The sequence below is a fragment of the Xiphophorus couchianus genome, chromosome 10, assembly GCF_001444195.1.
Source record: "Xiphophorus couchianus chromosome 10, X_couchianus-1.0, whole genome shotgun sequence".
Classification (NCBI taxonomy): Eukaryota; Metazoa; Chordata; class Actinopteri; order Cyprinodontiformes; family Poeciliidae; genus Xiphophorus; species Xiphophorus couchianus.
Window position 1 is genome coordinate 8,503,894 of NC_040237.1, and position 550,335 is coordinate 9,054,228.

At 37.9% G+C, this 550,335-nt stretch overlaps 4 protein-coding genes and 1 long non-coding RNA gene across 12 annotated transcripts; all 5 read left to right on the top strand.

Moving 5' to 3' along the window:
- Nucleotides 1-23,112: 23,112 nt before the first annotated feature.
- Nucleotides 23,113-369,481, top strand: sdk2b (sidekick cell adhesion molecule 2b). Of its 6 annotated transcripts, none has more exons than XM_028029735.1 (46): nucleotides 23,113-24,439; nucleotides 243,439-243,598; nucleotides 260,513-260,619; nucleotides 262,617-262,764; nucleotides 281,581-281,714; nucleotides 286,418-286,529; nucleotides 286,925-287,115; nucleotides 288,562-288,645; nucleotides 288,784-288,978; nucleotides 290,584-290,700; nucleotides 292,050-292,217; nucleotides 292,537-292,639; nucleotides 296,565-296,741; nucleotides 297,572-297,708; nucleotides 299,058-299,205; nucleotides 300,574-300,714; nucleotides 301,582-301,763; nucleotides 302,607-302,722; nucleotides 303,647-303,842; nucleotides 304,190-304,288; nucleotides 308,225-308,416; nucleotides 310,658-310,779; nucleotides 312,281-312,390; nucleotides 314,803-314,953; nucleotides 315,328-315,565; nucleotides 316,150-316,265; nucleotides 316,462-316,651; nucleotides 317,605-317,703; nucleotides 318,209-318,403; nucleotides 319,699-319,900; nucleotides 320,246-320,349; nucleotides 321,518-321,588; nucleotides 322,137-322,266; nucleotides 324,755-324,811; nucleotides 325,267-325,368; nucleotides 325,659-325,774; nucleotides 326,425-326,611; nucleotides 328,570-328,707; nucleotides 329,019-329,228; nucleotides 330,032-330,157; nucleotides 331,461-331,625; nucleotides 331,793-331,933; nucleotides 334,713-334,872; nucleotides 357,633-357,762; nucleotides 365,988-366,044; nucleotides 367,327-369,481. In XM_028029735.1, exons 1-46 carry the CDS (start codon nucleotides 24,352-24,354, stop codon nucleotides 367,747-367,749), a joined length of 6,735 nt encoding a protein of 2,244 aa, XP_027885536.1. In that variant the 5' UTR covers nucleotides 23,113-24,351; the 3' UTR covers nucleotides 367,750-369,481. The 6 variants fall into 6 exon arrangements, with proteins under 6 accessions (XP_027885536.1, XP_027885537.1, XP_027885538.1 ...); XM_028029736.1 differs by having other exon boundaries at nucleotides 334,734-334,872; XM_028029737.1 differs by having other exon boundaries at nucleotides 329,067-329,228.
- Nucleotides 66,235-66,942, top strand: LOC114152057 (uncharacterized). Its single transcript, XR_003597057.1, has 2 exons — nucleotides 66,235-66,468; nucleotides 66,714-66,942. It is a non-coding gene; the product is annotated as an uncharacterized LOC114152057 (long non-coding RNA).
- A 3,885-nt stretch (nucleotides 369,482-373,366) lies between the features above and the next one.
- cdc42ep4b (CDC42 effector protein (Rho GTPase binding) 4b) lies at nucleotides 373,367-402,725 on the top strand. Of its 2 annotated transcripts, none has more exons than XM_028029733.1 (2): nucleotides 373,367-373,593; nucleotides 397,401-402,725. In XM_028029733.1, exon 2 carries the CDS (start codon nucleotides 397,559-397,561, stop codon nucleotides 398,525-398,527), a length of 969 nt encoding a protein of 322 aa, XP_027885534.1. In that variant the 5' UTR covers nucleotides 373,367-373,593; nucleotides 397,401-397,558; the 3' UTR covers nucleotides 398,528-402,725. The 2 variants fall into 2 exon arrangements, with proteins under 2 accessions (XP_027885534.1, XP_027885535.1); XM_028029734.1 differs by lacking the exon at nucleotides 373,367-373,593 and adding an exon at nucleotides 393,737-393,757.
- Nucleotides 402,726-420,386: 17,661 nt separating this feature from the next.
- On the top strand, nucleotides 420,387-425,966 carry tekt3 (tektin 3). The gene is made up of 8 exons (XM_028029171.1): nucleotides 420,387-420,570; nucleotides 421,307-421,889; nucleotides 422,510-422,593; nucleotides 422,681-422,751; nucleotides 422,851-422,994; nucleotides 423,526-423,748; nucleotides 424,489-424,643; nucleotides 424,931-425,966. Exons 2-8 carry the CDS (start codon nucleotides 421,320-421,322, stop codon nucleotides 425,145-425,147), a joined length of 1,464 nt encoding a protein of 487 aa, XP_027884972.1. The 5' UTR covers nucleotides 420,387-420,570; nucleotides 421,307-421,319; the 3' UTR covers nucleotides 425,148-425,966.
- An 8,012-nt stretch (nucleotides 425,967-433,978) lies between these two features.
- On the top strand, nucleotides 433,979-442,002 carry pmp22b (peripheral myelin protein 22b). Of its 2 annotated transcripts, none has more exons than XM_028030058.1 (5): nucleotides 433,979-434,141; nucleotides 434,740-434,830; nucleotides 435,586-435,673; nucleotides 438,684-438,824; nucleotides 440,034-442,002. In XM_028030058.1, the coding sequence occupies exons 2-5, from the start codon at nucleotides 434,753-434,755 to the stop codon at nucleotides 440,192-440,194; spliced, it is 468 nt and encodes a 155-aa protein (XP_027885859.1). In that variant the 5' UTR covers nucleotides 433,979-434,141; nucleotides 434,740-434,752; the 3' UTR covers nucleotides 440,195-442,002. The 2 variants fall into 2 exon arrangements, with proteins under 2 accessions (XP_027885859.1, XP_027885858.1); XM_028030057.1 differs by having other exon boundaries at nucleotides 433,982-434,145.
- The last annotated feature ends 108,333 nt before the right edge of the window (nucleotides 442,003-550,335 follow it).

The window sequence follows — 550,335 nt, forward strand, 5'->3', positions numbered from 1 at the left end:
TTGTCTAGCACTGTTGCTTAATTTATTTTTCACTTAAGTCCATGTGAACATGCCTCATGTACGTATGCATCAGAATATTTTCTCATTTGACATATCAATATTTTAAGTTTGATCATTTGTGTCAAAAACTAGATTTTAAATCCATACTTGTATTTGTATGTAAGTCTGATGCTTATCCCCAATCAAAATTTTCATTTACTGCTGAGCAATTTTTGAAGATATGACAACTCTCTTCTTTCTTGGTTTCACTGGTTATGCCATTGAGGTAACTGTCTATTTCAAAGTTTCCTCTAGGCTTTCTCCCAGACTCTTTCTCATTAGCTCACAGTGTAATTTTCCCAAGCATGATACAACTTTTTAAAACTTAACAACTTGAAAAGCACATTTTCTAAAATAAACAATAGAAATTTTCCACACTAATGTCTTATACTGCCATGACAAAGTATTCATACTGTGTAAACGTTTTGCATTTTGTCACAGTAAAACTAGATTTTAAATCCATACTTGTATTTGTATGTAAGTCTGATGCTTATCCATCCATCCATCCATCCATTTTCTGTTCACCCTTGTCCCTAATGGGGTCGGGAGGGTTGCTGGTGCCCATCTCCAGCTACGTTCCGGGCGAGAGGCGGGGTACACCCCGGACAGGTCGCCAGTCTGTCACAGGGCAACACAGAGACATACAGGACAAACAACCAGTCACACACACACTCACACCTAGGGAGAATTTAGAGAAACCAATTGACCTGACAGTCATGTTTTTGGACTGTGGGAGGAAGCCGGAGTACCCGGAGAGAACCCACGCATGCACAGGGAGAACATGCAAACTCCACGCAGAAAGACCCCGGCCGGGAATCGAACCCAGGACCTTCTTGCTGCAAGGCAACAGTGCTACCAACTGCGCCACTGTGCAGCCCCTGATGCTTATCCCCAATCAAAATTTTTTTCAATCAAATGTATTTTCTTGAGGTCTTTGTGTGTTTGCCAACACAGATAACTGTGAAGCAGAAGAAAACAAAATGTTGTTTTTTTTCCCCTTAATTTCCAAAGAAACATCTGAAAAGCACGGCCTGTATTGTAGCCCAGAGGTAAACCTTGGTAGAACTGGCTTTCACTAAAATTACAGCTGCAGGTCTTTTGGTGTATGTCTCAAAAACAGAATCAGTCATAAAAAAAAATTAAAACAAGGTTAAATATGAGATACAGAAGGTAGGAATGTCTAAAGCTAACACGGACCATCTGACAACTGAATGATGGAGAGCTATATATGTATAAAAAGGAAATGCCTGAGAGAAAAAGTTGAAGCAGGTGATCTGATTGGGGAACTCAGAGCAGGTGAAGAGGTATGACAGATATTCAAGCTGACACAGAGAGGGACACAGACCCCTTATCTCATTACCTAGTGTGCTCATTCTCGGTTTCTCTGCTACACTTCTCTCCTTTTCCTTTTAGCCCAGGGAGTCTCAACTCTCGTGTTTAAAGGCCCAAAACTGATTTCTAATTTGGGTCAAAAGTAAAAAAAAAAAAAAAGAAAGAAAATGTTTTTATACAAATGTGCTAACAATCAAGAAAGACGCCACTTTATTTAAAAGAAAATGTGTGCAGTGTAGTAACCTACAAGTTAAGAAACATTCCTTTTTGTGATTTTTTTTCACATTTGAATTTAAAACAAAACACTGAATTGAACGCACATCTACAATAATTGTGAATATATTGTCACTCATTATCCAATAATGTTTGTTTTAATAGCAATCAATTATTTGTTCTCCAGAGTTAATGGAGAGTCTTTTCTGCTGCAACATTGGGTTAAATGGGTTTTACAAGTCTGTTGCAACAAGAATTTACAGTATTCTCACAGAACTTCATCATTTATTTCGGAACAAGCTCAGCACATGACGTTGCAAATACTCTCCAGTGAATGCACATCTTGTCCTGCTGAAGATCTTTGCACCTCAGAGACTCTTAGATTGTTGGAAAAACAGCAGATTAGTTTCATCAATAATTAAATAATTTTGCAATTCTGTTACTTTTTTTCAAGCCAGCAGAGTCCGTACAATATGTTTGGTTCAGATCTGGACCTTTGTCCAGTCTCTGAAAATGGGAGTTTTAGTCAATCCAAGAGTAAATACAGAGGAGGAAAGATGGGGGTTAGGGGCTGCCAGACCAGTTCTTGTGGAACATTAATATCCAATTTGATATGTTACAGGATAGTCTGAAAATTTGGAGGAAAATATTAAGCAATATATAGAAAGAAGGTCGGCAGGGGTGCTGGTGCCCATCTCCACCCTGGACAGGTCGCCAGTCTGTCACAGGGCAGCCTAAATAACCAAAATCAGAAATATGTGCATAGACATTAAATATATTCAGATGCATTTCAGTACTCCTTTATGTCCTGCAATATCCTTGAACACAACCAGAAAGGAAATGAGGTGACCCAGAGACTCAATTTTCAACCACCATCAGTGACACAGCTACATTTAGTTATGTTTCAGAATGCTTCTGTATGTTAAATTCTTCTTTCTGTAAGAAGAAATTTGCATTGGTGTACGGTTTATTGGTGAATAACTCTTTATAAAGTGCCAACCAAACAAGAAAGAGAGACAAGAACATTTAGTTAAGGAAAATCTTTGTGAAAGTATTTTTTTTGCTTTAGTTGTACAAAAAAGTTACAAGAAATATGTGTAAATCAGCATCTGCCAGTGTCCAGATGATGACCTGTGTGTAGGTGTGTGTTTTTCACCTAAGGTTTTTACACTTCAGTTCGAAACTCCTCAGGGATGTTAATTAATTCACTTGCTGGCAATTTTATGAGCCCATCTCAACATTCTCTCCCACTAGAACAAAACCTTACAAACTGACTTAAATTGGTTGGTGATTTTCCCTGCGAAGTGTAATTAGAACTATCGATGGAGAAAGCAGATGAAAAATCCATATGTTCCTCTGACCTTTGAAATGCACAGAATGTTTATATATATATTTGTTATTTTGAGAAATTTCGACTTGCTTTCACTGAAGCTTTTTTCAAATGTGACTTATGAGCACGCTGCAGGTGGCAACACAACACCCCATGCTAAAATGTTATTGGCACTCACACATCGCATATGCATAGCATCCTCTAACTTTAGGTTTGTCACATCTCTTGAGAGCCCTTTATGTTGTTAAAGTGTTCTATCTAAAAATTACTGATGAATATTGAGGTGTAAATTAAAGGGGGACATTTCCTTCATCATATTTACAATTAAGACTATCTGCTGTCATTCTGTTTGATGCCACAGCTTCACTGCCACAAGCTGAACTGTGAGTGTCAGTTGGATTAGAGTGATTGTGTGAAACAGGAAACCACAAAATGCAAACATTGAAGCTGTGCTGGAAGTCAAAGAAACATGGCTAATAAGGCAATCAAAGCTACTTCAACATTTCCGGTATTCTGAATTTGAAGCACACGCCAGGTGAAATCAATGCACAGTGACTGGATGGTGTTCTCTAAGGGCTGTAATCATGATTACATTGTGCAGAAAATCTAATCTTCAGCCTAAATCAATAAAAGTCTTAAAGGGTTAGCTCAGAAATTCTGGAGCAAGGCTCTATGCAGTTATTAATGGTAATAGTTTTTTGATCTGTAGGGGAAAGACTTAACACAAATTAAATAATGGCTTGACATTGGTTCCCCCAAAATGCAAGTTCCAAAATTGCCTCACACAAATAAGCTTGTTTAATCCATATTTATTTTTGACAAATTAAAAATTCTGAACTAAATTCATGTCTGGAGTGAGATGTTGAACTGGTTGCTTTTCCACCTACTGGTGTTGATCGTTCTAAGTTATTAAAACAGTTCTTAAAATATTAAAGTAACATCTCCAGACATCAGCCAAGAAAATGACTTGGACTTGACTGAGGCACTTACAGTATTTGGCTTTACTGTTTTTGATATCAGGCTAATGCATCCAGATTACACTAAATTTTCTTTAACCCAAAGTAGTCATTGTTTTTGTTTGAGTCTCTAGCCTCTTCTTTCAAATAAGGCATGATTTCTGTGTACTGGACACTCACACGAAGGACAATTGAGATGTTGTCTGTGATAGTTGTTACCATCTGTTTTACTCAGTCGAGAAGCAAAGGAGTGTGTTGGTTCACAGCAAAAGAACTGCCCACAATAATGACTTTGTTCCCACATTTTGGAATAAGGCGCCACTCAGTGGTTTTTGTTTGGTCCCAAATGTCACAAATTGGAAGATCATTCACAGTTAATGTTAAGAGAGCCTGTCTGAGGTTGAGCAAACGTGTGAGATTTGAGCATGCCATGGTTGCAGATTGAGCCGCCATTGCACAGATCGATTGGAAGTCTGTGAGAGGTAAGTGTACACACCAAAAGCTATTCCTTGCCCAGAATTAAATGATCAAACACTTTTGTCTCACTGAGTTCTCGACAAGATAGAGCAAATAATTACACAGTATGAGTAAGACGTTTGTGTAACCCAAAGCACACCTTATTGTTTAAAATAGCTCTTCTAAAATAAGCTGAGTATTTCAAGACATCTATTTGTAGGAATAATCAGACCAATATTTGTGCCTATAAACTTATCTTTTTCAAAAATTGAAAATATAATGAGGTGACATTGAGCCTGATCTCAATCCAAACCAAATCTGGATATTTTTAATGTTTTAAAGAGGCAGCTAAGGCTGAACAGATGGATTAGTAATTCGAAGGTTTACTATCGAGTAGATTTTACTTGCTAATTAAAGAGATTGGTTACTTTGAATATTATTCATCTTACTGCATTTTATTGAATTTCATTTTTATATTTGCTGCCAGACAAAAACCTTGCATGTCTAAAAATTTAAATTTTCAGAAGAAGAAGAAAAAAAAATTTTCTTCATAATTTAAATCCTGTTAAAAGTATTAAAAACATGCTGTTTTTAATACTTTTCGATGAAACAGTGGCCAGAAGTGAAGCATGATCAATACGGAGAGAAGATGTCTTTGCCTGTCAGTAGTGATTTATAAAATGTGTTACATGGTATATCATAACTGAGCTTTTTGCAGACAATTTTGTCTCGAATAAAGGTGAAAAATAGCTGACAGTGAAACTGCTTGGGTATTTTCAGCTTGTGTCTGCTGATGCTAAATAACCGGAAATAAAATATGAGTGAACTGAGGGTGAAGGTGATCTGTCACTGTTATTAAAAACAAAAACATTTCGTATTTACTCTGAATGCTGTCATCCTCCCACACGCATACACCTGACAATCTGGGAGAAAAAAAAAGGCTTCACACCCACACACAACGCAAAGATGATCAAACTTGTTCAAGGATATTTGATCCACATGAAAACAGTTTTATTATTAAAGTTAATTGAAAATTTATTGGCAGAAGAAAATTAATCTGAAAAATTTTCTTCAGTTTGAGCAGTGAATGGACAATGGGATAAAAGAAGAAATCCCATTTAAGGGAACTAAAATGTACATAAACAGCGGTGACTTGTCATGAGTTTTGCTCCAAGATTGTTTTCATTTTAGTGCCATTTTAAAGAACCATTCTCAGAATAGCTTTGCTGGAGGGAGAGTGCATATTTATTCTAATTATTTCACACAAAAGTATTGTATTGGGAGTATCCAACAGTTTTCTACTTTAGTTCTATTATCTTAAGGAAACCTTTAATGGACAGTATTTTTTTTACTCTCTACTTGCTCCTCTGCCATGCAAACTGTTCTTTGTCCCTCTAATGGCTGAAACAATAATTAGCCTTGGACAGAAAAGCTTGTTTCTTAAATTTTTCAGTCCGTTTGGACTTCTTTGGAATGTTTTTTTTAAATATATATATATTTATTAAACCGAGATTAGTGAATAACATCCCCAAAATTGACTTTATTCCAAATGAGATACAGACAAAATAGGATTTGGTAATTGTTGAGTGTAGTGATCCAACTTAAGTAATAAAGGACAATTTATTTCACGCCTGCAAACACTGTTGCAACATGTACATAAATATCTAATTTATCTAATTTATCAAAGATCTAATTTGGTGTGAATTATTATATGAGATAGAACTCTAAAGAAACAGCTTATTAATGAGGCTATTGAGGCTGTTCATGTCTTTTTTGTGCAAATGTTAATTACAGTAATTTTCTTAATTGGGAAAGAGCAGTTGTTTATATACTCGCCATTTCTTTAATGGTAGAATATTAAACTCAGATTTTCAAAATGATTAATTTGGAGGTAAAACTTTTGAAGTATTTTTGTTTTGTTTTGTTCTTTTTTTCTGAAAGAAAAAAAACCATATCTAAACATTTAAGACCTAAATATTGTACGGCTTATACTTTTCCTAACAATTTCTGACTGCAGTTTTAGATTTTTGTTAAACTACTACATCTCCACCCACTTTGTATGCCCTTCTAGTGCAAAGTTGAATTTCATTCAGCCTTTGCAACTGCTTTAATTCTTAATGTCATAGATTTAACAACTTGCATAAAACATTTTCCAGAAAATGTTAAGTGTTGGATTAGAAAGCTTCTAGACTTCTTGTTTTTTGAAGCTGTTTGACCTCTAGTCCAAAAGGCTTCTCTGGTTCGGATAATGGGTTAATATTATCATAGTATCAGTCTGATAAATTGTGGTTGTATACAGTGATTTCACAAATAGAGGCATTGAGATCTCATGAGTCACTGACCTAGCCCTCCATCTTGATCAGGGCATTGCCACAAACTGTTTGTCAGCTGTGCATCTATGATTCAAATGTCTTAATCTGTCACGTCCCGAAGTGATTTATTGGATTGAGATCATGGTGGAGGTCTAGAAGTACAGTGAACTCATTTTCAAATTCATAAAACTTGTGAAATGGTGCCTTACTTGGGAATACAATGTCACTGAGACCAGGAGGGGGCATTTACAGCAACAATGCTCATATTGTTTATGGCACAGTAATCTTGCAAAATTACTAATGAACAACAGAATGTCATGGCAAGGGTGGTACCCTCTGTGTTGTGCTACTGTAGCCTGTGTACCTTAAGGTTTGTCATGCTGACAATTCAGGCATGCTATTTGGAAAACCTTGGTCATAACAAGTACATTTTTAATTGTTGATTTTCTATTTGTTTTTTGGTCACCAATTAGAGTTTTTCGTATTGTCAAGCAGAGAGCTGGATTCAGTGAGTTGATGCAGTTAGATTGCCTACTTTGCCAATTGTGTAAACATGCATTTGAAGAGGTTCAGATGATAAACTGGCCAGTAAATATATGTTTATAGATATGAATTAAGTCTGTTTTTCTTATGATGTGACTTGAATATGTATGTGTTGTGAAATAACATTATTATTTAAAAAAACAAAATAAAAGAACTGAAACTGAAAGCCAATTTTGACTTGAATCCTAGATTACCATTTACCTTAGAATATACTGTACCTTTCTGTGCTAAAAATAAAATCTAAACCTTTGTCACACAACTTTCAGTTTTTCATATGATGTGCATTTCTTTATATTTTAATGGGGTTCTCAGCATCTCCTCCTCTTTATCTTTTTCAACACATGACATCTGCAAAATTGCAGACTGAGTCTCTAATTAATGTCTGTTTCAAGATGAAACAGAGACATTTTGTTGACACTTGTTTCCAGAAGGTGCACTTTGCTGTCAATAACTGCTTGGCACTCCTCTTTAATTGAGAAGCTCTTTCCCTGAAATGATTTCAGCAAAATTCATGAATTATTGAAAAGACTGAAAGGATACGGGATTGGTGCGGGTCATCATGTTGGATCTTTGATGCTAACAAAAAAGAGAGGGGAAAGAAAAAACACTTTGCAGCACATTTTATCTAAATGCTTTCCCCATTTTGTACTATTGAGAGGTGTCAAAATACCGTTTTTAATTAGTAGGACCAAATGTGAGACGAACGGAAAGCCTTTCTAAAGATTCTAATCAAACTTGTCTGCCACCTAGACCACAGAAAAGATTCAATGTGCTGAGATGGATTTTCTTCAAGGGTCAGGGAGTTGTATTTTATAAAATGCTTCTTCCTATTACAGCTTTTTAATTTCACCCTGATGGTTCAGATGGAACACTTTTAACCTTTAGCTTCATCACCTGAATAGGTCCTTCAAAACAAATTTAAAATAAGAATTCTACAGTTATAAAGTGTGATTTGTCTTTACTCTGTCCTGTGGGCAACATTTCAGTTCACAGCCTGTGCACACCATACAAAAGGTTCTGTGTTGGTGAGAATTCACCAACTCTTCAGATACTGAACATCATACAGATTTAGGTTCACTCATCCATCCCTTTCCTATATTTGCAGAGCGCTAAGGTGGTTCGTATCTCCAGTGGTCATTGGGCGAGAACCAGATTACACTCTAAAGGTTGCCATACCAAGCTAAAGGAATGAATGCAAAAGGTAAGTTCAATTTACTTTTTTTGTCATTCATACAACTTAAACTTTTCAATGTTTTGCAACAGTACAACCACAAATTTCAATGCATTTTATTGGACTTCTATGTGATAGACTAACACAAGGTAGTGAAAGAAAAAAAATAGACAGAGACCACCTGATAGATGAATAAATACAACTGCTCAGTGAAAGCTAAAAACAATATCTCAAGCTTTGAAAGTCTCATGAAACATCATTCACCCATCATCCAAAAATTTAACTTGTACAACAAAACAATCAAACCAAGACATGATTGTCTACCTAAACTTGGACAAGGCACTAATAAGAGAATAATGTGTCACTTCAGAGCTCCATAACTCCTGTGGGAGAAAATCTTAACAAAACTATTAGTAGGACACCTCATACCTCTTCTCTTCTGTGTAAGAGTTGGAAGAAGAACGCTAATAGTAAAAGAACGGTATAGAAAGTTCAGTTTGTGGCTTGTCATGTAATGCACACAGAAAGGTCATGACACTTTGGTCAGATGAGACCAACATTGACTTTTTAGCCTACATTCAAAATGCTATTGTGGCATAAAAATACGTATATGCATATGCATTTTTTAAACAAGGGATTGGAAGACGGTCAACTTTAGTATGGGTGGAGCTAAATACAGTGGAAATCCAGGATTAGATGTTGCAAAAGACTTAAAACCGGAACAGAGGTTCACTTTCTGGCAGGAAAACAACCCAAAAACATACAGCAAAAAAATAAAACTGAATGGTAAAATTGTTGGTATATAATAACCCTGTTCCCCAAGGCCAAATTTCCCTGGATGTTTTAGATGTTTCTCACTTGTCACTTAAACAAATGACAGCTTAATTGATTTTGCAGAATTTGATGCGATACTGAGTTGATAACTCAATAGTTTGAAAGGGATGGAATTTAGCAAGGACCAATGTAAGTCCTGCATGACAGTGATATACAGTTCAGTTCAATGCATTCTTTTTTAATTAAACTGGAATAAATTAGACTTTATGACATACTTGTTTTTTTTTTTTTTGGCCTTCTGGATTACTTGATTATAAAGAAGGTGATTTTAACACAACTGAATTCATGCATAGCTTGCACAATGCTTGCTCTGGATCTAAGAAGAATTTAAGTACAGATATACCACTGATTTTATGGGACTGTTTCATCAAAGCAAGAGAGTTGAATAAGAAAACGAGAAAGCACATTTAGCTTAAATTGATTAACAAAGCTGATGTGTTGTCAGATGGACTCATGACCTGGTTAAGATCAGAATGGAGAGTAAGAAAAGAGACAAAGTAAGAGGGAGGGAAAGTGTGCAGTTCTGTCATGCATGGCACGGAGGCTTTCTTCTCCTGTTGTCAATTAAAACAGGCAGAACTGCACCTGCATGTGTATGCCAGGCCAGCTCTGCTGACCAGCGTTCACCTTGGCACCAGGCCTGCTGTCCAACCAGCTCTTAATGAGGGGCTTTGTGCGAATAAAAAAAGAGCCAGGTGTATACATGGCAATTAGGTTTAGGCAGTCCTAGAGAGATCAAGGAATCCTGCTTCTGTTTCTGGCTCGTTACTCCTCAGAGTCCTTATTTATTTGTGAATCATGCTTATGTAACATTGATAGGAAGACATTTCAGGATGGGATTGTTAGATTATACATTTATTAGGGATTATGGTCCATTCTAAACCCTCACATTTGGAAATTTGTCATTGTGAAAGGGTAAAGAGACCATTTCTTTATTTATACATTTTTATCATGAATATTTGTGGCCTATGTAGGTGAAAATGCATCACTGAAAAAGGAAAATATTTTTTGTAAATATAACTTGACAGCCATTTTTTGCATAGTCTGTTGTAGGCTGAGGACTCAGACATTTAGATCCACATTTATCTTCCACAACGTATGCCTTCTGTAAGATCAGAAATCCTCAAAATGTCTGAAACATGAGACTGAATAAGGAATGAAAGTGCAACGCATCACCAAATCAGTCAGAAGATCATTGAGTATCCCATTAGCTAACAATAAAGCCTTGACCCATCAGGACAAGCAGAAACACATCTAGTGGTTTTAAATAGGTTCTAAAAGCAAGTAAATAATCTGTGTCCTGAAATCCAAGACGAGAGTTGTTAGACACAGAATTTGATGAGACAAACATTTTCCCTTCATCAGTTATGAATTCTCCAGCACTTGGATCTGTCACTTATGTGTTTTTTTATAAAAACAAAACACTAAATAAGTCAATCAAATGGCAGCAACCTAATGAATGTATGCATTAAAATCTAATAAATATGAGTTACTGACATTCAAATCGAGCATCTCATTAGGGCAAAAAAAGGGATTTAAGTGACTATTAGTATGGCCTTATTGTGGTTCTGGTCATTACAGGCATGCCTAAAATGCAAAGCTATAGTCCAAGAGCAGTCAGGTAGAAACTGTTGTACAGAATGTGATATACTGAAATAAACAAAGAAAAACATACCATATACATAAGACAAGACAAAACGGATAAAACAAAGCTTGGTCAGGTGACGACTAAACTCTGCATATTAGAAAACAGTTAGTGCATCCATCCCCGTTTTGTCCCTGCAGTCAATGCATTCCCCAATACATTTTCACGTCGGTATGCAGCGTTTCTAAAGTTTTTGCAATCATTTTCTTCAGTTTATAAATCCACAGTGGTTTACAATCTGTTCATTGAATCGGTAAACATTGCACAGCTTTAAAAATTGTGCCTGTATACTTATGGTATGAAATGCCTCAAAATTGTTATGGTATGGTGCTCCTACTTCACATTTAATCAAACAGCCGGTGCTCTGTTTTTTTCTCAAATGTTTTCTCTCAGGTTTTCTTAAGTGGAAACCAGATACCTGTTGCTCATTGTTTCCTCAATCTCACAACTAAAGGTATTTTTGTTGTACTGTTTATCCTGAACAATTTGTCCTGTTGGTATTTTAAAGCCCTGTGCTTCAGTACACTTTGCAGCTGACTGTAAAGGGGTTGGAATAAGAGTCTATGATTCTCAACGAGAACAAATATAAAATGCCCCCTTTGAGGTGAAGGTTGAATCTGTACTTTAAAGAGTTCGAATGGACAGATTTTTGTTCAAGAGAGGTGATGGAAAAGGAGATAAAGAGATTGACTGGGGCTTTGTCTGTGGTGTGTCTGTTTTTTTTTGTTGTTGTTTTTTAACAGAGGACTAGTTCAAAGGCAAATATTTCCATTTACAAATCCATCTACAATCTGGCTCTCACATATGGTCAAGTTATATGGTTCAAAGTACATTTTCTCATTTCTAAATATTGCAGCCTTAAACCTTTGCATATTTATTATTGGGATTTCAGCCTCAGAGATAAGGTAATGAACTACCTAAATCCGAGGAAAGCCTGAAGTAGATCTGAAAGAAGTCAGCTGAGGCGGTTCAGATATCTGATTAGTATGCATCCTGGACTCCTGCCTTTAGAGGTTTCACCAAACCAATTCTGCTTGGAAGACACCCTGATGCAGACTGAGGACTGGCCCTTTAAACACAGTAGCCTCCATGAAGACAGAGTGAGCGGTGCTCTCTTGAGTCATGTCGTGGTTTTCCTCAATCTTGGACATGTGGAAAACAGGTGGAACTGGACTTCCAAATCCACCTAGACTTGGGGAAACAGAAGAAAGCGTATGTCACTTTCCATTGCTCATCAGTATACTTTAAATTTTAGAATAAGACAAGCCTTGGCAAGTTGCAGATGTATAAACTTACCTTATATCACAAAGTATCAGGGTGGGTAGATGCACTTTGCACAAATGTGATTATCTGGTTGACAAAATATATGTTGGTGATATTTGGAGTGAAGAACTTAACACATTTGTATTTGAATATACTGTATTTTAAAATGTCTTTTTGGCAAAACAAAAATGCATATATTTGGATCTCGTGGGCAAAACATTGGAGCTGATCAAATAAGTTGCCTAAAATCAAGTTGGCTGTCAGATTCAAACTTTAGAAACATTAGATAAATGGTTTAAGATTTTATCAACATTGTTGCAAATGGGAATACACACATGCACACACACATTGTCACAGACTCCAGTAGTAAAATGTTGATTTAGATTTAAGTGCATATTTTAACTTCAAATGGTACGCAACCCACAAAGAGGTTTTTTTTGTTTCCTCTGAGACTGCCTTTTAATTTCACAAATGTTGATGTTGTTATCAACATCAGTAAGTAATAAAACTGTAGGTAGAGGAGGAAGGCATGTTTAATGTGTCATAAAATGAGACATTCAAGTTGACACCTTTAAAAATTTCACCTTTTATTTGTCAAAGTTGACATTTAGATGTGATAATGGTTGACAGGTGCAATGACTGTGAGGAAAAGATTAGACCTCCTACTGTCACAAGATTTCCTTTGAGCCACAAGGTTTCCTGCTCATCTGTTTCTGTAATCATTATCATAAAAGTGCTTCATGCAGCACACTGAAACAAGAAAGTTTGGATACATTAGGAAGTAGCTCTCTAAGCCTCTGATGTTTCTCTGAAATGGGTCTAAGGAGAATGCATAGTGAGCTCTCTAACTAGAACAAACTATCACTTCACAGTGAGTAAAGGAGCAGAAATAAAGCTAAAGGAAAGTCTGACATGGAGCTCTGAAAGAAATGATTGCTCATCTATCACACGTACTTCCTGTGCCACAAGTAATTGGTATCAGATCACAGAGACTGGAGATAATTAGTTGTCTCCTTTGATAAAATCTAAATGCGTTTTTCATAGTCAGTGTCGTAAATCGACATGGGGTGGTTGGACTATGATCCAGTTACAGGGGGAAAGTATTGAGCATGCTATTTTTTTTTTTGCTGTAAATGTACTTCCTGTGAGACTATTGACATAAAATTCACACCGCATTTTGGTAACAGCCCAAGAATCATGCATATGAACACATGAGATAAATTAACTAATGTGTAAGGAGTTAGAATGGCACTGATCAAGAACTGAACATATGAAGAAAAGAAGCTTCAAAAAGACTAAGAAAATTAAGGAACTAGCTAAAATCTGTCATTTCTTTTTAAATTATAAAATTACAAAGACTTGTGCAAGACCTCCAGAGAGTTGCCCAAATTTTCCATAAAAGCCAAATAATGCATATAACTACTTCTTTGCAAAATCATATTCTCTGTGACTCATACTTTTATACCTCTGCAACATTGCTTGAATTGCATTTGTGATGAACTCCTCCTTCCTGGGTGCTGTTATGGAAATGGACTAATCTGGTTAAAATCATTAGTACATATGGATTACTTGGGTTTTCACACATTTTGTGTGAATTCCACCTCAATAGCCTATTTAGAAATGCATTATCTAAGGAAAGAAATATGGAGTTTAATACTTAATGTGGTGTAAAATTATACTCCCTTAAAGACTCCTTTAAATGTTTCAGATCATGAAAGAATTTTGTTTATCTCTGTCAACAACCTGGGAAAATATATTGAAATACATTTCAGTAATTTTATTTACTAAGGGAAAACATAATCCAAACCAGCCTTGCTTCCCTTTTATAATCCTAAACCATATTTTTTAGGGTTAAGTTTTACCAGTCACCCCCAGGGCTAATTCATAGTCAGTGCAACCGCTGTATAATATGTAAATAACTTTGATATAAATGTCTGACAGAAAGTTGTTTTAAAGAGTTCAAAATGACCAGGTCCAAAGAAACACATAAGTCTGGAGATGGCTGCAAAGCCATTTGTAAGACTCCACGACTCCAGTTAACTATACTGAGAGCTATTGTCAATAAATTGTGAAAAAAGGGACAGGCAAATCTTTTGGAGAGTAGGCAGCCTACAAAAACCATTTGAAGGCCATGTGGATTACTCAACCAGGAGGTCACAAAACACCAACACTCTGGTGTGCTGTTACACCATTGTTTTTACCAAGTGTAAAGTAAACTTTAAGCTAAGACTTGTGGGTGAACCCACTCCGTGCTATTGCAAGCTATGGTTAAATGAGTTCAGATTTTGTTTTTCACCACAAAAGTATCTTCACTTGCCTGGTATAATCCATCTCTTTTTCTACGCTTTGCATTGATCAAAGACTTTGGACCCTCAGCAGAATTGTGTAGGAAGGCAGTGGTCAGTCTAATGTCACTGCCTTAGATCAAGATGTTTTATTAAATTTTCAGTAATCAAAGTTCTTATTGGAATACAGTATGCAGGTTAATTGACATTTCCTTACGCTTAATGCATCTTTGCAGTGAAAACAGTGTTTTTCAGATGAAAAATTAAATGAAATGACATGTTTCAGTTTCGGGCATTTATAGAGTTCAAGACTGAATGTGTTATGGAATGAATTAGAAAAAAATAAATACATATTTGATGCAAGGACGCATTACACTACGGCAGGTACAAAAGAGGTCCCATACAGAGTCTGTCATGTCCGCTTGTTCGTCTATGTCTTGATGTTCTGTGCTCCACTGTGGAGAGTAAACAGAAGGTCAACACAAGTTGGATTGCATAAGGCTTTTTGACCCTGCTGCACTGCTTCTCAAAGAAGTGCACTTAATTTTCAAATGCACCATGAAGTTCTTGTGGGAAGTTACTTTTCAAAATATGAAATGCCTAAAAGGTAACTTCGTCCAGAAGTATTTGCACAAATGATGAAAACTTGAATAAAGGGAGTCTTTACTGAAAACTTCACAGGTAAATTAATAAATGAAGGACAGTACCACTAAACAATGCAAGTATGGAGGAGGAAGCACTGTGGGGGTTTGTTGGTTCAGAGTCCATCAGAAAGATGACCGCGGCAAACGGCCACTGTTTTCTCCAAGCTAAGCACTAAATGCCTTTTCTCAGAGCTTTAGGCTTGGAGTCACAAGCTCTGACCTGAACACATATCAGTGGGTGGAGGAACATCAATGTCTCATCTAATGTAGGTGCCCAAGGTCTTTTGGTTGCACCAATTACAACTTTGTATTGACTGATGTTTGATCTGGAGTGTTGCAAGGAAATAAGATCATAGGAGGCTGAATTTAGTGGTGATGTTATTTATACTTGTTATGTTGCAGTCTGTTTCTTTGTATGGCCGCGGGTGTTTTCATATACAGCCAGTTCATAGTTTCATATTATATAAAGGTTTATCTTTTATGGGTGCAGCATTAAGCATTTGGATAGAATTTGACATCTTTTCAACAAAGAGCCGCTTCCCAGGCCGGTTATCTGGATGATGCAGAGCGACAGTACAGATACAGCACCAAGATATTTTACATAAACCGTAAAATGACGGTCTATACAAGTGAAGACGCATTGTCATTTTTAAGAAAACATGCACAAGCTGTATATTCGATGTGCCTCTATGGATTTCGTAATCTCTCAGATGCAGTGCTGGTTTTATTTGACTATTTCTGTGCAGACCTTTGTAATGTGTGCATGCTCAGCTGGGTCATCCTTTAAATGTACTTGAATCAAACCTCAGTTAATTAAACAAGGAACAGTATATGAATCCATAACCAGGGTTCACTTGTATGTTTTAGTTATATTTATAACTTAATAAGTTGTAGGGAGAAATTTATGAAGTAAATAAAAAATCTCTCCTATTTTGGTTAGCACATGGACCACTGACCTTATTATTATTATGAGAGCTTCGGAACAGTGCTATATTATTATGTATGCATAATCCTAGCCAATTTTACTTTGTGGGAAATGTGACTAATTAGGCTTTTCAATATCAATAAAATGGAGAAAATGATTGACATTAGGAACATTTCAAAACTGTTTTAAATAGGTTATTCTTTAGACCAGCTTGTGTTGCATGACTCATTATGTAAAGCCAGCAATTTTAAGTTCTCAATCATTCATTAACTTTTTTTAATTGACATAAGACATGATAAAACTCAAAATGTTTCAATACGTTCCTCACTTTGTTTAAAAAAAAAAAAGACAAAATGAAGTGAGTGTGAGAAACTAGGCTCACCAATCCTTCAGTAGCTTAGTGACACACATTTAGCAGCAATGATGTGAAACGTCACGTTTCTATATGACTGTGTTAGTATAGCACATTGTAGTAGAGACATTTCAGCTCAGTGTTCTTTAAAACATTACGTTGTTGCTTGGCCAATTTCAACCAACCTTTTTTTTACGACAATATCATATTTGACTCTTGATTACACTACTTAGAGGAGTTCATAGTTCAAACAGTAATGTAATGTACCCATAGCCATTGCTGAAAAACAAGCAAACTTTCCTCCACCACCATATTTTACAGTGGGTTTAAAGTGTTTGTGATCATGTTGTGCTTTTTTACATTGATCTGCTCAATATCAAAATGCATTAGTCTTGTGGTTCATTCAGATGACAAAGTTATATGTTTTTTTTTTTCTTCAAGTAGTCTCTATAAACATATAATGAAGTATTGTGTCCCCAAACATTTTCATAGAAAAAAAACAAAAATGAACTTCACTCTACCTACTTCTTTAGTTTCACCACAGTCTTTGTTTTTATGAGGTTGCAGAATTCTAAAAAAGAAAACACAGGTCACAGTGTCTGTGATTAGAAATTGTGAGTAATAACCTTACAGGAAATTTGTGTAATAGTACAAGATTTAGAAGAGAGAGAAACAGATAGAAAGACAGAAAAAAAGAGAAATCAGTTTGTATGAATCCATGACGAATGCCACCAGCACCAGTTTCCTCATAGGTGCTGAATGTAAATTAATAATAAAAAAAAAACTCAAGTAAAAACATCTTGGGAATTTTAAAAGATGTGGGAGGATGTTGAGCTGAGCCAACTCGATATCAGAATTTAAAGTGACAAAAGAAGCATAGCTGGTTGATGTTTCTTTGTTATTTTTGTTTATTTCATGCATTTCTTCACTTCTATGTTCTGTCATGCTGTCTGACACAGTTTCATCTTTTTTATCAGTAAAATCTACACCTACCTTTCTTTTTTTTGCAAAGGTTGTCATGGCTCCACTTAGCATATTTATTTTCCATTTCGGCCATCTGTCTCTGAAAAAACAGTTCCACTCCCATGTCTCTGCTTTTTCAATGATTTCTCACCATCTCTCTGACTAATGACCAAGACTTGATTTTTCTTTTACTCGTCTCCATCTGTGAAGATGCGTATGATTAAAGATCTTACACAAATTACACTGTCGATCCCTTTTCTACCTCAAATGTCACAGTCTTTATATTTCACAAATTCAGTTCAGTTGCTTTTTGTTTCATTCTTTTGTCCTGTTCCCCCAATGAAAAAAATCATTGCCCCACCCTGGATCCCCTACAACCACCACTGTGTCTGTCCCTCCAGATTTATACACAAACATAAATACCAAGCATATTATAGGGTGAAAATGTATGAGAACAAATAAATAATTTGTGTTAGGTTGTCCACTTGCAACCAGAATATCCACCCCAACTCTCTTTACTTTAAAATCCACACATTCCAACTACTGAACAGAGGAAAAAAGTATAGTTTTTGGTGAGCATGTGGTTGGAGGTACTTAACCTTTAAAGTTTCCTCAAAAGAGTGAAGTATAACCTCAAGACATTTTTGCCCAACAACTGTGTTCATAGCATATTATGGTTAGCACAGGAGGGTTGTCTTAAATAATGCTATCTCTGAACCTACACTGTTTCTAGTAGCACATCTCTTTACCACCAGACTATTCCCTTAAGTTCCATTTACTTGATATTTGACAAACCTTTGAGATTTGCCAAACTTTTAAATTTCTTCAAGGCCTACTCCAACAGCTATCAGGATAAATGTAAGGAAACTTGATCATGTGATTCAGATATCTAGGAACCTGGTAACGAATTGTTCATTTGATCCAGGTGTGTTGGAGAAGGTATACAGCTCTAAGTTGCAGGACTGTATTTTTGAATACTGGGCTTGGTGACCCCAGCCATAGATGGAGTATCAAAGTGGCGTTATATGAAAAGCTGTGACATACTGTAAGTACATGACCTTTATAAAGGCAAATTCTTTATTCACAAAAGTCAGGCATCTTGTTCTGTTTTTCTACTTAATGTTATTTATTTATTATTTTTTTCAGAAACTGCATTGAAGGTTGATGCATCAAGTTTATCCTGGAACATCAGGTTAGCAGAGGATATATATATATTTATATATATATATATATACAGTATATGGGGGGAGGGGGAGTGTTTGAGTCAAGGAGGTGGACTTAAACTTCTCTAAAGGTCTCTTTGAAGTACTCCCTCTGGCCTGTCTTCTTTGCACAACTCTGACCTCTGTTTTTTTCTCGATGGACATAGTCTTATGTTTTATTTCTTTTTGGGGGGGTGCTATGTTTTTAGACTTGTATGTGTGCTTGCTATTTCATTCTAACTGGAGCAAAATCCTTAGCAAATTCAGGCAAAAGTCTGAGCTCCTGTTCGGAGTTTTGGCCTGAGCATATTTCATGTTTAAAATACAACTGCATCTGATTGATCAAAGACACCCAATCCCTTGACTCTTTTCTTCCTTGCTGTATGTTTCTTTTCTTAAGGCATCAAAACATTGGGGAATGTCAGCTTTGACTCTTTTTTTTCAGTGTAAGTTCTGCACAGTTGAAGATTCAGTAAAACAATTGTTAGTTTGTGCCTCTGCTAAGTATAAGGACATTTTTGTCTTTCCATTTGGAAAGCTTTTTATTTTACTTGATTTATGGCAAATTATGCTGTTGCAGTTAAGTGCTTTGTAAAATGTATTAAATATTTTCTACCAGTATGATGTATTTGGATGTCCAAAGTATAACTGAATAAAATATAACTGAAAACTTTAAATTGAGAAGGAGTACTGGACTAGACGACACCTGCAAATTAGACTAAGAGAATTAAAAGTCATTGATAGGAGCACAGTTAGCTGTCCTACTTCTTTTAACTTTCAGGTGATGAAAATTCTAATTTCAGTATAAATCCATGTAGGATTTCCAGAATTGGATGTTAACAATATATTTTTCCAGCAATAAATGACAATTGACTCTCACAATGAATGGTGACACATTTGAAATCCACATTTTACATTTAATTTTGTGAAGGTTGAAATACAAAATGGGTGTTAGAAAATGCAAATACAGGTGTCATAGAAAGTAAATTGTCAAGACGCATTGCTACAACAAGGAAGAAAAATGTCAAAAATGTCATAATATTTTGTAGTAAGTGCACATTAGCATGAAAAGCAACTATGTATATTTTGCTTAAATTTAAACTCTTCCTTGCTAATTTCTTTGTTGCACAAAAATAAGTAGCCTATTTTTTTTTTTTTTTTTTGCTTTAATACAGTGTTAAATATGGATGCCACGGATAAAAGCCAGAATTACTCAAATTAATTATAACCCAATAATTTTTAACCATCATTACTGATATTACTTTTGGGGACTGGTAAAAAAAGAAAAAAATACAGCGTGTAGTAATCTGTTTTAGCACCTGTGATCACAGTCAGTTTACGCTCAAAAGCACCAGGAGCTAACACCTGGTGGTGTCTGCATCTGCATGAGAGCAAGGAAAGCAACCCGAACAGCTCTGCTTCATTTGTGCAGGGCTGTGGCTTAAAATACTCTGACCAAGGTTTCTTCTAAGATTTCTTTCTTGCTGAGTTCGGTCACAGCAGGAAGGTTACTTTGAAAAATCATAATCGGGTCCCTGGGCAGCCCTGAGGGTGGTAGACGAGATATTCCATCATGGTTCTCCTGATGTTAACTCTCCCATTATTAACTTTTGTGCAAGGTATTACCTTCTTTTAAAAAAGGAGGAGGGTGGAATAGAAGTAGTTTTTAAAAAATCCTGCTGTGGAGAAACAGACGGCATTACCATGGTGCATTATTTTGCCCATGGTAGCTTAGATGGGCCTCTAGGTTTGTAGGAACATCAACAACATGCTTTCTTCTGCCAAAAATTCTGCCATTTTCAAGACTGCCATGTCTTCCTCAGCCATGCTTTCTTTTGCTTTTCCTTTGTCTCCACTTTGTTCCCACTGTTATCCTGGAAACAGCATTTGCTCAGTCACTCTCTATCTTCTCATTTCCAACTTCTGTCCTCCACTCATATATTTTTCTCACCCTCTCCTCCAACCTATATTCCTGAAAGAAGAAAAGATAACATGCAGCCCTTCTGATTCCAGCCTGTGGTTGTACTTACAGCACAGCCCATTTGTGACTTTTTCTATTCATGTCATGTGCCTCCTATATTCTGGGGAATTACTTTGCATTTCATAGCCTTAGCTAAAAAGGAAAGAAACATTACAAGCTTGGCTAGAAAATTACCACAAAAGCATCCAGGATCTCAGGTACAGCAGGCATCAAACTGAAGCCAAACTTTAAAATACTGCATGCTGAAAGCGACGGAGCTGCTTTGTTACCCTTAATGAAGAGTTCGAGCTGCTTGGTCATAGCTTTGAGATAGAGATATGCCACATAAAATCACTTGCCAATAGTACCCATTTTGACACCAATTTGCTTTCCTCCTTTGTGACTTTGATTTATAAAACTTTTGAAACATTCCTTTGTGAATTAGGCCAGGTTAATATGTTAGGATCAAATAAATCACATAGACTAGCGTGAAGAATTGGCTATCGGTGAGGCGACAGTTAATCAATAAATTACTTACTTCAAAATTGGTCAAACTGACCCTCCCAAATGGAACCAGCGCTCCCGGGGTTCTGGACAGTGGGGTGGAACTGGGCCATAAGGGCTAATGCGAAGACATCAAACTCTGCAGTTACATAATCTATAACTGACATAAGAGTCAACAAACTGTCCATCAAGTCAATTACTAAGTTTGATTCCTTCCAAAAAGTGGAGCTCGCACCTGGGATTGTTGTCACATCCAGATTGAGAGCATTTCTGTAAATTGAAAAACCAATGTGATTAACTAAATTAAGTTGTTGAGTTTAGAGTGCTTTGAGCAGGACAACACTGCATTTTATCCCACCCCAACATTTTGATTTCTTGCATTTTGATTGGACTAGGTTGACAGTAGGAGGGTCTTACCCATGGCACAAATCATGCAATAACTGCAAGTGGTCCAAGGCAACAGTGCTAACAACTGTGCCATTGTGCTGCACCCAGGGCCTGCACCACGTTGCACCTAATAAGCTAAATCTGTTTGTATGGGAAATATAGTCTGTCTAGTCAGTATGTATTTTAAAAGCCATTTTAAAATAGTGAATTTAACTATTTTAAAACTGCAACTGTAAACTGTATTTTTTTTTAATCTGAGGGGTTTTTTTACTCAAGAAAAATGCAGATTGAATTGATTATCAATAATATTTCATTTTAACAATGTAGGCATGAACTGTTTCTGAATCTATACAGCTGACTGCTATTGCAGCACTTACAGACAGTTTTTTTTTTTTTTTTTTGCATCAGTGTTTTTAGGTCAGTACAAGCTGTGATTGTGTTTTTTATTTTTCATTGTTTGAGGCTGAGAACATGAATAGACCAAATAGGCACAGCAGACAGGTCAGATATAACTGTGGAGACATTTAAAACAGGATTAGAAACAAAATCCGGCGCTTTCAACTTCTCAGACACCGCTGTTCAGTCCATAATTAAGAAATGGAAGAAGCATGGCACAACGGTAAGCCTCCCTAAAAAAATTACCCTTTCACATGAAGCAGCCAAGAGGCCCATGTTAGTTCAAGAGGAGCTGCAGAGGTTCACAACCTGGTTGGACAATCTGTTGAAAAGACAAGTGGTCTGGATTCAAGTCTAGTGTGCCTTAAAGAAAACTATTGTTGAAAGAATGTTATATTTCATATTTACAATCTGCAAAGAGCATTATATATATATATATGAAAGAGTGTGCTCTGGTTAGAGAAGTACCATGTCACCTTTACACAAAATGTGTGAAAAACCGGTACTGTACATAAATCTGACACAGCATGCCTACTGTGAACAATGGTGGTGGCAACATCATGCTGTAGTAATCCCTTTCTTTAGCAAGGACAGGAAAGCTGGTCAGTTTATGGAAAGATGGAAGGAGTCAGCTCATAGCATAAGCCACAGAGGCAGTTGTCTAGGGCAACATTTTCAGGAGGTGTTGCTGGGACAAAATAAATAGACAAAAAAAAGTAAATGAATAATACCAACAATATGCACCTCGACTGGTGTAATTTTTCTTGTGCTCTGTATCAAAAAGATATTACAGAAAATGTACCCAGTGTCTTTGCCACCTGTTCTGTTTCTAATGGACCTCCAACTGCTCATCAAATGTGCTGAAACATTTGATGGGATAATGAATACTGAATATCCCTACCAATGAGCCACAATTAGCTCCCCCAGCATATTTATTCTTTAAGTTGCTCTTTAAACAACTTAAAGAACTATTTAAGTTGTTTTGTGCTTTAATGGATTTGCAGTGTTTGAGAGTGACTAACAAGTTCCTTAAGTTACAGTTCATCTAATTAAAGTAATCAGGTGGATAAAGGCCACACTAGATTGAAAATACATTAAATATTGTTTTAAAAAAGCTTAACGCTTTTTTGGGGGGCGTGCTGTGGTGGCGCAGCGGGTTAGCACGCCCCACGTTTGGAGGCCTTAGACCTGCAGACGTTGCGGGTTCGACTCCCAGTCCCGACGACCTCTGCCGCATGTCCTCCTTCAAAAAATGGCGCTGGCTCAGCTGGCTGCCTGCAGACACAGCTCCTGTCATGTGCTGTAACCCTGGGATGAATAAAGTAAATATTATTATTATAATAACAAAAATTAACTAAAGATTAATTAATTTTCTCAGGCCCATTGTTGTTTATAGGTAAATCGTACTTATATTTATGTTAGAATGGCCTAGTCAAAGTGCAAACCAAAATTCAATGGAAAATATGTGGCCTAAAGATTGATGATTTGTTGAAGCTCTGCATCCAATTAGACTGAAAAGCAGCTGGTTTTTTTCTTTCAGATAATCAATGACTGAATTACTGTTTTAAACATTTCACTTTCAATTAATGATCCAGTTACACGCAGAATCATCATGGAATAAGTCATAAGTATCGGGTTTACTACACTATACCATTTGCATGTTAAATCCACCAGCTGTGATTATGGCAACACAAACAGGAAACAAGTTCTTTAAACATTTTCTTTGTTCCACCTTTTCTGTGATGTGAAAAGCCTCAAAATGTCCTGCACATGTTCGAGTTGTCCGGTGGGGTGTGCTTTTGCGCTTAACCGCATGGTGGCATCATGCGCTGCGATGCCAGTTCGTTGGATCCAACTGTTACCTCATGAAGAACCCAGGACTCGTCTTCCTCAGTCTCCGACACACACAGACGAACCGGCAGCCGGGCACAGACCACAATACTGTGACTATGCGGAAGTGCCCCCCGCCTCCCTCTTCCACCTCCTGCAGCAGCAGCCGCCCTCGTCCTTCACTCCTAGAGCTGCGGAACTTCTCGTCAGCGTTGTTGTCAAACTGAACTGGCGACCTTGACAGCGTGCCTTGAAGAGGAACTTTGTAGGAGTGTGACCCTTGCTTCCTCTCCGCAGCTTCTCAGAGAACACGAGAAGCTGGGCTGGAGAAGCACTGGAAGTAAAAGTCTGTTCTTTGCTCTGGAGTTACTGTGAGCCGGCGAAGTTTGGCGTGCAAAGGAAAAGGGAAGGAAGAAGCTGGAAGATGTAAAGAGGGGGGAAGTGTGCGATCCATCAGTCATTACAGGTGCAGAGAGAGAGAGAGAGAGAGAGAGATTCAAACTTGGACCCTCAGAGAATGCTCAGTAGGAAACGTTATCCTGAGTATCACACCTAGTCTGTGGAAGTGGAGCGAACTCGAACTGTCCAAAGGAAGAAAAATAAGAAAAAAAACACAGACTGTCTGACCGAATTTGAACAGCAGCTTGTCTCCGCGTTCTGTGCGCTCTGCTTGGTGCGCTCCGACGGACAGCGAGACAGAGAGGGACCCACAGAGCTGCAGCAGGAGATCCGCGCCGGGGTTTCCAGCACCGGGGGATCAGACTTCAGTCCGCCTGGCACTTGTTGGCCACTCCGGCCGGCTTGGAACAATGTTGGCGGAGCGCTGGAGCGGATCGATGTGGCGCGCCACATGGATTTTATTTCTTCCTTTTCTCATCCACTCCACGCCAGCTCAAGGTAAGAAGCGGCGCCGATCAGGCCCCGTGTGGTGTAGCCCGACTGCTCTGCTGGATGTCTATGTGGAAGCTTTTCCGTTGAGGAGACGCAGTTGCTCCGACGTTGTCATTGTTCTTTTTTTGTTGTACTCACGCTTTAATTCCCTCGCCACATACATGCACTCCTCTTAAAATAAAAATCTGACTTTTTCCCGTATCATTCATAACCTGGACTTCAAATATATCCAAACTTCTTTAAGGTCAAATCATACCTTCTGAAAGGTTTATACCCACTTTTCCAAGAATCATCAACTCTTCTTAGTTTTAAATAGATTTCATAATACGTCTTGTTAAAAGACCAAGCGGATTAATGAGTGCTAAGTAATTAATCACTCCTCTGCGCTGGATTCCAAACTTTACGCAGTTTACAAAAAGGCTCTGTCAACTGATGAACAGCGATCGGGGCTTAAACGCTGGAGATAAGAAAAAAAAAAAAATCAGAGAAAGATTGAGCTGCTAAGTGTAAATTGTAAATGATTTTCTTATGTTCTCGATATTAACAATGCTTGTTTGTATAATGACAGAGTTAGATCAAAATCCCCCCTAAAATCCTTGTAATATTCCAGTGGAGAGACTGGGAATACAGGGCGAGATGGGAGTCTGCTGCCAACATTTTCTCTAAAGCAGCTGTCACATCCCTGTAAGGTGTTAGTTTCTAGGGTATATTTATTTATTTATTTTTATTTTTTATTTTTATCCACTGGCAAATTGCTTTTTTTACATATAAGAAAAACTTGTTTTTGTTGATATATGATTGTAAGGTTAGAAGTTTAACATAGAGAATATCTTAAACACTATCATTTGCTCTCTTGTGGTTACTCCATAGAGCCATCCACTTTCTTTACCTGGTGGTGTCTATGTCAGGGTCATTGAGCAAGAGGAGAGGTACACCCTAGACAGATTGCTGCTCCACCACAGGACAACACAGAGACACACCCATACATTATGACAATTTAGAGAAGCCAACTTGACCTAACAGTAATGTTTTTGGATTGCATAAGGACGTCAGAGTACCCAGAGAAAACCTACATATGGTGGAATTCAAAACCAGAACATTCTTTCTGCAAAACAAAAGTTCTATCAATTGTCCCAGCAATTTATTTGAGTTTATTTGATAGGGACAGACACACATCGACATAGACAAACTGAACAAAACAGCAGTCCCATGTTTGCGTCATAGTGCAATAGCAACAGCTAGTTCGCAGCACTTGTCACTAGATGGGCTTTTTAAAACGTACATCTAAAATGTACTAAAATGTTTTTTATTTCTAAAAAATCAATTGCCAATTTCTAATAGAGTAATGTACATCCTAAATCAGGGATGGATGAGTATTTGAGTGCCAGAAACGTTCCTCGGACATCGTGATCCATATGGACATGATGGCATCACGCGGTCGCTGAAAATTGGTCAGCCACACATCTGTGTCAGAAATCTTCTGTTCCACCACGTCCCAAAACTACTGTATTTGATTACAATCTGCTGACTTCGGAGTACACTGTAATATACAGAAAATAATCTTTAGGTTTATGACATGGTCCATTATGTTGCTGGAAATATAGCCATCAGTAGATTGATCCACTGGTCACAAAGGAGTCAACATATGGCCAGCAATAATAGTCAGGTAAATTGAGGTGCTTAAACAATGCTTAGTGATTGGTGAATGGTCCAGAGTGTTCCAAGAAAACATTCATCATTTAACCACCGTCACCATTCAAAACTGAATACTGACTTAAAGGCGAGATTTATCCATGCTTTCATTACTTTTATGTTGAATTCTGAACCTACAATCTAAATGTTGCAGTTAATATTGAGACCCACCGGACCAGGAAAAGTTTTCCTGGTACCAGTCTGTTGTAGTTTGGATTGTGGCCTAAGTTTCCTGTTTATAGGTGGCATGAGTGGTACATGGTGTGGTTCAACATGTTGCTCATTTAAATATGGTATTCTGCATACCCTGGATGTAATAAGTAGTTATTTGAGCTACTGTTGCATTCCTGTCATCGTAAACAGGTCTGCCCATCAAAGATTTCCAGTGACACAGGTGCAATTCAATGAATTTTTTTTTTCATTTTCTAATCTTTCTCTGTAAATCTCAGAGATGCTGTGGATAAAATTCCCATTAGATCAGTAATTTCTCAAACACTCAGACCAGTTTGTCTTAGACCAATCCATGTTCAAACTGTTATTGAACCTTTCTTCTCCATTCTGATGCTCGATTTGGCAAGACATACTCACCACATACCACTTACATTAAGTAAACCACAATACGTCTGCACAGCCTTGCTTTCACTTAATTAATAGGTCTGTACTCTGTACATAAAACCCACTTTCAATGTTTGCAATATCACAATTGCAGAGGACTGCTTGAATGGCAATGTTTTGATGGGGGAAAATATTGCATGTGCCATGCATACAACTCCAATCAATGTTTTGTCACCTTAAAGATCTTTCTCTACTTTTTATGCCCTACCCTGATCTATGACCAATAAGGTAAAACTGAGGAAGATTGGTCAGGTCATGATGATTGAAAAGAAGAGTCTGAGGTGTGAGATGATTCCTCTTTTATATTGTCGTTTCACATCTGTGTTGCATTGTCATTTTTTTTTCAGATGTTGTGATCCCTAATTTTTGAAAGTTTTTGGGTGACAAAGACACGTCACCATTGAGATTAAAATTAAGTTGTTTTTTTTTTGGTTTTCTGTGCTTCTAAGTCTCTTTGTTAGTTGGAATTCAAGTGTTGCTTCGACTGCAAGGAGAGAGTATTACCTTTCAAGATAGAGTTTGAGCTCTGGCTGCGGTTCACTCAATAATACAATGTAGAAAAAGATGAGAAAAAAATGACACAGAAGATATCCATCATTCATGAGGCCATATCCCGGTGCCTGACATTTACAGGAGATTGATAACTAGTGTGTCCCAGGGATTAAGAGTCCTGACATTATTGTTTTTTTCTCACTCTGTAACTATATCTCTACTTGCTGCCTGGCTCCTGGATGGATATCTTCTGCCCTCTTTCCTTATGAATGCTTGTTTAACCAAGCAACCTGAGTAAGAACATGTTATGCACAGCTTCAGCCTGGGTAGAAGGCTTTTACTGTATGCTTTTTTTTTTTTTTTGGTGGCTGGGCAGGGGCGTGGAAAGACACATGTGACTGATCGCGTCAGGGATGAAGTGCTGCCAATCACTCTCACTTTCCTTCTGCTTGGACCATCGAGCCGTGGCCCTCAGATCCCATTACATAGTCGCTCCTGGGTCAGAAAATGTAGGATTTAATTGGACTCTCTTCAGACCGTTCAGAGTGTGGCTCGTTGAAAGTGACCCCGGTGTGGGCTGCTCTCTTTCCGCTATGATTAAAGAACATGATGAGGCGAGTAGCATGCCTCTGGATGGACGTGTCGGCTGCTACCCGGCACATTTTAATGACTAGTCCACTGAAACAGCTTTTTTACAACGGGAGAATAGCCTTTATCAGACCAAAGGGCTATGAAGACTTCCTTTAGGGCTTGTTGAGCAGAGAGAGATGAACTTCTGTGCCTTAACATTGGATGTTGGATCTTGTCACTCATCATAATTGTGCACAGCAGGGAAGAGGAAAAAAAGTCTTTGCTCTGATAAATATGTTTCAGAACCTGTCTCGTGGCTGGAAAATGTACAGTTGAAACTGTCAGCAGTTTTGATGTTCAAATCAACATTTGTAAAGTACTTTGTGCTTCAAACAAAGTCTCTTTAATACCTAAACTTTCTGTCTGATTTTTGACACAAGTGCAACCTTTAGCTTTCCTTAAATTGTGCATCGTCTAAATTTACTCCAGATGTGTTGTTTAAAGTGACGACTATAGATCTGTTTAATGTCTGTTCATTTGATGAGTTGAAGCCAAGACAATGCTGGGCTTCCCAGCTGGTTTTGTTTTTACAAACAAACCTATTTTAGATCTTAGAGCAGCAGCAGAAGAGGTCCATATTGAACTGTCAAGTTGGGAAAACACAGTCATATTGAAAATAAAGTGCACCCGCTTTCAGTTCTAGTACATAACAGAAAGACAATGCAGTGGTCTTTAGCAGGTTACGCAGTGATTTAATTCTACAAGTGTACAAAAACATAAACCTCCAAACGATATTGATTTATAACACACAATTAAAGGCTAAAAATGCCTGAAACAAAAATCATATTATTATATGCTTAAAAAAGCACCTTTACCAGCTACAATAATCAGCATCACATGCATTGCAGAGTAATTTTGACCAGTTCTTTACAAAATACCGCTGATGTATGTAATAGCACCACTGCTCCTAATGTATATAATTACATCACTCATGGCTGAAAGGCAAAAAAACCCAAATATGGCTTAAATTATTTTATTATGTTGGTCATATTTCCTAAAGAGAAACTGGAATTAGCCAGAAATAGGTATAAGTACCTCAGATCCCTTCTGCGTATGCAGCAACAAATAGTTTTCGAAGATTATTGTTGGTAGTTGTCCTTTTGACATTGTGGCCAGAGCAGAAAAAGCAAAAACCTTGGCTTTTAATAGAGGTGGTTATCAGCATTTATCATCAGTCTACAAATTGCTGGAAGCCGCAAGGTGTACTTAGTTTTTCACATAGCGTTTATGTTTTGGCCTCCTCATTTTTCCAGTGAATCATCACAGTGATGATTCTGTTGTGTGCTTTTTGTACACATGAACATATAGCATAACGTGATTGTTCTTTGACATTTATGTCACTCAAAGCCCGCCGATCTAGATGGAGATGTTGTAGCTCAACCTTAACTTTTATTTGAACTTTATTCCTGTCAGATGTGTGACACTCAGAATGAGTCCCTTTCATCTTAGGAGGTTGGCCAAATGTTCAAATAAATGGTCTGTTTTTAGCTTTGGTATTAAAAAACAAGCTAATTAAAAAAGAACTAGAAGTCAAGAATGACATCTCAAATTTGAATCTCTTTGGAGATTGGTTTGAAAATGCTTTGCTGGAATGAAATGCATGCAGTCTGGTTGAAGCGCTTCACTAGAGGAATGCAAAATTGAATACATTTTTATCACAAAAAACGTAAGGCACACAATCAAAGATATTTGTGACTATTTCCTGTGGGGCACTTTCAGAGAAACAGATTTCCAAGAGAAGCAATCTTTGTGACATTTTGTCCTTTCACAATGTGATTAATCAAAACAGAGTATAGTCAATAAAGAGAACCACTCAAAAAACTTTAGCTTATTCTAATGTCTGATCATGCTTTTAGAAAAAAACAATAAATTTGAATCTCTACAGATTAAGTTAACACCTTTATAAAAGTTCTTTATTCCGCAGTCATATTGGTTTCGATTGTATACTTCAGCTATATTTGATTTTCAGGATGAACTTAAAGCAGCAAAGGAGCACATTTATATGCTGGTTGCAGAAATACCGAGTCCCATTGTGGAGGAGGTACTGGTGTCACTTCCTCACTGTATGGTGGCTCAGTGCTACATTGTTCTGGAAATCTTAGTTGTATCATAAAGCTGGAGTCATAGCATGACCTGAAATGTACTTTTATTAATATTAATTTATTTTTTGTATCAGGACAATTGTTCAGTATTATCAAATGTCATACATACAGGTAATAATTGTAGGTCAAGCCAATTTTCAATTTCTGTCACTAAATGGGTAAGATAAAACTAAAAACACACCAATTAACTGGAGAAAAAAAACACATTTTTCTTGATTAGCTGTGATCAGTCATCGGCTATTCAGATGCTGATAAAGAAGTTTTTATCTTCTTCCCATTCAAGAATGTAATCCAAACTAAAAACTCATACCAGTTTCCCAGTATAAACACAACAACCTACAAATCTGTACTCTGCCACACTTGAGTTTTTGAGTTTAATTTTAAAAAAAGAGGTGAGAGATGGATTCTTGCTGCATAAATGGGGATCATATTGTAATTCCTTCATCGTGTTGTATTCGAAACTATTCAATGTATTGAAAAACTTGCCGCAATTTTTTTTTTGGCATGTGTCACAGCACTTAGAAAAACATACTGAAAACATACTGATTTATGGGATTGGCAGGTTATACCTGATAGAGAGCTAGAAGTTGATATTGCATTAAAAGATCACAAATTTTTATCTACAGTAGCTACTCATCAAGAAATCATGGTGGCTAGATGGCGGTCTTAGACAATCTAGGCAGGAGAAGATCTCCTCAAGCACTACTACTCTGACACACTTCCTACTGTTGGCAAACACTTTTCACTCTCATTTAAAGCATAAACTCTCGCTTTGCTCATCTTTAGCACTTCTAGCTATATAACCGGGTGATCCTTGGAAAGACCACCGAGTTACTCATCTCACCCACTCTAAATTGCAACATTCAGTACATAAAGACAATAAATAAATTATAAATCATTGTGATATCATGGTTTCAACAACTGATATTGAGTATTGATTGATTAGCTGTATACAGACGTTAAAGCTAGTCTCTTAATTCACTTAGGTTACATCTGAACTACTTTGTTTGCTTTCTGTGGAATGCTAAACACAAATTATTGATTTGTAATATGAGTGGAAATGGGCAAAGTAAAAATAAGAGAAGCCTCTAAAAATGATTCCATTGATGTTAGACGATGAATGATTTGTGAAGACAGAGGGGTGAGTGGATGTCTCTAGACTACAAATCTCCTGATTTGTCACTCATTCTAATTGACAGACTTGGGATCTCATTTCCTTGTAGCAGCTGTCTGCTACCGGAATGATTTTTAGAAATAAGAGAGAGGGAGAGTGTGGGGGGTGGTTTGGGTGTCCTAGATCCTTGCAGCCAGCGCTTTGGCAAAAGGTCACATCGTATAATTTTTAGTATTCAGGGCTGGCAGAAAAACTCATGGTCAAAGTCCAGGGATAGATTTCTCAGAGGGTTGTCCACAGTTTCACTGTTCTGCATTCAATGGGAGAAATCTTTCCACCCAAGGCCTGTATAATAGCAAATCCAAAGAAATGTCTTTATTATTTTTTGTCACTGGAAAGCAATTCAGCAGCTCTTTGAAGTGGTACTGATTTTATATTGACCTCAGTTCCCAATATGATTGAGTGAAGGTAGCTATAGGTACTTCCAGTTGAGACCTTGTCGCTGTTCGTACCTTTTAATGCATGCTCTGAGCTCAATTTTAATTGGAGTCCATGTTTTGAAATTGCATCCAAAACCAGAAAGGCTCAATAATATTATCTGTCAATTTTCTGCTTAACTGGCCCTGACCACTGACTGGCTGTTTGAGGAAAAAACAAACTGATTTATTATTTAATTTTTTTTCCAATTAGTGAGGGTTCAAAATACAAGTGCCACAAGGTCGTGCTGACAACAACACTCGGTGGTGTAAAAGCTTTCATTGAGTTAAGAAGACTTAAAGTTAACTATTCTGTGTATCAGTAAGGATGTTAAAAAAAAACTTCAATTGAACCATGCAGATGTAATGTTATCTGTGAAGAAACTATTTGCGCTACAAATCATTCAGGTTGCAAGAGGATGTGTGAAACTCAAAGAGGATAACAGGAAGGCTGAGCAGACAGAGCAAAGCTGTCTTATTCATATCTGTTTTGTGGTTTTAGCTTCTTTCGGTTATGGATCACGCTGCATTTGAAAATGTTGAAGGATTCAAGGATGTTTCATTGTCATACCACCTTTGCTTATTGTGGTACAAAATTCAGACCAAGATTAAGAAATTTAATATGCAAATAAATAAAACTAAATGAATAATATTTTTTGATATAGAGATGTATATATATATTAAAAAAGTGTGTGTGCGGGGCTGTGTGTATGTAAATAATTTATGAGATTAAGCTGAATTAGGTGGAGCTTGAGTTCAGCAGTCTGACGGCTGAAGAGAAGAAACTGTTTCTCAGCCTGATGCTCTTGCTCTGGATGCTCCTCAGCCTCCTGCCTGTTCAACATATGTTCAACATATGTTCAACATATGTCAATTTTGAAAATATTGTAGGTGTAGATCTACAAAGATTGCTGTAATGCTAGTCAGCAGTATAAGATGCTATAGGCATTTTGGTAGCTAATAATCATTATTTCTTTCTTTACATGAGTAAAGCTTTGGGGTTTTTTCACATAGTCAACTTGAACCATATATTTCCTCCCTACAAAATTAAAGTTGCAGTATGTAACTTATTAAAAAAAGTACCTATTTTACACATTGGTTAAAACTGTCACCATGTCGTTATAGTATGTTAAGACACAAATAACCTGTAGAAAGACTGATCGACCACCAAAAAATGATCACAAATTTCTGATCAATTCATCTGTTTTCATAACACTTGACAGAAATGCAAAGACACTTATGGAATGTGTTTTTGACTAATAAGAATTAAAAATGCCTTCAAACTGGAAGCACTTCCTGCTGAGACATAAAATGAGCTAGAAGGTCTTTGTAGAGTGGGTCGTGTTGCTTTTTGTTATTGTGGCAGCATACGGTATGTAGGCTCTTACCAGTGAATCCATGACCTGGGACTTGTGAAGTCTCTTGGCTTTGTTGTTTAGAATTTGAAGCAGGGTTAGATGTGTTCAAGTTGGAGCTGATAGATTTTGTAGGATGTTGAAAAGAGTAGTTGTTTATCCTCTGTGAAGGCATTCTATAAATGAACAGCCTATTTCTTGGCACACCAGTGTTGGCAAAATTGTGTCAAGAAATACACCTCCTAATATTTACTTTGAAAATAAAAGAACAACTCTGTCTGCGTCTGGTTAGTGGTTGGAATTGTGAGGTGCCCAGTGAGCCTCTTAAAACTAGCTCTATTCAGAAGGATGTAAACTTGTGATAAGGCTATTCTCAGCTGAAGTCCGGTGATCTGTTCAGTTTCGGTCCACTTCAGCAGGATGTGTTCAGTTCGTGTTATCGGTGCCAACTGACACAGAGGAATTGATGTGACACGTACAATGTGCCCTGTGTATGGATAAAATGTGGTGTACTTTTGCCACCACATTGAAGATTAATTACAAGAAATCCAACAGAAAAAAGGTGAACACTCATGTGAAAGATTGATTTTAACTACAGATGTGCCAGAGTAAGAAGTGCCACTTACAAAAGTGTGATTATGTGACAGAGTGAAGGAAGAGCAGGAGGTGGAAGGTGTCACCAAATTGACAGATTCTCAGCGACATCCTCATCTTAATTTAAAAATATACATGCTTTTGATCTGACACATTCCCTATGTTTGTTCTCTAATCACTTGACTGGTGTCTATTCCCTGCTTAGTTTGGCACAGACCAGAGGCAAAGCCCCAGGATAAAAGAATCTGAAGACCACATAAGTAAACTTCCAACTACTGATTGCTGTTAACACTGTTTAAATCCTCTTTCACATTTTCCGATATGAAAGAAACGGTTCATAATCAACCTGCTTTTTTAGTACTACATGTATTCCCCACTGCTATTCATGTGGCTGCAAAAAGGGTCCTTTAAATATGTGCCTCATTGTGTATGTGCATAAACCTGGTTCTCATCAATTATTTGAATGCGTGTGGCAAAAGCGTGTTAAGCTCATCTTGCCTCTGTTTTCCTTTTTTCCCCCTGTTTTTTCCTGTGTGAAGATGTTACGTCAGCTGTGTAAATGTCTAAGATGAGAACAGATGCAAGAATAGAAGTGTGTGAATTTGTGTAAAGCGTCTCTGTCTTAAACCTAATTAACGTTTAATCTATGCCCAAACACACCGCCAAATAGGAGCTTAGGTAATTTGTTATGCCATTTTACATTATCTAATTCAGATGAGAGTCCACTTTGTGTTTAAGGTGAAATATAATAATGTCTCATCTAGCTGCTTGTTGAGTTTGTTCTCTAAATAGCTATCTGTAAATGTAAACAGTAAATCACATATACATAGACCAGGGTATTATGAGATTTTGATATCCTTGGAAGAAACAGTGCTGAACCTTCCCAGAAAAGACCGACCTTCCAAAGTTACTCCAAGAGTGAATCAACAGCTCATCCAGGAGGTAGAGTATACCTCTAGGATGAGGTCACAAAGATCCCAGAACAGTGAGCAAAAATGGCCAAAGACAGAAGAATAGCTAAAGCAGTCCGAAAGAACCATCTCATATTTGCCACAAAACACCTGGATGGACTCACATGGCAGGAGTGAAACTTATTAGAAATAACCTCTCCAATGAAATTACAACACAACATCTCCTTTGCTTTAGACAACACACAGCTGAGTAACATTTCACAAAAGCAGACAGAAGAGATGCACTGTTACTCTACAATTCAGTAATTTTTTGAAAATGACTTTTTAAATACCTGCGTAGCCTTGGAATGGGAGACTAGTCCTGTCTCCTAACTAGAACAAGTAAACCTAGAGCTAAACTTGCAGAAAAAGGCAGGGTGGCGTCAGTGCTCCAATTCAGATTACAGTATTCTAATTTTATTGTGATAATTTGGTCCATTTTGGCTGATAGTATTACCAACTGAATTATTTAGTGACCGCATCATTTTCCCAAGGTTAAGTTAATTTTGTGTATTTTAGTTTTGAGCATGGTGACAAAATAAATCTGGTCACCACATCTGACATCCTTTTAAATAAATGCCTCTGTGGGTGGACTAATTGTATTGTATTGCATGTTTCACTGGGACCTGAAGCAGCATGTCTACATAACCCCCACCAACCACCAATCAATGCCAAGCTGATCTCGATCTCAGCAGCTGCTCCATCACCCTGCTCTAAAACAGTCTGCCAGTGGGATTTGTGTTTAGTGCATTGACAAGCTGATTATAGGTATGACTTAGGACCCAAATCAACTAGAATGAAAATAACATGCCATGACCTCATGTTCATGATATGAACTGCAAAAATGTGTGAAAAAACAAGATTTACCTCGTGTAAAGTAGCTGCTCTTTGGGGTACTAAGGTTTTTTAATTTGTAACTTTCAAACAAAAGTATGCCATCGTGTCTCACATACTTTACTGCATCAAATTAAGATGAGGTCACTTTAACTTAGTCATAAAATACAATTGGTGCCACAAGAAGCTATTGGCTCCTCAGAGGTTACGGCAAGGTAACAACGGTGAGATATAATCATTACCATTCAATCTGTATCTGCTCGATGACTGCATTTGCTTCCAAACTTTTTGCTTTGCCAGCCAGTATGTTTTTTTTTCTTTTTTCATTCAGCCCATGGTACATTTTGTACACTTTGATTTTAACATTTTCAACCAGTCCAGCTCACAGAAGTGCCGCGTTCATAACTTCAAAACGGCAGTCTGATCTAAAAGGAACAGATTTAGACTGCTCCATTTTATCATTAATTTTTCTCCCCTAAAAGTTCTGCAGCCCGGGGAGTTTGACCAGAGTAAGAACTTAAGTACTTAGGCAAACTTGGCCATGAACAGTCTCTTTAAACTCCACTCATTTTTATGCTTGGCTGCCTGGAACATGACACAAAGAGGTCTGGTTAGTGTTTGCCAGAGCTGCCCTGTTTGTCTTTGCATGGATATTAATGTGGTCTCTGAGGCTGAGAAAAGAGGTCAGTATAGCTTCCTGGGAATTGTCACTGTACTCTAAAATCGACCAGGGTCAGAGTTGGTGAATGACCTGCTGGACTGAAAACAATCTGGGCTACATGTCAGTACATAAAAACAAAATCAACAATAACAATAAAAATACACATAACATCCCCTTGGTTCTCTTTGGACATTTGTAGTGAAAGCAGATTTCGCTGTTCTGCCATACATCCTAATTAGGACCCTGACCCAAATAGATTGGATTGCTGATTCTTTTCCTTTTTCCTGTCATGTGCTTAGACAGCCTGTTTGATCATTTGTGGGGTTATTGCTTAATTTTCTTGGACAAGCTGGATCACCTGCTCTGTGATTACGATGCCATTTGTAGCTTGCATCTGTGTACATCCATTAAATTTTTTGTGGGGTAAGAAAAGCATCTTTTTCTGTTTGAAGAATCCTCTTCTAAAGACGATGCTTCACTCTTTGTATACATTTATTTACAGCTCTCAGTTTTGATAGGAGAATCCCACATTTTTACTGTTAGGCTTTCATCAGTAGAAAGACAATGGCATTTGCGTGTTGCTTTATGCTAACTAGGTCTGATATTGTTTTTTTTTTTTTTTTTTATGAAAGGTGAGCTAAGTATTTCTAATGGAACATTTCACTTTTACTGTCACATTACTGTGGTTAATATATATATACTGCTGAGGTAAGCCAAACCAATGTCCTTCATGCTACCAAATCTTAATGTAATACATATGGAGCCTTTCTGAATCCTTTTTACAGAACATCAGTAGCACTGAGTCAACTAAGGACATAACCATGATAATTGGTTGCGTTTGGCAGGTAAAATATATTGAAGCCAGCTTGTCTATTGCAGTGTTTAATTGTCAGCATATTCATTAGGCATTAGACATTCTAACGGTGCATAATTTTTAAATATTATTCTTAAATTTTTTATTTTTATCTTTTAAAAGCGTGGTACGCATTTGTATCCAACTCTCCCCCTCTACACTTTGTCAAACTGTGCACATATGCAGTCTAAAATTCATTTTTTGGAAAATATAGATAAAACTCAGACAGAATTGATAACAACTGTTAAAGCACAAAGAATTGCATGTCTTGCCATAATTGTTTTATTTTTTATTTTTAGAGATTTGTTTTGGCACTGGTGCTTTTAATTGAACCTTTATTGGATATTATAGCCCTTGGACATGGTTCACCTACTCCCCAAACTGAACCACCCAGCTCCCAAATTCTCAATTGAGTTTAGATCTTGAAGTTTGACTGGGCCATTCTAAGTTATTATGCTTTGATTAAAACCTTTTCTATGTTGCTTTACCTGTATGTTTATCAATGTTGCCCTGCTTCAATGTTTTTTTGTTTTTTTTTTTCAGGATTGCTCTGCGTTTTGCTCCCTTCATCCTTCCTTTCAATGTGAGCAGTTTCTTTTCACCTTCTGATTAGGGATGTGCGATATGGCATGCATTTTATATCACAATATCCATTGTGAGGGGTGGCAGTTACTTTTGTAAGACATAGTGCATAAGGAGTTTAAGAAAACAGCTTTCACTGTTTCATATCTGACACTGATCTTTAGTACAATATGACATTTCTAATTCAATCTAAAGTTTTGATTTACAAAGTTCTTCAACTGTACAATAATGAGGACAGTTTAAAATATTTTTTCCCCCAAAATCATAGAAGACCTAAGCAAATATATGAAGAAAATAAGTTGCAAATTGTTCAAATGCAAAAACAATATTTATTGTTCTCAGTATTAACCTTTCTGCTCAGTATTGACTTGTCCTTAAACTAAGACAGAACCTTTAAATTGATATTAGCTGTATATTCACCCAGTATGTCTTCAAGAATAAGAAGTCTATTTATTTTAATAACAGATATAATAATTTTGTAGGTTGTAGCCAAATGTGTGTCTGGATGACCTAAAAAGGAATGAAAGATCGCTTAACGGTCTCACCCTAGTATCAAGTATTGTGTTTTATTTCAGAAAGAGTCCCTAAGAACTGAATTTATATATTTAAAGGCAGGGAAAAATTCTGAGTTACTGCAATTTTTTTCCACGATAGACAGCTGACTGACAACAAACACGAAGGGCGATACATTTTGCTACAACTATATGCAAAATTTATAGCTGTATAAATTTTGCTTATCAGTTTTTTTTAGATGAATTTCAACCCGAGGAACAAATTGTCCACTGGTATCCAGTGGTCATGTGCCAGTTTGTAACATCGTTACTCCAAATCTACTGTGCAGTTGTGCTTCAGTGTCTCCACACCTACCTCTCTGCATTACTCAGAATGCAAGTGCATACTTCAACCCTTTCGGTGGAATATTAAGCATACTAAAGCACGCAAATGGGAAGCATCACTCAAGGGTTGTTTACCATCATGATCCCTCATTTGGTGAGATGGAAATGAGAGTAAGCCTTAGATTGCCAGGCATTTTGTGCTGAGAATGACCGGTGGCTTTTAGAACTACCTCTGAACTCTGTAATTGTCCCTTTTGGGAGGTTTTTAGTGTGACAGAGTGCTGTATAATTGTAGCTGTGTAGAGAAATGCTGGTCAGTTTAAGCCAACAGAGCAGTAAGCAGTCTCAACACTCACACCTTTGACATATTACAACACAGTGGGCTTTGCTTGAGCTTTAAGTTGCTCTGGAGTGACATGAGCAGAACATGTCAACTCAAATTGCAAAGGAACATGGATTTCTACATTTCCAGAACCATTAGTTTTGTGACTGAAGAGAAATTCATGTTAAACTGGTAGTATTTTCTGCATAGTTTGGTAATAGATTGCCATGGATCCATCTTGGAGAACCTGGATGACAACCAGATCAGTTTTAATGGCTTATAAGGAGATGGTAGAGAGCCTGATCGATTCTGACGATCTGTAACAGACATCTCATCAAAGGCCCATTCCCTTTCTCACCATCCCATTACACTTCTATCCAACACTTGGTTCTGCTGCCTATTTACCCATCCCATCTAGGAATAATGGGGCCTTCACCCCCAGTAGGATTAATCAGCCATAACCATATGCTACTGTGTGCAATTATGCTGCAGTTTTGACCAAAGGAAACAGCTGTTGCCATTTGAAAGGATGGAATAAGATTGTAATTGCTTTAACTTTGATTTGTGTGATGCTTTGGTTTGATGAGAGAAGACTTTTTTTTTTTTGCTCTGCATAACAATAACACAGAATGAAGAGAACTATTAGAATGTGAGACTTTTTCTGCTTCCAGCATACAGATGCATTTGGTGGATAACCTATTACTCAGACATTATGGAAGAAATTACTATGTTTATTCATTTGGGTTTGAAATTGTTTTCTATTTTCAGACGCGATGTCTCAGACCCAGTCGTTTGCTGAGATCTGAATATGTTCATGCCTTCTAGCGCTTTCACATTTTGATTCAGGAGGTTCCCTAATCCCCCACATAAGACAGCTGCATCTAAAGTAATCTCAGCTGAATTTCTTTTCAAAGCGCCAACCATATATTTTTATCTGCTAACCTTCTTGTTTACTCACTTTAATGCCAACAGTTAATGAAAAAAATGAACCAGCTGTCCAAAGTTTAAGGTGTTAGACAGTGTGAAGGGGAGATTTGCCATTTGATGGAAGGATATCCATGGGGAAGGTTTGCATTCGTAGAACAAGCGTGTCAAATGTCTCATTCCTCACTGCAAGGAACCAGTCAGACTTGGAAATGTCACACAGCAATTATTGAGATAGATATAGTGACATGTACAATTTTCATAGCCTTTCACCTTTTCTTGTCAACTTAGAACCAAAAACTTCAACATATATTTAATTGAGATTCTATGTGACAAACAATCCATTTCATACTTATGAAGATGAAGCTTTCAAAAGTAATTATAAATAAAGATCTGGAAGGTTTGTTGTGCATTTTTGGTATATGTGCATTTCTCATTTAAAGAAAAAACAGCACTTGTGAAATTTATAGATATTTTTTACGTTAGTGAAATATTGACAAAGTTTTGTGTACATTTGTAATGGAAATGCAGCTTATAATATTTCTTTGGCTCATTGGCATCTTAAATTGTATAGTCCAAACACCACCCTGTTCTGCTGGCTGCAGCATTTGCAGCAACAAATTTAGTCTTCCCACATGGTATACTTTAACCAGTATATGCATTTTGCGTACCCACTTAACAGAGAGAGGCTTGTCTAATTTATAGAAATGTTTACCATAACTGGCGATGAAGACATCCGCTTAAAAGCCTGGAAACTTTGAAATAGTTTCAGAAATAATAACACTGTATGACTTATTTTCCCAAATTCAATTCTGTAATACTCAAATGATAATTGGTGACTATAGAATTATTTAAAGACTAAAAGTTTAACTTCAGTGCAACATCAGGTTACGTTGACTTATGTTTTGTGTTATATAAAATTCATATTTTATTTTCAGTTTAATAGGACTCTGACCCTGCTTTGAAAATGGTTCCGAGAAAATATTGTTGCTTCCTTCCACGTTTCCTCCGTCTTTGAAGCCAAATCTCAAGAGATTTAAGGCATCATTCCTTCACCAGAAGAAAGGTGTCTTACATTTCTAAGAGGAATGTTCTTAACTGATATTTGTGGATAGATCACGAACATGTATGATAGTGCTTCTGAAGAGCTCCGTCTGACTCCTGTCAAGCTTCATGTAAACACTAACCTCTGTGAGATGATCTTGTCAGATGATGTGCTTCACAAATGTCAGAGAAAAGACTGATGGAGTTATGCAGGAGAAACAAAGGAAAGGCAATATTAGCATTACCAATTAATTGCAGGCTAATCAAAGGATTTTGTCTGACACTTCCATCTCTCATTTCCTTCCTCGGCAGAATTTTCACAACCTTTCTTACACCTATAACATTCAAACAGATCCCCACATGTAGATTAGTTGCATTAACATCTTGATTATCATTTGCATGGATGCACTTCACACATGACCAAATCACTTAACACTCTTAGCAGTTGATTTAATGGGAATAACCCGGAGATAATGGAAGGTGACGCCGTGAGATGGTGGTCCGGATGGTGGGCTATGACCCGTAGCATCACTTGTGCTTGACTTCAACTCAAGGACACTTATGCTTTAGGTAGCACACCCAGACACAAATATGTGCACACTCGCACGTGAATCACTCCCACAAAGCCGAGCAGAACAGCCAAGAAGTGCTCCATCCATCTTGATTTGTCAATAGCTACAATTTTAATTACACCTGAGAGCTGTCAGCCTGCCAAGCTGGGCGGAGAGTATTGATTCACTGCGACTAATAGATTAATTGCTGTGTTCAAGAGCCACAGTTTTTCCCTCTGACTCTATTTTTATGCCATTCTCTTCATTTTCTCTCCTGGTTTATCGCGTTTGCAGGAGCACCGTGTGAAGTAAAGCAAGGTGCTTATAAAGAGGGCCCAACATATTTTTACACTCGTCAGAGTGGCATATTAAGGAGGAGGGCCCTAGTTGTTAGTGTTTAACAATAGACGACACATGAATGTAGGGCAGGCATTGCAGTACATCACTGCAGCTATTGCGTGACAGTTAAAGTAGGCAAAAGATTTGGAGGCGCAGCTGCCAGGACCATTTAGAGAGAGAGAAAAAAGAAATATATGTGGCATTTTTCACAGTGTTCAGCTGTTGTCATTTTCAGAAGACACTTCTTGTTGGTGATCAAAGTAGGGTGGACCATGAGTGTGGCTAATGCCACTATCATCTGTAAATTTACCTTCCCTTCCAGTCTTAAAGACTCTCATAAATTGACAGGATTCTAGAGCGGCTGTGTATCACAGTCAAGCAGACTGCCAAACTCCCCCAGCTGGAGTCTACTCAAATGGGCATTTTAACCATTAAATGCAATCATATTCTGTTGTTCTCACTGACCGTAAAGGAGGAAAATCCAGTTTTTAAATGATTTAAAACTTGCCGATTTTGAAGCTTGTGAAAAGATGTTCTCTCCAATGACTTCAAATAATCTTGTGGTGTTCATGTGGTCATTTGCGAATTCCAGTTCAGGGTTTTTAAATATTTATGCTCAGTGTGGGGGCTATATTTAAACAAAAGAAAGAAAGAGTGGTCTGTTGTTTGTGTTTTTTGTCTTGTGAGGGAGACAGTTAGGGGCTTTACAGCGGAATGACAAATGGAAAAACTGAGACAGAGTGGAAACACCAGATGCTAACTGTGCCTCATCCATAGCAAAGGTTCTTTGGCACCTGAGAAAGACGACAAGCAAAGACAAAACGGTGTTCACACATTTATGGCTAAATCACTGGGCTCTGACTGAATATTCAGTTTCTGGAAAGTCTGAGCGTTATTGCTTATATTTGTTTGAAGTAAACCTAATTGGCTGACTCCCACCAGTTTTTGCGCTGGTTTGCAGGTTGCCTCCCTGCCTGCAATCTCAGCATGGGTTGCTGAAACAGAATCTCAGAGAAGTGTGTTCAAGTGTGCTTAGACTTCTGTAGAAAGTTTTGCTTCTTGAAGTTAGATTCCCCATGCATGAATACAAAATTTGTTCCAAAAGATATAACCATTTGATTTTTTTTTTTTTTTTAGTTTTGCTTTGTGTTTTGAACCATTTATGCTATTTATGTTAACTCCATTGAGACAAAAAATCAGTTTATGATGCAAATAAGAACCCTTGGTAAAAATGAGACCTTTGCACCCACAGCAATCTTTTTAGTGATTCACATGTAGAGGTAAGGTCTCTACCCATATAGAACACAATAGATTTACGTAGAACTTTATTGGTACTATTATTGTTAAAAAAATTATCTTTGTTTACCAACAAGCAAAACAAAGGAACTAAAATACACAAAGAATAAAAAACAAAACAAACAGAAAATGTGTAAAAATGTAGCAAAAACATAGTCTTACACAACTTTGAGTAAATATGATACAATATCACCAAAATAATTATAAATAACAATAAAATAATAATCAGTAACAAAATGACACAATTAGAAAAAAAAGTGCATGGATACTTTTGAATGGCAATAATATCCTATAAATGACAAAGTCATCAGGCTAGATATTTCTGAGAAGTAACAGAAATTGTTATTTAGCTAGAAATGCTTTGTGAGAAGTGATTTCTGGCTCAGTCTTCCCTTTGGAAACTTGCAGATCACATTAACAACCATGCAGAAGGTTGTCTGTTTCTCACCCCCATGTGGCTCTTACCCTCACACACATGCACATTCATATTCATGAGACAAACATAAAAAAATGAACTTTATGCTGTGACTCATATTCTTGTAAGTGCAATGTTAAGGGAACAAAAGAGAACCATGCACAGCAGTGCAGACTTGAGGCTCTCCTGACACTGCACACATACATGACCTCCCTATATCCCTATGGAACTGAGCAAGCATCACTGATGAATACAGAAAACAGATGAATAAAGATTTAGGGGTCTCGGCAGACCATGTAAAAAGTTACACACTTAAAATTTGGAACACATGAAAACCTATTACTTTCAGCTGGTTGCAGAAGTTGAAATGTGTTTTAACAGCTGCTGCTGCTATACCTTTAAAAATATATATACATTTTTTTTCCTTTATTTTTTAACTGTGACAATTTGCTTTTTTGTCATTTTTCATTTTGCCATTTTACTCACAGATAGAAGAACAAATGAATCTAGTTGTAGAGCTTCTTACAAATTCAATAACATTCTATATTGAGTACAACTTTTTAAATATTTACCCAATGTCTTCATAAAATTGCAGTGCAAAGTAAAATAGTTTCCTTCTGTGAAAAAAGGTCATTCTCCTAATTGGTTTTAGTACACTGAGGAATTCAAATGTTACACAGGAGTAATGTGTGGCTAATGACAGCTGATAAAAACTGCAACAATCTTGTGCACCTGACATTTAGTGATTATTTCATTCACTGCAGCTAAAAATTCCACCAAATAAAAAGTAAATATTGCAGATAATAAATATTAAAGATAATAATATCTTTAATATTATAAATTGCATATAAACTAGAGGATGCATTCTGATAAGGCTAATTTCTCAGATTAAAAGTACATTTCATAACCTTTAAGCAGAACCCACACTTTTGCATAGAACATGTTTCTTTCAGTGATCTAAATGTCATATTTTCATTAGCTTTATGAAAATAATCATATTTAAGGAATGGCGTTTGTGTAATTTATATGATGTGTTTCACTTAGTGAATTGAGTTACTGAAAGAAATCAGCTCTTGAATAATATTCTAATTTATTGAATTGGTCCTTTAAATTTTTTCCATGAGATTTAAAGACCCTCGCAAAAGCTATCATGCCCCTTGTCTTTTTTCACAATTTTTATGTTACAACATAAACCTTTAATATTCTATTGTACGATTTAAAAAGGTAATTGTGACGTGAAAGTAAAACAATTCATAGTTAACAAACCTTTTTACAAGCAAGTGTGACAATTGTTTTAGAGTGTACCTTCACCAGTTATGCACATGTAGAGACTGAAAATGTCGTTTGTATATATCCTAGTTTGCGTTAATTGAAAGATACAAATACCTTCTCAAAGCACTGTTCATGGCAGAATTATCATGACCAATCTCAACACCTTGGGAAGGCTTCTGCGTTTTTATGTTTAACTGGAAATCATAAATCAATCAACATGTGGTTCATTCTTAAACATCAACAAAATATATGTTGCAACTTTTTCTGTTTTACTAATGAAACTCTTAAATGTTCCCTCCATGATGGTTTCACATAAGTACTTCCAGATAGTATGACATTCTGTTAACTGATGCGCTTGACAGTCTGGTTGTCTCTTTATGCTTACACCCGCAAAATATAAAACACTTGCTATCACCACTCAAAGAAGACATGTTTTGACAGTTTTATCACAGCTGCAAAGAAATTACCCCTGTGTCTGGAATAATTGCTTCTGTAGTTGACACCGGATTGCTAGGTTTTATTGTGTTAAAACAACTTCTACAGTTTTATAGAATAACAACAGATTCGGAGCTGGAAGTTATTCTATTTTACAGGTTTAATAGTGGAAAAGTAAACCTGTTCCTTTTGTTTGCCTTTTTTTGTCCAAGCCACACAACAAGATAATGGGGGATGCAATCTCTATGTAGCTCTAATGGCTAATTTATTGAAAAAATACTGCATTTCATTTATAATAGACTATTGATACACTGATCAGGTTTTTATAGGGCTTTAGTTTCCAGTTTCGTTTGAGGTTTGATTTAAAAAAAACAAAAAAAACAATGATCTGCAAACATTTACAAATCTGGGATGTTAAATAACTGATAATGGTAAATAGCTCAAAAAATATATAAATAATCAACATTTATGCAATTGATTTAGCTTCCCTGGTTTCTGCCAAAGTCCCTCTGGGTTCCAAGTTAGCAGAACTTTTAACGTAATCTGCTTAAGTGGCTGGTGGAGGGTTGATGTATCTCTATAGAAGTTAGGCAGCATCTTGTAACATCACATGTTTTCCCCCCCCCCCTTCATTTGGGTTAATATTTAATACCTTCATAATATTAATTACAAATAAAAATTTGTTTCCTTCATTAAGAACTTACGCACGGAAGGAGGCATGGGATAGTTGCTTGTATTACATTATACCAAATATTTGTTTTCAAATGATTTAAAAAGTAATAAAAGTGATTAATGGCAAGCAATTATGATAATCAATTAAGTTAAACTATAAAAAGTAATGGGCAGGCTCAGTTTGGATCAGTGTTTTAAAAGTAGCTGTTTTGATAACGACAGAAATTATCTATAATTTCAACGTGATAATGACGAAGAAAGGCTGCAAATTTTTGTGCCATCGGTCCTTCTGACTAACACCAGCAGCATTTACTTACATATCACCTAAAAGGTGAACACATCTGGTCTCCAGTTGAATATTGTTTTATCCCTAACCTAAATTGTTAACCTCACTCATGTGTTCATATTTTAGAGTGTCAAGTTGAAAACGTAAAAATTATCTTGAGCCGTTTTTTTTTTTTTGTGAATTGCATGACTTATTTGCTCTTTGACGTTCTTGCTGACAAACTTTAGTGGTACAGGCAAAGTAAGATCCTGTTTGTAAACATAAACTGAAAATTATTAGCTGAAGGTCTTGAAGGGGAGGTGTGAGGATTCAGGTGCAGAGTTTTACCGCCTTCCTTCTTCCTTTACAGCTGACTGGGGTTGAAAAACATTTCATGATTTGAGTGTTTCATATTAGTCAATTTTGATTCATTATTTATTAGTCATGGTTTCCCCCAGAAAACCTGCTAAGCCCAGTGGTCTTGGTGTCATCAATGTGTCAACTATAAATTTGGCTTAATCCATCTTTACTGTCATTGTTACTAGTGTATTTAAAAAAAAAAAAAACATATATATATATATTCTTTTGTTTAAAATAAACAAAAGACGCTTAGCCTGGTGGGATGGCAAGTAAAGCCTGGTGACCCGCCAGGCTTATAATACACTGGAGGAAACCCTTCGTTTTCAGATCTAGCCAATCTATCCGATCTATCTCTTTCAGGTCTATCACTATCTAACTGTTAGATTGTTAGATTCTAACAGATCTATCATTATATGTCACATCGGTCACAATCAGATCTATCACTATCTATCACATCGGTCACTATCAGATCTATCACTATCTGTGCCCATGATCCTTCAGTCACATGTTCTTATAAGACCACAACACACCCTCAGCTAACAGGAAAATCTAGTCCATTAATATAATGTTTCAGCCACAAATGAGCCTTTTTTTATCTTGTTCTGACAGAACTCCAATGGGATCCCTCCATGCTCTCTTAGACTGACTGACACTTTTCCTCTGTTATCAGTGAGACAAGAGGCTGTAGAATGTGATTGACAGCCATGATCAGAAACTACCCCACACAGTAAGTTATGGGAGGAGGCGCTGAGCAGGAGGTGCTTGACTAATGCTGTCAGTGTTCAGCTGGACTGATAGAGCAGACAGACATGCTGTGTTTGTCTTTGGCTGCTATGAAAGAGAATCTGTCGGACCTCAACAGTGTCAGCCAGCCCGGGTGTTCACTCAGGACTACAAGATAGCTCTAAGTGAGGCCGGCTCTCAGTTGTCCATTACCTCCTTTGTGGTGGACAGTCACGAAAAATAAAAAGGTTTTCTTTTCTTTTGGCCTTAAGATCCTTGTTTTTAATGTTTTTAATGGAAACTGGTAATATTTGCACTTCTTCCAACTCTCTTTTTTTACTTGTTCATCAAGTGGCTATGCATTGAGCTTTTCAAAAAGAAAAGAGAATGAAGGAAGATAAAATAGCTCACACATCTTACTCTACAACATCATCCAACTGTATCTATGAATTTAAAGTATGCTTCTTCTGCCATGCCCTTTTTCAGTTATTTCACCTCCATTCTTTTGTTTACCATTGCTAAAATGTAACTTTGTGTCCACATCTCACTCATGTTTGTTCATGTTTGGATGGCCTATAGGTACTTCAAGCATGTACTTTCCCTGTCATGTGGCTAAATGCTCTGGTGCATCAACAACAAATACCTGGAGTACAAAAAGGCCAAATAACATTGTATTTTAGGCTCGGGAAAAAATAATAATAAAAAGAAATCCATTATTTTCTGACACAGTGTACATTTCTAACACAGTGTTCTTGACAACTGAATTTCTAACAAAAAGTCAACAAGAACAAAAGAATGGAGTGAAAACTTACTTTCTTCAAAGATGATCTAGACAGATGAGTGAACTCTGTAGAAACTATACAGATATAGAAGTAGTTGTAGTAGAAGCAGAAGTGACTTACCTAACTCACCTAAAGGAGTCTCTGTTGGAAACACAGGTTGCCCAAGGCTCCATGTAACAATTGGAAACCTGGCTTCAAGGGAAACGACAACCCTTAGCTGACAGACAAGGACACAACACAGTTATGATGAATAGCTACAACGGTGAGTCAACAGTCAGACCATCAAGGTCACTGTGGTTTTTCTTTGTGTACGTAACATTTGTGAGCAAGAAAAAAAAATGTCTGTAGATTCCTTTATTAAAAGAAAAAGCCTCCTACCACTGTTTCCAAACATGCTTAAAGATAATTAACTGCAACAATATCTGTCTGTTTCTGAGCCAAACGAAGGAGAGAACATTTGGCTGAAGATGCGTGTGTCTTCTTAGGACCAAGCAACAGATTTTGTAAGAAAACAAACTAACAGAGGTTATGTGACCTGGCAGTTTGTGTCAGGAGTAGTTTGACAGCTGCATAGCAAAACCCTCACAAGTGAAACATGGGCTGAATATGTGAAGAAAAGAGACACACAATCGTCATGTCCCTCAACCCAGAGTGTCCTGGTGACATATTTGTTAGAAGAAATGGGAATGCTGAAATTTATGGGATTCAGAGTACCTCTGCGCATCAGAACCAAAATCTTGGTCATTGGATAAATTATCTAAATGATACACAGTTTGACTTTATGAATTGAAATGGGAACTGGGGACTTGGCAATCCCTACTTTTTCTCTGGATGGAAATTGTATTATATGCATCAATGTCCAAGTCCGGAATTCCAAAAGTAACACCATTCCAATGGTAGCTTTTATTTGCTGATGTTCTTGGCTACCATGTGCTTTCTTTTTGTCTTTCATACCTTTTTTATATAGGTCTCAATTTTGGACATGGAAATTACATATAGTGATGAAAAAGCCCGAGCATGTCTGAAAAGGAATAAGTTGTAAAAATGATGGTACATGACCTTTAAAGGTTCCCACCAAATTGCATTTCTTCACATTTTTATGCCCCTGATTTCAAACACCTTCCTGCCAGAGATCTAACTCTGACATGGCTGCATGTGAAATAGTGTGTTGATTGACTTGTCCAAAAGAAGTATGACCTTTGGAATGCATGGTAGTTATTTTCAAAGATCATGTCATGACTCGGGCTGTCTTTATTACAACTTCCAGTATCAAGTTGTATCTAGCAGAGACCTTTCAGACCTACGCACCTCAGAGTGTGTTGTCTCCAGGTTGTGGAGGGTAAGTGTTAGGAGGAACAATTGAAAAAAGTTGAGTGGAAACCTTGCAAGGCAAGCAAATAGTATGTGTCAGCGGGGCTATTAGTTCACACCTGTATGTTTGAGTATCTGTCAGAGGAGCATTTCCCTGCAACCCCAAGGTCCCTACTGTGTGTTTCCTTGCCATTCAGTTCTTCATACATGGCCTGTTCTGTTGCTCATTTGGCCCGCAGTGGACCTCGGCTGAGCGGAGACTCATGTGAGCTGTGTGCAATTTCTCCTGTTTACGTGTGCGTTCCCTCGTCTCTACTGGCGCCCTGCAAGTGCCGCCAGGCTTCAGTGAATGAGGAGGTGCAAGCAAGCATGCAAGATGGAGGGATTGAGGGATTCAGACAGGCACAAGCAGGAGGAGGAGGAAAGGAGGCAGAAGGAGTGGGAGTCTGCACAGCTACTGAATCCATAAAGGATGAAAAGGGCCTTGGCAGGAGTCTTAAGGGGCTAATAGAGTAAAGTTCTTTCAGATTAGTTAGCTAATAGAGCTGTAACAAAGTGTTGCGTCTTAACACTGAGGGGAGCATAGGCCTCCTGTGTGCTCGCTGTGATGTGGGTGGAGTGATGAGGCTAGAGTGTGTGGGTGAGTGTTGGGGAGGTGAGAGGGGAAAGCACCTGCTGTGAAGGAGCCCTGTGGGTCTTTTTATTTAGTCAGGGATGAACGACAAGACAAGATGAGGAGAGGGAGCCTACCTTGCATAAAATTACATCTCCCTAGCAGCTTCGGTATTTACTGGATGAAATCCATGCACAGATTAGCTGGTAGCTACATGAGTTGTTTTTTTTCCGGCAAGATTCAGAAAATGTGTGTTTTTATTTTTTTTTTGTAAAGTACAGGGTTTTCTGTTGTTCTCTGCTGATACACATGTTGTAAAGTGGCAGAGCCAAACTGCAAGTAGAAGTTTTAGTGGCTGTAGGGTACAGTGAAAAACACTGGGATTAGAGCGATGGAATTGCAAAAGAATGTGCCCTACTTTCAATATTTGAGCAAAATTTTACCTGTAAACACCATGTTTATTTTTAGAACTTGTACCAGACCACAATCATTGGGTAAACCTGCTTTCCAAACTCTTAAGAACCAAACCAAGGAAGCAATTGACGTCTTCCTTTTTACTCCCCTGACATTGCTTCTATAAGGCAGGAATTATTGACCTTACATTTTTTACACTCAACATTTACTTGGCTGGACAGAAAATAAAATGAACAAAGTGAGAATGTGCCTGGCTTAATAAAGTGGTTAGACTAATTTTGCTTTGAGGATTGCACTGTATTTTTCAAGTATGCGAGTTTCTCTTTTTGCATGAAAAAAGCTGTCTTTTGATGATATGCCTAATAACATTGGAAGAAGGAAACACCAACTATTCAAGCCTAAAGGCCTAACAGAAAGGAAAAAGTGAACTGAGTATTGGTGTTGGAAAGAATGCTCAGATTCATTAAGAGCAACTTGGATTTCATCCTGGCCATGAAACAGTGGCACAGTTCCTTACCCCTGTGGAGATGCTGAGAGGATATTTAAAGTTTGCATGTCCAGCCCACATGTGTTTTTCAGATTTGTAGAAGACTCTAGACCGTGTTCTCTGCAGCGTTCTTTGGGGGAGTTTTGGGCTATTCAGTCCTTGGGCCACATCGTATTCAGTCCCCAAAGCAAGATGTGACAGGATCTCCACCCAGAATAGTGGAGAGGACTGTGTGGGGTCTGGGAACTTCAAGGTATCACCTTTGCTGTTTCAAAACAATGTGGTTCTGTTGGTGCCCTCAATTCATGGGCATAATGACGAGTTTTGAAGGAGAGTGTAAAGTGACCTTGAATGGGTGTCAGCTTCTAAAGTTAGAGGCCATGTTTCTTAAATGGAAAAAGGTATACTACTCCATTCAGTTCTGTCATGAGTCTCTACCAGAGAAGAAGAAGTCAAAGTGCATTAGTGTTTTGTGCACAGATGATTGTAGGATTAAGAAGTATGGCTTGGCTGCTCATTTGAAATAAGGTGGGTGCTGCTCTGGTCATTATTGGTGAAGAAAGTGTTGAGATCAAAAGCAAGGTATCAATCTTGGTATCAGTCAGTTGTTTGCATTCTGACCCCCTACATTGATCTAGATCATAACCAAAAGAATCAGATCTTGGATAAAATTACTGAAATTAGGAGATCCCTTGTGCAGACCCGAAAGATGTATCTGGGACTAAATTTGCTTTTTTTGCGGAGAGACATAGTGATACCATAAAACGACTCAGAATAAGCGGAAAACAATGAATAGATGAGACAGATGATAGAAAAACAGAGTAGAAAATGAAATTTGTTTCAGAAACCAAACTGAGAGAAAGAAAATATATGGAAGTCCATGTCTCTAATAGCAGAAGGAGATGAGTTTTTTTTTTCTGCTGATGTTATCAAAGGAATGGTTAAAGGGAGACGTCTCGTAGTTGAGACTGTTAGAGAATTTCTTTTCTTTTTCTTCAGCTTTTAGGCATTTTAGACTGATCCTCTTCTTCCTCACATGTCACGCTGTGTGTTTCCTTGAGGAAGTTAGTGGCCCCATTGATCTGTGAAGCCTCACCACAGGCTGTAGGCCTTACACCTTAGTTTAAATCAGTGTTAGACTTCTTTAAAGAAAATAATAAAGCCTTCAGTTCACTTATGTATGTTTGTAATTAAAATATACATCTTTTAGTTGTCACAGTAAAGTATGAACACAAACATGGATGTCTGCTTTGCAAAATACTTGTTGGCAATTTTGAGAATGAGGTTAATGTTGGCGCCAACATTTCAGCCTTTACTTGGCATGGAATGTTCACCAATTCAGACTTGGACAGATTCACATCCAGTATTTCCAAACTGAAGAAACTAATTAGGATTTAGACGTAGGATTGGAACTTTGCTCTGGTATCGTGGGCAAAATAGGAACAACATCTCTAACATTCTAATAGTTATAAAGGTCCTATTTCCACCTTTAGCATAGATTTAGCTTTTTTCACAGCCAAAAATCTGAATAAATTTTGAAGTATTTTTATTAGCAGATCAGGAAAGAAGAAAACGATATGCATGTCAAGAACCCTGCTTGTCTCCAAACTTTAAGGAAAATGAATTTCTAAAACTTTTAGGTAAGAAAGTGACAGTTTTTTTATGTGGTGTTTGGAAACACACCCCTACATGCAATGTGTGTAACACAAGCAATTTCTGCTCTACACTGAAATAACTCTGTAATCACTCTGCTTAAGGCCACTCTGGCTTTTCTATTTTCCACCTTCCAATTGTTTTCCGCTCATACAAACCTGCCCGAGTTGACTCTATTGCAAAATGTGATAAATGCTGCCCTTTTGTTGAATTATACAACACAAAGCACCATTTAGGAGTGGTTTGATGTAACAGAAGGTTGACTTGCAGGCATGAATGAAGGTGAGCAGGTGCACAATCGCCCTTCGAGGCAAAGACCTATTGGGGTTGGTTTGAAATGTTTCAGCTTGAACAAAGAAATATGCTGTAATCTTCACCTTAAGAAGACAAATATGATGCCTGGGGAAAAATAACCATCCCATGTGATTTACAAAAACACTTTACAGAAGCTAAAATGACTTTTAAGAATGGTTTAAATGTCAGCCATTTTTGTTATCCCTAAATTAATTAATTCATAACCAATACAATTTTTAATTATGGGAATAATTTCCAGTTCCCAAGCGAAACGTGATTAAAGGACAAAACATTGTATAAAAGATCCCAATTTGCTGACAGGGATGTATTCTATGCTCTGAATCATGGCCTGGAAATATAAATTACTACTATTTTCATTATGAAGTTGTTTCAAAACTTAATTACTCTTGTTGGATATATTAGTTCCATGGATTTAATTTGCATTTTTCATCTTATTCCTGGGGATCACTTTGTTGCTCTCAGTGGCATTTTAGGTTTTGATCTATGCCTCCTGCAGCACTGCATCTTGACCAGAAACAGAGGGAGTCTAAGAGGTCTACCATTAATAAAGACTAAAGCCATACCCTGGTGTTGTAGCTGATGCTGTAATGATTAATGAAGACCATCATTTAGCCTCTGTGGTTGGATCTCTGTTGAATAGGCTCTGATTATTCTTGGCTGGGTCACACATAACTAATAGCTCCTGGGTTTAATTAATCCTTCCTTTAGCCACGCCATGTGGGATGAACCACTGAATTTATTTTTATGTTTGATCCAACTCCAGTGTAACAGTGTAAAATCATTCATACATACATACATATACACATACATATACATATACCATCTTTACCCCAGACTAATTAAGATTTTACCAAAAGAAGGATTGGAATGACTCCTATGTAATTGTAACATAATTATGCTTTCCTGAAGGCTGTTTTTCATTAGGACTCCAATAAATGGCTTTTTGTTTACTTATTTTTTTTTTTTTTTTTTTACTGAGCTGTAATTTATTTCTCCAAGTAGGAGGCACAAGGCAAAAGCTTCTGGTGTGACATTGTGTGGGAAATTCTGAGTATGGTCTCAAACCTTAAAGAAAATTGCATTATGATAAGCATGCAGGCAACAAGCAAATGAGCTCAATATTTTAATAAAGAAAATGCTAAGTAATTTTTCTCTAAGTAAGATGGTGTGAGTTGGACATGCCAGTTCCCTGCATCAAGGTATACTGAGGCATTATTGTCGGTTAGTCTCATAAAATATCCCAAGAAAATGCATGACGCACCTGCTTCAGCTACGGTCTACTGAAGCTTGCGATTAGTTTTCTGAAGGCATAAATTGTATCTGTGACCCTTCAAACGTCTAAACATATGCAGCAGTGAAATAAATTCTATGCACATTGCTGCTGTGAAAGTGTACATTAGTAACTGTTTCAATAAAAATGTGAGGACCACTACAAGTTCATCCTTAAAGAAGCGTCCGGTTCAAACGATATACTCTACTATGCCTGTTTTTCTGAGAGCAAGTTAAACTGTATTTCCTGTTAAACTTCAAAACTGACAGAAAATATTAGTTTCATTATGCAGCAATCGCCCACTCTCAGGCCTGTTGACTTGTCATTTTGGCTCCACTAGTCACCATTCTGCTTCATATCCTAAGCGGCAATCACACTGTCAGTATTTGAGATGGTGTTAAGCTTTGGCTCATTGCACCATAGCTGTTCCTGCTGGGCTCGAGCCATGTGGAAGCAATGGGTGTGCTCCTCTGGCCAGAAGGGCAGTTTGAGAGCGGAGGGGATACAGGAAGTAGCACAGAGAGCGGTGGCAGCTCCTTACAGTGTATTTTTCCACTCAGGTGAGCGTCTTGTTTACTACGCAGCAGTGACTCCACGGCTCTCTGTCGGGCTAATTTGTCACCCCATAAAAAAAAACAGGACAGCACTGGTGCAGATGGAGTGGGAGTCAGTGAGCTTGTTATGTTCTAGCAAAGATGGGAAAAATGAGAGGGTAACAAGACTGAGAAACCAGGTTTTTGAAAGAAAAAAGGGAAATGTACTTTTTGTCAAAGAGAGAGACAGAAATTTAACATTTGTTTGTGGCAATGTTTGTCTCATCGTTGGATGACGGTAAGATTCTTCTTTCATCTGTTTCCCTATTTAAGTAGGAGCCTGTTTGGGATTTGGAAAGTCTGCCACTCATTAGAGAATCCTACAATGTCCTCTAACAGGGCACACTGACCTGACCTGGGAACAGTATGTATGACAATGCAATGCAAAATATGCTGCTGTCACAGTGTTGATGAAATTGCCTTAACAATGACATGCTACCATACAAGAATACCAAATCCAAAAGACATTTCTCTTTATCCGCTGTCCATCTCTTCTTTCCTTTCTTAAAGAATCTCTGCAACTTTTTATTTTTCTCCATCTTCTTCTCCCATTGCTTGGGTCAGTAATGAGCTGGTTTGGTTCCTTTCTTTCCGCTGCAGGCATGCTTTTCCTTCCATTTCCATCATCCCTTTGCATCCCCCTTCCTCATCTAAAATCTTGTTATATCTTCTCGGTGCTTCTTCTCCCCCCACAAGAGCTCTCCTGCTTTCTTTTATGATTTTTTTTGTTTGTTTCTTTTTTGTTTTGTTTTTTACAGTCGAAGGAACTTTAATTCTTTTCTGGCAGTAAAGGTATGAATCCAGCATACTACGCTACCTGCACTGTCTGGAGAAATTGCTCACACTCGGCCCATGTGGTCCTCATCTGTCTTCCAGGTGTGAAAAATGTATGAGCTCATGTATTGCCCTCAGGCTAGACATAGACAGAATCACCCAAGGCACTATGGTAGAATGTTTAAATTAGAAGCATTCTTTCACTCTCTGAAATTAGCCGGTAAAGAGGGAAACATCCATTCCTAACAGCAATAACCATTCAACCTATATCTGAATAAATGCATTACAGTAATAATGTTCTTTCTGCCAAGGAGAGAAAAAAATGCATAACTAAACTGAATGGATATCTTCTCCAGATTTAAAAAAAAAATTTGACTGAAATGTCAGATAGATTTATGACTTAACATGTCCCATTTTTAAAATAAATTGACCATTGTTCATGTACACTCATCTCAGTGCATGGTAGTAGTGATAGTGAGAAATTACTATGGAACAGTAGGCTAATGTTAATGCCATACACAAATTTTAATGGCATATAATTTTGTTATATAAACAAGAGAGGCTGCAATTACCCCTAGAGCTGCTGTAACATGGCTTATTAATGCCATATAAGTGTATATTTATCTGATGCTGTTTAGTGGGAGTCATGGGTTGATATAATTTTATTGTTTATATTTGCAAATGGAAGTATTTCTTCTATGAAATGGAAAATGTGAAGGGCTTGTCTTTAACAACACATCAAAGCAACATTTGCTGGTTTGTCAATAAAAGGACATTCATCCCTGGCCATCATGATGGAAAGATAGCCCCTTCAGTAAATTACCTCTATGAATGCAAGTCTTTGGCATTTACCCACCTTCCCAACTCATCAGAAGTCTACAAAAGGGTGTGTAATTTCATTTAACACATGTAGGCATAGAATAGTTTCCACTTTCAAGTAGGAATGTGTATTTCAACCAAAATCTAGTTTTCAGTTCAATCGCAGTTTTCAATGTACAGTATTTCCACACTATAAAGCACACCTAAAACCCTTTAATTTTCTCAAAAGCTGACAGTGCTCCTTATATATGGACCAATATTGAGCCACAACAAGTCTCACAACTACGGTAAGCAGCCGCTGACTTCATTTTCCCCCGTAGAAGAAGAAGCGCGCGGTGCATGCTGGGATATATGACTGCGTGAAGCGTGCCGTTTCATTTCCATTTGTGTGTCTGTGTAAAGACCCCAAAATGGCTCCTATTAAGAGACACGCTTACGACGCAAAGTTTAAACTCAAGGTGATCAGTCACACAGTAATAGAGGAATAGAGCAGCAGCAAGAGAATTTAACATTAACGAATCAATGGTGCGGAAGTGGAGGAAGCAACAGCTGTTTATTCATTTTGGGAATGAACGGAGTTGTCGGAACGCTGGTTTGTAATCTATTAATAAAGTTTGACTGACCTATCTGACTGTTTTGTTGACATTCCCTTTAGCGCAGCTCCATCTAATGGATGCATAAAGTAACCCCAGTCTCACTGTAGCGTCTATTCTATGCGCTTTATAATGAGGTGCGCCTTATATATGAAATAAGTTTTAAAATAGGCCATTCATTGAAGGTGCGCCTTATAATGTGGTGCGCCTTACAGTGCGGAAAATATGGTAAGTAAACCAGAGAAGCGAATAACCGTAAAAATATTTTATTATTTATTCTTTGTATTTTTCATCAGAATGGGAGGTAGACAAAAGCCAGTAATTGACAACTATTTAAAGCCATATCACTGCACAAGTCAGTTAGTGTATTTCTTGGCCTCAAAGTTTCCCAGTATATTTCATGGTTCCAAAAAGGTAGAAGACGGATCTCAAACAAATCTTCTCTGCACAGACACAACCTCCTAATGTGACCCTTTATCATAAACGGCGGAGCCAGTCAGGTGAACCAATGAGTTGGGCAGCGGCCGCTCTTGGTCTAGTGTTTGCAGTGGGGTGTTGCCAAGTACATGTGCACTCATTCAGCACATAGACGTCACAGGGATACCAGCTGTGAGGAACTCCCTGCTTCCTGGGAGCTGTCAGAAAATGGGTTGAATACTGTGCATTCTGAGATTCAAAGGTTTTTACCAGTCTCCTTTGTTCACTGTGTGCAATTCAGTCCTTGTTCTCCATTCAGCTGGGGTGGACCCCCAACATGGAAAACTCCCATGGTGGTGTTCACAATGCAATGCATATTAAACATGATCATCAAAGTTGCATACATTGACAAGAAGGAGAAATGAAAAATCATACTCGGTTTCAAGCTGTATCAACATTTATAAAGATCATTGTACAATGGCAAGATTGTCATGATTCTTAGCTGCTTGCAAGCCCTCTAAGACAAACTTGCTTCTGTATTTATTAGCTTGTCTGGGACCAGGTCCATTTGCTGTCATCTGCTGTCCATCTGCTGTCAACGGAAATGAGACTGCCGTTTTAACCACAGACTAGGTCAGTTTTCACAACTAAAGCAAAATGGTATGTTTTTTAAAATTACAAGTTAATTTCAGACATAAATATGGGCTATTAATTGCTGATCTCAGGACAATCGAAACATAGAAGAACCTATTACAGGTACCTTGTTGCTTACGTTGATCCTGCCAGTTTAAATGAAAAATGTGACGTGTATAGGATGACTATAGATGAAAATCTACTGTGGTATTTTGTATTTTTTTCCCTCCAATCCAATTTAGGCGTTTTTCTCACTACCATTCTTTAAAGAAAACCTTTGCAAATCCTCTTTTACCCAGTTCACTTTGGAATTGACAATTTGATGCTTCTGTCTGAGCGTGGCATTAGTTGAGACAAATTAATCCTTTGGTACTCTGGAGGTAAGATCAACTAATTGTTGACTTTATTTCTTAAACGTTTGCCCATGGTTGAGGAACTATTGACAATACAATCATTCCTGTGACAATGCTTCCATATGTGGGTTGTACTTAACCCCTGTGCCATCACAGTACCCCCGTGAACTATATTTTTGTCATGTAGTGCGGTTTGCTTTTACATTGTACTTTTTTGCAAGTAAACTATACCTTGCAAACAAAGCCACATGAGTAACGATCATTCCTCCCAATGGACAGAAATGATGGGGATGAGACAAATAGACCCAGAGAGAAAACAGACATTGCAAAGTTTTTTCACTTTGTTTTCTCACAAAACAGGCTAAACATGACCGCATTTTTGTGTGTTTTTTGTAGCAGTTGGTTAAATATCAACTGATGTGTAATGTTGCTAAACTCCACAATGATTATTTAAAAATGTATTCGAAAAATATAGCAAAAATCTGTTTTATGTTGCCTCACCCCTTAGTATGAATATTTAATGACTGCTCATTGCAGAAAAGAAAAAAATAAAGCACCATCATAGAAATGTTTAAACCCCATAAAATGAGTATATGAGCTACTATCTAAATTAGATATTTCAAATCAATAAAATTATTTCCTTAAAAACAAGCAAACAAAGGTCTGTAGGGACATTATATGGAGGTCACTAAACGCCTCTCTTGGTTCCTTTATAATAATAATTAGCTCTTACATGACTATATGAGTATATTAATTATCTGAGTCAAAAATGTGAAGGATTTTCACTTTGTAGGTCACGTAGCCGCCTGGCCTTGTTTGCCTTTAGAATCCAAACAAACTTCTCCAAACAATTCTTCTGACACCCTGTTTTGTCTGCTCCTCTGGATTTGAATAAACACTCAATAATAGACGGTCACTGTGCCCTTGGACAGCGAACGTTGTTTGTAGCCAGGCGGGAAATATGCACACCCGTCCCGTTTCGTTTGAATGAGGCCAGTATGATCCATTCAAAAGCTTTTAACTTCTGATAAGGGAATACTGCTTGTATAGTTTAGGTTTTAATTGTAAAGTCATAAATGTGTGATGCAGTGTAACCTGTAGCAATAAATGTGATACAAGCTAGCCTTGAACTTTTCCACATATTAGGACTTCATTTGGTGACCCATCAAGCTCATAATGATGGCGAATGTAACCTGAGGCTTAATTGAAGTTGGATATTACCCCACTGGGTCAATCAGATCCTCTTCCAAGTATTCTATATTTGCAGGGCTTGGCACCTATCCTGTCTGAATTTGCTTGGCACTGCAGCCGCCCTAGTCAGCCCTTCTTATTGAAAGCCGAGAAACAACAGAAACAGATGGAATTGCCTGTGGGATTGGGGGAAGACTCAGGAAAGGAAGGGACGGTGGTTTGGGAGGAAGCTAGTGCCATGTGGTGGTATGCCTACTCTGCCCTCTGGTCATCTCTGCTAGTCCCACTTGGTGGTCATCCAGGCGCACACTGGCCTGCCAATTAAAGATGGGCCCACAGTCAACCCTGAGGGTCTCTCCAAGTCTACAGGCCTCTCTTCTCTCCATTTTCCCCTCCTCTTTCTTCATATCACTCTCCAACCAAACACCCTGCTGAGAGTTCTCCTTTGTTCTCATTTTCCAACTTGGGGAGCTCACTGGGCAGAGTTTATTAGACGTTTTTCCTTCTCACCCAGATCACTACTCCACTGAGGTGGCAGCTGCCAGTGTCATGATCTGTTTAACCAAGTAATATGGGAATAAAGAAATCTTCTCCAGCTCTGCGCACTCACTTTACTGCATTAAAAGCAGAATTAGGATGCAGATGAGGATGAGCTAAAATGAACTCAGCTGCTGCTCTGCGTTAGAATCCAGCATGCATGAGACCTTCACTTGGAAAAAGAGTTTACACAGAGGCCTGCACCCTGAGGTTTAAGTATGCAGTGCAAGAGGTCAGAGGTGCTTCGGCTGTTTTTTTTTTTTTTGTAACTTGATAACTTGTAGAAAGGACTTGACTTAAAGAGAATAGAGATAAATCAGGGCAGTCCTGTCAGCAGAGCTGTGAAAAGAGCTGACTGGTTAAAAAAAAAAGGTGTGTACAAAAGGTTGTGGTTGACTTGTTAGTCATAGCTGCAAATCTTATATGTTTGGAAGGATTCTATATGTTCGGAAGAATTCTTTGCACATTTTACATAATGTAGAAGGGTAGAAATGCAGGTGTAGCTTGTTGGCCAGTTTTATGGTAATTCTGTTCCTTTTATAATGTGCTTAGATCTTAGATGTTACAGAAATGTGACCAAATATCACTAGTTACAAATAGTCATAGTTACGGACAGGAAATACATATGGCGATAAAGGCCACCATATGTTTATTGCTTGAACAGATTAAACAATAACTTCACAAAGGACTAACCTAAAAAAGGCCTTTGATATTGTGAACCATAATTTACTAATCTCAAAGCTTTCATTCTTTGATTTTCAGATTGATTACTGTCTTGGAGTCAGTCATATTCAAAAGACTGTGTGTCGACAATGTGTTGTCATCAGTAAGAGTAAGTCTTATTTTCTCAAAATCTAAACAACTGATCCCTCTAGAAACTATTGTATGTCTCTTCCTTTTTAGCCTCGATATTAATAGTAGTTCTGAAATTTGTTCTTAAGCTAGTCTGCAAATATATGCTGATGACGCTCTCATTCACGTGTCAGGTAAAAGCAGTGTTGTAGTCAGTGAAAAACTGAACAATAGCTTACTAAAAATGTCAACATTGCTAAATGACTCCAGCTTAACCCTTAATACAAAAAAAGCTAAGTCTATTTGCTATTCAATAGTATATTCAATAATATATTCATATTAACAGGAATAATATAGAACAAGTATCACAGGAAAATTATTTAGGAATAAATTTGGATATTTGGTTAAATTTTAAGAACCATTTTAATAAAGTCTGCAAAACTGTCAGATCAAGCATAAATTGTTTTAAAATTATTAGAAAATGTTTGACACTATAGTGCAGAAATGTTCTTCAACAAAGGTTTAAACAGTGAGCCCTCCTCACCCATCTTCTGAAAGGAGAAAATAAAAAAAAAACACCCACTACACAGCTATATGAAATGCAATAACTTACATTTTGCTCACAACACAAAATGAGAAGCTGTGGTGCAATTTTTTATCCTATCTGACAAGAATGAACCTTTTAGGAATGAGACCTCAAACATAAAAGGCAGCGGTACATTGCAAAATGGGCATTAACAGACAAATGGTGTGCTATGCAAATAATGAAACTATAAAGCTTCTTTTAGTTGCCCTCAAAAATAAAATTTTATAACCTGGGTGATTGTAAAATATGAGATGAATGGCATGGCAATAACCCCTAAACTCTCTTTGAAGTCAACACAAAAGGAAATTGAGAATCTTGATTTTCAACATCAGAAAGTAGACTTCATAACAGCTGTCAGTTCCATCACCAGGCTGTGAAGGCTTTTGATATAACATAAAGTCATGCACTGTGAAGTTGAAAACTGATGAGGCACTGACTTCTCTGGAGTCAGATGTACAGATATATAAACCCAACATAGATGTTTATGTTTAAATTTTGATTTTAATTTGTTGTTTTAGAAGATTTTCATTATACCTTAATCAATCTCATTTACAACAGCAAAAAAAACCAAAAGGATATTTAATAAAAGGTCAGATTAGATGTTTATTTTTAATTAAAAATTTCCATGCATGACTTTTGTTTTTAAGTTCATGGTCCTACTCTGCTCTGTTGTAAAAACCCTCCTTGTTTGCTTCAATGGAGATGATCACCATGGTAAAGAGTTGTCCTGGAGCAGTCCTATTCTGACTGTATTTCCGATATGAAGAAGAGCACACAGTGACACACACTTGTTGCATGTTGTTCCGAAGGAGCTCAGTGGATGTTACAAAGAACATAAGATAGTCATCGTTGTTGCTGTTTATGCTGCCCTCACGATGTGTTGCTCTTACAAAGCTAGACAGCTAGCTAACACTTGAGTTGAAAATAATCCAGTCCTTGATAGTTTTCTTGTTTTATTTTGCAACTCTTTGCTGGTTTGTTTTTCTTTTCTTTTCCTTTATTTTATTTTAGTTTTGTAAAAAGACAAATAGTGTCCAAGGAACAAAAGTGTCTGAAGGTCAGACGAAGACACCAACCGTACAGCTGGACGAGTTCTGCTTGACTGACCAAATTAAATATGTAAACAATGTCCACTAGGTGTCAGTAAGGGTCCATAGTTTAACTTAAAATTGACCAACCAAATACTTAACAAAACATAATGGAGTCAGCACACTGTTGTTAATTTTATTGCCGAGTGCGCCGTCCTGTTAAACTGTAAATAAAGTAAGAAAAAAAACCAAAACATCAATAATTAGTATTGCAGAATTCAATCAACACAAACTTAAACATAGATTCATTAGCTAGGCTTGACTAACCAGTTATAAGGCAGTTTATTCTTAGAACACTTCGTCACACAATAAACATCGGCATTCAACTATCACAGTGCAGCAAACACAGCTAGCATCGGGCTAATTAGCACTAGCAAATTCAGCAAGCTCACGCTTAGAACAGATAACAAAAAGCTAATCTCCCCACAGCTTACAGCATTAATAACTCACCACGTTGGGCAACACTCATGAACGCCAGTAGAATATGATTTTAATGTAGCTTCAGCTTGTTAGCTTCAGCTTGTTAGCTTCAGCTAACGGCAGTCTCGGTGTATTACTGGCCTGCCGTAAGTTTCTTCTCTTGTTTCACCTCCCCGCCACTACCAATGCAAAACAACTACAGAGCCCCCTAGCGGAATGGGAGGAGTGAATCCAACAGTGGATGACTGTCTTGAATCTCTGAACGTGTCAGTTAAAAAAGAATAAAAAAGCTGCCATTGTTGCTCAGTAAAGCACTTTAAAGACTGAAAAAGTGTAGCTTTGTCTGACAGATTGTCTGTCTTTTGTGTAAAAGGTAATAGAGCTACAACTGTCAGAGATACAAAAATGTGCTGGTGGATTTTTAAACTATATATAGAGATGCTTGCTTGGAATGCTGCATTAAATTCAATTCAGCATTTTAAGTACATGAGCCTACATTTTAACTTCACTTGGGAACAGCACTTAGAAGTAGAAGCTCTGAGATATGAAAGACACTGCTCTCTGGAGATTATCTTAGTACCAAGCTGTTGATCTCCTCCACTGGTGCTTTGGGCTCATGAAGTTCTTCTTTGCAAAGCAAACAAGTATCTTAAATTGCAGTGTGTATTTGTTTAAGGATAAATGGGGCGCACTGACTTTCATAGAGGATCCTGTTACCCAGTTGGAATACTGTATGGCTTTCCTTCTGTGTGAAGAAGTTCTTGTTATCATCATACGGTGCAAGGTTTTCTCTTGTAGCGCTGTTATTTTGGTTAGAATAACTGTTTCCGTTCTGTTGTTTGAGAAAATGACTGATAGATATTATAACGCATAAAACATAGAAGAAATTCAAGACAAAAGCAGTCCAAATGTTTCCAATTTAGACATTTGACAAAAGCTTAAAGCTAGCATCGCTTGGAAATGAAAGAGGGTTTTTGGCCTTACTTATATATATTTATCATATATCACACATGGACTGTTTCTATCCTACTGACAGTCCACATTCACTGAGGTGTTTCGTCAACAAAATACAGAAAGCTATTGCAACATAGTTTGCACTAAGACTTTTTGCTTAATCACAAAAGACATGCTGCTCTTTAATCCAATTGAAAAGCAAGCGTTTCGAAAAATGCTGCAAATATTTGACACCCAGTACACAGTACGTTTACACTTTTTTTTTTTTTTTTTTTACTCACAAAAGTCTTAGCTGGCTGTATTGCCTGCTTGAGCCCAATGATGAATAATTTATTTATGCCTTGTTTATATATTTTGAATATTTTCCAATTCCAGTATTAAATGTTTTTTATTTATTTATTTCTTTTTAGAAATTAGCTTATTGATCTTCTAGAGGGAGTATTTGCATTATTATGCCATTTTCTCATAACGACAATATTATCCTTCATCGCAATAATTTCTGGGACTATTATTCGACCAGTAACATTTGACGTGACAGGCCTACTGACAGCAATTTATTTATTAATTTAAATTAGCATTCCTTGTTTTTGGCCTTTAATGCTACTATATTAAACCACCTGAGTTTTTGTTATGTAAGTGCTTGAATAAATGTATTTTCAAACTGAGATTATTAATAAAAATCCTGGGGAAGATGAAGATTTTCTTTTAATCCTAGCTTCATTTCAAGTTAGCCTCACACCTATCTAAAACTTTCCAAATTCATGATATTGAACTAGTTCATGAAAAAAAAACCCTGCTCATAATGATAGCAGTAATTGTTTTTCTTTGAACTTGTTTTAAATAACTTTCTTCATAATCACAACAGTATTGAGACTTAATTTCAGTTTGTATGTGCAGTAGCAAATGTCTTGTTGATTTTGCTCAAACCATCAGTGTTGTTTTTTTGACATAAAGTGTATTGTGCAGAGGAGGTATGCGTCCCCCGAGTGTCAAACCCGGCAGCATCAGGCACTAACTTTAAATTCGTACCTCTGTCACACATCGAATGTAGTAGGGACTGCTTCATAGATCAGCCGCTGCAATGATGGGAGCTCAACCACACAGATTACACAGATACTGTGTACCATGTTTCCATGCACGTAGAAGGTGTGAAATGTTTATCATTCTGTGTTCAGCTGTGTGGGTGGTGCTGTCTTTTTGTGGTGTGGGAGGGACGGTCAGTTGAAGAACAAAAAAGTGAGAGGTCGAGGGAGAAATGGAGTGAGACCAAGTGTGTCTTACTCAATCACATGCTAAATGGCTCTATTGATCATAGATCTTCATCAAGTTGGTTTTATTGAGTCGCAGGAGGAAAGAAGAGTCCTTTTTCTCTGGATCCCTCTGCACGGATCAGTAGTATTTCCTCGTAAAAGCTAAATTTAAAGGCTAAACAAACTTTGCAGTAAAACTTGTCCTTTAACTATGAGTGTTTATTATGTATTTTTGTTTCTATTAGTGGTAGAAATCATAAGACTGCAGTGTCTTGTAAAAGGATTCATACCTATTGAACATTTTACATATTTTCAAGTTACAAATGTTATGTTATATACTGACATAAAGCATATACTGACATAAAGCAGGGCATAGTTGTGAAGTTGAATGAAAATAATCCTTTTCATTTTTTCAAGAACTACAACTGTAAAATGTGGCATACATCTGTATTCAGTTTCCTTCACTCCCATACCCCTAAATAAATAGTTGGGATCTTTAACATAGCCTAAATACAACTGATCTGTAAAGGCTTCAGAGGTTTGTTTATATTTCTCATGTACATCACAATCCTGGTGTTTTTTGGAAAAGTGACTAGAATAAATCTGTTGTTGGAAGAAAATAAGAAATCCTGTTTGCACTCTGGCACCGGCTGTGTAGGGAACCTAACAAATATGTGGCAGAAGGTAACCAGATCAACGCTGAACCCACACCATACCCCCTTTCAATGAAGCTAGTTAGAGTTAAATCCAAATTCAGCAAAGCTATACTAATGGTCCAGTCAAAGTACAGGCATAAATCCAGTAGAAAATTTCTGTCAAGACCCAAACATTTCTATTTACAAAGTTTGCTACTAAGGAAACAAAGTAGATTTGGTTACAATTTGTAATGGCTAATTGCTTCAATATGTCCTACATGCTGATTAAAATAAATATATTACACAGTTGCAGAGTAAATATGATAAAGTATGGGTATTGACTCATACTTTCAATATGTGTCAATATTTGTTAAATTAAACTGCAGTTGCAATACAATAAATTCAGTCTTATACAAAATAGTTAAAACAATGAAACACCTTTTTATTGAAAAATATTACATTGAAACAGAAAAAGAGAAAACAATTTGCATAAAGAATGTAGCTTTTAGTTTCTCTGAAAACATCTTACAGTAAGCAAGTCTTTCAATCGAAAAATATCTATATTATTATACTTCTAAGAAAAATAAGAGATCTGCAAAAAATAAAAAAAATAAAATGAAAAAAAAATACGTGTGATGAACATTAACCAAGCATGGTCTGATAAATATTTTAAAAGCTTGTCAGTTGTGGTTTTATGTACCAGTTAACCAGTTTTTAGTATTCAAGGGTGAAAGAGCAGAGGAGTGAGCAGGACAGTCCATTACATTGGCACATCTTGGCCTTTGTTGGTCTCCATGTAGTTCTCACAAAGCTTTGAGATGGGTTTTGGCTCATTATCTTGCACCAGAGTGGTTTCCTCGACATTAAAGTAAAAACCTAGGGCATAGTGCGTCTCTGAAGAATGTGCTGCTGTAACAGAGTTACAAATGTGTTTCTTTGTTAAATTATTATTTCTTATTCATTTTATATTGAGAATTTGTGAATTTTATCTTATTCAGTTATTTTTATTTATTTTGTTGTTTTTGCCTGCGGGGGTCGCCCTTCTGCTCTCCGCCTCGTTTGTGTTTCCTGGGCTTCCGTAGTTTACTCCAGCCCTCGTAGCTCTTCTGCCCCCCCTTTTTCCCTCAGAGCGGTGTTCTGTGCTGCTGTGGGTAAGTCAGAGGAAAGTTTGCTGCTGAGATATGTTTGTTTTTCTGTATGCATGTTGTTCTTGTTGAGGTCTTTACCATATGTTGTTTATTATTGTTTGTTAGTGTGTTATTTTGCAGTTTTGACCATCATTGTGGGTTTTTTTTATAAACAGTTTTATTATAATTTCCTTTTTATTTTGGCGCGAACGACCGGTGCTAGACCAGCACAGCTCGGTTGAACATTGTTTTTATTTCCACATTTTTAGAGTCGGAGTGCAGGGAGAAGGAGTTGAGGAGGTTGTTCATTTGTTTTCCCTTCTTCCCCCAGGTATGTGTTTGTATTTTTAATTTATACTTTTTATCTCTGTTTATTTAACTCTGTCCCACTGTATTGTGTTGTTGTGGCCACCAGGTGGCGTTTTTCTCCTCTTGTTTTTAGTTTACGATTTTTGTGAGAAGATTTCTTTTTTTGTTAACTTTTGTTAAGTCTGAGAGCGGTGTTCTGTGCTGCTGTGGAGTCGGAGTGCAGGGAGAAGGAGTTGAGGAGGTTGTTCATTTGTTTTCCCTTCTTCCCCCAGAATAAAAAAATAAAATATCTGGTTGAGACCCACCTGAACGACTTGTGAGACTCATTGATACCACCTGTTACACTGCTGTTTCGCCTTACTGTGAGTTCAGTTCAGAGCAAGTGTCAAGCTAAAAAAAAAAAAAACTAAGCAAAGCATGAATATTCCCTTAATTGTATAACTTTTTTGTTGCAGCTGAATATTTCAAACTTTAATGTACTCACTGGAAACTGGACTTGGATTTAACTTGGATCCAAGTTAAATACCTAAGTGGAATAGTGTGAAGTAGATAAGTACACTTGAAGTGATTGATTTGTAAATGGTCTGATTTTCTAGGAGCATGGTTAGCATATGTGCTGGAATCACAAGTGGAGGCATGCCTGCAGATGGATTTGAGAGAAATATGGGTGGGATTTTGTAGGTGTCCCTTTTAATTAATGCAAAAAATAAAAGCGTTTCTTTACCCTGTTTGGTCTAGCCCACACAGTTCTGCTTTTTTCATTAATTTTAACAAACCTCTGAGGCTCTCAAAGAACAACTGAATTTATACTGACATTAAATTATACACAGTTACTGAACAGGTGAGTTTTGAAGTTTTGCAATTGGTTGCATATTATTTTACTTTGGGGGGTCAGACTGCAAAGAGTAGAAAAAATGCGTGGCATATTTTTTTCAGATTTTTTTAGGAAAATATTTAAAAAACATTTCTTCTTTCCACATTACAATTACGGACTACTTTATAACATTCCAAACAAAAAAAATCGATATTTATTATTGTACGGTATCAAAATGTAGAAAAAAAGTTTCAGAAGTTAGATGGCTACAGGGTGGTCACAGTGACATCTACAGTGCACTGTCCTATTCTTATTTGTCATTGTGTGGTTTAGCTCATCCACAAAGCAGGATGGGACAAGTCCAAACTGCAATGAACAACCGAGTTTTACAGAGAGGATCATCAGGGTTGACCTTCAGGAAAAAGGATCAGGAAAAAGCACCTAACTTCCCTGCAGACCCCACACATCCTGAACATAAACTGCTTGTGCTTTTCCCTTCAGGTTGGGAGCACTGTTTGCAGAAACATGAAGATTTCTCCAATCTTATCTCTCTGAACACCAACACCATATAGCCTGAGTAGTCAGCCACTCTGCTGTTAAACAAAAAGGAAATTTATTTTCTTTTCCGTATGTACAAGTATATACAGCATACTTGTACATACTGCTCCTTTTAATCCTTATCATATTTTATTTGACGTTTATATATTTATCCCTAACATCTGTACTCTGTGAAAACATAAAAGCCAAAATCAAATGTCTTGCTTGTGCATACAATCTTGGCCAATGAAGCTGATTCTATGTTTCTAACTACTGCAACACCACCAGCAACTTTCTGGAAACTCAAAGCCGAGACATATTGTATAAAACAAGTCAGAAAGAAATTCGAAAAATTTCACTCAATTTGCTGGCTTTTTATCACTCAAATTAGTCTCCGAGGAATCAGAATCAATATGAGACTCCAAACAATATTGTGATTCATGTGAGCACAATTGCAGCATGCATAGCGGAACCAAATTAATGTTCCCTCTCCCCAGCAGAAGTCCAATAGTTTATGAATATGTTGAACCATTTGTTTCCAGTTGCATATTAAACTGAATGAGCTTGTAGGTTTGGTGCTGACAACAGATCCTCCATCTCACCGTGCCAGTATGCTATTGTAGAACGACGTGAGAGCCCATTACTCAAATTGGAGGCACAGACAAAGCCCCACTGCCACTGGTCCAGATGTCAAAGGCTTTTATGAAAATCCCCGATGTGATTCAAACTGATCCAACCAACAAAGAGCTCTTGTGTTCTGCGCAAACACAATAAGAGGCAGTGTGATTGCAGCTGCGAAGCCCCTCATTACTGACAGATAAACAGCGCAGACAAACAGCTGACTACAGCACGGTGAGAACAAAATGTCAGTTGATAAGTATCCGAAACCCTGCTTTAAAATCTGCAGGACAAGCTAAGGGTTCAGTAAGGTTGATTGGCTGTTATTTGCATAGGAAGCCTATTCTTAACGGCTGTAGAGCTGTTTTCATTGCCAGATTTCTTTGTCTAATAAAGGCAACCTTTAGATTGAAACTGCTTTGAGGGCAGTAAAGTTCTGTTTGGTGGTGGGTTCTTCAGGGTGTTCCTGTTCTTGTGTCTTTTGTTGCCAAACCCCAATTTGGTTCAAAGTTTGTTTACTTATTTTTTAACATCTCCTTTTCACCATGACTAACTACCATTTCTCAGCCTTTCCTGCTCATCTTCCAGTCTTTGAGCTGAAACTTTTGTTTTTTAGAACAAAAAAAACAAAAACTTTGGTTTTTTGGGGTTTTTTCTGTTGAGCTCCGGTTTTCCCTATAACTTCAACTCCAACTGCAGAAACTGAAACAAATAAAAACACTGGGACAGCACTCAGCAATAAGACCAGCTGTGTGGCTAAATGAGGCCCATTCATCATTGTAAAGTGATTTAAGGAATTGAATGTATATGCTGACTCTGCTGATCCACACTGATTAGCTTAATAATACCCAGCATTGCTGAAGCCCCTTCACAAAAAACCTCCTTTGTAGATATAACTTTTAAGGTATTAAATTAGAATTCATGTCTTCAAAGAGTAAACATTTTTAATACATGCTGTAAATTATAGGACAAATGTGTCAGTGGCTAAAAACAGCAGAAACATCCCTCCCTCATTCCTTGGTTTTCATTCTTCTTGCATTGTTGCATTGTTCTGGACTATAATAATCTCAACTGTGAGGAAGTGGCTTTTTACAAGCTGTTATAAGGTTTCGACTGGTTTTGAGGCCTCTGCCCCTTATGGCCTTACAAGGGGTTGAAGGCTGAACTCTGCAATTTTCATCTCCTTATATAGCCAAACAGCTCCACCACAATGTTAGGGCAGACTGCCTGTCTGGCTCTGGACTGGGGTGTGGCCCTTTCTGCTGGCCTGCTTTGGGCAAAGAAAGTGATGTCAAAACCTCCTGAGCTTTTCTGAACTCTTCCTGCTGCTTATTTTTTAAAATACAGTTAAAACCAGAACTTTAGATGTGGTGTAAAAAATGATAAATTATCATTTTTATTTTTCACTGTCTGACCGTAAGTCAGGCTAACCCTTTTTATGTTTTAGGTCAGTAGAGATTATCCACATTATTTAATTTTGCAAAATGTGTCATCATCTAGGGATGTTTGGGTTTTGGCTTGTGTTTCCACTTTTGATCATTTCCTTGTTCATGTTTTTATTCTTGCCTTTCCTTTAACTCTGTGTTTTTCCCTAGGTTACTGTTTATTTCTCCCATTGCTTCCTTCATGTTCACTTACCTGCTTTCCTCAGGCCGCCTGCCTTGTCTCTCCTCTCAGATGAACCCTGATTCCAAATAGCCATTTGTTCTTTGTCTTCTGATCAAGTTCCTCACTTTATAAAATAATAAAGATCATTTTTGTTATATTTCTTTAAATTCTGAATTTTACGTACATCCTGGTTGATACATCTTTACATTTTATGAATTGATTCATATGTTGCTTCCACAAACTCTCAGAATAGTTCACTAGAATTGTATTTCCTTGAAATAACTGGTTTTGTTTTATAGGTCACCTTGCTCAAACGTATGGAAGCCCTTTTTTTAAAAAAGAAAAAATGCTATAGTATCTTATACTGTCATTGTATTGAGCTACTATCTGACTATATTGGGGTAGTATCTCATAATGAGATATTTTTATTTAAGAGTGGTGAAAACAGGCTTCCATAGATACATAACTCTTTTCTCTCTGACATTTTTTTCTAGTTAATTAATGCTTTAATTGTTCTGCTCAAAGGGATTCTAATGTGTTTCTGGTTACTGATGGTATTCTAATGTCTCCCTGAATGTAATATCACAAACTCATTCATCATAGATGACGTGTAATTGTTTTTCCAATAAGTTTTAAGGACAAAATCACAAAACTCTGCAATTTGTTTCCTTTACAAGTATTCATGTCCCATACCACATAAAATGTGGTATCTTATATGGTATGTGTCCCATACCACATAAAATGTGGTATGGGACACATAGGGAAAGTTTCCACCAAATATTAACACAGACATTTTTTTTTTTTCACTTTGAAAGTTCTAAGCTTAAGAAATATGTTTTAAATGTATAGTTAGTATACAATTTAATATAAACTTATTGTCAATACAGACATCTAGATACTTGAAGTCTCTTACAACCTCACATTGACTTTCTCTAACCTTAATCAAGACTGGCTGTTCAGTAAAAATTGTTAAATATGAGGAATTTCATCAAGGAAAATTGGAAATATATATTTTTTAGAAGTGGAGTTGGAGTGAAAACTATGTTTTCCAGGTACAGAAACTCTTTCACGAAATAACAGGCTTCCACCTCTATATATGTACCCACTCTGCTAAAAGAGAGAGGATATATGTCATAGATATATGTCAAATTCTCTCAGGCAGGCTAGATGTTCTAACATGTTTATTGTAGGTGTGCAAATGTAGACACTTTTTTTAAAATACATCCTGATGTCAAGTAAGCCCTATTCTTGTGGGAATACTGCATAAAGACAGATGAAAATAAAATACAAAGAGTGTGAATTGACAGATGCAAGGAAAAACTGTTCCATAAAAAAGAAGCCACAGAGATTGATAATTCATAAAGAGATATGTAGGGTCTCTCCCAGTATTTTTGTTAGTGTGTAGGGTTAGTGCTTGGCAATGAAAGCTGTATGACGACAGTCATGCATACAGCACCTGACAGGAAAGAAGGATTTTCTGAACCATGTAGGATTGGAATGTTAAGTTTATGTGTGCTGGCACTGATAAGTCCCATAACTGTACTTGTACATGCCATCATGGTTTAAAAACAGATTTAAAAAATGCTGTCTTCTAGAGCTCTGCAGGAGAAGGAATAGGCAATAAGGATTTGCAGAAATGCCCTATTATGTGTCTCTGTGATGTGCAAAGATGGACAATTTCTGTCAAAGTGTTGACTCACTTTGAGTCCACTGCAAGTTTGTTAGGTACCCAGACGTACTGTCCAGAGGGTCCCAGGATGAAAGATTTTTTAATCTCAGTCAGTTTTACCTCCTTAAAAAAAGGTTAACAAGAAAAAGTAATAGTTTAGTCAGTCATGTTTATATTTTAGAAGAAAATTACTTAATAATCATAAATATTTCCATTCATGAAAACAGAATGTACTTGAATGTACATCTACATTGAAATGTTAGAAGTTAAATATTTGTTGTTAAAACTTCACTTCTCCTTTTTCAGCAGATAAAGGAGCAACCCTCCTTTTTCTGCTAAGTTATTGTTTCCTTACTCTGTCTAAATTTGGAAGCGCACATGAGGTACACTACGAATTTATTTGCTTCAGGGAACCAAATGAGCTTCCATCAACAGGAATTTACACAAGACCAAAGTCACTTATTCTCAGTGAGCTATATTTTATAGTTTTTGGTCTTCAACGCCACCCAGCTCCTCTCCCCCCGTGTAATTATCTCCCCGGACCCATATTTTGTGTCAGTTTGATCACACATTTGAGTGATTTCACTGTAGCCCCAATTTGTTGAGAATTCACTTTTCCCATGCTGCCCTTTTCCTAGGTAGGTCGCTTGGCTAACAATGTGACAAGCAAGCTGTAACAGCTTTCTATTTAAATACCAGTGTCCGCACTTCAAAAGACGGCATTCAGAGGAAAAGGTGTCCAGGATGCGTAAATCGGTTTGAACACTGGATCTCTTGGGACCCTTCTGGCCTACTTCATGGGAGTCAACATCGGGTCTCATGTGGTGTTTATTTCCATCTGGGTATTGAAATGGGATGGATGGACTGCATGTATATGATAGCATTCAGTTAGAGACACTGTGGAGATTTACCTCAATGCGTCCCTGGCATGTTTTCAGGGCCATATTGAGCAGCCTGCGCTTGTCATCCACGGCCTATTCCTGTCGCAACAGCTGGGGCATTATTGTGACTCCTGTGTGTCTGATGTGCTGCCCCTCACGCAATCCTATAATCGCATTCTCAAAGGCCCTCTCATTTGACTTACAGTCTGCCTGAGTTCTTTTACAGGCTCAAAATTCCAGACTCAGTCATCATCTGCGGGATGCGTGTCATTCCCTTATACCCACAACCCATATTCCAGCAAAACCCAATCATCCATTCCTCTGTAGCTTCCCTCCTTGTTCTTCTCTTCCCACCTTCATTCCCTCACACTTCAGTCACCTGATACCCCTGACAAAGTTTTTTTTTTTTCCCCACTTAACTCCAAGGCCACACTGTTGTTCTCATGAGCTGAAGGAAAACCTGAAAAGCTTGGCTGCACTGCTGAGCTGGAGCTCATAACGTTAAGCAGGGGTGGCCGGATGCTCTGACATAGATCTTTCCTTTTGGTATTCTTGTTTCCCTTTTCAAATAGTACAACACTCTTATAACAACTTCTCCTCAGGCAATGTTGTGTTTTTTGTGTAGTTTTTTTTTTCAAATACTTGCCCTCTTAGTTTGATCAGAATGCAGCTGAAATCTTTAATAAATCGGGTGTTTGAAAACATGCGTCTTTGAAGAACAAATTCTTGCCTGACAAGAAGAGCAGTGATCTCAAGTCTTGGTTGTCTCGAGTGGAGATAGTAATCAACTGACTCTCTGCTGGTTGTCTTAATTGTTTCATTAAACTCACAAATTGCATTTCCATTGGACAGAAAATCCTTCTGAGTTTCAGTCAGAGCAAGAAAGGCACAATTGAGTTTTGAAGATATTAAGACATCTTTCTTTCCTTCAATTGAAACCTCTTGTGGCTTTCTTTGGTAGTTACTCTAGTGTGACAACAATAAAACCCTGAAACATCAATTGCAGTCACCGAGGCACTTGTGCAAACACAACATGTCACTTATAAAATATGAATTCCCTAATGTGCACGGCATGAGTAATGTGAACACTAGAAAGCAACTACTAATTATGCCTAAGTACTTCTGAAAGTTTATGCCCATAAATAAGCATATTTATTTATATAAAGTTTGATTTCATTCTTCAGTGTTTATGGCACATTGTTAATGTGTTTGTTTTGCCTCTGCTGCATATGCGGTAATTATATTTCTCATCAACATTTCAATGGTGCTCACTTTTATTTTTTTATTTTTCTCAGGTTACAGGCTTTCCATAATTGATGTGCTTAAGCCTGGATGATGAATCTATTAATATCCTCATGTAAATTACTCTTGTGTGGAGCAAGTCACATATATTTATCACCCTGATGTTCTTCTAATGAGTGAAGTTTAATTAAATCAGAATATATATAAAAAAAGTGACATTATTGTTTTTTTATTATTATTTTTTTATTTTATTTTATTTCTTCTGAGAAGTCTCTATTTAAGCTGTGGTACCAGACAAAGTTTTAAAATATAAAGCAAATAATGTAAAGAGAATAGCATAATCACTTTAAAACTAAAAAAAGGTGTCAATGTTTAGCAATGGGTGATAGCATGCTAGCGATGATGAACTCAGTCTGCTCTGGATTATTCTCTATTTTGGCTAATCTAGTATTAAGTGTATATGGAATACCTATGCTTTGGTAATTAATAAAAATTGCTGTGAAATGGGTGTGGACATGATAATGTTGACAAGTCTTCCAAGAGGTCACCAAAGAATCCAAAGCCAGACAATAAAAACTAAAAAAAAAAAAAAAAAACTGGGCAAAAAGATATTAATGGGAGACTTACATGACCAAAACAGCTGCTGCCCATAAGATGTAAAATTGAAATTTCCAAATCTACATCTTTATTATCCACCAGTTATTTTTTTTACAAAATATTCTTAGGAGTTATGAATTAAAACCCTTTTTCAAACAAGAGCCAAAACATTTGATTTGAAAACTGCTTTTTATGTTTTCCTCAGCCATTTTGCCGCATAATAAACTTTGCTTTATAATTTTCTAGAAGTCTGATAATAATAATGAAAAACTGCAAAAGTGAACAATTTATTGTTAGTTATGTCTATAGGCCTACATATTATGGTCTATTTTTTCAAACGTAGTGCACAACCTCTGTATACTCTTTTGAGACGTGGAAGTAATTGTTATTCTTCAACATTTCCAGCAAAACAAAAATCATATAAACTCTGGACAAGTAATCTATTAATATCATAATGGAACTCAGTCTTGCTGGAAGAAAGCCACTTTTACTACCCCGTGCTCATATAATGAGTGAAGTTAAATTAAATTGTATTATCAGACAAAAAACTGGAACATTGTTTTCCTTGTGCGCCGTCACGTGCTTTCTCTTTGCTTAGGCTCTCATTTTAAATGCAGTTTAAAATGATAAAGCAAGGAATACAGAGCAAAAGACAAAAAAAAAAAAAACATTCTTTAATCATTTAAAGACTCAGAGAAGTGAAATGAAATATCTGGGACAAATGAAAAGTCAATCAACAACAAAAAAGGGAAAACGAATGTCTTGGGGACTGTTTGAGTGTTTGCACAGCAGTTTAAAGACTTCGTTATCCACTTCAAAGAAAAGACTCTCATCCATGGAGAGGGGTTGGAAACACATTTTTGATCCATTTGGCTAATTTCTACATAATGCAGTTGGTAAAAAGAAGCTTTTTGGAACGCAAACACAAATACAACACCATTCTGCAGCTAAGGTTCACTGTTTTTTTTGGGTTTTTTTTACGAAGAGCATCATGCTTTAGAAATACCGAAACACTTAAACTGGCAGAATTATTGCATCATTTGAATTTGAAGGGGAAACATCTAAAAAAAAACAACAACACTCTAACGCTACTTTGCATTTTATGTCTTTTTTTTAATCTTTCGGTGATTACTCACAGCCTGTACTTGCTGTGTAGGTTTCATGCGGTCAGCTCTCAGTGGTTTAATCCAGAACTTTTACTGATTTTCTTTCTTACTACAGCAACGAGAGGGGGGCAAAAAGGCAGCTTTTGTGGCCTCAAGTCGATCAATTACCAGCTGAGCTCGGCTAACCTGCACAGCTCTTTGACCTCCAGCTGGGAGTCCTGCACAGTTCATTTTGACATTGAGCGATTACTTGAGAACGTCTCACTCCCATTTGTTTTATTGGTTTAAAGTACTCGCACTGTGTTAAGAACAATCCAGATTTCACGTGTAGATTCCTGTCAGTGTATCTTTGCAGCAAGGAGTCAAAAGTATGAGCTCAATACAGAGACCGTAGAATTTCTGATTACAAATTATCAATCTGAATTTAATGGCTGATTTTTGATCTCTGGGTTTTAGAAAGTATGGATCTGGCAGTTCAAACCAATTCCAATTTTTCAGTAAGAACTAGAATATAGGAAGATACGAGGAAAAACATGAAAAGAACTTTTTGTCTAACTCTCGTCTGCTCAGAGCGGTTGATTATTTAAAAGAGGAGCTGAGGCGACATTTAACCATGTATGTGAAAGAGAAGAAATTGTAAAATGGTTTCGAAAGAGTTTGTGAAACTAACATTATGAAAATAGAAGGCTGTGTGTATATCTTTGAAACAATTACCTTAAGTCTAAGATTTCCAAGATTAACACCATCACCTATGTAAACATGAATGTCAAATCACAAAATGATAAAACAGAACGGACAAAAGTTTTACTCGCTTTTGCCTTCTTACAGCCTGAACGAGCTGCATGCATGTCTCAACAAGATGCTGGAGGTTTAAATCTGTTTGCTTCCTCTGAACTCATTTTAAACATTTTACTGACAATATAATTGCTGAAACTTAAAAATAGGACTTAAAATTGCTCAAATTAGTATGGGCCTTTCCTGATCTGAGGGGAGGGGGAAAGCATTTTGCAGTTTTCAGCTATGATCCATCGGGGCCAATCAAGCTGAACAACCGGTTTCTCTAAAAATAATTTCTGACTTTCAATGTGTGAATCAGGTTTTATTTTCTTTGGTAGTACATTTGCCCATTTGTTTGTATATTGCATCTTGTTTGTAGAAAAGCAATATAATTATGTCAACATAAAGTAAATTGAGAACATCTGTTCACAGATTCAAAGCAGAAAACATTTTTTTGTTTTTTTTCCCACTGTGTGCATAACTTCCACTTTAGGGGTGTTAGTTTTGGCCGTGTCTTTATGTCTCAAATTTTCTGATCGACCCAACCATATCAACATACTATATTGCAAATAAGGTATTTACTTATGTCCTATGGCTCTCTTGTTTAATCGAATTAGATTTGCATCTGACAGTCTCTGTGCATTCTGCTTAATCTTGCCCTTGACTATTGCTTTTAGAGACCAGACCTAACTCGGGCTTTGACTTAAGAATTCAGGATTACTTTTTAATGGATTTGTTTTTGCATGTAAGAAATGTCTCTGAATAACATCACTTCCAACAATTTTATTTGTAATTTTCCATTACCTGCAGGACATGGAGCTTTTGTTAATATTAACAATGCATCCGAAACAAAGCTAGATTCCCCAGATGTTGTACAACTTTCATTCTCCCCCACCTCCCCCCCCCACACACACTTTTCTAATAGAAATGTTGTCTTTCACTTTCAGCCATGTGTAGACAGATGCTCATTGTGTTGCAGATGTGCTCACGGTGACATTACCATATTTGAAAATAAATTGAAGTCCAGTCATTTACTCTGCTTTAAGCAATGTGAAAAAAATATCCACATAACATGTGAGCTTGAATTTAATATTATTGGTTTTTAGCTGATACCAGTAGCTATATATAAAATAGTTAAGAAGTAAAAAAAAGTCTAAGAAAAAAAGTCTGTTGCTTTGGTCACCTGGACTCAGGGTCACCATGACAGAAGATACAGTTTTAATTACCAAGTGTTCAATTAGAAACATTACAGTAATTAGACACCAAGGATACATGAGAAGAACTGTGGCATGCTAATCAGTACAGACAGCTTTGAACATGGGTGTCTCAGTTCTCTGTTTAGGGTGCTGAATATTAATTTATGAAAAGTGCAATAAATGTGTATTTCCAACAAATAGATCTTGTATATTTATGTAGCAAAACCACCAGAAAATCTGTATCAGTAATTGTAGTAGAAGAACTCCCCCCACACCACCCATCCCCCACAAAAGTCTACTTCTGCTTTGTTTGGTCATTTTATGCAATCATAGGAGAAAAAGGTAAAAAAAAAACTGTGTTTAGAGATGACAAGCAAATACAAGTAACTGGCATGATGCTTTACTAACAGCGGAGCATGTTTTTTTTTGGCATCCTTAATAAATCTGCTTGGCAAGATGTAAAAAAAAAAGGAAACAGAATTAAGGAAGCTTCAGTTGTCCACCAACAAGGCTTAATAATCTGTTAAACATGAAAGGGTATTAAAGCTGATTTTGCTATGATTGTGGTCCCCCTTGATGTAGAATGAGCAAAAACAGTAGCTTCTTCTCTTAATTCTCTTGTGCATATATTTTGCATATAAATCAAGATAGATAGATATACTTACTCAGCTGTTCTTGTTCAGTACCGATTTTCTGTTTTCTTAGATTACAGAAAATTATCTAAGAAAAGGATGAGAGAAGTTTGGGGAATGGGCAGAGATTGACCCAAATCTCAGAGTGATTGCGGTTTGAGCAGGGTGCACGGGCAAGCAACAAAAGAAGAGTCAACTGGTTAGAACAAGACCAACAAATGTGTTTTAAATTATCATGAACCAAAGACTTCAGAGCATGAAGGAGACAAGGGATGATGACCCCCTCTGCCTCGTAACCCGATACCCTGTGGCACAAAAAATCTTTTTTGTGGTCTCCAGGCCTCTCAGCCCTCTTGGTTAAACAACCTCCCAGTGACTTGCACCAGGGCTTTAGAGTCTCCAATCAGATCAGAATAGCTAGAATAGTCAGCTCTTGTTCCCAGAAAGGCTCTGTAAAAGCTAGCTCAGCTCCCCAGTGCTCTCCCTTCATTAGCCTTTTCCTGGCATTCATGTAATGATCACTGTTCTTCTTCTCCTTCCCCTTCAGCAGCTATTTCTTTTTATCCTCTAAGTTTTGTTTTTTTCTGCTAAGCGGAAACAGAATGATCATGATTTACTTGTCAGAGTTACACCATTTTCTTTCCTTCACACCCTTAAACCTTTTGACGTATTTTACCACCTTTTATATTATTTGCCATATACCACTTCAACATACCATATTCTATTCATGCTACCCATCCATTTTTCCCATCTATGTCGTCTCCCCCTCACATAAACTGCATTCTTCATTAGTTACAGTCATGCAGCTGTCTTCTGTCCTTGAATTTTGCACCTGTTTTGTCCCAGGAGGGCATCCCATGTTTTGCCGTTGTGATCTCATCTCCTTGAAGGTTTGTGTTGAAAGCCAAACTGTGGTTACTCTACATGTCTGAACTCTGTCTTATCTGTAAATCTAAGCTGCCCTATCTGATATAAAGACCCTCTTTACTTTCTTGCAATTGGATATGGGCATGTTTCTGGCTTCAATATATACGAAACTCTTTAGAGTAATAAAATGTTTTTAAGTGTCTTTAAAAATCTAGATGATGCTTTAACTCCATCAACCTTTGTTAACAGTGTCAAAATATGATGCTTCTATGAACTGCTGTTCAAATAGCATTCTCTGCTGAGAATTACTGCCTACACTAGCATCACAAGCTTATCTAATGAACTTAATGACTTCTGTATAAAAACAAGGGAAACCTTTTAAAACATCATAATTCACATGCACACACTGTCTCTATCTTCACAAGGACTTTGCACTGACTTGCATTCATTTTTATTAGAGGTGCTAAAAACACACATGCACACACCTATGCGCTTTAGCTGGATGAAATGATGTGTGGCTTGCATAGTATTAGCATAATGGTCATTTACATAGGACAGGACTGTTCCAGGTAATTCAATCTATATGTAAAACACTTGGTAGTGAGACAGGGGGGCCGATGACAATTCGACTAACCCATGCTGCCCAGAGCACCTGTCTTGTCATAATTATAGCCTATGATTAGGCTCGGTTCAGAGGCGTACTTTGGAATTAAAGGCCATGCTTTCACAGATTGAATCTTCATAGACTTCTGGTGTTTATCTCTACTCCTAACTGGTTATTTTGTAACATAGATGACATACGTGTTCTTGAAATTGATTGATTACTGAACTGTTTTTGCCTGTGTAATCTGATACATAGTCCATCTTCAGAAGCAGGTAATTAAAACTGGAATTAAACTACTTGACTTGATAATCTGACAAATCCCTACTGCCCATGAAATATTCCTAAGTGTCCAGGTCAAATTCCCACTGTTTTTTTTATTTTTTTTATTTATTTTTTTTTACAGAATTAATTTTTTGCTTATGTACAAAGATTGTGGGATGTTAATAGGAACTTTAATTGTACAAGTGACTATGAAAGCATGCTCAATGTGGTATTGACATTATTGCTGACAAAATAGCCTCTGTGATATCATTGCTATTATAGGATGTTGCAAAGTAAGAAGAGAGCAAAAAAGAACATGTTTCACAAAGGCAGAGGTGGCCTAAAATGGCAGCTAGTTTATCAGCAACTTTGGGTTTATGTTGGGAAAGTCCAAGAAGCTGTGGTCACTTTCATAGCACAACATGGTGAGGCGTCAGTCCTTGTTTGTATCTATGCAGCTGTTGACCACACTGACTACACATTCCTGCAGACTGATTGGGTTGGGACTGTGCCGAAGGGCTACAAACTTCCCATTTAGTGCAGCTGAAAAACTTAACATTTAGCCGCAACAATCTGGCTGAGAGACATTACTATGAAAACAGAGTCACAGAATTAATGTCTGCTATTAGGGAGAACTTTCAGTCAAACTGCAAGTCATATTAGATGAGCAAATTGAAATGGAGGCACACAGTTTGGGATGCACATCTGGTGGATGCAATGAAAATATTGTGCTTACAGCACCGCTGCTGGTCTGTGGTCGAGATGAGTGACTTCCTGTTTTTTTGCTGGTTAAATTGCAGTGTCAGGAATTCCACGCAGAACTTAAAGCATGTGTGTTTGCAGTAGTTATGCAAATAAAACACATATTCAGGATTCATCTGCCACTCATTTTACTTTTTGCTCCTCCTCATTCAAGGAATCATACACACGGTAATAATATGAGTGTATTCATCCACCTTTTTCATGCATCTGGATTTGTTCCCACATGCAGTCTTTTTGGTGTCAGAATTCATCGTGTTTCAATCATCTTGAACCGAACCTCAGCCCTTGAGGCCTCTGGTTCCTTTCTGGTCACACAATCACCTACCAAAACTGTAATGACGGTACATTTATCAAACATGAAAGCCATCACTGTTATGTTATCAGTATAAGAAGCCTTCATTCATCCACGAGTGACAGCCAACTCAGTTAAAATTGACAATCTTGTTCTGATTTGCCAGGCTCATGAGCTCCCACCAAACAGACTCAACTTGGTCTTTTAGACGTTATATTTCTAGCACTCTCTTTGTTCCACTTATGGTCCATTATTTTATTTCTGCTCCTCTTTTCTTCCTCCTTTTTGTTATTTGCCGCTGTCTCCTTCCTCTTCTACTTCCTCCTAATAAATAATTCATGGGGTCATGCATAATTTAAGAGAAGCAGCCAGAGATTTACACAGCTCTTTGTGTCACTGAGTTTTGTTTGGTGGCATATTGAATAATTGTTTAATATATCAAATTGACTGGGAGTTGTGAGCCTAGGCCCAGCCTGCTGCAGCGCCTGATATGTATGATTATGGCAGAGGTGATTGCCACTTTTTTTTCCTTCTCCAAGACTGCCAAGGGAAAACTCCACTTACCTCCAACTGCCATAAATCTTCTCATTGGTTGAAACATGTCTTAGAATGCTTTACTGCGTACTGTAAGTCTACACAAATGAAGTGGAGAGTAGTAATTAGTCCTTGTGTGTGGGATTTCACATTAACTTGTTACTCAACTAAGCTCTGCTGTAGGCCATTTGAGAGCTCCACTTTTTTCTAGTATTTAATTCTCTGACATTCAAAGCCGGGACGACAAATATGAGAAACCTTGGCAGCATCATTAAATTGTCCCAGAGGACACAGTTAGACATTTTCAGGACCATAGTCTTATCGCTTTTGTTGTGATGGAGGAACTTGAATGTATGAATTTTGCTCACATTCATTGCTCATTTGAAAGGATTTATGTGTCTCAGAGTTGCATGTAGCTACTTATTATTTCAAGTACTTCTGCAAAATGCTGAAATAATCTGTCATTACATCCATAGCTGCATCCCTCTGGGTGGCTGTTTGATTGAAGGGAATGTCTTTGTCAAGTCCTATTTAATAAACTGCTGCTTTGAGCCAATTCCCTTGTTTCATAAAGTGACTGATCTGTTGTGGCTTTGTGTTGTCTATCCAGGGCAAATAATGTCAAGTGTTTGTGTCGAGATGATTTCAATTAAGTTGAGTTTCATAGTTAATCCCTCCTCCATATTATGATATCGACACTGGACTCTTTAATTAAGGAAAACGAATACAGATTGATGCGTGTTGATTGCTGCAGCTGTCCACTGTTCTTAGATCATAACAAAGCAATGCTACTGGGATATTGACCATATGGCAATAAAATCATGCTAGTGAGAAGAGGACATTTCTTGACTCCCTTTAAGAAGGTGTGGTCTCAAGCTTAAATTTGACTTGTTTTATAATACCTACAAATTTTTTTTTTTAAAGATTTTTTTTCAGAAAAATATAAATAAATAACCTGTTAGAAGTCACTGTATTTACAACCAAATATTGGGGTCACTTGAAGGTAACTTACAAAACAAATTGAGAACAAAGTATTTGTTTTACTACCTGTTTTATATGCATAGCTAAAATAACAAAAGAAGAAGTCAAAAAGATGTGAAGTAGTCCATAAAGCATATAAAAAAAACTTCTATTTAAAATGCTGGACATCACCTTGGACACACCTGCTCTGTAATGAAATATGGTAGTGGCAACATCATACTGTGGGGATGCTTTTCGTCTGCAGGGACCAGATGTCAGCCTGGAAAATGGCAAAAAAAAATGGATGGAATCAAGTACAATGCAATCCTGGAAGGAAACTTGTCAGAGGCTGTATTGGATTTAAGGCTGGGACAGAAGTTCTACTTAAAGCAGGAGTATGCCCCTAAAAATAATGCTGGAGCAACAATTAAAAGGCTTTGCCTACAGCATATTTGTATGCTTAAATGTCCCAGTCAAAGTTCTGACCTGTAACACACCGAGAATATGTGGTAAAACATCATGCTCTCATCAGGTCTAACTGGGCTTGAGTTATTTTGCAAAGAAGGCTGTCCAAAAATACCTCTATATTTTCAAACATGATGGAGACAGGCCACCAACGCGAATCTGTAACTGCAGGCATATGTTGATTCTACAAAACATTGATTCATTCAAGAGCAGACCACACTTTTACTGTATTTATTTGGAAGCCATGTACTGGTTTTCTTCTACTTTACAGTTAAATACTATTCTGTGTTGGTCTGTTACAGATTTACTCTCATCAAAAACTACATTGGTCTTGATTTCTGCAACACCCCTGGTCACTGAAAAACGTTTTTTTTTTGTTGTTGTTCTCTTTTAATACCTGGAAACACTTTAGTCATTTGATTGATAGATTTTAAAGACCTGTTTTAAAATTAGGCACTGAACCCAACCGCACTTCAAAAACTCCACAACAAGCTGAAATGGAAAACAAGATAATCAAAAGCAAGGAAAGCTGTGCTACATATTTTTAAAAAGGGAAAATGTATTCACTGTGAACTTTTCATGCAGAAACTGATTAGCTCTGACTTTTACGACATGCCTCTAATTAAACCCATTATTCATATTTAATCAATAATTTGTCACGATAGTCTGTTATATCAGTGATAATTTTAGTGCCACCATTAATTTTATCCAAATTCTGCCTTAAATTGCCTTCACTAATTACAGCATGATGAAATTTGTTGACATTTTTCTTTTTTTTTCCACATCAATGCTGTGGTTTCAGTAAATCTCCTGATTCAGGAAGCAATCCATACACACACATGCGCACACCCGCACACACACATGCATGCACAACCAAAAAAAAAGAGAGACGCAGACACAAACTTCTGTTATGAAGATCATAAGAGAGGCATCACGTTTTGTCACTGTCAGCTGCCATTGATGTGACTCAGCACAGCAGGATTTTTTTCCCACTGGCTTTTACTCCAAAATGTGACACTCTGTATCTACCAGAGAGAATCAAAGTGAGAACACCTTGGTACAAGAAAATGCCATTCATGGCTTGTCTTAAACTGCCTTCTTGAGTTTTTTATCACAAGGTTCAGGTTCAACTGCTCTGAGGCTGCAGGCAGCTCCAGATAAATTGGACCCGGGGAAGAAGGTGGAACACTTTGGTGGGAAACAATTGGACCTTGGAGGAGTCTGCTGCACCTTTGCTACAAGCAACAAGCTTAGAAAAGTTTCCAGTCGGAAGTTCAGGGAGAGAGATTCTTAGCGGTAGACAATGTTGCAGTGGCAGTTGTTGAAGGAGGGGGAAAAAAAGCTAACCCCCCAAAGACTTAACATAAAGTCCAGGTTCTCACCTCTTCCAGAGGAAAGAAAAAGCAAAAACAAAGCACATCTTTACCTGGATGAGGCAAGCGAACAGGAAGGAAACACAGAGTGGATTGTGTCAAAAAATGAGAAAGCGGTGGTAAAGCTGATGCAGGGAAGGAAGGTCTGCGGAGAGAGATCAAAGCAGCATGAGGGCATGTGTCGGTGTGCTGCCCTGCAAAGAGCATCGGAGAGTGAGAAGAGAGAAGTCTGAGACAGCTGCTGCATCATTAGTGCATTATGATCAATTCTCAAGACTCTTGTTTGCAATCGGTGGGGATGCACTTGCGTCGAGGCTATTTATGTGGCTAGGCCCGTGCAGCTCCAGCAGAAAGACATCCTTGTCGTTTCTTTTCCCACATTTGTGATCCCTGATTTTTCTCACCCACCTCCACATCTCGCTGTTGGAACGGTTGCTGTTTCTCAGATGCTCGGCTCTGCATATATTTGTTTAATCTTAGACTTGACTGATAAAAGCCATGAGAAATGGTGTCCATCTGTCTGCAACCTTTGCATGTTGGCAGAAAAACAAAATTATAAGCCATGTTTTGTGCTCTACAACACTTCTCCCTTTAATCTACATGTCCCCCTAGGTGTTTCCGCCACACTAATGATTTTGGCACCCCCATTGTTGTGGCTACTGGTTTATCAATACCCCACAGCAGGCAGTAAATTGTCAGGGGATGTGATTTAAGATCCCTTAGCACCCTGGGAAGGCAGCTGACAGTTGAACATGGTGGCTAAATCTAGGCAGACACAAAAGAAGTTGAAACGGGCTGCCTGTTTGGAACAAAGTGACTTCAGAAACGTGCCAACAATCTGCATGAGTTTGTGTGAACTTCAGTGCATGCATTTTATGTAACAGACCACACTAAATGGGTCATAACGAGGGAGCAGAAGACATGGAGAGAAATTTAAATCAGTGTTGGATTAAAAAAAATAAAATCCAAAAGTACAACTATGTAGCAGAAAACAGGCAGACGTGCAGTGTCTGAATGTCTTTTCAAAGTATAGTTATTCAAAATGAAGACCTGAATCAGAGTAAGAACCTTTGGAAAGACCAGAGAAAAATATTTTCAGATAAACTGAATCTATTCTGACAAGGTCTAAAGGAATAAAGAAAAAAATCATTCTGTAGACATGCAAACCTGGGCGTGAGTTACCTTCAAGCTGCTGTATGTAACTTTTATTTAAAAAATAATTTCTTACATATTTGTTAAAAATATCACCATATATTTGACAATGTGGTTTGAGACATAATATATGCATAAATAACTCATTTTTTTAATAGACGTTACATTCTGCAGCTTTAAACAACTTGCAGCTTAACTTATACATTGATGTGTATAGGGTCAAAGGCAGACAAATTAGAGGTAGAGGTGGATGCAGAAGTAGATATTTGATAAATAGCAAAGTCACAGTCCAAAAAGTTCAAAATCCAGAAACAGGAAACAAAGGCGCAGGAACACAGACTGCAATCCAAAGATATACAGTATGGGGATGAAGTGCACACCAACAGACAATTGACATCAGAATTAAATTATTATTTATTTTTTTTAATCTATGGTGCTTGCACTCACTCCAACTTAAACTTCTTGGCTCGACACAATGATTTAGAGTTGTGCTGGAGACATCCCAGAACAATTCTTTGCTTCCTAATTCTCCTTCACAAAGAAACACATTTTATTACAGGGGGGCCATTGAGGAATTTGGAACTCCCCCTTTTTTGATATGTTAATTTGGGGAGGGGGGCAAAGCCCTGTTGGACTACAAAATAAGGGTGACATTAACATGAACAGAAAGTCATTGGGAGTAATTACTTTGCAGCCACTGTCGTTCAAAGAAAGTGAAGGCAGAATGAGAAAAGAAGACAGAGGCTGACAATGAAAGAGTCTGCTGGCTCATTTACCAATGGAGGCCTTTGGCTGCCTTATTTAGCTGAAAGAATGGCGCACTGTGGCGTACAGGGTATTTCAGCGGTTTATTGTTTAACCTGCTCATCCTAATTATGATACATAACACTCATCTTTCTGCACACAACAGTTCATTGTGTGAGAGTTTTATATGGGTTGTGTGTGGGAATACATTCTGTGCACAGATATACATTGCCATGGATCAACTGTTACAATAATGATGACCCAGAAAACCACTGTTCTCCTCCTGATGTTCCCTTAGATCATAAATAAAGATGGATGTTGTTGGCTTTCTAAGCCATGAAGGTAACTCAGAGGTTATTTAAATCTGCGGTCTGTCAAAGGCCCAATAGGAGCCGACTTCTGTAAAAAGCCTATTAAAAACCTCAATTTATTACTGGCTATTTCTTCTGACAGCTAGTTTTAGGTGTTCTCTAATGCTTATCTTTATTATGTAAATACAATTTCCTCTAACAGTGAATTGGACGGTTCTGTTTTGAGGATGAAGCATTTCACATTTTAGTGAAATGGTGAGTGGCATTACCCAAGAGTTTGTATTACCAATATCAATTAAATTGCCTTTAAAACCATAAGGTTTACTCCAGATACAAGCAGAAAGCAAAAAAATAAATAAATAAATAAAGCAGGAATATGCCAACTGGCAAAGAGTGCCACAGCTTAAATCTAGTTGTAGTGAGTGGAAGGGCAATAATTGCTAATAATCATAAATACCTTGAATGACAAATGGAGGATCAAATCAAATTAATGAACAAACCTTAATAAATTGTATGGGAATATTGAAAAATAACTTCAGAACTAATTAATTAAACAAAACAATAAAAGAAGAAAGATTAGTATGAACCGCAGATGCAGTTAAAACAGTCTACCATAAATCAGCGTGGCCCCACAGCTGTCTCAGTGGGAAAGGTTTTCTTGTACTTCCTCTGAATCCGAACAGTCGTCATATGACCACAGGATGTTTGTACTCACACACACCTCACATAAACGGCACAGACCACCTGGGTGACACCTCTCCCGCTTCAGTATATTTCAAGACCCTACTTTCCGGAGCGCCCACTCCCTCCCTGCATGTCCAGTTTTGCTTTCATTAAACTGGGCATGCAGTTTTATGAAAGTGCATGCCCAATCAAGGTCACATTGAGAGTGCCACACTTTCCTGCAAACATCCTCCTCAATCGACAACAATGTTGCAATTTCCATCCAGGAGTTTTTAGCCACTTAACAGTGTTTTGTAAGAATTTGTGAAGATAAAAATGCACATAGTTCCTCCTCATGTCATTCACAAATGTTCCTGGAAAGTATTCATGGCTCATGTGTATACAGAAACCAAGTAGTGGAAAATTGAAGCCAAATTTCTACATAAAACACAACCACAAACTTCTGAGCAATCACATAGCACACCACACAGAGCTCTGTATGGGAAGCTCCACTTTACCGTGGCTCAGTTGTAGCTTGGGTCCATGTATTTGTGTTCTTCCTGAAGGGCTCAATCTTCATTTTGCAAACCTTACTCACAGTGAAGTTTATTGCAATGCACTCAAGACTGACATCAATCTAGAAAGCTTAAAAGGCTAAAAAGAGTGAATGTTAGGTGTACTCTGTTAAGTCTTTCCTTTGTCTGCTGAAAGTTTCTCACGATCTGAACAAGCTGCTGAGATTTCTTGTTACATTGTAGAGAATAGCTTCTATTAAATGACGTTTGTGTGGTGACCTATCAAATCCAGAGGACCCAAAAGTGCTTCACACTACATTCAGTCATGCATGCACAAATTCACACGCTGATGGTGATAAGCAACCACATGGTAGCCGCATCTCCCCTGGGCAGACTGAGAGAGGCGAGGCTCCCATGCACCCATGCCACCGGGCCCTCTGACCATCACCAGCAGTGAAGGTGGGTGAAAATACTTAAAGTAAAATCCTGTGAAAGCGTAACCCCACCCATAATAAATTTTGGAAAATTCCACCAAAGTGGCGGTGCCAAGAGACATTGAGGGTACAAGAACTGAGTCCTGCTGCGAGTCCCTCCTGTTTCCCAAGCAATAGAGTCAGTCTTACACAGTCATCTGTTCTGCAGCGTACTGCCAGCAGTCAGAGCAAAGAAGACCTATGGCACTCCGTGTTCACATTGCAAATAAATCACACGTGTGCAAAGCTGAAAGAGTTTTATTCAATCATTCAGGGCTCATCACACTCACTATTCTAACACTTGACTCAGTAACAAGGGTGTGTGTGTCTGACTGAGATTCTTATATACCCAGTTGTGGTACTGTGTTGCATATATATATATATATATATATATATATTATAGAATTCAACTGCACTATTCACCATCCAACCTTAAGATCCTATCACTTAGGATATTTAACCAAAAAAATCTCTGAGATGGTTTTTGGCTAAATATTGCAGAACTTAACAAATTTACACATTTACATTTAGACAGTTTATCAGCACAAGAAACTTGACTGAAGGGTTTTTTACACTTTGAACAGATTTATTTGTGATTTTATTTGTTTTTGGATTTGTGGTACTTTTTTCATTGAACATTACTGATTGCATGTCACAACTGATATTTACTGTGCGGTCTGCAATGACAAAGATAATCTCTTCCTATTACTTCCTGTTTACAAAGAAGACAAACTACAACGACCAAAATTGTAAACTGAAGCTTCAAAAACAAACTAATTAAAATGATCAGGGTTTGTTAATTTCCTCTATGGATTATCTCATTGACTTTCATCTACAAAATATTTTCAAAACATTAAAACTTGATCTTTATTGGTATTTTTTAATAGAACTGATAAACCAGGAGACTTGACAGATGACCAGAAGCTCTGCTTGAAGGCGACTTGTGCAGTTTCTCACTGGCACATCTCAGTTACTGTAATGGCTTGAACAGCAGTTGTGTCTGTGTCTGGTGTGCGCTGAAACAATATTGTGATTTTAAAAAAAAAAAAAAGATTTCTCCTGATCTCTCTGACAGACATGTAAAGCCCACCACCTGCCTCTAATTACCCCTACCTCAGTCATCTTTTTTCTGATGTAGAAAAAGAGGAAAACTGAAATATAACCACTGAGGATCCATAACCATTTTCCAGGTTGTATGCTTTTTATTGCTGTATTTAGAACCTTTCTAAATATATTGCAAAGCATTAGGGAAAAGAGAATTACCCAAGCAATCATAACTAAGACAACTGCTTTTTCAATCTTTGGATGATCAGAGGGGTAAGATGACAACAAGACACACGTACATGCAGAACTAAAACAAAAGCAATTTATAATGAGCACATAGAGATACAGTTGACATAATCTTAACAAGGGTACCTCATGACTCAGTAGCTTCCAGTGTCATGTTTAGCACTGTAAACTTGGTAACTTTCAATATAGAAAGTTACCACTTTCTATAATGATTTAATAGTTTCAGATTTTATGAAGGGAGATTGCTCAACTGTTCTTCACATAGTACATTGCTTAATTGAAGTTTGCAGACATTAATTTCTGCACATCTCTCTTGTGGTTCAGTAATATGTGAGGTCTGATCTTTGAATAGGGCATTACAGTATTTACATTGCCCTTTCTTTGTCCCCAATTCTATTACAATTCTGTAGAATTCATTATTTTATGTAAAATGCTTAATAATCAGGTTTCAATATCGTTTCACTTGTTCCTAACAGAACCGTTTTAGGTTTACTGCTGTAGTTATGCTGCTATCGGCATTAGCAGCTGGAGGACAAACTGACCACTTTTCATTCCTTTTCTACATTCTCCTCCTTCTCTACAGTTTAGCATTATTTGCTATTATTTTAACTTTTAACTTTATGTTTTCTATGTTTGTTACTCTCTGTAGAAGCTCCATCTGGTCTTGGGTTCTCTTTAGCTGTGACACGTTCATGGGGTGGGATCATTGGCTAAGCTACTGCTGCCAACAACGTTCTGCTTCTATAGATGATGCACTTGGGCCTGTCTTTCAGTGATTAACCCTGTCTCTCTCCTACTAAGCTTTTGCTGCAACTTACTGTATTTGCCTCCTTTCATCCAATAACCTTTCAAAGAGGCTGGCAAATTATTTAATATGTGTCTCTCTCCTAAATGAGCCCTCTAATGGAGCTACTACTACTCCTATCGGTGCTTCTGTTTCTTTTTTGTGTGTCTGCCTTGAACTCTTAAACCCCAAGCTGGCCTAGGAAGCTGGCCCCTCAAATTGAGCCAGTTTTTGCTGCAGTTTCTAAGTGAAATGTTCCTTTCTGATGTCACTATATGCTTGCTTAATAGGAGGGATTGCAGCAAGGTCAACAAGACAATGCAAGCTATTGTCCACTGCTACTTCTTTTCTTAAAGTCTTCTATCTAAAGAAATTCTTTAGATTGCATGAAGTCACTTACTTGTTGTAATCCTGTTTAATGAGCATGGATGTAGTGACAACGGAAAGGAGAATTCCCCTTTAACAGGAAGACACCTCTAATACAACCAGGCTCTGTGTAAGCAGTCTTCTGTCATGACCGAAGGGAGGTTTGGGAAGACACAGCATACACAGAGACATGGATTCAGGAGTGCTTTATATGTTAAAGAAGATAATTATTGGCAGTAGCTTCTTTAGTTGCTTTCTGTGGTATTTAACAACTGAAGAGATAAGCTCCGAGTTAGTTTTTATGTTTAAAAGATGAAAGTGAGCACATACAGTTAGTCGAAGAAAAAGCTTAATCGATTGCTTTGTCTTGGAGAGAGACAGAGGGTCAAAGAAAAAGACACGGCAAAGTGTATAATCTATAGGAGGACACAGTTATTGGCAGCAGATGTGTTACACCAGGAAGGTGTCATAGCTAACCAGAAGTAGATGTACTAGATGTTGCTTCTACGCCACTTTTAATATAAGCTTTAGTCCTTGCTAGCCATGCTTGCCAAATATTGGACAATTCAAGTTTGATTAAGAAGAATCTCAAAGACATTTTATTGTTGGCAAAGATGTCGTGGCCCGACTTCCCATGGGTTTATTTACAGCGCACCTAATTTTTAGTAAGCCAAAAATAGGTGACTGGGTAAATTTAGATCCAGTCTTTTAATATATTTAATAGAGTCCAAGGCCTTCAGCAAGCAATCATTTCTTGCTGAAGGCCGAGGGTCCAAACCATCTGTATGAAGCAAAGCGAAGAACAAGGAATAGTTTTTTGTTTTTTTTACCAGACTAACAAACTCCAGGAACCACCAACAGACTTGCATTCTGACAGTCATAAATCATAACTTCACCACTGTGGAAAACAGTTGGTATGAAGTATTTGACTTAATATTGTTTTCAAATTTCTCCAAGTTATGTGTTGCGAATTAGAGCCACACATCTTTACATTCATGTAATCTGTCTAAGAGACAGTTTCTGAATTGCTGTAATAGATTTAGATCTAGCTAGGGCCATTCTTCATTTTTTTTAGGGAGAAAAAATGTGTTATCCAAGCAGGCTTTCCTAACAAGCAATGTGTATTCTGTATTTTCCACAGTATACTTTGATTAACTTTAACATTTGAATCATTTTTAATATTTCCCACGCTGTCCACTTCTAGCAAGACCGGCAGCTGTCTTAAATTATGTCCACTTCTAAATATTTGTTCTCTCTATAAAATTAACTTCAAATTGTTTGAAATTGGCCTCATAACACTTTGCAGATTGATGAGCAAAAAAAATAAAAATAAAATTTGCCTTGCTAAGGTCATTGCTAATGCCTCTTTTCAATAGTCAGAACCTTGCTGCTACTTTCCCTTTCAAATCCAATGTCGGAGTCAGAGGTCTGCTTAGTTTTTCTCACAACTATAGAGGCAGTGATATAAACTGTTTTCTTATGTGTGTATAAGTCTTATGTGTCTTATATGTGTTTCTCCTTTAATGTTTGTTGCAGAACCATACACACACAATTTTTCTTTCCTTCTGACCTTCTCCTGCACGCTAAAAACCCATGCTGATTATGCACTCCCAGGTTTATATACACATACACCTACAAACACCGACACAAAGAGGAACACGGCTCAGAATTGTTTAGCATACAGCAGGCATTCACTCATTGTTCTCAGGAAGTCACAAGGTCAACAAGTTTTATCCCTGATAGACTCAACATGGAGCTGGTGGAGAATGAGCAAAGAGAGGGACACATGCACAGGCATCCCTCACACAGGAGAACAAATACGCAAAAATACACTTCACACTCTGGCATGCAGGGGTGCACATTTCTTTTGAACAATAAATAATGTGAACTTATTACAGTACGGCCAGGGCTTGCTGCTGATGGTTTCTGACAACTTTCTTAAGGTATCCAGTAAAACTTGTATACCGGGAATTCACCCTTTCTAATTTCTTATGCTTCAAGTAAAAATATATATTTTTGGCTGTTATGTGAATATTGTAATGTTATGTTATGATACTTAATTCAACCCAGTTCCATTTTGTTTATATACCAGCAATTCAGAAAAGTACTTACTGTGACACAAAGATCAAATTATCATTATAGATATTTTAACTTCAGAAGATATTGCATTTGCATTTTTCTTATATATTTAATTGCAATTTTTTTTCAAGAAATTGTGTTTCAGTTTATTTAAGGGGAAAAAATCAGTCAAACTAATTCAGAATCAGATACTGCTGACAATTTACCAACTTTGTCGCTATACTTAGCACCTTTTTGGACCTCAGTAACTATTCCTTTTAAAATATCAATTAAATCTAGTGACTTTTTTTATTTGAGACTTTAGTGAAAACACATGAAAGCATGAATCATTCTACAGTTGCAGAGAGCAGTGAGTCCCGCAATGAGCCCCTCCCACCTCCGAAGCGCTTGCAGGTGGTCAGTCTGACAGCAGTCTCATCGTGCAGCAAACTCTGCCTGCAGTCAAGGCAGAGAGGTATGGAGAGGAGATCCACATAGCAGTTGAATCATGCATGCACAAACTACTGGTGATCTCAGTTTGGTATAAAATAGATATAAATATAATGTAAATATAATTTTTCATTTTGCTATTTTTTTCCATTCAAACCTTTGGGAACTACAATAATCACTTGCATCTGATTCACACAGCCTCAGTCAATGGTTCATCTTCTCCAATGTGTGTTCCTCCAATAGCTTTCTTTTGGTTAAATTTTATATTATACAAAACAGATTTATGTAGTGTAGGTTCAGGCCAAATATTTGTTTTATTAAATGTACATTTTGAGGGGTGTTGCATGGCGCAGTGGTTAGACAGGGCACCCTTACACAGAGGCTGAAGACTTTGACGCGGCCGTCCCAAGTTATTCCTTTCTTCCACTGCCCGGATCACACAAAATCAAATTTTAAAAGAAGTGATGATTCATTCTAGCAACTTCTTGCAACTTTTAGTAGCTATGTTGCTTGCTGAGAAGTTGGCAAGAATGGTCATAGTCTTGTTCTCTTTTTTCTTATGTCTGTCCTGTTTGTTTTTTGGCTGTTATTAAAAAAGAGGATCATTTAATGCTAGCTTTGGACAAAAAGTTTTGGCTCTTTCCTCTTTTCTCTCCCGAGTCCTTGGCGAGTGGCGGCGTCCTGCTAAAACGAAACAACAACAAAGCGTGTTGACGTCACAGATCACAGAGTTTAATCTCATACAGAGCAATCGACAACAAAGCTGCAGAGGAACAGAGATATGCATTTTTCTCATAAGAATAAAGACACACAAGGGGAAGACAAACGAACACAAAACACAAAGACAAAAAAAAGGCAAAAATAGCGGCCGCTCTCTCTCTCTCGGCGTGCTCCGTGTACGTAATTTTTATACCAAATAGGTGTTTCCCTATTTAATATATGCAGTCAAGGCGTTCCGTTCTTTGACCAATTAGAAACTCCCTCAGGGACTCAGAAAAACTTGGAAACTCCCCTCATTATGGCAAAGGTGTCTGGTTTTTGTCTAAGTAAAAGGGCGGACCACTTCGCGTTCATCTCCGTCTGGTACGGGGAGAGGCGCCAAGAAGTCTCTTGCCCCCTATCGGAATGTAAATTTATTACTCTGTCTTCAGCGGGGGAGGAAAAAAGCCCTGCTTGTTTAAATGTCTGCTATTGTCAGCTCCCACATGCTCAACAGAAAACTGTTCCAAATAAAAGTGTTGGCTATACCTTTACACATGTCGTATATTAGCTGTATTAAGCACCAAAATAATCATTATTTCTTAACACTGTCCAATATCTCAGGGAAGCTTGTAACAAATCAAACAGACAAACCAAACTACTGTGAAGACTGCAAATATCTTGCTGAACCTGGACTCACATTGCAATTGCCACTACTGGCAGCTGAAGGCAGAGGACTCAGGTCTGATTCTTTGTAGTGAGGACACATGCATCCTCACAAACCCTCCATGTCCCTTTCTAATATCTAATAAGATGTAAAACTGCTTATATGAAGTAAGCAGTTACTTCATATAAGCATGAAGCTTTTGTGTTGTTGAGCTTATGTGCTGCCTGCTTGTATAAAAGAGAAGGAAAAGGAATAATTCTAAGAAATGAATAATTCAGTTACTTTTTTAACCAGATTTATAGTAAAACTGTAAATTATGTTTTGTTTAGGACGTTACTTCTAAGTTTTGTTTGTCAACCTGGGTTTAATTCCCAGTCCTGGGGAATCTGCTGCATGTCATTTCCTTCTCTCTCCTCCCAATTTCCTGTTCAGCCTGTTAAATAACGGCCTAAAAAACTTTATTAGAGCCTAAAAATCTTTTTTTTAAAAACTACAAAGATACATTTCACCTCACAACTGGACCCAAGGTCAGAATTTGCTTCCCACCACATAGAGTTCGTTTCCTCATCTTAAAAAACAACTTTCTTCCTCTCTCTCTCATTTTCTCTCTGTCTTACATAATTAACAAGTTATTTCATATTTACACACACATGCACACACACACACACACACACACACACACACATTTACACGTCCCTTCCATGGGCTGCCACCTTATCGTGGTGGTGGGGTTTGAGTGTCCCAGTGATCCTAGGAGTCTTGCTGTCGGGGCTTCATGCCTCTGGTTGGGCCACCCAATGCAGACAGATCCAAGGTGAGGAACCAGACCAAGTGCAGCCCAAAGATCCCTTATGATGAAAACGACCATTGGAAACAGTGGTTCTGCTCGCCTGTACATGAGGTCCCACCCTGGAGCCAGGCCTGGGGTTGGGGCACGTTGGGGTGCCCCTGGTGGCCGGGCTTTAACCCACAGAGCCCGGCCGGGCTCAGCCCGAAAAGAGCCGATGTGTTCCGGCTAGAAATAGTCGGACTCGGGGCGTGCTGTGGTGGCGCAGGGGGTTAGCACGCACCACGTTTGGAGGCCTTAGTCCTCGAAACGGACGTCGCGGGTTCGACGACCTTTGCCCCCTCTCCTTGCCCTCCTTCCTGTCTGCCTGCTGTCAGAAAAATACGAGCCACTAGCGCCGCAAAAACTCTTCGGGTTGGATGTTTTCCCACCCTGAAGTTGCCCCTTGTGAGAGGCGCTGGGCAGGAGTGGGCTGACTTGTTGCCTCCCGTCTTGGTGCCTGTACGTTGGGGTGAACAAGAGGACAGCCTCTCCCTCTACCTACGGGTTTGGGTCGGGTTCTGACTGTTTACTCAGCCTTTTTAAGTCCTTGGAGGGGGTACTGGAGAGTGCCCCTCCTGGGAACTGCCTTGTTATACTGGAGGGGTTTTCTCCACAGGGTCTCTGGGCTCCCTTAGAGAAAGGGTGAGAAGCCCAGAAATCCAGGAGTCATTGATGTTTATACATATATCCAGGGTTTCCCCCAGCGCATCTGCTGGTGTCAGCCAGCGGGTGACCCGTCAGTTATTCAGTTGGCGAAACTTCAAAAAAGCAAATAAACCGGCGACCCGCCAGAACCGCACACTGTAAGAAGCTCAGGCGGGATCTTAGAACTACGGGAGGTTCAAACTCTCATGTTTAGCTTACAGAAAAACGCCAACCCGTGAAATAAACAAAAGCAAACTGACCAATCAGATTTAGGCTTTGTGCCCACCTCACCCCCACAGACTCTACACAGCTGTGTGTACAATATCTTTGGACACAAAATATCTTTTTTTTCTCCACAATTTTGTTAATAGTAAAGACGGTTAGATAATAAAACAAGAACTATTCTTTTCTTTTTTTATTCAAAGGAAAATCTCAAGGTACTCAGTTCGTCCAGCCGTGCAGCTGCAGCACCAATCCAGGCCCTCAGTCACTGGTGGGCAATTTAGAATCACACAGAAAATCTCCAAATGGGAATCAAACTTAAAACTCTGAACTAAGAACTTCTGATCACAATATAGCAATTAACCATATCTGCCATGGTAAATTATTACTGATAACTACTGTGAGTAGTCCCTAACATTAATATGATCAGGCAGCATGTAATCATATATACTGTATGTATTATTGTTATAAAGGCTGAGCCAAGAACATTTATGTCTGTATCAATAACTAGCCCTTTGTGTTACTCTGGACCCGTGAAGGAGCTCCCAGTCTGAAAAAGGTCGGTGACTCCTGTTTTAGACATTTCAAACCCAGAAATTGTCAAGGTTTTTTTTGCTGTTGTTTTTGGGGGGTTTTTTTAGGTTAATCTGAAAATTTCAGAGTTTTTCTAACTTGTTCTAGACTTTTGAAACTCAGAAATATTAAAGTTTTGTCTACAAAATTTTTGAGATTAAGTTAATATTTTTTTTAGCTTTTTAATGGAAATTTACTCCTTTTTAGTTCTAATACACTCTTGTATATACTACGGCTTATTCCTGCTAGATAGAGTCTGCCAGGAATGCTAAAGCTAGTTAGCATGGCAGATAACAGTTTTTCCTGAAACTGTAAGTTGTTCCTCCTCCATTAATACACTAAGCAGTGTACAGGAGCTTGATTGACAGCACTTTGACCCTCCTTCTGGTTCTGATTGGCTGTTTTTGACCAGCTCATGCACACTTTGTGACCATTTCTTCAGATGGCAATAGCAGCACTAGAAGGAGCTGAAGCAGATCGATTTTTTTCACTCTTTATCTGTTTCACTCTAAACTATCCTCTTCATGAGATTGCTTTGGGAAAATAGAGTGTCTTCAGTCAGAGGCTTCTTCAAATTTGCTGCAATGCAGACCGCTACAAGAAATCTTTCCTGCCAAAAGTCATCACTGTCAACAATAACTCTTTGAAGAATTTGAATTAATATTAGTTACAAAAACATTTAATTTCCTTTTGGGATCAATTACGTATTTTTGAATTTGAATTAACAAGTATGTAAAAAACATATTGACAGTATATTTAAAGGGATTTTCATCAGCATATTATTTCTGTTTAAGGGTTGGAAACAACTCTGTTCATGTGGAGGATGTCAACTTTTCCACACAAAATAAATCAAGCTAAATACTTTGTTTTAAATGTAGAAAACTTACCTGCAAACATGAAGATCACTTCTTCTCCTCTCTTTGCTGAAGAAACTGTTAAGTTGCACAAAATTCGAGACCAAACTTCAGCTTTAAAAGAGAACAAACACAGCTTTAATTAACATTTGCAAATGGAGAAAACATACAAAGCTCACATCTCAGTGAGAATCGGATGAGTTCTGACTTGGGGCTGAGCGTCCCCTCATTTACATAGGATACATCACACATTACTTAGCCACACCCCCTGGCTCAAGTGTCAGGTAAAAATCTATACGTTACTTATCTGTAAGTTTCAGTGGAGCAGAGTTGCATACACATTCACAGCTCAACTTTAGGTGTTTCTCCAAAAAGGCCTTTCTGCTGATGGCTAAACAGATACTAGAAACTGAATTTCTACAACCTAGGCTTATCACCTTAGCCATGTCTCACATTTCTAACTGCTGAACACCCTGTTCTTCACTTCTTTGAGGAGGGTCAGAAGAGCATATATCCTGTTGAGCTGCAACTGAGTGCAAACCTTTAAACCCACCTGTGTTCCTTATTCCTCATTTGGTTCTTGTCTAGAGTTTGTGTCAAGTCTGTTGTTCGATGTTTTTTGTTTTCAGTTGCTACCAGTTTTGAGCCTTAGCCTTCTGTTCATTTTGTGCTGCCTGGATTTTGGACTTTGTGTTTCTGGATTATCATTAAATCATCAATTTCTTCATTCCAACCTGCGTCCACAGTGTCTTCCTCACCATCTCTCCACCGCATATCATGACAGAACATTTATCATCTAAATTGCAGTCTTTTTATCATTCTGTCTTTCCAACTTTTCTCCGACTTTTTGTAATCAGGATAAAACCTGTTTTTATTGAAACAAAACATTTTATTATCTGGATAAGAATCTATGATCTTAGTTAAGCATGTCCTAAGTTATTCCTTCAGTGCTGTGCACTTGTTTTTTTGTACTGCTGCCTTAAAAACATCTGACCCATATGTGACTAGATTCTACATTTGAATCTATCAGGTGCTTGTGTGTCCCATATATTACTAAATCCAATTGATTACCTTTAACTTCAATGTCTAGTGTCAATTGTTACTACCCTGTTGAATGTTGTCAACCTTAATGCACACTATGGAGAAATAGCAGTTTTTTGTTTTATGAAATCCTACAAAAGTTTTAGTAAATTGTCCAGGCATGCTTTCAATAAGATTACTTTAAAAAAAAAGGAAATGCACCTCAAGTTGATATTTTTAAGAGAAAGTAACATGGTCCTACAGGAGAAAGGAAACTATTTTACCCTGAATGTGTTTTATTTTTTTCTTGATTAACTTGTCATTGACAGAACTTATAAAGAAAGAAAATCTTTGCACCCAGAAATTAAAAACAATTTTTAAATCTATCTTTTGGATTTACAATCTACTTAATTGACTCTAATGGCCTTTAATCACTGTTCTTCTTGTGCTTTTAATTATTTACAATTCTTCTATTATTTACTTTTTTTCTCAGCTACTGTTCATACTGCACCTCAAAAATCTGTACTTTGTGGTTGCCTCCTTTTTTGTGGCCCCTTTCATTCATTTCCCTCTTGAGTGTTTTAATTGAAAGCAAAAAAGTGTCATCTTTTATTAATGATGCTGTTAATGAGCAGCTTTTGTCTGCCACTAGTTTTCCACTAATTAATTTCCTGCAATTAGATGTGAGGAAAATATTTCTCCTTTGTAGGAAAAATGATTTGCTCAGTCTTTTTCATTGTTGTTGTTGATTAAACCCCAACATTTCTCTAGTATGACGTGACACATAGAATATTTAGTAATATTACCATTTAGTAATACACTAAGTTAGTTAAAGTAGGCCTTTTAATGCTTGGTAAAATATGACACAGCAGGAATCTGAATTTCTTTATGAGAATTTAAGGGGACAGAAAAAGTTATTTTGCTTTTTCAGCTTCAAGTCTTATAAAGATAAGAAGCTGAAGCTGTTTTACTTTCTGTGACAAAACAAAACAGCATGGTTTTGCTGGCATAGTTCATGCTTTTATAAAGGTGGATTTTTAGAGAGATGTTTATGTTTCAAAGTTGTGCAGCCATGATGGAACAGACTTGTGTGGGAGTTTTTTAACAAGTCAGAGGTCAATTTCAAGGCATGTAACTGCGAAGTCATATGTTTTAAATTAGTTTTAACATATACAGCAATTTTATAACAAATGAAGGTAACATTGTTACGTCGTTGTGCCACAGAACAACTTTATGTGCCACGGAAATACGTAATAGCCCCCCTTTAAAAATGTACAGGTATTTACAAATGTCTCAGTAACAGCTCGACATACTCTAATGATGCCCCAATTAACTGAAAAAGCATTGGGTGTTAAAGCCATCTGTGTCTCCCTTGAGTGGTTTCTTATTGACAGAAAAGCTTTGTGGTAATTCGTGCATAACTGTTTTCCTTTAATGTGTAGTTTTGAGAGTGTGTGTCTATATGTCAATGAAACAGGGGGCGAAAACTGTTAAATTTAGCACTCGCTGTAGACAAGAACACAATTATTCACCTTTCCTCCTCCTTTTTTTTGCCATTTCTCCCAGCAGTGTGCCGTTTTCCTTTGAGCGGGTCCTCAATCACCTCACATGAAGAAAAGAAGACTGGACAAACCCACTGAGAGCCTAATTAACCCTAATTAAAGACAAAAATTATAATAGAAAAGTGTGTCACTGCGCCAAGATAGTAGGAGCTGCATAGCTCTGCTTCTACTTTAGGTTCTTTCTTTGATAATAGAACGTTCAAAGGAGGAAATTAAGGTGCTGGAAACAACACTGAGCAGAGGGGAGGGAGAAAAAAAACACTGCATATAATCAAAAGGCTGATTTAGCCCATTCCCCAAAACACAAGCTGTAATAGTTAAGACATTTAACAAACAACATAAGAAATAAGTTGACTGTCCAACAAGACCCTATCTATTTCTTTAGAGAAAATATGTAGAGAAGAACATTTTTATCTTTGAAATATTTCAGTTTTACTTAAGTTACTTTTATTAATGGGATGGCAATATGTAATTTCCAGGCACATAGTGCTATTTTTTAGCACAATCAACTAATTATGTTACCTTTTGGTTCTAAAAGTGCATTGTATATCAAACACAAGTTAAAAGAAATTTGAATTTGCAATTTGACGCTTTAAAATCGGGCTTGTGAAATTGGGCATTAATGGTTTCAACATTAATGCAACAAAACCCATACTTGCACATTAAAACTCTGGTGCTTTTTCCGTCTTGCATCATGTGTATTTGTAAGTTTCTTTCTGCTCTATCAGTTGTTTTTCTGTGATGAAGCCAACAACCGTGTTGTAGATTTGGCAGCCTCATTATTTAGCAGCTTTACAGGCCCTGATAAGATTCCTGGTTTGTCGGCCAGAAGCGGAGGAGGCCGACTTATGATAGTGTCCAAGCTTGTGATTCATAAAGCATGTTCCCTGTCTTACTCTTCATCCTATCCCCCCTGTAGCTGGTAGATTATAGGGCAGACTAATGAACGTCACTCTAAATGAACGACCTGAGCTTCCAAATGTACCTCCGCCACCACCGGGGGCCTCCCCCTAATGATTAAATACTGTACACTTACTCTTTCTTTTACTATTCCTTGTTCCTCAGTGGCTGCACTTCCACCTCACATTCTTAATGCTTTGAAACCTGCTCGTTACTGTCTCGGATGAGAGGAAAAAATGGAAATAGTGTTGTTCTGTCTCTTTGGATGGATGGGTGCTTTCTTCATTGTTTTCTACAGGGGAGCTTAAAAATAGTGTTCTGTCTGTGCAGATCCGGATGGTATTTTGTTCTTGTTGTTGATTGGGACAGGTTAAGATGATTTCCATCTGAAGCCTGGTGAAGGTAGTCAGGGGATTTGTTGTAGACCACTGGGCATTTCTATTTATGGAGGTTACTATCTCTGTGTAAAATGAAGAACAGAGAAAAGAGATGGAACCGTTCATGTGTCAGTTTCTGACATTGCATGGAGGTCTGGATAAGTGTCCTTTTGTTTTACCAAAGTCATTTCTTGCTTGTTTCACCCCCCGTGGCTGCTTTTGATGTGCTAGCATCTGACTCGGCACCGCTCCACACTACTTTATAACCTCCTTTCACCCTAAAGGAACATTTTTACAGCCTCCCCTTTTCTTTCTCGTACATTACTTTTTTCCTTTGGGGTCCTTCATCTGGCGGTTGTCTATCCAACACAAAGCCTGAATGAATGTCCAGAGATCCTTTGTTTCAGCCCTGCAGGCAGCGAGACCTGTGTTTGATGAGATAGGGAAACAGCTGCAGAGCAAACATGTTGTGAAGCTGTTTGAGAATATTACCAGTGAGGTGAGCTCTTTCTCTTTCATGGCAGAAAGGAAACGAAGTTGTATTATTTTGATCTATGATTGCTTGATATCATTTGTTGTGATCTGATATGATAGAGAGTGTGTCACTTCTGCTATCTCACATCTGTGTTTGCCATATTCTTTTCTGTGAAATAATAGACAGTTTTTATTCCCTATCTCTACACAGGGTAAACCTCTGCTCTGGTCTAATCCTGTTAATGCGTAAATCTGATTACAGGCTGTGTACCACAAAGGCAATATGTGCGTGAGGGTATCACTGTGTGAGGAGGTATGTGGGCTGTAAAATAAAGTAGTAAATAAGGAAAGTGAAACATATCAAGTTCCATAAAAAGTAAATACTGCTAGGATTTTTTAACATTTTCTCATACTACTGTCACAAATCTAAATGTGTGTAATTGGGATGGTATGTTATGCCACCGCATAACATGGTAGTTATGCTAGTTTTGCTAAGTGACAAGGTAAGGTTGTTTACATGTTTTGGTATATATATATTTTTTCTCTTCAGTAACTTCTAATATAAAACAGACAAACAAAAATCAAGTTTTTTTTTAAATGTGGGACCAGCACTGCAAAACAAAAATATTATAGTAAAACATCAAATATCGTGATAAATGATATTTGTGTTTTCTTTGAGTGTATGCAAAAAAAAATCTATCAAATGTACAGACAGAGGGGGTTTACCTTCTGCTGAGCTGCAGGAGAAGCAGAAGCTCATGACTTCTACTAAACAGTAAATTATACTTTGTGCCTATTTAATTGGCATATCTGACACATTTTCTTCATTATTCATGTTTTACTTTCATTGTCAGTCTAACAATAGGCACAGTCATACTGAGAATTGACATCGAAACCACCTGTGCTTCAATTTTAATGCAGTATGTTCTTTGTTTCACCTTATCATGAGACAGTGGCATAAACAAAATGATGAAACAGTTCAGAGACACTGTGCGAATTTTGGACTTTGTTCTTTTAAAACAAGACACATGAAAGGACTTCAGTGACCTCGGTACCAACCTCGAATGTGTGTGAGAGTGTTATGTGTTTGCAACTGGTTGATTGGCCTTCATGTGTCTTCTCCAGGGGCTTTTATCCAAGTGGGAGGCAGACTGGAAGAGAATGTAAAGAAACAAACCTATGATCTGTGGTTATCTAACCATGAATTCTTAATGAACCAAAAAACTATAAAAAAAATGTTCTCCTGAGACGTAGCATAGCCTACGGAAATGACCGTATCAACCTGTACTTCTATTACTAACAGTAAATCACACAATAATAAATAACAGCACAACAGTTTGTGCACAGAATGCATCATAACATAATAAAAGCAGCAGGAGGCACAAATAATTTTTTAGCAATCTCAAACACATAGTATTCAGTTCTAACATGTTGCAGACTCCATAATATGTTTTCAGCCAGAACAAACCATGTCCCTGCACCATGTGACACCCAGCTGTGCACTGACAGAAATGGATATTTATTCCAACTGAAAAAAAAAAACAAATCTTCAGCCTTTGGATGCAACTCATCTTTGGGAAAGGTATAGTTTAGTCCACAACTTGCTGTTGCTAAAAATTTCTAACAGTTTTACATTTGTTCAGATCATTCAAAAATTGTCGCCATTCGTCAGATGTATTAAAAGTGAACAGGGTGGACTAAAAGAATATTTCTCAGGTATGGGTGGGCAACAAAGGGTCTTTTTGTTTTCATAATTTCTCCTTTAGTTATTACTCAGAAACATTTAATGCTTCATGAACGACCATTACAAAAAGCAGGATGTACTTGGCTGTGAATAAGGATTTTTCCCAGTAAAATGTATTCTGTTTTTGCTTCTTTATTATACCTAGATGTCACACATAACCAAACAAAATGAATTATCAAACAAAGAGGAACTGAGTGAATGCAAAAATCAATTTTCAAATGGTACTTTTGTCTATTAGGAAAAACCTGGTCTTGTTTGAAAGACAAATTACCCTCAAAATCAAATAACTGGTTCCACCCTCAACAACTGCCAACAAACATTTGGTATAATGGAAGAAAGTCTTTACATTGCTGCAGAAGAATTTTGTCCCATTTTGATGTTCAGAAATGCTGTTAGTTTAACGCCAGATGCAATTAAAGATTCATTTTAGCATGGGAAGTCTCTTATGAATGCCATCTTTGCCCAGTCTCTTTCTTATTGTAAAGAAGATAACAGTGGCTTTAACTGGGGCGTCAAATACAATATCGTTTGGTTTCTTTTGAGACTTCCCAGATTAAGGCTCCCACATAATTCATCCGCTGTACAAAAATCCGCTCTCACTGACTTAAATAGTCATCCACCTCCCCTTAACAGCAGGAGTCATATGTTTATAGAGTAAAATACTAATATTACTCCCCTCTCTGCTGCTGCATACTGCCAGCCAAAGGAGGGATTGATCACTTTTCCCTTGCTTATTTGAAACATTTTCCAATTTGTAGGTATTTTGCTTACAAAATCATCATTCTGTAACTCCACAAACTGTGATATTTTCACCTATGGTTATCATGCTGTCATAATTCAATGGCATCCCAAGCCATTCTGATTATAGATAGCTATGATTTAAGATTGTCGATCAATTATATTATAGGCAATAATAACATAATAGTAAAAAACTAGAAAATTTCGGAAGAAATTTAGCCGGGGCCTGCCGAGGCGCGCCCGGGGGGTTCGGGCCCGGCGTCTTCTCGCCACAAATCGGCGTCGACGCTAAAGAACGCCGCAACGTAATCAGTGGCACGCGGAGAACCGCAAGAACGTTAAGCGAGGCGGACGCGCACCATTCGGTACGATTTAAAATGTTGTCAAGGCTTTTATTTTGGAAGTTTTGTTAAACTTCATTTCAAAGGGCCAAACTAATCCCATGCGTAATAGTCCTTGGGTTAAAATAGTTATATAATGCTCAAAACGCAAGTAGCTGATGTAAAAATATTCAAGGCTTTTATTTTGAAATTTTTAGTATGCTTCATTTTAAAGTTCCGAACTAATACCACGTGTAAGAGTGCTTTTGATGAAAAAGTCAAATAAAGCCAAAAAGAGCAATTACGTCATGTAAAAATATTCAAGGCTTTTATTTTGAAATTTTCAGTATGCTTCATTTGAAAGGGACAAACTAATACCATGTGTAACAGTGCTTTGGATGAAAAAGTCAAATAAAGCCAAAAAGAGCAATTACATGATGTAAAAATATTCAAGGCTTTTATTTTGAAATTTTCAGTATGCTTCATTTTAAAGTTCTGAACTAATACCACGTGTAAGAGTGCTTTGGATGAAAAAGTCAAATAAAGCCAAAAAGAGCAATTACGTCATGTAAAAATATGCAAGGCTTTTATTTTGAAATTTTCAGTATGCTTCATTTCAAAGGGCCAAACTAATACCATGTGTAACAGTGCTTTGGATGAAAAAGTCAAATAAAGCCAAAAAGAGCAATTACATGATGTAAAAATATTCAAGGCTTTTATTTTGAAATTTTTGTTAAACTTCATTTCAAAGTGCCAACCTAATCCCATGTGTAATAGTCATTGGATAAAATCAGTTATATAATGCTCAAAACACAAGTAGTTGATGTAAAAATATTCAAGGCTTTTATTTTGGAATTTTTGTTAAACTTCATTTCAAAGGGCCAAACTAATCCCATGTGTAATAGTCATTGGGTTAAATCAGTTATATAATGCTGAAAACGGAAGTAGTTGATGTAAAAATATTAAAGGCTTTTATTTTGGAATTTTTGTTAAACTTCATTTCAAAGGGCCAACCTAATCCCATGAATAACAGTCATTGGATAAAATCAGTTATATAATGCTCAAAACAAAAGTAGTTGATGTAAAAATATTCAAGGCTTTTATTATGGAATTTTTGTTAAACTTCATTTCAAAGGGCCAACCTAATCCCATGAATAACAGTCATTGGATAAAATCAGTTATTTAATGCTCAAAACACAAGTAGTTGATGTAAAAATATTCAAGGCTTTTATTTTGAAATGTTAAGCTTCATTTCAAAGGGCCAAACTAATCCCATGTGTAATAGTCATTGGGTTAAATCAGTTATACAATGCTGAAAACGCAAGTAGTTGATGTAAAAATATTAAAGGCTTTTATTTTGGAATTTTTGTTAAACTTCATTTCAAAGGGCCAAACTAATCCCATGTGTAATAGTCATTGGATAAAATCAGTTATATAATGCTCAAAACAAAAGTAGTTGATGTAAAAATATTCAAGGCTTTTATTATGGAATTTTTGTTAAACTTCATTTCAAAGGGCCAAACTAATCCCATGAATAACAGTCATTGGATAAAATCAGTTATTTAATGCTCAAAACACAAGTAGTTGATGTAAAAATATTAAAGGCTTTTATTTTGGAATTTTTGTTAAACTTCATTTCAAAGGGCCAACCTAATCCCATGAATAACCGTCATTGGATAAAATCAGTTATATAATGCTCAAAACAAAAGTAGTTGATGTAAAAATATTCAAGGCTTTTATTATGGAATTTTTGTTAAACTTCATTTCAAAGGGCCAACCTAATCCCATGAATAACAGTCATTGGATAAAATCAGTTATTTAATGCTCAAAACACAAGTAGTTGATGTAAAAATATTCAAGGCTTTTAATTTGAAATGTTTGTTAAACTTCATTTCAAAGGGCCAAACTAATCCCATGAATAACAGTCATTGGATAAAATCAGTTATTTAATGCTCAAAACACAAGTAGTTGATGTAAAAATATTCAAGGCTTTTAATTTGAAATGTTTGTTAAACTTCATTTCAAAGGGCCAAACTAATCCCATGTGTAACAGTTACTGAGTTAAATCAGTTATATACAGCCCATAGCAGCAATTAGTTCTAAAGGCCAGTTCAGTCCTGATCTGTTTCAACTGAGGATAGATAGAACTACAACGATGCGTATTTGTAGTCCTAACCACCAGCCAATAGCCTCTTGAGTTCCGTTGCTATGGTAAATAATGGTCTCAGCAGGTGTGAGCTCTGAGCTCTGAAACACACAAATGTGTGTTTGAGCAAACACATTTTACTGAAAAACAGCATTGGAAACAAATCCTTCCTGTTCGGGAACCGTAATACATATTCGAAAAGCGTTTGGAGCGTATGAGAGGGCTATGGGTCTTCTGCGATAGTCCCGAGATTCATATCTGTACCTCACTCAGAGCATTTATAGCGATGAGAGAAAGAAATGTTGTGCCCAGATCTGAACCGAGGTCTGCTCTCACTCTAATTTTAGGAAAAATGAGAAACTTTGGGTCGCTTAGAGGCAAATTGTGGACAAACCGTAACTGGTATCGACGAGCCGTCTTCACTTTCGAAGAGATCACAGACGTATCTACAAAATGAAATTTGAATGGCATTTCTAGGTGAATTTGTGACGACACAGCAAATCCTCAAAAATAGGGTATTTCTAGGATTTTTCCCATTGACTTATAATGGGTTTTTTTTCATAGGTTTTTGCGAATTATGTCGCCACGTTAAGCCCAAATCCCACCAGAAGTAATAGCTCCAATGGCGTGAATTTTCTGCACGTTTTGATACCTCATTTGTAGGTGTGCACCCAGCGGTATGAGCCGCATTAACGGTTACGGATGAAAAATAAAGAATAAAGAGACGCTTCTCTCCGACAATAGTAATAGGTTCCTGCCATTGCTTTGCATGGCAGGCCCCAATTATATGTTTGTAGGATTTCATTCTTTTCTAGATTTCAGAAATTAAGTTTGAACTAAATGCCACACAACTCTAAAGTCTAAGAAAAGGTATGGTGAGGACATGGTGTTTTCCTTTGTGATATTTAAGAGATGCTTTGCATTGATATGCTGTTTACTTTAAAACTGCATTTTTATAGTATTAAAGTAAATCAGCTGTTCTTTTTCCGATAAGGGCACAAACTGCTCAGAGGGTAAATCAGCACAGCCTAAATTAGGTCGAAATTTCTGCAATGCCCATACCAGTGCAACATATGTAAATGCATTTATGGGAGTATTCTAAAATGAATTGTTTTCTTTTACATCAAAATGGACAATTAAATAATAATAATAATAATAATAATAATAATAATAATAATAATAAAGCAATTTATCAGCTGGTGAAGTGCAGCAAAACATAAAAGAGAAGAACAGGATGAGACAAAGAGAGAAAGAAAGAGAGAGAGAAAGACATCAATTAAACATGAATCCCAACCAGGGCAAGGGTTTCAGCCTGTTTGTAATCGTGAATATTTGATAAGACAAAAGACAACTCACTTAGCACACAGGCATATGCTAACAATGGCATTATGAGTTAGTAGACCTGTGAAAGGCAAGATGGGGACTCCCACAGGCTCAGATGATAGGGCATCCTGATGCAGTGCATACCCTGTATTTAAAGTCCCCTATTGTCTTCCTGTCAGAGAATTTTAGCTTCAGCTTTCCAAGCTCAAACAACATCAAGTTGGCATAAAACCAGCCTCTGGGATGAGACCTCTTGTCTATCTCACTGCTCTCCAGAGAAACGTTGGCCCTTCACATCATTCACACTTCACCTTCTTGTTAACTGCCAACTAGAAAGGCTAGGTGCCTTTTCATGTCCCTGTCACTGTCTTTTGCTTCTTTTGTCTTTTGTTTCTAGGTTCTGTTAACTGTTTTCTGCAGGAAGAAAAAACCAACTATGTTTTCTTATGATATGAATTGTTGATAATCGCTAACCAACCATGTGTTCATTGTCTTAAACCACTGTAAGGTTGACTTCATCTTGAATCTGTATCAGGATGGGGGCTTATTTTGTCATGTCTTAAGCATGCATGCTTTGACTGAATACAATCATCTTTTTGTACATGTCCCTCCATGTAGAAATAATGTACATACTACATTGAAAAATGTAGTATGTATGTCCATATGTCTTCGAGTGTGTTCTATGATCAAGTGTTTGTGGAGATGGTGGAATGGCGTGTTTAATTAAATTTCACACACTTTAAAGTGTCAGATTGAGAAGTGTTCCCCCCCTCCCCACACACCCTCTCTTTTACACAGAAAACCATAACACTAAAACGGGGGAAGCAGAAATGTGATTCGAGTGTGTAGGAACAGGCCCTCCTCAGAAGCGAGTGGCTTGATTTTAATTGCCAGTCTGTTACAGCACGGGGGTAGGATGAGGTCAGCAGTTAAAATAAAAAAAGGTGTCCATATACAGCACAAAACTGCTAAAAAAGCTTTCTGCTGTTGTGCAGATGGTCAGTTTTGAACAGCGTCTTTTGCACAACGATGAGTAATGGCAGGAGGGACAGAGAGGAGAGGGAGATTGATGTCTGGATGGAGAGTAGAGAGAGGGGGAGAGCAGAGAGCGGTCACTGTTTCTGACACGGTGGAGCTTCTGTACGCACAAGGGTGCTCAGATGAAACCATCCACAGCCACCAGAGTCCGGCTTAGAGACTCGCACATTCAAACACACATGGATGAAGCTCTATAGACAGTACAGGCCAGTGATGGCCAGGGCTGTTGCATGTGTGACAGGCTGTGATATCATTCTGTCACACTGCAATGCACCAGGATGTGATAGTGAGGAGCAACAATGAGGCACTTCTGCTCAAATCCTATTCCCATGAACGGGGAGGAGGGATATAAGTTATACTCCTGCATACTTGGAGAGAACTTGGGTCATTTTTTATTTCTGTTACTAGGAAGTAGGGATGAGCGGATCTAAGATTTCACAATATAAACATGGTAAAACCATTTTCATATTTACTCCCACACACAAAAAGTTAAAACTGTATCTTGATTGAAATAACTGGAATCTAATTGGTTAGAAACTCAAGTTAAAATGTTTTTTCCACTGTCTGAACACACTATAGATTTAAGGATAATTGTTATTATCCTTATCCTTACCTCTGTCTGTCAGAAATATTATTGGACAAAGATTTGGACATGCTGGGAGCCCTTTGGGAAATCTCCATGTTATGGTAGGGATTTACATTGTTTTGGGATTAAGCATAGAAACTGAAGTTTTATAAATTATATTGCATCTTTGTTTAAAACCCTGTATAGCAGTGACCCGATTTCTTTTCTTTTAAAATGTAAAATGTCAAAAAAAATCTGATTTAGTATTTTCCTGAAAATCTATTCAATATAAACCATTTTTTATTTATTTTTATTTATTTTTTCTCAACCAACAGTCCTTTAAGCGCACTTGTGAAACTAGCACACAGAGAAATGTGAATATTGGATTTATACAGGGTGCTTTTGGCTGTGAAGTATATAAAAAATGAAAAATTTAAGTGCAGCATGCTCATTTGAGTGCTTTCCCCTAAAGGCAGGCAAGATTTTAAAGTACTGTACATCACGTGATTTCCATGAACCCAAAAAATAGGCAAAGAGAATTTTTCCTCTAAATTAGGTGAAAAAGCAAACCGTTAGAAACTGCATTTTTTTTTGCTAAGCATTACAGAATTATTCTCTTCCTTTGTATCTTCTTAAATGATTGACACACGACTCCAGAGCATCTCAAAGACAGAGCTATAGCTAATAATTGTGCCAGGGTGGCAATATATAAGCAACTGCTGAGATGAGCATAATCTCTCAGTTGGTTTGAGTTTGTTTTGTTGTGTATGGCTAGGAGACACAGAGAGGAAGGCTGCAGTTCTTATTACGCATACAACTACGCACACCGGAGACTCCCAAGGCCCGACAGTGCAGGTATTGAACTGTAAGTAAATCATCTGGATTCCCCTGCGAATGTGTTGGTGTGAAATAGTGTCTCTGTGTTTGTCTATTCCTTCATGTGTGCCTTCTGCGCCTCTGTGGCGTCTCCGGAGTAGCCCATGTTTGCGCGGGGATGTGTGTTCGCGAGAGCTGCAGAGACAGAGGGAGAAAATAAAAAAAAATAAAAAAAAGTGGATGTGTGTGTGTACAAGCGTGCTGCCTCATACATGTTTGATTGGAGGATTTGGTCTCTTCATAAACAAGGCTCCTTCAGTCTGAGCAGGGCAACCGTTTGAGGATGCATAGGTAAGCCAGATTAATCGCCTGTTCAGCATTCAGAGTGCAAACTCTCTGGCACCCTGAACTGCCTCTCCACTCCTTACCTTTTTTTCTATTCACTTCAGTTAAATTCCGTTTTATTCAAATCAATTCATTTCAGTTGAATCATTTTATTTGTCTTTTCTTCCCCCACTCTCCTCCTCTCCTTTCTTGTTTTTTTATTGTTCTATTGTCATCTTTCATCTTCTTCTTTCCACTTGTCTACTCTGTTCCGCTGTCCACTCTCTAACTCACATCCATTCAATCCTTCTCAATCCAATTCTTCTCTTTCTCTGCTCCTATTTCCTCTCCCGCCTCCTCTCTTCTTTCCCGCTCTGCTCTAATGTAATAGTCATCCTTCTTATCTCCCTCTCTGTTGTGATTCCTTTCGTCTGCTGCCACACATGTAATATTCATGGAAGGCCATTAAAGAAACACACACATACACATTTGCAAGTATGCAAAGACAGACCTCGCTCAGACAAGCATGAAATAAAGCAATTCAGAATACAAAACAATAATCCACAGGAAAAAAAAGCATAATTAATCTGAATGTCTTTTCTTGCTGCTTGCCAAGTGACTCCCTGCAGCCTCAACTGTCCTGATCACCAACAGCATTTTTTTTGTTAGCTGAGGCTATCAAAAGACGAGGACACACAGACACACGGCGTTAGTCAACTTTGCACTCTTGTCCTTTTGGAGAAAAAGGGCTATAAAAACAAAGAAGAGTAAAAAGAAAAAAAAGAAAGAAACATTCTGAAGAATCATCTATTTTTCTCCTAATGTTAACTGCATCAATGTTACTATATTGCTCATATTGCCCATACCTGTTTTAAAGTACGCTCTAAAGATACACAAGTGGATACAACTATCTTCTGAGGGTGTAACCTTGTCTTGCAATATTAAAGTGTGACAATATTTCTGATTGAGGTGATGTATTCCTCATTTAGTGATTTTGTGGGACCACCTGTAGTGAGTTAGGAATTGAATAAAAACCCCTCTAGCAGTATTTGTATTAAATGGGAAAATCTATTAAATAGAGAAACAGGAACAGATTGGACATAAATGATTTTCAGAGATGCCAAAAGAAACTAACAGCTGACCAGAATTGATAGCTTTATTCTTCGACTTGGCCTGATTGGTGAGCTACCAGACAAAACCTTAAAATCCATTTATTTTTTTCTTTTTGTACCAATTAGTAACATGTTGTCATGACAACAGCAGTATTCAGCTTGAAAGTTGTTACTGAGGGAGGAACACTCAGCTATTTACATCAAAGGGAGGTGTTAATTCCTTTTTAGACCTTTGATGCGAATTCACCTCAAACCCCCATACAACCAAGGTGATACCAGAAATGTTTGTTAATAGATAATCAATAAATACCAAGCATCATATTGGAAAGTCAATATCTCGTTGTGAAATTTACATGTAATTTAGCAAACTGGCATACAAACTGATTTATTCATTTTGCATATGATATATTCAAATTAACAGTTTCTTTATGTTGAATATACAGGTACACCTAAAAAAAATGTATATTGCATAAGTACAATATTTCTTACTTGTCATCTCAGAAAGTCAAATTCTATTAGATAAAATTACCAATTAATGTATAATATATTCTAAGCCTTTGTTTCTTGAAGTTTTCATGATTATGACTTGCACATAATTAAAATCCAAAATAAGCATCTCATAAAGATAGAATAATGTGAATAAGGTCATTATTGGAATATTAACTCAAAACACCTGTAAAGGTTTCCTGAGCGTTTAAAATGGTCTCTCACTTTGGGTCAGTAGGATAGATAAACTGACTGCTGACTGGACAGATGTTCAGAAGATAGTCATCAACACTGTTCACAAGGAAGGTAATCCACAAAAGGTCATTGCTGAAGAAGCTGGATGTTCACAGCATTTTGCATCCAAGGATATTAACAGAAAACTGAAGAAGTAGTGTAGTAGAAAAAGGAAATGGTATATCAGCAACAGAGAGAACAGCTGCCTTGAGAGGATCATCAAGCAAAATCCTTTCTGGAGCTTCATAAGCAACGGACCTAGACCTGGAGTTGGTGCATCAAGAGCAACCAAACACAGACAAATACTAGACATAGGCCACAAATGTTGCATTTGCATAAGAGCAAGCAGCTTAATGTCAGACAATGATGTAACCACAACAGCTATGCAAGAATGCGGTAAAGGCAAAAAAAAAAAAAAAAAAAAATGCATTTAGTATGAGAGAGAAGACACCAGAAAGAAGTAATTAGGGAAAAACGGTTTAAGGAACATGAAGAAATGGAAGTAAGGAAGAAGGCAAATCCCAGTGGAAGAGATGGACAGTAAGAAGAAGAGGAAGACATGAAGAGTGAACGAAGGCCGATTAGGGAAATAAATCTCCAGACATGGACACACCAAAGTCAAATGAGAGGGAAAAAGTGGTATGAAGAGTTCAAAGTAAGCTGGTTTAGTACAACTTGAAAGTTTATTGCTATCACTTGCTGATATTTCACAGTAATTGCTTAAGTTTGGAAACTAAAAGAGAGGACACTGAGGCAACTGTACAACTTTATTTTGAGATAAAACTCAAAGTGAATAAATACACAATCTCCACAACAGAACTAAGAGAGAAGAGAAACAGGACTATGTTCTGCTCACTGTTAGAGTCTGATATTCTAAAGGGGCGTAGAATGTCTGAGATTCATGTGATGCTTTTTTGCCATGAAAATAAAACTTTTTAATGAGCGACAAAGTCCAAAATAGTGGGCACAAGACTAGTAATAGCATGATGTCTAGGTTTTACCTACCTTGGAGACGTCTGGCCTTTGACAACCAACAATTTGCAGTAATTTCCTATAATCTATTTGAATGAATTACCTGTACTTTATCAAGTTGAAAGGACCCCAAATTGATTCACACTACATTCAGTCATTCAGCCATTCATGCACACACTCGCACTCTGATAGTATCCAGTTACTGCATTGTATCCACAGCTGCCCTGGGGAAGTCTTATAGAACCAGGCACCAGTGCCTCCGGGCCCTCTGACCACCAGCAGGCAAGACAGGTGAAGTGTCTTGCCCAAGGACACAATGACTAAGACAGACAAGGCAGGGGCTTAAACCACCAGTTCCAAAAAAACCTCCTACCTCTTGAGCCACCCTGGAAACAAGGCGTATTAAATCTATAGAATAAAGCATACCAATAAATGTATTAACAGAGGTCTTCACATCCAGGCCTTGAGGGATGGTGTCCGGCAACTTTTAAATGTCTCCTTGGTTCAACATGCCTGAATCAAATGGCTGATTCAGTATGCAGTCAAGTTCTCCAGAGTCCTGGTAATGATCTATTTATTGGACTCATCTGTGTTGAAGCAGAGCCACATCTAAAGGTTGCAGGACACTTTTCCTCGAGGCATGGACTTGAAGACGCTTAATATTTAAAAAATATTCACATAATAAAAGAAATGTTATTTATATTCATTGCTTATGAATTACTTAATTAAAAAAGTACTTGATACTTTTTTTGGTCTCAAATGGTTGCAATGGTTAAGTCAATACAAAATGTGTTGCTCAAAGACAACTTGCCCAAAGACAAACTTAGGTTTGGAAGCGGAGTTGACATCATGGAGTTTGTACCATGAGAACTAAATAGATTGCTTAAAGGTACAAAATGGAAGTAGGTTTGGACAAAAAAAGCAATGGGTAAAATTGTCATTGTTGATGTCAAACAAATTGTTTTGTACTCCAAAGTAGGTTGATAAATGCTAATAGCTGGAGATGGCAAAATTTTGTTTACTCAATAGGTACTGGATGACTTATTTATGTGAACAAACTGAAAGTAGGTTGGGAGGAACTGGCAACAGTCACAGCTGGCTTGGAGTTTAAACAGTGGATATGAAATAGGCTGTGTATGGGCAGGGATGCAGACTGTCCATTCTGTCTGGACAGTCTGCATTGTTAGAAAATTGGCAGAAAATAATCTACCAATTATTTTCCAGATTGTGAAAATAAATGGGAGTGAATTAGTTTCAATGTGCAGTTCTTTTTCATAATGTAACCCATATAAATGGTACCAGTTCCTATGTGAAAACAAACAAAGACTGAGATAGAAACTTAACATTTTAGTTTTGCTGGTCCTGGTCACTTCGTTAGTAAGAACATCTGGATTTAATGAATGTAAAACTCTTTTAACCCATCACAGCAGACAGCCAACAGATGCTCATGTAACCCATGTTATTTTACCGAATATGAATTATAGCCTGTAATACACTATATTGCCAATAGGTGGCAGTAAATAGCTTCAGAGTAGTCTAAAGCAACAGTGATATGCTACAGAATATGAGCTAGAACAACCAGAAGAAGAAGAAGAAAAAAAACGTTTTGTGGTCACTACTGACAAAACTCGGTTTTCTATTTTTTTCAAGAATTAGTTTTTATCTATGGGTAACTTTTGATTCCTGTGTATCTGGATCCGGAAGAAGTTTGTTTTTTTGAGATTTAATTTCTTTCTTTTTTTTTGCTGCGAATCTCCGGTGAGTTCTGTGCTATAATTAGCTTCTTTAGCTATCGATTAGCCACAAGCTAATATTTTGCTGTTATGTAATAAAAGTTATATTGCAATTTAATTTTATAATTTCAATGTTAAAAGGAAAAAAACGATCGGAGATACTTGTTTATGGGTAAGAATGCATGTTCTACATGTCTACATGACGTTTTGTATGTGAATTAGCTATGCTTATTATGGCTAACTCACAAAGGCTATTCTGCTAATATTGCGCCTTTTCTTGTCGAAATGCTAATACTGATTAAGTATTTAGTGACAGTGAGTTATTTATTCCACTGTATGGAATTTAAGAGTGTTGGAAAAAAAAGATATTGATGTCAATTCAGTGAGTATTATTTTGTGATGTTTTGTTGAACTAAAACAAACAAAAGTTATTTATCACAGCTGGAAATAATTTTATCTACACGGAGTGAAGAGATAAAATGTCACTGAAGTGACTTAGAATCACTATAGTGAAAGATGTTTCTGCTGCATGCAGGTTGTTTTTTTTTGTGATGAGAGACAACGCATGAAGAACAGAGCCAGGACCCACAAGAGCGGATTCACATTGTGTCCACTACGATGCCAAAGAAGGACCTTCTTCTGTTCCAGTAGATCGGTGGGATTGCACATACTAATACTCAGAGGTGGGGACTCGAGTCACATGACTTGGACTCGAGTCAGACTCGAGTCGTTAAAATCACGACTTGAGACTTGACTTGAAAAAATGCTCAAAGACTCGGACTTGACTTTGACTTTCATGCCATTGACTTGGGACTTGACTCGACTTGAAGCTGTTTACTTGAAAAGACTTGATATTTTTTACTCAAAGTCTTAAAATTTAAAACACATTATTTATAAAGTGGCGTCATTAATTAATGTCACTCATTCCGTATTAATATGCGCAGACCGTCACTATGGTTTTCCTCTCTCCTTATGTATGTATGTGTACGTAGCTGCAGCACAACCAATCAAATTAACAGGATTTGGACGTTTAAAAAAACGCGGCAAAGCTGCAGAGCTCAGGGAACGAAATACGAAATAACCGCTCGAATATGCTTCCGCGAGTAATTTCTTTTGGCTACGTAGGTTATGAACTTTCGACTAAAAAACGAACTGCAACTTGTAAAACATGCAAGAAGAGAATATCGGATGGAGATGCCACGACGTCCAACTTTGTCCGGCATTTGAAGCTTCACAAAGATCGGTAGGTGGCACTTTTCTTTTGCTGTAAGATAGCTGACTTTAGCTAACTTCGTGTTAGCATGTGTACTCCGGGTTAAATTGGTGATTATTTACCATAAATCCGGTCCTTCAAATGCCTCCACAAATAATGTGCACCGTGTTAGCTCAGGAAGCCGGTGGATAGTGAGCGGGGCTCCGGAACAGAAAGCAGATTCTGGACCTGAACACAGGGAACAGAGTCTCTCTGTCCCATCATGATGATGAGCCGGGTCTAGTATCATCTAAGGATGGTTGGTGTATTTGAAGACATCTACGTTGGGAAATTATATTGACAATATATTGTTTTGACAGGTCAGAGAAAAGAGGAAAAAAACTGCTGTTACGGTTCTTTGTATTGTGCTGTGGAAATGTCAGCATTTTCGTCTTTTTTTATTGAATATCAAGTTTAACAGAACTGCGCAATAAAGTGGTCCAATTTAAAAATGTTTTTTATACTTTGTATTCAGCTACACATGTTCTATCATTTGAGATAAATACATATTTTAAAACGAACAAATGGTCTATTATTTGAATTTTTTGTATAATTGCAAATTATTAAAATAAAATAAAAACGACTCGAAATGACTTGAAATTAAAGGTTCCTGACTTGAGACTTGACTCGACTTTTGCCTGTCTTTACTTGAGACTTGACTCGGACTTGAGGACAAAGACTTGAGACTTACTTGAGACTTGCAACACAGTGACTTGGTCACACCTCTGCTAATACTATCCGGGTAGCTACAATATAACATTCAGATCCGAGTACTGAACTGAAAACAAATCAAAGGAAAATAAACTCTTGAACTTGACTGACTTGACTTAGGACTACTAAAAGAAAACAGTGACTATTTTGTTCTGTTCGTGTTATTGTCAAAATGTGTAATAAATATGTTGTTTTGTTCAACACATTGTTTCCCTTGCTCTCCCTGAGTTGAACCTAGTTCTGATATGCTATTTGATTATAAGGATTCATAGTCACTGATCCCCTTGTCGCAGGTGACTTACCAGGTTAGTAGATCCTACACTCAGTTTGGCAGATGGGACAGGACTGCAATTATTTAAGATACTTGATTTTGATTTAATTGGTCAAACTCTGTACTTGTCTGAACCAACAAAGGAAAAACAATAAAAAGTAATTATCAGACATGCTGTACAACTTAAGTGTGATCATGATAGGATAAGATGAACACTGTATGTGCCCTGTATATAGAGAGAGCTGTATCAAACCATAGCAATGGAGAGTTCAGTGGAAGGAGAAATTATGGCAAAAAACACACAAGCAACAGGAATAGTACCAGATTATCAACAAAAAACACTGACTACAACCATTGCATCCCTTGTAATGAGGAACTCAAGAACCAGAGACAAATATCTTCCCTGCTGGGCTGTTGTTTTTTGAGTTGCGTGTTCAGAACATTTTATGGTAAATGGTACATGGCCTGTGCTTTTATAATGTTTATCTAGCCTACATGACCCCAAAGCGCTTTTCACTAAATTCAGTCATTTGCCCATTCTGATCACCACCAGTAGGCAAGGCGGGTGAAGTGTCTGAGACAGACAGGGCACCGGCTCAAACTGCCAATCCAGTGGTTACAGCATATGGAGACATAAAATGTATTTATTTTTCAGACATTTAGCTGTCATGAAAAGATAATTTCTTTAAAGATCATTGATTGAAATGCATTAATATGCATGTAAATAGACAACATACAACAGTTTCATAGTAATTTACAGTATCAAAAGCTCTGTATTTTTAAATAAAAAAAAAATAATTTTAATGTCACCTGAAGGCCTTTTAAACAGTCTTAAAAAGTGAACTGTCTGGATCTGTGTATGCACAAGAACTGTTTGTTTAAGATCAATTTGGGTGTTTATTATTGCAACAGGTTTAAAGCATTTATCTTAGGTTAAAGGGTAAACCTGCCATTAATAAAGAGGATTTTTTTCCCTCTTCTGATCTATGATTTCTAAATAAATGGTCCATATGTTTACTTGTAGTAAACATACAAAGAGTAAACAAGCTTTCAAATAACTAGAGTTCTGTTTTCGCAAAAAATTGGATGCATTTTCATGTTTATTTTGAGCAACTTCTTTACAACGCTAAGCTTTTACTTTTGTATGAGGACTGTAGGAAGCAATTTTACATCACATTGACTGATAATAAAACAGATTGTATTGAAATGTTTCTGGGCTATAAACGTTCTACATTGTGAAAAATGGGTCATCTCACATTTGAAAAACATCCATCCATCCATCCATTTTCTGTTCACCCTTTGTCCCTAATGGGGTCGGGAGGGGTGCCGGTGCCTATCTCCAGCTACGTTCCAGGCGGGAGGCGGGGTTCACCCTGGACAGGTCGCCAGTCTGTCGCAGGGCAACACAAAGACATACAGGACAAACAACCATTCACACACACACACTCACACCTAGGGAGAATTTAGATAGACCAATTAACCTAACAGTCATGTTTTTGGACTGTGGGAGGAAGCCGGAGTACCCGGAGAGAACCCACGCATGCACAGGGAGAACATGCAAACTCCATGCAGAAAGACCCCGGCCGGGAATCGAACCCAGGACCTTCTTGCTGCAAGGCAACAGTGCTACCAACTGCGCCACTGTGCAGCCCATTTGAAAAACAATGTTTCAAAATTTAATAGTTTTATGCTTTATTGTGTCAACAAGCACAATAGAAGATGATTGTATTAAATAATTGACTATGATATTTATTAATGAATATAACCTCTAACTTTGTTCGTGAAACTCTTCAGTGCTGTGATTGAGTCCATAATTAACCTGAAATTGATTCTTATGGTCTTTGTTGCGCAATTTATGTTAATAGTGACCCTCTTCTCTGTTTGGTTGCTGACTCATTTATTTTTGGAACTGAAGTGCAAAACTGAGATGTGGCTTTTATGGCACCAATGTGCAATGACACGGATAAAACACTTCACATACTGCCGCTGAATGACAAAACCTTAATTATTTGGATACTTCAGCGTTGATTAGCGTGATGTAAGTGACCTACTTTAAAGCGAGAGCTCTTATTAGGCCGGGTGAAATGCAACCTTGCTTGTAGTAGTGCGAGTATGTAAATGGTGCGAGTGGTTATCAAATCTAGCTCAATTTTCTCCTCCATGTGCAACCAAACGTTTGCTATTATACTGTGCTGCTTCTGTTTTTCTGACATAGATCTTCACATCTGTGTTTGATGTGGTGAACATCTGGATGAAAGGAGCCTGTCACTGTTGACTGGATCCCTCCCAATGGAGAATTTTCCACAGTCACTATGCTAGTCTTATTCAAATTCTAGCACTAGTGTAGTCACTGGGATTCTGCAGTGTGGCTGGAGGAGATAGGAGCAGATAGGTGGGCAAGAAACATTCAACTCAGGTTGTCCTTACTTTGAAAGTTATAAAAAACTAGCAGAGAGGCTGAGTGGTTTTGAGTGATAGCAGGCTTAATGTGAAACTTTTAACTCGTCTTTGAAATTGGGTGGATGCTGCTAAGCTAACCATTTATATCTAATGTACCTTGAAACCTTTGTGTGTGCTCGCCTCTGTTTTTTGACTGTCATTGGTTGCCGGTGCCCTTTTGTTTGTATTTATATAATCTGTAGGTTTTTAAGTCTAGTCAAGTTTTATTGTAAAGCACATCTCAGCAAGGCAGTTCAAAGTGCTTTGCATCAAAAAACATACGAAAAAAGCAGTAGACATTAGATTTTGCCAACGCCACCATCAAAATCATCAAACAAATATACATCACGTATTTCAATGTTACAGATTCGACTTATTCTGTGTGGTCATCTGGGATTTTCTGGTAAAGTCTGCATAGGTATGGACAAAGAAAAGACCATAGATAAATATTCTTGCTTCTTTTCTTTCCTCCTACCTTTAAGTTTTTTATAGGTTTCATATCTTGTATATCAAGTGGGTTTTTTTTGTTTTGTTTTTATAATTTTTGCCCCATTTTCTTCTTTAAAACTGGGTAAACTTTGGAATATTAACATAAAAAATGTTCAGGACCACTAAGTGTTGTCAACTCCAAAGCAAAGCACTTTTAGCAGCCACCTTTTCCGTCTTACCTTCCTGACACTAAGTTGGTTAAATGCAATTCATTTACTGATATCTTATAGCATGCCTTTATTGTCACCAGTGGGAGAATTGTAGATTAGGACCCTTTCAAAGCTTGTAATTTCCTCAGGCTTTTCTCCTTTTAAAACTCCCCACTCGCAACCACTTCTCACACACTCCGTGCCACGAACGACAGGACGAGCTTTAGGTGGCTTATGTAACAGTCCATTAGGTTTACCTTAGAAATGGCCCGGTACTGCCTGAGAGGCTGCCGCAGACACCTAGAGATAAGTAATGTCAAAAACAGACAGCTATACAGATGAGGCCTCTTACATCTTTTATGGAACATTAGACTGAGTGAAGAGATGACGTAATTTGAATTGATTTGGTGTATATTTGTGCTCAGGAGAGCAGATACAGAAACACACAGGCACAAAAGAAACAGAAATTACACACAAACACTGAGAGCACACCCCTACACATATGCATACACGCACGCACAAACACACTCCAGATCACACATAATCTAGGTCTGTTGTTGCTTGTAGACTTCCCAGCTGTACTTGCATATCTTTGGCAAAATCTTACATATTTTCAGCTGAATAAGCTACAACTTGATTACACTCTGCCCCCCTCCCTTGGTTTGTATTAATGAGGCTGTTCTGTCTTGCTGAAATCGCCCTCCATATTGTTGTTTTGCAGTTCACAGTCCAGCGAGCAACTGGCCTGCAGATGTAATTGTTTTAATTTGCTAACTGTATGCTCAGTCAATTAGGACGGATTCTGTTTCATTTCCTTGGCGCTGTGCAGAAATAGTGAAGCTGACAACTTCTTACACGCTCACACAGACCAGAGGAATTAGTCTTGTAGTTGTTCGGTTTGAGCTGTTAATCGGGATGACAAGCTATGCTCATCTCCAAGTTTAGGTTCTTTCTTTTCATCTGTATTTTCTGCTTTCTTGGTATCTCAAGGTTTTTTCTTTTTTTTTTTTTTGCTTACGTTCTGCTTAATTAAAGTACTCCAGCACTGGCCTTTGGCAGTGGGTTGTTTATCACTGCAGCATGGATTATTTTACTTTTCAGGGCTCACACGCTGTGGTCATGATCTTTAATCCTTTATAATTTGAAAAGCAGTTTATGTTTTTGTGCTACTTTTACCATGGATGGAAACCTGTTTTTACTTGTGCCAACCTTAAACCAACTTTGGAATCTGTGACTGTGACATAGTGTGAACCATATACACTGCAGCTGAAGGAGAGGGGAGGAAGACATGCGGTAAACGTCATTGGGTCCGGGAGTCGAACCCGCGTCGAGGCTACGTTTTGCCTGAATGTGGGTCGCGCTAACCCCTCCGCCACCATGGCACGCATAGTAATTTTTTTTCAATGTCAAATGCATCCAAAAGTATACAAGAAATAAATGGGCTTGTAACATCTACCCATACTGCTATTGTTGACAGATCAAGGTAGAACGTACTGGATTGCAGAAGATATATTCCTAGAAAATTAGGCTTTATATCCAGAAACTTTATATGGATTACAGTTTACTTGGATTTTGTAATAAAGGAAAATTGTAATGATATTGAATACGTTGAAAAGGATGGAATGGGAGATGGATAGACAGATTGGGGCTTTGTCTGCAGTAATGTACACACTCAGAATTTACTGAATGGATTGTACATCAAACATCTTAGGAACCCCCCCGCCCTCCTCTCAAAATGAGCTTGGGTTTCCCTTCTTGGACCTGTTATCACCACAACCTGATCGTAGATAATAGGAACTCAGAGAATGGATATCACTTAACACAAAAATGTACTAATGCCTTTATAAACAAGTGGTGCTGGAAAATGCTTCACAATTCTTACCAGTTCTTTGTTCATTAGCTCATAGAGCAAGATTTATTAAATAGTTCCATTTGGGGCAGGGCATTATGTATTTTCCAAAACAAAGTGCCATTTTATTGCACAATCAAGTTCTATCGTTACCTTCAGTTCTTACAAAAATGCGGCATAAATCAAAAATAACTTAAAAGAAAACTGACTTTTAGGTGAAGTCTTGAAATTGGCCTCTCTCTTTAAAGGGCAATTAATCCCCAACTCAACAGTTTTTTTTTACTGAATAGCTGACTAAGCAGGTTAATCAGGTTAATTATGTTTATGTTTCTGAACAAATTTTTAAATTTGCATGTAAATTTATTGAGTTTTGCATTATTTTACGTAAATCCCTGCTAGTTGTTGCCTACTTCAGTAGAATGTCTTTTGATTAATGTGCACTGCTCTAATCAAATAAACAAATTAAAATAGGTATTTTCTTCATTATTATTTTGCAATTTACAACATATGGCTTTCCTCTTCTAACAACCCTGAAACAATGGAGACGCTTGTTTCATTTTCTAGTTGGATTTTTCACCTGCCTACCCTTCCAAAGGGATTAACACCTGTTTTAATGTCTGCTTCAGTGGTGTGTTTCAGTGGTGTTCTGTTTAAATGGTATGCTCATTGTGTCAGTGATTAAAGCTGTCTTATCTTTGCACTGTGGTCTCACTGCCGTTCTTTAAAAGCCATATGATGTGCAGTTTAAATGTGGAGTGATCTCATTCTTTAGGAAGTTTGCATATTTTCCCTGTGCTTGTATGGGTATTCAGAATCTCAGCAGAATCCAAAAACCTGTCTGGATGAATGTACAATCCTTTAAAACATGGGTGTGGGAAGTTGTAGTTGTCTCAGCATCCATTAACTGGGAAGAAGAATAAGTGTTTGTACTGACATCATTTTCTGACTGAACAGAAAAAAAGGAGGAATGGGAGATTTCTAAAATTATTTAATATGTAAACTGGCTCTACTGGCAACTTCTTGGCATTTGGTTGTTTTGCATTTTACATTGATCTTGGTGATAATTGATAGCACTTGTCTTCTAACTAAACTCCCACTTTGGTATGAAACTGGGAATAGTCAGCCAGTCAGTCACACAGAGGGCTTATTTTAAATTGCAGAGTCCATAAAAAGTGTCAGTGAAAATCAAAAAAGACTCCATAGAGATGCAGACTTTCATCTCTGTCGCTACGACTCGATTTGGCCTGTAAATGTTTGACATTTTGTCAGCAGAATATGGGGGATGTCTTGTATGGTAAATTTTCACTGAGACTCTTGTGTGTGGAGCAAGGCTTCTGCAAGAGTAAGTTTTGAATGAGGTCACAATAAATAAAAAAAACCAACACAACCAACTTGAGTGAACGTGGGTTTGATAGTGCTGAAAGTTGCAGGACGAGTAGGCAAGGCTGAAAACACACTATTGTTCTGGTATAAAACAAGGGATAATATTTCAGTTTTATCGATTATGTCAGATTCATTTGGGGCTGTGTGAGGTGTAATCGTTTTACTGAAATTACTCTGCGGCTGCATACTTGGAAACCACATCAATTCTAGAGCTTTGTTCTCTTTTTTTCTTGCTTCCTTCTTTACCTTCTCTTTTAAAACTCGCTCCTCTCCTTCCTTGTCTTCCAGCGCATCACCCTGTCTTTTTATAGTTGACTGATCTTATTATTGAATTATGTTGGCGTTTCAGCTTCGGTTCGAGGGGGAAAAAAAATGCAGTCTTTAGAAGTCTTGTGGTGAAAATAGAGAGAGGTGGAAGAACGCCCTGTCATTTGGTGTTAACTGCGGGAGTCTGTGCAGGTGTGTGTTTGCCTGCTGATGAACGATCTATAATTACAAATGAACTGATGAATGCAGATGCAAATTCTTCATGAAATGCACACCACCGTTTAGAAGAATTTATGCTGAGCTGCTCTCCTCCCTCTACTAACGCAGAAAGACAAGCGAACAAAAACAAACAGCGCAATATCCACCGCATGACATACAGAAAGTGGATGCTGGTTTGAAAATCCTTAAATTTCTCTGCAGCATGTGACAGTGCTCTAAAGTGTGTGTTCTTGGACATAGATACAGTGCTGTGCATACCCTTCGAGTTTTCTACATTTTTTAAGTTGCGCAATATTTTCTAGAAGGATATCTATCCAAAATAAAGAATACAATTACAATTTGCTGCAAGTCTTTAACAGCATTTCAGATCACCATAAAGATAAACATAAATGTTTCTATTGTTTGGAAAATATCTCAGTCAAATTTGCTGAAACCCATCAATGGACATCAGTTTTCAAGTCTCTGGTCTTGTTTGATTTGACGTTTTGCCTCATCAGCATGCATTAGGTATAACCCACTGTAACTCTGCCTTTAAATCTAAGTTAATTTTGCTGCTATAAGTGATATTCTGCCACTGTCCCAAGTCTTTTGCAGGGTCTAATTGCTTTTCCTCCAGGATTCCACTGCTTTTATAGTAGCTTCATTCAGCATTTCCATAAACTCTGACCAACTTCCTTCTGCCTGCTAAAAAAGGACCATAACTGCTTGATTCTGCCACCACCATGTTTGATGGTGAGAAAGCAGACACTGCTTTCTGTTGTGTTGGCATTCCTTTCCATGTGGGGCAAAACATTGGTCTCATCTTACCAGAGCAGTCTTTCACGCTTGTTGTCTCTAATAGCTCATGAAAGCTCTACACAGAATGTCTGTATAACTTTATTTTAGCTATTTTTTTGTCCTTTTTTGTTTTGTACCTCAAGCACATTTTTAGCAGTTTGTCAATTTCTTTGTTTTGTAGATTGCTTAAGACAGAAAGCATATAGAATTTCTGCTTTGTTATTGTTCCTTTTCACTTTATCTTCAATTTATGGAAACAAATAAAAAAAAAGTCCACATCAGGTTAGCATAAACTGCTGCAGACGTGACTAAAGAAACTGGCATGTTGATCATACTTTGAGTATGAATAGCCTTCCTTTAATGCAGGTCCAATTTGAGACACCTCTAGCAAAGAACAATCTTTTTTTTTTATTTTTTAGCACTGAAAATTTTATGTCTGTGAAAAGCACTTTATAAATAAACTTTACTTACTTAGAAAAAATTGTCTACTAAAATCAGAGTCTCAGGAAAGTTATTTAATTATCATGTCTACAAATAGTAATTTTCTCCAAAGCCACATGTATTTCTTTTTCTGAGGTTTACTTTTTTAATAAGGGTTTTTGTAATTTGCTAAGGTAACAATATATCTGTGAATGCTGCTTGTATTTGATGCTTTAGAATAACTCTTCCTATTCTACAATTATAACTGGCAATAACATAAAGACCACCATAACAACTTACTGTGCTTTTAAGGAGATAGCTTATTTTTGTGCAAATGGTGAGTCAGCCATATACAACATTTTTAAAAGTTGCACTTCAGCAGTTGTCATTCCCCTCTAAATTTGTCTCTTTTACTGAGAATCACCTGAAATTATGTCATAAAAGACTTCTACATTCCCACCCAATTATGTTTTTTTTTTCACTGAAGGGGCAGTATCTGCTTTTACCTGCAATATTATGCACAACAACTTTGTAGAAATGCTGTGAGAGAGACTGAAGTAGGAGATCAAAACCAGGTTTCCAAAGCTGAGGTTCATTTGAAGGAGTCTTTCTCGCCAGTGACAGAAACTTCAAACAACGGAAAACAGAAAGAAAAAAAAATAATAAAAATGACTTGCTGGATAAGGAGTCATGGCCTTCCATGACTTCTGGTGGTTCCCAAATTGGTAAATGGCCTGTACTTGTATAGTGCTTCATCAAGTCCAGAGGACCCCAAAGCGCTTCATACTACATTCAGTTATTCACCCATTCACACACATATTCACATGTTGGTGGTGGCAAGCTATTGAATTGTAGCCACAGCTGCCCTGGGACAGTCTGATAGAGACGAGACTCCCATGCACTGGCACCCTAAATACTTGAATCAAATTTATGACTCATTACCAGATTTCTGCAGCTGTGTTGGAGAAGGGTTGCATCTAAAAATTGACAGACAGTACCTCTCAAGGACTGAACTTGAGCACACCTGGTCTAAATGATCCTTTTACCCTTGATCAGAAGTGAATTTTTGCACAACAGATTAACATTTTATTTCTGTTTGGCAGTGTCAGGATGATTTTCCATGACCAGGCCTTTCTAATCATGGTTCTCTTTAGTGGTTCAGTTAGACACTGTTGCAGAACAGCTTAACTCTCCTGTTATGTTCGTTTCTGAGGTACTAACTAACTTAGAAAAGTAAGTACCTCAGATTGAACCCATTGAACACTCCTGTAGAGTGTTTAATCATGCAATAGTGTGAGAAACCAAAGAAAATAATCTAAAACATTTTTGTATCTGATTATTAACTCCAATACTAACCATTTCAATCAATATTTGTGCAATATTGTTTTTTTAATTTCTCACAAATAAACGATCGATGATGACAATTTACTCATTTGGACATAAAAAATGTAAATTAAATTTTTTTATGTAAATTACATTTTTTTATGTCCACTGAAAAACCTACACACAAAAAAAACAATAATTATCCTTGAAATTGATATTTTGTAAAAAACAAAATATATATATATATATTACCGTACATTTTGATTTTTTTGTTTTCAAGGGGTGATCTTTATAATAGAACTGGAGACATGTATTATGTTCTGGGTCAAATTGACCCACTGACCAACATCAAGATAAATGAGTCATGCAGAGAGTAATTATGTTTTCCCTCCATTTCTGCTGAGTGTCCACTCAGTGTGGGGGGAGTTTGCCCGTTGGAACAGAAAAGATTCCCGTCAAAAGTTGTATGAACACCTGCTTTCTCCCAGTTTCCTAGTAAAGAGAATAGCGAGAAAGTGGACTTGTGGGCGTGTGCATGTATGTGTGTGGTGGGGTGTGTGTGTGGTGAAATATGTCTCATAGTTGCAAGGAAACAAGTTGAATTGGACTTTTTTTCACCCTTCAACTTGACTGCCGGGTCAAATTGACCCGAAAAGTATCTATGTAATATGTCGACGTAGAGGGGATTGCAAATGTGTAAAATGAACCATTTTCAATTTATATGTAGAGTGCATCTATTAAGACAAATAGAAAAAGTTTCATGCAGAAAAAATACTTCCAACTATTTTAAAAAAAAAAGTAAACTTTAAAACTGGTCAATTTGACCCGTAACATAACAGGAGGATTAAAGCTCGAGAGACAGAGAAAGAGAGAGAGAGAAACTCCTCAGAAAGTAAAATTAGTGTTAACATACAGTATGTCGTCATAGTTGCAGTGTTTTACATAAATAGGTTAAATATTGTCAGTCTTGTGTGCTTAATGCTCAAACAGCCAGGGCAAAATCCACCTGGAGGCCACATGCATTTCTGGAGTGGGACTGTACGTTGTTCATTAAAATGTTCATTGGTTATTTTGAGCGATTTTATTTGTGAAAATAAACCCACCAACTTGTCTTGTATTTTTGCTTTGAGTTTACCATATTTTTTAAACGTTTCTTCTCTTGAATATATTTTCTACCACAAAACAGTCAAATAAGGCAACTTCTAAAACCGCTACTTCTGATGTCAAGCAGAGACAGTGACTTCAAATGAAGCAATATTGAGTTGAGCTGAAAGAGAACAGTGGTGCTCTTTTTTTTTTTCCTTTTCCAGTTTCCAAATGCCAAAAGCGGCTTTTGTATCAGCTCCCCCGAAAACAGAGAAAACACAAACCCTCTCTTTGTGTTCATGAAAGTAAAGTCCTCTTCTGTTAAGAGTTTGTGGGACATGGACATAAAGCGCTATAATAAAAATGGGATCAATAAAGCCAGATTGCCACCATGAGGGAAATTGGCCAAGTGCTTCAGAGGCTGCAGAATTGACGGAGACACTGAGTATAGACCTTTCTTAAAGCCTGAGCTGTTCCAATTACTCTCTGATTGACTGGAGCTCCAGAAGCAACCACATGATATGATGACACTGTGAGGATGAATACTGACACTCTTCAGCATAGCAAAGGAGATAAATCCTTTGCAGAAAGATACATGCAGTTTACAGCTGGTAATTTAATGTGTTGGGGTTGGATTGTTTCCTGATTTTCTGCATGGCTGGCAATAATGTAATCACTTAAACTGACCATAAAACACATGATGTATAAGAAATAAAAAAGGTGTGCTTCTTCTTTTTTACTGTTTGGCATTAAGGGAAAAAAAGTCAGAATTAAATTCTTTAATTGCCAAAATAAGGTGCATTATTATTATAGGTGCACATATTTGAATTGTTTGTTGCAATTACAATAACACGTAGTAATGCTATTTCAACAAGAGTGTGTGTGAATGCCCCTTACTGAAATGACCAGCTGCATACAGAATGGTGTTCATCAGCAGTAATGCAAGCAGAATGAAAACCATGTAGAATAAAAAAAGTAGAGATAGATTAGATTACAGTCTTGAACAATTATTAAAAAGTGATAATAAATATAATACAAGCAACAGTGATATCAATGAGTCATATCAAAATAGGAACTAATTTACAAAGCTTAGGCTAGCCATTCAGTAAACTATTTTTTTTCCCCAAAAGCTTGCAGTACTAGAGACCTGCCTATTGTGCCAAAAACACCAATACCTAGTTTATTGACCATAAAAGTTACTCATTTGATTGGCCAGATAATTGGTCTGCTCATAGACTGAACAATGTCCAATACTGGAGTGTTGTCAAGACACAGACACCAGTGAGCTGAAATCCACCATTCAAGCTTGTTTAACTTCTCAGCAGAGGTTGTTGACCTTTATCCTTAACTATGCATTAATTAGTGCAAAATAGAGTATGAGTAAATGTAATGTCCAGTACAAAATATGTTTTAGGACTTTAATATTGCTAGGTTAAAATTATGTTTTTCTCTGGTCTTATGTATTTTTGGCATGGTTTTCATTAACTGTGTAGTTATTAAGGCTACAAAATGGGACTCTGTAATAAATATAATACTGTTTCAACTGAGATAATTCAGGCTGTGGCTTGGTATTGGCAAATGCTTGCAAATAAATGCCTGATTTCCATCTGGGATAAAGTCATTATTAGAGTATTCTTAATGAGAATGTCAACCCCATTTTTCTGAGCATAATTGCCAATATACAGTAGGTGCATTATTTCCTCTTGACCTGCTGAGAGTTAATGCTGAAATAGTGGCAGATTTTTGGAGCCAGAGTGGGGGCTTGCAATGGTGAAAACAAAAAGAATTGGAACAAAATTGTCACTAGTATTAGTTTAACACTGGGATTAGTTTGGGGCATAAATCCCCATAAAACTAACTTTTTCACTTGCTCCGTGGCTGTTCTCTATCTGATTTTGAAGTGGCCAGCAGTCTCATTGTTGGTCATTTTGAAAAGCCTTTCAGTTCCAGTCACCATCTGATTAACTGGTTTGTCTCTATATCTAACGTGTTGAATACGATATTTCTTCAGATGGAAATATAAAAAGCTGTGTTTAGAGCAGACCTAAATTTCTGGGCGATTTATTGAGTATACTAGCTGTATCACAAGTTTTTGGATTTGTAATGGTTAAAATGGCTCTAGAGTCTACCATTGAAGAGAAACTGTTGTTCAAATATTCTTTCGGCATATAATTCTTTGCAAGTGTTGTTTATCCGACACCCTACGAATGCACCGCTAATCCCCCCGTCCCAACCGGAAAATTTTCTGCACGTGACGCTGTGCGGAGAAAAAAAAAAAAATGGCAACAGCAGGAGTTTCAAGTGAGCGATTGAATGAAACTCTGATTCATCTCATGAGGAATAAGATGAAGTAGCCTAATTCCAAAGAGAAACACCACAGGATCAATAAGCTGGTTGTGGTTTGAGTTTATAAAGAGAATGTCAAACAAAATGAGATCATTTATGAAACATGTCGTAAAACCTGTTGCTTATTTCACCACCTAAGAATTCATCCACAGGCTTGTGTTTTTGGCACAGAATCTCTGGGAAACATGTGAACCTTTTGCATTGATGAGACCTATTCAGTTGTATTAATGTCACAATTTGAATTTCGGCCACTTTGATTACAACTTAGCATCAGTTCCTTTTTGTACCTCTTTGTGTGGTTTATGTTTAAAATCTGGCACAGAAAGAGCAATGATTATTTAAATGGTTTTGAGATGCTCTAATACCTATGATAAAACTGTTCTTTTACAAGGGTTTTGCAGACATTGCCTGGATTTGACACAGTTGACCATTTTAGCACTTTTTATGGTTTGTTCAGAATTCTCAGCATATGCAAATAATTCAGAGAAGTAACAATACCTAACTTGTTAGGGTCTGTCGCATCCAGTTGTTCATTCACTCATTTCACAATTGATGGCTGCTGCTATGCAGTATGGCCTGGGCTTAATCCTTACTGTTGCACGAGTTTTTCTGAAAGCTTACAAGATGAAAGAACATCTTTTCTTTTTTTTAGTATCCACTTCAGCGCATCATTTCAGAGTTGTCTCCACCCTCTCAACCTTCCTTGCTTCTCTCTCTTCTTCAGGTTGCCTTTTTCTCATTCCTTTGTTCCTCTCCTTTAAAGTTTGTCCTCCTGATTTCTTTTAACTAATAGGACTTTAATGGGGTCTTACCTGGAGTTTGCTTATCAAAGATTTGTTTATCAAGGCATAGCTCGTTCAAGTCTCCTGAAAAGTAACTGCACAGACATGTAAAATGCATAGCATCATTCCTTGTTTGTCTCTTTTTGAATTTATTTTTCATACAATGTCACTGTTGAAGACATGGAAGACCACATAACTCGTTCACGTCTGTCACTTAAGCTTTATGCCAAATATATGAGGCATCAAATTATCATACAGCACATTATTTTTAGCTGTCATAAACCTACTCTCTTTATTTCCAGAACAGCTGATGCATCGCCCATTTTGCAAAGACATCTGCAGCATGAGTTGCTCCTATGTTTTTGTTCATTAATCATTGCTACTGCTTCTTCTGGTACTGCTCCTATCATTGCCTCTGCTCAGTGGTTAGTTGCTGCAACTGCTCATTGGAATATCTCGTCAAGCTTTACTGCTGCCCACTGTGTTAATTTTATCAATATTTTTGCTTAAACTAGAAGGATTTAATTCAAGAAAAGCATCTTAACTTGAGTTTGGGATTCGACAAGGCCATTCCAAAGCCGTCTTCTTGTCATTTTTGCTTTTTAGACGCTCTAGGGTGGACTTTGTGTTGTGCTTTGAATTATTATCCTGCTGGATAACTCAAGTTATGAGGAGAATCGAATATACCGATATATTGCAACTGATCAGTGGCTATTTTGAATCATTCTGAATCTTCTGGTTTAAAGCAGAATTCCTAGTTCCATCAGTTAGGACAAAACCTGATCAGTCAAAATCAGTCAAAAATAACCTGAGTGAATTCAAATTAAGGTTTTCAAAGAAGAATTTCATTTATTAAAAGGAAATCGAGCAATTCAGGTTGACCTGCCCCTACAAGAAAAAGTAATCACCCCTTTGGAAAACTTCAATAGTTAAATGAAAAATCTGCAGAATTATTTTTATTTGATTAATTATCAGAATAAGCAATTGAATAATTTATTACTAAAATAATCATTAGTTGCAGTGCTAAGAATTGGTATTGCAAGATTTACAACTGAATCTCCATACCTCAACCTGACTGAAAACAAAATTTGTCTTTGTCTTTTGCTGCTTATTTCTTTTTTATGGTACTTTAAATTGTGGGACTTATTGCTAGGCAGAAATACATTTAATTCTGAATTTTCAGCATCATCACATTCTTAATCTCTTCGTTTTTCTCTCTTCCATGTTCCCTTGGTGCTGCCCACTGTGAATGATTACAAATAAAGGTAAGAGCCTTTTATGACTATTATTGGTATGCATGCATTTATTGTGTTGTCACTTGAGCAGATTTTTCCAAGTCACTCTGCGTAGTCACTTAGACCTTTATGGCTATTTATGCTAAGTGAGCTTCTTGCAAAAACTCATAAATTGGAAAGTAAATAAACTGAACGTGTCATGCATCATGGAAATTGAAAACACTCAGATTAATAAACATATGGATAAGGAACGCGTTTTTCTCCCTGTTCTGTTTAAATATATGCTTCATGCTAAGTGAAACTGATATAACATTATGTTTTCTGAAAGCCTTAGAAGCCTTACTTTGCAAACGTTTCCACCGTTTTGAAAGAAAATAAAATCTGAATTTGGTATTTTTTTATTTTTGACAACAAAAACCAAAAATCCAAAGAGGTTTGTGCACATAACTTATGACTTGGTTTTGCATAAAGAATTTATCATTTACACATTCAGATATGTAATTTTTTTACCTTTAATTCAGTTTTCTTGGACAAAGAAGCACAGTTGCACATTTCTTACCACTCTATAGTGATCCAATCTAAGAACAATATTGCTTATTTGGGCTGATAAAAGTTTTAGGATTAGTGACAGATGGATTGGGTTACATCTTGGTTGTGTCATGAGGATACTACCTTAACTTTTTAATTTGGATTATTCCAGTTATTCCTCACATGTGAAAGTCAAAATTAGAGTGACTTATTGACTGATTGCTCTATTAAGAAAATTGCTTCTCAGATCCTAGTAAGTACATGTAGGACTATTTGTCATGGCAGTTCGCTGTGTACCTCAAATGAGCTCAAAGCAGACATCCTGTGACTGCCATGTGTCGTTAAATTTGGGTGAAAGTTGACAAAGTAATTTGAAAATCAAACTTTTTAAAAATATATAATTTGCAAATAAATATACGCAGAAACCCTGACAAATGAAAAAGTGGCCAATTTCAATTAGTATTTGAACTGGTCTATTCTAGTAATACTAGATAGTATCAATATCTGATCTAAAGCTGCATTAATAGAGGCTCAGTGTTTTTTAACCAGCCACTCGATTAGGCAAAGGTAAACGTCACTTTGGCATTCTTACTGGTGCTGCATGGGCTGGTTTGGACTTTAATTTTCTTTCTTAGATTTACAGACATCTTCTGATGACTACTATCAGCAGGATAATGCACCAAGTTACAAAGTGCAGTTCATCTTAAACTGGTTTCTTGAACTTGACATTGAGTTAACTGAACTCCCATGGCCTCTGCAATTACCAGATTTTAGTACAACAAAGTACTTTTGGTGAATAGTTGAGAATCCCATCATGGATGTAGCTAACAAATTTGAAGCAACTTTGTAATGATTTTATATCAATATGGACCAAATTGATACCTGCCTAAATCTATGCCATTAAAAACAATTACAACAGTCCTGGATGTAAAGGGGTAGCTAAGTGTACTTCACAAATTGGCTGATAAGATTATTTGTTACTTTTTTATATAACAGAGTGAAATTGTGGGGTTTTCTAAAGTCTCAAGGTTATCCCAGTAAATCTCATACTTCTTCATACTTTTATGTGGGCAAGTCAAGTAGGTGGTCAGCCAGTAAGGATAAGTCCCCATCTCTCCCAATACAGACAAGGACAATCAGTCACTGTGCTGCCAGAAACAATAAGTCACTCTTGCACAATAAGAGAAGGGTCCTCTGCTCTCTTTAAGAAATCCCATATGGGGAAAACAGCATTTCTAATGACCACCTCTGTTCTTATTACCACTGTGATTACGAGCCATTTGTTTGCTTTACCATGGCCCTAAACCTCAGGAGATTTAATGAGAGCTGGGATGTAAAACTGTCTCCCTCAAGGATGGGAAGGTCACAGGAACTAGTTGATGTGGCACAGAGGGTGTTGAGTTTGTGAGTGTTGTAATCATCAACTCCACATAGACTGTCAGCATTATTTATGGCTTCTACTATGTCGACAATGCAAGTTGGGTTTTGTAGTAGAAAACATGGATGAATATAGGTTTTAGATGTGGAAACTTTGGTCATAATGAAGGGGTTTGGGTAAAGCGGTAAAAAAAAAAAGATGTTTTCGATGAAGAGAGTGATGATCATACAGCCCCAACTTCTGAAAATGGCAGAATGAGTTGTTTTGTTGTGGTTGTCGAGGGTATACTCGTGTAATTGCTCTCATTACAGTGCCATCATGACTTCTATTGTTATTATGTCTGACTGCAACAGTTGCCATTTTCCCCTTCATCTTTCACTGCAGTCTCCATGGGCTTCATTATCAATAATTAAGAAATGGCAGGCATACGTGTCTGATGAGATGCACTTGCACAACCACATATACAAACGCACAATATAACAGAGCAATGGCAGGAGGTTTGGGAGGCCCTCATGTCGCTTTGCTCTTCATTAACCTTTCGGTTACACATGGCGGCAGCTGGTGATATGCAGTAAATAATGAGTGAGTGAGAATAATGCAAGAATTTGTGTTTGAGTAATTAATGCCTGTTTTGGTCACACTAACCTCCACAAAACAATCAGCTAATAGTTCTTGCTAGTCATGTTGAAGGAATAAAAGTCCAACTAAATATATGATTCAGAAGGCCAAATGTCATTACCCGTATGAACACTGCTAGCCCTATTCCTCTTCTGCTTAATTTGAAGCTACAAAATGTGAGAGGTGAAACATTTTGCTGTATTTTTAACACTAACACTACAAAATAGGATACTACTACAAGCAGGTGGTGCACCATTGGCAGGCTAGGACTATTTTCTGGCATCAAGCACAATAGAGGTTTTTTAAGAAAAAGTTATATAAAAAAAATCAATTTATGTAGTTGAATTGCCTTTATTTTGCAATTGCAAAGAACTTGGGGCTTTTTTTCTACCTCTTTGGAGCTTAGGCTAATGAATGAATTGTTACCATTCCTGACCATTTTCAGGCTTACTGCCATTCTGTTGGCTGAGAGAAGGCTCCCACACTTTAGACTTTAATTAGAGAAATACATTTGTGTTTTAATACTATGGGACTATCCCTGGCCATTATTTCTTTTTTATTTTGCTGGAAAAATTCACCCAAGAATTCTCCAATGTTAGAAAGACTTGTGAGCCGTGTGTGTGGTGATCAGTCATTAATGGATATCATCGATGTGTAAAAGGTTTTAGGGGTGCTGAGGTGGCTCAGGGGAAAAGCATGACCCACATGCTTAGATATTGGTTAATGCCAATCAAAGAAACTTGCCTTTTTTTTAAAAAAAATCTCTCTTTAAATCAAATTGAAACAATCTCAAGGTTGTTTCAATTTTAGTGAAATTGAAACACTAAAATTGAGTGTTTTAGTGTTTAGTGTAATGGAAATTGAGTCCTCGTGGCCTTAGTCCACGAGGACTAAGGCCTCAGCCTTAGTCCTCGTGGTGGTGGTCGCAGATTCGATTCCCGGCCTGGCGACTTTTACCACATGTCTTCCCCCTCTCTGATTACCCTGTTTCCTGTCAAACTACTTTCAAATAAAGGTCAATAGAGCCAACACAACCTTTTAAAAAAAAAAAGGTTTTAGAACACAGAGGAATGAGTGAGTCCTCTGAGTGTGGGTGTTTGAGGGAGTGATGTGAAGCTTCAGAATTGTGCAATTTCCAGAAGACGACTTATTTTCCCAGGTTTTCTATCAGTTGCTGGTGCTACAGTAGATACAGCCTTTGCATCAGTCTGAAATATACATGCATAGCTTTTATTATTTATTGTCTGGAACACCTGGTTCTATAAACTTCTCGGTGAACCATCCCATCTGGCTCCTCTGCCCTCTCATTTAAATTACTAATTGATTGTGGGCCAAGAGCACGGCCACAGAGGCGTTATATCAATTATTAAGATGCATTAATAGATTATGTGGATAAATGTGAAGGACATTTAACTTCTGTAACCCATGAAAAGTGGAAGCAATTATGGCGTACCTTCACTGACCACTAAAAAATGTTCAAGCTTATTTCCATAAGGGCTTCAACACTATGCATAGCATGATATTCAGTATTATTAAAATCCACCCATCCATCTGTTTTCTATATTTACTTAATCTTTGCAGCTTTGTGGGGGGCTGTTACCTATCCTACTACCTACTTTTACCTACTTTTTTTTTCTATTGTGAGTTTCTGGCAGTCCACTGAAATGAATATCAGGTCATTGAAACAGTTTTGACTATGCAGTTTTATCTGTATCTATATTCTATCCTTACATATCATGGGATATATTTGTGACTACTCTGTTGATGATAAACCTCTTAGAGCAGACAGTTTTACCTTTGGTGCAAAAATTGTGCAGGTGATGTTTCCTTAATATTATGCTGATTTATCCTTCCCATACGAGAAGTACGTGTGAAGTTATTGAGTGCAGCATTAACCTCACTTAGTAAATGTTTGTAATAGTATTTAAAATGTAACTTTTATTGCAATATAATAATCTCATCCTGGCATATTTTTTTTTAATCTGGTCTTTAGGCTGCATTCATTCATGCAGTGGCACAATCATTATCACTTCTAATATTTTAGTTTTGCATTGTATGGCTTGGAGTGTGTCACAGAACCTTAAATTGGTAATCCATGACTTCCTGATTCTCTGGTATATACATTTCATGTGACACAGAAAAATGTTTTTGTTATCCATTCTTCAAAAATAAAAAAGATGGGAGAACAAGCCATTTAATTAAGGCAGTTTTGTTTTGTTCTTTAGAAGTTCAAAAAGCTAGAACTTCTCACTTAGGTTTGTTTGAATGGATTGAAAGTATTTTTTTGAGAAGTTGAAAATATGCTAATTGTGACAGCCAAGCGAAATCAAGACACCATATTTCTCTTTCCAATATGCAGAATTGGAACGATGGCAAGTGGGTTAAGAAAAATGTTCAAACTTCATTGTTGAAGAAATGCTGCAAAAAGTGGCATCTTGCCCATTTCCAAGTACACTGAGGGATCATAAGATAAGATAAGATAAGATAAGATAAGATAAGATAAGATAAGATAAATCTTTATTGTCATTGTCACTAGGACAACGAAATTCAAAGGGTGCCATCAGTCGGTGCACATGCCCAAAAACAAAAAAATAACTGTCTCCCAATTCACACACAACGCAAGAATCAACAAACAACTGGCAAAAAAAATTTGCAAAATCTGTACAAAAAAGTACTTCTGTAGCTGAGTAAATGTCAGTGATCCTTAGAGGTGCTTTTGCCCCCTAGATGCCCTTGGAACTTTGTTAGATTATATACCATCATTATGTTTTTAAACTGCTTAGATGTTTTTAAAGAAAGACTTGTTGACTTCTGCAAAAAGACCTAAAATCTTCATTGAGTCTTGTAGAGACGTGGTTCAAGATTTTGGGGTAATCTATTCTTAACTGTAAGATACTATATAGATGCCATTTTTTCTTAACTTTTTTTTTTTGCAATGATTTGTTTTGATCAGATTAAACTTGAGATTGAGATTTTCAGTAGTGTACATTTGTCATGATTCAAAACAAGGATTTATGTGACAGAGACCTCGTACCAGGTGTAAAGTATGGTGAAAACTCTGTTATGCTTTGGGTGTATGTTTCTCTATCCCTTTGAAAACTTGTAAGAGTTCATACTTTTGTAAAATGTCATTGTAGTTGAAACAAATTACTAGAAAAAAAGAGGATACTTTGTTATTTGATCTTTCATAACGATAACGGAAAACTTATTGCAAAATCTGTACAAAAAAGTACTTCTGTAGCTGAGTAAATGTCAGTTTCATGCTTTTATCTTTTATGCAGTAATCTATCACACTACCAAAATGAGGAAAAAAATAAGTATTTTAGGGTTTGTTATAGATTTGTATTAGAAATACTGTACAAAAACATGTAGAGGATACTGTAGTTGTCCATCCGTTAACCCTGGCAGTATCCAACCATGTTCTGTTCTTCAGAAAATATTTCAATACATATAATTAAATGAACCATATTAACAGCAGTGTTGAAATTGCTGAATGACATTAATTATCTTGTGACATTCAGCAAATGCAAAGTGTAATTGGATGAACCTATGGCTTCATTGACAAAAGCAAAACCTATAAAATGAGTAAAATGTCTGAAATAGTCTTATCTGTAGTAGGTATAGGAAAGTAGGCGTTCGTCTTATGACAAATGGCACGTCAGTCAGCTTGCCGTAGCATTGATTGGACAGCCTCTGGCTCGATTTATGGCTGCCATTCCTCTCCCATTTGAAGGTGGTGGTGTCAGGAAATGACAGAGTTATGTGCTAGTCCTCTACATGATTGGTGACCCCAAGGTGGGCTCTTTACCAGCACTCCAGTCTTTCCTTGCAAAAAAATGTGCACAGGAAGAGGTTGGCTTTGATGTGAAATTATGGAGAGAGACACACTGGGTTGAACTGTAGAGCAAAACAGCACGACTATAATAACTCTCTCAACTCTGATTAGGATGAGACTTCTACTTGCCTCGCCATTCCTTGATTAAATCTCACATTTTCAAAATGGCCCCAATGGCATTAAGATTCAGAGGTACACAATGAAATGAAAGTTTGCCATTTTTCAGCAATGATTGCTGTATTGAATTTGGCAATAATGGCCATCTGCGACTGTGTGTTTGCAAGTCTCTTACAAAACGAGAGACTTAAATAAAATTATCCAGTACAAAGGAAGAGAGCTACACCACATGCCACCTTCTATCTGACTCGTCTTCTTCAGTCGCTCAACTGACATGAATAGATCAGGAGTTTGAATACCAATAAATGTTTCCTTTTATTGCGGTAATCAGCACTCCTACCCATACAAACAAAAGGGGGATGTTGCTTTTCTTTCCTTTTTTTTGCTTCCCCCTATCCATTTTGTTTCAGGCAGAGTAGCATTCAAAGCTGTGAGGTTTGGCAACGTGAGAACAATAGGGAATTGGATCCATTTGGCAAATGCTTCCTCTAATTCTGTGGCTGATGAAGAAAGTTGATAAGTGAATTGGTTTTCTGCTTAAAATAGTGGATTCCAGTAAGCTTTTTTTTGGTAATCTAAAAGTAGGTGGCTGTCTTTTTTTTTGTAATAATTAAGAATTAAATTTAAATGACAGTATTCAATACATTGGCCATACCTATTAAATTGCATGTGGAAACCTAAGCAAAATTGTATTGTTCATGTGGAATGAAATAAGTGGAAATTTGCTACGTTTGTAAGAGAGAGGTGAAACAGCCAGACATTGCGGTCCACCAAGCTGCAGCCAAACAGGAGTTGCAAAAGGTATGTGAGGTTTAAAGCCTTGGTGCACAAACATAAACGTTTGCAAAAAAACAAACAAAAAAGCTTGGTTTTCTTTGGCAGCTAGAACAGGGAAATATGAGAATGTCATTTCTACAAATAAGTGCAAGAATCAGAAAACATAAGCAAGTAAAAGATTCTGTTTAAAAATTTTCAGTTATGAATCAAGTTATTACATTGAAATTAAAGTTGTGCTGTTTTTTTAACTCTCCATGTTGTAGAAATTTGTCACATGGCTCAATAAATGCACTGCACAGAAAATACGCACTAAATTGGCCATAATAGTGAATTTATGTACTGTGGCCTAAGCCAAGGAGTAGCAAACATATTATTTTCATAAGCTTCTTATCAAAATTACAAATGCATTTTTCCTGTATATAGGAGCAGTGTGTGCATTCATCAGCCATGTCATCATCTCATACATAGACATTGTAGTAAGAAGACTTAACAATGGACCCTCCAATGTGTGGCACACAACTAAGATGATCCAATGTTAGTTGATGTGAATCAGTTGACGAGAAGCACTCGTATGTTTCCCAAAGGAGACAGAGGTTTATTCTGCAGACCAATTTGCTAGGGGATTTTAAAATGTTCATTTGATTAACATGACAATTACATAGCCATAGTTTCTTTAGCTAAGACAATGCTTGTAACTATAGTTTAGCATTTGAGACATAGCTTTAGTATTCCATTCATAACATATATATATATTTTTATTTTAGGATTTTTTAGGCACTCCTGGCCTTTTTTAGCAGTAATTGGATGGGAAATAGCCCTGCGACAGACTGGCGACCTGTCCAGGGTGTACCCCGCCTCTCGCCCGGAACGTTTGCTGGAGATAGGCACCAGCACCTCCCGACCTCACTAGGGACAAGGGTGTTAGAGGATGGATGAATGGATGGATGGATGGATGGATGGATGGATGGATGGATGGATAGATAGATAGGAGAGAGAAGAGAAAGACATGCAGCCAATGGTCAAAGACATAGTCCTGCATTAAGGGCTATTTCCCCAGTACTGGTGTGTGCTACCAGCTGAGCCACTCATCCCCAAATATCTTTAATTTCCTTGTTCCTAAGGAAATGAAAAGAAAGTTTGTCATTTTCCCACATTGTTCCCAGATATTTTGATGCTTTTGTTTGCTAAACCTGCTGATCTAGATTAAAAATGTTCTCCGTGCAAATATCAATAAATTTGCACTACAAGTCTTCGGTGTTTACACTTTACATATAGAACCAAATTGCTTACTCTAGAAATGCTTTAGGGGACAAAGTACATCCATAAATTAAATATCTGCTTTATATAAATCCACTGGTGTTTAACAGAGCAAATACAATGACATTGCTATTGTGTTGGTTTTGGTTGAAGCTTTAGGAAGCAAAGCAACTTGGTTATATCAGATCTCTGAAATCTAGTGTGTTTATTGTGAACTCTCTTAAAAATGGGATGACATGGTCCACACAAGGTAATGAGAAAAGCTTTGTCTGCTGATGCAAAGCTTTTAAGCTCCTTTGCATGTGTGAAAAGAAATAGTTTTTGACTTTTAAGTATGCACTGTGTGACTAAGCCGCAATGTCCTGGGGTGTACACCTTTAGCTGCCCAATCAGCCATGTCAGCTTTGTATGTTAAGCCAATTAACAGCATGCAGGCAGAAGTAGTTCACTGCTGTTATTAGTCCTTGTCTAAGTCTTGACTACATTGACACTTGATTTGCAAGTGTTTGGTCACCTAGTAGGAGCTCCCCTTTTAATGCCACTGATAAGAGCCTGTCAGCCCTATGTGTTCAGCTGACAAGGATTTATTTGTCAGTACACAGGATACTCCCACAGACACATATGAGGCTGCACACAATGTCCCCACCTTCATTAGCTGAACTTTGTGATGCCAGGTTTAATGAGAAATGAGAAAGAGCAAAACAAATGCAATAAGTCCTACTTGGCAATGCGAATCAACTTGCTTGCAACTGGCTCTTATTTCCCCCCATGCTCTTTCCCATTTGGCTAATGTAATTTATACAATTAGAAATTATAAATAGCATATCAATATCAACTCATGTTTTCAGCTGTCTGTCGTAGTAAGTACGTTACAGTAGAAGTTGTTGGTTTACAGAGATTTTCAAGCATAAAGTAGTTTTTCTGAGGAAGATAGCAGTCCCCTGGGGACTGGCGGATACAAATCTGACTGTATTCTAAGATTTTAATGGGAGTTCTTCATAAAAGAGAGATTGTATCAACCCAATGTATCTTATTATGAGCTAAACACAGAAACTACATTCTAAGGATTTAATTTAGATTTTCTTAAATTATTTGCATATTAGAGTAATATTGTACTCTGTCTTGTCCTCCTTTGGTCAAGGAGATAAAATGGGCAAAAGTTACTTTTAGAAGTTCAATTTTGAGGTATAATATGCAGTAGCTTTCAAAAGTAGTGTAAACATACCCATTCTAAGCAAGCATGTAGTGACATTGGAAACTATCCAGTTCTATAAACATGAAGAAAACTTCAGCACAATAGAGTGGAATCAGACACAGAAGGAAACAACCCAAAAAAAGGGAAATAAAAAAGACCCACTGCTGCAGGAGTACCTACTATTGAAAAGAAATATGGAATACAGAGAGTTGATTGCAGTGGTTCAATCGACAAAGAAACACAGCAAAATGCAGAAGCACGGAGTTTGGAGAAATCTTCAATTGAAAGGGAAAAAACGTTATACAGACTCCTTGGCAGCCAAAGGTCCATCAAATGGTTAGTTAAGCAAAGACTAACACACAAAGACTTAAACCACTATGTTTAAAGAATACAAAAAACGTACTGACATTAGCTCTGTAAAAGGCTTTTCCAAGTGTAGAAGCGGTTGAACAGACAATCAGTTGGCTGGGAGTACTTTTCATGAAAAAGAAAGAACAAAAAGGGCACATAGTTAATGGCAGTAATAACTCTGTTTATGGGTTTTGTCCAGCAAAGAGACACAGTTAAACACAGAAGCTTTGAGGTGGCATTGCTTTTGTATGGGCATGGAAAGTAAAGATATAGCACTAGTTTTAGTAGATTTACTTGTGTAAAGCTTCTAACTACTTCTAATAGGGCGCTGCGTGAAGAGGTAGATTGAACCTCTTCATAGCGAAGCTATAGTCCAAATGTCCTGAGATCTACAGTGCCTAATTCTACCAAAGCTTGAATGATCCAAATGTCGGCCAGCCAGCCTTGCGTAAACACGCAGTGACATGTGAAATCTAATTCAGAATGAGAGGGCCATGTTTCAGAATCTGGGTCAAAACGTTAGTAGACAAATAAAAAGAAAATATCAGTCCAATTGAAATATAGTCAACTAAAGAGAAGTGGTGCTTCAAATCATTTTACTTTTTTGCCTTTGGGAGCCACAAAGCACCGTCTCATCTGTTTAAATGGATAAGCCGCCACCAGTGGGTCAGTGTGCACATCTAAAAAACCCCTTAGTCTACGTGCTCTGGGTGTATATGTGTGTCTGACCAAAAGATTTAACAGCTGTACAGTATAGGTCACATTCACACAAAGACTAAAAACAGAAGGAAAAATGTGGCCTGTGGTTTTAATCATGCTCCAGAAGTTCTTTTATGTGAATTTAGAAAGTTCAGAGGGGTCCCAATCTGTTAAAGTTTGGAAGTTTCCAGCAGTGTGTAACTTAAATCAGAGGCAAAACAACTCATACGAAACTGTGGTTTTATCCTGCTGTTCCTTTTTTGTAACTTGGTGTGGAAATTGCAGACTTTTTTTCTAAAAGAAAGCAGACAGTGCCCTCTAAAAATCAGGGTTCATATCTTGCTGATGATGACTAGCAAAGATATGTGGCTGCCCACATCGCCTACCTTCCCACATGGATTTTTTAAACCTGTTGCTAATGAGGATGTGTATTCTCCCCGAGTATGCTAAATCAGTGAACTTTGTGTGTTCTTTCAGATGTTTCTCTTAATTAAAAGTGTGCTGTCCCAGTTCCCATGTACAGTAGTTGCTGCTGCCTTTTTACGCACACTTTTCTTGTCTCTAATTTCCTCCATTCAGAACCTTGTCCCTGCTTTTTTTCTTACCTGTGCTGCACTACATAAATAAAACCTAGATGAATATTAATGTCCTTACACCTGTTGTGTTGTTTACTGGGACGCGCCACCACCTCTAATCTCTGTGTAATTAGCCTGATAGAGCACATAAGATAAAAGGCGACCGAAAAGGAATGTAGGGAAAAAAAAGACTTGTATGTATGGGTGTTTTGTGGTGCTTCATTGTAGTGGCAAAGGGGCACATTTGAGTCTTACAGCCTTTTTTAATTAAGTGGTTTTCAAAAAGGCATCAGCAAGGGAACACAGTTGTGTGTAAATAACCTAGTATATGCCAGGGATAAAAAGAAAGGTGTAAAAACTGTGAAAACAAGGGAGAATATACAGATGGAAACAAGCTGACAATGTAGGGGAACATAATGTAAATAAATCTGGAGAAATACCGTTTTCAATAGACAGAAGTTGGAAGATGGCAGTTTTTAGTGGCTCTTTCCTAAATGCTGATGTCAATAGATGGCAGTCTTATAGGGGAGTGTGAGGAGGTGTGATCAGTAAAAACTGATGTCTTGACATTAATTTCTTCCATCCACAATTAGTCCTGTATCTTATAATTGGCAAAAAGTATATACTAATATTTTGTATTTTTATAGTTATAGCTTACAATAAACTACAGGCTTATTTGGTTTAACAATTGATAACTATTATTATTTTTTGTTCTAACTGAAGTAGTGCTACTGATGCTGTTTCTCTGTACAGCTGTTTTCTGTCCTGAACAGAGCCACAGGAACTATTACTGCTATTGACCTTGGGTACTCATTGACTTGATTTCCCATACAAAGTACACCTGGCCGGGTGCTTCTATATTTAGTGTATATTCTCTAGAGAAAACCATTGACAGAGCGAGTTTTCCTATTGATTCTGTATATTCTTTCCTTTTCTTCTCAGTAGAAAGTACTCCCGTCCCAGTTCTTTACTGTTTAGGTATTTCTCTTGTGGAAGAAGCCATTGACAGAGCTCTAACTGCTATTGATTTTGTGGACTCTTTCTTTACCATATGAAGTACTCCTATGTGTGTCTATGTTTAGCCATCTCAACTTCCTTGATGAAGTAATTGAAGGAACTTTTTCTTTCATTAACTCTGTGTACTCATTCTTCTTTTTTTCACCTTTGAGGATAGACCTGGACTGGTTTCTTTTTTGTGCAAAGTCATTGATGGAGCTATGGCTACGATTGACTCTTTGTACGGTCCTTGCTGTTCTTGCAGAAAGTATGACTAACTTGGTATTTTTTTTATTTATTTTTTCTTGCATTGAGTTATTGTCAGAGCTACCACTGCGACTAATTCTTATTATGAGATTATCTTTTCCTTAGAAAGTACTGGTAGGTGTCTTTTTTTTCTTTCTTTTTTTTGGTTGATTGTTAATTTGTTTTTGTTTTATTTCTGTTTTCTCTAAAAGACCTGCTAGTTGTTGCAGATGCCGATCTACTTTTAGCCTGGCTTTCTAGGTGATTTGTTGCGGTTAAAATAGAGTGGTCCCTCTCCACAGCTATTACATGCATTCCAAGGATAAAGGATTACTGTAACATGACTGACTCACTCAGGCTTCCTTATGTAAACTGCCTTTTAATGATTTCCATTAAATGATCAATTGATGTTTGTGTTATATTGTACATTAAATTGTATTTATATGTGTACAATTGGACCATGAAGCTAACAATATGATTGACTTGTATTACAACTTTTCATTGTTGCTATATATGTAAGAGAAAATTTAATCTGAACACCAGTCATGTAAAGAAGTGTGATATGTATCACTAAAATGCACACAGTAACTGCATCTAATCATATTGTCAACTCTAATAATTATTGACCCACCTCAATTCAACAATGGGGGGAAAAATTATCCAAAAATAACAATCCTGACAATATGGACTACTTTACGGGTTTTTAAACAGTATTAATTTGAATGTATTGTGACGACAAATCAATATCTTATCCTGAGAAGAAATTTACCACAACAAATGATAAACTATAACGGAAGATTACCACCATCAGCGTGTGAATGTGTGCTTGAATGGGTGAATGACTTACTGAAGTGTAAAGCAATTTAGGATCGTCTGAACTTGATAAAGAGATGTACAAGTACAAGCCATTTACCATTGACCATATATTGAACATTATCAGTGGATGGACACTCATTAAGGATTTACATTAAGATTGAGATTTTCTTTTCCTCTAAGGCTTAAGCTTGTTTTACACAAAGAGAAAAGTCTAGAAGCCTAAATGAGAATCTTGGTTATTGGGGGTAGGCTATGCTATCAAGCCACTTACTTTAGTGGTTTACTTCTTTTTTTAAGTAGTTTTTAGTAGCTTATCTTTAAATTACTGTATTTAGAGCTTCTATTCAATGGTCTTGAAGTTTTTGTTTCAATTTTTTAATTGTTAGTGTGGAATGTTCCAAGCTTAATAAACCTTTTTATTTTTGGGTGTAAATACTGGCTGTATTCCAGAGAACAAGGCTGGTTGAGCTTTAGATTTATTTCTGTTAGGGCTCACCGTAATAAAGACTAGGCTTCCAATGACTTTGTTGTTGCAATATCGCTCTCTTTGCACCCCAGCCTCTTCTTTAAAATTTCCAAGCTGCTATGGAAAGTTATTAACTTCTCAGTAATTGTTTTCTGGGCCATTAGAGTAATGCACAACTTTTTTCCTTTGAGTTTATTTTCTCTCGTATGTGTAATGAATGAAGATGAATCACAGTGAGGTCAGAAAAACTTTTTTTTATGAGCCCATGGCTTATTTTAGGTATTCACTTTATGCAGCGCTGACTTCAGATAAATGCCCCAGTTAAATTCTTCCCCATGTTAAGCATCCCTCTGTGGTTTGGATCAATGCCCTGCAGTTTGGTTCCAGCCCTTGAAATACAAAAAAATTACCCATGACAAAAATATATCTGGACTGGTCCTGTTGGGTTTTTTCATAGGTAATTAGGGCCAGGGGCTGAGGTTGAACTGTAGTTAGCAAAACATCTTGGCTTATGGTACACAGACCTCCCAACTATCTTCAAGTTTTGCTATGTGGCAGAGAGGGATGGAAATTGATAAGAATTTATCAATATCGATTATGTTATCAATATCACTATCTATTCTGTTATTAATTTCCATTGAATTAGGAAATAAAATGAAGGGAAAATGAATTTGGTTGAAGTAACTATGTGGTATGTACAAAAACATTTTGACATTAAATGGTGGTTGAGGTGCTCTTCCGAACTGACATCAGCAAACACGTAGAACTGGTTTAAAATCAGTATAATAGAAACAGACAACAAACCTCATGCCCTTCTAAACCATGTCCACACAGTCCTAAAGCTGGGACTTAACTACAGCCAAAGCCAAGACCTGACCGTCAGCCAGATCAAATACAGACAGAAAAAACAGTTCAAACCAGTAAAAACCAGCCTAAACAAGCCTAAAAAAAATTTCAAACCAGCAAAAAAAAACCCCAGTTCAGCCAAATCAGCCAAATGCATGTGACATTCAATTTGAACAAAAAGCTGCCTTAAAAAACAAAAGCATTTTGACATGAACTGCAACTGCAGTTATCAACTTTTACACATCAACAATTTTTATGCAGAAAGATTAGCATGTTTGCCTTTTCAGGCAAGATTCAAGTGGTCGGTGTATGCATTTACATGCCAGGTGTATACATTTACATGTAAATGAGTATCTACACTTGTTACTTAATATTTTTGGAGCATACTTTGAATTCAGTCTTCTTTGGTATCATGCAACAGATTTTGCACATCTGGTCTGACTTGTTTTTGCCACTCTTTTTGCAAATACTCTGAAGTTGTAGAGAAATCCGAACTAGCGCCACTTTCTTGCCTATAGTTGCGTTTAATGAGGTTGAAATTCAAAATCTGTCTGTGTCACCATGGCATGTGCACAGACAGATTTCTGTGCACATGCACATGTGCACTTCTGCCATGTTCGTTTTGTGTCCTTTGGTTTGAATATAATCCTTGGACTTTGTCTTTCAGTCCCTGCTTCTCCCCCATAGTACAATATAGCAGGCATTGTTTTTTAATATTGTGATGATAAATTGTAATGTGCTTTGTTTATTTCACCAGTCTCAAGTCTCTTTTTTTAGCATTTGTAAGTATTATATACTTTGTTGCCCCATAGTTGCCCCATATGATAGCTTTTTATCCAGTTGGGCCAGTTCCTCTGTCTCTGATGAGGAAAAGCATTTTATTCCGTAATTCCTCATGATGTGCTTTATTTGCAGATGTTCTCTAAATACCTGGGGCCTTCACAGAACAGCTGCATTTTACTAAGAATAAATAACGTGTGCAGTCTTTATATTTATAAAGTGACTTTTAGAGGTATTGGATTTAACTGAAAGGTATCAACCAGAATGGTCTAAATACATGCGTAGGTGCCTTTCTGTAGTAAGGCATTGAAGAGAAATCGGTTGTGCCAAATATATTTTACTTAATATATTTTACCAATAACCTTTAGTGATGCAGATAATATTTTGTGTTTCTAATCTGTGCGCCCTGTTCCGTCTCTGTCTGAGGTTGTTTCAAGTGAAGACTTGTCTTTCATCTGATATACACTAATATACCTTTGGATGTGCCTGCTGCAACAGAACAAACTGTAATAAGTCTGGGGAATCAGGATATTTTCCTCAATCAGTGTAGATTGTAGGAAATAACAAGATTTAATAGATTCATTAAATGTTTATCTGTAGACGTCTAGACTAGGGGTTCGTAAAAATGACAGTTTGGAGCAATTAAAGAAAACACAACAGTGCAGGAAGCATAATCAATCAATCAATCAAATTTTATTTGTATAGCACATTTCAGCAGCAAGACATTTCAAAGTGCTTTACATCATTACAAACACAGAAACACAATGCAATATAGAATCAATAATCAAAACAAAGCATTAAGTCAAGTTCCATAATTGATTACATTTCAAATACAATTCTAAACAGGTGGGTTTTCAGTTGAGATTTAAAAGAAGTCAGTGTTTCAGCTGTTTTACAGTTTTCTGGAAGTTTGTTCCAAATTTGTGGTGCATAGATGCTGAAAGCTGCTTCTCCTCGTTTGGTTCTGGTTCTGGGGATGCAGAGCAGACCAGAACCAGAAGACCTGAGAGGTCTGGAAGGTTCATACAACAACAGCAGATCTTTAATGTATTGTGGTGCTGAGCCGTTCAGTGAGTTATAAACTAACAACAGTATTTTAAAGTCTATTCTTTGAGCTACAGGGAGCCAGTGGAGGGACTTTAAAACTGGTGTTATGTGCTCTATCTTCCTGGTTTTAGTGAGAACGCGAGCAGCAGCATTCTGGATCAGCTGCAGCTGTTTGATTGATTTGTTGGACAGACCTGTGAAGACGCTGTTGCAATAATCAATACGACTGAAGATGAATGCATGGATGAGCTTCTCTAGATCTGGCTGAGACATCAGTCCTTTAATCCTGGAAATGTTCTTCAGGTGATAGAAGGCCGACTTTGTAACTGTCTTTATGTGGCTCTGGAGGTTCAGGTCAGAGTCCATCACTACTCCCAGGTTTCGGGCCTGATCGCTGGTTTTCAGTTGTAATAACTGAAGCTGTGCATTGACTCTAGATCGTTCCTCTTTAGGTCCAAAAATAATAACTTCAGTTTTGTTTCTGTTCAACTGGAGAAAGTTTTGGCACATCCACACATTTATCTGTTCTAAGCATCTGTTCAGTGATTGGATGGGCTCTGAGTCACCTGGTGACATTGTAATGTAGAGCTGTGTGTCATCTGCATAGTTATGGTAGCTAATATTATTTCCTGTTATAACCTGAGCTAGTGGGAGCATATAAATATTGAATAAAAGGGGTCCTAGGATTGAACCTTGGGGTACCCCACATGTGACCTTTGACCTCTTTGATGAAAAGTTTTCAATTGAAACAAAGAAATCCCTGTTCTTTATGTAGGATTTAAACCAGTTAAGCACTGGACCGGAGAGTCCGACCCAACTCTCCAGTCGATTCAGTAATATATCATGATCAACAGTGTCAAAAGCTGCACTGAGGTCCAACAGAACCAGCACTGTGGTTCTGCCACAGTCCGTATTTATATGGATGTCATTGAACACTTTTACGAGGGCGGTCTCTGTGCTGTGGTGAGCACGAAAACCAGACTGGAAGGAGTCAAAGAGGTTGGTTATAGTTAGGAAGCTAGTTAATTGTTTACACACAGCTTTTTCAATAACTTTGCTGATGAATGGGAGGTTGGAGATCGGCCTGTAATTCTGCATTAGTGATTTGTCCAGATTGTTCTTTTTTATAAGTGGTTTGATTACTGCTGTTTTCAGAGCCTGGGGGAAAACGCCTGATGAGAGCGATGAGTTTACTATTTGGATCAGATCAGCAGCAATAACAGGCAGGACTTTCTTAAAGAAATTTGTGGGTAAAACATCCAGACAGCAGGAACTGGAGCTTAGTTGACTTATAATTTCCTCTAAGGTTTTAAAATTAAGTAGTTGAAATTGGGTCATTTTTCCTGTATTTGTTTTGTTTGGGTACAGCATTGGTACTGACTTTATAGTGGATGTACAGATTAATCCTCTGATTTTTTGAATTTTCTCTGAAAAGAAGCTGGAAAACTGGTTGCAGGCGGCAATACATTGGAATTCAGGCGGTAACATCACAGGAGGGTTTGTGATTCTGTCAACTGTTGCAAATAAAGCTCGAGCATTGTTAATGTTTTTGTTTATGACATCTGCAAAGAAAGCCTCTCTTGCATGTTTTAGTGTTAAATGATAGTTACGTAGTCTTTCCTTATATATGTCACAATGAACGTGGAGTTGAGTTTTACGCCATTTTCGTTCTGCCCTACGGCAGAGTTGTCTTGCAGATCTAACTGTTTGTGCATTTCTCCATGGAGATTTCTTTTTACCAGACACAACCTTCATTTTAACTGGGGCAATGGAATCAATAATATCTGAAACTTTAGAGTGAAAATCATTTACCAACTTATCTTATAATGATTTTCTTTCCAGATTTCCAGCCTCCCAAGTAATGTGTTTCCCTCAGTGTTCAAACAGAAACCTAAACTCATGGTGGGCAGAGAGCTGAGCTAATCTACCAAACAAAAGCTGGAAGGCAGAAGACTTCACAGGATGAAGGTAGTAAGAGCTGCAGATTAGGAGGGCAAAAGGAGCCAGACAAGAAGTAGAGGATGGGAGGATCTGTGTTGAGTGACAGCCCACAGGGATGACTGTCAAAAAGAAGCTGATATCTCTGCTGCTCCACTCAGTCCCCTCCTGTATCCATCGGCCTAAGTAGCAGGGAACACAGGGATTACAGTTCAGGAGTGCAAAGAACGTTGGTGGTGCACTGTGGTTGGACAGCAGGGTCTAACCTTGTCACAAACCCTAAACCCTGCAGTCCGTCATTGCTGACCTGAACTGAACCCTTCAGCCATTGTTATACCAGGTTCTCATCTTTCCAGTCTGCAAGATGAAAGACTAGGTGGTTAACTGACTACTCTGAGATTTTGATGTATAAGGCTGCACTGAGGATTGACATAGGGGAGAGATGGTTAAGCATCCGACAGAACAGGAGTCTGGAACTCCAGACTATCAGATGACATTATTTCCTTTCCTTGAAGTTGTCACATTCAGCCATCTGGGTCAAGAGAGAAAGGGGAACGAGAAAAAAAACAAAAAAACTCTGGGTGTGTTTTGTCTGTTCGTGCTTTTTTTTTCTGCTGGCGACATTTAAACTCCCTGAAGTCACATTTAAACTGAGGGAAAAAGGCAGCAGGTTCATGTGTTTTATTCCTCCTTTGGCTTGAGGGGTTTTATACTGTTCACTCTTTGGCTTGTTTTAATGCCTCCTGCCCACAGGCTAGACAGCAGTATTAACTGGAGATAGATTCCACTTTATCACTTACCCAGCCTACAGTTAAAACACCAGATAATATTTCCTCCCATACACTTTAGTTGTGCCCTGACTATTCATTATTTATTATCTACTCCAAATTACATTATCTTTTACCCGGCATGCATTACACCTTTCCTTGAGGCTGGGAAAATGACTCACGGGATGAGCAAAGGACTGTGCAGGGAGACTGATGGTTTCTGTGCATTCAGATTCACTACAGTGAAGTGTGATCTCTTTTTTTTTGTTTCAATTTCAAATATGTCTGATCAGGCAATTAAACATGATGAATGAAATGTCCTGAACTGATGGAAGAGAGGATTTATTTTCTTAAGGGAACAGTACTATGTATTTTCCTTGCACACAGTGATATTGTGTAGCACGAAGAAGTAATTATTATAGTTGTTATATATATAGTATATAGTAGTTGTTATAAAAATGCTGTATTGTCAAACTAGACTTAAACTAAATTTGTCTTCACAATTTAATGCCTTATCTCTTTGAGAAACTCCTGTTCTTTCCCACACTGCCTTTAGCACGTCATCACGATGACATTTCTCCATTAAGCCTTTATTACCAGCATTGCATTGAGTAGCGCGTGTGATGAGTTCAGCAGATGTGCAGTTCTACCAAATGTTTGCTAATTGCTGCCGCTGCTTGTCTGAAAGAGCTGAGTGGGACCAACCGTTTAAATGCAACTCGAATGGTTACAACGGGAGATTAAAGGATTTCTCAAACATGCATGAAAAAAATCAAAGCAACACACCAGGTATGTTTCTGATGAGGGAATAACATAACATGAAGAAAAGCTCAAAAGGTTGATTTTACATATTACTACCCCTTTACTGTGAGTAGGAGATATATAACATATAATACATTATTCTCAGACATTGAGATTTCACCCCATTAGTTCTGCCTATTTTGAGCTCATTTAGGAATGCGCTGCTTTAAGGCTATGTCACAATTATGCAAATAAGCTGCTGCTGGCCAAGCCCTCCCAACTCATTAGCACCTCAGGCATGTAAAAATGGCTACAAGAAGATCCACAGTGGTACAACCATACATCTTTGACCCCGAAGCAGACCCTGCAGCAGAAGAAGAGGAGCCTGAACAGGCATCAAGTCACAACTACGAAAGGATTAAAAGCATCAGATCAGACACACACTTATATCATTATTAGTTACAACTGATGATTTTTCTTCCCTTTGGGGCTGTGTGCCCTGGTATGAAGTGGAGCAGGTGACATTAGCAGAATAATTCAGCACAAAGACCGTTTGTTTTTCTGTTTGTTTGTTTTTTGTTTTGTTTTTTTCGCAAATGTGACGTTTTGTAAAATTTATATATAGGAGCTTCTCCTTTTCTGCATTGTCTCTTTAAGAACCTCAGAGTGACCTCAGATACAACAGAATGGCAGAATGATCTTATATCAAAGCTTATACTAGAATGCCACATTCAAGTCCAGACTTATTCCAGTTGAGAATCTGTGGCAAGACGTAAAATTTTACTTCAGAGGCTTGAGCTATTTTGCAAACAACAGTGGACACAACCCTTGAAAAATGAACTGCTGAAATTTAACGTAAGGTGTTTCTGTTAAAGTTTTGACTTTGGGGAGCTGAATACAAATATACACCAAACATTTCACAATTTTCTGGTACAGAAAATTGCTTCCACTCCACAATTATGAACAATTTTGTGTTGGTATGTAACACAAAATCCCAATAAAATACATTGAATCACTATACAAGTTTGTGATTGTAATGTAGTAAAAAGCAAAAAACCTCCAGGTATACCTACATCCGATTCAGCCTATTCAGTTTGGCTGCTTTGGGAAAGTATTTATGAAGTATGATTTCTCCAGTCACAGATTGCACAGACTCATATGCTAATTTGATGCCACCCAGGATAATTGCAAGCGTAAAAACACAGACCAGGAAAAATACTAATAATTTGAGAAAATCAACCCTTGTGCTCTGAACTGTGATCTTTGTGAAGCGATTCAGTGGAGAGTGGATGTGACTGGAAAACAGAATGAGCCCATTAGTAGCTGCAAACACATCAAATTTACTTGTAATGTGTCCTGACATCTTTGACATGAATTTGATGTGGTGTAGAATTTATTCTGACATACTTTCGATTTTTTTTTTTCTTCAACACTTGTCAATTCAGTTTTGTGCCCACTGAGGCCGAGTCGAAGAGGTTACAATTATAGCTAATTTTATGTTCAGATCTTAAAACAAAATGAACCTCTAATTTAACTTTTTTATTTTTTTTCTCTGTTGTCCAACATGTGCAGTCTGAGGGAGATAAAGGGGGTTGCTATAAGAGGAGTTAGGAAGTGGGGAGCGAAGAGTTGGAAATACCAGCACGGGCGAGAGAGGGAGCTTGTTGAACATGACATCTAAGTGTCTAATTACCTTTGTGGCGATGTCAACCTCCCAGACCAGGCTGCTGTTTCCACACATACATAATCCCCTGGGGCTCCAAGCATGCCCTCTGTTCCCTTGTCCACTCCATGTGTCCTCACAGAGACCACAGTGGATTCAGCGTTGAGAAGACACAACAACTTGAAAATGTGTGAAGCTGCGTCACAGAGAGCCGCAGCAGATTTAAAGAAAAAAAAAAGAAGGGACAATTAGTTTTTTGCACCTTTCCTTTCAGAACACAATGTATGAAAGGTCACGAAATGAGATGTCATGCAATGCAGAATAAATATTAATGACCTGCTTAATGATCAGACTCCCATGTATCCCTGGAATTTATAGTTCACTCACATACAGTACACTCTTTAGTCTCAGAAGAAGGCATATAAATATTTGAATTCATACAGTTGATATCACTGGTGGAGTGTGTGTGCCAAAGAAAGCTCCCGCTGCCGTTCTCATTGCCTGCTTCTTCACTCTGTCCTCTTTGTGGAGCTTATTTGGAGAATGATAAATGAAAGAGAAGGACAGCGTCTTGCACAAGCGTGTTTGAAGACGTGTGCACACAAATGCAGCGGAGGGTGGTGTCTGTTGGGACAAAGTTCTTTGACAAAGAGAATCGTTAATACAGAGCTGACAATTTTATGGATGTGCTGGCTGATGTCTTTCCATATATTCATGTATAATTAACTCACCTCTTTAACTTTTTATTAAAACATAGCCTACTGTAGCAGCAGCATATTGTCCATTGCCATAATTCCTCCCCCTGCCTTATTCGGCTTTTGTGGTCTTTTCGTTTTACTGTTCTTTTCTATTTAGCACAACAGAAAACAGGAAAGGTATCTAAAGACCCTTCTGTCATGGTCACGTCTGTTTGTCATTGGAGGAGACATTAAAAAGCTAGCCTCAACTAATTTCTTTACATAGGCTTTATCTAAATTCACCAATTTATTTCTTGAGGCCTGCAGAAAAAAGCAAGCAGAGGTCATGATATGTACATAGTGACTAAAAGACTGAAGATTCTAGTAGAATGAAAGATAAAAAAAAATTAGGCACGATAAAAAATAAATTAAGATATTCAAATTTCATGAATTTATCATTTAAAAGCTACTTGCACAACTGATGATAGAATTTTAATATCTAAAAAATAGATTTTACCAATAATTTCCTTAAAATTTAGTTATAAAGCTCAGCATAATATACAAAGGGAGTCACCTCAGACTAGAGTAGAAAACATAATATTTTTATTTAAGCTTGATACAGCCACACATTTATATGAATATTTGAGAAATTCAACATTAAGAAATTAATATAACTGCATTTCATTTTCTTTGATTTTGATTAAAAAAAGTTTTTCAGTGAAGATCATTTCATTTATATGTTTTATGTTGACTCGAATAAGCTTACTATGGAATGATTTGCAATAATCTTCCTAATATCACAATCGAAGCTGAATCCAAAGAAGAAAAATAGAGGTGCTCAGCATAACACAGAATTTCCAACCACAGCTGACAGATAACCTTTCAGTGGACCTTTTTTTGAAATTGTAAACAAAAGTCTTTAGCCGGTGGTAAAACCTCTGAAGTTGTCAAGTTGTTTATGTCCAATATTGGTAGATGTATAAACAGGTCTATGTGAAAGGCTGTGACTGGTTGCTGAATATTCATTAATGGTTTTTTTTGCTATTTTTGACATCTATTTTGAAGGCTATAAAGCCCATTTTTTGAGGAATGTTACCCAAGTAGGATTTATTTCTCCTTGCACATGGCAGTAGGCAAACTTGAGTCAGAAGCAAATAAACTGAAACATCATGCCATTGAAACTGCAATATCCATTTGTGAAAGTAATCCTGGGTAAACATGCTAACTGATATTGTTTTAGGAAATTTGGCAGTAATCTTTTTTTTCTTCCTCTGGCTTGAAATGCTTTCTGTAGGAATAGAGCAAAAATATTTATTTAAAGAAAAAAATTTTTGGAGAAAGAAAGCGAAATGAACAAAAGTAACCAGGCCATATTGCTCTATTGATGTAATTTGTTTCATCTAAGTCCAATAATTGTGCTGAGATCAAAAGAGAGGCAAAACATTGCAAATATGAATTGAACAAGATAAACCAATCTTTCCATTTGTCTATATAAAATAGGTAAGGTTGATTAGTCCCATGACTCAAGAAAACATTTAGCCTGAAGGCAACTTGAACTTCTTATGCTTCACTCCCTAACCCTAGCGCCATCACAGCCTCACAATGCCATGCTTTCAAAGGTACTGTGTACTTTATGTCACTCTCACCTTCTTAACTGACTTTAACTGTCTGTGTAGCTTTGTTTGTCCCAGTGGTGACATTTCATGCCTGTCACAGTCGCTCTCTTAGGAGCTGGGCAGCTTAGAGGAGTAGCATGTTAGCATAGTCACCAGCAGAGTCTATTAAAGGCAAAGTGCTGTAATTCTTTGCTTCTTGCCAGTGGCCTGCCTTCACTTTCAATGACACGCACTGTGATATGTGGAGAAAACCCAGTAGCATGTGGCAGCATCCGATTTACCACTTTCAGGCTGAGGTGCTCAATATAGAGCACTCTAATTTTCCAGTCTGCTGCGTAGGATGCACACTGTTAAATTGTGTAATAGGATGACTCTCAATGTGTTGCACCCCTTTTTTGTACATTTACAGTGCTATTGGAACATTTCAGACCCTTTGAGATCTTTCTATATGTCTGCATAAGTAGAGGGTAGAGCATCATCAGATGTTTATAAAATTGCTGTTACACATGAAGTTGGACATTTGTGGAAAAGAATATAGGAATTGCATCTTATATTAATAACCCCCGTTGTATAATACACACTGCTTTAAAAAAACTTTCAAAGAACTAGACCTAGTTTTAACTTTACAAAATATTAGTTATTTAAATATATGACTCCTCTTTCTTTCCATATTGCCAGTCTTTATACCTTACATCAGTTACTGTGTAAAATGCTGTTTTGGTCTTGTAGCACTGAATGGAAAGTGAGTAAACAAGCTGTCCAGAAAGCCCTGAATGCAGCTTATATGTCAGGGGAAAAGCTTTGTAAAAGTTGAAAGCAAGGTTTTGTTATAAAGCAAGCTTTGAAAACTGTTCAATCCATTTCTGTGACCATGGAAAAAGTGTGGCACATCTGCAAACCCACCAAGACAGACCTGTCAACCTAAACCAGATGGCCAGGCAAGGTCGGCATTAGTCTGAGTTGCAGCCAAAAGTTACGATTTGTAGCAAATTGCAAATGGAGCCAAGAAGGGGACACAATAAGCATGAATCCTTTTTGACAGCACGCTAAGCACTGTGTGGTGGTAAACTAACTAAGACACTAACACTTTCTTTGCTTCAAATGACAAGTAGCACTGGGGCGACTTCAAACTTTCTGTTTTAGGCGGTCTTGTTTTAAGCTAGGTTGCATTGCGACCAAATTGCTTGTACTCTAGAGTGCTGGGCATCATTTGATGATTCTCAGAAGACACTGGTATTGTTTATTAGGTGAGTTAAAAGACATTGACCAAAAATAATTAACTGAGTGGAGTGGAAAAAATTCTGATAAATTAAAGCAATCCTTAATTTCTCAGTTGTGGTAGTGGGATTTTTTATTTATTTATTTATATGCTTTATTACATTTATTGTTATTAGCAGTTCTTGTTAATAACAATCTGTTTCTTTGTATTTTTGACTTGGCAACCAATAAAAAACCTCCAAGTCCTGTACTATTTTAAAATGTCAGTTAAGACATTTACTTGGAAAACTTGGTTTTCATCAGGGGAGGACTTGTAATAAAATTTGTAGGAATGCTGGTATACATCATAATGTAACATTTGTATTTAAAGTCCTTCTGTATATTGGTTCTAATAGTTCTATTGGTACTAATTTTCTGAGAAACTGAATTTTGAGTTTTGCCTAAAGGTAATCTATATTACATGTTAAGATATATTAGTCTTAACTATATATATAGTCTCAGTATGAGTTTCACTTTTTGAATTGAGCTAATGATTTAGTTTCAGTTTATTGAAAGAAAACAGTTATCAACAATGTCTTCACTTGTAGAAAGAACAAACTGAGAGAAGTCTGCATTCTTGTCCTGTTTTAGTCTTTGTGAGTGACTCACGAGCTGATACACACCGTACTTTCACCTTCTCCTTCTCCTGTTTGTTTCCTCCTACTATTCTTTTTAGAAGAGCATAAGAGAGCATACACAAAATACCCAGAGTCTGCATCTGACAGAAAGTCCAAAGGCCCCAACTGAAAACATTGAAGCTTCTGTGGATATGTGTTTTGTATGGGTCTTTGCAACAAAGATTATTTCCGTTGGGAAAGCAGGGTGTTCAGGATGAACTGGGAAGTCAGTGTATAAACAGAAAAAAATAAGATGATTTTCTTCCTCCTGCTTTTTTGTGAGATCTTGCTTTTTGAGACTTCTGACATTTCATTCGGTTGGTTTTATATATATATATATATATATATATATATATGCATTTTTTTTTCTTTTCTTGCAAACATTACATCAGTGAGATAATTCTGGCTTTAAACCTTCTAGCCAAGCATTTAATATATTACATTAGACTTTATACAATGTAGAACACCAACTCTCATCGGAAGACAGTAACTTGTTTGTTTTCGAGTTATTACATGCACAAGACTAACAAGGTTGATGGTGCTGCAGGTGGTACAATTGCATCTGGGATTGGAGTTTAGATAGAAGACAGCATTTTAACTGCAAACTATCCAGTTTTGCTAAATGCTTTACAATGCTGCACATTCTGGTTGTATATAGTTTTCTAGGAAAGCTTGACGTACAGTTTTAGTCATCAGCCAGTGAGAGATATAGAGACACAAAAATGCTGCGTTTTCTTTTTGGTTCAACATGAGAGGCTTTTGGTTTCCGCAATGTACTCAAATCAAAAGGCTTTTGGTGTTCCTTTTTTTTTTTTTTTTCAAATAATGCTTTTAAGTCATCCTCATACCAGCATGTCTTATCATGAAAGAGAGCCACTTGCTTTCCCTTGTGCTAAACTGCATAATCTGTGCTTTTTTACCCTCCCTACAAGTACTTTTATGTTAATTATACGTCTATTTACTCTAAAGCTGCTACGGGGAGCAGTTTTACAAACTCTATTTTGCCTTTAACACAGTGCATGCTCTGATTTCCACGTGGGCATGGAAGGTGGGGTGGTGACACATGAAAAGCGAATGGATTTCTTCTTCCTGGGGTAGTGGCAGCAGGTGGGGGAATAATAGCAGGGGTGTGTGGGAAGAAAAGAATGATGCTCTACCAGGTTGATGTTCCTGGGGGATTTAGGAAACACATCCTGAAGCATATTGAACAAAAGGATTAGTGTATTTTCATCCTCCTAAAGAACATGACTTTGAGAATGTCCTTCCACAGAAAAGACAGCTTAGATACCTTTTCTCTTTTCAAAGAAACAGGATTCAATGTTAGTTCACATTTTTTAAATGAGTTTGCATACTGGCTGCGTTTCATGGGGGCGGAGGGACTTTTGTAAACATTGACTTTGTAGTACTTTATAATACTTTGTGAATAGTTTTCATGTTACAATAAAAACAGCAGAAACTATTTTGTTAACACTTAAATTGTATTAACATGAACATCACTATACCAGGTCATAGTCTATGAACTACACCCTGACATTTTAGGTGACATGCTGTTGGCAACATTCCAAGGACAAAAACAGACCTGGAATGCAATGGTGAGCTACAGATCACATTTTGCAACTTTAATTTCCAGTAGATCCTCTTTTTTTGTTTTTACCTTACAATGTTACACCGCAACAAGATAATATACATACATTTAGTCCTGTTTACCTCTGTAAGGATTAAAAAAGCTAAACTGTGGAGAAAAACTGGACTAAACAGAGTCTCTAAATAAACTGTGGCTTCATGGGGATCAAACAAACCTCACCAGTGTAATGGCCCAAAATATAGTGTGAAAAAAGGGGATAAATATATATCCAAACTTCTCAAATCACCTTAACAATTTTTCTCTTCCAGAGAAAACCATATCCCCACTACAAATACACTACTGTAAAAAAGTATTTTCAGAGCCACAAATCGATAAAACTTAGAATCCTTGGTAACCCTTCATGGGAATTGGTGGACCCAGTACATCAATGACTCATTCAAGAAGACATAAACGAGCCCAGAGCAACATCTAAAATACCATACGCCCCACTTGCCCCACTGAGCATTTTTGTTCATGGTTCTACAACAGGAAAGAGGCTGGGCAAAACTGACTTTAATGTGACTTTAAAAGCATGGGTCATCTAAAAGAACAGAAAGAACCATATCACATTTCCCCCCCAAAATCTTTTTTGATCCCCTAGATTTAGTCATTTTTAACAATAGGAACAAAGTAAAACTTCTTTAGAAGGTCAAGTGACATGCTTTGCTGCTTCGAGACAACCTGCCATTACTAATAGAAGCATTATTTTGTTTTAGCTACAAAACCCTAAGGCAAACTCTGAAGTATGTCCACCAATTTTAGATATGAAGATCAAGCACAGAATGATTGGAACCACACCAAAAAGTCAACTTCTGAATGCCTCAAAAAGAAAAAAAAAAAAGGTTTTTGGAGTGGGTTGGTCAAAGTCCAAACATAAATCTTACTGAGATGCTGTGGTGTGGCCCTAAATAGACACTTAAAGCTTAAACACCCTCTAATTTTGGCAAGATAAAACAATTCTGCAAAGAATGCTGTGTCAAAACTCCCCCACAGTGGAGTGACTATTGCTGCCATCAAGGGTGACGCAGAAATGCTTTGGGTTTAGGGGAAATTTACTTTTTTACAAAGGGCCAAGTTGGTTTGGATAGTAATTTTTTGATGTTGATTTTTCTTCCTTTTAACAAATAAAATCTTCATTTGAATCCTGGATTTTGTATTTGCTCAGGTTTTCTTTGTCTAATATCTACATTTGTATGATGCTTTAAAATATTTTGAGTTTGACAAAATAAACAGACATCTGAAAAGGGGCAATCTGTTCAATTAAGAAAATGCATTTGGTAAAAAACCAGATACACACACAAAAAAAAAATCACACAACTGTAAAAACACTGAATGAGACACATAAATATTATCTGCACTAACTGCATTGCTTCCACATAGATTTGTTCTGAAGTGCCAGACACCAGCTGGTGAGTATTTATTGTATATGCTGACATCCAAAAATAACGGAAACCTAATGGAAATGTTTCTTCAATTCCCTCTCTTACCTATAGCTTTGAATGAGAATGAGTTTCACTTTACATTTTATTTATCTTGTGCTATTTATGAGAGGTAATATCAATGTTTTTTTTTTTTATTAAAACCATCAAACTGCAATGTCTGAAATCTCAATCTGAATAAAAATATATATATTTACATATAAATAATAATAAAAAATCTTATGGAGGCTGTAAAGTTTTCAAATAGTTAGTTTGAATATTTCTTATGCATATTGATTGGGCTAGAATCGAAGACAGGGTGAAGATGGATTCGTTTTCAAAGAATATAAGTGGTGAGAGTAAAATATCTGAGCTCAGTAAGGACCATTTAAACCAGAGCTGATGTTAGTGGTACATGTTCCTAAAACACTTCTTGCTCACTCTGCTCTTCAGAAGCTAAGTTGTTTGTCACCTGACAGAGGAATGACAGGTAGGAAAAAAGTGAATTAAGGAAAACCAGCATAGCATTTCAGGTAACATATGAAGAAACTGGTTGTCTAGATGTAGCTTTTCTGAACTAAAACGATGTCATGAGATGGTATCCTAATTGTCTGTTTTACTTTAATAAATCAGCACTGCATTTGGCAGGTTACATTAATAAACGCTAAAACCTGTGTTTACATACTGTTCAACCTTTTGAATTATTTGAATGATAATGAGAGTTGTAACAGCGACTAGTTGTTGGTATTCATTGTTCCACAGTTGAAAATGTGCCATCATTAGGTACCCATCATTGTTGTTATAAATTATAACCTTAAAGCACAAAGACTATGCATTGCTTAAGGGTTTTGTGATGGATCCCTGGGCCAAATTAATGTTGTCAGAAATGTATGACAACATTCCTGATTTCAATGCAAAGGGCTGCTTGGACCCATGCTTACAGAGAAAAAGCCACTAATAGTCCAAGGACTGAGAGGCAAAATCTGAAAGACTACTTCGTTACAAAATGAGGCAAAAAAATCCACCTTTGAGGTCATTGTTGGTCAAGGTGTGTAAAATGCTTTAAATTAGGTAATTTTTCAGTTGTTAATCTAAGATTCTGACATTTTTACATTTCTTTAACAGCTAACCTAGAGATTGTATTTTTTAAAATCTTTTTATAACATGTCTCACCAGCTCGGTTCCAAGGCCAGATTCACTTACTCACAGCAGCTTATTTACTTTACATTTTAAGCCTTGGTCTTTCTGTACATTTATGTAACCACCTGACTTCTGAAGATCAACATGGATCTGTCTTACTTTATATGACACCCTCTCTGGCCTTTCCCAAATCTGAAGACTCTGTTAGGAAAGGGGACCTTTGGATTTTTGGACATTTAAAACTTGGGCAATCTGTAACTGTTTTACGTCAGTGTCGAAGTAGTGGCTTGCAAATATTTTCAACTCTAAAACTAAATTTGTTTTATCTTAGATATATTAAGGAAAACTGCATATCAGTTAAAAAAAATCAGATTATATTCTAAATACATCCAAAAACCTTTAGAACTCACACTGCTTTTTTAAAGAAGGCATTAAAAAGAAACTCGAAGTTTCAGAAGGGCTTTAAGTCAAAAAGCAGAAAATAAACAAATGACATATATTTACAAGTTTCCAAAACAAACGGAGACTAAAAGGAGGCAGAGGCAACAGCAGAGCTGGCTTAAGATATACTTTGTGAATATTTACTGTTGTAGAAGATGATGGATTTCAAATTGCCCCAGAGAGGCTGCACTACATCAGGTGCGAGCAGGACCCTAAGTTTATCTGTACTAAATGTGTAGAGATACATAATAATTACAGCAAGAAAATTGGATCTTAAATTAATCTTCTTTATCGCAATCTTTCCCGGACCCTCAATAGTGCCGTAGAACAAGAGCATTTAGAGGATGCCATCTATCATCAAAACCATGGAAAAATAATCTCCCCTCAGCCTCCAGAGATTCAAACACTCCTTTTAGCAGACCACAAAGACCATTCTCATTACACCAAAGCCCACCCCTTTCTCTATTTTTTTATTCATTTTCTTCCTAAGGTTTATCGACTTGATTAAAAGATAGGAGATGGTTGATTAATTATTAATAGGCCCCCAGCTCTTCCTTTAAGATTCACCCTGCCATAATGATTTTGTTATTCTAATTATGTGCTTCTCTCATCTTTGGTTTAATACGTCTTTCGCAGCTGTATAAGGAGGCGGACAAAAATGCACACTGGAGTTTAATTAGAAGTCAGATACAAAAAAACAAACACTTTGATGCTTTACTTTCTAGCTTATTCCTCATGATCATTCTAAAGAATGAAACAGAACTTGTCAGTGCCTGAGAGCAGAAAAAGGTTAAACTGATTGCTTTTTAATATTTACGCCAATAGTCCTGCTATCGTCGCTGCTCAATCTTGAAAAGTATGAAATTGAGTGCTTTTGAGCAGGTAATTAATATGAAAAAGAAAACAAAAAATGTGAAATGGTCTTTAAAACTTTCAGCAATTTTAAAAACATAAATGCCCTATAAAAAATTGCATAAATCATGCCAATTTGAAACAAGCAGTGTTTCAATTTGGATATAAACCATTTATGAGAAAAGAAAAGTTTACTCTCCTTCCATTTTCGAGTTTTATCTGTCAGCATATAATTACATTGCCAATTCTTTACCGGGTCCTAAAATACTTTAAATCATAAATACACACATTTTCTTTTTCATACTTATTTATAAAAGCAACACATGACTGCTAATTTTCCTATTGGAACTTGTGGTGTAGGTAGCTTTCATACAATTGTTTTGGGCTTCATTTCAGTTTGATAAAGATGACGTGTGGAATCTGTTTTTCTGATTTTGCACATGTTAAGTTAACCAGCCTTTTTTTACAACTGCACAGATCATTTTGCTCCTGCATAATCTATCAAATAGAAGGTAGATCCAGATCTTACTATGAGAGAAACTGACCAATTTCTCTTTTAGTGGTCGACGTCTGCCATTTTGTGTGCAGGTGCATAGATTTTTGACCTTTTGAAAGGATCTCAAGATTTATAAGTGACTTATCAGCAAACGAAAAGGCAATACATGAAAACACACACACACACTGGGTGCCTACTTTACAGAAGGATCAAAATACACTAACCCCTTCTTTGAGTCACACTTGCTGAAAAATCCCCCAGAAACATCAGCCTGCTTCAGCACCATTCTGTTCTTCCCACACACCTATTACTTTCCCACCTGCTTCCTCCACCCCAGGAAAGCTCTGTGAAAAAGCTCACCAGGCACCAGTCTTCACTCTTTGATTCCCTTATTTAACCACATTTCTGCTTTCAAATATTCCTTTTAAGATTGCATTTGACCTCTGACAATCTATCATCACCAAACACATTTCTAGTCTGTATTATTGCATTTCTAAAGGTTAAGATAAATCACCCCACAGCTATGTGTCCAGATAGCAGCACAGCACTGGTTGGGTTTGGGAGGGCATGTCATCTTAAATCTCTATAAAAAAAAGTGGTTTCACACATATTAACTGAGAGTTAACATTGTGGAATAAAAGAGCACATTCAGTGTCCACCTGATATGCTTCTATAAGTAGAAGTTTCTGCCTCTAATATCGCCGGACTCTTTAAAATTAAGCAAAGATTTATTGCTGTAACACAAAGGAATTTACTGTAACTTACAGAAATAATTTTCTGACATGCCATACAGGACATAGGGATAATCCCTATACTTTCTCTGCATGTATGCGAGTGCGTATTTGTGATTTGACTTTGCAGCTCAGAATCTATATCATAATCAACTCAGTCAGCAGGATGTCAGTCTGTGCACTGATTGGTCAGCATTTAGAGCCCTCAAGGTGAGAGGTTGAGACTCATTGCAGATGGCTGACTCACAGCATGTTTAAGCCATCAGTACAACTTGATGCAAAAAGCTCTGTGCTGAAAATATAACAGTGAGCTCTGCAGTTGTACACAGTACAAGCTAAATTGTGTTGAAAATATATGGAAAAAAAAAAATACAGGTCAATGTCTACAGTATGGTGACTGTAAAAGCAGTGGTTGATCTTGTCCTTAGACGAAAGGTACCATTAGGTAGTTGATGTTAACAACTGATTCAGACTCTAAACAGAGGGACTATGTTGCTCTGTGTTGCATCAGATTTCCTTGAGTTAATTTGTCTAAATTGGTAGTAAACATAGATTCTATGATTCTATTCTATGGTTCTTTGTCTCTATTGTTAAACAGTTGAGAGAGACGTTTACAACAAACTGGTATTTTTTTCTCGTACATATTTATATCACACTTTGATGCATGCATATAGACAGACATACATGCAGACATAGTTAAGTTGTTAGTTACATAAATAGTGACTTGGGGAAGCAACTTGGTGCATTTCAGCATCTAAATGTACATCTCAAAAAGTTTTGAATGTCATGAAAAAGTTCAATATTGAGTTGAGTCACTCATTTCAGACTGTTGGCTATTATGTAGATATATAAAACAGTTACTTGCTGCTATTTAAAGAGTGTGGTAGATTGGTCCTCAACAACACAATAATCTCCCCCGGTGGTCAGGGTTACTTCCTGGCAGTCCAATTTCCTGTGAATCTCACTAACGCCAGTTGAAGCATGTGTATGGGAGCTCACTTTGATTCTGGTGTGTGTCCATTAATGGTGATGTATGTGTGTGGGTGTGCTTAAATGTGGTTTGCAAGCTTTTTTCCTCTAATTTCCTCTCTACCTGTGCCATGCTGAATTGCTTCCTGAAAGTGATTGATTTATACCTAATGGAGACACCTCCTTTTTTGTCTAGCTTGCTTCATGTCTCTCCATGTCAACGGGTATTGTTTACACACACTGCAATAAAAAAATAAGATTATAACATGTCATAATATCGTATTGCCTGGCAGAACTTTACCGCATTTTATCACTGAGAATTCAGATGGTCAGAATGAAGCTGTCAAAGTCATCAGATAGTTTTGTTTAAGATCTATAGCAACACCTGATATTTTTTTCCCATTAGTTACTGAAAAACACACTTCCCCTTCCCCTTCCAGCTGTGTTTACCTAAATGGAATTAAGCCATTATTCCAAGGGTTTGCTAAAATTCAATGAGCTTCTTTTATGGATTTTGTGATACGTGTGAAGCAGAAGTAATAGAAGGACAGGTATGAATGCATGTATAAAATACAGTCATGAATAGTTACTGATTTTCCCTGCAAATTTCCAATTATGAATCATATTCTTCTTATTCATATTTTCTTCACATACTCATGTCGACATGTAAAGCATGTGAGACTTGGGTGGCTCAATAAACTTTTTTTTCTTTTAAGTTCCTTTTTTCAAGGGTAAATAGGTTCATGGGTGACTCTTGCTTGTTCAGACATTCATTGAATGCATTTTTAGTTATTCACCCTTCTCAGCAGGCCTAAAAGTAGTACATCATGTACCGACTGCCGCAAGGTCTACTCACTGAAAGCAAAAGGGATCTGGGCCCACACTCAGAGGAACTCAAGTTAAAAGGCTGTTTCAATGTGACTTGTGTAAAATAGAAGACTTTTGCCCCAATACCATGGGATGATTTTTATTTATTTTTTGCTTGAAACATTTTAAACAATTGATTTGTGCTCTCGGTTTCATTGTGAATATAACCACAGGCTACTGTACTAAAGGGCTAGTTAAGATTTAATTAAGTGAAGTTCTATGAAGTTATTCACATTTGTTCCCTTACCCTTACCTAAAAATATGTCAAATCACCAGGAGCTCTTTGGAAGAATATGAGTCATAGGTGAGTGGCTGACAGCTAATTAGATTTTCATATCTCTTGAATGTAACAGTATATCAGCGGATATTACCAGGCTCCAATTTCACAAGTCAAGTTTGATGGTGTCTTGTTCAGGTGAGCAACATTTGTTTCTTTGTGTAGTAAATTTTTGGATTTAGCATCTGGTGTGCAAGGGTGTCCAAGATGATATATTTTTGTGTTTTCAGATACTGTAGTTGTTCAGGCTCACCAAAATGGACTATATTAAATTGTAGGCTGCAGGATTCAGGTGTTGGGATCAGAATTTGGTATAAACATGAAACCATGGATCCTTTGATCAAAGGATCACTGCTGCTGGTGGTGCAATGGTGTGGGTGGTTGTTTCTTGGCCCACATGGAGCCCCTTTGCACTGCAGCCTACCGCATGAAGTTTTCCTACACTTTCTTGATTGTTTACCATGAAGAATTGAGACAATCCACAATGCAAAGGAGAGCCAGCCTGTAGGAGCAACATGTACCTTATAAAGTCTTGAGTTTCAGGTACTTTCTCCCTCTTTACCTCATTTCAGAATCAAGGCAGTCTGAAGTTCAAGTTTCTTCTCTCTTTCTCTACCTACATAGCCAGCAAAGTCAGTCTCATAGGACTTCTAAAAGCAGCATGTGAACAGTGTGAGAAACATGTCGCTTGCTGTCAGTGTTGCTAACATAAAATTTGAAAGGATTGTCAGTAAAAAAGGGACCACTACCCTGCTTCACTGCATGTCGTCTCAGCTCTTTCTGTCACTCTTTTCTTCCTTGAATCCTTTGAGTTCACCCTTTTCAACCAGCTCGGCCGCTCAGCTGCTGACCTATAAAATACAGTCTGTCAACATCTGTTGAAAGACACGACGAGCCATGCTGATGATGGGATTTACATACTATTAATGATTTGGGAAAGGGAAAAGTATGCTGGGAGGGTTTGAAGGAGGGACAGTGGGCAAAGGGATCTGTTAATGGATGATGTGTGGATGTGTTCCAAATGTTAATGTGCCATTTCAGGACCAAAGTAAAGGTCTGCGCATTGAAAGCAAGAAATAAATGGCCTCGGCGGTAGACAGATCTATATAGGAATTGCTGACTTGTTCTTTCTTTTTCTTGTGACATGAAGTGAACTCTAAATATTGGACATGGTGTGTGCTCTCTACTACCCACCACCTTATGCCCTACAACATTTTCCCTCTCTGTAAAACCAAACTAGTAACTTTTTTAATGCCTTGAACTCAGCATGTGGGATTTTCCTGTTGTGTGGCCCACACACAAAAGAATCAACAAAATCCAACATTTTATGTATGTTTTATTTTTGTCTTAACATGTCTGTTCAGATTTTTGAAACCAGAAACATAAAATGACCAACTCTTTTTATGACTAGGTTTGTAAAATGCAAGTTTAAACAACAGTACAGCCTGTTAATTATGTTGTATGCAGCTGTTTGATTGAAAGAACAAAACTGTAAATTAAATTTTTTTAATTCGATTTGATTAAACCAAAAGGAAAAAAAAAACCTGCTCATCATTACATTTCTTCTTTGCAATTTTGTGGTATTGAACTGGGGTGCTGGTGCCTATCTCCAGCTAACGTTCCGGGCGAGAGACGGGGTACACCCTCAACAGGTCGCCAGTCTTTCGCAGGGCAACACAGAGACAGACAGGACAAACACACTCACACCTAGGGAGAATTTAGATAGACCAGTTAACCTGTTTTTAGACTGTGGGAGGAAGCCAGAGTACCCGGAGAGAACCCAGACATGCACAGAGAGAACATGCAAACTCCGGGCCGGAAATCGAACCCAGGACCTTCTTGCTGCAAGGCAACAGTGCTACCAAACTGCACCGCTGTGCAGTCTTTGTACATGTTGATTTTAATTTTGATAATGTCAATACATTTTCTGCCATGGTTATCTACATATTTTGTACACCTTTTGCATGTGATTGGTTAGACGCTTAGAACAATGTACTTTTTTTCAAAGTGTTCAGTCACTGAAATGTGAATGGAATCCTGAATGTGTGTGAGTGAAAAGTTTCATATTAAAATTTTGCAAATTTAACAGTTTTCAGGATTTTTTCTATTTTAGTTCCCTAAAAACAGAAATAATCCATTTAGCTTTTGGTCAGAGTTGTAAGGCAGGTTATCTGTCTCTATAGAGCAACATGGCCATTTTTCACCTGACTCCAGCATATTACCTAATTTCCTTTGGTGCCGACATGCCTTCTTCCAACTGGTCCTACTGTTCTGACCTCCCCAACTGACACACAAAACTCTTTGCCATCCACCTCCATCCCTCTCTCTGCAGCTTTTTCTCTGCCCCCCACTCCTCCTCCATCTCCTCAATCCATGCGGGGCCAGCATCTGATGGATGGCCCCTCAGGAGGAGGTTACAGGAAGGTTTAGCTCGCTTGTCTGGAACTTTTCTGGGCTACAGTGGTGATATAGAGAGATGAATTGAAACAAAATTGGCAGAGATTTGAGAGAACAGAAAGATGAAGGGGGAAAATGTGTTATGGGCAAAGTAAGTACAGAAGAAAATGTTGAAAATTGTCAGTCTGAACAAACAATTCCTTTCTAGTGTTTCTCTTGCAGTCTCCACCCTCTTTTCCCAGCCGACCTACACACTCATATTTTTCACCTGTGTCTTTCCTTCCCCCATTCCACCCCTGTTGTCTGCTGTCAGTAAGTTGACTGGGGACTGCTGTGGATTCTGGTACATGTTGCTACCATTGCTAGAATGTGCTCACTAAGTATTTGTTTGGGCTGTCAAGGTGTCTCCTGAGTGCCTGCATGCGTTCTGCTGAATATTTATCACTTACTTAATACTGTTACAGCGCCCCACTCTCACCCCCAGAGAATTGGACTCTCCTCCACCTCCCACATTCATTCTTTTCGCTTCCACTGTTCCGGTTTTACTCCCAGTTCTGTTGTTATATTTGCTTTTGTCATGTTTTTTTAACCTCGTCGTTAGAACTTCCTGAGCAGCACTTTATTGTAAAGGCACACGCTGGTATTGTGTTGTTTTCTCTTAGACTTTTTTTTACTACTCAAACCTAAACCTCATGTCCACATTTGTAAAGTTATGCTACAGTTTATGGACTCTGTCAACTTGTCTGGGAATGTAAATTCTGGCTTCAGAGCTATTTTTACTGCCATTTTATTATTATCTTTTAGTTCTGGTTATGAGGATTTTTTTTAGCCAACTTTTCTAATAAAATGTTTTTAGTTGTTACACACATTGCTTATTGAACTTTACACAAAAATGGAGATGGTGATTATAGGTTAGTAAAAGAGTACTTCAGAATGTCATCCACAGTTAATATCTTATGTGTAATAGAAAACTCTTAACAGTCCCATCTAGACTATCTGGTCTCAAAGGCTTAAGCTAGCAGGTAACTAAGATTAAATTAGACATCTTGTGTTTCAAAATAACTCCAATAGTTTGTTTTTCTGTTTTATGTAAACTCTATGTTATATTTGAATTAGAGATGTTGATAAATATTTCCACATGAAGTGGTTGTTGAAGGTGGTGCATCAATAGCCTTCCTGTATGTGAATGTTTTCCAATCAGTGCAATTGTTTCATGGAAAAGTGGAGAAGTGCAAAATTCAGAAAATAAATTAAGTTAAGCTTTTGATAGTAATGTAGGTTTTTTTTTTTTTTTTTTTACAATGCTTCAATTTTACATCACACTGTTCCGCTGACGGAAAATGCTTTACATGCTTTGTTGTCAGTGCATGTTTTACTGAGGAAACATATTGGTGATGCACTGCTTCTTGTCTCCACTTTCTGAGAAAATGCTTGTAGGCTTCTGTTTCTTTAATTTCGGTTCAATTAAAGCTTGTTTCAATTCAGATTGTTTCTATTGTGACAATTAACAACACGTGTTGCCTCAAGGCATATTACAATAATTACTGTGTCAATTCAATCAAACCAAGCAGGTTCCAAGTAAAGTACACATTCTAAATTGGTCGTAGTTACCAAACAATGTAGCCAAGTTCAGTTTACTATTTAAACAGGTTATAACCCTTTCTAAGAAAACCCAGCAGATTGTGTTGGGTCACTGAAATACAGTATTCATTCCTCTTGGATGAGCAACTAGCGATAGTTATGAATAACCATGGATTGCAAACATTACAGCTATTTAACAAAAAATAAATAAATAAATTTGATGCATTACAAAGAGAGCTGGTCTGTAAACTAAAACAGTAATTCAGATAATCAGCAAAGTCACATATGATAAATTATAAATGGCAAAAAGGTATTTTGTGCAGTAGGAAACAAATGCTGTGCCAAGGCTGTTCTTAAAAACCAGAAGGCACTCATCATTGCAGTGTCTGTATGTGTAATGTTACAGATTGAATTACTGGCTCGAATATGATTTGGTAGAGTGTATTCAAAGTGTATATAACATCTTAATAAAGTACATTAAAGTTTGTGGTTATAATGTAATGAAATATAAAATAGTGTAATGGCAATAACAATTTTTACGAGGCGCTGTGTAAAATAAAATCAGCCCGTAAAAAACAGGCCTCAAACAATATGTGAATTTTGAGAATTTATCTGATTTATATTTGACAAGATGATGGCTTTTAAACCTGAATTTTATTCAAAATTGCCTCTAAAAAGCATTTTGGCCCAGTTAATGTTCAGTATGTATAAGAAGCAGTTTTTAACTTATCTCATAATAGTAGTTGTGAAATGTAGTAAAACAATCAGGAGTCTTTGCAGCCCTTTAATGAATTTATCATAAGACCATTGGTAGATTGTCTTGTTATATTCAGAATTCAACAATGCAAGTAAATTAAATATAACATTTTGAAAAGAAAAAAAAACTGGAGCAATGTGTTTTAAAAATCTTTATATTGTCCTGTCACTATGCTTTATCGATGTATGAACACAACATCCCACACTAAGTCTGCTTCTCACGAGTTTTTTTTCATTTCCCTTCAACTCATCTATGCTCTATTAGCAGTCGGAATGGTAGTGCTGTCCCACATATTGAAGCCATTTTGTCAGGAAATGGTATAATTCCCTCATCTGGATCCCATTACAGGCAGGCGGACTGCTATTCCTGTGATATCTTTACAGCGTAATTAAGGGCTTTGTGTCTCACAGCTTAGCACAAGAAGGCTTTCTTTCTCTCACTGTCTTCTATTGCCTTTTTTTTTACCCTCCCAGTTTAAATTCATCACAACTTCTGTGGAAGCTCAATTTGTACACTGGCAAAATTATACAAAATTCATGGCACTCAACACACATTTATGCTTCCGAAGGTTTATTCACACTGACTATAGAAGTGGTATAGTGAGTGCAGTTAAATTGAAAACCCTTTTGACATGGGCTAAAAAATATTGCATTTCTACATCTTGTGGTTTTCTACATAAAAATATTCTTTTGACCTGAACCATGTGGCTTGCAGTAGGGCAGCACAGTACATCACAAATAAATCCCGTCATCACAATATCAGTTTGTGTATTAATATTCTATTTTAATCATGTGAATGACTCCTTGGAGTGCTATAATTGAATTTCAAGAATCACTCTCACAATATGAACGGCAATGCGATATTTTGCTTATTGGATGGACTGTCACTGCAGTAAATGGTGACGCCTGACATGGGTGATACTTACCAAGACAAAAAAGAACACAGAGTTTGTTAGAAGCAGGCCAGAAATATGGATTTAACAGTTCTTTATGAGATGTTCAAAGTTTATAATATTGTTTTATAACCTGGCCCTGCTTAAAACTGCTCCACAACTAGATTGAGGAATATTGGTGGTGGAAAATCCAAGATTTTGTGCTTGGTGCTATTATTGTATGTTTTTACTTTGACATCATTGTGCAGGCCTACAATGATAAAAATGGACATCATGCAGTGTCATTAACATACCTCACTGGCCAGACACGCTCCCCACCACCACCCCTCTTTCAAGCCACTTCAGATCCCAAAATGGAATGATCTGGAGGGGAACGGGATGGGCTCATTCCTGAAGCCTTACTGTGCTTGAGGAGTAAGAGGTTGGGGGGATGGTGGTACATTTTATGGACATGACTTCACCAAGGGGAGGTGCTTTCCAGGAGCCTAAACATGGACATTAAAAGGTGGTTGTCCCAGATAACCCACATGAAAAGCGCTGGACCATAAACACACATACTAACACACAAACTGAGTACACACACATCTTCTCACAGCTCTGGCTGTGCTGTGATCTTGAAAGCCTGAGTCTGTGTCATTGGAAAATCAATATCACTTGCTTTTTCATCCAATTAATGAGTTACTGCTGGTTGGAGCTGTGTGTGTTCCGATGCGTCTTTGGCTTTGCATGTATATGTGTATATGTGTTTTAATGTAACTTTCTACTCTCGCAATCTATACTCGAATGATTTGCATCTTGTGTGAGTATTTACCCTTGCCTCGTTGCTATGTTATTACAATTACATTACATAAAGCTTGCTAACTTCAAACAGCATGCCACATTGCATTTCTATGGACACCAGACAGTGAGGGGTGATGCCACTAATACCTTTCCAAGCTTGCAGCTCTTAACAACTGACACAAACAATAGTGGTATAACAGCATTAGTCCAAAGCCCTGTGTCCACTTCTGGAATGTCCTCTGTGGATGAGTGTAATCCTTCAAGCATTTATGCACCTGCCTACTGACAACACAGTGCAATGATATGCAACAAAACACAGTGCTGTCCTAGACAATACATTACGAAAAAGACAAAAAAAAGATGTTTGGATATTTAAATTTGTCATGTAAAACACAGCAGAATGATTCAGAAAAAAGCATGGCACAAATGTATGCAATTCTTTGCAGTACATTGTAGTTTAGAATTGACGTAGCAACATAAGGACAATTGCAATTTTAATGCTGTGAAATAAAATTACTTATAATTTGTACAAGTACAGGCAATAAAACGTTGTTTTTTTTTTACACAGCTGTCTTTTATCTTCTATGCGCCTCACATGGCGCATAGAAGTAGCCTTTTGGCCTTTAGTAGTAGCCTTTTAGCTGGCTGTCTTTATTATTGGTGAAACTATGATATACTGTAAATGTTAAGAGAGATAACCTTTATCTAAACAACATCTAAAACTGCCAGCCTTATTGACTGCTCCAATATCCAGTGTAGATTTGCAATAGCAACCTTTTAGAAATGAGAACGACTCATGGTTAACAAACTGCCTTTTTACAGATACACAGCTCATGAAATTCCCAGCCCATAGTTAGAGCTTTTAAGGGTCACTGGTTAGATGGAACTTTGGCTGGGCTCAAATACTACATGCAAATTGTTGTGTAGAGAGGAATATTACAAATAAGAGCACCCTAAGGACAGAATATTGATTTTTCTTAAGAATCTTTTCACCAATGACTTTCGGGGTCAAGGAGCAAAGAAAAAAATCACCTTATTGGGAAATAGTTTGGAATATATTGACTAAAATAGGAAAGGCACGGTTTTAAAGAATACTAATTTATATTGGCATCTTTTCATCTCTGTAATCTTACAGTTTTCACAAACAGTTGTGCAAATTTGCTGATGCTTTTCTAGCTTCACATAGAGAAAACTGCTCAAAGAAAAGTTTACTGTTTGTAAATCTAGAAGCATTGCAGTAAACTGTCTGTAATTTGTTATAATTTTATTTTTAAAGACTGCACAGATGTAGCTTACCAGAGAATAAAACAATCCTATTTTTTCCTTTATGAGTAAATATAGTTGTTTACAGAGGATTTCAGCCCTGGACATTTCAAGCTCATTTGGGCAAAGAATTGACAATGTTAAAGATCTAGCTGTGTTTAGGAATATGTGTGGATTTTTTGTTGGCAGAACTGAGTGGGCTGAACGTCCATCTGCTTCATTTACAATTTTAAAACAATTTTACAATTTTAAAAAATGACTCGATGTAATTTTGTTATTCATCAAATGTTCACTTTAAAGTCTGGATTAACTAAATATTACATAACGGGATAAAAAATGTTAACAATAGTAACATTTACTGTTGTCTTCTACTGGTTGGATTGGATAACATATAATGTTTTGTAATTTAAATACAGTCATATACACTGTATACAGTCACATAACCATTTTTCTGACTGTTTCACCCTAAATCAGACAAAATGTTTCCTGTTTTAGACGAGGTTTATTTTTTTGTTTTTCTGTTTGATTCACTGAAATTCAGAAGCTTGCATTACATTTTACTTTACAGTTAATGTATACCCAAACAATGATGTTATGACTTTTTAGTCATCTGCTTGGATAATTTACAAGATTTGTCTTGGAAGTGCACCTGTGGATGTATTTAGGGCAACGTCTTAAGTACACAGCTTCCTGTTGATGCACGATTTTAAAAAATCAACATAAATTGCCCAATGCTTATATCAGGAGAAATGTGGACCTCCAAAACTTATTTATCTGTGTTCTGTGATATTCTCTTAGCTGTACTGATATCACCTTACACATGCCTGTTCTATCAAATTATAATTGAACTATTGCTAGAAAACACCTTCAGTATCTAGTTCTGAAACTGTTTTATAAAGTCTCCATAGCCTGTGCTCCCAGAGTCAGTTTGTTGAGTTCCATGATGTCAAAGCTGTCATTGGGTTAGCTGTTGCACTGACACGGTCATTAGCTTTGTCTATCAATAAAGGATTGCATATTTATTGCACTATACTCACCCCAGGCCAGTATTTGAAAACTGTGCTGTTGCACTCATTACTGATTGTGAGTAGAGCCTGGGTGGAGCGTCCCCCTGGCTCATGTGACTGTAGCTGCTGCTACCAAGTAGAATATTAGTGTCCAAAGATCAATGAAGGCCTGGGAATATAGAACAATGTGTGATGGTATCCCCGTCCTGGATACATTTTCCCACTTCAACAGTATATTGACAATTCAATAACAAATACAACTGACATGTTTAATGCATAGCATAAAATACGTGCAATAATTTGCAAGACTTGTAATCTCAATACATATCTTACTATTTCATTCAACTGAAGCAACAGAATGTGTTAATTTTCTGACTTAAAGATGTAATGAATACGTATACAAGGGCAAATTCAAGGAACCTAGACTATGTGACAAAAATATAAAATTAAGTACAGCACAATCTATTAACTTTTATTTTAAAAATAGACATGCAGCTGCAATACATTATGCATGACTTAATGTTAAAAAGGTACCAATTGGAGATTTTTTGTTTGAGTTCACATATTTTGAATGCTGTTATCTGGAAATTTTCTTCTATAAAAAACAAAAATACTTTTATTTCTACTAACATGTATTTTTGTTTAAATAACAACCCAAAGTTTGATCTGTCTGTTTAGGCATCCATCTATATATCCATCGAGTCATACATCTATATCTATAAAACTGAAACAAGATTAACACGTGTTTTTTTACTCTTTTACACTGACATACTACAACAGATAAATGGATTTTGTTTTTCCTTTCATGCCTGAAAATGTTATAAGCACCAGTTCCTATTTAGGTATGAGACTTCCAACTACTAATTTGTTTATTGTAACTATGCATTAGCTGTAAGCAGCCTCTCTGTTGTGATCAATGACTTATTTAATTAAAAACAAAGGGAAGAAAGCAGTCTGCATCACACACCTCTGGTGTTTACCAGGATGTCAATTATTTCACAAGAAGACAAAATGATGAGAGTTGACATTTTAAGCCTTCTCTAGCATCTCATGTTTTTTTTTTTGTTTTTTTATTATTATTGACCTTTATTCATTCAGGATATCATTTTCAAGAGACCTTTGCAAATAGGAGACAGTATGATGTTTTGGACTATGTTTGTGTTACACATAAACTAAGGTTTACGTGCCAAACCTTAGGCGCTGTCAACAAATGTAACTCTACTTTACATCTACCTAAGAATTTTGTCATATAAGTTGTTTCACAAAGAAGAATTAGTCACAGAAGCTGTATGGCAGAAAACTTCTGTTTTAAAATCGTGGCTTTTTACATGTGCAATGTACCTTGAAACTTGCACGTGCCTATTTTCAATTTACACATATTTAACGACACACATGACGGTGAGATGAATACATTTTTACAGTGGAACTTCAACATAACAGCTTTTATAAACGCTTCTTCAAGAAACAGTAACCATTGTATTTTTCAGAATAGTTGTCCTTCATCAGTACAAAATCAGTACTTGACAGTAAATGCACAAGATTAAACCATTATGCTGTGACTGCTGTTTCTTAAGAGGTAAGAACTGAAACATTTTAAGGGACTCATTTTGTGCTAACCAGAAAATAGTCAGATTTTTTTTTTTTCTTTAAAAAATATGAACTTTAGATTTTACTGGATCAAGCTGCCAGTTGCCATGTAACACCATGCTCAGTGATACACACCATTTATTTAAAAAAAGAGGATTGTAGCAGTTGGATTCAACCTCTTCTCATGTTTTCCACTCACTCATCTTAAAACCACTTCTATTTTATGTCAGGAATCTCTGAGTGGCATCAGATTAAATGAAAAAGTCTTAAGACATTCTGTGTTAATATTGGTATTCCCCTTTCAGGTGTTATGTACAATAACAGATGACCCCATTCCATACAGTCTGACATGTAAGCTATTCTATCTCTAATGTCTGAACTGCTCATTATGTCAAAATTATTACATTTATTGCAGAGTTTCTAACAATTTGTCCTTGCACTAATGATTGCAATAGCATAACGAATTTTAATTTTTTCATGGTCTCTCCATAAAAAAGTGATTACGTTTTCAACTTGAGTTTGTTATAAAAGTGGACTCTTTTCTTGAGAATAAAGTTGTTCTAGTAAAACTATTTCAAGCTGGGCATGATTTGGGTTTGCAGATAATTTTTCACATCTTGTTCAATACAATTTGCAGAAACTAATACACATTGAGGTGAACATGCAGGCGAGTTGATGATCTGTACGGTTTTCAATTTTTATTCAAGGCTGATTTAATTTCTTTTTTTTCTAGTGTATTTATTCTAAAGGCACACTGATACAAATAATGTATATATATATATATATATATATATATATACACTTTTGGTCTGTATATATATATATATATATATATATATATATACATATATATATACAGTACAGACCAAAAGTTTGGACACACCTTTTAATTCAATGAGTTTCCTTTATTTTCATGACTATTGACATTGTAGATTCACACTGAAGGCATCAAAACTATGAATAACACATGTGGAAATATGCACTAAACAAAAAAGTGTAAAACAACTGAAAATACCCCTTATATTCTAGTTTCTTCAAAGTAGCAACCTGTTGCTGTGATTACTGCTTTGCACACACTCTGCATTTTCTTGATGAGCTTCAAGAGGTCGTCACCTGAAATGGTTTTTACTTCATAGGTGTGCCCTGTCAGGTTAATAAGTGGGATTTCTTGCCTTATAAATAGTCATGAAAATAAAGAAAACCCATTGAATTAGAAGGTGTGTCCAAACTTTTGGTCTGTACTGTATATATACTATATAGCCTTGCTATGAAGCACTTTCTCATTCATTTCTATGATGTCACAGCAACATAGGCATGACTTTTATCATGTTGACCTTGACTTTTAAAAAAAAATCTAAAGTCATGCAATGCCTATTGCACCGCACTGCATGTATTCAGATCAAAAAGTGGGCCCTCTCACATCCAGCTCTCCTCTGATTCATCCCAAAGATTAGATTGAAATTTTAGATACTTTTATGGACTTGTTTGGGGTTCTTTGTAAATCATACCTATCTCCAGAAATCACAACAATTGCACAAAGTTATAGATGTCAGAGTGTTTATTTGCTATGCATTTCACCTTGCAATTGCAGCTGTTCAGCTTAATGATGTCTATTAGAGGCCAACCCAAGTGTTGCACCTGAATGCTGCTCTTAATTACACCTTTAATGGAGTCTGTGGTCCTGTGGATTCATCTCTCCCAGCAACCTTCACAACATTAATTGAAACTCCCCCATCTTTATCAAAGGGAACGTCTCAATTAACCTCTTTGAGCGGCTAGAACCGGTCAATTACACTCGCCCTCTCCTCAGTTCTGCATATAGGCATTCATAGATTACCTGTGGTTCATCTAAAGGCATGCATATTATTTCAGCGTTTAAGTGTTTATGATTATCTGGTTTTGTGTTACAGTTTCAGTTAGCAATACTGCGAGTCTGTTCAGCTAAATTGTCAGACAAGGCTAAGTCCTCATTATATCAGGATTCATTTGCTTTGCATTATGACTTATCCTGATTGACTGTCTCTAACACTTGACATTCTTTCCAGCTCCTTTGTATGTTCTCTACTTTCCTTTCCTCTTATGTTCAGCACAGTTTGATTCGTCCACAGTCCCTCATATTGAGCTGCCCTTCAGAAGAGAGATTGGGGGAGCGACACAGAAAAGAAATCAGAAAAGCTGAAGGAAATTAGACAAAGAGATGGATGGCTAAGCAGTGAAAGAGTGGAATCTGACAAGCGGAATAGACATGAACCAGACTCCTTTCCTATCAAACTGTTCCACTTTCAGAGAATAGAAGATAAAAAGACAACACATATGAGTGATGTCAAGTTATTCTCTTTCCCTTCTTTTTTGTCAGTCTCCTTTCTTGTACTCTGTTCGTTCTTTTCTTTTTTTTTGCATTTTTCTGTCTGTCCATCACGGTAGATTAGCTCACAATCAGTCGAGAGCCGTTACATTCGTCCCGCATGGCTGCTCAAGACAGACAGACTCACATGCACAGAAAATATACAACAATGTACATAACCAGAAACACACACACACACCCACCCACCCACCCCTACACACACAAAAACTGTCTGGTTGCCAGAGAGATTACAGGATAGCTCATCACCTGCACACAGTTTAACTGGAATATAATGATGATTTGAAAAATAGTGTTGTTTGTGTTTTTTTGGCAATGAATGGAGAGTATGACATTGTATGTTGGCACACAGTACTCTCCCATTTTTAACACCTTTTTTTATTTGTAGTTATTTTGTCAAAGCTAATGCAGCTGGAACAGATGAATGTGGGTATATGACACAAGTTACAACACAGTAAAAAAGCTTTTGCCCACTAACAGAGTTTTTCTGTTTTTGCTCTTTTTTTTGCAGCACTTGTCACACAGACACTCAAAAAGCTTTTGTAGACTTAATTTAATAATTGTTGAATGTAGTCATGAACCTATGCCATTCTTTCAGACAGTTTCTCTTAAAGACCTCACTTGATTCTAAAGTTCTGGCAGTAATCAGGCCTTGGTGTGGCTGGCAAAACTGAAGTCTAGCTTTCCAAAACTTTGGTTAACCATAATTCCTGATTTGAGAAGCTCAAATACTAGCTTCATGTATGAAAACTAGCATTCCTCAATCTTTAAACCTTACATGTGTATGTTTTTTACTTTCTACGTTAGTTATGTTATCCTGATATAAAAGGAAAATCCTCTATTAGGTCAATTTTTCCTTATATAGTAGGAAGAGAAAGAAAGCTATCAGGCAGAGTTATTTGAGCGTGTTGTCTCACCAGCAGACATGGGCCGGCTGTCTTGAGGACATTTCAGTGATCTCTAAAGGAGACTATTCGACCTGGGAAAGTCAATTTTCAACCATTTTCCACAATGCAGAGCCGCAAGACAAATGTGATGGGTAGTGACACTCTGGAGGAGTTAGAGGAACTTTCTGGAGCTGACGAGATCAGTGGCCATCTAGTAACTCTTTGGAACTGTGTGACACACCTAGACAGACAGGGCATTGGGTCTGGATTGAGAGAAGAGGAGAAAAGAAATCATGACAAGATCAAGATAAATACATAGAAGAAAATTGCAGTTGATGTGTATGACTGCACTGTGTGTTTAATCAGGAAAGGCACTTTTGAGAAACAGTTCTGAAATATTGTTGTTTGGTTGCAGAGATTATTAATCAGTGTCTGGAAGCTTTGCTGTGATGGGTTGCTGTACACCTTGTTAGGCCCAGAATGCTGTGGCCGGCTCTTGGAATATGACTGTTTTCAATTTAAAACTCTTCCACACTGTTCTCCTCTGTGTTTAATAAGACCTCAGCCCAACCTTGGCTGCTGAAATAAGTCAACATGATTATATTGATGTACAGCTATTCATTTGTTTCAAAGCTTTGTTAGTTAAATTTAGTCATGGCAGCATTTTGCAGCCTGTGACTCTCATGCTTTACTCCATCCCGCAAAGTTGTCTGTAACAGTTAATCATACAACTTTACTAATACACAGCTACTTATTACATGCCTATGCATGAAATTGTTCCATATAAATCCCATACTGAATTTGGAGTCATCATGGACCTTACCTTTTCAAGTTTGAAATGTTAATAAATTTTCATTTTTGAAGTTACAGTAGTTGTTCCAATATTTCAACCTAATGACATTGCTCAAATATTTTTGGTTGGTTGTAAAATCTATTTTCAAACTTGTTAGTTCCTTTGTTGGTGTTCTAGTTCATTACAGTTGTTGGTAATTGTATATCATTCACTTCTCTGCATGAGTACTATGAAATAAACTTTTTGAATGGTAGTTAGAGCTAAACCTTTAAAATAATTGTAACAGCTTTCATACATGTCATTTGGGAACTCTTCCTATTTTTCCGTGTAGTTAGTAAGTTTAACTTCTAAAAATTAGGTTTCAATTGTTCTGTTTTATTCTGCCTTATATTGGAAGTACAACTGCATCTCCACAATGAAGAGTTCATAAACAGCAGGATTTCTTAAACTTTCTCAATACACATTTGAAACCTAGAACCAGATGATTGATCAATACCAAATTCAAATTTTTCTTGGCAGGACAATCAAGACTAACAAACAACTTTGGTGATTATTTCAAGAAATTATCTGGTTTGCCCAATATGATTATCCCTTAATATATGAATGTGTATTTAAAAATCTGTTGTTTTGCTATCAAGCCAATCCTTAATTATTAGACATTGTTAATTTAAAAATTGCACCTTCAATTTATGTAAATTTAGAAATGAAAGTTAGCAATGTTATACACAAACTACATAGTCTTAACTAATTTCAGAGTTTTATTCCAATAATGCTCAAGTACTGCTCAAGTGACAAAATGATTTAATTTAAGTCATGGCTTTGAAAACACAATTTCTTTTTATGACATTGTGTCAAATGTAGCTAAATACTCCAAAATCACTCTCTAATCCCAAGACACAGTTAAAAATATTTCTCAAAAGTGATTGATTATATTGTCTTGTTTGTCAAAAAATAATAAAGTTCCAGTCATTTTTGAATGATCTAATCTAATTGTGTTTTGTTCTCTTTTTCATCTCTCCTTGGTGCTGCTGTTCCCTGGTTGTCACGTGAACAGGTAATGCAATTACTTCAGTTGTTATTTTTTTTCTTATCTGGAAAGCTGTCGCTTATTTCTGCTAATGTTATGAATTTTGCATGGATTTGTTTTAACATTTTTGTAATATTTTGTATTACTGCAACACCACATCACACACAGAAAATACCTCAACAATGACTACAAAAGTGACAGGTAAACCGTAGCCCTTTAGTGCATATTATTAGTATTTCCACTCCTTGAGGTATATATTTTTTACCACTTCTCATTTTACAATCACAAAGTGTAATGTAGTTTATAGAAATTTTATGTCATAGACCAACATCAAGGGGTTAAAATTTGTGATGTGGGAGAAAGATAAAAACATTGAAAAGCATATTAAGCATTTGTATTCAGCTCAATCAGTCAGTACATTGTAGAAGCACCTTTTACTGCTGGCTCACCTGCAAGCCTTGTAGGTTATGTCTCCACCAAGTTTGCACATCTACAAATTAAATTGTTTTACTAATTTTTTCTCAAATTAGGTGAGGCTTAGTCAAATTTGGTAGCAAGTACAGGTGAACATGAGTTTTTATGTCTTCACCCATATTCTCAATTGAACCTACATCTGGACTTTAACTGTACCTTTCTAACATGGATATTCTTTGATCTAAATCATCCATTGTTGCTCTTGTTATACATGTAGGATTATTGTCCTCCAGGAAGATGAACTGTAGCATATTATTGATGGCTGAGCTGAAAATAGAAAAGCATGTCATAATTTTCAGATTTAAATATATAAAATCTTCCTTCCACTTCACACATATGGTGCTTTGAGTTGTTCTATCACAAGATCCTAACACATTACAGTGGAGTATTTGTCTGAGGCATGGCAAAATGTGGAAATAATCAGGGGTTGTGAATTCTTTTGCAATGTACTGTAAGTGTAACAGTACATAGGAAGCAGCTGGTTTTGACCTTTGCCTCTCATTTTGGTTTCATCTCTTCCAACCCACTTTTCTTTCCCAATTTGATGTTAGTTCAACCCTCTATCAAGCTCTCTCAGCCCTGTTATTTGCTCTCTGACCACTGCAGCTCTGCCTCGACCTCTGATGGTTTAGCAGCACATTCAAAGAAACTGCCGCTCCGACATAAAGATATTTATATATAAAGATTCAGACTAAATTAGCATCCTTGGTAGTGAGCTTTTTTCATTTACCCCAAGCTTTAGAAAGGGGACTTATATCAAAATGTAAAATATATTGCATATCACATTTGCCTTTGCTGAGTCAGCTGTCTTCGACTTGTTCACACGCAAAACAAATTCAGTAATTTGCATAAAAGCAGCCAGTGCATGATGTTAGATGGAGAAAATGCTATTTCAGCAATCTACAAACCAAAGTATGGGCACAGAAATTGTGAGAAGAAATAATATTTTTGCTCTAACGTACATTTCAAGTTTAAAAGCAATAATGTTAGACTTTCATGGGTGGAATTGTAGAAAGGCATCAAATTAAAATAGTTGAGGCATCCCTTATAAAACAATTTCACTGGCAATATTCTGTTTCCCTGAATTCATGCTAGTTGTATGCCATGTGGAATATTAGTTTTACTTTTCACTTCTAGTCCTGAACTCTCCTCAAGGAAGAAACGTTTGATTTCCAGAAAGTGAAACTGCTGCCATATCTGTTTCTACATTAATGTCAAGTAGTGTTTAGTTTCTTAAAACATAAATTAGAAATGCGCAGAGCTGGTTACTGTTTTCAAATTAATTATAATGACAAGAAAAGTTTGAGTGGCTACTATGTTTTCTACACACTAAGATGTTTACAGTTTTTTTTAAGCTTTGATGGAGTGAACAGGAGCAAGTCTATTAGTAGTCTATTAGTCTATTCGTTATTGGACATTTCAGAGGTACATTTTATCTTGAGGGGGGGAGACCAATACAAAAGAAGTTGGTTAAACCACAAGAAGGAAGAAAAAGACCCAGTTTGAACTGTGTAGATATGTAGAGAGAGTTGTAGTTTGCTCAGCTATATGTAAGAGGAAAACCACTCTGAATGGAGAAAGGCTAGCAGAGTGATAGAATTAAGAAAGTAAAAAATGTTTTGGGTGAAGTGTTTTGAAAATTTTTTTATCTTGTGTAATTTCTATGTTGCCTTGCTGTTGAGACTGAGACCTCAATGATCAAGCAAAGCTGTTTTGAAGATCTTTGCCACCACACGTCATCTCTCCTCCCACCGCATTTCAACCGGATTACAATAAGAGTTGATGAAGGGACATATGGCCACAATGGACCTCCTTCTATGGAGACTTAATATGGTGAGAGTGCAGTAATCCCATATTTTTCATCTGCCTCCCTTCCTGACAACCCCACAGGGATCTGAGACATCATCAGATTTTTGCTTCCTCTTTTATCTGATGTAATGGATTTGAAACAGCCACAACCTGGAACAGAAACTCAGACCAGCTTCCCTAAGGGAGATGGGTGAGTCTGGTTTATAGAGTGAGAAAAAAGAAATTCTGAATTTTTCAAGATTTTTTAATGGAGTCCGAGCATATCCATATTAATCATCAGAAAGATTGAAGAGCTGGTCATCATTTCTAAAATATTCAGAATTTCATATTTCAGTCCCAAGTACTCCTCGTTCAATAGTTGCAGGTATTCTTGGCAAACGTGTACCAAAGCTTAGTTGTCATCAGAAGGATTTTGAAATCTCAAGATTTCCCTCTATTAATAGCATGTTATCTTCTCTTTTCCATTGTGGGGATTATTGAGCCTCTGTGCAATGTTATATTTATTCAAGCTGAAACTGAAAGTCATGGATTGCTAATTAAAATAAACAGGAAAAAGTAAAAATTGTACAAACATTGGCAAACAGGAAAAATGCCAACTGGCTTTAGCAAATATAAACATCACAGTAAAAGACAGAAAATATGAGCAGCTAAATGGCAAAAAAAAAAAAAAAAAATCAGGTCTGTGTGTTTATAAGTTGATGCCAAGTTTACAGCAAACATCAGTGTTTAATTTAACTTGAGCCAGAGCTAAAACTGGAACATGAAATTTTTTAGACAGGCAAATTTGCCTGTCTAAAAAACAGGCAAATTTGCCTGTCAGTTTTCCTTAATTAAATGGAGGGTTTTTGTAAATAATCTCCTTTTCTTCAGCTGTGTAATGTTTTTTGAAATCTCAGGTAAAAAAAAAAATCCTTTGGAGTAAGCATTTCCTTTGTAACATTTACACCTAGAAATCTCCTTACTCTGCCAAAGTTTCTGTTATCTGCTGTGTGATGAGACAAAATGTTTCACGTTAAAAAAAACCAAAACAAAACAAACAAACAAAGAAAACAGCACATTCAGGATCATAGCAGGGCTTAAGCAGTAAAAAGGAAAAGACATGGCAAACATTGTCAGGTTGCACTTAAATTAAGTGTGTGAATTGACATCAATTCATCTGAAACACTGTGAAACTTCAACTTCTATGGATAACCCTCATCTGGTATCAAAACTATGATTGCCTGTTATTTTTTTTGGCTCTTGGATTATACCCAACAATCAGCCCCAACCTATGGAAGTATAGTGGATATAATACAACAAATTGAAGATTTATAATGGAATTCAGATGAAATCTGAAGAAGAGATTATTACAAACAGTAAAGCTTAACAGAGATATAGAGACAGATAAGAATTTTGTAAAACTTGACAAGTGTTTTTTTGTGGCAAGCTAATTGATATTTTTAGGACCGACATCCAAATGGTTCCATCAGGAGATGTGACCTTGCAGCACAAATTCAAGTCCATCTGCCCTCTGCTTGAGCAGCAGTTTTAGCCCTGATGTGGATCAGTTTTATCGGCAAGACATAAAAACACACACACTTTGTTAATCTCGCTGTGGGCGATGTTAAACACCCAACTCTCTCTCTCTGTTATTCTGTGTAATTATTCTTCGGTGGCTTTGTGTCATTGTTTATCATCACGCTCTGCTTTCATCTGTGGTCTTATCTATGGAGACAGCCTCCTGCTGCCAGCTTCACCAGGACCATGGCCAGCTACATAAACATTTTACTGACAAGGACGGTCAACTGTTTACTGACAAAGCAAAAGTCTTACTGGCAGCAGCCACATATGGGTGTGGAGATGCGGCTGCGTATGTGTGCATGTTCGTACTTCTTTGTATGTCCTTGCGCTTCAGCGAGCCTGTGTGTGCTGTTCTGAATGTGGCAGAGAAGCAAACAAAGAGAACTCCTGATGTACAGACACTTTCAGTTCGGACACCTCCAGGTCTCTCTGCATGAATCCATTTGTTGTTCCTAATGCTGAGTGCATTGATTTATTTATTTTTTGTCTCCATTCTATCTCTGGGCATCCAAACCAAAAAGAGCAAGAAAAAAAAAAGCTATTCATGCTCATTTTGTCATGTTCTCATAAACTGCATGTAGCTTCTGTTGTATTCAATTTTTTTTAATCGAAGTTCTTTCTGTGCATTTGTCCCCTCAACAATTAACATCTGTGAAGGTTAGTCAGTCACACTCACAATATTTGCCCAGGAGTATTGATTCTGTATCGTGCATAACCATTTTAATGTCTGGTTTCTTGGAGCAGACATTAAATATGTTGGCATTGCACATTAGCTTATTGATGAATAAGTGGCTTCAGTGGCTAGGCCTGTCTTGACAAGCTTCAAATTATGTCCAAAATCAAACCATACATTTTGGATTTTTAACTTTTTTTTTTTCTGGTGAGCATGTTATTGGACCTCTATTACTGGCTCATAGATTATAATTAAATTTATAGATCTGAGGGAGGAATAAAAGCAACATTTTCTATTTTCACTATGTGACATATTCAAATTAGTCACATACTGATTCATTTGCATACATTACAGGTGCAGTGATTTTTCATTTGACTCTGTCAATTTGAAAGTGCACGCACAAGAGTGAGAGGTCACAACATTTAATTAGTGACAGCCAGTGAATCAGCTGCTCAGCCACCTCATACTCTCACTTAACCCCCTCATCTTTTGGCATTAAACCAGTAAGGACCTTTTTTCTTTCATTTAAAACACAAGTGAAAGACAGAAATCATTTCACAGTTAAATGAACTATGAGCATCACCTGATGCCAGTGAGGGATTCCTCAAACCAAGGATATTACTTTACAAAATGTCTGACTTATGAGGCTGACTGCTGTAACCCTCTGGGTAGCTGCAATATGTACTCTGGTTGAAAGCTGAAAGGGCCCCTGTTTTATTGTTCTTTTATTGTCTGAGATGTCTTTGATTAAGTTCAGCACAGTGGTTGTTCGTTTTGAAGACAAATGTTTCTTAGCCGGCAGTGGTGTGCTGAGTAGAGTAAAGACTGAACAAAGTATTAATGCGGCTGATGTCAGCTCCAACGTGGACTACATATTTCTGTGCAGATGTGTCTGAGTGGGAAAGGAAATTGGTATGAGAACAGCAGCTTCTGGCATTTTGCAAGCCCCAAGCCACATTCACTCACTGGCAGACAACATATGAGGGTTGTCCAGTGGGTCTATAGGAAGCAGATGCTCGTGTCACTGGTTGTTTAGTACAGTAATCAAGCTGCTTAGAGCAGCCAGACACTACACTCGAAGGTCAGACAAACATTTGACACATCAACCAGTTCAACATATACAGCTCTTTTAAAAAAATCAACCATCTTGCTCATCTAACTTAATCAGAAAGACAGAGCAATATCAAGTGACTGGTCCTCGTCATCACCGACCTCAATGAAATGGTGTCGAAGTTTTTATAGTGAACTCTCGCTAAATTTTTCAAACAACTGCATTTGATCTCAACAGACTCAATGAAAATTACGATAATAATAAAAAAAAAATGCCGGTTGGTTTCAATTAAGATTTTATTCAATCTAAAAACTCTTACATATTTATATTGTTAGATAATTTCTTCTGGCTTCCATACACAATTTACATTACACTTCTGCATGCATGGCAGGTCAACAGTTCAAAGCAAGCTTGAAATCCAGGTATCTGGCACAAATGGCACTTGTTGTTGCGCAACACCCCCCCCCCCCCTCCTTTCTGTCTCTACTCTCTCACTCTCGTACTTCCTCTTCTGAGAGGGGAGATGTGCTACCAGCTCTCCTTCTAACGGGTTAATTGCGTTTTCTAAATCTGCTGGGATTTACCCTGTCCAGAACTGAAGTAAACTCTGTTTAAGCTGGTTTCGAGAAACGATTCACCTGATTTTTAACGGCCTACATCCAGGTGTCCCACCCTGCTTCCCCCTGTGAATTAGCCAGACTGAGCAGCCTACAGCCAACTAGTTTCACAGAGCACACCTGTTAACGGTCGCTCGTTCTCTATTTTACAACTTGCATTTGTTATTGAACCAGGTAGGTTTTAGTGACTCGGGCGAGTCCCAAGGATGTTGTTTTACATTTGGGCTACCAGCAACCTAAAAACATTTTCCACCTCTTCCTCTCCAGAATCAAACATCACAGCTATTTTACAACCATCAAAGAACTTTAAGGTGACTCATTAACTGAATGTCCACAACATCTTTTAGATTTTCTTTATGCTAAATATTTTATTAGTAAGGCAGTTTTGCAAGGGTCAGTACAGCTTAATTCAGTAGCAGAAATAATCAAATAAGTAAAATCAGTCATCTAATCTATCTTTCCTTACTGCTGACACTGAGAACTAAAAAAGGGAACCTTTGAGAGAGACGGACGGAGTTTGGCGTTTCGAACCCCAGACCTGGCTTGATGATGAAGAAGGTGCTGCAGCAGGAGGAAGATGTTGATCGGCGAAGGCAGGGATCTCTGTAGGTCTGATGAGCTTCTTCTCCGCATGGATGCTGAGGTCACACAGGACTTGGTGCTGGCAGGAAGGAAGGCACCAGTTCTTCTTCTTTGTCTTTGCCTTTGTCTTCATCTTTGTCTTTGGGGTCAGAACCCAGCCGATGAGAGAAGTGCGATTCGAAGCCACAGGTTGCAGGGCTGACGGGTTGGTCCCCATGAGCAGGACAGTCTTCGGCTCCGTGGCCCCGGCTCTTCTTCAGCTGCAGAGTTCTTTGTCCATCTCGATCTTGGCTCGAAGCTGCCCGGAGGATCCAACCAAAGATTCCTCTTTTGCACCCACCTTTTATAGGGTTTATCCACCCATTTGGTGCGTTTGCATTGGCTAGCACTGTTGCTGTGCTTGTTTAATTGGCTGACTGCTCAGACAGATGATCTCATATCCATCACTGTCTTACAGACATTATGTCCTGATGTCTGTGCTAATGTCTCAGGGTTGCTCAACCTCCTGTGTCCCTTGCCTGCACAACCTTTCACCTACTCTCTACTTCCAACATATCAGTGATGTTTAATTGCAGCTACACCTTCTTACACCATTTCAAGTTTAATGTCAAAATCACATTTATCTCACATTTATTTTCTTTAGCTTCTCTGATTTAGCATTCATTTATGATTTTATAACCATAACTTATTAATTATACTTATTATAATCTTAATGTGAGTTATTACAGATGTTTTTCTGAAAAGAAACCAAGAATAATCCATGATTCTAATTATTTGATACCAAAGTTACAGTTACTTGTTTTTCTTGTAAGTGTTCTCACAAATGTACGTGTAAATATTATTACAAGTAAACCAATATTAATATAAGTATTTTACTTTGAATCTTATCAAATTACTCAAAATGTTTAGATTTCATTCAAACTTTCATGCTTTAAAATAAGGAGTAGTCTCAGCTATTTTTATAAATCTGCAGGCTGGAAACTTACTTCCTCTTTTTCCAGGAAACCTGCTTTTCCTGTTTAATGACTCTTTCTGACTGACTATGATTTCTTATGATTAGATAGAAAAAAGTAGAATTAAAGCAAAGTTTGCATGAGACAAAAACAACACACACAACTAGATTTATTTTATTGACACCTAAGTCTACTGCTGGGCCTTGATGTCACTTGAGTGATTCATTTTAAAGATAACTTTATTTATTATTACTGTTAAACTAAAATCTCCAGCATGGGGAAGGGGGATGAGCTCGGATTTTCTTGACACACTATCAGATTTAACAGGAGCTGTTGGATGTCTAGCCAAGGCTTTCATGCCTGTTCTCTTTTGTTTGGCTCAAACAAAGCAAAGAGGGTCTGAGTCCACTTTCAAGAGCACTTGAAAGGTTAGTTTGAGGCACAGACGCAAGGCCAACCACCCACAGAACTGTAGCCATGCGTCAGTAACATTCTCACCTGAAAAGCTAAATTGCAAATGCTGAAATCTGCTTGCTGTTGATGGCAAATGTACTTACAGTATGGGGAATCTTTTTAACAGCACAGATGAAGTTTCATTTGCCTGCAGAACATTGGTGGTAATGATGGAAAAAGTTCAAAGAACAAAATGCCAGCACCAAGAAATTTAAAATGTTCATATTTGTTCACAGTATATTTAGGGTTATGAAGAGCGTTGTTCAAGGTTGACGGTGATAATAATCACTTCTAAGTTGAGTTTACATAGGTTGAACTAGACTATAGATTCACAACATGATGTAGCCCTTACCATTAGATTTATTTGTTTAACATGGAAATTCTTGCACAAAGTAGTTTTGCTCTGTTTTTGCTTTTAATGTTCTGTGTTAAGTATAGGTGGAATGACTCTGAAAAAATAAAAAACAACTTTGTTTTTGTTACATTTCTGAGATAATGGTTTTTCTTTAGTTATTTTTTTTTCTTTTTATGTTCTTTCCAAGAGTTTTGTGATCTCAATAGAACAAACCGGGTTGAATAAAGAAAATGAATGAAATTTCAAAGTGATAAAGATTTTGCAAGACTGAAGAAAACTGTACATTTTGATAAGGTAGCAAAGGTTTTCAACCAGTTACCATAGCCTGATGAAGTCTGCTGTTTGCACAAACATGCATTACATTAGCTGTCTCAGCCACCTACACACACGTGCAAATACACACACACCAACAAAATCCTCTTTCCTACGTGACTCACACTTTGCTGCCCCCTCATTCATCAATAGTGCCGGAACAACTGGGCCAGGGGTCAGGGTGCCGCTGCAGCAGGCAGGCAGTAGAGGTAGCGAGGGATTTAACAGCAGGCAGCATGCCCTAAAGAAACAGCTCCACTATTCCTGCCAGCCCTCCAGATGGATTAGCACTCCATTACATCACTTGCCTCAAATTGCAACGGCTGTGTGTTGGACTTTGATATGCTTGTCAGGTGACACCAAAGCCACATGGCATCACACCTGGCTAGAAAGCCCCAGCTTCATGATGGTGTGTGTGCATGCGTGTTGGGTAAATTACAGACAGGGCGCAAGATTCATGCGCCCTGATCCGATCTGTCCAAGTGCACTCTGAGCCCACTGTGGAAGTGTTTGTATGCTTCCGTAGTGGATGGCTTTCAGGTATGGCACTTATGTTTTACTTTGTCAATTTGGCCGTGTTTTAGGATGCTCCTGAGTGCCTGTGTGTGTGCACATGTGAATCCATCTGGTAATGACTCTGGAGTGACTGGGCCAGTTGGCAATGTGCAACAATGCCATTTCCAAGTCCCTGTGTCCACTCTTTGGCTCCAAAATACTTCCTGCTACTATCGCACACAAAACACTGGCGCAATCACAGATGATTGGTAGTATAGTAAAATCCATAGAAAGCAAACATACCTGTTAGTGTGTCCCCGTCTGTCTGGGAGAATGGCTGAGACTCTCCAAGGTGGTGCTGTTCAAACTCAAAAACACAACTAGCACTCAGACACATCAGGTGAATGGTAAGATTTTGTTTCGTTGTGCCTAAGCCCAGTGAGTTGGGACTTTTTCACCTACCGTCCCCACCTACAAGAAAGAAACACAACAAAGCAACAAGACAATACAACTCAATGAACCCTATGGGCATAGTCTTGTCAGTTTTTTTTTTTTAATCTTGTAGAAGTTTGCTAAGTCAGACGGTCAATTTTGAATATATATATATATATATATATATATATATATATATATATATATATATATATATATCGGATGTAGAAGTTGAGTTAAAATAGAGATTTTTTTATTTTTAAAGAAGTGTTGATGGTTCTGGAAAGAATAGGATTAAAAATAAAAAAACAATAAAAAATTGTAAAAACTCAGAGTGGTGACTGCAAACCAGACTGTTGCTTTGGGTTGTTTAATAATAACAAATAACTTTGGCATATTTTTTTTACTTGCGTCTCAAACTGCCAATATGTTGCCCTTACGATGACTTGGGTTTGGAATCAAACAAAAGAAAAGAAACTAAGTCATTTTGGGATCTTAGAGTCGTAAGCTTTACTGTCCTGAAGTAGCTATGGACATTTTTTACATCTAATTGAAATCAGTTTTGTAAATCTGAAGAATGCATATGATCATTTTCCCTTTGGCATGAAGAATAAGGGTGGCTGGAGTCACTTTTACAAGGCATGAGATCACTGTCATCAAAGGAAAAGTTGTGTTCCCATTCCTGGCACCAATCTGAGCCAGGTTTCCCATGGAAATGGAACTTTTCCAGGACTGGCCCTTATAACACATAACACATATTTGTAGTGTTTATGGGCAGGATCTCAACGTGTAGTCATAAAAATGAGAATATCTCAGTTGGAAATCTATGGGTCTTATTTTCATTTTGTTCAAATTTTACTCTGTGTGACCTTTGTTTGCACTTATTTTTTTTTATCTTATGTCATCTTGGATCTAATGGAAGATATGAAACTAAAAAATACAAGAACATTTTGACATGTAGGTGACAAACCCGCTTTGTCTTGGCCTCAGGATTTTCTTTTAAATATATGCATTGTTAAACATTAGAAAAGGAGACTACATCTAGTGAATGCTTATAGCCATTTTCCTTTGGTATTAGTTTGGGGTTTCTGCAGGAGTATGGGATGTTAATATTGCATTTGGAAATGATACAGGAGCGTTGTATGTGTAGCATGTTGTGGTTGTTTTTTCTGTGGAGGTTGAACCCAACTTGGATTGCCTGCTGTAATGATTCATGTGTTGTGGTTTTATTGTTGGATTCTTGTGGTTTTCATCAACATGATCTAAAGTGTAATTGCAAAGAGGAGGACATATTGCCGGGGAATCTCAGAAACTTTTCATTGTTCAGATGTGATTTACGTACCTCAGGTCTTTCAGGAAGGAATATAAGTGTAAGTTAGAAAGATTCAGAAAAAGCTTGAACCGACCAAGGCTTTGCCAGAAGTAATACCACTATTGTTTCTTTCTGCCGAGGGGATTTTACTTTGACCATACCTCCAGGGTGGCCACTCTTAACCTTAGCAGATGGGTGGGAGAGGCTTGGTCATCCAGAGAGAGGTTTGAGTTCAGCTGCTCCTCTCCCACATCAAAAGTGAGTTGAAAGAGGTCATTAAAGGATTGTATTTCTATTCTGGTTTGGCAGGTTATTGGCATGACCCAAGATGGTGGATGCAATTTACATAAATTCTGCATAAAGTTTGACAAAGTGTTCCATTTGTTTCCATATTCTTTCATTTTTGTTACTACAAAGTTTTTTTTAATTATTATTTATTTATTGCTGGACTTCAATATATGAAACACAACCATGCTGTACAATTTTCCTTTCTTTGTTTTGTTTGGCTTTAGAGATTAACCACCATATATTTATTGAATTTTTTTTTAATTTTTTACCTTTATTCAAAAAGCTTCAGAAGCATGAAGTATGAAGAGAACCATTATTTTGTTTAGTTTTTTTCAGATCGATATGGGCCCTCACACAATATATCCAGCGTATTGTTATCTGAGAAGTGCAAAGTCTCCTGGAACCAAGCTCAAGTGTGTATCTATTTTTAGCTGTGCTTGTAGGCCTTCAGGGTGGTGGAGAGTACAGTGTGTGTGAGTATTTTGCCTTCTACTAGATGATTGACATACTGAGGAAGTGGGTCAGCATGGATTTTCTGTGAGGGATGCATCTCATTGAGCCAAAGCAGCAAACTTCCTGTTGGATTTAACAGAAGCCCTGAGGAAAAGGGATAAAACAAAGTGCATTTAAATGTTAGTCTTGTTCAATTAAGCACATTCTACACTCTGTATATCTATAGTCTGAAACTGGTTTTGTCTTTAAGAAAAAAATGAAGGTTTTTTTCATCTTGCCATATTTCTTTTTATGTCCTGACTCGGGCTCAGGTCATCCTTCATCCAGCAGTCTGCTTCCAGCTAACAGCGGTGACAGTGCATTTAGGCTATCTCTCCTTGGCAGACCTCAGCAATGTAGAATCATGTTTTCTGGCAAACCCCATATCATCTGCATGTCCTGAAAACTGGAGAGAGAAAGAGAGAGAGAGAATGCAAGAAAGGTGGAGTAGGAGGGTAAAAGGTGGGGGCTTGAAAATGCAAAAGTAGAAATGAAGCTCAAATAAAGTTTATATAGTAAGATTAAAATAAAGATTTATTTAGTTTTGGTTAGTTAGGTAAACAGCTACTGAAAATCTTTTCCTAAAAAGAAAGCTAGCCACTGACTCCAACCATCAGGCCTTTTCTGTGTTACAAAATGTCACCAAGCTGGGTTAGCTGGCTCATCGTCAGTCATCGGGATTTGAACCACCCTGCTTTTTATTCATCCGGTATATCTGGAGAATGATAAAATTTTTATGATCAATGGCATTTTTAGAGAATCTGCAGGAGTGTTGTGGGGAAATATTGTGTACAATCCGGGCACCAAGCAGAGCTCATTTACTTCAGTTAAACAAACTGCCAATAAAGTTCAGTTTCCTGGATGAAAGTTGTCCAAGAACTTCCACCATCAAATTCTGACACGCAAAAACAATGTTTCTTCTTTGCAAAATATCTTCTTATTGTTATTCTTCAAGAACAGAGCAGGTTTTCATCTCTCTCTTTTTTTTGTTTATTTGCCTCCAATGGTTTTACTTTAGGATCCGAATCACTGCAATTTTCCTGTTTCTTTTTTGGACTCCAATAGGATTGTCCAAAGCCAATTCTCCACACTGTTCTCAGAAAAAAAATAAAACAAACTATAAAAGGATACTTACATGTCCTTTTTGATTATTTTTTGTTTTATATCCTTGATAGATCCGTTCTGTCTGCCTTTTACAGCTACAGGCTTCACTCTCTGGAGGCTTTCCTTCAGAGACAGGCATGGTTCACTCTCTTCTTTCTGTTTCAGGGTGTTCGTTTTTATCTTGTTTCTGATGTTGATTTTATGTTTGATTCTGTTACCCTTGACTGTGTGTACTTTGAGTCATAAGGCTGATAAAAGGGGTAAAACTAGAGGCAAAGGAAATTAAAGGGAAGCTAAATTTAACATTGGCAGTGGAATAAGAGAAGAACGATCTTTGTTTTTTTCCTCTGGCTGTGTATCTTATAAAGTTTTAGATGGATAACAAAGTTCTAATATTTTCTATTTTTCCTTTCTGTAGTGTTTCTTGTAAAGCAGTTACTCGAGATCAGAAGTAGAGGAAGGAATTGGTGAAGAGTTTTTTTTTTTCATATTCAAAAACGAGCCTAGATTATTTTCTGTGCAGCTAAATTGTCCCAATTATCCTGAGGACTCAAAAGCCCAGTGAACCAATGGTCCTGAACTGCTGGCCAGATTGGATTCATTCTGCATTAAAAGTGGATAGTGCAAGAAAGCAGTAGTCAGAACTTTTCTGGCAACCAATGTCAACGTTTGCTCACGTTAATACCATGTTGTTTTATTTATTTATTTTTTAAAAGGTGGATCAGGTTTTAGAGAAATGTTGAAAATTAAAACAAAAAGTCCAAAGCTTGACTCCGGTCAATGGTGGAGACACACTGTGCTGTTTCTGTTTGGGGAAAGTTGACTTATAGGATGTCAAGTCAAACAAGTTCATGTGCAACATTAAATTTAGTCTCTTTTTTTTTTCTCAGTTTGTTCAGTTTCAACCTTATTTTGCGTTTTGGTGTCCAAAAAGATTTACACATTTAAACAATGTAAAAAAACGTTTTTTCAGGCATCTTATCTGTGAAACTCTACAAGTAGTCTTATTACTGAAGGAAATCCTAGATGGTGTAAACAATTCAATATCACCTCAGAAGCAGGGCATGGAAGGAGAGGACTGTAGAAGATTATTTTTAAGTTTCATTTTATATTATTTTTATTTTTACACCTCCGCTGACATCATGATCACAGCCAGCACCTGAGCAGGAGTCACTTTAGGGCTATTTATATGCTCACTCTGCCTCTATCCACATGTGGTATCATGTAGTATTAGTTGAACTATATTTTTCAAATATCACTTGAAATCCTCTGTAATACCCACTCAAAACCCTGTATGTGCTCCCCATTTCTTACGTCTACATCCTGCTGTGCCTCTGGCTCTCCTGCCACAGTTGTTCCCAGCAGTGGTTAGATTGATCCAAACTTCCATGGCTCTCCATGCGGCAGCCGTATTGATCAGCTTAAAGGTAGGGGGTCAGTCAGAGGAGGAGGGAGGATGTGGCTAGAGGAGGTGTCTTCACACAGTTCTCTTCTGTTGTTGTAGTTGTGAAAAAATATAGATAATGAGGAATATTGGTGTGGTGGCAAGTTTATTTGAACAAACTGCATTGATAGAAAAATACCTATGTGCAGCATTATACCTAATACGATTTGTCATTTTCATTATAACAGTCCTCTAATTTAACAGAACGGTAACTTAATTCATAAAACCATAAATCTTTTATTATTAATTCAGTTTTCCGTTATTCACAGTTTTTTTTTCCACTTATGAAAGTCAAGGAATGGCATAGCAGTAAAAATATTCTACAAATACAAATAAGAAAATATTGACGTTCATTTGCGTTCTTTACTTTAATACCCACCGCACTAGATATAGCAAATCTAGCGTAATAAAATACCAGTAGAAATCCCCTAAAGAGTGATCAGTTTTTACTTTAAGCCCGGTAATAATCCAGCTGCTTTGTGAAAGCTGAAATGAACCGACATTCAAATAAGACAATTTAACACAGAAATAAAAACACTCTTGATTTAAAATGAAAGTTGAAATGAATTTGCAAACACAGAAATTGAGAAAAATATATGAAAGGTTAAAAGTCTATAAAAAAAATGTAAAAGGCAAGGCAAGGCAACTTTATTTATATAGCACCTTTCAGCCAAAGACAATTCAAAGTGCTTAAAAGTACTTGAAGCAGTTCAAAAAAGTATTTAATGCAAATAAATAGATACGTGAGGTGGACCAATAAATTGGCCGGTTGATTTTTTTTTTCTTGCATCCGCCGATACATGAATTCATTCACCAATCCATTTGCGCTTTCAGCAGCCATGCCTTGAGATCAGGTGACTGCATGCTTTGCCGTTCCCTAACTGGCAGAGAGAGACTGGTAATGTTATAAGACTTTGTGTCAACAACAAGAAGGTTAAGTTTTCAACTTTTAATGTATTTTCAGCTGTCTACTTTAGCTGTATCTAAACCCTTTGAAAGTTTGTCTCGTTGTGAGAGGGAGGGGACAGCAGTATGTATCTCTCCCTCTGTATCGGTTTCACTCTGAGAACAGACAAAGGGCCTGAAATGCCCGGCAGTATTGCGGGTATTGCGCATTTTCTAATCGAGTTTGTATAATACAGGACATTTAATATGGGAAATTTTACCCTTTTTACACCAACACACATATTTTCTATGAATACAGGATGTGTTAAATTCAGGTAGAGACTTTCTTTTGGCAGTCAGTGTGTGTGGTTGACCAAAGGTGTTTGTGGAGCCAAGAATAATAACTTCAGTTTTACAAAAGCTTAAAAGTTGGAAGTTAAAAAAATATAGAAATAAAACTGTATTATAAGCACATGAGTAGAAAGTATGTTTGTTATGCCATATTATTCAAATGTTAGAATGGCCCAGTCAAAGTTCAAACTAAATCCCATTAAAAATGTTTGGTAAAATGTTAAAACTGATTGTGTTTTCCTATTCATTCTCACTAAGCTTTGGCTATTGTGCAAAGAAGAACTGGCAAATGTTACAGTTTGTAAAAATAACAAACACACAGGAAGCTAGTTCAGGTTCCTTTATGTTTATTTTTCCATCTCCCATCAGTCTCTCTGTTCGGTCTCCTCCAACACCTGTTGCAATTTCGCTTGGTTAAGCATGCCTGAATCAAATGCCATTTTCCACCTTTCCCCAGTATATAAGTTCACTGGTTTTCATTGTTTTTTACTGGTTCCTTCCGTTATGCTGCCCCTACTCCAGGTCCGATTCTTCTAGCAAGTTATCCTTGTTGTTTATTATTAAAACTCCTGCTTTTTGGACCAGAGTCAGTCACTGCTCTTGAATCCTTTACAAACCACGTACATGACACAATCGCACATCTGAATACATATTCACAGTCACTTTCAGAGTAATGTGTACATTTTTCTCAGCATGTCCAGATATTGGAGCTGAGTTATAATATAGTTGGTTGTATTTTTTATGCTTGTTGCCTCACTGGGTTATTTGGTCTGATTGTCACAGTGGAATTTCATCTCTTTGCTCTTGGAAATTAATTTAGAATTTGCTTAAGCATGAGCCACTTTCAGGTGGTTTCCAAGAACCTTTGCATCTGTTTGGTCTAATTCTACATATTTAAGAGCAATTGCAGACTTTCTACACCCTATTGTGTGACCTACTTTAATACCCCCACCTGCAAGTCAAGCAGTAATGAATTTTGCAGAAGGTGCACGAGTCAGTAGTGGTTCCACTGCAGATTTCGAAGAACAAGGTGCTTATCTTAATGCATTTTGTATGAGAAAAGGGACGTGAAGACAACTGAAGATTGACTGTTGAAAGTCAAAATTCTGTTTATGTCACAAAGGAAATAACTAGCTTGACAAATATGCCGGTTTGGACTGCTTCAGCATCTTTTACAGAATTCTTAACGAGATATATGCAGTATTGAACCTTCAGCTTTTTTATTTTTTTTTCTTTATTTAATTCACCCTTTCCTCAGAATAAATCAATAAAGATTTTATCCTCACCCACACACCATACATCCTCAGTGATTCCCGTCTTAACTTTTTGTACTTAATATAGAAGTTTGTTTTCCTGTACTTTTCTTGTTGTATCCCTTGAAGATAGAAGAAAAATGCACAATAGCACAGAGCAAAAAACAAAGTGCTTACGCCACAAATGGGAGTCAAATTTAAAATCAACACATCCCTTAACTATTTCTGTACAAATGTTCCGACCCTAACTAGAAGTGCATCTTTAATTTTTGCCACCTCTGGACAGTCACTGTGGTCCATTTCCTGAGGCCAACTCATCACTTGACTCTCACTGAACCTATTTAGGCTTAATATTCTCTGTGTTTTTGTTCACATCTGACTCTGTATCTCTGTCAGCGGTACCATCTGCTTTAAGGAAGGTAAAAGATAAGAGAACTATAGACCAAGGAAAGTAAAGAGAAGTTTCTGTTATTTATATTCTTTACCATTTTTATTCTTCTGTAAATTTTTACTTGTGCAGTGCCTGTAAGGATCATGTGGATGTTCTAATAAATGTAGTTCTACCAATCGCCAGCACAACATTTGAATCAATCTAATGTATGCATTTCGGTCTAAACAACTACACACACTTTTTCGGCTGATGAAGCCTAAGACATGGTATTTTAGGGAATGATATGCTGTAATCCTCACCATATGCCAATAGTAGAAAGTGGCAGTATTATTAGTGGCTAATAATCCTTCCACAGGCTTTTTTGGAATAGATTAAGTAATCATGATCTAAATACTTGTTCTCTAACAATAAAAAATAGAGTTATTTATTTAAAGAAAACTGGTTTCCTGTACCATGATGGTGACATTTTTAAATGTGGGAACACTGGTAGAAAACAAATGAAGAAAGACAAATCCCAGCAGACAGTCTATGGACAAAACTTAACAGTGTGCCAATAGAGTAGTGAGTCTACAGGGAGACTTCATTGTAGGGGGCTGTCAGCTCCACTTATCCAGACAAACCCTGCTAGTTTAGCCTTGACCAAGATGGTACTTGCATCTCCGCTAAAAATTCAAGCTTTTAGAGGCCTCAAGAAAATCTCACTCCCCAGAGGTCACAATCTATAGGCATTAGCCCTTCATCTACCTCTCCACTTCCATCTCTAGATGTCAGCATCAAGCCATTACCTCACCCCCACACCTTTGGTGAGATGCTGTGGGATCATCGGTGGGTTCTCAATATCTCTGGCCTGTCACTATTAATATCTCCTCTCTTTCCATCTCTCTCTTTCTAACGTGCAGCCTCTTTTCCTCTCCACCCCCTCATTCTCAGCTCATTTTGAGAGTATAGTTGACAGTATAGAGAGGGAGGGAGATAAAGGGGTAAATCAAGGCAGAGCATTTTCAAGGGGTGCCTTGCCAGAAAGTCTGCCCAGGCAGAAAAAAAAATGGATTGAGCAAAAGAAAAAGCACAAGGGTCAAGACCGTTTACTGTATGTCTATATAATACAGCATCACACTATTAAGCATACCTTTATGTCTGATTGTGTATTGTACAGCATAGCCAGATTCAGTTAGTCATTATTGACATTTATTTTACTTTGTTTTGATTTAGCAGACTTAGTACGCTGCTTTTAATCCACATTTTACCCAACAAGAGGGTTTTCAAATTATATACTTCATGTTAAATGTAAAACTGTTCAGCATTTTACAATCTCGTTTTTCAGTCTCGTCAGACTTAACAGTCGGTATAATTTTTAGTTTTAATTACTAAAAGCACCCACTCTCCAAAGTGCTGTTTTGTTGCAGAGAAGAGCATAGTTTTGTTGAGGATTGATTATCATCAAGTGGTGTTTATAAAGCATGGCTAAAAGGTCTTCTGTGATTCTAGTTTACAGAGCTTTGTATATCAGATAATGGGAATGGAACTCAACAATGAAATATTGTGCAAAAGTGTTTAATTAATGGTATCAATGCTTTTGTTTTCAGGGTTGAGAGAACCCACAGGGCAATGGTTGTCAGAATAAAAGCTTAGAAATCTGTTGGAAATAAATATGGATATAAGTGAAAGTAGAATCCAAATATTTGCATAAATTAACCAATCAATCAATTTCCTACTGATGTACGTATCTTATGGCTTTCTTCTTCAAAGTTCCACTTTATTGTGAAGTCATGTTTTATTCCTCAAAAATGTCATAGATGAATGTCATTTAATGAGACACGAAATTATGTAGAATTTCTCCTTGCATTCATGACATTCTTGCAAATAGATAGATTTTTTTTTTTTTTGCCCATGGCAGATCTAAGCACGTAAGCACAGATCTCTTTTGTGCTTACACAGTATTTCAATGTAAATGTAAAAGCAACTTTATCAGCAACACTCCCGGTGTCTTGAATCTGTCTGCTCCAATTTCTCATTCCTTTCACTCGAGCCCATGGATTCTCGCTGGTCGTTCATCATTCCAAGAAAGGAATTGTATTATTCACGCATAATCTGCCAGCAATGACTTATGACAATGTGCATGATTAATCACAGTAATAAGCCCTGAATGACATGCAAACATAATCACATGCACGTAACAACTCAACATTCCTGAGGAGACAAGGGAAATCTGTATTCCTGTATCCTTATTCATTCTCATAATTCTCATGATGAGGGTCTGTTAACCTCTAACCAGATCTGTGTTTCTCAAAGAAAATACTTTGAGGTTTTTGTTCTTTTTCATAAGGATTTCGTGGCTGGAACCTATTCCAGATGTAGCATGAGGTCCATTCATCCTGTGGGACAGAACAAGGTGGACCAAAGTGGGCTCATACTGAGTGGCTTTACACAACAGTAGGAGATGAGGGAGAGATTAAAAATGAATCTATGGTGCTCAAAAGAGAGGAGGAGATGAGGACACTGACATTTTAGTGGTGAATGCGTACATGGGTATATGTGAAAATTTTATAACTTGGGCAAGCCCCTAGCTTGGCCCAAGGGAGGCTATGGGTGCTGTATACCACTAAGGGAAGGGGAAACCACTTCCACTATTCAATTAAACCCCTGAAATAAGTGGTGGATTGAGTCACAAGGGATAGGTGAGCAATAAATATACAATCTCACAGAGACGCACACTAGAGGAAAACTCTTTTTACACACACACACACATACACCCGGCAAATGCACATGCACATTTACTCTTTGTTTTAGAAACAACAAAGGCTATCTTCAGGGATGAAATGCACCACATTTGCCAGGAAAGGGGAGGGAAGGAAATCGAAGCCATTACAAGCCTTATTACTTTTTTATCAGAAAGTGGAGGATAAGCTAGTAGAATATGGGAAGATGGAACAGGAAGCATGAAGAAAAGAAAGGGCATATAAAGTTGAAGAGGATAAAAAGAGAGAAGAATTAAGATGGACTGATATAAGTGAAAAGAGATGGAATAATGGCTCATGAGGAACAAGTAGCAAGTTGCTGATGAAAAGAGAAAATTGAGCCAGTGAATGAGAGGGAGACTAGGAGGAAATAATCAAATTCTGGCGCATTTCAGCTCAGTCCATTAGAAAAAGAAAAAGAACGAGTCACGCGTGCCAGTCAGCTGCCTGGCAGAGAAACTGCAAAGCAGCCCTTCGTCCTCTGCTCCGCTAACGTCCTCTTTCTGCCCAATGACTTGCCTTACTCAGTGAGAGCTACAGGGCAAATTGATGGTAAATGCGGTAATTGTGTGTGTGCACCTCTTATCTCTTACATCCCTTTCAGGTTCTGCCTGTGTGTATATCTAGCTAATTGATGAATGCTGCAGTGGGTGTCTCGTAAGGAGAAGAGTACACACAGCCTGACAAAAATAATAAAATAAAATAAAATAAAATTTCCGACTGCAGTTCCTAAGGAAGAACTATCTGTTTTTACGAAAGCATGGAGACAGTGACGTTTTCTATTAACTTATTACTTGTATTTATTATGGCATGTAATGTAGAAGATTGTCTCACTTATTTGATTCATGTAGATATTAATATCATCTTCACAATTAGATTTGATTAAGATGAGATAAAGTAAATTTGATGTGATCAGCCTCACAAAGCATGTATTTTAACATGATCAGACAAAATATGCTTTCAAGGGAAAATGACAGCATGGATTCAGCAGCTAAAAAATGCATACAGTGACTCTGTCTGTTGACAGGTAATCAGTAGTGCCTGGGTGTTGCTGCTCATCATACATGACACTTGTGTTGCTATGGGAATGTGATGAAACCAACCAAATTCCCCTTGTTTGTTATCCTCTTAAGACTATTCTTATTACTTCCATTCTCTTGACTTATGATAACTTTGACAATGTTATGGAATTGGGAGCATTTGAAAGTGAAGCAGATGCTCTGTAAACTTTATTTATTAGATACAGTAACCCAGACCAAGAATGTAGTCTGGGCATATACATAGGAGCACTAGGAGACTCATCACACAGTTCGAGAAAAACTTTAGAAAATTGGGTCTGGACCTGAAATATTGAGGTCAAGAGAATATTTTCTTGTTCTATGGTGTTTGCTTCATACAGACAATCTGTGCTCTTGGCTTTTGAGAAACAATTGTTTCCTGGAGGCGTGGACTCTGTTGAAGTTTTAAATGTTACTTAATCGCTAATATTTATCTGTGACGCCAGTTTGACCCTAAAGCTTACCAGAAATTGCCGGCGCTGTAAACAGCAATGTTCCACTGAGGAAAGAGAAGTGTTGAGCTGAACAAGATGGCCATTAATGTTAATGCAATATTTGGAAGCTTGGCCAACATGGACAGAACAGCTGTCTTCTCTTCTAAAGTGCAGTAAATCAATGTCATGGTTCACATCTCTTTCTGTTTGCTAATTGAATTTCTATTCTGTTCTAAAATTTCCTGTAAAGTGCATCAGTAGCTACATTTCCATTGCAAATATGCACAAAACAGTGTTAAAATTCTGCTAATGTTGAAAATCCTAATTTCACAATAGTGGTGTTTCCATTGAATAAGAAACACAATTAAAATCACACGTGAATACATTTGATGGCATGTTAAGTCATTTAAAAAAGTTACTTGTCTCCCTAACACATACTACCAGTATGTGTTAGGGTGGAAGTTAGCAATGCACTTCATAAAAATCATCTTGCGTTCTGACTCACTTTGTTCCTGCAAGCCTGGGATAATATGTAATCTCTGTGTCATATCACTTATCAAAGAAGCCAAAGAGATCAAATGAGAAACCTGATTGTCCTGTGTAATGGCTGGAAAAGACAATAAGAAATTAAATGAACCTTCAAACACATGCATGCAAAACAGAACACACAAACAGTCCCTCCTTGGATTCTCACTATTACACTAGCATTACGAGTCTTGTTAAGCAGTCTTCAAGGACTTTGCAAAGACATTGCCAATAAACACATCATGGTCCTTCTCACAATGAAATGGCACACTCACACTCCTGTGTGTAGACAGGAAAACCCTTTGATCCGTAGAGTAATCCCCACGCTGTGTCGAACATTCTAGTAGTTTACGCTTCTGACTGAGATGATGACACCGTAATGATATCACAACCTTTGTAGGCGTGTGCGTGGGTGTGTGTGTGCGTGCACATTGGCCCATTATCTGTGACTTAGAGCGCATTGCAAACACTGATGGGCCCTGTGGTTAAGTGCCTGTAATAAAGGTCCTAAGTGTTTTGGGCAAGGTTTAAGCTCAGAGGCCATTTACAGCAAAAAGTGCTCAGGAAACCCCTCAGCTTTGGCATCCTCATGCATGGAGAAACGATTCATGGAAAGTTAACTGTCATCTCGGCCTCGTAGAATTGGGGAAAAGATTAGAGACACAGAGATTTATGAAATGTAAATAGATACCTGCCCAGAGGAGATTTGGTTTCGTCTTGCAGATGATGTGATAATATTAAATGTGGAGAAATAAAAGCTGATTGGAGATGACAAAGCTTGGAGTTAAATCCTTCTCATCCTATTTAGGCAACACATTTTGTGATTTCCTGTGCATTTATCATTTACCAAGAAGTGTGAAACATCACATGAATAAATGGAATTTGTTTGATGCTGGGAGACCATTTGCATTAAATAGTGATGGCATGCCTCAATGAATTGGGTGTTTGGTTTTGTATATTGTCAAGAAAACTGGTATGGGGTTTGAGATCTATCCAGGTACACGCAGAAAAAGGTGCATGAAGGCCTGAAGGAGATAAAGCAATCTTGTGTTTTGATTTATAATGATTAAGTTGGACATGTATGAATACAATAGGTAAAATGACTGTGTGTAAGTAATCACTGAATGATTCTGAAGTGTACGAATCATGATCTGTAATGATATAACAACAATGAAATGATTAGGTTTGATGATTTATAATAAGTGAAAGAGGTGATTAATGCTTATGATTAGCACATAGTTTTTAATATTTGACTGTAGTTTTTAATACTCTGTGTTTAATAGTTAATCAGAGAAAAGGGTGAGTGAAAAGAGAAGGGGAACTTGTGAGTTCCTGCTGTCGCAAGCAGTTCTGAACAGATGGCCAGACGCACAGGATGGGTGGGGCGGTATGGTTGGCTAAGATCAACACGCTGAGGGAAGGACGGGACTTTCCATCCCAGCCAGCAGACAGGAGGGGCCGACGGGGGTTTCCGTGAAATCAGCAGATGTTCAGGAAACCACGTAAACTAAAACTCCCCATACACATACATGGCAGAGAAATGTATAAAAGCAGACGGAAAAGGAGAAGTCCTTGTTCTTTGTCTGCGGCACCGAAGTAGAGTTAACACGAAGAAGCAGATCGAGGAGACAGCAGCAGACCACACCTTGGAGCCACGGGAAAAGCTGAAGCTTCGTGCCGCCAAAGGGAGACAAGTTCCAATCGTCCAACCCCGGTTCCTGATTCGATCGTCGGTCTTGCCTCAACCCAAACATTGCAACAGACTTGGAGAAAAGACAAAGGTTCCGGAGGGATAAAGAGTCGGGTTTTCAAAGCAATTGAACCCTCTCTATTTTGCTTCTATTCTAAAGAGGATTTTTCCACACAAAGGACAAAGATTCAGACCAAGGTTTTCGGACGTTCCTGTTGCTAAAGATCCACCACCAACTGGGTATGAGTTGAACTTGCTTCCTAAAAAGCTATCTCAGAATCTGCGACATAGGTTAGGGAAAAGAGACAGGATGGTATGATTATACATGTTGATTTTATTACACTGCTCTTGAATTATATACAATTGGTTATTGATTTGTATGTCACATATCCCTGCTCAAGCTTGCTTAATAAATTCATACTCTAAAATTCTAATGAGGTTGGTGGACATTGGAATTAATTGAGTCATTTACTCATTTTTCAGTTCTTTTAATAAAGGTAAAATTAATGTACATGGTTCTAGTAAAGAGGAGGCTTCATAATTTCCTTTGGCGAGAGTAAAATAATGACCCAGGGACTTACATCCAAGTCACTAAATTTAGTCTAGTCGGTTCCAAGAGCGAGTTATATTTTAGAAAGCGAGCTACCGTTAACAGAAGTGGTTATTGGAATTATGCAGCTGTGAGGGCTACTCAGCTGATTGTTTCTTAACTGAAAAGGGTCGTAACTTCTGGATTGGAGGTAGTTAGAGCTAGACGAATCGCTTTCGACACCAGTTCGAATAGATTATCTCTTATAGATCTCATTTAGGGTAATACCCAGGTCTTAGAGATTTTCCGGACCTGTTAGACAGAGAACTGGTCAGTAGTCAGCCCCGGAGGGTTGTGATGAAGTGGGCGGGGCTAGCTATTGCGGGATAACGGACAATATTTTGAAATTTTAGCTGTGCACTCATGAGAAAAAATACCCTGACTTCTTTGCCTTTGCTCCAAATCAAATTCACTTGGATTCATTGATAAGGATGGTTACCATCTCTATTGAAGCAAGGATCCTAGAGTATGTACTTCTGCTACCATATAAATAGATATTGAGCATGCAGGTTAGTCAGTCATAGGTGGAAAACATTTCATCTCCTAGAAGTCCTGCGGCCAACTGAACCCGCAAAAGCTCTGTACCCCGTGCGTTGTCCCCGAGGGGTCGCACTGACACCTGCCCTTTTACAAGTTGTTTCTTTTTTTTATTTTTGTGGTTTTGGGAACTGATGGGCTGATGGTTGTCTGACCATAACATCTGCCGGGCTCTTCCTGAGCTTTGAGCTATGGCTGTGGGACAGTTAAAGTATTGCCAGTCTGTGGATGTACCTGCAAATTCACTCCATTGTCAGAGAAAATGCTACTGTCCTGCTGCCTCCCATATCTAATTACACAGGTTTTAGTTAACAGTTCAATGTTAAAGTTCAGACAAAAAAAAAAGAAAAGAAATATGGCTCATTTAAAAGGGTTGCACAAAAAAGTATTTCCACTTTAAAAATAGCATTGCATCAAAATCAATTGAAATTAGAAATTAGTTGTATGTGAACGTGCAACAAAACGTCCTGAGTGATGTTCTTGTATGTCCAAAGCAGTGACGTTTTGCAACACATCATGTTTAATAGAAATCATTCAGTGTATCACTTCATCCAAATGATCAACTGCTACTTGAGAGGTTGATGATTTGAGCTTTTTCTACAGCCAGAGGAGCTGAGCATTTTTCTGTCATTGAGCAAACCATGAACCTATTTGTAGCCAAATTATTCTACTGTCAAGTAGTCCATCTATCTGACAAATGTCAAAGTCCAGATTTGGGCTCTATTGAACTATTTTGGAGTCTCTACATAATGATTTGAGAGAGTGATTAGATCACACAAAAGCAGTTGCCAAGAGTTATTGCTGATCAAGGTGAGCTTACAAGCCATTAAATCATGGTTAGTCCTTATTTTTTCCCAAAGTCTTGGATACAAGCGTACTCTTGGCATGCACTACCATTCGGCTAAATGGCTGGTTGAGCACTGGTGTTTGGTTGGTTGCTGGTTACGATTGTGGTGCCAGCTTGCCTTTCTGGGCTTGCCAAGGCTCCAGCAGCGTGGGATGAAGGAGCTGCAAGGTTACTGGCCCTCTTTAACAAGGACTCAGAGAAGAGGTCAATTCTTTTTGTTTTTCTTAAATCCTCCTAACATTTCATTTCCATCTATTTCTCGCACAAAGTGCCTCTATCAATTTCGCATACTCCCGAGAGGGAAAAGGATTTAAACTTGCATTACATTACAGCTTGTACTCAAATCCTTTCTTTGTTATATATATATATATTTTTTTTCCTTTTTTGCAGGGAGCAGGGTTATATTTTGCATGTAAATGCCTCCAAGGCACAGAAATTCACACAAAAGTGATGTACGGGGATATTGTTGTTTTACTGAACAAAGGGTTTCTCTCTTTTTACAATTTTCAATAACAGCAGCAGTTTATGCTTATCTAAAGGTGAGAACCCACTTTAGCCTCAGTTAAGCTCATAAGTAAAGATTTCCTTCCCTTTTTGTTTTAAAGGACAAATATATAAATAAAAAAATCAAAGGAAAAACCTCAATAATCTTGCCAGGTGTCGACGTCCTATGTGTAGCAGCCCTTTTCTTTGTACTTTTTGTATGTTGGAGCGTCAGTTGTTCAAACCACCTGCGGCTTCACATTACTAACAATTGTCACCTTGGGCCACAGAAAATGGCAGCTTTGTCACATTCTGAGCTATACACTGTAGACGGCTCACAGACGGTTTTAGCGTTTGTAGTAAATCAACAAGCTGCCTGAACGAGGGAGCAGATGATACACATCCGAAATGCAACATCGCCGACGTTTTCAAGCCGTTGCAAAGCTTTTGGAGTTTGTTGATGAAAGTGTGATCTCTTTAAGAGAGAGCATGTGTTTGTGAGGAAACAGAGGAAATGCAATATGCAAACAAAACTGAATTAGTTTTGTTGTCATAAAATGTTTATAGATGGAAGCTGTGTCCAATGTAAACTAAACAGGCATGTGTTGAAACAAAGTTTTGATGTACCACTCTGGAAAAATCTCACTGTTTTATTATAATAACACAAATGTAGAACAAAAATGTTTAGTGCAATCTTAATTTTGTTCATTCAAAGCAGAAAAACAAATTTCCCTGCTGCTGCCGAAATAACATATCCATTAACACAGTTATAATATTGTTGTCTTAACATTTATTAGCTATATTTGGTCCATTTTTTACAACTAGGCAGAATCTGTGGAATAAACACAGATTAAATTTAGAGGAGGTTTTCAAGTAACTTATTTGCTTTCTATTAAGTAACACTGAGAAAATATCAAACTGATATTAGCTGCTTAATTAGTCACTCTATTTATTCAAGTTGACAGCCCACAGTTGGCTGCTGGACTGACATGCTGCTTGCAGATTTAAAATTGTGTTACCTCAACAAAAGTGCTGGATTCTGCTCAGTGAGTTTACGGCCTACCTCTGTGTTTTTCAGAAAAATAATATATATATTTAAAAACACCAAAATTTATTGAAAGCAGTCACCTGACGAGCAGTGCACAGCAACATATGGGGGAGGGGCAGCACCATTTTACTTTGGGCTCCATACAACTAGAAAAACTCCAGTCACGTTTTATCATTGAAAGGTGAAAAAAATTTAAATCTGAAGATTGTTGTAAAGCAAACCATTTGTTGTTCTGTTATAGGACCTGACTGTGAAATGAGTTTTATGTGCTTTGTGACTCAGAGTTGTGTTGTTTGAGAAACGATTTCGAAATGTTAAGTTTTCTGTTTAATAATGAAGAGAAACAAAGGCAGATGTGTCCGATCCAACGATGTACCTCTAACAGCTGAAACAGTCCATAGTGGTTTTGACAGAAACATGTCAGAAAAGATAGATGTCGCATGCTCTGTTATCTACTGCTCATTTGACATTGAAGTTTATGCAGTTTGATCAACCAAATTCTTCACCGCTTCTGCAGAATCGTAATGCAATAATAACATTGAGTAGCGCCAAGCTGCGCTGTGCTGTCTGTGTTAATGAAGAGTCAATCACCACGGCATGTTGGAGTCTTGAAACTGAAACTGAAAGTGAAATTGACAGCTTGACCTTCAACCAGATTAATTGAGCTGATAATTATGTGGACACTTAGGGGCACTCAGAGAACTGAAATTTATTTCCCAGATCGTCGTCGTCATCATCATCATCATCATCATCATCATCACATCATCATCATCAAATATGAAGTAAAAATTAACAAGCTAAAAGCATACAGTTACATAAATTGTCCTGACACTACAGAACACCACTCACCAAATAATTGTTGCACCAAAAAATATTGCCACTGTCAGCAGTGCCAATATTTTTTTGGTAGAGAAAAAAAAACAACCATAAAGCAGGACTTAACTGAAAACTTATGGTTTTTAGGTATTGACTATTACAGTTCCATTACTTGACATTGTCAGTTACCTAAAAAAACATTAAGATCATGTTTCACCACACAAAACCTTCAGGAACATTTAGCAGACACATAACATGTGATTTGCTGTTCTGTTGCTGAGCTGTACCTGTTCAAATGTCACTTCTGCAAGAACATTTCTTGCTTTCCTAACCATAGGAATCAAGGGCAATAACTGTGTTCTATAAATGGTCCGGTGGATTTTAAAAAACAGGTCATACAGTCAGAAGAACTTGAATAGGAACATCTCAGTTGCAATGAGCCAGAGTATACATTCAGGAAAAATACGGGAAATTTTTTCTGAAAGTGCAGTGCTGGATTGATTATGTTTGGATTAGTTATTTAGATAGAATACTTCACAGCAATTTCTATAAGCTATCGTCTCATCCTAGTATACACAAAGTTAGAAAAATTAGACAAATATAAATACATTTAATGTTTCCTAAAATTTGTACAACTCAGTTGAAAAACAAGCTGTAATCATCTAGGTGGGACAAGAATGATGTGGTTGTAATGACTGGTTGTAATAATTTTCACAGGTGTTTCAACTACCAGGCGTTTTGGGCATATACATGGTGTTTTTAAGATTTGTGAACCCTAGTGACTCTTTTCAAAGTTTTTAAGACAGAACTCAAGCAGAGAGAGGAGAGAAAAAAGACATGTAGCAAAGACCCAGAGGTCTTGAATTATACCCCCGACAACTGCATCAAGGGCAAACAGCATTCTCCTGTGGGGCATCCACTCCAGTAATACACAGCATGCTCCCTCAACATATCTTGATCAGTAACTTTTGCCATGTTTTTCTTTTTTTGCCAAAAAATAATATCTAAATATTTCAGATTTTGTGAGCATCTCCTGTTCACAGCTTTCTTCAGATCGCTCCATGAACTTTGAATCAACTTCAGATCTTGACTTTAATGTCATTCTAGAATTTCTTTTTAGCGATTCTTGTATTTATAAGTCTGCTTAGGATCATTGTGCTAACAAAGATGTAAAAGAGACAAAAATTATTCACCTTTGTCTAATTAGTTTTACAGTGCAAAAAAACAGGCATTCCATCAGATGTTTGAAGTATTTATTTTTATACCCAATGTGTGTTTAAAACACCAAAAGGACTGATTCAAGATAACAACTCTAAACATAGCTCAAAGTAAGTCTACAACTTGAAGAAGCTCAATAATATTAAATTACATTGTTTGTCCTCCCTTATGTGCCAGATATAACACTTGTTTAAAGGCTGATAAATGTTTGCAGAAGCATTTAATTGCTGCCCCATACTTGTTACCCCATTACTTGATGGGCTCAAATGAGATTTGAACAATAACTCTATGACGAAGAAAAACATAATAGAAACAATAAATTCTTTGTATCCAGTCTCCCACACTTTCTGTTTTTCATGCTTCTTCATGGCTGCAGCCTATAAAAGGGCGGTGAATGACTGCTGGTTTTGGAGCCTGGGCTTCAGATAAACACTGAAACAAAGACCTGACCTAGAAAGTTGTCACTGAAGATAAACACAGCATATTTGAGGAATGGTATGCCCCAGCAGGACAGGATTTCATCCTCTATGTGTGTGCGTGTGTGTGTGTTTGTGGGTGTGTGTGTGTGTGTGTCTATTGTTTTTGACAGCGGTTTTGTGTCTCCATCTGGAAACACTTTGGTTTTGGTCTACCTCTTTAACTGGGGATATGTGTTTTGTGTAAATCGTCAAATAGCACAAAGGGGAACAGTCAGACACACATTCACAGGCAGATGACGACCTGCATGTTCACTCAGTGAGATATTGTAGACAGAGACAGTTTTTTGTTTCCCCTTGCCATTTGGAAGACCTACAGACGGACAGTGTGATCGAACAGAACAGCTCTGGTCTTAAAATAGGAACTCTAAGGAAAGTCAAAGAAAGGGGGTCTTGCTTTAGACAAGACATCTGTAGATAAGAGACATGGAAATATGGAGGAAAATGGAATGGCAAGCAGGCAGTAGAGTCTATTTTACCTGGAAGCTCAGAAGGGGAGAGCTTTTATGTGACTACCTACTGCCAGGAAATAGTCTGAGTCGGGAGGTAAAGCAGAAAAAATGCCATTAAAAAATGCAGTTTTTTTTTTCTTTTTTATCTTGCTGTTCTGTCCAGTCCTACATAGACATTCAGGAAAAATACACCACATAGTTTGCACACTCACTACAGTGAAGTAAAAAGGAGAATATTTTCCTACATGTATTGATTCATAAACTTCAAAAAGCACAAAACTTTCTGCTGATTTTGAACAAATGCAAGATATTTCCTGATAAAAAAAAAAAAAAACATTTACTAGATTCTAAAAAACTAAAGTGTTTGCTTTAGGAATAAGTACTAACATTAATACTAGAGAAGGAAGCCAAACTCTTCCATTGTGTGTATCACAATCCAAGCCACATTGCCCTGTGTCGTGGCAGCTGATTTGACCTTGCATCAATAGTAGTTCATGGCAGTCACTCCAATTCAGTGTTTGGCATTCATCCAAGAATTCTCTCTAGCAAAGATAGCAAAATCATAAAACATTGAAACATGACTCTTTGATCTCATTCAAATGGATTTCAAGATTTAAAAAGTAAATTTGGAAAAGTTTACCAAAGTTTGTAGTCAGCACCCTGAGTCAAAGTCAGAGTTCAAAGAACCACCTTTTGCTGCAATTAGAGCAGCAAGACTTTTTGGGTGAGTTTGTATTATGACAAACCTTCTTTTAGCTGGTTTTTCTTTGCAAAATACCTCAAGCTCGGAGAGTGTGAAGTTTTCTCATTTAGGATTTTAATTGGGCAATTTTAGCCCATGAGTATGGTTTCATCTAAACTATTACAGTTTAGGTCTAGCTGTATGTTTTTGGTGTTTTTCCTACTGTCCCTCTACATGTGTATTTTAGCCTTTTGTGTCCACGTTTTTATCATGGTATCATAAATTCAACTGAATGCTTAAAAACACATGCAAAACCAGCATGGGAATTAGTAATTTATTTTGAAGATTATTTTACTTCAAAATGTGATAAAATAATAATGCCAGTGTTCCTCTGTCTGTGAGAAAGTGACAGGAAAACTACAGTATGTTTCCAGGTCTTGATATCTATCGCTGTTCTTCTGCAGCCAGTCACACCAAGGTCAGAGGTTGACTGGCTTAGCCTGCCAAGCCCTTCTTCCCAATGAGGCTGCACATCTATTGGATTACTTTATGCATCTAAGTAGACAAGCTTGCATGCATGGACACGTTGGACTTTGGCACAGGCATGCAAGCACCACAGGATTTTCTGTCACATCCGCTTTTGTAAATCTACTCATTGATATTCCTCACCCACTTTTACTAAACTACACACAATTATGGCACAGACGTAATCCCACCACTGTTGTGTAGCTGTAATAAGTTTGCTGACAGTAAGAGCCGATCTTGCTGCCTGCACAGCGCAGTTATTCTGAAGCTTAAATCAACATACAATGGGTCCCCATTGAACCTCTAAACCTTAAGGCTCAAATGTCTCAAAGAAAACCCACTCACAAATTCAGACCCTTCATATCCACACGCAGTCAGCCGGTACTTTTCCACAGTCCATTAAATTGGTGTTAATACTACTTTTCCCCAAAAGCCTCACCTAAGCCATCAGAAAATGTACCTCCTCATCCCCGCTCATTGACGTTGTTCTGGTCTGTCCTCCCACATGATCAAAGACCCGTAGCTTTAGCTGCCTAGCTGGATGAGACAAGTAATTTATATATTTACCCCATCTTTCTTGTTCTAGGAACTACACATTAAAATGTTCCACTTCATAATGCTGGCTCATAAACCTCAATCAGAACATGTGATTCAACTAAGAAAAGTGTTTCTATGTGCATCTTTTGTCTCTACAGAGAAGTAAATGATAAACATTCTAGTAAATACGGGTAAATGCATATCTATTGCCACAAAAGAAAAAAAACAACTTTGTGGATTAAGTGTCTAAACTGAACTTGTCTTAATCTATGTAACTGTTGTTGTAATTTTAGGTACCAGTTAGTTTTTTTTTTTTTGTTTGTTTTATTTGCTCAAATTTGACCAACAAAGGCATCAGCTTTTTCCCCCACCCTTCTGTTTTCACGTATCAAGGAGTAAAGCAAGAAGTGATGGGAGAGGAGGCCGTGGACAGTGATCTCTTTGATCTGTCAAAAACATAATTATCGATCATTTTCACAGTCCCAGAACAGAGAAGATGACGGAGCCAATATGTTTGAAATGAACAGTCCTGCTGTGTGCCTCTAGAGGGCCCCAGGCAAGACTTCATGAACAAACTTTCATCTAAAAATTTGATGAGAATTATACACCCTCTGAAATTGCACACACAAAAAAGATCTCTAATTTTGTAAATGGAAAATGGACACATGAAGATTTTTTTACTCTCCCTGTTTCATTGTTCTCAAAGTTTAAGCTTCCCATCTGATACAAAAGGCAAAATTATTATTTTCCATCTACCACAGATTCATACTCTGTGGACAGTAAAATCCATTACCCGAAATGAGTGTTTAGTAGGGGAATCAATGCCCTCTCTGTCGTTCACTACTGCCACACAGTGTGGTGTTTTGGCGGATTTATTGAAATAAATCCGTCTTGCATCTGGCCCCGAGTAAGCAGCACTCTAATCCAACCAGAGCAGTTACAATGGGAGAAATTTGATGTACATGAGTAAAAACTATTTGTGATATTCACAGAGAAATTCTTTTATCTGTATATATATTCTAGAATGTATGAATGTCCTACTCAGTGCTCCAAATAGAGTTTTTTGTTTGTATTTTTCCTTTTTTCTTCTTTTTTTTCCAACAGCTATTTTCAGCAGTGATTCTAACGTGAAATGTGTTAGTTGTGGAGGGTTATTTGTTCCTGCTACCATTCTTCTTTTTGAGAAGCCCCAGACTGAGCTTTAGATATTCTAGTAAATACTGAAACACCAGTAGTAGGTCTCCTAATACCTTTTTGGTCATTATGTTGTAAAATAAAGTCATGCAAGCTAGCAAGCGCTGTTTAGAATTAGGACATTGTTTGAATTCACAAAGACATGAAGCTGCTTGGAAGCTAACGGCACCACCATTTCCTTGCTTCCTTAGAAATCTCTCAGATCTGTGTTTAGTTTGTGAAAGAAAATGAACAGTGTGCACTATATGTCATTCTAAATTAGTTTTCAAGCAGATTGGTTGAACTTCCAACCTCTAAAATGAAGCGCCTCCCTTTTATTTGTCTTTGCGTCAACAGCTGCTGAGCCCAGCAACTCAACACTTTCTGTGATCTCATTCAGAGAAATTGTGGATTATAATTCATCGCAGGATTAGGGCCATCTCGCTCCCTAACATCTGTTTTGGAATAAAGGCTTGTGGAGATTAAATGGGGAGCGGCATGCTCTGTTACAAACACATGGGTGCAAGATGTAATCTCATCAAGCGATTACAATCTGTGTTTCCTTCTGATACAAAAGCAGAACAAAGAAACAGCAAACTGGCGAATTTATTTAAATGAAAACGCTGAAGAGGCACCTTCTCTGTTCTCTCTGGCCTTTTAATTAAAAAGCCTGGAAATAAAAGCCTTGATACATACATGTACCACTTTTTGTTGTACTATTTATTCTTCTTCAAGGGGTTAGGGATGCACTAAATAATTCACTCTTTCAACCCCTAGCCCAAATTAAACAAGCGGTTCCCTCGCTTGTACTTGCAGCTGCCTAGAGATAAAACAGTAGCATTGGGTTGTGGTTCTAAGGCAAGACTGAACTTAAATTAAATCTAAATACTTTCACATTTACTTTTTTTTTTTACAGCTTTAGTTCATCTTTACGTTTATTTTTAAATCTATCTACCTGTTTATTGACCTAAATAATTGATGTATATAGGAATTGTAGGCACCTAAAGCTCAAAAAAGACAAAATATAACTGCAGCCTACAAATGGTACAGTTTAATCATCTGAGATCAAAAATAATATTATATGGCCTTCTGGAAACCATGGCACAACTTTAGTTTTCTAAAACTGGCTGCACAGTATCAAGCAGAATTTCACTTTTTACGTAGGATAATTTTAGAAAATTTTGCTACTTTAATCTGTGGCTACAAACAAGTGAACAGATAATGTTTTTGTCACAGTAGCTACAGTTAACACAACAGAGGAACACAACAGCTTCACTCGAATTTTATTTATTTATTTATTTTTGGGGGGAATTTTATGTGATGGATCAAAACAAAGTAGACTGTCACTAGAAAGAAGATGGAAAAGATGTATTCTTCTTTAAACCTCTTGCCAACAAAAATCTAAAAAGTGTGGTTAGCATTTTTAACCCTTACACTAATTTACAGTATGCACATTAGTCTTTCATGAATACACAGTGATTATTTTAGTCTTCTTGCAACATGTATCTTCGTGCAATTCTTCAATTACTATTAAATTTGTAAAGCATGTAGGTGTTTCTTTCAACATGTTGTCCCACCTGAGCTGTGTGTCTCAACAGCTCTTCCAGTGTAACCAAGGATTTTATGGGTGCACTTGTCCAGTCTCTCACTTCAAGTGGACATTAATGTCTTGGTAGAATTTCACTAAAATGACATTCTTTTTGAATGCTTTCTGTATTGCTTCATACAGTGACCCTGCTTTAAACTTTATCTCTTAATTTGTGGCTGGTCAGTTGTGTCCAGTGGACTTCAAGATGCTGAGGTTTTCTCATAGCAGCTGTGTTTTTAACTAGGTTCAATTATAGACTTGGAAGTGACACCTAAAAGCTGTTATTTGCGGCATTTTTTGGTGTATCAGAGTCAGTGGTTTTCTTGGTTTTCACAAATGATGTCTCGTTTTCTTTCACTTCATCATTGTGATGTGTTGCGCCATCTCATAAAATTTCTATTAAAATGCATTCAAGTTTGTGGTTTTGAAATATTCCATAGGCATGAATATTTTTGACAAAGCAACAAGGGAAAGGCTTAAGAATGCACTGCAGTAACTTCAAACAAGCAGGTCACCAAAACAAGGCCACCTACCCCAGCAGAAAAATGCCTCTCCTGGAGTGAAGAGACCTGCTGTGGGCTGAGTGGTGGTAATTGCACTTCACCGAAGTTCATCTCACTTTAGCTGTTGCTATTCCCCTCCTCCTTTCTGTCCTCCATAATTTTTATCTAGAGACTTTCTGCTATGTACAAAGGGATGCTACAAACTGTAAATGTCACACTCGTATGTTTAAAAGTGAACTTAAATTCCAGCTGTGGCACATTAATTTCAGCTGCTAATGAAAACATTTTAAAAATGTCTGATTAGAATCTGTTTTTTAATTTTTTTTATTTAAAACCTGCACAGTAAATTTTACCTGGGTAAATAAGCAGTGTCAAAGTTTGTTGACTCTTTCAAAGCTGTTTCAGCAACAGGTTGAATATAGTGCATAGTAGGAATTGGTGTTACAATAACACCAATTCTGATAATAACCAAATAGACTGAGCACAGTGTTAATTTACCACTGCCAGATTTGCTGTGATGTTGGATAGCAACATGCAAGTAATACATACTCTGAAAATGAGGATGTAAGTGTGAATGGCTTCAAGATTCCCACACAGGTTGGAAAAGTGTGACATTTGGTCAGAGCATTCTCTATGTTTTGATGACTAAGGGAATTGTATTTCTAGACTTTGTTTACCATTCTGTTGCGGGTTGCATCCAATCACCCCTCCTCTTATTTGCCCACCATCTCTCCATCTATATCCACATCCCCATCTTTTTATTCATTTATGTGTCATCCATCTACATGCACATCTTTTTGTCTACTAATTAGTCTGTCCATCCACCAAGTATTTTTCCATTGTCATTTTGAACTATTATTCCTTTTCTATCCATCTTTTCATGCATCTGTTCTTCTGTCGATTTAACAACTTATCTCTTAATCCATCCGTCTGCTGTTCAGTTATCCATTTGCCTAATACCTGTTCATCAGGACTGATGACGCTGGAAATGTGTCATGAAAATGTGTAGACATCCTGCAGTTGGTCTGTGTTAATACATTGTGGTAAAAAAAAAAATCTCAGTCTGTACTTTATCAGACTGCTAATAATTTGGATTCCATTAGATATAAAAGTAGGGCCCAGGTTTAATAAGAAATTATTTTCTGCTGGCATGTTTTCCCAAGTCACTGTATGTTTTAGAAATGCTGTTGTCAAGCAGAAGAACTATAAAATGTTATGTTCTCTTATTATACTTTTTTAATTTCCTTTCTAAGTCACGTGCTACCACTTACCTTCTAAAACACCTTTTTATAATTAAAAAAATGACTTTCTTCATCATCGTGCATCCCATCGTGTCAAGTGTAACAAACAATAGTAAATGTCGTTAACTGTGTAGTTTAGTTATTGGCATGCCAGTTTTTAGAAATGTTATCTTCTGTTATATTAGTACTTCCCCGTGTCTTTATTATGCTTTAATCACATGAGAAAATGTAATAATACAAATTCACTCCCTCTTTATGTATTAACAGCAAACTTGTAATTTATTTAATTCACCTGCCTTTTTAAGAACTGACAGGAAGAACACACATGCCATTTCTTAAACACACAAACATGCATAGACTTATTTATGCACACACCGAGCAGCCTATACTCCCCACCATCCACTTCTAATTAGGAGCTAATTATCTAGGCAAGTGTAAACAATCTCAGCAGATGGCAAAAACTGTGGCATTAGCACTAATGACCTTGAGCAGTGTGAGACCAGAGGCCTCAGATCTGTACCAGTCTCTCTCCTTATCATAAGCTGTATTATTATTAAATGCCACACACCAAGGTTACCGTGAAAACATTTTTCATTAATTAGAATGAGGTTGCGCCGCATTTTACATAGAAACATTCAATTAGCAGTCACTTCACTTTGGCTATTTTAGACCTAGCCTCAGTTTAAAAATGGACGCTATGAGGATTTAGCTTCTTTATTTGTGTTTCAGTAATGCTTATTGTATCCTTTGACCTTCATGTTGTTTTCTATGGTCACACTTACACACTCATATGTGATCAATTACCTATGTCACCTATTTAGTGAGTGATGTACACCTGTGTGCTAAGTGGTATAACTAAAGCTGTTCTGTGAAGTTTTCCCAGGTTTGTTAAAGAGCCAGTCAACAAGCAGGACACAATTGCAAATCCTTTGTGATACAAGGGACTGACTGCTACATGGTTTTGATCCAAGTATGTTTGTGTTTTAGATTGGTCTAGTAAATTTAATTGAGTCTTTGGCGAAACTTGAAAATATATGTACACAGATTCTCTTTGTCCAATAAGCATGAAGTATTTTACAAAGGATAATTGGCAAACTTGTCAGTGTTTAGAAGTGCAAATCTCTTTCTTTGCCCCCATACACAAAGACTTAAGATGTACCAAACTGTAAAATAAATGTTTAATTATGTTTTTTACTCCTCCTGCACAACACATCTTTATCATTACAGAAATTAATTAAATGAGTAGAGAAAAGGACACACTGGAAATTTGAGCACAAAAGGAGCAAAGTGATTAATGCAAACACAAGCAAAGTAGGGAAATTGGTGGAGGAAGGGCACAAAGCAAAGGAAGACAAGGAGCCTTCATCGTTTGCCCCCATCTGTGTGATAAATGGCAGGAAGAAGATCCTTTTGGTGATTTGCTTTGAAAAAACCCGAGCCCTTCTTTTCATCCCACTTGGCCATCTTGGCAAAGGCCTCTCTGCTGCTTTACACAATGAGAGTACTCCTCTTGTCCGGACAATGGATCATAGGACTGTCTTTGGCTCTGATCTGCATCATGAGAGAAGCCTGGTGCAGCTGGAAAGAATAGACACGCTGAACTAATTGTACTGAAGGACACCTGTCTGTTTTTGGGGGGCTGTTTTTCAGTGGCTGGCAGTGTGAGCCGTTGAGAAAGAAATTACAAGGAAAAATACTTAAAATTATGATTATTTTATTAATAATTGGCAAATGTAGTCTCTTAATTACTCTATAAAAGTCTCTCTCTCTCTCTCTCTCTCTCTCTTTATATATATATATATATATATATATATATATATATATATATATATATATATATATATGCTGAAAACTGAAACTGCACAACCTATATAATTATGGGATTGAAAAATTTAAATAACTGCTGCAAAATGTTCCACAAAGTATTGACTGAGTCTAATTTTAAATGCAAGCCACGGTTTTCATTATTTTAGAAACACATTTAAAAAATATATTATGTTTTTTACACTTCAGTTACGCACTACTGTGTAATAGAGAAATTGTTTAAGATGCCAAAGTTGGTCAGGCTTTCATTAAAAGTTCAACTTTAAAAAAGAAAAAGATTTAAAAGAACATTAATCATATTAATGCTTAGGCTTTTTTTCCCCAACTTTTCAGTTGCTTCATTTTTTATTTATTTCATTTTTTTTTTGCAGTGTTGTAGTTTTACCCCCACAAAGTGACTACATCTTTCGTTCCTTCTCTGAGCCTGTTTTTGAAACAATTTTTAGTAAACCAATAATGTGGATTAATAAGAGTGACTTAAGATTTCCACATGAACATAGTATCGCCACGGAAAAAGGAATAACATGCTTTGACTGTTACTCAATAGATTATGGCAGTCTATACAAAATGTTGACGCTGCCAGTGTTGTTAGGCTCAAGGACTCAGATTGTCTACTGGCACTTTGTACTCAAGCACCCACTCTGTATCCATTTTGCATCTCTGTATGGCGAACACCGTCCACATTCTCACTGTAATGTGGTTGCTGGTAGTGCATTAGAATGAAGAGGCTAACACAGAGCAATTGTAAGTTGACTACACAAAGAGAAATTTTCATGTATTCTGTTAAAAGGAGGCATTATTCTCCCTGGCAGGCAGACAAGGATGCACTATTTTGATGCGACGGTGAACACATGCCGGTTTGCACCTGAACATCTTCTGTATGAGGCGAGAGGGGAAAAAAAGCAGTGTGTCTTTTCAGGGCACTGTGGGGGAGACGGTGACAGCGAGCACAGACCTGATATATGAAGCAGAAGCAGTGCAGCAGCTTGTGTGTATACTTGTGTGAGAAGACGGGCAGGGTGCTCAAGAGTTGCAAGGGATGTCAGGCTTGCTGAAACACTGTGCCGGCACAGCGGTGTGTTTGCATTTGCATATGCTTTTGTGAACGTGGTTAATCACCGCATGCAAAAAGTCAGCTGATAGGATGTCAATCACAAGTGCCTTACTTGTCGTGGTGGTGCTGCTGTTGACAGTGAGGGATGGCTCTGACCTTCAGCGATGGAGCAAGGCAAGACAATTAGACAACGTTTCTGTTCCTTTCCTGCTCTTCCTATCTACTTACCGTTACTTTTCAGACAACAGGCCTTGACCAGCAGCTGAGGATTGTTTCATGTAGATGAGAAAGAGCCAGACATGGGAGATTCACCGAATGCAGATACAACATTTATGTACAGTAGTTCACAAAAGTGGACCTGTGAACAGATCAGGAAATCGGGCTCCGTAAAGCCCAGCCTAAGTTAACAATTAGTGCCTGTGGTGCTTGTTAACAGTTGTCAAACAGAAAACTTTGTCCTGCTGGTGCCTCATGAATGAACAGTTCAGAGGCTCTAGCTCATCATGCAGGCCTAGCCCAAGGTGGTGTGTTCTCTTAAGAACATCATGACCAGTAATGATGTTTCAATGCAGATTTGGTGGAGTATGGTTTTACTGGCTAATCTTAACCGCAATCACTGATAATTGGTTATTATTTGCTGACATATATTTGTGAACAAACCAAGCTCAAACATAAAGATTAAACTTGCATACCTGCCCAAACCATTTTCTGCTTTAAATTCAAATTCAAAAATGCTTCATTGATCTCAAAGGGAAATTAAATGTTGTTGTAAATTATATTAATTCAAGATTCTTCAAAGAGTTTTGTGTTGTTTTCAAAATCAATGTTATTGGAAGCTTTCATGCAATCATGGTGGGCTTGTCTTCTTGTGTTAATTTTATCTGTGAAACTACCAGAGAGGCTATTCATTTTTTAAGACCTGTGTGTTTTTCCCCAAACTTTAATAAATGTTTAAATATTTTGCCGTTTTCAAGCTGCACTACGTAGAATAATTATGTAACCTTAATGCAAATATGTTCAGCTGCTTTTTAAAGAACATTTCCTAGCAATTTCAATTTCTAGTTTGACTCAGGTCAAACATTCCCTGTGAATTCACCCTGACTGTTCAGTGTTTCAGCTACACAAGGTAGACTTTTACGCTCTAACATTTCACCAGGCAGCTGTTTGGCTGCTAACATATAATACAGTTTGCTACTCAACTAGCCTTCACATTTTTCCTGTGCTTTACTGGATGATTACTGGCAAATAGGTGCTCCCATTAGATTTTATCCTCTAATTAAAGTAGGACCTGATCTCCTGGTTTGTTTACAACCCCTGTAATTTTCTGACCACTTGTACTGCAAATCCATTTTGGCAAGGTATTTTTTTTTTATGACTTATTAGTACTGTGTTATAACAGAAACTGTGGCGAAAGGGGAAAAAGTAGTTGTGCTAAATTTTTTTTTACCTAGAATTAATGGTGAGCGTACCAGAGTTCATGTATCGAATTCAACAATTTAATTTCCTATGTGAAAGATGAAAATGCATAAAAGAAATTACTTAAAGGATGGTGCTAAGGGCTGCTAATAGAAAGGGAAACAAATGGTGGGAAGGGGGCAACAGGTCACTGATAATAGAAAATGGAGAATGGGCTTAGGATGACTAAAGGACAGGTGAGGCTCTGCATTTCTCAAAGGTGGTGTGATCTCATCATAAACAGGGCTGGGTGTAGGACCTTTGATGGATGGTCCAGTCGCAGCTCTGTTCACAGTGTCATTAGGCGGGGTTTGTTTTGCATTACCCTCTTATGTTAAATGTTATGTGACCATGGGAAAGACACGTAACTCTATGTTAACTATTGATCTGCATATCAATAGTTAACATTAAATTAACTAATGTGAACTCTATGCTTCCACATAGATCTGGCATTTTTGGAGACCAGAAAAGATTCTTTTTGAAAAACAGGTCAGACTGTGGAATATTTTCAACGCTGGTTTCATGTTTCATGTTTCAGAGTGTACATGCGAGCTGTGTCTTTTTTGAAATGATGACGTCATAGATCCATCTCTCGCTGCGACCTGCATGTTCCTCACTCTCACAAATAACAACTATGGTGCCCTTCGGTATTGTTCTGCGTTTTTTTTCTGTGTGTGTGTGTGTGGTCTGTGGCACCTACGATTGTCCGGACATACCTAAAGCGTTTTCTGTGGTGCTGCATCTTGTTATATGGACACACATTTTTTTCTTAATCATTTACAAAACTTTACTGTTTGACTGGCTCTGTGTGACTGGGGCCTTTATTTGGGGGATTTCCCCCAAAACATACATTGCAGAGTTCAAATGCAAAGCAGAAAAACTGCCTAATTCTGTCTAGATAACCTCCCTAGCACTATAATTGCACCCCTTAGAAATATGAACTCTATTCCCTCTTTTTTTTTTTTTAAGAAAAAAAAGAAAAGACTTAATAGAGCACATGTATTGAGTATCCACTTTTGGAGACAGACGTCCATCACACAATGGTTGGCTTGGCTATGGAGGTGGGAAGAAAGTATGTCACTCACAGCTCTCTCAATACCCTTCCATTTGAGGAAGCTGTCAATCACCTGAGATTCACAGTAATGGCACAGAAGTCACCAGAGAAACAGACTGAGGAGAAAGTTGGAGGAAAAAGAGGTAGAGAGAGTTGACGGCGGCATCCATCTTGTGGTCACAGCTCCACACATCGCTCAGGTTGTCTTAGTCCTGCTGCAGATTAGCATTGCTCATTGACCTCATTATTTTAAGTTTCCTGTAACTTGATTTTACAAAATCCAAATTTGGGCTTTATTGCACTGATGTACCCAATATTTCACATGTCTTTTTCTGATATAGTTGCTTAAAAAATTAACACACGTGGTAAACTTTGGTATTTTTTATTTACCACCAGAAGCTAGAAATGATGTACTGGGTGATTCATGAGCCATGTTTAAAAATGCAGAAACAAGATGGTTTCCTTACATATGTTTTTCTATCCAGTAGTAAATTATTATTTGTTACTATTTAACTTAGCCTCTCCTACACACATAAGATCACTGAGATGCAAGATCCCATTTAACTTATTATGCAACTCACACATTCTGTCCAAATAATAATAACTATTATGTGAATACACCTTTTTGCATTCACTTTGGCATGTATTCATTTTAATAACTAAAACTGGGCATAAAGACACAAGTTAAAAGCCTACATTTGGAAAAAAGACTTTTCTTCTGACTTTTTTTTCTTCAAAATTGCTACATCATTCACCATCTTTAGAAAAAAAAAGTTCACTGATTAATGATACTGTGAGGCAGTAAATATAACAATTGATCCACAGTCAATTTTGTTTACCTTATGGGATTTTATGCTGTGTGAATTAAATTGGAGTATTGCATTGCCCGGGTTGTATCCAGCAGGAGCAAATGCTTAGTTGTTGTGTAGATATACGTAGATGTTAATGCTGATCTAACAGAAGCTAATCATCTTCTGTTATCTTTTAATACCACAATTTTTTTCCACTCAACTTTACATCAGTATGCTTAGATACAACACTCCATTGCCAAACAAGCCGGCTTTTCACAAACTTTTGTGGCCTTTCTCTGTTTGTGGATGGTGTCAGTGAATGTCTGCAAGACATTTCTCAAGCAATCTTCCCTGTAATTGCATATGCCATAATATAACATCTCATATTAAACATACCTTTATTGGTATAATGTAATATTCAAATTGTGAGAAACTACTTTTTATATTTAATTGGCAGTAAGCCATAATTTTGTCCAATAAATATAATATGCGAGTTTCACTTCTTATCTTGAATTACTGAAATCTTTTTAATTAATTTGACAGAGATTTTCTTTCAAATATTCCAGAAAAATTGCAATTTTGGATGAAACTTGAGTCTAGTTTAAACTCCCATGTAGATATAGAATGGATGAAATAGTCTTTTCACCTGAGCGTTAAACACTTTTTATGTGTATGCTCTCAGCAGCTCTGTTGTGAAAAAAAATCATTCAGCTTAACCTCAACTGAATTTAAAAGGAACAAAAAGAAGAAAAATAACACAATCCCAAAGAGAAATGCTATGTTTTTTGGACTTCAAAACTTAGTTTTTTTCTTTCTGGCTGAAACGCAGCCAATACTCGGCTCCTTAAAGGATGTAGAAAAAAGAAAACTATTTTCGATAACCTCTTTAGAGCCTCCTAAATCTCAGCAGCAAGCAGCTGTAGACGCATCATTCTATCCATCTTAGCCACATCTTGTTCTTTTATTCTATCTGCTGATGATAAGTTACACACAGCAAGACATATCTGTCTTCACTGGCGTCATCCCAAGAGTCTTGAGCGTGCTTTAAAAAAAAAAAAAAACAACCTTACACAGATCCTCCTACACATACAGAATGCTTTGTGGATTTTTCCCCAGTCTGCTACTGAACATTTGACAGATCTTGGTGTACTTTTCTGATGAGTGGCTAAGTGTGCAGGAGCACTTTGTGAGAGAAAACTAAGATTAAAGTGTGTAAGGAAAACTAGGTTTCTAATGGTTTGTCTGAACTTTTGAAGTTAAATTTTCTGTTTTAGCAAGAATCAAGCTCTGCCAGATGATTACCTTTAAGGCTGACAGTTTTTCTTACGTATTCTTCTTTATTTTGTTTGTTCTTCAGCAGATTGAGATACAGAAGGGATAAAAAAGTTAACTAGTTAATGTACTGTATGTTTATTTAAACTTTGTTTTTTATACAATGAATGTAAAATGAAAGTACATCCAACTTTATTTCTAGGGTTTTACATGCAGAAAAATTTCAGATTTTTATTATATTGTAAATTATTAAAATGAATCCTCAAGAGTACAAAACACAATTTCACACTGTCATTATTTATTGAACAACCATAAGTGGAATTGAAAAAGATCTGCTTAAAAAAAAAAAAAAGCAGCAGGATCATCGATTAGTTCCTTTTTTTATTTATCATACTCTCAAATCGCTGTGGAGGAAATATTAGCCCACATTTCTTTGCAGCACTGTGATATTTTCTTTTTCAGCCATTCTGCTATAAATTTTCTGATTTGTCTTGGGATAATTCTATTAATGACAAAGTTTGGATCAGATTTGGCTGCTAGATGTGACCTCACATTTGACTCGAAAACACAAAGTTATGCAGATGTTACCTTTTTGACTGTCAGATTCCTATTTTCTGTGGCTGCAAAACATCCAGAATTATATTTTATTCCACCCCCATGCTTAATTGTTCTTATAAGACTCTAGTGCTAAAATGCTGTGTTTGTTGTTACCTCATACAGTATAAGACTGTGTATTATGACCAAACATGTTTTTGTGTCATCTATCTGAAGGACATTTTTCCAGAATGTAACTGATTCATTCAGATGCAACTTTGCAAATATAAGTTATTCTGCCATATCCTTTAATATTCTTTAGAGAAAAGAATTGTTATCTTTGGAAACACCCTAAACAAGCAATACTTGTTCAGTTTGTTCTAATTGTACCCTCATGAATAGTATGATCTTGCTTGATCTTGGACGAATTTCCTGAATGAATAGGAATATTGATGGTTATCTTAAATGTTTCCTGCTTCTTAATAATGTCGTCCTCCTCCACAGAGACACACCCCCACACTCCCCCACACACTGAATATGCATTCATAACAGACTAAAGAACAATTTGTCTTTGTGGTTCTATGTCTGCACTACTTCCAATTTTATTCTGCCTTGCCAATTTTTGCAGTCCTAGAGTGAAAGAACCCCATATTCTGAGTGCAACATTTTTCTCTACTACTTTCTCAAAAACCAGATTGCCTTGCAGAGTTCAGGGAAAAAATATGACAGTAAACTGTCTGTCCAGAGCCTGCAGGGTCCATTGCAAGAAAATATCCCATCCTAATACCCACCCGAGGCTGATGGCTTAGAGTTTCTGTGTGCAGTGATGTAAATAAGACCCTTGTTTTCCCCCATAACCTAATCCTCAGACTTTATTATGAAGTGTAGCAAATGCTTTTTTCCTCTGGTCTTATAATCACCGTGCTCCTCCAACCCACTTTCATCTTTTCATACTCCTCTTTTATGCATTGTCCAACCTTCCCAACCCACCAGTAGTTTCCAGTGACCTGACTGTGTAGACACAATATGCTGGGGCCTGCTCGTAAATAATGCAGAAAACCAGAAAGTCATTAATGAAAGATTACAGATTTATTTAATAGTCAAAGTGAGGTCTTATTCTGTGACCATAGCAACAAACACAAAGACCAAATTTAGGCCCCTGTAGCAGCATGAGTGATTATAATAGGGTTTTGTATACACACTCCCAATCAGACTTCTCCTATAAGGAGTTAGGATAAAGTTGTTTTTTTTTGTTTGCTTTTTTTTTAAGTTCAATAATGGAAAGCATTTATGTCTAGTTATTATGTAATCATAGGCTCCCTTCTGGTGCTAACTGTCTCCTTAAACATGCATAGTTAGCCAGTGGAAGCAAGTAGAGGGCATAGACCAGCGATGATTGCTCTGTGAAAATGTAGCAGCAGGTCAAACAAAAATGTGTAAAGTAAGATAAGAAGGAGCTAATTGGCTTGCTGAGCAGTAAAAACCAAAGACCTTTGTTCCTTTGGCTTAAATTAGATATGCCCTTCATTAGGTGAGTAAAGACAGGGGACAGACAATTATCATGTTTATTGGAAAGGGGGGTCATACCATTAGTGCATATTTTGCAAGGTAATAGAAGAAGACCTCAAATTTTATATGTACACAGCTCGGAGTATAAGAGGAAAAAGACAATACTTCCTACAGAGACAGGAATTATAAAGATGGCATGATTAACAAGAGTCCAGTATCCAGGGAAATGGTAACCAGTTAGTGTCTACTTGTTGTTAGAAATAAAAAAGCACTAATATAAACATGTACATAATGAAACACAATGCAGAAGGTGCAAATGTATGCAGGGGACCACTCAAATGTTTTTTTTTAAATTTTTTGTCACATCACAGCAACAAACCTCTGCTTTCTGCTCCAGCACAACAGAGAAATGTAAAATAAAGATGAATGAAAGACTTAAAAACTGATGTTCATAGATGCCCTTTATTGGATCTGTCTACAACTATTTTGTAAAAACATATTTGCATAAGAATTTTGTCTCTTTTTGAGCAGTTCTGTCAGAGACATCCCATAAAAGACTTGGAACTAAGAATGGAGCAGAAATAACATGTGTTGTGCCTGAGTGGGGGAAATTCAAGTGTACGAGATGCAAAGTGCCAGGAAAATAGAGGGATGCAAAATAACACAATGGTAAAAATATAAAAACAGAAAATTATAATAAAAGAGGTTGCATTTCCAGCATAGTTTAAAAAAATAATACTTTATTCAATGAAATTCAAAGAAATTTCCAGTTGAGAATAACTTGAAAAAATTACAATTGTGTGCATAGTTGTGTGTAAATGTGTGGATGTAAAAACACCACTGACCACATGTAAGGAGTGTAAAAACTGTTCAGATACATTTACAGATTTGAGGAAAAGATGTTCTAAAACATATTTACTCAAAGGGCTGATCACAGTGTTCGTATTTCTAAAAATAAAAATTCCTTTCACTTCACATTACAGTTCCGCTCGAATTTGCATTGGCTCACCGCATAAAATCTCAATGAAATTTATCAAAGTTTATGGCTGTATTTTTCAGCAATCTACAAAAGTCTCAAGAGGTGTTGGTGTTTTTTTAAGCCCTTGCATAATTACATTTCCAAGAAAACACACAAAACTAAAACTACTGAAAGACATAAGGTGTTATTAAGAAAGGCAAATTAAAAAGCCCATTCTTGTAAATTAAAGCCCACTAACATGAGTGTGAAGTGGAATTGCTTCCTGCTGCACTCTGCAGTGAGCAAGTGGTGAGATGCTGGATAATGGCTTCCCCTTCAAACTACCTCAGCCATCAGTTGTTCTAATCATCCTCACTAAGTGGCAATTTACGCAATTATCCCCAAATTTCTCTTCTTTTATCCATCCATCCATCCATTTTCTGTTCTCCCCTTGTCCCTAATGGGGTCGGGAGGGTTGCTGGTGCCCATCTCCAGCTACGTTGCAGGCGAGAGGCGGGGTACACCCTGGACAGGTCGCCAGTCTGTCGCAGGGCTTCTCTTCTTTTACAGTAAGTATTTTGTCGAACCACTTTGCTATCCAGCTCTGTGTCCACTTCCACATCGGGAGGCAGAAATTCAGTCTGTGACTCTTTGATCACAAGTATCCCATTTAGTCTCAGAAATGTCCGTCTTGTCACAAATTGGTGGCAAGATTTTGAGAAAACGCTTCATATTGATCTGAGGAACACTTCCAAAGATTTCTTCTAAAACAAAGACCATTTTATTTTAACATGTTACTTAATTGTTATCACTAACAAAGTTGCTACACCAAAGCTATAAAATACACATGGCACTCCCTGTGTAAAAATCACACGCAAAAAAACATACAAATCAACCACTCTCTAATATGACAATGTCTGCCTCAGTGGAATACATCCATTGGGCTGTTTATTCTAGCAAAACACAATCTAAGTATGAAAAAAGTGTCTACACATCACACATTACACAGGATATGACACAAATGAGCAACAGAAAATTATTGTTTTTATGTGATGGTGACTCCATGGCAATGCTGCCATGGGCAGAAGGTACTTACATTTGCTGCTTGCCTTCTCGTTTGCACATTTAGAACAATTAAATTACTATGAATGCTGCATAACCACTGTAAGAGGATGGTAGGATGAAAATAAATCTGATTGACTGAGATGCAATGATGATCCTTGAGACAAGTGTGAAATGTGTAATTTTTTGTGTGACATGTCATCATCACATGAGCAACACTTTGCTTAGTTCATTTGCACATTGTGCTGAAAAGATATCTACCTCGTGGGTCTGGAGAGAGTTTGGCAAACACTTCTCAACACCTGGGTGTCAATAGTTTGCATCAGTGTGATTGTCACTAGTGTATATGTTTGCGTGTGTTTCTTAGAGTGGGCTGCTTTACTTTCTATGCAGACATTCCTCTGTTCTTGTGTTTTGTCAGTTCATAGCTGTGGCCTGTCTATACATTATTGAGAAGACAGGAATTTTTCAGATTTCTAGAGAAGAACTGCAGGTAACCCCCATGTTTAATGTAGAGTTTCATAATTAGGCCTGACCATCAAATGTGACTCTTTCTGCTTTGTGTACTATTATCTTGAAATGAGCACGGCTCTTTCAGAGCCAAAAATGAAAAACTTCCTGAACATTTTCATATTCACCAAATCTGGCAATTGTTTTAATTTATTTATTTTCACTAGTAAATAGGCTGTATGGCATCCTCTTGTAATTCACAATACAGCTGTATCGCTCCAATATTTACAGTCGTAAAACCTAACACACACCTACATCCTTTTGCTCTCGTCATAAAATAAAAAGGGTCTTACCATTTATAACTGTCAGGAAGTGCGGGTTTTGAGAGTGGTGAGGCAGATGCAGCGGACCCAGGTATGATGAATATGATGTTTTAATGAAAATAACTTAGTCCAAACAATGAGCAGGAGTAACACACACTGAACACGAAGAGACTAAACATTGACGAGGACCCGACGAGGAACAAAGAACACAGGTGGAGTTAAATACACGGGAGCGTAATAACAGAGACGACACACCTGGGAACAATCAAGGGGAGGACAGGACAACGAAGAGACTTAAGGACACAGAAAACTCTAAATAAACACAGAAAAACACAGATCCTGACAGTACCCCCCCCTCAAGGGCGGCTACCAGACGCCCACAAAACAAAAACACAACAAGGGTGGGCGGAGGGGCGCCGGACGGGGGGGCCAGAGTCCAAAAGTCTCTTCTTAAGTCTCTTCGTTGTCCTGTCCTCCCCTTGATTGTTCCCAGGTGTGTCTCGTTTCTATGATTACCCCCAGTGTATTTAGTGTCACCTGTGTGTCTGTTCTTTGTCGGGTCCTTGTCGTTACTTGCCGCCCTTGGCGTTTGTCGTGCCGTTCCTGTGTGCCCTGTCTACCTTTCGTCCCTCGTTAACCGTTTGCTACCGGCGTCGAGCCCTGGCTTTAGCTCGGCCGTGCTGCCCGGCTTTGGGACTGTTTTTGGACTGTGTGTTGCCTTATTAAATTCCTTATTCATCATACCTGGGTCTACAGCGTCTGCCTCACCACCATCCACACCACTTTCATGACAATAACAGACCTATTGTTGCGTTTGTCTCCGATTTTAAATGCAACATTTTGTCAAACATGGATTTCTTGAACTGTAATAATCATTAATATCCCCTCCTTTTATCAATGTTTGTGAAATTTCTTTCGGAAATATTAGACAAAGTAATTTTTTTAATCTTTTTTTTTTTCAAATTTAGAAATAATCAAGGAGTGGAGAAGTATCAAGTTTTAAGTTCCTATTAACTTAAAACTTTTAATTCTATTAATTCCTTTGAGGTTGTTGTTTCCATTTCCTTCCTTCCTTAGTCTGTTCCTCAGTTTTAATTTCATCAAGTGGTCTTCCCCCTGTTAATAGGAGTTACTGTCATGTCTGTGGCTCTTTCAATAAACAAGAAATTGAACTGGTATATACCCAGTATATCAATAAAATCAACATGAAGTATTTTTTGTTTCATAAAACTATTTACCTTTCATTACTGTCACATTTATGTAGTTTTCTAACAGCACTACCTACGTTAGCTACGTATGTTTAAGGAGGCTAAGTGTTATAACAAGGTACCACTTACTCCAAGTACATGGATTTTTAAATTAAAAGACCTAAACAGAGCAAAGCTATGTAATATTATCTTTGTTTATGTCATGCAGAACTTTTAGTCATATGATCCCGACACATGAGCTGCCTCTCAGCTTTGTTTCCCACATTACAGGAATTGATTTGCCTTCATAATCATAATAACATAATATGCTCAGTGTACTGTGCTGCACACTCCATCGCTAAGGAGATTTTTATTTCTGGGTCTTGTGGGAAATTAAACCAGTTTGGTCCTGACTTTGCATGCAATCACAACGACACACACACACACACGCCCACACGCCTACACACTTGTATAACAATTCACCAACAGAGGAGACAGGTTTTTGTAACTGAGATTGGAAAGCATATATTAGCTGCGGTAACACGTATACGCTTTCATTTTTACGGCTAATATTTACCATCTTTCCTCTGAGGTGATACGCTTTTTCTTTGTTTACCTTTTCCTGGGTTGTTGGTCTTGTTGGTTTGAACCCTGCTAGCTGAGTCAGATGGGTGCCATTTGTATAGTACATTCTAAAATTGTGGGCCAGTTTATTCTGTACAGAACCATGAAATTACTTATAATACTTTTAAACTTAAGCTGAATAACAAACTGAAATTAAACTTGCTTTTTTGAGCTGACATTGGAATAGTTTAGCTTTGGAAGGTAAGTGACAAGGACAGCTTATCACTATAGATAAACTTGTAAATTCACAGCACCTATCCTCCTAACCACTCCACTAAAAGATTTCTCATATTTTAGCACGATTTATTGATTTTATCCAATATGCGGGTTCTTTTCACCCATAAATTGGATAAGAAAAACCGTAAAACAGAGAGAACATTTACATTTTTGTGCAAATATGGCAAATAAGCTTTTTATTATTCATAGGAAGTTATTGTAGTGAATTTCATGTCTGCTGTAGGCCAGTGAATCCCAGTGATTTAATCTACTGTCTCTTTTTCACTGAGATAATACAACTATTGATTAATCAAACTGCTTCTAAGGTTCAAAACCAAGTTTTGAAAATACAGCAAGATACAAAATACAATAAGTAAAGAGTAATAAAGCAATTCATAAGAAAATGCAACAGAATATAAAAACATAAATAAATAAATGACGAAACAACATTCTGGTACTTTGGGATGTCTCAACTTGGCTGATACAGAGGTGCTGTCCTGTATGTTATTTAAGTTAATAAAATTAATACCTTTTTTTTTAAGTCAATAGTTTGGCAGTGCTATAAAATAATAATTCATTTCATGAGGATTAAACTGATTCACATTGTGGCAGACTTTGATGTAGGTGACACGGGCTGTTTGTCAAGGTAGCGTTAGAAAGTGATGCAAAAGCATCACTTTCTATTGTTGGCATTACAACAGTGCTAATAAACAGTTAGCACTGTTAATTGTGCTCTTAGAAACTTTTACATTACTTTTAAGCATGTTTAGTGAATCAGGAATTGGCAGACCTTATGCTCTTTCTTGCTACTATGGCTTGACTGTTAATTCAAGACCAGCCATTGTATTCGCTTGCATGTGACATTGAAAATAATTTGCTCCTTTTTTGACGATATCCCGCTCCCACAACAGTGATTAACTCGGTCAAGACAGTTTCAGCAGCACATCACCTAACACTTACAGCTTTTTCATTTATTCCTAGATATATCTTATTTAACACATACAGTCTTTAATACACTCATTTCTTGCTTCCTCTGATGTCCTTTAGCCCACAAGGATTGAGCTCAGATTCCACAGAAATTATGCTAACAGCTGGTATTTGGCTATGAACCATATTTTCCACAGATCCCAACAGCAAAAGGGTGATCTAAATACTGACGAGTCTTGGCATGAAGGCGTTTTATAAATGTGTTCCCTCATTAGTCAGTCAAACTGTAATTTTGTGTTTAATTTGGAATAACCTCTTTGGATATCTGTAAATCGGCATTGAGCTAGTACAATTTTTCTTCAATTCTTTTTGATTTTTATTTTTTTAAGAATTTCTAGTTTATAGCAGTAAAAGCATTAAAGACAATATTTGTAGGTAACAGTGTAAGCATAAAACAGTTTTTATGCATACCAGTTTATGTGTAAGTCACACTATTTCTTCTGGATTCTTAAATTTTTGCCAGTGAGTTTATTAGCAAAAAATAATTTTGAATTTGTCAACCTAATCCCTTAGGTCAACATTTGCTTCACAAAATAGATTGCCAAAAGATTGTGGTAAGGTAAGGTAAGGTAAGGTAACTTTATTTATATAGCACCTTTCAGCCAAAGACAATTCAAAGTGCTTGTACAAAGAAGTTAAAAACATACAACAGAATAAGAACAAAATAAACATTACAAATTTGAATATAGTTAAAAAAAAAAAAAAAAAAAAATAATAATAAATACAAATTTAAGAATAGGCAACGTCAAATAAGAAGGTTTTTAACCTTGTTTTAAATAAACTCAAGGTAGGGGCAGTCTTACAGTGAGCAGGAAGCTTATTCCAGAGTGTTGGAGCATAAAAACTAAAAGCTGCTTCACCGTGTTTAGTTCTGACTCTTGGAATGGTTAGAAGGTTTGATTCTGATGATCTTAAAGGTCTGAGTGGTACATATGGTTGAAGAAGATCAGAAATGTAGTCTGGGTTTCTATTATGAAGTGCTTTGTAAACCATTAAGGAGATTTTAAATTCTATTCTTCGAGCAACAGGCAGCCAGTGCAGGGATCTTAGAACTGGACTGATATGCTGATCTCTTTTTGTTTTAGTTAGGACTCTTGCAGCAGCATTCTGCAGAAGCTGGAGCTGTCTTATAGCTTTTTTTGATAATCCAGTAAAAATTCCATTGCAGTAATCGAGTCTACTAAAAACAAAGGCATGAACTAATTTTTCAGAGTCTTGTGGGGACATGAGTCGTGTAATTTTAGCAATATTTTTTAGATGGTAGTATGACGTTTTTATGATATATTTGATGTGGTTATTAAAGTTCAGATCAGGATCCATGATCACCCCCAGATTCTTGGCTTCGTCAGAACATTTTAGTCCAATGGACTGAAGGTGGGTGATTATATTTAGTCTATGCTCTTTTGGCCCAAACACTAATATTTCGGTTTTATTTTTATTTAGTTGGAGGAAGTTTTGTCCCATCCAGACATTAATCTGCTCAATACATTTAGTGAGTATTTGAACCTGACTGTAATCAGGTTAAAGTACACAGTCAATCATTTTTGCATGTAGATTGTCTGCTACTGAGTCAAATTTTTCTGACCACATCATGTTGTGGCTTTGGACTGATACAGACCAACATTTTGGAGAAAATGGACCAGTTTTGTTGTAGGACAGTCTTCAGGCTGCTGCAGAGTCACAGACAAGGAGGAGAAGTCATTACTGAAGCATCAATTTACCAGAAAGTGCTAACATTTGTTCATGAAAATAGAATGGCAATCAACTGATGAGTGTATAATAATTTCAGTCATATGTACAGTTTATCTGCATGTTGAAAAAAAAAAACAGCAGCTGGCCTGGATTTGATTGTCTTTTAGGGAACTGTAAAATATCAGACTGCACTCACCACACGCTCATCTGCCAAACCCTTCTCTCAAGTATGCAGCAGATACACACAGAAAATTTACAGCTCTGTGCTGACATACATATTCAGCCACACTTTGGAGCCATTCCCACCATCCAGTGTTCACACTCAAACCCCCCCCCCCCCCCCCCCCCCCCCCCCCCACACACACACACACACACGCACGCACGCACGCACACACCCACCCAGCAAGAGGGCCAGACCAGTGTGCTAAATAAAGACAGACAGTGGAACAGATTTTCACACCCAGCGGGACCATTAGCAGCACAGTCAGACCACCAGCAAACTTCCATCCTCATCAGCATCACAAACACATTTTGACACCTGCCATCAAAGAGGAACACACATTGCGCAAAAAATAAACAAATCACACACTTTTCCACTCCTATCCAGGCATACATAGGGAGCACATTAGTATTCGATGCATAGCTTGTTGGGACTGCCAGCAGTTTGTCTGCATGTGTTGTGGGGCCCCCAGGCTGTACCTGAAAAATGTTTGCCATGTCCGATAGCGCCGGTCCCATGAGGACTGAGCTAGGAGGGCGATGGATACACATGGGTGCCACCGCAACACAGCTGTCCTCAGGGAACTGGAAAATACTTCTCTGTGAAAATTTATACACTGCATTTTGCACTTGGTGTGCGCCACCTGGGAAAATGCATTATCAGTTAAACTGGTCAACTCTCAGACATGTTTGGGCAATCTTTGGTACACCTACGCACACAATGTGGCATGGTGCAGACCAGCTCTGAATTTGGTCTGAGAAAAGGAAACATTGGCTCTTTGTGAGCAAGTTCACACCTATATTTAGCTCCGTTCAGATCACCCAGAGTTGATGTTAATAAAGCAAACATAATTCCTCTATTTGTGATAGATTTCACTTTAAATAACACATCTGTTTATTTATTTAGTGTAAGTTATGGATTCATCCGGCTGCAGGATATTAAAAGGAATTTGAGTTGACATTTTAGATTTAACATTCCCCAGTGTTCGGTATCTAAAACACATTATGCAGATTAATTATCCATCCATCCATCCATTTTCTGTTCACCCTTGTCCCTAATGGGGTCGGGAGGGTTGCTGGTGCCTATCTCCAGCTACGTTCCGGGCGAGAGGCGGGGTACACCCCGGACAGGTCGCCAGTCTGTCGCAGGGCAACACAGAGACATACAGGACAAACAACCATGCACACACACACTCACACCTAGGGAGAATTTAGAGAAACCAATTGACCTTACAGTCATGTTTTTGGACTGTGGGAGGAAGCCGGAGTACCCGGAGAGAACCCACGCATGCACAGGGAGAACATGCAAACTCCATGCAGAAAGACCCCGGCCGGGAACCGAACCCAGGACCTTCTTGCTGCAAGGCAACAGTGCTACCAACTGCGCCACTGTGCAGCCCGCAGATTAATTATATATATATATATATATATATATATATATATATATATATATATATATATATATATATATATATATATATATATATGTGTGTGTGTGTGTGTGTGTGTGTAGCTTGTTATTTTATAAAGTGCCTCTCCAAGTTATAAATTCTCACCCAGGGGCATGCATTTGTACCTGAGACCATTCTCATTAATGAGTGAGCTGATTTAATAGACTGTGTTCTGTAGAAATGGTTGTGATAGTGACACACTAACCTGTGCATGGGCGTACAACCTAACATGTCCCAGCTATGAGTCGACCTGGGCCACGGCCGCTGGGAGAATCCTCCTGGCTGAGCGGCATGCAAATGAGCCGTCCCTGCCATAAGCTAATACATATGTGTTGATAAGGAAGCACACAGGGAAGAAGTGGGAGATTACGTGGAAATAAGTGCATTAGAATATACTTTCCATTTTCAAATTTAGAAATGTATAATAACATTCTTATGTCAAATCTTATTGTGAATGTGGATAAATGCATTTGGGAATATGTTTATTTCTAATACCTAATTCTGGAAATTAAATGCCATTTTAATATTTTATTGTGTAACCCTTCTGACAAGTTTGTTTTGCATAATTTTATAAACAAATTTAACCTTCTTTACATCTTACACTTCTTTTCTTGGAGTATACTGCAGTAATATTAAAATTTCAGTAAGGTTTTAATCTTTAAAACCTTACTGAAATTTTTATATTTTAAAATTTTAACTTTTCTCTGATAGCAATCTGGACAATCTTTTCCCTCTTTGCCCAAAAGGACGAGATGTCTATGATTTACAAAAACAATTTGAAATGTGGACGCCTCAATCCATCTCAGATGAGCTCGGGCCAAGAGAATCCAACGGTGTTTCTGGGTGTTTTTGACATGCGGCTTTCACTTTTGATGGTGGATTTTTAACTTGCACGTTTACACATAGTGATGAACAGTGTTCACTGACGATGGTTTTCTGAAATGTTCCTGAGCCCAATTGGTAAGATTCGTGCATTCAATGTTTGTTTTCAGCCTTGCCACTTACTTGCAGAGATGTCTCCAGGTTCTCTGAATCTTTTGATCATTTTATGGACTGTAGATGAAGAAATCCCCAATCATTTTACAATTGTAATGTTGGGAAACATTGCTTTTAAACTGTTGGACTGTTTGCTCAGTTTTTCACAGACTATTGAACCTCGCCCTATTCTTGCTTGTGAATATCTGAGCTCTTTGTGGATGCTCCCTCTATATACAACCAGGACATTCACTTGTTTCCAACTAACCTGGTACTCTGTGGAATGTTCTAAAAAAGTGTTTTCTGACCATTCCTAAATTTCCCAGTCTTTTGTTGCCCCTGTCCTGAAGTTTTTCGAATGCATTTCAGGCATCAAATTCCAAATGAGTGAATATTTGGAAAACATTTGAATATTAAATATCTTGTCTTGTAGTGAGTGTAGTATTCATCGTATTCTATTCTTATAAGGATAAGAACAGACTGTATGTGTGTATTTCTATATATGTATATAAATATATGTCTATAAATTTATATGCAGTTGAGGTCAAAGCTATTAGCCACCCTATAAAATTTTATTAAGTTTTATAATTTTTCAATAGAGCTTTTCCGAGCCTATCTATTTTGGATGCATACATGAATTTACTTTACACACAGAAACAAGATGTTTCTTTAAAATTTGCTCTTTTTATTGAATTATACAATAACTAAAAATGATTGATTAAGGTCTAATTATGTTACATTACAAAGACCTTGCATTTTAACTAGGGCGTGTAAACAATGTATTTATTATCTTCCATCTTTTGCTTCAGTTTTTTCATTTTATCTTTGTGCTAATTTTTGCCGCACTTCAGTTTTCTATTATCTTGTTTTTACTCTGTCTGAGACCTCGCTCCAGTAGTGGGCTTTTTTCGTTTTGACTTCTGCCGTGTGGAGGCTTTCTTCATGTTTGACTTGCTCAAGGGATCAGAATTTCACAGAACATAACACTTTCAGAATGGCAAAGGGCCCAATTTTGAACTAAAAAACACAAGGTAGCAATGTGAGCTGAATCTGATGGGTCAATATGTTGTGGTATTTTATCGAATCTGCTCCGTTTTCTTGTAGTCTCTATAAATATTTATTGTTATCACACCGGGTTGCAAAAAGTCAGGAGTCAAACCAAGGAGCATCTAACGAATATGCTTCAATAGGTTGCTGGAGTTTATGAATATTCAATATGAATTCATGGAGATGAATATACTTCTGAAGCTTATCTCTTGTTTTGATATCTGTTTTGTGTCTGATTTATCACCCCGATTACATTTTAATAGGAGCAGATGAGTTCACAATCAAAGAAAAATATTACGGTCTTTGCTGCTCCTTTAGATTGACATAAAAATAGACCTGGATGGTTCATAGCTTCTCGTGTATAAACAAGATCCTGTTAATTAGGTTAAATTTACAGAGTATATACTGTAGTCATATGCAAAAAGTTTTTCTGCCTCTTTATTGCTCATTAACACACCGCCGACAAAAATAAAGTTGGAGTTCTGTTTTGTGTGTCAAGTAAAATTGTTTCTCAGACCATCAGATTCTTATTTGAAAGGCATTTTGGAGAGTTCTCATTGCTATTGTTCCAGGACATTTGGAACAATATCAGACAACAGCATCATAGATTCTTCACCATGCTTAACAGTGGGCATGACAAAATTTCCTCATGGACGTTCTCGGGTTTTATCCCTCTTTGTTACACCAAATTTAACTCCAGGTAAGCCCATAAATGTATCCACCTCCTGGTAATATGCAGTGGAAGACGTAAGAAATGTGAATAATAAAAAAAGCATTAAAATCATCTGCTAAAGTCTGACATCATTAGTACAGAAAAAAACTACATAAAATAGAGTCCGCCACTGATTAAATTACTCCAGTCAGGGAAATTATTAAAAAAAAGCTTTCTTTTTTTAATCAAGAAAAGTTACTGAAGCTGTTTAACTTATAGAAATATATTTAGCTTCTCAACCTTCATCAAAACATGAATGGAAGTACTTGAACAATGTTCTATTTTACTCCATTTTGCATCATACGTGTGCCACACCAGAGAGTCCTGCCACTTTCTACATGGGTCTAAATGTAAAGTTGCAATAAACTGCCCTTTCACGTTGGCAAACATAGTTTGAATTGGGCCCCATTTATTTAGGCATCCAGATAAAACTTCTATAAAAGTGTTTTGATTCCTTCAGTTGTCAGGACCTGAGGATATGTACCTGTGTGAAGAGAATAATTTACAAACAGCAATATTTCAATTGCAACACAGCTGAAGTATTTTTAAACTTGTGGAGCCATAACACAGCAGCAGGTTCAGAATTTTAGGTGATGAACAAATATGTCAAGGATAAAAGTCAAGATGGAAAATTGTCACTGTTTTCTGATCTCCAATTCAGAAACTAAAAATAGCACATCGAATACCTAAACACATTCAAATATCCAGATTGAACTGGTCAGATTGATCTGACCAATTTAAGCAGTATATCCTACTGTTTTCATTCATCATATAGGAACCCTTTGAAATAAAGCTGATTTTCTTATTGCCCTTAGTCCATCCACATTAGCAGAGTATGAGCTGTGATACAAATTACAGTTCAGCTTTCTCACAGTTACAGACTTTAAATATCTTACAACCTTAAAAGGAAACTATAACCTACAGACTGCTATGCATTTAAGTTTTTTTTAGAAAGCGGGGGAATTAAGCCATTACTTCCACAAGTACTACATCTAAACCTTTAACTGGTAGAGAGGCTTATAAATCATATTTTGTCCCTCACTTTGTTTAACTTTCATCTCATATATTCATCCTCATTTCTTCACACTTATCCTTCTACCTCCAGTGAATTTTGCCGAGCCGGCATAGAGGAACCAAATATCAGCACTATACATCATTTTGACAGTTTAATTTCAATGCCTGATTATCAGTCAATTTGATAATTATACTATCCAACCATCCAATTAATGTGTTCTATATTTACAATGATGATCAAGTAAGCTCTCCATTTTTACACCGTTTATAAAGGATGAGCTATTGGAACCAAGAGGGAGGTTGACAGCTTCCCTCCAAGGCGCCTTGATTGAGATATAAAAATCGGCGTCACCACGTTCACCCTCCAGAGAAGTTTCACCAGTCTGCCTCCACCCATGCCTTCACACTCAACAGAGCATGTTGGGGAATCACAACAAGAAGGAAAGACGGAGCGAAACGGAGCAGAGTCAAAAGGATGATCAAAGGATTTCACACCTCCTCCTTGGCGTCTTTCCTCTGGTGTCTGCTTCAGCGCAGCTCAGAGGGTGAGTGGTGCACTGTGCCAGTGAGTTACTGACACAGAAACACACAGAGCATCAAGATGCAGGACCAGCGCTTCATGACTTCATGCCTCGCTCGCTCTTTGCTGTTAGCTGGGTGTCTCAGTCTCTCTATGAGCGAGTCAAAATCAAGCAGCACAAGCAGCAGTGCATCGTGGGGGATTAAGTAGCTGCAAATGGGACGTGGTGAGGAAGGAGTTTTCGTCTGAAGTGTCAAAGGCTTTTCCAATACAAAATGCTATGAATTTTATTGGGGTTTTATGTGGCGGACCAGCAATAAACCAAAACAGAACCCTAAAACTCTACATAAAAATCTAAAAAGTGTGGTTTGAATTTGTATTCAACATCTCAAGTCAATACTTGCAATTTAAGGTCTACTAAGGGTATGTCTTAACCATTTCCCATATATAGAGACTTTGACATTTTATACATCAAGTTCAGTCTGGATAGAGAGTTTTTGTGAACATCAGTTTTAAGTCAAGCCTCAACTGGATTTAGATCTGGAAATTGACTGGGTCATTCTAACACAAGAACATGTTTTGATCTAAAGCAGTGGTTCCCAAACCTGGACCTTAAGTATCCCCATCTTGTATGTTTTAGATGTGTCTTCATTTATCAGTTAAATCTCACATCTTCTCTTACATTGCCAAAGCAAAGCATCCATGGAGCATTGTCCTGCTACCACCTTGTTCCACAGTGGAGACACTGTGTTCAAAACACTGTGCAGTGTTTGTTTTCCACCACCTGCAGTAAAGCCAAAAAGTTACATTCCAGACTCTGGACACCTTCTGTACACATTCTCTACATTGCTAACTGGAAACCTCACATGGGATTTCTTATGGCTTTCTTCCCAAAATAGCTTTCTTCTTTTCACTTTTCTATTTTTGCCAATTTTGTGAAGCGTGTCACTAATAGTTGCCATTTCAACAGATTGTCCTACCTGAGCTGTGAATCTCTGCAGCTCTTTCTGCATAGTGTGCATGACAAGGTCCCAGGTTTTGTTTGTAGAATATATTTAACAGTTAAATAATCAACTGTAAAATTTATCATTTTAAAGGTTTTGAAAATGCTATATGCTTGCTTTACGTGAGAATCATGAAAATAAAAAAATAAAAAAAGTTCTTGGTTGAGGATATCTCCCACACATTTTTTTTTCACTCTGACATTGTTTAATTTGTATCATCAAATTGTGTAAATTTGTTTCTCAAAGGAAAAGAAAAGATGTGAAATTTAGGAGTGGGTGTCCTTCATTCAGGTGTTATTTTTATCAACCTTATTTAGAAGCACGGTGTCTTTTTACAAACTACCCTATAATCATAATTTTCTTGTTCCTCTAATTTTCACAGATGATGTGCCTCCCTATTTCAAGACAGAACCAGTGCGCAGCCAGCTGCACCTGGAGCGCAACCGGTTGGTGCTGACCTGCATGGCGGAGGGAAGCTGGCCGCTGGAGTTTAAATGGATCCACAACACCACAGAACTAACACGATTCTCACTGGAATATAGGTGAGTGCAAAATCAATTAGAAATGATTGGAGTCATCATCTATGTTGCCACAAATTGAATTATCTACCCAACCATTTTAACTATTTCATCCATTGTGAATGGACATGGGAGCTTTTAATCGAGATAATCAAGCTTTTATTGGCAAATACTGATTTCTGTTTTTTCTTCATTTCCACCCTTCCTGTTCTAATTTAACTTGATTCCTCTTTTCCTTTAAAGAAAAATAACACTGTAGACTCGTTTGTGTAACCTTTGTTTTAATTTACAAATTAAACGTAGCACACATCAACCATCAGAGATAAATAAATGCTGTTTGTCCTTTATAAGATAATGTGTTTGGAATCCAAGGGAAAAGATTATCTGACTTATAGAAGCCCCATCCAGCCCTCTTTAGCAGTGGTCCAGTAACATTGTCCAAACCCACCGGTGACCTGTCTTCATCTGCCTCACATCAGATGAAGAAAATGTAATTTGATGAGTCTGTGCAGACGTGTGTTGCAAAGGTCTGAAACTTGTTACATTCTTTTAATGGTTCACCATTCATTAAAGTCACAGGCATGTCTGACTCAACAGCCTCATAATGGGCCTTGAATATTGAAATGTACTGAAAGTTTAATCTAACTCCCATTGGTGCATTTGTCTCTCAACTTCACATTGCAATCAGCTAAACCATGCCCTTTACGGTGAAACTTTATGTATTGTATTTAGATCTTGCTGATTAACGCTCCCTTTAGATGTTATACGTCTATGATGTTTTAAGATTCAGCTTATCTAAAATTAATGTGATAAAAAGTGAAATTGCATCTCCATGTGTTAAACCCTTTTGTCACCTTTAAAAGTTTTGTAGTTACTTTTCTACATTTCCCCTCACCATTACAATACTCTGTATGTGCATTATTAAAGCAAGCTTTACTGTTTTATCAGGCATTTGCCAAATAAATAATGACTTTCGATTTAGATTTTCTATTTTTATTGCCTTTGCCTCACTCCTTCCCCTCCGGGCTCAGTGACCTCCATCACTGTCTCTGGAGAGGCTGCAAACAAGCAGGAGGCGTGAATGAGGGTTAGGGTAGCAGATAAACCGCCTTTAATGGTAACTGGAAGATCCTAATCATGTGGCAAACATTGCTCTTATCTTGGGCAACAGTGTGTCTGCACCGTGAGCTTCCGCTGCAGTGTAAATGGAGCACTGGAGGGCTGAAGGAGAGCTTGCTGACACACTGCTGATCTTAGCTGAGCTGTTGTGCTCATATGTGAGGGAGCAAATGAATGTGGGGGGAAAAAAACAAAACAAAAAAAAAGAGGCTGGACATACAAGCAACATCCGCCTTGTTGATGGAGCACCTTTCTCTGGAGATAGATAATACCAGAATGGAGGCAGCAGCTGGGTAGAAAGGGCAGAAGTGACACACATACAGTATGCCTGAACAATTGATTTGAATGGACTGTACTTGAAAACAACACAATCTGCTGGAGCTTCAGTGCCCCTTCAACTGGGATTCTAGGTGGACGACTGAGTGATGGAATACGTTTTTAAGCAAGCACTCTATAGGCACAAAGTTTGATTAGCAAAAGTATTCATACCCTTTGAGCTTCAACACTTTTTGATGCATTAAAACCACAAGGTGAACTTTTGCCCTAGTCGTTTGTCATTTCTTGCTAAATCCCTCGAGGTTTACCTCCATCCATCTTTCCATGAACTCTGACAAGCTTCTCTTTGTTTTGATGCCACAATCAGTTCTCGCTATAGAAATAATGTATTTGGATTCATATGCAATGTTTTTTTTTTTTTCCTGCACTGCATATGATATGGCTTTCAGATTATTTCGATAGCCTTGTCTGTGTAGATCGCTCTTTCCGATTTCAGGTGATGGATTGAACTGTGCTCTATGGGATGTTTAAGCATAGGTCATTGCTTTATAAGCTAACCTTGGTCTACATTTCTTTAGCACAAAACCCTACCATTTTAAGATACAACTTTTAACATCCAATATGGGTAACTGAAAGCACTTAGTTGTACTGTTTTTTTATTTGTGGGTGTCAGAGGAAAGGGGTCTGAACATAAATGCATGGCTAACCTTTCAGATTTGTCTCTGAATTCAGAAACAATGTTTCATTAGTACATTAACCATTAGGTGATACTCTGTGTGGGTCTGTCACAGATGGTAGTGTCTCACTGTTTTAAAAGACAAAGAAAATATGCCAATATTGAAAAAGGCAGTGTGTATTGATGTTCTAGTTTATTAAATAAATTGACTTCATTATATATTACATTGTGTATAGCTGTTCCTAAGGGCAGTTTTGTCTTCATACTCTTCCTCATTCCTCAAGTCTGCCTTTTTGTTTGTGCCAAGAGAGTATTTGAGCAGCACAGACCCCCATATTAATGAGGTTATGGATAAGGTCCCCGGTGCTCAGTGTTGCTTTAAATATTGACACCATGCGACTTGACCTTGTGTCCTCTGGCGAGCGATCGATACTGCAAGGCCTGCGTGGGCATTATTATTCAACACATAGGTAGGCGAGTGAGACAGAAAGTGTTCTGGAGGAGGAAAGCAAGTGGTTCCAGTCTAAGAAATGTTGCTCTCAGGAGAGATCTGGATTAGCATTGACTGCTGTCACTCAAGAGTACCTGCAGACAATGTTTGTCCAGCATTCTGCTGTCTCTGTTACCTCCTGCACCCCATCCACTTTAAGCAATTTTATAGATTATGCACCAAATTACTGTTCAACTTTGTCACAATTAAGGATTAGCATCAGAGGGGAAGATCACTTGAGAAATATCCTGTGCATTTGTCTTTGGTAAATCGATAAGTGCACAACTACAGATCACTGCAACTTTCTGTCTATTCAAATACCTATGGGGTTAGGCTCTGGTACTTTGCTTGTCTTTATCCTGCCAGTTAAAATAGAACCTTAATTAAGAGAGTTAATTATTAATTAAATCTCAAGAGATGATAATGTTTGTCAATTGGTTCTTGGCTGGATTGCTGAACTGAGGACTCTCCTTGCATGAGAAGGAAGCTTGTTTTTTTTTTTCTTTGTTTCTACTTCATTGTAGAAAACGAAAAAAACAATCTTGAACACGCAGTCTTTTAATCAACAGATGCTCACTGCATGAGATGGAAAAACCACAAAGGAAGAGGTTTTGACAGCCATGGCAGACTAAATTCCTGCTGATGGACTTTTGATTTTTATCTGCTGGCTCATTTTTTTTTCCTTGTTGTTGTCAGTTTTGGAAGAGAGAATATTATCCCCCCCTACGGTACAACTGCAACAAAAGAAGAGCTTTTAACCATCAGGAAAAAAATTTAATAAAATAAAATGCAGAAAATGGGATTAACACTTTGACAGCTAAAGTAATCGAGTGTCACTTTTGTGTCTCTGGTAATAACTTGTCTCTGGAAATTAAATGTGGTGATATCTTCTGAAATATTCATTGAAGACATTTGTACAATTTCCAAATCCAGGAACGGGTAGGTGCTCCAGGCAAAAATATAGATTCGTTTAAAGTTGTGTATTTGCTGAAAAGACCTACTTCAATCCTCTGTTCGCACTTTTGATTTCCCTTTCATCCTCCGCCTTTGTTCATTTTCTCTGCCTCGGTTTAATCCACTTATATATGAACTACCATCAAGCATCCTAAACAGGTATAATTTCATGGTAGGACTGAACAAATTAACACAAGTTCAAAACAATATTATTCCACGTCTTAAGGGAAGAAATGACAGACCCAGCTCACTACGTGGATAAAGACGAGGAAAGAGCAGGAGGAAAATAGAAGCAGATGTCAGCATGTGTGTGCATAGTATTTTTTTTTGCCTTTCTACTTTATCTGATGAAGTGACAGTCACAATGGATTTTCAGGAATTATGTTTTCACTGGGGATAAACCCATTTTTATCTGCCATTAAACAAAATGTTGTTATAACCTCTTAAAAATGTGATTGCGATTGGACTAGAATATTACTAAAAACCTATTTCCCTGCCAGAAGAGAAAAACGTTTATGTGAGTATATTGAACTTAATGTGGCTGCGGATGAGTTTCATTCCATATTCCAATGTTCTTTGTATTATGAGAAATAATTTCTTTATCATGATTCAACTGAAAAAAAACCCATCTTCTCTGTTTTGGATGTCCGCAACATACATGTTAAGTTGGGTGTTTAATGAAAGCTATTTTTGAGTTAGCAACATTCAATGAACAAGCTTGGTGACAAAGACAGAGAGTTTTGTAGCGTCAATAGTTCATCTTTTGTGTTGTGGAATTCATTTTTTTGCAAATGATTGGCCTTCTTGATATCCTTTAGATGTATGTATATACTGTAAGCAGTATCTTGTGCTGTAGCCTGGGCACTACAGTATGGTGCATGACACTCTAATAAATAAATCAAATGAAATCAAAAATCTTTGCCTAATAAAAAAAAAAAAATTGTTATAGCATCTTCCTGGGATGGGTGAAACATGTAGCTTTGGCTCCTGTAACTGAAATATCTCCACATTGAGTTCCTTTCTGTGTTTTGTTGGAGTACATATCTTTAGTTTGCTCCTTTTTTTTCTTTTAGATGTTCTGCTTCATGTTAAACCAAAAGCATGTTTTTCTTTTTGTTCCATTCTTTAATTAAATGAAATAGAAAAACAAGAAAAATGCCAAATAATGTTTTGTAACTTACAAGCTGTTTTTTTTATTTTTTTACTTTGATCCAATATTTGCATTTTGCAGTTTGAAGAGTAAAACAAAATATAAAAATATTTCAACAAAAAAAAAAATATTAGGACAAAAAAGCATTAACTGATCAACTGATTGGGAATTCTTAGGGTTTTTCTCATCACTGTAGCTCTATTACCATCAGTCTAGTTTTTACAAAAGCGCAAGAGTAGCATCCAGTCGCAGTACATCAAGTCATCACATCAGGGCACAGCTTGGACACGGCATTTCTCCCTGGATGCCTCTAATGGATTCCTGGCCAAAAAAAGCCCATTTTCTGTCTCCCTACTTTCTTCTTTACAGCCTCCAGAAACAATAGATTTTCTTTTGAACTTTCTTTCCTCTCTTACCCTTGGACTTCATCACTCTTTGTTTTCTGCGCCTTAGAAGAATGAGTCAAAAGTCCAAGAAAGAACAGGCTGTTGGTTTTATTATGTGCATCTAGAATTACCAGTGCATCACTTTGCTTTAGGCAGGTGTTGAGCTGGTAGGAGTCAAGTTTTGACTATGAATAACTAAAATATTTGCTTAGGGCAATTATTAATAAAACTAGCCAAGCAGTTTAGCAACGATTATTGTTTATAAATATGTGCATGATGAGGCAAATAATAGATAAAGGCATAAGTCTGACAATGGGTAAAACCTTACTGCAAAGCTTCAGGGCTGCCAACTGCACCACCCTATAACCACACATTAACAGTGGCACAATTATTTACAACTTTGAAAACTCTTAGAAATTACATATAACTGAAGTGACTTTTCAGTTTATGCTTAAATATAAGATATAACTAAAGGATTAATATGTGCACACCGTGCCCACCATCAAGTGTGCTGAGGGTTCTGTTATGATGTGGGCTTGTTTATCTCATGTTCTGGGAGACTTTTTGTAGTTCATGGCCTTTTGAAATACCAACGCATTTTAAATAAAACAAAAATCTATTCTCATCGCACAGCAATTAAAAAGAATTAGATTTAATTAGATGTAAAACAACCTGTTATGAACATTGGTTCCTTTCTGAATCACAGATAAAAGCTAGTTATTTTTGTGAAAGTTGTAACTGCTGCATGTTAGGTTGATTATGAATATAAAGATATGTTTCTGGTATGTTTACATTATATCATTTGGGTGTAAAAACCTCCTATTGCAGTTATATCATAGGTGATAAAAATGTTAGATTTTTTTTTGGTGTTACTTTATCTGTTTTTATTTGTAGTGTATTGTTGTATTGTTTTTTTCCTTGTAAAGTGTCCTTGGGTGTCTTGATAGGAGCTAACAAGTACGATGCATTATTATTATTATTATTATTATTATTATTATTATTATTATTATTATTATTATTATAATCACAGCACAACAAATACACACCAATAGACATATCAACAGAAAATATCAATATACAGCATGTGCATAAGTGGTTGTATCTGGTTTAGCTCCTTAAGAATATACAAATACGAGGTGCTGTGGTGGAGCAGGGGTAAAGCGGCTGTCACAGGTTCAAGACCTGATGACCTTTGTCGCATGTCTTCCTCCTCTCTCATTACCGACCTTCCTGTCTGACCACTCTCAAATAAAAACCAATAAGACCTTTAAAGAAATTAATGTACAAACACTCCTAGAAATGTTCAGACATCAATGTATTTTGGGGGGGGGGATTTTATTTGACAAACAGACACAAATTAGTTCCAGAGTACAGACAGTGAAGATGGAAAATGTATGTGAACAGATATGATCAAGTCTTACCACAAATGTTTAGGTTTTGGATAAAGATTTTGGTGGAAAATCAGTCTTTTTTGCAAACTCCTAAGGAAAGGTTGCGGGATTATCCTAGAACTCCAGACTCCATCCATCTCTCAAGCAACAGTGACAATCTCGACTGTCTCAACTGAAGCAAAGTTGCACAATATGTCAAATGTTTTTCTTAATCAATTTGTGACATATTAAAATTGCTTGTTAACAGACATAATGATTAGTTATTTTCTTGGCCCATTTCCATTCCAACTGAGAATCGTTTACATGCCACGGTGTATTACTGTATACCCTCTCCATTTCTTTATGACCACAGTGTGCATAACTTCTGATAGTCACTCCCAAAAAAATAATGGCTAAGGTGATAAATTTCATAAAATAATCTCAAACTGGTTTTCTGGAAATTAGCAAAAATTAACCACCACAGTCACCAAATCTTAGTCTAATAGCACCTTTGGGATGTTGTGGACGTCGAGATTCGCATCTTTAATTTGCATTCTACAAACTTGCAGTAATTAAGTGACGTTGCCATGAGAATATGAATCAAAATTCCTATGGGGATGTTTTTATCACCCTTTTAAATCTATGCTATGAAAATTTCTGGACTTCTTCCAAAGGGAACTCGACACTGGCAGAGTGTAGTAGTTATATGACTTCATAATTAAAGTCAAGTTCAACATAATGAAAGTCATATCGACTTAGACAAGTCACTGTGACATTAACCTCATGGACCCATTGACTTACATGTAAGCATTTTGAGGGTGACAGTTAAGGGGTTAACACAAGAGAGAAAGCCGAATGTGTCTAATAAAGTGGACGAGAGGTACATATTGACTTTCATTTTCATCCTGGATTTTAATTATGAGCTGCTCTCAAGGGTTTCTCCCTACTTTTGTCATTACAGAATATTTAAGAAAACTCTATGGAAATAGTTGATGAAAGTTTTCTAAAGCAGACAGTTGTCTGTTTGTGTTATCCTCCTTAGAGGAGAATAACAGAATTAACATGTAGTAGCTGCTCTCCTCAAAGCCTTTAGACAAATTACCACTATTGATTTCTAGTATCCTAAGGCAGAACACCTTTTCTACCTGTCATGTTTAGTGTATGAAAGCTGTTATGAAGGATGGACAGAATAAAGACTTCTATAATTTACAGGGGGTTTTGAACATGACTGAATGCGCTTTGAAAAGACGTCTTTTAAATGTACGATGTACACGGCATCGATTTGTTCTTACAGACATGCTTGTGCCTCAGTGAGTAACTGGAAACACGTAGGTTTGATTTTCTGCCAATGTGCCAACAATTCAGTTGAACTAGTTGATCTATGGTATGGATATTTTAAGTGCTCCGTGAGACAACATAAGACATATAATCATTCTGTTAGAAAATCAGCAGCCTTCCATTATCCATCATCCATAAAATAAATAATTAGGCTGTCAAAACTGCTAATTTCCCACTGCACCTACTTTTGTTTACGCGACACAAGCTGTTGAAAGTGACGTCGCCGTAAGAGAGCTCATTAAACGGAAGTAAAGAAGCGTCAAACTGTTTTATGAGGGCAGTGGCCTTTCTGAAAGCACCAAACTTCAAAATAAAAAAACATATAACAACAAAAATTAACAATTACAAGTTAGCAACCACAGGTTGTCCTATGTTTCTGATTTTTTATTTTTATTTTTTTTTTTTCATGATGCAATTGCAGAATGATTGCACTTGTTTTTAGATCAGGTTCCAAAATTAATTGCTCTGTTTAGCTGAGAGGTTTTGAAACACCTGGATGAAAGGAAAAGTCTCAAGTGCCAGCAATTGCATTTCCAGTGGGGACTAAGATGTCATCCTCATTGCCTGATGCTTTTTTCTTTTTTCTTTTTATTGATCATTTGCTGTAATTGCAGTGTGGCTTCTAATGCTTGAAAATTGAAGTTTATAAAATGTAAAATTTAAGCTACCAGAAACAATATCGGAACTAACCTTGGGAACTGGCAGCAGACTTTAATGACAGATCATAGCCTTGCCACCTATCATCAGCAATCTCTATCTTTCTCTATTTTCATTATTCCGTCCTCCCTCTCCATCCCTCTCTGAGCTCATTCCTCCCTCTTTTCTCATGTCCCTCTATCCGTCTCCCTGCCACTCCTTCGTCTAATCATTTCTCCTGAGTGGGGCTAATTAAAGGGGATCTGACGGAGTGCGCTGACCACAGGAACATCAATCAATCCCTGTCCGACACAGCGAGCCTCCCCGCCGGCTCCTCCGACCTGCTGCCAACGCGCACAACTCCGCAAAGGTTAATTGTATTCATTATATAAGGGACGGAGTGAAAGAGGGAGGCAAAGAATGAGCGAGAACGCTATCTAAAGTCACCCTGAAGGTTCTGCCGAGTTGGTAAATTCTCTGTAGGCCACAGTAAGGTTAAACTTGGATCAACAACACCACCTGTCACCTGTTTACCTCTTAATCTTTCCAACTAAGACCTTTATGTGGTCCTGTAGTTTCATTCACATGGTGCTCCATCAGCCACTCAACTTGCCTCTCTTCCTTCTTGGCAGAACACATATACATAATTGTATTAATTTAGCTGATGGAACATATGAAAGGCGTCACGCATCATTAATAGAAAATTCTGATTAGCTGATTAAGCCCTAACAGATTCATTTAGACCCTTGGATCCGACTGACGTTACTGGTAATGAGTTTTGATTCTGTTCATTTTTTTGTTAGATATATTAACAGCTTTTCAACACCCTCAGCCATTTGTCACCACAGTCCTGTGTTACTTTGATAGCTTCCACTTTTAAAGCACAGATGAAGTAGTTTTTTTTAAATATATATATAGATTCAATTAAATGCATTTCACTTAACTGTTATTTATTCATTTACCATATTCTTTGGTCAATTTATTTGCCCAGATCAATCCTTAGGTTTTACTAGTATTCAGAACTATAGAACTTTCTAATCTTTCCTTGCAGTAGAACCAAAATATTCAATGTATTTAATTGGGATTTTGAGTGATTTCCAACATGAAGTGCTGGACAATTAAGTTGAGAATAATGTAGCTTTTTTTTTTTCTTTATAAATAAAAATCCTAAATGCATGGTGTGACTTAGTAATAAGCCCATCCTGTCCAATCCATCAGAAGTGACTGAGACATTAAATAGAAAGTACCTGTATGCCATTGAATCTGGGTATAACTTCAGTATAACTACAGCTGTTCTTTGAAAATCTTAACCTATTGGGATGGTAAACAAACACCATCAGGAAAGCAAAGAAACACAGCAAACAGGTCAGATAAAAAGTTATGGAGAAAGTGGTCTCCATTCTCAGTCATCCAGGTCATAAAAATCCTAAGTGATTCAGTGGAGGGCAACTGGACTTCTTCTGTGGTTTCTTTAAGCTGTTTCACCTCTCATCCAAAAGGCTATTTCAGTTCTAAACATGGTTGGAAGTAACAGGCATTTAACTTGGTGTGAATTGCTTAAAAACACCCCAGGGAGACGGCTCAGGGCTGAAGAGTTAAAGGGTTAAGAAGAGTTAGATGTTAAGAAGATAACATTTTGAGTCCATTTCCTCTGTTTAGTGTTGGTTTTTCAAGCTTAACATATAGATGGTGTCTTTCATTTTTCATTCAATCCACCTGTCATCCCTGTTCAAAATATGAATATTGTTGTCATGTAAATAAACCGCTGATTCTTGACCCAACAAAGAAGAGCAAATATCTTCATGAAACAAAAGAAGACTTCTTGCTTTGTACCTAACACTTAGGTATTATGTTTAGTTTCCATCAACTCATGGTGGGTAGCGCAGCAAACATGTGCGAGAAGGATTTCGGCACATTGCCCTGAACACAGCATCCCCATGGTGGTGGCAGCAACGTACTGTGAGAATTTTCTCCTCAGCTGGTAAAGAGAAACTGGTCAGACTTGATGGGAAGATAGATTGATGGAGGGCAGTAATGAAAGAAACAGAACAGAGGTTTCACCTTCCAGCACAACAACAACATACAGGTAGAGTTACAACAAATTTAATAGTCCTATGTTAAAAAGAGAAAAATGTAGACGTGCCTCAGAAACATATAGCAATTGCATGTCATGGGTAAATAGAGTTCATGGCAAAGAGATAAACAACAAAAAGTTAGTATTTTGAAGCAGACCTTTGGACATCTTTCAGATGCTATTAACTTAGTAAAGAAATACAAAACTGACTCTCATATCAGACATTCAGAGACATAAATAATATCAGAGACAGTTTATAATTTATATATAATTTCTACTCTTGCCAAACTTTTACTCTGTGAATAAACACATCCAGCTTGACTAATCACCCTCTACATTTGGTAGAAACAATTAACATAACCGAGGTCAGCCTTATTAGCATAATTACGTTTTCAAGTGGAGCTTTGGATCTGCATTTCCACGGCCTGAAACTGGGCTGTTGGCACATTGTGAGGCGCTTTCACATTTGAGTGGAAAAGCTAACCAACAGGTGACTGCTTTGAATGGGGTATTTAGTTTTTTGACACATGAATGATGAGTCCAGATTGATGGCAATAGATGTACGTGAATTGAGTAAATAATGAAAACTATGTCTGTCTGCCCAGCATTCCACATCAGAAAATCAGATAAACAAATAACTTCTAAAGGGAAAAAAATTAACTGTCAGGTTTTCAGTTTTCACCAACAGGGTTTGTTTGTTTCACCATTAGGTTTTGTTTTACCAATAGTTTATTGGTAATATACTGAATGAACATTTATGTGTAACATTTAACTACCTAATAAAAGTGGAAATAAGACTAAAGGCAATTAGGAGTTTCACTATTGACAGTCCACTGCAAGTACTTTGATGATTTTGTTGGGTGGGAGGTTATAAACTTATGGACATACAGTACTTTTATGTACTCCGAAACAGCTTTTTCCCACTTGCTATCAGACTGCTGAACTCTTAACTGGACTGCACTTAAAAACTGGTCTCCACTTTATACCTTGCACATGTACAGAGCTAAGTAACTTCCTTTTTACTGTCAGTCCTGCACTTTATATTTTATATTTATATTTATATTCATATTTTATACTGTATTTTATTTTATTCTGGAGTAACCTCACAACATTGAAAGCTCAAAACATTGTCCTGAGCCGTATGCAACAAAATTTCGTTCTGTATACACCCTGTGCATGCAAAATGACAATAAAGTCAGTCTAAGTCTAAGTCTAAGTCTACTTTTGATGTCTTGTAAGTTTCTTTGCTGCTGAAGTCCAAAATACAACCACTATCTCAAACAACCTGGAGGCATTTTTTTCTCATTTTTCTGATGACGTACTTAGAAAACAAACAAAAGTAATTGATCAAAATCTTAATTGGCAGATCAGATGCCAAAGTCAACACAAAATGTTTATCAGCTATGATTAATGTCCATCTCTAGCTCTTGTAACAACTTTTAATTTTTATTTATTTATTTGGTAAACTAGCATTAACTCCAGATATATGTACTTCATACAACATGCAGTGTTTTTAAGGAAACTTTTTTTGCAAACTGAAATACAAGCTCATTAGGAGCAATAAAGAAAACTAAAAAAAAAGAGTTTTTGCATCTATCATTATACGCAGATTTGCTTTAGGATGAAGAAATAAAATCTGGCTTACACAGCCTCCGGATCAAGAGAATCGTGTGTCACGCAGAGGATATATGAAACCTCAGCTGAGAGGAGCTGATCTGTTTTTAAACTTGGAGGAAAACATTTCCAGGACATGCTGACGTGTTCAGACTGACCAATTTACAACTTCTCTCCCATTCACTTTTGTATATTTATTCAGCTTCTTGTCAAATACAATCTTGAGATCTCTTTCCTAAGTAAGGATGTAAAAACATAAAAAAATGAAAAGGCGCTGTTACACTTTGTGCTTTTCCCTCCCTGTTAGAAATGTATCTACTGTTGAAAAACTGGTTACACAATCTTGAATTAAATATTGCCTCTTATGCTCAAACATATTAAAATGTATGCCAACATACAGAATTTAACTTGAAATTTTCTCATGGGGAATAAATTCATTAAGGGGTCTGTTTCAATAGCTTTGGGGCAGCTCTTCTGCACATATGACCAAGTCTGTACTTCCATAAGTTTGACCCCTGATTATTGTAATGTTTTTGTATACATCATGCAATATTTTGCAGTGGTTTTAATCCATCCCTGAAAGTGAGGCTTTTAAAAAGTGGTCTCTATCTTTCGTCTGCAGATGTTTTGAAGGATTTTTAAAGTTTATTTTTGGACATTGAAAACATTGTCATACCTTTTCATTATCTCACCATTTTCAGGGGACCAATTTTATTTATTTATTTTGCTGGTGTATTAAGTCTAAATCGGATCTATGAATGATTGGGATAAAAAAAAAAGCTCCAAACTTAAAAGAAAGCTCAGTGATGATCAATACCTTATCTTTATAAAAGTACCAGCGATAACATAATAACTTTGGAACATCTTCAGGAAGTCTCAAGACATCTAATCAATATTCCTTTAAAGATTGCAAAAATGTATTGCCACTTAGGAGACAAGATGTCAAGAAATTATCTTTTTTTTACTCAAACAACCAGGATAACGATTCAATTCATTTTATGTTTTTACTTTGTATTTTTCTGTCATAAGATATGGGACGTTTGCCTTCAATGGGACACTTTCAAGTACTAAGAAATGTTGCTCTGGTCAACCCTTATGCAGCTTTTTTCATTCACGCCCTTACCTTTGCCACCATCATCTCCTTGTTCTCTATGCTGACAAAATTGTACCGATGGAGACAGAAGTTAGCATTTACTGAAGTTCCGTTTCACTACTTTGTAAAATCAGGTCAAGGATGGGCAATATGAGAATCTTAGATCATGAAGGATTAATAGTACTTTGATTCAGACAGCTCATTATGTTTAATTTCCTGCCTCAACATGAAAACACAAACTTTTGTTTAGCTGGGATACAATTGAATCTGGCTTTCCATACTTCGGGTTATATTTAAGATGGCTTACAACCTGTTATATAGCTAAAGACTACAGTGGTGCAACAATCAAACATTACTTCACAGTAAATATGTGGACTGCTTAAATGTGAATGCAATATTTATTTGTCTAAAACTTCTCAGAGGTGATGCATACAAACTTTTCTTGGCAAAATGGATCAACGTGCCAAAGCACATGAAGAGTTGCCACCTCAGGGAACATCGTCGGAACATCGAAACACCCCTCGCCTCCTTCCCACCTAAATCCACCGACACATACACAAATCTGTGTTTCTACCCATATTAGGACTTTATATTGACTTCAGTTCATTTTAGTAACTGCATTTATGCCTAACCCAGACATTTCCCCTAACCCAAACCATTATTAGTCTATTCCCAACCTTAACCAAAACCTAATTTACACCATATTTCTAGTACATACACACACACATCCACCCCCACATGACTCATCACACACCCACACATGTACACGCCCAACCTCACACACATCTGGCTCATTTACATAATCAAGACCAAAACATTGTTATCATTAACATTACCAAATAGAGGACTTCTGAATCCAATTACATGTTGTTACGACAGAAAGTGATTCCTCCCACTAGTGAAGACTTTGCTCTGACCTTCCAGATGCTGTTTGTTAAAAAAATCTTCAAGATAAAAAATTTGTGAATGCAACAGCAAAGGCAGTTAGGAGACTCCTAAAGGAAAATGTTTCACCTCATGCAATAAGGATATTCCTTGACAAGACTTTCCATGCTTGAGTGACTTTCAAATTAAGCATGTACATATAACTCAGTGAGAGCTAATTCACAACGTCTGCCTGGTTTGCTGCCATCTCGAAGATTCCACTAGAGACTCTTAACTGCTGAAATAGTTGGCCACCCTGTGGCTCTCCCATTGCAACATCTTTTAGTAGTTATTGGGAAGTTGTTAAAATGATAGAAGCTGCTGTGCCCTGTCTGTGTACATGATCGCCTAAAGTGGGCTTCATAGGAGGTCGAGCAGCACTAAGGATACAGGCTTAAATTGTATGGACATGAGCAATCTGCAGATAAAAAGACAACTTAACGCATAAATAGCTGTTTGGTTTTTCTCTAATAACACTTTATCTTTTTATTGTTTTCATCATAAAAGCTAATAGCTCTTCGGGACAGTCTGTTCGCAAGTTGTCCTTACATTGACATAACGACTTTTTGGCATTAGTTATCCTGTTAATGGTGCAACAACATCCAGTTCAGTTCCAGGGTTTTTGTGACTCAAAGAAGGAAAGAAGAAAGAAAGGAAAGAAATGCATAGATAAAGAAACAGGAAGAAGAAGGAAAGAAAGACTTTCACAATTTCTTTGAGATGTTTCCTTATGGAAATTGATGTCTCCATCACATTATACAAGGCATTGTTAGACACACATGGATAAAATCAAGAAAAAGGAAACTTTTTCTTGTTTTTCCAGATGTATTTTTTACATCTGGAAATAATAATAATAATAATAATAATAATAATAATAATAAACTGATTTCCCTTCCATATTCTAAAATAATTTGAATCTATTCTTGATCGTACATAAACACAGAACTAATTTGACACTGTCATTATTTATGAAACAAAGAATGGATAAAAGGTGAAATACACAGCTGTCAGTAATTGTATGACTTCAACAGTCTCTAAAATTGCTACTGAGGAATTTTGGCCCACTTATATTCCCAACATTGCTTCAGTTCATTGAGGTTTGTGGACATTTATTTCCACACATCTATTTTATCAGACTGTGGTTACGATTTGGCAATCTATTGTGCTGTGATTGTGTTTTTTTCATAACATAATCACAAGTTTGCTGCAGTATTAGAATCATTGTTTTAGGCCATGTTACAGCTGTTATACATATGGTGTGGCATATCCCTCCAAGACTGCAAAACAAGTTAAATTCCCAACACCCAATAGTTGATGTGAGGGGTTTGTATCAACACGTTAAATGTATTTGGTTGTCTCCAAACATGTATAATTATTTAATGTGTGTTGATGATTTTGATGATGAATGGTTGATAATCAATGTTCAGTGGTTCTTATTGGTTTCTCAACTGCTGACTATATGGTGTTTTTTATGACTTTTTGTGTGTTTTTATGATGGAAAGCACTTCAGACTGCCTTGTTGCTGAAATGTGCTATACAAATAAACTTGATTGATTGATTACTCTATTGCCTAATATTTGTACCTTCATTTCATAGTTTAAAGGGCAATGTTCCCAAAAGTATTGTAGATTGTTTCAAAGCAGCTTTGTAAACCTCACATGTCCTGCTATATTCTTTTTGGAAAGCAGAGTATTTCCCCTGATATCTCTTCAAAATAAGTCATGTTTGTTCTGTCTTGTTCTCTTTGTCCTGTCATTAATATTCCTGGCTGAATTTGAAAGAGTCCTGTTCCTCAAAATAGAATGATAAATTTGAGCCAGTTTGGAAATGGCCTCATAGTCCTACCCAGTAAGGTGGAAAACAATTTCACTTCTTGGTATTGTTATTAATGAAGATCAACATGCACAAACTGAAAAAAATATCATCTGAAGTGTGCTGATAAACAGTTAATCAGTGCACTGCATTTACTTTCTAAATCAAATGAAAGGGTATATTCAGACACAGCTTTTTTTTTACAGCATATTTTAAAAAAATAAATATTAGGGGTTTAAAACATGCTTTTTGTACATTTCGGTTTAGTTGTAACTTGTAAACTATCTTAGAGCCTGCTTAAGACCAGTTCAGTTTCATTTTGTCATGATGGATACAACCCTAGAATAAAATAGGATATAGTATTTTGTCATAAAAGATGTCTAGAGCCATGGTTATACACTGTTTGACTGAAAGACTACTGGCTTATTGACTCCTTGCTGTATAAAGCATATAGTACAGCGACAAGTGGCAACGTATTAAAAAATGACATACAAATTCACAGTTCAGCAGTTAGATGTTGCATGTGGCCTGTATATTAGTATCCAAACATATTCTTACTCTAGCACAATTTTACATTGTCAACTAACCACGACTGATGTGATTAGTTGACAACCAACTAACTGATGTGGAACCCTAATACGCACTTTCGTGTGAAGTTAAAAGAAAATCATACAGGATTAATTTTTTTAACAGATAATCTGAAAAGTGTGGCATGAATTAATATTCAGACTTCTCTACCCCTGTGCTCCTAAATAAAATCTAGTACAACCAGTCTTCAACAGTACAACAGTCTTCAGGAAACACTTTTTCCTCTTTTTAAAATCAATGTTTTAAGTTTCATTGTGCTTTGTGTCCTTAATTTTTTCAAAGATTGTTTTTAATTTTCTGTAATTAATATTTACATTTGCTCAACTGCTCCATATTAGGTCTAAGACATTTTAAAAACTTGTTAGATGTTGTTCATCTATTTGGTTGAATTAGTGATTTTCAATTTCAGAGTTTGTTTGTCCTTTTGTTTTGTTACAGGTACTTAATCCCCTCCCTAGATCGCTCTCATGCTGGCTTCTACCGCTGCATCGTGAGGAATCGGGTGGGAGCCCTTCTGCAGAGACGTACAGAAGTACAAGTGGCCTGTAAGTGCACACAGACTAATGGAACAAATGGAGGAGCGCATGGATCTGGAGCAAGACGGAGGGTGCATGTGCTTAATTGCATGCAGAGTACACTATATATGCCCACATTCTCTTTGGCTGCCTTTGTATCAAGGACTGACTGGGGAGGGACAGATGCTGGTGGGGTGAAAGATCTACCTGCATCTCATTCAAAGTGTTATCAACCCAGACAGCTGTTCCACTCAGCATTCTCATTAGATTGATTTTTGTTGCTATAGTTCTTTTTAACTTTGCTTCATTTCAATATGACCGCAGCTTATTTCAGACTCCCTCTTTTGTCAACAACATCTGTTGTTTCTTAGTGGAAAGTGCCGCTCCCCTGCACTGAATTCCTGTAAATTTTCCCCCAGCCACTTTCAGGCTGCTCAGATTCCTCCTCTCGTTAACAAGCTATTAGAGATGCACAGTAGAGGCGTCTGGAGGACTGTCGCGTTGTGACCACCCACAACCTCTTATGCACAACTGCCCCCCCCCCATTCTACATGCCTGCCTCAGTTTGTTGGGTTTGCTGGCTTCTTCAGGTTGCATGGACATTTTGATTGTATTTCCCGCACCGTGTTTGCCTGATAATGCAGTCAGCCAGGTGTGACAGAGAAAGAAGTGGGAGGGAGACAGGATAGAGCAGTGGACCAACAGTCCTGTTGGTCCACATCTTCAGTGCTGGACAAATAGAACATTAGTGTCAGCAACTCCCTCCTTCTGCTTCTCCTTTCATGTTGCTGCATTTTGGGTTCTCCATCACCGGCTCTATGTGTTGCCACTTCCTTCCTCTGTTGACTTTGTTTCCTGGCCACCACCGCTTTCTATTTATTTCTTGGCTTGCACCCCACTGTCATTCAGTTCCTCTACATTCCTGCATCTCTCTCATTTCCATAATTCTCTTTTGTCCTTGTATCTGTTGCTCAAACTATGAAGAGTTCCGACAGAGATGCGGAGTAAAAAAAAAAACAAGAATTTGGGACACCTACAGAAAAATAATGGATAGGATAGAAAAGAATGGGAGTGGAAGAAAAGATAGAGAAATTTCCTTTTGGTGTCTGCTTCATTGAGGCGGCACTACTGTGAATGCAAAGACACACCCTAGAGAAAAGGAAACACTGAAAGGTATTACAGATTGGGGAAGGAAGGGGAGGAGGACATCCCATCACAAAAACCGCAGATCAAAGTCAGGGGGATTTGCAGACTCCCCAGATTTTCATTTAAGCTAAGCATCATGGCTACGGTGCAAAGCCAGATTACCTCTTTTTGTTATTCTCTTTGAAAAAGAGCGGGAGAAGGTAAAATAACATTTTCATCAATACACAAATGCTCCAACATCGCTGGTTTGAAGTCTCTCACCTTGATCTCTGCACATTTCAGACATAAATACATCCAAACTGTTTCCTAGACTTAATTGACATTTTGATGTAATGATTCATTCATTTCAGATGAGTTTTCTTTATTACTCCCTCTCAAATTAAAGAAGCAAAAATCTGATTCTTACCCTGTGTCATTTTGTCTTACTGTCTTCATCAGATGAGGGGAAAGAAAAAACCCAAAGATCTCCTTTAACACCAGTCTTTGAAGCACCAGGAATATTGTTGCAGTATTTTTTTTTTCCGTAAGAAGTCAAAATATGAAACAAATGTGAGAAATAAAGCTATGGAAGTGGGAGAAAAATAAGATCCAACGTAAAGTCAATTTAGCTTCCCCTTAATGTCCCTTTGTGACTCATTACATGTTGCCTCTGAAAGCCTTTCATAATTTGATGTGGAAACCATAGTAACAGCTCTACTCTGTCTGTCAAAGTAACATTTTAGAGCTCAAAGCAAATGGCAGCAGCCCTTAGGTCACCAAAGGAAAGAGAGCGACATTTGTTTCAGTGACTATATGTGTGGCTTTTCAACACTCCTGTGTTAGCTGTCATGCCCCCTGGCACCGCTTGACTTTGTTTTTGTGGTTTATTTGTCTTTTTCTAGTTATGGGCAGTTTTGAAGAGGGTGAGCGCACTCAGTCTGTCTCTCAGGGGGAGGGTGCCGTTATTCCAGCACCACGGATTCGGAGTTTCCCCCAGCCGCAAGTTACCTGGTTCAGAGATGGCCGGAAGATTCCGCCTAGCAGTCGCATGTAAGTTTGGTCTTTTTTGTATCTTATCAAGAGAGTGTCTTAGTCTTAAAGTTGCTGGAGTGCTGCTCATTTATAATCATGTTTAACCCTAACATTCTGACCAAGCACATCTTCATTGGTATTTCTGGTCTTTTTTAATTTGGTCTAAAATCTAGAGATTACATCATTTGCTACAGTTCTTTGCAAACTTTCCCTTAAGTATAGTGCACCTTCAAACCTACCAAAACTCAGCCATTCACTTAAACTGGCTGGGTGAGGAGAATATTGGTCAGAGGAGTAGCAAAAGAATACAGTAAATTTGGAAGGGCTGCAGAGATTCATAGCTCGTTTGGGAGAAGCAGCCTATGGGGCAACTATTACTTACATAATCTATATTCTAAGGATGGCAAGAGGAAAGTCATTGTTGGAAGAAAGCTGTTTGCATTTTGCCACAAGACATGTGAGAAGGAGTTCAAGTGCATCAGGTCTTGCTCACAAGTGAGGGGGGAATAGAGTGGGAGATCGAAGGATGCACAGGCCTGTTATGGTGAAGAGAGAGGTGAGCTGAAAGGCAAGGCTCTCAATTCACCAGTCGGTCTACATTTTTACCATCATCTATAGTGATAAAATTTGGATCATGAATAAAATAATGACGTTTTGGATACAAACAAATTAAATGACTTTCCTTTGCATGATGGCTGGGCACATTCTAAGTGATAGGCTGTGGCGCTTGGTTTTCTTGAAGGTGATCTGTGTAAAGTCACTAATTCTCCACATTGAAAGGACTCAGGTGAGGTGGCTTGGGCCCCTGGACGCCTTCCTTTGGGTGGGCTTTCCAGCATTACCCTCCAGGAAGAGGATGCCCTGGATGCTACAAGGACTTTAGACCAGTGTGGACGTTTACCTTTCAGCAGGAAAACATCCTTGAAGATACCACCCATGCTTCAGCCGGGTGGTTTCAATCAAAGTCAATTAATGTGTTACAGTTGATCAGTTAAAGTCCAAGCCAAAGTCAAATCAAGAATATGGAACAAGCTTTGAAAAGCAATGTTCACAAAGTCTCCAGTTGTGTGAAGTTGGAAGAGACATATGCTAAATGACTAGCAGCTCTAATAACAGTGAAAGGTGGTTTTACAAAATATTGACCTCAGAGGGCTGAAATGCACAACTTTTCAGCCCTCTGAGGTCTTACAAATCTGTAATACTTGGTTTACAGATTTGTACAAGTAAAAAATAAAAACGCACTTTTTGCATGCTTATGCTTATGCTCTACTTTATTTTGGCCTGTCACATAAAGTACCAATTAAACACTCTGAAGTGTTTTTGATGTAATGAGAGAAAGTTTTGACATGCTAAGAGGGATGGAGTACTTTTGGTAGGTACTGTAAATGGATGTGTTATACCACCGTTCCTATATGGGACCGAGTTTCCTGTGTGTACCTGCATGTGTGGGCAGTAAAAAGTCTCTAATCCCTGTCTCATCACATCTGCATTTCTCCGCAGTGGGAGGTGACCTTGCCCTTAGTTAGAGTGAATCTTTCTTATCAGCTCCTCTTCATCAGTAATCATACCCTGACCCTGAATCACACTGTGAGACAAGTGCCCAGAGATTCTAAGCAATATCTGGCTGCAGTAGATCTTGGCAAGGCTGGTTTCTTTAGTTCATCTGATTATTTTTTTTAAAAAAAGGGTGCTGGACCCATTTAGATGTATATTAATGCTATTTTATACAGTATATCTTGAAGGACATTATACTTTATTTTTTTAAAATTCATATTGTACATGCTACAGTTTTTAGTTGTTTTTTGTCACCATCCATTTTACATTTACATTCATAACACAACCTATTTTATTTGTAATGCATTTGCCCAATTTGAACGAATGCTGATCACTTTTAGATCCTTGACTAAAAGCATACAAGTGCGGCTGAATGTTTTAGTTTTTGGACAGCTTTTGTTCTTGTTGCAAGTAGTCACGGGCCATTTGTTTTAGTGTCAAACCACAAAGAATTTCCATGTTACGGGTTCTTTGTTTTCAACTGTTTGAATGAGAAGCCAAAGAAAGTGCAGGGTTTATCTAGTCATTTTCTACATTCCATAGAGAATTGCGGGATAAGTCTGTATCTCTTAGAGAATGTTGAAGTGTGATATTTTCACACTTCAACAATTTGTAAGATGTCATTATGTAAAATAAGACAAAATCAGATTATTTGTAAGAACTTAGCTTATGTGATCTATGTGGAAATGCTAGCTTTTTTATTTTATCACTCAAAATACAAGAAAGTAAACTACAGCTGGTATTGGAACATAACAACGTTATTTTTCAATGCCATGCCTTACTTCTCTTTAGAATTAGTTTGACTGAAAGTGGCACTGGTTTGGACTCATGTTCATGCAACTGCACTCTCCCATTTTATTAGTTTGGCTGACTGGGAAAACTCACCACAATAGCAGGAGTTTCTGCCAGTAGGTCACATGGAGACTGGAAGACTGTTAAATTCAATGTTTTTTCCACAGCCCTGGATCCCCTCTTTGGATTCAGAACAGCATGACTCAAAGGAAAAATGACACATAAACCTTGGAGGAATGTTATACCAACTTAGCCTAACGTAGGAACCCATGTAGTCAATAGCATTTTGCATAACTGAACACAGTGGGTGATCAGTTCTGGTTTTAGTAGGCTGGCCAGAAGCTCCTTGCTCATCTCTCTTAAAGGCATCAGCAGAAAACTCTTCTCAGCTTGCAGCAGCAAGGGTTTCAGAGGGAAGAGCTGTCACAAGGGCCAGTTTGACGCAAACATAGAAGTAATTCAGGTCATGTTGATTATAATTTTCAAACCACATTCTTTAGACAAGTAATACCATGAATGTAAAAATAAAAGAATAAATATGCCCTCATCGATAAAAGTATTCCTTGACTGAAGGTGTTTTCACACTCAATGTGATTAAACACACTATTCCAATGAATAAAAAGGAATTTCACAATCATAGGTTTAACACACTAGCCATTATTTCAAGGTGATTAACCATTAACTATTTTAAAACCTGTTAAATTTATGTATTAACCACATATGACCATTAATGTAAGTATTATCAGACATTCACACCAGACTGTTTTTCGGACTATAATGCATTGATGTCATAAAAACAATAATATTTCAAAGATTCTTAGACTTTGTTGTCGTAGGGTAAGAGATTATTTTCGTTGTTTGTGGCCTACAATGAAACTTTTCAAGGTACGTAAAGAAAGCGACCTTTGTGGGTAAAAGGTCAGATTTGAGGTGTTCTATGTTGTACAGTTTTATTTTTCCTTATTTCTCTTGCGTTGTGTCACCTTATGTCTTTGTGCCCTTTTGACAGTTTTTTTTTTTTCTCACTCAGGTTTCAGTTACTAATTAGTCCCCCACGTGTGCTGTCTGGAGTCCAGCATTTTTGCCCTTTCATCTGTCAGTTTGTCTGTATTCCCTGCCGACGCTTCCTATGCAAGGCTATTCAACATTCGCTGTTAGTGGCTCATTTAGTTTCCAAATCTTTCTGTTATTCCTGGAATTCCTGCGTCACCCTCCTCCTGTGTATTTGTTAGCCTGCCTAATTTTTGCAGTTGTGCATCAGCTTAAATAAAGCCATTCCCCCCTTCCTGCTCCCTTCCTCCCTTGTCATGCATTTGGGCCCTTCCTCCCTTTCATCTGAAGCCGTAACACCCACTGTGCGTTCTTAGCTGCTCTTCATCCTCACTTCCTACCCTGCAGCTCAGAAAATGCTAATACCACACATACACATGCACACCCCCTTTACCAAGGTCACAGTGTGCAAATGAGCACTGTTGATAACTGGCAGCCTTTCTTATTGAAAATCATTTAATTGAATTTGATTCATGCCAGTAGCGTTTACTCCATAGAGGCATCAAAGCCTTGCCAGTGGGGGGGTGGGGTGGAGGGAGATCAAGGAAGCGCTACAGAGATTAGCAGCAAAACACAAATTTTACCTTGATGAAGGCACTCTCCAAAAAACAGTGCTCTTCAGGATCGGCTTGAGATGTATAGTCAATTGTCATACACACAGCTTTGTAATACAATATTGTTGTAAGAAGGGATTTTGTAATTGGACCAAGTTGTAGTGAGGAATAGCCTGAACGGATATGGGAAGAGGAAGACTGGGAAAAAAAAAAAGTTACGACAGCCACAGAGGCTATTTTCACTGTAACACAGTCTGTGTTCTACCTTTCTACTTTTTGATTTCCCCTTATTTTCCCTTTTCCCGGTACTCCTCCTCAGGTGTCATAACTTTAATTTGCAGGCTCTTCGGGGGTCCATCTCTCTGCTTGTCTCTGTGTGTGGACTAATCACACCAGAGCAACAGGAGAGTGTAAAACGTAGCTGGATCCAAAGTGTATGTGACAGTCACCTCCAGCCAATCGAACTTCTAATAAATTTTATACTGATGGTGGAGACTTACTGTAACTTTATCTGTCACAGTGTTTTTATTCGAAACTATGATATTTTCCTATTTTTTAGTGCATTTTTAGCATGTAGGCTACAACTGCTGAAATTCTTAGCTGAATTTCCTATTTTGATAAAATAGGAAATTCATAAGTGATTTTTTTTTTTTTGCCAAGACAAAAGTGGAGGAAGCTTGCAGTGCAACCAGAATGTCTGTGTGTTGCAAAGATTTTTATAAAAAAATGTGTTCAGTCATATGATCACTGTTTTCCATTGGGTACTGAAATAGTTACATTTACTCAGTTATGCTTACTTGATTACATAAAAAATGCAATTCTATGAGTAGATTTATTCTACTCTACGTTTTACTTCTTCTTCAGTACTATTGTTTTAAAGTAAGTACTTCAGTACCCAATCTTCCCCAGATAAAGACACACAGTAAACATTTTTGTTAAATTGAGTTTAATTAGTAGCATTTTTGTGAATAAAATAAAATTTTGAAATAATTTTCTTCTGCTCGAAGTTTTTTTTATTTAGTAAAAGATGCTACTTTAGAAGACATTTTACCAAAATACATTTTTACCTGAGTAATTTCTTTTGTATAACCTGTTACTTCTACTTGAGTAAAATGTATACCAATGAATTGTTACTCTTACTTGAGTACAATTCTTGGCTACTCCTATTTCTGATCAGATATTACTAAAAATGCAGTGCCTTGCAAAATAATACCTATCCACTGAACTTTCATGTTATCACATTACAACAACAAATTTCACTGTATTTTACTGGAATTTTAGTGCAACAGACAATAGTGGCGTACATTTTTACTGTGGAAGGAAAAGATGCATTTTGCATAGCACTTTTCTACCTATCATTTGAAATTTAAAGTGTTACTTTAAACTTCAAAGTGCTAAAGACAATGGTTTAGACCAAAGCATTTTCATGTGTTACAATGACTAATAGACAACAGAAATACAGTAAATTATGTATTTCAGTTGGGGTTCATTTCTGTATTGCAATAGTATAGGTGAATAGTTAAGAAAAAGCAATAAGTCAAACACACTGTATGGGTGAATGCTGTGACCATAATATAATTATATGTGAGCACAACACACTAACTGGGACCGAGATGTGTAAAAAATAACCTACAGCAACTTAATGAATACTCCATATTTTGCTTCCAAGCTGCCAGACTTCCCCTGGCAATGTCTTGCTATGGCACCATAACTGCTCTCTCTCTGCCACGTGGCCCTTGCAGCTGCTGGTCTTGGCGAAAGGAAAGATGTTTCATTCAGTCTCTGACAGTACACCCAAAACATGCATATCCCACTGCTATTCTGCCATTCTTACACAGTCTTCAATTCCTTTCTGTTTCATATTCAAAAATGTGTCCATGTTTGTCTCATATCTCTGTTGATTATTAAGACTGCATGAATCCGTTCCTCTTAGACAATCATGTCTTTGTGGTATTGTGATGGGAAAACATGGCACAAAGCGTGAAAATAATTATTTAGTACTAAATGTCATTATTCCTCCCTTATTGAACAGAAATGCATTTGGCAAAGTCTTTCCTATTAAGCTGGTGTGATTTGTTGTGTTATTCTGGAGACTTAATGTGGTGTATAATCAGAACATCCGTCAGTGCACGCATTTGCCAGGAAATGTTGGGGCTGCTGGCAAGAGGATGAGCTTGTCACCGGATGCAGAAGCAGAACCTTTCCTCTGACTGTTTTACCTCTGACAACACTTCACTGAGTCTACTGCCTCTTGTTTTTCTTGTTGAAACTTTGTATTGGCACTTTGGCATGGATTTTTCTGCATTGCATTGCAACAGGCTTATAGAAGAATCAGAGGAGGCTGACCTGGAGGAGTTGGCTGGCGGACTTCTCTGGCATGAACAGATCACAGTTCTTCCAAGTAGTTGCTGATCAATTAATGACCTTTGCTTGTGATGCTTGGTTTCTGTCAGAGGGCTATGGATTTCCTATTAGTCACAGGGACTACCAAATAGCCAAACCCTGTGTCTGAGTTTGTATACAGATGTTTAGAATTAGCCATGAACCCAGTATATATATATATATATATATATATATATATATATATATATATATATATATATATTTTATTACTCTCCAATATCTGGTTTTACTTCATGGACTTAATGCTCATGTTGTACTCATTTGTACTTCATATAATTTTAGAACATTGTAAAAGCTTAAATATATTTTTCAGCTTTAATTCTTTGGAATCCAACCCAAAAATGTCAGGATCTCCGGTTTTGTAGTTTTTATTTAATGGTTATCTGTGTTTGCCTTAATTATCATTCTTTTGATTTGATCAGCATTGTTTTGTTTTACCTGGTCTAGTCTACTTTTAGTTTTAGTTAGATTATGTTTATTATTTGGCCCTTGAGTTTTGTTATTCTTTGTCACAGTCAGATTTATTGTTCTAGTTTTACTCGTTACTTTCTTTCGACCCCTTGTGTCATTTTCTCTTTTTCTCTCTCCTATTCTCTCTCACTCTCTCCTTCTCAGGCTGCTTTCTGCTGTCTTCCCTCTGCTGATTCCTCCTGTTATACTCAGTTTCTTGCCCTGTGTCAATCTCCTGTGATATCCTTGGTTTTTAAAAGTGCTTTATTTACAAGCTTTAATTAATATTAATATTGACCATCTATTCCACTCCTCAGTCTGCTCTGCATTTGAGTTTTATATCATTCTACAAATCAGAACAGAAAATAGTTTATTTGTGCTACAGCATCTGAAGGACAAAAAAATTAGCATAGATGACTAGATAAGGGTTTTTTTTTATGTTATTGAATCAGCATACTTCAAAACAAATTGCATGTTGGAAAGTGGGCACCTTAGGCTCCAAACTTTACAGCTGAAAACCACATTCAATGATGTCATAGATACAATATGCGTTAACAGATTCACTCCACTAGCGGAAAGACTAGACACTGTTTAATGACCAGTGAGATCACTTTTTTTTAAAAACATTTTCATTTTTTGTCATTGTAAAGATCAAACAATCTCTTCCATCAATCATAATGTGTTATGATTGCTGGCTAACCAGTTGGATGAACTCCAAGCCTTAACAAGTATTCAGCGACAGTATCTGGAATCCAGAATTATATTCTTCACTGACATATACAGTAGTTACATATGTCTGACTCAAACATCTTCAGACCAAATGATTCACCAAACATCAGGAAACATCTTTCCTGGCTGTACAAGCAGACAGAGATTTAAAGAGTAGTTGGAAAAGAAAAAGAGATGTATTAGCCAAGCTTCCCAACACCAGATTGTGTCATCCAGGACGTTTTACTGTGAAGTGTCATTTCTGCAGCTCAGATATTGAACCTTCAGCAATATGTTTCTGTCCATATTATTCACCAAGAGAGTTCTCCGGTTTTATTTTGGCAATTGGTTATGTTCCACCTTCAGCTGCCAGCAATGCATGTGATGTCATCAGTTCAGTTGTTGCTAACCTTCAGACACAACACCCCAATGTGTTTGTGGCAGCGTTGACTGATTTTAATCATGCCTCACTCTGTGCTAAACTTCCAAGACCTCGTCAATGCTATGACTGAGTGTGTGACCGGTTACATAATATCCCCACCAGCAAGCCTGGATTTTAGCATGGGCTTACCGGGGCACTGGCGCTTTGGGGGCTCCGAAGGTTGCTTCGTATTTTTGTGAATGTCAGAATTTTATCACTGGTAATGAGGATTTTAGCGGTGTTGTTGAAAAACTGTCTGATTTGTTCTGGCAAACGTCCATCATGAATGCTTGATTATTATTGGTCCAAGTTTGATGCGTCTTACGCTTTGGGGAGGACCATCAAGGAGTAATTCCTCATGATGGTGGACAACAGAAAGTATGACAGCGGAGCGCAGGAACCAAAGAAAAAGAAGAGCGCCACAAGAAGGTGATTAAAAAAATATCCAAGCTTTTTAAAACTCATATTGGACATGGAACAGAACCATCATCCCTCTATGCTTCTCAAAATGTTAGCCTTGCTAACAGTGGTTCTACAGTCCCACCAGAATCTGGAGCTGTGTCTGATCTGGCGCATGCGGAGTTAGAGGCGGTGGAAGGGTGATCTTCTTTGCCAGGTGCAACGATGACCACATTTAATCCATACAGTACTGATCATGCACTTTGGATAAAAACTGATGAGTTTGTGTGGGCTTACTTGGCTGAACAAGGAGCAGGGAGCTGTAAAAATATGGATGTTAATTTTAAAGCATCAGAACATGTTTACAAACATCAGAAACGATTCTTCTTCAGATCATGCTTTGAAAGTTAGCTCCAAGTGGTGAGTACATCCAAACCCAGTAGCTGATTTATCCTCCATCCACCGCAGCTGGGTTTGTATTTTCAACTAGCATTATACTAGTAGTATTATACTAGCAGATACAATCAGAGTCAATGAACAGATTCATTTTTCAGTAGGTTCAGTTCAGAAACAAACTTGGCTCCCTTCTCTCTTGCCCCCAGCCAAACCAGACATCCCACACTCATTTCACTCACAGCTTCTCTGTCACACCTCAGATGTGTTATGTTCCATCTCAGGCATGGACTCCTAAAAGCCTTTGCAGAGAAGCTCTGTGGGATTATGCATTACCTTTTCAACCTTAGCTTAACCCAAGAGAAGGTTTCATAGTTGTGGAACACATTCTGCCTTGTTCAATTAAAAAAGAAAACTCACCCATCAATCGTCGACGACCTTACACTTGCTGCCCTGACATCTCGCATTAAGAAGGTTCTGAAGAGTCTGCCGTTGGCCCACCCGAGTGCTTATCACCGTGGAGTTGGAGTTGAAGACATTTGCTTCAACAAACCTACTGTCATCTGAACAAAGCAGGCAGCACTGTGAGGATCACGGTCTTTGATTTATCCAGTGATTTTCACACATATCAGCCTGATTTACTTTGTCAAAAAAAAACTCCAGGAGACACAATTGGAGGCCTTAACCATCACCTGGAACAGTGACTACCTGACAAATGGATCACAGTTTGTGAGACTGAAGGGTTGTGTGTCTAACCAGGTGATCAAGAGCACAAGAGAACCACAGGGAACTCTCTTTCAACATTTATCTTCATTCTGCACATTTCAGACTACCAGCACAAGTCAGAGTCATGTCGTCTGCAGAAATACACAGATGATTCAGTCGTCACGTGTATCAGAGATGGACAAGAAGCTGCGTACAGAGAGCTGTTGGATGGCTTTGTGTCATGATGTGAAAATAATCATCTTATCTTAAATTTGAATGAAACTCTGGAGATTAAAGAGGGATTAATAAGTATTTTATGAATTTAAATATGAATAATTTTCCTATAATTCTATGTGAAGTTTAGTATCTCAATTGTTGTCAAGGAAATTAGGAGTAAGCCCATCTAACTGAAAAGTATGGTTTGCAGAGTGCAAAAGCACTTGAACTGTGTTTTACAATCTAACTCTGATTTAAACTCTCCACAGTTTTATTCCCGGCCAAACTGGTATGCTCTTTGGTCTCTTTGGCGCTGCTTGTCCACTAATATTTTCCAACAAACCTCCGGCTCCTAATTTATTATTTATATAGTATGTAATTTATAATTACATACTTCAGCACTCTCTTCGGTAATTAGGTAAGTTCCAAAGGTAGCTGGTTTCACTTTCATTAGAACTATAAACACAACTGATCACAAATTCATGCCATACATTTCAGAATTTTCTGTAAAAAAGAAAAAAAAATTAAGACCATCTTTTTGTCATTTCACTGTGCAATTGTGCACTACATTCTAACAATGTATAATGCAGTTGAAGTATGACAAAATAAAAATAAAACAATCACAGGGCAGTAATAGTTTTGCAAAGCCCTGCAAGATACTGCAAATGTATTTTGTACAAAAGAGGACTTACATTAAATTAAAGTATTTTATACTTTAAATTTATATATAAATTTCACAGTACAATTGTTAATTTAGTTGTCTTCAAGGTTACAAAATAAAAACAACCCAATATATGTCACCTTTAGTATTTTTGGTGTACTATTTATATTAATAGTTGATTAGTCAGATTGAATATTTTGAATTTATTTTATCTCAAAACAAATTTCCATGTGTTTTATTTTCATCTGTGGCACAGCAGCATTAAAACAATAATTTACAAGATTAATTGCCATCATAGATTAATCTGTTGATTTTCTATTTTGACCTTCTGCTGTTTTGTTGGTAATTGGCTAACCAGCTGTATATAATTAAAGGTAATTGTTTTTAGTAATATCTAACAGCAGGTGCTACCGAAAAGAAAAAAACACACACACACACACACAATCTTACAGAGAATAATAACAAAGTTTGATGAATCAAGAATACAAAAGTCTATTCATACACGTTTGGTCTGTAAATGACATATTGGTGCTCAAAGTATCTGTTTTACTGCTAATTAGATAATTAGTCAGTGTTTTTCTGCTTCACAGTCTGGACAAGAAAATATTTTGTCCAGGCTTGTCTTTGGATAAACATTTTAAAAAAACATCATCTCCTCCACCCACATGCTTCTGGAGTTATCTGCCCTTGAGTGTGGAAACGTATGTAATTCTGTTGTGACAAATGTGTAGGAACCCTACAAACACAAAACATCACTGAAGCAAAGACAAAATTGTCAGACAAATTTGTAGCTTGTGCCTCAGGTAAAAAACTGAGTGGCTGTTTTCATTAGAAGCACTTGTTTTCCCCTCTCACTTTTCCATCTCTAGGAGCTGGAGCGGGGATTGTTTTTTTTTTTTTCAGAAGTTTCTATAGAACAGTGGGGCATACAGCCTGTTGCTCTTGCTACACCTTTCTTTCGCTGTCATCTGTCCACTATCCGTAGTTTGACTCACAACTTAGCCAGTGATGTGAGCTGCTTGATTCTGTTGACCTTTTCTCTCTCTCTCTTGCTCTATCACTTTCAAGGGAGACCCTCAACCAACTGGTGCTATTTGTCTACATGTAATGGTGATCCAGGGAAGGGGAGCGGGGTTAGACCTCCTCACACCGTGACAGATACCAAAACACTCCAGTTTGATGTGTCTGCAGGCGGGCGTGTGTGTGTGTGTGCTAAAGCTGGGCCCGCTCTAGACTAGATTAACAGAACATGGTAGGCACACAGCTGACAAATTCTGGTTGAAACAGATTGGAAGATAAAAAGAGTCCATGGATAATTCGTTTTTTTTAATTAAAGAGAGCGGTCTGGATCATTGTTAATTTAATTTAATTTCGAGGAGATTCAATTTATTTGTAATAATTGAAATTAGAGACGGGAAGCGGCTTGTAAGAAATAAAACATTTAAACCCCTGTCTCTCCATCTCAATCAAAAACACATCCTCCACATCATTATTGATGAAAGTGCCAATGAAAGATAAAGCTAGAAGTCAATCAAAATCACCCTTGATGCTCGACATAAATAATTTCATCCACAAGACATTAATTGCATTCGAGACTAACTATGCTTGTTGCTGTATTAAAGCAGCAGAGTTGCTTCTGAGCTACAGTCCAGCTTGGCGTCTTCTCAAGTGCATCACAGTTCTTTTTGGAGCATAGTAATGGAAAAGGAAATTGTGTTAGAGTGAAAACAAGAGGATTGTGAAATCAAACATAAAAAACAAGAAATAAAAAAAAAAAGAAATAGACGTAGACCGAGGCATGTTCGCACATATCTGATTTGTCCAAATTTCCCTGCTCTGCGGCTTGATAAATCCCTGCACCGTGCCGGATGCATGGTAAGCTATCGTTACAGACGTGCCTCAGACAGCTGCTCACAACACCACTGGGAGACGGGGAGTTGAATAAGGATGACTGGAATGCATTCAGACAGTGAATGAGAGATAAAGAAGAACAACATCAACTGCAGGAAGCTTGTGGGGGAAAAAATAACAATTTCATTACTTTCTGAAACTGAACTCTTATCTTCCTCTTCCTGCTTCCTTGAGACACTCGTAAAGCCATTCAGCATAATTGGCTTACTTTTATTTTCTTCCAGTGTCATGTGGTCTTTGATCCCCGAGGCCCGGCAAGCTCTGGGAGCAGTTACATCTGCTGAACAAGCTGCGTAACAAAGTTGTGTTTGACCCCCACTGCATCAGCACTGATTACAGGCTGAGGGAGAGATGCTCTGCAGGGGAGCATATTAAAATCAACCAGCAAGGAGAAAAAAGTGCCTCTTGCTTCGAACAAGTGATAAAATCTGAATTTACTGTGTATAATATGGGTAAAAACTAAACTTGTCTGGCACTTTGAAAAGCTATTTGGGTTTTATATGGTCTTTGGGGGGAAATGAAACAAATAACGGGAGTATCAGAGGTCAGAATGTGAATGTTACTGTGTATCAGACAGTAAGCAGTCGATGAATGGATGTAAGTGAAAAATAGTTTTACTTTAACTAAATTTTTTTTCAATTTCTTTTTCTTTTTTTTTGAAACAGTGTTTTAGATAAATTTCTAATTGTGACTTTAAATTAATTAATTAATTGCCAAAAACAATCAACAGCAACTCAAGACGTAAACAGCTCATGAGAAGAGATGAGGAACCCCAATTTTTGTTTTCTTAAACATTAAAGATGTGAAAAAAAGTATTTAATCTTTATGACTTAATCCAGTCCAGCTTTCAATTGTCCATAAACACCTTTCATCAAAATCTCAACGTCCAGTAAAGACCAACATGCATTTACATTTATGTGTTGCTGGAGCAGGTTGTAAGTGGAGCTTCAAATTACAAAAATGAATAAGCAAAATAAGAAACATTGTCGCAAAGACCATCTGAAGTGTATTTAAAACTTTAAAGTAAAACAGAGTTCATCAGCTAAAAATTTATACTTCATAGGAGCATACTCCTATGAAGTGGAAAATGCATAAATAAGGCTAATTTTAATTTGAATATTCTGGCAGGCATTCAATTAATTTATTAAGGTTATTCCAATGTAAAGCAATTGTGTTGGCTCAACTTAATATATTATGGTTATTCTAATTTAAAGCAAATATGTTTGCTCAATTTAATTTATTAAGGTTCATTCAACTCATTTACTATAGTTGGACCCAATGTAATTTAAAAGAGCCAGCCCAACTAATTTGCAATGCTTTGGACCAAATAATTTACTAAGATTAATACAAATTCAGTTGAAACAAATTTTTCTTTTTTCCATTTATTTTATCCGAAAAGTTTTTGCGGCGCTAGTGGCTCGTATTTTTTTGAGACAGTAGGCAGACAGGAAAGAGGGCGGCAATGCGGCCGGGAGTCGAACCAGCGACGTCCGTGTCGAGGACTAAGGCCTCCAAATGTGGGGCGTGCTAACCCCTTGCGCCACCACAGCATGCCCGAGAATCCAACTTATGTTACACTGGTACCTTCACACTACTTAATTAAGTTGATCCAACTCATGAAAATTAAGTTAGCTCAACAAACATGCTTCATGCTGAAAGAAAGATATTTAATCGTGTGGAAATCCTTTCCATTATTTAATTACATGAATTCAAAGAAATTTTTTTAAGTTACATTACATTAAGTGTTTTAAGACAGGACTGGGTGAAAAGGTAGAAAGAACACTCAACAATTAGAAAAGGTACAACAGAACTGTATTTTCAAAACCCAGCCACCTTACTGTATTTTCATGCTGTAGTTTTTATAGCCATTTGTTACACTGCAGTTCTTAAATACCAATAGTGCCCTGCAGAGAAAAACAAATATCTATAGATTAATGTTTAACTAAAACCGCTTGGAGGTTTTCCCAGGCACAAGACAGTTATGTAGCGTGATCTTCCATAATCTCGCGTGATCCCCTGATCTCACTAGACCCTCTTCTGAGGGAGATGAATCTGACTAAATTGAATCACGTTATCTCAACTTGAATACATTTTATTCAAGTTGAGACAAAAAATGATTGTCTTGCTTGGTCTCGTGTGATATGCCGTGATTTCCCATGATCTCGCGTGAACTTGCGTGAAATCCCATGATCTCACTCGTCGTCCTCAGCACAAGATCAGTCTGACTATAATGAATCATGTTATCTCAACATGATTAAATTTCATAAACATTAAGTTGTTGAATTTCTTGTTTATCCAACATGATTCTATCACGTTTTCATTTCAAACTTAAAATTATTGTGTTAAAGTACATGGTATTCTTTTGTTAATGTAATAACCCCCGAAGTTAATTTTTTTCAGCGCGAGATGAATCTGATTAAATTGAATTACTTTATCTCAATTGAATACATTTTATTCAAGTTGAGACAATAAATGATTGTCTCGCGTGGTCTCGTGTGATATCCCGTGATTTCCCATGATCTCACGTGCTATCCCGTGATCTCACTCATCGTCTTCAGTACAAGATCTGTCTGACTATAATGAATCATGTTATCTCAACATGATTACCGGTAAATTTCATAAACGTTAAGTTGTTGAATTTCTTGTTTATCCAACATGATTGTGTCACGTTTTTGTTTGAAACATGAAATTATTTAGTTAAAACTACATGATATTCTTTTGTTTATATGATAACCCCCTAAGTTCATTTTTTTTCAGTGTAGCAGTAAAAATTAGACATTTTACATGTTAGAAGATCCAGTAAGGGTTGGGACAAAAGTCTCGAGTAGCGGCTCCATAGAAATCTGACCTGTGCTGCGTTGAAGTTGAGTTGAAGAATCCAATGGAATGTCTGTTAGATCTGTCACTCAAATTAGGACCCTCACTGACACTGACTGGAGGCCAATACCATCAGCATCTGCAAGAAAATGTTTGGAAGAGACTTTTACTTCCAGGCCACAAAGACCAGGCATGTCCAAAGTCCGGCCCGGGGGCCAATCACGGCCCGCGGTCAGATTTCATACGGCCCGCAGCTTCGGTCTTATAATGTATTATTTATGGCCCGCCTCCACTGTCAAACAGAATAAATAAATCATAAAACTTGAAACTGTAATTCCTCCTTTCACCAAATGGTGGCAGCACCACTTTAATACTATCAGTCTCTGCCTCCATGCAGCGAACCGCTCTCCAGTCATTTCTGCCATGGCCACTGCAAAGAAAACAAGTTTACAGTGAGGGCCGCCGCTTTCAAGAGAGATGGGAATTATAATACTTCTTCACTGAAAATCAAGGCAATTGTGCTTGTCTAATTTGTAATGAGACGGTTGCCTTGTTTAAGGATTTCAACGTAAAGAGACACTACCAGACTAAACATGCTAACACATACAACAAGCTAACAGGAAGTGACCGTGCTGAAAAACTGAAGCAGCTCCAAGCTGCACTGGCATCACAACAGCAATTTCTTTGGGCCTGAGTCAAAAGAAAATACCACCAAGCTACGAAGTTAATGTTAATAGCTAAACATGGCAAACCTTTTACTGGAGGTACATTTATCAAAACTGTGTTATGAAAATGGTGGAGAACATTTTGCCCTGAGAAGAAGCAAGAATTTGCGAATGTTTGCCTGGCAGTAACAGTGTGGCACTGAGAGTTGAGGACATGAAACTGAGTGTTTTGAACGGTAACGTCTGTCACTATCAGCAGTGAAAAGCCAATCGAACATTTATGCACTTGGATTTATGGCACTTATTTTTATTAAACTCTTGAGTAAGATTTGGTTATGAACCTGTAGATGTGATACAAACTATTACTTTCTGAAAGATATTGTAAATGATGAGCAAAATTCACTTGTTTTAAGATTTAATAATAATAGACAACTTTGCATTACTTATAACTCCTGTTTAAAATGTTCTTGAGGCAAAGATATTTTTAAACTCATGTAAATTTAAGGTATTTCATACAGTTTGTTCAATGTTATCTGACTCTCCAGATATGAAAGAAAAGCAGAATTTGTGTTTTTAGAGTTGTTCTCATCTGCCTGAGTGGCTTATATTTGGTTATTTTGTCATTTGAAAAATAAAGATAATTGTGACAATGAAAATTGTTTTATAACAGTGTGTATTTGCATGAAACTTTTGTAGTTAAAAAATGTCCGAACAAACTATTGGCCCCCGGGCATCTTGACTTTATCAAATCTGGCCCTCTTTGCAAAACGTTTGGACACCCCTGCGTTAGACTAACAAGACAATATTTCATTGGACAATCCTGATACTTCCAAATGCTACTATCATGAAAGGGAGATGCTGCTGTGATCACATTGCAGTTCATGTCACACTTCTGACAAAGGAGTTTTTCCAAACAAATGTCTTTCTTCTTCTCTTCTACATTCTACATGTTCAAAATTATAATCCCATCGTGTGTCGTTCATTTCACACACCACTTGGATTCAGTTGAGGAAATATAATGAAAAGTTGGATTTCTAAAGATACAATTACATTGCGTCAGCCCGTCACTTTAATTCAGCATTCAGTTACAACTTTATTTAAAAACTTGAGCTTTGTTAAAAAAATAATACATATTTAATAGATACAGAGAACAAAGGATTCATCATCTAATCTATGGCTACCAAAAAATATTTATATGTTTTTAGGATGCAGCATAAGGAGTTAGGCCTGGACTGCATAGCTATTTTAGAACATCCCTGAGACGTCACCCGCAATTCAGTCACTGCTTTGGAGACTTCCTGTGTTTCCTTCATCCCTGAAGGGATCCATAATTCATACACGTGTGTCCAGGATGTCACCGCTCCAGCGAACTGGCATAAAATATTTACCGCATATCATGAGCTGCAGCCATTGAAGTTTGCGTGCCCCTTTGGAAAGAGTATTTAGAGTCTCAGCATGTGAAGCGAATCCCAAATGAGCTTAGTCACTGGGGTCGCTTCTGACATATTTGGGAATCATTCGGTCTGAAGATGGATCTTAGGCTGTAAACGCTGACAGCTCAGGTAGTCTGTGGTGTTATAGGGTGCAGTGTTTCTGTACATGCTACATTAATCATACATGTTCTGCTGTGTTTATTCTATAAGACAGCCTTGATATTTCAGTGTACAAATTTTGAAGGGTAAACTGGAACTCATCAGTCAGTTACTTTTGACTTTACTTTTGAAATAATTTTTTTATCAAATTTGAAAAACTACACCCCTGATCAAACAAATTGAACCTTTTCTCAGTATCATATTGTTTATTGGAGACACATAAACAAATTGTCTTTCAATAGACTATGAATAGTTTGCTGAAAATGAATTCAAGTTCCAGTTGTAATTTAAATTACATTAAAATATTATAAATTATTAAGCCCAGAAATATGGTGTGCAAAGTTAAGATGAAACAGTGTAGAAAGGTTAATTTCATCCAGCACTCGCTCTCCAGGGCTGTCACCAAGCAGGAAAGGGAAACGGGAATCCTTTTTCACATTCTGTTATTTTTAAAGAACTTTGAGGTCTTTAAGTTCCAGAATGACATTATTATTTCTTCATTGCTTAAAATGTGTAGAGCTTTGGATTGTACTTTCAGTGATTAACGTACCTTGGTAGCAGTTTTAAAACAGCTCTGAAAAGATGTACATCCTCTTTTTGCTCATACGTAGCATATTCTTCTTTCAACAAAATGTAAAGGACTAAGCGCCATGTCCTTTCACTGCATTTGGACCCCTAATTATCATATTCATGTTTCCTTTTTCTCAAAGTCTTTTGGTTTTAGAATTTTGTAATTATTTGGTATGTGTTAAGTCAGTGATTAGTAAAAATATAAACAGAAGCAAAGAGAAATGCAAAAAAGGAACATTAGATAAGAGAGAGAAAGAGAAGAAGTAAGGAGGCGAGCTGAAACATGGCATGATACTGTGCAAAACAGGTCCAGATGAAAAGAGTATTGACTGCAAACTTTGTGTGACTATAGAACATCACGAAATAGGAAGAAGGATTTCATTGTTACTAGATGGTACAGTCAGAGTCAAAGGCAGCGCATGAAAAAGTCAAACAAACTTGCTGTTAGGATCTGTAAGACTTACTGGTTAAAAATGAATCTGTGTTTATTTATTTAGACTTTCAGCACCTGGTAGAGAAGATGTTATTGTCTCCAAAAGTGGCTAGCTGCCAGGGTTCAGGTCGCAGAAAGTGGCGAGGTACAAACATCCAATTAATTGCTCTAGCTTATTTTGCGAGGACATCATATTTGAGTAAGGAGAGGATGTCGATATTTCTCCTATGCTCGTTCAGCACTTACACATTGTTTACACATTGCAAATCAATCGACTTAACACTGCTTGAACAGTGTAATTAAATGGTAAAATGTTTGATGTTCCTTTCAGCAGCGGGATCAACTGTGGACCCAATAAACTTCAAACATATTTAGTCTTAATTGGACAATGCAGGCTCTGAAAATTCCAGCTGCATATTCTTTTGAAGAAACTTTTGTTGGAACTCAGATCTTGGCTGAGCTTTAACTTTAACAATGTGTGTCTTTTTTAAAATTTTATTTTGTTTGTACTGAGTCCACAATGTTTTATCCCCTTTTTAGTGCAATTACTTTGGATAACACACTGGTTATCCTGTCTTCGGTGGCACCAGATGCTGGGCGCTACTATGTGCAAGCAGTTAACGACATAAACGGAGAAAACAAGACCAGCCAACCTATCACCCTAACAGTTGAGAGTAAGTAACATTTATATACATACTTCAGTTTCATGCAAAAGTATACTGTGCACCAAATAGGAATGATTTAGGCCAGTGGTTCCCAGTAAAATCCCCCCCCCAAAATGAAAAAAAAAAATCAACTGGGCACACACGTTATTCAACTAGACATAAACCTATACACATATTTTGTTTTCAAACTCCACTGAAGTTTATTTCCCACTTCAGGATGCAACAAAACACATTACCATCTTTACAGTGAAACACTTTTGTATAAGTGTTTTTTTTTTCATTCATCCATACTGCTTTCTGCGCCCCCCCTGCAATGGCACGGCGTCCCCCTTAAGGGGCACGCCCCACACTTTGGGAACCACCAATTTAGACGAAGTGACGTTGTTTGAAGTATTTACAAGCAGTCTCTATATTTGCAATAGTAGAATACTTAGAGAGAAACTCACCAAGGTTCTGTTACTAAGTGTCACTTTGCCTTTTGATAAATATATAAAATATAGTCAAATTGAAATCTTTTGTGTATACACTTTTACATAAAACTTATGTTTACTTTGTTGCTATTTTCTCTGAAACATGGCAAGTCCAATCAGAACGAAACCAGGTCAGGATTTGAACCCAGGACCTTCTTGATGCAAGCCAACAGTTTTTACCACTGTTTTCACCATGCAGACCAGTTAGAAATGATTTAATTACAGTCAAAAATCAGACCTTACTAAAAAAAATATGCCTTCATATGTTGTACAAAATATTTCATACCTGATCACAAAGCTCAGTGTTTGTAGTCAAGTTTTGCCTACTGGCACTTAAGAATGAAAAATACTGTTGCAATATTGCATAAACACTAAACACACAAAGCAGAAGAGGTTATTTCCCTAAGTGCCAAGTAGTTAAAATTCAGCAACATTTTCAGCTTCCACAACAAAAAAATTCAAGACTCACAAATCGAACCCAGTCAGCCGGCCTGAGCTGAGCAGAGAGAAATGAAAGAGAAAATCTAACAGACAGCATCGTATGACATGGTAGACTAGAGTTCATTATGAAAGTGAATGAGGAGGGTGAGGGTAAGATAATATAGCTGACAACACGAGGGAGCAGAAATAGCCTGTGGCTCATGTTGAGAAAAGTGGCAGAGTTGATTATACAAGAGCTAGAACACACACATGCAAAACCACACACAACGCGAATTATATGGCGAAGCAAGCGGGTGGTGGGGGAGCTCAGCTTTTCAGGTCTGATGGAAATGTGACATGCATTGGTTCAAGCATTTACCATATGTTTCACATATGTACGCATCCGCATGTACAGGCTGCTGGAGGAGCTTGAGAGTTCTTGCAGTTTACAACACACGGACCTGTTTCTATCAGCATCTGAAGTGTCCAGATTTATATTTCAATGACTGTGCATGTTTTGCAACAAAACAACTTTGTGGTGTTTGAATTTCTCCTGCTTCCCTTTGGCTTTACTATCTTTCAGATCATTCATTCAATCAGCAATATACATTTTATATTGCCTTGCAATCAACTCAGAGGTAGTGACAGATTGCCATAGTGAAATTGACATTGGTTTGAGCATTTTCCTTATGCTCAAACCAATTCATGGGAAGTCTCCATCAAACCTGCAACACCCCTCTAAGATACCTCCACTCTCCCCCTTTGTTTTGCCATACAATTCAAGCAAAATTTGTGTGACATATTATAATGCAGCCCTTCAAAAAGTCTGTTTTTCTTCCCTTTAATTGACAGTCTTTAAAACAAAAACTGAAAAGATTCAGAAGGTACATTTTAATGTGCTCATACTATCAATCTCCCCACAAGTCTTACAGCTTTTTAACTTATGGTTTGGTCTTTTTTTTCCACACAAAAGGTTAAATCTAATTTTCAGTCTCTTTTTTTTTTATTATTACAAACAGCCTTCCAGGTGATTGTGAATTGGGGTTGTGGCTCTGCTTCAAGCAAAGGAACTCAGAAAACTTGTCTTGTTCAAGTGATGGCAGAAAAGATTGTGAGATTACTAAACAGAAGAGAGGTTTGTCTGGAGAAATAAGGGCGCTCGGTCCAATCTGTTGAAATTCAAAAGAAGAGTTTAACCACATACAATGATATCTGCCCTGATTGTTTTCCAATCATCACCTACAGTTCTGAAATATGAATCCTAACTAAAACATTAAAATTAGTGACTGAAGTGTAGCTTTAGAGGTAGGCTAAGAAACTACATCAAGCTCAAAATGGAGCGGCTGCTCCCCTTCATCAAAACTACTAAACATATGTAGTTGAGGCATTGGATCAGGACCTCTGGACATCTCAGAGTAACAGTGAGAAATTGCTGGAGGGCCTATAAAAACCTTCTGGCATGGAACATTCTGCAATGCCCCCCACTATGAGTGGTAAAATGTTGCTGGAGAGATTATGCTTTGCTTTGACCTGTTACCTTCCTGACCAGATCTCACAAAACTCAAAGACAAAGGATGGGTGGCAGGAGGCATCCAGTCAGAAGCTTTAACCATCTCAGCAGTTGGGCTTCTCTGAGGTGACCCCTGACCTGCTGAGAGTAGTAGCCCTTTTTCCCAGTTGAGAGCCATTGCCTCAGACCTGTAAGAGCTGACTCTCATCCCAGATGCTTCATACTCAACTCTAAACTGATAAAGTCCAACTTGCACTCAGATCAACCATGAGTTTCTGCTCAGAACTCTAAAAGCATGTCTGTTTCCAAAAAATTCAGGAATAGAAATAAGTTTAAATATATGATGTTGTTGCGATGCAAAGCACTTTGAACTACCTTGTTGCTGAATGTACTATTCAAATAAACGTGATTTGACTTAAGGCACTATCAAAAAACTCATATTTCTATCATTGGTGTTTGTCAAATTTGGCAACCACTTCTTCTAAAACAGATGTTTAGTAGTAGCAACATTCTTCTTGTGATATGTCATTATACCAGACAGTTTCTCCAAGACGCAACAAGATTCTTCAGATGTTTTTTTTGTTGTTTTTTTTAAGTTGCACTGGTGAAACTGATCAATAGAACAATCTCACAAATTATACTGGTGGAATGTGACTTGCATGAAGAAGTACAAATAGGATCTTTCCATGAAATGTTTTTTTTGTTGTTGTTTTAACTTGAATTTGACCTCCACTTTTTCTGCTAGCTGCCATTTCTAATTACATCGCAAACTAAAGAAGAAAATATTAAAATGCAGCTTTTTTCAAACATCATTTATTGTACCTGCTTTGTCTGCCTCAGTTGCAGTAATTGTCAAAGAATTTGACAGATGCTATGCACAGCCCAAGCCTGCTGATTAGGTTTGAGGATTATTTGTAAAGCTTTGAAAATTGGAACACCTGATGATGACTGAGAACAATATGTGATCCCTGGTCAGGGTTGTCTGACAGCTTAAATCAAAGTGAGAAAGTTAAGCTTTTTAATTTAAGAGTTGAACTTAGAATTGTATACTTTTATTTTTTAAATTAAATATGGTTAAAAACAAAGGAATTGTGAATTCGGAAACTCTGTTTTTTTGTTTTACTTCTCATAGTTACGGAGCTTATCAAAACTACTGATACATTTCTTTGGGATTTAGTCATATACTATCCCGACACTAAGTTGTGATACTGTAATGTGAAGTGAAAGGAAAAAAACATATGTTTTGCCACCTTTTGCTGGAATTACAGATGCTTTAAGATAAACTTTGATCTCATCTAACCAAAGCTTATCATGATATTATCATTTGGGTTTTTCACTTATTGTTTCAAACATAATTTACATTTCTGAATTTAAAGAACATAAGAAAAGGTCTCAAAATGTGTTTTGCAATATTTTGCTATTTAACAAATATGAATGATTGTACTAATTCTAACAACTTGCAATTTGTCTTAAAGCTCTTCCTACCCCACTGCACTCACACATATCTCAAACTTCCAAAGTAAGAAAATGAACATGTTTTAGCTCCTACTTTCAGTTACATAAACATTTTAAAGAGCCAAAAGCCTTGTCGGATTAAGTCTTTCTCAGGTGAATAGCTGTCAATCATTGGCCTGCTCTGAGGTACGTGTGTTTACGTACATCAAAGCCTGCAAATAAACCCAGGTTGGTATTACTGAGTCATGACATCCCCCGTAGCTACGTCTGACATGTGCCGCCATGAGCTCAGTCCCAGGGCATGACAGGACTGACAGATTGCTATGAGTTTATCACAGACATGACATATTTCAAGCTGCACACACACCCCAACACACACACTCGCACAAGGCTTTACAACGCCATGAGCAGTGTGTAATGCTCCAAACATACCCAAACAAAAGAATAAAGGTGTTTTCAGATAGCTTTAAAAACTCAGGTGAAGTTTTTAAAGCTATCGGCAGATAGCATAGACAAGGATCCTCTAAGCCCTTCTGTTTTATGTTGCCTGTATTTTTCATTCTTTTTGGTTTTCCAAAAGATCCCTTGTTATGCACACTCAGTGCACTGTCTCATCCTGTTCGACCCGTCTCTCAGTCATAGCTCATGCTCGGTGTGTTCGCAGTTTCAATATTTCACATCAATGGGCACCCGCAGAGAGTGCTGAGTGGAAGCGAGATTTATAGGATATTAAATACAAAATCCTCCAGTCGCCTCGTGACACTCCTCCTCCTTTCAGTTCTTTCAATCAATCAGCTTCTTAGAAAGCATCAATGTATTTGTATGCAATTTTTGAGTATCTTTGTTTGTCCATCTAGATATTGGAGGTCCAGCCGACCCCATTGCTCCCACTATCATCATCCCGCCCAAGAACACTAGTGTGGTCACAGGCACATCAGAGGTCACGATGGAGTGTGTGGCCAATGCCAGGTAAAACCCTTCATCTACATTTTTAAGGATTTGTTCCTCCAAAATGAGGGAAATCTGGAGGAACTTCAACAATTTTCACCACTCGCCACAAACCTTTAAATTGTCATTGTTTATTCAGTGTTTTTTTTAAAAAAAACCATCTTAAGTAATTATTGTTTTTAACAAAATCCCCAATGCCTTGTCACCCTTGCTGTTAATACATTGTACAACCTCCATTATGAATAGGACAACACTTGAAGCATGCAGAGAGCTTTTGCTGTTTTAATTTTGTACATTCCTCAAGAGTCGTGCATGGGTCATCTCTTTAGCTTTGGTCTCCTCAAGCTAGGTTTGAATATTGCTTCCCAAGTACAGAGGAGAAATTAGATCTGATGTCTTTTTTTCCCCATCTCTAGGCCTCTTATAAAGCTGAGCATCTCCTGGCGTAAAAACGGTGTGTTGGTGAGCAGCGGTTTGAGTGACTTCAACCGCAGACTCACCATCCTCAGTCCAATGTTGAGTGACACCGGATTCTACGAATGTGAAACCGTTCTCCGCAGCAGCAGCGTGCCTTCTGTCAGCGCTGGTGCCTACCTTCATGTGTTTGGTAAGGAAATTCATGCAGTCAATTTACTTTCACATATCGTGAAATGTGTGCTGAAGTACTGTGGTAGTTCTATATCCATTTGTGTTTGCAGGCTGTGTCTTCTAATTACTTCTCTTAACACCATGTTTCCACACTGATTCACACCTTTCTTTCTTATGACAAAACTGTTAATAAAAAAATTAAAACATCACACACCGAATACAGATATTTATGATGTGACTAATTGTACCTGTAAGTGTGAAATCAAAAAGATTACATATTTGCTGCTGCCTTTGCACAATAAGTTTTCAGTGTTTTTCCTGAGAGGAACATGTGCCACCCTGTCCAGGATTGTTTGAAGCACGTGAAAAAATTAACACCTTTGATTGCAAGTTTCTGAACCTAATACTCCTTGGTGTAAATTACAATCAGAGTTGCAAGCAGTTTTTCCATTGACTTATGACATGTTTGAAGTTTTATTACATGAGAATTGCAAACATCAGCCTATTATATTGGGATTTTATTATAGACCAAAACAAGGGGAAAAGGAAAATAGTCATTAAAATTGTGCCATTGGTGCTTTGCATTTGTTTTAGCAGGGAGGCTAAAACTTATATTTTATGTCAGAATTAATAGGACTTCATGCAAATTCATTCTAGTATTTTCCTTTTTTTAACCATTTAATATATTCAATAAATGTATTATTGAATTTTAATTAGGTTTTTATATATATAGTTTTGATTTGTGTGCTGCTGCTAGTCTTGCTCAGCCACTGTGTTCTGTTGGTCAATTACATAAAATCCCAACAAAAACATTGAGGTTTATGGTTGTGATGTGGCAAAATGTGAAAAAGTTGAAGGTGTATTGAATATATTTGCAAGTACCATATGCATGTAGCGGCGCTACTGGAATAATCATTGCATTTTGGCTTAGAGAAAGGATGTGGCCGAAATTTGATGCAAATCTCTCTTGTCGCACTTGGTTACACGGAGAACAGCTTGACTGTGAGCTCATGAGGCAGTAACAGAAAAAACATTATTGATTTAAATAGGAGGGAAGCTAATGGTTGCCCTCAAGAAACAGTTTAATAGCATTGCTTGAGTCACTTTGATTCCATCCCACTGAAACACTTTGATGTTTTCAAGCTATGAGGTGGAGTGAACTTTTACCTTAATACTGCTGACTTTGACACCTGTCTTGCTTTCGCAGCTCATTTTTAAGGAGAAGCCTGAATTTGTGGTGGATTTTTTTTTTTTTTCTGTTTAAGCTTTATGATCCAACAGCTGGACAGTTTTGTTGTAGTATTGCATCTCACTTTCTCTGTTACTCATTCTTTTATGATCACATCAAATTATAATTCTGTAACATATTTTCTGAGCTGTGGTAATGATGTTTTTTTTAGTGTGTTCATTTTTCCTTATTTTTTCCTCTTTTTTTTTCTTTTTTTTTGTGCTTTTGATCTGTCAGAGCCGCCACAGTTTATCAAAGAACCAGAGAAACACATCACGGCTGAGATGGAGAAGGTGGTGGACATTCCCTGTCAAGCAAGGGGTGAGTATGGCTTTATTCTATCTGACAAATCCTTTCAGAGTGGACCTGTTTAACAGTTTCTGAATTTAAATGAAGTCATACTGAAAGGGCGGCTGTAACCCGCTGTCTGTAATCCAAATCCTTGTCGACTCTCTGCAGGAGTTCCCCAGCCAGAAATCGTCTGGTACAAGGATGCCCTTCCCATCGATCCAGTGAAGACGCCGAGGTACAGAGTCCTGGTGGGGGGGAGCCTGCAGGTCAACGGTCTGCTGCCTGATGACACCGGCATGTTTCAGTGCTTTGCCAGGAACTCGGCAGGAGAAGTTCAGACAAACACCTACCTGGCTGTTACCAGTGAGTGGCCTGGGAGCTCTTCATCAAATTGCTTCCTAGAATAATTACTGGTCTTAAAAAAGTAATAAGCTAGTTTGATAAAACTCATATTTATTTATTTATTTAATTTGTATATATTTAAAGTTTAAATCTCCATCTAGCTCCCTTAAGCCCTTTGTCAGATTCAGGGATGATGATGAGGTGTAATTGTGTTACAAAAAGTAGAAATGCGATCAAATCTTAAAATAAGGAGAAAAGGGGCATGCCGTGGTGGCGTAGGGGATAGCGCGACCCATGTTTGGATGCCTTGAGTGCTCGACACGGCCGACGCGGGTTCGACTCCCGGACCCAACGATATTTGCCGCATGTCTTCCCCCCTTTCCTGTCAGCCTACTTTCATATAAAGGACACTAGAGCCCACAAAAGACCCCTTGGAGGGGTAAAAAAAAAAAAAAATAAAAATAATGAGAAAAGTGGGGCTAAATGAATCCTTTATATGCATTTCTGCTATGTTCTATAAATATATGGCAGCCAATAAAATAAGGTAGATATGCACCTGTAGTCCATCCACCCATCCGTCCTTGTCATTTTTGTGGCTCTTTTGCTCTATGTTGGAAAATCATTAGCATGCTAAACACTTTAAAGCACATTGACAAACATTGAAAATTATTTCATTTGTGATGAAATCAACACAACAACAAAAAGAAACCTAAATGCTGAATATAGATATGTCTGGAAGTTATGTGATGCATTGCCATGCTGAAGGATGACATGTAGAAGGAGAAGGACGCAGTATGAAAATGTACTTTGCAACCTGACGTCAGAAAAGCAGAGGATGACGGATGATGGATGGACTGACAATTGTCATGACATTTTAAGCTTACAATACAGAAACCCGTCATTGAGAACCATGTTTGCTGCCTCTCTCCTAATTCGGAAATAACTTCCACATATTTTTTTTTTTTTTTGTCTGAGCTCGTGACACTGCAGGAATTTGAAAATCAATGGTAATTGTACTCTAGCTGTGCATCTTTTCTGCAAGTTTCTGACATCTAATTTTCTTCGCTGCATCTCCTTTCCTGCTGCTTTCACTCCATGATGCGTCTTGTTATCAGAATTCATAATATTCCAAGTCACTAAATCACTCCTTTCGTCCTTATTTCTTTTGTCGCGGTGTTGGTACCTCTTCTTTGCCTACCTCCGCTCAGATTTCATCTCATCGCTCTCCTCTTTCTCAATACATCCATGTCTCCACGTCTTCTCTGCTTGGATATTTACTCCGCTCCTGTGACAAACTCCCAATGCATCCTTTCTGTTGGGAGTGATATGGTTCCCTGTCATTCCATAAGGGGCTATGATTTATTGCACATCACACACAAGGATTTTAGTTGCCTTGGAAATGCCTTCCCTTTCCATTTATGCTCAGATTATTTCTCCCTCTCCTTCCCATATATTTTCTATCTTGCTGTGCATAGACAGTTGGCACACGGTAGTGGCAGGAGGGTGAAGGCAGTGTTGCTTCTTTTCAAATTAGTAGGACAAAGCACAAATTAAACATTCTGTTGCAGCAAGTTGGTGCTTAGAAGTAACACGACTGAAGTGTGCATGTGTTTTGTCTCCCCTCAGGCATCGCACCGAACATCACAGCCGGACCCTCTGACAGCACGGTGATTGACGGGATGTCAATTATCCTGCACTGTGAGACCTCAGGAGCTCCAAGGCCTGCCATAACCTGGCAGAAAGGTCTCCGTTACACACAAACATGTACACGCCTATATAGTTCATATACAGTATAGAGTTTACAATGACTGTTATGTCACTCTTACATCTACAAGCTACCCTGTTTTCTTCTAGGTTCATGGGTACTGTGTTTCAGAATTGTTAAAGTGACACAAAGCTCCTCTCTGTTCGTGGCATATGTATTGCAATGTAATTCCAGTAATTCAATTGATTTGCTAAAGCATATTACATTGATTATTACACAGAGATGTTTTGAAGCCTTGGTTTTTGCTTATTATGATGATTTTCCACATAGAAATAACTAAAATATGACATTTTAGTTTTTCGATAGTATTGCATCAGACCAATAAAAACATATTTAGTACAAAAATGTTGGCCTTATGAAAAATATGTTGAAAACCTGCTTAAAGATTATGTTCAAAATATGCTTAGTCTGACAAATGAGCCTCAATCGAAACATATTTTAATTAGTCAAATATGACTGCGTATATACATGTATAGATTGTGAATAAATAGTTCTCACAAATCAAGAAACAATAACTTCAATAGAAGAAAATTTATGTTTTGGAAATGTGTTGCCAGATTTCAGAAATTGACAGAAAATGTGATTATAATTGAATAAAAAGATTTCCCCCACAAAATGACACATTTTGATCACCTCTGCAAGGCATTCTGGGAAAGTATCGACAAGTAAACATATGTGCAATGCCGTGCAAAGTACTTACCGGGACCATTCACTTGACTTCCTAAAGCCACTGCAAGCACAGCTGATGGAAACTAACACAAGAACAACAAAGCTTGCGTACGAGCAAGGCGTCTCACTGTAACATAAACTAATAAACTATACAGGTGTGTGTCTGGTTCATTTTTGAATAGTATTACTTCAAAAATTATTACAACTCAAGTAGAGGTAAAAAGTACTCGTTTTTACAAACGTATTCAAGTAAGGGTTAATGTAAATAGCTACTAATCACCTCTGGAAATTATTTAGATCAAGTTCTATATTAAAGCCACTCTTTTGTCAGTACAGGAAGTACAAGTTGAAATATTGCATTTTTGAATGTATTTTTGCATGACTCTTTTATCAGTTACATATGGAGATATATTATTCAGTGACTTACTTTAGGATTAAATTGGTTCAGCAGAGTTTTGCCAGGAAAATATATTGCATCCCGATAGCAACCCGAGATACGCAGGGTGCATATATATCTCCTATATATATCTCATATATATATATACTGTATATCTCCTATAGATATATATTTCATTTATCATTCTGTCTGTTGCTTTTCTCTATTTATTTATCTTCTATCTCCTCACTCTTCTGCTTTTCTGCCTTTCAATAACCTTAGGTGAGCGTGTGTTGGCCAGCGGTTCTGTGCAGCTGCCCAGGTTTACTCTGCTCGAGTCGGGCAGTTTGCTCATCTCACCTTCACACATTTCTGATGCTGGGACCTATACTTGTATGGCAAGTAATTCGAGGGGCATCGATGAGGCATCTGCTGACCTCATTGTCTGGGGTAAGTGTTTAGGGAGTGATTACCAAACACACTTTTAATGCAGAATATTTTACAGGAAACCTTTAAACCCTAGTGAGGGAAAAAATGCAACAGGTGCAAAAGCTGGATCATTTTATTAAGAAGTATGAATAAAACATGGTTTGTGAAACACTCATTTAGTTTCTTCATTTGGAACTTGTCAGTTTAACTGAAATGAGCTTTCTGAAATTCATTTTGAAGTTCTTGGGGATTTTTCTTTTTCTCTTCACCCTGCTCATTTGAGGAAGCACGTTCCGCTGGCTTTCCTGTATTCTCTCACGTCTTTGATTTGTCTCCACAGCTCGCACTCGGATTACGACACCCCCACAGGATCAGAGTGTCATCAAAGGGACCAAAGCCATTATGACCTGTGGAGTCACACATGACCCTAGTGTAATTATCAGGTAAGGATCTGTTCACAAACATGTGGAGACATGGACGCATTGTATTGGAGACAATATGGCTTCTGTTTCCCAGAATGTTGCTTGAACTGAAGGTATAAAATTTCTCTCTGGAAAAATAAATAACCTCAGCAGTGCGTCGCAAAAGAATTCATATCTATCCAAATTTTTCACATTTTTTGATATTAAAATAATCATTAAGAAGGTATTTTATTGTGATTTTAGTAGAAGTAAAAGCATACAAAACTTAGATTTTTTTTTCAAAGATATATCTGAAATGTATTTAGAACCCTTTTACTTTTATACCTGTAAATAAAATCCAGCAGACATCACCTAATTGGGGCCTGCCACAGCAATGCAAAGGAGGGCATAAAAATGCCTTGCTAAGCAAGGCATTTCTATGCATGGAAGGCACCTATTACTATACACCTCAAAATAACTGCCGCTTCCATTCGCCGTAAACAGTATTTCAAAATAACTTAGGTTTTATGAACAATAATATTACTTGTTATTAATTTGGTGTTAAGACATGAGCCTTTTTTTGGGTAACGAACTGCCATGAAGTATAAATCAGATTTTTAATTTTGTGTTGAATGTCTGTTTTATAATATATTTACCACCACCGACAAAAAAATCCAAAAAAAACAAAACAGAACATTTTTACTCTTTTCTGAAAAATTCACCAACTGTACAATTCTTGATAAGTAGTAGGTAGTGTAAGTTAAGTAGTATTTCAAAAGAGCAGAAAAAATATTAGATTTTTTTGAACAATAACAATATTTGTTGTTAAACTACACTCAAAAAATGAGAACTACACTCAAAAATTATATCAAACATAACACACTTTAGTAAGTTTAACTTAGGTTTTTTTTACTCGTTAAAGTCACAAAAACTGTTGTTTTGATGCAACAATATGCTATGCTACAATCCTTTACCAGTTTGTTATTTGCGGTGCTGTTTTATTGGTAATAGCTGTTTTTTCCACAAAATAAAATTGGTGTAATTTGAATTTACTCAAAATATGTGAAATATGTGAAAACTATTGACATGTCTTTGTTTAGTAAGTCAAACTAAGGCTACTACTACTATATCGTTCCTAAAACATAAGTACAGCGAAATTCAGTGATTGCCACATTAACTTAAGTCACATAAGTTGGATCTACAAAGTATTTTTGATTCGGTTTATTAAATACTGTCAAGTTCCATTTATATACGGAACATCACTCAGTTTTGTGGAATTTGTACTAAGTAAATTGAACAAGTTTTTTTTTTTTTAGTTTATCTTGTTAAAACTGTTTTACTGTGAAGGGCGTATGGAGTGACTCCATAAGGGCGTGACATACAGTTTTACACATTTAGAAACCAAAAGAAAGTTGTGCATGACAGAAGTGTTTACCACATACCTCCACTGCTATCAATCCAGTGAAACACATGAGTCTTTCAGCAGAATGATTACTGAACTCCTGCCTTGTGCCCAACTTCACTCCTGATCAATAGACTCCTTTCTCTCTTTTATACTCAAACGAGAAAGCTACATCTGACGCTGCTTCTGTGCTGTGTAGTTATGATGAATGCGGATTTGCTGTTTGATATGCAGCCATTAGGCGTTCCAGTGAGTGTTCAGGTCAATTCTGGTGGTAAGTTTGAGGAGACTGTGGGAAGAGGATGAAACGGCTCACTAATAACACTGTCGGCTTGGATTACAGCTAAATAGAAGATGACAAAGTCATCTGTGTATGACTGATGGGGATATGGATGTCGAGGTTTTGCATTGATGTAGGTGGCAACAAAATTGTATTGTCTAATACATAACTAGACCAAAGTGGGCATAAAATAAAGTTGAGATTTTGTTTTAATATTTAAAAGTCACATATTTAAATCAAATCAGCCTGAATATGCAATTTGAAAAATATCAACTGCTTTGCTTTTAATCTCAAATAATTTGCTGTGTAGTGTCCTCAATTTTTCATCAAACAATCCTCCTGCCCAGACTTTTTAACTACAACCTTAAATCAAGACAGTAACTACTTGGTTTTCTAGTACATAGAAAGACATAAGATCGGCTTTGCAACAACTGACTTTAGGCTGCTCAAATGAGACTGCAAATCAAAGTCTAAATAACATCTTTCTGAGGCAGTGAAACATGTAGTCGTTGCTGAACAATTTATTAAAACTCAGATTTATTTGTTTGCTAAAGATGTGCAAAAAATGTTCAAATTAATTATCTTTTTATTGGAGTAGCACAATCTAAAACTGATAAAATTCAGAAAAGTACAATCTTCAAAATTCAATTTTGAATTTACTCATTTGGTGAAACAAAAAAAAACTTCTGTGAAGAGATAATTGTTTTTAATAAAACTATTGTTAACATACGTATTTGCTCCCATAACAGTTCTTGTCAAATAAATTAATCTGAAGCAGTTTTTCCATGACTTCCTCTTCCTTACAGTATGAGTATCTTTGCCACACTTAAAAATTGATCAAATAAGATCTCCAGAAGTTGAACACTACTGAAAAATAGCTGCTTGCCCAAGCTTGACCAGCATAATAAAAACACAAATTGCACTGTATTTAAAAGTCATCTCAAAACAGTAATTAAATTAAAAGGATGAATTGAAAAAAGAGCCCACTGTAAACTCTGACAGAGGACTTATAGTGTTGTGGTTTTATTTATCTTCCAAAGGCCATGAATCCTTAAATTTAGTGCGTTGTACATATTCTTTAAAAAGTTTGGAATTTGCATTAATATGTTCAAAGTCTTAAAAAATATTTTATGTCTAGTTAGAAACAGCCAAAGTAAAAAAAAATGTAAAAAGGAAGAACAAGAGAACAAATAGCCTCTTCTTTTGCAGACTTTGTTCTATTTTCTACTGGAATAATAGATGAATTAGAGTTGCAGAAGTTCGAAGGTAGGAAACAATGAACTCAATATGAAAACTGTGCCGGAACCTTGGAAGCACATCAAATGCTTCATCTATTTTAGTCACAGCAATAAGATAGGTTTACTTGAGCTTATTTGTGCCACTCTTGGAAATAAAGATAAACAAAAAGTATATTAAGCTGTTGCCATCTACTTCTGGCTGTGCAATAAACCTGAAATTGTCTAAAAGTGCTTAATGCACCCACTCCAACTTTGAGACTTTATTAGTTTGAAGGATAAAACAATAGATTCAATTTGGCTGTCATTGTTGAAATATTTATTTTATTCAAAATTTGTCCAATGTCATTTAACTTTTGAAACAGCAAGTTATAGCCGGAATAAATTCAGAAAAGGTTTTCTGACTAAGATGTTTAGTGATTACCTAGATAAAATTACATTTCTTTTGGCATAATGAGGAACAATTAGGGATTTTTTTTTTTTCAGAATTAGTTTCTCTAAAATACCGGTATTATTTACTAATGTCACAAAAAAGTTTTCTCTAGGTCTAACCTAGAGTTAGGTTTAACCAATCAAATTCTGTGACTGTTTATCTTTTGTTAAATCCAGATAAATTGCCAAAGATATTCTTGGAATGTATTTTTATTGTTTGTAACCATCAGTTAAAGAATAATGTCATCCTTACTGTGCTGGACAGCATGAAGATCATAGTATTTTTTTATTTTCTCTTTGATTCCACACTTCTTTTGTTATTTTGTTATTTATTTTATATATATATATATATATACACACAGTATTTGTCAGATGTAGAGGTTGAGTTAAAATAGAGTGTACAGGCGTGAACTTGTGTGTGTATAGTCAGAGGGAAAATTGGAAAGTAGAAGGCAGTAGAAGTCTGATTAATTCATCTCTTCATCATCTAAGAATGGAACAAAAACAAACAAACAAAAAAATAATGATCACAGAGGCTCAGAAATCTCAACAATGTCGCATTTTGATTTGTGTTGTTTGACTGCACAGCAGTGTAACATTCCAGAGTCTGTTTTGCAGGCATGTTTGGGAAAAAGACAACTCTCTGATCAACGTGCAAGCCATCCCCCGAATGCGCCTGGACGCCGACGGCACCCTGCACATCTCCCAGACCTGGTCGGGTGACATCGGCACGTACACGTGCAGAGTCACCTCGGTCGGAGGCAACGACTCCCGGAGCGCTCACCTCCGTGTTAGGTAAACCCCTCCCTCTTCCCCATCTCTCCTTATCTTTTTCTCCTTACACTCTTGTCGTCAAAATTCTTTGATGTGAAGTAGCAGAAAGGAACATGTCCCCGACACCCCACTGTCCTGCCTGTTCTTATCGACATCTCTGACTCATTTCCACTTAAATGACGCCTTCTCTTCCTCACCTCCCTTGTCCTCATTCTCACCTGACACTCTCCAGCCCCTGGTGGACTCCCTCCTCCCACTTTTTTTCCCTTCCCCTATACAGTACTGTACTGTTTTTTTTTCTTCTTTCTGTAAAGTCTTATTATTCCCCGTCATTTCACCAGTGAGTCACTGCAGTAAGGTTAAACTGAATATGAATGTGACTGTTTCTGTCTCCATCGCTCTACAGTACTGTCTCCCTTGTTGGCTTACTGCTTTTACTCTGAGTTACTATCCATCCGTCGCTTTAAGGTTTATATATGAATCTGTCTGCGCTTATCTGAATTTATGCCTGAATGAATTAATGATCCTCAGCTTTAGCCTCATTTATTCACGTCTTTGTCTGTGCATTTTCCTCCTATCTGTCTCCTAATGCCATTCGTTTCATTTCCCGTCCCGACCTCCAGTAATATCCATCTCGTTTTGTTTGCCTGCGTGTCCATCTTGACAAGGAATCGTCTTTGCTGTCTTGTCAAGTCACATTTCATCACCTTTCTGAACTGACGTCTCTGTTGCGAAAGATTTGACTCTTTCTTTGGGCATCTACAGGAGATGTAGGCAGCGAAGCAAACTGCTCTGATAGACAGATTTCTTTTATTTATCAAAGTTGTCCTCTGATCTCTCCCCCCGCGCAGGCAGCTCCCACACGCCCCAGAGAACCCCTCTGCAGTGCTGAGCAAGTCTGAAAAAAGAGCCATAGACCTGGCTTGGGCCAAGCCTTTTGATGGGAACAGTCCTCTCATACGCTATATCCTGGAGGTTTCTGAAAACAGTAAGTCTCTACCAGTCCACTTCTGTACTCTTCTCAAAGTTCACTTCTCCTTGTGTCAGTTTACCTCTAAATTATTTATTCTGACTTGGGTTTGGGGGAAGAGGGACCTTGGCTCATGGGATCATTGATGCAGACTTGAAAAGATAGAAAATGTTTCACATTTGGGTCTGGGTGTTTCGTGTGCATTTCCATGCACGGAGACAGACTCCTGCGATGTTTTTGCTTCAACGTTAAAATGCAAACTAAATGCTGCAAAGAATTTATGAGTGGCTCAAATAAAATTTAAAGAATAATTATTTAGGATTATTCTGGCCGTTTCTAACACTATCCTCCTGTTAAAACTGGAAGCAATGGTAGAACCTCACTCTGTTCTTTTTTCTTTTAAATCCATCACTAATTTGAGTGCATTTATGCAGTGGGAGAAGCATCCCACTTAGGGAAAAAAATATTAGTTACAATGAGTACTATTGAATGAATACCAATGCTACACTTATTGTTTCATAAGTTGCTTAACTTAGTTCTAAGTTTTTGTTTCATTCATTTAAGTTAATCTTGCAACTTGTAATCCATTACTTCCCATTTCTTTAGTGTGTAAAAATTACTTAACACAATGGCCAAATTCTCTTTGTCAATCTTCAAATTGAGAAAAACAGTGGAACATGCCAATCAAATGACACAGATTGGTGCTGAGCTACATAAATCAGAAAACCGTTCAAAGAAAATGGCTGCTGGTCTAGACTTTAGTTTCTACAGATATAATTAAAAAGTTTAAAACAACTGGAATCATGATAAATGAGACCTGAAGAGGACCCAATTTTATCCAATCAGCCCAATGAGAAGGATGGCTAGAAAGGTTAAAAAAAATCTTTATAAGTCCCTGTGGGAGAACTATAGCAAAGAGTGACATTCCTGTAGCAGAAAGATTTGATATCACTGTGAGCTTGATATAAATTAAATGTATTTCAGTGGTGGATGGTAAAACAAGTTTATCAGATGTGACCCATCTGTTTAGCTTATTTTATCAACTTACCGGTAAATTAAATCAAACAGGAAATGTTTGCATTAGGGTTGTATGATGCGATGATATGATTCTACTGCAGTAAAAGATTAATTTATTTTAATTTTGCACATCTAAGCAAAGATGCACACAAGTGTGGAAGTTGCTGTATGTCATTTAAAGTAGATTTAGATGAGCTCAAAACCGCTAATATAACACAATTAGTCATAAATCTGTTGTTTTTTTTAAAATTATCATTATTATGTTTTAGGTGATTGGAACAGTGAAAATGAATGTGTGTGTTTGTGTGCTGTCATGTGGATTCTGTTTTTTTCCATTTTCTCTGCTCTAGATGCTCCCTGGGCCATCCTGCTGGCCAATATTGAACCGGAGTCCACAGCAGTGACAGTGAATGGCTTGATCCCGGCCCGCTCCTATCAGTTCCGCCTCTGTGCCGTTAATGATGTCGGGAAGGGGCAGTTCAGCAAGGAGACTGACCGGTGAGTGAAGGACAGACCTTTTTCTGTTCATCAGTATTCTCCTTTTATTAGAACAAACACTGAACAAATCATAAAATAAATTTTTCCTACGAGGGAACCTCATCATGATGCTGCACTTTTGAACACATTTTAAAGAATATTTTATTATTAAGACATTCAAAAGTTTTACCCGTCTTCAAATGTCTCTGCAGTCCTGGTAGCTGTGGCAAGTAAAAGTAACAGTACTTTTGAATCAGTATTTGGTATGTGCTTCCCTTTTGGAGTCATGGTTTCAGCAGAAACAAACAAATACCAAATACTTCACTTCTTTCGAACAAACAAACACCAAGACAATGAAAGAGGCACCAAAACAAGCTACCTTTGATAGTTAGGATAGACGGACGGACGGATGAACAGAAGGAGGCAGGGAGGGAAAGAAGGAAGCACAGATGGACGGGTGGAATATTGTGATGACCATATAGTGTATTACCTCAGTTTCTTCATCTGTTCTTTCGCTTTCTTCCTTGCAGTGTTCCTTCTAGTATTTATCTGGTTTAGCATTTTGACCACAAAAAATATTCATAAAAAATAATACTGGCATACGAAATTTACATGGTTGCCACTTAAGATATATCCCACCAAATATTGCTTCCAAGCTGTGCTTTGCCACTGTGATATTGGACACATGTGATCAAATGGAGGGATATTTCCTTTGTGTGATAATGCCACTACAGAAAAAGCTGATTTTCCTTTTCACAAATCTACACCAGTGGAGTCAATAACTGCGAAGGCTGTCGTGTCTACATCATCTTGAAGTCCTTTGCTTTGTGGCTGCTGTGTTAAGATACAATGTTTTGCTCATACTGAGGTGCTTCCGAATAAACCTTCCTGTAATGTTCGTACGAAATGATCCGGGTCTGAGGTGACATCAGCATTGTCATCTCTGTGGCTTCACATAGCCAGCTATTCCTCAACCGCTGTTGGTCTCGCTTTACCAGCCAGTCATGCTTCACCACACTGCCAACTCTCTACCCAGAGGAAACCCATGGGTGGGGGGAAAGGGTTCTGTTCCCGTTCATTACAGTTGGCCCAGCACAAAGCCCTACATGCGTCCAGTTGGCCGCTGTTAATTGTCTCATTCCTTTCTCTTATTTCCGTCCTCTCCCCCAGGCACAACAGAGTCTTTGTGAGGGAAAAACTCTGCGTTTCTTGGTGCCCTATGTGTTTGTTTATAAAAATGAGCAAATTACAAATACTAGGAAGCATCAGTAAACACCTTTAAGCAAATGAATTTACATAAATGACAGCTTGATTTTCAAGGATCTGTTTCTATGATGGCAATCTTCTCTCTGTCATCTTATTTTCTCTATGTGTGTATGTGATCTTCAGCGTGTCTCTCCCAGAAGAGCCCCCCAGTGCCCCTCCTCAGAATGTCATTGCCAGCGGCAGGACCAACCAGTCCATTATGATCCAGTGGCAGCCTCCGCCCGAAAGCCACCAGAACGGCATCCTCAGAGGCTACATCGTCCGGTAAAATCCCCCCCACCCTAATACATGTCATTGCCTTCTTTGCCTGTTTTTCCACATTCTTGGGAAGTTATGCAGTCAAATTTTAGTCTGGTGGAACTTCTCTGGATAAACAGACAGTTAAAATCTATATATAGCACATTGTGTCACAGTATAAGATTACTCTTTCCTCATGAAACCCTCTTGTCTCTGTTAACAAAGCAACTTGAAAAATATTTTATCTGACGTACAACCAGCCTTTAATTACTGGGCTGACTTGAGCAAACATTGTGACTCTAATAGACAGAGTATGCAATAAGCCAAAGTGACTGTAAATCCTCTAAACATATAATTAGCTCGGGTCTCTGTCAGACTTTTTATTCATTACATCCAAATGAAACCGCAGGTGATTTCCAGACAAAATCAAAGCTGCCTGTGGGATTTAAGGTGCCGCTTTGCTGGTGCTTTGTCCCCCTCTAGAAGGAAGACAGGTGTACTGCAGCTAAATACTGCAATGTCCTTGTCTGTGGAGCAAGAAACTTGGAACAAAAACACATTTTTACCACATCTGTAAATTAGAATATTATGTAAAATATAATTATTTCAGGAATTTAATTCAAAAAGTAAAGCTCTTTTATATATTAATTTGACAAAGATTGCTATATTTTAAGTGTTTGATTCTGTTAATCCCAATGAAATATGGCTTACAGCTAAAACCCAAAGAAATGGAAAATTTAGTTTCTCAGAAAATGTAAGTATTTAAGTATATAAGTGTAATCAAATTCAGTTATGGAACTGAATTGCTGTAGAAAATAACTTTTTTTGATGTTCGTATTTATTCAGACGTACCTCCGGATCTTTATATTCAAACTTCGTAAATTTGTGTTTCAGCTACCGACTCACTGGGCTACCTGTGGACTATCAGCTCAAGAATATCTCCAGCCCGGATGTGACCACTCTACTCCTAGAAGACCTCATCATCTGGACAAACTATGAGATTGAGGTGGCTGCCTACAACGGGGCAGGTTTGGGCATCTTCAGCCATAAAGTCACAGAGTGGACTCTTCAAGGAGGTAAGGGACTCATCACAAATTAGATATCTCGGTAAATAAGTTTTACCATAAACCTCTCTTTGGCTACACCTCAAGAAAATGGAATACTCAATGAACAATCAAGCAAAGGGATACCTTGGTTAAACCACATGCTGGTACTTTTAGCAGTGTGAGCAGGTGCTGAGTCCTGGTTGGACGTTTTCCTACAACACTTGTTCTTTCCAGTCAAATTTCCACTGATATGCTTCAATACACTCAGTTACTAAATGTTTTTTAGCTATTGACCTTTTGTGGCTTACCTTCTTGGAAGTTGTTGTACAATTGTGACTTAAGTAGCTTTACCTAAGATTGTGCAACCCGTAACATAACCAAGACACAAGATTTGTTTGCTTGAAAAGGTTTTCTATTGTCCTATGTAATGTTCTATTGAACTACTGGAATAACTTTTAAAGGATATTCCAATTTTTTGAGAGGCAACTTTACACAAAACAAATTTGGAATAGCTCATGTGTAATAGCTTTAATAGGTTTTGTGTACTTCTGGTTGAATCTGGCTGCAGATTTTCTAACTACAGGTGTTCTATGCACCTAAAAATCCCTAAGCATCTAAAGCAGTCACAAGTACACTCACAAAGAGCTCTGGTGTTAGGTGTGTCAGTGGGAGACTGATGGCAGTAGCTGCCTTGACCCGTGCAGCAGCGATCAATACTGACAGCAAAACCGATGCGCACAGACTTTAAGCTATTAGTTGAAAGGCACGCTAACACCCTTTTTTTCTAATACCTTTCCGATTCTGCCTCTTCCTTTTTTTTCACCTTTTCTTTTTTTCCCAATTCTTCTGCTTTCTCTCCATCATTCATCCCAGTCCCAACCATCGCTCCAGGAAATGTGCAGGTCGAGGCGGTCAACTCAACAGCTATCCGTTTTACCTGGACCGCTCCGAACCCTCAGTTTATCAACGGAATCAACCAGGGCTACAAGGTCAGTGGGCCCCCAACAGTGTCTTCACAACAAGCCATCACATCCATTGACAGAGCTGTCAGTGCAGAACATGCTCTATTACATGTAGGAAGAGGAGGGAAAAAGCCAGAAGGCAAACAATATTCTGCACCAATGAGAACAATGGACTGTGTTTTCCCATTTGTCAGTTTAAGGTTGTTCTCTTTCTTTAGCAGCATTTCTCTGTGACTTGCTTCTCATTTCCTGTCTGCACCCATCTGCTTTTGTGTATATCTTGAAATGTCCAGTGCTGATCAGTTTTGATGTGGGTGAAAATGTATGGAGTTTGGTAAAGCTGTTTTTTAAAAGAAAACCATGAATAATAAAAAATATATATATATTGAAAAACTTACGCCATTGTCAGTTCTTAAACATCTAACACTAGTAATTATAACTTATTGTTACGGAATTGGAAAAAGTAGGTGAATTTTCAAAATTTTTTGTTTATTTTACAGAAAATAAAAAAAATGCAATGCAGTTTCTTAGATTTTAAAGGGTTAACTGAAACATGTAGGGGATGAGTGATTAAACAGGCACAGGGGAACACAGTTTTGGGAGCATTAAGCCTCCTGACTGACTTCTTTAATAAACATTTGCTTGACCTAAAAGCTGTAAATTAGCCCAAAAGATTAACCACTGGGACTGATTACTTAAATAGCTAATTGGTCAGTCCAGTTCCCATTTGTCCCTGTAGTGTGTGCGGCTATCATTTATGAAGACATGATATCCCATCTCTCTTGAGCAAAATCTCATAGAGCTTTTCTGCTATTCCTACGTTCTCCTTCATTCAAAACATCACCGGGCACTTTTCTAAAAATAGACTAAACCAAGATGCCAAGTGATCCCTAGAGTCTTTGGTTGTCAGAGTAATTTTCTTTCTCATTGTCTCTCCTCTTGTTTTTCTAGTTACTGGCCTGGGAACCTGGCAAAGAAGAAGAAGTTTCTATGGTAACGGTACAACCGAACTTCCAGGACAATGTCCACGTGGGATACGTGACAGGTCTGAAGAAGTTCACTGAGTATTTCACCTCGGTGTTGTGCTTCACTACACCTGGAGACGGCCCCCGCAGCCCACCTAAGGCTCTGAAGACTCATGAGGACAGTAAGCAACTTTTCTTCTCACTCTGCCATCCTGGCAAAAGAAATCAGGCATCTTACAGCAACAACATCCTTTGGGCAAGATCTATTATTCATGCAGAATCATGTTGTAGAAATGCTGATAAAAAAAAGTGTATTTTGCATCCATCCAAAATCTCCTTAATTGGGACTTGACTCTTAATAGCTAAGCTTTAAAAGCCCATCTGCTTGCTGTTGCTTAGTTTGATTTTGCAGAGTTAGATTTACAATCCAAATGTTGAAATGTTCAAAAGTAAATACCGGAGTAAATTATTTGCAGATAGAACTATTTGCCCATTGGCAATGCTCATTATTTTTATTTTTCAAATCAAGCCCCCGGTGCTGTAGGCCACCTGAGCTTTACAGAGATCCTGGATACTTCTCTCAAAGTCAGCTGGAGTGAGCCTAGTGAGAAGAATGGAGTTCTAACAGGTAAACTTCCCAATTTTTTATGAGAAATGAAGCACAAAAGAAAAGAAAAACTGTTTTTATATCTGTCAAAGCTTTGTGGAATGAGGCCAATAACAAGAGCCAACCCTGAGATGGAACTGTGGTAGATTGACCTCATTTATTGTGTTAAGCACATGGGAGCAACAGTAATATTTGTTGTTTATTCTATTTGTGCTGTACGCCTACAACTGCCTTGGCTAGCCTGAAAATATACCTTTACTCTTCTCAGACAGTTGTCGGAAAAATATTTCAAAACATATTCTGCAAAACAAAAAGCGTTCTCGTCTTCTCATCTCGGTCATAATAACTCTACCACAAACATGTTAGCTGGAGTAAACATGACGGTTGCATCAATCTCTGAGAAAAAAAAATTAAGCCCTCTTGTTGTGCATGATAGAATAATTTATGAGGCATCGCAACCACTAAAGAAAGTCCTCATGAGTTATGTGTTTTCAGGAAGTCACAAATAAAGTTGTGGAAGTATGTAAGAATGGTGAAAACCTCTTAAGTTGTTGTAATAGTTGCATTGCCAGCTTTATATGTATCTGTTTACAGATTTACAGTCTATTCTGAGAGTGTATTGGACCACACAATAACAGTGGTGTCTATTGGTTTTCATCATTTTCACTAGGAATAGTTGGAATTAAATAGTTCCAAGTTTTGTGAATCCACCAAAACATCTTCTGAAGTCAGAATTCTGACTTTATTTACATTCACACCTATAAACATGCACACATTCATGCAGATAGATAGATAGACAGATAGTAGGCAACTTGGGTTTTGTGCTTTACCTAGGGTTACATTACAGTATGCAGCAGGACTCTTAAGTACTGATGTGCTGCTACAGTATTTGACTGCACAAAATCCTTAGAAATTCATCGTCACTTGTGAGGCTAGAAACAGTTAGGCTGGTCAACAAACATAAGTAGTAAACCCTTTGTTTTTCTTCCATGGTTAAATTGGGTGAAGCACTATTCTGATAAACAATTTCTGACTTTGCACCATATACACAACAGATGTATATCAAAAGTTGAATTTTGAAACATTTTATCATGTTACAACCATAAACCTCAGTGTATTTTTTAAAGATTTTATATGACAGATCAGCACAAATAGTGTGTAATAGTAGGAGAAATGAAGATGATTTTTGATTTCCTTTTCAACAAATAAAAACACAAAAAGTGGATGGCGTATTTATATTCAATCCCATGAACTCTGATACACCTGCGGTAAATAAAATCAATTGTATAAAATTTTTACTATCTACAAAATAGAGTTCATCTATATCTACACCATGTTCCAAATTATTATGCAAATTTGATTTAAGTGTCATAAAGATTACATTTTTTGTTGTGCTATTAAATGTATAGATGGTATTGTGTATAATACCATCTATACAATACCAGGGCTCTTTGAATCACTATAATTAATTTCAGAGAGCTGGGTTGATTAGTTTGTCTGGTGAGCTCAATTAAAGGAAATCTACTTAAGGAGGATGTTCCAAATTATTAAGCAGGCCACAGGTTTCAAGCAGTATGGGAAAGAGAAAGGATCTCTCTGCTGACGAAAATCATCAGATAGTGTAGTGCCGTATGACAACGTGTGAAAACATTAGATATTTAACGAAAACTGAAGCGTTATTGTACTGTGAAGAGATTTGTGGCTGATTCAGAACAAAGATGGGTTTGTACAGATAAAGGCATAATGAGGAAGGTTTCTGTTAGACAAATTCATCGGATTAAGAGAGCAGTTGTTAAAATGCCCTGACAAAACAGCAAACTGTTATTTGAAGCTGCTGGTGCCTCTGGAACCTCAAGGTGGAGGATCCTCCAGAGGTTTGTGGTGCATGAACCTACTATTCAGCCACCACTAACCAGAGCTCACAAGCAGAAATGGTTGCAGTGGGCCCAGCCGAACATGAAGATTAATTTTCAAACAGACTTGTTCACTGATGACTGCTGTGCAACCCTGGATGGTCCAGATGGACGCAGTAGTGGATTGGTGGTGGATGGCCACCACGTCCCAACACGGCTGTGACGTCAGCAAGGAGGTGATGGAGTCATTTTTTGGGTCGAAATCATGGGGAGAGAGCTGGTCGGCCCCTTTAGATTCCTCGTAGGTGTTAAAATTACCTCAGCAAAGTTTATGGACTTTTTGACCGATCACTTTCTTTCATGGTTCAAAAAGAAGAACCGTAACTTCCGTAGCAAAATCATCTTCATGCATGAAATGCACCATCTCATACTGCAAGAAATACCACTGTGTCATTTGCTGCTATGGGCATGAAAGGGGAGAAACTCATGGTGTGGTCACCATCCTCCTCTGACCTCAACCCTATTGAGAACCTTTGGAGCTTCCTCAAGCAGAAGATCTGAGGGTGGAATGCAGTTCATATCAAAACAGCAGCTCTGGGAAGATATTCTGACATCCTGCAAAGAAATTCAAGCAGAAACTTTCCACAAACTCACAAGTTCAATGGATGCAAGAATTGTTCAGGTGATATTAAAGAAGGGGTCCGATGCTAACATGTAACTCGGTCTGTTAAGATGTTTTTGATTGAAATAGCTTTTGATTTTAGTACATGTGACCACTTAATGCTGAACATTCAAAGAATGACCGTTCTTTATAATCCATAAAATGTTTAGAAAATCTGCTGTGTATAATAATTTGGAACAGTGCATTACGAGTTTTTTTATTTTTGAAAAACATACTGTTCTCATGGGGAGCTTTGTTCAGTAAAATTTGATTTATTCTGTAATAGTTCATGACTTGAAAATTAGACTGACCATCATTTGCATTGACCATTTAAGAAAATCTGAGAAAATATCACTTGCATAATAATGTGGAACATGGTGTAATGCGGTCACAGAACAACTTACACAATGTGGCTATTCTGTGAAAGCCTTAGAGGTGTTCAACCCATCATTCGAAAATAGGAAAGATTGTTGCACACCTGCAGTTTTACCAACACATGCTTTCCATCTAAACTGGGAAATGACAGCATTAATTAGAGAACCACCAAAGATGCCAGTGGTTACACTGGAAGAGCCGCAGATGTCCTCAGGCCAGGAGGAAAATCTGACCGGTAAGATAGTGAGAGATAACGGGAAGATGGATGGAGCTAAAATCAAGGCATTCCTGAGACAAAACCAATTAGAGACTGAAAAGAACTTGACACTGGGGCAAAGGTTCTGCTTCCATCTACACAACAGCCCTAAACATAGAGCCAGGGATGGAGTAGTAACTGATACAAACACATCCCAAAGTTCTCCGACTTTTATTTGTAAGATCATTTGAAACCCATTTATTATTTCGTTTGTATTACTCTTTATTGACCTTCCACATAAAATCCTCATAAAATATGTTAAAGTTTATAGGTGTAATATGTTAAAATGTAGCACAAATAAACAGGATAGGAGCACTTTTGCATTTTTCATTCATAGCAATTTTATTTTATTTAAGGACAAATAATACAAAATATATACATACTGTAGTATTATGTACATACCTTAAGAATATACATATTTTAAAATTTTTCCCAGGACATTTTAATGTGCCGCACAGTCCCAGGAGACAACACCGACATGCCATGTGAGATTACTGATTTGGCAAGAAATGTTGCTTTAATGCTTTATGCAATCACATGAAAAGAGCTGCTGGCCAAGGAGCAAATTACATTAACTTTGAGAGGTTGAGCGTGTGTGTGTGTGAGTCTGTGTGGAGGATGTGTGAGCACGGGGAGGTATAATCACTTGCTGATTAAATTTGCTATATTCAATTTTTGATGAAGTTAATTTAATATTTCTGTTAGCTTTTCCCACAGCAGCGAGCTGAGGGTTGCCATTGTTGTAAAACCACTGCAGAATTTTCACAGCAACGACCCATGCTCTGTTTAACCCGTTTCTGCTGCTGTGTCAGGATACCGCATTTCATGGGAGGAGTTCAACCGGACAAACACGAGAGTCACGCACTACCTGCCAAATGTCACCCTTGAGTACAGGGTCACGGGCCTTACCGCTCTCACTACGTACACTATCGAAGTGGCAGGAATGACCTCCAAGGGCCAAGGCCAGCTGTCCTCCTCTACTATCTCCTCTGGGGTCCCACCAGGTCAGTGACCAAAGATGTAAACATTGTAATAAATTTATTCTAAAAACATTTCATCAATGCTATTCCTACTAAATGCTTAATTTTTTTTTTTTTTAATTTATGGAATGATCTTTCTCGCCATAGAATGATAGAATAGTTTGGAAATGGCTTTTTGACCATCTCCAGATTGATGGGAAGCGACTGTTGATTCTCTAAGGTCAATGCTGACATCTTTCACCCAGGCACACAGGTTAACCAGTGAACTGTGAAACCGTATAATTTTATAAAGGCAAACACACTTCCTGATGATCAGTTAATCAAGGACATTTTCTCATTGGCTGATGTGTGGTTCATATAATAGCTCTTACAGTAAAATTGGGCTTTGTAAAACTACAACCAACTCACTCTGTGTTTCAGTTTGTTTCCCACAGCACACATTTATTTACTTTAACTGTTCGCTTTATTATTGGATCTCATTATTCTAATAGAAAAAAATCACGTTTTTTTTTGTTTGTTTGTTTTTACAGGAACTCTATGGCACATGTTACTAACTTGTCTTTAAAGTGTCTTTCATTGTTGGTTTGTAAAACAGACTCCAGTGAACCAGTTTCCATCAGTATTTAATTTTCAACATTTGGAGAGAGTCCTTTAGAGGAGATTGAATGGTTGCATTTATAGGCTCCGAAGTGTACCCATACTGACAATGACCTGTTATAAAAACGAGGACATGACTTATTTGGTACTCATAAATACAAGCTGTAGAAGGGAAAAATACCACACTGCAAAATAAAGCTGAGTAACTACCTTTCTGCCCATGTCTCTGCTCTTGAGCAGTTTGTTCTTGCACGTCCAAATTCCAATCACAAATTTCAACCATGCTCAACTAATCCACAGGACAGAATTGTAGGCTTGCTCATTGTAATCAACAAACAGCTTGGAAAGTTTCCCCAACACTTCCTTTTGTTTCAGATTTACTGCTTCACACCGAACCAGGTGAAAGAGGTCCATTTTTCGCCTTCTAGCAGACACAATAAATTCTCATTTCTGTCACCCCATTTGGGACAGAACCAAAGAATATGAAATATTTCCTATATATATATATATATATATATATATATGTGTGTGTGTGTGTGTGTGTGTGTGTGTGTGTAATATATATAAATACACACACACACACATCTGGCACACATACACAAAATATTGGCCCTCATGGGAAGATTAGGGGCAATTACAGTCTTTAATGGTTTCATATTTGCAAACTCTTGAAACAGGAGCACAATGCCAGCGGCAATTACTGGAGCTGCATTCAGACGCCGTACATCTGTGAAATCTCGGAAATGACAGGCTGTTATATTGAGAGCAGACTTCGGTGCAGCAGTTATAGTCCCCAGAATGGCAATTACCCCCATTGTATGTGCATAAAGAAAACGCCTATGTGCCTGCAACTGTACCATAACGATTGAGCTAAAAGCAACCTCAATAATTCGTCATGCAAATAATTTTCAAGGTGGTGATTTTACCACAAGACATATAACCTGCGTTTCATCGGGAGTAAATATTCTCGCATTTGAGCAATCTTAGGGGAAACATTTTTTAAGTATGCCAAGGGGAGTGATTATATCTTTTTTTAAATATGAAGGTACTTCTGTATGCCACTGTTTGACGTTAATGTCTTCCTCTTGGATTCATGAAAGCTATATTCTGCTTTGAAATTTCAATATGGAATGGTAAGTTTTTTATTTGTCCAGAGGAAAATAAACATGAGGCATGAAAAAAGAGTTTGAGTGTCACACAAACCTGCCTAGAGACACAGAATCAAAAACTTTAGACATGGACACACACAAAAGTTATCTTTTCAGATTTGTTTTCCTTTCCCAGATTACCCGTCCATAATCCATTTGTATTGTTTATTCAACTCAAGTGTAAATAATCATGGTATCAGATTGAATCAAGTCTCCACGTCTCTCCTGTGTAATTGGCTTTTATAGCTTTGTCTCTGTCCGTATGCTGTGTATAAAACCCTGTTACGAATCTAATTTGACTTTAATGTCTTAGCTGAATTTGGGGGGTGTAAAATAAATAAAAATAAGAATAATGGCTGACAAAATCCACTTGTGTTCAGTATTTGTACCGCCACAAGAGGGCAGTGTGGTTGATGAATTTTGCTAATAAGAACCACCTTATATGAAAGGCAGCAAAGGACAAGGTATTAAAAGGGATTTTTTTCTCTCTCTGTTTTCTGTTGTCTTTGCTTTCTTACAGAGCTTCCCGGCCCTCCCACCAACATTGCAATAACCAACATCGGTCCGCGCTCAGTCAACCTGCAGTTCAAACCCGGCTATGACGGAAAAACATCCATTTCCCGTTGGCTGGTAGAAGCCCAGGTGAGCCAAGTATAAAACTGCAAATCAAGAATAAACCCTCAAAAATGACAACCATCATGCATGATTATCTTTTCCCGAGTATATACAGTGAAATATTTTCACCTTCTGCATCAATTTTTTTATTATTATATTTTTTCATGTAACAACCACAGACTTCAGCGTATCTTATTGAGATTTATTTGATGGACCAACACATAGTTGCAAATAATTTTGAAGTTGGTGGAAATCTGGCAAAAAATTTTATGCATTTTCATTAAACCTCTCTCGTGTGATTTTTCTAAATAAATTCTAGGGCAAACAATTTCCTTAGTGGTATAAATTAAGTATTAAAGTTCACATCTGTCATTTAATCTTAGTACATCTGCACTCAGCAGGGCAGTTCTAGTAAATGTTCCCAGTAGAAGGATACAAAAAACACAAGTGACCTGTTGTTTTCCCTATTCCTTGTAACAACCTACAAAAACACAGTGCTCAGTCAGTAAAGATCTTTAAAAGTCCAATAAAGATTCACTTTTTCCTTTGACCTTTTATACAAGATGAGTTTGAATCATTCTCCTAAATAGTTGTAGAGATTTTCTGATTTATTTTCAATTTTTTTTAATAGCTCTTGGCCTGCTCTTTTAACTGGACTTGCAATATATTTTTGTTGCTCTTTTTATGATTTTTTTTTTTTTACAGATTTTTTTGTGTTTCTTTCTTTGGCATCTTGCTAATACATGTTGTGCCTGGCTTAGAATGGTTTTAAATGTGCTATGAAAATTAAGTTGACATTGACATTGACCTGTCAATACAGCTGTTATGTAAAGACTTCAGAGGTCCAAGTGTAACTTTAACGCAGAGTTATGACAAAATGTCCCGTTACCTGAAAATGGAAAAATCAAACCTGACAATCCTGGTTTTTCTTCACATAAATCGGGTCATAAGAAAATGTGTATAGCTTGGCACAAGCCACATAAAGGACAGAACAAACATATAGCAGGTTTTCTCATCATATCAGACCAGTACTAAGCATTTTGACCTACATGCAAAATGCTATGTGTGGTGAAACTGTTTGGAGTTTACAGTAAGATGGATGGATGTAAATGTAGGGCAATCATATAATCTTTTTTGGGGGACTGCAAAAGAATTGTGACTGGGCTTGAGGTTTATCTTCCAATAGGACATATAAACACACACCCAGAGCTACAATTGAATGGTATAGTTAATGGCTTAGTGCTGGACCAATCAAAGTACAAACCTAAATTCATCTAACTTCAAAAATGAACAGGCCACAATTTCAACATCTACATGTGTGCAGCTGGTGAAGGTACAGTATAACCGAAAAGATGAGCAGCTATAAATACAATCAAAAATTATTCAACAAACTAGTAACTGATTAATATGACAAGGTTTTGTGGAAATGTGTGAGTGCTATGAATACTTTAGCGAGGGACTAGATATCTGGTGGACTGTCAGAGACTTTCAGAGCTCACTCACCACTGCTCTGCTGTCTTCCTTGCAGGTTGGGATGGTAGGAGAAAATGAGGACTGGGTGACAGTTCATCAGGTGTCAAATGAACCTGAGGCTCGCTCTTTGGAGGTGCCTGGTCTCAACCCGTACACTCTTTATAGGTAAGACACAACATTTCACCTTGACTTCCTTTGCTATTCTAGAATCCTGACCTGGTGCCAGTTTTTATCAGCTCGTAGGCATGAGCCATAGGACACAAAAACAAAATAAACACACACACACACACACACACACACATAGTCACATCTGGGACCACAATCCAGACTGACACCCATCTGTGCTAAGTTTCAAACATATATGGCCCAAACTGTCACTCCTAGACAAACATTGATCAGTTTTGAGGAACAGTCCAAGAGCAACCAAAGCTCAAGCCTGCTCCAAACTGGAAATGTATTTAACACCAGTGTCACTGTTCACTCTGAAAGAACTGAGACGCTGCTAACTATAAAAACCTCTGCTCAAAAGTCGACACCTTCCAACTTTACTGAAATCTGAAAAAGCCCACACAGTACCAACAGTCAGTGTGGTGGGGGCGGCAACATGCTGTGGGACTTTTTCACTGCAGGTGGTTGCACCGCATCAAATAATGAAGAAAGAGGGATTCGTCCAAATTCTTCAACTTCGCCACATATCAACAACTGGGTTGTATAACTGGGACACAATGTGTTCCAGGTGTTCCAACTGTAGAATAATCCCAAACGCGTCCCAAGGGGGGCTGAAATGGATAAAGTAGGCTATGTTCAGCTTCTGGAATAGCTTTGACCTCAACCCTATTAAAATTTATGGACCATGTTTAGAAGCTGTGTCAGTGCCAGAAAACCAACACATTTAAATAAAGTCCATCATTTTTGATAAGGAGAATGGTCAAACATTCAGAAAACGTATGTCATAAGCTTTTTAATGCCGAAAAAAAATGAGGTGGAGGTGCAGCTTTTCTTCATTGCACATTAAACGAAGTGTTTGAATAAAATAGAATAAACTATAGAATTACAGGACTTTAAAATGATAACACAAGTCCAATTATTCTCTGTTCTGGGACAAGTACTAATAAATTAACAGGCTGTTGCATTTGCACTTTCTAGACGATACTCTAACAAAGAAGTTTGTTAAAATATGGAGGACATCAAAATCACCTAAAAATTAATTCCATTATTCCCCCTCTCCTCTGCACAAGAAGAGTTTCAGTTTGCTTTATTGGCTTTGTCTAAAAATGTCATCACTCTGTATCAAAGCCAAACACACTGGTTTGTTTGAGATCCGGTTGTGGAATTACACAAAATTACTCAGACTTCATGTCATCCTCCATGAAGCCTGTGACTGCATTTGATGGGTAATTGTCCATCTGTGCTGTAAAAAAAAAAAAATGTAACTCTAACTGTTTAGCTGATGTTATACCCTGTCACAATCATCAGGCCAATTCAATATACACTAAAGCCCCTCTGTCATTAGAGACAGTGTGTGGCCAGACCATCAGACAGACTCCAGATGGTTTACAGATGCTGCACTGCTATCCATTACAAGTTTTCTCCGTGTTTTTTTTCTTTCCACTAATCTGCTGAATCTCTCCTCTTTTCCCTGCTGTTTTAAATCCTGACGGATATTGAATGTTTCTATTTGCTAGTGTATGTGCTCTGTGAGTATTTGCCTTCATAACAGGGTTGAAAAACAATTCTTACCGAAAATCAACATAATTGTCTCAAATTTTCAGAGCAATCAGTCTGTTTTAAGCTATAAGCTAAAAAAAAGCTCACGATAGATTTATGACATATCTATAGCAGGTTTTATATATGAAAAGTGATGTTTGGGTGCATGGATGAATGGATGCAACTTTTACACAGTAGTTTAGAGTATTACAAAATATATATGTTTCCAAAGTAATCCAGTAGGAACCCTGCTACTTACCGTGCTGTTCTTTCTTTCAGTTGTTATTGCTCTCTGAGCAATTTGCATTATTATAGAGGCAAAACAGTTGTTTGGAATGAAGCATCTCTTCATCATGCTCTCTTCCAATTAAGATTGTGCAAAAATGTGACAAAATCGCTAATTAAAGTGTACGTGTTCTCCTTGAACTCAGCTAATTTCCTTTTATTCCTGGAGCTCTTCTTAATTTCTTTGTCTTTAAATTGAATGCAAGATCTGTTTGGTTACTTTCCACTGTGCTTATAATGCTTATTTTTATTCGGTCTGTTTGTTTTCCCTGATCACATTTAGTTCACCAAATTGAATGAGCCAGTCCCTGGAGATCAATAGGAACTGTAGCTTTTCTCGTTCTAATAACTACTGCCAGTTTACATTTCATCGTGGACACAACACATTATTCTGTTGCACATTCAGGTATTAACACAGATAAGTTTCCTTTCACCATATTTATATGGTGTTTAAATTCAAAGGCTTTGATCTCTGTTTAGAAGCATAAAATCTCATGTTAAAACCTGCGAGCTGCATAGAAATGGTTGGTCAGGCATTTTTTAGAAGTTGCATGATGATGATCCAGCAATGTTTCCGAATGTTAGATTCCGGATGCGCCAAGTAAACATAGTGGGCAGTAGTCCTCCAAGCCAGTCATCCAGAAAGATTCAGACTCTTTCAGCTCCTCCAGACATGGCCCCCGCCAATGTCACGCTTCGCACAGCCAGCGAGACCAGCCTCTGGTTGCGATGGATGGTAAGTGACACGGACAACACAATCTGTATAGTACCACTGGGGAACATGTATTAAAACAAGTCTTAAATCATTTTATCTTTTCTTATAGAAGCATAATCTTAAAGTGAAAATAAATAAAAAAAATATCAGCATATTGTAGTGTTCATTGTATAAATATTAGAAAAAATTCAACATTTTTAAATTTAAAAGTTTACAGCTTGGATTATTTTTTTTTACAACCTAATAAACCTTTTCACATTTGTATCCCTGACCTTACTGGTGCGCTCCTTGGTCTTCACAATGGTTCTGTTGAAGGTGCTTTAGGCCTATGTGGAAATGATAAATTCTGTCTAGAAAATACTGTCACTTTTGTTTTTCATATTTATGCAACGCAGCCTCTACCTGAATGGGAATATAATGGGATCGCAGAGCAAGTGGGCTACAGGGTACAGTACTACCGCGTCGGCTCACAGGGCCGTGGTCTGACCCACATCATCAATGACCGTCTGGAGAGGGAATTTACCATTGAAGACCTGGAGGAGTGGACGGAGTATGAAGTTAGGGTCCAGGGCCGCAATGGCATCGGGTTTGGACCATGGAGCCAGCCGGTCAGAGGCAGGACAAGGGAATCTGGTGAGTGAGCTTGCCATCTTTTAAAGGAAGAAAAAGGTGTGTGAAGAATGCCTCAGTGGAGAAAGGCAGACATCCTGTTCGCTCCAACTTTGCTAGGGGAAAGAAAATCCCCTTTATAACTTTTGCATAACTGCATTTTCAGCATCTGTTCAGAGTATCTTCATTAGTAGTCAAATTAGAGGTATGGAGCAATGGTTCACACTGTGCCATATGTTTAATTCATTAAAAGACACACTCAGACTCTCCTTTTTATATACCACACCTCAGTTTAGGCTTAGACAATGCCTTTCTGCTCCTCACTTATGCTTTCTTGTAATGTAGCAGATGCTGGCTAGAGTAGAATGGAGGGAATGTGGATAATGGGAAACATATGACTTTAAATATAGAAAACACATTTTTTTCCAAGTCTGTTAACAAATTTTTTAAAATCTGCTGTTATGTCTGCAGATGAGTGGAAACTTAACTAAAGAGGTTTTGGAAAGGAAATATAAGCACTTAAATGTCTTTTCTTTTATAAAACTGCAGAAATTTAAATACACTGATTAGCCCTTGTGATTTTGACCTCCACATTCTTTATTTTCCAGTCCCTTCATGTGGACCCACGAATGTATCCGCCTTTGCCACCACCTCCAGCAGCATCCTGGTGCGTTGGATTGAAGTTCCTGAGCCCGACAGGAACGGCCTCATTCTTGGCTATAAGGTATTTTTCTGCTTTAATGTTTAACAGCACCTCTCCAATTATTTATTTGCTGAAAGACCAGAGAAATCTAATTAGCTTGCAGAAATGTCATCTTTTCTGTGCAGGGTGCAAAGCAGCACAGTGTCAGTTTGTCTTCACTAATTTGCAAATTCACTTCCCTCTGAACTTGTACTCCTGGTTTCCTTGCTTGGATCAGGTGATGTATAAGGAGAAGGATTCTGACAGCGCTGTCCGTTTCTGGATGGTGGAAGGGAATGCCTCCCACAGTGTCCAGCTGACCAGTTTGGGGAAATACGTGCTGTATGAGATCCAGGTTCTGGCTTTCACTCGGATTGGAGATGGACGACCGAGCTCTCCGCCAATCCTTGAGAGGACTTTGGATGATGGTACAGATTCACTCGCAATGTACATCCCAGTTATTCAAATTGGGTTGTGAGTTTGTGCTCGGAGTTTTGAATCCCCCCATAGTCCAAAAACAAGCATTAGCGACTCACTCTACATTGCCCTTAGGTATAAGAGTGTGCAAGGATCATTATTTTCACCCAATCACCACTGGTGAGAGGCACCACAGTTCCCTGCATAGGGATGCATTGGCATAGACTGTTAATGCATGGATGAATATCCAATCTTTGATACTGAGCATTATAGCATTGTGCTTTAAATTGAGAAAAGTGAAGAGTGGACAGATGGAGGAGTGTCAAGCCTAAAAGGATTATCTATGACATATAAGGGCTATTGGAACATGGATTGTTATGTAACAGAAAATTATCTGGCATTTTTTACCAAGTCATGAGAGGGGCATCATTGACTGTATGCTAGGTTTTCTGCTAAAAGAGCTTTAGGAATCAGCCTACTGGTGAAAATACCCTGTTCTGTCAGTCTGTATTATCTTTCATATTTTATATGATATTCTAGGACAAAAACAGAAAATTTTTTTTAAAAAATGACTGCCAGCTACAGTATACCACCACCAAAAACTGTTTAGCATGTTGGAGCAACCAACTAAACTTTACCTCTCAGTCAGTAAATGCATTTTCTTGCAAATTTGGCACAATTGAAGGGATATAATCAAGCTTTCCAATGGTATAATATTTTTTTCTAAGAAGAATTGTTTCAACAAGAAAATATTAAGCACAAAAAAAACATTTCTCTACTTTTTGTGCAAAGTTTGCAGTTACTTGTTGGTTGAAGAGCAGCCAAAATCTGCAAAGAATGATTGGATAGCACTTTAGAGAATTATGAACAATTATATCTTTAGGAAGCATAAGAAGTATATATACATGTACGTTAGTTTTGAACTGAAACCGAATGGGTTTTGTTTCCTGCTGTTTTCCTGTAGTACCAGGACCTCCTGTTGGTATCCTCTTTCCTGAAGTACGGACCACTTCTGTCCGGCTAATTTGGCAGTCACCTGCACAGCCCAACGGCATCATACTTGGTTAGTAACACTCAAAATTCTTTCATATTTTGGAAATATTTTTTTATTATTTCTAAATGTAGATGGATGATAAAAACCATAACTGAATCTAGAACTGCACTTGTTTGAGGTTACACACCTGAAAGCAAAGAGAAGCACAGATGTAGTTCCGAATGACTCCCAACATATTGTTCTAATGCTATTGTTGACTAAACTGACATGGCAATGTCCAACAGGGGAAATTAAATTTTGTCATGTTTCAACATTGCAGAAAGGGGAGTTTAGCTCCCTCCTAAACTTGCTGGGGATTTCCTTGTGCAACTGTGATTTGTTGTACATCTGGTGTGTAATTCAGTTTCAAATCCACAGTGGGCCTTACAAAGCAAAGCAGCAGGCAAGGGCAGATGCAAATGGAATCATATCATCTGGGACAAAAACTTAGTTTGTTATCATTGCAAGGGAAGATGGAGAAAAATGAAATAACTTATATTTATTGTAGCTTCACTTATCCATTTTTCCTCTCTAGCCTACCAGATCACTTACCACCTGAACTCCACTAACAGCAACGCAGCCACAGTAGACGTCCTGAACCCCAGCACTCGTCAGTACACCGTGACCAGCCTGAAACCGGAATCTGTCTATGTATTTCGCATCACAGCCCAAACCAGGAAAGGTTGGGGTGATGCAGCCGAGGCCCTAGTTGTGACCACAGAGAAAAGAGGTAAGTGTGAACTTCAGGCTGGGTTCAAATTACATGAATTTGTAATGATTGAGACCAATTTTAAAGCAATAACAGCAAGATTTGTGCTAAATGTGATACATTCAAGTTATGCTTACTGAGCAGTCATGGATGCGTGTCTCGACTTGTTGGAAGATGCTCTAAGCCTTCCCTCCACTTCTAGTCATTAATTTTCCAGTCAGCAGTCCACTGAGCAGATGTGTTTACTAAAAAGAGTGTCTGTGCGCTCCAGGTATTTATTAGATGTACTCTGATGCTGCATTTATCTCTTTTCTTCAAGGCATGTGGATAATTGTTTACTCTGCAATTTCAGTCAGAACCGTTACACTTGGAAAACGATTTAGGAAATCTAAAATTTGCTACTCACATCCATCCTATTTTTAGTGTAAGGGAAAGCGTTTCTTTGGCACATTTATCAACCAATCACCTTGTATTTCCTGTCAACCATTTTCAAATCAACATGCCATTAAATGAATGTATTTGAGTGAAATTCTAATATTGTTACTCCTGAGCTAACTGGATTGTTGTTCAGTGGTCACTTCTGAAATGAATGAAAATTTTACATTTCAATTGTAACTCCAGGTCACAGATCTTGTAGGCCGAGTGGAGACGTACAAGTCAGAGTTACTTGATGTCCAGCATCAAGTTTACATAGATGATTAGATAATTTGAGAAGCCATAGTATCTGCTGGTGTTGATGCACTATGATTTATCAAGACCAGTGTCAGCATAGCCATCTATCAGGAAATTTTAATGCTGATTTCACCCACTTTTCAGTAGAAAGATGTGCGTATTACATGTTTTTTATAGTAATATGTTGTACTCCAAATTGAAACAATTGTATTTATATGAGTATAATCAATAGCATAACAATAACAAGAGCATAGATAAACCTGTTTAAGATTTCTGCACCTGTATCAAGAATGTATTCCAAAGCCATTTTAAATAAGACCATCCATGCATCCACAAGCGTGAAGGCTAATTTATTTTATACATAGGAAATGTGACGTTAAAGGTTGACACAGGTCAAATTACATTTAACCTCCTATGTAAGAAAACTGAGTGGAAATGGTTTGCAAATAAGCTGGTGAAAGAGAGATCAGTCAAGTTGACCATTAAATGTGGTTTAGCACCACAAATAAAGAAGCTGGAACAGAGAATCTTATTTAATTTATTGATTATTCATCCTGTTTCTGTCGTCCATCTGGGCTCCCCTCTGATTAACATTTTTTTTGACTCAGTTTCTTTCCCCTTACTTCTGCCTCCGGTTGTTCCAGCTCGTCCACAGCCCACCAGCCGCCCAGTTGTCCCTCAGAAGGATGTTCAGGCCCGTCATGTGCTGCTCTCCTGGGAGCCAGGAAGTGACGGGCTGTCCCCAGTGCGTTACTACACCGTGCAGCAGAAAGAGCTGCCTGAGAAAAACTGGACGGTGCACTCCGCCTCTGTCAACCACGAGGCTACATCCTACAAAGTGTCCAGGTAGAGTTTGATTCTCAAATGAAAGCTTCTGAGTAAAGTCTTTCACTGAATTTTGATTTTCTGTCTGTTTTCATGGAAAACATTGTAAAAGTGAAATGTCACTTTATAATCTAATGATCTGCTAATCTTATTTTAGTGTTTTTTCAGTTTTAATCAAATTCTGTTACACTGTGAAAACAGTGTAAATTAAACTGAAAATTGAAAAAAAATGAAGTTGTTTTTGTTGTTTCAATTTGGCTTAATTTTAGGCTATGTGGTTAGTTTCTCAGACAGTTATCTCTTAGCTACATGTGGTGCATTTTCTTTACTAATATTGAGGAACTTAATGTTACTTCTCTTTTTCAGGCTAAAACCTTTTACTTCTTACCAGTTCAGAGTAAAAGCTACTAATGACATTGGGGACAGTGAGTACTGTGAGGAGAGTGAAGCTATCACAACTCTACAGGATGGTAAGGTTCTATATTATATTTTATTTATTTCGGGAATGTTAAAAGTATAAAGTTTTGTCTTTAAATATTTAGTAGGTTGAGGTGAGGGTGGAAAAGAGTAAAAATCCATCAGTCATCTCTAAATTTCATAAATGTTTCCTTCTAAGGCACATCCCATAGTTTTTGCAACTTATTCTTCTCAACTTTAAGTTTTTAGCTCAAATAAGTATGTCTGAAATTGAGAAATAATAAAAAAAAGGATTAAAGTAAACTAGATAAGTTCAAAAGTCAGTTAAAAATTGAGGAAGAGTGATGATTTGTTTGGAATGTCAAATTCATGATACAAGGTCCACCCAGCACCAAAGTAGTGACCTCAAAGTCTCCTGCTCAAATGTGAGTTCTGACAGTAAAGATTTATATAGCGATTTTTCCCATGAGATGGTGAAAATGAGAATAAATGAGATTTGAGAGCCATTGCTAGGTGACCTAACAAACTGACAACCTTCCAGAAGATCTAATCTGTGATTGAAAAAGACAGATAAATGTAATTATTATGGTCATTTTGGTGTGCTTAGATTTACATTAATCAGCATTTGAGAACAGCATTTCACTTTCATTCCAATGACAAACGCAGACATTTTTAAAGTGTCAAATAATGTTTCATAGCTCACTTTATATAATTTTTAGGGATAGTTTTTTAAGTCTTTGTCATATATCAAAAAATACTTTCTTGAGGAACAGGAAATAAGTAAGTGCTTATAAATGGCCTCCTTTTAAATAAATTAGAAAAGTAGAACACGAGTCAGAAAATATTGCGTGAGTCCTCTTTCGGTTTTAGCTTCTCAATGTTTGCATGAATTAGTCCTTTGTCATGATGTGGACCCTGCTAGCAATAGCAGAGATTGATTAAGCGTGCTCCATCTGTGATTCCTCAAGACACAGGAGCTGTCGTTAAATCTCTGCTAAACAAAAGCCAGCCATGTTGTGCTGCAGCCAGCAGAAGAAATGTATCGCTCCTGATCTTTTCTCACTACTATTTGTAACTCAGCAGTCAATGCTTCTCCTGTGTGTTGGCTCCTGTGTGTGTTTACTCTCCCTGAATGCCTCAGCTCGTGGACAGATTTAGCTGGCTGAATAGTGCGCATTTTCAAGTCAATTTAGCTAATCTATCTCGCTTTTATTGCCTCAGTGCCAGACGAAGCACCAACAATCCTCTCTGTCACGCCGCACACAACTACGTCTGTGCTGATCCGCTGGCAGGTAAGAGCAGACGGCAGAACGGATTTTTTCCCCCTTGTTTTACTGACTGCAGAATCAATTAAAGTCTGAGAAAGTTACCTCTAATAAGAGGCCATGAGAGTCCAAACCCTGTACTTACAGAATACAGACTTTGTCAGTAAGACGCTGCACTCTGTAATATAAAAACACCCCTCCCGTTGCACTCATACCTGAATTAACAGCTCATAAAGAGGAAAACAGGAGGCACGTAGAGACAGTTTTACTTTTATGAACACTTGTAGAGTTTATGAGGATAGAAAGTTGCTTGTTTTTCTCTCTTCCTTTCCCTCTGGGCCTGTTGACTCATGTTCAGCCAAGGGGGGTTTCTCTACATCACTTAACATGTGGAAAAGCACTCTGTCTTAGAGGCAAAGATTTTTCCATCTTTCTTTTCTCTAAAAAAGCCTCTTAGTAATGTCTATTTAGAAACAACTCATATGACGATTAGGTAACATTTCACAGTAAAATCAGATGTCTATGCCGGGGTTTTTTGGGTTTTTTTCCTCAACTTCTCATTTTTCTCCCCTTAGCCACCTGCTGAGGAGAAGATCAATGGAATCTTACTGGGATTTCGGATTCGCTACCGTGAACTGCTTTATGACCGTCTCCGCAATTACATTCACACAGTCAACAGTCTATCCTCATGGGCTGAGCTAAACGGTGAGGAGAAACATTTATTAACAGAGTATGCAATAGCACAGATTGATTAATGTAAGTTTCTAAAGTTCCCCACATACTCGGGTGTACTTTACGCCACCTGTACTCTGCTCAATACGAATGTGCTTCGGACATGTCCGCACAAAGGTGAATTTTTATGGCTGTGTAATTGGTGTCGGGAAACAGTGCTCACATCCAACTGTTTTGTTGGATGTGACCAACAAAACATCCAACACCGCACTAAGGTTGAGAATCGACGCAAACAGTTGCAAGGATGCGCAGTAGCTAGACTGCCACTCTGTGCCACACTAACAAGTGTGCAGTGACTGCCCTCGTAGAGAAGAAGCGGGAGTAGGTGCCCAACTAGCTCATCAGTTTTTTTAGCATCCATGTGGATTGTGGGAAATGAAGGAATTTGTCACAAGAAATGTAGGAAATCGAAAGGTTTGATTAGGAAAACTCGACCGTTCACAGGTAATGTGCATGCAGTCAGCCCAGATCACGGAACACGCACAGTACGCCCAAGTATTTAGGAGCTTTTAATTCCTGCTTTGCAGAAATTTGGTCCTCTACAACTCTCTTGAAGTCCAGCCTCAGCATTTAAAAAAGACCAAGATCTGAACTTCGTCCCAGCTATTGCAGGACCTTGATTATTTTATACAAAACAAGAATAACCAATAACACCTCCACAAACACACTTGACAGTTGATACGAGGTGTTTGTGGTTGTTTGTGTTTGGTTTCCATCAAACATTGTCTTGTGCGTTATGTATGAAAGATCTTTACTTTGGTCTCATTAACAAAGGACATTGTTCCAGAGTTCTTGTGGTTCATTCAGATTAAACTTTTCAAACCTGAGCTTTGCTGGCATATTGGTGATAGAGAAAATATCTTCTTGTTAAGCAAACCATTGTCCTCCTTTTATGGGGTGACTGTGGCTCAATGAAGAAAGTAGTTATCTTGTAATTTTAAGGTTGTGAATTCAATTCCACACCCTAAGAGCAACTGTACACTTGTAAATAAAATGCTTAAGGGTTGCCTTATAACCATTCCTATATTGGTGGGCAGTAACACTTGCCGTATTTTTCGGACTATACTTTTTTCCCACGGCTTGTAGCCCGGTGGGGCTTTTCTGTGGATTTTCTTCAACCACCAGGGGGCTCTTTAGCAGGACGTGAATCATTGGAAGTCAAAATTGGTAATCAAAGAAGAAAATGCTGATTTTCATTTAGAACAAGCACATGCTAGCAGAAGGCACGACGGAGAAATGTTCTTAAACCCATACCCACTCATCATGGAAACATCACGAAGAAGTTCATATGATGCCACTTTTAAGTTGAAGGCTATCGATCTGGCAGTACAGATCGATAGCCATTGCAGGTAAGCTCGCTGTGAACGAATCCGTGGTTTGGCTTTGGAGATGCAGGGCTGCGTCCTTAATAGCATATTTATTAAGGACAGAGCCCTCTGCTGCGTCCTCGTGGAAAACAGAGAGTGGCGGAGATATCAGCGGCTTATAGCCCTTTGTACGTTTCCAGTTGTTTTTTTGGGGGTTCAACTTTGTGGATGCAGTTTACAGTGAACTGTAGTCCAGAAAATACAATACCTCCCTAATGTGAATGTTTGCTTTATACCTTAGTGCTGTCTTAACCTTCATTCTACACCTTTATGTTAAAAAGTATCAAACCTTATCAAGTGCATTTGTTTAATAATATTAAATCTTTAAGCAAATGTGTACTTTTTTTATTTTGTTTTTTTTACACACAGTCATTCCATTTTACTTTCTTTATTTCAAACATTCATTAATGATGTGGTAAAACATGGTTTAATAAAAAAAAAAATTGACCTACAAAAAAAAGTTAATGTTATTATACGCTGATACTGAAACCATAGAATTAAAGTATGCATTGCATGCTATTTTCTTTTAAAAGACCCTCCGTCTTGCATTTTATAAAGAAGGATTATGAATCAGCAGCAGAGAGAAATTCTAAATACAGATTAGTTCAAAGAAAGGTGCGCTTTCCACACTTTACTCCAGTAACATGTAATTATAAAACTCTGTCTTGGCTGATTATTCCAATGTCAGCAGCACCATTATTTCCATTAGAGGAAAACTGTCACACAGACCCATTCTGTTGCCAACATATCCCCAACGGTCTTGACACTTCACAGCAAGACATTTCATCTTGTGATCAGTGGTTATCAGCCACAGGCTATTATTAGGTTTACTCAGGAGCCACTCTGTTTCCACCACTCTGTGCAGCATGGCCTGTAATTTGACTCTTGTTGAGTCATTCCCAGGCTAATTTACAGCCATGATCTCTGGGACTGTTTAGGGTGGGTTGTATGAAAACAGTACTGCTCCAATCAACAGGGAAAGTGCTGGACTTTGAACTGTGATGCCTGTTCCTCTTGATAAGCCCAATGTTTTTTTGTTTTTTTTTACTATTTGTTTTTTTTAATTGCCTCTGTTTTTTTGTTTTTTTTCTCAGCCCCCTACACCATCCGGAATCTAAGTGATCCAACTCTCATTCAGTACGAGCTGGACAGTAAGTTTCTGTATCACACAAACATCACCATAAAAACAGAATCACACACTGATGAAATTTGCAAATAAATACAATTCAAAATCTTATTTTCTATTGAATTTTTATTATGGTTCCAGTAACCATAATAAAAATGTGTTAATTAAATTCAAAATAAATTAACACATTTGGCTGGTGATAGCTGCAATGCCTTCATACAAATGCTTTTTATCAGGGAAGAAAGTGAATCCGTACTCAAATATTCGCACCGCTTCACTCTCTCCACCTTTTGCTACGTTACAGAACTATTTTAAATAAATGAAAAAGAAATTAGCTGATTTTAGCTAATTGTTTGACCAGTTGTCAGTGAATGTGCAATCAGACTGTCCTGTTAAAAGCAGAAATGGCTACCCATATAGCTCAAACTAATGTTTGGTACCTCCTAACCTTACATGTGAAATCGTTTCCTTTTGCTGCAGAGCTAAGTAAACACAAGCGCTATGAGATACGCATGAGTGTGTACAACGCTGTGGGCGAGGGGCCAAGCAGCCCACCCCAGGAGGTATTTGTTGGAGAGGCAGGTATGTGTGTTTCTTTGGTTACTTTTGTGAGCTGCAGATTAGTATGATATTGTACAAACCCTTTTGATGTGTCAGTAGAATATTTAGGGTGCATTTGAGTATTGGAGTGCATGTACTTGAAGCTGCAACACATTTTATATGAGAAATAAATGTACATTTCAAGAAAATACCAAAAGATGGAGATAGTTTGGGCAACCTTTCATACATTTTGTCATTTTACAAGCACAGACCTCAATAAATACTATTAAAACATTTTACTAAGAGACTTTGTTTTGTTTTTTTTGTGACAGTTCCCACAGCCCCACCGCAAAATGTTGCCATCCAGTCAGCAACAGCTACTCAGTTGGACATTACATGGGACCCTCCACCATTGAATGCACAGAATGGTGATATCCAGGGCTATAAGGTCAGATTCCCATCCTGTCAAGTGCTAAATGTTTTACTGGTAGACTTATGTATGCTATGCATTACATAATGATGCATTAAAGAAAAATCATTAGATTTTCACTCGTATGTATTATAGATCCATTAAGACATTTGCTGGTTGCCACAATCACCCAAATGATCAACTGGCCAGAAACTCAAAATTTCAATCTTTTTTGTGATCATTAATTTCACTATTTATAACAAAATGGTTGCGACAATCACATCCTTTGTTGTGGAAGTTGTGACTGAAAGTTTGCTATTTTTTACAATCAGGAAGGCTCTTCAAAATTCAGTCTAAGGAAGCACTGTCTATGTAATAAGCTATTGAAAAGAAAACTAGGTTTCTATGGAGCTATACTAGCTGCTTCTAATCAGGGAGCTAGACTTGAAAATATGACAGGAAGGCAAAATGTAGAACATTAAATGTGGTTTTATGGTCACTCTTCCTTTTTAAATAGGTCATTTAATAAGCTGTTCTTATTAACAGAACATTTTGAAATTTGCTTGTGGAGACCTATAAAATGTTGGAAATTTATTTAACTTTTCTTTCATTAATAGTTTTTTTTTCTGACAGAAACAGCTGTAAATACAGTATATAACATTTAAGTACATTTGCGATATTCCTTCTAGATTTACTTTTGGGAGTTCCAGCGTAAGAATGAGACAGAGCGATTGCGGACCCTTTTCATGCCAGAGAGAGGGGTGAAACTAAAGAACCTGACTGGCTACACAACATACATGATCAGTGTGGCCCCCTTCAACGCTGCTGGTGACGGACCCCGCAGTCCTCCGACCAGGGGACGTACTCAGCAAGCCGGTAAGTCTAGTTATCAGTGTTAATGAGCCCAAGGATAAGTATGATCAGGACAGAGCAAATATATCTCTTTTGGAAAGACTGTGAAAGGAGCTGGAGACAAATGTTGATAGGATGACATTACTATAATAGATAAATTAGAACGCTTGTATGGATGTGTTTATTCAATAGTCCTTGTTCTGTACTGTTGTTGGTTTGAAGAGCTCTCAGAGTTCCCTCAAAGCAGAATCAGCCGTGAGGCAAGAATGTGAAATGACAATGATGCTAATCGCTACTGTCAGCGTATCAAACAGTGTTAGCAGAGCTACATGCTGAGCATAAGTTTCAAATCAGCTGACCCATTCTCTAAAAACTATCTCAGGTTTGGAGGTTGTATGAAAGTAGCATTACAGGTGTTGTCTACAACCTCACCATCCCTTTTCTTTCAGTTTTTTATTTCTTTCATTTTCATCTTATTCAGACTCAGGGGACTTTCTGGTTGTACCCCAATCAAAAACGCATCCAAATAATCTTAAGCTCCCCAGCTTCAAGGGAGCTGTTTTGATTTAACCCTGCTACCACGTGTCAGACTGAAAAGTAAATACCAAAAAGCAAAAGAAGTCGTTTAAAGTTCTGCTTTTCGCTTGTGCAGGAGAAAAGCTGGAAGGTGTGAAGGACAGAACACTGGGGAGACAATAATCCCAACCTTTTAGAAAGTGCATCTTCTAAGAGCGTCAGCTCCTGTTTGACAAATTTAGGACAAATACGGAGACTTGCAAAAGTTTGCTTACCCCTTGAACATTGTCTAACTTTTTAATGTTAGACTTAATATTATGATAAGAGCTATCTGAGTTCAATTGCAAATTAAATTCTTTTGATTTTGGATTGTAAAAATAGCATTTTATATCACTTTTTTTTCCCCATCTAGTTAAATATTATGCAGTACTTTGTTGCTGGCCTGTTGCATAAAATTCCAATGAAACGTACAATGACATAGCGGAAACGATCAAGGGCTTATATAGGCCCTTGATCGTAGACTGCCACAAGCTCAGCCCACCTTAATGGGGTCTGGAGGATTACTGTGACCTGGGTCAGATGGTTTTTGTGTGTGAGCCAGAGCCTTCCAACTTGCTTTTTTTTTTTAACAAAACTGTGGACCTGACCCAATCAGTGCTGTTCAGTTTGTGTACAAGGACGGCAACTCTCTTGAAAACCATTAACTTGAAATTGTACAGAAGCGGCACACATAGTTTTACAGCAGTTCCTCTCGAACATCAGTGACAAAATCCAGCCATTGAATTGTTTAAAGCTGCAGATCAGTTTACTGATTTGCTACGTTATCACTGCACTTCGGCAAATACGCAGAGTAGTGTTGGTATCAACCTTTGGTTGAAACCAACTTTAAGCAATCACAGTAATCTCCTTTCAGAACCTATGAGACCAAATAAAGTGTTTTCCATTATGAAATTAAGATTGCAGTAGTTCTTGTCAATATTTTCCACTTTGAAACAGAGCATTTAAAATATGCATGCCTACTGTGTCTTCATTTATATGATCAATTTTCATAATTTTTTTATACTTTGCTCTGAGCCATATATTAAGCTTTGGTGAAACGTATCAATTTCAAAATTTGACAAAAAAATTGACAAAGAAAGCAGAGCACACAAGCAGATCAGACTTCTCGTCATTACCCCATTTGATCAAAACTTTCTGGTTCCTCTCCGAGAGTCACAAAACTCAACCGAGCAGAGGCAGACTTTGATCATGACTCACATTTCTTCTCCTTTTTTTTGTTCCATCTCAGTCTTTATACTAAAGGAAAGACCAGGAATGAAAACAATTTATCTTCAATGGCTCCAACATTTGCATTTACATTTGACAGATTTACTCAATAATCACTGTTTTTATGGAACCTCAGAAATGCATTTGCACAAATTCCTAGCATAGTGACTTTTTTCATATTTGTTCTGTACACCTTCCAGCTCCAAGTGTGCCGAGTTTCATTCACTTCAGTGAGCTGACCACCACCTCAGTCAATGTGTCCTGGGGTGACCCCACATTCCCTAATGGCATCATTGAAGGCTACCGACTGGTTTATGAGCCATTAACATCTGTGGATGGTAATCTCTTACTCTTACTGATTTTAACTGAATCACCTTTGACTTGCATTGTGAATTTTTGTACGGAATGTATTGGTATCCCTGACTGCGGGTGGAACATTTTGTAGTTGTCTCACTCAAGCCATCGAACATTACTGCAGCTGTTTATGAATTAACTGCTTTCATTCCAAATAATGTGCAAGACTTTATGCATAAATTGCAACTGAAAACTTCATAATTGTACGTGTGTGTGTTCATTTGGCTGTGCTGAGTGTTCTCCCCCATTACCTCACTTGTGGAAGACCATCTCTAAATGTGGTCTGTTTGTCCAGACTCCTCAGTGGCCTGTGCCGACTGTCTTCGCTCCCCCTCCCCCCCAGGCGTCAGTAAGACAGTTACGGTGGACGTGAAGGGCACTGGCCCCCTCTGGTTGAAACTCAGAGACTTGGCTGACGGCGTCACATACAACTTCCGCATCCGGGCCAAGACGTTTATCTATGGGCCAGAGGTGGAGGCCAACATCACCACTGGGCCAGGCGAAGGTAGTTGTCACTGATTTTGTTTTGGAATTAAAGGGAGTTTAGTTCTTTTGAAGTGAGAGTGTGTGAAGTAGTTGTGAGCCATAATGATGATGGTCTGATGTGTGGTTACTGATATTAAGGCAGAACAAAAGCAAAACAATGCATTATCTAAATCCATTATCTACAGCTATGAAGTGTTCTAGGCAGAATAAAGGGCCTGCATGAATCCCTGAGAAACAGTGTTTTGGTCTTCAGAGACTTGAGACTTCATTTTGACGTGGGGGGAAAAAATCCTTTGAAATGCATTTGGTTGGAAAACTGTCTTGCCATTACACCTCTTTCAATTATTTATGAGATGGTTGTTGACTTTGTAACGATTTGTTTTACAATCAGATGATGTCCATGTTGCTGTTCATCCTGCTGCTTATCAGTATGAGTTCTGCCACTCTGAGCTACAGTTCTTCATCTGCATGAGTTATGCAGATATGAGAGTCTAAAGTAGTAACTGTTGGATGGATACATTGAGCAGCCTTTGTGGAGGAAACTAGAGTACATGCTGCAACATAGAGTGAAAAAAGTAGCTTAGTAAAAAATTTAAATCAAATGGAAAAAAAATATATATATATAATGTTTCAAACGTCTTTAAAAAAATAACAATTTGAAGGCATTTAAGATTTACAAAATTTTCTTTTGAGATGACCCAGCACTGGGTTGAATTGAATTTTTTTTTAGATAGCTAATGGCTCTATATAGCTACTCCAGATGACTTCTTTTAAAAACAAAAACAGATGTTTTACCTTCTTAACTTTGTCGTTCTTTTTTAGGAGCCCCAGGGCCACCCGGAGAGCCTTCTATAACACGTTATGGTTCAGGCCTGACCATTCACTGGACAGGCGGAGACCCAGGACGTGCTCCTATAACACGCTATGTCATCGAGGCCAGACCTTCAGGTGGGGCTTTTCAGACCAGATCCATGCTGAATCACAAAACTGCTAAAACAGACATTTTCACCTTTTATCCACATGCAGAATGCCCTTTTGGAAAACAGAGAGCTTTTGTTTCTTCCAACCTATTAAAAACACACACAGCCTGTTGCTTTATGTTTTGTAGCTGCATCTAATTTTTTTTCTATTTGGTTCGTCTACAACCCACTGTCAGCAGTGGTTTGACGCGAGTCATGCAAGAAAAATGACAATAACGGGCCTACCAAAAGTATTCATTTCTCTGTAACTTAAAGTTACTATGAAGTCACACTATCACAAGTTAAACATGCTTTCATGTATAAATTCCCTTTCATACTATTTCTGTGTTATGGATAATGTATAATTATTGAATGGATAATTATTGGGAAGATTAATCTAGCTTCTTGTATATGGAGACTGTTTATTTCAGTCTTCATTCATATCTCTAAACAATAGGCAAGGGTCAGAATAGGATGGGAATATATTAGTCTTAAAAAAATATCCCACATGTTGTACTCGCAAATTAGTGAATCCAACCTTATATTAGCACCTGTGATACCGAGAAATCAGAAAGTCATGTGAAAAGTCAATATTTGCTGCCTCCGAGTCTACGCCCTTGATATTTTAATGATGACGTTATTGATTCGGTCAGTGCATCTGGAAGAATTGGCATCCTGTTTCAACTGTGACTGACAGATCCGTGCCATTTGATGGATGTTTGGTGTCTCACAAGAAAGAATGTGGACGAAACAGTGTTAGAGTTGAGGGGATGGTTAAGTGTGATACATTGAGTGTGAATATCCAGGCCGCATTCAAAGCAACTCAAAAGCCTTGCTGATTCCAGCGCTGGATATCTGCAAAGTCCACCAGCTTCTTTGCGTCTTGTTTATGTTTGGGTATCCCGTTAAAAGCGTCACAGTTTACGTCGATATTTACAAGCAGTGACACGTAATGAACGATGTCTGGCAAGACGACCATGGCGAGCCGCTCCATTTGAAAGACGGCCGTGCCGCTGTTTGTGTTGCTGATTTGGTCGCTGTAAATTTTTACGAGAGCTGTAAAATTGATGGATTGTGTAATATTTGAAGGAATTATCAATTAGCTCTGAGAGCTGCAAGCCAGCCAGAAGCTTTATATCAAAAATAAACAAACAACATGTTGTCAGCGATGCTGTAACAGGCTTTAAAAGATTTGGTGATTAAATAAATGTTTCTGTCTGTTTTTTTTTTTTGAGGGGGGCGGGGGGGGTTGTATTTCTTTTTGTTAAAGTAAACTTTTATTTCTCTTGTAGATGAGGGTTTGTGGGATATTATAATCAAGGATATCCCGAAAGATGCAACATCACACACGTTCAACATGGATATACTTAAACAAGGCGTCAGCTATGACTTTCGGATAATCGGAGTGAACGATTATGGCTACGGCTCTCCAAGCCTACCGTCTCCCTCTATATCTGGTGAGTTTTTTTAATTTATTTTTTATGTTAGTTAATATAACAGAATGAAGTGAATTAAATTACATTTCAAACTTAATTAAAATTCCCTGAGGTCTCTCAGACTTCACAGGAACACGCCGCGTACGTTCCTAACAAGCGTGAATTCCAATTTTCCACTCTTCTTTCAGCTCAGAAAGTGGCCCCGTTTTACGAGGAATGGTGGTTCCTCGTCGTCGTGGCGCTGGTGGGGCTCATCTTCATCCTGCTGCTAGTTTTCATCCTCATCATTAGAGGACAGAGCAAAAAATATGCAAAGAAGTCCGAATCGGGTGAGCGCATATAAATTTACCAATCATCTGTGATTAAAACATTTTGCTTCATAGGACTTGATTTGATTTAATTCTTTTTCTTAGAAAGTTGTACTCCTTATTAAAGTGATCTACAACTATGAAACATCTTTAGAAAGAACTCCCAGTTTGAGAAATTTAACATCACAGGACATTTAAAATCTCTCAAAATATTATTCATAAGACAAATATGATGTCAGAATGGAAAGCTGTGTGGAAAACTAAGTACACCCTTGCTGCCTCTTAAGCTCTGATGGCCAAGACATCAAATAAATATTACAAGTCAAATACGTTGATTTATTTATAGTAAGCACGTTTGATCGCCATCGATTACCACAGCTACTTGATTTGAAGCGTACAAGTGTTTAAAATGAAGCTAAGAAGGAAAGACATTCACAATAACCTTTAAGAAGCAACTGCTGGCACTCATCAATCTGGAAAGGGTTATAACTATTTCCATCACAGAGTAAGGTTATTCATAAGATAGTTTTAAATTTAGGATGGGAGTCATAGACTTAAAATGTTTTCCTTCCATTTGTTACATTTTCACAACAACAGCCATGTTATTCTAAGAGAGATTGTCTCTAAGAAACAAGAGACTGTACAAGGTGTAGCAAGTTAAATTATAAAGTCACATTACATCATTACGCTAGCATTAGAGACTGAACTAGTTTGGTTTGTTAGGAATTGTTGTCATGAGAAAGTTTCTCTGTCTAAAACCAGCATGGCAGCAGAATCTAAATGTGGAAAGTTGCAGCTGAATGAATCATGACATTTCTGGAACAATATCTCTAGGTGTGATTAAAATAGAGATATTTGGCTGAAATGCACGAACGAAATGAATCGTGTACGCACAAACACCTCATAACAGCTGCCAGGCTTGGTGATTAAGGTTGATGATTTGGGTTTGCACCCAAGGCCTACCTTGATCTCATCTATGTACCAAAGTATTGTGTCGTGAAATGTCAGGCCACTGACAATGTGGGTGAGCAACATCGCAGTCATCCCAAAACCCAACAGCAAATCTACAACAGAATGTCTGGTGGGGGGGGTCCAAAGAATATGAGTCCTATCAACACTGCTTTGGCAAACTGATGCATTGATGATGAGATCTTTTTTTTCTCTCAAAGTTCCATAATAATGTAAAAGACTGATGAAGTCAGGCAGAAAATGACTACTGAGAGTTTGTTCTGCTAATTAATAATATTAATAACATTGTTTTTTGTAACATTTCAGGCTAAGTTTAATACTAATAAAGATTGGATTATGTTTGCTTGCTCTGATGTTTAAAACGTTAGAAGGTGTACTTTCATTTTTTTTCCCTTGGCTGTATATTCATTTTAAACTTATCTGACCATAGTCTAATAGTTGTGGTTCTGGGAAAAAAAAATAGAGATGGAGGAAAACTGGAATGGCGGTGGTGGGGTGAGGAGCGGGTTATTTGTCCATTCAGAGCAGCTCTGACATCAGTTGGTATTTCCCCTAAGCTCAGCAGTTTTTCAGGGGCCCATTTGGCTGCCAGGCGGGGGAGGGGAGGGGTCCCTGCGGGTCACTGCCCATCTTTCTATCTGACAGAAAAAAAAAACAAGAAGTTCATTTTCACTCCAGCACAAAGACACTCTCAAAGCCTCTGTCTAGAATCTGGCTGGGCTATGTTGGACCTACCAAGTGCATTTTTCTTTTTCACCGTGTTTGCATAGCCACCACTTGACCTTAAGTAGCCTCCACCAGACATGAGGGTCCTGGCTTTGTTGGGACACTGAGAAAGTGTTTTTAACCTAACAAATGGGAAGCAGTATTTGCATAAAACATTTATCTACCACTAAAATGTGGAAACTTGTAGTTTATCGCGTTGGAAGTTGTGCAGTTCTGGGAAGCAGTCTAAGAAAATAGGTATGTGTTTGCTAATTTTTTTTTCACTATGTTTACACAAAAAGCTAAAAATTGTATTTTTCAAAACCTTATCTCCCATCCTAACCAGGCTACGAGCTTACCTTAAACGACTCATATTTAACAGAAATCCTAGAGATGTTTTGGGAGGCAGTTTTGTCTGCCTTCTAGCTGAGAGTTGGATGTGAAAATAGATCCCACTCTTGTAGCTGTTTGTTTGCTACAAGGTTATAGGCGGAAAGAGATTAAACCAGCGCAGTAAAGCTGGAAACAGGGAGAAAGAGAGAGAGCAGTGGTTTCTTTCTTCAGTTACCTCTAGAAGTTGAATGAACAAGAATCAAGATTTTTTTTTTTTTTTCTGTATCGATTATTAGCTGCTACTTATGGAATAAAAGTGAAAGAAATCATAACTCTAAATTTGTTCTTGATCTTTTTTTTTTTATCTGAAGTGATGGTGTAAACAAAATAGTGCCTGCAAAGTTGAATCTTTGTTTATGTTTTCTCACTTTGATGCCAAAATGGAAATATTGCTATGGACTTTGACTAGACCTCTCCCACAAAATTAATTTGTTTTGATCTAAACCATTCCATTGCAGGTATGGCTACAGCTTGATGTCTGGAGGGTGTACTTTCGCTGTAGTTTCAAGCAAAGAATAAAACTGTAGTGAATTTATCAGAATACTCAGAAATAATCTAAAAAATCTCTTCAAGATTGAGAAATTTCAAGAAATTTTGGAACTTTTCAACAACGTTCCATGCAAACACATTTGTTGCAAATTTTTTTAACCCTCTGTATTTTACCAAGCTCTCAGTTCCATGTAGCCTTCCAGACACTAACCTCCCTGTTTCCCCCTTGCCTGTGGTCACACAGTGTCTCTGTACGTGTGTCCAGGTAACAACTCCAATTGCAATGCTCTGACTCACGGCGACATGGTCAGTCTGGATGAAGGCCGCTTCCCCGCTCTGGAGCTCAACAACCGACGGCTGTCAGTGAAAAACTCTTTCTGTCGGAAGAATGGCGTCTACACCAGGTGAGCTTCTTCTCCTCCTGCATTAATAAAACTTATTGAGAAACTATTGTATTTTTCATTTTTATAAAATATGTCATTCCACAAATTTGCCTCTTATGTTAATACTTTGAACTGCCTCGGGCCGCTCTGTCCTGTCCTCCATATTTCACAATGTTGGAGGTCATAGAGGGAGGGATCATGTACCCTTTCTCATTACATGTTTTCTGTACGATTTCTGTTCAGGACTGTGATACCGATAAAAAATAAGAAAAATTTTATTTTGTATCATCCTTTTCTGTGTTGATTTGGTTATATGTTTTGGATTATTATCCTTCTTAAAGACCCAGTGATGGTCCATGTAAAGCTTTCTGACAAAGTCAAATGTTTTTCATACTAAATCTCCTGGTATTTCCAAAAAAAATGTCATGGTGCTATACACTCCATCAAGTTTTGCACGGTTTTTTGGAAAAGAAGCAGATCCATAACATCATAAATCCTCCACTGTTCTTAACAGTGTGCATTGGTTGCTTTTCCACATGTTCACCCTTTGTTGCATGCCAGAAAAGATCTGCAGTGTTTGTTGCTGACTCAAGATGTCTGTATGTGCTGCAGTTCTGAAACAATGACCTTTAGATATTTCTTGCATCTGGCTTACCATCCTCCTTTCTGTGCATAGTGGTAATGTAATGTTGAAATTTTAATTCACTGTATGGTAGGATGGAAATAAATCTCCTTTTCTTGATATTTAGACCACATAGAAACCAAAAGTGATACATGTGATTGTATATGAAGCAACAATGCATCAATTTGAACAACACAGTTTACAATTTATCCTTTTAAACATAAAAGACTGTTTTGAACCCAATAGGAATATGCTAAAAAAAAAAAAAAACGTGTGCATAGCGTCCATATTTTCCCTAGGAATCTGGCTATGTGGTGTAAAGGAAGGTTTGTGAAAAGGAAGCGAGCAATGCTTCTTGCCATAGAATTTTTAAACAAGTTTTATGCAGAATATTGGCTTGAAAGGAAAAACAACTCCAGATTTAAATACCACACACCGTTTAGGTAGGAGACAAGGAAGTGATCAAAATTGAACTGTTAAACAGCGAATTAGTGAGGGTTATAGAAGTTATTGCTGTTTTCTTCAGATTCTTCAGATGTTTAAAGAGTGATCACTGTGTAGCACAAAACAATAACCAGTCCACTCTTTTTAATTTAAATAACAAAAACTGTAAATAGTTTGAAGCCTCAACGCAGGTCTGCGTTCAGAGAAAAAGGAAAGTGTTACTTTGGTTTGCAAAGTTGTATCTCAGTAAACTAAGAGACTTCTGGAACAAATTTTTTAGGGCAGATGAGATGTATGTAAATAATGGACAGGACTATTATAGAGAAATAAAAACAAACTTCACATGTAAACAGTCAACAATGTTGGTGGATTTAAGCTTGATTTGAAGCTACGGGATCTGGTTATTATGCTGTCATTGGATCAATTATAATGTCTTTATGTAACATAGCAAGCCGGATCAAATATCAGACCATTTGTATTTCGGCTAATCCTTGGCCAAAATTCAGTCATGCCTCAGAAGAATAATCCAAAATACAGCCTTAAATCTATAATAGAACGGCTAAAACAGAAAGAGTTCGAAAGTTCAGGCTTCAATCTGAAATATTATGAAATATGCTTTTTAGACCTAGAACATAAAAAATACTTTATTCTTGCTTCTCGTACTGTGTCTCTTTGTTCCTTTTAAAATACGTGTTTACTGACACCCGAGGTGCAAAACCTGACTACTTTCTCTCTATTTAATTATCAAAACATGTTTACATTTCACACAAGGTGTGAGTTCAGAAACCACTGCTTTCATATTGTTGAAACTGTTGAAAGGCTTGCAAGAGCCTATAAACAGTAAAAGTTATTTCATGTGGAAATAATTTAGAGGAAGAGTTAAAGGATTCAGGTTCAATCCATAAAGTCAAAGTTTTTTTGTGTGTGTGCGTGTGTGTGTAGATGAATATGAGAAACATATTTAGGTCTGTGGCTTTGTATTTGTGACCTTAAGGATGGATCAAAGCAGACTCAGGTTCTTTGAGAAGCTTCCAGGCAGCTTTTTACTACTGCTTCTCTGACATGAAGAGAGGGAGTGGAGAAGGGGGGTGGAGGCTGGCAGTAGAAGAATGCACAGATGTACTCAGAGAATCGGCTCTCTTTGAACTCAGCCCATAGCGGAGAAACCCAAATCCCCACACCTGAGCCTCCGCTTACAGATTAATACCGCATCGAGATCTCTGGTCTCAGAGTACCAAAGACAGGATGAAACCAACAGACTCAGACTCAGATAGAAAATCACACATTCTTAATCCCACTGTACCCAGTCTAATTCAGGAGCCGTGTCAGACGGCAAACAGCACTTGCAGCTGACTCTAATGTTGATTTATTTCCATGCCCTCGTGGAAATCAGAGTTAAGCATAGGAACGCTATGATTATAGATTTGATGCAGAACTTTCTGTCGGGTCCGTGTAAAGCTTTTGTTATTACGAATCCTGGAGCTCTTCACCGAGGTTTATAGCAAAAGAAATTGTGACTGTAGTAACTGTCAGCAACATTTTGCCATCAATGGCGATATGTTCGAATCAGCCAAAATGAACCAATAACAACCAGGTCAGAGCATCACCAAAACTGCAGCTTATGTGGGCTGTTCCTTGTCTGGAGAGGTCAGTATTTATCAATTTTCTTATATAAAAAAAAAAATCTAAAAAAATATCAACTCTCTCAGTTAACTTCCGCCTGGCCAATCACACATACCTAGCGGTGGAGCAGCAAAATCAAACGATTCCTCTCCATAGTTAATTTTCATTGCACCTTCAGATGATCCTCTCAATCGCTCAGTTAGAACCAAAGAAGCCTTTCAGATAAAAAGTGAACCATCGTTACACACATGAAAATGAAGTCTAGCTGACGTAAATGAGAGAATTAATCAAAACTGTGCTTCAAGCTCAAAGTGCAATTCATTTTTGTATTTTTTTTTTTTTTACCATAAATATGTTTCAGAGTTTAAAGTTTTTATTGGAAAAAATAGATGGATTAAAAACTTATTTTCATTTTGCAATGAGTGGTTTGAAACCAACCCTGACGGCGGTCTGGGTTGAGGTATAAGAATCTCTTAGTGAAGTAATTCTGTCTAGATTAATATGGCATTAAACACTCTTGACTGACAAAGCTGATGAACATTTTAGATGTTAATGAGTTCTTTTACCTTGAGGAGACGCAGATACTGAGGGTTTCCAATCGTTACCTGACATAATGCTAAGTGAAGTTTGCAGCCAGAGGATTAAGCTGACCTCTTTTCTATCAGAGTAAGAGGCATGATAAATAATTTACACTTGACTCGACAATGTATAAGTCTTGATGGGAATAGGTGAAAGTGTGCTTCGATCTCTCTGTGCTTTCATACAGGTAGTTTATCATAAAGTCCCAGAAGGCTCGCAATTGCATTTCTTCACTCTGGCTCCATTTTTTGTTTGGCTCTCTAAAGTCTTGCTAGGAAGAGGAAGTTGCTTAAGGTTTGCATATTAAGAATATTTCTTAGTTGTTTTTCTTGATGTGCTGTGGAGATTGGCTAAATCCAGAGTATTTAAAGTTTTGTACATTCATTTTTGTGCATTGTCCTATTAAGATAGAATAAATTCAAATTCAATTGTAAAATTTCTGTGCCTCACAGTCTCATTGTATTTTAGCAACTGTGGAGTAGCTGTGGCCACTCTATAATAAGTAATGCTAATTGACATATATTTGTAAAATTTCACTAAGAAATTTGGTTTTTGGTTGTTTATAAACCAGCTGTCAGGCCCCAACAACATTGGTTTCTTTCTCTGGTTTTCTAGTGTTTTGGTAGACTTCTGCAGTATTTTATATTTTTTATAAAGTCTGCAGCTATGTTGTTTTTTATAAAACCTGCACCGCTATGTCTTTGCTCGTCTATATAAGACAGCATTTTCTCACGATTATGTTCAGATCTTTTTAAAGTTAGAACTACAGAGTTGAGGTGCCATGACAGCCAGCCACCACAGAGGGCGTTAAATGAATGGTATTCAAAGTAATGAACGTATGGATGGATGGAAGGATGGATGTGCAGATGTTTGTATGTGTTGTCAAGAAAACTGGTATGAGGTTGAGATCTATCCAGGTACACACAGAAAAAGGTGCATGAAGGCCTGAAGGAAATAAAGCAATCTTGTGTTTTGATTTATAATGATTGAGTGTTTTGATAATGATTCAGTTGAACATGGATGAATACAATAGGTAAAATGACTGTATGTAAGTAATCACTGAATGATTCTGAAGTGTACGAATCATGATCTGTAATAACATGACAACAATGAAATGATTAAGGTTTGATGATTTATAATAAGTGAAAGAGATGATTAATGCTCATGATTAATGCTTAAAGGAAATCAGCACATAAGTTTTTAATATTTGACTGTGTTTGAAAGTTAATCAGAGTAAAGCACATAGTTTTTAATGTAGAAAGGATAGGAGAAATAGGAGAAGGGGAACTTGTGAGTTCCTGCTGTCGCAAGCAGTTCTGAACAGATGGCCAGACGCACAGGATGGGTGGGGCGGTATGGTTGGCTAAGAACAACGCTGAGGAAAGGACGGTACTTTCCATCCCAGCCAGCAGACAGGAGGGGCCGAAACCACGTAAACTAACACTCCCCATACACATATATGGCAGAGAACTGTATATAAGCAGACGGAAAAGGAGAAGTTCTTGTTCTTTGTCTGCGGCACTGAAGTAGAGCTAACACGAAGAAGCAGATCGAGGAAACAACAGCAGACCACACCCTGGAGCCACGGGGAAAGCTGAAGCTTCTTGCCGCCAAAGGGAGACAAGTTCCAATCGTCCAACCCGGGTTCCTGATTCGATCGTCGGTCTTACCTCAACCCAAACATTGCAACAGACTTGGAGAAAGGACAAAGGTCCCGGAGGGATAAAAGAGTTGGGTTTTCAAAAGCAATTGAACCCTCTCTACTTTGCTTCCATTCTAAAGAGGATTTTTTTCACACAAAGGATAAAGACTCAGACCAAGGTTCTCGGACGTTCCTGTTGCCAAAGATCCACCACCAACTGGGTATGAGTAGAATTCGCTTCCTAAAAAGCTATCTCAGAATCTGCGACATAGGTTAGGGAAAGAGACAGGAGGGTATGATTATACATGTTGATCTTATTACACTGCTCTTGACTTGTATACAATTGATTATTGATTTGTATGTCACATACCCCTGCTTAAGCTTGCTTAATAAATTCTTACTCTAAAATTCTAATGAAGTTGGTGGACATTGGAATTAATTGAGTCATTTAATCATTTTTCAGTTCTTTTAATAAAGGTAAAACTAAGGTACATGGTTCTAGTGAAAAGGAGGCTTCATAATTTCCTTTGGTGAGAGTAAAATAATGACCCAGGGACTTACATCCAAGTCACTAAATTTAATCTAGCCGGTTCCAAGAGCAAGTTATATTTTAGAAAGCGAGCTACCGTTAACAGGAGTGGTTATTGGAATTACGCAGCTGTGAGGGCTACTCAGCTGACTGTTTCTTAACTGAAAAGGGTCGTAACTTCTGGATTGGAGGTAGTTAGAGCTAGACGAATCGCTTTCGACACCAGTTTAAATAGATTATCTCTTATAGATCTCTTTTAGGGTAATACCCAGGTCTTAGAGATTTTCCGGACCTGTTAGACAGAGAACTGGTCAGTAGTCAGTCCCGGAGGGTTGTGATGAAGTGGGCGGGGCTAGCTATTGCAGGATAACGGACATGGCGCCCAACGTGGGGCGGAGCCAAGTAGGCGGGCCCTAATAAACCAAGTCAGTAAAAACAGAAGTGTGATTCTGAATAGCTCACTTGGATGGTTAACTCTGAGGGAATAGAGTTAACGGTGACTGATAAGGCCGTCAGTCACAACCCTTGCAGTAACTGTATAGCATGCAGGTGAGGGAAAGCTTCTACTGAGGATAAGTGATAGTATCCAGACAGTGAAGCCAGTAGCCAACACAGCCTGGACCCATCCCTACTCAAGAGCGCAAAGAGAGGCTTTGGGGGATAGGCAACTCGAAGACAAAGACAACTATGGATGACGAAGAAAGGGGGGAACTGGATCCCCTGCAAAAGCCAGCAAAGGGACAAGAGGCAAGCAACATCAGCCGGGATGGAGAGAGTCATCAATCCCATCTTTCCCAATCCACATTAACACAATTGCCTGTATCATTGATATTACTCGGTGATGGATTGGATTCCTGGATTGAGGTAATTAGGAGGGTTTTCTTTGAATCTCACTACACCATCAAAGAGGACATGGCACGGAACTTAATGAAATACCTGGTACGGACTCGGATATACTTTTGCACACAGCTTAAACATGGTCACCGACTGGGAGTCGTTAAATGCCCGGTAAAGGTAACCAAGAAATCGGAGATCAGAGAATGGCTGGAATGGTTCGCTGAACTCCTTGAAGGATGGACGATTGGTGAGCTGCGGATGGTCTACAGCCCCTCCGAGAAATATGACAGCCTAGTGAAGACAGCTACATTGGAAGCGGGCATCGATGGGATCCTAGTGAACCCTCTCGCCAGTGGGGTGCGCAAATACAAAGAATATGCCGAGGTTCTGCAGAGACTTTCGGCCTTCAAAGAGACCCGAGGAAAAGAGCAAGCCCCAGACAAAGCGGAATCGGAGGTGGCTGAGGCCCCCTCTTGACTGCCCAGCAGAGCCACAACACCAACAAACCAGCCGAAGCAAGCTCCGCAGGACCTGATAGACCTGACGGACAACGACGACAACATCCCAGCTCTACCGGGATCATCGCGAAACGACGAAATCCCCTCTGAACAGTCAGGAGAGGAAAATCATGAGGGAGCGCTCATCGACGGCTTCGCCAAGGAGCAGTTGGAGCAAGCGGCCAGGGACTGGTCCCCTCAACGGGATCTGGGGGTCGGGTTTCATCCCCGAGTCCACAGCACGGAGAGAAGGCAGCCACCGCCACCTACGGAGACTCCAGCGGGCAGCAGTTCCGACGAGGACGAGGAGGAATCGGATGAGGAGCTGTGGGACCCCGGCCGCCCTAAAAAAAAGACCCAAAAGTCGGATGTTTGGAGGAGCACCCGAGAGTTGACCAAAATACCATCAGAGACCATCAGCTTAAGGCTGCAATCCGGGCTCATGATTTACCAGTTTATTGGAGGAATATGGGACCTTGAAGGTGACGGGCTGATTGTGTTCACCAATGATAAATACAAGATCCACAATCGAAAGTTTCGACGCAGCCTTAAAAACCAAGCTGGGAAATACTATCAAAAAGACTCAAAGGTGTTGGAGGCTTCTTGTAGTGAAGAGACTAGAGGAGACGTAGTGATGATGAAGGGCTACAGTCTCCCTTATGGTGCCGTAATCCTGGTCCCAATTGATGTTTACAAGAAAGGAGAGAGTCTGGAGGAGTATCGGAAGAAGATGTGGCATGGACTCGAAAGGGGCCTGGTGACCGCCAGCAACGAAAACATGAGAAGGGTGATGGTGAGCGTGCAGGGACTAAGATCGGCAGATTTGCCCGGGGATACCGCCAGGGCGGTCACAGAGAACGGAGTGGTGAACATAGCCAAGACCAACAGTCATTTCTTTGTGTTCAAAGAGGTGGTGGTGGTGGTTGACCCCCGTATGCATCGACTCCGTACGGAGCAAGGTGTACGAATGGCAACTGAAATGGAGGAACAATGCCGCATCAGCCACCCAGCAAAGGAGATCAAGAAATATCCCTTAAAAATACCCCAGAGTGGAGTTTCAAACACCACCCAGACCGGCACGGCCAAGGTTATGGAGCCACTCAGGATAAAGTTAAGGGAAGCACCAGTCGGGCCAGAGTCCCAGGCCGCAAGATATGTCAAAGAATTCTCATTCGAGGGAAGCAGCAGTGAACTGAGGCAACCCAACACGGACAGAGTCAAGAATGAGCAGCTGACGGTCCAGAGAGAAGTAGGACCGATGAAACCAGCCAAGATTCAACCGCTAAACTCCCCCAGGAGGGAACCTCTTAGACAACAACAGTATGAGGACATCAGCGACTCGGAGAAAGGAGAAGAGCAACAGGAGATCGAACATTCTGAAGAAGAAGAAGAAGAGAGTGAACACGACAGCCTCTTCTCCGACCCAAAGCAACCACCGACAGGGCATAAGACACTCCGAACAGGACAGCACCGAGGAAAGAAGAAAGAAATAGAAACCTTTGACATCGAGGGTTCTTCTGAGAGACTGGCGAGAGACGTGACCTGGGGCCCTGTACAGGCTAAAGATGGACGGCGTACGTATGTACCAGAGGTCGGTCAGACAGAGTACCAGATTCCAGCAGGATGGGCCAGCAGGCTGGGAGACAAGGTGCTGCTCGAGGTAGAAGCGACAGTCGGGGAGTGGGCTAACATCCTGATGACACCATCCTGCTCTACCCTGACAGCACACTATTCCCTGACCACCAACTTCAGGAACGCATACATGGGAATTATGTATGATGTGATGCTGCGACGACTGAAGAAAGCGGCCTACAAGTACTCCAGGGAGACTCGACAGAAGCTGGACGAGGTGTCGGCTGATGAGGAGGAACCTCAGGCGACGTCTTCAGAGCCAGGACCACAGATCCCGCGGGGACCACAAGGAGTGTCAGCCCAGCCACCGGCCACTACTACCGGACAAGATGCATACGCAGAACTAAAGAATCTAAGGCTGGTGATTCGGAGTAAAAATGCAGACGAAAATAATGAGGAGTATTTGAAAGATGTCTGGCCAACTGTGCTATCTACCACTAACCACGAAGGGGCCAAAAAGTTGTGGCTGACCAGCGTGACTGCGGACCCGATGGTTGGAACAGAGTCAGCACAGAGCAACTATGAGAGATTGGTGTTGGAGGACATGGACGACGAAGAGTCCCAGGTGAAGAGGGCTAGAGGACGGCTGGACAAAGGAAGCCGGTTGGAACCGCTTTGGCACACACTAAAGCAAACCGTCTCTCCCGCGAGGTATGTGAAGGTACTGCGTGAGGTGACAAAGGGACGAAGAGGAGAAATTGTGTTTGTGAAACTACCAGTGAGAAGCACAACCGTGGCCCAGATGGATGTGGCAGTGCAGGGATTCGACCTGGAGCAGCAGTACTACGAGGACAAAAGGAAGAAGGAGGCTAGCCAACCAGCCAAGCCACCTGGAAGGGTCAACATCAGACAGCCATCCAACTTCCAGAACAGGCCGTTCCCGCAGGGCACACAGCCACCCAACTTCCAGGGCCGGCCGTTTCAACAGGGAGCACCACCATCCAACTTCCAAAACCGACCGTTCCAGCAGAAACCACCAGGACCAAAAGGAAGACCGACCAACCCGCCGGCTTCACAAAATCAGCCAGGGAAAGGTCAGTTCCTGACGGATGAGGAATATAGGAAATTGAGCCCAGAACAAAGGACGGCCCTCCGTGAGTCCCGTAAAGCCGGGGCCGGAGGGTCACCAAAGTAATGGCGTCCAGGTCGCGGGTCATTTTAGAAAATGCCTACTGGGAAGGGGACGAAATCTACGCCAAAGTGGAGGGAGTACCCTACCTGGTGGACACCGGAGCGGAGGTGTCTATGACCCGCAAAGACCTAGAAACAGCAGGACACCTGAAGGTTCAGTTTGCTAATGGAAAAATAGAAGAAATGCCGTACGGGACATGGAAAGGAGTAGTGTGGGTGAAAGGTCCTTACAATCTACTCACAGTAAAAGACTTAGATGAACTCAGTAAAAAGAAAGGCACACATCGCCGACTAGAGCGAAGGCTGACGAGCTTGAAAGCAAGGTTGGTGAAAGTCGGCCCGACCCAAACCGGATCCGGGCAGCAGGACTGGTACAAACCGATTGACATACCAACGGTGACAGAACAGAAGCTCGCAGAGAGTGACTTCTCCCCGGCCGGGAAAGAGAAGCTGCGTGAGATCATCGTTACAGCTCAAGTGGCACGGTTCAAGAACGATTGTGGGGATTTGGGTCCAAAGTTTGTTCATCACATCGAAGGTGGGGTTCATCCACCTGTCCGGCAGTACCCGCTGAACCCGGGAGCAGTCGAGGAGATGGACAAGATAGTGAAGGAGCTGAGCGCCCTGGAAATCATCAGAGAGGAGCTCAACCCGATCACCAACAGCCCCATCCAGGCGGTGAAGAAACCTGAATCGGCTGGAGGGGGTTGGAGACCAGTTATCAACTTCAAGGCCCTGAATCGGAGAACAATAGCAAACCGAGCCAGTCTAATCAATCCCCAAGGAGCGCTGAAAACTCTTCGAGTCAAGAAGTTCAAGTCATGCATCGACCTAGCCAATGGATTTTTCTCTCTACGCCTCGCCAGACAATCGCAAGGTAAAACTGCATTCACCCACAAAGGCAAGAGCTATGTGTGGCAAAGGTTACCCCAGGGATACAAGAACTCCCCAAACGTGTTCCAGTCAGCAGTGATGGAAGTACTGGGGGACGTAGGTGCAACTGTGTACATTGATGATGTCTTTATTGCTGATGACACAGAAGAAGAACACCTACAAAGACTACAAAAAGTGGTAGAAAACCTCACCAAGGCAGGCTTGAAGCTAAACCTCAAGAAATGTCAATTTGGACAGTTCCAAGTGAATTATCTGGGTTTCCAAGTCACGTCGGACTTGGGACTCTCAGACGGGTACAGAGAAAAGCTGACGAACATTCAACCACCTCAGTCAGAGAATGACTTACAGAAAATATTAGGACTATGCAACTACGTCCGGGACCACGTACCCAATTATCAGAAGTATGCCAAGCCTTTGTACAAATGCCTGAGAAAGAGTGAGGAGGACGAGAAGGATGGAAAAAGACCCTGGGTTTGGATAGCAGCGAATCAACAGAACCTGGAAGACTTGAGAAAAGCCATTCAAGCAGCTGTGAGACTGGAGCCAAGAAGTTTGTCAGAAAGACTGGTGGCAGAAATCAGCTGTGAAAATGACGATGCCATGATCAAAGTGAGTAATGAAAATGGAGGCTTGGTTACCCTGTGGAGTTACACCCTGACTTCTGTTGAGAGGAAATATCCGCAGGAGGAGAAAGAGCTAGCGGTGTTAGCTCGTTACTGGGGTGTGCTGAAGGATCTAGCACAAGGACAACCAGTTAAAGTCATCACACAGAGCCAAGTTCATAAGTATCTAAGAAAAGGTACCGTGGAAAGTACTAAAGCAACTAACACACGGTGGGGAAGATGGGAAGACATCCTGCTGGACCCGGAGCTTGAGATTGGGCCAGCACAACCCACCAGTAAGAAGAAACCGCCAGAGACATCTGAGAAGCCAAAACAACCGGAATGGACAATCTACACCGATGGATCCAGAAAGGGGTCCGACCAGTCGGCATACTGGGGATTTATTCTGAAGCAAGACGGCAAGGAAAAATGCCGTCAGAAAGGAAAAGCTCCCGGTAGTGCTCAAGCCGGAGAAGTAACGGCCGTACTGGAAGGATTGCTGGAGCTGGTGAAAAGGAAAATCAAGAATGCCAGGTTAGTAACCGACAGTTACTACTGCGCTCAAGCCCTTAGAGAAGACTTGGCCATTTGGGAAGAAAATGGTTTCGAGACAGCGAAGGGCAAGCCAGTGGCACACAGAGACTTGTGGAAAAAGATTGCTGAGCTAAAACTACAACTGGAAATAGATGTTGAGCATCAAAAAGCACACACGCATGAGGGAGCTCATTGGCGTGGGAATGATGAAGTGGACTGTTATGTCCAGCAAAGAAAGATCGTTTTTGTCGGTACCGAGAAGTGGGACAGCACTCCCAGAGGACGGGAGGTCCCAGAAGAGTACGTGGTTGAGGTCGTGCGGAGCGTGCATGAGGCCCTTGGACATGCAGGCGTACGACCTACCCGTAAGGAGCTGGAGGAGCAGGATCTTTGGATCCCGGTGAAACAAGTCCAACGCGTGCTAAGGGACTGTGAAGTATGTGGACAATACAACGCAGGTCGCCGAGGGCAGCGGATGGAGGGGTTATCCATCAAAAGCACGGTCCCCTGGGGTTCAGTCTGCATGGATGTTGCAGGCCCCATGGGGATAACAGGAAGAAGAGGTGAGAAGTACCTCTTAGTGCTGGTGGATTCTATGTCGGGGTTTGTAACTACAAAAGCAGCCAGGAAAGCAAACGGCAACAGTGTTGTCGGCATGCTGGAACAAGTATGCAGTGCCCTGGGAATCCCGAAAGAGCTGCGCACGGATAATGGGACTCATTTCCGTAATTCACAGGTTGACCAATGGTGCCAAAAGTTTGGAGTAATGCGAGTTTACTCTCCACCCTATACCCCACAAGCTAACGGAGTGGTAGAACGAGCCATAGGGTTAGTGAAAAGCTGGATAGCTAAAAATGCTAACACCAACAGTTGGAGCACACAGGCAGTGGAAATAGGGCAGGCCCTGAACGACAGAAGCAGAGCCGAGAGGCCCGCCCCTGCAATGGAGCTCAACCAACGGCCGTTCACCACGAAGGAAGTGGGGCGGAGCTCCAGCGACAAAAAGGAGAAGCCGACGCCCAGAGTGCCATTCCGAGAGGGACAGCGCGTGTGGGTCAAAGCAAGAGAGCAACCTGTAAATGCAGCAGTAAAACCCAAGTTTGAGACCACTGACATCGTCAAGCAAGTACTGGATAGGAACACAGTATTGCTGAAAAGAAAAGGGATTCAAGGAGTTGAGCAGCTCAAGCCAGTTCCTGACTAAAGTGAAACAGAAGCCGGTGAAATGGCCAGTGAATCATGTACCATTCCACCCTATATCGGACTGGCCACCGTGAAAGGGGTGGTTATAATTAGAAGAACACCTTCAGGGATTTGGGCAGGACGAGCCCTGAAGAAATTGGATTGGGCTAAAAAGGGAGTCCTGTCGGAGGAGCGAGAGATGCTGATATGGGCAAGAGCTAAAAGTCGCTGTCCGGTTTGTTTAGTAAACAACCCGCTCCCCATCACCTGGGAGGGACCGGGCCGTGAGAAACCCAGGCAACAAGGAGCCACCGCAGAGATACTACAACATCTCCGCGTCTCTCCGGTTACGGTTTTGAACAACACCATCTGTGGGAACTGCCGGGTAGGTTACCTGCCCCGACTTCAGTTGGAGACCCAATGGAGCTGGCAGAATGAAGAACCAAAAAGCTGTTATTGCGTCTGGGATGGGGACGATCTCCACCACTGTTCTACTTGCGAAGACCAGCTGGGGAGAGGAGAACTGACTTTGACAGGTCAGGCTGAGGGATGGCAGGTGACGAGGTTTTACAGCTCGCTGCGATATTACAGAACATATGGACAAGTACAACCAAATCACGGGAGCCCCATACCAATAATATTACCAGGACCTTCAGCTCCCCCAAACACCCCAGAAGAAGCGGATCCATGGGTGTGGAGGAGGGAAGAAGGGCCCCATGATGTCCTGTGGGATTCTGTTCATGCTGCCTGGCCGTATGAAGCTGCCGGAACATCCCTGTCATTTCCACCATTGAACACCAGCCACTCCCCTGTGATCTTCCGGGTACATCGTCCTCACGCGTACCAACCATCAGCTGAGGGGCTAAGTGCACTCCCAGATGATGCCAGAGACCAAGCCATTAATGGGGGTTGGACAGGCCCCTGGGAGCTGACCACATGGTCACATCTGATTTTGGAAGTCATCAATGACTGCACAATTCCTGTGGTGGATTTACCGGACGTGCCAAGGGAAGATGGAGTACGCTGCTCAGATATGTATTACTACACCACTGAGGTGGACGGGTGGGGCAGCAATGTGGTAAGACCTAAGGAAAAGTCTTGCCTGTACTGGATAACAGCGGAGTCCCAGTTTCGGGATGGAGTATTGCAACACCCGGGAGGAGTGGCCCACAGAGCGGGTACGCCCTCCGATCCTAGCACCTCCTGCCAGATTCAGCTGTCAGTGCGCATGATCACCGTCCCCTTTAAAGGAATCTACTCCGTCGGAGCAGCCATCAAAGTGGTGCCAGACGAGCAGAATTACGCCACCGTGTCCTACACCGAACCGGAGCCTCCTAAGAAGAAACCCAAGACCCACGCCTGGCAGAAGCTCGCTTCAGCATTTCCATGGAGGAAGAAGAACCAAGACTAACGGATAAACCGGAAGGGGGAAAACGAGTCGTCAAGTCCCAACGTCAGTCAAAACCCACAAGACGGACAGGTACAAAGGTTTTTGTAACTAAAATGTTCAAAGTAGGAGCTGGAGTCTCGTCGGGACTATCAGATAAAGGTCCGTTCCTGAGACTCCCTACTACCTCTATTCTCCTGGATATGCCACGAGAAGATTTCACTCCTTCCAATCCGCTCACCGAAGCATATTTTCTCAAGTACCTCATATATCTTCGACCCACTGATTTTCAGAACACCAAACAGGTGGGGGAAAGTGAAGAGTACACGTCACCCCCTCCAACGAAGCCACATTTATTCATCCCCACCGCACCGCCTGCTTGGCAAGGACGAGGGTCCAATAACACGGTCCATTATGCATCAATTTCACCTATGAGCCCAAGATCTCTGCCATGGACTTTTAATACAGTGTATCACAGGGTACAGGGGATCGAACTACGGATAAGGTGGGGTCCCCATTACCTTGAACCACTGCAAGGACTGTATTGTGAAATTTCACTTAATGACATGATTATTTGGACCACATCACCAAGTATGGCAAAAACCATAGTAAAGAGGGAAATGAATCCAGAATGTTATACATTTAATAACACCAGGCTTCCATTGAAATTGGAAATAGACAGGGTCTACCCCAACCCACCACACCAGAGGATTTTTACCCCGTCAACCTGGGGGTACCGCACCAGACTAACTTTGCATGGGCAACCTTTGTACACCTACATCTCAGTACCCGCCCCAATAGGGTACAATCACGAATCTTGGTATGACCAGGCGTTGAAAAACGGCACCGCCCAAGGCCCGTTTCCTCGGCCGCACTATTGGAGGGTGTTCCACTGGAAGTGGGTGTGGAGGGGGTTGGAGCCCGACTTACCCTACCCCTCTCCTATATTTACAGCCTTGCAACAAAGAAGAGCCACCAGACGGGTTGCAAAGAACCCGGCTCACCAAGGCTGTATCAAGGCTTTGAGAAAAATTTGTGCAACGCCTGATGCACCGGATCCCAGAGAATCACTAATCTGGCCAGAATGGATGCTATCGGCATGAGGCGCAAGCCTACAGACCAGGGTTGGCTGGACTCAACATCGGATTCGGACAGCTCTTCTGACACTGACGACGACTCGGACACCTCTAACGAACCTCTGCTACGGAAAACGACTACGATAACAGGAAAATCCCTTTGCCTGAAAGGGCTGCTGACGCTTCTTGCTTTGCTATTTGCTGCTGCTGTTCTCGCTACGATCTTCTACTTCATCGGAGTTGGACCGTGGTACCTTACGCATACAAAGGTCACTTATGGACATTCCAAGTATGCCACCTTCAACTGCTGGAATACAAGCACCACGGCTATTTTTGTGCCATGGGACAACGAAACTTCTGCCCAGAATCGAACCAGATTATTCGCCAAAGACAACGGCAAAAAGTATGTGGAACGCCGAGCCTACAAATTGAACGACTCCTCCCTAGACGACCTCTTGAATCGGACTTGGGAGATCTACGCCTATGACTTCCTCGACACCGGAGCGCTCTGCTGGATACGGGTTCTACAGCGCAAGGAGCGACGGACCGTGAGATGCAACTGGATTCATCCGGATCGAGGCTTTCCACAATGGCATTGCAATATGGCCTGTCGGTCGCTACTACTTTTACCGGACCAGGGATACTGGGATACCGAAGTTATATACCCGGCCCCGCACAGGTCCTCAGGCTGTCGAACCTGGCTCCCACGAGGGGAGTTTTGGGGAGACTATCACCTAAATTGCAGAGAAGATGCCAACATCACAGAGCGAGCGCGGATCAACAGAACCTCCCGAAACGACTTTCGTGACTGGGTCACGAGGCCGCCCCCCAACAATAGTTTGGCTAATATTACGGCTTTCCTGATTCGACAAGGTCCGACACGGTTTATGTACCAAGCTGACCAACAACATTGTTATACGCACCACTTTAGGTGGTTGAATGCCTGCCTCTGGAATAAGTTCGTCAAATGCAGGGGCCAAAATTACATTGTAACAGCTGTAGAAGAATACTGGACGGATTTATGGCATTCTGTACGCACAGTACGTACAGAAATTGAAGTCTGGCTGAATAACACATTCCCATGGACATATATAGCAACGGACCAAACGTTCTTTGTGGGAGACTTCCCAGAGGGGGCGGTTCGCTCTCCTGCTGGATTAGAGGAGCTACACATTGCCAACTTGCGTACCCAACGCCTTCCAACTCCTGAAGATCTTCTTCATGCTCCTAAGGGTGATTTTGCAAAGATTGATAAGTGTGTCGCCAAGAGGATTTTTGACAGCCTCAACGATACTTATTGGAGGAACACCCTATCTTCACCACGATGTGACCTCTTACAAGAAAGCCATACTTTATTTTCCGTATGGAAGTATCACTGCCCTGATCCCGAAACCCTTCCTACCGCTAAATGGGCTCTACAAGCCTGCTATGAGGATTATTATCGAGATTGCGAATGGGAATGGTGGGGACTCCAACAGGAAGAACTTCAAGCCTGGGTTATACCATGTCTTAGTGAGTCCACCAATTATTGGATCAAGTACCAGTACCTCGCCACAGTTTATTCTAAGGACCGCGCGATTTGGCCTGGAATTTTTTGGAGACCTGAAAACTACGTCAACCCGAGACCCTGGCGCATGACTTGTAAAAACAACACACGACAAGTCCTTGAATGTGTCATCAGTTTGGCCAGAAGACCCTGCCACGAGGTCCGAGGTTGGGAAAGCTACTGCAAACAACATTATGCCGATGAGTATGACACTCACTCTTCTGAAGTTACTTGGCGCAAAATCAATGGTACTTGGCGGAGGGCCATAGTGAACGGACGGACCTGCACCGACGCAATTCTGGGATACCATCTCCAGAAGCGCAAGAGCATTCTGGGTCTCCCAGTTCCGTTCATCCCAAATCCCCTGGTGGCCATCGCCGAAGGACATGCTTTCCGCAAGAATCTGTGTGATGGGCACACAGACCCAGGGTTTGCTTGGGTCGGGCCTAACCTTTTGTATTCCAATCTCACCTGCGAAATCTCCAAGGAAATTTGGGAAAAATGTGGAAAAGGGTCTGACCAACATGATTGTTACTGGTTCGAGACGTTGGGATCAGCTATCGTGACCACCCTTACCGACGTCGTGGAAGGCGTTGCTAACATTGTAGAGGGAGGCCTCCACATCGTCGGACAGTGGCTGCTAGATGCTCAGCCTGCTGTGGCCATACATCTTGGGCCTACTGGGCGTGGCCGTGGCTTTAATCGTTGGCAAAATCGTCCTGGAGGTGTGGCTGAAAGCACTTTGTCGTTGCAAAAAGAGGGAGTACCAGCCCCTCCCTCCGAAGGAGGAGCCTGCTTCTGCATAAGAGAGAGCTCTCGTGTGCCTACGAGCCATTCAACCTTCACCGCCGCTGCCGACAGCACCGGAACCAAAAAGAACCACCATCGGACATCATGGAATCTAACTCTTCGACCAACACATCGAACCCCAACTCACTTTTTGCTCCAATTCAAGTGAGTACCCTTGAGCACTTAGGGGTTACCCTGGCCTGGGTACTCTACTGCCACACTGGTTCCTGGCCCAGGGGACATCCTATGAGGATCTTCGTTGCGCTACAAGGATATGTGAAGCTTATCCTACGACCCATCATCCTCCAGAAATGGGGGTTAGCTTCATCCCTCTTCGCTTGTTACCTGATGGGCCGTACCCGCATCAACTGGCGCAGGGGCGTTGTGGTCTGCCTATGGCTCGTCACCGACACCACAGCCCTGATACTGGAGTTGGTCTTTGGGGGTCGTCAAGCCACTCGAACCGCCCCACTTAAGATCCTCACAGCTATTCTAGAAGGGCTCTTCGCAGTATCTATCCTCGTCTACTTAGCGCGCCAAGCCTTGTCCATCAAAGGTCGGGGCAGGCGCATATGGCTGCAAAAGTGGATAGTTCTGGCTCTCTGGGCAACGGTTTGGGGGATCTTGGTGGTCCTCTACTGGCTTCAGGAAACCTCAGACCTAGCCATCGTTGTATGGATGATGACCTATGCTGCAATATTCCATGATTCCGCTCGTGTCTATGATAGGGGCGAACCAGCTCCAGATCATGACATTCCGGTTCCTGTGATTAATTCTCCCTGGCTGGCAGCCCAAGCAGGCACACGAGCTTAAACCAGCTACACTCTCCGCTTTCGCTTTTGCATATTTGTTGTGTTATTGTTAATCCGAAACCCCTAATCGTGAAGTTACCTAGGTTGCTGTTTCTTCTCAGGCACCAACCTGCTGTGTGGGATGTGGGATCGCCGCAGAGTCCTATGGATTCATATGGGTTGCATCGTCCTCCCGCTGGTGTCACCGTTGCGTGAGCAGCCGTATCACTGATGTAACGGCAATTCTCTGCGCCACAGGGCAAGGAGATTTGCCTTACATAGCGGCCTCCACATCTCGATCCCTGGAACGGGTGCACAAAATAGTGTGGACCTCTGCCTTTGGCCAAGAAGACGACGACCTTATAACATCTCCAATGCACACGGGACTCCTGCTGCCCGTGATCCAGAAATTATGGGAGCACCAGCTTACTCGACAATGCCTGCCAACTCTACACCTTCTCGATGGACGAGTTGTGGCAGTGGGCGAGTACCTTCCACCAGCGTGTCCCGTGTCGCCGGATATGTTTATCGATGTCGGATGCCAAACCAGCAGTGCGCCTCACATAAAAGGTACCCAAACTGAGATTCTCAGTTCATCTCACCAAGCGTGCCAGACAGAAGACACCCTCTTCGTGTCATCTCCTTCACCGGATCCGCCTTCAACCGATTTGGATTTTCAGGATCTGCTGACTGAGTTGGAGGGATTCTGTGACAACCCACCGACACTGCCAGACCCTGAGATGGATCTGTCTTCGCTTCTGCAATCTTCCCTGGAGGACATTAGCCCTCCCGGATCAGCAGGATCTCCACTTCCTCCACAGTTGGACGCCGAGTGCTGGATTTCTCCGCCGTCCAATCTGACGGAGTATGAGGTTGTGGATACCTGGACTCCATCATCATCTCCGGTTGCCTGCTACGAACAAGACATCTTGACTGCGGATTGCGGTGATGGACTTGACCTTTTTTGACTTAGGACTTTGTGTTTTCTGCGATGCACCGTCCGATCTCAAGGAGGGGGTGTCAAGAAAACTGGTATGAGGTTGAGATCTATCCAGGTACACACAGAAAAAGGTGCATGAAGGCCTGAAGGAAATAAAGCAATCTTGTGTTTTGATTTATAATGATTGAGTGTTTTGATAATGATTCAGTTGAACATGGATGAATACAATAGGTAAAATGACTGTATGTAAGTAATCACTGAATGATTCTGAAGTGTACGAATCATGATCTGTAATAACATGACAACAATGAAATGATTAAGGTTTGATGATTTATAATAAGTGAAAGAGATGATTAATGCTCATGATTAATGCTTAAAGGAAATCAGCACATAAGTTTTTAATATTTGACTGTGTTTGAAAGTTAATCAGAGTAAAGCACATAGTTTTTAATGTAGAAAGGATAGGAGAAATAGGAGAAGGGGAACTTGTGAGTTCCTGCTGTCGCAAGCAGTTCTGAACAGATGGCCAGACGCACAGGATGGGTGGGGCGGTATGGTTGGCTAAGAACAACGCTGAGGAAAGGACGGTACTTTCCATCCCAGCCAGCAGACAGGAGGGGCCGAAACCACGTAAACTAACACTCCCCATACACATATATGGCAGAGAACTGTATATAAGCAGACGGAAAAGGAGAAGTTCTTGTTCTTTGTCTGCGGCACTGAAGTAGAGCTAACACGAAGAAGCAGATCGAGGAAACAACAGCAGACCACACCCTGGAGCCACGGGGAAAGCTGAAGCTTCTTGCCGCCAAAGGGAGACAAGTTCCAATCGTCCAACCCGGGTTCCTGATTCGATCGTCGGTCTTACCTCAACCCAAACATTGCAACAGACTTGGAGAAAGGACAAAGGTCCCGGAGGGATAAAAGAGTTGGGTTTTCAAAAGCAATTGAACCCTCTCTACTTTGCTTCCATTCTAAAGAGGATTTTTTTCACACAAAGGATAAAGACTCAGACCAAGGTTCTCGGACGTTCCTGTTGCCAAAGATCCACCACCAACTGGGTATGAGTAGAATTCGCTTCCTAAAAAGCTATCTCAGAATCTGCGACATAGGTTAGGGAAAGAGACAGGAGGGTATGATTATACATGTTGATCTTATTACACTGCTCTTGACTTGTATACAATTGATTATTGATTTGTATGTCACATACCCCTGCTTAAGCTTGCTTAATAAATTCTTACTCTAAAATTCTAATGAAGTTGGTGGACATTGGAATTAATTGAGTCATTTAATCATTTTTCTGTTCTTTTAATAAAGGTAAAACTAAGGTACATGGTTCTAGTGAAAAGGAGGCTTCATAATTTCCTTTGGTGAGAGTAAAATAATGACCCAGGGACTTACATCCAAGTCACTAAATTTAATCTAGCCGGTTCCAAGAGCAAGTTATATTTTAGAAAGCGAGCTACCGTTAACAGGAGTGGTTATTGGAATTACGCAGCTGTGAGGGCTACTCAGCTGACTGTTTCTTAACTGAAAAGGGTCGTAACTTCTGGATTGGAGGTAGTTAGAGCTAGACGAATCGCTTTTGACACCAGTTTAAATAGATTATCTCTTATAGATCTCTTTTAGGGTAATACCCAGGTCTTAGAGATTTTCCGGACCTGTTAGACAGAGAACTGGTCAGTAGTCAGTCCCGGAGGGTTGTGATGAAGTGGGCGGGGCTAGCTATTGCAGGATAACGGACAGTGTGCAGATGTATGTGTCATCGTTTTCTGGTTTTTGTGCCACCACCATAAAAAGACTTCTGGAATTTTACCCACAGCACATTTTCGAAATACTTTCCACATGCATTAATTTAGAAAACGCTTATGCAAATTCATCCTGGATGCATCAAATGGATGTGTGCGCTGCTGTGGCTCCAGGGGCAGCAACTGGCGGTCGACCCTGCGGCCTGGAAAGTCAACAGCAGTCAGAATGTCCCAGCGGTCTCAGCCAAACCAGCACCAATCAGCAGAAACAGATGGCTGTTTGTTTAGCAGCAGCAGTGACAGGGGAAAGTAAGGAGAAGATTTGATACCAGAAGATTTCCTTTTCAGTTTACTTAAAAAAAGAGAAAACCCTGACAAGACTTTGCCATTTCTCTAAATATTTCTCTACAGATCTTTTTTTTTTCCTCACTCCTCCTTCCAGGCCTAGTTCAACATTTCCTCTTTGCTCAATCACATGAAGCTCAGATCCGAGCGACACATTTGATCAGCACAGCGTGCCACTGACACTTTAATCCGGGGCGTCGTTCGTGTCGGCTGCGATAGCATTTGCTGGAGGAGAGCCTATGACTGCTCTTCATTCGATGACCCCAGCAAGAGATCTGTTTATAATTTAGTCACAAGAGCCGAGTGGTTTGACATTCCACAGCCCACGGAGAGAGGGCTGAATCAGGGATTTATTCATTCCAGAAGACTCCGGCTGGAAGCAGGAATCTCATGACCGTCTCATGATGCTCATCAGGCACAACACATACGCATGCGTGCTCGCATTCTCGCACATGCACATTTACACACAGATGGACACACTTGGAAACAGAAAAGAGGGGAGCGACACTACTGGAAAGTAATGAGAATTGGGGGGGGGAGAACCTTAAGGGATCTGCGCTTGCTTGTAATCTAGAGTTTTTTTGTTTTTTTTTATAAATTTACATGAATTTAAAATGAAAGTAAAAGTAAAACACCCATATTTGGATGTTATTTAATCAGTTTTGACAGTAATGTAAAATTCACTTCCTAATGCTGCCAGCGCCAGCTTTCAAGGTTAAGGGTGTCAGTTTTTCACCATACGTAGCGTTTTACATGCAAGTCAGGAAATTCAGTTTTTGTCTGGTCTTATCAGGCCACCTTATTTCACATGTTTGCTGTTTCCCCTAAATCACTTTTGTCAAACTGAAACAGGAATTTTGTTTAATTATTGACCAATGTTGACTCTTTCATAAAACCATAACTACACAGTTCACTCACCCTGCTTTACATGGCTCCTTAACTTTTTGGGTTCAGCCACTGATCCAGATGTCAACAACAATCAGAATGTATTCTCATCCTGTTGTTCCCATATATCTGTCTGTTAGTTTGTTTTGTAACCTTTTTTAACTATTAAGTGAAAAACTCATTGAGATTAAAACTCATTTTCAAGAGTGTCTTGGGCAATGGGTCTGTAAATGATTCAATTTACAAGAAACTTGAACAAGCACTATAGAGGGCAAGTAAAGGATTCACAAACAGAATAAAAGTTACAGTTTGAAATACCGCGCACAGCTTCTTGCATACCCAAGAACCAATCAATGTACTAAAACAAAGTAAATTAAGAAACATTCAACTTACCTTGCTTGAGACACACAAAAGAGTAGGAAAATGTGGCCAAACGTAAGCAATCATTCGTAATTCTTCAGATTTTGACATTCAATAGAGCCCGCATTAGACGTTGACCCAATCATTTTCTTTGTCTCTTGTTCAGGTCTCCACCCAGGCCCAGTCCAGGCAGTCTCCACTATTCGGACGAGGATGTGAGCACCAAATACAATGACCTGATCCCTGCGGAGAGCACCAGCCTGACTGAAAAACCCTCTGAAATCTCTGACTCACAGGTGCAGTGGCACTGCTTTGTTTATCTCACATCTTCTCTGATCTCTATCCTGTCTACATAAAGCAGCATTTGTCTCATTTGTGTGCCTGTGTGTGTGTGTGCGTGTATGGGGTGTGTGTGCACACTGTCATCTCTCTGAATTCCTCCTGAATTCAGCCTCACGTTGTCAGCAGTGCTGCATATTCTGTCTGTCCCTATTGTGTTTGTGTCACTCATCTAAGTTATAAGTCGTAGCTGTGGCAAATGCAGACAGAGATGTGAGATTAATGACTTTGCTCACTGGCTGCTAAGCAGTTTTTAGTTTTGTGGACAATGTCACTCAGTAAATGTCCACCTGTGATCCAGGCTGTATTCAAGCACCGCTCCTGTTACATAAGCCACTGGGGTAAAAAACAAAAACGCTCCAGTTGTGTTTAAGGTTTCAGCTCCAGTCACACAAACCGTCCAACTTTCCTTTTCATTTTGTCAGCTCAGTGTGATCTCACTGGAAAACACCCATCGTTTTCAATTTATTTAAATTCCAGAAGGTAGAAGGATCACTACCAATTAATGGTGGTTTGTCTGAATTGTCGCCTTTGCTTCATCCCAAAGTGCCTTTTTCCCAGTAAGAGATTAAAATCAATAAGCTCTGCTTTTCTCTCTGTTTCTTTATTGATCAGAATGTCAGTCAAGCTACTTTCTACTTTTTACCTTCATTAAACCAAGACAATTTTTTCCCCCTGAAATTTTTATGCATCTTTGCTTTTCTGTATATTTACAGTATCTGGAAAAAAGTATTCATAATGCATAACTTTTTTGTCAGATTACATCCTTAACCTTCATTGTAGTTTATGGAGTGTGGATTGATTATTAATATGCATTTGTAACTAACTCCCTTGAATATTTATGAAAACACAGTTTGTTGCAATTACAACTGAATAATATTTATGGGTATGGCTCTACCAGCAACTAAATTGTTTGCCGATTTATCTTTGCAAAATCACTCAAAATCTGTCGCATTGAGCGGGGAGCGCCTGTGAACATTAATTTTCAAGGGTTCCAGCTCTCTCTCATTTTAATTCAATTGTAGACTTTGACTGTATTTATTGTATAAATTTGATTTGATCTAAACTATTCATTTGTTGCTCTGACTAAACGTTATCCTGCTGGTAGGCGAACTCTTGTTCTCAGCTTCAAGTCTTTTGCAGCCTCTAAGAGTGTATCACTGTGAGAGGCTATGACCAGCTTCCTGTCCTGCTGAAGACAATCCCCCATCAGCATAATACTGCCACTTTCTGGTGTCACTGTGCAGGTTTTTATTCAGGGTGATATGTTATGTTTGGTTTTCGTATAGCATTTACCAAAGCCCTCTGTTTTTATCTAACTTGACCAGAACTTCTTTTTTCTTCTATATAACTCAAGAAAAACACACACAGATTTTTTATCCCTCAAAAATCGCTTTATTTTTTGCTATCAAGGTCAGATTTATGAGCTGCATGAATAAGTTGTCATGTAGACAAATTCTTCTACCTGAGCTAAGGATTTTTGCAGCTCTTACGGTATGATAACTGTCCTCAAGGTGGCTTTTCCGATTATTGCCCTCCTTACCCAACCAGTCAGTTTAGGTGGGCTGTCGTATCTTGGTGTCCTTGCCGGTTGTGTCTTTTAATCCTAATGAAGCAGCCTGTTCTCTAATATTTGTTCACTAATGTTTTCTAGCAAACCCGTAAGACCTGGCTTGTCCCTCAGGGGGTAATTAGATGACTGCTGAAGGCGTTTTGTTAAACAGAATTTTATTCACGAGTATCAAGAGTAAAGGGGCCTGAATACAAAGACGCATCACCCTTTTTCAGATTTTTAATTTGCAAAAAATGCTTAAGCAGTGCATTAATGTGCTCTCTCAATTACATATTGCTTTGTATTGTTTTATCACATAAATTCTAAGTGAAATAGATTAAGGTTTGAGCTTTTAACTTGACAAATAAAAGTAAAACAACATGACATTGGAAAGGCGTAACAAGTCTTAGTAAGGAACACAAACAACCTGATTCATTTTCACCTTCTTTGAGAGAATTCTTGACTCGAATTATTGTTGAACGCCTCTCGTACGTCTCTGATGTGAATTCCGCAGCCAGACGTCTCTCCTCGCTCGGCCTTATCGGGACCCAAGTCCTATTTCCAGATCAAATGAAAATCTCTTTGCAATGAATTGCTACAGACAGGACCTTTCATATTACTGTGACATTCCCTCAAATGGGTATTTCGGATATTTCATCACCTACCTGACATACCCAGAATTTGCACTTGATTTTTGTCAAATGCATTCCCTTCAGCCCAAGATGACAAGATCCATAAGGTGGCTTGCTCCACAATGAATAAGCTGATGTTTGTTTTTGACAGACTGAAACATCCAGAGGCCTTCCTGTCACCCCGGGGGCTCCGCTGCTGTACCCCTCACAGGGTCTATATCAGCACCCGCTAGAGCTTTGGACGTCTAGGAATGCTCTTTGAAGTTATATTCAGCAGATACCGCTAAGCTATCTGTGAGACACCGTGCTGCGTCTGCTCTTTAATCCCCAGGGCCTTCCTTAACAGGCATAAGTTGACTATTGTACTGCTCGTCACTAGGAGATTTGGAAGAAGCCAACATTTACTTGGCAGGGCAACAATGCTGCCATTACTGTTCTGCCAGCCTGCAGGTACAGGCCTATTGACTTTTTTTTTTATAGAACAGCCTTTCTCATTTTCCAAGGTTGTCCCTGTGGCGAAGTGTTTTTTTGTGTGTCATTTAAAGCTGAAACCAGTCGAAGACAGATGATCTCATCTGTGAGTCAGAGATGGAGTGTAGATTAGGCTCTCTGCTGAGCAGCATTCCACAGGAGAGAAATGAAAGTGTCTGCTTTCTCTCATACCCTCTCGTTCCCTTTCTGCCTCCATCTGTCCTCCTCTGCCAAACCATGACTCTCTGTCTCACTGGACACTGCAGTTTTATTGGTTGAGGCTCAGCAGGGAATAATCCTTGCAGCCATTTGGCTTTGACAGTTTCCTGGATAATGTTACGGCCCAAAATGAACCAAAAGTACAACTCCTCCTAAATTAGGCTTTGTCTTATTAATAGTTTTGTGCCATAGGAGGTAACCATTACACATGTTTTTTAGGGGATTTGAAACAGCTGGTTTTTATAGAGGGTTTGTGGATGACATATTTGCCCATCATTGCTTTAATTACAGATGAATAAAATTTTAATGGAGAAGCCTGAATGAACCCGCATGCTTCTATTACACTTAATAAAGCAAGTCAGACTGTCTGGGGCACCACTAATGCTCCACAAAGTCTCAAATCCCAGTGATATTAATTGTTCTGATGAATAGTTTGGACTAGATCCATTATGGCGGCAAGTTTGTCATTGCTTTGTTGAGGAATGTGCAACCTAATGTAGTTCAAGGTATTATGTCTTATGCAAATAAGGAAAGCTCGGAGGATATAGTTAAGTACATAAAATAAAATAAACAAGAATTAAAAGATAAGTCTGGGAGATGTAAAAACAAACATGTTGAACATGTCAGATTTAAAAACACAATTAATTATGTATAAAGATGCAAAAACACACAAATTAACATGATAAGATACAAACAAGCGAACAAATGAATAATTGATTAAAGAGTCTGGGAAATTTATAAACATATTTGATTAGAAACATAAGCAAAAAAATAATTTCATAGAGTAAATAAAATTATTTTATAATCATTTTCCAAGGTTGTCCCTGTGGCCAACTGAGATAACGAGTAGTGGGATTTGTAGTTTACAAAATGAAGCAAACTACAAATAAACCAACAAGTAAATTAACAAATTAATGAATGCATTCATTAGAAATGGGCATGGGAATTTAATTAAACAAGCAAATAAATATGTTCTTAAGGTTGGGTGAAACCAAGTCTTGATATAAAATATTATTTTAGTACTATAGCATTTTTTCACTTACGTGGCATTTTTTCTGTTCTGATGGTGAAAAAATGCCACGTTGGTAACATGAGAAAAATCACTGTTAAATTAAGTATATTTTATTGATGCAGACATTTTTTTTATGTCAGAAAGTCTATAAACATGTCATATGTAGTCTCCCTGTGCTAAAAATATGATATAAGCAGAACATTAAGTAAGGCAGGTGAGAGTTGATCTCTCTAAGTTAGGAACTGGCTTCCAGAAAATAAATACACATGAAGAGAGTAATAATTAGTTTTTAACAACTAAAAGTGTGATGAATGAGCTTGGACGACGGCTTCAGCCAGTTGTTGAGGAATGATGCCAGGAAAATGACAATCCTGTACTATCACAAGCATAAATGTATGGCATTTGCTAACTGCTGCTGGGAGTCTACCCAGATGAAACTAAGATTCTGCTTTTAAGCAATTATCTCTCCAGCTAATTTTATGAGAAAAAAAACTTCTCATAGCTGCTTCTAATACAGTGGAGAATCTGTGATGCTGTGGTTTTGAAACTTATGTTTCAGCACTGCATCATGACCTTTTTGAATTTCAATAACATTTTATAACGATGTGACCTCTTCCAGACAGACAAAAATGGCACCATCTCTACCCGTCTGTACTTGCAACCCAGCAACGTCACTTAAAATGCCATTAAAATAACACTATGTTTGCATTTGCTATGTGAGAAGGAGTTTAAACACTGACACAAGGTGTTGTAATTCCTCAGCAGGCTGAGGTCAAAGATCAGAGGTCTTTGAGATAGGAATCTTTTTTAAACAATACTCAGAAGCTGATGACACACATCTTCTCCAGCAAAAACAAAATGCTTGTCTACTGTCCTATTTTTTCTCTGACGTTTTTTCCAGCTTCCTAATTTTAGCCTTGATAAACAAAGACCTACAACATCTTTATCATGCTGATCATAAATAAACTGCTGTCAAGTGGTTTCACAAGATAATTGTGTAGATTTCTTAATCTCTTTCCCTGCCTAATTTAGCATCAAAATGATGAAAAAAATAAAAACTTAAATAATTAACTTCAGCGGCCTGCTATGTATCTATTTGAGGCATTTCATTGCTTAAATATGATGGTTGGTCCCCTGAGGCTAAGGTGCAATGCTGCATTTCATGCCTATAGTCTACTTCTTGCACAGCATTCAGCCGCAGTAATTGGCTTGTAATGAGCTGGGATAAAGAGCCTTGTCTCCAGCCGCAACGCTCCAGAGGCAAATCGTTAGTATAATTTCTTTAAGTTCCTCAGTTGATAAGTGAGTTATTAATAAAAGTGATAAACCAACAATTATGTTTTATGTAGGACATTTTAATAGTAACAGCATTCACAACTGCAGGTCCGCCAGGTCCACTTTTAGAACTTTATTACTTTGTTATGTCATCTCAACTGAAACACTTTTCAAATCTGGTGTCCTTTGAGCTTTAATGATATTATCAAAAGACAGCCAAACAAAAACCATTATGTTACATCAAACAAATGTTTTTGTTGTGGTGAAAAACACTTAAAAAGTAACTAAAGTTGAAGTTGGTCAGAGCAAAGTGGCACAGTGTCTGCTTTTGATTAACTATAAACATAAATGGTTTCCTTTGTTTGGAGACAAAATCTAAAGCAGGCTCATTTTTCCATTTTAAATAACCATTCAGAATTTCTGTTGAGTATTTAAACTTTTTCCCACATCTTGGAAAAAAAACAACCAACTGTCATACTGTGAGGAGCAAAGCATGCTGGGGGATATCAGAGACCAAGGCCATATGCATCACATATGTGTTCTGCAATATTCAGGAAGAGGTACGGAGCTTCAAGTTCATGCCAGATATGTTGTGTCTGTATGACAGAATGGAACAAGATCATAAAGGCAAGTCTGAGAGAGCAACCCCAGAAGTGGTTACAACTATCAATGTTATCCCTGCAGGGCATCATCCTTAGCAGAACAACCCTTTTTTGTTTTGCTTTTGAAATATATCTAATGCATGCCTGAAGCTGCTTCTCTGGGGAAATTGTTCAGAATTTTGGCATAGTCAACTTTTCCATGCATTCCTTATGGCCCGATGACTAATTACATGCCGCCTGGCACAATTGGTGAAGTACGTTTGTGGTACTTAGATGACCACAAGCAACCCTCAGTGAGTATTTGGCAGTCATGCCACTTTTTGTCGAAATGAAAATGGTTTTTGACATGAATTCAATAGTTTTTCCAGCCCAACCTTGAGCACTTTGGAGTGTTAGCTATGCGAAACGAAGTCAGACTACAACTGAAAAATAACAAAATTACATTTTAACCTCACAAATAAACCTGAAATCAGGCAGTGTTTTTGAATGCATTATCCGTCTTCACCTTTTGTTTGCTTTTCACAGAATTCACACTAAGTAGCTCCAATGGTTTGCGTGTGTGTGTGGGTAGGCGTGGGGGTTGTGCATGTAGCTGTGAAAAGACCTTGTGCCACCCCTCATTTCCGTAGGTTTTACTTCCAAAGAAGCCACATTTCCAAATAGTTGATTAAATTGGTCTGGAGAAACAGTTAGCCAAAAATTAAATTAGAAATATGTTTCTTTTTTTTCTCATTTTCATTTCAGGCCTTCACATTCTTAGTATATTTCAGTGAAGGAAAAAAGGCAGTGTCTTAACAAAACACACAAATTGGAAAAAACCCCAACAAAACACAAACATTTCAAATAGTTTTTCTTTATTTTATTATTGGGACTTTTTGAAAAAAGCACAAATTCTTTTCTTGTTAGTTAACATTTTGAAAATGCTTTCCTAATAGGTATTTGGCATCATTTTGGCAAGTCCCACCATTTTATACATTGTTGTCATTAGAATACTGGAGGAATTATGAGTATTGAAATAAAAGAAATGCAAAGACTGAAAATAAGTTCTACAGCAAGATGTACTTTAGAATCATAAAAAAATCACACAAAGATGTGATACATATCCTGTTTCAGTCAGTCTACTATACCCTAACAAAGGATTTTAGTGCCAATAGGTTTTTTAGTAATTTCCTACAGTGTTTTTTCCACTAAAAACAGGTCGACAGCTAAATCAGAGTAAGTGTTGGAGCTGGTTAAGAGCCTGTTTTCCACCTTGGAGCAATTGTTTTAAGTGATTTAAAACAATTCATCCAACAGATCTTTAATCCTCTGTTTCTGATGTATATTGGCTTTATCAGAGGATTAAACTGCTGGAGGTATTTTTATCAAAATGTAATCTAAGTCTCACTTTACATGCAAACAGATGTCCCAGTTACCAGTTTAATTTATAAAAATGTTTTAAAAATCAATCAGTGTTCAATATTTATGATATATAAAATGCAGATAATGCATACATAGGCTGGAGTTATGCAAACCAGTATCTATAGAATTCACTTTGAATTGTATTTATGAATAGAGCTGAAAGTGCTACTATAAAGTTATCTGTATTTTGTTCATTGCTCTAAATAAATAACACAGATCCATAAATCTCAGTTATGTAAACCATTTTAAATAGGATTTGTAGACACAGAGTGATGAGAATGGCTAGTGGTGAGTGGTTAGTTAGAATGAACGCAAATGGTAAAATAAAAGCAAATAAAAGTACTGAATATTTATAAATTCAGCTAAAAACATTTTATGAAAGTAGCTGGATGTGGTCCTTTGCCACAACTGGAGTTATGTAAACCATTTTAAGTATGATATAAATACAAGTTTGTGATATTAAAAAGACCCAATGGTGCTTATAAACTGGGCTTCAAAAGCCATTTACAAACTTAGCAAAAAAAAGCATTAGTAACTAAATAACTCTATGACATTGCATTTAAAAAAATATAGTCCTAAACAGGAGTTATGCAAATCACTACTAACTAGATTTACAAGCAATAGTTGGAATATATATTCCAACTATTAATACTAATACTATTAGAATATCTCAAACTGACATTATCTTAAAGTATTTGGACCAGTAGCTCAAATGATTTAAACATGTGACTCAGAATATTTGTTGTTGGTCTCTTTCACTAATTTCACAGCTTCTGGCAATTCAAGATTGCATCATGTTTTGGTGCTAAAGTTGGTGGATGCACAGATCGTTTACCAACCAAAGTTTTAGCAACAGTTTAGCACTTGAACCATTTTGCTGAATAAAACATGTTGATACGAAAATAACTTTTGTACAGTACTGTATTCTGCTTTGATGTCATCATCATCATGACTTGGCCATTTTAACCATTCTGTTACGGTGATGTACTGTAAAACCCATTGTTTTGTTCACCCATAGGAGGCGCTGGTGTTTTCATATGGGACAGGTGGCCTACATACACTTCCACTGCATTTGGTGAGGTTCCCATACCTGCCTGCTTTTAATGTTTGTAGCCGTGTAGGTGAATGGCTCCAAAGTGGCCTCCATCCACTCCTTAACCCCAGACTCTCATTTTTATCGTGGGTTTAATGTGGCGCTCTACATCATTTAACAGCAAAACATGTTTCTTTCTGGTGAGGTGTGGCTACGCAGAGCTTCTGTCCTAAACGCTCAACTGATTGGTTACTCCTTTAGACAAACTGACCTTCTCCATTTTGTATTGATGGTCTATTAACTGTGCACGCTTCTGTCTTTTGCAGTCATGCTTTTGGTTATTGTTGACCATTTTGTCCATGTGTACTTGTGTCGTGTTGTTCCCTAGGCACATTTGCATGTGTGTTTGATGTTTAGAAAGGGATGACTCAGAATCACACAGGAAAGTTGTTGTAATGTGCAAGTACGTCCCAATAAATTAGAAGACTCTTTTTTATTATTATTAGTTATTCAGATCAAAAAGAGAAAGTCATATTTTACAGATTTATTGTAAACAGAGTGGTACATTTCTGTTGAGTTGATGATTATGGCCTAAAGTTATTGAGCAAAACCATTTTTATAAATACATCTATAACATCGCATCAGACAAATGTTGTATGTCATGGCCTTTCACAGGGAGAACTGATTACGTAACAGTTTTCCCACTGACATTTATTCCACAAGGAACATAAGTCACAAAAAGTTGCCAAAGAAATTAATGTGAAGTTTAAATGAAGAAAATGACGTGGTCGGGAAAGGCGCAACAGGGACGACCTACAGAGGATTGTAAAGCAAAGCCCTTTTAGGAAGTTGAGGATATTCCTGAGTTGTTGATTGTAGCCAGAGCTAGTTCTTCAAGAGCCATCACGCATACAAGTCCTTGAGGTTTAGTGTGAATTTTCCAGTCATTGATGATTTGGGGAGAAATGTCATCTGCCAGTGTTGTTGACCATGCGGTGCATGCACCGCATGGTCAATTGAACATTCTTTACAGTATGGTGACAACTCTGTCTAAACTATAGTTTCCAGTGAAACAGAAATTTGATTTGTCCTAACTTTAAGTCTTAATGATCAAAGTTACCAGAAAGAAACTTAAAATATTATCACTCTATGTGTGAAGAATTTGCATATAATACATGTTTTGCTATTTTAACTAAATGGAAAAGTAATTTTGACGATATTCTGATTTATTGAAAGCTACTTATACAGCATCAACATAATAATTGTCCACAATGAAGAATAAAATTATGTTAACTCAGGACACCGTCTCTGTTTTGTCTTTCAGGGCAGCGACAGTGAGTACGAGGTCGACCCAAACCGACAGAAAACCCACTCTTTTGTCAACCACTACATAAGCGACCCAACCTACTACAACTCCTGGCGCCGCCAGCAGAAGGGAATATCTCGAGCCCAGGCCTACAGCTACACTGAGTCTGAGTCGGGAGACCCGGAGCACCATGCCCCGCCACCACTGCCCCCGCTACCCCCACTGCCACCGCAGCTCAGTTCACCCAGCCCTCAGCCTCAACAGGCCCAGGGTCAACCTCAAGGTCAAGGCAACCTGTTTAGGCCCAAAGGAAGTCGGACTCCCACCCCCTCCCAGCAGAGCTCTAACACCTCCAGCCAGCACAACACCCTCTACAAGCCCCCCAGCAGCCTGGCCCCTGGATCACGGGCTCCTATTGCTGGCTTCTCCTCCTTTGTGTGAAAAATGCTGAAAAGGACCAAACTTTCTGGAAGCATCAATACGTGTTGAACAACACGGCATCGGAAAATGCAAAATCAGCCTGATAAATCGATCTCAGCCGTCTCTCGCCTCTTACATTCTTCATTGTGGACAATTTAAGTTTTCATTTGCTCTCATGTTACTTCTTTTGTTTTTGGATAAACAGACTTTTCAAAGCACCTATTCTTGTTTAGCGTGTGGAAGTGTGCCATTATAGACTCAGTTTTTGCTTTCACTGATTCATAAGACATGTCCGCAGTTATTTTAATCACTGAACAACTTGCATGACTTACTTTTTTTTTGCTTTTTTGAAACGCATTTATCAGTAACCTCTGTACAAAGTCACCAGTCTTTGAAAACACAAAAACATTTACTATCTATATATATATATTAATTATATATATATAAATATATATACTGCATATATATAGTGGAGATACCGAGAAGACAAAATTGAGTCGGTGGACAAAATCAGCTTCATTGATGGAAACTCGTGATGAAGAGAAAAAACTCAATTTGTCTCCATGTGAAAACAAAATATGAAGGATAAAAAATGGAACTAAACACCAAACTGACACAAAGTTTCACGTGTTGTCCTGGAACATTTTCAGTGGACATTCAGGACATAAATCTGCATTACTGTGGAACCAACTCTTCAGTCTGAGAGCACACACACACACACACACAGAAAAGTCAAACAGCATTTTCTACATTGGGCCAAAGGTGTCTCTGCTGTGCCTGAGAGACCCTCCAGATCTATGAAATGAGTGTATGTCTGTTTAACTGAAAAGGTTCACGTCTCTTTGTGAGAGTGTTCTAGTGGAACAAAACTGTCTTGATGGCTTATTTATGACATCTGGCACCAGTTGTGACCACACCACTCGCGGCGCCCTCCTCCGTGGGCTACGAGAGCCTCCTTTTACTCCCAACAGATGGGCAAGGCGGGGGCTTCGAATCTTCTCTGCATACACAACCCATTTTTCACGTTTGGCCCCTTGGCTGGCTCTAGTATAAACACATCAGTCTCAATCTACTGAAACGCTTTGATATTCAGCCTCCGAGTTTAAGTTTTGAAACTGTGTGGACACATCTGCTGGAAGTGCTTAAGTGTGACTTTGTTAAGAAAAAAAAAAGGGGGGGAGAAATATTTTTATCTCCTCACCTTGTTGCTAAAACTGTTTTTGTTTCTGCCACTGATCACTATCGCTGGGCAGCACTGAGCCTGTTCAACAGATGATGTCATTGAATTGCCTCACTTCTCTCCCTTTTGTGTAATCAGCCATTCTGTACTATCCAGGTGTGACTTTGCTCTAAAGCGTGTGTGTGTGTGTGTGTGTGTGCAGGGGTGCACGGGCGTGCGCGCGAATGATTACACTATGTGTACGTCAAGCTTTACAGATCATTCACTGTAAGTCTGTGTATAAACGGATCGTCTTGCAGCTTTAAACCTGCCTGGAGCTTTGCCGCAGAAGGGTGGGCCACGTCTGGCCACCTGTGAGGTGAACTTACAACGCTATAGTGAAGACTCGGTGATGTGTTGCTAGTTACCATAGTTCAAAAAGAGAAAAGACTGTCATCTACTTTTTCCTTTTAGGTTTTATTTTAAGTTTTAATGTGGGGTGATTTCATTGTACGCAACAAAAGCTTATCATGCAGAATCTGAATGAATATATTATCACAGTACATTTCTGAAATAAATTATTTTTCAATGTTACACCGTCTTTTTTTCAGCTCCACAGATCTACAACAAATGCAACACAAACATAACCTTTCCACAATTTGAGTCCTAAAAGTTTAATTATTTGCCTTATGAGTGATCATTTTTTAATATAGATTTTCTCATTTCTGTTCTAATAATTTTCGACGCAGCAGTCCAGGGTCTGATTTCTTACTTTGGAAATTTTGCTGCATGCTTTCCCCATCTATCTCTGCCAAATTCCTGTAAATACTGAACGTAAAGGGCACTAGTGCTGCAAAAATTGCTTAAAAAAACAAGTACTTTCGATCATCAAACAAATCACATTAGAATGCTAAGACATGATACGGTCCTGGCTGAAAAGTCATAATTTTTCCAAGTTGTTCATGTTTCAACTTTTGCTGCAACACATACACTACAGCAGACTCTGTTGCCTCAGCAGGCCACATTCCTCAAAATGTGATTTTCTTTCTCCACATGGTAAAAAAAAGCAAAGAAAAGAAACTTGGTGACAGCAGAAGCCATATCATGGCTTACTATTAGTAAAATAGTAAGGCAGGATATAACTAAAGTTATATTTTTTATGTATATTTTTTTGTGACTGCCAGTTAAACACGGATGTAAACACCGTTACTGTGGTGAGTATATTTAATCTCATTTCAAACATTGCAATTCTGTATGTGGTGTGCTGAGCTAAATCAAAACCTAATGCAGCAAGAAATCCACCAACAGTCTGTTGTCTTTGCTGCTTGTTCAACATAATCACATCGTGATTGAGGGTGTTAATCTGCTCTCATCTACTTCTTGTCACCAAACAGAATCATGTTAATACAATGCCTTGTAAAAGTGTTCACACCCTATACGGCTTGTATCTTTTGTGATGTTAAGCTGCAAACTGTATTGGGACATTATGTGGTATCAGGTATTTGCATAGCTGTAAAATGAAAGTAAAATTTAAGCTGATTTCCAACATTTCATGTTGAAATGAATGTCATACGTTTGTAGTTAGCCCTAAGGAACCTAATTTCTGTCTGTACCTGAATCTTAGCATAAATCCAGCTGTTTCAAATCAATACAGGCAGAAATTTCAAAGTCATGATGTGCAAAACGATTAACTCCACCCACACCCTCACTCACACACTCACACCCCTATTGTAGTTGAATTAACATGAATTCCAGTTGGAGTAAAAATGCGCTTTCTAGTTTAATAGTTCCCATAAAGTATACTGAAAATTGTGATTCATCAGAATGTGAACAAGTTGTGTAATCAGTCATTCTGTACTATCCAGGTGTACAATGCATTTGAAAAGCTAAAAAAATATATTTCCACACACTATTATGAAAATCTAACTATAAAAGCTGCTTTTTGTATTCAAATGGCAGTAAAAACTGAAGTTTAACTGTTCTAGTTTTGCAAATCTTCTCCATATACATTCACTCTAATGTTCAATTTAAAAAAAAGAAAAATGTAGAAATCTGAGAGTGCTCAAAGCCCCACACTACTTGTGTGACCAATTTCTGTGAATGCATTTGATCTGTCTATAGTTAATTAGCTGATCAAATACAACCTGACTGTTGACCGTTACTCAAGTAACCGTTAAAATGGATCGGTGCAGATGATGTAAAATCCCGTTATCTGCTTACAAATGTCCCTGTCAAGTTGTTCTGTGCTCCTAGATAAGCACGACTCATTAGTTCAATACAATCTTTAGCCAAAAAAAAAAAAAAAAAGATTTGAAAATGTTAGATGCAACAATATAAAACATGAGGAATTTTTTGTCTGTAAAGCATGAGGAATGTCTTGGATGCTATTTCAGAAGCGCTCAACACATACATCTAAATCAGACACATGCAGAGTGTCAGATGCTGCTAGATGCTAATTGGATCACAGTCAGTCACTTGATCCAGGGCTAACCCACTAAACACACAGGCATGAGAAAAGAGGAGATTAGATGGGATAGGATAGAACAGGGAATTGGAACGAGAGCTTCCAGAGCGCTAATCCCCTTTTTTGAAAACACATGGGAAATTTCTCTCTGTCTGTGGAATTGTACTCAAGAGGTGTTCAGCTTGCAGAAAATATTTATTTGTCTCCTTTTCCCTGTTTCTACCCCCTTTTAGGCAATGGATGAATGAGCTGGTGGTCCCTCTTTAAAAGGGAGCCCAGGGCACTCAATAGCCATGATGAGCTTTGAGAGCCCACAGTTGGAATATTAAGGCATTCAGACAGAAGGTGTAGTTCAAAGGACTTTGAAGCCATGAATTAAATTGCCTCATTTGTCAGTTTCACTCAGGGTGGGTTAGGGATTTGAAGAGGATATACTGGTAGTTGGTGAAAGGATAGTAATTTGTGTAAAAGGAGTTCCCTCCCACTGTCCTTTCTAATGTACTGTTTGTCAGCAGTATAAATTGTTTATGCAATAAATGTACATTATGCTAGAATTATTTCCAGGTTTTTGGAATTAACCCTCTCGCCCACTTTCCCTGCAATTTGAAGGTAGTTTACACCAAAAAAAGGGTCATTAAGGGATTCGAGGCAGCTCAGATTTGTGATATAAATTACAAAAACTGTTACATGGAGCAATTTCTTGTGTAGTAACAGTGTGACCTAATCTGAGGGGTTTCCATTAGACAAAAATATACTTTGTGTATTTTTTTATTGTAGAATCCCAGGCAATAAGCAAAGCACTGGGTACAAAAACCACACAAGGAAGCAATAAAGGGAAAAAAGACTGCTTCACGGAAAGGGACCATCAAAGTTCTGTTCTAGCGGAAACGCACCAAGATGCAGAGAATCTCATTAAACTTTTTGCCACTAATTGGCTCATCATTTATAAGATCTATAATAATATTAACATATGGGAAAAATCTGAGAGACAGATGGCGAACAGTAAAGTTCGGGTTAAGGTTCACACCTGACGACCAGATGGTTGTTTTAACCACTCAAACACATGCTGTTTAAAAAAAGGGTCTTAATATTTTTTACACACTTGATGGAATATGATTGCTTAGAGTAAAAAATACAACAAACAAACAAAAAAAAAACAATAGACATTTCTACAACCCAATCTGTGAACTCTCCAAAATAACTGGAGACTTCATGACATTATGTCTCCTACACTTACTGTGGCAGCCCGCTTTAAATACAGCTAGAATAACAACAACAAAAAACAACTTACACCTGATGAAGCATAGTGTGCTTAAAAACATATTCATGCCCTTAACCCTTTGAAAGGTTTGAATGCATTCCCTTGAAGGATTTTAGCTCCATTTCCATTAGGTCTGACCGGTTTCTCTGACCCTGTTGAAGAAACGTCTCCCCAAAGCATGATGCTGCCACCACCACTTTTTATTGTGATGTGGTTTTCTTTAACACAAAGCATGTAGGCAAAAAGCAGAGCATCGTCTTCCATATGTTTGCTGTGTCCCCTTTTAGAAGACTACAAATGGGACTTGATTTTTTTTTTAATAATGGCTATTTTTGCCAAACATTCTTGATAACCAGATTTGTTTATTAACTTGTACTAACAGCTGTTATTGTTCCCATATCTAAGCTGCGGAAGAAACATTTTCTTCTGCAGCTATGACACACCAAGTGTGGCGCCATACAACATTAGTCCATCCAGATCCAGGCTCTTTTGTACAACATGTAGCAGTTATTTGGTTATATATGTTTGTGTTGTGGCATTTCTAAGATGCTAACATGATATAATGGAGTGGGACGAATAGAAGTTTTATTCTTGCCCTGAGATAAGTAGACAGGCACTATATTTAAATTAGGGGCCCCATCACCCACCAAGTTGAAGTTGATCTATTGTTATGTATTGTGGCTAAATAGGACGCTGTGCCTTTAAATCTTAGCGGGAGGGTGGTGCTCTTTGAGGGGAGAGGAGGCCGCTTTGTGTGCTTCGCAGATGCGGAGTAAACGGACGTTGGAGCAAACACACGTTCACACACGCATACACAGAGGGGACCGTAACCCTGACACAACTCTGGTGTCTTTTCTCCTCTGTGGAAACTAAACGAGACTTCTGACAACTTACTGCTCGCAGTTTTAGTTCGTGTTTACGGAAAGTTGAAAGGGAATACTGCCTTGTACTTTTTGTACGCCTGGAAGCTGAAGGAGAAAGGTAACTTTCCATAATGTGTAGCTCATGTTTTAGAAGCTGACTGCGCACTAACCTTTCTAATTTTGCTTTGTGTGGGGAGAGTGCTGCTTTGTAATGACTTGGTTTGGTGGCCCACTCTTGGTTTCGTGCCCTTTTTTGCAAAGCTTAAAGTTTGGGACGGAGGTTGAACTAAAACCCAGCGGTCTGAGATCTGCATCTCATTTGAATCTCAAATGTTCCCTGTGGACAATCAGCGCCTGGCATTCTCATCGGGATCATGTTTGTCCCATATGGAGGACCAAACAATGAGCCCCTCTGGCGTCCTCTCTGTCCTTCATCGCCAATCTGGCTGATAAAAGTTTGGTATCTATTAAAAAAACGTCTTCACATTTAATTTACTTTTTGTGGGCATTTGTTATTCATTGGTTTTACGCGAAACTTAACAAGTATTTCATTCTGTGTGTGGACATAATATTGTACATTCTTCACCCAAACAACTTTTGTTTTCGTTTCTTAGAGGTTATCTCTTCTGAAATGTGGCATTGCTTTTCTGATTAGCTTTGGCATACTGCCTCGCTTAGAAAGGGACAATAAACTTGTCCAAGGTACAAGTAAACTTTTCAGCTCCTCTTGGGCTCCTCTTGACCAAAGGTGCCTGAGAGTGAGAGAACTTTAATTCACACAGGACAGATTGCCAAACACACCAGTGGTGCACTAGGTAAACCTTCAGGAGGTTTTGATGTCAAAATAAGCAATTTAATCTAAAAGAGCATTAAATAACTTTTTAATTATGCTAAAATCATGTAGCTCAAACGTTTTTTGCTCAGGTTAGTAAAACCTTTGTTTATGTTACCAATTTGTTATTCTCTGTATTTAGAGACATTATTTATGAGTTTTAGTTTTTTTTAAAAAGGGGAATTTGTTTCAAAATTGCAAAACATCTAAAGCTCATATTTTACTCACAGCTGTTTTGCTTCAAATAGGAATAAAAGTCTGGACAATCCCACTTTGGACCATCTCCATGTCAATTTGAATTGGGATGAGGATGTTGAAATAGGCATGTGATGGGCTGAGAAATCAGTAAATCAGTAAAAAAGCTGTTTAGGGCAGAGCAAGATATGTTGTAATTTTTTTTAAAGTTGTCTTTCAAAACAATTAGAGCATTGTACTAAGATATTCTGAAGCTTTCACCAAAGTCACCAAAATTTGTCTGATTTCAGATTTTTGATGGCATTAACTCTGAAGCAGCTTTTTGTGATTAGATTAAATTACTCACTGGCAATGGCCCCTTTATTCAGCCCAAAAGGTCACGTTTGTGTATTTTCCCTTGAAACAGAAAGACATTCCATCTATACAATATTGGTAAATTTGGATGTCAAGACTAAAAATATTGACATCTGGTGAAATATGGACTTTGCCTGGGCTAAAAAACAAACAAACAAAAAAAACCCGAGTTAATTTGTCAAATAAGTTAACCACGCACTCCCAACCGGCTGCTGCACACCGCTGGTCAGCTGGTTGAAGGAAGGCACTAATTATTTATATCTACAAGAAGTCTTTGCCATATTTGTTAAGCAGCAGGCTCAAGGCTAGCTCTCTTGGCAGGTAGTCTCATTAATTAGATCACTGAATGGGTTGCTACAGCTCTCCTAACTATGGAGAGCAAAAAGGTAAAATGTTGTCCATACTAAACACTTGAACTTTAGTATGGGCAATGTTGATGCAATAAACATCAAATGTATTTTTGCTCAAAAATATAAAACCAGGAGATTTTTATACCTGCCAAAAAGAAATAATGTATACATTATAATATAATGTAAACTGGAAGTCAAGTAATTGTCAGATTTTGATCCAAGCTCAGACACACAACAAGCAGATTGAATGAATAAGTACATTACATAATAAATGTAGGTTCCAAATGTATTTCACATTTGGAACCCTTAGTTGAAGGACAAGTCCACAAACATGTAGATAAATATGTTCTATATGACTAATAACCATCTTATTTAATAAATAGTTGAAACTGGGCCACATACCTTGGAATTTGTGTCCCAAAAACTATTTCCAGCTCCAGGACAGGATATGATTTAATCATAGTTGGGACAGATGTATTCCCTGAGCATCAGTTTCCCTTCACTGAAAGTTATGTAACATTATTACTCGTCGGCTGGTTTGTGAGACAGCAGAGGACTGTAAAGTCTCTGGGAGTCTACCTTTTTTAAACCCCTGGACCATTAGCGAGTTTCTTTGTGTTTGTCTTTGGTCGTTTTGTCTGATGAGCTGCAAAATGTTTTCATAGACAACACTATTGTACACTTAAACTCAAAGTACCTCTTGTTGTTAAAAGCAGTGTAGACTAACCGTAAAGTCCAGAACTACTTAACACTGCTCTGTGTCATTATTGCCGTCTTTTCACCAGTCGCTACCTCTCTCTGTTCATGGTTAAATTGTCTCCATGGGCAACTGGACATATAAACTAATGGGCCATGCACAACTCCTCTGACTTCCTCTTACATACAAATGTTTAACCACGCCTTAACAACAGCCCTCAGGTCAGTCAGTAGTGTTCACTTTGTTTGATGAATCATTTATTATCCAGAAATAACAACTCTGTCATAAAAAACAGAAACCAGGGATCATCCTTCCTGTCTCTGCATTACTGCACACACTCCAGGCCTTTTTCAGCTACCTTACATTATGGCCTCTTTTCAGCTGGCAGGCAGATGTCTCTCCAATAAAATCTGTTGTGTCATAGGAGAGAACGGGGGGAACTACGGCTGTGTGTCATCTCTGACTGTAGCTTCTTTTTTGCTGCCAAGGCTGTTTGAGTTTGCTTGGGGAGGATGTTGCTGCTGTGAGCAAGTTGGCCACCTTCCCAACTCTGACTGCGCTGCACTGAGGTCACTGCAGTTTTATATTAGGAGAAGGTGTGTTGCAGTGGGGGTTGGAGACAGACAGTACTGGGCTCATGCAAAGATTCATGGAAACCATAACTTCAGGCAGTTTCTCATGCGCTCTGTGAAGTTGCACGCTGTGAATTTGTTTAAATACATCGCAGATACTTAAATGGCTTCTTGTGGATAATGTGTGACAAATAAATTGTGTCACTGATTCCAAAAAGTATTGGCTGGTATGTGATTTTTATTCTTTGGTAAAACTGTAAAAAATGTCCTAATATGACGATATAAAAACTTAAACAGAAATGTATAATTGGGGCCTGCCATGCAAAGCAATGGCAGGAACCTATTACTATTCTCCCAACAAAGTGTCTCTTTACTGATTTAACCCAACGACTATTACGCAGGGGATTAGTTTGGCCCTTTGAAATGAAGCTTAACATTTCAAAATAAAAGCCTTGAATATTTTTACATCAACTACTTGTGTTTTGCGCATTATATAACTGATTTAACCCAATGACTGTTATTCATGGGATTAGGTTGGCCCTTTGAAATGAAGTTTAACAAAAATTCCAAAATAAAAGCCTTGAATATTTTTACATCAACTACTTTTGTTTTGAGCATTAAATAACTGATTTTATCCAATGACTGTTATTCATGGGATTAGTTTGGACCTTTGAAATGAAGTTTAACAAAAATTCCAAAATAAAAGCCTTGAATATTTTTACATCAACTACTTGTGTTTTGCGCATTATATAACTATTTTAACCCAATGACTATTACGCAGGGGATTAGTTTGGCCCTCTGAAATGAAGTATTAACAAACATTTCAAATTAAAAGCCTTTAATATTTTTACATCAACTACTTGCGTTTTCAGCATTGTATAACTGATTTAACCCAATGACTATTAAACATGGGATTAGTTTGGCCCTTTGAAATGAAGCTTAACATTTCAAAATAAAAGCCTTGAATATTTTTACATCAACTACATGTGTTTTGCGCATTATATAACTATTTTAACCCAATGACTATTACGCGTGGGATTAGTTTGGCCCTTTCAAATGAGGTTTAACAAAACTTCCAAAATGAAAGCCTTGACAAAATTTTAAATCATACTGAATGGTGCACGTCCACCTTACTTAACGTTCTTGTGATTCTCCGCATGCCATGGAGTACGTTGCGGCGTTCTTTAGCATCGATGCCAATTTGTAGCGTGACAACGCCTGGCCCAAACCGACGGGCGCCCAAACCGACGGGCGCCCAAACCGACGGGCGCGCCTCGGCAGGCCCCGGCTAAATTTCTTCCGAAATTTTCTAGTATTCTTTATTTTTCTTCCGTAACCGTTAATGCGGCTCGTACCGCTGCGTGCACACCTACAAATGAGGTATCAAAACGTGCAGAAAATTCACGCCATTGTTGCTATTACTTTTGGTGGGATTTGGGCTTAACGTGGCGACATAATTCGCAAAAAACTACGAAAAAAATCCCATTATAAGTCAATGGGAAAAATCCTAGAAATACCCTATTTTTGAGGATTTTCTGTGTCGTCACAAATTCACCTAGAAATGCCATTCAAATTTCATTTTGTAGATACGTCTGTGATCTCTTCGAAAGTGAAGACGGCTCGTCGATACCAGTTACGGTTTGTCCACAATTTGTCTCTAAGCGACCCAAAGTTTCTCATTTTTCCTAAAATTAGAGTGTCTCTGACTGATTGCCCCTCTGCTAGAGTGAGAAATTAAGAGAATTTTTCACCCCAAAATAATTTTGAAATCGCCATCACGCCCACAAATATCGCACGATTGGTATCAAAATCGGTCCTCACATTGATACGCATGTCTGCTCCGGTAAAATGTTTTCGAAATTTATCTAGATCGTACGGTTTTCTGTCACGGTGCTTCAGAGCAAAGTCATGCGACAGGATTTTCTGAGGCTGTCTCAGGCTTTCTCCAATGTATTTGAATAGAATTTCAGATCTGGGCACAACATTTCTTTCTCTCATCGCTATAAATGCTCTGAGTGAGGTACAGATATGAATCTCGGGACTATCGCAGAAGACCCATAGGCCTCTCATACGCTCCAAACGCTTTTCGAATATGTATTACGGTTCCCGAACAGGAAGGATTTGTTTCCAATGCTGTTTTTCAGTAAAACGTGTTTGCTCAAACACACAATTGTGTGTTTGAGAGCTCAGAGCTCAGAGCTCACACCCTGCTGAGACCATTATTTACCATAGCAACGGAACTCAAGAGGCTATTGGCTGGTGGTTAGGACTACAAATACGCATCGTTGTAGTTCTATCTATCCTCAGTTGAAACAGATCAGGACTGAACTGGCCTTTAGAACTAATTGCTGCTATGGGCTGTATATAACTGATTTAACTCAGTAACTGTTACACATGGGATTAGTTTTGAACTTTAAAATTAAGCATATTGAAAATTTCACAATAAAAGCCTTGAATATTTTTACATCACGTAATTGCTCTTTTTGGCTTTATTTGACTTTTTCATCCAAAGCACTGTTACACATGGTATTAGTTTGGCCCTTTGAAATGAAGCATACTGAAAATTTCAAAATAAAAGCCTTGAATATTTTTAAATCAGATAATTACTCGGTTGAGCATTATATAACTGATTTAACTCAACGACTATTATGCAGGGGATTAGTTTGGCCCTTTGAAATGAAGCTTAACATTTCAAAATAAAAGCCTTGAATATTTTTACATCAACTACTTGTGTTTTGCGCATTATATAACTATTTTAACCCAATGACTATTACGCAGGGGATTAGTTTGGCCCTTTGAAATGAAGCTTAACATTTCAAAATAAAAGCCTTGAATATTTTTACATCAACTTCTTGCGTTTTGCGCATTATATAACCATTTTAACCCAATGACTATTACACATGGGATTAGTTTGGACCTTTGAAATGAAGCTTAACATTTCAAAATAAAAGCCTTGAATATTTTTACATCAACTACTTGTGTTTTGCGCATTATATAACTATTTTAACCCAATGACTATTACGCAGGGGATTAGTGTGGCCCTTTGAAATGAAGTTTAACAAACATTTCAAATTAAAAGCCTTTAATATTTTTACATCAACTACATGTGTTTTGAGCATTATATACCTATTTTAACCCAATGACTATTACGCATGGGATTAGTTTGGCCCTTTCAAATGAAGTTTAACAAAACTTCCAAAATAAATGCCTTGACAAAATTTTAAATCATACTGAATGGTGCACGTCCACCTTACTTAACGTTCTTGTGATTCTCCGCATGCCATTGATTACGTTGCGGTGTTCTTTAGCATCGATGCCAATTTGTAGCGTGACAACGCCTGGCCCAAACCGACGGGCGCCCAAACCGACGGGCGCCCAAACCGACGGGCGCGCCTTGGCAGGCCCCGGCTAAATTTCTTCCGAAATTTTCTAGTGTGATCTTATTGTATTTGTTTAAAAGCTGTGATTTCCAAAAATAGAACTATAACCAATGACTTTTTCACATCTACTACATTGTCTAAGGTAGTGCCACTACAAAGTCCAATGAGTGACGAACCTTTAAGAAACTGTAAATGGATTTTACTGATCCACACTTCATTGTTATCCTCGTTCTGGAGTGATAGGAGGCGAAAGACGGCAGGATTCGGGATTAAAATCCTCTGTTCTACTAATAGATCTGTGATCCTTTTCATGTTTACTCTGTAAAACTGAACTTTAATTATTTCACAGTTAGATGATTGTGAGAAATATTTAATAAAAGAATCGCAGAGAAGTGACCAAAAGCAGCATGAACTTTACACACACAGCATTATCTCATTTGTAGATTATCTGTTAAGGTGTCACGGGATTGTGGTTGCTTTCATTTGTGCATCAGCAAATAAACATTTTAAAAACCTGAAATGCTGGTTTTCAACAGACAGCTGCAAACATGCCTCAATGATTAAAAGTGTGAAAGAGAAATGAAAAGCAGTATAAACCTGAACTGATAACTGAATTTTTTAAAAATTCAACTCATTTCAGGTGTTCCAAAAAAGCACTTTAGATTTTCCTGGTAAATGAGAAAATGCTATTTCTTATTGATAAGCGGCTAAATAATGGCACAGCTTATTTGTCTTTTTCTCGTATCTTTTCTTGACCTAAAGAAATCTAATTGCACTCAAAATTTAAAGTACTAATTTCCATTACATGTTTTTTTTGTAACTATTAAATCATTTCAAAGTTTTAGTCCCATTCTCCTTTAGCTCTTTAATTTGTTTGATACAATTCATTCCATTTGCTTCAGTCTAATTTGGAAATAAGCCAGGTTGTTTCAACATGAGCTTTTCAGTTGGACAGGTAAAATGAAAAGAATCTATTTTAGTTTCGTCAAGTGTCATACTAATGTATCCCTCTTATAAAATGCAGGAGAATACTTTTCACTGCATTTAGGTGTAGGTCACAGGGGACACAGACCTGTAACCGGTCTTCAATCAAACTGCCTCCCAGCTGCATGCAAACACACACAAGCGTTTGTTGCTACCTGCCACTTTTAAAAACAGCATCCCAGGGATCATTTTCAAACAAATTTTAACTGCAAACTCTTTAAATGCCACCACTATCAAACTCCTTATGGTACACCAGGGAGAAATATCTTAACAATGTTGTTTCAAGGTTATTGTTTGATAGCAATGGTGAACCTATACATCAGACCGAGTACTTTATCTGATGTGATTTTGGTGGGCTAACAATGTGGGAAATAGGGTAGTTGTGCTCTGTGTTTTTCCAAATTTGCCACCTATGTTTCCTCTCAATTTTTTCTGAGATAAATTTCTACCCAGCTAGTCAATCTATACTCTGGTATATATAGAAGGGTAATAATTACCTCAGAAAAACCAACTTGGTTCCCGGCAAGAGTCCCTGGAGTGAGAATTTTCCTTTTCATTCGGCCAGTTTTTCTGTCATCTTTATAAAAGGACTTGAAACGGTGAAAAAGAAATGCAATTATAATGTTTCAAAACTTTGTAGAACCCTTTGTGACAGCAGTGCCCAGGCATAGATTATAGTATGATTTTAAAAAAGTTGAGCTCTTGTTTTCTATCTGTTACAGGATTCAGTTCACCAACTAAAACAAAAGCTTCTTAGGATGTCTAAATTGTCTATGAACAGCACAAGGTCAATGTCTTCAAGTGCGAGTGACTTAGGAAAAAAAAAAAATCTGAATCCAGATGTCCTGAAGTCAATGACTATAAAAGAGGAAGTGACAGCCATTGATTAATCTGGAAGTTCCCTACACACAAATATTTCTCATGGTAACCCTCACAAGTCATTGCCTTGTAGTGTCTCACTTATGTTAGTTTGTTGTTGCTGCCTAAACTCTCTTTGCCTGGACACGCTAAAGAGCAACCTGAGCCATTTCTTGGAGTTTCTTCATACTGTCATTACACATAACTACTTTAAATCTGTTCTCAAGGGTCAAGTTCATTTTCCCTCTCTGTAACAACTTGACTTGACATTCAGTCCTCTAATCCTTGCCGATTTTGGTTGCTAATAAGACAGAAGACAGTAACCTGTTAAACAGGAATGTTATAATGCTAAACATTAGGATGTTTTTCTGTCTCTAATATACCAACTAGCTCCTCCTTCACAGTGGTTTGTATATAGAAGTACCTGATTGAATTGTGCAAAGTGTTTGTTGGCGTCACTTTCTTCAGTCATCATCGCTTTCAGTGTTTTAGCATGCAGTTGAACCGGTCCGGATGGCCGCCTAGTCTGATGTAAACGGCTGTTTCAGCACAAGCTGCTTTGAAATCTCTAAAGCATCTGATGACAACAGTGCCAATCATCTGGAGACACACCTGTCTGTATTTCATTTGTTGAAAGCCCTTAGTATTGCAAAATCACAGAAACACACTTTTAAACGCCTATTTCATTCTGGTATTTTGAATTTGTAAGGAACATTCAGTCATGTGGTAATGGCATGGAGGGAAGGAAAAATGTCAGTGGGTTGGGGCTCATTCTTTAACATTTTGCAGTTAAGTATTACTCATCAAGTCCTTTTGAGGAGAAACAATTTAGCAAACCTCCCACTGCTACATTCCATAGTTTCTTGAGTTTCCAAGAGACTATTTTAAATCATTTTGCTCCAACTCAAGGATAGATTTTTTTTTTAAGTCTCAAAAGTGTTTTGAGAAGTTGAAAGAAAACATCTTAAATTGCATTTTTATTCTCAGATCTAGCCTTTATAGCACTACATTTTTGTGAGACATTGCCGTAGCTACAAAACATACTAAAAACTCTCAAAGGAGACTTTTTTCTTTTTCTAAATTGTGAGATTTCTATGTAAAGCATCTTATCAGATGCTTAAAGCTGAGCAATTTATCAGCTTTAAAAAATCAGTTAGAAAAGATAACTGCTGAATTTGTTGCTGCTGAGGTCAGAAAGAAAGCCTAAAAGTCAAAGTACTGACATCAACAAGATCTTTAATAATTCTGATCTTGTTATACACTATCATTATACAGCTGTAGTAAGTTCCTTAATCCACTCAGTCATGTAGACATCTCCTCAGGCTTTGACTGGATGACTAGACTGTGCAGCATGTTTACAGGTGGATTAGAAGAGCCTCAAAGTTTGAGAATATCCATTGATCCATCCATTTTCTGTACACCCTTGTCCCCACTAGGGTTGGGGGGTTCTGGTGCCTATCTCCAGCTAACGTTCCAGGCGAGTGGCGGGGTACACCTTGGACAGGTCGCCAGTCTGGTTTGAGAATATTAAGTCAAAAAAGCAATAAACAGAATAAATCTTATTTTGACAGGATTTACACTAAATCTATTTGGGAACACTTTGAATTGTAAGACCGATGTGGATCAAAAGCATGATTTTCAGAATTAGCTGTTCTGTTGAAACATGGTTAGCCAGAAGCAAATAATCATAAATAACTGAATATGTAGGAGCTGAATTTTATTTTCAAAACATTGTTACATTACACTATACTTAAGAACCTTGGTATTCGCAGAGGTGAGAGACCATGACTGTCTGCGTATAGCTAAAATCCCCAAATATGTGAGACCCCATCTAATGCTTATAACTGATGGCTTTCATAGTTCAAACACTAAATATACTTTTATATGCATTAATACACACAGTTTCTCCCACTACCTCAGAAAGTAACACATAGATAGCATCTTTCTCATCTCTGATCTTCGGGGTACAGCCAATGAGCTTCAGAGAAAATTAAAGGTACTCTTACGTTTGGCTGCTTTACAAACATCAGCCAATAGCAGGTAACATTGTGCCTAGATAGCTTTATTATCTTTGAAATATTTTATATGCTCCATGGAAAACGTCAACCAATAGACTGATTTTCCATGAATAATTTGAAGTTCCGCCATTTTATTAAATTTTAAGTAAATACCTAAACAAAAGATGTCTGGGGTATTTCTTATTTAAAGCAACTCAATCCTTCAAGTATGAATGATATGCTATTAAAAAAAAAAACATGGAGGCAAAATAAGTGTATTTTCAACATTGTCCAAAAAAAATTATGATTATATGTTTTCTTCATGATGGGTTACTCTCTTGCTCTGACACTTATTTAGCATCTCATTAAAAGGACTATACGAACAGTATGACCAAAGTTTTTAGCCATTTTCAAAAATATATCTGTTGGTACATCTTGATCCAGTAACCAGTCTCTGCCTTTTCCCCAATGAACTCACAATGTTTATTGACATCATGTGAACAAAAAACTTGGTGGCTGTTTTCTCAAAGACAAAGGAGGACTGTTTGTGTAACTGTGATAATCTGTGAGCCAGCTCAATGACAAAATCGTACCAGACGTTTGTTCCAGAAGTACTATAGTCTCTGTACTAAGAGGTACTATTATATTACAGTTTAATAATCCTGTGAGAAACATTGAGTCTATATGAGTAAAGGCTCACATATCTTCCTCCCTGAGCCTCTGCAGGATATATTCAGGTCAGCAGCGCTGTTCTGTGAATGGACTGAGGTGAAATCACAATACCTTAACAGATAAAGATCGCCTTTGTTGTTCTGTTTTAATGGATGTGAATCAAGGGTTTCACCTTTTACCCTCATCTTTCATGAATGTGTGTGCATGTGCATTGTTTTGATATCCTGTTCACATGTGCGTGTTGGGTGTGTCAGAAGGGTTTGTTCTTTTTTTTTTCTTCGTTCATGTTCCTTGTGATTTTTGTTTGAGATTTTTTCTTTCTTTTTTCTTTTTTAACTGGAACTACAAGGGTGTGTATCTCCACTTATCTGTGCCAACCTTTGAACATGTGCATTGCACTGCAAGTATGACTGTTGATGGACTTTAAACACTCATCTCAGCCAGTGAATTTAGTCTGTTAGATTAATTACAATGAATGCTCACAGCTTTCTGGAAAATAAAAGCTGGATCAAAGTGGTATCTCAAATGTCTTTAATACAAGAAAAAAAATATATATTATAAGCTGTAACTAATGAGACATCAGAGAGCTGCTGAACATAATCAAGTTGGGATTCAGAGGAAAGCTTAGGATTTGGAAATTTTCTCTTACAGCCAACAAATCCTTAAGTTTTAAAGAAGGGTTTAATTATACTGCATGTAAAACGCGAGGTGATTTTTTTTTTGTCTTAAAAGCTTTTTTTGCGTGACTCTTAAACGGGGGTGTGTATTTTCCAGGCACATGGTGCCATTTTATAGCTCAGATGAGTAACTGTTATAGTTTCAATCAAACATGGCTTAAAAGCAATTTGACTTCAGTTTGACACCTTAAAATTGGTCCCTTGCTCCACTAATCATACAAACAGGCGCACGGTTCCATCAGGAGTTTGCTGATTGCTGCTGCCGTTAGTCAGGTGGAAGCTGTATGGAGACTGGAGCTTTGTAAAAAAATATTTGGCGCTTTGTGGGAGCAAGTGTTTAGGCATCCCTGAATAACTTTGCCAAGGGAGATTCAAGGATTTCTCAAACATGCATGAATGATTCAAGGCAACATTCCAGAGATGTTTTTAATGAGGGAGTAACATTATAACATGTCAAGATAAAAAATAAAAATAAAAAAATTACATAATTTCCTCCCTTTAGCAGCTGGGTTTCCCAAAGGAGTGACTTGCTGTGTCACATGTACACAAATACAGACCGCAATGATTTGCACATAGTTTAAACACTTCCTTCTTTGAAAATAGTAGTTCAGTGATGAACTGCTGAATCTCATAAATACGGATATGATTGAATCTAGCTATCTGTCTGTCTCCAAAAATATTTTAATTATTGCCAAAATTCTTGCTTAACTATATATACAATGTGACAAAACTATGATAATTTATTTTATTTTATTTTTTTTTACCAAAGTCTGTAGCCAAAACTATCCCTTGCTTTTCACCACCGCTCTACTTTAAATGGCCTGCTAAATTTTACTCTGCCAGCAAATGAAATTAGTCCAGACAAAATGTAGCATCTATTTCAAAACATTCATCATTCCTAAGGAAGATGCTTTTCTGCCATTTCAAGTCATTTCATAAACGTGTTTATATGAAGCCGCTTTGGAGTCTCTCCTCTAGGAGACTAAATCCAAGCTCATGAAGGTTAATCACTGTATTCTCTTTTAATTAAAATAATCCACAATTAATTATCAAAAGGTTTAGTGATGAATGTTTATTATGTCATAACTCTGAGTGAAACTGCCTTTATCCTGGGAAATAAGATGGGTTTGTAAAAAACCTTGAATATACACAGCATATCAGCAGACTGTGTTTAGTTAAAAAAGAACATATTTTCTAAGGGCTGCATGTTGGCGTTTATTGCACTGGTACCATGCATTAAAACAATTCTTGTGTTTTTCTGCATGGAGTCTGCAGGTTTTCCACTTTCAGGCTTGGGTTTTACTCGGAGTACTCTGACTTCCTCCCAAAGCTGGAAAATATGCATGTTAAAATAATTGGTCTCTAACATGCCCAGAACTGAATATGTGTGCAAATGACCTCTTTTGATTGGTTGATGCTTCCTGGTTGATATGGTCTTAGAAGAAGTTCCTTACTGTGACTCAATTGAAGGCTGTGCAAGGTGCAGTTTTTCTGTGTCCCTCATCTAAGGTGTGTGTTTAAGCCTTTAGCAATCTTTAAGTTTCTTTTGAATGTGTACACTTTGCAAATCTGAAGTGAGATTCCCCCGGATGTCCCAAAGTTACAAGAGGCCAACCTTACTTGGTTATTAAGGTGTGGCCTGTGGGCAGACACATCTACTTTTAAAACCGAAGGTGTAAGGTGGTGAAACCACAGAGCTGGAACCCATGTAGTTCAGATTCGGGGAAAAAAAAGTCTCAGTTCATTCAAGTGCTGTGACTAATCTGATTCTTGATAATCTGTGCTATTGGTTGTGTTATGAACACTGAAGTAATTTAAAATGTCTGGTTGTTTACCACATATGATTAGAAATAAAAGAAAAGCAAACTAAGGTTGTCAGTACCATGGGACAATTTTTCATTTTTATTCATAGAAATTAAAGATGCCACAGCTTCAGAAAATAAGATCAAAGAGCCACCTGGTTTGTTATCTGAGCACTGCTAAAACACCAGCTTTCATGGTCCCTTGGGGATGCATAACTCTGTATGGCATTATTGTCTTGCACATCTGCAAGGGCACTAATAGTGCTCACTTATGGATAATGGGTTTGAAGCGACATATGGCCAATCAAGATAATATTTTGGTCAAACCAAACCTCATTCTGCAGGACTCCTTAGTAAGTGCTCTCAGCTAAATTGGCCTTCATGTAGTCCAGGCCTGCCACTAATTAAAAACATTTGAATTATAAATAATTAAAGCCAATTATGAAACAGAACAGAACACTCTTAAGCAAGAGGGGGAAATCCTTTACTAGGCAGAAATGGAAAACAGACTTTTAAAACTTAAATAAATGAAAAATTCCTGGAGTTGTTTGAAAACATAGCATTTTTTAAAGTCCTTTTTTGACTGTTTAATAAACCTGGGCTTTTTTTTATTATCTTGAGTTTTAAAAAATCAGAGGTTCATACTGGGATGTGTTATTGTTTTTATTTTTCCTCACTGAAATGGTTAAATCACCACTTGTAGAGCTTATTTTGGCTTTTAATGAACCTAACTGCAGTGTTCATTTATAGCTCATTAAATTATTACACCGATCAGCTGTTTCCCACTGAGCCGAGCATCTGAGATGAGATGTCCTTTTGGTTGCTTGAAGGAACATTCATTAAGATTGGCATTCAGAACAACTTAAATACATGCTTGCTCACAGCATGTGTGTCCACAGGACTACACGGGATGTAAATAAAGGATGTAACATTGCAATTATACTGACAATTTGCTTTTCAGAATAAGAGCAGTGTTTAGACCTCAATCTTTAGGCTGGGGACTTGTCAGATATGGCCATTTTTGTAAACTTGAATGCTCTCTGTTGGAGTGCTGGTTAAGGCTGCACAAGATTAGGTACTATTCAGCAATTGTAACATTATTGTTGAGTATTGCTATGGTATTAATTAACTCACATTTCTCACAAAATAGTGCTGCACTATCATGATGACGACCTTCACTAGAGGCATCATGGTCACTGAAATCTATTTAATGTGCTGACAAACAAAAAACAATACAAGTCTATCAAACTGACCAAATATCTTGTCACCAGAGTTCAAATACACAGCACAATCTGAATCGGGACGTTTTGTTCTGACCATGACTCACTTCATAACTGCCTTGTTAGAGACATTCTGTACCCTCCTTGACAAACCATTCTTAAAAGTAATTTTCTTTAATTTACTGATAGTTCACTGTAAGATAATTGTATCTGACTTCACTGAACAGTATCTGCCAAAGGTCAATTAGTAATAAAACAACAACAACAAAAAAACATGTAGACTATTTTTAATAGACATGCACAATTTAAAATGTATGCTTTTCAAGTTATTTTTGTCCATAGTTTATAAACATTCTTGATTTTAAGGAAATTTAAATTGCTTTACAATGGTATGAGCACATTAATGTGGAACTTTTTATTCGCAGGATCAAAGTCCAAGTACGAAGGGATTAAATTGCAATGTGTGGGGAACAAAATAGAGGTGCAAACCATCTCAGAGTCTTTCTATTGTCCATGATTCTAACCCCAAGGATTGACATTGAAATGCAACCCAAAGTGGTAAACAAGATACACTTTCAGATTCCTATGTTAATTTCAAAGCATAATCAATATAACTTTTTCCCTAAAGAAAAGTGAAGTGAATTTTCCCTTTATTCATTGTAAAATAATATATTCTTCATGTTGAAGGTGAAGAGAATTTTAGTATTTTTGTGTATTAGTCATGAACTGGCTGACTATTCAGAAGTTTATAGACTGAAACGCAATGGTTTTAGTAGATGGGTGTGTAATGGTTTGTTTAATGGGACAAAATGGAAGTGGGGAGAAAGGAAACAAGGGTAGGGTACCATACAGGGCTATGAATTGGTAAAGGGGGAAATTGACTTCCCTTTACCAAAGCCTCTTTATTGTCAGTGAGTGTTTTGTTGGTTTCTGTCTGTGTCATTAAAGTTAACACCATGGGGGTTTATTAACACAGTATTTTGGTCGAGCCTTTCTGCTTGAGGCCTTTTATAGCTGTGGTTGTGTGTTTTAACTTCAGTGGGGAGGCTGCTGATAAAAAGGCTAGAAGCCGTTGAGATGTTGACCCAGTCACTTATCATCCAGTCGCACTGACAGGCCTCCTGCAGATCTTTACCAAACTTGCTGTGTGTGCTCTGCTTTTGCATACTTCCCATCACTTATCTTTTGGGTCATATTTTATTTCTGTAAAGTCTCTTTCTTGGTGACTTTTGTCTCTACGGAAACAGTAGCCATTGTTGTAGCTAAATTAAATCTACAAACTGTACTACAGCACAAGCCAACTGTGACTCTGGCATTCTTGCTTCGACAATGCATTATGTAATTTGTCTCTTTCAAGCTACAATCCTCTGTAGAAATTCAGCTTTGTTGCATTGTCCAAAAGCTATTGAACGATTTATTTAACCACTTGGCTCTTATCCTGGCTCCTGGTACCAAGCGTGAAACTGGTCGGTTTGTCCTCGACTGAGTGGAAGGATTTTGATGATTATACAAGTACACTCCTGTGCACACACAGAGTTGAGTACAATCCATCCACTGTAGCTGTAATGAGGGTTGGATATATTTCATGTGGGACCCGGTGAAAGAACGTCTGTCAGTGTGCTGGCTTTATTTAGTGAATCTTGCCTCTCTTTGCTGCCCCGTTAAGTACTTTCAGTGCTAACATCTGTGTTAGAAAAATCCCGAATACTGACCCACAAGTAAAAAAGCCTCTCAACTTCTAATCCTTATTTGGGATTTTTGAAAAAGACAATATGTATTTTTTTACCCATAGATATTATCTTAGACTTGTTGTGGGAAAACAGTGATAAAAACTTTATCTGTTTGTTTTTTGTAGCCAAAAATCCTCTGTGTCTCCAGCACAGTGTGGTAGCCCACCCAGTGCTCAGTCCAGCCATGCAGGAGTAACAGCTTCATAAAAGGTCAGCTTGGCTGGCAACACAAAGGAAGTGTTCAGAGGGTTGTCCTTTAGCCCCAAATATAAAATTTTGAAAGACTAAAATTACAATATCTCTAGCAAACACCTAAATGGATTGAAGGAATGCAGTTAGGATTGTTTGGTAGAGACGCCGAAAGGGTTGTTTGTGTTAAAATTAGGAGAGGTGGGTCATTTACTCTACGTGTTAAGAGCCCAGGCCCTGTTAAAAATAACACTGTTAATCCATTTGTGGTTTTGTTTCTTTGTCTGGGTGGCAATGGTGCTTTGAACACTAATCCACTACACACTAACACACAAATCAAACACTCACGACGAGCCTGTAATGTTTCAAAGCAGTTAAAGTCTTTACTATGAAATGTTGGAATCTGCCGCTGTTCTCCTTGTTTAACTGAAACAATTTAAATGTCAGATGGAGGACGGACTAGCTCGCTACTGGAGGTGTTATCCTAGTGGCCTTTCGACCTCTGATTGTTGTGATATTTGCTAGAATAGATGTTTTGAGCAGATTTTATTACCCGATTCAAACCCTTTTGTCTAGAATAGTGTGCATTACAGTAATTTTATGTTGTCCCTATCTGGAGAGGTTTAGTTAAACTTGGCCCTCTGTGCTACCCTTCTTAAGTTTGCTTAAAAGTAGAATTATTTCTGGGATTTCTCAAGTAATTAAAGTTGCAATTCTGTGTAGATTGTGCTTTTCATTTGTCCATTTTAAATGACTGACATATTACTTAAAGTACATTTTGTTTTCTTTTAGGATTTTTCTTTCCAAAGACAACTTGACATTGCTTGCTTAGTTTTTTTTTTATTATTTGCATTTTCCTAAAAAAAAAAATCATCTTTGTTGTATTTCTAATCACTTAAGGTTCTCAGCCAACTGATCTCTGATTTGTTCTAGCGTGACTGCAAATTGGAATTGTAAGCATCAGTTAGAGCAGGAATTATTTTTATCTGGTGATATAAAGATTAAAATAACTTAACTTTCCTGTTATTTGCAGAAAGTCTTGCTCTTTCATTATGCTGCAGTCTGAATAAACCACATAAATTGCTGGATATGTTTTAGAAATTACATTCATTTTGAATGACACTACATCGCTGTCTATACTTTGATTTTATATTTAAAGTGTTCTATAAAATACTGTTGCCAAGTTGCTGTTAACCTCTTAATTGTATAGCAGCATTCATGGATTATTTAATTGGATTTTTGAGTTTGCAAAGGACTGATCTGGGCCTTTGAAACTAACAATTTTTGATTAAGATATCTTAATCAAAGCTGATTTTTCTATCAATCTCTAATAAAGCAAATGTTGAGTAAGTTTTGTGCTAGTTATGGCTGCTTGCTCAGTGTTATGAACATCAGTAATTGTTTATGAGTTCAGCTGCTAGCCAGCAGAGAGGCAGAGTGCCTGCAGTGATTAGACACTCTAATCACTGCAGGAAAGAGAGTGACTATTTTTACCATTATTTTTGCATATGGATATTATGTTTGGACAAATACATCTAAATGTTAATAAATGCAGCACCTGGTTTGCAGTAGGAAATTGGAAAATGTATACTGCACTGGTTTTATAAATGTAATGATGCACCCTTTGTTCTCCTACCAGCAGACCTTTTGCAATTTGGAACCTGGGTTTTCATTCCTACTGTATTTTTAAGTTTGTCCTATTCAGTATTCATTTATATCTCTTATTTGTTTTAAATCTATTTCCAGTTTCATTTAGTTCTAAAACATAGCTTTGATTCTAGGGAAGGATAAAATAAAATAAAATAAAATAACATCTGCCTGGTAAAGGGTTATACCTGAGTGTTTGTTACGTGACAAACAAGTGCTGCCTTTTTCTGAACATTCTCACCTCTTTCGGCTCAAGATAGCTCTACCATTTGTCATACAGGGTTTGCCTTCCAGTGAAGAAGTGGAGGTAATCAGGCAGAACTGGTTTCCTGACTTGAGTAGTAGGAAAGGAACAAGAATAGCTTGCCATAGAAATTTTCAGTAACAAATCAGTAGTATATTTTCAAGCATATCAAACAAGTCAAATGAGTCATTTGAACTTCAGTTACAAAAATGAAATATTGTTTCACTATTTTCTGGTGTAATAGAAAATATTTTTGTATTCTTAGAAAGCGTGATTAAAGGTGTAAAGGTGGTGGTTTAACTGCAAAAATGTGCCCAAGAACATAAAGCTCCGGTTTAACACTCCTTTGCAAACGTCACTGCAAAATGATTGCAATTTTGTAATCTAGCAATTTTGAATATCTTAACATAAATGCCTTTGTCTTCTCTGCAATTATTTATTTGGGATTAAGCTTTTTTAAGTGTCCCAGTGCCTGTGATACTTCCAGGACCTGTCCCAACCCCCTCATGGGAATCCAATATTTGGGTTAAAGGTTAGGGGCCCAACAAAGCTGCTGCAAAAGAAATTTACTGATGCTCTTTGTTGGAGTCACAAAGTTCACATTGTTATGCACTGCTTCTGATTAATCGATTAGGAGTGTCATTTCTAACTTTGGTCAGCAGTCTGACCATTTGCATATCATTGTACCAATCAATGAGAGAGAGAGATGAGAGACTAGGAAGTTGAAAATGAAATCAATTGGAGTTTTTATGTTTATAATTTTTAAAATATGTTGGTAGAAAGCATATCTCATTTTCCATGCTTTGAAACATTTCTGGGATTTTAATAGTTTTAATAAAAAGGATAGCAAATTCTGGCGCTGTCGAAATGTTCTTCTTGATGTAAAACAGTTACTGTTTTGAGGTTTGGGCCAATGTAGCTGGCTAGACAGGACCCCCAGTCAATCCGGCTACTCCCCAGTTTGTAACACTATTAAGTATTGTTTCCACCTTCATTGTGTTGTTGACTATTCTTATGTATCTTGTAGATAAATAACCATAAGTATAGCCTTACATAGAGTATGGCCATAAGGTAATGACAGATTGTGATTTCTGATCAAACCTAAAAGTAACCTTCTCCTGAAAGACAGTACTTATCTCATACATAACTACATTTTCTTAGTTATATATTAAATAACTGTAATGAGTTGCAGATGCCAGTCAGAACTGCAAATGTACATTACAGCAAAATGGCCAAATTGATCAGCACCAGCCAGAAAATGGTAAGTCTCAGTGCTGTTATGTAATTTTTATTTTTTGTTTTCCTGACTCCCTTTAGCTTTCTCCTGAAAGCTTCCTCCTCCTAAATTAAATATTACTTTTTCAGTCTCTGTTAAAAATGTAAGATGCAGTCAGTTTATGCCTCCTGGTTTCATGTGACTCGACGTTGCTGTGATTGGGCTGAGCAGCTAAAGGAGAGAAAGTGGTGTGGGGATAGCTCAGTGTTGTGTCTGTGTTCGGTGGGATTACAAGTGTGAGCCTGAACGCCGTCGAGCGTGTTGGTTGTTGTGATGTCATTCTACCCACATCAGAGGCTGCTGGCAACATACGATGCTCTTAATCATTTATGGCCCTGTCACCACTTGTCTCAGTTGGAGCCTGAGTCACACGGAGCAGTGAGAGCACTGTTATATAAAGGCTTTGTCACCAAGTGGCACATTAACTGGGGCAGTCGTTTGCAGATAAAGTGTATGATTTTTATCACGTCTTCTGAAATATTTTCCCTTTACAAAAACATGTCAGACTAATACAGTACGGTCTGCTTTGTGAATCTGCAGCAACGCTTCACTTACAGTCACGAGGAATAAAAGGCTGTAGAAGTCAAACTGGAATCTCAGGTTTAGGTGAGCTATTTCTGAGACATTGTTTTTCTTTCTGTTTGGATTTGCGGACTACATGCAATGAAAAGTGAATGAAACTCAAAACATTTCATTTTCAATATCTTTGAGAAAATATGCTCTCATGCTGATAACAGGCAGACGTTGAAGGAAAAACTAAAAGTTTGTGACTGTGCATGTCCATAATATATTAGGCCTGTTGTATTGACTCTCCCTACCCTTAATGCCCATATTTTTAGATGCTGAGATATTGAAGCTCTCTGACAGCAGTGAATAAACTGTGTAGTGATAAAGAGACTACAATTACAGGTTAGTTGTAGTCAAAACTGCCAGGGAAGAAGAAAGATAATGCGAAGCTGAATTGAATTAAATCGAGGTTGATGGATACATAGATAGACATAGATAAAGTGTCCAGGTAGCACCTAAGAATCACAAAATACTTTGAACTGCAGTGAAGTTTCACCTTCTAGTTAGACAAAGACCTTTAAACATAGAGCCAATGCAATGGTTCGATTAATGCATTCTTCGGATTCCTTCCACTTCACAACTACGCACTTCTTTGTTTCAGTCCACCATATTAAAATGGAATACATTCAACAAAGTGCTGAAATGTAAAAGGGATGCAAACACTTTTGAAAGACACCATTTAAAACTTCCTCATCCCATCAAACTCTCTCATACAAATTGCTCCCAAGTTTAAGCAGCCAATGACATAGTACAGATTTAATTGTTGCACAGCACATCAAATCATAATTGCGATTGCAGTAGCAATGTAGCTTACGTTGGACATGCAAGTTGCACACATGGCTTATGCTGGCAATTATATTTAAGTTGCATTCATAAGTACTCTGCAGTTGATGCCTCAACTCAATGTATATTTTTGTGACTGACTTTCAAAAAAGATGAATAACAGTGGAAAACACAGAAGACGAGTGAGGACAAATTTGTTCATCACAAACAACATTGTCCTTGCAATATTTAACATAAATATCACAATATTAATATTTTTTCCATATTGTGCAGCCCTAATTGTAGTGGTGATTAATTTTCTAAAACAAATGGAGAGCCCCAAATCCCCTTTCATACAAAAGGGCTGTTTAAAGCTTGTTTAAATGTTAGTTTGAAATAAAAATAAGCCATGATCTGCCATTACCTTAAATTACCCTTTTTCTTTTATAGTTTACTGAAAGGCTAATATGACATGACTGTAGGCTATACTTCATCTTTTTATCCGGGCTACAATAGTGGCCAAGAGGCCACCAAGAGGGGGGAGGTTTAAAGCTACAAACATCAAGAATCTCCCAAAGGCAAAAAGCTGGCCATTTCCTGTCATGACCCCAAGGTGTTCGCTTTGGGTCTTTTTGATATTTGAGAACCCACTGACATTTTTTATGTGCAGATTGAATATCTTCTTGTTACGCATCACTTCAAAAGCATTCCACTTCTGTGGAGATTGTCACATTGCCCTGCATAAGGCCACAGGAAGGGTTAATCCATCAAAATGAGCTGATCTCTCCATGCAGGGGATGAAATCTTTTTCTCTTGCTGTCTCCGGCCGGCTTAGAGACAGGAAGTCCGATTGGCGGCCTCCACACTGCTCTGATGTTGCCATAGAGAAATACAAATCTCTGTGCAGTGGCGAGGAACATAACGCTGGATGAGTTGTCCGCATTCAGAAGCCACTAGTTGAACATCTACTACGGTAATTAGCTAGAATGCATGAACCTTTCAAAGGTTTAACACAGACAGATCGTACCCTCTTAATGTAACCACAGGGCCACAGTTCAGAGTGCTTGGTGTGCTTTCAGCTTTAAAGTATAAGCTTACAGCTTTGCATCCAGTTGTCTAAATAGCTTTCCTAACAATAAGCTCATTTCAGTTTTCTTATGGGGTGGTGCAAGCTTGAACTCAAATAACTTTCACAATCAAAGTGGAGAGAAAAGATTTTCATTTGCTCTTTGTTCAGCCTCTGTGAGGTCAGTGCGTCTTCCCCATTAGTGCTAGAACTACAAACAGACTGAATGAAGTTGCTGAATACAGAAAATAAAAACTACAAGTCTTTTCTAAGAGGAGCAAAAAAAAAAAAAACATAGTGGGACTCACTTCTGTCATTTATCAAACTCGGCTCTGTTCCATCTGGTGTTAGTTGCATTTCCAGTTGAATGAGTTCTTGTCAGACATGCAAATGATTTCATGAGTGATGTTCTTTAGGAATATTGTTCAGTAAAGCAGCTATTCATTCATGGGAGCAATTCAAAAGCAAGCTCAGAGTGTGGGCTTCAGCCTCAGTTTGAAAACACTGTAAATGATGGTTCATGCTGTCTGGTTTGAACAAGTGACACCCTTGTTACAGTGATCCATGGAGTTTGTGGGCTTGTGACTCACACATTAAGTGGGTGCTGAGACCCGATTTCCCGAACGCCCGAGCCAAAGTTGAATTTCACTTTGTTTAAATCACATCATCAGTGATAGTAAAAAATCAAGAGAATATATTTAGCACCTTAAAAATCTTTATTGTCATAGCTACTAGACACATTTTCTATCTTTTGAGGTTAAAATTAGGTTAATCAGAAACAACTGAAGTTGAAGGATATACATCATAATTTGTACATTTTCTTCTGAAATGTGCTCAAGCTTATACCTAACTGCAGCTACATCTATTGCCTGTGGTGATATTGAGAAAAAAAACAACAAACAAACACGTAAAACCACATGAAAAGCAGGCAGCCAAAAATACTGACAAAACTTGCCAAATAGTAAATATGCCACATTTTGGATGCCAAACTTTGGCGTCTGTTTGTAACACATTTTCCTCCCAAGATCCCGACGGCAGGGCAAGGCAACTTTATTTATGTAGCACCTTTCAGTCAACGACAAAGTTGACACATTTTCTTTTCTCTGGTGTGGAGGGAAGAGGATCTGTTCTTAATAGTCTGTGGTTTAAGTTGAACTTCGCTGAAGAAATAGTGCAGACCCTCTCTCCTCTTCTTTTCCCTCCTGTTCCTTTATTATTTCAAGCCTGAGTTGTTCTGGCTCCCAGTATAATGTCTTATGTAACAGTCAGGGGCCTAAATGGGAACTAAAGCACAGCAGACACTGCAGTGGATGGAAAAAGAGAAGGAGACAGTCAAGAAATAGGGCACAAATATGTATCAAAGGAACAGAACGGATTTGAATGGAAATCCACTACAATGGTGTCCTTTTTCCCCCAAGTGTTGGGTAAACGTGCTTGTAGTTAGTTAGACAGCCTCCTTCACCATTACATAACGGCCTTGAAGATTTTTGCATTTAAAATGTTTTCCAGTTTAGAACTACTTCAAGTGAGGATTCATTTTTGGGACACAGCAGCAAAAGTTTCCATTCGGTTTAGCCATCAGGAAACAAACGAGTTACGTGATAGGTTAACAAAGTTGTCTGGAGATGTTATTAATGGGGAGTTTAACATTTTCATTTGCTTCTTAAAGGGGCTTGATCTTTAAAAATTAGTCTCTAAGAAGCTTATCACTACTTGCATGTTTAAATTAAACTTCGTAGTTTTTTTTTTTTTATTAGAGTTGACATGTCTTAAAATTTCCACGTTGCCTGCCAGGTTTTTACTCGGTCTTTCTAGGAACACTCACATTAACATTTGTTTTGTTTTATTCTACAGATTCCTTCGACTGAGCTGAACTGAAGGAACAGGATGGCTTCAAACTCTAAACACCTGGAATTACACTCGCTTTGATAACCTCCCACAAATCTCAAGAAACTTTAAAAAGAACTAAAAGCCTAATTACTGATTTGGATCACAACTGAAAGACTGCCATCATGCCTATTCTCAAGCAGTCAACGGGCAACTCCAACCAGTCGAAGAGGAGGTCAAGAGCTGACCTGACAGTTGAAATGATCAGCGCTCCTTTGGGGGACTTCCGTCACACCATGCACGTTGGACGAGGCGGGGACGCCTTTGGAGACACTTCATTTCTCAGCTCCCGATCAGGGGAACCTCCAAGGGAGTCCCACACAAAGGAGGGCTCACCAGGTCCCAAACCAGGGTTTCTGTCCCGCACATTCAGAAGCAGCAAGAGGTCCCAGTCTGTTAACAGAGTAGACAAGTATGAGAACATTACAACTCTGCCTTCTGCTGCCACATCTCTGCCTTACCTGAACGCTGAAAGTTCAGACATAGGCAACCAGCTGCCAAAAAGTGTCTCTTCCAGTCCTATGAAGACGCTGGTGGAAAATAAGCCGATGAACGGAGGGGCAGCTATGGCCACAGTGGACGCCGAGCTTGACGAACGGAACTTCGGTGAACTTAAAGACCTGCCTCCATCCATGCCAAAAGGAGGTGGGATGAAAAAAGCAGAATCCGTAATGTCCTTCCACATCGACTTGGGGCCTTCAATGCTCGGGGATATCCTCAGCGTGATGGAGAAGAAAAACTGGGAAGAGGACGACCTTGGCTTTGAGGAAGGCAAAGGTAGTGAGGAGCATGCATCACCATCCCACATTCCTCACATCGACGATGACGACGCAGAGGACTGGGCACCTTCAAGACCACCTCGTAGTAATTACCAGCTCCAGCAGAAGGTGACGGCGGATCCCTACGATCCGGAGATCAGCGAATCAGAAAGGAACAACCACCACACGGATAGCTGCTCTGTGTCCAGCTCTGGTTCTGAAAAACCTCAGTACAACCTCCATGATGGCGACACAAACAGTGTGAAGAACAGTTCGCCACACAGGGATGATGATTTCGACTTCATGGATCAGGAGGATGATGAGATTAGAGTCTAGATTGAGCAGAAGTCTGTGCCATGCAGAAGAAACCAGAACTTAGGAGACCACCATAGGAGGGGATTACAGTCAGAGTCGAGAAGGTTTTTACTCACTGTAGATCAGTCTAATGTTAGATCAATTTTATCAACACTATAAATAAAACCCATTAAGTCTTCTTTCACTTTATAGCAAGGAGACTGACAGCTATTTTTTTTAAATGTTTGGATTGGTTGATGCTATTTTTACCAGATGTCAACTCAGAGTACATTATTTTTCACAAGTTTTAAATGATTAAGGAGAAGACAAATCAGCAGGGAAAAATCACCCATTTTAAAAGGAAGTAAAAGGTGGCGGAAAGATTAGAGAGTGGACTGTGTGGATGTGTTGTCAGTTCCAGTGAATGTGGAGGTAAAGAAGAAATGAAACGGATAGGTTTGTAATCCCAGCGGTTTGAAGGTGTAGACACTACAGAGATAGAGTTATTACTTTTGCTCATGTCTGAGTTTGCTTTTCTTAAATCATTTTGTGTGCAGTTACTATAAGGATGTCAGTTAAGCATAGCCTCTTATGTCTGAGGTGGGTTTATTATATTTGCCTCCTTGCTAAATTGATCTGTCAGCTGTAAATTATTTTTTAAATGTAAGGGATTGATTTGAGAAGCAAATGTGAACTTCGGAGTCTTAAAGGTTTTGATGAATTTGGTTGGGGAACTATTTTGTGGTACTATACTGTGATCAATCTCAATGACGCTAAGAACTAAACTCAAGACACCGGATTTTGTATGCTGCGTCACTTCTGAAAGCAAAATGCCTTTTCACACATCAGTTGGACTGTATCAGCACAAGGAAGACACCTCATCAATTTCTGTGTACTCTCATGAAACTGATACTCAAAATCGCTGTGCAACTTGGGGATTCTGTAAATTTTAGAGGGTTTTCTGTATGTATTCTCTTTTTTTTCAATATGCAGGAATGGTGGATTGTTTTTGAAGATGTGTGAATGTATAATTTGTCATCATCGGTACATTGGCTCTCAAAAGCCTACATCCCTTTTACAATGCCAAGTTTTTGTAATCTTGATAGATGATCTCAAAACTTTTTCCACATACAAAGTGGCATCTTTCCTCTGTAAAAAAAAAACATTAAAAAATGAAATAGCAAATCGATTGACATGCTTTGCTTTATAATTTCCAAATTATGGTTAAAATGCATGTATGCCGTGACTAAATGTCTGTATTTAGTCACGGCTTTAGTTCAAACCTTCTAACTGTTTTAATGAATCTGATAAAGGTCAACCAAGTGCTGGTCATGTTTTTACATGTGACAACAGTCTCCCTTATTCTCCTTATGTCTGGAAGAAGGAGTAGAGTTTAAACAAATAAATATTTTCTTTTTTCATTTTTAAAAAAAAACATCAACAACCTTCTGGGAAAACTTTTTATGTTCTACTTATACTAAACTAATTGTTCGCTCAGATATATTTTCCTTAGTTGGAACTCTTTTTTTTTTTATCCACGTAGATGGATTTATGAATGGCCAGTATTGGCCCAAAGCCTGCTAGAAAGCTGGAGATTAGGAGGGATTACATTTTTCAGCATCACAATCTAAGCATACATCCAAAAAAACAAAATGGTGGCTTTGCAAGAAGAAAAATAATGTTTTGGAATGTTTTTGAGATCAGAATTAAATCTCCAGGAAGGTACCACCTTAAAAGAGCAGTGGATAAGTGATATCACCCCAATCTGGTGGATTTGGAGAAATTGTACAAAATTAAGTTGGCAGATATTTTCCAGTCAAGATGTGTGATCTACCAAAGAAGACTGGATGTTGAAACTAAATCAAAAACTTCTTCAGCACAGTATTAGTTTTCAGGTTGCACACATTTTTGTACATTGCTGTTTCTCTTTGATCTGATTTTTGTTTGCATATGCAGGATGACTGTTTGGCTATATGTGGAAAACGTTTTAAGTCATCTGTCAAGATGAACTTGTTTTATATTCCATGTCCTGGCATTTTAATGGTGGGATAGAGGGGGCTTTTGAGAGGAGCTGAAGTATTAGGAGGTCAGTGGCTGCGAGTTTTACAGCCTGTGGCTTGTTTGTGAAAGCAGAAAGGAGACAGAAAAGTAAGTGCAGTGTTTAAGCACCGGTGATTACCTGAAAGCCATTTGCTAGGTCTCCAAGCATTGAGAAGGGAACATACTGTATCTGCTGAACTGACCCCACCCCCCAAAAAAGACTGACTTTCTCTCTCGAAGTCAAGTTACAAATTATGTAACCTACAAATTACATAAGTCGGTCCAATTTGTCCATTAAAAGTGTTGGATTGCCTGCCCTCTTTAAAAGCTGGAACTGCTCCAGCAACAAACTGGTGGACGTTTTTTTTTTAATCTTGAGTTTTTTATGTGTCAGGGTCTCTGCTGTACACTACAGCCATAAATTACCAAGTCGTACTTTCCTTTCCTACACCTAGGAGAAATGTGACCCTAATTGCCACCTTTGACAAACAGGAGCTTTGAATGTTCTGATGAGGAACGGATGCAGGTGTGCGTACAGAGAATCGGGATGCTGTGCCATTCCGCCTCAAGTTGTTTCAAGAGTTGGAACAAGTATGCTTCCAGAAGCCTCCAACTTTAAAATTATCTGCAGGAAATTTCCAAGTGCGTTCAAGCTCAACTTCTGTAAGGTGTTTGAATTTGATAAAGACACTAAAAGTTTTGTTCCCCATATCCCCACCGGATTGGCTCATAATTGGCTCCGTAAATCAAATCTGTCAGGTTTTGGTTTTGTCGGAGATGTGTCACTTAAAACATCTCCTACACAAAATGTGCAATCCTCGCAATGCCGTGTTGAATTCCCATAGAGGTATCACAATGCAGAGAGAACCATTTTCTTCCAAAAATTGCTTGGTTTGTCTTGTTCTCTTCAAACTGCTACCTTAACCTCACCAGTGTAGTTTATAAAGACAGTTTTAGACAACAGATGTTTGCGAACGTCTGTGCTAGGAAGCAAGCAGTGTAGAAAGGTGACTTCAGATTCAGTTTTGGCATATTCAGTATCATGAAGCTTGTTCACTTCTTACCTGGGTCTATCACCGTGGTAACTAGCATGTTATGTTTCCAGATTAGAGATCAACACCATCAAAGCACCGCCTCGCAAACAATCACTACACTGAGAAAGTTGAAAAAGCCGGTGTTGCTTGAACATCCTCTCCTCTTAAAATGCTTCCATCATTTCTTCTCCCAAATATGTTTCAGACATATCGCTGCCAAATTTACACTTTTGTACCATCTGATAGAGATTGATTACGGTTGTTTGTTTTCGACTGATGGTGATTAGAAACTACTATTCACTTGGTGGTACTTTGCCAGAGAAAATAAAAAGTGCTAACCAAGGAATTACCGATTTTAACAGTGGAACAAAAATTTATAATTATTTTTGATTTTTTCAGATTAGTGTCAATTTCGGACTGTTTGTAATATTTTTGTTATGATTAAATGTGAAATCTGTGCTTTTGTGAAATGAAGGAAAGTACTTTTTTCCTAATTTTTATCATAAAGAATCATACTTTTATTTTTAAAGAGCAGCAGAAACACTCCTCCACTGTTGTTGCTGTCAAGATTTGTAATTAGTGCCATTAATAATTCCAGAGAACAATCTTTGAAATCAGCAGTGTGACCGACTGTTATAATAATGAGGGAGCCAGAGGAATGTTGGAGGCTTTAAGGCTAAATGGAAAGTTTGTTGTTAGATTGCAGGGTTTGAACTATTTACACCAATCCACTGAAATGAACTATTGGTGTTATGAATAATTGCAGAGTTATGAAATTTTACTAAATTGCACTGAAATACTTCTTGTTTTTGTGTATTTGTTGCGTCTCTCTTGAGAGGAAACTCCAAAGTAAACCAGAACAAATTATGTTACAAATTTGCAAATACTGCCTGCCCTAGGTCTGCTTAAGTTCTCCTCTCCCTGACAGTGTTTTTGAGGCTTAAGAAAAAGATAAGGACTGCAACAGAAATTCAACAAACTGGCTCCAAGCTCATCTTTAGAAGGTGATGTTTTATTTTTCTTCCTATTCTGTGGCTTTGTTATGCCAAGTATGTGCTGTTTTTATTCCTCTTCCCAATTCTGATTTTACTTCATATTAATATATTCACCTCTCTTTCAAATAACAGCTATATTTTTCAATAAAAGAGAAAGCTGGTAATCTTCAACAAAGGCCAAGTCGTTTTTTTTTTTTTTTATTTCATGACTTTGAGTCTCGCCACAGGCTGCCTTATTTTCCCTCTCCTTCACAAGTTTATTTGCATTCTGCCTCCAAAATGGGCAGCAAGCTGATTGAAATCTAACCTTGAAATAGCCTGAGAAATGTCTGCTGAGGGAGCTGCTGAAGGAGCTCCAGCACAATCCTCAGTAAAAAAAAAAAAAAAAAAAGCCTTGTCCAAGTGGATTATTTTACACAAACAACGCTGATATGAAAGGGATGCAATATTATAAGCCACATGAGTCCGGGGAGCTGCTTGAACACTACCACTGCTTATTAAAGGCTGGACATCTTTTCAATAAAACACAAAAGTCATTAAAAACTACCAACTAGTCACCAAGATTAAAGGACATAAATACTTTAAAGGATACTTCAGATTTTTATTGTAGGTTTCTGTGGACGAGATTATGAGAGTTCACTGTCTGACGTAAGGTAGATAACTGTTGTTTGCTCGAAAAATATTTTATGGCACAAATACACAACAGTAAATGTACATAAATTGACACAACAAACACATTTATTATTCCATTTGCTATTAACTGCTTGTCCTTGCAGGGTTGTACCGGGACTTGGGTCTGTCTCTCATATCCATTGGGCGGGGTACACTTTGGACAGGTTGCCAGACCATCACAGATGAACAAAACCAGGCATGCACTGATTCTAAAGAGCAATTTTAAAAGACCAGTTAATCTGACATACTGTACGCCTTTATGCACTGTTGAGGAAGCTGGACTAACCTGAGAGAACCTACAAATTCACAAACTCCATACAGAAAGAGCCCAGTTGTGAGCCTCTTTAGTGCTATGAAACAATGCTAGCAACTACCCACAATGTAGTCTAGAGTTCAAAATGGCAAATAATTTATAAGTAGATGCCAGAGAGTAACAGAAATGACTGCACACTGCTTATTCTGTGTAGCTGAAAGGGTCATGTTCAACATAATAGCCATGTTGCAGTTTAACCAGTGAGGTCATTCATTTTGGTAAGATATGTCAATGACCTTGAAATTGATATTTCAATAAGAAAACACATAAATAAGCAGCATTTTGGTTGTTCATGCAATGGCCAGTGAAAATCCCAGAGAAATCCAAAAGAAAATGTGAAATGACATCAGACCCTGTTTCTGAGACAAAAATAAGAAATGCAGAGGAACTGGGGAATATAGCCCAACAGTCCTGGATGGAAATAGATGGTTATAGGTAGTGACCTCTATGCAACTCAGATATTCAACAATTATCAGAAACACTGGTTAAAAGAAATTCTGGTAAAATCCATCATAGGAATCCTTCAGCTGAAATTAATCTTTTAAACTTGCTACTGTTATTTTCAACAAACCTGCAGAGAACCTGCTGCCTGATACAGTTTCACATCTACAGCCGAGAAAACGCAGACATTTCTCACAGCCGGTGGTAGTCACTGCTGAGCTCGATGTCTCATCGTGATCATAAGCTGAAGGACACCAGACAAACTCATACAAAACTGATCAAACTGCAATACACCCAGCGACTAAATCTTAAAGATGCCATTTAAGGACGTCACAGCTTATCAAGTTTGTCACTTCAATTCGGAAAGTCGCAATTAATCTTGCTACAACAGGGAGAAGACATTATGTCTGAAAGTCTTTGACTATGAATGGGAGGGGCAGCAGTCGTCCATCTTAATAACATATTGTACCTGGCCAGCAGAGAAAAGCCTTGTTCTTGTGTGTCCACTCTGAGGATAACATTTATCAGCCAAATGTAACAGTAACAAAATGTAAAAAATGTCACCTCCCTTCATAACAAAGAAAAAAACTCACAGTATATGCATCATACAAACAACCTTTTTTGAGTAATCTCACATAAAATAACATGATAATCAAGGTAGTTCTGAGCAGTAAACTTAGCTTTAGTGTAAAGTTAGGAGCTCATAGTTTATAATCAACGCTTATGCCTAAAATCATAATTAAAAACGATAGAAAGTAGGCCACCATATGCAGAGTTATTTCTTTTGGATTTTACCCTCAAGGCATAGAAATGATCCAAGCAAGTATATATGAAGTTGGTAAATATTAAAGGAATCTTATTAAAATGTCAAATAAATTAACCAAACTTAATTTAAAACCCTTCAACTGTGGGACAGTAGAAATGAACTCTATCAGTCAATGTTAGGACGTAATGGAGCATTATTTCTGACAAGCGCCTTTAATTTTGAGATAGTTTTTCCTGATTATTTGAGTTCATGCAACCGAATGACTGTAATTGCTGCAATGAGCTGCATTCTTCTGTATTTGCTTTTGCTTCAAAAAGCAAAAATGTCCCCTTGAAAAATATTGAGGTTTTCGCTCAATAAAGATTGACAGAATATTTTGAAGTAAACTATTTAAACACATTTTATCACTGTAGTAATGATATCAGAACTTAGGTGAACAAATGCTGATTTAGTGCGGTTTATGGGCAGATCTAAGAAAAACAAGACAAAAAACTCCTTATTGAGCGGCTCGTACATAGATGTGATACTACCGCCACCTAGCGTAATTTATTGTGAACTGCAATCCAACTTCTATGAGTATAAATAATCACATTTTTTTGCCAGTTTTACTGAAGATTTCTATTTCATGCAGACATTTCAAACTATCCCAGTCCAGCCACAACGATGTCAAAGCCATCACTTGTTATGTAAGTTTAGTCAGAAGGTATAAACAAACTTTTAGTTGCTGGATGATTTGAATTCCAGGGGCTCGCTTAATATTCACATCTTGTATGGCGACAATCGAATCTGCTGAGTAACCAAGGGCGCCAAGCCTTCAAATCCCCTCCCCTCAAATGTTCAATGTAAAATTTGAAAATGGTATAGATGAGAGTAATGAACAACTTAAGACAAAAAGGGACATTAACTTGGGATTCATTTTAAAGAATTAACCCCAAGCTTTTGACATCTCATGTTCATCAATCTAATGTAAAACTGGTAAAAAGAGAATATTACAGGAGGAATGGGGGGGATGCAAATGTTTCTTTACTGACCGGATACATCTACAGAAGCAATAATGCGTTATCACAAGCAGCCCCAGAGGATTTGTAAAGCTTGCACTAAGTGGAAATGTCTCTTTGTTACCCTGTGTTAGACAGTATACTCATCCAGGGTGTAACCAGGCTCTCACTATTACTGCGGATTGGCACAGGTCCCTCAGCAATCCAGAAAAGTACACAGTGGATAGATATAATGAATCTTTTAACATATTAATATGTTAAAAATTGAAATTGTGTTATTTCAGTATATTCCCTTCACATTAAACAGAGGAGATGACGTTTACTTGAGACAGTAAAAGAAGCTACAGTCACATTTGTCTAACTTTGTGTTTTTGCAACGTCTCTGCACTTACTGCTAATGACCAGCAGATGGAGGTGGTGTTTTTCATACATACATACATACATACATACATACATACATACATACATACATACATACATACATACATACATACATACATACATACATACATGTATGTATGTATATATATATGAGTAATGAACAACTAAAGACAATGAGCTTGTCTCATTAAACAGACATAATGGGCTAAATATTCCAATAATATCTTCTGACATTTGGAACTGATTTGTTTCAAAACCACTTTAGAAAATATCAGTTTACTAGAAATTCTCAGTAATTTTGGGGAACATTTTGACCCTCCAAGCACAAGTTCCTCTTTATATTCCCCTATATATTTAAAGCTTCTGAATGGCACAAAATGTTTGATATGGGTTTCTGGTTATAACATGGAGATTTTGTGTGGTAGGAATTGTCCTTTTAAGATAATTTTTTACATATACAGTCATATCCAATAACTTGATATGAAATATTCACATCATTAGCTAATTTGCACAATAAAACATACAGATTAATTACATAGACTGATATTTCCAAGCTACTCCCAGGCCTGGGTCTTTCTGCATGGCGTTTGCATGAGTTCATTTTAACCTAAATTTGGATGTTTGGGAAGCAGTAGGGTTGATTTACAGTCTGCGTGATGTTTAGAAAGACTCGAATCCTGAGTCCTACAATTCACAGCTATTTAAAGGCATCTTTGTCCAAACTGTAAAGACCATTTCTGAATTTCCCAATAATCTTCTCTTCTTTATTTATACCAAGAAGATGTGTATTCCTTGTAATCTGTTGTTTTACCCTCTAATAAGTCAGAAACAAAACACACAATCAAACTAAAAAGTGGAACCCTGTATAGTTAGTATAGAAATTAAACCGGAGCAGACTTCCAGCAAACGAGGACGTGTGGACAGACTCTGGGTTTCTGTGGATGTCCAGTGAGACAGTGTGGGTCTTACAAACCAACACCTATTCCTAGATATTATTACCTACATTAGTTTTGTGTTTGAATAGTTTTAGTATATATAGCACATATGCTCAGTTTGGCTTCATTATCTGCCTCCAGAGAGATTCAATTTCAAAATGTGGGCAAATCCTATGTTTGAAGCTATCCACCAGCTAGCCTAAGTGAGGTCAATTTATTTTCCAAAGCAGAACATAGACACACTGATTTTGTGTAATTGTGGTTCTAATGTGTTCATGTATTATTTTCAGTATATTACAGATGAGAAAGAAGTTTAGGAATTCATAGTTTCTTATTTCCCGACCCCATTAGGGACAAGGGTGAACAGGAAATGGATGGATGGATGGATGGATAGTTTCTTATTGACACAGGCATGTTTTTGAAATACTTAAATGCATAAGAGACTTAAACTATGTCTACATCTGAGATCATAAATGTTTACTCAGATGTCGGGTGAGTTTTTGCTTTTCTCTTTTGTGGAACAGAGTTCAGATTTGAGGAAGACATGTTCAGGAGAACAGGAAACAGTTGCACATTACAGACAGTTAGTAGAAGTCTGCTTCTTTTAGAGAGGCTTATTAAACTCTGGGAACCCTCAAACCAGAAGGAAGCGAGGCCAGGATATTTCCAGCCTTGCTGAACGTTTGTTCAGGTGGCATAGTTCACTGAACAGCTTCATCTATTCAAACTTTTAAGAGCAAAAAGTTCTGATGATGCACTTGTCAGTGCAGCCCCATGATCTGGAGAAACTGAACTGTTAATTCTTATCAAGATACCATCCTCTTCAGTATGGCTCACCTTAACAAAGCATCCAAAAAAGAAGTCTTGAATGTTAATTGTGTTGGACTACCTTAAATTGTATTACAGGATGCTCTGCCACATGGCGTGAATGAACTTCTCACTGCAGGCCCTGGTGTTTCTACAGCTTCCAGTGCATAACAGACTTGAACCAATTTGCTTACACCTGTTTGTGACAATTTAGAGCAGATGGTTGAAACCTGGATAGAATTGTTTTTTCCAACAGAACAATGATCCCAAACACAAATCAAAACTCATTTTTATGAAAGGATGAACTAGTCAAGCATTAGGCTTCTGGAGTGGCTCCAGCTTCAACTCATTAACAATTTATGGACTATGCTTAAAAGCTCAGGCTGTGTCTGGAAACCAACCAGCTATCAGGAACTCTGACATTTATGGTAATAAGAAAGGTAAAATATCTAGTTCCAGAAGCTTGCGTACGGCTATGAAAGATGTTCAGTTTCTCTGCAACTCTCAAAAGCACATTAAACTAAAGATTCTTTTGCTATTACTTTTACCATGCAAAGAAGCACCCAGTGCTCACTTTTGAAATTTATTAAATTAATTCACTCCTGAAAAAGAGAAATTTATCATTAAAAGTTACTATTGAACATAACTGCATGACAGTGATGAGTGAATGTAAACTTTTCACTGGTACTGTACATTTACACAAATATTGCAAATAAAGATGTGCAAATAAGTTATTGAAATACTAGGTATATTTTATAGATGTGTTGCAGTAAAGAAAAAAAACCCTCCCTCACAGCAACAAAAGCATGAGTGATCAGTGGGTGCACAGGTCAGAGAGTCCTGACATGCCACATCTCCCAAATGTCCTGACATAACACATCCTGTTAGGACTGAAAAAGAAAATCAGCTTGCAATTTCTTTGTTTCCTGCTGTCAGCTGAAGGGTCCAGACCGACACCCGTCCCTTCCTCACACTGGGGTGGAGAAGGACCGTTTCCTTCCTTGTGAGGTGGCTTGCAGGACAAGGATAAAGAAGAAATGAAGGGTGGAGCTGGGAGTTCAGAATTCAAGTATTCCTTGCACAATCTCTCTTTCTGAGTGGGTTTAACATGATTTCCTTATAAAGAAGAGACATAACCGTAAACACTAATTACAGTGAAAGTAGTACCATAAAGTATTGACCCAAGGGGAACTAAACAAAAAAGGTAGACTTAAGGTATAAGTTTTTTTTCTACTTCACAAATATGTACTACCCATAGTATATATAGTCTCTCACAATATTTCTGAATAAAATACATTTTAAATTGGACTTGAACTTTGACAAAATAAAAAAAGTCAAATGAATAATAGTATTATGCAATACACTGTATTGAAACCCAATACATACATCCCAAATTTGTACTTGTTAAGACCAGTGTATGATGTCTATATAAACGGAAAGCCCACCCAGCCTGACATAGTTCAGATGCTTTGGGTGTTACCAGAACTGGCACCGGTAAAGGGCAGCAGCATTCCGAAATCCATCAAAAACTAAATACAAAAGCACCAGCCTTGGCAGCAATTTGGGATCTCACAACAATAAATCTCTCATATCAGTGGGAGTATTTTCCTCTCTCTCTTTATTTAAATGAACAGCTGTGATGCCTGCTATTTACAGGAGAGAGTCACTTGAGGAATTTGAAGCAAATGGGTGTGCCTGTTGTAATAAGGGGCCAGCACCTCCTCTTTAGCATGTCCAGAAAATAGCTTCCCACCCACCTCTCTCTCTCTCTCTATCACGTGCACGCTCATGGCATCCATCTCTCATTTCAAACACAGACATTAGCCAGATATGGCAGTGCAAAGTTTCCACTCCATTGTGTGTAGGTTTAAATAAAGCATTCAGTAAATTATTTTTGGTCTGATTACACTTTCTATTGCTAGACAACCAGCTTTAGGCTTAAAACTGAGTCTAAAACAAGAGGAGATATTTTTTCAAAAATGTTTTTCTTTTTTACATCCAAAAAAGGAGTAATTGTTTTATCTGTAACATCACTTGGAAAATCTTTCAGTTTTGTAATTTTCTGATTTTTTTTATTTTTTATTGTTTGTTTTAGGTTCAAGTCTTGTCCCTCATTGGGTATGTGGGCTGGGCACTTAGTCCAATACACTGTATTTAGTAATTTTGTAAATTAACATACAGTTGACTCAATTTTGATATGTCGTTTTTCAAAGTTTAAGATCAAACCTTGACACTAAGTCTTAACTGTTATTTTTTCAGTTTCTACTTTTTTTCTCAAAATAATAAACTTAAAACGTAACTTTTATGAAAATATGCATTTTCTTTACATATTTGCTAAAATATGTAAAATGTCATTACAGTATGTTATGAGACAGATCATCTGTGAAAAGTTCAATCTCCTCCACCTCCTCCCTGAGCTACTACAGCCGAGTGAAAAAATTCATCTCTCCCAACCAAAAACAACCAGAGCCAGGAGGAACATCTGAAAGCTGTCAATCAACCTCGGGAGCGTACTACTAAATGTGCTAATGGTGGAGAAACAACTCACTTTTACAGGAAAACCAGTGGATGAGAAGTGCCACAAGGAGGATGATTGATAACGCTAAGTCCTTCCTCCTGGCTCTGATTGGTTGTTTCTAGTTAGCACTGGGCGCACATGGAGAAGGTAGTGGATCTTGTTTTTTTTTTACAGATGATCTGTCTCATATCACACTGTCAAGACATAGTGTCAGGTTCAACAAATATAGGGCGGGGGGGAGGAATTATCAAACTTACTGCAGCTTTTAATGGCCCTTATCAAGTTCCAAAGAGGAAACACTGAGTTGAAAGTAAATTACTTCTGCTCAACAACCTGAAAGGAAGTATTATTCTTCAAATACAGAATTAACGTATTAAATCCTTATCACCAGTAAATAATTTAATTGTGAACTTTGCTACAACTGATTTCTATTTCATCAGATTCCATTATAATTAGGGGACAGAGGAATTATAATTGGGTACATCAAGACTGAGCAACATCATGTGACTATCGTCTCATCGCTGCTGAAACAATGTGAGTCTTTGTCTCAGTTCATATGAGCTTCTGACCTATCTGCTCCTTATTACTGCCAGGTAACTTTAAGTCAGATTCCAAGTCCCAGTATCAAAGGTTTTCCCAACAGAGGATGGCATGTCTCCATAATCTTATTTATTGTTATTTTTTCACATAATGTGTACTAAACATAAGCATTTTGACTTCTAACACATTTTCTTCTTATAGTACCCAAATGATGCAGAACAGTTCTGGTTGACCAAGTAAGATCTGAATCAATTTAGCACAGTGCCAGGCAAGCCCACTCACTTTTCCAGCCCACCATTCAGTATATATTCAGTATATTGTGACCACTTAAGCAACACATCACCGAGACCCAGTAGAGTCAAGGCAACAGTTAGATGCATCACTGTTAAGACAAATGTAATTATATACCATTGCAGTCTCAGTGCTGTGCTGTAGATGAAAACTTGCCTCGAGCTAATCCAATAGTTAGCCATTACTATGAATATTTTGAAATTTAAAGTATGCTTTACAAAACTGTAGGTAAAAAAGTAAGATAACATTTGACCCAGAAACACATATTTTCCCTTGCTGTACTTTATTTTTCATATACTTTTAAACTGGAAAATAAAAAAAAAGATCAAAAACAAAACAAAATAAAGCAAATTAAATGGAGTCTATATTACTTTTATATATATGTTTTTTACACTGACATAAAAATGAGAAAGATTATGCAGCAGAAACACCTTTTGTTTTGTCTGTTATTTCTGTGCACTCTCATATTTCTCTGTTTGCCCATCTTGCTTTACCCACCTGTTGTCAACTCTTCATTTACCTCTTTATTAAAACACAAATAAAGTCATGAGCTGTCGTTGGTTGTTTGTTTCACTCATTTGGCCAAGCGGTTCCTGTGGAGAGCATCTTCACTAAACTTCCTACAGCTTTGTACTTCCAGGATTCTGATCTGCAGACAGAGTGCTGTGAATCTGCAATGTAATGTATTTGTACTGCCATGGCTTTACATCACTTTGCTGTGCTAATTACACAATAATCACCACAGATAAATGGTGGTATGATATTAATTTTCATCGTGGGAGTGCCTTGGTGAGTTTTTCTCCCAGACAAAGACTCAGAAGAGGAAGAGGGAGTTTGGACTGATAAGACGGTTTAGCACACAGTAGTTCTTTGTTTGCAACAGCAGACAGGGGGCACTGGGCTGCCATGTTGGCTCCTCTATGCCCACTTCACAATGAGAATCAGCGAGCTGGGAGCAATAAGCTGCAGTCAGTAAACAGTACGAGCAGCTCCGCCTTCATTCAAGCAAATGCTTGGGCAACAAACCCAGTTTTCAGGCCTTCTAAGGACAAGACAGTGTGATATATTCTCTGTGCTAATGCTGAGACTACTACAGTGTGTATATGCACTGGCTCAGTCTGGTTGTGAGGAGTCAAATGCTGAATGAGGCATAGTGATTGTAAATACACAAGTGTGCTTGTATGAGTAACATGGGGAGGTATCAGAGAACAGTGAGCAGGATGCTAATAGATTTCCCACCTACAAGAAATCTTCTTACTGTTTATATCAGTGAATAAGATGTGATTGCAAAACTAGTCAAAGGACATTTTTAGGTTCTTTCTTGTTCAGCAAATTTATGTAGTATAAAGTTTTGAATCTTGACATACACGATTTCATGATCGTATCATGATATTGCTATTTAATCCCTTTAGATGTCTGTGATAATTTGATGCATCTGTTGGTGTGTCATTTTTTAATTTTTTAGTTACAATTTATACAGGTTGTCTCACTGAGGTCCAAGATCTCATTTACAAAAGAGACCTGTTTTGATAATTTGATATTTGCTATGCACCAGCTTTAACATGTAAAATTTATTTTGTTGGAGAAGGGTTTTTTTTTTATGTTGAGGAAAACCAAAACAAAAAAAGCTAACAATTGTGACAGTATCTATGGAAATCCTAGACTTCTATTTGGAAAAACCAGTAAACCTTTTAAAAGGCAAAAGTAGTTCCCTGTGGTAGAGGCCCAGCAGTAGTTTAGTACATTTAGCAGTAGTTGCATATAATTTACTTAATTAAAATACTAAGAATTGAAGCCAATTTTATCACACAGTTTGGGAGACGTTTAAGTAGGACTTGCCTGAAATTCCACTGTGACATTTTTACTCCTCAGTGCTCTGTACTTTCACAAACAGGAACCATGTAGGCTATTATATTCGATTGCCCCATCCATTTAAGCTTCACATTGTTACTGAAAGGAGGCCATGTCTGTGATCCACAAGACACCCATCAGTCCACTATTGAAAAAGATGGAGAAATGCCAGTAACACGCACCATTCCCACTGCAACAGATTTATGAGTATTGAGCTGCCAAGAAACTTAATTGAATTCCAGTGATGTTCAGATTGTCTATAGCGATGTTCTGTGCGAGTCCTAATTTGGGAAAATTAGAACAATTTGTGAGCTTATGTGGAGCTGTGGAGTAGAAGCCTTTGGCATTTCAGAATCTGAGGGAGGGAACAGAGGTTGGAAATGCCTCTCAACAAGAAAGTCATTGTTTTTTCCGCCTTTCAGCGAAAAGTCTGAATCTTTGGGGTTTGTTTCTTTTAGCTAAGGAAGATTTTTGAGAGCCCTGCCTGAATTATTTGAGAACAGCTTAAGGTTTCCACATAAAACTGCAAATGCGAACCTATCCTAATTTGGCTGTAAACCATTCTTAATGGTATTTAAAGTTTCCCTTTAAATACCATTAACCACTGTTATTGGTATTTAAAGTCATTTTAAACCACTGTTAATGGTTTAAAAGGAAATCACTTTGGTGATTTTATTTCATTTTTTTATGAGCGGTTAGAGTTAAATTTTAAAGGATTATTACAGTGTATGGGGTTGTTTTTTCTTTTTAAAAACGTCTCCTGTCCATCAGTGCGGCAATCAGAATTGTTCTCTGAGGGCACAGGAGACGCCCAACAGGTTTACTTTCACAACTGGAGCATTACAGAAGTGTAGATAGATTGGGGAGGAAACTTAAAAAGGAACAAGGGAGGTAAAAAAGGAGAGGAATAGACAAGAAAAACGCCTGACAAGTCTGTTTCTACACTTGCAGAAAGAGAGAAAATGTAAATACAAATTAATACAAGTCACCAGCCACCAGCAGGGAGTGTGATGGAGTCAAATAGGCCCCACATTTGGTGAGAATGTATTATTTTTATAACTGCTTTTCACAGACATTATACATGGTGAAAGGTTTTAGAATAAATTCACAGACAAAAAGCTCCTGGTAATCTATTTCCACAAAAAAAAAGAAAAGAAAAAAAGAGAGGTGTCAGGAGTTTTATTTTCAGCAGGATGTTTGACTGATAACATCCTGTTTTAAAGGCGTTAATCACCTGGCAGATATGGGATCTGAACCCAGCACACAATTACTCTTGAAACTCACATTTCCAGCTGCACAGTCTCCCACTGACACTGACAAGCACCTCTTTGTGGAGACAACACAGACTATAACCAGCTATAAAAAGATCTCAAAGGGAGCTGCTATACAGGAAGACTTTAAAAGTGAAGATAAATTATGATTGGGGAAGAGAATGACAGATATGTTCTGTAGTTTGTGTGTCATGATGAGTGAAGAAAAAAGGAACAAAAAACTAAAGACTGATGCTGGATAGAGTTTGCACATACACTGGCCACATGCTGAACATCTCACACCCTCGCTCTGAAATGACACAAACACGAGGAATGCTGACTCTTTTGTTCCTTATTAAAGCACAATATATTCTTCTGCATGATCTTGAGTCACTGTGAAACCATCTGAGGTTTCTATCGTTCATGTTCCCTTTTTGTCAATGTCTTGATTGCAAGAACAAGCTCCATTTTTCCCTAATTTGGGGAGGAGGCCTGAGTCTGAGAGTGCAACACGCGTCCAGGGTGAATAATTCAACTCCTGACTCAGCATGGAAACATTAGACCTCTCTCCCCTTTATAAACGTTTGGCCAAAAATAGCTGAATTAACAACCGCCAGTCCAGTTAGAGCTCTCTCCGAGCACACTGCTACTCAGACTGCTTCAAGTAAAGAAGCATCAAAACATGAAGATCCTTTTTCTCATAAGCAAAAGTGCATTAAAAAAGACTGCCATAGATTAATAATTTGAACAAAGACAAACTTGCTTTGATGTAGAAGGTTGCTAGAAAAACCAAACCTAAGAAATATATAAAAATTTTCTTGGACGATTTGGGAAGAGATTTATTGATACCGACAGAACAGAAACATTACAATTCAAACACAATCCCAAAGATCTTTCTGACAGAAATTCAGCCCTCCTCTCTTTTCTCTCTGGGCCTCCCTCTCTCTTGTATCCAGTCCTGCCATACTCTCTCCTCCGCTTTGCTGCACGCCGCAGAGTGGCTCTGATGGAATGTGATGCCCATAGGCTGGACAAAGCCCTGCATTCAAGGCCCTACATCCTACTCTGGAAGTTTGTGACTGCGAGCCTTGATCGCTGAGTGGGGGGAGGCTAAAGTTCACCAGTCTGTCCTATTGCTTGTCTAGTCAGATGTGTGTTGCCTTCCCCTCTGAACCACTGTATTATCTATACACTTCAGATTAGATTGTGATCAAAAGTAAGAATACACAGTTTTAATGTCACCAAATAAAGAAATGAGTCAGCAGATTTGATAAGTTCAAAGAGGATTTTTTGATCTTTGCAGATTAATTTGATACCTACAAAAAGACAGGCGCATCATGCCAAATGCTACCACTTAAACAACAGAAGGTGGGAAAAACAATTGGAAATCTACATCTGAATGCTTCCTTGCTTTTAAAAGTATGTGCATCAACAACAGTGCTGGGATACCGAGAGGTCTGGCATGCATCAGTTGCTGCCTGACAGTCTGCCAGTCTCTGCTTCCTCTGTCTAAGTGGCTAATATGCCATCCATTTTTTCTGCTTTGTGTGGGTAATGTAATGGAGCCCTCAGTGCCCACTGCATCTGAGGAGCCACAACAACTGTAGCTTTAAGGAACAAATAGAAATATAATAGTTGTCTTACAACAGCGCACAAACTGACTCAAGTCCTGCTTTTGTTTCTACTGTTATGGAACAGAATACCATTTTTACATACACAGTTTACAATTCTGAATTTATACTGTAGAACCTGAAACCTTTATAAAAAGGAGGAAACAAATATCAACCACTAATGGGCATTTGAGTGTTGCCCACTAAAACAAGAAAGTACTAACATCTATGGATGATGATGTAGTGACTGGGCCTCCCTCTCTCTATATAGCTGAACATGTGCTATATATATATATATATATATATATATATATATATATAAAAAAAAATTACCTTTACAATGTTGCATCATTGTTTGTAAATCTCTCGTGGTGATCAAAGAAAGCCAACTCTTTTTGACCTGTGTACTTAAAATCATGTCCAGCAGATGTGTTGGTCCACTTCTTGGCAACACTGAAAATGAATGGAGAGAGAAGTTTCACTAGAAAGGTCATTACTGCAGCAAATCTGCAAGAGCTCAGTGAAACCTAACCCCCTAACCCCCAGTTCTTCTCATCCACAAGTAATAGTCTGTTTGTTAGAAACACTTTTCTCCAAGTCTGTTGAACTACTGAGAAGGAACAACCTAAATCAGAGGAATGGAAACACACCAGTTTATGGGAACAACAGATACCTTGAGAAGGGAGTAAGCAGCCAGACGATTGGGGCAAATACAGCTGTTGTAAAGTTAATCTTTTTTAAAAAGTTATTTTTTATAGTTGTTTATGCTTTTTGTGTCCTTTGATGGAACAGATTATCTATCATACATAATAATTCACTAATGCGATGAATTGGAGATACTAAGTTTCTGAACCCCGACCATCTTTCTCGCTGACTTCTTCTTCTTTACTTGATAAATTACAATGTACTTGTTCACTCCATGCATTTAAATTTGATCTGGATACTTTACTATGACTACTCTTATCTTAGGGAACTTTGCTTTAAGCATTGACACCTACGATTGGCATTCCAAATATAAATTTCCTCTTTGACAACTTTTGGATGCTTTCTCTACTATCTTCTGCTTGGCATTTTCATGTGAGGTTCAAGCCTGACAACTGAAAAGGAAAAGGTGTAAAAATTATGATGCATGTAAATTAATCTCAACTATTCTACAGGATGCACCTGAAGGGCATACAAATACACAGATGCATTACTCTGGCTGAGATTTATATTAAAAAGGACAGAAATCTCAGATTTATTCCCCATTTTTACTTGGTAAAAATAATAATGAGTGGAACATGATAATGAGTGTCAACAAAGAAAGCTGAGAAGGAGCCCAGGATATTTCTTGGATTTTACCATATGGATGCAAGAGTAGCTCAGCATGAGATCTCTCACTCTGTCATCAGATTAAACGGTTCACTTCCTCTCCTGTATTCCTCTCCAGGTGTGGCCACCCTCCTCATCGACAGCTCCATCTACAATTCATGAGAGGAACCCGATTCCCCAATGGGTCATTTACTCAATCAGACCAAAATAAAACCTGCAAGTTTGCGTCAGCAGTAAGAACGGTGTTGTCATAGAAGTGAGCGAGTACTGCTAATAATAGCTCAAACAGAGGAAGTTGTAGTGTAGCCAGCACACATGAGCGAGCGGGAAGCTTGAAGGGAGGTGGGTGAATGGGTGGGTAAGAAAGTGAAAACACCAGGAGAAAACACATGGACTTGTTTTTTTCACTGAGAGGAAAGATTTAAAAAACACCGCTGACCTCCTCCTCGGATCTATTCTTAGCAGAAAAATGGAAGGTCAGTGGAGGGAAACTGAGTTGAGTTGTGTGTATTTGTTACCTAAATACAAGCTGAAATAACAAAAATGAAACAAAAATTTGATACTCTCATTTGAGTCACACTTAAATCTCACAAATAATCAAAAAAACAAAAAAAACCAACACTTCACAAAAATCTCACTTACAGTTGTGCCCTAAAGCTATGGGATTTGGCTTGAAAGAAAAAAAAGTTCTCCTCCCAGCAGGACAATGATGCTAATCATAGTCAGAGCTACGGTGAAATCAAAGCACATTCATGTGTTGGAAAGGACCAGTCGATCTAAATCCAACTACACATCCAATCAAACTGAGTTTAAGCTATTCTGCAAAAAAGAATAGCAAAAAAAGGTTCAGGTTTCACAATATGCACAGCTTATAAAAAAAATACTTAAAAACCCTAATTGGTAATGGTGGTGAACAATGATTTTGGAAAACATTGACTCAGGAAGGCACCCTATGCTTACTAGATTGTTTTGATAATTAGGTCTCCTTTCCCTTCAATTTTACAATTTACTGGTATAGTAATTTGTAAAATTGTAAAATGTCCCAGTACTTTTGAATTTTGTGGTTCTATTGCAACTAAATGTGGAAAAGGGTTGTTGAGAATGGGTATAATCTTATGTGACTGTCAAAAAATATATGATCCTCCCCACCCAAAAAAACAAAAAAACAGATGAAATCTAGTAGAAGTCCTGTACATCTCTGGTACAGGACTAAGTTTGGACTTCATCAAAGATAATTTAGCCATCATGACTGCTCATCCTTTTTCTCGTCTCTTCTATCCAAATATGAAGATTCACACATTTCATTGAAGCCACACCGAGAAATCCACACATGCCAAACCACACGGCTTAAACGTCCAATTGTGATATTTTCATTTTCCTGTTTGAGACACATAGGTCTAAAAAAACACATTAAGAGAAGCATTGTGTAAACTTAATCTTTGAGTCCAGAAGGTCATTTAAAAGCTAGTTTTCTACACATTTAGTTCCCTTTATGTCAGCGAGCTCTAAGTGGAGCGGACAGCATGCTTGCTCCCTCAGACATTTCCCCTATGTAGTAATTCACAACATACTGTCTCGAATCACACGGCAAGAGTATATATAGGCATCTCTAGCGTTCCTTCGCCAGTGGAAGATCGAAAAGGAATCACTTTTCAGGCGGTCACTTGCAGCTCTATCTGGGGGAGGAATTTCATACGAGTGTTTGCTTCTTTCTGCTCCTCTAAAGCGTATTTATAGTGGTTGAGTTCAGAGGATTGAAGGTATGTGTGCTGTGGCCTTCTGAAACCTTTCCATGTTAAGTGATGCTTTGAGATGCAGTTGTGGAGCCAAATATACGTCTTTCAGTTCTGAAAAACCTAAACATATTCATCAAAAACTCCAGGTTAAAGACAAAAATACTATAATAATTCTGAGCATCATAATTTATTGTGCAAAGTTAAATCGGTGGATGCAAAAGTGTTGGATAATTAATTCACACTTAATTTTTCCATGCCACAAAAAAATAAACTCTTAATGGCTATTTCTGCTTAGATATGAACTGAATGATTGAATTACAAGATAAATGTCAATTATCCAGCAAGTAATGCTTTAGTTTATTTTTATTGACAAAAAGTGACCTTTATGTCTAATAAAACCCTTTTTTTCACATCCAGTGCAGAATATTAAGGTCTGAACAACAAACAATTTTACAGTCTATGAATAAATGAAAAATGATTTTATATAATTCAAATTATTTTACTGTAGTCATTTGTCACACAGTTTATAAAAATTTAACTTTTAACATGAATATCCTCAGAACTGGGGAGAAACACAGGAACACTTTAAAGAGGTGAAAAAGTGATGGCTAAATGTTTTGCCACCTAAATATAAATTTTGATGCACAACTCTAGGATAGTCAGACAAAGAAAGTAGTCACTGTAGCTCCCTTTAATCAGCTGTACAAATGTATATTATTCTGCTCATAAATCTGTAATAAACATTTCGACCAGATGAAAAACTCCTGAATTCATCTTTACTTGTCTCTTTAGTGGAAAACCATACTATTGCCTGACCGGCCATATGCCTCCTCAGGACTAATTAGTGTAAATGAACCCCAGTGGCAGTGACAGGTAACACAACACAGATTGCTATTCTGTGCTACTGGGGTTTGTGTGCACTCTTCCTGTGACATAAAAGATTAAACAGGTGACTGTAATCCATACAGAGCATTGGATTCTCAGAATGACTCTAAGACACCTGATGCTGAGCAAAGACTACGTATGTAAACTCCTGTGGTTTAAATATAAAACTTAGATTGATGGCAGAAGAACTGAAACACAATAAAAATCATCAGTAGGGTCAACAAAAAAGATAAACGGTTGTATTAAATATTCTGGGTGTGTAAATCAATTCTAACAATGTAAACTACTTGCTAAATTAGTTGTATGTCTGAATTTAAATTAAGATCTAGAACTGAGTGTAACACAAAATAAATGTTTAAAGGCTAACAAACAAAAAGTAATGCAAGGATATTGAGTTACTAAAACTCTATTAGAACTAAAGACTTTTAACTAAAAAACAAACAAAACATACAAACAAACAAACATTAATCAGTCCTTTGGCTCAGTGTTGCAGTAACCCATGGCAACTGCTTCTGTGTCAACAGAAATCTTGTTCAGCTCCTGCACACCATGACTGTGCAACGTTATTGGCTGGCTGAATCAATGACTTGCAAACGTCTTCATCTATTATGCATGTCAGTTCACCTTTATTGTGTTCTTGAACTCATTCTCAGGTATACACAGCAGGGTGATAGCCGCTCATTGTTAAACAGGGGACAAGCAATCATCTCGGTAAGTCTTTTGGATTTTGTTGGTAACCTAGATTTATTTATTTATTAACAGCTTTGAGGATTCATTTTAATTTGAACAGTCAACAGCATTGCTATTCTGATATTTTTTAAACATAAAGTGGATGAACTCATAAGCAAAACTTAATTTGGATACAACTGCAAAGAAACTATATACTCATATCTATGCTTATTTAGAAGATTTTAGAATGAAAGCAGTTCATGAGTAACTGTTTCCTTCCTTTTTCATATATTTTAGTCACATTTTATAAAGGATACAACCAACAAAGACTATTAAGTAATACAGTATTAGCTCTATTATAGATATTCAGTGACATAATGACCGCAGATCCTTGAGACTTTGATTTTAAAAGCATTTTTTTAAATCCTCAGTTATAGGTTGCTTTTTGTTTTTGTTAAACAAGCCTCTTCCACATGCATAAATGTAAACAATTATTCCCTTAAAGCAAATTACTAATATATTCAGTAACATTGAATCATAGCTATGCAGATGATATTTCACTATTACTCAAAATGCTTGAAGCTTGGGATAGTAAACTCAAACCTGATTGAAAAGTTTCCACAACCTTATCATTGACTTACCTTGTGTGTTTCTTTGTCTTTTATCTTTTAAATTTCATTAATAAATTTGTTCATTCACATATTTCATGACATGTTTAAATATTTATAATATTAGCGTTTCACATTTTCACATACGTTTTTCTGCAATTTCAAAATAGAGAGGAGAAAGTTATGGAGCTGCTCGGATCAACTCTGACGACAACCTATGCTCGGCCAAAAACCAGCCACTTCCTCCCTGCCATCTCCACTATGGCATCCAGCTATCGTAACACTCAGCCAGCCTTGGGGAGAAGTCCCAGTGCCAATATGTGGAGAACAAACAGTTATTACAAGAGCAGCAGTGCTCTCCCATTGACCTCCTCCACACAGCGGGATCATTTTGATCTGGTTCGAGCCAACACTGCTTTCTACCCCTCCAACAGGACCATGCTGACGAACCGGTACACCCCGGACGACTGGTACAAGTCCAACCACAGCAATTACCGGGAGTCAGAGTCTTCAAGAAAGAGTGCAGAACGACTGAGGAAAGACACCATCAGGCTGATGCAGGATAGGGAGCAGCTCACCAGAAGAACGCAAGAAAACACCAGCAAGAACATTGCAGAAAGGGTCAATGATATTGTCTTCTGGAGGTCTGAGCTCAGCCATGAGATTGACAATATGGTGACAGAGATTGCGGCACTCAGTGAAGTGAAAAAAAGGTTGGAGAGAGCCTTAGCAGAGACCGAGGGGCCTCTTAAGGTTAGAATGGGTTTTAATAGTTTACACTGGTTCACAACAAATTTAAATGCACTAATCATTCATTTATGTTGAGTACCATGATGCAAAAATTTCACTCTGTGATTCAAGCTTAATATAAGTAAATTGGCAAATGTGTTCACTGTCAATGTAATTCTTAGTATTTAACAAAGAACTACAGGTTTTCTTTGAGGAAACAAAAAGATTGTAGTTACTCTACCTTTGCGAAATGCTGCAGTGCCTTTTCTGGATAAAGTGTTTAATTAGGCCACCTTATTGCCATGGCAGAGTGCTGGTCATTACCCACAGTGAGTCAACTTGATCTAACTGAAGATCCGATGACAGGTCTATCTTGCAAAGCTAATATCATGTAGCAGAAAGTTTTCTTTGAGGTTTCTCCAGGCAACTGAAACTAGAGCACACCTGAAACATAGGACAACATTCGTGCATGCATTATACTTTCACAAAAGGACACTTCATGTGCTTATCTAGCATTTTCGAACAGTTATTCACCTGCTTGAGCATAATAAGACAAGCCATATGTTGGACATGTTCACTTTTGATCAAAACACTAATTAATAATACCTCCCCAGCTTGTTTAGTCACTATGATTCTGTTAATAGGTGTCTCAAGAATGTTTGTACAACAGAGAGAAGCGGATGTCTATCGACCTGGTACACGATGATGTAGAAAAAGATCTAATAAAGGTAAAACAACAGTGATTGTCTTAGGTCTAAAACCAAACTTATTAAATGTAAATGTTACAATTTACCCTCTACCTGTACTATTGAAAGGAAGTAGAGGTTATAAAGTCATGTCAGGAAAGGATGAGGCGCCATCTGGACAGAGCCATTGCCCAGCTGGCGTAAGGATAAAAAAAAAGATAAAAATAAAACATGAATCTTTATAAATTTCAACAACAATTATAACAACTGATTTTATGATTCATGTCTACCTTCAAAAGGTCAAATCGAGCGGCCCAACATGAGTTGGAAAAAGACATGAGCGACAAAGTATCTGCCCAGAGGATTGATGACAGGTGCCACCATTTGAGGAACACATCAGACGGCATCGGCTATTACAGAGGAATCGACAGAATAGACCATTCGTGAGTATGGACTGAAAGATAAAAGGTTACTCTTATTATGCCAAATGTTAGCTATAAGTTGTAAAACAATCATTCAAGATCACTACTCTCTTGTCTGAATTTCTCCAAGACAGCCTTTTATGCTGCTTTAGCATGGTGTTAACTGACTTAAGAAGACTACTAAAATGCATATAGGTGGACTTTGGGAAACACGTGACCATGTTGTGCTAGTCAGACAAAGAGAAATATTGATTGTGTTACTTTTTTTTTCTATCGTAATCTTTAAATCGCAGATAAAGAAGGAAGTAAATAATCCATCAGTGAAGAGAGAGCACAATGTTTTCAAGGTACTTAAAGCAGGTCTTAAGGTTGAATGCCAGATCGTTTTCCTTCACTACTGCTCCAAACAAGAAATTATCACATTTGAGGATAGCTTGTTATTTGGATATGACAGGCAAACGACTCAGAATTGTCATTATGTTTGTATCTCATCTTCAAAGTCACATATAGAAACTAAAAATAAATGTATGCATCTCTTTTCCTCCTTGCCAGAGTTTCTCTGCCAGACACATGGTCCAAATTCACAGACGACAACATCCTGCATTCCCAAAGCGAACGGGCTAACTCTCACAAGCTCAGGGACGAGATAGAAATCTTGCTAAACACAACGTCCAATGAAATGTGGAACCAGTTCAACAACGCCAATGTCGCCTTTACTAACCGCATCTCAGAAACGGCTGATGCCAAGAACAACCTGCAGGCACACCTAGCTAAGGTCCTTACAGTTTCTACATGGCTTTATTTAAATATGTCACAAAAGATTCATCTGATTATCAAGACTATTTTTTCTCAAAATTGTATTTATTTTTTAGTTATTATTATTATTATTATTATTATTATTATTATTATTATTATTATTATTTTGTTGTTTTATTCATTTTCTCCTCATAGAGACAGTTGGAGAAAAACTAAACAAATTCACTTACTGTTGTCTCAAGTGTTTGTTTTCACACAGTAAATCTTTATTTTACACCTAGTATTATCTTCAAAAGTGGCCTGAAAAATTCAAAAGGTAAGGCCTACAGGGAATGTTTCTCCTTTAATAGACTATGTACTGTACATATGTACTCTAGGAGAGCTCTAAGAGACAGCTGGTTATTTGTTGCATATTTGACAGTGAGTCCCTCCGTTCAGAGTAGCGGGAAATTATATTTGGATTTCATTTAATGCATTTCAACACTAACAGTAGCTGTGATATCAGGTACACTGTTCATAGTAAATTTACTTGCAAGCACCACAATGATAAGTTAAAAAGAATTGGTTCAAAGGAAATTTTTACATTAACTGTCTCTTAAGAAATTCTTAAAATTCCACACATTTTGAAAGTTAGATACAAAAATAAAGAAGATGACCGACAGTAAAACTCCATAAAACACAAACTCATCTTTGACAGCCTGATCTAGAGATAATTTTTGTAATTACTGTATTTTGATAATTATTTGTGCTCTTAACCAGACTTTGCAGGAGATCTTTCAGACCGAGATGTTGATTGAATCTCTGAAGAAAGCTCTAAGAGACAAGGAGAACCCACTCAAAGTGGCCCAGACTCGACTCGAGGAGAGGACACGTAGGCCCAACGTAGAGCTTTGCAGAGACAACCCACACTACTGGTAAAGAGTCAGAGCTCATTCTAATCAATCTTTTTTTAGTTATACAGAAAGTAGAAAATTGTAATGTCTACTTAATTATAGTAGAGTAAAGTCTCTATCAACAGGTCAGAACTTTATAAGATCTTAGCTTGGAAATTGGTCACAAAATATGTGATCTGTACATGTCAACTAAATATACACAAAAAAAATATAGATCCCTACTATACTTTATGTGCTGAAATTAAGTTCTATGTTTTCACTAAAAGAAAAATAATCAGTAAGCTATCTGTCTGTCCTTGACTCTTCAGGCTTGTAGGCGAGGTGAGAGAGATTGAAGACACAATCCAAAAACTTCAAGAGAGACTGATGGAGGCAGAAAACACTTTGCAGATTCTGGTAAAGACAAAAGTGACTCTGGAGCATGACCTGTCCATCAAGGCCCATTCTCTCTTCCTAGACCAGGAGAAGTGCATGGGAATGCGAAAGAGCTTTCCCAGCCTGCCGCGCCTGGTGGGGTATACATAAAAACAGAATTTCAAACGACCAGGATGGACGTAAATAAGAAATATTCATACTAATTAAAGATTATTTATATATATGTTTTTATTATTATTATTTTTATTTGATCAGCAAGGTTTTAAAGGTTTGAATGACAAAAATATCCTACTTTAAGTATATCTGGGTGTATTTAAAAAAAATGTTTATACCAAACATATAAAAATAATGTCAACATACCAATATCCTGTAAGAAAAGTCTGACATGGGGAGCAGTTTATAGTAAGCCTGTTTGTGAAATAAGTCGAAGACATGATGAATGTCTTTGACATTTATGTTTATGTTCTTTAAAATACTCTGATTTTAAAGAACATAAACCTATTGAATGAAGTACACTTTCCTTTTCAAAAGAAATTAGTCAAAGTATTAATAATATGACATACCAAAAGCTATCAAAACAAGATTTAACTCAATTCATTGTGAAGAAAGTCTACAGTCAAGGTAAAAATAAATTGGGAAAAAACTGTCTTATAGCAAAAGTCATTTACTGTACACAGGGGTGTCCAAAGTCTGTCCTCAAGGGCTGAGAATTGATTTTAATATTTAATAAATTCTTTAGCTCTCACCACGGTTCAACACACCGGAACCAAATGATGGATCGTTAGTAGGTCTCAGCAGAGCATTGACATGGTGAGGTAGAGAAACTAAAACATGCAGGATACTGGCCCTTGAGGACTGAGTTTGGACACCACTGCATGCGCTGACAATATTGCAACTGTCAATTTAATTGCACTGAGCTGAAATTTTGTGACAGACCAAAATAAAGTATTTTAGAGTCGGAAGGTCTTTTCTTTAAAAATAAAGAAACAATAAATAAATAAAAATCTGAACTGTGTAGCATGCTTTTAGACTTCTTTACTGTGACACCCCATCCCTGTATGTATTTTAATTTTTCATGTTGGAGAATATCAGCCAATAAAAAGCATCATGAATGTCAAAGAGTGCAGCAGGTCAGGCATAAAGTTATAAAGAAATTAAAATCAGAGTTATGATACAAAACAACATTACATGCTAAAATATTTCAGACTAGAACAGTTTTTCAGATCCCATATAGGGGCACAGCAAACAAGTGAAAGATGTTCGGGTAAAATGTAAACTAAAATCTTAATTTTCTGACCTTCTTGCAAAAAGCCATGTAGTATAAAAATAAACACTACACAACTCTCTAAATAAATCACCCCAGTATGAAATATTGTGGTGGCAGTAATGCAATCAGTACATCAGTAATGTACCAGGTGTCAGTCTCCAATTTGTCTGAGTTTATTTTGCAAAGAAATAATGACCAAAGGTTACAGCCTCCGAATGCAATGCATCAAGATTCATGATCAAACAATTCTAAGTTGAGGCTTAGAAATCAGATCATGCAGAGCAGAGATATATAAAAATCCAGCAACATCTTAGCAGTACCTCTTTAATAATTTGTGTGGTCGATTACTCATCACCTCACTCCAAGGACAAGAACAGCGAACCGATAATAAAACCTACACCCAAACTACAGAATGTCTCATACTTTTCTCATGGCCTTTATCATTCACTCAGTTTCTGCCTTTCTGCCCCAGTAAATTGATCCACATTTAAACCTGGTTGATACTTTTCATTTTTCTGCTCACACAGTCAACACCTTTTCACAGCAAACTATGGACTGACATACATGATAAACAACACTATCAGTGTATGACCCAACCCTTCAAAACTTCCGGTATGACCTTTGGCTTTACTGCAGAATGTAAACATTGCTTCAATCACCAATACCATTTCAACTTTAGGTTTTAACAAAGAATCTCTTGTATCTTGTAACACTCATGTCTGTTTATAAATTGAAAAAAAGTTTGGAAGAGTTGCTTACAAAAAATAATTAAAAGTAAAAGAGAACACACGTGCATACCTACAAGTCTTGTTAAAAAAGCGGACCCTCTGTCAAAAATAGGGATTTATCATATAACAGCTATAGATTCTACCATACCATTTATTACAAAAAAAGAATGAAGAAAAATCCTTAAAAGTACTAAAGCACTCTATATTCAAGTCTCTCAGGTGAAAATACATTCATACCCTTTTAAACTTTTCCAGATTGAGAACTTAAATTATAAATGATTAAATAAATTATTAATAAATTATGCATGTTTTGTTTCACTTCACTGTTCTGAACAATTTTGTGTTGTTAAATCACATAAAGTACTTACAAAAAACCCTGAAGTCAAGGTTGTAGCTCAACCCACTTTTTAATATTACACACTAATAAATTCTACTTTAAGGGTTCCTCTTACAACAGTTAATTAGAATTAAAATTACAACTGAAGACATTTTGAAATAAATCTTAAATGTGACATGAAGCCAAAAATCTTAACCAAGATATTTATTTTAGATATTTGATACTAAAACCCCATTAGCAGCTACAAATTTCCAATATCTCCTACACAAGTTCACCAGTTCAGATTCTTTTCTTAGGGAGTGGAGATCATAAAGATTAACCACCTGAAAATCTGTGCAACTTGCAATTTGATTTAACTGCAATGTTTTACAGTGGTATTAAAATCTCAGCGGGGTTGCTCTGCACTGAAAACACTACAGTGTTTGACTACAGTACTGAGAAGCTAGTAAATAGCAAGAGGCCATGCTTCTGAAATTCCTGAGGCCCTTTATAGTAAAAGAAATGCCTCTCCTTATTGTCTCTTTCACATCAAAAAGAGCCCAGCTTTCACTGCACCGCAACTAAATATGTCAAATTTGGTTGACATATTTAGTATTTTTTGCCCCATATTTTTCACATTCTGGTTTCTATTTTTATTGTGAAAATAAAAGTTTTGGTGAACATGAAAAGTGAAATTAACAACAATTATTTGCTACAGATTTATGGTTAACCCTTTGGATGATGCACAAAAAGGACCTCTCATTTGACCTCCTCCGCCACCCCTACATATTAGGAATGTGCTCTGAAATTCTCCCCACAGTCCAAACATATTGGCAGTTTATTTTTAACTCAGCTTCTTGTTATAGATTCCCTGAGCACCATGTTATTTTATGTTTCATACATGCCAACATTCCACAGCATGATGAAAACGCGAGCTGAGCTTAGGCCCATGTCTGTCACAGAGGGCTTTATGTTCTGCTGGCAAGACAAGTGGAACTTGTGAAAAACCATATTTGATTTACAGACTAATAGTGACATGGTGAGGGAAAAAACCATATATATATATATATATATATATATATATATATATATATATATATATATATATATATATATAACATCAGGAAAAAGGAGCACAAGAAACTAGAGAAATACCAGGGCCTCAGGGAGGAACTGGAGAGGGCCTGGAAGGTGAAGACCACAGTGGTGCCTGTGGTCATCAGGGCCCTCGGGGCAGTCACCCCCAAACTGGACCAATGGCTACAACAGATCCCAGGAACAACATCAGACATCTCAGTCCAGAAATGTGCAGTCCTTGGCACAGCCAAGATACTGCACAGGACCCTCAAGCTCCCAGGCCTCTGGTAGAGGACCTGAGCTCAGAGGATAAGAACCACCCGCGGTGGGTGAGAAGGGAATTTATATATATATATATATATATATATGGGGGGTGTCAAGAAAGCAAGCAAAAATGTGAGAACTTCAACTCTCACAAAATATATGGAATCACTAAATTCACATATGAAAATTAAAGCTTTTAGCATTATTTTATTGCAAATTAACAATACGTATTGGTGGTTCTACAGGTCATTAAAAGGAAAGTATCCACTAAAACACTTGCTAATCAAACGCCTTTAAATAATTAATGAGAAAAAATTATGACCACCTACTGCTGATCTGGAACAGACAGGTGTATGTAAGCACAATGTCTGGGTGGAAAGACATTAGCAAATATCAGAGGGAGGCGATTGCTACTGCATGACCCAGGAGCACGGAGGCCACCCTGAAACTGCCCCTGGCCCACATCAAACTTGAGCACTGCTGGTTTCTGGCAATTTTCCACAATTCTCTTTTTGTCATACCAAATGTCAAGTACGGCAGTGGAGAAGTGATGATTTGGGCTTACTTTGCATTCATGGGATCTGGACAAGTAGGATCACAGGATTACGTCAAATATGAGGCCCCCCATCCAACAGCAGCAGCGTGGCCCAAACTTATCCTTCAACAAGAGACTGATTCCAAACACAGAAGCAAGTCTGCAGCAGAGTAGCTGAAAAACAAAAGAATTAGAGTTGACCTCAAATTTATTGAAATGCTGCAGTTTGAAATTAGAAAAGGCTTTTTACAAAAAAAAAAAAAAAAAAAGAATTTCAGCAACTCTCATTAAATCCCTCTAAGGGATTTGAGCAACTACATCGTCAGTTTATCCGTCTCTCAGTCACTAGGCCATTTTAAACTGAAAAATAAACATTCATGGGAATCAACTCCTTCTGCGGCTTTTGAATCTGTTCCAGACCTCAGTTTTCTCAGGAGGCCACTAAGCCGCTCCATTACAGGGCTGTGATGTTTGTCTATTAATATACACATAAGATTGTAAGCAGAAATGGGCTGAAGAATAAGTCTAGTAATTGTTGCAAGTCACAGGATGCTGGAGAGAACCTGATAAGACGTGATGGACAGCGAGGTTTTCCATCCTGACTGTCAAACACATGAACCTCTGTGCCCATGTTTTGACACATCTACTATCTTTAACAAAATTTTGCACGTAACTTCTTCTCCTATGAAGAATTCATGATAAGTTGGAAGAGAAGAACCAAAGCACTTATTAAAGTTCAGGAGTCAACCACAAAAGTCAGCACTTTTTCTCCTGCTGATTGATTTTGTTCATTAATTGGATTTCTTTAGCGGTCCACATGATTGACTAGTGGATAACATTTTTTTAAATTCTGTTCAGACCAGATGAGATCTTCAGTTCTTTTGTTAAATCACAGGAAACCTGTGTTTTTTAGTCTGTCTTGACGACGTGTTTTTAGCTCATTTATTTACCTTGAGTAGAGGGAAAACATGACCTGCTTTCTATAATCTAAGCAGCTCTCATTTCACAGCATCTTAAGACAAATTCCCTAAATCCCCCTTTCTTCTTAAACCATAATCATGCAGGATAAGCTGTAACTTGTGACCAAAGGATTTCATGCATGGCTGTTGACATGAGTCATTCAGATTCTTCCATTTTACGCTTTAGAGCCTACATGACTTTGATTAAGGACATGTTGAATAAATTAATCCAATCACAATTGTTTCACGCAGAATTGAGATTTCAAGGGTAGAAATCACAACCATGAGCCACGCTTTGTAATACTTTCAGGCTGAAATAGACTTTTAAATCTGTAATATTTTCACAACATTTTAATAATTTTTTAAGAAAATACCTGCAATAAAGGAGATTTTTTTTTCCTAAAGAGAATATGTTGTAAGTCTGTGTGAGTTTAGATTTTGAGAATGGTTGCAGCCTTAACAGGATCTGTTTTGTATTCAAAGCATTTTAAGCATTAGAGTCTGGTTTGCTGCTTAGTCATTTCAATGTTGTACTGTACGCAGGGTCTGATTAAACTGTGATGACAGGGCAGGGTGTTGTGAGAGGATTAACATTTATTGGCCCACAAACAAGACCGTATCTACCTCTCATCAGTCGCTAGGCTGTCTGTCTCTAACAGTTATTTACCTCATCTTATCTTTGCCAGCCTGCTTCCGGTTCAGCTTTTTAGGATTTTTATGATATGCTGTATTTTATAACAATAAGAGATTTCTAGAATTATCTGCGCTCGTCTCGTGCTTAATAATCACATTCCAACTACAAACCTCAAAGTATTTCAGTGGTAAAGGAGAGCAAAGTTGTGAAACTGAAGAAAAAATATTAGATTTTATATTAGACCCGGGACCGGGAATCAAACCCAGGACCTTCTTGCTACAAGGCAACATTGCTACCAACTGCACCACTGTGCAGCCCCTAAATAAGACCAAGTGCAAATATTGCTTCCAAACATCACATTATCAGTAAGCTGAGTTCAACTGTGTGAAATTTTCCTAGCTTTTCTGTGAAGGGCTCAGTAATTTGACCACGGAGAATAGATAGGTGAAGAATTTCTCAGAGATGTGTCATATATATTGAAATACTGTTTGTGCGATTTTGCAAATAATCTAGGCTGACTATAAACAGTGACTGGAGCCAAAGGAAAAATGCAGTGTAAGATGAGAATGAGGTAGTTCAATTCTAGGCAACAGCAAGGAGGGTGATGTTACAGTTAAGCAGAAAGTGGATCATCAGAATGTGATGCCTAATGTACTGACTGCACGACACAAAGACCGGGCCACCTATCACCAACAACTGCAATGAGCTGAAACTCAAGACAAAGGGCCAGATTGTCAAGAGGTCAAAGAATGACATAGATAAACCTTCATCCCCGACCCTGGTGGGAATCAGCTGGATCCTCTGCCTCAGAAAAGATAAAAAATAAAATAAAATCTATCTGTTGTGAGGTAGTTCTCCATCCTAAATAATAAACTGAGCCAGGATACTTCTGAGAGCACCTAATACAATAAAAGCAGAAAGAAACCTCTCAATTTGCTTTAATAACACTTCTTTGTGACAGGTTGTCACTTCATTATGCTTAATTAGATTATAATATATACCACATATATTATACTATAATATACCAAAGGATTATATTACCAATGATGCCATTATATGAAATACTGTAAATTGTTTTACAGTGCAAATAAATTACATTAAGAAATTGGTAAATAAGTTTAGTTGGTAAATTGTCTGACTAAATTCATGCTAAGATTGATTAAAATATTTTGGGTTTAAATTTTATCAGAGTGTAGCATCTGTATTACAAACAACCTTTGTCCTATTACATTTACAGAAACCTGATCGAGTCAGGGCTCTTAGCAGCAAACTATCTTTGACGTATTTCCCTCTGGTGACCTTGTCAACAAGAGTTTAGGCAATTGGGAGAAAGTAAACACTCTGAAACCGTACTTTATACGATTTGTAACTTGGAACACATTGGTCCTTGTAAGTACATATGTGTCTGGAAGAAACTTAGACGTGTGCTGTCTTTTCTTTGGTCGATAAACTGAAGAGCAGTGTACATATTTTTTAGTATACCATTAAGATATGTGTATTAGCTAGTAATGTATTTTTCTATCTGTTCAGTTACAGAAACATTTTTGAGTGTAGTATTAAGACGTGTATGAGCTATTAATGTAATTTTCCTCCTGTTGTATTTCAGTTACAAAAATTTATTTATTAAAGATCCTAATTTTAGAAGAACAAACCGTGTATGGAGACTTTTTCTATTAGTTGTTTGTTGGACATTCAGCCACACGTAGCCACGTGTTGAGGACAGAACATTAATATTTTAGAAGGTTTTTGATGGGACAAATGCATCTTTTGTGGTCATTACATCTGCTTTAGTGCTCTTCTGTGTTGGTACGTGGCTGGGCGTTTCTGTAACCTAATCCAGCCCACTCTCCAGATTTATGGCTCTTGGTTGAGGTCCTATCTGTTGCTTTGGAATTCCTCCTAACAGTCTGCAGCGCCAACATGGACAAGTCCTGCTGTCCAACGACAGAGATGAAATCTCAGTCCCTGCTGTAGATATGTCTGAATGTTTGCTATGCGGCTCTCCCACTTAACTTCACAGATGGAATAAAACTAATGTCCGATTGTCAGTCTTTCACAAACATTGACTTATAAGGGATGGGAGAGTGGAGTGCCTGCACTATAAATTTCAACAAGGCTCAGATCAAGCATCATAATGCAGCAGATGCAACATAAAGGTGAAGTTTTATTACACAAAATTATCTATGGTTACAGTACTTTCCAAGTCTATTTACACAGACCCTGTCCTAACTGACCACGTCTCAAAATACATGCAGTCGCTGCTGCAGTGAAATGAGCTTTAATAAAGTTTTATAACATGTGAAACACCTTTCAGATTGTTCTTTTATTTAGTTATGCACAATTTTGCACTACTTTGTGTTAATCTATCATATAAAATCCCATATTGAGGTTTGGGATATGAATAATTAAGGTCCTATAAAGGTGCAGCAACACAAACACACCTCTGTATAGATAACAGATGTCTCTGCTTGTTTTTGCCCTTTTTACGTCTTTGTAGACAGGAGAGCAGAAAAGCTGGCTGTAAGCTGACAAGAGTGTTAAGAAGACCAGCATCTGCTAAGTGAAGTAAAACAGAAAGTGGATGTTGACGTTGGGCTATCTGAGGTTGAACATGAACTAATCTTCTCAGAGAGGCTGCTGGTGTAAAGCGGATGTGTGTTTTATAAAGTGCTGCCAGTTATGTAGAGATAGGCAGGTTGCACTGTTGATTGAGCATTTTAGTTTTGATGTTCATGTGACACAGATTTGTTTTCTCAACAAGAATGTGCAATGCCTGAAAAAAATGTTTCAAATGTTTCAAATCAAATCATATATATATATATATATATATATATATATATATATATATATGCATGCAATAATTATAACAATAAAAAAATGAAATAAACATTTTTATTCTTTAAAATGCTTAAAAAGCAAAGGAGCAACAAACACAACTTCGGTACATGCATCTTTATGATTTCCAACGTGCAAAAATAAATAATGCATACGTAAAAATAGGAAGTGATCCTCGAAAACAGCTACTTCTCTTTAGTTACCAAGCGGGCCAAACAATGATGAGCTAGTCCCCACACTTACGGTACCTCAGTAGCCAAGGCAACCAGACGCGTAAATATGCACAACTAGTCAATATTAGGGAATTCCTCACCACGGTCCAGGAGGTCAGTCGATGACGCAGCAGCGCACGCAGGGCGTTGTTCTTCCATAATGAGACACTTTATAACAGAACGTCAGTGCTGGGAGCAATCTAGTCTGAGCTGGACTTTAAAGGACGGAGAAGAGTCGCTGTTGGACTCTATTAAGGGTAGACTCGTATTCACTTCTTGCTTCTGCTTCTTTTTTTTGGAATTCAAGCCTTTCGCCTGTAGGTAAGTTCACTTTGCTTTCCTCTATACTCGCTTAATTTCGGATGCACTCGCTCAGACTCAGGCGGAAGCGCGTGTTGCTCTTTACAGAAGCGCACGTAGATATGACTGAGCTGTCATCAGTTAAAATCCCCCAGAAACCTTTGTTTTAGAGTTAGAAACTTTTTTTTTTCTTTTTAAAAACGTTGGTTGTAATTCTACTTCCTTCTTAGATTAACACTCATTAACAGAAATAATCCAATTTTGATCCATGGAATCATTATGCTCTTTTAGAAGGAAAAGAAAGTACTGTTGTAAAAATGACAAATCGCTTTTAGATTTGTTCTATTTAAAGCAAAAATGTAATTGTTGAGAACAGCTTTGATTGTAATAATATTAAAATGTTTTTAAATAGCTAAAGGTGAGCTGTAAGTGGTACTAATGTATCCACCTCGACACAGAGATTAAATTTCTCTTGAAATTTAAGTAAAGGAAGGATGCAACCTTAAAGTCTCTCCCTATGCTGCAACACACACCCATATACTTAGACTCAGATGTCTCCAAACACACAGCTTCATCATCCTGAGAGATCTGAATGCTCTGCTCTTTTATCTTCAGATAATCTGACAAGATGCTGATCCTTCTGCTTGGAATCATCTTCCTGCACATTTCTGCTCTTGTTCTCCTGTTTGTGTCAACAACTGTCAGTGTGAGTAAAACTTGTATTGTTCAGTCTTTTAAGACACCTTTGTGAATTTTCTGAAGAAATACATTAGCACTCTATTAGTAAAATAATTTCCAATTGTACCTTACGACTGAGATGTTTTTTTTCTGATTTATTTCCGCATGATACTCAAAAACAAAAGAAAAATTAATATATACAATATAATCTATGCAATAATTTATACTGCTACGTGGTCTAAGTAAATAGGTACAAAATGTTGTTGGTATAAGATGGAAGAAAGAAAAGACGAAACTGGCAAGTCATGGGCGCTGAAATATTGGTGAGCAGGTGATTTGACCCACACAGTTTATGTATTTATGTTTTGTTTATTTCTTGTTTTACTTTTTGGCTACAGGTAAGTTCAGCCATTTGCCAAACTGCACACCCATTTATACATAGAAACACACCATTTCATGCCCATGTATATTGTTTCAAGAGGCAAATATTTTCCTAAGCTATGATGTTAGTCATAAAAATGTACATTTTAATTCTGGTATTTCCTGAATGTGATATGACAAGCACCCAATAAGGTTTGGTCCTCTATAATGTGTCACATTTGAATGCCCGTCGCCCATCCAAATATGAAGCTTTAGAAAGTCCTTCTTAGCTGTTGGTTTTCGTAAAGCCACACAAGATAATCAGTGGCCACTGTTTTGGTTATCCTTTTTCCAAAAGTTTGTGGTGACACTCTTGATAGTTGCAGGTATTCAAACATAACCAATCATTGTATTTGACTGCAGGTATGGACAACAGGGACAATGGGAACCTCAGACCTTTGGCTAAACTGTTCTACGGACAGTATACGCTGCGACGGAGCATCAACTGGAGGTCAGACATCTGCATATTTTTCCAGATTTTGCCGCTAAGATTCTGTTCCTGTAAGTTTTGATTGTCTAGCTCTGTTGTAAAGTAAAAAATAAATAAATAAAAAATTCTACTTTACTAAATATGTGGGTGTGTCAAAGCGCCTCTGGGACTCTGGTGCCATCTAGGGCAGAGAATGTGGCAGTGCCTTTTGGAGATTGGCTCCCGCTGTATAAATAGTCATAGTGTGATGTCCATAATAAGATCTAATGTTGGAGAGTAAGCATAGTGACAAGCGTGCAGGGAGCTGTGAATGACCTGGGTGGGGCTGCAGAGAGTATTCAAAGTTGTCCATGTCTGTGTGCTTGAATTTGTGTGTGTAGGACTACAGGACATGGCTTGTTGATGGAGGGGGCGAAGGGGTCGCCTAGTGTCAGATTAGTGTGCCCAGTGTTGGTTTGCAGGGATCATATGGGCAATTTAAAACAGCAGCTGCAGTGTGGAGATATTTATCCACAGAGATTCTAGCTGGGGATTAAGGATAAATAGATTCTTCTTTAAAATATGATGTCATAAGATAACTGTTGCCACCACAAAGTTAGCAAAGTTACTGTAAGTTTTGCCTACAGTGTTGCAGCTGCAGTCCACTGATGTCATCCGTCTAGAATGAACCCTCTCGGCCAGCTTGTGTCTTGTCAGCCGAGCAGCCGCCTGGGTGCTTTGCCTTGTAGTTTTATGGCGCACAGTGTTTGTTTGACTTGCTCATATTGGTGCGGTGACGCAGAGTGTTTATTCAGGAAGGAGTGAGTGTGTGCTGTTCCCGGGTTTGCTTTGCAGTGAGCTCGGGGAGATGGAAGATAGGCCTTCTGAAGCTCTGCTGAGCCATCAGATTCAATCAGATATTAATCATAATCGTGGTGCTCAACATCACATTTTCGGCAGGGTTTCCTCAAACTTTGGAGTTCCTTCTTGTTGTTGCCATGGTTTCAAATAGTCAGCATGACATGAGGATGTGATGCATGCAGTTATCACATGCAGAGTGAGTTGCACATCTGCATAGCCAGAAAAATTACTTCATACAGTTCACATGATCTAAAATTAGCTGTTGAGGAAGAACCTCTAGTGCCCTCTGAACACAAACAGTGAGCAAGAGCAAAAAATACCTTCCTGTTTAGAACACATTAAAATGTGGCACAATGATTCTTCTGCGAACTCTAAGTTTTGCCTCTTGCCAGGAAATGGCCGATGTCACAGTTTCCTGCCAGGAAAGGAAACATAAGGAAGGCAAAGATGTGTGTTTATCAGAAGCAGTGCTGTATTATTGTTACTCTTACGGTGTTATCACAAAATCACACATCACATCTGAAAACAGGATGATTACAGTGAAATCCAGTCTGCGCTTTGGTGATTTACAGGGTTTCAACTCTCAAAGAGCTCCAGATGTTAAAACCACAGATTGCTATAGGAATTACATTTCACTTCCCATCCTATTTGCTCTTGATGAACAGTAATGTATTATGCATCATGTGTTTTTCCATTGTTGTAAGTGCTCTTCCATTAAAACAACATCTTTGGATCACCTGGATATTTTAAACAAAGAATTTGAGCGCTTATGAAAACAATTTTTATTTGAAATTCTGGAGCAAGATTTGACTTTAGGACTTTGTGACATAGAGCATAGGCTGCTACGAGATGTTCACAGTATGACCTTGAGATTTACCATGGTTTATTAAAAGCTAATTTTAAAGGAAGTATACCTTTTTTTTAAAGGTTTTGTTGGCTCTAGTGGCCTTTATTTGAAAGTAGTTCGACCGGAAACAGGGTAATGAGAGAGAGGGGGAAGACATGCGGCAAATGTCTCCAGGCCAGGAATTGAACCTGCGACCATCGCCACGAGAACTAATGCCTCAATACATGGGTCGTGCTTTGCCCCTGCGCCCTCCCCCCCTCCCTTACCCCTTTAAGGAAGTATACTTAACATGATCCAAATGCTTACATTTAAACTGAAAAGCAACAATTATTCCTACTGCTACAAAAATAAATGTAGCGTATTGATCGGAACAATGTTAACTATACCTTCTATTTATTGCTATTATGATTTTGACACATACAAAAACATTTATAACACTCATTAATTTTAGTACCTTTTTTCAAGTAAGAATATCTGGTTTTCATTGTTAGTTTGGATTTAAATTTTATTCATATATTTCATAAAAGTGAAAAATGTGCTGCATTTTCTTTGAGTTTTCAATTCATCAAAACATTAATAAACTGTCTCCATTTATTCATCAAATCCTGTCACTAATTTTTTTTACATAGCTTTTATTAAGTTAAAGGTTTCAAATACATGATGTTTAGTTAAATATGTAGATAAAAAGAAGGTTGTTTTGAAAAGACTGTAAACTGTAGGGATGCCATTATGGAAACTATTAGTGCTTTTGAAACCGTCACTTTTGAAAACATTCAACACCTTGACCTAATGACAACATAGGAACAAGCAGTAAAGGAAGAAATGAGCATCTGGGGATCTGCATAGATAGAAATACAGACTGCTTGGAAAAACCAATGGATTCCTGGAAGGTTGGCACAGGCAATAGAAACAAGCAGACAATTTAAATCTAAATGCTAAGGTAGACAGTACAAAAACAGCAGATGTTGTGTTCGTCATCAATACAGGAGTCTAATGGGTTAATGGCCTCTTGCAGTGGAGGGCCTATCAGTAAAGATTGATCTGTTAGATTGAGTTTAAGGGTCTCCTGTGAGGGGTGCAGAGAGCTTTTAGAAACAGGATACCTGAGCTTCATTGTGCTGGATCCATTACAACATTCCCCGAAGTAAACATGACAAGGGCTTGGTCATTATGATCTGTTTTTAAAGATGCTTCAGCTGAGCTGAGACAAGGCCAGTCAAAGCACCTATTGATGTTTGTTTCCTGTTCTCATATGCTCCCCCAGCTAATTTTTGTATATGTTATGCTCTGGCTAATGAATGCTATGTTGTGTTGTTGAGTGAACTCTTCTTTTCTCTCCTGTAGTGTGGATTCAGGTGGTCCAAGCTCTGATGATCCTCTCCATCATCTTCAGCTTCCTCTCTCTGTTACTCTTCTTCTGCCAGCTCTTCACTTTGCCGAAGGGCGGACGATTTATCCCCACTGGAATCTTCCAGATCCTGGCTAGTAAGTTTGGATCAATGTAATCCTTTTTTTTTTTTTTAAATCCCTTCATAAGAACACTAAAGTCAGTACTCTGAATGAAAAAAAGTATGGAAATAGTTTCTATTGTGGAAAGAACACTAAGCATGCAATCAGAGCTACATTAGAACGATTTTGTCTGATGCATATTATTGTGTTAAAATGATGCTTATGCTTAGCCTCATAGCACATTGACTTATTCGGACTGAACAATAATAGAAAAATGCTATTTAGAACTTTATTTGTAAACAAACATGAAAACAATTTGTCAGTTTCGTTCCACTTCAAAATTACTTATTACTTTGTGTGGGTCTGTTTCGGAAACATGTAAAATAAATGTATGTTTATGGTTGTAATGTCACAAAATGTTAAAAAGGTTAGAGCTATTTATCTCTTTTGCAAAGATAAAAAAATATATAATATTAACTATACCTTCTAGTATAGTTAAGGTATAGTTAGCTATATCTTAGTGTTGGGGGTTTTGTAGTGAAAAAAGAGCTTAAGTTTTATTATGGTCAAGAAAATGCAATATTTCACTTCTTTGATACAAATGGAAAACATAGCAGCACTTCAGTAGAAAGTGCATGACTATAAAAAATATCCACCTACAGACACACACAGAGAGAGAAAATGCTCCGTTTATCATAATCTATTTTCAGAGAATCAAATTAAGACCCTGAGCCAGTTTCTAATGGTTTTCATGCACCACTTGTCTTTTGTACTCCATGCCCTTTGGACAAAACAGCTCCACCACCACTTTGTTGTGTTGTCTCTTGGCAGCTCTGTTTGCAAAATGCCAGTCCCCCCCCCTTTTTATAGCATACCAGTGCAGAGCTAGGCAACCAGGTGCCCACTCAACCAAACAAGAATGAGACAGGGAAAAAAGCCAGCGGGGTGAGTCAAAATGTCAGTGAGGTCCGTCATTGTGGAGGTCTGACAAACAGATCATCCCATGTCTGACAAGGGGTAGTGGGCGGAAAGCTGGGAAGGCTGGCAAAGGCCAGATGGGGGTTCAGAAAGCATGAGTGACTGTGATGTAATATGGAGGGCTGACCGATCCGCCTCTGCAGCCAGGCAGGGATCCGCTCTGGACAGAAGACACAGAGCACAACAGTGCAGGGAAACATGATACAATAACTGAAGGCGCTCACAGGCGGCGTTATTCCCAGCTCCTTGTCATCCCTCTTTCTGTAGGTTTGTTTGTGATGAGCGGAGCCATCATCTATACGCTGATGCATCCTGACTGGGTCTCGGATGAGTACTCGTTTGGATACGCCTACATCCTGGCATGGGTGGCCTTCCCTCTGGCGCTCATCAGTGGGCTCATCTATGCCGTTTTGAGGAAGCGAGAATGAAGTGCCACTCCATCTCAGTGTTACCAGTAACCTTTGAAGTTCCCTTCTGAATATTAAGTTGTGAAGCCAATATCAAAGAAGTAACACCAAAGGCAAAAAAAAAAACCCAACTCAAAACACCAATAGTGTCTGTTAAAATGATGTATATAGTATCTATGGTTTTAAACCTATTTATAACACTTTTTACATTTATGTACATAGCCTTTGTGTTGCTCTGTGGACATTATGAGCTTTGTTTTAGCTGAAAAAGTGCCTCTGTCTTTATTTATAAGTATGATGTCATTATAAGATGTTTTATTTTGTGTTTTCAACCATTTTTTGGATAACTGGCAAAAATTTTGGTAAATTAGAAAAAAAAAGAAAAGAATTTTGCAGCATATTAACTAAAATGCATGGTTAGTTATATGAGCGAGCCAACTTTAAATGTAGTCCAAAAATTTAGCTTAGCTGTTTAATCTAGGTTAATTTAGTTTTATTTTTCTTCTTTCACATTTTTTTAATTTCTTATTTTAAACAAAAAATATGGTGCTACATATTTATCATTCCTATTACTTATAGCAATTATATAAAATAGTTATTTTGTTTGGAATCAGTGTGAAATGATTATAGGCGAAAGGAGACAGGAAAATTTCGCAGTGTTGGGATGTCTTTTTGCGGTGTCCTTTTTTCTTCATCAGCTACTGTAAATGGTAAATAATTGAGATTGAGGTGGTGCACTAATAAAGGCAAAAGTCCATTGGAATGTCAGTATTACTCTTGCAGACCTGCACACAGAGAATCAGCTTTATTTTAATTTTTGTTTGCTTTAATTTGGATGTTTTTGACAACCTATGTTGAGATTTGAAGAAGCCAAAAGGCCTTGGAAGTTAGTTCTTTTAAAGAAAAATAACACTTTAGGGCCTAGGGAAAAAATATATCCACACTTAATATGTAATATACTACAAGTACATGCCATAAAAGACATGATAAGAGGTTAGAGCAACTTAAGATGTATTATCCCTATAAGTGAAGAAATGACAGAGAGCTACAGTGATGAAACAACTTTTAGTTTGACATACTTGAAAGGTTGTACTGCTGCGGTTTCTATGATCTCTACTGTATAACACTGTTTATATGTTGTGCATAACAGCTCCCTTTGACACTGTAGCTTAAAACGCGCACTGAATAAAGCAACATTATCTAGTACTGTGTATTCCACTGTTACAAGGGACAGACTTCCAGCTTGTAAAGCCAGGTCTCACCTGTGGAGACTCTCTGTGGACCCCAGAAAGCTGGTTGTAAGCGCATGTTTATATTGGCTTTATCAGTTTTACGTTGGCTTTATCAACTGGCAAAGTCGGCAACAGAAATGAAATCATGTAAACCCCTGCGTACATTCTGGCCAAGTTCAGCTTGCAGTACATTTGTGTGTCCTTATGCTTGTGGCTGCAAATACTGAACGTGACCAGTGTCACCCACACTGGGGCCAAGGCACAGCAAAATGCCAGTTACTCAGAACATGCAGCTCAAGTTTCACTGTGGATGTTTCTTGTGTCACATAAGATACCAGAGGACTTTAACCGCCATAAGATGGTACGAGTCCTTCACTTCTCTTAGGTTAGGGTCAAGCATTTACTTCGGAGCACTTCTTCCTGTTCGACTGTGGCATTGGGTTCAGTTAGAAGAGAGTACCTCTGATGAAAACTGCCCTCATAATCATTGTAAAGCCAAAGCCTTTAGTTGTCAATGCTATGTTTACGTCAAAACTTAAAGATGCTTCTTATGCTAATACAATTTTAATCATTAAAGAATGTTTATTAAAACCTAAACTGTGTTTTTTTTTGTCTCTTTCACTGGCATCATACACATATACTGGTGCATCTCAGAAAATCAAAATAAGTTTATTAAAAAATGAAGAACTAATCAAATTTCAACATCACAACATCACGTGTTCATTTGTTATTTTGATGATTATGGCTTACATCTACTGAAAATGCATCACAAGGAGGGAAATCCCCAAAGGACTATTGCTAAAGATGCTGGCTGAAGATCAATGTGGTATCCAAGCATATTAATAAAATGTTTAGTAGGAAAAGTGCGGTAAAAAAAAGTTAATAATAAACATACAAAATATCTAAAATAAACTACTTGACAGTGTTTCACGAGCCACAAACCACAGGGGTATTCAGGACACGGCCTACAACTGTTACATACTTGTCTGAAGCATTTCATTTGGAAATCAAGGGAGAGTGGAAAGGTACAAAGTCCATGTTGCGTGAGGTTCAGTGGGAAGTTCTCACAGTCAAGTCACAATTTGGGGTTGGTCTACTGTGTTTTATCAAGGTCAAAATCAGCACAACTGTCTACCAGGAAATTTCAAAGTACTTCATCCTACCCCATGCTGGCAAGCTGTAGGCAGCTGCCAAAGGCAAAAGTAATGTACCTGCTTTAGTGCAATGTATGAAAGGGCTTGACTAACATCCTGACAAACCCCACGCTGGATCTGTGCCACGTTGTAAAGATAAAGATGAGAGACATCAGACAGAACAGTACAGATAAGGTGAAGGCTGCTATTAAAGCAATGTGAACTTCAACTTCTGAATATAATAGTTTCACTTTGTGAATTTTATTTAATACAGTTCTTTTAAAACAAACTGTATCTTAAACTATTGTGTACAGCAGACATTCATTTGCAAGTCATAGTTACTCATCAGCTCAGAGCTGCTTTTCCTGTACCGAGATCATAATACATGTCCACAACTGTGGCAATAAAAAAATAACTCAGAAAGAGAATTGCAAGACCAAGGTCTCAGCCTCCCACGACGCCATGCTCTGAATTCCTGAGGGAAATAAGAACATTCCTTTTTGATTTGTGGGTCCACAGGCATAATGTCTGCATCGAGAAAATACTTTTATTTATTACAAAATATAATTTGGTAAGTTAGTTGATTCCTAAGAACTACAATGTCATTTTGTGGTGTTCCATTTATAGTAGAATGTTACCATCTAGTGGCTGCTTTAGGCAACAACACCAAACGTTGTAAACGACAACCTTTTCCAACAAATGCTGCCACTGTGTGGTAAAACATTGTCACTACTTGAGATGTGAGTGGAAACACTCAACATCTCTCTTGGGTGTGTGGGATTATATTTTTCTTAGTCAAGTCTGTTAAACCTCATTAACTCTGTATATGATCGTTAAATCCTTGTTGGTGTGCGATTCTAAACCATTAGTATGCACATGCAACAGAGATGGACGATTTCTCTCACTCGTCTGCCTGCATTAGTCAGTCTAATGAAGGGTCCTCCTCCAGACCCATTTCATAGGCTTTTGTGGCACAACGCCCCATTAGTGGCAAAAGCTGAAGACAAATTAGTGTCCTGATTTTGAGAAATTGTTAAAAGATGCAGACAAAGCAGCATAAGCTCAGTGCATCACAAAGAAATCTTAATAATAGAAAATGATAGAGAGTGCTCTTAATCTGTTAGGAACAGAGGTTTGTCAAAAGTTCCTCTTATTTACAAGCAGTGACTCAGACTAAACCTGAGGTCTGCTGGTAATGAATAGTATGTTAGAATATATGGTTTGTAAAAACCTATAAGTTATTCCCCAATTTCCATCAAAGATGCTGTATCACACATGTTCCTGTGAGAAGATGAATTCCTAATTCTTATTCCAAAGACATTTACCTGTTTTACTGAATAATTAAAAAAAAAAAAAAAAAAACAAGTAAAAGAAAATGAAAGCAAATAATGTTCTAGATTAGGATTTTATTATAATTGGAGAGTCATCAAACCCTGTCCTATGATTCAAATTCATTTGAATTCCTTGGTTGAATATCTTTTGCAGTTGTTTGTTTCAGCTCAAGTTTTGGAACTCCTGAAACGTTTTTTCGACATGGATACGAGGCACAAATGGTTAAGAATTTGCCCGTTGTTCCCGTTGTCAAGTCTTTAATCTACTGCTTTCATACTTGCATTTTCCTAACACCCTCTACCCATTGAGTAAATAATCATATAAATCTTCACTTTTTGAACAGCATTTCAAACTTGTGACTTTAGTACTTTAGTTTTTTTACTAACTTTAGTTTTTGTGGTCATCATGTGACACATTGATGCCCAAATTCATCGTTGCATATGTAATGCTGTAATTTTTCAGCAACATTTGGCTGCAAATGTTCCTTTATTTAATGTCTTATGACATACTTATTGATTTCAGAGATGGGGGATGAATATAACAACTGTAAACTCAGCATAGTTGAAAGGGAAAAGTTGTCATTTTACCATAGATGTCCTTTCAGAAAAAAAAAAAAAACCCAGGGAAGATGTGACACAGAACATGTCAGATAAGTCATTCTTCAGTTGATTACCTTCAGCATGCAAAGTTTTCAGCTAATGCCTCTTTGGGAATCCCCTTGTTAATGTTGAATCCCTATTCTCTGTCAAACTATGCTATTTAAAAAAAAATTTTTAAATAACTTTAATTGAAAAAGAAACAAATCTTGTCAGCTTTGAACAACATGGCTAAAGAGCCAGAACAAAAAAAAGAGAGAAAAACTACACCATTTCAAGGCAAAATTTATTCTACTGTAGGAGATAACAGGAGAACAATTAATGGGATGTACATCCAGATATGATGGAAAAGGAACTGAAAATCAGTGCACATGAACATAGTTTTAGTTTTTAATTTTATTACCAATGATATTGAGCAATAACAACAAAACAGTTCAATAATTAGAAGCAGAAAATGGTTAAATTTTTCAGGACAATCATTCCTTGATCAATGTTTAAAAGCCCAGGAAGCCCGGTACGTTCTGGGTGTCTGGGGATTTTCACGTATCATTGTTTCTTCTTCACAGGGTCAATGGCAAGCTTTTGAAATAATCACTTTTCCTATTTTTCTTCAAATTCTCCCCACCTGGTCCTGTCACACCCAATGTCACTATGACATCCTGCCTTCACACCTCAACCCCATCCAGGTTTTCCACTCTGAGTCGACTGGGAGATAATATTTTCTCATTTCTCAAACACAATGGAGGGGATGCAAACAGAAGGCCCACCTTAATCTATCACAGCTTCTTCAAGGGTGCAGGGGTGCACTGTGACAGGCACGAAATCGCAGGGCCGGTTGGGAGGACGACAACAGACGCAATTAAGGCTCATGAAATGCAAATGTCGTGGGTTGGGGTCGGGGAGGAGGGCCTGGCTCGCTGAGCTCTGCTGCCATCTGCTTGCCATCACCACCAGTGGAAGAACCTCAGGGCCCGGGTAATTTGTAGCTTCAATAATTTCAGCCTCAGACAGGGAGGAAAGGATGATAGGAAGCCGTGATAGCTACACAGACATGCAGCTGCTCAACACACAAGGTTTAGATTAGCCGGTCTGCTCTCACAGAAATACGTTCACCTCTATTTCAGGGCAAGCATAAACACACTTGGAAATTTGCATGCAAGCCCGCGTATACATGCATCCCATGTGCAAACACAGTCCCCCTCTCGCCTCCATCTTTACTCCATCAAAGTCGAGCCCAATCCAAGATGTATCTTCAGCCGAGAGGGACAAGAAGTCCCTGAGGATGTTTGAATGATATTTGGGAACATGATCTCTAGCCGCCAGGGGCCCCAGGATAACCTCAAAAACAGATTCAGGCCCTCGCTCTCCCCCTTGAGCGTTGTTTGAAGGGGTCAAAGTGGACATAGTGTGTTCTTTTTCCTCTTTCCTCAATGGCACAGCCGGCCATTTGTCATGCGGAAACGGACGACCATAACTGAACCAACAGACCTCACGCTTTCTAAAACTCGCCACATCAACTGCTTTGGTGGGTCAGCGCCGAGTCGAGGTCGTCCCCACACAGCTGACCCCTGAACCCGCAGGTGTCCATCACGCTCCGGATGCAAAGCAGAGATTGGCAGTCGATGGAGTCAGGGACTAAATCAACTGCAGCTTCTGCCATAAATCAACTTCACTTATGCCGACTTGCACTCACAGTGAGGGCCTAATCATTTTATCAACAATAAAAACCATGAAGAGAAAGAGTCTAAGAACTCGATCAGATGTGAAGGAGCTCTGAGGTGGACTTGGAGCAAAGTATGTTCAGAAGCCAACTATATTTTCAGTGAGAGCACCTTCAGCAGCTGGAATATATTATAAAACATCTGACTACCAGAAGGCCTAACTTGCAGGGTCCTGAAGCTAAAGTAAGGCTAGAAATGCTCACCGACAACTTTGGATTAGTGTGATTTATTTAGAGATGTCTGATTTTAAAGTTAAAACATATTAGAGAGCAGAGAATGTGCTGCACTGTTATGTTGTAACTTAAGTAAGTCATGCTGCCACATGATGGCCTATGCTGCACAAAAATAGGCAAAAGGTTGAGCATAGACTGTAGCTTTAAATCTTAAATAATGACAACACTCTAAGTTTAGAACTTAACTGTATTTTCCTAGTAATTCAAGTAATTGTTAGCAAAATGGGTAGCCAATTTAGACAAAAATATATTTTGAACGTTTCAGGCGCAGCAAAAGCATTAACTTTTCCAAGTTTCTCTTATTTCAATTCACATATATGATTTTTTTACATATTTTACTATGATTTTATGTGAGAAACTGGAGAAAAATAGAGTAATACTTTGTAGGACCAATTTACAATGGATATCTTTCAGGAGTTTGTCTCTACCAGTCTTTCAAATGGTTGCAGTTGCCTACAGACAGACAATTGCCACCATTCTTCATTACAAAGAAACTCAAGTTTAGTCATGATATGTTCAAGGTTTAGCATTATAGTAATTCCACTCTGTTATAGACTTCTCCTCAACTTTCCCCCAGACCAGTCTGCTGTGTTTATTTGTCTTGATGCTTTTTGGTTGTTAATGTCATCAACAAACCTCTCCAGCCTTCACAGAAGAGTCAGATTTAAAATGAGCTTTAAGTCAAAGCTTTCAGACTTTCATCTGTAAAATAAAAGCCGCGCATCCCTTTGCTTCCATTTGGTAAGTATGCACTACTTTTTGGTTCCACTGAGACAAAGTGAAAATGAAAATTCAAGGTGTATAAATACAACCACGAGAAACCACAAATTAGTGGGAACAAGGCTGTATTTTAAGTCTGCAGACAGAGGAGCTAAAATGGCCTCCGAGATATCCAGTTAAGCTTTGGCTGCTCAGATGGACGACAGTAAAATCTTCTTTAATGGTCAGTGAAGCCTTATAAACCCCCAAAGTAATAGCAGGGGCTCATATTTCCTTTAGAGTTATTTGTCATTGGGCTGCAGTTTACGCTTCAGTCATTAAGCCATGGTTTTGCAGACACTTCACATTTATCCATGCATGGCCATAAACAGTAAATCTGGAGAATGAAAACGTTAAGATATCAACAATGTCAGGCAACCTAAGAAACACAACACAATGTGCTGAGCATTCATTGTACACTGGACCTGTTTTGATATTATAACTATAATACGCTTTTCAAAGTAATCATTTAATGTATTATTTCTAAGGAGTTGTCAGAATTTTTTAGTTTTACTCTATGCGACTTTCTTTTTTTTTCTCACATCAAATATTTGATGTAAAATATTTTGTTAGAATTTTAATATTTTACATTTGTAAAATTTAGTGTGAGGAGCAGGAAAAATGAATATATTACACAACCAACAAAGAGTTACATTTTCTGCAAAAAAAAAAAAATACTTATGAGGTGTAGAATACTATATTGCCTGATTAATATGTATGTAGTCTTTCATGTCTTCTTAAGTGTTTATTACTAATCTACATACCTTTCAAAACTAATTAGGATAATGAACAATAATTTAATTCTACTTAACTGATGATCACACCAATAAACCAAAAATGGGCGTTCCATGAGATTTATTGCCATGAAGCATTGTTACAACAACAATAAGTTCACGATATTGATTTCAGACAATTTGAAATTTAGTTGCTTTCTTGAAACAAGATTTTTTTTTTGTTTTATTGGGAATTTGGCCGCATTAGTAAATGTAAACTTACAGGTCGGTAAAGAAGTTAACAAAGGGGAATGTTGTCCCAGGGAGTGAATTGGTAATGCTATGTGATTATGCAGTTAATATGCTCAGTGAATCCTATTAAAAAGGAATTCTACAAAATGATCAGCATGTTTAGTGCCACTAATGAGCTCTGTTGTTGTCTGGACACTGTGACAAAACTGTGTCAGCAGCTCAGACAAAACACGTCCTCAGATTCTTAGAGGACATCCCCAGATGATTATCACAATGATTTATTTACACTTCATCCTGAAAGCCACAGACATGACTCCTAATTGTGACATTGCATTCTGTTTGAATAATTTAACTGATCTAAAATGGGTCTGAGTGGTGAGAAAGAAATCCTTTCTGTTTATAGATAAAGAAGGGATTCCAACTAAAGTTTATTGGAGCTGCAATTAGTGAACTTAATTAGACAGCTTCTTTTGGAGGTCTACGACGTCCTGAAATAAACCTTTATGTAAATGAAACTGAGACAGAGCGATAACAAAGATGGATTCCGTAATCTTCTCTCAGTAGAGTGTCTGCCATGGTCCATCAGGAGATAGCAGGCGTGGGCTGATAGCAAAGAGACTTTAAAGCCGTAAGTGCTCGTGTAACTGGGAAGCTGTGGAATCCCAGGACAAAGGAGAGAGGCTGAAGGGAGATAAGGCGGATAAGACAGAGAGTGCCACAGCATTTGCATGCAAAGAAGCTGCACAATTAGAACATATAAGTGCATATGTGTACAAGACCCAAATAACACACCGATAAATAAGAAATTCAATCCAATAAGTATTTTTTTTTTTTTACACATGGAAGAAATGTAATCTGTCAAATGAAAAATAATAAATTTACCACAGAGTGAATTGATATGACTGCTCTTCCTTCAATCTACTTTTAGGAGGGACTATGCTTCCGGCTTGCACATTATTGTTGTGTTGTACATCAATACACCTCAGAACAGGAAGGTTAAAACTGATACCCAGCTGAAACACCCCTACAATGATGACATAGGAAATGACAGGTCTGGTTTGCAAAATGCAGCGTAAGCATAGCAGAAAATGACACACCATCCAGCACTGCTGTTTGTCATAGGTAATTCTGGGGTACTGGCTTGCAGGGGATAAGGACATTCGGGCTCCAGTCTAACATAAATACCAAAGAAGAATTGAGAATAGGTGTTTGATTTATGGCATGGCCTCTGTATTTAAAAACAAAACAAACAAACAAATAAATCCGTAGAATTTAAAGCAGGTACGTCAGAAGTATTTGTTATGTGGTGGGGGCGCATTGGCAAGGAAAGGAATGGGTACCACGCAACTCACAAGTTGTATTCGGTATTTGACTGGTCTTTCATGGTTCTCATTTTAACTGCAGTGTGTGGAATATTTTACTTTGATTTTTTCTTTTGACAAATATCAACTTCTAACGCTACTGAACTTCTTTCCAGGAACTTCATAGGACTATAGTTCAATCATCTCTATTGCAGTTACATCAACTGAACCACTAGCACAGTAAAACCAGAAAATACTATCACCTCATGACACAAGCCAGACATTTAGAGTTGGGATGGGATTTAACGTATCTTGAATCTAGCTATTCACTTTGTTGTTTCTTAGAGCTTTTACAGTTGTGCTCTTAGAGCATGTGTTGGGGTGAGTTGTTGCAAATAACCAGGAAAACCCAGAGTGAGTTATGAGTATTCTCCTAATAATGAAGTAATATTTTATTACAAAGGTAGGGGTGTCCTAACGAATATTTTTCAAATGTGATGTGGACTCGACCCCTTCAACACATAATTATTGTGAGGCAGTAGATGGACAATTTCAATAGAAAAGATGCCCAGATGCCAGTGAAAGGAGAAAAAATGCCCCTTCTTTCTGCTTTGACAAGAGATTGACCAGGAGAGGTTTGAAACTTTTGCACAGTATTTTTATAAACCACATTTTCAGAGCTAATGATTGGATCTTGTCAACAGATCTGATCTGTAAACAGAGTGGGAAACACACTACACAGAAAGTAAAATTATCAACAAATCAGAATTTAAAAAGAAATAAATATAAGAAGAATTTTATGTATAATGCCTTAATAAAGTCTTAAACATTGTAGGGCTCAGGTTTAATGATACAAGATCATGACAGTAAAATCATTCACAATGTAACTGCATACACTAGGTTTTTTTTTAATTGTAAAATTTTAATATGAAAAGTGTTGGATCATTTATCAAAAAGACAAGTTGATGGGTCTCCGTCTCATATATACCTGCTTCTAAAATGTCTCAGTCTGGAAGGGCCTTGCACTGAAAGCCTGCAAAAAAGCTCTCACTCTTCATACCTAGAAACGCTGTGGACCCACAGTACTCAGCTGTAAATCACACACACACATATATATTTAGAGAGGGAGACACGTCTGGATAATGTTCACACTACCACCACTCACACAGGCTGCACTGGGAATTCTAAGGACATCACTTGAAAACACACACAAACCACACGGCCCCTTTATGCTTCCCCACCCCTAACAATCAAAGGCCATATGGCAAACATATTCCTATGGTTCATTGACTTTTATGGCTGTAGCTTAAAGAATGGGCCACGGCTTGGCTGAAGGGTGTTTTGGGGGGCCAATTTGAAGGGCAAAATAATACACTCTGCCCTCAGTCCATTAGGGAACCTTTATTTCTATTAGTCCACCCAGTGGGCACTCTGGGACCATAGAAATAGCCCTGGCTAATTAGGAAAGAAAACATAAGCACATGACGTGTTTCAGAGCAAAGTACATGGTGCGCGGCTGCTGATTTTTCCTGCATTAGCTCCTAAGTCTGTTCATGCGTCATTTGGTCACTTCACTGGACCTAATTGGGCTTCTCCAGTAGAGTCAGCAGTCATTAAACAGCCAAACAAAAATGATTTAATTCTGCTTTAGGTATCTCAAACATAAATGAAAGTGACTTTGGGCTGCATAAAAGTAACTCAGTTCAAAACTTAATGAGCTACAAAATGCTGGAGTAGCAACAAAAACAGTAGAAGCCAACGTACACTGGAGGTGTTAACTTGGGGATATTTACAGGGCTGTTTTCCTTCATTAATCAGGAGCAATAACTCAACATTTGGAAATGCTAATCTGCTGGTCAATGCTTTCCACTGATCCAGAACAGAACCTCCGATGACAACCCTCAGAGCTGAGTTTTGCCTTTCACTAAAGGTAAGTCACTACAACCTGAGATCAAAAACATAATAACAAGAAACCTTATCTTTAAGGAATTTCATGCCTTATTGCCTACTTCTGTAAGGGGTAATATAAAGTTTAACCCTCTCTCCTTTCTTTCCACAGAAGCGTTTTACAGCATGCTGTAAGTCACTTGGACAGCATTCTGCACCTAGCCATTGACCTGCATCTGGACAACATCTGGGGTCAAAAAAGTCATCCTGACAAGTGTTCAACCATGTGGATATTTCCTCCTTCACTTTGAGAGGTCACTGTGGGCAGGGGTGACAAAGGAAACTGCTGTGTTAGGGGAATAAAAGAAGAAGGCAGCTTTGTAAGAAGTAATGAACCACATCACAGAACAGGTTTGAAAATGTTTGACAGAGGAACTGATAAGAGACGGTGAACATCATGTATCATATTCAGTAACATGAACAATAAGTCCAACAAACTGCTTGACACAAAGTACTTTAAAATCCTCTCTAACCAGAGATCAAATGGTCTACTTAAAACAGGGGAGATAAAAATGATTAGGTCTTATTAGGTTCTATTTCCTAATGTCATTCCCAAATCCTTAAATAATCTCAAAATGATCCAGGTTTATTAATTTTGTGTCTAACATGGGCAAAGTGAAGACATGATTTTTTTTTTTGCATTCATAAATGGAAACAAGTTAGTAAGCCAGACACTCCACAATGAGTGCAAAGTAAGAACCTGAGCTGTATCATCTTACATTTAAGTTGAAGTACTTAAAAAGTTCTCTGCAAGAGGTGAACTTAAAACCTGGGGTGAAGGAGGCTCATGCTAAATGCAAACTTTTTCATAATCATGTCCTTGACTATTGCACCAAAGTGATAGATGTAGCTCAAATCTTGCATATTATTTATCCATTATTTTCTGAGGCTCTTATCCAATGTGTATGCTTCTGTTCCCATTTTGGATCAGTGGACTCTTATGAAGTATGAGAAACAATATCTGCTGATTAAACCGAAATCTCACTGAGCAACCTTCTGCTGATAAATTGGAGCAACATAATCTATTTTCTTTTTCATATAAGACCATTAGGTAGAAAAGAGAACATTTATTTTAAAGGATTATGTGCCAAAGCCGGTATTACCATATATTGGTCTCTTTAATATACGCAAAGAACCCTGTTAAATCCGAGATGAAGGAAAAGATGATTTAGAATTTTTCAGCTGCAAAGCCACTGTAATTTATTCTATTTCTAGAACAAGAAATAGAATAAAGACGTGTACATCTCACTGATGTACACAAATCAGCTACAACATTGTGAGCGCTTGCCAATTGGAGTGTTGATCAGTCTTGTGCCGCCAAAAAAGTGCTGACCCATCTGGTCATCGACTCCACTGAACCCGTTGTTGTGTAGTAAGAGGTCTACACAATAACCTCTTGGTACAAGTTTTGTCCATGAATATCTATACATAATATCTTAGGGCAATTAGTAATAAAACTAGTAATTTAGATCAAAATTACCAAGTTGGGATACCATGTGATTATCAACACAATAACAGTTAAATAGTTCATCCTTAGTTACTGTCTATAAATACATAGGTTAGGTTAGGCCTAGGTTTTACAATAACAGATGAAGGGATAAGTCCAATGCTGACATTCTTTGAAAAGTAAAACATTATGCATGTATGAAACCCCCCCCAAAAACTTCTCTCCAATTTAAAAGTTTATTAGCAATAGGAATTCAGCTTTAGTTAAATACTTTAATCAACAAGCTCACTAAGCTCGTAACACTCAACTAAACCGCCAAGTAAAGATTAGTGAATGATGAAACTAGGAAACTACTGAAAGGTAAAACAGTAAAAATATACAGGAAGGTAAGTCCAAAAATGTGATGAAATGATGTCACAGTTCATTATGAACTATGAATGTTCAGAAACCAGATTTAAGCAAGATTTAGGAAATTATGCTACATTTGTTTTCAACTATTTTTAATGAGTTTGCACCAGAGTATGGTGTGGATTTTTCACAGCAGAACCAGAAATACATAAATTATCAAGCATAAAGTAACCCATAGAACTATATATAAAGATTTCACAGTCCAGTATGAATATGCATGCTTAAAGAGACCACAGTTTGAGTTTTGGGATGATAAGACGGAGGATTTTTAGAGAATGCTGCCCCTCACAAAACGGTGGCGTAAAGAAGCTGTTTGCTATTTTTAACCATCTCTTCTAAGTTCAAAGCACCGTAAATAACATTAATTATTGATAACCACCAGTTAACAGCATGAGCAGGGAAAAGCTATGTTTGGAGCCCTGAGTTTTACTTGGCATATAGAAGTACATATAGTTTAGCTAGTGTTTAACTAAGAAAATTGAGCCTTTGGCATGTTTTAGGGCTTTTAATTTCCATTATTCATGATGATTTATCACTTACAGCTTATGAAAACAACATTTAAGATCAAAATAGTACATCAGACCAAAGAAAACATTCTCATTACAGAAATGAGAACTTGGTATGTTCAATATCTACTTAAAGAATTTTTTCAAAGGTACTTTTAATCTGATAAGTCTCATCTGAACGCATATTCAGACACTGCAACAAGATAAGCCATAAAGTGCATACATTTTAGAGATTTTATTCATCCCAAGAATCAGTGGCCCTGAAAGCAAAAGTGATCAAAACTAATGGTTTGTTTATTAAGCAAAGAGGAAGGGGTACTGCTTAATTTGAAAGCTTCATTTGCCAAAATGGAATGCAAAAGCTGAATAAGTGGTAAATGGTAGCCAATAACAGAAAGGTTAGTCTCAAGTGCAAACTGTAGGACAGGGGTGCCCAAAGTCGGTTCTCAAGGGCCGGTATCCTGCATGTTCTCTCCCTGGTGATAGCAGCACCAGGGAGAGAACATTGACATGCTGAAAAGTATGTCAGTGTTCTTCTAAGGCCTTCTAACGAGTCATCATTTGATCCAGGTGCGTTAAACCAGGGAGAGAACTAAAACATGCAGGATACCGGCCCTTGAGGAACGACTTTGGGCACCTCTGCTGTAGGAGATAGCATGGGTGTGATGTCCTGACCTCCATGAGAAGTGCAGTCACGTTGGGCTATTGTTCAGTCTTGTAATTAAAGAAATCATTAAGATCCAGACAGATGGGAGAATGGTACCAGATAGTATATATTACATCATTGTTCAAAGTCAGGAAAGAACATTAAATCCAGAAAATAATGCATTTTAATTATTTGATGAAAAAGATTATAGTGGAGCCATCCTCATACAGACAGCATGCTTATTACTGCAATATTCTTTCTTTGGTTTCACCAAGTTAACAACACGTATCGCAATGGGACAGCTTCTCAACAACATCGGTGAATCGAAGTAAACACATCCTAAACATAGTCAGTGTTGAAGTTTACTTTGAACAAATGGAATAATGAAGTATAAGGATAGCGGTTCGACCTCTTCGATTCCAACACTATGTGGAATAGAAGAAAAACATCACTAATAGTATCAGGAATTGTTGATGGCATTCATGTTCTTCGTTTGCCTGAAATCAATGAAGACTCGTTTTCTATTGAGCTAATGGTAAATGCATTGGGGAGTGTGCATTTGAACCACTTTTCATTAACAGAAACTAGCTTTTAATGATGTCTTGTCTCATCAAGACTGATGGGATAAATTGATTTTGCACAATTGTTTGACCTTTTCCCCCTGAGTTACAGTAGTTAAAGTGAAAGAGAGGCGGCAAAGTTGCATATGAGTTTGTCAGCTATATGCATCCATCACTGCAGGCCCACGCACGTATAAAGAGAGTGGATCTAGATAATGAACAACAAGGATAGCTGGACATCAGGATAATAATCCTAAAAATGCTAAGGACTATGATGGTTAAAATGCTGCAGAAGTTTGTCTACATAACCTCCCTGTGCACAGGAAATCCATCCTCGCTGATCCCAGAGAACCTGTCAGTGCCTTTTTTGGACTTAGTCCATCCTCCCTTCTTCCATAGCCTGCGGGAAGCAGACAAATGAGTGACAGAGCAACTACCGTCTTGTCTGTATTCAGGGACCCTGTCAGGTTACTCAGTGGTCATTAAAATGACCAATAACACTGCAGGGGATGCTCCAGATGATTTTGCCTGTGTGCCTTGAGCTCACCTCTTTATATGCTAATGACTATGTGGCTGTCCCATGTGCTAATTTGTAACAGCTTGGCCAATCAGTTGGGAACTCTTTGGTTACCATGGTGCATCTCAGCAGGAGTTCCCTGGAACCAGGATGAGTTTTAACGAAGACAGGTGGACAGCAGGGATCTGTGGTAAAAACCCCCCAGCTGTGTTCAACTCTGAGTCATGACCCCAAGATAACCACCAGCCAGAGGTCATTTCTATTTAAGAATATTTAAAAATGTAGACTTGTTAAATTATACCTGAACAATTTATCATACTCATCAATGGCATTTCAATGTGTTTTACTGCAACTGAAATCAGCTGCTTGAATGCAATTTTTGGTGGAGTGTTATATTTATGATACTGTATTTCAAAACTCTGATTGCTAAAAACACATTTGGTGAGATAGGTTTGCTTTCATCGTCATTATACCCAAAGTTGTTACAGTATCTTAGAATCCAAGATGCTAAAACCTGAGGACAGGAATTCTTGTGAGGGATCATAATACGTACATAGCTGACTGTTTTCTTACTTGTGCTTCCCCACACTTTATTTTTCAACTGTAAAGTGACGGTGAAACAAACTAACTGAGTTTTCTTCCTGAAGTAACAAGCCTGATGCCAAAGAGTATAATACCAATACCGGCTTTGAGTATCTGTCAGAAATTACGCACACAAATACTCAAATACCAAGCAAGCCCCAGTAACTATATTTTCTGAGATATATTAAATTCAGTAAGACAAAAAGAAAAACAAGTTTTATTTTGCCAATTGATCACTTAAAAAGATTCTTAAAACATGTTAAATACTGTTCAATATGTATATTTGCATGCATGTTGGGGTGTGGAGTATTTTAGTTTTGTAAATTTCAGGGTTTAATAAGTTACAGGTCATGTTTTTACTTTTAGTGACAGATGAAATGCAAACTCTGTTGAAGTGAAAATTGTAAGCCATTAGGATCAAGATAATTGTTTTTTTTCCCTTTTTAACATGTTGCACTTCTCAATATTCTTTATCTCCAAACATGACTGTTTACTGCTGTATAATCCTTAAACGTAACAACAACTCTAATGCAAAATGCAATACATTTTTAAGCAGTAAAATACTTAGGCATACATGAATGCTAATGTCAGTAAAGATAAATGCAAAGGTTAATCCCCCACAAAAGGCCATAAATGCCTTAATCCACAATGATCTCCTCAAAATAAGCCAACTCTACTGGAGACAGTGATTCAAGAAGGAGAATTAGATTCTGTTAAAAGATCCATGAAATCACTCCTTCTGTCATTAATGAGCTGTTGTAAAAACACATTGTCTTTGCCAGTGGGAATGAGGAGTGGTGGGGGTCAAGTGGAGAAAAACTCCCCTTCACAGGAAACTTTCACCGTAAAGAAACTCTGTTCACATTAAATTCTTTCCTCCTCCTCCTCCTCCTGCTCCTCCTTCTCCTCCTCCTCCTCCTCCTCCTCACAACAATACCCATGGAGCTATCTGAGTAACTGTCTAATTAGGACTGGTAAGATGAAAAATAATTGGACTATTTCCCTATTAAAGGGTGACCCAATGGGAACAGGGAATCAGGAAGCTTTTAGGTCTGATGGAAACATAGAAGGAAGAGAAACAATAGCACCACAGGTCTAGTCAAGTCCTAAACAAGTCATTGTTAAATTTTCAATAAAAAAAGAAGAAAGTCAATTTAATCTGTTTTGCTTCAAACATATTTTCTGCTTTTCTGACAGAGTGTTGAGATTTGATTTACTTTATTCAACAGACTCATGGTCCACAAAGATGATACACAGACAACGCAATATATAAAGAATAAAAGACAAAATAAAATTAAAAATTAAAAAAAAGGAATCTTATAAAAGACTTGCATACCAATGTTTCCACAGAGCCGATTGGTAACTTAGCGCACTGAAAGAGGGATGTGAAAACATTACAAGAGATTTTCCTTTTGGTAAAATTAGATCCTAACTTCACTCATTAACCAACCACTTTTTTATTAAAGTGAGTGCACTTCTAAACCAATTATGTGCTAAAGTAATAAAGCATTACTCATCATTAAAATCAGAGCTCCATGAATCAAAATGAATCCACTAGCAAGGGCAAAAATGTACAGTTAAGAGGTGATGGATTGAGAGTGCTTGTCACCTCTCCCTCAACCCACAGATGTCTCAACATTACGAGGCCTTGCTTAGATTAGTTTGCTACTTGAAGGGCAAGAGCCTCATCAATCTCCACCTGTGGAAATGGCACAAAACTTGGCATTGCCATAAAACAACACAAAACAAATTCCACTTATCAGAATTTAAAGGGTACAGTTTGAGACTTCATGGAATGTCTGCAAGCTGATTTGATGTGGGCAGGAAAAGCCAAATGAGAATCATTAACTGGATATAAACCTTCTACAAACAGATGTAGGACTCAAAGGGGAATTTCGTAAAGCTTGTTAGCTGTGTTTCATAGTTTTAGCTGCAGGTGAGAAGAATTAAAATCCCCCAGTAACTCTGTACAGTTCCCTTAAAAGCCTACCAAGTCTGAATTACAAGAGTCATGTACATGTCTGACAAAGTAGAACCTAATTATTCAGTAATGGACCTTGCAATACCATGTAATTTGACTAATTTCTTCCAGGTCTGTGGATTAATCATTATTTTTAAAGGTAAGTCTCAGTACCACTCAATGCTTTAATCTTGACTGAGTCGCCATGGAAACATTGATAATATAAGGGGAAAGAAAAGACACTGGAGCAATAATGGAGGTTTAAAGGAGTGTGATCAATGGTCAGCTGTGTTTGGAATCCTTAGTGTCCAGGTTAAAGATTGATGCCTGCTCTAATCCCTGTCTCCTCCCATATGCGCACCCACTTTCTCTTCTTTTGTCACTGCAACCCAAAGCAGAATCAAAGAGCGCATTGACCAAACGTGGAGTGCCAGCACACCCCATTGCACATGAAGAACTGAGGTAAGCCCTAAACTTTGAGGTTCTCATTGTCCGTGTGCTCTTTGACACAAGGCAATAAAGAAAGCCCTACTTCGAGCTATAACACAAGCTCAGAAGAAGGGCTAGCAAAGCATTCATCCTGTCATTAACCCATCGGCCTGGCTTTGCAGCTGGGAGAATAGGGTAGTTCCACCGTAACAACCTGGTCCTTACACCTCACACACCACCTTCCCCAACAGACAAACCACCCTCCAGCGGTTCAGCCCCCTTTTGTCCTCCTCTGCCATGAGTGATGGATTCTGGTGGCTGGGAAGAAAATGAAGGCTGCAGAGAGTCTCCTAGGCTTGATTGGCAACTTTAGATATGCAAACTGTCAAGATGGAGAGCAGGGATAACCAGGATACATCAAAAATTGACTGATCCCAAAAGGGAAAAAGGGCAGAGGGCATGGTCTTGACAAAAACTCAAAAAGAGAAATCCCTGCAGAAAAACCCTGATGTGGTGGTTGGCCTCGTCTCTGGTGGGTTAACTTGATCTTTTGTGAATGGGGATGCTGATGATGGTTGCTGTACAGGGAACTGACAGTGGTTTCCAGAGGACTCTTTTGAAGCACAGGGGCATTATAAATGCTAAACACAAAGGCAGACCCAGCTGATCACCATGGCCTGCGGCAGTCAATAAGTGAATGGAGACCAGGTGGTGACGGTGCCATTCAGAAAGAAAAGGAGGAGGACTTGGATTCTACCTCAACTGAATACACAATGGAGGTTAAAATTGGGAGATCATTAAAGTCGTGAGACCCTCAAACACACCGGTGGTAAAGCTTTGATTATGCACAAGCCAAGGGAGAACAGGATGAATGCATGTGTGTAGGATCTCGAAACCCCTGAGGAGGGAGATAAATGTATGGATCCTGAGACACTGCTGACTAATGTCAGAGGTATTACTAAGATTATGCTGTAATTATCATTGAATTACCGTATAGGTTTTACCACATGGAACAACCTGATTTGTTTAATTTCCAAATTATTGGTCAATTGCAACTCCATCAAACTGACAAATCTCTTTGTAATTCAAATTCTCATTAAACATTTCTGTTTTTAATTTAAAATTTGGCCATTTAAGTTTCATGCAATGAGAAAATTCCCTGAGTGGAGTTGATAAAATCTCTATCTAATCCAGTGTTATGTTATAAAGCCAAAGCCATGTAGAATTATTCAGTGATCCCTGATCATTCTAAGGGGTTCACTGAAAAATCTTTATTATTCCACTATCAAATCATTTTTGTGATTAATTGCTCACCAGCTTTTTCATGCATCTATTGGTGTCTTGATGAATTATTTTTGGTGATGAGTTCCAATCTTCCAGTTTGGAAGGAACCTCATCACCCTCATCTTTAGATCCCTGCACAGGGATTCAAGGCAGGGCTTCTGCACTCTTGCACATAAAAAATATCTCTAGTAAGAATAAACTTACTTGAAGTTAACTTGAAGAAAATTCAAGTTTATTAAATTTTAATCTTGTAAAGTTACAAGAGTAAATTTGAGCCAAAATCTGTAACAGAATATTTGAGCCAAGTATTCCGTTACTGGAATTATTATTTTTTCTCTCAGTAATATTCTAATTTGTTGATCTGCATCTGGATTATGAGGACAGAGACAATCTTCTATTAAAGCCAGTGGTAGGTAAGTTAGTTAATTTAATCTGTTATAAAAATTATTTAAAACAGCAACAGTTCTAGATATTTTGTATCTAGAACAAAATATCTACTAGATACATTTTTAGTAGGATGCACTCATAACATGAAACTTAATACTTTTATCCAAGGATTTTTATCTATGTGCTTTAATTTTAATTGCTTGCCTGCCACCACCTTTATCTTGTTGATAATGTTTGAAGCAATAAAAAATCCACCTGTGGGCAACATGTTGGTGTTGTTTTCATCAGACCACTTTCAACAATAAAAATGCTGCACCTGCTCTTTGAACAAAATATTTTAATGACTCTGTTTGGCACATCAAGTTATCCTGGCAGCCTGGCCGTGTCTAATGTGATCCAGGTATGGCTTCAGCCCTCACTTAACTCTAATCCCTTCACACTTAATACCTTTTAATGTGCGACTGTAATGCAACCATCATGTAGAGGGGTTTTAGAGCCGCTTAACGTGATTGCACGGAAAGAGGGGGTGGCAAACATTTAAAGACAGGCTTCACCTGAAAACGAGCAAAAATTTGAATCGAGTGGAAAGTGTTCCCTTCCCACTCGAGCCAGCTGGATTTAATGAAAAGAAGAAAGCAATGTGATTTAAAGTCTGTGCTGATTGGGAAACAATAGAAACCAATAAACTCAGGTGTTTGTTGTTTACCGTTTGGGGTTAATGGGTTTTTAACTGCTTAAATAGAGCATTACCATATGTTGACAATCTCAAACTTGTTTGTTGTATGATAGATCGCTAATGCAAAACAGATGCTAAATATGCAAGCACGATTCCAATCATCTGAACTGATTTAAAGCCACAAAATAAAAGGCAGGTTGTTGGACAAAGACAATGCAGGCGAAGAGACAGAAGAAAGCCTCCACAAATTAGCACTGCAACCAAGTAAGTCTTTATGTTAAACAATGATAAATAATTGAATCAAAATTATCTTGGATCACTTTGGAATTATTGATAAAGCAACTTTAATAATAAAAATGAGCAAATGTCTTCTGTATTAAGTAGCCATATTTTATTATTGTATACATTTTTGGACTATCTCTCCATTCTTAAAATGCCTTCAAATTACACAGCTTTTAATTAACTCAAGTAATCTTAGTCATTTTTTAGACATTATGGCAATTACATATCCCTCTTCTCATTTTAATAATTATAAAATGGCAAGCTGTTGCCTTCATTTATTTCATGACTTAACATTGAAGCTGGAAGAGCAGTTAATTAAGGAAAAAACTCTTTAAAATACAGTACAGTTCTCCGATATGCTGTCCTAGTTTCTTTTTGCGGAAAATTATACGAAGTCTCATATGAATTTAAGAACTTTGTTGCTTTTACACCTAAAGCAGGAGAAAAGCTTTAATATAGTTGGCATTTTTGACAAAAGGTCTTTCATGTGCATCCCAAATACATTTCCTATGGATTATTTCCATGTTTAGTCAGTGAGTAGTGGGCAACAGATCAAAAATAACTAGATGAAATTGGAGGTCGAAAACAAGTTTTAACAATATGAAATATCTGTTGTGCATATGTAGTCAATACTTTGTAGACACTTCACTGTAGCTAGAGTTGCATGTAGTTAGGGATATAGCTCTGATTAGACAAATTTTTTGAGACCTGTTTGAGTCTTTTTATATACTCTAACCTTAAAAAAAACTTTAGGAAGTCAGTACGTGTAAGGACATCCACAGAAGTTGTACATTTACCTGGTCCAAGGTTTGCTTACTTTGAACATTTGAGTTCAAAGTAAGCACCGATGAGTCTTCCCTACTCAGAAAACAATTCTAACAGATTTCTACAGACTGTATGAATTGAATAACAAGATCCTCCCATTTATCTGGAGACAATTGCTCTTTAGTTTCATTTCACACATCAACATTTACATTTACAGTAGTTTGTGTGAATGTTGTGGCTGAACAACAGCAACAAAAGACTCTCAGAAGCAATGTTTTAAAGTTTATTCCTATTTTCTTCCAAGTTTGTCACCAACATGTCATCCATCCATCTACTTACTCATCATTCAACCATCCGCCCATTTGCTGAGCCATGAGAGCCTTCTTGTTATCTGTTGAATGTTTGCTTCATTTGCCTGCTCAACCCTGTCTTGTTTGAGGGGATTTGAGGGGTGAGATTGTTAATCCCAACTTTGAACATGAATCAGCGTCCAGAGGGAAGGCCTCCTGGATTCTCAGCCTCTTTCTTATGATAATGTTCCAATCAGTATGGCCGGAATGATGAAAATGCCAGCCGGCTTATCTCAGTGGGACAGCTTGCCGGTGGTATGGGAGGCCTGTCAGAAAAACAAGAACCCCTTTTTGAAATAGGGAGGATACAGCTCTCGTTTTCTCCAGTTACTTATAAATGTATCAGTGTGTTATGTGCACACCCATGGATCTGTGCACATTTCTGAGAAAAACCAAGCTGAGCTGATGCATTTGCACAACTGAGGATATAGTGCATTGTTCATGTAGGAATGTTTATGAGTTTCTGGTGCTCATGCCCGGGTATGTCCTCTGCTCAGGCCAATGTAGATTGCAAGTTGGATAGCTGCATCACATCAACACTAATCCATCGAGGTCACATTTCCAGACTGATCGCTGCTGCCAAAAGATAGTGTTCTTGATATAGCCAGTCGCTTTGGCACTTCAGAGGGCTTACATGAATAAATGGATAACTCTGAATCTTATAAACATGGGAGCATGTTTTGAAAAGGGACTCTGCGCGTTCATGCAGTTCTCTAAGGCAGCACCACCTCCTGTGCCGTGTCTTCACTTGTGTCCGAGTACCTTGTATCTGCATGATACAAGTCAGGTTTGTGGGTGTGTGTGTTTGACCAGCCAGGCCAATCCAATGGGTTTAACAATAGGTGGCCATAACCATTGAGGGTTCAAGGCCTCAGTCACATACTGGATACAGCCGACTGTAAGTGGTATTATGGCATTTGGCTTGGGTGATACTTTTTAACTACCTGTCAGGTGGAGGTTTTTGCCAGTATAGGAGGAACAAATGATGTGACTAGTTGGGAATTGACTGTGTGTCCATTTCTATAAACAAGTTCTTGGGTTACAGAGAAGACATTATTACAGATGGCAGGGATAAGTGGAAGGGCAACATCTGTCTGAGAGAAGATGCTGGCTGAACTAGATTCACAGCTGCTCTGGACTGGATACCTTTTTATCCAATAAAATATAATTTGATATATTTTTGTATTTTTTGTAGTAGAAGCTGCTAAACAGGAGAGTTGCAAAATTTGGTTTTTATTTGATGTTCCACTCACCTACTGTAATCTTCCAATACCACTTTTAGGAAGATGTAATTCATCAATAACTGAAAGATAAGACATAAGAAGACGAATACAAACACTTCTCTAACCCTAATTGTCCTGCCTGGTCATGAATTACTTTTATGAAAAGTGGAGTCGATGTAAAAACTATGTGTGTGAAAAAGTAGTCCGTGTAAAACAGGTCTTTGCTAAAATTTCAAAGCAAAGGAAAATTATGACTGGGTTGTCTTTAGCATGTTATGCTATTGATCAATGCAAATAGCATTACAGAATAAGTGGTTTGTGTGTATCTGTCTGAGAATGTAAATCCATACCTTAAATGGAATTTGCATAATTTATCATTTCCAAGTCTAGAGTCATCAGTCTGTTCATCTCTATCAACTACATAGTCATCTGCATATCAATAAAATGAGTTTGTGAATGAGAGAACATCATGATGGCAGCACTAGTTAATATGCATTTTTCAGTGGTCTCTACATGTCTGTCTCTGAGCTCGTCTCCAGGTAAAATTATCTTCTTGCAACAAATTAGATTTAAACATTGTCAAAACATTATTTGCTCACCTCCCTTCACACACGTCAATTTGAGTGACAATCCATTCTAAATCCACAAGGCTTAATATGACGTGGAATCATCCTTTTAAGCAATGACAGATTTAGCTCCTCCTGGAAGGCCTTCCACAAGGTTTGGAAGCATTTAAGGGGAAATCTTTAACCATTCTTCCAGAAGTGCATTTATAAAGTTAGACACTAAAGTTGAAATAAACAGCTTGGTTCACAGTCTCCACTAATTAAGTCCAAAGGGTTTTTATCAGGTTCACGTAGGGACTCGGTGAAGGCCTTTCAAGTTTTCACAAAAGACTCACTCAGCCAGGTCTTTATGGACTTTTCTTTGATCACCGGTGCACAGACATGTTGGAGCAAGAAGCGGCCATCCCTAAACTGTTCCAACAAAATTGGGAGAATGGAATTGTCCAAAACATTCTGGCATGCTCAAGCATTAGCAGTTATTTGCAATGAAACTTAGGTGTGATACCCAACTTCTGAGAAACACCCCCACATCATAATCCCCTTTTTAGTGAACCTTACATTTGACACAATAAAGTGTGAGAGACACCAAATTTATTAGTCAGAACAACGAAAGGATTTTCTCCTCGCACCTGCCAAACCCAGAGACCATGTCGTCACTGCTCCAGACCCATTGTCCTGTATATTGATATACAGTATATAAATATGTATTTGCATATGCCTCCCCAGCGTCTCATGCTTTGCCTTGCACTTGGAAGTAGTTGCTAAGCCATGTAAATCTAGTCCTTGAAGCTCTCTATGCACCGTTCCTGAGCTAATCAGAAGGCTAAGCAAAGTTTGGAGTTCTGTAGCTATTGACGCTACAGGAAGTTGGCAACCTCTGCACACTGAGGGTTTTATGTGACCTATCACTTGCAAGACTGTTGTTCCCAATCACCTCCACTTTGTCATAATAACACTGACATGAACATGGAACTGGGCGCATTTCATAGTTGTCAACCTATCATGGAACCATAAAGACATAGCTTAGCATCTGAGAGTGACTAATGCTTTCAAAAATGTTTGTGTAAGCAGTATGTATGGCATGGAGTTTATACACCTGTGACTGTGGAAGTGGTCAAAAAAACCTGAAATCACTGATTTGGAGGGGTGATTGAATGCTATTGGTAATTTAATGTAGAAATACATTAAATTGTATGTGATGACTAGTTGTAGTTACTGATCTTTCAACTCTGAAGGGCTGCAGCTTGGTAATGAGAGGCTGTTATCACTGCCGAGCAAACTGTAACAGAGATAAAAGCTGGGTATGTTCACCATCACCATTCAGGAATAGCTTGTATCTAAAAAATTAAAATCACATCTGCTCTCCTGACTTTATGCAGCACATTACCTCAAACGCTCCTGGCTGTTCTACTAATGTTTTTTTTCTCCTTTCTAGGATTTGGGTTGAAAACATTCCCAATGCCTGAGAATCGTGAGAAGGAATTTATCTTGTATGTGTTGGCGGCGGAAGTGGATAACAAGTGAGTAAATGAGATGACCTCCTTCAAATAAATCTCACTTCATCAGAGAATTGGAATGACATATACAATACAGAGTGCCTGCAGAGCTTCAACCCTTGAGCTCATTTTGTACAACTGTGCAGTGGTGATGGTCACTGAAGCCTGGTATATTTATTATTTTTGGGCAAGATCAAGTAACGTGTGAAATTTCTCTCAGATTATGTACTGTAGTATGAGGCAACTTTATGTCAATTGTCTTTAGTTTTAAAACTTACAAATCAAGACAGAAGAGAGTCTGATTCGCCTCACTTTTACTTGCCCTTATTCGTACCATATGGTGATGACACAACAAACACATAGCAAGTGATTGAGAAGAAGAAACTTTAAAAGTGGATTTGAAAGAGGGAGAATCTGTTTGATTACAAGGAACTTGAGTCCTTCACATTCAGATTTTCCTATCAGCTCAGCTCACAAAGCAGAGGCTCAACACTGAACTGAGGGAAGGACAATTGGAGCTGTAGAGAACTAGGGGCAAATATGGACTCATAGGCCTGCAGACTGTATAGTTTGCATTTAAAAGCCAACATTTTTGAATTTATCAAAAACAAAAATATGTACAGTTGCTTAACTTTCCTTAGTGAATTCATTGTCTTATGCTAACCTTTTGTCAAAGTTTTTACGAGCCTGTTCTCAACCTCCAGTGCATGATTTACAGCTGCTTATAAGCACATAAATTGTAGAAATTAACAATGTGCATTCTGCATATTTTGACCAAAATCTTTAAAGAAAAGAATTCATAGAATAATCAGGATTAACATTTTAGCCACCTTACTAGCATGTCTGTACTTCTAAATCTAAGTCTCTGCAGGTGTCCTATGGTATCTGGTACCAACATAATAGCAGCAGATGCCTTAACTGCTGTAAGAAGCGAGGTGGAGCGTTTATAGATTAAATTTTGCTGTCCAGCACATCCTACAGATGCTTGATGGGAGTGAGACCTGGAAGTCAATATCTCAAAGTCACTGTTGTGAAACTCAAAACAATATTCAGCACCATTTTACCTTCATAGCAGGGAATTATCAAGTTTAAAGAGGCCACAGCTATGAGGGAATACAGTTTCCATGAAAGGGTAGACCAGTAAGAGTCCAAATAACAGACAAGCAGAAAAGCGGTAAGCAGTTCTTACTTGTTTAATTTTAAAGCACTAAAACAGAAACCTGACAAAGAAACCTAGAAAGGCAAAGGAAAAAAATTATATTTTGCACCTCACTAGCCTATCAATGCTGTGCAGAAGTGTGAAAAGTGGGATATGCATATTTAATCAACCCTGTTTACTACAATAGACCTACAGATTTCTCATAATAGTATATTTCCAGCTATTCTGTGAAGGACTTCAAAGTTAGTTACATAAGATTTGTAAACAAGCATCATCACAAGGACAAAGGAACACAACAGGCAGGACACTGGTGAAGTCGTGACGATGAGTTTCAATATGTTAAGCTTGAATGTGTCTTAGGGCATAAATTGCCTTTAGATAGCAGGTTGTGTCTTACACAAGCTTGTTTATTCCTCAACTTGCTCTCTCATTCTGAAGCCAGGGTCACCGTTACTTTTTTCATTACAGATAGACCCATCAAAATGGACACCAAATTCAACTTTTGGTGGTGAGCAGAAGATCCCTTTCATGCTCTATCCAGAATGTGCAGGCATCACATTGCAATGGAAGGTTTAGTGAATATCGGAGATCATCAATCATTGATTCGTTCACGTCTTCATTTGTCAAGTCAAACAAACATTTGAGGACTTTGCTCTGTTGCACTTCCAAGCCCCCCATTTTTCCGCTCCCATTGCCGGCTGATTCTCCGTGGTGCCGCCCAGCTTTAGCACGGCGCAGATGCGCGACTTGCAGAAAAAGAAAACATTGCGCCGACTTTGAGAGCTGCAAGCAGGTGTGAAAGCAAGCAAATGGAAGGGAGGTGGGATGAGGAAAAGAGAATGAGAAGAAAAAAACGAGGGAGAGGTGAGGTATTCTACGCTCCAGTTAAGGCTCCTGGGTTTAGTTTGCGGCTCATTCGTGTGGCAGAGGCACATTAATCATTTCTGTTCCTTGACAGGACCTCTGCAAGCCATAGACACACGCACTTGCACCCATCCACCCACACACATACGGACGTCTGTGCATCCGCCCATACACACACGAGCACGCCCTAATTTTACAAAAACATGACCAATAATGATCTCCCCCCACGCCCATCCATCCTATCAAAACGTCAAGCCATCTATCCAGCCATCTTCTCATTTTAATAAGTGCCTGCACCCACGAATGACTCATCAAATGTGTACTTAGAGAGAGCTCAACCTCACCAAAAAAATAAATAAATAAATTGAGGTTGAAATGCTCCCACAGACTGAAATTATCAAGGCTAGACCAGAATTTTAAATTAATAAATTGAAAAGTTCATGGGTAAAGGAATCTGATTTACATGTTTTGTGTGACCTTAAAGGATCCTATAAAAATCTTAAAATACAACTTATGTCACTCCTTCACATGGTGTAAATTAACAAGGAATTGCTACACTTGTTTCATATATTTCTTTTATTGATGATTAATGTTATTTGAGAAACATGAGAAAATGCTGTCATATTTAAAGAAAAGAATCTGAAGGGCCAAAATGGCACTTGTGAAGTTATAAAATCCACCACTAGGGGCTATCAACTCCACACGTTTATCAATCTGAGAAGATTGCTGTGTAAAACCAGCAGCATACATTTACTGATTAAAGAACAGATACTACTAAAAACAAAACCTAACAGAAAATCATTCTGTGATTTTGGTAAGTAAACTGAAGCATCTTTGTATAGGATTTTTTTCCCCTGTGACGGCATAGGAGATCATTTGTGTGCCTATGCAAGTGTTTTTCCTTTCATATGACATTTTTTCTCCTGACATAGACATAGTAAAACAATAACCCATCACTTGTAAAATAATGAATTACAGCAGTAAACAAACTGACTGAGAAACTGCATTGAGAGACTGTAAGAGAAGCGGATGGCAGGTAAAATATTAAAGATGACTCTTTGTTAGTCAAAAACACAGTGAGAACTACAGCCTGGACTTAACCATACTCCAAGAATGACACCCTGTACAGGTTGGAGGAACAAAACCACTGCATTGAAACTTTTCAAGCTAATCATTAATACAGTGACTGCTTCTGGATTATTTTTGACACCTACCCTTTAAAAAGATTTCAGCAGAGCAATAAGCACTCAGAGAGAGGAATTAGAAAACTTTGAAGCAAGCTTGCTGCTAATCATTAGATAAATCAAATAAGGTAATATCTTCATATGCTGTGGAACTATTGGTTGTAAAAGGGACATGACTAAAGTCTTTAAAAGAACTCTGAAGGATCAGTGGGTGTTGTGTTAGATGTCTGGTTTAAATGAGATGGTTTTGATGCTAAGATGTGACAAGTCCTTTCACTGATTGCATAAATTAATATTAATAGTAAAAAATGTGATAAAAGATCTAGATCACTTTTAAATTACATAAAAATGTTAAAGAGCAGATAAGAGTATGACTGCCTATGCTGTGTGAATTGTTGAGTTTACGATTAATTTAAAATGTAATTCAGCCCGAAAATAGCTACATAACTATGATTATTGCTCTGACAACGGAGGAATTTAAAGAAGATTGAACCTAAAAGCGATCTCTCTTTTTGTAAGTGTTATTACAAATGCAGAAGTCACCATCAAACTGGATTAAGGGAATAGGATTGCAATGCCCGCCTTTGATCTGCCAGATTACAGTAAATCTTCCATGGCACAGAATGAAAAGTTACCTCAAGAGAGACAAACGGAGACAGGAAAGAGTGGGGGGATGGTGGTGGGGGCCTGAAGGGGCCTCAATATCTATGCAGTCTCTCTCGGCTAAGCCGAATTCTTCCCCTCTTCTCCTCGTGCTTCCTGGAGATTTGTCGTGGCTGATGTCTTGAGTCCGAAGAGACACAATCAGGCCAGTTACTTATACAGCATCTGAGTGAAAGACGAAAATAAAGAAAGATCTTCTGTAACAATGACGTCTTTTTAAAGTCCACTCCACTTTATACTCATGTATTAAAAAAAAGAAAAAAAGATCAAATGATAAAAACTGAAGCTCAGTCAACAGAACACCACTCTGGCACTATTCTTTCTAATCTCTAATCTGTGATACACTTGTATGATGCAGAATGGGTGTAGATATTTTGCAGCGCTACCCGACTAATCTGATATATTAGATCCCCAGACTACGTCAGAGTGTGGTTAGATTAGAGCGGCTGTCTGCTCATCTGTATGGATGAATAAGGCTGGATAATAGCTCTGCTAATTAACTCCAGACTGCACTGGAGGAGTAGAGAGCTGCCTAATCGCAGAACAAATGTCTCCTTCCCTACACTGTCATTTTCACTACTGCTTTATCCCACCCTCTCTGCCACCTTGACATCATGTTCACTTAATCATGATGATGAGTTTTACTGGAAAAAAAAAAAGTCTAGCCCCTGTTCATCCCCCACCCCATGAAGATGTAACGAGACCTTTAACATGATTGTCTCAGCTCCTTGACTGCTGAGAATCCTAAGATCTTTCAATAATCTTGGTAAAGAACCTTTCGCCGACTATAGCTGGGAGTGAATCTCAGAGCAGGGGGCAGTAAAGGCAGGCATTGAGGAGGAGTGAGAAGGGGAGGAGAGAACAGGAGAAAAGAATATGGGAGGGGTGTAATTGCGCTGTAAATGAGAAAACTCGTTTGGAACATTTTACGGAGAAAAGCATTAAGGAAAGCTTGCAGAGTTTAACAATGATTGCTGGGAAATCCTGTGAATGCAGACTTTCCTTTACCACATAATTCAGACAGAGAGCGCAGCAATATCAGCACCACACCAGCTTGTAATAAAACCAGCTGCTCAGGACAGACTGGCCTTCAACAACACTCTAGAGAAGGACTTTTCAAGCTTCGCATTTAAAGTTCAAAGTATGATTTCTGGATAAGGTCTGGCACAAGAAGCGAAGAGCAAATGCTTTGATTAAATTTGTATACAACTTACAAGGATACAAAATGACACTCTATGCATACAATAGTTTGGAATATCCTTCCAGTCACAGACAGTTTTCCCATTTAAACTTGATTGACTTTATTACTTTTCATGCTTCAACAAACGCCTTTTCTTTGCCCAAAAGAATAAATTTAGTAAATAAACTGAACTTAAAGTACAGCATTACAGGATAATGTTACTGTATTATAATGTATTACATGGTAATACAGAGGTAATTCTTACTGAAAAGTTAGAATGCATAACAGCCCTACTGTAAAAAGTAGGGCTGTTTTACAGTAGGTCTAAAGTTACAGCCCTATAAAATTACAAGGTAGTTTTATGGAGGAAATATTATATGATCTGATTTAACAAAAATGTAGACTATGGGGTAGAGTACACAGGTACACACAGGTACACTATAAAACCTTTGAGATTTAGTTTTGTTCCCTAGAGCTGTACTCCTTCAAATAGATGCCATTTTACTGAATGCAAGATATTGGCTGCTGATGAATCTGCTAAATTCCAACTACAAAAATTCTCTCTTGCTAGTCATCTTTAAGTTATTAGCTTTAACATATTTGTGTCATTCCTCATCCTCACCACTCCCTCTTGTTTTCATATTTTTTTGCTCTTTTTATGTGTGTGTGTATCTTCCCAGTGAGAAATCTCTAGCCTAAATAGATGGAAAATATTCAAACATTAATCAGTATGTCCCCAGACTGTGCTGACATCACAAGATAAACACATGCATGCGCACCCCCTTGCACACGCTAACACAAAAACACAGGCAGCGTATTTCTATTTTTTACTCGTGATGGCAGTCGGATCCTTTTTTCTCTCTCTGCTTCAGGATAAACAGATAATCAGTCTCGAGTGAGACAGTAATTGGCACACATACTGTACAAATGTTTTCATATATGCACACCTTAAGTAAGCGGTAGTGTCTGATTGCGAGGGTAGAGCGAACAGAGGTTGGTGACCTAATGAGGTGTACGCAAGAAAACATGCCTGCAGTCACGTTGGGGGCAAGGTGGTTTAGACACTCCTTGAATAGGTGCTTAGTTACATCATGTGTCCAACTTATTGAACACATTTCTCCTTTTTAATCCTTATTATACAGTTCCCCTGATATGCCTAATAATGATTCAGTTCCAGCAAATACCTTGAGAAGTCAATTAGTAAATAGGGTCCACCTGTGTGTGAATTAATCTCAGTCTGCATGCAGGTCAAGGACTTGCTAGAGAAAAATCAGTGAACAAACATGAAGACCATGTTGTTTGTTCAATGAGGTCAAACAGGTCAATGAGAGAAAGGCCAAGCTTTGAACATCTCACCAAATCTGTAGCAGCAAAACAAGCATGATATTCATCCTTCCACCTTTCTTGACTGTTGCTATGACTGATTTGAGCAAGTTTAGCTTATGCCTAACGTAAGACTTTTACAAACCCTTTATCTGTACTCTCGTTTGTGATAATGACATTGTTCTCATCGTTATTTCAGATGAAACTTAACGAAACTGAGCTGCGTCGCCATGTTCTGGTTTGTGTAAATGATCTACAGAAAGTCCTTTCAAGTAAGCCATACATGAACTTCAACACTGAACATGTGAACTCACACGCCTTGTCTGGAGCTCTTGACTGTTTGCAGCTGCTCTGTAGGTCTGGTGATCTGATCTTGATGTCAATTGGCTGGTGGAGATGAAAACTGACTTGAATATTTTCCAGTTGTAAATTACAACTCTCACAGTACAACTATGGGTTTGTAGCCTTTCCAAGATTGCATTAAAAGACGTAGGTTATCCTATCACGTATTAAACAGAGCAGCAAACAGCCAAAACTCCTATTCCTACACAAGTTAATTAATTTGTTTAGTTAGCAGCACCTAGCTGCAACTTCTCACATACATTCTTTAGACGCAGCATGTTTGGACTGAGATTTTCACAATGTGTTTTTTCACTTTGGCTTTGATTTAGCTGAATAAATAATGACAGCGTGGGCACTGTTGTGTGTTTTTGTATGCATTGAATTAAATCATCTTTGGACTTCTGTAGCAGATTCAGACATACCTTTCATTCGACTCTTGAAATTAACTTTTTAAAAACACAGAGATATATCTCACAACCAGGCATACACCCAACTCAGATGGTTGTGTTGAACAAAGGAGATTTAGCTGAACCCCTCCTCCCTGACAAAAAGTAATGGTTGGGGGATTATTTTATATCAGTTATGGGACAGTGGGTTCAATCCTCAGCAGACACCCTGGTAAGATGAAGGTCCCGCTCTGCTGACAAGAGAGGCTACAAAGCCTTAAAAGGGTTTTGAAACTTCCACTCCCTGTCCTGAACACATAAATACACAAAGATCACACTAAAAGATTCTTTCTCATACAATGACACACTCAGACTGGTGAAAATTCAAGTTAAAATGTAGAACAATTCCAGGTGGAGATCATTTTCGCTTTTCCCCACAATCTATTAATGATTACCTTCCCCTCTTCTCACACACTCAGTCTACGTGTTCCTATTTTTATTCGCAACTGTTAAATTATATCTGGCTTCAGTCTTTCCAAATGCAGACACCTTGCCACACAAGGCGTCTGCATTTTAGCTACTCCCATTGGCTATACATCATTACTTCTGAAATAAAAAGAAAAAAGTTAATTCTGAAAGCAGAATAGGTTTTTATGGATTACTGATTAACGGTCCAGCAAGGATTTGTTAAAAAATAGAGACAGAGGTATTCAGAAAGAAAGAGAGAAGCAGAGAAGCTGAGAGAGAAAGTGAGAGAGGGTATGCTGTATCCTAAAAGCCGTCCTGAGATATGAAGATCTTCGAAATATATGCATACTGTAGTGTGCATTATTAAAAGGCAGGCTAAATGAGGACGACATCCAGACATTTGTAATTCACTTAAAGCGCACCAGACTGAAGAACAATGCCCTGCGGGCAGAATCCGCAAAAGCCCTTTTAGTGAGGTGGTGCCCATTTTACAGTATAATAGCTGAGAAACTGAGAACATGGCTCCTTTCAATGACAGGCTTCCCATGTCAGACCTGTAACCACTTAGCAGAACAGACATGTTGATTACATTGAAATTGCTTTTGAAAGGCAGAGTGCTAATGTGTTGCACAAAGCAGTCAACATTCTGTAAGCTTAAGGTCACCTTTTTTCTTTACTATTCAATTATTTTGTCAGTATATATTCATTTCCTGAAGTAATGGCTTTCTAAAATGATAAGTGTGAGATTAGATACATTTTAACGTAGTAGTACTTGTCTTTTGTCTTGGCCCCACTGCAGCAGTTTGCTACAAAAATTAATCTGCTTTAACAACAGGGAGGTGGGTGGGGGAAACACTACCGTCAGAGTGTGGGGGAGGTGATGTAACTACATTGTAATACGGGAAAATACTAGTACAGGAGTATGACGGGAAAAATACGATAGTTTCCCGGCCAAAACAGGAGGCTTGACAGGTATGAGTTTGGACTTTTTGCCCATCAATATAGCGTTTGATAAATTAAAGTCAACTGAGCCCAAATCAATTTGTGGGCAAACAGACCTAATAGTAGAAACAACTTAAATTTTTTTAAACTTTGCATCATAGCTGTACCTGATGCCTTAAAATTGGTCTGTGTTTCTTTAAGAAGCTCCTACTCATTCCAGCACTTCCTATTCAGCATGTCATCACAACAATGTTTCTCCATGCCGTCCATCGATGCAGTTTACAACCGTTCTTAGGAGCGTTGTAACTTGGATCATAAGCCCAACAGTCAGCACTTCCACCAGGTGTTTGGCAATTGCTACTGACACTTGTCTGGTGGAGTTGAGTGGGATAAGATGCGGGGGTAGGGTGCTCTGAATGACTGTCATGGGAGATTCAAGGACTCCTCAAACATGCATGAATGAGTCAATTCAACACTTCATGTATGAGTTTTATGAGGGTTTGAAAGAGTTTTGAAAACACAATTATTTTCCTCCAATTTTGGTTGGATTATTATTTACTTTTTTTTACTTTACTATATATCATTTTCATTCCTAATCATATCACACCATATTGGAAAGTGGAGGGCAAAGTATTGAGTACAAAACTACTTCAAAGACTTCTGAAATTGATGGAAAAAAATATATTCCAGATGTAATTTAACATTCACAGAATTACAGTATGACTTAATCTTATTTCAGTACGTTTTTTCACGGTGGTGATAAATGAGGAAATATTTTCCCATGCCTCATCAGTTGAAAGAAAAAGAAATTTTGGCTCTGAAAGCAAAGGATCACTAATGCAGAGGGCCGATAGTTTGCAAATTTTGTTCTTTAAAGCCATCATGCATCAGAGCAGAGAACAGTTCAATCGATTGTTGGTGAATTTTGAAACCATCTTGAAATAAAATAACTGCTGTGTGGAGCCTAGTGGTTCCAACAGGATGGGGCACCGTCACATCCAGATGAAAAATGAAGGTTCCTTTCTGTGTGCGCACTTTCCAGATCAAATGATCTTTCCTAATGATGATATCAAATGGCTGCTGCAATACCAGACTGCCCCAAAATCATTTTCCTTGAGAGGTTAATGAAAAGATCTACTGTAATCTAAAACCTCAAACGGAGCTGAAGAAAAGCATCAAGAAAGAAATCCAGTAAACATGTGGTGTGAAATGGAAAGATTCCATTTAAGCATTATAATAAAACAAAAGAAAAAATAAGCAAAACAGAAAAAAAATCCTTTTCGGTCTGACATTTCTTGTTTTAAAAATAAAATCATTTTAATTTGCATGGCTGTTTGGTTTAAAGTTTAAAGCGCATGTATTTTCTGAAGCATGCAGAGAACAAAATGAAATCAGTAAGGAAAAGAATGAAACAGCAGAGCTTAAGTAAAGTACCTCGTCAAATGGTAGAGAATAATAGTCCTGCAACAGGACTATTACGGCTGGATGAAAGCGACTACTTGTAGTGTAGAAGCTCTTTGAGTGGGTTGCATGACCAGAAAATGCTACTGTAAATCTATTCACAATTCCCTGGGCATCTATGCGGCTCATAAACCTGTACCAATCATGGTGTTGACTGAGTGCAAAAGCCTTTGCCAATACCCAGAGTCTAAGTATGTATCTTTTAAATGGCTATAAGGTTAACTTTTTTAATTGGTTTTAGGATCCTTTTTATCTATTTATTCTGTGATTAGAGCAACTATCATTAGTAAAAAGAAAAACAGTTTTAAATTGAATTTTCTAGAAACAATAGACCTTAAATATTAAGTTTCAAAAAGGCTGCCAATGTTGGCAGTGCTTGCATGAAAGCCAGCCTGAAACAGTCTCTCCTCCTGCTCACCCTACCAATCAAAATGCATTAAAGAAGATGCATCCAAGATTTTAGGGATCGATAAATTATAGTCGAGTTCTGCACGAAGCATGCAGTCTTGTTTTCTTATTGTCAGCATTAAGCAGAGGACCTCTGCTCTGCATTTAGTACATATGCATAGAAGCAATAGAACAGTTGTTCAGATTGCAACTGACAGACAACTGTTGGTTTGTGAAATATAATATCGCAAGCCAACAGTATTAGCTCAATACTAGTACTGTATGTTCACTGATAGGAAAATTACTGGACTCTTGAGTTTCCAAACTCCCGGTCACCAGTCGGTGCTGATAAAGAAAAACATCTGAATCCAATTACCAGCTGAATAGGAGCACCTCTAGTTTTAATGCTGCAGTAGTTTTGAAATAAATAATTAAAAGTGTTTGAAGCTTTTTTCCCCACGTCATGTTGTGCTATATGACAATTTTAAGAAAAAATAAAAATATATTTACTGAAACTCATAAATTAAGAGTCCTAATTGGTGCGGGATTGACTTATTAGGAATTAGAAATTATTAAAAATAAGTTGAATGTTACTATAGAAAAAAAATGCAGAGAGATAGTTGCTTTATCTCCATGAGTAAGTGGTAAAATAGGACATAGACATAATGTGCTGGTAGCCATGGGGTTTGTGGTTTTAATCCAATGCAGGCGGAACAGCCAGGTCTTCATAAGAGCTCTTTTCATGCAGCTATGGGGGCCTAGTGCTTTTTTGGGCCTTGGGTGCAGGGGCAAACCACCCACCCCCACCTTTCTCTCTATACCCTCATCCAGAGCCTAGTCATCCTCCTTCCACTCCTTTGTGGAGGTTTTCCACTTTGATTTCATGTTTGCCCATCTGATGGATCTGTGAAGGGGCAAGCAGACACATTCCACAAAAGACCCCAATGAGATGCTACCTCCTCTGTTTCCTGCACCTCAACACCACACATGCACAACACTAACACTCACACAAAGTGAGCTTTGGTTATAGTGTGAAGATACATCCCCAAACAAACATACATTTAGATGTTCAGTTCTGTATTTTGAAACTACTAACAAATAGTCTCTTACAATGTGCTGTAAATGGTTCATTTTGGTCTGTTAACATAAAATGTATTCCTGCTTATACAGATATAAATCTTATGTATCTGATATGAATCAGTCAAAGCCTGGCATGACCCAACTAACAAAACCAACGACGAACCTTGCAAACTGGCTGACCATAGGAGTACCCCCAGCTGTTTCTCTCCCCCACCTACTGGGAACACCCCAGGGAGCCCCAAAATTGTGGGTGTTAGTGTTGCCACTGGGGTTTTATAGACTCCCTACTGAGAGCATCTCCTTAGAATAGACAATGGGAGGCATTGATCCCCAGGGTGACCGTGGTGACCCCCTAAACTCACTCCCCTAAATCCGCTGGGCACAGACTGGCGGTTTCTTTCACGGAGCCTTTCAAAGGCCTCACAATGCATCCTGTCCCATGCATCACTTATATACAAACATAAAGAGCTGTGTGGAAATAGGCAGTTTTTTTTGTGCTGACATGAAAGAATTCAAAGAGCAATAAACCTAACAATTGATCACTAATGTGAGAAAATTCATTAAAATCCTAACTTATTAATCGAATGCACCAAGTACAGTTCACATAGTCACAGTGATGTCGAGAGGTATTGGCAGAGACAACTAGAACTCCCACAATATTCAAACTACTGACGCAGCAGCTCAAGAGAGTCAAACTGCTTTCCAAGGAGGAAGAAGATTTTCTATTTCCAGCCTAATCTTTACTGCCTGTCCTCATCCTCCACGGTCTTACCAGTCCTCACCCTTTTACTGTTTGCTAGAAAATCTCTGTCCTTTCAGCCTTGCTTCCTTTCTTAGCTTGTGTTGTTGTTGGGCGTTTTGTTTTCTACCAAATTCCTCCTGGGGGCTTATTTGTGTGCATGTGTGCCAGTGTGAGTTGTTAAATGTGGCTATGTGTCAATGTAAACTATTGGGGATTTTAATAAATGAAAAGAGGGAAGCTGAGTAAATCTTAAAGGTAATTGAGTTCTCTAACAGCAGGACTACTTGTGCAAGGATGTCTGTGTATATGACGGCAATAGAGTGAAAGGTTTATCCTCCCATTTCATTCATGTGACTATCCTGTTAGGGACCGCTGCCTTGACGAAGAAGCTTCCTTTCCATCTGTTCTCTGCTTTTAAAAGCATCCATACACTCTGAAAGACCCCGTTAAATGTGAACAAAATGAGTTGGATGAGTGAGATATGTCTCTGTTCTTTAGCCGTCACATTTGTTGTTATAGGTTCCCATCTACTTCCAAAAATAACATACAAACACTTAAGAGCCTCTCATTGTTTTATATTTATATGTTATATCTTCATATGCTCATGCTTAACTGATGCTATGACGACGTGACAGCTTATTTCAATTTGTCATAAAGTGGATCTAAATAGTCTACACAACCCTGTTAAAATGACAGATGCGTTGTGATGTAAAAAACAAGACCAAAATTGTACAATTCAACTGAAATAAAAATGTATATGAGCCAAATAAAGGCTGCAATAATCTGGATGCATTATTGCACACAACTGATCTATTTCAGCACTCAGTGTCTTTGAGCTTACAGCAGCTATTAATTACAGTGAATCTGATTATCCATAAAAAATTATGTTGCCATGATAGGATTTTCTCACATGTGCATACTTGCATTGTTTAGCCAAAGTCACAGAGAGCAAAGATGTGACATTACAAAATAAAAAAAGAGACATATAGAATGCCAAAGATGCTCACACAATGCTGATAGCAGTAATAAGGGAAAATTCCAATTCCATTTAGCATTGATAAAAGAAAAAGGATAAATGAAAAAGGAAAACAATACCAGGCTGTGCCATATTGGATACTATGTTTAAATATTTCTCTACATATATTATGTCTGTCCTTGATTTTTGAAATATTCTTACTCTTACATTTAACACCCAACAAACAACTACTGTTTACTGGTAAAATTGCACCACAGCACAAAGTGAATGTTTCACAAACTTAAATACCCCCTCAGTAAATACTAAGGTCACCAAGAACAACCATGCAAATAAATATTTGCTTGGGTCTATTTATCAAGAATGCTTAAGATAATACTAGGGCAAGAGCATTAAAACAATCAAATATTTGCGAATACGACCCTTGAACGTTAAAATTCAAAGACAGCAAAAACTGAACCAACTATTCTTTTTTAGATTTAGCTTAGGCTACAGCTCTTTGATAAGAGTCAATCTCATTGTCACTTTCTTTCAATGCCAACATGATGTGGGGCAGCTCTAGCTTTTCATGTACAAAAAGGTAAACAGAAGTGATCGGATCTGGTTCATTTCAAAAGAGAATGAGAACAAAGTCTATTTTCTTCCCCTCTCTCTCTGGTGGTCTCAGAAAGGTTGGTGAGACATAACATGCGGTTCTTTCAGACAAACCACAGAACATGCTTCTCTAAACAACACCACTAGGAGAACCGGCCATATGCTATACAGGCCATTGTAAAGATAAGCTCTAAGTGTTCTGATTTACAAGCTTTCAAAAAGCTCCAACTTCTATAACAGCAATTTATAAAAACCATCAAAGATGTACATAAAACTTCAAGTTGCATGTGTTTTCCCTATCTTGACCCAGAAGGGTCAAGCTTGCCTGAAGCTTAGGGTGCTGCAGTTTATTGCAGAAAGCCTCAGTGGGGGCAGCAGGACAGAAGGCAGGTGAAAAGTCAAAAGGTTAAATTAGCAGACTGACTAAAATGTATGAATGCTTTTGCTACAGTTGGTAGTGGATTACAAGGGCGCAAAGTCAAACAGGTGGGTCAAACCTGCACGTATACTTGCTGCATTTATGCAGCAAACATAGTTTGCTTTTGGAAAATGTTACATGAAAACAGAATTGTTATCAGCATGTTTTACAAAAGTATGATTCAAGTAGTGAAAACAAGATTGTATTAGCTTCATGCCATAGTTTTTGGAGGAGCCATAAATCCACTCAAATCCACCTGAGAATCAATATCAACAATTGAAAAGTTCAGTTAATGAGCACACAAAAAAAGTCAACACTTGTTCAAATATGTAAAGACATATCTGAATGACTTGCACATGTAAATCAGCAAAAGGTCCTACAAAGTACCGACCTAGTGGGCCTGAATACAAATCTACCCCATACTTTCCAGATTATTTCTAAAGAATGTTGAGAACTCCTTTAGGTTCATTTAACTTCCCTACTAAGTGCTAATTTATGTGGGTCTGAAATCTTAAAATCCCGATAAAGTCCTTTGAAGTTAGAGGTGGCAATATAAACTGTGAAAAAGTTCAAGGGGTTTGCTTTTTCTTTTTTACAAGGCCCTTCATGTAATGGGGTTTTGTATTTCCACTTGTTTTATAAATGCACAACATGACTCCAAGAACACAGATGACCCTTTAGATATTCTCAGAAATCATTCTCATATCCTTTGTGTAGTCTCACATGAAGGGTGTTTGAAGTTGCTGGATTTCACTCCAAAACTTACTGGCTGTATGCAAATGTGACAAGCAGAAAGCAGAGACAACATTCTTCCGTTTTGGTTTCAGTTTCTGCTCATAAACTTGGTTATTAATCTCACCCAGGAGCAGATCTAGTCTTCTCTGAAGACGCACATTCGATTTTGGATGGATGTCTGCTGTCACAAACGTTTGAAGCCAATCGTTATGGAAGCTACTGGCATTCTACCATCTACACAGGCAATACTTAGCTAAACCACTTTCAGCTGTCCTTTACCAACCATAGATGTGTTTCTTTGTGTTCCAAAAACCTAAAAAAAATATCTTCTTGACAACACTGAAGGATAAGAAAGATGAGAAAGCAATGACAATCTCCTCTCCTTGTAAGACTCATTTCATTTCTAGGAAGCAATGACACCAATTTTCACACACAAACACCAAATTTTATAGACACACACACACACACACACACACACACACACACACCAAGAAGGTCGGAAACTGTTTTTAGATGTACTAATAACAGAGTAAAACTCTACACTCTGATCTTCAAAGTAGCTGAGGAAGAGAAGAGAGAGAGGCTGCTGAAAACCCCATTCAGGGAGCTTCTGGCACATCTGAACCCACTCAGCCCATAAAAGAGCACTTTAATATTTACAAATCGCCGTAAAGCTGCATGCAGCACAACGCAGAAGCCATTTGCTCATATTAGCAAACAAAGGGTAAGTTAGAGTTAATTTACAAGCAGAAAATGTGATAAAGGAAAACAGCTTTTACAGGCAAATTTTAGAGGCTCGTAAAAAGGAAAAGTTTCCTTTTGTAATCTCCATGTGCGAACTTGATAGAATTATAACATTTCAAATTGGACAAAATATTTTTATTGCTTTGCTTTAAGTGGTTTCCACACTTGTTTTTTTTCCTTCTAACTACATTGGACTGAAAACAAATTTCCAACAGCAGACTGCCTTGTAAAAAATATCTTTGTGGCCGTCTCCCTGTTTGATCAGTTATTTGATAGGTTTTTATTTGCACAAATGTTTCAGCTGAAACAAGCTTGGGGGTTTATTGACATTTACAAGCTATAAGGAATGAGACCACTCTTGGTATGGGCCAAGTTTCAGATTATGTCCTCTTTCAACACTTTAAAGCTGCCTGATCACAGTTTCATGTTCAATAGTTCACTGAATGAGATAGAATCATTTCAAGAATCTTGTTGAATCTCTTTCAGGAAATGAAAAGTGAGTGGTTAAACTACTAAGGGCTCTTTCACAAAACCAGGATAGTTGAGTAAGCCGGGATTTTCTGGATATCCTGGCTTAATTAAGTCTTGATTCGGTTTCACAAAAGAGGTAACACATAAGTTACCAGGGCAATTTATTCTGCGAAGCTACCAGGCTTGAAGTCAGGCTTAGTGAACCTTTATCAGTTCAGTCAGCCGTCACACCAATCAGAAACCAATAAATTTTGTCTGTGATTCCGTTTCCTTTTCTTTCTGTTTTAGTCTTTTTTTAATAAACCTGCATTAAAATACCACCAATTCATTTTGGTATTCAGTTAAGTACCATTATTATTTTAACATAAAATGCCAGTATTAATTTTAATATGACCCATACGGACTCTGTTATTAGATTGTGTTTCTGAAAACCGCTGTTCTAACTTTGACAAAGAACTTTAATAGTGTCATTATTCCTAATGGTCTGAATACCCAGTCTATACTGATACAACACCAAAAATTAGGATTAGTTCAAAACCAGCTCATTTACTGCCCTAAAATCCTTGATCAAGTTTCAGCAAATGAGATGAGGTTTCTTTTTTAATCTCAAACATAACATAACACACCTTGTATGGAGATGTTCTGGTCTTGATTGGTTGCTGTTACTTGAAGCCAAATATTCTTCAGTCTACAGGCTGAGGAATCTGCATCATTAGTCAAATACTTCACTTTAAATCCTATTGAACAGCTTTGTTGTTATGTTTGGTTCAGACTTGTTTTGCAGGACGTGTTTATGCTGATTATTTGCATACAACTGGTTCCATGATATAGCAACATATATTGTTCTGTGAAAATGGGGTAAAGTCTGCCACCGTTTCACTTAAGTGACTGCCATTTCAGTTAATGCTTATTGTTTGAATATAAAATGAGCCTGATGTGAATGAACACACACACACACACACACACCCGCACGCCGGCAAACCAGCAGTGGGTGGTCATTAAGTCAATTAATGAGTCATGCCATTTTGGCTCCCATGAAGCTTTCTGGATTAAATGAGGAACATGTCCAGAGCAGACTCGATCCCGTCTGTTCTTCGATACCTCCCTTAGAAAAAACAAAATGGGGGAGTTAACCCACGTAAAGTCAAACTCAGCTTCTCTCCCTCTCTAAGGAAAAACAAGCCACAGCTTCATTTCCCTTGCTACACTTATTAACAAAAACAAGCAGGTTTAATGGACATCTGGTTTAGTGATTAAAGATTACTGGAATGAACAACATCCCAAGGAAAAAAAAAACAACCCAAAAAACATAGTCCTAAAGGATGACAAAAGCCAAACAGTAACATTTAGTGCTAAAGAATAAATTACAAAGGAAGCTCACGTTACCTTGCTATGGAGTGTTTAGTTTTGTTTTTTTTTAATTGCAGCAATCTTATAAACTGCATCATCACAATGACGGCACTCAATTTAGGCAAAATCTGGGACAAAATAAGACAAATATTTCTGAGCTAATCTTGAAGCTTTATTTTACTGCAACAAGAGCTGTGGGGAAGAGGTTTTAAGAAGGAAAATATAACATTCCAAACTGTGCCTGAAAATACTTAGCAACAGAATTAATTATACCAGCATTACAACACATTACCAGGAACCCTCGTGGTTTCTGTCAGTCTCAGTGTGCTGATACAACCCGGGTGCAGCAGTGCACCCCAGGCTGCTCAGGAAAGATCATGTGTGGGTGCAAACAGGGGAAAATATGGATGTGCATACTCCTGCATACACATCCTCACTTGTGTGTGTGCTGTAATAGATCATCTAAGCCTGAATAGACCCCCAAGGCAGGAGTTAATGAAGTGAAATGAGACTTATTAGGCAAAAACCTTTAAAGTCACTGACAGGAGAACATTGGGGAATAAAGCAGGCCTGAAATTATTAATGACGAAGGTGCACAAAGGGACTGCGAACACAGGCACAAACCGCCAAAAATGCTCATTCTGGCAAGGGAAAACAGAGACTACAATACTGGAGTGTTGCTTGCCCTCCGAGTGCTGATCTATTTAAAAAGGTTCGAGGCAGGACAGATTTGGGATATTCTCCTAGAGTCTAACAAAGATCCAGAGATTTAAACCTGCCCCTCTAAGCTCCTCAGAGGATTAACAGAGGAGTTGACACCATCATTCGATTCACGAGGTGCACATTTCACAGCTTTATACCTGAGGCAAACATGAAGCCTGGCGTAAGCTAAGCCAGGCGATATTCTGCTTAATTGGACAAAATGGACCTGCCATCAGGCTGATTGCTGTCACTGTTCATCATATAACAGCAGTATGACAAGGGACCAACTTTGTCTGACATTTAGCACATGATCAACACTTTTGGAGGAGTAGGAACGCCCACTGGATGGGTCTGTTAACAACTCAAACACCAAAAAGAAATACTTTGTCATGACTCAGAGTTTTGACTATAGTATAGCTTGGGTGGAGCCTTATACAGTACTATCTAGGCTGACATATGAATAAAAAAATGGGACTGATTTGTTTTTGCTTTTTGTTGAATAAAAATGTCAGAGGTGTGGGATGAATCTTTTCTCTGCCTCCTTTGTTCTGAGGACTCTTAATAAAATCCACATCTCTAAACCTAACAGGCCAGGTTATGAGAAGATTAATCAGAGAAACAGCAAATGGATGCATGCTAAGGAGGAGCTCAAGTGGAATAGTCTGTTGAGACATCAGGGAATATTCATGCTATTAAAAATATGGAATTTAAAGAGAAGTGGCAGGAAGAAAACCATTGAAAAAAGAATATAATATGAAGTTCAAGTCTCAGTTTGTGCTTTGAAGTTGCAACGTTACAAGAGGCAAAAATTTTATTTAATTTGTAAGGCAGCATGTGCGTTTTGTTTGAAAAATGGGTTTCAATTTCTCCTCTTTACCTTTCATGACAAATTTAGTCTTGGACTGAAAGCATTCACAAAACTCTGAATGTCCATGTTGGCTTGTGACTAAACACAAAGTGTTTGGCCTTTCTAAAGCCTGAGCTCTCATCCGGTTTTGAACTCACTGGCGTTCGCTCGAGAAGCCATAAGCAGTGAAACACTTGTTTTGCCTGAGGCTCAAGACCTGAACAGGCAAACATATGATGTAGAGCTGTGAGCCAGACGTTTTGTGTGCCATTTCTGGTAGTGGTTTGGATGATGAAATCAGGGGCTGCCGGATGGGAAATTAAACTTGACAGCATCATGTTTCCGACCAGATGAGAGGCCGATGTGACTCCTGACCCCCTAATAAACAAAGACAGACTGACAGAGAATCCAAATGTTGGTTTACACAGAGGTTATTGCTACAAATCAACAATAAGAAAAGAGATGCAACAAGTCACCGACTTTATAAGCAACTAAATCTGTCATATATAAAGTGAGTAGCTCTCTTTTTTTTACTGTGGCTTAGCAAATATATTTGATTTTTAACATGTATTTGCATCAAGTTTATTCTTGTTCATATCAATCCAAGAATAATTTTACATCCTTCAAATTAAACATTGACAAAAGGAAACAAAGCTCTTTTCAGGGATTCTTTATGTTTCAGATTTAAAGTTCTTCTTACAACTATTATCATTTAAATCTCAGCCATGCATTATTTAAGTAAGGATAACATAAGTTAGGTAAATATAACTTCATCCTCTTAAATGTGTGTTTTTTTCCACTCTGGTATGAGACTGCAGTGGCTTTTAGGCTTACATTACCTAACTTTCATGGCTGTAAACACAATATTTAGTCAACTTCAAAACAGTTACTAGATTATTCATACTTCTTGAAATTTTTTTGCCACATTGCGACCACAATTATCAATGTAAGCTATTTAACCCAACACTTCTAAATAAATTCTTCACAAGTACACCAATTAGTTAACATACAGAGGTCACGCTGTGGGTAGTGTAATCTCTTTGTAAAACTAATTGCTCTGTCAAGGTTTGTGAAACAACAATAAGAAAAAACATTAATGAAAAACAACATAATGAAGACCAAGAAACACTTTAGACTGATGGGGAATGAAGTCATGGAGACGTTTAAAGCAGGGTTACGTTATTAAACAATACAGGGCGTTGAATATCCCACAGAGCATAGTTCAGTACAGTTGTTAACCTACCAAGACATGCCCAGCATGAATCAGAAACAGAGGAGAGGTCCAAGTCTGAAGGAGATGAAAATATCCACTGCTCAGGTTGGAGAATCTGCAAAAAATAAAACAAAAATCACAGATCAGAACATATCTTTGATTTAAAGTCAAGGTGGTTTGTTTTTGTACATTTCTTTCAAGACTATTTTATTTCTATTTTTTTAATAGATTCAACAATGAACAAAGACTGTTAATATTATCTTACATTAGTTGCATTTCATAAGTATGTTCTAACGTCTTCCCACAAACAATGGACACCAGACAATCATGTGGAACAAAATGTTCTAAGCAGTTGAGACCAAAATTTGTCAACTGGGCAAAAATTTCACTCTTTCAAAGTTGACGATGAAATGTCCCCAGAAAACATACAGCTGTAAGATTGTTCTGAAGGAAAGTACTTTTCTTGCATAAGCAACTCTTATGTCAAAAAGGTTCACTTTAATAATGGACCAGCCTAAAGCTCCCTTTCCATTCACCTAATTTTGGGGGAAGTGAAAATGGCAATGGGAGTGAAGTGTAATGTGATGTTAAAGTCACAGATCTAAGCATAAGATGGGAAGGGAAGAGCTGCAAGTAGGAAAACTCTACTCTGCACAGATGGGCAGAAGTAGGAAATGTGGTTTTTCTGTGGCTCTCACTCACTCTGAAGCCTCCAAAGCTTCGCTTTAGTCATCACGCATTGTGGTCTTTCTATAGTTCTAAAGGAAAAAATCTGGGAAATTAAAAGTGGTTAGAATTCCTCCCTCGAACTTCTCATCTAGTGCAGCAAGAATGGTGTCTTTTTTATTTGTTTGTTTTTACAAATACACAGAAACAAAAACATTTGCACAATTAATTACATTCGTTCTTTTTCAACCTTCTTGGTATAATTATATTCTTTCCGCAGCAGCCCATCAGAAATCCTTGGGCTTCTACAAGAATTTAAGCTCAAAAGTAAACATGTTAGTCTCAACTGCAAAGTCAGCAGGAATGCAGACAACAGGCATTTCTACAAAAGCAACTTCCTTTACTGCTCCTGCTGTAAATGCAGGCTTCCACTTATCAGGGAGGACAGAAAGCAACAGAAGCAGGGAAGTTTGCAGTTTTATGGCTCTGGTGTCTCCATCTGCCAGACTTATGCCCGACTGCTGCTGCCTTCTATAGGACAGAAGGTGCACAGTGCTGCTGACTGGGAGAAATTGACCAAAACATTTTTTTTTTTTTAAAAAGAACTGTCATCTATCATGGGTAAATGAATATTTAAATAATTAAAGTTACTTAATTACATATGAAATTATTTAAATGAGGTCTACGCAATGAACAGAAGACATTTTGATGATAGATCATTCATTACAGTCATTAATAAACGAAGATGGTTCCTGATTCAGAGAACACCACCAGCTTTCTTTTGGAACCTTTGAATATTGATGTCTGTGTGTGACACAAGTACACAGCATTGGTCGTTTTATTAATGCAAAGGTTGAAAAAACAACATCTAAAATGATTAGCTACTCAGGCACATCGATATTTGCTTCACTGGAAACGTCTCAAAATGAGAAATGCACTGGAGAAAAATTTGAGACCTCCCAGTATGAACTGAAGCGGTTTATGCTGCGTTCCATTCATCTCTAAAGTTATAACTTGGATCTGGGAGTGACATGAAAACACATCTTAAAGAGTGTTTCAAATCCAAGCACAAAAAACGTAGTGGTATTTGTCAACTGATCTGCTCAGTGACCATGCCAACTATGACTTTGTAAATCTGTTTCTTCTGAATTAGACAGTCCTCTTAGGAAAAATGATTATAAATAATACATGTGTTTGAGGTGAAGTATTACAGAAACATGATGGGAGTTTTATGGTACCTTCTTACCCCAGTGTGAGAAAAGAGAAGGCTCTCTTGTGAAAAATGTTGTTTTAGCTGGAATTAAAAAAAAGAAGAAAAGAAACAAAAATCAGGAACAGTATCACTAAGGCAAGTTAAGTGGACTAGAGTCGCAATCTGTGGCATTTAGATGAAAAAAGATCATTAGGTCTTACAAAAACAGACCCTAATTTTAAACATGTTACTTTATTTCAAAAATCTGTTTAAAAATCCAACAGGAATACTTTAGACAGATTTATGAACACCACAATTGACTCATTTTAATTTAAGGGCAAAAAAACTTTGGGAGAAAAAATACACATGAATTTTAACAATCAGTTAAATTTTATGACTTCACAAACAGATGATACTAATAACTGTACCGTTTATTCTAGCCCTTCGTACAGTACAGTGCAAATAAAAAGTGGATCAAGTTTTGGTATGCTGTGCAAGATTTCACACATTTCTGATTTTCATGGATCTACATCAAACTGGTCGGGTAGCTGCAGTTTAGATGGCATTTAGTTTTGTACACATTCATTTCCTCCATTTATATCTGTACAACATTTACGTTTTTTTTTCCCCTGAGGCTATGAAGGAGGTCAAATAATGCAAACAACAAAATAACAAGATTTTAAACAAAATCTTCAGTTCTCAGGTCTGAAACGTCAACATCTTATAACAACTGTACTGCTAAGTGTCTGCTATGATGATTTTACTCTGAAAATTGATAAATTGGGGTGATACTTATTTTTGGTTTGAAATAATGAGAATATAAAAAGAAAATGTCTGAACTTTTACAATTCTTTTGCAGACATGAGGCAAAAGAGCTGTAGAGAAAATCTGATTTGGTCTGCGTAGGCCTCTGTGATCAGAGAGAGGGGAGGGTGTATGGCTCTCTGCAGACCTCTGGGACCAGGGAGGCAGAAGATAAGCCCCCCAGCATCAGAACCCCTAATTCAGGTCCTGCCTGCTCATGTCAAATCACTGGGGTCCCCCTGTACTGATAACACCAACCAGGAAAAGAGCCTTTTATCTAGGCTGTCTGAGATGTCTGCTATAGCACACACACACACCCCCGCGCACCCCTACACACATAATTTTTACAAGTAGATGCAGGAAATTCATCGGCTGCAGCAAATTCAACCTCTGCTGCCAGCACACACAGACTCAAAGACAAAGAGGAAGAATCAGAGAGTATTAACTTTGAGGGCATGTGGCCTGAGGCTGCAGGTCAAAGTTCTCCCAAGGTCACACAGAGAAAAAAAAAACAGCCAGACAAAAAAAAGGTAGTGTGTGAGATCAGGCATCGGTGATAGTGAGGATAAATGAGACAGACAAGCGTAAGAACCTCCAGAGCCAACAAAATGAGCCCCGGGTCTCTTTGATCCATCACCTCCTGCTTCCTGAAGTAAACACAGGTTAATTGTCTAGATCAGGTTGAGATGCCTATCTGTGTACGCCTGTCTGTTCCCTGCAACAATACACTTCTTCAGCGATACAGATGAGGTAGGGTTTCGTGTTCCAATCAGATTCCTGGAAGTACCTCAGATTCAGCTGCTCTAGTCCAACGCCCAATGCAAGACAATAAAGTCCAGTTTTGACCGACTGCATATCTCTTGACCTTTTAATCTAGAAAGCGCACCTAACAATTACCACAAACCTGATAAGGTGCGAGTGAAATTGGTTTTAATTTTGCAGTAAACTTATCTTTTAATTGCTTGGGAACTTTGTTTATTAAAAAAGTTAGCTGTCAGCAGAATGTACTTATATTTTCTCAAGGTTTGCTAAAAGCTTTATTAACTCTGTCTAGCAGCTTTTGCCAAGAGAAGCTACAGAGTGTTAAGTGGATCCAGCAAGAGAAAGGAAATACATGATTTTCCTGTGCCTTGGAGCTGAACCTTTGGACTTTTAAGCAAGGACAACAACATCTATACTTTTATGCATTTTATAAATATTGGTCGTCATGTTCAAATAGGGGTTTTCGCTTTGACCCTCCTCCACAGACCTTCTAGAAAGCCCTTTATGTGGCTTCTGCTTTACCTCCTATGGACCTTGAACCCACAAAGATCAGTCACCACGGGTGGTCCCTGAGGGTTGGGGGGAGATCATCCATTGATGACGCTACTCATTGCAAGCTTGATTGGGTTTAGCGACGCCTGGGGGAGCCCAGGAGAGATGGTGAAGATATATTAATGCACAAACGCTACTGGAGTTATAGGAATAGCTCTGAAATGTAAAGAGCGTTTGTCTTGATTTTTTTATGATGACGGTTGTGGACACATTCTATAGAACTTATAACCTTCACTTTTTATTTTAATATTGCTTTTGCTAACTTAGACAAAAGCTTTCATGATGAAGAACATTTTTGAGTCACAGAAGGCAACATAGCTGAAGGGGGGGAAGGGCACAGTCAGAGGATGCAATAAAGAACAGTGGGAAAATCAAATGTAATTTTCAAAGCCAAACTTGTTTATCTCTTCATATGTGGTGTGTTGAAATGTTATTGATATAAAATACAATTGTATCCTATTGAGTATATATCTATATCTCTTTGTTTATCTCTATCTATATAAAAGCCAAATATATACAATGCTTTTGTGATTGGCCTCATTGTGTGTATTTGCTCCTGCCAAGATTTGTATGCATGTCCACGAGGAACCTTAAATGCCGTCACCACCACCGGACCAGTCTTCTATCTCGTAGCCACGTCGTTTCACCTCAGGCACACAGACTCCACTCTGTCAGTCAGCGTGACACATGGACAGGCAGCACCGTGCCCGTGGCGTACAGCAGGGATCGGCGCCCTGTCAGTGTCTGTCACTGCGGCTTTGTCGCGTGTCGTGCCCTCACGCTGGCAGGCCAAAGGAAGGGGGGGAGGGTATGTGACAGACTGACATGTGACAGGTGAAGCCAACCAAACAGTTGCAGACACCTAAGCCTTCATATGTACTTCACTCTGATTTTGTGTGTTGTGGCTGTGTGTGTGAGAGCAAGAGAGGGAGAGAGAGAGGGGATGTGAGCTAGCACACAAACTAGGGACATGCTTCATACATAGGGAGCAGTCTCATTGATAGATATTGCTTGTTCTATAGTTTTAAAATACATCGTAGTTCGGGAAAGGTCACACTTTAGGTCTATCTTTGGTTGGATGGAGAACAGAGTGAATTTTCTGTCCCCCTCACATGTTGTTCATCAGCTATGTACAGTATGTACATGTACAATAAGCAACGCACTGTCAGTTCAATAAAAGAAAAAGTGAATTTAAGGATAATTTAAATAGGAAACAATGAATCTCCCAACATTGGCTTACAAGCCACAGAACCACAATAATGACATTGTATATACACTGAATAAAAGAATCCCAACATGGAACAACAATCAGATCTAGCATAAATATTGTATCCATATGAAACTGGCCTCATGAAGATTGAGCTATTAAAGTTTAACCAAACTGCACACAGATTATGTGCATGGCTCAAATTTACCGGTCTCTTTGTTACTTGATGGACCTTTAATGGCCATTAGTTCAGCTGCTTGTGGTCTCAAACAGGGCATTAGATGTTCAGTATGCCTTAAATCTGAACTGGTGCCAGAGGTTGCACCCAAATCATTCCATATGACCCAAATCTCCCATTCCATTGCCCAACATTCCCTTTGGGGACAGTAGTGGTCTCTTAACACTTGAACTCTGACCCTAGCTCTATCAGGAGGATTTATAGAGAGCAAAACAGGCAACTGAACTACAACAATCATATGTTTTGCAAGAGAAAAAAATAGCATAGTAATGATGGGGTTTTTCTGTAAAATATTTTTTTTCACTAGTTAGTTCATAAAGAAACTGTAAAAGTAAAAAATTGATAGGATGAAACATTTTCACCCTTGTACAAACCCAAGTTTAAAGTTGCATTAGCTTGACCAATTTTTGATATGATTAACTGTACCCCTTTAGATTAGTTCAAATGAGTCAATCAGGTTTCTAATTTCAATTATAGAGAGGGTACCACTTGTTCTGTCCATTTTACGAGACAAATCAAGTTTACAAATTACTGTCCAACTGAATTTACTTGAACAATCTTCTGCCAGTCAAAATCCACACAAAACAGCACAATTTATAACAAAATCTTGCTGCTGCAATGGCTAAAAAATATGTATTCAGACAGTGCGCAAATATAACAGACCCAGGGTCTGAGCTTGGTAAACAGATCAAAATGTTCCTGTAAAACACAGGGAAGGCATGAGACAAATGACTGTTGACGTTTCTCAATGCCTCACATATACCAAATGTATTGATTTAATCACGTGTATTCTCAAATTGCAGCAAAATAACTGTTCATCATAAGCAAAAAAATAACAATACAAATATAATACATTTTCTTTATGTACAGTGAACTTTAAACCCTGAATTAAAAAGATGGTGGCTTGTAAATATTTGTTGCTATCATGCAACCTTCACTTCACTCTCGATCAGCTTCTTCAGCCTAAAACTACCGGGGGGAGACGGATGGTAAATAAAGGAGCCGTCCCTATGTTATTTCCATGGAATCACTTCTGTATTCAGCCTGAAACAACAAGTGTATGGAAACAAGTGATCAGACTAGAGCCAGATCCCCAAGCAACTGGGGATCCGGTTGCAACTGATCCCCAGTTGCAACTGATCCGCCTGCACACACTGCTGTAAACACCGTCCTTTTTGAGCTCCTCACAAGAAACACGCAAAAGTAATAAAACTAAATAACTCAGACCTTAAGGAACACGGCCATATTTTCCTAAAAGCAACACCTAAAAAGCCAGCTGAACTAGAACTCTTACACTAGAACTCTTACATGCTATAAGCTTTGGGGCTTGTTGTACTTCGGAAGCAAAAAGCCAAAACCGTAATCTCCCCGTTACTTGGTCTCTGACACTAACAACAACAAACACACATTACAGCAAGAAACTTGAAAATAAACACAAAATAAGGAGAAAACATTGTTCGTTGGAATGAATGAAAATGTTTAGATACTTAAATAGTACATTTTTCCAATGAAAATGTCCAAGAATATTGTCTATTGGCGCTAAAGTTAGTCACAAAGCTTAAAGAAAGTAAAACTCACCTTGTATCCGTGGAGGCGTACACCTTAAAACCTTTCTACAGCTTAGTTGTTGGAGCTTCGGATTGATGTACATCATTAATTGTTACCGTGGTCAAGCCCTGCAAGCAGCTGGTGTAAAATGCCATTTTCAATAGACTGGAAGAGACCGAACCGCTTTTCCCCGAACGCGGAAGCAGACATGCAAAGACCCCATTGGAGAGGAAGGCATTACGTCGCTATTCTGTCTCAGAGAATAATGCGCCACTTTCTGGCATGGAGGCGTAACTACAACCTAAAGTTTTCTCTCAGAAATATTAATTGTGATTAGATAATAGTGTGTCATAAATTTATAGTTATGCTGCAAACTGCCATCCACTTAATCAAGGTAGGATTACCGTGATGTCCTATTATATTTTGATAAAATCAAAGTTATATGGTGCTAAATTTTAAAAGTTCTTCACTAACAATCAATTAGGATGCAGTGATAAGTGCTAGAAGTCACTATCAAGGGGTAGACAGAACTGTAACCCTTGATATTTAATATCAAAACAGGGTCTTTCTGTTTTTATCACTAGTTTTGAGTTAGCATGTGACCTCAATACATAAATTGAGTCACTCCTCCTACTCCACCTTCCTCCCAAAGTTCAAAACATCACACAAATGTGTGTGATGTTCTTGTGTGTAAAGACCGTCTAGGGCAGTTTTAAGTTTGCTTGAATGAGCTACTGCATCCACTTGAGAATTTTTCTGTGATTTACATGACAGATAATGGTAGATGAGATCACTGCAAGCAAAAGCTTGAAAGCAAAGACACTTATGGTTAAATATAATAAATATTAATGTACCAAAATGGTAGAAGTCAAAGATGGTAAGTAATATTTTTTACATCTGGTTGTCGTTGGATTTCCGTTCTTCAGAAAAGGGTCAGAGTAAAATGTGAAGTGATTTGACTTTGGGGGGAGAGGAGGAAAAAACATGGGAAAAGTTCAACTTTTCTCACACTGCTCTCTTTCATAACCATTAACTGTGTGATGACACCAGCGGATATTCAGATTGATTCACCATCTTAAGAATTACTTGGCCTGCACAAAAAGTCTCCCATTCCAAAGTATTAATCTTAGTCCTTAATAAAAGGTTTCCTGCCTCAGTGTTTCTTCAAACCAAAGTCCATCTACTTCATGCCTCACTTTGATTTCTTTAATGGCCTTATTTATGAGGTCACTAGTAAAAATGTGTATCCCATTGGTAGTTCTTTAGCCACAAATGGGTAGGATATTAATCAGAAATCTACAGATCTAACCCTCATTTTTCATCAAATGTTGCAGTGCCTGAAAAAATCAATGATAAAGTTTAGGAAATGCTAAACTGCAAGGAAAAAGGCCAACGTTTTGCTGTTTGGCAAAACTCCAGAGCAGTTAAACAGAATACCTCTTCCAACAGTTACGTACAAACACTTTTCCTAAAGCACTTTGCACTTTGAATTTTTATCAGTTTAGTCAGGATAAAATCACAAACATTAATGGATTTTATTGGAACTTCCTGTATTGGACCAAAATGCTAATTGTAAATTATGAAGTGGAAGCAAAATATTACTTAGTGTGCTGAAATTATTTGAAATGCCAATCTGAAAATTGTGTCACAAATGGTGTATTTATTCAGCCCTAACATGTCGGTTACAGCTGCAGGTCCTGTAGTTGTAATTGCTGCAGGTCTTGTAGTTGTAAATGGTGCAGCAATTACAGCTCCTGGTACCAGTTTATATTAATACCAGTTGGTATGTTTCTATGAGGCTTGCACATCAAGAAATGGAAGATTTTACACATTCTTCTGTGTGAAAGAGTTCAATATCAATCACATTGGACAAAGAGGTGATTTGGCATCCAGATTTGTTTCTGGACTTTATTTAGTAAGAACACATATGTTTCAGTTACTGACTAATCGGCTATGTTAAATTCCAGGACTTTTATTTTGGCCTATCAGAGAAGAAGGTCTGAATACAAATGCACATTGCATTTTTCAGATTTTGCAATTATGTATAGATATACAATTAAAATAAAATACATTAAGGACTTTGGTTGTAGCAGAACAAAATGTGAAAAAAGTTCAAGCGATATGAATGCAGACACAGAACAGCAATGAATGTCTCATAATTCTATCACCGAGACATTTCTACCCTGTGAAGCAACCTATGAGGTAACATCAAAGAAGTCATCAGCAGTGACCTTGACCAGGCCTGTGGTGGAGGAAGCATCAAAGCTGCATAGGAGCAGTGGATTTAAACCAAGTCCTCCAGGCTGGTCTTATTAACATGTCACAGCAAGACCGGTGCCTCTATAATCTGTCTGCAAAGAAGATTCTATCACAAAAGTGCCCACTTTCCTTCAGCTGAAGGGTATGAAGTGGAAATTAACTATCAGTTCAGCAAACAGGTCATTTAGCTCCCTTTGCTAAATGGATGTGGACACAATCTGACAGTGAAGCATAGGGTTATGGTTTCTAATCAAGGCTCAAGAGGAAGGTAAGAGACAATGCAAATGAAAGGAGAAAGGTGGGTTTGTATTACCAGGCCTTGGTAGTGGCTCTTATTTTGTGTTCAACTTTGACCTGCAGGGATGCTTAAATGTATTTCATCACCTTTATTTGTCATTTCTAAATCTCTATCCTCCCTGAACCATCTTTTGGGCTTGTAGTGACAGGGGTAGTAGTCAATGTACAGTACACATAAACTAATAATATGGATTTGGACCAATGGACTGGGATTTGGAGAAGGTTTCAGAGGAAAGGTCATTAACCCTCAGGGCAACAGCAGTGAGATTCACACTCAGGACAATCAAGGTAATCCACATGTGAATCAGGGTGAGCCAATCGAAGAGGTTAATGACTGGCTTTTTCACAAAGCATAGCCCCGAGGAGCAGCTAAGATCTGCACTGAGACATAAACAGAAGAAGTCAAGGGAAAATAACATTAAAGAGATTCTTTTGTCAGAGGTGTTCATCAGATGTGCTTATGGATGTGATATCATAGCCCTTTAAATGATAAAGCATTTACAAAAGACCACAGCTATAGAGATGGAATTGGATATTGAATGACATTTACATCACAATAATTACAACATTTACCTGATCCCCAACAGATGTGATGCTTGAAGCCATTTCAAGTCATCAAAGCTTATTGCTCAAATAATATTTTCTCCCTGTTTCCAGGTTTATTTTAGATTTCAAACAGGAGATTAGGTTAAATGCAACATACTTCATGCACAAACCAGTACTGCGCCATAGTAAAATATAATAAGCGCTTATATATTATGTCCCTGTACAACCACAAATGTTAAATGTTTTACTGGGATCTTTTGTGATGAACCACACAAAGTGACAAATGAAAGGAAAATTAAACATCTTTCTTTTCACATTGTGAAAAATAAGTGAAAACTGTTTTTGCTTTTTTTTTTTTAACCTGTAAAAATATTCATTCAGCCCTTCTTAGTTGATGCTTTGTAGTGACTTGTACTGACAGCTTGCTGCCCCACATATGATTTGACATGTAGGTCAGAAAACCCTTTTTGGCTCCATCCGACTTGGACACCTTCCTCCACTTGGCTCCTCTGCCTCTACATTGTGACAATTGCTAACCCTCACAAGTTATGGCTTTTTTGGGGGCCTCTTTTCCATAAAGGCCAGATTTGTTTGGCTGCATTGTTTTCTTCACTCTTCTTTAAACTCCACAATTTTATCTTTGTCTGCTGTTTTCCTGGGCCTCTTTCACAAACTTTCTCTAACAAACCTTGAAGGCCTTCACATGTCTATTTGAAAGCTAGGCAACCTTTGAAGATTCTTGGCCAAAAGAATCTTCAGGTCTTTTGCTGACTGAATCAATGATATAATAAAAGAAGTAAACCAGGGCTGTTGTTCACGTTATGTTGAGATTTTATTCCCAGTTAGCACATTAAAGGTGTTTATCAGATTACCATATTCTTTTACTTTCAGCTAACAAAATACAACTATGTGGAGCTTATTGAAAAGAAAATATGTTAGGTCAATAATTACATTTTTTGAGTGTACACATCAGCAATTCAGCTCCTTCGAGTGTAATGCATTTGATGTATTTTCCAAAGTGGTGGCTTTCATAAAGCACATCTTAATCAGATATGCTATGTAGAGGTTAACTACAATTTGCTTCAAGGTAACAGTTAAAACTCTTGGAATTGTTCTGGATTTGACGTAGAAGTATTAGAAGGAATTACCCAGAGAGTTTTAGCAGCCATGTCATTGCCTAAAGTTCAGAATTCAATCTAGTTCACCAATGTCAGTGACACTTACAGCAATAGCCTAATGTACATAAAACTAATTAATTTTATCAACCAAAACCTAAGTAGTCAGAAAATTTGGAAAACAGTCACAACACTAAAACAGAGCACTGTAAAACAACATTATCCCTTTTACAACAACATTCCTAACTTCTCATCTAGACTTTGTAATTTTGGATAAAGAGTTTATAAAAACACCTGTTGGTGCCTTGTTTTTTTACCTTCCGTAAGTGGTCATTTGGATTGTATTTGGCAGTGGGACAAACACTCTGACTTTAAGGCTGAATGATTCAGAGCGTAACCTAAGCATTCCTGAGTTGATAATCATCCAATCTTCATTAAAGCGCCATGTGAGACAAAACGCCAAACAATGAGTCACCCATTAATGGGGCCTCCATTGCAGCTACCCTCACCAGCGGAGAATCTCAAGGCCATGACAGTGGGAGGCAGTGGGTGAGAAATGACTGCCTGGTCTAAGGCCTCCAGAGTTACAAGAAAAAGCCAAATGAATCCCCTCACCCTCATTCTAGACATGCATTATCCCCCCACTGTCATAAACTTGGCTGTGGTCAAGATTTACAGCTGCCTTGTGCTCCGTCTCCCATGGCTTTGCTTCCTAATTGTCGGCACGGCCTAGACCTTGACCAGAGCTTTTCTCATTTGGAGAACCTGGGATCTTCAGGATTGATTGCCAACACAGGCTAATAACAGAAAAGCCCTCTACACCCGTGGTTTAAGGGCGGAAGACAAGACTGCCCTCCTGATGGCAGACTTGAGGAAAAGCCAAAGTAATTAAGTGATTTTCCAGTAAATTAAGATCTTTGTCAGACAATGTATGCCAAAAAGAAGCAAGGAAACCTGGGATTAAGACAGAATCTGTTTTCACTTGGCTGCAACACTTACACACTCACATATATATAAAAAAAAGTAGAACCAAATGCTTTACATCGTGTGCTGTGTATGTGGAAACTGGATCTATGTGAAAATAATTTCTTGTTTGGCTTATCAGCATTTTTCTTAATTTGTTGAAGTTATTCCTCTGCAAACAGATCCCATCACAGAAACTCCCCTAATGTGTGCCAATTCAGTTAGCGGGAAACAGAAGCGGATGTGAGCCAAGGTTATAAACGGGAGGACATCAGCCTTTCTGATAAAGCCCTGCTGTTCTGTAACCTTGGCTGTTTCCCGCTCCATCACAAAAGGCTGCGTTACAGTACAATGGCCTAACATTGTCATGGTGCAAACACGGTGTCTGGAGAGAAGAGGGAACAAGAAATGCAATCAAAGATAAAAGCTTAGAAGTAATTTCTCCTCCATAAAGAGAGTCCTGTTTGGAGCAGAGTTATCAAGCAGAGAGTCTCAGCTATTGCAGTTTGGAATAGCTTTTATTCCCTCTTTTATTCATTCAGGATAGTTCAGTGTCATTTCATTCTGGCTTAAATGAAAAAAAGAGCAGGAATAAAAGAATGGGGAAAAGGGATCAATGTTATTGGGAGATTCTCAGGATTACACTCATTTATTCATTTTAGAGGAGGTTAAAAGCTCAGTTTAACCTGTCGAGGATAAACTTAAAGGGAAAAACAGTTAAAACAGAGTATCAGGATTAAATCCAAATTAATGCCAGCAGATAATGGCGTGGGTCAGTTCACATGTAAAGGTATACTAAGGTTTTAAAAATAAAAACACTCCAACAGTTTAAAGTTATTTTAAACAGATACCGGAGAAAGTGAGAGATATTTCCTGACTATAAAGAGTGCTGAGTAATGTAGAGCTACCTCTCCCCCAATGGCAGCTGCTGATCAGCTGGCTGATATAAAGCCATCATGAGCTACTTCTTTTTTCTGAGTTTTAGTCATCTTACTTTGTGAAGGATCAAAGGTTAAAATATTGGTCAAATATTGGTCCATCAATATTGGTAGAAATAAACACTAAATTATGCAGGTGTTTATCAAATTTTTTTGCTCAAGTTTATGTATTAGTGTTAAAAAATTGCTAATATATGCTGTTGACAGTATTACCAAAGACATACAATAATGAGAAATTGTGTGTCTAGTTTCCAGGCATCAAGGTTAATGATCAGCTGGCAGATGTCTCTTTACTAAACATAAATTATCAACAACATCCTTTTCGTCACCTTGTCCCATACTCAGTAACAACATTGTACATTAAAGTAGCTTCCCTTAAAGTGAAACAGCTGTAAGCTAGAGTGTAGCTCTAGCCGATCTTAAGCCAGGAGCGAGGAGACAACGGCATGCTCTTTGTGGCTGATTTGTGGCTGACATTAAGTAATGTTTCCCAGCAAAGAAAGAAAGTTCCCTTAGGCAGAGTGTACCACTGCAATTTGGCTGATTAGACGACCTAAGATTGTACTTATGCGGGTTTACTTTTCTTCAATCTGTGGGATTTTTTTTCAGAATGGACGTTTGAGAAGGACAAAGGGAGGAGATGAGACGAAGAAGATCGGGAAGCACCTGATAAAAGCACGAGAATTCAAGACTGATAGATTGGGAGTAAAGTCATATGAGCGAAGAGATGGTTCTCTTATATGTGGGGATGAAGACAAGGAACTAATGAAAGGTATGAGAGAAGGTAAAATTAATAAATAAGGAGAAAGTGAGGAAGAAGAAAGATAGTACAAGGGAGAGATGCTTCTTTGTCACTGAGACAGTGAACAGCTGGAGCTCCTGTTACAGCAGCTCCTTGTGTGATTACACATTGCTACACAAACGCCAGACAGTTTGTGGGAACAACAACTTTTTAGTCAGTTATGTTAAAGTGTTTTCTTCTGATGTGGTGTTACTTTTATTCGTGGGCCGTTTATTGTGTACAACTGGTAACTTGCTCTTGTTTTACTAGGATGAGATCCAAGCTATCTACAGGATATTCTTCAATATATTTCCACATCTTTTGCTCTCAAAGACCACAGCCTTTGGTGGTCTTGTAAATGCATGTCAGTCCTGCAACTTGCGTTCCTGCTTCAGATTAGTCAGATTAGAGTAAAAACAAGTTTGTGTTTTCTTTTTTTTTTTTATTCTACACCCCTAAACCCTCTAGACGCCAGCTTTTCCACCCTTCACAGCAGTAGCTTGATGTTAAAAAGACAGACGTTTAAATTATAATATGGCCCCCACTTGTCAGCAATTTCTAGAGGATAAATAAGCAGCAAAACAGCATTAATTAAACATGGAAGTTCACAGCAGAAGCTTGTGTTTGCTTCAGGGTAACAGTTTAAAGGAAGGAGGCTCTTAAAACTGAGCCGAAAATCTCCAATATATAGAGGATGCCACACAAGAAGCAGATCTCCTGGTGTACCCTAAATACAAAATGTCCCATTCTGTACTTTTACGTGCATTCCAGACAGGAATGCATTCACCTTTCTTTTCTTTTTTTTTGGCAATTACAACAAAGAAGACGAGAGTGTTAATACTACCAAGTACTTAAAGTATCAATTAATACAGCAGAGAAAAAAAAATCTAGACATTCACTGATACTTCATCCCTTGACCAGTACACCATGATTTTCAGGTCGAATGACTATCGCAGGTCTTTTCCAAGTTGGTTACAGCATCGCATGTTATGCAGACAATAATTCTCCCTTGCGGACTCAAAGTTTGCCATTTCCAGTACAACCGGGTTGTTGAAAAGGCTCGGGTATTTGGAAAAATGTCAGAGGAAGCAAAAAGATGTAACAAGATTTTTAAAAGGGAATTCTATGTTTTATGGCATGTCATGAAATGTCTGGGGTTTATTCAAGTTGCAAGAGAAGGAGACATGAAAGGAGAGGTGAACAGAACAGCGAAGTTGTTCCGTTTTATCCCTTGAGCTTTCAGCTTCTGTGATGGAACACTGAGGATCTGGAACATTTGTGTGCTAAATTTAAGGGCTATGACTACCTTCTCTGGTGAATGCAGACCAGGAAACGGGTTGCAGAATGTCGGAAACTGAAATGAGGAACACCCAAAAACTTATTTTGTCATTTAGCCGTGGCAGCGGAGGCGCTACTTGCAGTCAATGTTCATCTACCTTTTTTTTTATTTAACTTAAGCGCAATATTTTATATAAATCACTTAATTGAGATTTAAAAAGTAAGACATTACGTCTGGCTCAGTATGAGAGAATAAAAAATACACATTAAAATTTCAACACAACACACGTAGGAAAGTTGACTCTCAGCATTGCATCTAAAATGGCCTGTCAGTTTGTTGTCTTCTAGGTCTGTGGGTTTCTGTTGTGTGTTGTCGTCACTTATTCCTATTCCTCTGTGTGGAAATGAAAATGCCTTTCAGCGACACTTAAAGACAGTGATTCTGACAGGCTGTAGGAAACAACCCCAGAGTCACAGAAGTGATGCGAGCACTATTTTGTTTTGTTGAGAAACATAAACAGCTGTGGGGAGCAAAAAAAAACATCTGTGGCCTACCAGTATTATGTACAAATTAATTTCTACTGACTTGAAAATAACACAATGCTTCCTGTATTGATTTACTATGAAACATCTCATTTGACTACAAATGACAAGACAAATTTGTGTTTTAGGTGATTGTTGCTGCTTCTCATACATTTATTTATGTTTCCTTTCAGGAGGGCAAGAAAAAGAAATATGAAAAATAATCATAATTTATTTCATGAAATTAAGTTGGTATATTCTGCAAGTCAGCAACAGAGAGTGAAAGTTGTGCTAGCGAAGCAAATCATTCAGAAAACTGTATTTAATATTATACTGTGGCTATTTAAAAGAAAGCTGCGTATACTGAAAATTATCTCTACATGTCAAAGCTTTGCAAAAAACGAAGATCAAGTATCGGCAATAAAATACTGAAAGTTATGACGAAGTCAAAAAAAAAAAAAAAAACATGTAAGAGGAAACGCAGTTGGGTGAGATTTAATGGTACCATGATGTTGACATAGAGCACTGTCTGGAAAGTGACTTTGGAATACTGCTCACATCAAAAAAGCATTTACTGCCGCAATCTCCTCCCCTTCTTTGCTTTTAGATTTGCACATCACGACAGCATCAGAGCTCATCTGGTTTCCAGGTTTGTCAGATTGTTAAGAGACACAACACTCATCTTCAGGCCACATCTGAAGCTTTTGGTTAGCACCACCGCCCGCTCATATCTAAAATAGCTCAGAACAGGACCTGGGTTAAAAGAAAAATGCTACCAGCCCCGCCACAGCTAATCATCATGTGATGAATCATTTGAAGAAAAGCCCCTTAGCTGTGGTTGAGGGATCACAGATTGCAGATCTCGCCTCTGAAGCTTTATGATTTACGTGTGTTGGGAGAACAGACTGATGTGCAGAGCTCTGCCTTTTCAACTCCACATGTGGAGCTGAGGGTGAACGGAGAGTGACACTAAAGACCTTCCTAGATGAAGAAAAAACATCAAATTCCCTTTTTTTGTGATTTAACAGAAATCGTTCAGAAGTTTGCTTGATCATATATATGTACAAAAAAATAGGAATCTTTTGGAAGTTAATTTTTGTGTATATATATATATCTTTATCAGCTACCAAAGGCATTTTGTCTGACTCATATTGGACTCATCCATACTCTGTGGCCTACTGTAACAACCAAAGATGCCCCAAACACATTTAAAAGTATGAAAACCATCAGCTAATGGTTTTCTGGTATTAAAGGCAATGGCCTAATATTAAGTGAGTTTTGCAGGAACTCTGTCATAAAAATCATTCCATCTCTAATGCCAGCGCTATCAAATAACTGCGTGTGCATAATGTGCATTTTCTCTGCTAATTATTAAAAGACACAGTGTTACATGTACATTCAGCAAATCATTCATAAATGAGGTAATGTTCTGTAACAAAGCAAACATCAGCCTGAAGACCTGCACAACCAGCAACTCCACCAGCTCTGGGATAAAACCGGCCCTTGCTGCCGTACGTCCAATCCGCCGCAGCTGCGAGATGGTAGCGTTGACAGAACTGAACTGTACAAACCACTAAGTGGTAAGGTGACGCTTTGCTGCCAGCTGAAATGGAAACAGCCCATAGGGTAAACATTTACACAAGTCTGATGAAACCTCCAACATCCGGCTCGCCGCCTGGGCCATATATTCCAATCACATGCTCTGCGCCCGCGTGCTCCTCCATGCTGTGGGGCTGACACCCACTCTGGCTCAGCGTGCCTCCATTTATTTTACAGCAAATGGAGCAAAACACTTCAAGTGTAGCTTCGGTCGCCATTAAACTAAATCTCAACTCTTTTGAATGCCCGAGGAGAAAAACAAAAGAGATGAATACACTTTACAGATAATTGTGATGATTGTTTAATTGCATGAAGCTTCTAGCAATCTGGCAGGAAAGTGGTAAACTGACTAACTGACTTTGCAGGAACATGCAGGCTTCTTTTTAATCACCCTTAAGGCTTTTTAAGCATTAATTTAGACAGACAAGTTTCTCGTAAATTGTCTTTACTTTAGCTGCTTTTTTTGCTTGCTTGTTTGTTTTTGCATGTTGTTTCTACGAGGAAAAATTAAAACAGTTCCTTGTGTGCTCATGATGAATAGAGGCAGCCTCACACAAAGGTTGGGTCGTATTTAATACTTTCCCAGGCAGTGTGGGCTCTGCCCTTCTTGTGGATTCCCAGCATCATGTTCTGAGCTCTCGAATACAGAGACCAAACCACATTAGAAGATTTAATTAGAGATACATAAAAATGGACTGCCACTTAGCATAGTTTTCTCCTCGAAAAAGAAAATTCTAAGCACAAAGTCAGGATCATCAAGCTGAATATGATACTGAACACACAGCTTTTCTGAAAAAAAGCAGGAAAATGCTAGAGCTTTGCATTACTTTAAATGCTGCAAGGAGACAAATCAATCTGAGTCACAATCTGAAGCTGCTGAAATCATATCCTCTGGAAAAAAAATATGGCAGAGGAATTGTGTTTGTGTAATTAGTTCTCTGCACTATTTCCCGATGGTTAAATACTGGCAAGGAAGATGGAGAGAGGGAAAAAAAAAACAGAAGCATGTTGGAGTGTACAGGTTTTTGCAAGTCTGGCAACATCCATAAATCTAAAAGACGTATTTACAGGTTTGTGGCTGAAAAGGTTCCAGTTTGCACAACAAAGAAGTGCTGATTATATGAGGAGCAACCAAAACTTCAAAATGACTCAAAATTGTTATAATTTAAAATCATATGATTTTCATTACATTTAAGTTTTTGTTTTATTGGAAAGATATTTTTATGTAATATAGTAGTCTCTAATAGTACATTTTCAAGTCTCGCCGCACATTTTAAGTAAATTTAGGTCTGGATTTGACTATTATTCAAAACATTAAAATGCTGTGGCCTAAACCAACCCATAGTAGCTCTGCCTGGATGTTTAAGATTGTTGTCCAACTGGAAGACAGTGGATGAACCTCCATTTAAATTTTAACCCCTCTTTCAGGTTTTCTTTCAGGATTGTCATCCTGAAATACAGATGTGAGCTGTTCATTTACCTCCACACTTAACATATTGTATGTAGGCCAGAAAGTTTAGTTTTGGCCCCAGCTGATCAGAACTTTGTTTAAACAGTTGGCTCCTCCTTATCACTGAAACATAAAGGCCAGATTTGTGCAGTACAAGACTCATCATCCTGTTTACAGATTCTCCCAGCTTAGCTAAGAATCTCTGCATCTTCATCAGAGTTGCATGCTTCATGTACTAAGTCATTTCTTGCCTTCTCTGCTGCTCTAGGTGGATGGCCCTGTCTTGGTAGATTTAGTTTTGATTTTCCTTTTCAGATGATGGATTGAACAGACCTTGTGTGCAAGCACGGCTTACTCATAAACCTAAAATACATGTTTACATATTTATGTCCTGAAAAAGTCGCTAGCTGTAAAACAAATTTATGAGAAGTAGCCAAAACTTAAAATTCACCAAGAACATTTTCTAAAACACTTTCGATTTTGCCCCCATGCGGATGGCTGTTTTCCTGTCTAGGATCCAACCTTGGCGCCTACAGAGAGCTCCGGCATTCCTAGGTAATATAGCAAACACTTTTATAGCAAAGGTCCATGATCAGGAGGCTGAGGTATTAAGGTATTAAACTTGGGTAGCAACATTGAACAGGGCAGGGGGTTTGGAATCGGATATGGGGCTTCCTCTAATCAGCCAGAGGCTCCCGACTCCCTCAGGCCAACAGGATGCAGTGGTTCCAAGAAATCACTCTGCGCACACAGCCGAAAGGGGGAAGAAAAAAAGAGTTAGAGAAATGGCAAATGCACACAGAGAAGGTGGGACGTAAGGAGGGGGGACTTAGACAGCCAGCGGCATCTAAATAAACACAAACCAGATGCTGGACATGAAGAACACGTGTGGATTAGTGCTTTCAGTAATTCTACAAATATTGGTAGGGAGAATGGCAGATACAGTCGTAATGTGCACGTCTGAACATTTAGCAGCCACAATCTCAGTATTGCATCACTTTACATTCAGGACTAATGTTAAAGTTATAATTTTGATTCAGCCAATATAAAATGGGCTCAGGATGGAGTGGTTGTGGAAAGTTTGCACATCCCTTCTAAAATGCATGAGACGTTAAAGTAGTGAAGTGTCTTCCAGCACAAGGGAAAAAACAGTTTTTAAGGGAAAATATTTGCTTAACCTTTGGACTAAAACTGTGGATTCAGTGTCCTTAAGTTCACATCTGAACTGTAATAAATCTGATTAACCTGAAATCAAATTAAGCTGAGGGGAACTATCCTGAAATCTGCATCTTTTAGCTTAAGCTGCAGTTTACAGGTCAGACAAAAATATCTTATTGTAAAAGGTATCTGTCTGGAGAAGAGTACAGAAAAACCTCATCACTATACCTTATGTCAATGACACATCAGCAATAATAAAGCTGTCCCAAAAACTGGACATTTCCCCAAAAACGAGGAAGACAACATGAATAACTCCCAGCAGGTTTTGATCTACACATGGCAGCAGTATTCTTTATTCTTCACATGCTTGTGCCAGTTCATGAACTATCTCAGCCAGGTCAAACTGAATGTATTCATGTTCACAGTTCACCACCTCAATGTTTCAAACCAAGTTCACAGCTCCAACTGAAACCAATTCTTATTCATTTATCATATTTTGTCAGACATAAAGTAAAACAATATATACACCATTACCTTATTCACAAATCAACATAAGAGTTTTGTAATTGCCTAGGATCCATTTCACAGAATATGGTTTATGTGAGTCTTTGCTCACATAACTTGTATTTTACAGTACCTAAACCGTTGCTCTCATCCGCATATTTTAATAGTGAGAAAGGAGAAAAGAAACCTGAAATCTTGATAGTACAGCCCTTTTTTTAGAATATCTTTGTAACTGTCCATTTTTAAACCTCTTATTACATGTCAAGTCAGTACAAACAGGATTTTGCTCAAGGTTTTGTTTTGTTTTTCTCTTTCTCTCTGTTATTGCACTGTCAAACGCCTACCATAATACTATATAACTGGCTCAGACAGTTGTTGGGGTAAACGCATCTACTCAGTGCATGTTTTTCAAAGCATTTTACAGCCATAAAATCAAAACTCAATAGTTTGAAAAAAAATCAGATAGCCAGGAAACTATTATGGTCAAAAGAGAGCTAGCACACCATCATGATCCTCTTTAACACAATCTTGATTATGTTGAACAAAGGCTAAAATCAAAACGTCAATAACGTAAATTAAATAAATATCTGTTCTTTTTGGTTTCTTAGGCAATCAATGGTTGGCTAAGAGAGTCCAAAGTGGCAGCTTCTCTGTGTCTGTGTTCCAGCTCAGATATTAACAAGAAACAATCATAAAATTTGGTGACAAAACAAAAAACAGTAGTGTAACCTCAGAACCTTAAGAGTTTGAGCATCAACCTTCAGTTAATATTTTTAAGTAATAAAAAATATTCACTAAGGCAGCCTTTTTTAAGTTTAAAGTGAAGGGAGAAGCATTGGCCTAAATTACAAACATTGATTATGACAGAGCTGTACTGTGTTGCAGCATAACATTTTCATTCACCCCAAAACAGAAAACCATCAAACGTTATCAAATGGGCTTTTTTTTTCATATTTTTTCATATCCTTTCCCAGGATATGAAAAAATAAAGAGAGGGGGAAAAAAACAAAAAACTCAGCAGTGTTGAGTTTAAAGTTCTCAAAATAGGTACCTCCTTTCATGCACAGCACCGTCACAAACTACAGATTTGGGTTATAAGACAATATTTACTTCCAAACAAATCATTTAGGCTGAACTAAAATCCCTCAGTCCTTTCTAGAAGAATGTATTACGGCCTAAAACTTTCAAACCAAACTTCCATCCCATCAAAACTTTATCTACATTGAAACTTGTTGGTGGCAGTCTCATTCTCTAGGGTTCATTGTCTTTTGATTTCCATCTGAGATTTCTCTCAAGTTGGATGCAATCATGGATAGTCTGTTTTGATGCAGCTGATTCCATTTTAAAACCCTAAACAGCTAACTTTAGGTATTCCTCTCCCAATAACAGCGTCTACATTAAGTGTTGTTGGAAGGATGACCTGGTAGATTTAGTGACGTTGCATCCACTGCCCAAAGGATCACCAGTCAATTTCTGAATGTCTCTTCATACAAGTTCAGTCCATTTACCACTCAGTTTCAGGTTCAGGCCCCACCATATCAAGCTCTTTGTGTGCTTTAATTCTCATTGAGGTTTTTAAAGGTGGATTATAAAGAAATTATAATTTGGAAAAATCACTATCCTTTTATGTGTAATTTGCATGTTCTCCATATTCTCTCTTTTTAAAACGTGAGTTCCCTCTGTATTCAGAAACACACATTAGGTTAAATAACATCTATAAATTGTCCTTATGAGAGTATGTGAGTAGAGATTTACATGTCTCTGTATTGTCCGTTAATGGACTTGTGATAGGTGGACACCAGCTTTACATAACTCTGTACTGATGAAGAGAAAAAGAAAAATGAATGGATGATCTGAACAGAGAAAAAAAAAAACAAATGTCAGTGTTTCCTGATTTTTTTTGTGTCCCTGAAGAGGAGCAATACAATGATTAATGACGCTGCTGTAGATGTTTTAATTACTAAGAACTTAAAGACCAATCTCCTGATGAGTGCTGAAACAACTGGCAACCTATACAAAGGTACCTGGTGGCTCTTAGAACAGAAGCTATGTTATGTAGGTTTTGTTGCAGATGGTTTCAACCAACCAGCAAGCAATAGGCCAACTCCACCCTTTACCACTCCTGAGAGGCCCACGGTAATAGCCCTCGAAAGTGTTGAAATAGTTGGACGGATGATACAAGCAAGGAAAAGAATGGCAGAGCCAAAGGAGCATGAAATAAACTGGCCTTGAGCAGAGACAGTGACCAGAAAGCAATTTGTTTTCCCCTCCATGAATTACAGGCCAGAGCCAGCCGCCGTCTCCAAATGGGAACCAGCTTGGATCTGCCCAGACACAACTATTTGGGAACAGTGAGAGTTCTGAGCAGAGAAAAACACCATACAAAACCTCACGATCCCTCTGGGCTCTGCAGCCTGCCTAAAAATTCTTGGGTGTTCCTTTTCTTTTCTTTTTTTTTTGAAGACAATTACATAAGTGTGTAGTGGAAATATCTAATATGGTGTTGGACTTCTTAGGCTTTTTGCTTTGTTTTATCAGTATCAGATTTTTTAAGTTAGCTTCACTATGTGTCATCCCCTGGTCCTTTTACTCTGTCAGAATGCAAAATGCAGCTACGCAAGCATGTGGATATATTTTACTTGGCCTTTTCAATTTCGGAGTGAGTTGTTCGGATAAATATTTTATGTAAATGAAAAATCCAAAGGATTTTTGGTGGTATCCCTGCAGATAAAGGAACTCTGATTTTAAGGGTGTACAAAATGTCCAAGGCAATGTCTTTGTGGAGCTTTATTTAATAATTTATCCAGAAACAACACTGGGTGTTTTGAAATGTCTTTTGCTTTAATTTTAATGCTCAGTCAGTAAATAATGAGTCTGATTTATCAAAGATTTTACTACAAGAACTTAACATTTATTTTTATTTTGAAAACCAGTTGTGAAAGTGAAGATATGCTGCAGATATCAAACCATTGTTTTTCAAACCCTTGGCACACTTTAATAAGAGTAACCATCTCAAGGCATGTTTGAACATGTTAGGGTCATCAATACAAAAAACATAACTTATTCATCAATCAAAGGAACGTGGTCTCTGTTTGCTTAACTCAATTCTGAATGTTAGGAATTTTAACAGCAAATATTCCTACTTCAGCATAATGTGAGTAAATCAGAGCAAGTTGGTTGAGTTTCCATCTCACATCTTGCACCCCTGTGGCTGCTGAGCTCATCCAGCTCTCTGGAAGAGGATATTTACTCGAATGGATTAATCACCAGAGGGGTCCACTTTGAAGAAGGGCAATGAGATGAAGGGGTAGAATGATGGCTGAAGGAAAGTTGAGGACCTGGGCTGAGATGGAAGGAGGGAGGATTTCAGTAGGGAGCTGCTGGCGCTACTGTGAGGCTTATGATTCCTGGCATTGTCTCCTGGTTTCTGGTGCAGCAGCTTTTGCATGCCGACCTTATTAAGGTGGGCCAAGACCCCTCAGAATTTAGCCCATATGCTCTTCCTTTGCCTACCAAACAGCACCTTAATTTTAGCCAAGGCACACAATCTGTTTCCATGTCCCCCATAGTAGTCTCATCAAAAATATGTACCTCATCTCTTTCATCACAACTACATCAGAATCTTACAAAAAAAGAAGCCATGCATCTTTCTTTTTTTCATATAATCTCTGGAAAAAAAGGTAAAGGTAATTGGTTTCCTGTCTTTGACATTTAAATGCCCATTAGTTAAGTCACTTAAACATTAGGTAAACAAAAATTAAACATTTCCTTTTACGGCTTTCACAAGACAGAAAAGCAGTTTAGCTTTCTTCTAGGTCATTTTTTAAAAGGCTTCCTTTGTTCCAACTTTCCATCCGGCATTCTGCAGAGGTGTGACTTCAGGACTTTTCAACATCTTTGGCCACGCCAGCCCATTTTGAGCCAAAAAGAAAACCTAAGCAGACATTAGCTACAGTTTTCAAACTGTCTACTAGCTAAACTGCACAGTTTTGGCTCAGTATGGTGGTGGATTGAGCTGCAGACCCCTAGTCGATGATATACTTTAAAACAGGACCTTGAAATACTATTCAGACCCCTAAACTTTTATTATAACCACAAGGCTCAGTGTATTGTAGCGGAAGTTTATGTGAAAGACCACCACAAAGGGTAAAAATGTGAAGTGGAAAGAAAGTAACGTAATTTTCCAAAGGGTTTTCAAATGCAACTTTAAAATGTACCGTGCATCTGATTCAGCCTCACTGACAATCAAGTAATATTGACTCTGTTCCAATGCAATATAAAAGCAAACTCGCCACCTTGCAAACTCTGGTGACATGTTTCTACATAGTTAAATTCTATTACAGAGCAAACAGGGAAATAACTCAAAAGCAAAGCATAAAGCATGAGAAATATCTCTTGTCAAGCAGACCTCATGCCTGTTCTTTGTTCCTGTCCAGAGAGTTGTTTCCCTTTCCAGAGCATAGCAACGCTAGAAGTGTTTGTCTTGTGGTGAAGATGATGATGGGGGCATAACAAACTCCAGGGACAACAGAAAGCTTCAAGAAAACAAGTTCAAAGGGGCTAATGAGTAACTGCAGGTCAAACACTGATGAAATAAGGGCTTAACAAGACAGCGTGTAAATTCTTCTGAGTTTGCACGCAATCACCCAGTCCTGACTCTTTGCATTTCTGTGTGCCATGTTGAAATCTATCCTTTGCTGTTTTATGCTTTAGCTGAGCACTGAATGGTCATTAATCAGAGCACCTCTCTTGGAAAAGTCTGTGAAACTGTGGAAGAGACATAATGATGTTTTATGGCAAGAGGAATTCCAGATAACAGGATACATTCCAAAAGTGGTGTCAATAGAAAAGCACAGAAATCTAGAAGCCTGCTTGCTATAACTCTTGACAAAAAAATATTACATACAGGATTTCCCCTTCAAGTGTACCAGAAAGGTCTACTTCTACTTTAAGGGCTTGTCATAAAAAGTCTACCGGAAATAAACAGCATGACTAAATGTATTTAGGTGGCTGTATACTGTGCTTATACAAAAAAAGAAGGCTTTTTTTGTTTGGTTGAGGTCAGAGGTGGTTTAAGGCTTCAACTATCAGGATATTCTAATAAATAATGCATTTCAGTGATTCTTGAGAAGAGGTACAAAACAGGTCCTATGGATAAAGCACAAAATCTGAATAAAATATACACAAAATATAATTTTTTCAAATATCTGACTAAACTAACCTATGTGAGCACAACAATGTATGTTTTCCTGGTGTTTTCTGAATATTTTTTTTATTTTAAACATTGTAGTAGGTGGATGGTGTCTTTAAAATCCCTTGTCCTGGAGCAGAACTCAACACATTATAATAGTTTAAAACAATTAAAGGAATACTAAGATATATTATGACAATTAAGTATAAGTATTCAAATAAGTAATTATAAAAGTACCAATACATTTAATTAAAAATCATTTTTATATATTTTCCAACTCAATTGAAGTTTGTCCTAAGTTTTTGTCAACACAGTCAGACATAAAAATAATGTAAAAAAATAAATCAGGCATTATTGGGAGGCATCAGAACTTCTGAGGACCCCATGACCTCTTCCTTTCTCTTCCTGGTAAGAGGGCTAGGTCGCTCTGGTTAGCTTATGTTATTCTTTAGTTTTTTCTTCTGTTTTATTCCTAAGTTGTTCATCACAACCATGATGTGTCAACGCCATAACTAACAATTTATAAAACTTTCATGAAATTTTGTGAAATAAATGCTAAATTTTGGTATACTGTAAAGATGTTATGGACCCGATGAGGTACAAGATGGCCTCCTTCAGAATAACATCATATAAATTGAGGTAGTTTAGCATTTCTTCAACTCCGTCAGATGAAAATACTCTTATACAGAAATACTTTTATAAGACATTTATGACAGATCACAATTTCTTGGTTAATGTCAAGTTGTTATAACAAAGACGTTTTTGTCCAAGTTAATGTCAAGTTGTCATAACAAAGACATTTTTGTCTAGGTTTATGTCAAGTTGTCATAACAAAGACATTTTGAACAATGTCAACTTTGTCTTAAAAGTGTCATGATTTACCGAATGACACTTTATGACAACAGTCATAAATATTCATGAAGACTTACTCATGTTCATGTTTATCACGGTGTCATGACAGTCTTATTCACAACCCGTCAAAGTGCTACCAATTTTTTGGGGAGGAAATTTAAACTCATTTTGTCCCTCTTTTCAAGAATCACTGATTTATTAACAATCTAATCAGATGTAAAAGTACTGTGCCAGAATTTGACAATGTTTTGTTCTTCCTAAATCTAATTCTTAATTTTTGTATTATTCACTGTGATCATTTCAAATCGAATTATACTGGAAAACTCATATCTCTGGAGTTGTACCTATTGGACAGTGCCTAATTTTACAAGAGTATGACACAGAGCATTAACTTGCAGCATCTTCACACATGTGGAAAGGCAAAATACAATTTGACAGACAAAGGGGCCCCTTGATCTTTTATACCAATGCTGAAGATTATTGTGGAATCTGTAAGACGATGTACTAAGTAGTAAGTAAGCATTTTGTTCTCAAAGCTGATTAGTTAAAAGCAAGAAAACATTCTCACAAGTCTAGAACTGCATTGTTATCGCAAGATGATCAATGACAACCAACCGTTAATGATACAGATGTTGAAAAAAAGACTAATCCACATAGTCTAACCCAATATTGAGAACAATAACTGAAAGAATTCAATCTAATTCTTACTAAAAGGTGACAGAATATGCCATGCATTGCGGGGTTTTGGCTATAGGGCTGCATAGCCCTATGCTGACCCCTTTCCGCCACTTTTAATACTAACAATGGGAATACAAGCATCTGAGCATGGATCTGCTAAAGCATGGAGGCCCCAGACTTAAAGAATCTGCTGCCAGCATCTTGGTGCCAGATACCATATTTTACCTTTAGGGTTCTATTGGGGTCTTTGTTGAACTGCTTTTGTTAATATTCAAAAGTCAAGCTCCAGCCGTTTAAATCCCTCTGATTCTGGTCCACAGTATTTAGCATGTATATGTATATATTTTAGCATTAACTGTAACCAACGTTACATACATCTGCTGACAAACAGGCTTGCTTTGAAGATTACAACATGGTTATTTATGCCATGACAACACTGGAAAATGGGCATCAAAGATATTCTCTGTGACCAAGTTTTATATTAAATAATATAGACTAGCTGAAATGAGCCAGCTAGTCTCATTTCAGACTAGTTTTTAGTGAGATTTGATTTCTCACTGAAAACCACAAAAGCTAAAAGGTAATCACTGCATGAAATCAGGGTTTTTTCTCTCTAAATGGAGTCGTACAGAACACAACATGCTGTTGCTTAAGTAATTTTTAGGTCCTACTTAAAAAGTTTTTTTTCATATCATCACATCTATCCATGTATGCTTAAACGCATTTGAGGTGTCAATAATGCTAGAAGACATGTGTTTTCAGGCTTTTAGTGGTTGAAAATTGTATACCCATCCAAAATATTGCCTTATCTTAAACATTAAGCAGGAAACCATAAGAGTGGGATAGAGTCTACAAATCCACCTATCAGCCAGTAAAAGATTGTACTTGGACAGGTTTTATTTAATCGGTGTTCAGCAGTGATTAGCAATTATCAGCAAAAAGATAATGAAAATCAGATGTTATTCACCAAAACCTAGAACTCCTACAAATTTTGGTCTAGCAAGCCATTCATTATTATTATTATTATTATTATTAATATTATTATTATTAATATTAAGCTTATGATTCTGAGTAAATTCAGGGACATATGCTGTGATGTACTAGAGGGGATGTCCCATGTAATTGCTGTATTTTCTGCTACATTCAGACTTACGACCTCTATCAAACAGCAGCAGATTTTTGTTGTTTATTCCAAAAAGACAAAAATCTGCTGCTGCAAAAATAAATCCAAATTAAACTGGGGACATGCTATACACATTTTGGCCCAATTTTACACCCAATTCCCACTTGGGGAAAATGTGCGTCAGTATCCACTAGCAGGGTGAGCTGGCACAAACGTCTGTTGTGCCAGTGAAAACTGGAGCCAGCAAAAGCGTGATGGGAGCCGACCTGACCTCCGTTGCAGTCAAACACAAACTTGTCTAATTTTTTGAGGCATATCTGGATGCAGTCAGGCAGAGTGAACTGATCACAGACCCCAGCTGAAACAAACGCTGCTGACAGCTAATATAAAAAAAGAATGGCTGGAATATGGCATCAGCTGAGAGCAGACTTTTTGTTTTTTTGTTACTTTATGTGTAACTGTATATTATAAACCCAAATGTCATGTAATACTAACTATAAGCTAACTAATCTCCATTAAATAATGTAGTAATGAAAGGCAGTAAAGCAGGTGAAAGCAGCATTGACATCCTAAATGTTTACTTCCACAATCCTTTTCAAATATTATATTGTTGTCTGTAAGATAGAAACAATAAACATTTTTTTGTCAACAACTAACATTGACAGTCATTCTAAAACCCAACAAATGTCATAGCCTCAAATAAATGTTTCTAATTCTTATGACTGTACAAAAAATAAACACTGTGCAAATCATATTCACTTGTGAGATAAAACTAATGTGCTAATCATTCATCTCATGTGGGAGAAAAGCAGAAAAATTACATGTCCAAATTCTGTGAGTACCCTAGATTACCCCTAGTTGCTGGGATGTTTGCTCCTTTAAACATTTCCACAAGAGTTTGTGAGCTCAGTTGACTTAGAATAGAATAGAATAGAATTACTTTATTCATCCCAGCAGGGAAATTATTTTGCAGTTACAGCAGCATAGAGACAAGACACACAACAACCACCACTGAGTAGCAATTGTAGACAAAATAAAAATAAAAATAAAATATAACTTGACTTGACTTGAGTTGGTTTGAATAATCCTGTAGTCTGCGATTCTTCAGCAGTTCCAGTTGGTAAGTGTGATCCCCAGTCTTTCAGTTGTGAAGCAAACAGCAGTCTCTTAATCATGTCATAATGTTTGATGGCAGTGAAAGTCGTGTATGGAGCCCCCAGCTTTAGTCACCATCAGGACGGGCAGATCAGACCAAGAAGAAAACCAGAAATCTATATTTCCCAGGAAACACCTGACCTGCTTATCCCTGATGAAAACAATGCCCTCGAATTCTTGTGCATTTGTTATTCACTCATTCTTTGTTTTTCAAAAGTTACTGTAACAAAACATTATTCAGCATTCTACAAAATCACTTCCCAGGTGCGGCTGTGGGTCACCGTCAATAATGTGAGTACGCCGCCTATGAATGAATTCTTTCTACAGGAAGATTTGATGCAGACTCTGAAGACAAAAGGTAGAAAATAATTCAAAACCCTTCCATAATGAGCGTAGGAGTCACACCACATCAGTTCAGAAGAGGATCTGCCTCAAAGCCAATATCTCGCTGCTCATTTAACTCTCTGCTCATTTTTCATGTAGGGGATCCTTGACAGTGAAGTGAAGGAAAATCCCAATACAAACCCACAGGTAGACGGTACAGAGGCTCCTAATTCATTCAACCAGTAATAATTTGGCTTTTTAAACACGTTTAAAATCATTCCAGCTGTCAGGAAACTCTTCAAAACTGAAAATTATTCTGCTCAGAATTAGCAGACTAAGAATTTGCCAATTTACCAGTTTGAAGTTATGCATGGACACTTTTTAAAAATAATTAAAGAGCTTCACTCTGCCAAACAAAGAAACACACATTCATAAAAGGTAGAGGCAGGAGTTTATTCTTACTAACTGGCACTGTGGGCCACACACACAAAATGAAATGCTAAGAGAAGTTCACCTTCCACCTGGAATTCACCAGAAAGCTCGTTGCTTTTCTTTATGTTCTCCAGCTATTAAAGTCAGATGGGAAAATAAAATCCAGAGGTATTTGGGAAGGAATCTGAGAACTGGGCAGATGGGAGGGGGAGGGGGAGAGAAGTTCAATTTTATTCTTTTCTTCTCCCCTAAAACAGAAAAATAAAACCTTTATCACACATCAGAAAGGAGAGCACATATGTCAAACATTATAGGAAGGTGCCGTCACATTACAACCTACTCTCACAGACAAAAGAAAAAAAAATATCCCAGAAGGTCTATGAATTTTGAATATCAGATCAAGCTTTCAATCACACCACAGTAGAATACATTGATTTCCCAGAACAAAATATGAAATAAGTGATTTTTTTGTAACACACAACTAGATTAAATCTGATTCCATATAGTGTCTGTAATAATCATTGTCCTCTGCCCTGACTCTGTGCTGTGTAGCAGATGACTGAAAAGTCTCTAACGGGACAACTCAAATAAGACACTTAAACATAATGACTCATGTTAGCAGTATGGAGCTTTAAATTCTCTTTTCTTACCCTGAATTCATCCATGGTCAGTATTATTTGACTTCTGAGTTAAATAGAGTCTATGCGAATAGGTGAGTGTGTGACCATTAAATGGGGAAAATGACTTCTTGGAGACACGACCATGACTTTTCTCGTTGAAAAACCGTAGACCATATATTACTGGCTCCACTAAAATCTACACTGTAACTGAATCAATGATCCAACGGCATTACAACAGGGCCACCCAGCAGAAAGACCCCATTTATGGAAACATAAGAGTGAGGGGAAAAAAATGACCTAACTGCTATTAGGCTTAGAATATACTGAGACTTTGATACAGGGCAGTCAACTGATGCGCAGATTAAAAGATCCCATTCTGCTTTAAGATGCTGTAAGGAGGATATAATGCAAACCAGCCACAGACTGGAGGAGCTTGTGTGAGAGTTTGCATCAGTAGAGGGAGATCTGCCACAGTGACAGAAGCTCTCCGTGTTTCAAGCGTGATTTAGACATGAAGAAGTGGAACAGAATCTGGGAAGCGTCAATGATGACGAGCAGCCAAGGGAGGGGACACCATACGATCCATCTCCATTAACTCCTGTTCACCTCTCTTTTGAACTGTCATTATGGATCTGTGTGTAAATTATTTACTGTATGTGTGTACGTAATCTTTGACCACTGCTAGTCATCTGTTTCTAATCACAAAACAAACACCATCACTGAACATCTGTGGTTAATTTCTGATTTCTTTGTTTAAGAAAAAGTGGCAAAACAAAAATGATTTTTGCATAACCTTTTAATGAATCGAGTTCAATTTAGTTTATTTTATAGCATCGGCTTACAACAAATGTCATCTGAAGGCACTTTACGAGACACAAATTATATACAGAAGTATACATTGTGAATTAAATCCAATCATAAAGTCAAATATTGGGTCAACACTTGCAGAAACAGTGTGCAAGAAAATTCAAAAGCATGTTTATATTAGTGTGAAATCACCTTCAAGGGTTTTGGTTTGCAACACCATGGAAATTGTAACTATTTGTCAGACTTTATTGATAAAATTATAAATGATTGCCAGACGGCAATAAACAGATTAACTGACTTTGCAGGAGTCCGTAATGGTAAAACTTTTTAATAGTCAGTCATTCTCAGTCATTCTTTTTCTGGCAATTTAAATCTTAGGGAGAAATATATTCAAAACCCGTTTTGAATATATTTCAGAAAGTCAGAAAGTGGAAAAATGAGTGGAAAAGAATGATTGTGACACTCCTTTGAAAACTAAGGAGCTCAATGTTCTCATTACTTTTCTGTTTTAAGTGTAAAGACAAATTATTATTTTTTCCTATTTGTCTCTAGGATAAATCATTGATTCAATTGAATCAATGTGAGCTGAGTTCTGCATCACAAATCAGAAATAAAAAAAAAAAGATTTTTAGTGTTCCTCAGGCTAGACCAGTTCCCCAAGTTTGAACATCTACAGCCAGACTATTTATCCTCTACCCAGGATGTCACTCCATTCATCATCCTGCTGCTTGTCATAAACCTTCACTTAGCTGCATTCTTAGGTTACAATCAGGCTTTTATACTCATCCTCTGATGACTAAGCCAGACCTGAGAACAGACAGCAGATCCTCAGATGGTTCCAAATGGCATGACATTTGAGGTAGAATGGTATGTGGAGATTTTGAAAATAAACCTGTAGAGTTCATGTGAAAAGGTCACCTTATATGATTGTGTTTCCTCTTGAAATCAACAAATATTGGAAGAAAGGCATACTGTAATAAAAGCACAGACCGTGACCAAACGTTTGACTGTTTGGCAAAGAAGCCCGGACTTCGGAAAAGCTAGTTTAATAAGTTTCAAGATCAAGCAAAGAACACCAAAAGTACAAAAAACAGTTGAAAGAGCCAAAAACATCTACTCAGATCAAGTTAAGATAATTTTACCCCACAACTCATGTCAGCTCTGTAAATAAGATCTGAATACTTCTGTTCCCATGGCAAATTTCATCCAACTGAAAAAATGCAAAGCAATGTTGTGCTCTGCAGCTCAATGCCCACAGAAAACTAACATCTACTAACGTTACTCAAACTGATTTAGCTTGTAAGCTTATGCTAGCAATCCTCCATTTAAAATTTTAGATACACAGTTTCTCCGAGTAATGTTTACATCGGTCTCTACACAAAAATTTTAAATACAAACTGAGTACAAATTATTTTCAAAGTGTAGGAATGTGAGAAAATCAGACATTTTCCAAGGTTCTCAGATCATCTGTTGTGGGTAGTTTCAAGTGTACATCTGATACATTTCTGTTTTGTTTGAGGAACATATAAAAATAAGAGGTAGCCAGACACGGTTGCTGGAACGACAATACATACCTGTGTTTCTTGTTCAAATGCCAGGATTTTGTTTGATTATAAATAAAGCTAAGCTGTCATTTACCTGCCATTACTACAAATTGAGAAAGCGAGAATGGGTACTACCAAGACAAAAACAATATGAATGTCAAGAATTATGACGGGAGGGTTACGCAATTCAGCACTCTGTCTACTTCTACTTGGATCTCTTCATATCAGATCTATATTATGGATCTTGCAAAACAAACTGAATTATTGGATCAGGGTCGCTGAGGAAACAGCTGCCAATAGTTGATATGATAATGCTCACAGAGATAGTTTCTTCTTCTGTACAGTAACAGAAGAAGGTCTCAGAATCCAGCCAGAATCAGAAAACACAAAAAATTATAACTAATTTCTAATTCTAATTCTATTTCTAGTGAAAATGGTCGAGAGATTCTTATTCCATGTCCCTTAATATGATATTTCCAGTACAGAAATAATGCAAATCATTGCACAAAGATATTTTTAAAAAATCTTCACAAAACGATCAATCATTTTTACTGAGTGTTATTCAATCATGAGAAAATATTTGGAAAAAAAACTTCATTATTGTAAAATGGCAACATGTCTGTAAGTATACAGAATGTTAAGAGAAATTTAGTACAGAGAGAATGAGCTGCAAAAATAAAAAATGAAGGACCTGAGAGAATTATTTCCAGTTTTGGCTTCTCAGGATAAAAGGGAAATCCACAGCAGAATTCCTAGACTGGAAACTTCGCTCAAGGGGCTGATCTGTCATTAATGAATTTGCAGTGTCTTCCTTCAGGAACATAAGATGGAAAATACTCTTGGCCTTATAATTTAATTTCTCTTTTAGTCCAGTCTTCTTTTTATCTCTGTTTCTACTCTATTTTAGAGAATAAAAATCGGTTGTGGAACCAATGAGTCAAGCCGCTAGAAATCGATATCTGTCAAGCTTCCCTGATGCAATCTGATTGACAATTGGCAGGTCAAACGCTGCAAAATATATTTTTTTCTTTCATTTCAATAAATTTATCAGAAAAAGTGATAGATTTTGGCCTGTTTTTTTCCCCCACATACTTTTAAGTTCTGTAAAAACTAAAAATGTGATTACTTTCTAGATTTTGCATACAAACATAAACATTTCTCATCTATCTTTGCTTATGGGATGATCCACGTGTGCAACTTCTATTTCACATCTGTTCCTGGACACTAATATCACATTTTTTTCTTTGGTTTCACTTGTCTGGCGCAACGTCAAAGGTTTCTGACTTTAATTCGAGCAGTAAAAGGGGATAAATGCTTTCTGAAAGTGATGCTAACGCCATGACAAGTTTTTCGATGATGATTTATCACAGGGAAACATATGTGCTCTGGTCTGTGGGTATGCGTTAGTGGCCTGGCCTGGATTTTAATGTACTATATCTATTTCATGACGAAAATGCAGACATACCTCAATATCAACTGCAATGAATTTAATGGTGCTCATGTACTGTGGGAAATACCTAGTCTGAAAGTATCCACAACAACTGCAGACAAAAGTCACTCTCAATCACTTGTGGGAAACCCTCAAATATGTGATGGTTTGGCTCTTCCCAGGAATGATGGACACATTTATGCCTGCTCTGGTAGTCACATCAAACATGTCCTGAAATCTTTAGTCATTTCTTCAAGTGATGTTCATAGTTTTTTAGGCATTTTAAAAAGCAAAGAATGCAAGTGGGATTGGAAATAAGCAGCTGCAAATTAATTATATACTCAGGTTGGGTTTTGTTTCTGATCAAGTCTGACATAGCCCCTAAAAAAGATTTAGACTGATGTTAAAATCAAGAGGAAGAAAAGGAACTACACAGTTGAAATGAAGTGACAGCTTTAACATTTATATAAGTATCTGATTAACTATCAATAAGAGCATCACTTCCGAATTAGATATTTTTTGTCATATTTTAATTTTGTAAAGACCTTTTCTGATTTTTTTGATGGTCATGGCTTCCAGGACAGGAAATCCCAAAATGGTCAACAAATTAAATTGTTATCTAAGAAGCAGTAAAATTTAAAAATTATGGCCATGTTATCGTTCACTTAACCATGGGCAAGACCACTGACTTAAGTAAGGTCATTCACAGACAGCAGTAGCTTGTAGTAGTAGTAGGAATTGAGTGGAAATAAGAAAGTGCATAAAGTACTTTCTTTTTCCGCAGACCACGCTATGTAAGCGGTCTGCACTTGTACAGTGTTTTGTCAAGTCCAAGTAACTCCAAAGCACTTCACACTACATTCTGTCATTTGTCCAGAAAAAGGATAATGTTTCAAGAGCACATGGATTTCCAACAACCAAATTTCTTGTTTTCATCAGAGATGACATCACAAGCATCTTACCTGGGCTAAGAAGTAAAAAGGGTTGGCTGTTGTTCATTAAAGACTCCTCTTTTCATATGAAAGAAAATTTGCTTTTCATGAAAAAAAAATCTAATCCACTTTGTTTGAGGTCCAGTATAAAGTTTACACCATCATCTAGCTGTGTCATTTGCTAGTGTTGGTTCACTGTATTTGATAAAGTAAAAAGTAAGCACAGTCATCTATCAGGGATTCTTGGAGCACTTCATGCTTCAGTCTGTTCATAATGTTTTACGGAGACTCTGGTTCACTTCTCCAGCAGTTCACACTTCTGCCTGAACCATCTTTATTCACTATAAGCCATGTTCATCAAAAACACCAACAATGAAGGCTATCAATGTATGTCTGTTTCTATAAATCTGTTTTACAATTTTTTGTTTGTGATGCCAAGCTTTCTTTGAGGCTTGGTGTCTGATAAGCTCCTGTGCGAGCTTATCAGGCTCCTGAAAATTCATTGTTTGTAAGGTTGGATAGTAATAGCACTTCTTTTCCTCTAAAAATCACACAATCAAGCGGCTTGAAACAAACTTTAGGTTTAAGGCTAAGTTAAAAAGACAAGGAGTCAAATGGGATCCACTTGGATTATTAATACAAAGGAAAAAAAACTGAACCATTTGTAGAAAACGCTCCTCTTCTTTTCTTATGTCCATTATATCATTAGACTGGGAAGTTCCATTTTCTACAAGTAGTCTATTGTTTAAAGTTTTACTGTTTAAATATTTGTCATTGATACAGAAACACTGCTCTTGAGTGACTTCTTTACACTTTAATATATATATATTTTTTTCACTTTAGCATAATGTCCCATAAAAATAATGTCCCTTATCATTCTACCTAGCAAAGGCTTCAATAGTTGTACCATTTCGGATAAACAAGACCAGAGTCGGACCCCTAATCAAACTGACCTTCTCTCTTCCTCTACAGTGGTGGTTCCTGTGCGAGCTTATCAGGCTGATAAAACCTTCTGCCTCCTTTCCAAGGAGCCTTGGAGCTCTCAGGGTCCCTGAGGGCTCTGAAGAGGATAAAGGCTGTCTCTCAGGGCTTATCTCTTCCTCACCCGGAGCAGGAGCCAAGGCCAGCCAGGTGGGCATCACTGCAGCTCGTCAGCCACATGCTAACTCCAGCAGCTATCACTCGTTAGTCTTGTAGCCTTGGGCTATTTGCCTGAGTCCCCTCCATCACTATCTGCATTTGGCAGCCAGGGTCAGCAGACACTGAGGAGCAAATGTTGGTGTTATGTGAAAGGCTACTGAAGAGCAAAGTGTTTATTTCGAACGGTTTTAAGACAGAAAGTATTTCCTTTGAGAAAACTATCTGGAAGAAACTTCCCTGAAAGCATACATAACATCAGATATTCAGATAAATGTTTGATTTCAGAGTGTTGGGAATATTTACATGTGTACTAGCGTGGATTGGATCCCTGAAGTTATTATGTGTGCATATAGGTATGAAGGAAGTTCATTAGTGATCTTATCCAGCTTATTAATCTTTAGGGCGAAAAATGTCTTTGCAAGAGCGCCGAATCAGCAGATCGGGAAAGGTAACCATAGGGAGCGGATTCATAAAATATGAAATGTATATTTTTAGTTTCCAGGAAAAAGCTGAGAGCTACGATATCAAAGGAAAGAATGAATATTAAACAGATTTATACATTTTTCTAATTCTGATGGCAAAAGCTGAAAACTTAAGTCCAATGAGGGTGTGCCTTTATCTTTCAGTGGGAAGGGTTCCCAACACCTTAAACTGGAAGCAGGAGAGCATATCCTCTATGTCAACCAAGTCTTAAAAAAAAAGAAAAAGATTTTGAGCACAATTTCATAGCATGGTAAACAAAGAGAAAAATAATGATTTGTTTGGGTATATATTAACATGAAATGCAGGGGTGATAGTTTCTAGTGAGGTAACAAAACACAATAAAAGCCTGTTGTTGCATACATGGTTAAAATCCAGAGTTATCTCTTCATTTGACCAACAAACTGACTTATGTTATGAGCATGCACAGTGAAATATTATTTAAAGTCAAGCTCATGTAGGTAGACAGTTTTATTGTGCCACAATACATAAAATGAAATCAAGCAGAAAGCAATCTGACACCACTTTAAATTCATGTTTACTTTGCTGCCGATCACATTTCCAGACTGCTGCTTAAAACAGGAGACGTAACACAAGTGGTTTTCTGGTTTGCATTTTTTTAGGGTTAGCAATGTGCATCAAGTGCACTGCGGGGTACAAGCGAATACATGATACATTTAGTTCAAAAGAAACCAATGGTGGATCCTTTACATATCAAAGCTGCAGAACAAGAAAGCTTATGTTCAGGATTTTTCACTGTAAGCTGTACACAAAATCCACTCAGTGCCACTTTTATGAGAGCTGCGGTGGAAATTACACATGTAAACTTGCAATGAATACTTAATTTCTTTTCTTTGGATCTCAGTCTCTGTTGTGTATCTCAGTGAGCGTCATGTTTCTTAAAGGCATCGACACAGTGACCATGGTTCACTTACCAGTAAAGGAACATTTTTTTTAATGGTTTGTGTTGTTTTGCCACAAAAAAAAAAAAGAAATCTGTGGCATACAATGGAATTTTTACAACAAGCCCACAGAGCAGCATGAAAGAAAAACAACACTGGACTAAAAAAGGGACCACTTAGAATCTAAAAGAATAAAGCACTGACAAACTGGCAAGCTCCAAAGACCTTCAGGCTCACACATCATAGGCCTGAGGATTCCCTGAGTCAAAGAGTACGAAGGTGTGAAGGCCCAGTGGTGGAGGTGGGAAAAAGGGCAGCAGAATGATGCATGAGGTGCAGAGAAAGGGCAGGGCTTTGATGAGGGAGACTTTGACATCGCTGGGAATCTAACTGACAGGTGCAGACAGGACTGTAGCAACAAGAAGAGTGCAGTTACTTTAGCTGCACCGTGCAAGGCTGGAGAAGATGGGGGCAGGAGGGAAAAGACAACAAAGAAAAGACCAACTGTGACAAATTTGTGGACCTTTCCAGGTTAAAGGCATTAACCCATGAAAGGTGTGGAGAGGAGGTTGTGTGCTCATTGTTTATAGATTTTGATAAGAAAACCTTTACATTTTGGGGCATAATATATTTTAGTTTCCAACATTAGAACCAACATGTAGCCAAGACTTTACAGAGGTAGTCTTGATTTTAAAATCTGAAACACTAATTGGTTCAAGTTTGCAGTGGAATACATCGTCACGTCTCCTGCTTAAAGTGGAAAACTGCAAATCTCTGCATCAATTTCTTCCACTTTTACATGAACTCATGTTTCATTTCCAACAATTTAAACGGCAAAGGTCAAAAGACTTTCATGTTCTAAAAATTGGTTTTCCTCTTTTTTTCCTAATGGAAAATCTTTACCAGAATATACAAATCATCAAAACATTACATAAAAATGATTTTAGAGTACGTCTGTTACTTATAAAAATTTTAAAATAAGTTAACGTGACTTTGCTGCTTATTTAAATGTACAAGTATCATTAATGGAAGTACAATGGCAAACAGTGTTTCAGTTATAGTCTATATAAGCAACATTTGACACACAGCAGTGGTTTTGGTTCATAGAGCATAGTCACAACACATATAAAATGGAACAGACTCCAAAAAATAATTACGATGAATTAGTCTTTTAGCAGTATCACACCGAATACTTAAAGCTTCAAATAAGAACATTTACACAGTGGGGGAAAATAAAAATGATGTTTGTAATAATGTGTTCCACACTTGTTTGCACCCATGCTGTTAAAACTTTGTAAAATACCATTTCCTCAACAGGGCAGTCCATAGTATACTTCTATAACATTTCACTTCACAAGGTGAATTCAGTGCATTCAGAGAGAGAAATAGCTTCGAACGTTTATCTTTAAACAATTTCTTTATAACCAGAACTTTTATTTAATGAAGGGGGTGTGCTGTTTCAGCATAAATGATTAGACTTTTGGGGCCATATTTACAAAGCCAATAAAATGAAAGTAAAATTATAGTTGATAAAATATCTACACTTTATGACACTTTAGACACTGACACTCTGCCATCCTACCAAAACGACTAAATCACAGGAACTATCTGGCCACAAAACATTTTGTAAACAATATTTCTAAGACCTTAGTACACTTTGATAATTGTTTTCACTATAGCTCATAAAAGGCTGCATAACAATGACTTGTTAGTGCAACTTCTTGCACTTGAACACAAATGTCAACAGTGACTTGTAAGGGACCAGTAAGTTTAATCACTGCTCTGCTCATTGGTTGTAACAGATACAGTTATTTATTATTTACTGTCAAGGCATTAATTGGTTTTTGATGGTAAAATATTGTCCATAATTTGTATCAAAATTGAGTTTGATTCTGTTTAAATTTGAGCAGCGGTAATTTTACTTTGAAAATAAACTTTAATTAAACAAACTCCATGAAAAGCTATGTTCTCTTGGCTTTGGAAAAACCTAATGCGATTAAAAAACATACACTTACTGTTCACATTTGATTTTCATTTCCAAACTTTAATACAGTCTGATCTCTTAGTGTAATGTCGCCACTGTCTAGGTTAATCAAATTAGTTAAACCCAATTTCTCAGAAGACAGTCGCCAAAAAGATGAAAGAAAAGGACATAAACCACAGCATACTTGAAGCTATCAAGTGGAACTCCCTCCACAAAGTTTGGTAACAGTAGTCCACCCCGACTGGAAAAAAACAGCAAATGGTACTCGAGAGAAATCAGGATTTGAATTATCTGTTCAGACAGTAAACTTGGATTTAGGTTTTCCCCATTGTTTAGGTTGGCCACAGAGTCTTGATCCTGTTACAAAACCACACATACCTCGCTGTGCTGCGAGAAAGAGAGAACTGGTGGTGGGAGGGGGGTGGGGTGCAAATCCTAGAGAGGTGAGACACCTAAGCACAAGAGGCGTGCACCCTGGAGATCTCTCAGGTTCCAGCTAAAACACAGACTATTTAAGAAGTAATAATAAAAATGCCTAACCATGTTAAGCTTAAAGGTAAGTATTCTCATAACACCCCCATACAAAGGCACAGGGGAATCCAGTCATTGAAGTGGTTAGGATTAAGCTTCCATCATTCCCTGCAGCAAAACGAGATTGCTTTTCCTACACTTCCAAATTAATACAGACTAGGCTGTGTGAAATGCCAAGAATGTTTCAATCTAATTTGACATAAAGGAAGGATTGTTCAATTCCAGTATTTCTAGCTTCCCGTCGTTCACCTGCACCCACATACAAATGGACAGGCAGTAAAAATGCCTTCTAGTTGGTTTGAAGAGTTGGGTTGTGCATCATAGTTGACTCTGGCCTCAGGATCTTTGAGCAGATAACAGAGCAGTCTCAGGCCAGATGTGCCAAATTCATAACCCATTATTATTCAATTACAGCACTCTATTAGGAAGTCAGTTATTAACAACAGCCCACAACTCAAGCTGAGACAAAGATGAGAACAAGGCAGATTCCATCTTTCAAAAGGATATAAAACAGATTAGGACATATAATAATAACCTAATGAGGTTTGACCCTAGGCAAAAGGTTAATGATTGTCTGTTACAAGATGCAGAAACATTTTCAAGAAACTGGTGGTAAAAAAGCTGCAGCAGCACCACGTTTGAGAAAATTACAAATGAGACAAAACCACAACTTGTCACACTGTAGGAATCAAGTGGGTCTCAAAGCAAAACAATGAATGAATAATTCCTGGAAAATGACTAAATCTAAAGACTCAAAGGGGGAAAAGGAAACTTGTGCAACTCCAAAACATATATATGTATAAAAATCAATCTAATGATAAAATAAACATATCCAGGGTGTACTCTGCCTCTCTCCCAACGACTACTGGAGATAAGTGCAATGAGACTGCTGGCATCTAAGAATAAGTGGGTACAGACAGTGGATGGACAGAAGACTTGATGAATGGATAAAATAAACCAAAACACCTTTACTCCTGTGAGCAAAGAGCCAAAGCTTATATGGATTGCACTTGTTTGTCAAAGACATTCAACAAATGCTCGATCAGGTCGCTGTCATGCTCTTCAAAGTGTTTTTTAAACATTTTGTTTGTTTGGTCATAGAATTATCCTCCTGAAAGAGGCCACAGCCATCAGGGTATACAGTTTCCATTAAATTATGGATGCAATCTGCAACAATCTGTAACTTCCACATGGACAATTTTCAAGCTAAAAATTGCCAAAAATGTCACATTTCCTCCACTGGGTCATCTTCTTCCCATAATGCATCCTGTTATTACATCTTCCCTAGGAAATGGACACACAGGTACCCAGTCATCCATGTGATGTAGAAGAATGTGATTCATCAGTCCTAGTCACCTTATCCTATTGCTCCATGGTTTAGTTCCAATGCTGACATTTCCACATTTGCCACTGGCGAACATTAAAAAGAGAAACCATGTGGAAATCTTGAATGGTAACTTGCTTTAGATATCCATTCTTACACACAATCTCATAAAGAAAAACATATTTTATCTTTTGGTTGTGCCCCCCTTTATACATAATCTCATTGTCTGATCAAGTTTTTCTTCACTCTATTAGGAATAATGCACATCCATCCATCTGTCCATTGTATTCTACTTATGCAATATCAAATTTGAACTCTGAAAATACAAACAATGACTAAACGCCTCAGCTATTAGTGATTGATTTTTTAGGCATGTTATGGAAATATTCTGACTTACATTAACTTGCAAGGATATAAAACACCCAGTTCAACAGAAGGAGGTGGCTGCCTACTGGATGCCACTGTCCCACTGACGAGGAGGCCCAGAGGACAGCAGGATGGCCCCGCACAATTTCATGGCTTATTCTCTGCAGATGTGTCTGTGGTAGCTCATGCAAAGATTTAGTTTGTCCGCTGACAAGGGTGATGGATAGGCCGAGTCCCACAGTGAGCAAAAAATGAACAATTCCAAGGAGCAAAGAAGTTTAAAATAATTCTTAGACATGCACTTTAAATTCCTGTGATGTGAATATACAAAGGGAGCTTTGGTTTATGGATAGTATGAATTGCCTAAGAAGCATATTAAAGATATACTGATCTAAGCTTTCCACGGAGAAGTTATTGTTTCCTAATCAAGTGTGTTGCAGGACAGACAATGAAGGTTGGAAACAATGAAAGAAAAGCAACGTTGCTGTAATACATTTAGCACTTTTTCTGCTCAAGTGGAATAATGAAATTATTAATGTCTCATCACGTTGACATCTTATAGGTCACAGTTTCTTTCTGTACCTGAAAAAGTCAAATATAAAGCAACATCTGCAAAAGCATGAAATGACAAAAGAGAAAAAGGATGAAATGACCAGAACCCACCATAATCTAGTCCTCTGCAGTGCGTCAGATTAACAACCAAAACATGCCTTCATAGATTGGGTTTTCCTTTCTAGAAGCTTTTAACACCTTCTGTGTTTCCTCTGACTTCATCTTTAAATGTCTCACTCGCACTGAAATTGGCCAACTTTGATTCTTCTTCCAGCAGTAACAAGTTCCATATGAAGAGTGCTTTATGCAGTCTGGTAGCTTTTAGGTATGGTGATCTCACTGATTGAAAAACACTAAAAATGTTTGAGGTTTCAACTAGCCATTGGCGTGGGTCACCAGCCAAGTTCTCAGTGCATCTTTAATTTTGATTCTTTTCAAGGAAGACTTTGATGAGACATAATTAAGCGATTTAATCTACGAACAAGAAAATAAACCACACTCTTTTAAAAGATCTACTCAACTTGTTTTGTATTTAAAATGTACACAAGTCAGAAAAAACTTGAGTATTTGTAGTTAACAAATAAGACAAGTAAAAAATAAATTAACGATGTGACAGGAAAAGGAAGCATAAGAAGTTTTCTGGAGTGGTTTCCCTATTCACCTGAAAAAAAAAATGAAAAAAAAAACTGTTCCACTTTATTTAAATGTTGGGAATTTCCCTCAGGATGAGCCAATAACATGTTTAAGACGCATGATTGATGAGATCCTATGGCTGATGAAAACAAAGCAGATGTTTTATAACCAACAAAGTCCTCATGTGTTGAATTTTCATGGAGCGCCAATTTCAATCCGGTTTGTTTAGCAAGATGACAAAAACAGAAGTGTTTTAAGAGGCTGGTGAAATGACTTCATGTTACATGTGAAGATAATTGCTCCCCAGGATGAATACATTTTTCCTAATACGATACTCCAAACCTGCTAATTTGATTCATGGTCACAGTGAGGCACTTAAAATATCTGCAGGGAGTCATTCATCTGGAGTATTTTCCTGATGAACGCAGAGCAATCTGGCCCAGATTTACATCCAACAGTATGCAATCAAGCAACTTGTAGAGCTTGTAGAGTTGTTGAGTTTAAACGACTGAATCGTTTTCATGGCTGCTTTTAAAACCTATGCACTCGGGTTTACAAATTTCCATGCCAATATCAGTCCCGTCAGCCCAGGTGTGCTGGTTCTCAACATCCCCTGAGGGAAACCTCAGGATGCTCGACCTGCTGAACAAAGTCTGGGATTTCCCCGTGTTTCCAGAACCTCCTCTTTACATCCGATCATAATTCCTTCAGGGGAGAGAGTACATTGCTTTTTAATGTGTTCTCTCCCCAGCTTCAATCAGGTGTTCCAACTATTTAATTGGAATGCTTTCCTTAATGTACAAACCTACATGTGCAGACACAAGCCCAAATTCTTAAAGAGTGCAAAAGATCATTTCAGGAGGAAGAATGAAGTATATAAAAAAAAGAAATAACATGTTAGATCTCCTGAAAATTGTTCAGCTACAGTTCAATGTAGTTCGGCTCTTATTGCAGATTAACTGATTACCCCCGAATTATTTCTATTGGATCCATTACTGGCAGCAAAATTAAGCTGAAAGCTACAAGTGAAAAATAAAACTGCTGAACTAAACTCTAAAAAGTGGGTTTTAGGATTTTTAAAGGGGCAATACAATATTACATAATTTCCTGGCAGTGTCATTTTATAGCACAAACAAGTAGCAATTTACTTAAACAAATCTTTTCGAATAATATACTTCAACAAACATCGCCCAGCTGCATCGGTATCAGCACTGAAACAATAACACAATGTGTAGCCTTACTGTGCTGTTTTATTTATCCAACTTGATCTTCTTGTTCTGTTCCACAAAAGTCCTGAGATACAAAAATAAATAAATAAGCTTACAAAATAAACTCACATGAGCTTACTGGCTTTTCTCTGCTTTTGGCAAAGATCAACATAAAATGTGGTATTACTAAGACTCTAAAGTGTAAGACTTGATTAATTGTTTTGCTTTATTCTGTTTTTAAATACGACTCATCCTGATATATTACTTGGAAAAAAAAATACTATGACATAAAGTTGAAACATGAAAAGTCAAACACACAATATAATGATGAATATATAAATTTTTAATTTAAAAAATACAATATTTTTTCCCATATGACACAAATTGAAATTTTCTGGATTGTCAGACAATTATATTATGTGTCTTCAATGCACTAAAGAAAAAAAGCACATTATCTTATCATATCTAGAGCAACTACTATAAAATAAGTATATTTTATACTTATACAATAAGTATAAAATATATACTGTATACTATACTCTACTATACTATATAAGTATAGTGTCCTGCAGGGTCAATATGAAACCCATTTGCTCCTATGGAAGATATTTAAGGTTCTTTGATTTGTTTCCTGCCCTCACATGAACTGGTCAGCAATCTCCCTCAACCTACATCCAAAGGCCTTTTCCTTTCCACTATACAGTAACTCTGTAATAAGACAAGAAGGTCCGACCCCATAAGCCCCACATCCCTGATCCCGTCAGCTGGGGGCTAATCAGCCAAAGCGGGGAAGCTGAGGTAAGTGTCTGGAGGAGTACTGAGATGGGTCAGCTGGGCGGAGAGGTGGGGGGCTGCCAGACAGGAGGCAGTGGCCTGCACTAGTTACCAAGAAAAAGAGATGACAACTGCACCTTAGATTAAGTTTCAAAAGACTCCAGCGGAAAGAAGAGATGGGGAAGAAAAAAGGGGGAAAAAATTGAGATGGGAGTACAACAAAGCTCGCTGATACCTTCTTGGCAGATAAAATATTGATGTTCTCAAGAAAAAAGAAAACCATGCAAAAAAGAAGCAGTGCGGAGAAGTATAACTTTATGTTTATTTTTAAAAACTGGTTTTACAGATCAAGGGCAGACTAAAGACTGAGGGGTTCATTAAAGGACAGTCTGGAAGAATTAGGAAGATAAAACATGTCTGTGAAGCTTTATAAGTGTCAAAATGCAAAGCAAGTTTAAATTATATTGTACTTATGCTTATTTTCTTAAACTACATGTTTCTAAAAAAAATTTAAGTAAAAATCTTCTTTAACACTGATAACGCACGGACAGGAGAGTATTGCAGAAACATGTTTGCCCATTTGTCACTTTATACCATGACTTGGCCCAAAGATTGAATGTGTTTTATGGTTGGTTTTTGGGGAGATTTTATATCCAGAAAATGTTCAACACGTCTACTTTTTATTGTCTTGGTCCAAAAAATGAATAAATTGTGATTATTTGAAGAAATAAACATCTTCCACCTGTTGTGAATACAGGTTTTTATTTCCTTTTTTCACATTGCGTCAGACATAAATACAGCCTTAATGCAGATTTTTAGAAAAATAACAATAGAAAGGATTAATGGATTGAAAAAGCCATATAATAAATTTAGTTAAAAACAACAAAAAAATATAACTGGTTTTGATTTGTTTTGCCAAAGTTAAACACACAGTATGTGTTTACATGTCAGCAAAGCAATTAACAGTATATTGTAAGCTAGAAATTAAAAAGACAAATGGATTTAGCTTATGCAGTTTTTTTTGTCCTAAATTAAAATTCTTTGCTTTATTGCATTGTACATTTGCTTGGCTATTTTAATGTATCATTTTGTATTTTGAATATTTACCTCTGGTCAAAAAGTACAACATAAGATTTCTAAAATATGAGATGTTGGAAGACTGTTCTTCATAAAGGTACCACATTTTTCCTCAACATAATCACAGCTTGTAAACACATGTGGTTTAGGTATAGTTAAACAGCAAATTAAAAGCACATTAAACATTTAAAAGGTAAACTTTTTGTAGAAAACATGCTGCAAAACGTTTAGCATGTGTTAAAGTTTCCTAGATGGTAGAAAAGACACCACCTCTATTCTTTATACTCTCATTTTTTATTTATTTGTCATTACAAAAAATTGTTTTTACATGTTTTCAAAGTTGTTCCAATTTCTTTTCAGTCCACAGCTCAATGGCTTGCATTAATGCATTTGGCATGGATGTGTTTTGCTCATCTGTGAAGACCATTAAAACTGAGTGATATACACTCCATGACTAAACGAGAGGAGGAACCATAGGAAATAATTCAAAGAGGATTTGGTAAACATCCAGACCAGCAGTGGATTTGCTTTGATATGGAAGGAGCTGGCCTATTTGGACGGGCACCAAAAGATATAAGTAACGGCATTACAAGTTCATCAACGATATTATAGGCAGTGGGCCAAAAGTCAGCCAGTCAGACAAACTAGTGATAAAGGTCACAAGACATAAAATTCCTTGAAGATAGATTACACACTACTAGCCAGAGCAACAACAGAGACAGTTTCATAGAGTTTGAGTTGTTGGTTTGCAAATACGGACACAAATAATCACACTAAAAAAGTCCTGGTCGCCCAAGATAGATCACAAAAGAAAGATCATCATATTGTATACTTAGTTTCACAGAATCTATGACATTTGGATTTTGAGGATCAGTGGCAAAAGCCATTGTTGAACATTTGGTTCCATAAGAACCAAACGTGAAACTAGTCACAGGGGTCAGATGGGACCAAAACTGATTATTTTTTATTTGTTATTTTTTTGCCTGAAGGCAAAATACAGTGTGTGGTAGGAATAAAACGATGCACATCCCCATGAGCACTCACTGAAAATTGCGAAGGCGGCCTTATTATATAGGGAGTCTTCTTTTCACAAGGGACAGTGAAGCTGGAGTGGCTGAGAAGAACAGTAACACTAAACACAGCATAGTCCTGGGGGAAAAAAACAAACTGGTAAATGCTGCAAAAAAGATTTGAGACTAAAGTTGAAGTTTGCTTTCTAGAAGGACAATCGGTCTAGACATACAGCTAGAAATACAGAATAATAATCTAGATCAAAACAGATTAATTTGGTAGAATGGTACAGTCAAAGCCCAGAAAAAAATCAGCTAAAAAGGTATTTAAGTTACTCTTTATGAATTATTCTCTTATTTAATAAGGCCCTTTTGGTAGCCACTTTGGTTTATATTTTCCAGAAGGGATGTTTTGAATAAGACATTTACAGTAATGGATGTGAACAAATTAGGATTACCTTCATAAACAACAGTGTTTAAAAAAAGATGGAAGCTGGTTAATGAACAATGGTTTAACTTGGCTATAAATCAGGAGGATTAGGAGGCATATGTGAGGGATCCTAATCTCACTGGGGAGGCCCCTTGCCTCAGCTGGTATGTTTTACATTAGCCAAATCAAATGCCTTCTGCCAGTGAAATGCCCAGCAGATTCAGGCTCAGACTACACAAAGCACACAACGTATCTGCTAAATGTCAAAGCAAAAAAAGATGAGAAACTGGCTAACATAGGGAGTCCTTCATTCTTCTCTGTTAGGCTTACATCACCTGCCTCCTGTGTAAGACGCAAGTTAGCAAAGCATTAAAAAATTCATCATATACACATATTAATAGGCCATGTATTTTCTGCTCAAATTAACTGCATTTCATCTTGAAACATCCGCTCATGCAGAAGTAACAGCATGCACTGTATAAATATTTCAGTGTGTCTCTTAAAGTTTGGAAACTCGCACAGAATTCATACAGAGAAGCAAACAATTTGCAGTGACAGGCCTGACTACAGATAAGCTGATGATGCATCAAAGTAAACGGCAAAGAAAATTTAAACTTCTTGATAAAGGCAACACTCAGAATGAACTTCTGAGCTGAACTCCTGCTGAACTTGAAGCTTTAGCCTGTATTTTTAGCGTGCTGCCTGAATGAGAAGAGTACCATTAATATGTAAAGCCCAGCGACTCCATATGGCCCCCTCATGTAGATGCTACTTGCTGCCGTGTATGGGCGTATTGATTATAGGTTTATCCTTCGACATTATTTACCAAGGGAAAGCATTTGTGAGTATCTAAGTTTAAACTCTGTCATATTTGTCAGAGGTAAACAAGAGAGCCAAGACTTTGGACCTCGCAACTACACACCAGTTGTGCCACTTCCTCTTGTAACAAATTCAAAAACATAAGACAAAATAACGGAGGTTATGAAGCAATGGGATCTGAGGTAAAGGCCAGATTTGTATTAAGGTCAATCTATCAGCATCCTAATACATCTAAAGGAGCAGTCTCCTTTAGATGTATTATGTGAAATGAGGTGGAAAATCTGAAGCATGCTCGGGAAGAAAGCCATCTACTGGGTTGGCGCTATACATTTCTTTACTTATTTAGCGCTCGTCTTTCATCCAACCATAATTACTTAAAGGCAGTTCAAGTTGATGACGTGATTTCTGCTCCTGGTGCTGATCCTGAGTATGGAAGTAGTGACAGAAAGGGAATTTCAAGTTGGCAAAAAACAGAATTTTCAACATGAAAGCTGAGAGCTACCAACGAAGATGACCAGCAGGTCGTTATCAGTGCAACCTGGGATTCCTTTACAACTCAGCAGTAGCACAGGCAAATCGCCTCCATGCTAAGCGGCTCTGATTCATTGATTCAAGCAAAAGGAGAACCTAACCAAGCTTTGAGTTAATAGAATTGAACAGACTTTTCAGAAGTTTGACATTTTGTTTAAAATATGATTTTGTTTTATGACACTGGATCATGGGTTTTTGTTATCTCTAAGCAAAAGTATCAAAATTCTAAAAAAAATAAAGGCTTAAAGCTATTTGAATATGTTTAATGAATTCATATACTGAGCTATGCATTCCTAAATGAGCGCAAAAAAAAATTACATCCATTCTTGAGAGTCAATTTTTTGATCAACTGTTTTTATAGGCAGGAACTGCTTGGGTTTTCTGGTTAATATCTAAATGATTAAGAAAAGGCATGGGAGAAGTGCTGTGGTCTGAGATTGAAACTGAGCCATTTTGCAGCTCAAATCAGCCCACCGTGCTCGGAAGAAGACAAATGATGATTATTACCGGAAAAACTCCTCTGTCCAGCACATGACAGAAGAATAATGCTTTGAGGATGTTTTTTCTGCTTAGGGTGTAGGGTGATTTTACCACATCGAATGGATAATCAGTCATTTGCTGTAAAATCTAGGACTAAGACTAAAGATGGATCATGGATGAATCTTCCAGCATGAAATTAACTCAAGATACACTGGTAAGAGAACAATGAAATGGCCAAAGAAAAAGACATTAGGTAATGGTGTAACCTAGTCCGTCATATCGATAGACTAGGTTAGTGGGAGTTGAGGCTTCAAGTGCCAGCCAGCAGCTACAAAACCGAAAGGATTTAGACTGTTTCTATTTAGTGAAGTGGGTTAAAATAGCCTCCTGAAATGTGTAAAATCCAGCTACAGAAAATGCCTCAGTGCTGTTCTCGTCATTAAAGGATTTTCCAATTACAATTAAGTGATGCATTAATTGAGAATGAAATATTTTGTTCAATCAAAAACATGAAAACTAGTATTTAACTTGCTATAAATAACCAAAGACTTGTATGAAAGCAGTTAAGAGGCTTAAAGCTGTGCTGAGGGTGAGATATGTACAGGCCACGATCTCTTAGCTATTCCCAAAATAAAAGAAAAAGAAATAATATTTAATTTCACACAAGCTTAAAAACAATGAGACATGAAACTTTCTTTTCATTTTCTAAAACTATTCTAAAAGTATTTTCTAAGGGAAATCAAATATAGTTAATTTGGTAGATGAGAGGCTTGTTCTCAGCCTCGACTTCCTTTGTTTCCCCAAGAAGAAGACTGTACTGTAAAATATCTGCCATATTGCCTGTGTTTTTAGGACTGCAATAACAATGGTTCATCAAAAGTGACAAATATGCAAAGTCAAAGACAGCAGCTTTCAATAATTGCTGTGTGGAAGAGATCCACTGTCCTAGGAGGAACGGTGCAAACAAAGCCAATGTACCGTAGTTATGTACCAACTAAAAAGGCAACAATGACAATACATAGTCAGTGGCCTCTTTCAGATCAAACTTTCAATTAAGGATACAAATGTATTCTTAATGCCTCAAGTTCACTTTCTTTTATGAATTTTTATCACCAGGATATACATGATAAGTTTGATAAAACATAAAATATAAACACCGAAAGGAAGAACCAAAATGCCCAGGTCCCAGAGAGGAAGCAAGGCATCTATCAGGTGTTTCAGAAGTTCTCCTTAGAGCCAACACACTGGAAAGGTAAAATAGCATGATTCATAGACCAATTGACAACATTATGGATTCTAGGTTTAAATAAATAAATATAGTCACAGCACAATGCTTCAATGTTCTCAGTTCTGAAAAGTATTAGAGAGGTTAGCTAGATAATCTGTCTGAATGTAGTCATGGTTCTACTGTTGGTATATGTGATGCATTTAGCTGCATATTTGCCCTCCTAGAATACAGATTATATGTTACCCCACCCATTGTCAATAAATCCATCCTGATCATCATCACTTCAACTGCTTAGTCAGTTCCCACAACCCCCAACGTCACTGGCCACTGTCCATTATCCAGCAGACCAATAAAGATGAGATCACTTTTGACCAGTGGTCATTCAGACTGTCTGACCCCAAACCCCCACATTTAGGACAGAAGAGGTTGACCACAGCCTTTTGTGGACCCATTGTAATGGTCTAAAGAGTGGGACCCGATCTGTGTGGTCACTCTTCAGTGATTGATGCTGACCTGACCTCGGCAGTGGCCCATCCCAAAGACGGTAGTCAACATGAAGCTACAGTTAGTCTGGAGTGGTTCTTTTAAATATTTCAATCACCAGTAAAATCTATAAACTATTACACATTCTGTAACTCTGGATCTTTTGTTTATTCATGTCATTCATGTTCTTGTCTTTTGTTATTAATTTATTTTTATGATGTCAATCCATTGTGTTGCATTTTTCATTTTTTGAAGTAGTTTTCTTCATTTTGACGTTCTTTTGATGCCTTCGTGTTTCAAATGTCATTTCAATTCTTTATTCTTCTTTATATTATTTTTAGCATTTAATCTCCAAATTTTACCCTCGTCTTGCACCGTTCCTCTAAACTTTAATCTTTAACTATCCCCTTTGCATTTCTCAAAGTTTTAAATTTTTGCTCCTGTAGTTCTATTCTTTTTCCTTTTCTTATGTTTTTGGATCTTCTTTACAAGTTTGTGGAATTCCCAAATTCCCTCCACTATTCTCTTTGCATAATACTTTATTCACATTGCTTCACCATGCTGAAAGCTGCTGTGCACACTTTTACCCAAAGTGAACCACTCTTGGGCTTCTTTGGGTAATATGTAATTTCCCAAACCTCTTCCTCCTTTCACTCCCACCAGAGGACGTCCTTAAGGAAAACCTCCCATCACCTCCTATCTGCTCCTTTTCCTGTCATGGAGAGAACAGTCAGCACACGTCTTCACAGCCACTAATGCCCCCCCAACCCCTGTTTAAAGGGGTGACAACACCTCTCTCACTTGCTGTCAGTGGAGCGGCTCTGCAGGGTGCTGCACAGCTGAGCTAACTCTGAACATGGCTGTAAAGTGACGGAGAAGCCCTGGGACTGTCAACCAGCTTGTAGTTTACTTCTCCCTCATTTCTCTTCTCCCAATTCAATCTGCCCACGTTACACTCCAACACTCTGTCAGAGATTCTGGCATCTCCATCAAAACACACTTCAAAAAATAAACAGCTTTTCCACTGGCCTCAACCTTTCTCTTTTCTGCCAAGTGAAATAAACTATTTTACTAAAGCTATGAAGAATACATGTGAAAGCCAACAAATTAAAAAGCACTCAAATAGTCAGTTCATTTCTGTAAAATTCAAAAAGTGAAACAAGAAAGACATATAGATTCATTTCACACACTGTGATATATATCAAGGATTTCAACCAGACAATTTTGAAGTCTTGTTTATGGCTAATAGAGGCAGAAAAAGCAGTTTGACAGAGAATAAGACCAATCAAAACGTATTTTACTACAAATGTTACTGTATGACCATCTGATGGCCTATACAATCATATAAAGACATCTACCATGAAGCTATGAGGCACCTCATCTTGATATGGAACTTTATGGAGATGTTAATTTCATTTTTAAAGCAGGACAAAACTGTCCTGAATAAGAAATAGATTAAACAGCAGAGCCAGCAATTCTGCTACTAAACCAATCTGAGTTTCTGTAACACTTCAGCAGTGCCAAAAGACTACCACCTCCAATGTCCTAAGAAACTTATCTAAAGCTATAAATTGTGTGTAATGACATTTTAACCAGCAAGAGGAAGAAAGAGCATGCATACATCAAGAAAGAGTAGTGGCATTTCTGGGCTGACTTGATGCAATTCCCTCTATATGAACAGATAACATATTTTCAGTCAGCTCTGGTGATGTGCCATTAATGTTAGCAACAAAGAATAGAATAATATAACTGTTGATAAAAAGCAATAAAAGGAAACATTTCACATGTTACACATCCATTCCATGCATTTGGATGCAAACTACTGATCATAATGGGTCATAAAGTAAAATCTGCGTTTACAATTTCTTTATATAATTTTTAATTGTATACACTTTGCTATAAATCATATATTATCTCATAATTGGTATGTAATTGCTAGCTCTCACACTGGCAAAATGCGAGACACAATTTTTACCAATTTTCCAGCTAGTACAACAATTACAGCTGTCAAATATTATGCTGCCCCTCAGCTTTGAAAATACAAATGGAAGTGATGACAGAGTGGGCTATGTACGTTCACTTGACCTTTAATTGTCTCAGAGTCCAAGGAAACAGAAATATAGTGACAGACATACTGAAATTATCACATTTGAATATTTTTTCCCCCATTTTTAAACAGAGTAGGGGGTTGAATAATAAGGGACCAAATTTTTGTTGTGGTCTTTTAAAAACTGGTAGTTATGTTCTTTCACTGGCTTTGTGTGTATCTGTGAATCAATGTCAATAGAACCAAGGGAAATTGAAATGCTATGATAAATATATATAAATAAATATATTACATCCACATTTCAAATCGTCTGTCTTATTTACATGCTGTTATGCATTATTCTACGCTCCCTCTTCAGCACATGTTCTAGACTGTCATAAACACGGGTTGAACATGTGAGTTGCCTCGCTTACAGCTCTGTGTGAAGATGGCTAGATTCATGAACACATGTCAGAAAGAAGGTAATGTTCTCATACACGAGACAACATAGAGGCGCCAACAGTGCTAGAGACATGCATATGATCCACAAGACAACACATCCTATGAAAACAAAGAGTAATTTACATGCACATATGAATGTGTTGCATGTACAACCACACACAATGATGGGCATCATCTGACCTTTCATGCCAAGCCACAAGGGGCGAGGACCTGTGGTCTTTTGACACGACCTTGATCATTTGGGGATTCTTGTGCCAAACCAAAACAATAAACCCTGAAATCTAATCTAATATCTATCCTGGAAAGACAAAGAAATACCTGAGGAGGAGGGGCAAATCAAGAGGGGCATGAGTCCCAACCCAGCTTGACAGTTTATCTAACCATCAACATGCCAGATGGCAAAAGATGTGCCACATCCATCTTAGAATTGTGTCACCTGGTGCTGTGTTGCTTGGGATCTAAATTAGTCCCAAGCATTCCACCCGCTTTGACCTTGAGCTTTGAATTTGGGTAACTTTTTGGTTAAACAGTCGGTACTACAACATCATATATATATGTAAAGAAAGACTTGAAGTCTTTCACTCCAGTAGAGTCAGTTGGCCAATGTGGAGTTGGTAGCCAACAGGTGATAACTGCTAAATCATGGTAATGATCATCATAGATACACTGGTTTTCAGAATACGTGAAACTGAGATATACATGCTGAAAATTGCAATGATGTCAGTTTTGAAACCCTATTTTTACTTCTCTCACTCTTCCCTATTCATTAGTCAATATGTTGCTCCCAACACTTTATATGTGAAGTTTTTTTTGGATCCCATCATCAAAAACAGATGTGGGTAGTGAGAGTCCATCCAATTTACTAAACAATGTTGCTTGTATGCAGACAGCAAACACATGGCTCTTGGAATATTTTACACAGCCATACATCTAAAGTAGTCCTTTGTGATATTGACATCGCACATACTGATACTGCAAGGGCAAGTGTGCTTCAGTGTCCTGTGTACCTATAACAACATTGACTGGACACTTTCAATTGTTTCTTGGGCAAGGACAACTTGCCTGGCAACTGGTAGCTATACTGCCCATTTTAGAAATGTGACAAAGTGACTTTACATGTACAACCAAAGCACAGTTCAAATGTAAAAGTGCCATGACCGTCAATGTTGTAATTTTGTTAAGCTAGCTGCTCTGTAGATCTTTTTCACATTGAGTTTCAGCTATTAGCTCCAGTGGCTTGTAAATATATTCACCTATATTGGACTCTTACAATCAGATGAGTTCTGTAGGCATGGATGTTATTTAGGAAATAAAGAAGATGTAATGTATTTTCACAACATATGTTTCAGTATTTAGCTTGTACTTCCTTTTTGTTTAATTTTACAATTATGTGCCCCTTTGTGTTTGGCTGCCACATTAAATTCCAATAATATAAATTCAGGTTTGTGGTTGGAATGTGATGAAATAAAAACATGTGAATACTATAAATGGTTTTGTCAGGTGCTGTACTTTTCCAGTTCAGTCAGTATTTTACTTTCCCTGTTTTGAAATAGCAAACATGAAATTTTGGTTAATAAATCTAAATTATTTTTACATTAACTCACGCTGAAAGTCATGCATAGCAAGTGATGCGTGAACATGTGGTTTGTGCCCAAGTTAAACAGGGATAAAAGGAGAAAAATAGTCCTTAAATAGGAAGTGTAAGGGAGAATAAAATACAGTAAAGACAGTGGACAACCAAAACGGTAATCCAGACCTTGCACCTGTCTACACTCTGCTGGAGTTCATCTGCCACCGAGGAAACAGCAGACGGAGCCTCATGGGGGCAAAGCCTGCTAAATCCTCACCAAAATCCCACCCCTGTTGTTCCAATAACACACACTCACACACGCCTACACACCCAGATTGGCAGCTCCGCCTGGGTCAACAGTGCTCTCCCTGACATTCCAACAGTGAGACAGATACGGCGGTGTCATCTCACCTGGCTCTGGACGGCTGCCACAGCAAAAGCTGATAGAGAGCAGAGTGGTGTCTGTGTTTATTTAGCTGTTTGCAGTATCAGTAATGTTTTAATTGACCCAAATGGCTACAGTCTTAAAGTCAGTCCAATGCTAAAGTGTTTAATGGAAGTGTTGGGAGGCAACAGCTCACTTGGGAAAATTTTGTTTGCGAGTTGCACATTATGGGCAAATGGCAAAAACACAGTTGTTAAATTGGAAGTCAAAAAACACCTACAGTCATAATGCCACATAGCTTGTAATGAATACAGCAAACACTGAACAACATGATCTTATCAGAAAAGATGAGGTCCTACATTCAAAAAGCTGTGTCACAAAAATTTTACAGGATAAGAAGTCTAAAATGATGATTCCTCACCATGAAATTCAGCGGTGGCCCAGTCATGCTGCAGTGATATTTTTCTCCAATAAAAGGAGAAAAGAGCGTCAAAATTAATGGGGCAAAAACCTGTTGATGTTGTGAAAGACCCCAGACCCTGACTGAGGTTTAACTTCCTGCATGGCAAATATTACAAACTACAGCCAGACATAAGACGAAACAGTTGGGTAAAATCATACTCAGGTTGCTAAAAATCTGAGATGTCACTTGCGAATTTAGTTGATCCATCCAGTTGGACTTTTGATTTAGCAGTTTGGGGCAAAGCTTTTAATATCTGCATGTACAGCAAACAGTGGCTCTTTAAAGTATTGACCTGGGTGGACTGAATACAAATGCACAAACCTTTTAGAATTTAAATTTTTATACGATTTTAAAGAAACATGGATCAATTTACTTCCACTTTTCACTTGTGCACAACTATGTATGTACTAATCACATGGAATTCCAATAAGATGCAAAGACTGATTTTAATGAGACAAAATGGGGAAAAGTCCAGGGGTTATGACTTCTTTTGCAAGATGCAGTGTTTTTCACCAGATTATACAGAAGATACACACATGGATTATTTTATAGTTAATTTCTTGACAAAAATACTTCTAAATTGGAGGGAGAAACCTGTAATCACATTTTAAAAAATGTCAAAACACAAAGTTTTGATGTGAGCAAATTGACCCTGTTGCTACTGTGGCTAATGGTGTATATTCTTCTCTGAATGTTTATGTAAATAATTGTTTTGCACTTTATTGGGTCAACAGTGCTCTCCCTGACATTATGTAGTTTTTTTTTAATGTGTGAAGAGTGTGATTCTTTTTTCTTACACTTATTAAAGTATGTGAATGAAACTCTGCAGCTGACTGACATTTAACCCATTTTTTGTTGTTAGAAAACAGTAAAGCTAGTGGTTGTCATGGCACCGTAGCACTCTGTGGCAAAGGTTTTTGTATTAGATGTGCATTTCTCTGCCAGCCCCAACCCCCAGTTTATAAGCACAAGCACTCCCAAGTTCCTCGTCTTGTCACACCGAGTTCTTACGCTGAAAGCTGAGCAGACACAAAGAGACACTGACATCCAGGAGCCAGGGTTCATGCTCACTGCCGCGGCATTTAGTTTCAATTTAAGAAGTGGATGTCAGCTTTACAGCCTACTGATTTCCTTTTCTTTCACATGTATTGATCTGTTTATTTACCTATAACCTGATTCCTCTTCTCACACACTTTTTCTTATCTGGTCCAAGCACCAGGGATCTCACTCCCAGTTTAAAAATTCATGAGTATTCAGACTTCTGCTGTAATCCTGACTGACACTAAAAGTCTGTCTAGATTTAGTGTCATAAAATTTTCATCTGTAAATGTACAGTCAAGCCCTTTCCTTCTCCTCTCTCCTAAGGGGCACTCTGTCTTCACTGAGAGGCTTTTTTTTTGTCTTGCCCAGTTTGCAGGCCAAGCATAATTTTTTTTCACTCACATGCACACCCCTATGAACATAAAATAAACAGGTATGCACACTGTGCAGATAACACACTCTTATACACGGAGAGCAGGAAAGAGAAAGATCACTGACATTAATCCACTGTGTTACATATGGGCTAAGCAGCAATGGACCCCATGGGTACAAAGTGACTGGAGTGGACAGTCCCTGTGGAAATCCAACAGCCAGTGAGTGACACTGAAGTACAACCGTGTCAGACTTCTCACGAATAAGAAGTCTGGTTCTCCTTTATATGTGCGTTTTGTCTTTTTGAAACCTAATTTGATTTTTTTTTTTTTCCTCCAGCATCATATATGCAGACACAGTTTGACACGAGAACCAAAACCTTTTGATGCTGGAACTTTTATTTAAATTTTCTGCTTTTATGTGATGGTTTTTTAACTAAGGAACAGGGCCGCGTTTCCAGCAGGTGCTGAGCAGCAACTCGTCCCACTGCAGCATTATCTAACAAGCGTCCTCCCTGTCGCTTGCAGTGGGAGTGATGCTTACATCGCGGACTTCAAAGCTGCGATTTCAGCAGCGTTACCCAATTATTCTGTCACAGTGACTGAGAGGTAATTGAAAAGCTTATTGAGAGATTTACACCAAACACAGAAATAATGGGAAAATTAGTTGAAGGCAATAAAAAATACTTTCTTAACACCAGACTGAGCATTTCAATCATCTGATACACAGGATTATTTTTAAATAAATTACACATTATTTCTTCCATCTGGGTCGAAAAGTGGTGGGTCTGCCATAAAATCTGGATCCTGTTGAAGCACATCTGAACTAAATCCCTTTGGCTGCCACACATTAGGCACCAATGACATTACATGTGGGAAAGTGGGAACTGTAATTATGTACGCCAATATAGATAAGTAAAAACTTTAGAAGTGGTTGTCTTAAGCTTTTTTCCTCAACAATTCCTGTGAATCCCTTAAATCTACCAGTCCCAAAGCAGTATGGCTAAAAACTCACAATTTTACAAAATAAAGCTGGCACAAAATATCCAGATAGGGTCAACTGGGTTTACATACAGGCTACATTAAAACATTAACTAATTCAAACAAATAGACAAGACAAAAAACAAATACACTCCAACTACCCAACACTTCATATCTTATCACACTGAACACATTTATATAAAACTATTTTCATGTTTTATTGAAAATAGTTTTAAAATGCAAACTATGTTTATTTTTCATGTTTAAATTGTGCTTGTGCTTTTATTTCACATACATATAAGGCATCTAAATAACACTGAACTTCACAAACCAAAAATTACTGATTATTTAATGATTTAATTATTAATTATTAAATAATTCATAATTAAATCATTATAATTATCATTATTTAATTACAAATAATGATAATTTTAAAAATAAGTACAACATTGTAGAGTATGGAAGTCTGTCTATGTTCATGAACTGTGTGAACCTGCAAAGATCTTGAACAAACGTCTTGTTCTTGTGAGGGCTATTGGCTTTCGACCCGCTTTATGTGTTTAATGTTCCACTTGAGTAAATAACTGCAGTTACACAACCTGCAAACTTTGACTGCAGTCAAATAAGCGGATGTGGATATTTTGGCACAAGTTGTAAGCAATACTTTGAGGTTTAGTACTTTACATGCACTCAATTACTTATATTAAATTGACTTTAAGGAGCAAAATAAATAGTGGACAATCACTCTTACTGGTGTCGAAGGGGAAAATAACAGTGTGATGAATTAAATGCTTAATTTATAGTGGAACTTAAATGTGGCTTGTTATATGATATTTTTTATTATTATTTCTATGCAGAATTCTTCACTTTTTTTCATTAAATGATTCCAATGGGCGTAGTGAGTTGATAAGACGCCTGGTGTTCAGGACCTTATGCTATCATTTAATGCCTTCAGCTCCTATCAGATATTTTCTTCCCGGATGAAAGAAGTTCAGCCAAAGAATGTATTGATGAACAGAAAGCTCATCAACAGCCATTCTTAAAGGTTAAGTGCTGCTATTGCCACTATAGTAAGCGCTCACTTATCAGGGGGAATTTTTTAAAAAGCCCTTTAATTGCCTTTCAGAGTAATTTTGCTCTTTAAAACCCAGGAAACCGTCCTGGTAGAGAATAAGAATCAGATAACACCTTCAGTGATGGTAATAATTCTCATTACCAGGCACCACTGGCAACTTCCATTACTTCCATCTTCAAAATCCACCTGTGGCTTTCGGACCACTCTTGCGTGATTCAAGAGGGTTAAGTCAGCTTGAAGAGAACCGTAACCACGGTGTTGAAAAGCTCCACACTAATGGACAGAATATGGAAGCAAGGACGATCTCTCCTCTGGAGCCTCAACCCCATTTCCCATTGCACTTTTAATGTTGAGGTTTTTCTTTTTTTCTTTTTCTTTTTGCCCTTAACTCTAGAAAGAAATCAAAGGCACCTCTACCATGTCTTCCCACCACTTACACACCCTTGCACCTCCTGCACTCTGCAGCAGCTGTAAAATATGCATATCAACATTTCGCTGTTCTCCATTGATGTTCTCCATTCTTTTAATGCAGATTTCATTTCTACTCTCAAACACCTATCGACAACTAAATAAAAGTTTACCAACACATTGTCTATTTCTATAGACTCTTCACCTCTAAGCACTTCTGCAGGGCATCTCCTTGAAAGCCATTATATCACCAACAAGCCTGCCAGCTTTTATTGGCACTTAAAAAGAAGGACGCCGAGTTTAGCTGTGGCAACCTACAGACTCCCTCCTTAGTGCCCTTGCTAGTTTGTCCTGGACATTCACTTCTGGTTTTTATTTTTATGGCACATCTGCATATATTGTTTATATTTTTCCTCCAGTGCAGACTTATCAACTTTGTCCAATCTTTTTATTTTTATCACTAACACAGGTTGCAATGCTCAGAGTACCAGACTGTAGTGCATTTATCCACATTTTGTGTAGCTTGAACCAGTTTTTTTTTTTTTTTTTTTTTTGTGGCCTTAAACAGGCAAAAGCTAATAAAGTGAACTACACAGACACTGGCACTGAAAATTAACATATCAAAAAACATGTTTTATTTTATGTCAACACATTATAAATATATTTATGTTCAACAAGTTGTATACATTACCGGTGGAACATGTCTTGCATGAGTGGTTAAGGTAATTAAGAGGATGCAATATGAAGATTCTTGAATTCATATGAGTTACAACATTTAATGTCCCTTTGGGATCAATAAAGCATTTTTGAACTTGAACTGAAAATCCAAAGAAATTCAGTAACAAATTAGGAGGAAAGTAACAGATCCAACAGTCTGGAGACTGTAAACACTATGAAACAAAGACTGTATGCAGTATCGTTTTAATGTCCGACGGCCGCCTCAATACGTTTAACTTTGACTGTCCTCATCCTTGCCAGTCACTTAATAGCTCTCTGTGCTCAAAGTTTTATCAAGTCATTTCTAGTTCTTTGGGATTTCTATGAATTTATATTTTTTTCAAACACAAAGCTGTGGAGATTTTTTTCTATCCACTAAGAATAAACACCTTCATTTAAAAACTGCCTTTTGCTTTTACTAATATTTAATCTGGTTTCATATTCTGACACACTTAAGTGTGACAAACATGCAAGAAAAATACAATATCAGGAAAGGAGGCTAACACTTTTCCACACCAATGTATTTTAACAGTTAAACTTTTCGCCAGGTTACATGTCGGAATGTAATACTTCTGGAAAATGTTTTTCCTGCTGGAAACAAAAGAAATGCTATTTTTTCCACTCACTCTGCTTCTACTCCATGTCTTCAGCTGTCAAATGCACATGATTCCATTCTCTGAGATGCAGTTACTATTAAATGCACAACCCCATTTGATTTTCTGTCTTTGAACAAGTGCAAGGAAAACCATTGCCCTGAAGACAAGAAAATGAATGTTTAAAGTGGAGAGGATAGCTTCAGTCAGATGAACGATGAGTAACTCCCATCTTTTGATCAAAATGGGAACTCATAGTACAGAGAAAGGAGAAATGGCTTTTTATCTCTATGCTTCACATATAGCCTGAAAGCATCTTTTTTTTAGAAACACCGCGTCTTGTGTTTCCTAATGAATGGAAATAAGAAAAAGATGGAAGATGTGGGGGGAAAAAACGTACTGATACAATCCACTGCATGTTTCAATTTACCTGACCCCATCAGATTGCACGCGTGTCTGATGGAGCATGAAATGTGTAAGCAATGGTGGCATGTGGAGAATCTCAAGTCACATGGTGAATAACACACTACAGGTATGACTCAGATCGGCAGGCGGCTGCTCAATGACTTCCGCTCCTCATGTATTATGGTATGAAGTCAAATATTCCACCAAGACTGTGTTTATCATTACCACTAAAAACATCAAACACACACACACGAACACCAACAATCCCAGGTCCCCATTTGTGAAAAACGATGCTCGGAGGGCAATGTCCACACACAGATGTCAGTGCTATTAAAGTGAATGCCCATGAGCTCCAGACTGAGACAGCTATGAATAAATTCATTACATTAATGTATTGACCCTAAAACTGTAAGTGATGTTGAAATGCTGTAGTGTTGCAGGCAATTTATGTAATAGTCAATAAGGGAATGGGGGAAATTATGCAGAAGAAATTGCTTCAATGTGAAAGATGTTTTCATTTGTCTAACTGACCATCTTGCTTCCTGCAAACCCAAACTACCATTGTGTATACAAGTCTGCAGAGAAAAAGCCTCAGCTAGGCTCTATTTTAATTTTTATGCAATCACTACGAAGGCATGGAGCTTCCACCACTTTTGTCCAAGAAAACCGCCTTGGCTACTCCACAATACAGGAATGCTCTGGTCCATTACATCAAGGCCTTACTGAGGCTGTGAGTGGGCTGCTGGTGATGGACCAATACAAGGAAGTGGCTGGGCAATGGTTTCCAGGCTGATGTGGTATCTATTGAGTATAGAGCACAACGTCTTACCACTGAGGTTTGAATGAGACATCGACTAAACGAAGAAGAAACGTAGCTCACAGTTTACTCACAGACTGCACACGCACGCATGGGCCCACAATTGCACACGTGTACACGCACACACAGCAATGCTGCCATTTTTCTCCCACTGTCCCCCTGTTTTTCTTAGATGTAAGGCACACATGTAAGATGGAAACAGTTAGTTTTGTCAACGATAATAAATTTCTTAAAAAAAAAAAAAAAGAATAGGCCCAAATTCCCAAACATTCTCAGTTTGGACTTTTAAAATCTCCTTTTAAGTGATTTAATTTTTGTGGGAATCTGGATAAGCTTTAATGACTGATGACAGAATGCTAACTATAAGATACAATGTGCAGAAGCTCAGCATTTCAGGGGATTTTCTCCAAGTTGACTTCCTTTATCGCTGGCCCTTCAGCTGGCATCCTGAGTATATTTTCTCTTCAACACGTTATTATGCCAACAGCTGGCGGAGGACCCCTGCTGATAGACTGTGAGATATTGCCTCATCTGTTAGGGAATGCTTTAACCATTACAAAGACTAATTTTCCACCCAATGTTAATAATCAAGCATTAGATCAAATTACGATATTCCCACACAGACTAGTCTGATTTTTTTTTTCTCTCCTTGCCTCATCAGAAAGAAAATTGAAGCCATCAATCTGAGGAATCTTCCAACAGGGACGCAGCAGTGTTCCTTGTTAACGCAGGTTACTGGATCCTCCATCGTGTACATTATTGATGGCCATCAGTCGGTATATGTCTGACCGCATTTAAGTGTCTCAGCGGGGGTGGAGCAGTAATCAAACTCCAGCCACACAAACAGCACTGTCTGCTGCTTCAGTGCACCCTCTCATGTCTTCCATCAGCACATTGGAAGTGGCACTCACAAGTGATGTGTTCAGGAAAACAAATATTCACATGGCATCTGATGCGCATAAAGACAACCAGCGTGCTTTTATTGCAGAAGCTTAAACAGAACTGCTCCTGGATTCCAGCCTATTTCCTTGTCTCTTGTTTTGTAGGGGTGTGTAATTGTTTTTTTAGTCAAATTTAAAGGCAAGTTCAGTAGGTAAATAGCTAATCAGCACAACCTTGTCAGCCCCTGTCACATGAGTTAATGTTGGTAAATGTGACGAGTTTAAATAATTAATATGCTGTCCCATTTCATTTCTTTCTCTCTCCTCTAAGAGAGTATGTTGAGAGTTTCCTAATTAATGAATTTGTCTCATCTAATCCACAAGCTCCCTGAGGTGTTTTCAAACAGCAGCTTTGATAATAAAGATGCAAGTGAAGTTGACACACAACCAGAAAATTGCTGTCAACCAGAATGTTTATTTGACTTGCATTATTTGTGTCAGAGATACTAAATGACAGTAAAACAAGCAACAACTACACACCGTCTGCTATTTGCATACAATTCATAATGCAGAAGAAACATAATGCAGACATGCAAGAAGTTACTTAAATATGGTTCATTGAGACTGCAATAGGAGAGAGAGCCAGACTGTCAGAAGATAACAGGAAGGCTGGATTTAATTCAGCTAAGTTGCTTCTTTTTATTTTGAGATATAAAATTTGTAGATACTGAAGACAATATACAATGTGAACTCTGCAATAATTTTGTCTTTTAAAACACAAACAAAAACTTTTTGTCAAGTAAAATCCCAGTTGACTTGAAAACATATTTTGAGATAAAATTCTCTACATTGGGATATTCTAACTTTTAGTATATTTTTTCTTCTCACTTTCTGGCCAAAGAAGCAATTAGATTTAAAAGCAGCAATGAATGTTTCCCAAAACATATTCATCTCCCCTAGAAAACCAATGTTTGAGTTAAAGTTCCAACAATCAAGTCAGTACATGTAACATCTTAGG

Bases quoted from the DNA above. Each gene is read 5' to 3' on its own strand.
- sdk2b (XM_028029735.1), top strand. From the start codon at position 24,352: ATGTTGGCGGAGCGCTGGAGCGGATCGATGTGGCGCGCCACATGGATT. The intron at 24,440-243,438 runs GTAAGAAGCGGC...TAATTTTCACAG, and splicing joins CCACTCCACGCCAGCTCAAG to ATGATGTGCCTCCCTATTTC. The intron at 325,369-325,658 runs GTATGTGTGTTT...TTTTTGTGACAG, and splicing joins GGTATTTGTTGGAGAGGCAG to TTCCCACAGCCCCACCGCAA.
- cdc42ep4b (XM_028029733.1), top strand. From the start codon at position 397,559: ATGCCTATTCTCAAGCAGTCAACGGGCAACTCCAACCAGTCGAAGAGG.
- tekt3 (XM_028029171.1), top strand. From the start codon at position 421,320: ATGGAGCTGCTCGGATCAACTCTGACGACAACCTATGCTCGGCCAAAA. The intron at 422,995-423,525 runs GTGAGTATGGAC...CCTCCTTGCCAG, and splicing joins ATCGACAGAATAGACCATTC to AGTTTCTCTGCCAGACACAT. The intron at 423,749-424,488 runs GTCCTTACAGTT...GCTCTTAACCAG, and splicing joins TGCAGGCACACCTAGCTAAG to ACTTTGCAGGAGATCTTTCA.
- pmp22b (XM_028030058.1), top strand. From the start codon at position 434,753: ATGCTGATCCTTCTGCTTGGAATCATCTTCCTGCACATTTCTGCTCTT. The intron at 435,674-438,683 runs GTCAGACATCTG...TCTCTCCTGTAG, and splicing joins CGACGGAGCATCAACTGGAG to TGTGGATTCAGGTGGTCCAA. The intron at 438,825-440,033 runs GTAAGTTTGGAT...CTCTTTCTGTAG, and splicing joins AATCTTCCAGATCCTGGCTA to GTTTGTTTGTGATGAGCGGA.